Source organism: Antedon mediterranea, chromosome 4, assembly GCF_964355755.1.
Source record: "Antedon mediterranea chromosome 4, ecAntMedi1.1, whole genome shotgun sequence".
Taxonomy (NCBI): Eukaryota; Metazoa; Echinodermata; class Crinoidea; order Comatulida; family Antedonidae; genus Antedon; species Antedon mediterranea.
The window spans coordinates 18,930,040-19,450,252 of NC_092673.1; the positions used below are offsets into that span (position 1 = coordinate 18,930,040).

A 520,213-nucleotide genomic window follows, 5' to 3' on the forward strand; every position below is an offset into this window, starting at 1 on the left:
GACCGATCGTACTTCCCTGCCAACCCGGGACCGGGACACGAATTTAGATCCCCTACACTCCCGGATGTCCCCTTACGTTCCGAGGTTGGGGGAGACCGCCCTCTTTGCGATGGCAATGGTGCACCATTTAACCCGTTTGTAGGTAGCCCGGAGGGAGTTGTCCCATCCCATATGCCCGGTCAATACTCCTATGTGGATTCTTGGGGGAACCGGAATATCGGGACACCACCCCTCCTACACTTTCATCTCACGGTACACGGGTAACATCTACTGTTAGTCCTGGAATTACGCCTGTGTATTCTAGGGCCCAGGCTACTCCTCAGGCTGAACAGAATGTGAGGGGTAACACTCCCGCGGTTACTGCTAGCACCACGTCAGCGTATACCCGGCCGCACACTCCCGTTTCTCATAGGCCCCAATACTATAATAACAGAGGGGGTCACCCACCAGCAAGGCCGTCATCTAGAGAGGTACCTCAGAGACGCCAGGTTGATTGGGCGTATGGAAACAATGACCGTATGTATTACGGTGGCAGCGAGAGTGAGGGAGAAAATGCCCAACCATCATTTCACACCGACCACGATGAATTCTTAGCGTCTTTCAGAGAGTTCTTACGGTTCACCGAGCGTAGGGCTCCTAGACGACAACAACAACAACAACCACATTTTAGGTCAAAAGACATTCCTAAAAATCTGTCGTTTAGCGGGAGGGACAATTGGGTTTTATTTAAGCAGCGGTTCCTCAACTATGCTGACGAATATGGCCTCAGCGATAGGGGAATGCGCGACGCTTTTCAATGGTGCGTTACAGGTATTGCGGCTGATTACTTCATTAACCTAACTCATATGAACCAAGATTTATCTTTCAGGCATATTATAGGGGCTTTCGACGAGCGCTTCAAGGCTGAGGAATTACCTAAGGTCTTGCAAGTGAAGTTGGAGGCGGCCAGTCAACAGGAAGGTGAATCCATTGAAGATTGGAGCGACAGAGTACTCACCCTAACGAGGAAAGCTTTCTGTGAACTTCCTAAAGACTGGATTCATCGGAGAGCAGTCGTGAAATTTTGCTTGGGTTGTCCCGATGCCGAGGCCGGTCAGTATATTCTACACCAGAATCATACTACTTTGGTGAGAGCACTGGCAGCCTACGAAAAATACATTGGTTTTAGGGAACTTTGCAATCGAGGAAGAAAGGGGCGACCGAGGGAGCAGGTGAGGCCGCACGTGCGATTTGCAACTGTGCCTGACCACCGGCATCACCGGTCGCCGCCCTCGTATACAATAGAGTCTTCTGAGAGTGGGGAGGAGGTAGAGGTTCGGCAGGTTGGAAAGGGTTGGACTCGCCCGGCGAGCCTCGAGAAACCTGTTGTTCCTGGGCCTGCGGACAGGAAGGATCAATACGATCGCAAGGGTCCTCCACGGCCGACTCCACCTCGCACCGAGACCAGGATGAAAGCGGTCGAACGACAAGTGGGGCAGTTGAACACGAACGTCGACCAGTTGACGACCAACGTCGGCCATTTGATGACCAGGTTCGACAGTCTATTAACGGCCTTGCATCCAACACCACCATCGCCGGGTAGACGGTACTCAACCTCGCCCCCGAGAGTGTGTTTTGAGTGTCGAGAACCGGGTCATTTCAGAAAGGACTGTCCTAAGTTAGCCCGACAAGTTCGACAGATGGAGTCGGAAGGTGACCAGTCGTCAAACTAGACCAGGTTGGAAGCCGTCCGGGCTCAGGTCTTGTAACAGGTAACAGAGGTAAGTATAAGGGTAGTAAGAATAATGGTAAGGATAATAAGAGTATTGACAATCCCCGTGATAATGGTGATAAAATTAATAGAAATATTAGTCACATTAACACGGGTCAAGATAATACTAATAATTCTTTCATTACTATGAGTAATCTTTCAGAGACAACGCTGCGATCAGACCTGCTCCCAGGTGGTGGAGACCCACCCGTGGGCACTACTTCGACGACCAACGAATCGTTGGAACCTCGGGGTGCTGCGGGGTGGACTCGGCCAGTGGAAGTAGCCGGCACCGCAGACGAAACGGAAGAACCAATCGTTACCAACCGAGTACGATCCAACCGAGCCTTATACACCACCGTCTACGTGAATCAGACTGAAGTAACAGCTGTTGTGGACACGGTTGCGGACCGGACAATACTCTCGGATAACGTATATTCTCGTTTAGTTCCTAAACCACCGATTGTGGCCAAGCTTAACTTTACCCTAGCGGGTAGAGGGACATCGATGCCTGGTTACAAGGTGGGACCTATTCATTTTAGGCTAGGGTCGGAATCCTACACCGAATTTCTCTATGTAGCACCGATTCACGATGAAATGCTGTTAGGTCAGGATTTTCTGGTAAAAAATGGGGCCATGATGGACTGCGGACAACTGCTGTTAACTGTCTCTCTGCGGGGAAATCAAAAACCCGAACCCCCGAGAACCGCTCGTGTTCTTGTTGCAAAGCGTAGGGTGATACCACCTCACTCTGTAACGCACGTCCAATGTCAACTTTCACCTAACTATTTACCTTTACCAGATTTCTTTATAGATCCAGAGATCAACGCTTCTGTGCCAATTCCAGCTACCACACATCGAGGCCTGCGTATTCCGCACCTGTGCGTGGTCAACACATCGGACATGTACGTCACCCTGAAACAGGGACGGAACATTGCAACAGCCACAGAAGTAGATCAGGTGGAGGAGGATGGAAAAGCCAACGCTGCCGATGTATGTTCCGCAGCCAGTCATGATAAACCTGTCTCGTCGGCAGTACCCATGCATCTGGTGGACATGCTAGAAGCGTCCCGTGCTGATCTCTCCGACTCCGAATTCGCACAATTGTCTTCTCTTATCATTTAACATCAAGAAGCCTTCGCTTCGCATCAGTTCGATATTGGTACGTTCAAAGATATTGAGCACACCATAGATACGGGCAAGGCTCCGGCTATCAAGCAACGGCTCCGGCCAACGCCGATTCGCTTTGCTGGCGAAGAGGAGAAGGAGATAAAAAAGATGCTCCAAGCTGGAGTGATTCAACCCTCCATCTCAGAGTGGGCATCACCACCAGTCCTGGTGCGGAAGCGTGACGGCTCCGTGCGCTTCTGCATAGACTATCGAGCACTGAATAACATCACCATCAAGGATGCCTATCCGTTGCCGTTAGTAAGGGACTGCATAGATACGTTGTCTGGAAACATCTGGTTCTCCAAGCTTGACGCCCTCTGGGGATACTGGCAGATCCCGATGAAGGAGGAGGACCAGAAGAAAACTGCGTTCATTACCAAGCATGGTTTGTATGAATTTGTCAAAATGCCATTTGGTCTTTCAAACTGCCCGGCTACGTTTTCCCGTGCCATGGGGTTAGTGCTACGAGGTTTGGTATGGGACGTCGTACTAGCATTTCTGGACGATATCGTCGTGCTGGGAAAAACCTTTGAAGATCACCTGAACAACTTGACCACTGTCCTGGGGAGATTTAGGAATGCTAACCTTAAACTAAAACCCAAAAAGTGTGTTTTTTTTCAGAGAAAGGTAGAATTTCTTGGACGCATCGTCGGTGACAACTCTTTCACAGTTTCCGACACAAATGTGGAAGCCGTCCAGAACTGGCCCACGCCAACCAACCTGCGAGAAGTACAACAGTTTCTTGGTCTGGCTAACTACCACCGGGAATTCATCAATTCTTTCGCCAACCTGGCTGTCCCGTTGTACCGTCTGACTGAGAAGGGAGTCCAATTTGTACCTTTCATCTGCTTTTGACACTGTTGATCATAACATCCTTCTTTGTCGCCTTTCAGATTACTATGGAGTGTCTAATAGATTGGTTTCGATCTTATCTGACTGGCCGGACCCAGTGCGTAGAAATCAATGATACTAGATCTGCTCCTAAGAGCCTTGAATACGGAGTTCCACAGGGTTCCATCCTTGGGCCCTTGCTTTTTTCTCTGTATATTTCCCCTCTCACTGAAATTATTAAAGAATACAATTTACACGATCACCTATATGCTGATGTCGATGTCGATTTTAGTCCTTCTGAATCTCACGATATAACGACTTGAAAGTTGTCTGTCTCTCTAAAATATCATCCTGGCTATCAGTATCATCCAACATGCTCTTGCTTAACAATTCTGAAACCGAATTTATCATTTTTCCACCAAACACATACGTTCCAAATTCAATATTCCCTCGATTTCTTTTAATTCCTGTACAATTTTTCCATCACCTTTTGTTAAAAATCTTGGGGTTTATTTTGATGGAGAATAACCTTCAACAAACATATAAGTCATGTTTAATTACAAAAATACTAACTTCCATCTACGTAACATTGCTTGCATTCGAAATCTATCTGCTATGCCATGCTTTTGATAATTTTGAACTAGGGCTAGGCAGTGCCATTGTTAACCCACTCACAGTTCATCCTCATTATCACTTTGGTAATAGTAGTGTACAATGATTGACAGAGTATTGACATATTTCATTTTATTATCACTCTGTGTAAATATAACCAAAATGGTAATAGTACAGAAAGTTATAAACTGCTGTGTGTTCTATTTATTATCTTTGTTGAACATTAGAATACAATGTTAATATTAAATCTATGGTAAAGATTATCTATAAACAATTGTATAACAGGAACTCAATAATCAAAACAAACAAATCATTAATAACAATTTCTACCCTGGTTTTCTGTATAAGTGTTATAATGAACTTGTAAAAAATATATTTAGATTATAAAGATAATAAATGTTTGCTAAAGTATTCTGACTGTATATAGACCCTGAACCAGACCAGATCAAATGTGAGATAACAAATTACCTATCAGAGGTCCCTGTAGCCCATTCAAATAAAACCAATTTTGACAAATATAGTCAGGGCCAGACACAGGATTTTATTTGGGTGGATGCGGATTAATATATTTTGGACCATTTTCATAATATTGAGTGAAGACGATAAGACCCTAAAGTGTGGACCTTTTGCAATTTGGGGTGGGGGGTGTGCGTCATTCCCTCCAACCCCCCGCCCCGCGTACGACCCTGATAGTGACCCATGAAACCCAAAAAAGAGAGCACATCAACCAGATCTAACATGGGATACCACATAAGACTAAATTAAGGTATTGTGAATACCTGTTTTAACACCCACTTAGCGTATGTGGACTTGTATCAGAATGGATGACACAATTGCAGCAAATGCATAACTAACCAATTAGTTAATGATATGACTAGAAACCTACTTAAACAAATTAATTTCAAAAAAATAAAAGTTACAGTTATTTGGCTAAAAAATATAATTTGTTATAAACTAGAAATCTAGCTAGTCAACAGCAAAGTAAAAGATTAGGTCTCTTTAGAATACAGTGTGTGGTATTATGTTTGGACACTAAGAAAACCAAGTTTTTATGGAAAATCTTTATAGCCTAAATACTTCTGGGGAATCCACGCAAACTTCAGAAGTTTAGAAGAAAATAAAGTGCAAAGGCTTTGCCACTATGGCTATGTCGAAAAAAACCCTTATGACATTTTCTTTAAAGAAATTTAATTTCTTAATTGTAGAAACAAACCCATTTTGAGTAAGAAATAGAAAAATGTGAAACTAGAGAAATAAAAGAGGATAAATTATGTTTTTTAATAATTTTTCTGTATAACATACTAAATTTTTGACAATTTCATAGCTAAAACAATTTTTATCAGAGATTTTTCTTATGAAAAAAAGTAATTGTTCAGTAGGAGTTGATCAGGAATTGTGTTTCATTTCAGAATCCTTTTAGCCATGTTTGTTTTTGTACTTGAGAAAAATGTTATGCAGATTGTCAACAAGCTTACATTGAGAAAAACAAGGGGCCTGATTATTATTATAAGTGACCGTTGTGTGTTTCTGTTTGCCTGTTGCCCCTAGATACAGCCAAACAAATCCTATCAAAATCATTATCGTCAGTTTAATATTAACTTTGTATTTAAACAAAAGATAAAGTAAAAATCATCTGATTGTTTGAAACATGTATAAAGGTTATAGAAATGTTTGGTTATTACTTTATGATCTATTTATTAATAGACTAAAATGCACTGCTTCCCCAGGGCTGTTAGTCAGGGTATTTGTGTGGGGTATTGTACTACCTTACTTTATGATCCATTTATTAATAGACTAAAATGCACTGCTTCCCCAGGGCTGTTAGTCAGGGTATTTGTGTGGGGTATTGTACTACCTTACTTTATGATCCATTTATTAATAGACTAAAATGCACTGCTTTCCCAGGGCTGTTAGACAGGGTATTTGTGTGGGGTATTGTACTACCTTACTTTATGATCCATTTATTAATAGACTAAAATGCACTGCTTCCCCAGGGCTGTTAGACAGGGTATTTGTGTGGGGTATTGTACTACCTTACTTTATGATCCATTTATTAATAGACTAAAATGCACTGCTTCCCCAGGGCTGTTAGTCAGGGTATTTGTGTGGGGTATTGTACTACCTTACTTTATGATCCATTTATTAATAGACTAAAATGCACTGCTTCCCCAGGGCTGTTAGTCAGGGTATTTGTGTGGGGTATTGTACTACCTTACTTTATGATCCATTTATTAATAGACTAAAATGCACTTCTTCCCCAGGGCTGTTAGTCAGGGTATTTGTGTGGGTATTGTACTACCTTACTTTATGATCCATTTATTAATAGACTAAAATGCACTGCTTCCCCAGGGCTGTTACAGTAGTGTTAGTCAAGGGTATTTGTGTGGGGTATTGTACTACCTTACTTTATGATCCATTTATTAATAGACTAAAATGCACTGCTTCCCCAGGGCTGTTAGTCAGAGTATTTGTGTGGGGTATTGTAATACCTTCTTTATGATCCATTTATTAATAGACTAAAATGCACTGCTTCCCCAGGGCTGTTAGTCAGGGTATTTGTGTGGGGTATTGTACTACCTTACTTTATGATCCATTTATTAATAGAGTAAAATGCATTGCTTCCCCAGGGCTGTTTAGTCAGGGTATTTGTGTGGGGTATTGTACTACCTTACTTTATGATCCATTTATTAATAGACTAAAATGCACTGCTTCCCCAGGGCTGTTAGTCAGGGTATTTGTGTGGGGTATTGTACTACCTTACTTTATGATCCATTTATTAATAGACTAAAATGCACTGCTTCCCCAGGGCTGTTAGTCAGGGTATTTGTGTGGGGTATTGTAATACCTTCTTTATGATCCATTTATTAATAGACTAAAATGCACTGCTTCCTCAGGGCTGTTAGTCAGGGTATTTGTGTGGGGTATTGTACTACCTTACTTTATGATCCATTTATTAATAGACTAAAATGCACTGCTTCCCCAGGGCTGTTAGTCAGGGTATTTGTGTGGGGTATTGTACTACCTTACTTTATGATCCATTTATTAATAGACTATTAAATGCACTGCTTCCCCAGGGCTGTTAGTCAGGGTATTTGTGTGGGGTATTGTACTACCTTACTTTATGATCGATTTATTAATAGACTAAAATGCACTGCTTCCCCAGGGCTGTTAGTCAGGGTATTTGTGTGGGGTATTGTACTACCTTACTTTATGATCCATTTATTAATAGACTAAAATGCACTGCTTCCCCTGGGCTGTTAGTCAGGGTATTTGTGTGGGGTATTGTACTACCTTACTTTATGATCCATTTATTAATAGACTAAAATGCACTGCTTCCCCAGGGCTGTAATAGTCCGTAATCAAAATACACAATATTATCCTAAAGCACAACATATTATGAATTTGCACTTTTTTTATAAAGCTAACATTATATTATTATTGATAATTTGTGAATCTTTATTTTACATGTTATACTATTCCTTTACATTTACCTACTCAACGTGCGAGGTTTCCTTTAAATTGAGTAAATGGCTCCGCCCATAATAATAATAATATCCTGGAGCTAGTAATCAGCACAAAGTTGTGTCTTGATCTAACCGGGTAGTATACCCATTTATACACCTGGGTGGAGAGAGGCAAACATAAGTAAAGTATCTTGCCTAAGAATACAAGAAATGCGGCAGAGTTGGATTCGAACCGCGATCTCACGATCAGTAGTCCAACGTCCAACACACTGCGCCACACACCCTTACACACACTGCGCCACACACCCTTAATGTCTCATGTTCGTTTGCATTGGTCGAATAGGAATTGGGGGGGGGGGGGGGATCGCCCGAACCCCAAAAACCTTCCTACTATCTTCCTAATATACTATCTTTGTTTATATGAAGTTTGCAAACAATAGATAGGTAAACATGACATTTCTATTAAATAGGCTAGCATGCAAGACTGATTAGGAAGTCATGTGACGCACAGAAGCAGTGAAAGAGGTGTTGGTAATTTGCATGACAATAAACACTAGTAGTAGCGTCCTTTGAGGTGAAACTGCGCAGTCGGACTGATGGACCAATGGATGCAGGATTGTTTCCAGACATGTGTAATCCTCAAGAGTCACTTTAAGGGTACCAACAATTCTGTTGTTCAGATTCAGTTGTAGTGAGTTTTTATATTTTATTTATTTTTGTTAATATTTCATATAGGCATGCAGTAAAATTGACTTACACCAGTAGCCAGCTAGTAACAATTTAAAACTTTGGTTTAGTAGTTGATTTCCAAATGGAGGATGTCGGATTTTTGTCATGGAAGAAAATATTTGAAAAGTCTAGTAATTTAGATTTCATTACTACTCTGGGGTGGATCTAGACATTTTTGAGAGGGGTGGGATGGGGGGTCCCACAAGAAAAGGGCACTTCCGGGACTGAGTATTTGAGCCACATGCGAAGCAAATTTTGTTAAATCAATCCATCGATCAAAATTCATGTATTTAACCTTATGACACCTTAAGAATATTTGGCTTGTTGTGTCTTTTTGTTTACATTTTCTCTCCCTTACGACGCACAATTTAGTATTTGAAACGATCTCCTTTACTACCCCTCATGCGGCTCCTGATCGGCAGCCACCTGCACCTGTAAAATTTTTTGCTTATATTCATGATACTTCTTTATATTGGAAAATAAAAACTGAAACTGAAAATTTAGGGGGGGGGGGGTGGGGTCCGCCCTTGCTACTACTATTCAACCTGTTAGTGGTGGTTTCATCGCTGTTGGTTGTGAACTGAATAAAATAAATAAAATAAAATAAGTGTATCTTTACCATTTGATTGGCTCATTCCATACCACACATACAGTATCATGCATTATTTTCTTCAATTTCAATGACTGAGGTACTATTGCATGATGATTAACTTAACTTTAATATTTTAAATTAATCAGTATTCTAAATTTTTTTATTTTTCATTCTTCAGGACATTTTAATTTAAATTAATAATTAATTTAAACATAATTATGAGTTAGAAATTCTAAAGTTCTGTACTTTGAGCTAAGAGTGTATTAATGAGTACAAGTCCCACAATCTCCCTTTTGATGATTGGATGATATTTTGTATTTTTTTAATGCATTAATACATTTTTATGGTTGTGAGACTGTTTGACAACTGTTTAAATTGAAGTTTGCTGCAATATTAGGAGAAATATTTTGTGCAGTAATTAAGGTTAATTGCAAATAATTTCACCTGATTCCTTCCCACCATGCATTGTGCAATGCCGTTCCTCGTGATATCAAGCTATTTGTCATAAACCTTATTTAAGTTGAAAGGTTACTCCACAAATTTACTAATAAATATTATAACCATTGTACTTATGATTATAAGACAGATGACTGGTAAACCTAAATTTGTAATTTGAAAAATCCAGGGTGCTGATAAATAATGATTTGCTGTGTTTATCTGGGTCTGTTACCCCTAGCAACAATATATTCTGCCAAAGCCCATTTCAAAATGTGTGATCAATAGATGGTTCATAAATTATATAGTATGTAGAATATTAACAAAATTGTTGACCAAATAACTGATACGTTTTTCTGATACTCACAATTGCCTAGAGGGATGTTTTTGCTCTTTTTTGGGGGTGTTAAGTATAGCGGCCAAACTGAATGGCAGCCATTTGTTGTGTATTAATTAAAGAAAAGTTATAATTGCCGTTTGGGAAAATGAATCCACAAAACAATGTTTCCAGTTGTCAATCAATTATTATGAACAAAATAAGAGACCATGGCCAGTTTTTATCAACTTGGTGATAAACTTAGATTTTACAATCGTACAATGTACACAATAGGCTTTAACAAATAACAGTTTAAAAGTCTAAAGTTTGATATGCTGTAATGTTAGTATACAGGTCATCTTCATGCAGTAACGTAGCATTTAATGCAAAGGTTTCTGTCTGATGGGATTATGTTTTTTACCTGACGTAAGTATGAAATACATTCAATGCTGCTGAATTAGCTTTTCAGTATGTATACACTTTCACCAGTTTAATGTTCAACAGTCTGAAACTGAATTCCATTTGTATTTCCAGTAGGCCAGACCCGTTGCCAGGGAGGTTTTTGGGGTTCGGGCGATCCCCCCCCCCCCCAATTTTGCACGAACCGACAAGGGGGACCTGGACCCCGACAAGGAGGCCCTTGGCGGCCCCCTGGCCTCCAGCCTACAGTTGCTCGCTTCGCTCGCAAAATATTTGGTGTCAAGAAAACCCCCCTCTGATGCATTCTAGCTACGGGCCTGTAGCGGTCCTTTAACAGAGGTAGTCCCTTTTAAATATTAAAGGTGGTCGCTAACAAGGGTGGTTGCTTACGATCAGAGTGCTAAGTTTTGAAAGCCGATCACTTACGAGAGGTGGATAGACTGACGGCAAGTAGAGAAATACATTTGCACATGATTTAGACATTTAGGTTTGTAAAATATATAATATTTTATTAGCTGGCGATATTAACTACATTAGCTGTGAGGCAATTTTCGTTACTACATTACATGTTGAGTTGTACATTAGTATAATGTTGATTTTTATTTAATAAATAAGCTGTTGGTGTTTCTACATCATTAGCTAGTTCTAGGTTTTATTATATGGGTGGATTTGACTTTTCTACACTAGCAGTTTTGAACAGGGCCTACTGTATTAGTTTAAATGGAATGCTACAAGTTGTATTATTTTTTTTTAATTTATCGTTTTGTGTACTAAAGTGGCAGCATAATCAGTATTTATTTTTACCAGATGTCCAGCAAGGGTAATGTCCCAATTGGTAATTGCCACAATTGTCAGGTCAACCTCAAAACAGCGGCTCTCGGGACCGGGAGAGTTGTATGATTTGTTTTTATTATTATTTTTTTTTTGAATGCGCCTTGAGCACTCTGTGGTATGTGCGCTATAAAAATCCTGTTATTATTATTTGTTATTATTATTTCACCTTTTAGTCGTGTCTGTCTTACAGTAAAGTGATCTTTAATTGGAAGAGGACCAGTACAATTACTTGTTTTTAATCACATGATTATAAACTATTTATTCCTCTTGTCTGTGCTCGTACAAAATAATAAAATGGTCGCTAATTGGAAGTGTCTTAAAGTAAAGTGATCTTTAATTGGAAGAGGACCAGTACAATTACTTGTTTTTTATCACATGATTATAAACTATTTATTCCTCTTGTCTGTACTCATACAAAATAATAAAACGGTCGCTAAATGGAAGTGTTTAAATTGAAGTGATCTTTAATTGGAAGAGGACCAGTACAATTACTTGTTTTTTATCACATGATTATAAACTATTTCTTCTTCTTGTCTTTATTCATACAAAATAATATACAGTAACGGTCGCTAATTGGAAGTGTCTTAAACTGAAGTGATCTTTAATTGGAAGAGGACCAGTACATTTACTTAATTTTGTCACATAATTAAACTATTAATTATTTTTGCCTTTACTCATACCAATTAATAAAAATGGTCACTAATTTGAGGTGTCTTAAAGTAAAGTGATCTTTAATTGGAAGCGGACCAGTCAGTACAGTTACTTAATTTTGTCACATAATTAAAACTATTAATTATTATTGTCTTTATTCATACCAATTAATAAAATGGTCGCTAATTGGAGGTGTTTTAAGTAAAGTGGTCCTTTATTGAAAGAGGTCCAGTACAATTACTTGTTTTTTGTCACATAATTAATAACTATATATTCTTCTTGCTTTATTAATACTAAATAATATAATGGTAGCTAATTGGAGGTGTTTTAGGTAAAGTGATTTTTAATTGGAAGAGGAACACTTCATTTACTTGTTTTTGTCACATACTTATCAATTATTTATTCTTCTTGTCTTTTCACATACCATATAATATAATGGTCCCTAATTGGAGGTGTTGAGGTGTTTAGGCAAAGCGATCTTTAATTAGAAAAAAAAAAATTGTTTGGCATCATTAAGTATTATTGGTTATTAAAAGAAGACAAGACAAGTGCAGGCGTGATAAAAACAACCACCTATCATAAAACGTATGATACAGTATTTAATAGTGGACGCATTTCAATCCATGGGTCAGACATTATTAAACGGGCCGGACAGCATTAAATTGTTGAAAAACGCCCACGAACCCGTTGAAACATGCAACTGGACACTATCCAATGCTGAAAAGTGTCCACCCGGACACTTTTGAATGCTGGACACAATTCAATCTTACACCGGCACTGATCCATGACTGTATTTGAAATCGGTCGCGTTTCCAATCAGTCGCATATGGCATGCCAAATGTGCCTTATGTATATTTTCTTTTGTTTTTTCCTCCAGGGTCATACCGTATGCGCGATATGATTCTAGCAAGACAATGATGATTAGGTTTAAAAAAGGTGGTACAAAACATTTTTTGGGGTTTGAGAGGCTTTCCATTGGTACACCAAAGAGCCGTAAAAAATGAATTCATAAAAAATTCAATATATGTTATGTACCCAATATATCGTTTATTATTGTTCTGAAAAAATGGTAAATAATAATGATATACATTCAAAAAATTTATAAATTAACATATTTCTCGTTTTCGGCATGAAATTTAACTGAAAATATTTGAATCTAATATTAAATTATTATTATAATATTCTAGAATGTGTTAACGTTAGTAAAAAGATAAATATATTGGCACATGCCGTTTCATACATATAATGCTAATTGATCGATCATCTACAGTAATATTTGGGCAACTATTAATCTTTGTTATGGATGATTTTACCAATATACAGAAACAATTTTATTGCATTACCGGTAAATATTTTTTCTTTACTGTAGTTTAAAATGTATGTACAGTATAGTGATTCATTTGATCATGTTTGAAAGAGTTGGTGTCAGTTTATTTCAAAATGTTAGCATAACTCAATGTCGATGACCTATTACAATATAGTACACTCTCCCTCCCCTGAAATTGACATTTAACAAGTATATATAACTTTACTTATTTAATTTAACTTTACAATCAATTGTGTCAATAATTAATGCATTTTAAGTTAAAGGCCAAAACTCGAATAGCGAAAGCTGATTTGTTTTATGTCTTTTTTGTCATAATTGTTAATGAAGTTTTTATATTATATTATGAGAGTGACAAATAAAGTATTTACACAAATATATATTTTGGCCTTATGTGTACAATATAAATTTTAAAAAAGATTTTCCAAGTTTAAACACTCAAATCGCCAGCATTACAAAGAATCTACAATTTCTTTTTAAAGAATTGTAGCCAATTTTTAAAAAATGTCCTAAATACTGTAGGGTAGTTTTTGCAGTTTAATTTAAGCATGACAGATTTGCTCCTGTATACTGAAATCCATTAAAGATATATTGATTGTCACCCGGAAAATATATATTTTTCTTGAATATGCAATTTTAATGTCATAATAGTTATTCACTTTGACCAAAAATTGGAGCGAAAATAAAACTATTTACCTGAAAATAATGCAAACAATAGTCAAATTATCAGACAATGGGTTGAAGCTGCAGAATTCCCTATTAAAAGTGTGATTTATTAATCTTCATTTTTCATGTTTTTGGGGGACAATATATCCAGTACCATGTGGACCCCTGTTGGGGGACAATATATATCCAGTACCATGTGGACCCCTGTTGCGGGACAATATATCCAGTACCATGTGGATCCCTGTTGGGGGACAATATATCCAGTACCATGAGGACCCCTGTTGGGGGACAATATATCCAGTACCATGTGGACCCCTGTTGGAGGACAATATATCCAGTACCATGTGGACCCCTGTTGGGGGACAATATATCCAGTACAGTGGACCCCTGTTGAATAAATTTGAACCTGGTAAACTTAAGAACAACAATAATTAATGTTTAAATTTAAGCAACAACAAAATAAAGCTTATTGACTGAATTTAATACAAAAAAGTAAATTAAATTAAATACCGTACATGTTTTTTTTGTTCATAGGGGTTGTTAAAGGTGATATACATTTTATATAAGGGCACACTCCATACTAATGGGGAATTTAGGTGTAAGTTTCATTTTGATTGTTTCAGAAACGGTAATGGTAACATGCATCATATAGTGAACAGACTTTTGTTATTATATCAATTTTTAATAATTTAGTTCGCTCGCGTACCATCTAGGTCGTTCCCACAGATGGTTCTCGAATACACAGTAATTTCAGCGTAACAAAACTGGCGATTTCAAATGTACGTACCGCAGGACTATAGGCCTATACATTGTCGTTTACAGAAACAAATAAATAGACACGATGATTTATGTAGTCAACTAAAATTAGCACCCTGGGAATTACTTCCGAAGGAGAAACTTATCACAAAATGAGTCCAAGTTTTTGATTTGGACTCATTTAAAGAAACCCAATTTGTGTTTTGTATGTAACATTAGGGTTGAGGGATGGGAAAGCGGATAGGTACAAAGAGGAACAATTTTTAAATATATTCTTTATCCACTCAGTAACGAAATATTTTTTTCATGTTTTATAGGCCTATAAATAATATACCTCTAAATACAGTAAAACATTTGCGATTTAATACTTTTTTTATTTTATTTATTTATTTATTTCTTTTAAATATTCATTGTACACTAATTTTCCCCGTGTATGGCAAGAGATTCCTAATTATATTAGAGAACATTCTTTATTTAGTTTAGTTAAAACTGTCACTGTCATAATCGATTGAAATATTAAAGTACCATGTCACGATACACCACTACGACGTTTATATTTGGTAATTATTAATTAATACAAACGTTGAGAAAGAACTGTCAGTATAAAGTTTATTTGTATATAATAATGTGTTTATATATCTAACAGTAGAGCCTATCCACAATCTCGCAAGTTTATTCTCAAAGGGCCCATATATTTACCTACCGTATGTGTTAAACCAAGGGCTCATAAATTTACCTACAGTACTTGTGTTAAACCAAACTCTGGCAGACTGAGAGATTGGGATGTTCCATTCATCGCAAATCAATAGATTTGTATAATCGTATATTAAATCTATCAAAATAGTATTTTTTAAAGAAAATCGGCCTGTCTTCAACATTATGATGGTGTACTCTAGCTGTTCAACCGGTTTTCAGCTATTAAAAACAATTATCGTAGGAGGAGATAGGAAAATGCGAAGCCTCCTCGCATTTTTGTGGCGGGTATTTTTCAAGACGGACATCCATTATACAGTGTATACCACGGTCGGAAAACACCCCTATTTGGGGCAAATCTTGGAACCTAAATTCGTTTTAACCGTCAATAACTTATTATCTAACTTAATTTAATTAGTAAACAGGGTTACATCAGGTGGTTAAAATCAGTACCGAAAGTACGAACCAACTTTATATACCATCGAGTAAAAATTATAGAAGTAAGGCGCGATTTACCGAATTTTGCCCTTACGTAAATTTATATATAGATAATTCAGAATAAAGATAACACTGGTCAACAACAAATATTTCACTATCGCCCATCATCCGCCTAATTTTAATGGTGTGCCCACATCCATAAGAGGATTTGTTGGAAAGCAGAATTAGAAATGGGTTAGATGGGTATCACTGAAATATTTGTGAAAAATTGTAATGTTGTTTTACTACACCAACAACATAAGAACCTTCATTCATGAATATAAACATTTGATAATATCAAATGAAGGAAATAAAAAAGATTACGTTGTTTCTTTTCCTCCATGGTATATCACAGTGTGCCTTCTCTTAGTCTTATTGATTGGATTGAATCAACTTGACTGGATATCCAGATGCCAATTGTGTAGTAAAATGATTTCATATGCTCTAGTTAACATTGTCTTTACAAAAGGTTGTTCTTGGTTAATATGAAGTATATAGAAACTGAATAACACAGTTCATATTCTCATTAAATAGGCTAGTCATGCAAGACTGACTGAAGAAGTCAGGTGATGCACATAACGTGGCATAGAGGGTGTTGGTACTTTGCATAACAATAAACACCTGTTAGCGTCCATTGATGTAGAGCTGTACAATCGCATTGCTAGACTAGTAGTAGTAGTGGATGGAGGATTCTTTTCCAGACAAATGATATCATTTTATGTTAACCTACAATTATTTATGAATTCATTAGTGTGAGTTATATATTTTTTCATTTCTTGATAGTAATTTTACTTTTAAGCTAGTAGAGCTCTTTGTATGAAGGTTTAAACATGGACCTATAAAATAACAGCTCCATGAGTTAAAGCTAATCGGTAATAATACAATACACTAGCAGATACCCGTCCAATGGTTTTAAGTTGTGGGAATCAAAGAGATTACAGTCATATAGTACAATGCAGTATGCACAAATCTATAAATGGATGTATAGTGTGAAGAGGTACATTATACAGCATTTTAGAAGGAAGATAAAATTAATAGAAATACTCTATTCTTTATATTTCAGTGTCTATTTTGTTTTAATTCTAAAAGCAAGTAACTTTAAATACAAACTAGATTTAAACTCGTCACGGTGACAAGTTAGGCTATCGCGCAACGCATCATAACATGCACATGCTATTTATTAGGCTTAGTCTACAGTAGGCTGCACCACAACGATTGTATAAACAGCATAGCATTGATCAAAATCGTTCAATATGCGTCAACATATAGGCATTGTAAACGGTTTAGTTGACGGTTTAGTTTTATTTTACGTACATTTATTTAATTGTTTGAATTTGATGACTTTTACGCGATATGCGCTCTATTGAATGTGATGAACTGTGTTGAAAAAGATAATAATCCAATTTTTAAAATTCAGATGGCCATATGATGACGTCTAACATCCGAGAGGTAAATATTCTGTATTAATTCATATCTACAACATATCTGCTTACATTATTACGTTAAACAAAATTGGGGTCACCGTTGATCCTGAGGAGCTATAATAGATTCAAAATAGGTATAATTTTGCACAAATTTGCATAAAATTACCTATTTTCAAGCGCATGATCTTTAAAGTTTGATGTGCACATGTGTCATTATTTTACATTCATAATTGATTAAAAATGAAAAAAAGTGCATAAAAAATGAAAAAAAATGCATTATAAAAAGTATAAAGAACAATAATCAAGTGAAAATACGGTGTTTATAAAGCTACGTACAGGCTAAGTGCGCAGCTTTTGCCGTTTTTTAGATCTGCGAGACACAAAAAATGAGCAGAAAATATGAAATTTTTGACAATAACAATAGGCTATCGCTCTACAGAGAGCAATAACCTATTTGCAGAATCATCGCAACATTAGTGCTCACTGTAAAATGAATGTTTGAAAAACATGCAGTCACAAAATAAAACAGAATCTCAGTAATATATTAATTTTTAATATACATCTGTATCTTTGTTCTTGTTTTGTTTGTGTAAATATATTAAAATAACAGATGTTTATTATTGTATTGATTGATTAATAATACAGGTAATAATGTTTTGTAAAAGCTTCGAAAGTATGTTAATATTATTTCTGATTGGAGAACAGTGACTTAGTTGAATCTGGTTGAATATTCTTGCAGTCTCCTGTTGTTCAGTTGAATGACCTGATTTGTGGTGGTAAAAATGATTGGTGATTTAAGTCTTTAAGATGAACAACAATGTATGTTTTCTGGTGGTGTCTGGTAGTGTGTAGGCCTAAATTAAAGAAGTAAATATGATTTATCTTCCTTGTTTGTACCTCCTTCCTAAACACCACGAAAATAAATACCATAAAACAAACAATTAAAAATAACAAAACATAATGTTAGCATAATGTACTTTACAATATTTCATATCATAACCCTACACAGGAAGCTAATGGAATTAGAAGCCTCTCTTAGTCAAGCATTATGTGGGCCTAAAAGTGGGCTGAATTGTCTCATTACACCTGGGCCAAATCATCCCGCATTCAGCTATTGCCTATATAGCAGCTTAGGATTAGTAATTGGTAAGAAACATAACCTAGCCTAGTGTTATCACTGCATTTGGTGTTTGAAAAAATGGAAAAAGGGTGCTCAATCTCTCCTTTGGCAGGCGCGATGTGCATGAGGTAGAAACTGACCACCCGTTCATTTGAAATGGTACACAACATGTAGCACTGCCGCTACACTGACTGCAGCTGCGCTGATCGCATGTGCTCTCGATATATTGCAAATGATTTGAGTGACCTAATTGTGACATAGGAAAATGGCCCAGAATTACCGAATTTTGCCTAAATTGGCCTAAAAACACATTTTTTGTACAAATTTTCTGTTCTAATATAGCTTAATGAATTAAAAGGTGCCCCAGCTTGAACTTTGCTAGTATTGGATGGACGGTTTAGGAGGAGATAGAGGAACAAATTTAATTACAATATAAAAATATAATCTGTAGTTTTTAAGCAATGGGCAATACAAACATTCTGTTTTATAGTGTACAACACCAGTTTGGTGATAAAAGATAAGGATAAGAGATATTGAGAGAATTTTGAGTAAAGTATATTCAGTTATTTGGAACTTTGTTAAATGAAAGGGAAAATTACTGAAAACATCACAATCAATGGTTGGATCTCAATGGTGTATACAAAAAAAATATGAGCAAAAAGCTAAATCAAAACGATGGATTAAAACAGCCAGAAAGGAATTGCAGAGCTTTCGGGTAGCACTAATCCTTTTTCTTTGATTGAATTCGATTTGAAGGAAGTATAACAAAGAAGGAACAGTCTGGTGAAGAGAGAAAGTAGAAAACAATGAAGATAACTTGCATATAAAATAATGTATATCATATGTTTATTTGTCTTTGCAGATCTCCACTTTGAGCAACAATAATGGCAAGTAATGAAACAGTGTTAAACCCATATCCTACGATTTTAGAGATACCATGTAATGATATTGAATTTGGAGAACTTATTGGAAGGGGTTCAACGTGCAGTGTGTTGAAAGGGGTTTGGAAAACTAAAAAAGATGTGCCAGTTGCAATTAAACGTCTCAACCATTTTCGAGAAATGGAAATTGTTACATTACGAAAAATTAAAGCTGACGAAGAAAAAAAACACATTGGTAGAAAGTTCATAATAGAGATTCTAGGGGTTAGTAAGAAGGATCATATGGATTGTATTGTAATGGAATATGTAGCAAATGGGTCATTATATGATTATTTAGGCCAGAAAAAACGAGAACAGCAGCAACCTCTTGGGAATGACCAATTTTTCAACTGGACCCAGCAAGGTGCTCTTGCAATACAGTATCTTCATGAACTTGATATAATTCATCGAGATATCAAATCGCCAAATGTTTTAATTACTGATAAATATAATTTTAAACTTTGTGACTTTGGAATTTCCTGCATAAGTAATGAAACACTTTCAACAACATGTAGTGGGTCTCTTCCATGGATGGCTCCTGAAAGTTGTAAGGCTTTGTTTGAAAACTTTAGTTCAAAGATAAAGGTATCAAAGCGTTCAGACATATACTCTTATGGTGTTGTGATATGGGAAATGTGGACTTGTAAAAAACCAAATGATGTGATGAAAGTTGATGGTATGTACCCGTTAGATGAAGGAACACCATCTAAGTTAAAGGATATGCTGCATAGTTGCTGGGATGTGGACAGAGGAAAAAGGCCAAGTATTCCAGATATACTAGAAACTATGGAGGAATTGGCTATTACAATGGAGGAATTGGCTATTACAATGGAGGTTAAAGATTTTAAAGAGGTATGTTTCCTACAATCAAATTCAGTATCGTTTCACTCCAGCTGGACTAGAGATTTTTTCCCAATGAGAAATACAAACTTGTCAAATCTAGTTCACCCAAATCCTGTGTATTGGAAATGCAATTACTAGCTAATGCAAGTGATCCTTGCCTACTTAAGATCCCCTTAGTCAAACTTAAAACTTCTGAACACTTCTTATTCTTATTATGATGACAGTCCACATAAATAGTATTTCTCTCCTTGAACATTATATTTCTTTATACAAACTGATTAGCTCTGATTTTTGATCATTTTCTCTGTAATTGTACTGTACTGTACTTGTCTTGTTTTTGTTATTTATTTATAAAAATGTTTTTTTTGTGTTTATATGGTCATCTCGTGACAAGTACTTCTTGACATGTACTTCTAGTACTATAACTACTGCTTGCTTTCAGCTCCTAAATGAGTCATCCTCTTGGGACGTAGCGGGCTAAAGCAGCAGCGTGAAAAACATTGTTTTGATGAAATATAAAGTGCGTCTTATACATCAACGATAAAAAAATACTGATATTTTACTCTCAGTTAGGGAGTGCGTCTTATACACAGGTGCGACTTATACACCGAAATATACGGTATACTATTCCCCACAATATACTCCGATTGTTTATGGATATATTTAATTTGATCTTTAATAATTTGCAAGATAATTTTTATTATGCTACTGTACCTCCACACGCGTGGTCCGGTCCAAAAATAAACAAAAAACTAAAATGGCTATTGCCACCAACGGCCAACTTAGTTAAAACCAGGAAGTTGCAAGGTGATGACAACGTGAACCCGGAAATTACTTCTACCGCGTACGGTTGAAAATCTACCGATGAAATCAATAATTTTGTTTTAAAACCCTTTATAATATCTTCCTAAGATATAAATATGGAACAATATCGTAATAGTGAGAACTAATGTTATTAAATCTACGTTTCGGGAGGTAGGTATTCAAGGCGGAGATTTGTCTTGAAGTTTTCCATTGTGCTTGCCTATGTCAGAATTAGTAAGCATAATTTATATAGATTCATAATAAACGAAACAAAAGAGTATAATAATGAATGGATAAGCTGCTTTAAAAAAGAGGTACTTTTAATTTTCTTATAGTCAGTAGAAGAGTATATTCCATCTGCTATTACTGCTCATGGTACAGATGTTAAGGAAGCATATAATGAAGCATTGACTGAGGGATCTGACAAAATCAATCTTGGAATGCTTAAAGTAATTGGACAGGAAGGTGTGGGGAAAACTTGCCTCATTAATGCCTGTCTTGGAAAAAAGTAATACATAGTTTAGGACAGTGAAATTGACAATATAAACTTTCCATCATTTCCGGCCTGTTAGATGTACAATGAGTGGGAGTATGGAATGCAGCAGGGGCACAGGGGCAGATCCGGCAAATTGTAATGCAAAAGATAAGACATCAAATTGAGCTCAGCCCTTCATTTCACTATTTTTAAGATTGATGATACAATTTTTGTCGCAATGTGAAAGAAGTAAATTGATGATACAAATTTTGATTTGCGATGTGAAGGAATTGCATCGATGATATGAATTTTGTCACGATGTCCATGAAATGAATTGAGTAAAAAATATGCTGATGAAAAGTGATGAACAGATGCTTAATAATCATTACCATTAATACAGTAGTTAGATCAGATTGCCCAACCAATTTCTAACAATTAGGCCTATGCTACAATGGCTACTTGGTAGGGCTGGTTTATGAGGATCCACTATCAAGGCTAGCCCTCCAAGGCCTATTCCCTTTTAAGTCCGGCATAGCATAATATAATTCATATATACAAACATAATAGGCATATAATATTATTATTTTGTTCTTACGGTGAGGTTATAGCCCTGGGGTTTGTCGTTTTTATGTCCGTTTTAAGAAAATAAATAAAACACAAAGTTATGATAATATGAATGAGACATATGGAGAGGAGAGGTCCAGTACCAATGCTTTGTTAACCTTGTGGGGTTGACCCAGCAGAGATCGAGAGGATGACATATGCCGCCAATAGTTTTTACATTTCATTCAAATCTCGACAAAATTTGTATCACTCAACGCAAATTTATCCAATGCATTTTATTCACATATACACGAATCATAGTTACGTAAACAGCGTTCTATACGGGAGTGTTTTTTACATTGAAAAAAGATAAAAATGGTATTTTAATTTTATTGATATTGCAGCGCAATTAAATAGCAATAACTGAATACAATTTATTAAAATATATCAACCATCTTAAATTGATTGAATTAACTAATCAATCAGTTTTTGTATTTATAAATCATAAATAAAGGTTAGAAATGTTTTGATTATTACATTATTATTATAAGTATGTATATTTATTTATTTATTGTTCTTTATTGGTTTTCAATTACTCTATTTACTTTCAGATTTGAGAAAGACCATAACATTACAGATGGCATAGAAGTTATAAGGACAGCAAGCAAAACATGGAATGAGGCTAAAGCTGATAGTGGTAAACATGAATACATTTAGCACTGTTGTCATTTATCTCCATTATAATAAACACAAACAGTCTCATATCCTCAAATACGCTATAAAAAATATGATATAAAATAATATACTGTAGTAGATAAAATACTGTATTTTAACCTGTTTCCGCTATAAGTAATTTTTTGGTGGTCCTGTTAAAATATTTTACCCAAACTGCCTTTCATGAGTTGCAATTCTTATTGACCTATGTAATAATAATAACTTTATTGTTTCTCTTTTATAACAGAGGCACAATTCTCAAGAGATGTGCAACAACAAAAAATTAATATGGACTTATCTTAATACACAATCAAATACAAACATTATAAAATATTATTACATTAAAAAGTATATAAACATTAGGTTATAAAAATACATTCAATACATTTGAGTGAAAAGTAAAAGATTGTGTTATGGAAGGATATTATAAATTTTGTTGCGTTCTTTCCTTGCAGTTGTTAAAAATAATTTACAATATTTGTCCAAAGAGGTTACTTGCTAAAATAGTTAATATTGGTTATACATTGGATTTGATATTCTTCATGAATTTCTAGGTCGTCAAAAAAAAGGTGATATTTAAGTTCAGGTGAGCTTGACGTGAATAAGTCCCATATTTTATGCAAATCATTGTGGTATAGATCTTCTTTAAGTTGTTTAAATATTGAGTTTCTAATATTTATTTATCTAGTACAATTGAATACAAAATGATAAATTGTTTCTTTTTCACCACAATTACATAACAAACATGATCCTAAATTTTGTGGTGACCAAGCTTCCTTTCTTCCTTCGAGTGGTAATGAGTTAGAACGAGCTTTGAATTTTAGACTTGATGCATGTATACTAAGCATATTTTATCAATAAATGGAGTAAAGAATGTTGTAATTTTGCCAGGCCTTTCTACGACTCTTTTTCACCCACAAAAAAAAACCAGATTAATATAACTAATTGTAACTTTAAATAGTTTATTAATAGGCAAAGGATTCATAAACAAGTTTATAATATGCATATGTTAGGTAAAAATGCACAATCGGCATCTTCTATCAACTGGCAATGAGTCGCCAAGATGCGTCCTTTCTCCTGTATTGTTCAGCATATATACAAATGAGTTTAAAATTAAATTTGATGACTGCTGTTTAATTAAGTATGCCGATGACAGTGTTATAACTGGATCTATTAGGATAATAATTAATTTAAAAAAAACTATAGACAGTCAATAAATGACTTTGCCACATCGTGTGGTAATAACATCCTAACCTTAAATACAGATAAAACTAAAGAGATCATTTTTTACTTTAGACGCTCCAAAAGAACACTTCCAATTGCCATAACTACCAATGAACAAAATATTGAAATGGTCGAGGAATTTAAGTATCTTGGTGTTGAGCTTAATTAAAACCTTAACTGGGAAGCCAACTGCTTACGCGTCGTGACGTTTGCTCCCAAACCCTTCCCATCATGCGTCGCCCACGGTATTTGCGATAAACCTTATTACAAAAAGAGCAAGCCAGAGAATTTTTTTCCTCCGAAACTTAAAAGCTTCAATATCAGATGTGAAATTCTTAACCCTTTTTTGATAGCGTTATTAGAAGTGTTCTTTTATTTGGCTCAATTGTCTGGTTCTCGAATCTAACTCAAAGGGTAAAAAACAAACTAAAATGGTAGAGTGGGCCAGTAAAATAATCGGCATTAGCCTTGAACCTCTTATGTCTCCAAATGAAAGGGACATCCTAAAAACTGTCAATAAAATTTGTCAAGATCCCGATCACCCTGTAAATAAATTCTTTAAGCTTAGCCAAACTGGTAGACGGATCACTCTGAATCACAACACTAAACTAAATAGCAAGTTTGATCTCTGTAATTTGTTGTTTTTTTTGTTTTTTTATATATTTGTATATCGTTTGTATATTGTATGTATATCAAATGTAAATCAACCAACCAAATTTTATTTGTACCTTGTTGTAAAAATGACAATAAATACTATTGTATCGTATCGTATAGTAGAATGGGGAACCTAATGTTACAAAAATGAATTATATGAGATTTTAATGCTCAAATTGAGTGCGGAATTGATTTGGAATCCTTAGAACTATTAGACTTCATTGCAATTGGTGGCAATTTTTCCAGACCCTAATTTGCCTGCCATCGTGGAGCCTATTTTGGACCAATATGAACATACTTTTGCCAAATCATACAATATCATGACAAATAGATTTGACAATTTGTATTAATAGCACTGATGGCGGCCATTGGATTCCAAGATTGATGCCATTAAAATTGATTTGAATCCTTATGACTATCAAAGCAATCTAACCACATACTACATTACCTTAAATAGTACTAGTAGAATGAATTCCAATTTAGGACAATTTGTTCAACCGCATTATGAAATGAGTTGATAGTTCAGGGTATAGTCACGTATCTATATATTTTTTTCTCTACAGGTAATCCTTCAAAACAGTATACAAAAATGGTCAAGAATAAATTGAGAGAAAGGAAAACTGTAAACGTAAGTCACTATAGTGTAATTGAAACATAAAATGAATAAAATAGTATCCACATGGATGTTCTACTAATACAAACCTGTCATTTAAGCTTCTTTTGTAAATGAACCAATGAGACATATGACTATTGAGCAGCAGTTTTAATTATAAAAAAAAACATTTTTTTTTTTTCAATTCTTTTATAATTTGGTTTTGAAAGTTTTCTTCTGTTAAACGTAGATTATTTAAGTTTTGATAAACATTTAAATCTTTTATATCCGTTTACTCTTTTTTTATTTCAAGTGTCATGATGATAAACCACTTACATATGATTCCAATTACAAAAATGATGATTACAGAAATGATGACGACAACAATGATGATTACAGAAATAATGGTGTGTAACTCCCTTTCTAATTTTGTTGATATCGTTGTCAATAATGAATAAATAAGTCCTAAAAGTATGAGTCATATTCATATATCATCGCTATTTGAAATAATCAATTAGATTGTGTTTAAAAAAAATTTATTTTCCAATTTAAAGTAACTAAACTATTACTATGTAATATAGTTTTTATGTGATCATATTTATATTTAACAATTATGTTGACAGTCAATTTTTTGTCGAAGTGAATAACTATTATGTGACATTAAAATGGCATATTCAACAAAAAATGTGTTCTAGAGTTGACCAGCCGATTCTGTAAGACCTTGAAAAATAGTCATTAGGGACTTTACGGAACAGGACGGGAAGCCACAGAATGCTAATGAATAATTTATAACTTTTTGTGGACAATAAAGTTGCCATTTTCCCGTTTACGGAGAATGACTAGAAATAATGTACATATAACCTTAAATATACAGTTCAAATTACACTTAAACATGGAATTTTTAAAACTCTAAATAATATTTGAATTTAATTTAATTGTTTAACGTTAAAAGCAATACATTTTGTGCGGTGTTTGAATGCGAGACCTCTAGCTAGGAAGGCTATGCTGTATCACCAGAGCCAAGCGATTCAGAAGGGCCATGCGCTGCGAGGCAGGGGAGGGAGAGAGATACTGCCGGTTGTCGTCTTTGCACAAGGGTATGTAACTAATAAAACAGCTGTGTCGCCTGTATATGATTTTACATTCTAGCGAACACAGGATGTCCGTTGTCTTCCCCTAACTGTCCTGTTTTGGCTGGGGGTGGCAGATGCCAAAATAAGCATGCTTGAATTTTACTTGTGTTTATGATAACCAACAAAATTTGTTTCCACTACAGGTACTGCTACAGCAGCTGAAGCTATTCCAATTGATATAGATAAACAGTTAGATAAAGATGTAATTCAGGATATTGTGCAAAATAAGGAGACGACTTTGGAAGAAACATTCAACATCTGGGACCATGGGGGACAATTGATATACCATGGTATACATCGTGTAAGGCTGATTCAAACCTATGGAATTATGCTTTCGTATCGTACGTGGCGTACAACTTCATGTCTGAACCAGGAAAAGATTAGTGAAAGCCACCTCTTTATGACACTGACCTTTCGTTCGTTCTGAAGGTACAAGATTAGTGTACAGATGCTTATGATACGATCAATGATTCTGACCTCCAACCAATCAAATTTACTCTTGCATGCCAGATGTTGGCTAAATCTGTTTCACTTCAGTTTGTAACAAAAGCGTTAATCAATTCAAAACACTTTGCTGTTTCTAACTACTGTGAAGTAGCTTTGTGTCTAGAGGTATGAATGCCAGGCTAGTGATGTGGAGGTCGTGGATTCGAGTCCCACCCAAGAATTACTTAAATACAAATTATGACAGAGTGGGGAAAATTATCTAACCAATTGCTAAGTATAATATGACCTTGCTTGCGATACGAAAGCATTTCTCCATGTGTCTGAACCTACCCTTAATTTCAAAATATGTAGTAGAACAGAACATTGATATTTTATTGAATAAGATCTGGATAAGATCTTTACTTCAAAAACATTAAACTCCACATCAGCCAGTTAAAAGGAAATGTTACTAACATAACTGTATGGCTATGGTACAGTATGGTATGCCTTTCTTGCCTATTCAGTAATCACAAATTTCTTTCCATGGTAACTGCTTATATAATTGTTAATATTAAACATTTTCCATGCCTATATTCCAACAAAACAAATCAAGTATTTTCAGTAACTCTTAGTTCTTGATTTTTGTTTTCTATCATCACTGATTGTAGCCACAATATTATATGAATTTGTTATAGAGAATTGCTCTGATAAAAGGATTAACAGAAATAGATTTTAGATAGTTTTTATTTATATTAGGGTCCACCTACAAATTCAAATAATATTAACGAATATTAATCAGCCAATATTTAAATAAAAAAATAATTTTTGCAGATCTTCATGACATCACGATCACTTTACATTGTAGTGTTTGATCTCAGTAAACCCTTGGATGATCTTGCTACTTTCATTAATTCTACTGGAGTAAGTATTTCTAGAGCATGGCGGCAGTAAGGTATTGTGATTGAACAAGTCTTCTAATTTATAAAAACAAAAACAGTTTGACTATTATAAAAGATTTTATTTCATACCTTCCAGATAAGATGTAGTAATGAACATTTTTTTTAAACTAACCATTTCAAGTTTAACTTTAAGATGTTTTGAAGTGTTCTTATAATTTTTTTTTCAGAGAACATGTCAACATCATTGGACCAATCTCCAGTTCATATTATCTTACATCCTGTCAGTTTATTCTCATAGTCGTATTGTGGAAGAGGATGAGGAGAATGAAGTTGACAAACCAACTATCCTTATTGTGGGTACACATAAGGGGAAGCTTGGCTGGACTGAAGAACAGCAAAATGATGAGGTTAATACTTCTTTTGTTTCTGTATTATTATAAATAGCCACAACCAAAGATACATTGCAGTTGTAACTGTTTTTAAATATTACTTCAAATAAATTACAAAATTGACACATTCTTATTATGAAATAGGCGTAAACTATTTTAAAATTATTTACAAACAGGCAGAAAAGGTGTTTAAAATTATTCGAGATGTTCTTAAAACAAAACAATATGGAAATCATGTCTACCACAAATATTTTGCCATTGAAAACAGTCAACCAACCACAGATAAGAGCTTTGGTTATCTCAAACAAGTTATTGATAAACTTATGAAAGCATTAGAACAGCCTTTTCCTTTAAAGTGGATGCGTTTTCGATGTGATCTACATGATCTAAGAGGAAAAAAACAGCCCTCCTTTTCTTTGTGTCCTTTAAAAGAGGTAAATGTTATTTGTTTTGTTTGGTTCTTTTTTTCAGAAAAGAACATTTTTGGAAATATTAAGTCGCAAGTATCTATCAAGTATCTAAAAAAAAATTAACGTTTCTAAATATAAGTACCCTTTAATTAAAAAATGTCCATAGCCTACTGTAGCCAATTAGATTACAATATCCAACATCATATTTTCATCTCAGATATTTGCTGCCATTGTTTTATTTATAAATTGTGTGTTTGAAAATACTGAGGTAATTAGCCATTGAAATTCAATATTTCAAACTATGTTTTCATGTAATACCCACATGTTACAAAAATAAATATGATTTCATATTTTGTTATTTAATTCTGAATAATACTAATTATTATTTCTTTTAGATCAAAATTCTGACAAGTAAGAATGGTATTGTTGACGAAAAAAACAAATCAGTCCTGCTTAACTTGTATGATCTTGGTGAAATTGTTTACATGCCTGACAACAAATTATTAAGGGATAAAGTCATGCTAGATCCGTTGAGGCTGGTTGAAATTGTCACCAAATTTGTAACTGTAGTTTCCCCAAAATATCCCGTAAGTAGACTCATGTAATGTCTTGCATTGTAAAAACATGTTACCGTAGTATAATTACTCCTGTTCTGTGTAATTTATTATTCCTTAGCAACAAATTTGCCTTTAGTAATATTTGATAGAGATGCTTAACATTTTCTATAGATAAAATAAAAAGTATGCTGTAAGGCATCATTTGCAATTTACTGTAATTTTTTTACAAGTTTTAATTATTTCACTTTTAATATTCTGCTTTCAATCTATTATAATTGAAGCACTATAAAAGTGAATAGCACAGCAGCAAACTAACTTGGAGTAATTTCACAGTTTAACCCTTTCACTGCGTGTATTACCGGGTATAAACATGTCTTTGAACTCCATATAAGCATCATTACCGGGTACACTATATTTTTGATAAACTTAAATATATTTGCAATGTTTTAAAACTATTTTCCTGCACTACATGCAACCTCTATATTTTTTTATATCGTCGTATCGTACCATTTTCTTACTCCAAACCGTAGACCAACCTTTTACCCACCACAAAAATATTTACAAAATTATCTCATTTAGTATGTTTTTGCAATTTATTAAAAATCACCTGTCTCTCAATGTTATGCACAGTGAAAGGGTTAAACCACGATACTGTATTATACCAACATATGGTTCATCTATATTCTATTCTGTATCTATTTCCGTCATCCTCACAACTGTTATAAACACAAAATATGATGCATAATTGATAGTTGGTGTTTTTTTTAGTCCGCTAAATATAGAAGATCTTTTGATAAACTTGACAAAGGCATACTGGAAGAAGACTTGTTGCGAAAATTATGGAAAGATAGTAAAGTTGACAACGGAAAGAATTTTGAGTTCCTTGTAGCACTGATGATTCAATTAGGTTTCATTTGTGAGAGGAAGACAACCAGCAGACACGATGTGGCAAGTACATCTTGTTTCTTTAAGCTTTCATTTTATACATGTAAGATTTGGGAGAAAAAGTATTATTTTAATAGTTTGGATTTTTAATGTTCAAAGTTTAAATAAACTTTCTAATGAAAATGTCTACATGACAGAGTATCTTTAGTTTGCTTTAAATAATTTAAATGGCATTGTTACAAATTAACAATTTCAGAAATCAGTTGGAAAACAATCCTTTTTTGTGCCACTGCGACTTGCTATCAAGACAAGACAAGTGGGACAATTACCTGATGATTCACAATCTATCAGCAGGCCTATCTATTACGACTTTGAGGGATATCTGCCAGACGTGTTGTTTCCGTATTTAATTATTGAATTCCTTAACAAATTTCAAAAGGAAGGAGTTGACCCAATACTCGCATGTAATTATGCAGAACTTTACCTCAACGAAAATCATCATGTGATTTTGTCTCTTGACAAATTTATTACTAAGAAGGATGAGCGAAAGTTCTTGTTAAAGGTAATAAATAATCTCTATAATGAATGTTCAATATATATCACTAAATTATGAAAGTTAAATATTGTTGCTTAGTCTTTCCCAGAATTTACTTTAAATGCATCTAAATTTTGATAACAAAGCATCACATCTATTTTTACTTTCTAGATGGCTATTAAAAGAACAGATTCTTTTGACGAAACGAGTAAAGAGGAACCTTCAGCTGAAGCATGTAAATTGGTATGTTATGTTACCAGTTATATTATATATCTGTTTGGACGTACTTTATCAAAATACACATAGAACAATTGAGGAGAAATTTACACATGTTTCTTTAAACTATGCTTTTAGATCAGTAAATATGTTAAAAATCTGTTGCAAATTCTCTAACTGTGTCTCTCCAGATAGGTATAGGTAGGTTTCCTTAAAAGCTTCACAATGTATAGTGATTGGTACCAAGGATATCAAATTCTACTAGGAAAAATGTAAAATCATTTGAATTTCATTCACTGGATATAACTTATAATTTATCAAAAGTTACATCTATGTTTTCTTTTCTTTTTTTAATTGAATTGAAAAAAATATAATCCCAATAAAGTTTTCAGATTTACACCATAAATCTGAAAACATTGCCTAACTTTGTGAGCTACTGCATCATTGATGCTTTCATATTTGCTGGTGTGTGTCTTAAATTGTTATCAATCAACATTAAATTTATATCTTTAGGTTTTGTCAACAGTTGAGAAGTCATTCGAGCATTCTAAAGATGGTGGTAGAAGGGGGATTCCATTCAAGAGATGCATTCCTTGTCAGTGTAGTGATCAATTAGACAAGAAGCATTTTCAAATTCTTGAAGATTTCACATGTGGAAAGTTGATGTGCACCGAAACTGGCAAGTCTGTTACGATGGATGTCACATGTTACAAGCGGCTGTTTGGATGTAAGAGTCATTAAATTTATTTATTTTTATTAAGTACATTTTCATTAATACGCTACTTCTTCATGAAGGACTCTCACTCATCCCTACAGTACAGGAAACTGAAAAAAGGGCTATTTCTGTTCTATAAACAACTTGTGATCTATTTGTGCAAAAAGTGACATGTTTAAATAATTATAGAATAGAAAAAGAGGATACTGTACCTTATTTGAAAATAGACATATTTGATAATACTCTTCCAGTAGTAGTACAACATAATCATTATTGATAATCTATACATTGTTACAACATGCTGCTATTAGCTGTGATATCTTCATCCCTCTTACCAGTAGTAGTACTATCAGAATCATTATTGATAATCTATACATTGTTACAACATGCTCCTATTAGCTGTGATATCTTCATTCCTCTTACCAGTAGTAGTACTATCAGAATCATTATTGATAATCTATACATTGTTACAACATGCTGCTATTAGCTGTGATATCTTCATTCCTCTTACCAGTAATAGTACTATCAGAATCATTATTGATAATCTATACATTGTTACAACATGCTGCTATTAGCTGTGATATCTTTATTCCTCTTAGTAGTAGTAGTACTATCAGAATCATTATGGATAATCTATACATTGTTACAACATGCTGCTATTAGCTGTGATATCTTCATTCCTCTTACCAGTAGTAGTACTATCAGAATCATTATTGATAATCTATACATTGTTACAACATGCTGCTATTAGCTGTGATATCTTCATTCCTCTTACCAGTAATAGTACTATCAGAATCATTATTGATAATCTGTACATTGTTACAACATGCTGCTATTAGCTGTGATATCTTCATTCCTCTTACCAGTAGTAGTACTATCAGAATGATTATTGATAATCTATACATTGTTATAACATGCTGCTATTAGCTGTGATATCTTCATTCCTCTTACCAGTAGTACTGTAGTAGTATCAGAATCATTCTTGATAATCTATACATTGTTACAACATGCTGCTATTAGCTGTGATATCTTCATTCCTCTTACCAGTAGTAGTACTATCAGAATCATTATTGATAATCTATACATTGTTACAACATGCTGCTATTAGCTGTGATATCTTCATTCCTCTTACCAGTAGTACTGTAGTAGTATCAGAATCATTATTGATAATCTATACATTGTTACAACATGCTGCTATTAGCTGTGATATCTTCATTCCTCTTACCAGTAGTAGTACTATCAGAATCATTATTGATAATCTATACATTGTTACAACATGCTGTTATTAGCTGTGATATCTTCATTCCTCTTACCAGTAGTAGTACTATCAGAATCATTATTGATAATCTATACATTGTTACAACATGCTGCTATTAGCTGTGATATCTTCATTCCTCTTACCAGTAGTAGTAGTACTATCAGAATCATTATTGATAATCTATACATTGTTACAACATGCTGCTATTAGCTGTGATACCTTCATTCCTCTTACCAGTAGTAGTACTATCAGAATCATTATTGATAATCTATACATTGTTACAACATGCTGCTATTAGCTGTGATATCTTCATTCCTCTTACCAGTAGTAGTACTATCATAATCATTATTGATAATCTATACATTGTTACAACATGCTGCTATTAGCTGTGATACCTTCATTCCTCTTACCAGTAGTAGTACTATCAGAATCATTATTGATAATCTATACATTGTTACAACATGCTGCTATTAGCTGTGATATCTTCATTCCTCTTACCAGTAGTAGTACTATCAGAATCATTATTGATAATCTATACATTGTTACAACATGCTGCTATTAGCTGTGATATCTTCATTCCTCTTACCAGTAGTAGTAGGCTACTATCAGAATCATTATTGATAATCTATACATTGTTACAACATGCTGCTATTAGCTGTGATATCTTCATTCCTCTTACCAGTAGTAGTACTATCAGAATCATTATTGATAATCTATACATTGTTACAACATGTTGCTATTAGCTGTGATATCTTCATTCCTCTTACCAGTAGTAGTACTATCAGAATCATTATTGATAATCTATACATTGTTACAACATGCTGCTATTGGCTGTGATATCTTCATTCCTCATACCAGTAGTAGTACTATCAGAATCATTATTGATAATCTATACATTGTTACAACATGTTGCTATTAGCTGTGATATCTTCATTCCTCTTACCAGTAGTAGTACTATCAGAATCATTATTGATAATCTATACATTGTTACAACATGCTGCTATTAGCTGTGATATCTTCATTCCTCTTACCAGTAGTAGTACTATCAGAATCATTATTGATAATCTATACATTGTTACAACATGCTGTTATTAGCTGTGATATCTTCATTCCTCTTACCAGTAGTAGTACTATCAGAATCATTATTGATAATCTATACATTGTTACAACATGCTGCTATTAGCTGTGATATCTTCATTCCTCTTACCAGTAGTAGTACTATCATAATCATTATTGATAATCTATACATTGTTACAACATGCTGCTATTAGCTGTGATACCTTCATTCCTCTTACCAGTAGTAGTACTATCAGAATCATTATTGATAATCTATACATTGTTACAACATGCTGCTATTAGCTGTGATATCTTCATTCCTCTTACCAGTAGTAGTACTATCAGAATCATTATTGATAATCTATACATTGTTACAACATGCTGCTATTAGCTGTGATATCTTCATTCCTCTTACCAGTAGTAGTAGGCTACTATCAGAATCATTATTGATAATCTATACATTGTTACAACATGCTGCTATTAGCTGTGATATCTTCATTCCTCTTACCAGTAGTAGTACTATCAGAATCATTATTGATAATCTATACATTGTTACAACATGTTGCTATTAGCTGTGATATCTTCATTCCTCTTACCAGTAGTAGTACTATCAGAATCATTATTGATAATCTATACATTGTTACAACATGCTGCTATTGGCTGTGATATCTTCATTCCTCATACCAGTAGTAGTACTATCAGAATCATTATTGATAATCTATACATTGTTACAACATGTTGCTATTAGCTGTGATATCTTCATTCCTCTTACCAGTAGTAGTACTATCAGAATCATTATTGATAATCTATACATTGTTACAACATGCTGCTATTAGCTGTGATATCTTCATTCCTCTTACCAGTAGTAGTACTATCAGAATCATTATTGATAATCTATACATTGTTACAAAATGCTGTTATTAGCTGTGATATCTTCATTCCTCTTACCAGTAGTAGTACTATCAGAATCATTATTGATAATCTATACATTGTTACAACATGCTGCTATTAGCTGTGATATCTTCATTCCTCTTACCAGTAGTAGTTCTATCAGAATCATTATTGATAATCTATACATTGTTACAACATGCTGCTATTAGCTGTGATATCTTCATTCCTCTTACCAGTAGTAGTACTATCAGAATCATTATTGATAATCTATACATTGTTACAACATGCTGTTATTAGCTGTGATATCTTCATTCCTCTTACCAGTAGTAGTACTATCAGAATCATTATTGATAATCTATACATTGTTACAACATGCTGCTATTAGCTGTGATATCTTCATTCCTCTTACCAGTAGTAGTTCTATCAGAATCATTATTGATAATCTATACATTGTTACAACATGCTGCTATTAGCTGTGATATCTTCATTCCTCTTACCAGTAGTAGTACTATCAGAATCATTATTGATAATCTATACATTGTTACAACATGCTGCTATTAGCTGTGATATCTTCATTCCTCTTACCAGTAGTACTGTAGTAGTATCAGAATCATTATTGATAATCTATACATTGTTTACAACATGCTGCTATTAGCTGTGTTATCTTCATTCCTCTTGTAGTACTATCAGAATCATTATTGATAATCTATACATTGTTACAACATGTTGCTATTAGCTGTGATATCTTTATTCCTCTTACCAGTAGTAATACTATCATAATCATAATAATCTATACATTGTTTACAACATGCTGCTATTAGCTGTGATATCTTCATTCTTCTTACCAGTAGTAGTACTATCAGAATCATTATTGATAATCTATACATTGTTACAACATGCTGCTATTAGCTGTGATATCTTCATTCCTCTTACCAGTAGTAGTACTATTAGAATCATTATTGATAATCTATACATTGTTACAACATGCTGCTATTAGCTGTGATATCTTCATTCCTCTTACCAGTAGTAGTACTATCAGAATCATTATTGATAATCTATACATTGTTACAACATGCTGCTATTAGCTGTGATATATTCATTCCTCTTAATACCAGTAGTAGTACTATCAGAATCATTATTGATACTCTATACATTGTTACAACATGCTGCTATTAGCTGTGATATCTTCATTCCTCTTACCAGTAGTAGTACAACATAATCATTATTGATAATCTATACATTGTTACAACATGCTGCTATTAGCTGTGATATCTTCATTCCTCTTACCAGTAGTAGTACTATCAGAATCATTATTGATAATCTATACATTGTTACAACATGCTGCTATTAGCTGTGATATCTTCATTCTTCTTACCAGTAGTAGTACTATCAGAATCATTATTGATAATCTATACATTGTTACAACATGCTGCTATTAGCTGTGTTATCTTCATTCCTCTTACTAGTAGTAGTACTATCAGAATCATTATTGATAATCTATACATTGTTACAACATGTTGCTATTAGCTGTGATATCTTCATTCCTCTTACCAGTAGTAGTACTATCAGAATCATTCTTGATAATCTATACATTGTTACAACATGCTGCTATTAGCTGTGATATCTTCATTCCTCTTACCAGTAGTAGTACTATTAGAATCATTATTGATAATCTATACATTGTTACAACATGCTGCTATTAGCTGTGATATCTTCATTCCTTTTACCAGTAGTAGTACTATCAGAATCATTATTGATAATCTATACATTGTTACAACATGCTGCTATTAGCTGTGATATCTTCATTCCTCTTACCAGTAGTAGTACTATCAGAATCATTATTGATAATCTATACATTGTTACAACATGCTGCTATTAGCTGTGATATCTTCATTCCTCTTACCAGTAGTAGTACTATCAGAATCATTATTGATAATCTATACATTGTTACAACATGCTGCTATTAGCTGTGATATCTTCATTCCTCTTACCAGTAGTAGTACTATCAGAATCATTATTGATAATCTATACATTGTTACAACATGCTGCTATTAGCTGTGATATCTTCATTCCTCTTACCAGTAGTAGTACTATCAGAATCATTATTGATAATCTATACATTGTTACAACATGCTGCTATTAGCTGTGATATCTTCATTCCTCTTACCAGTTATAGTAGTAGTATCAGAATCATAATAATCTATACATTGTTCACAACATGCTGCTATTAGCTGTGATATCTTCATTCCTCTTACCAGTAGTAGTACTATCAGAATCATTATTGATAATCTATACATTGTTACAACATGCTGCTATTAGCTGTGATATCTTCATTCCTCTTACCAGTAGTAGTACTATCAGAATCATTATTGATAATCTATACATTGTTACAACATGCTGCTATTAGCTGTGATATCTTCATTCTTCTTACCAGTAGTAGTACTATCAGAATCATTATTGATAATCTATACATTGTTACAACATGCTGCTATTAGCTGTGTTATCTTCATTCCTCTTACCAGTAGTAGTACTATTAGAATCATTATTGATAATCTATACATTGTTACAACATGCTGCTATTAGCTGTGATATCTTCATTCCTCTTACCAGTAGTAGTACTATCAGAATCATTATTGATAATCTATACATTGTTACAACATGCTGCTATTAGCTGTGATATCTTCATTCCTCTTACCAGTAGTAGTACTATCAGAATCATTATTGATAATCTATACATTGTTACAACATGCTGCTATTAGCTGTGATATCTTCATTCCTCTTACCAGTTATAGTAGTAGTATCAGAATCATAATAATCTATACATTGTTACAACATGCTGCTATTAGCTGTGATATCTTCATTCCTCTTACCAGTAGTAGTACTATCAGAATCATTATTGATAATCTATACATTGTTACAACATGCTGCTATTAGCTGTGATATCTTCATTCTTCTTACCAGTAGTAGTACTATCAGAATCATTATTGATAATCTATACATTGTTACAACATGCTGCTATTAGCTGTGTTATCTTCATTCCTCTTACTAGTAGTAGTACTATCAGAATCATTATTGATAATCTATACATTGTTACAACATGTTGCTATTAGGTGTGATATCTTCATTCCTCTTACCAGTAGTAGTACTATCAGAATAATTCTTGATAATCTATACATTGTTACAACATGCTGCTATTAGCTGTGATATCTTCATTCCTCTTACCAGTAGTAGTACTATCAGAATCATTATTGATAATCTATACATTGTTACAACATGCTGCTATTAGCTGTGATATCTTCATTCTTCTTACCAGTAGTAGTACTATCAGAATCATTATTGATAATCTATACATTGTTACAACATGCTGCTATTAGCTGTGATATCTTCATTCCTCTTACCAGTAGTAGTACTATCAGAATGATTATTGATAATCTATACATTGTTACAACATGCTGCTATTAGCTGTGATATCTTCATTCCTCTTACCAGTAGTAGTACTATCAAAATCATTATTGATAATCTATACATTGTTACAACATGTTGCTATTAGGTGTGATATCTTCATTCCTCTTACCAGTAGTAGTACTATCAGAATCATTCTTGATAATCTATACATTGTTACAACATGCTGCTATTAGCTGTGATATCTTCATTCCTCTTACCAGTAGTAGTACTATCAGAATCATTATTGATAATCTATACATTGTTACAACATGCTGCTATTAGCTGTGATATCTTCATTCTTCTTACCAGTAGTAGTACTATCAGAATCATTATTGATAATCTATACATTGTTACAACATGCTGCTATTAGCTGTGATATCTTCATTCCTCTTACCAGTAGTAGTACTATCAGAATGATTATTGATAATCTATACATTGTTACAACATGCTGCTATTAGCTGTGATATCTTCATTCCTCTTACCAGTAGTAGTACTATCAGAATCATTATTGATAATCTATACATTGTTACAACATGCTGCTATTAGCTGTGATATCTTCATTCCTCTTACCAGTAGTAGTACTATCATAATCATTATTGATAATCTATACATTGTTACAACATGCTGTTATTAGCTGTGATATCTTCATTCCTCTTACCAGTAGTAGTACTATCAGAATCATTATTGATAATCTATACATTGTTACAACATGCTGCTATTAGCTGTGATATCTTTATTCCTCTTACCAGTAGTAGTACTATCAGAATCATTATTGATAATCTATACATTGTTACAACATGCTGCTATTAGCTGTGATATCTTCATTCCTCTTACCAGTAGTAGTACTATCGGAATCATTATTGATAATCTATACATTGTTATAACATGCTGCTATTAGCTGTGATATCTTCATTCCTCTTACCAGTAGTAGTACTATCAGAATCATTATTGATAATCTATACATTGTTACAACATGCTGCTATTAGCTGTGATATCTTCATTCCTCTTACCAGTAGTAGTACTATCAATCATTATTGATAATCTATACATTGTTACAACATGCTGCTATTAGCTGTGATATCTTCATTCCTCTTACCAGTAGTAGTACTATCAGAATCATTATTGATAATATATATATTGTTATAACATGTTGCTATTAGCTGTGATATCTTCATTCCTCCTACCAATTTATAATTTATTTAATAATGTCAAGATAGTTAAAATTCAAACAAATGTTAATGTTGGAGGTTCAATGTTTAAATAGGCCATATATTTATAAAAACATATTCTTATATTTTAATAGGTAATATATAATTTTATCTTTCAAAAACTTGTTTGTGTATTAATAGTTTTAAGTATTAAAATATTTTTTTTAATGAAAATACTTACGTGGATAAGGTTTGGATTATCACTACAATGCAAGAACGTAGACACAACATAAGTAATTTGACCAATGACAAGTGAAGGATTGAATAGGTCTCATATTAGCTGTGTATTGCAACCTATATCCTTGTATTGCATCCATGTGAGATGCTCAAGTGATTATAGTTAAACAATGTATGCAGTGGAACTGTCAATATTCCATGTGAGACTATAGTTAAACAATGTATGCAGTGGAACTGTCAATATTCCATGTGAGACTATAGTTAAACAATGTATGCAGTGGAACTGTCAATATTCCACCACAGACTGTACAACGGCATTGCATTATGTACTATAAACATTTTCCAATAGTAAATGTACATCTTATTTTGATCATTTTTAGGCAGTAGTGATGAGGACCAAAATGAAGGCACATCATCCAGTCACCAATCTCAGCCAAGAGAAGGTAAGTTACTAGTAGATAAAGATTATGATATGAAAAAGTCTCTCAACCTATGAAAACACATGGTGTATTGCTAACTTGACGGCCTAACAAGGGTGTCCACTTACAGGATGTTCAACGGTACAATTAATATTTTTTTTTTATTTGCAGATGAATTTGGCCCATCGGAAAGAAAAAAAAGAAAAAAAGATCAAGGTAATTGATTGAAATATATATCGAATAATAAGTAGAGTGAATATAGAAAATAAAAACAATTTAAATATTTCAAACTAGTTTTGATCAAAATTGGGGGAAAGAATAATGATCATCGTCAAACTAATTTTCTGTCATTTTATTTGCAGGAAACACAATGGCAGATTCTGAATCTTTGAACAGATTTCGAGACCTTAAATCTGATCTTAATAGATCCTTTGATGATGAAAGATACTATATGATAAGATTCCTCTTATTTGATGACTTAAGGTTATGTTATGTTACAAATCCAGATTTTATTGGACATGACTTACTCAATGCACTTGACGACAAAGGTGTAATCTCACCAACTAATGTTAGCATTCTTTTGGAGATTACAAAGCTATCGGAAATCAAGAAAGCTGAAGATATTGTAATACAATATATGAAAGACAACAAAGTTCAGGACAGGTCTGATACAAAATTGTCATCTTACAGAAAGCGACTGTTTACAGCTATGTTAGATATTCACTCAGATGCATTCAAAAGAATTATTTCAAACTATGGATTGAGAAAACATAACTTCTCCAATGTTTGGGATGCAGTTCTCCATCTGGAGATTGAGGCAGAATTAGCAGATGATCCAGACAAAATAAAAAGTTTTGCTCGTCATCTAGGCCAAAAAGCAAGAGACATACTACTTGGTAATGATATGTTAATAACTTCTTATTTAAGAGTTTATTGACTCGTTCATTCTTTAACCTGTTTACATTATAATTTAACCAAAATTAAATTTGGTTTAATTTTAATCATTAAAATTAGTAATGTCATTAACTGGTTATTTATAGGCAATAGTGAGAAGAAATAAGACAGCATCATCAAGTCACCAATGTGAACCAAGTGAAGGTAAATTATTCATAAATATTATGCAAGATTGGGAGATAAACATAAAAATTACATGATTTTAGTATGATTATTGACAAGATGATAATGACCAAGTAGTAATGAGGATTACTATGAAATTTATGATTTAAAACACAATGAATATATTATGTTGATTATTAGTATAGGAAGAACATAATAATAATAATAATAATATAATAATAATAATAATAATAATAATAATATAATAATAATAATAATAATAATATAATAAGAATGAGTAGTTTTGTTTTATACTATAGTTGTTTCTAAAAACTGATTATAGATATAGAAAATCATTGAATTATAATTATTATATTATATCATTATTCAAACAATGATTATGATTATTAAACAATAATTATAAAAATGCTGAATTTATTACTTAAAATTGGAAATGATTTTGTGTTTTTTCATGAATTTTTATTCATAAATCTTATCTACTTAATTTATTTCCTGAAATTGGAAATGATTTTGTGGTGTTTCATGAATTATACTGCAATCATATTCAAATAATGATTATGATTTCAACAATGATTATGATGCTAATCTACAGAATTTATTACATTGGAAAATATTGCTGTGTTTTATGAATTTATATTTATTATTCATAATCTTAAAACAACAATTACAATTTCCACAGTAATCATAAAGTGTTATAATAAATTTATTGATACTGTTTTTCATTTGTATAGATCTTTGAAAAGGTATATCCATGCAAACACGGGCAATACGACTGTGTTCAGGATCTGTGAAATCAAATCAACGAGGTATCTGCTGTGATGGATGTGACTCATGGTACCACATTAAATGTGCGAATATCTCTATTAAAGAATACAATCGCCTTGCCAAATCGGATTCGGACTGGCATTGCTACTCATGTATGGTACCTATCTTCAGTGATTCATTATTTGAAGATGATACTATTATATATCTGATGTTTTGTACACGGAGTTGTTAAATGCCAATTTGGAAAACGAGGATAGGCTGCTCAACGAGTTGGAATGTAAACTTCTTTGTGGTAAGGGTTTGATATTTATTCACCTTAACGTTAGAAGTTTACGTAACAAAATCGATCAAATTCGAGATATTGCAAAAAATACGAACGCATCAGTCATTGCAATAAGTGAGTCGTGGCTCGATGATTCAATCAATGATGCTGAAATAAAAATTGAAAATTTCTCCATAGAAAGGAAAGACAGAAATGGAAAAGGGGGTGGAGTGTGTTTATATATACGCAATACTATTTCATACTCAGTCAGAAATGATTTGGACAGAGAGGATATCGAATGCAAATGGATTGAAATAATTTTGCCAAAGTCGAAGCCAATTTTAACCGGTGTTTGCTATCGCCCACCAAAACAAGGTACATTTTTTAACTGTTTAGAAAACCTGCTTATGACTGTTGGAAACTTCATTGCTCAAGAAATTATTATTCTTGGAGACTTTAATGTAAATATTTTAAATTGTAATCGTAACAACTATGAGTCAGTGACTAACTTCTGTAATATTTTTGGTCTTGAACAACTTATCACTGAACCAACTAGGATCAGTGATAACAATAGCTCAGCAATAGATTTGATCTTTGCCAGTGATCCTTTAAAAATTAAGGCCAATGGAGTAATTCCTATTGGACTAAGTGATCACTTTTTAACGTTTTGTAGACGAAAACGGACTAATATCATTTCTGGCATACACAGAACAATTGATGTTAGATCAATGAAAAATTACAGTTCTGATTCACTGACTCATATGCTTAATAGTATTGACTGGTCAGATTGTATTAGTTTAACTTGTGTTCAATCTTCATGGGATACATTTAAAGATAAGTTTCTGCGTATAATTGATTCAATTGCTCCTAAAAAAAAAGTGAGGGTTAAAGTAAAAGATCAACCATGGTTTGACTCCGAATTAAGAGATCTTAGAGACAAAATGTTAATTAGATATCGTAGTACAAAGGATGTGATGCATCTCAAAGGTTTTTGAAAACTCCGAAATAGTGTAAATTATAAGAAAATAAATACAAACCAAAACAATTATGGAAAGTCCTTAAAGGTCTTGGAACCTCTAAATCAAATAATAATGACAAGAAACAGGTTAGTCTTGAGATCAACAATGAATATGTTCATGATAAGAAAGAAGTTGCTGAAGAGTTTAATTCGTACTTCACCAACGTTGCTGGAGAGCTAGTAAACAAACTTGACCCTCCTAGTAATACTTATAACTTGGAACATGTCAATGTCTTTTACAGTAGCAAAGGTGTCTTTCCTAATGATTTTTCTTTCATAGAATTATCTGAAGATAATGTTCTTAAAGCTTTGACACAATTATCGACGAGTAAAGCTACCGGAATAGATACTTTACCAGCCAAATTCTTCAAAGATGGGGCTTCTGCAATAGCAAAACCATTAACTCATATTATTAAGTTGTCCTTCACATCCGGTATTGTACCCAAAGAATGGAAATTAGCGAGAGTCATCCCAATTCACAAAAAGGGTAGTAAAACGGTGGTAGGTAACTATCGTCCGGTGTCTTTACTCTCGGCTTTTTCTAAAGTTGTTGAAAGACTAGTACATGACCAATTGATGGAATACCTTAATTCTAAATCACTTATCTATGATTTCCAATGTGGGTTCCGAGCAAATTTTTCGACAGATCTTTGTTTAATTCACCTAACTGACCATATTAAAAAGAATTGGGATAAAGGTAATTTAACAGGTATGATAGTCTTAGACCTACAAAAGGCTTTCGATACTGTATACCATCAGATTTTACTAGGCAAAATGAGAGCATTAGGATTGTCCCAAACAGTAATAGTTTGGTTTAAATCATATTTAACAGATAGATGGCAGGTAGTTGATAATTGTGGTACTCTTTCAACGTGGAAAAAAATAACATGTGGGGTCCCTCAGGGGTCAATATTGGGCCCACTGTTGTTCTTAATGTATGTGAATGATATGGAATCTGCATTGAGTAGTAAACTGCTCCTTTATGCCGATGTATTGTCAAAAGAATTAAAATCTATTAATTCTTGGTTATTAGATAATAGATTGTCATTGCATCTAGGCAAAACGTATTCAATTCTATTTGGATCTAAACGTAAACTCAGAAATCAACCAGAATTGAAAGTTACATGCAATGATTATATAATCACAAACAAACCTACAGTAAGTTATCTAGGACTTGAACTCGATAACAATCTAACTGGAGATTATATAGGTAAATCAGTTATAAAGAAAGTAAACTCAAGGGTAAAATTTTTATATAGAAATAGAAAGTACTTAACTTTCAGAGATCTTAAGTTACTAGCAAATAGTTTGGTGTTATGCCTTTATGATTATGCTTGTAGCGTGTGGTACTCTGGATTAAAAAAAACATTAAAAGTTAAATTGCACAAAATAAGACAGTCAGATGTATTCTTGGTCTTGAACCAAGGGATCACATTGGGGCTAATGAATTAAACAAACTGAATTGGCTCCCAGTAGACTTAAGAGTTAAACAGATAAAACTTTGTCACATGTATCGTATTATTAATTAAGCCCTACGTTTATGAATGATGGTATTAGTAGAGCAAATGTAATTCACCAGTACAATACTAGATTTGCAACTCAATCAATTTATAGACCATATATAGGTAACCACTCCCAAACAACCTTTGTTAACACGGCAATAACGTCATGGAATCACCTGCTAAAATTGATAGTGTTCAGAAACCATCAATCAATTCAAAAGAAATATCAGGAAACATCTCAAAGAGGTTATGCTTGAAAGATTATAATTTATATTTATATTGTTACTACATGTGTTATTGTTTATTGTAAATGTTTATTCTTATGGTGTTTTTATCCTTAAGGTCATTCATTCATTCTTTGTATTTTTAATGTTGTGTTATTTTATGAATTCGAATAAAGAAATAAAAAATAAATAAAAAATCTCTCAGAGGATGATGATGAAGACTTAAGTCACAGACTTAGCCCAATGATGCAATAAACATGGACATTCTATTCATACAAATGTTAGACGGCGTTAAACTGTTAAAAACTGGTACAGTACAATCTACCTGTGAACTCTTTTATCTGCCAATTGAGTAGTGATTTGGTTGCGATGTAATGTTAGCGTGTCATACCTCAATGTACAATAGTGTAGATTCCCTGGTATTCCAGAATTAAAACACACTAGTTTTTTTTTTTTTTTCTCTTTTGTGGCGCAAACACCACTTTTATTCACATTCATATTATCTCATATTACATAAAATCGTATTATTTAACTTGTAAATGTCGTTACAGTTCATAAGTAACATTTTTACATATATGAATTCTGTATTACTCCTTTTTTCATTAATTTTCTTATATTTTGTTATACACTTGACAGGATCATCATTATCATCTATCCCGTTTTAAAATAGTTCACACATTTTCATTTGTTTGTTTTCATTTTACAACCCGGATTATACAATATATTTTATATACATGATAAAAAAAAACAATAATAGCTCAGTACCACCAGTAACCCGTATCACTGTAATTCCTTTTCGGTTAATCGTATCAAGTTAGAATTTATATTATCATAATCTTATTTCTTAAAGCTACCCATTTTTCTATACTTGTTTCTTTATTGTTATATGTTTCACATTCAATGTTATATAACATATTGCTTTTAAATGAATTCCATAAAGATTAGTTATTGTCTGGTGTTCTCTTTCCAAAAAAAATTGGTGTCCCCCTATAATAGGATTAAATCAACCATTTGGCACTCTCAAACGTGTCCCTGTCACTTTAATAGAGGTGTCCTCTGAGTAGGGGTGGGCTGTAGTGTTAAACATGTTTCCCCTTGTTTTATGAGAAAGTGTCCCCTGAATAGGGGTGAACTAAACAAGGGGTTTACTCCAGTAGTAAAGAGGAGGGGTGTGTCCCCTGAATAAAGGTGTCCTAAAGAAGGGGTTTACTCCAGTAGTAAAGAGGAGGGGTGTGTCCCCTTAATAGGGGTGTACTAAAGAAGGGGTTTACTCCAGTAGTAAAGAGGAGGGGTGTGTCCCCTTAATAAAGGTGTCCTAAAGAAGGTGTTTACTCCAGTAGTAACGAGGAGGGGTGTGTCCCCTTAATAGGGGTGTACTAAACAAGGGGTTTACTCCAGTAGTAAAGAGGAGGGGTGTGTCCCCTGAATAAAGGTGTCCTAAAGAAGGGGTTTACTCCAGTAGTAAAGAGGAGGGGTGTGTCCCCTGAATAAAGGTGTCCTAAAGAAGGGGTTTACTCCAGTAGTAAAGAGGAGGCGTTCTATTGTTGAAAGATTTATTATAAGATTTCAGTGTACTAAACGGTACATGAATGTTAGTAACAAAAAAAAAGACGACAAAACAAAATAACGATACTGGAATATTTACAAAAAATAGCGGTAATAACGGTATATTTTAGAGATATTTTATAAGACCATTTTAACTGTTTTTATATTTTATGTAGATAGAGATGCTTGCTGCCATCCTTTTCTTTTCACTTCATTTGTCCTTTGCTTTATTTATATTTTTGTATATGCAGTGATGAATTCAAATAAATAATAAAATAATCATTGTGGGATTTCTTTAAATCAGACCATATTTAAATTGATTTCATATACTAATTGCTTATTTTGTTAAATTTCATGAACGAGTTATTTTTTAAACTAAGGTGATGCAAAATATTACTATAAAATAATAATGTAAACAAGATGATTTATTTGTATATAAAAAGACAATTTACAATAAAATCCTTTCAATTTTTAATCAGTATTTGTCATTGTGTGCATATGTTGTGATGTTGTGGGGTTTTCCGGGAAAAAAAAATGAGCATGAAACAAATTCCCAAATGATGCTAAGATAACTCTCGATTATGATAGTATTAATTCAAATTCTATAATATCTGGCTGTGTATTCGGTTTACAAAGCAACCAATACTATCATAATTAGATGCAACTGATTTTCAGCAAGGCAGATTTCTTCTGTCAACGTGTATTCAGCGCATGAGTAGTTAATTAAAGAATTCAATCAATCAATCAATCGTTCGATTTATACAATTGTTATACAAAAAAATGTATTTTTGATATAATTATGGAGTAAAGAAAACTCCATGATATAATTACATTATATAGGCCTAGTCACTGTAGTACAGTATTTATTTTTTAGCATACCCGGAGTAGCCTAGCCCCTCTAGCCTACTTTTGTTAACATGGAAAAATGTCGTTAACAAAATGTTTAGCCGTTAAAATTGATGATAATAGGCCCTATGCGTTCCATGTCTGTTCGGCATGACTTGCTTCATACGGGGTCATTATTAGTTTACTAATCTATTGTCGGGCTAGTATAGAGGCTTAGCCTACTCTAGGCTAGTTGGCTAAGCCTTGCCCGGCGGCGATTTTTTTTTTCGTACATAAGTTGGGGACCCCCTCATGAAACGTCACAAAATACACATGAATAATTCATCGGTTAAGTTAAATTTGTTGTTCCGTGTGCACCCAAGCGTATAGCAACAACAAGAAGTGATCATTAGGCGCAGGAGCCCCGGATGCGATTTTTTTTTTCGTACATAAGTTGGGGACCCCCTCATGAAACGTCACAAAATAAACATGAATAATTCATCAGTTAAATTTTCTTGTTCCGTGTGCACCCAAGCGTATAGCAACAAGAAGTGATTACAGTTTACACAAGTGCGGTACGATACTATCTCCGCTGTGGTTGCCGCGTGCGATTTCATAATAGAATAGCGGCGTTTTGTGTGGATTGTCGAAATAATCAGCCTTTAGTTTATGGTGTTTTTAATATAATTTATTACTAAAGAATTACGTGTTAAAATTATAGTTTCTATTGATACTATTAGGCCTAATTACTAGTCTCTAAACCCATGTCTATTCTAGTAGTAGCTGTGTTGGTGTGTGTGACGTGTGTGTTACTTAGTTGGTATGACACAGTCCGAGTAATAGGCCTAAGTCAGCAAAATTAAACAATAAACATTACACAAAAATACATTTTTTATTCTCGTGGGTCTAATCTTCCCATCTCATGTGTTCATATACGCGCATTTTTAAAGTTTCTTTGAGTACATGCATATTGTTTGATAATAAAATAGCAGAATTAAAAAATTACAGTACACAAATTATACACATTCTTTATTCTTGTGGGTCTAAGCTTTCTTTGGGCTATGTCCAATTACTACTTAGTTTAATGTCTTGTCTAGCTGTCGATTAGCCTAGACACATTTTGCCTAGTGGACGTGTGTGTGAAAAAGAGTGCGCGAAGGCAATCACGTGAATTGACCTAGAATCCTAGGCCTATTGTAGAAAGAATCGTATCGCAGTTGTGTAATCACTTCTTGTTGTTGCTATACGCTTGGGTGCACACGGAACAACAAATTTAACTTAACCGATGAATTATTCATGTGTATTTTGTGACGTTTCATGAGGGGGTCCCCAACTTATGTACGAAAAAAAAAATCGCTGCCCGGCGCTACCCAGGGCCTACACTCTAGACCTATAGACTGGCTTGGAGACTACTGATCACATTCTTACATTCGTAACTGCAAACATGCCACCAAAAACTCATTTGTGGATTATACATAACTAGCATTAGTAACCGTCTTCGACGGATGTGAGCCCCGCTGATTTCAACCACGCCGAGAAAACTTGTCTAACGTAGGTTATGTAAAATAATATGTAAGAATTGCAATTGAAGTCTCATTTTTTTGTTTTAAATCCATTTGTACACAAAGGATTAAAAGAAAGTTATGGTAGGCTAAAGCTGAATGCTTATTATAAATATGCAATGTATGCGCTCAGTAAAATTCATTGTAATAAAATTAATATAGATCGTCAGAATGCTCGGGAACGCCTATTTTTCATTTCATTTTCTTGAAGTGTATATGTATGATTTATTATGATATTAAGAGAACAAAAGTTGATTAAGTCATCATTAATTGCATATTAAATTTTTTTAAATTTATATACCGGTAACGTATAATTCGTCATAGTGACGAATTAAATCTAGTTAAATATTATTTTAATTATTTTACCATGCAGTACAGAAATATGTTTCCTTACATGTAGTAGCCGTTTATTACTGAAATACAATGCAAATACACAGATGAGACTAAATTTGATGCTTTTATCATTACTGTATTCATGTACATGTAATTAGGAAGCTTATGGAAGAACTATACAAATTACTCCATGGGCTTATATATTAACACTCACTTAACTGGATAGGACTTTCATTACAAAGGTTTTTATTGGATTGGATAGACAAAAAACAAAAAAAAACATAGCTACAGTATATGGGAAAAAATGTTAAGGCGTGTAACGTTTTATAAACTTGAAATAAGCAGACTCAGGTGGTCCAACGTTGACAATCCCGAATACCATGATACAATAGGACTTGTACAGTATCCCTCATGTAAACTGATGTAAGCACTGCAAAGTAAAATTAAAATGCATTACATACTTTTTGATTACAAATTCGGAAATCCAGAGTAAACAAAGTAAACATTATGATTGGCATCAAAAGGTATAGCCGTAATTATAATTCTGTACCATGATAAGCTGGCAATTATTCGGCGGATTGGTAGAATAATGAAGAATACTACGTTCAAAATGGAAGTGAACTGAAGTAATCCACGACCACATGGTTTTTCTTTTACTTAAAAATTGTGCCTATACCCTATTTACTCACCTCTCTCAAGGGTAATGCTGCCGTTTTTTTCTCGGTTGCTGCTTGTATATTCTTAATGACGCCCTGGAAATTACACACTTCATAGCCTTTTGATCCAGAGGTCGTTTTTAAAAATATTAAAAGTCATAATTTAATAAATATTTGGTTTACGAACTTTTTAAATAGACCATGACCATCTCCGTTGCAAGATTGATGTTGAGTTCAAAATTCAGACCAATCAGAGTTTGTACCGCGGCGTGCATAGCGGACCAACTTTTGTGTTTGTCTTTTATATATATATCGTTTCAAATTAATTAATTAAATTTCAGTATATCACCGGGCGGTTTAGAATTAATGTTCTTTGCCTCTTGTGTTTATATATATAAAAGTATCTCTTCGGAGATCCCGCCTCGTGAATAAATATACTGAAAGATGAGGGCGTATCAATATGATCTCTGTTGCGCGTGCGTACAACTGAGGACTAGTGCTGAATGTTAAAGAGTCGTTATCCAATCGAGTTCGAACAATACCATGAAAGCCCCAGTGGTCTAATGGTTAGGACATCTGCATATCAAGCAGGCGGTCCGAGTTCGAGTCTCGGTTGGGGCGACTTTTTCTCATTCTCACAGATTTCCTCATCTTTATCGTTTCAAATTAATTAATTAAATTTCAGTATATCACCGGGCGGTTTAGAATTAATGTTCTTTGCCTCTTGTGTTTATATATATATATATATAAATCGAAAGAATGACAATGCTGTGGGTATCAGTGGCTGGATCTCAATGGAGATACAAAAATAAAAAGCGAAAAGCTAAATCAAAACGATAAAGTAAACAGCCAGAAAAGTTAGCAGAGCTTTCGGGCAACACTAGCCCTTCATCAGTGCAAGTGAAGGAATTTGGATAACGTCTTAGTATAAAGCTGGCAAGTGCTGCCTGGGTGGACAGGAATAAAAGAAATATGACAAAGGGAGCCAGGGTGGAGTCTGAATAAGAGTGGAAAACAAAGAAGGTAGCTTGGTAGAGATATAAACAATTTTGGAATGAGACTAAAAAACAGCTTAAATGGTGATTAATATTGAAACTTAAATTTTGGTAGATCTGGGAGTATGTTCCTAATGTTAAGTCCAAAAGGTTTTGTGGTTTTAAGTAGTAATTCCCAGTGGTTTTCTTTGTCTTTGCGAGTTTTGTCGCTCCATTTGACATCGTGGTCTATTGCAATAACTCTGAAATTTGCAATCGAGTGACCAGCTGAATTAAAATGTTCAGCTACAGGTTGATCAAGCTTTAATGTTTTGATAGCTGATCTATGTTGTGTCATTCTCATACGGAGAGTGTTTTTTTTTTCTCCGACGTACTGTTTGCCACAAATATTACAGTATATGAGATAAATGACGTTTTTGGTTAGACAATTAATTGATTGTCTTATCCGAAAAATGCGGCCAGTTTGGTTACTCTCAAATTTTTCAGTAGAATCAACCAATGAACAAGTTTTGCAAGATTTGCCGCAAAGGTGACTGCCCAAATTTTGGCTGTCATGAGAGTTAATTTCACTCTTAAATTTGGATCTGACTAATATATCACGAAGGTTGGGAGGTCTACGAAATGCAATAATGGGTGGTTCCGGAAAAACAGTCCTGAGACGTTCTGTGGACTATAGAATGGGCATATGTTTCTCAATAATAGCCCGTAATGGAGGCAACCTAGGGTGGTAGGTTGTGACCAATGGCACTCTGGTCGAATTTTTTGGCTGACGTGGTTTGTACGTCAGTGTTTGACATCGAGGAATATCTTTTGCTTTCTTTATAGCAGTTTCGATGTATTCCTTCTTGTAATTTCTATTCTGGAGATGTCCGGTTAGTTCTTCGGTACGATTCTGAAAATCTAAATCTGAAGAACAGATACGTCTGATACGTAATGCTTGACTGTACGGTATGTTTTTAGTACAGTGTCGGGGGTGACAACTGCTAGGGAGCAGGTACATATTTTTATCCGTGGGTTTACGGAATAGGTCAGTTTTGAGTGTACCATTTCCTATGGTCACTATAGTGTCCAAAAAATCAACGCTACTAGTGGATTTGGTAGCTGTAAATTTGATAGTTGGGTGGGCTGAATTAATATTGAGAAGAAAAGATTCCAAATTATCTTCACCATGAGTCCAGATCATGAAGATGTCGTCAATGTATCTAAACCAAACAAGTGGTTTATTTGGTTGGAGGGACAGAAAATTGGCCTCAAATTGTCCCATAAATAAATTTGCAAAAGATGGCGCCATTTTTGTGCCCATCGCTGTACCATGAATTTGAAGGTAATGGTCATTTCCAAAAATAAAATTGTTGTTGGTTAAAATCAACATGACCAGTTCTCGTAAATGAGCTTTAGTAGGCGTTTTATATATATATATATATATATATATATATATATATAAATTAATTAATTAAATTTCAGTATATCACCGGGCGGTTTAGAATTAATGTTCTTTGCCTGATTTGTTTATATATATATAGATAGATATAACTCTATTATGGTACATTAAAATGGCATATTCAACAACAAAAAATGTAAGAATCCTTAAACTATTATTGATAATGTAATGTTGCTTGTTTATTATCTAACATTTTGAAGCAAAGAGTTCCATAAAAAGAAATTAAGTAAATGTAACAAATTCGGCCTCTATTTTCAAGGAGATGTACATTTTTGGAGGCACAAATAAACAAAAAGTTAATTCAGACATTCAAAATTAGAAACCTCTTTAAGTGCTTTAATAATTTTCATAATTTATGACTGTTTCACAGGGCAAAGAATGGACAGAATTAAAGCGAAAATGTAAGGTGTATTTCTAATGTCTAAAATAAAATTTTTGTTTTTGTTGACTCAAAACAACACCTAATACATTTTGAAAGGTCGTATCCCACATATTTAAAAATAATTTTAAACAACAACAAATGAGGATGAATTTAAATTTAACATGAACCCTTTTATGTATATTATATTCCTAAGTAAGTAAGTTTTTATTACTGTATTAATTAAACATATAGAAGGAAATTATAAGAAAAAACACACCGCCCTTCCTGAAAAAAAAATTGAATTGAATTGACAAATTGCATAGAAAACACACTTGTTCATCCCTGATAAAAGTAACATTTAAGCATTTCTTTATATTTTTTTATATAGATTGCTTGAGCCATGGTGTACTGTCAGTCATTATGTGATGCATTTTTAACATTTTTTTATGATTCATTGAATTCAAAGAATTTAATACATGTAAAGCAAATAAACCTGATTTTTGTGTTGAGTTGGTGTTTCCTTTTTAACTCTCAATAACCTTTTAATAATAAATAAAAAATAAATTTTAAAAACAATTCGTAGTTGAAGATTCAAATAATCCTCTGATCACATGATGGCACTGAATGGTCAATTTACTCAATGAAAATAGGGATGGCCAGAAATACAGAACAGAATATAATCTTGCAGCCTGCTGGAAATAATGCTGTCAAAGGAATCGTGTTTTTAAAAATGTTGAAACCACTATTTTATCCATTTTTTTATTTTTTTCTATTTCATTTGTCTTCTAGTTGTGTTAATGTTGAAATTACTATTACAGTATAATTATTATTATTATTATTATGTATGTATTTTAATACGTAAAAGCATAATAATTTTAAAACATTAATTAAAATGTTAATTAAAACATGTTAATTTTAACATAGAGATCTCTATGATTTTCAGTATGGTACTTTGTCTTTATTTTAATTAGTTCCTCTATCATAATAATAATAAATTATCAATTTCTTTCATAATTCTTTTTTATGTTAAACTTGTTAGACTGTCCACATCATTTACAAACAAGAATTTAGAAACACCATGAGGGAGTTTTTTGTTATCGTTCTGTTTCCTGGATATCCTGGTTTATATGTAAACATTGGTACATAAATATTTTAGAATTTTATTTTGTAATTGTACTCTAATTTGCAACAAAAAAGTGGTACAAATCTCAATGTGTTGTTAATGTGCAATGGCTTTAAACTGTCGTAGTAAGGTCAAAACCTAAATGCAATTAAGCACAATCTGTTTAGTCTACCTACAACAATAAGCTTATAATTATGTATGCCTGCAAACCATTCAGCTTCTGGAACTATGTCATGGTTGTATGCCTGAAAACCATTCAGCTTCTTCAACTATGTCATGGTTGTATGCCTGCAAACCATTCAGCTTCTGAAACTATGTCATGGTTGTATTGCCTACACACCAGCTTCTGCAACTATGTCATGGTTGTATGCCTACAAACCATTCACCTTCTGCAACTATGTCATGGTTGTATATGCCTGCAAACCATTCAGCTTCTGGAACTATGTCATGGTTGTATTGCCTACAAACCATTCAGCTTCTGCAACTATGTCATGGTTGTATGCCTAAAAACCATTCAGCTTTTGCAACTATGTCATGGTTGTATGCCTACAATCCATTCAGCTTCTGCAACTATGTCATGGTTGTATGCCTACAATCCATTCAGCTTCTGTAACTATGTGATGGTTGTATGCCTACAAACCATTCAGCTTCTGCAACTATGTCATGGTTGTATGCCTAGAATCCATTCAGCTTCTGTAACTATGTCATGGTTGTATGCCTACAAACCATTCAGCTTCTGCAACTATGTCATGGTTGTATGCCTACAATCCATTCAGCTTCTGTAACTATGTCATGGTTGTATGCCTGCAAACCATTCAGCTTCTGCAACTATGTCATGGTTGTATGCCTACAAACCATTCAGCTTCTGTAACTATGTCATGGTTGTAATGCCTGCAAACCATTCAGCTTCTGCAACTATGTCATGGTTGTATGCCTACACACCATTCAGCTTCTGCAACTATGTCATGGTTGTAATGCCTGCAAACCATTCAGCTTCTGGAACTATGTCATGGTTGTATTGCCTACACACCAGCTTCTGCAACTATGTCATGGTTGTATGCCTACAAACCATTCAGCTTCTGCAACTATGTCATGGTTGTAATGCCTGCAAACCATTCAGCTTCTGCAACTATGTCATGGTTGTATGCCTACAATCCATTCAGCTTCTGCAAATATGTCATGGTTGTATGCCTACAAACCATTCAGCTTCTGCAACTATGTCATGGTTGTATGCCTACAAACCATTCAGCTTCTGCAACTATGTCATGGTTGTATGCCTACAATCCATTCAGCTTCTACAACTATGTCATGGTTGTATGCCTACAATCCATTCAGCTTCTGTAACTATGTCATGGTTGTATGCCTGCAAACCATTCAGCTTCTACAACTATGTCATGGTTGTATGCCTACAAACCATTCAGCTTCTTTAACTATGTCATGGTTGTAATGCCTGCAAACCATTCAGCTTCTGCAACTATGTCATGGTTGTATGCCTACACACCATTCAGCTTCTGCAACTATGTCATGGTTGTAATGCCTGCAAACCATTCAGCTTCTGGAACTATGTCATGGTTGTATTGCCTACACACCAGCTTCTGCAACTATGTCATGGTTGTATGCCTACAAACCATTCAGCTTCTGCAACTATGTCATGGTTGTAATGCCTGCAAACCATTCAGCTTCTGGAACTATGTCATGGTTGTATTGCCTACAAACCATTCAGCTTCTGCAACTATGTCATGGTTGTATGCCTAAAAACCATTCAGCTTTTGCAACTATGTCATGGTTGTATGCCTGCAAACCATTCAGCTTCTGTAACTATGTCATGGTTGTATGCCTGCAAACCATTCAGCTTCTGCAACTATGTCATGGTTGTATGCCTACAAACCATTCAGCTTCTGCAACTATGTCATGGTTGTATGCCTACAATCCATTCAGCTTCTGTAACTATGTCATGGTTGTATGCCTACAAACCATTCAGCTTCTGCAACTATGTCATGGTTGTATGCCTACAATCCATTCAGCTTCTGTAACTATGTCATGGTTGTATGTCTACAAACCATTCAGCTTCTGCAACTATGTCATGGTTGTATGCCTACAATCCAATTCAATTTCAATTCAATTCATCGACATTTTTATTCCATAATCAAAATAAAAACATATACAAATACAATACAAATAATAAGATAATGGAATGGGATACAAAATAAGCACAAGTGCTTTAAGCATGTAACCCTAACAAAAAGATCAAACAATTAGTACAAACAAAAAGAACAAACCAAAATAACATAATGTGATTTACTTAACTTAAATATTTCTGTTGTTATAATATTGCTTTAATCTCTGTTTAAACAAACTTAAAGTGGGGGATTGTTTTATATAGTCTGTTAAATTGTTCCAAATATGTGTTCCTTGGTAGGAAATACATTGCTGTCCGACTTTGGTGCGTTTTAGTTGTGGACAGTAGTTTGACCTGTTTCTAGTTGAGTAATTATGGAATGAGGCAGATGTACTAAATAAGTTATTAAATGATTCAGGTAATAGATTATGTTTATATTGATACATAAATATAGCAGTGTGTTTCGTATAAAGGTCAAAAATATTTAATGTTTGGGTTGAAATAAAAAGTGGATGAGAAGGATGCATAAAATGAACATGACAAATATTTCTAAGTGCTTTTTTCTGGAGAATATGTATACGGTTTAAGTTTGTAGCAGAAGTAGCACCCCATACTGTGATAGCATACGTTATTCTAGGTAATATAAGTGCATTGTATACCGTTAACAAGATTTTACTTGATAACATAGACTTCACTTTGTTTAAGACACCAATTATTCTAGAAATACTGTTTGCTACCTCATTTACATGAAAATTAAACGATAAAGTTTCATCCAGAAATAAGCCTAGAAATTTAACTTCAGTAGCTTTTACTATACATTCATTTCCCATCCTCAATTCTAGTGAGGTAGTGTCAGCTGACTTATTTCTAGCCTTAAATATAACATATTTTGATTTGTTTACATTTAGCGTTAATTTGTTAGCAATAAACCAGTCCGAAAGTATAGATAACTCCTGGTTCATTGTATCAAAAGCTTGAGTAATATCATTGTGACTATAAAACACATTTGTGTCATCTGCATACATAATCATGTCTACATGGTTACATGCTAGACTAATATCATTAATGAATATAAGAAATAATAATGGACCCAATATGGATCCCTGAGGAACTCCAGTGTTTACTGTCATTTTACTAGATGCAGTATTAACAATAAATGTGTATTGTAGTCTTTTTTTAAGATAGTTTGAGAACCAGTTTAGCGTAACTCCTCTTATACCATAAAATCTTAACTTATCTAATAATACATCATCCATTCAGCTTCTGTAACTATGTCATGGTTGTATGCCTACAAACCATTCAGCTTCTGCAACTATGTCATGGTTCTATGCCTACAATCCATTCAGCTTCTGTAACTATGTCATGGTTGTATGCCTGCAAACCATTCAGCTTCTGCAACTATGTCATGGTTGTATGCCTACAAACCATTCAGCTTTTGTAACTATGTCATGGTTGTAATGCCTGAAAACCATTCAGCTTCTGCAACTATGTCATGGTTGTATGCCTACACACCATTCAGCTTCTGCAACTATGTCATGGTTGTAATGCCTGCAAACCATTCAGCTTCTGGAACTATGTCATGGTTGTATTGCCTACACACCAGCTTCTGCAACTATGTCATGGTTGTATGCCTACAATCCATTCAGCTTCTGTAACTATGTCATGGTTGTATGCCTACAAACCATTCAGCTTCTGCAACTATGTCATGGTTGTATGCCTACAAACCATTCAGCTTTTGCAACTATGTCATGGTTGTATGCCTAGAATCCATTCAGCTTCTGCAACTATGTCATGGTTAATGCCTGCAAGCCATTCAGCTTCTGCAACTATGTCATAGTTGTAATACTTGTGAAGGTTATTGGTATGTAGGTTTCTTCTTCAGGAGGCCTACTTGTTGGCTCTTGTGAATATATAACAGTTGGTCTCAATAGAATCGCTCATTTGTCTAAAATAATGCTTATTACTGCCTGGCAACACACAGATGTGCGGCAAACTCAACTTTGTCAAAATCGATTGATCGATGATAGTGATTACAATTTTTTAGTGTAAAAGGCCAATTGCGTCTTTAATGTTCCACTGAAAAATATCCGGAAATGCTATTTCTGCTGGGTTAGGAAAGAACATTTTCTGAAAAACAAAAATAGCGACTACACAACTATCAGATGTTACTGAGCGTATGCAGAGTTTTTTTTTACTCAATAGTTGCTAATGTTTAAGCAACAAAAATAATAAATATTGTATATCATAATATTTTTAAATTTTTTAAATCATTTGAATCAACATTTATCTAATAAGAATAAAACTACATGATTCAAATAGTAAACAGGGAGTGCGATTTTTAGTAGCGTGGACGCGACTTTATAGTTCACTATGTCAGTCGGTCTGTCGGTCTGTCTGTCGGTCCGGTATCACTATGCGTTTTAGCACGCGACTTATGGCTGTTGGCCTTGTTTGTTATGTTACATTGTTAGTTTTTGCCAACTCATTTTATTGAGTTTTCAAACAGCAGAAAGTCACATGATGGTGTGTGTTGGCCTAGTGTATGTTTACTTGAATTTTATTCACATGTTTTTACACACCTACAATAAATTATCAATTCATCATAATATTTAAAACCATAATAACATTTTCTATTAAATAGGCTAGTATGCTAGATTGATTATTATGAAAGTCCTGTGACACGCAGAACGCAGTCAAATGTGTGTTTGTAATTTGCATAACAATAAACATCTTCATTACACAGTTTGCATAGAGATGCGCAATTATATTACTACAGTATACCAGATAGAGTCAAGACATACATAGCCTACTAGGGTAATTTTATGGAGCAGTAATTTTGTTTTAGATTCAGTTGTAGCGTGAGTTATATCTATCATTATTTTATACTACAGTAATTTTATTTAATATAGACTGTTTTCTGTAATCAGAAATAGCCAGTAGTCCTAGATAGCCAGTAAACAATGCTATACTGGTTTAGCATAGAATATCAATATCAATATCAAACATTTTAGAAATATTGTCCAATTAAAACTAAAAAATTGTAATTAATATTCAATTGCATAAATGCAAATATAGTTTATTTTAAAAAGTGAAATAATGGAGCAAATTGCAGGCCGTAGTAGGCAGGCGGGTGGGGATTATGGTTTGGATGAACCCCTTTGTCTGCAAACCCTCATTTCACTGCAAACCCCTTCCCCACTAGCCCCCTATCTGAATTTGAAGTTTTCTCCGCATTTTCTCCTTCTTGGACTACCTAATGCCTGTGGTGCACCCTAACCCTGTGTTGCTCCCTTATGGGCCTGAATTGTAGTTTTAGTGGTTACATTCATACTTGGACAATGACTATAGTAACTATCTGTTGAAATTTCATGTTTAACTAAATTTGTTTATACCAACCTTTCATTTCAAAAGAAATACTATAATATAAACTGTGACATTTCTGGTTTATTTAAACATTTTAAGACACTGAAAATTATGTATGTGTGTGTACAAATGTTATAAAAATTATAGGATTATTAGGGAATGAGTAAAATTTCCCCTGGATATATAATAATATGTAAAATTTGCTAACCAAGTATTGATTTTGTGTGTATTGTTCACCATCATGTAACATTTGCTTTTGTAACCCATATTAATATTATAATATGTATTGTGCATGTGAGGTTCAAGGTCTTAGAAAGCATCTATAGACATGAAAAAATCAATAATGCATCATAAATTTTAAAGAAATTTAATTTAAACTAAGCTTATACAGAGACAAATAGTAATACAGCTTGTTGTTGTATTATAATAGTGAAAACAAAATAATTTATTGAAAAAAATGTTGGTATTAAATGTATATAGGTAAAATGTAATTTAATTTGTTTTATTTCTTTTGTTGACAATTCTTTTGTTCTCTCTTATTTTAAACATTGACAACAGTTTGTACTGAACATTTTTCATAATTCGTTGTTTTTTTATTATACACAATGGCACTGTAAATAGAATGGATACTCATGGTTACCTCCACATGGAGATTTTTTGTACCTCAATGGGATACTGATGTTTATCACCATGTATTTTGCTTTTTGCATAGCTGAATTATGCAAGGAGTCCAATCCTCTGTTAAATTGTTTTCCCAATTACTGGCTGCTGTTTAGATGCTGTGATATACTGTTATGAAAACAGCGACATGTGAATGAACAAGTTTTTTAATAAATTATTTGATTTGATTATATAGCCCAACCTTGCAAATATTCTGGCCAGGATTGTTGAAGCAAATTCAAAATAGAATATTTCATTGGTTGATTTAACTTGTACATAAAATAATCAGGCCTTTTTCAATTTGTATTTTTTTTTTTATATTTTTCTTATCGTGATTATATTGTATATATTTTTATTAATTTTGGGAATTGTGAAATGCTTGCACTTCATATTGTTTGTTTATGCTTTTTGTCCATAGTGTTTTTTTTTGTATCTTAAAGACAACTTTCCTCTTATTAAAATACTTAATACTTTTATGCGACAATAGGAAATATAGTCACACAGAACGGTTTATTTCAGTTTACTTTTTTTTTAACGTCGGAGCTTCCAGGATCTGGCACTTCAACCTCTAAAGGGCTGCGAAGTGACTTGACAATATATAGCTTAATTGAAATTTTCTTATTTTAAAGCAATAGTTAGTTTACAATAATCATTGAAGTCTGATGAATGTAACATTTGTATGTATTCTATATTATATTACTGTGCTATTCATCCTCGGAACAGGTCCTCTACGGACCTACCGCAGGGTGCAGCCTAGTGCAGTCAATCTGTAAAGTATTTTTGGGTTGGTTTGTACATTTGTATTCAACAATTTCAATTTTCAGCTCACCTCACCCGCTTAATGTATGTATGTATACATAATGTAAACGTACAACCATTGAGGAAAAATTCATCCATGGTACTGTACAACAAAAATCGATGTACAGCCTTTTTCATTATTAATCAACATATAATTACTAGATGTAATGTAAAATCTTTATTTTTCAAGAATAGTACTGTACGTAGGTGCTGTATTATAGCTACTGTCAGATATTCTACGTGTGGCCATACAGTATAGCTAAATCTGAATTCAGTATTAGTATTAGTAATTTTGTTTTTATTTACATTTATTCATTGTGCCTTTAAATTTTTTTTAGCAACAAAAATAAAAATATAAAAGTTTAATTTATTTGAATTGGCATAAATTATAACAAAAAACAAACAAAATTAGTGTTTCTATACTCACAATGTATGTGTCTGTCACAAAATATATATAACTATGAAATTATGAATTTTGTATCTAGTTATAACCAATAATAACATTTTATATACTGTAGCTTATAAAATACGAATGGAGGTTTTAAAAAATGCTTATAAATTAGTATTAATTGACCAAAATTCATACTATAACCCAATACATACCTGCATAACTATATATCAAAATAAAGATAATTTAATAAGATATCATTTGATACTAAATAAAATGAGGTACATTTAAAATTTACAACGTTATTAAAACAATAACAGGCGTATCTCTAATTTGACACCAAATGACCTTTGACCTCAAAATTACCCCCTTTCCCCAGCTCAAAATTCATGGAGGATTTTTTGGGATGACTTGGGAAAATCCACTGAAAAACCTTTGTTAATAATTATTTCACAGATTTGCATTTTTTTGACCTAAAATTCCCTAACTATTTTTATGTACAGTACTTTCTTTCAGTTTACAAAATAACATGCATTGTAATTAATATTGTAGCTTTTTGTTCAGTTAAAGATACATAATTAATAGTAGTACCATGTAGTTAGGTATGGTAGTACAGCATATTTATAGACATTTATATTCTTGTAGTTCATATGTTCCTTTTTGTCATTTACTGTAACCGTAAGACTTTGTTTTTTTTTTTGTGATGTATTGAAATGTTAAACTTCAAACTTCGAATTGCAATAAAGAAACATTGAATCGAATACAATATAAGGTAAATTAAACACACAAAGTCATGATACTTTGTGGTATTGGGCCAGCTAAGTCACTGTGTACTAGATCTAATGGAATGCGCGGGCATCAGCCTGTCTATTCCTAGTTTTTACCATCTTTCCTAACATACAAACTTCACAATTTATGTTAGTACTCACGTCACCTTCGATTTTCATCCCTCCTACAACATTTTGTAATTTTATAATATCATCTTTGTTACAATGGCCAAGAATATTGTGCCATTCATGTATTTCACGTGCAACACTTATTACAGTACTATTGTTAACATTACAAGTGTTCATGTAATATAGTTGACCTTCCATTGTGATGTTGAATCTGGTTCCATCCCTATGAAACAATTCCGCTGTCGTTGGCTTGAAATTCACTGTTGCCCCATTTTTGGTTGCAGATCGTACCGATAGTGTAGGATGGTACACACAGTGCATTCCGTAAAATTGTTTCGCAGATTCTACCTTGATCATCAATGAGATAAATCTTCGCATCTCCTCGTTTCGTTGCAATGTTAGAATATTTCTTGCCATCTGCCAATTCCATTGTATGTGCTTCCGGTTTGAAGCCTTTTTAAAACTTGATGGAACTTTGATTCATCTATAATAATGTGTGATGACGCACCTGTATCCACTAACAGTCCATGCTTATTAATATCGGTGATGGTTGGTTCATTCATTTTGAATGCGAACGTGTGGTTCTCATCATCACTTGTATCATTTGTCGATTTTGCATAATCGTTCTTCCTTTTACATTCGTATTGCGTATTGTGTGTTGACGTTTTACATGTCTACACCATCGCTGTGAGTTAGTTTGTTTGTTTCTGTAACAGTCTTTTGCTTTATGTCCAGGCTTTTTACATTCGTAGCAGATTAGTTGTTTAATTGGATAAGTTTTCATGACGGAGTCGTTAACATAGTCATAGTCATAGTCATATATACTTTATTGTCCATTTAAAAAACAGAAATGTGATTTGAAAACTGGCAAAATACAAAAATATAAAATACAATTTACAAAAACACACACAAAAAGTTAAGAGGCTAAAAATTGTTAAAATTAGATAAAAATTATCGGTTACAATTACATTTTACCTTTGTACTCTGGAGTTATATAAGTGTATAGCATTAGGTACAAACGAGCACCTAAACCGTTTTGTTTTGGTATTAAGTGCACGTAGTCTTATGCCAGAATTCATGAGAGCAAATTGTTTGTGAAGAGGATGTGTTTCATCATCAATGATACTTTTTACTTTTTTTAACACATTTTCTTTATACAAGGATTCAACATCAGGTAAGTGCTCTCCTACTAGTCTAATTGCTCTATTTCCTATTCGATTAAGTTTAATTTTATCTTTTTGCATTGTATTACCATAAAAACAAACATTACAAAAAAGTATTACACTGAGAACTACAGAGTTATAAAACAATTTAAGTATAGTTTTGTCAATTTGTAGGTACTTCATTTTTCTTAAAATAAACATCCTTTGGTTGGCTTTGCATGTGGCTTTATTTACATTATTTATCCAATTTAGCTTATTGTCAATTATACAACCCAGATATTTGTACTCATTTACTACTTCAATCTCATTTTCATTTATAATCAGAGGTTCTAAGGGTTCTTTAATTTTCCTAAAATCAATTTGCATTTCTTTTGTTTTCTTTATGTTTAGTTTCAGGTTGTTATTGCAGCACCAGTGATAAAAATCACATCCTAGTTGTCTATAGCTTGTTTCATCATTGCCAGTAATGTATCCAGTGATGACTGTGTCATCTGCATATTTTACTATACAACATTCATTTGAATTGGCTCTGAAACTGCTGGTGAACAGTGAAAACAACATTGGGGAGATAACAGACCCTTGTGGCGTGCCAATGCTAACAGTTCTTTTATCAGATAAAATACCGTTTAGTTTAACATACTGGAACCTTTTTGTTAAGAAATTATATATCCATGAAGTCAATGTGTCGTTTACGTTCATTTCTTTAAGTTTGCGTACTAATGAACCAGGTTCAACGGTATTAAAAGCACTAGAAAAATCTATATACAAACATCTTACATATGATTTAGGCACATCTAAATGTTGGTAAATAGTATGTAAGTGGAAGAGCACAGCATCTTCAACACTTCTATTACTCTGATAGGCAAATTGGAGAGGATCGAGAAACAATTTGGTCTGATCAAGCAACTGCCTAAGTACAATCTTTTCTAGGCACTTACCAACATTGGATGTGATAGCTATTGGCCTATAGTCGTTAAGTTCCTTGGGATTTTTTATCTTAGGAATAGGTGAGATACAGGCCGTTTTCCATTGATTGGGCACTGTACCACTTGCTAAACTCTCATTAAAAAGTTTGGTATATATCGGTGCCAACTCTTGGTTGCAGTATTTAATAACACGATTTCCAATTCCATCAGGGCCAGTACTTTTACCAGGCTTTACTTTGGCGAATACATTACGCACATCAACTACATTTATGACTGCATTGTTTACTAATGAAGTCTCATTTTCGCGGATTTCTGTGTCTTCATTTTCATTTTTGGTAACTAATATCTCGGATTCAAAACGACAGAAAAAGTTGTTTAAGTCATTAGCGAAGTTCTCACTTCCATGTACACGCAATATGGTTTCTTTGTAGCCGGTTAGTGTTTTAATTGCTTTCCATGCTGCTTTAGGATTTTTGTCTTTAAATTTATTTTCTAGTGTTTTTTTGTATTTCAGTTTACTATTTTTTATACACTTGTTTATTTCCTTTTGAATTTCCTTGACTTTAGGAGTATCTTTTCCTCTATGCGCTATACGCTTATCTTGTAACAGTTTCCTTAGTTGGTTAGAGATCCATGGTTTTTCATTTGCATATATCTTTTTTGTTACTTTAGGTATAACCATATCAACACAAAAGGATATGTATGCTGAGATTGTAGATACCCTTACATCAAGAGTATCATCAACATCGAGCATAATATCCCAATCAGTACATGCTAGACAGCCACGCAACTTTTCAACCACCTCTGTACTCCACAACTGCTGTTGTATAACTACTGGTTTTGACTGTTTTAATTTTGTCTTGTATTTTGGCATAATATGTATATTGTTATGATCAGAATTTCCAAGTTTTGAACAGATTTTGCTTGTATATGCATTTTTCACATTGCAGTAGCATAAGTCCAGTGTAGCACTGCCTCTTGTTTCTACAGAGATTGCTTGTTCATAAGTAGGTAGCACATCCTTCAAAGTGCATTTGTTGAAGTCTCCTAGAATTATTTGTGGAGCGTCCGGTGCCATTGTTTCATACCGGTGAACAGTACTGGAAATAGTCTCACTCGCATTATCAATATTTGCATTTGGGTGTATGTAGCACACTGTAAGAAAAATTTGAGAAAATTCTCGTGGTAGATAGAAGGGTCTTGCACTTATGGTCAGTAATTCTATATCCGGCGTACAGAGTTGTTCACGTATCCTCCAGTTACTACACCATGCTTTATTTATATAAAAGCATACTCCTCCTCCTCGTTTTTTCCCAGACTCTACAGTTCTATCCGCTCTAGCTAATTCAAAATTACTTAGTACTAATTCGCTGTAAATAATATTATTATATTAACGTTGGTACTTACCATTTTGCTGGCCTTTAAATTCTCTTCATAATTTTTGAGAGAGGTCTTAAATTCTGATAATGTTGGCTGATTTTTCTGTGTTTAGCGTATTATACTCTTCTGGTAGTCCTTTCAGTACCATTGACATTAGCAGTGAGTCACTGACAACTTCCCCTGCTGTTTTTAACGACACTCCAATCGTTTCTGCTCGAATTACATAATCGGTGGTAGTCTCAATTGCTTTCATCTTCAAAGAACCTAATTGTGAGTACATTGTTATTACTCTTGGTTTTCCTCTACCTAGGTAATGTTCACGAAGGATCGTTAGCGCTTTACGCCCATCATCTTTAGCATCACGAATAATCAGTGATAGCGACCTGTCATCTAGACATTGAACAAGCTCCGCAAAAGCATTTGCATTCTTGTTTGCATCAGGAGGATATTCGTCTCCTGGATTTATTACACCATGCAACTTCTGTAGACGCATATATCCTAAAAACTTAACTTCCCAGAGTTCATACTGGGACTCATCGCCGTTGAATAATATTCTTCTGGGCCCATAACCTGTTAGATTATGAGTAGCCATAATCTCGACTTGGAAGCAAATAACAACGGATAAAAATAAGATATAACTAAACAGTGTTACATGAGAACTTGAACTACAGTTTATTCAGAACTTGTATTATAATATATGTACAGTACAATGAAATGTGATTGGTCAGTTAATAACTAGAAAAGAGGTGGGGCATTCCACCTATCAGTACATCATGTACTTATACACCTGTCATTAATAAAGGTGCTAAATCAGATGTGTTTAGTATAACTTGACAACTGACCTCCACTAGGGTATAATTATTGACTGGTTCCCAGACTACAAGACTGGTATCACTGACAACTTAATGGATCATAACAGACTTATTATAATTAGATGAGAGCCTATACTTCAACAGACTGGTAAACCTAAATTTGTAATTTGAAAAATTCAGGGTGCTGAATAATAATAATGATTTGCTGTTACCCCTAGCAACACGATATTCAGGCAAAGTCCATTTCAAAATGCGTTATCAATAGATGGTTCATAGATTATGTAGTATGTAGAATATTAAAACAATTTTGCTTTATAAAATAAAACAGAAATACAAATTATTGATTAATTGGTTATTGCTTTAATAATTCATAAATATTATTGAAAAAAGATAAATTCCCTTTCATCCTTTACATCCTTACATCACTCCTATTAGACTTTGTCATGCACAAACATATATTAGTATTTTCAATGTCTGATCATTTTGACCGTTGGTTATCAACGCTTAATTCATAACTTTATAATTTACTCATCAGCGTATTGATTTTATTGAGTACAGAGATTAGGCCGGCTTTACTCACCAACGTCTGTACTCACAATTGTCCAGAGGGAGGTTTTTGCTGTTTTTTGGGGGTCTAAAATATAGCAGCCGAATTGAATGGCAGCCATTTGTATTAATTAAAGAAAAGTCATACAGTAATTGGCATTTGTGAAAATGAATCCAGGTCATCTTCATGCAGTAACACCAGCATACAGGTCATCTTCATGCAGTAACACCAGCATACAGGTCATCTTCATTCAGTAACACCAGCATACAGGTCATCTTTATGCAGTAATTCACAAGCATACAGCTCATTTTCATTCAGTAACGCCAGCATACAGGTCATCTTCTTTCATTAACACCAGCATACAGGTCATCTTCATTCAGTAACACCAGCATACAGGTCATCTTCATTCAGTCAGTAACACCAGCATACAGGTCATCTTCATTCAGTAAGACCAGCATACAGGTCATATTCATTCAGTAACACCAGCATACAGGTTATCTTCATGCAATAACGCCAGCATAAAGGTCATCTTCATTCAGTAACACCAGCATACAGGTCATCTTCATTCAGTAACACCAGCATATAGGTCATTTTCATTCAGTAACACCAGCATACTGGTCATCTTCATTCAGTAACGGCAGCATACAGGTCATCTTCATTCAGTAACGCCAGCATACAGGTCATCTTCATTCAGTAACACCAGCATAGAGGTCACCTTCATTCAGTAAGACCAGTATACAGGTCATCTTCATTCAGTAAGACCAGCATACATGTCATCTTCATTCAGTAACACCAGCATACAGGTCATCTTCATGCAGTAACACCAGCATACAGGTCATCTTCGTTCAGTAACACCAGCATACAGGTCATCTTTATGCAGTAATTCACAAGCATACAGCTCATTTTCATTCAGTAACGCCAGCATACAGGTCATCTTCTTTCATTAACACCAGCATACAGGTCATCTTCATTCAGTAACACCAGCATACAGGTCATCTTCATTCAGTCAGTAACACCAGCATACAGGTCATCTTCATTCAGTAAGACCAGCATACAGGTCATCTTCATTCAGTAATGCCAGCATACAGATCATCTTCATTCAGTAACACCAGCATACAGATCATCTTCATTCAGTAACACCAGCATACAGATCATCTTCATTCAGTAATGCCAGCATACAGGTCATCTTCATTCAGTAATGCCAGCATACAGATCATCTTCATTCAGTAATGCCAGCATTCAGATCATCTTCATTCAGTAACACCAGCATACAGATCATCTTCATTCAGTAACACCAGCATACAGATCATCTTCATTCATTAACACCAGCATACAGATCATTTTCATTCAGTAACACCAGCATACAGATCATCTTCATTCAGTAAGACCAGCATACAGATCATCTTCATTCAGTAACACCAGCATACAAGTCATCTTCATGCAGTAACACCAGCATACAGGTCATCTTAATGCAGTAACACCAGCATACAGGTCATCTTAATGCAGTAACACTAGCATACAGGTCATCTTCATAAAGGTAACACCAGCATACAGGTTATCTTCATGTAGTAACACCAGCATACAGGTTATCTTTATTCTGTAACACCAGCGCCAATAAGGTTGATGTTTATATGCCACAACTCTACAGATCACACATAGACCGATGTAATGCGAATAATGTATTTTAATAACAGTCAATAACTCAATACAACAACATGGAAATCAAAGCAACAACGCACGAACAACTCCAGCCCATGAGGGCGCACTGGCGTGACTACTTTTCTTTCTTCTTCTTTCTTAATCAGTTTTAATCTAAAACAATATCCTTTAAAGCAATACATGAGAAAAGCAAAACATATGGTAACCGGCATCACAAAATCAAAGCAAAAAATAAAATCATGTTATTCAGAGTGAAACTTGTTAAAAAATAAAATAACATGCAAGATCGTAAAACCACTAGTCCATAATAAATTCAGCAAATTGGTTTGGTAGGTGGTGAGAGCGTTGAGGTCTTGAACAAGACTGAGAAGTTGGTTCATCGCGAATCTGGTTGTAGGGCGGATCATTATCATGAACATCTTCAAGGACGGTGTTTGTGGCACCGTCGACAAGCGGAGAAGATATCTCAACAGGAATGACAGGCTGAACTGGGGCAACCACGGTAGGTCCAAATGTATTATCCTCATTGTCCGATCCCTCACTCTGGTACTTTCGTGAGGTAAGTGTACTAGGAGCAAGTATAGAGCTAGGAACTTTAAAGCATTCGGATCGCTTAACACGGTACGATGTGTTTCGTAACTGGGTTCCACTGAACTTGCGAACGCAACACCATGAACCATCAACAGATACGACAAGGTATCTCTTACGAGCGTCAGACTTGTTAAGATCTGCATACAGGTATACGAGATCACCCACCTCCACAAGAGTTGCAGGAGCAAGTTCACGAGTGGGAGCTTTTGAAATTCGACTGTATTTGTGATTAGAGGTGCGTGATGAGTGCTGTTCGCGGATAAGCTCGAGGTCAGAGAGTGGGATCTGTTCGTGGGAAAACTGGTCACGCTGGGTCCACATCTCACGAGCGGATAAACCACGGGAGCGAATGCGTGAGTTGAGTTGTGCGGTTGCACGAGCGAGTGCAATAGGCGAGATAAAACCAGCGTCAGGATCCAAACGAAGTAGCTCATCTTCCAGTTCTTGAATAGCCTTCTCGGCAATTGGATTTTTATTAACATTTTTAAGTCGGCCTATTTCAATACAGATGCGTTCCTGCTTGAGTAATGAGTCATTAACAAGTGCTTGGAATCCGGGTGCCCCGTCGGCACGGATAATGGCGTGGGGACCATCAAGGGGACGGAGCTCAACGCACATTCGGATAAGAGCGTCACGAAGTGAGTTACGCTGTTCGTTGTCAAGAAAACAAGCGACTGTGAATGACGTTACCGCTTCTCTCACAATCAGAATGAATTGACGATTGCGCTTCATGACATCTGCAGCGAACGTAACACCCACAGTTTCCGGTGGGTCGCCAGTAGACTGATCGATAGAGGCCTTAGGAATTCGGCGAAGGGTGGCGCATTGGTGGCAAGATGAGGTGGTGACTTCGATCGATTTATCCATGTCGAGGGCATAAAAATATCGATGTGCCATTTGTTTGAGTTGGTGACAAGTCGGGTGGTCTAATCGGATGTGTAAGGCAGTAAGCAGGCCATGCAAAAACGGGCGTGGAACAATAATTCTTTCTCGTGGAAGAGCAAGTGGCTCATGAACGAGAGACACGAGAAGGTTGTCTTTGCTAAGTGATGCGACAGCGAGGTAGCGTTTGACATCTCTCTTATCGGTAACCTTTTTAGAAGGACGCGTACCTTGGATTAAGTGGGCGTGTACCCTACGTAAATCAGGGCATTCAGATTGTAGTGAAAGCCATGCGGACCTACTTGTGAAGGGCAACTTGGATTGACCTGTGATGAAATCGTGTGAAGCGATTCTGAGTACAACTGATTCCTCAGAGCGCTGAACAAAGGAACATACCTGGCAATTGGCATCAATGCATTCAGGAGCATTGCGGCTTGCAAAGTCTGAGGGAACATTCGCGGAACCAGCTAGGTGTCGAACGGAAACCTGGTATCGGCTAGCAGAGGACAGGAAAGTTGATACTCTGGGGCTCACGGAAAATTCACCCCGGCAAAGCTTTTCAAAAGCCTGCACGCACGGTTTACTGTCAGTTAAAACACAAGCTCGTTTAGTAGATTGAACAACATATGGACTAAAATGCTTAACTGCGACAGCGATTGCCAGGGCTTCGATCTCACACGGGAGCCACGTAAGCTGTCGAGCTCTAAGTTTGGCACTAAAGAATCCGGAGATCCGCAGACTATCGTCTCGTCTAATGTATAGTGTTGCCCCAATTCCGTGTCTTTTTACTGAACCATCAGTGACTATCCAAAGCTGGTCATCTGGATGGGGTAACGTGATTGTTTGGCTGGTTGTGAGCAACTTTTGAGCAGTCTGAAAATCTTCACAAAGGGCATCACACCACGTGATTTTGTCTTGGGACTGTCGGCCAGCCACAGCATCGTCTAAAGGTGTGAGGATGGAAGCGCAGTTGGGGATAACCCGTGCGAGCACTTTATACGCCCCAATGAACGATCGGAGGCCCTTTACAGTCTTAGGGGGAGAACACGTAGCGAGCGTCGAAATACGATGTGGATTGGCTCTTAACGTGCCAAGGGACCATGTCCACCCGAGTATAGTGGTAGTTTTTGGGCAGATAAATGTTTTACTTGCTGAGAGACTGAGGCCGCATCTATAAAGTTCGGACAGCAGTCGGCGCCAGTTGCAAAGTAACTCATCTAGGGTGTCTCCTCCGCAGTAGAGATCGTCTGCAATCTTGGCAATGACGCCTTCAGAGAGAAGCTCTCCTAAGACGCGGCAGGTTAGTTCCTCCAGCGCTGTTTCAGATCCCGGCATTCCCATAGCAGACCTGGCGTATACACGGATTCCTGTGAAGGGCGTGGCCACTCTGCAGTACTTCATCGATTCGCGTGAAAGCGGTATCTGATAAAATGCCTTAGTGAGGTCTGTAGAGATAATGTACTTCCACCTAGCGATATGACGAAGTACAGAGTTTACGTCAGGCATTAGTGAAGGCTGAGGTTTCGCGTATCGACCGACATCCGCAAAGGCGGTTACAAGGCGGAATCCTCCGCTGTCTTTCTTTACTAAGAATGATGGGTTTAAATATTCTACTTGAATACCCGCATCTTCAGGTCGCACAAAAACACCCATCTTCTCTAAGTCGTCGAACTTCTCTTGAAGCTCAACAAGTTTGTCTCGCGAATACTGTGGAAGTCTGCCTTTTCGCTGTGGTGGCTGTACAGGGCCCATATAAGAATTCACCAACCAGCATAGACGGACGGACGGTGCTACTTACAACTGATTATTTCACGATATTTTACACTACTTGGATTTATATATATTTGATCTGAACTGTTAAAGTTAACAAGGAACTGAAATAAGGGAAGTGACACATTTTATTAGAGAAACCGTTTTTAGACTCATGTAACTAAGACCTCTTACACCTAGGCCCACGGGTAGACAAAAACTGTACCATATAAGGTTTGATCGGCCCATTTCACCGCTGGGACCCTGATCAAAACCACCGCGTCTTATTGCCCTTGAATTAGCCAATCAGTGCGAGGCGTCGTGTGCTTGGCAACAGTATTGTCTATTGTTTCTGTCACAAACAAAATCGTACCATTTCGTTCATATGCAAATACAAACACAAGCACGATAACGTTATGGCGTGTAGAAAGAAAAAAATCTATGCAGTCGCCGTGGGAAGAAATCCTGGAATATATAAGTCCTGGCTTGAATGCCAAGAAAACACAGATAGCGTTCGTGGGGCCCAATTCCAGTCTTTCTACAATATGGAAAAAGCCCTTAATTACCTAAAGGCAAATGATGTGCACATTGATAACGTGGTAACTGATATAAGCAATCACAATACTGATAAAGAAAAAGATGTGCCCGCAAATAGCAATATAAACGAGGCTATTGATACAGATGGAATATCACTTGACTTACCACCGATATTGAATAAGGAATATCCAACACATCATCAAGACCAAATCACCCCTGATATTGACATCATCACTGAAACTGAAAACTACATTGATAGTGTAGCTCAACAACTACTACTAGGGCTACCTACACCGATAAAAGCATCGGACACTGGAAACACGATTGGTAAAAGCACACAATCTAAATCCCATATAGATTGTAAACATGCTATCAAAAAGTTAGAAAGTTTTTTCGCCGACACGCTGCTTAATGTAATCAAAGAGAACTGTGATCTAAAAGTGAAGATGATCACAGGCGAAAACAGCAGACTCCAGACAGAAAACAAAAAACTTATGTCAGAAATAGAATCATTAAAACAAATTCGAAACACACCAAGCTGTCCAAAAAAATCCGAAGAAAACACCAAACTAAGAAAGGATGTCGATAAATCAACTGAAAGAATAAAACAATTAGAGACAGACAACAGAAAACTACAATCCGACTTACAATCAATAAAATCATATGAAAAACTAATAGCTACTAAAGAAGATCAAATAACGACGTTACAAAACAAGATTACTGAAACAGAACGAAAACTATCTAAAGCAAAAGATGAAACATATGAAATAAAAAGAACACAAATAGCTGTTGATACCTCTGACTACAACATAGTTCAGAAAGCAAAAAAACAACAAACATACGCAGATGCTATAAAAAGTCTACCGATACATCAACATGAAAATCGTAGGAGTACCAGCGTAGGCGGACCAAAAAGGGGCCAATCAAAAAAAACATCAATAACGGTAATAGGAAACTCGCATCTAAAAAATATAGATGCTCATCGTCTCCTTCCAATGGCAAATACAACAATAATACAAGCGTATACCCTATCGGACATTAGCGACGCGCTAGAAAACCTCCAGGAAGACCCGGACTGCATCGTGATACATGAAATCACAAACACTATAAAAAATATGAGCGCAGAGGAGTGTACAAACGCCCTCTACAGTATGATAAAAAGTTATGCCATTGAATTCCCAAATACCCACTTTATCATCTCACTGGGTCTACCGAGAGTAGAGGAACTAAATTACAAAATTGAGATGGTAAACGCAGAAATCAAGCACGCAATGAGACTTGACAATATACACAACTTGTCATTCTGTGACAACAGCAATTTTCTTAGAAATGGTAACATTATCTACAATTTATTGGCCCAAGACGGATATCACCTATCTCAAAATGGAACAAGTCTACTTGCTAGCAACATTCGATGCAAAGTCCAGTTAACCCTCAAGTTACAACGCCCGAGTACATCGTACAAGAGACAGAAGTTAAAACCGAAATAACCAAAGTAACATGGAAAAGTCTACTCAAGCAAACCCTGAAAGCGCAACAAGTATAAACAATGACAATCTATCAAATCAAACTGATATATTATTCAATCCTATTACTCTATGTAACAACTTTGACGAACAGGATGAACTAACTGATCATAGTCTTGGCAATAAAATATGTACGATAGAGACATGCTCGTATATGAGCACAGACCAGTTAAATGACTCGGTTAATAAAATAAATAATATCAGCTAAAGTTGTAAAGGAAGTAAAATACAATATTTTAAAGCCGCTGACATATATTTTTAATTTATCACTTCTAACTGGACTAATACCAGGGAAGTTGAAAATTTCCAAAGTAGTTCCTATACATAAAAAAGGGGACCGCCATTTGGCCTCAAACTATCGTCCCATATCGCTGTTGCCCATTTTTTCGAAAGTTTTTGAAAAGATTATCCATAATCAATTATACAATTATCTTACAAAATATAAAGTGTTAAGCAACAATCAATATGGATTTAGAAACAAACACTCAACTTCTCATGCTATGATCGACTTGGTCCATAAAATATTAAATGCATTTGAAAAAAAGGAATATGCACTTACTACTTTTATGGATTTGTCAAAAGCGTTTGACATTATCGATCACAGTATTCTGTTGAGCAAATTGGCGCATTATGGTATAAGAGGCATCGTTTTAATGTGGTTTAGAAACTATTTAAGTGGCCGCAAACAATATGTTTATGCCAACGGTAGATCATCATGTTTAAAAGACACCAATATAGGGGTGCCACAGGGTTCTGTTTTAGGACCACTTTTGTTTTTAATTTACATCAATGATATAAGTCGAGCAAGTAGTAAAATAGATATAATTAGTTTTGCTGACGACACAACTTGTATAACAAGGGGAGATGACCCTACAATGTTAAACCATACTATGAATATTGAACTAGAAAAAATAAACGTATGGCTTAAAGCAAATAAGCTGTTACTGAATGTCAGCAAAACTAATTACGTTGTTTTTAGAACTAGCCAAAAGAACTTTGACAAAAACCAGTTTAAAATAAAAATGAATAATGTGTTATTACATAGAAAAGAAAATGTGACATTTCTAGGTGTAATGTTAAACGAAAATCTTAACTGGAAACATCACATACAGCTTATTAGGAAAAAAATGTCTAGGGCAATTGGTATACTTTTAAAAGTAAGAGAATTCTTTCCTCATAAAGTCCGTATTAGTCTTTATAACACCTTAGTATTACCTCACCTTCAGTATGGTAACTTAATATGGGGAAATACATACAAGAGCACGTTAGAAGTAATACTAAAACTCCAAAAGAGAGCTGTAAAATGCATTACCTTCTCTAAATCCAGACAAGCCTCAGAGCCACTGTTTAAGAAACTAAAAATATTAAACGTTTATGATATTTACAAAGTAAACGTCATAGGATTTATGGCAAACGTAAAATTCAATGAATTACCACATCACATTTTAAATATTTTTAATTACTGTGACAGTATTAGGCCTACTCATAACCTCAGAACAGAAACTGAATTCGAAATTCCCTTCACAAGACTAACTTGCAGTCAACAGTTTATACACATATATGGACCAAAATTGTGGAAAGAATTCACTTGTAATGGTGGTAATAAACCGGTTATCTTAAAGAAACAAAATAAATGTATAAAAAAACAGGTTAAAAAATACTTTTTATCACTATATGCTGATTAACAACACCTTTGTTTATTTAAGTTCTATATACTTGTTCTTGTAAAAGGGTCCTACAAAAAAACGAAGCTATAGCTTTTTTATGCAGGATCCCTGTTCTCAGTTGTACTGTAATTATGATGTACTGTAATTGATGACTAAATAAATGTGGAATAAACATTAACGACGGCTTGGAAGGGACCGGCTGCGCCATTATAGCATTTGATATATGCGGATCAAAAACAACATCGAACTCTTCGTTAAGAGATTTAAATCTTTGTTGGATTGTAGGGGGAATGATACGATCAGGGTCAAGGTGAATTTGCAATGAATGTAGTGTCGATTGTGTGGGGCGTGGTGATGAACTGGTTTTCACAGGAGGTTTACAAGTGTGGTCATTGGTATTACAATCGTCCGGGACAAAGACAGGGCGTATCTGACAGAAGTGTTCGTTTCGTTTAAGAACCTGAGGTAATGATGTGTTATTTTCAATGCGAATTTTTCCGTCAATGCTGTGAATAGTACCATACTCTGGCCAGGTAGGAGGTCGATGAGTATAGCTGCGAGGTTCAAGGGCGAGCTCATTATCATGAGTCGAAACACCTTCTGGGATTTGTAACTCTATGAAGTCACCGGGCCACAGAGTAGTTAAGCTGCTAGGAGCGCGTAATACTTGAGCGCGACGAATGGCAGGGGTCTTAGTAGTGTCCTTAGAACCGTACGTATAAGAAGAAGTGTTCCCTATGACTACTTGACGTTTCGCTGGACGAATGGCGATGTCATTGTTTTCCATAAAGGGTGTGCCTGCCAGAATATCCACATCGAGTCGTTCGACTACAAGGCCGTCAAAGAGAAGTTCAATATGGTCGCGGGAAAATGTAATTGTTGTCTCGCCGACAACCTTTAATGGAGATGAGCCATCTGCTTGGTGGGCTGATTGAGATGATTCTCTAATTTCGGCCGATAGGGCTGTCGCTGCGGCAAGGGAGATCATATTGCCGGTGGCACCACTGTCGATAGTAATACGTGCCGTGTGGTGATTGTGGAAAACGTCGAGATAGGGCGACTGTCTGATCTGCACGCGTAGTGCAGCCTGTTCTGTCTGGTTATCTGCTAAACTGGCGTCATCGCTAACGTCAGTCTCCTCGATACCTTCAATGATTCCGATGACCTGTCTAGCCCTGACCATGTACTTCCGGTCCTGTTCAGGTAAGTGAATGCATCCACTGAGAAAGTGGGTGTCATGCTTTCGACCAGCCTGTTTGCAAAGAGGACAAGACTTTAGCTGTCGACGAATATGACTAGTAGTATTACGAGACGTGCGAGAAGCGCGATGATAGTTGACCGTGGGAGGTGTTGCGAAAGTACGCATTGCGCGTGTGTCTTCTGTAGCAGAGAAGAGAATCCATCGCTTGCGAAATTTCGGGCTTTATTGTCGCCAGGGTACGATCTCGCAGATCAGTTCCATATCATTGCTTGACTAGACGCGGGAGGTCTTTATGGATAAGGGATAACCAGGTTAACACAATAAAGTTCTCCACAGTAGGTGTCATTTCTTCATCCTCTGTGATCGCGACGCCGTGATGATTAATTCCACCTCCAGTGCGTAGCAAATTATCGTCAGCAAATGCCAATAGTCGTTGATACAAATCTTCTGGACGTTCACCAGCCTCGAGGTGAATAGTGGCAAAGTCTAAGAAGTGACTTCCGGTCGTTTGGAAACCATAGTGAAGTCGGATGGCCTGCCAGATTTGCGAGATGGACGTGGAGCTTTTAACAATTGTGCTTCGAGAAATAATAGGACAGAAGTTTGCGATCTGGCCTAGCATGAGCTCGAGCATGTGTACCTTTTGCTGAGCAGTACGTCGACGTGCTCTAGGGACAGTGTCATCATCGTCCTCAAATAGGCGGAGTGGAGATGCTCTGGTTTTGGGGCCCCATTGTGTGCCTTCCATCAAGAATGGAGCAAAATTTTCATCCAACGAAAGTGTATAAATAATGTTCTGCCGCCATGACTCAAATGAGTTTATTGTTTCAGTTTTGGTTAAGCTCCACTGTTTAGGAGCTCTGTTAACGTTCGCCATCCTACCAGCTATATGTGCTGGCTGGTCGTACGCCTCTGTGTGTTAGTGCGATCTCGTAGATAATGGTATGGATGGGCCTAGGCTAGGCCTAAGTTCAACAACTAATAACTCACTGGTTTTAAGCGGAAGGTCCGAATATCTTGGGCTGCCACCATGCCAATAAGGTTGATGTTTATATGCCACAACTCTACAGATCACACATAGACCGATGTAATGCGAATAATGTATTTTAATAACAGTCAATAACTCAAAACAACATGGAAATCAAAGCAACAACGCACGAACAACTCCAGCCCATGAGGGCGCACTGGCGCAGCATACAGGTCATCTTCATGCAGTAACACCAGTATACAGGTCATCTTAATGCAGTAACACCAGCGTACAGGTCATCTTCATACAGTAACACCGGCATACATGTCATCTTCATTCAGTAACACCAGCATACAGGTCATCTTCATTCAGTAACACCAGCTTACAGGTCATCTTCATTCAGTAACACCAGCATACAGGTCATCTTTATGCAGTAATTCACAAGCATACAGGTCATCTTCATTCATTAACACCAGCATACAGGTCATCTTCATTCAGTAATGCAAGCATACAGATCATCTTCATTCAGTAATGCCAGCATACAGATCATCTTCATTCAGTAATGCCAGCATACAGGTCATCTTCATTCAGTAATGCCAGCATACAGATCATCTTCATTCATTAACACCAGCATACAGGTCATCTTCATTCAGTAACACCAGCATACAGATCATCTTCATTCAGTAACACTAGCATACAGATCATCTTCATTCAGTAACACCAGCATACAGATCATCTTCATTGACACCAGCATACAGGTCATCTTCATTCAGTAATGCCAGCATACAGATCATCTTCATTCAGTAACACCAGCATACAGATCATCTTCATTCAGTAATGCCAGCATACAGGTCATCTTCATTCAGTAACACCAGCATACAGGTCATCTTCATTCAGTAATGCCAGCATACAGATCATCTTCATTCAGTAATGCCAGCATACAGATCATCTTCATTCAGTAATGCAAGCATACAGATCATCTTCATTCAGTAATGCCAGCATACAGATCATCTTCATTCAGTAATGCCAGCATACAGGTCATCTTCATTCAGTAATGCCAGCATACAGATCATCTTCATTCATTAACACCAGCATACAGGTCATCTTCATTCAGTAACACCAGCATACAGATCATCTTCATTCAGTAACACCAGCATACAGATCATCTTCATTCAGTAACACCAGCATACAGATCATCTTCATTCAGTAACACCAGCATACAGGTTATCTTCATTCAGTAACACCAGCATACAGGTCATCTTCATTCAGTAATGCCAGCATACAGATCATCTTCATTCAGTAACACCAGCATACAGGTCATCTTCATTCAGTAACACCAGCATACAGATCATCTTCATTCAGTAATGCCAGCATACTGATGCAATTTAATTGTCGTAGCCTTTAATGCAAAGGTTTCTGTCTGATGAAATTATGTTTTACCTTTCATATTTTCAGAACAGAATGTGTAGGCTTAATTTTACACTAGAAGATATTGACATTAATAATTGTTAAATGAAGACACTGTATTTTTGCAATGGAAAGGTACGTTTTTAACAATTATTTAAAATCAAACAAAAATAACCAGCTCCAATATGTGTTGATATTTTATTGAAATATGTAACTATTAGTATTAAAAACAAATTTTTCAATAATTATATTGAATAAATAATATAATTTATAGGTCAAACAAAAGGAAAACACTTGATTAAGATATTCTTTTGAGAAAAATACTTTTAAACTTTCTTTAAAAATTATAAAACTATAATTAACAGGCTTATTCTCATGAATTATAATAATAATATTATTTCCATCAATCATCATTTTCATAAAATAACGTAATAATTCATTATTTCTTACATTTTAACAGGAACAATTTGGTACAAGCTTTGTTGTCCAACAGGGATTTGCAAGAAATTAAACAAATTTGTAGGACTCAACCAGATCTTGTGAAATTTATTAATGAGGTATTTAAAAAAGGATATATTTTCATAATATTAACAAAAAGAATTTTTGTCATTAAAGTTTAAAATTATAGATAATGTAGTTTTCTTTAATAGTTTCTTTTAATATTATAACATTTTTTATATAATGAATTACAATTATTTTGCAATATCACACTGGGGATATAACCTACATGAACTGATAAACCAGAAAGGCTAAAAATAATAATATAAATACACACTGATGATGGGGGTATAACCTGCATGCACTGATTAACTACATTAGGCTAAAAATAATAATATAAATACACACTGATGATGGAGGTATAACCTGCATGTACTGATTAACAACATTAGGCTAAAAATAATAATCTAAATACACACTGATGATGGAGGTATAACCTGCATGCACTGATTAACAACATTAGGCTAAAAATAATAATATAAATACACACTGATGATGGAGGTATAACCTGCATGCACTGATTAACTACATTAGGCTAAAAATAATAATATAAATACACACTGATGATGGAGGTATAACCTGCATGTACTGATTAACCACATTAGGCTAAAAATAATAATATAAATACACACTGATGATGGAGGTATAACCTGCATGCACTGATTAACAACATTAGGCTAAAAATAATAATATAAATACACACTGATGATGGAGCTATAACCTGCATGCACTGATTAACAACATTATAGGCTAAAAATAATAATATAAATACACACTGATGATGGGGGTATAACCTGCATACTGATTAACTACATAAGGCTAAAAATAATAATATAAATACACACTGATGATGGGGGTATAACCTGCATGCACTGATTAACAACATTAGGCTAAAAATAATAATATAAATACACACTGATGATGGGGGTATAACCTGCATACTGATTAACTACCTTAGGCTAAAAATAATAATATAAATACACACTGATGATGGAGCTATAACCTGCATGCACTGATTAACCACATTAGGCTAAAAATAATAATATAAATACACACTGATGATGGGGGTATAACCTGCATGCACTGATTAACAACATTAGGCTAAAAATAATAATATAAATACACACTGATGATGGGGGTATAACCTGCATGTACTGATTAACAACATTAGGCTAAAAATAATAATATAAATACACACTGATGATGGGGATAACCTGCATGTACTGATTAACCACATTAGGCTATAAATAATAATATAAATACACACTGATGATGGGTATAACCTGCATGCACTGATTAACCACATTAGGCTAAAAATAATAATATAAATACACACTGATGATGGAGGTATAACCTGCATGTATGGCAAGCCTCAGCTGTCTGATATGGCAAGCCTCAGCTGTCTGAAGTATTCAAAATATTATATTATTATATAATTTTTTTATTATATTATATATTGTATTGTAATGAATTATACGTTTTGCATTATATTACTTGGTTTTAGCATTATATTATATCTATTTCTAATATATTATGTGAAAAATGTAACAAATTATTGACTTTTTGTATTATATTATTTGGTTTTAGCATTATATTATGAACATTTAATATTATATTATTAATAAAATACATTATATTATAATATAATTGTATTATATTAAACGCATTTACTTTACTTTATAACATACAACATTATTATATTATACGGATTCGTTAGTTATATTATTATTTTGTATGATGTTTATTATACGTCACGGCTTATTTCAGTTCTTCTAACTCTTTCTCTCCCTCCCCCTGTTCACTAGCAATCAGCGGCCGGCAGAATCTGAATTGTGACTGTTGAAGAAGAATAACTACGTACTAGGCCTAGCCTAGGCCTACTAGGGGATCTAGACAAGTGACCAAGGATCACCGGACAGCTACAACTAATACTACAATACAGTACAATAATACTACTACAATAACTACTACTGCTACTACCTAGGCCTAGCTAGTGAGTAGTAGGTAGCTACTACTAGGCTCTGGGCGTATGTATGATGTTATACTACTAGGTAGGGCCTAGAGGCCTACTAGTACTAGGCTAGGCCTAGACTTAAGTTGTAGTAGGCTAGGGCCGGGCCTGCTGCCTTAGGCTACTACTACTACTACTACTAGGCAGCCCATGATGGGTACGAGTAAGCCAAAATTTTGGATATATGTAAACCAAAATTTGGGTACGAGCGTGTTGGCATGGCATGGGTACGGGTTGACCTGTATCCTTCTAGCTAATCGTACTATGCCTAGGCCTCAAGTAAGTCTACCAGTCTGGCTACAATATGGTCTATTTTGTTTTATAGCCTTATTGATAGCTGGGTTCAAATCTGGGTTGGGACGGCTTTTTCTCATTCTAAAACAGATTTCCTTATCATAATAAAATAATATATGAATTTATTTGTAATATTGTAATGTATACATAATATAAGTAATTGCCATTGCCTTTATTACTATTAATTATGTATTATACGGTTACCCCTTAATTATACTATAGTATAATTTCCTTGTTATATTTTACAATATTTTCTTCCTAATTCTACAATTTTGTCTTTCACAGCACAAATTTATCATACTGAATCATCACACACCAAGTCTCATAAATCTCTACTGTATTTGTCCAAGCTACTCCAGCTACATGGTATTGCCTTGAGGCTAAACTACACGGTATACTGGCACTACCATCATTCCTGGCTCGTCAACCTGTACCACATAAGCACAGTTTCAGTTTATTTACCATTTCAATTTCTGAACATAAGAGATGAACAACTTATATGGATGGATAACCGTAACAGCAAAGCTCGTTTACCGGTCACCCGTTAGTGCAGTGACATTACAGACAACATAAAGACAGGACAAAGGTGCAATACTTAACAAGACATGTGAACATTTGTGTTTGCAACCCCTTGGATAAAATAATATATTTATATTATGGAGAAAGTTAGATATTATAATATTTCTTTTTGATCATACAATGATAATTTTTAAATTACTTCTTAAGAAGTCATACTACTGATTCAAAATAGTGACTTACACCCTGTGGTCAAGGCTTTCTTTGCTCTTATGCTTATTTCCTCCAACATACAGAGTACATAGGACTTTTTTTATTCATAACTGTTGAATTGTTACCCAATACATAGTACCTATTGGTATTATATCTAAAAATACAAAGGCGGCTAACACAGATAGTTCCATATATACAGTACTCTTTTATAAATAAATGTATCTCTCCAAACTACTCCCAACTACCTAATCTAATAATAGTACTATTAGCATACTACTATACACTTTGTAGACAAGAAATAAGTTGTATACACCTAGAGGACTTATGGTAGTACAGTCGATCGCCTTCTCACTGGCCCGGTCAACATAATCTATACCTAGATTATTACAGTAATTATATTACAGAGTTTTTCTTTTTTTTTTGCAGAAATCAAAGTTATGTGTATAGAAAGCAGTACTCGTATTAAAAACTAAGCAGGTTGCAGGTCTTGAACGCAACTGGCAGGATATTTTGAATATTTTTTGTTGTTGAAATGATGGAATCCTAAATAATGAGGACTATGAATCTGATATTTACTTGCATTCTCATCTTTTTAAATTATTATTTATAATGCCGGTAATGAGTTTAAAATTTAATTATATTGACTATTTTTGATAATCATCATGTCCTTATAAATTCATTTATATTTCTTTTGTGTAATATAGTTTATATATTATGTATTAACTAAATTGTTAAGGCCCTATACTGTTACTATTTAAGGAAAGTTTATATACACTATTATTTTATGCCTACCAATATTAGTATTAATTGTTTATGTAAATATTTTGTCTAATTGCCTTGATTTTTTGTATAGGCCAATGGCATCAATGTTTTTCTCAAAGCAAATTAGCCTAATAATGCCACATTTAGACACATGATTCATTGATTTCCGATATTCTGTACTTGTGTATGCATTACTAAAATAGTAGTTAATATATTTCATTTATAATGTATGTATAAACATATATTCATATTTTTTTAAACATTTTTAAATTTAAAAATTATTACAATACCTATCTACCTTTCTGATATTGTTACTATTATATAATATTCTTTGAGGCAGCAATAAAAAAAAAATTGGAACAATTAATTTGATTTATACTGTACTATGTTAGTTCAGGAGATGAAGTGTGTGTGGGCAGAAACTAGTGTGTTGGAGGTTGGTGGTGTGAGGTGTATAGTTGTCACTTTAAGACCTAAATTAGATGTTTTCTGAAGAAAAGAAGTAAGCGCATACGCTTTCAAACAACTCCAAGAAGATTCACACAAAAATAATTACTTTCCAATAAAGTAGTATAACAGTGTATATTACAGTACATTGAATAAACTCGAGCGGAATAATAACGCACATAAAAAAACATTCATTTTCTTTTCGAAAAGTGCCCTCTCTAGTTTTCTATTAATTTATTAATAATTATTATTAATTAATGAGTAATATGAACATATTTTTAACATTCAATGCTGGAAGCTGGTTCTACTCCTAACAAAGTTTCTATCTCCAAATTTCATCAACGTATTCAAAGCACTTCAATATTAAATATCACATTTAACATAAAAATTCGGGTTTTGGATAGAATTTTGCTTAAAAACATATACAAAAAACATCGATAAAAAATACTTTTCGTATTCAAAAACATTTGATACTTGGTATAAATGTTCACTATAGGTTGCTCTATTCACAGAAAAAAATTGCATTCATGAACGTGTTTTGTTGGTTGTTTTTTCAAAATAGTTATTAGCTTGAAAAAAATGAGTTGGAATTGTATGGTCTTTCATAAGTGTACATTTTGTAAAAACGTAAATTTAAAAAATCAGTGATATGGCTTGATAGTTATTTTTTGTTTGCAATATGGATGGAGCAACCTATATTGAACATTTATACCAAGTATCAAATGTTTTTGAATACGAAAAGTATTTTTTATCGATGTTTTTTGTATATGTTTTTAAGCAAAATCATATCCAAAACCTGAATTTGTAATGTTAAATGTAATTTATTTAAGTGCTTTGAATACGTTGATGAAATTTGGAGATATGAAACTTTGTTAGGAGTAGATACAGTTTCCAGCATTAAATTTTAAAAATATGTTTATATTACTCATTAATTGATAATAATTATTAATAAATTAATAGAAAACTAGAGAGGGCACTTTTCGACAAGAAAATGAATGTTTTTTATGTGCGTTATTATTCCGCTCGAGTTTATTCAATGTACTGTAATATACACTGTTATACTATTTTATTGGAAAGTAATTATTTTTGTGTGAATCTTCTTGGAGTTGTTTGAAAGCGTATCCGCTTACTTCTTTTCTTCAGAAAACATCTAATTTAGGTCTTAAAGTGACAACTATACACCTCACACCACCAACCTCCAACACACTAGTTTCTGCCCACACACACTTCATCTCCTGAACTAACATAGTACAGTATAAGTCAAATAAATTTTTTAATTTCTTTTTATTGCTGCCTCAAAAAATATTATATAATAGTAACAATATCAGAAAGGTAGATAGGTATTGTAATAATTTTTAAATTTAAAAATGTTAAAAAAAATATGAATATATGTTTATACATACATTATAAATGAAATATATTAACTACTATTTTAGTAATGCATACACAAGTACAGAATATCAGAAATCAATGAATCATGTGTCTAAATGTGGCATTATTAGGCTAATTTGCTTTGAGAAAAACATTGATGCCATTGGCCTATACAAAAATCAGGCAATTAGACAAAATATTTACATAAACAATTAATACTTATATTGGTAGGCATAAAATAATAGTGTATATAAACTTTCCTTAAATAATAACAGTATAGGGCCTTATTAATTTATTTAATACATAAAATATGAACTATATTACACAAAAAAAGTATAAATGAATTTATAAGGACATGATGATTATCAAAAATAGTCAATATAATTAAATTTTAAACTCATTACCGGCATTATAAATAATATTTTAAAAAGATAAGAATGCAAGTAAATATCAGATTCATAGTCCTCATTATACACAATGATTTTCTACTATCACATATTAAAATATAAAACAATCATGTAGCCTTTAATGACTTTACATGGAGGTCTATTCAAATAAATTTAAATAAAAGGGTCATAATATGTCTTCGTCTCCAGTTCGTGGAAATTGAAGTTAGGATTCCATCATTTCAACAACAAAAAATATTCAAAATATCCTGCCAGTTTGCATTCAAGACCTGCAACCTGCTTAGTTTTTAATACGAGTACTGCTTTCTATACACATAACTTTGATTTCTGCAAAAAAAAAAAAAAACTCTGTAATAATGTACTTTAATTACTGTAATAATCTAGGTATAGATTATGTTGACCGGGCCAGTGAGAGGGCGATCGACTGTACTACCATAAGTCCTGTAGGTGTATACAACTTATTTCTTGTCTACAAAGTGTATAGTAGTATGCTAATAGTACTATTATTAGATTAGGTAGTTGGGAGTAGTTTGAAGAGATACATCTATCTATAAAAGAGTACTGTATATATGGAACTATCTGTGTTAGCCGCCTTTGTATTTTTAGATATAATACCAATAGGTACTATGTATTGGGAAACAATTCAACAGTTATGAATAAAAAAAGTCCTATTACTCTAGTAGCTAGATCAACTTTCGTATGCACTTTGAGGTCCAGAGAATTTGACTTCAGAAATTGGTTTAGGGTGGTCAAACAATCATATTTGGCTTGGTTACACATTTTGAAAATGTGGCGAAAGGTCAAAAGGTCAAGGTGAAAGGTCATAAGACCAAACATAAATATGTCCTTAAATCTCAACAACCACTGGTCACAACGAGGTAATTTTGGTCTTAAATTAATCAGAAGGTATACATTTATATTCAGTCTAATGGGACATTTTAGTAAAAAATGACCGGAAATGCCATTTCTGACCTTTGACCCACAACCCAGGGCATGTATGTATCTCCGTAACTACTGGTCGTAGACACTTGAATTTGGTTTTAAATTCTTCGAAATATATATTTTGTTATTTGTTACTCATTTTGAAAAATGTTACAAAAGGTCAAAGGGTCAAGGTCAATGGTTATTTGAACAAATAAAAAAAGGTACTTGTATCTCGGCAACCACTGGTCGCAGCAAGTCAATTTTGGTCTCAAAATGTTCAGAAGGCATGCATTTATATTCCATCTAATATGGCATTTTAGTCAAAAATGATCAGAAATGCCATTTCTGACCTTTGACCCACATACCAGGGCATCTTCATATCTCTGTAAGTACAGGTCGTAGAAACTTAAATTTGGTATCAAATTGTTCGAAATATACATATTTACATTCATTGTAATAGAAAATGTGGTTAAAAGATGAATAGAAATACTATTACTAATGTTTCAAACAAAAAACATATCTACACAACTTATCCTTAGACAGTAATGTTATGCAATAACTGATACTTTAAATTGTTTTAATTTCAAGTACTAGTTATTGCTGTCCCCGAGGACATTTTGATAGAAACGTTAAGCTCAACATTTCTTTTCAGAATGCTAGAAGTAACTTGCCATATGTATCCGATTAAACGCCCCAGGCATTTATTGTTCAAAAGGGTTTTTAGGGGGAAAGGAAGAATCTTTATTTGGGGTATAATAGGGTAACATGTATAATCAAATAAATACCACCTAGATGTAAAAAAATACTGCACAATTAATATAAAAAAGTGATAAAATTATGTCAAAATGCTTGGTAAATTGTAGATTATGGTAGTTAATGAAATGTGTTGACGTGATACAATTATTGTGTAAATGCATGTAGCGGGGCGTTTATTCCACATGGTGTTCTATTGGAGGGAATGGTGGCGTTTATTTGAAAGAATACTCTAATTTTAATAATTGTATTTCGTTTCTCAACTGATAAAAGGTACTTTACATGATTCGTTTTCCTCTTTATGCTTTTTAACGAAATGGTTCTGTCTTTAAAAATAAAAGTGATAGATTCCATTAAATGAATCTTCTCCTCCAGGTGCCAGTATAATGATATAAAACAATGACACATCATTATCCTGACACGATTGCACTCATAATGGATCTTCATTCTATCATCTATTTGTTTGTAACTACAAATTTGACAACAATCTTTTGCATAGTTTTAAATGCCAATACATAGTTTCATTACTATTGTACAATATGTCCAGCTTTCCTGAAAACACCCTTGTGTACTGTAGTACAGTGTTGTTGTATGATTTTATCATGATAAACTTCTGATGCTTTTATTGTCAATGCATTCAGTACCTAAAACATGTCAAAGTTTCTAGTGGTATTGATAATAAATCTCCAGAAATATATATTGTTTTATTATCTACACTGGGAACAGACGTGTATATGTATAAGTTTTGTCGTTGACATTCAAAACTATTATGCAACAGTGTTACGTGACAATGACTTGGTCTATTATTGTGGTCTCCGATACCTTTCATTACATGATTGTACTTCCACCAGGATAGAATGAGGTTTAATCTCGTTATTATTCTTATTATATATATATATATATTTATATATATATCTGGGGTGTATTTATTTGATTATACATGTTACCATTATTACACCCAACAAAATAAACGCCTTCCCTGAATAAATAAATGCCCGAGGCTTTTATTTGGGTAACTACAGAAATTACTTTTAGCATTCTCAAAATGTTTGAACGTTCGGGGGTCAACAATACTTTCTAGCATTATTATAAGCAAAAGTACAATTATTACAAACAGTAAAGGATTTGTTTTAATTCCTATAATGAAATTATTAAGCATCAATTATTGCATAACATTACTGTCTAATGATAAGTTGGGTAGATATGTTTTTCATTTAAAAGATTAGTAATTAATAGTATTTCTGATCATCTTTTATCCAAATTTTCTGTTAGAATGAATGTAAATATGTGTATTTCTAACAATTTGATGCTAAATTTAAGTTTCTACGACCTGTACTTACAGAGATAAGAAGATGCCCTGGTATGTATGTCAAAGGTCAGAAATGTCATTTCCGGTCATTTTCGACTAAAATGTTTCATTAGACTGAATATGAATGTATACCTTCTGATCAATTGGAGACGAAAATTACCTCGCTGTGACCAGTGGTTGCTGAGACACAAATACCTATTTGTGTTTATTCATATAACCCCTGCCTTGACCTTTTGACCTTTTGTATCATTGTTCAAAATGTGTAACAAATAACTAAATGTATATTTCGAACAATTTGAGCCCAAATTCAAGTCTCTACGGCCAATAGTTACGGAGATACAGACATGCCCTGGTTTATGGGTCAAAGGTCAGAAATGGCATTTCCGGTCATTTTCGACTAAAATGTTTCATTAGACTGAATATGAATGTATACCTTCTGATCAATTTGAGACCAAAATTACCTCGCTGTGACCAGTGGTTGTCGAGATTTAAGGACATAATGGTGTTTGTTCTTATAACCTTTGACCCTGACCTTTTGACCTTTCGCCACATTTTCAAAATGTGTAACCAAGCCAAAAATGATTGTTTGACCACCCTAAACCAATTTCTGAAGTCAAATTCTCTGGACCTCAAAGTGCATACGAAAGTTGATCTAGCTACTAGAGTATGGGTGCAGGTCAAGTCGGCCCTAAACCGTCTCGGCCAAAGTCAAGTCGGCCCCACGTCAAGTCGGCCCCAAGTCAACTCGGCCCCAAGTCAACTCGGCCTCAAGTCAACTCGGCCTCACGTCAACTCGGCCAAAAACTAATCGGTCAACTCGGCCACAATAAAGTATGGAATGCAAAAAGTGCTTAATATTATTATGATTCTTACTATCCACGCTTTAAAAAAAATGAATAAAAAAAAAATATAATTAAATAATATCATATAAAAAAATGAACTCATTGCCAATATGAATATAAGTACCCGCGTGTTACAAAAACACGTGCAGGTACCGCATTTTAGTAAATCGAAGACGGAGGCCTACGTTCCACCATTTGGCCATAGAAAAAATGATTGTACATCGTTTTTGTCCATGATTTGCGTTTAAAAAAAGGGAATACCCCGGTCAGTGAAAACACGTAGCAGTTGTAGATATCGAAAAAGCTGCCAAAGGCGCAGGGAGGCGCAGCTACGAATTGTTTTCAATTGTGCAATTTGAAATTTTATTAAACGTATAATAAAGGAAAGTTGGTGAAATCATTCCTATTTTTTTGCTAAATATATTATTGTCTAAATATTAATATTCATTAAAAGATGATTATTTATAGTTAAAAAATTGTGATGAAATATTATTTTATCAATCCCCTTCATTTGCACTTTTTGCGTTCCATACTTTAACGGGGCCGAGTTTACCGATTATTTTTTGGCCGAGTTGACGTGAGGCCGAGTTGACTTGAGGCCGAGTTGACTTGAGGCCGACTTGACTTGAGGCCGAGTTGACTTGAGGCCGACTTGACTTTGGCCGAGACGGTTTAGGGCCGACTTGGATCGAAACCCTAGAGTATATGTACTCTGTATGTTGGAGGAAATAAGCATAAGAGCAAATAAAGCCTTGACCACAGGGTGTGAGTCACTATTTTGAATCAGTAGTATGACTTCTTAAGAAGTAATTTAAAAATTATCATTGTATGATCAAAAAGAAATATTATAATATCTAACTTTCTCCTTTATATAAATATATTATTTTATCCAAGGGGTTGCAAACACAAGTGTTCACATGTATTGCACCTTTGTCCTGTCTGTAATGTCACTGCACTAACGGGTGACCGGTAAACGAGCTTCGCTCTTACGGTTATCCATCCATATAAGTTGTTCATCTCTTATGTTCAGAAATTGAAATGGTAAATAAACTGAAACTGTGCTTATGTGGTACAGGTCGACGAGCCAGGAATGATGGTAGTGCCAGTATACCGTGTAGTTTAGCCTCAAGGCAATACCATGTAGCTGGAGTAGCTTGGACAAATACAGTAGAGATTTATGAGACTTGGTGTGTGATGATTCAGTATGATAAATTTGTGCTGTGAAAGACAAAATTGTAGAATTAGGAAGAAAATATTGTAAAATATAACAAGGAAATTATACTATAGTATAATTAAGGGGTAACCGTATAATACATAATTAATAGTAATAAAGGCAATGGCAATTACTTATATTATGTATACATTACAATATTACAAATAAATTCATATATTATTTTATTATGATAAGGAAATCTGTTTTAGAATGAGAAAAAGCCGTCCCAAACCAGATTTGAACCCAGCTATCAATAAAGCTATAAAACAAAATAGACCATATTGTATCCGGACTGGGTAGGGTAGACTTACTTGAGGCCTAGGCATAGTACGATTAGCTAGAAGGATACAGGCCAACCCGTACCCATGCCATGCCAACACGCTCGTACCCAAATTTTGGTTTACATATATCCAAAATTTTGGCTTACTCGTACCCATCATGGGCTGCCTAGTAGTAGTAGTAGTAGTAGTAGTAGCCTAGCCTAAGGCCTAGCCTAGGCCCTAGTAGTTAACATCATACATACGCCCTAGAGCCTAGTAGTAGCTACATACTACTCACTAGCTAGGCCTAGGTAGTAGCAGTAGTAGTTATTGTAGTAGTATTATTGTATTGTAGTATTAGTTGTAGCTGTCCGGTGATCCTTGGTCACTTGTCTAGATCCCCTAGTAGGCCTAGGCTAGGCCTAGTATAGTACGTAGTTATTCTTCAACAGTCACACAATTCAGATTCTGCCGGCCGCTGATTGCTAGTGAACAGGGGGAGGGAGAGAAAGAGTTAGAAGAACTGAAATAAGCCGTGACGTATAATAAACATCATACAACATAATAATATAACTAACGAATCCGTATAATATAATAATGTTGTATGTTGTAAAGTAAAGTAAATGCGTTTAATATAATACAATTATATTATAATATAATGTATTTTATTAATAATATAATATTAAATGTTCATAATATAATGATAAAACCAAATAATATAATACAAAAAGTCAATAATTTGTTACATTTTTCACATAATATATTAGAAATAGATATAATAAAATGCTAAAACCAAGTAATATAATGCAAAACGTATAATTCATTACAATACAATATATAATATAATAAACAAATGATATAATAATATAATATTTTGAATACTTCAGACAGCTGAGGCTTGCCATAGAATTATACGTTTTGCATTATATTACTTGGTTTTAGCATTATATTATATCTATTTCTAATATATTATGTGAAAAATGTAACAAATTATTGACTTTTTGTATTATATTATTTGGTTTTAGCATTATATTATGAACATTTAATATTATATTATTAATAAAATACATTATATTATAATATAATTGTATTATATTAAACGCATTTACTTTACTTTATAACATACAACATTATTATATTATACGGATTCGTTAGTTATATTATTATTTTGTATGATGTTTATTATACGTCACGGCTTATTTCAGTTCTTCTAACTCTTTCTCTCCCTCCCCCTGTTCACTAGCAATCAGCGGCCGGCAGAATCTGAATTGTGTGACTGTTGAAGAATAACTACGTACTAGGCCTAGCCTTGGCCTACTAGGGGATCTAGACAAGTGACCAAGGATCACCGGACAGCTACAACTAATACTACAATACAATAATACTACTACAATAACTACTACTGCTACTACCTAGGCCTAGTTAGTGAGTAGTAGGTAGGGGATCCAGTCAAGTCGCCCCATCGCAAAGTCGCCCCATACAAAGTCGCCCAATACAAAGTCGCCCCATCGCAAAGTCGCCCCAAAACAAAGTCGCCCCGGCACAGTCGCCCCATTACAGAGTCGCCCCATCGCAAAGTCGCCCCAACGCAAAGTCGCCCCATCGCAAAGTCGCCCCAACGCAAAGTCGCCCCATCGCAAAGTCGCCCACGGTTTTATTTCGGAAGTGCCGCCGCTAGTAGTACGCTGTTTTAATCATATAGCGGTTGCGTTTGATATCGATTGCGTTGTTACTTTGGTCGCGCTAAATGTCGTATACATTATAATGTTTATCCTATTATATACATAATTTGTGTTTTAATTTTTATTTTACAGGTTATAATGGAGTGATGTGCTTTTTAAAAATCATTAAAAAATAGTCCCTTGTTTGAAAGTTCTAAAAAGATTTCGAAAAGATTATCCCTGATTTATAGTTTCGAAAATGTTAATTTAATATGATTTTAAAATTAGTTACCAGAGCCACAATTACGAATCTTTCTTCAACCTACGTGGATACCAGCTCATTTTTTAGGATAATATAATAAGTGTATAAATAGTAGGCCTTCGTATATTTACAGTAGTTAAAACAATAACAGCGTTGTAAAACAATAAATGTTATATAGGCTACTTATTGATCATTTTGCATTTATTGACAAGTGTCTATAGTTATTTAATTTTAATTATGACTTTTCAAAATGAAGAAATAAAAAAAAGGGGATTTCTTCGCCGATATGATCGTTTTACACATGCAGGTATTTTAGTAAAATTAAAACGCTACATTTTGACCATGGAAAACCCATCGTACAGATGATTATCGTGTGCGTGTTTTTTAAAAAGGGGAATCCCCGACGGGCAGCAGAAAGACGTAGCAGCTGTGAGAAGGAAACAGATACCAGAAGGAGCAGCTCCGATTGGTTTCAGAGAATGTTTCAGATTGCGAGTCGCTTTTTATTCAACAGCAGTTTTCAACCCTTTTGGTTATAGAACATTCTAATTATCATGCCTAATAAATATCCTCATATCGGGTGTTTATTTAATTTTAATAAACAAGACAGTGAAGAGGCACGGAATAATACATACACGGACGTACGACGAATACACACATGCACGTCATCATTTACGACATAATATAGTGGCGATATGATGCAATTTTATAATGGATATAATGATGGGATTGCATTTCCAGGCTTATAATCAATGTTCATTGTAATACTATGTATATAATAGTAAACTGAATGTTTATAAACAAATTGTTTTACCTAATTTGTTGCATATAAAAATAAAAGACACAGACGTAGCCTACGTTCCCTATAAAATATTTCACATTTAAATTTATGTACTGTTAAATGACATTATGCTGAATAATAGGCTTACTACAATCTTAAACTATGTTTACAAATTGTCATTTTTAAGGCACACATCTTTCTCTCATCATAGACCTCAGTGTAAAATAAAAACAAAAATCAATTATTAATATAGGCCTAATAATAATAAATATTCATCGACCAAAGTAAAAATAATCTAGATCGTATAACATCATTTTATCGCGACCAAAATTAAACGCCACCGATTTCGAACGCGACTGATATCATCGTAAAACTCCGACGGGGTTTCCCCATCTTCAGATGGTGCGTTGTAGTGCGACAACGGCGGAGTAAATACGGGGGTTTCCCTCTGGTGAGAGCTAGCACGTTAGTGCGACCGCGGAGTGATTAGTTGGGGGCTTCCTCTCTGATGATTGGGGAGCGTGCCGATCGTGTGACCTGAGACTACATGGAGGGGCTTTCCCTTTTATGCCTACACGTTCCGTGTTATTTTGTGTATCATTGCGACATTTTACGCACTTTTAAACTATTTTTTAACGTTTGGGCGACTTTGCGATGGGGCGACTTTGTGTTGGGGCGACTTTGCGATGGGGCGACATTGCGTTGGGGCGACTTTGCGATGGGGCGACTTTGCAATGGGGCGACTGTGTCAGGGCGACTTTGTTTTGGGGCGACTTTGCGATGGGGCGACTGTGTATGGGGCGACTTTGTATGGGGCGACTTTGCAATGGGGCGACTTGACTAGCATCCGTAGGTAGCTACTACTAGGCTCTAGGGCGTATGTATGATGTTAACTACTAGGGCCTAGGCTAGGCCTAGAGGCCTACTAGTACTAGGCTAGGCCTAGACTTAAGTTGTAGTAGGCTAGGGCCGGGCCTGCTGCCTTAGGCTAGGCTACTACTACTACTACTACTACTAGGCAGCCCATGATGGGTACGAGTAAACCAAAATTTTGGATATATGTAAACCAAAATTTCGGTACGAGCGTGTTGGCATGGCATGGGTACGGGTTGACCTGTATCCTTCTAGCTAATCGTACTATGCCTAGGCCTCAAGTAAGTCTACGCTACCCAATCCGGCTACAATATGGTCTATTTGTTTTATAGCTTTATTGATAGCTGGGTTCAAATCTGGGTTGGGACGGCTTTTTCTCATTCTAAAACAGATTTCCTTTCATAATAAAATAATATATTAATTTATTTGTAATATTGTAATGTATACATAATATAAGTAATTGCCATTGCCTTTATTACTATTAATTATGTATTATACGGTTACCCCTTAATTATACTATAGTATAATTTCCTTGTTATATTTTACAATATTTTCTTCCTAATTCTACAATTTTGTCTTTCACAGCACAAATTTATCATACTGAATCATCACACACCAAGTCTCATAAATCTCTACTGTATTTGTCCAAGCTACTCCAGCTACATGGTATTGCCTTGAGGCTAAACTACACGGTATACTGGCACTACCATCATTCCTGGCTCGTCAACCTGTACCACATAAGCACAGTTTCAGTTTCAGTTTATTTACCATTTCAATTTCTGAACATAAGAGATGAACAACTTATATGGATGGATAACCGTAAGAGCGAAGCTCGTTTACCGGTCACCCGTTAGTGCAGTGACATTACAGAAAACATAAAGACAGGACAAAGGTGCAATACTTAACAAGACATGTGAACACTTGTGTTTGCAACCCCTTGGATAAAATAATATATTTATATAAAGGAGAAAGTTAGATATTATAATATTTCTTATTGATCATACAATGATAATTTTTAAATTACTTCTTAAGAAGTCATACTACTGATTCAAAATAGTGACTTACACCCTGTGGTCAAGGTTTTATTTGCTCTTATGCTTATTTCCTCCAACATACAGAGTAACAGAGTACATAGGACTTTTTTTATTCATAACTGTTGAATTGTTTCCCAATACATAGTACCTATTGGTATTATATCTAAAAATACAAAGGCGGCTAAAACAGATAGTTCCATATATACAGTACTCTTTTATAGATAGATGTATCTCTCCAAACTACTCCCAACTACCTAATCTAATAATAGTACTATTAGCATACTACTATACACTTTGTAGACAAGAAATAAGTTGTATACACCTACAGGACTTATGGTAGTACAGTCGATCGCACTCTCACTGGCCCGGTCAACATAATCTATACCTAGATTATTACAGTAATTAAAGTACATTGTTACAGAGTTTTGTTTTTTTTGCAGAAATCAAAGTTATGTGTATAGAAAGCAGTACTCGTATTAAAAACTAAGCAGGTTGCAGGTCTTGAATGCAAACTGGCAGGATATTTTGAATATTTTTTGTTGTTGAAATGATGGAATCCTAACTTCAATTTCCACGAACTGGAGACGAAGACATATTATGACCCTTTTATTTAAATTTATTTGAATAGACCTCCATGTAAAGTCATTAAAGGCTACATGATTGTTTTATATTTTAATATGTGATCGTAGGAAATCATTGTGTATAATGAGGACTATGAATCTGATATTTACTTGCATTCTTATCTTTTTAAAATATTATTTATAATGCCGGTAATGAGTGTAAAATTTAATTATATTGACTATTTTTGATAATCATCATGTCCTTATAAATTCATTTATACTTTTTTTGTGTAATATAGTTCATATATTATGTATTAAATAAATTGGTAAGGCCCTATACTGTTATTATTTAAGGAAAGTTTATATACACTATTATTTTATGCCTACCAATATTAGTATTAATTGTTTATGTAAATATTTTGTCTAATTGCCTTGATTTTTGTATAGGCCAATGGCATCAATGTTTTTCTCAAAGCAAATTAGCCTAATAATGCCACATTTAGACACATGATTCATTGATTTCTGATATTCTGTACTTGTGTATGCATTACTAAAATAGTAGTTAATATATTTCATTTATAATGTATGTATAAACATATATTCATATTTTTTTTAACATTTTTAAATTTAAAAATTATTACAATACCTATCTACCTTTCTGATATTGTTACTATTATATAATATTCTTTGAGGCAGCAATAAAAAAAAAATTAGAACAATTAATTTGACTTATACTGTACTATGTTAGTTCGGGAGATGAAGTGTGTGTGGGTAGAAACTAGTGTGTTGGAGGTTGGTGGTGTGAGGTGTATAGTTGTCACTTTAAGACCTAAATTAGATGTTTTCTGAAGAAAAGAAGTAAGCGGATACGCTTTCAAACAACTCCAAGAAGATTCACACAAAAATAATTACTTTCCAATAAAGTAGTATAACAGTGTATATTACAGTACATTGAATAAACTCGAGCGGAATAATAACGCACATAAAAAAACATTCATTTTCTTTTCGAAAAGTGCCCTCTCTAGTTTTCTATTAATTTATTAATAATTATTATTAATTAATGAGTAGGCTAATATGAACATATTTTTAACATTCAATGCTGGAAGCTGGTTCTACTCCTAACAAAGTTTCATATCTCCAAATTTCATTAACGTATTCAAAGCACTTCAATATTAAATATCACATTTAACATAAAAATTCGGGTTTTGGATAGAATTTTGCTTAAAAAAATATACAAAAAACATCGATAAAAAATACTTTTCGCATTCAAAAACATTTGATACTTGGTATAAATGTTCACTATAGGTTGCTCTATTCACAGAAATAAATTGCATTCATGAACGTTTTGTGTTGGTTTGTTTTTTCAAAATAGTTATTAGCTTGAAAAAAATGAGTTGGAATTGTGTGGTCTTTCATAAGTGTACATTTTGTAAAAACGTAAATTAAAAAAATCAGTGATATGGCTTGATAGTTACTTTTTGTTTGCAATATGGATGGAGCAACCTATATTGAACATTTATACCAAGTATCAAATGTTTTTGAATACGAAAAGTATTTTTTATCGATGTTTTTTGTATATGTTTTTAAGCAAAATTATATCCAAAACCTGAATTTGTAATGTTAAATGTAATTTATTTAAGTGCTTTGAATACGTTGATGAAATTTGGAGATATGAAACTTTGTTAGGAGTAGATACAGTTTCCAGCATTAAATGTTAAAAATATGTTTATATTACTCATTAATTGATAATAATTATTAATAAATTAATAGAAAACTAGAGAGGGCACTTTTCGACAAGAAAATTAATGTTTTTTATGTGCGTTATTATTCCGCTCGAGTTTATTCAATGTACTGTAATATACACTGTTATACTATTTTATTGGAAAGTAATTATTTTTGTGTGAATCTTCTTGGAGTTGTTTGAAAGCGTATCCGCTTACTTCTTTTCTTCAGAAAACATCTAATTTAGGTCTTAAAGTGACAACTATACACCTCACACCACCAACCTCCAACACACTAGTTTCTGCCCACACACACTTCATCTCCTGAACTAACATAGTACAGTATAAGTCAAATAAATTTTTAAATTTTTTTTTATTGCTGCCTCAAAAAATATTATATAATAGTAACAATATCAGAAAGGTAGATAGGTATTGTAATAATTTTTAAATTTAAAAATGTTTAAAAAAATATGAATATATGTTTATACATACATTATAAATGAAATATATTAACTACTATTTTAGTAATGCATACACAAGTACAGAATATCAGAAATCAATGAATCATGTGTCTAAATGTGGCATTATTAGGCTAATTTGCTTTGAGAAAAACATTGATGCCATTGGCCTATACAAAAATCAAGGCAATTAGACAAAATATTTACATAAACAATTAATAAGGGCCACAATGGAAATAAGTTTGACCTTTGGTTACTTTTTTGTGTTACCCTGAATTCATTCTTTGTATTTTTTTTATTTTTTTATGTTGTGTTATTTTATGAATTCGAATAAAGAAATGAAAAAAAAAAAAAAAAAATACTAATATTGGTAGGCATAAAATAATAGTGTATATAAACTTTCCTTAAATAATAACAGTATAGGGCCTTACCAATTTATTTAATACATAATATATTAACTATATTACACAAAAAAAGTATAAATGAATTTATAAGGACATGATGATTATCAAAAATAGTCAATATAATTAAATTTTAAACTCATTACCGGCATTATAAATAATATTTTAAAAAGATAAGAATGCAAGTAAATATCAGATTCATAGTCCTCATTATACACAATGATTTTCTACTATCACATAGTAAAATATAATACAATCATGTAGCCTTTAATGAGTTTACATGGAGGTCTATTCAAATAAATTTAAATAAAAGGGTCATAATATGTCTTCGTCTCCAGTTCGTGGAAATTGAAGTTAGGATTCCATCATTTCAACAACAACAAATATTCAAAATATCCTGTCAGTTTGCCATCCATATAAGTTGTTCATCTCTTATGTTCAGAAATTGAAATGGTAAATAAACTGAAACTGAAACTGTGCTTATGTGGTACAGGTTGACGAGCCAGGAATGATGGTAGTGCCAGTATACCGTGTAGTTTAGCCTCAAGGCAATACCATGTAGCTGGAGTAGCTTGGACAAATACAGTAGAGATTTATGAGACTTGGTGTGTGATGATTCAGTATGATAAATTTGTGCTTTGAAAGACAAAATTGTAGATTTAGGAAGAAAATATTGTAAAATATAACAAGGAAATTATACTATAGTATAATTAAGGGGTAACCGTATAATACATAATTAATAGTAATAAAGGCAATGGCAATTACTTATATTATGTATACATTACAATATTACAAATAAATTCATATATTATTTTATTATAAGGAAATCTGTTTTAGAATGAGAAAAAGCCGTCCCAACACAGATTTGAACCCAGCTATAAATAAAGCTATAAAACAAAATAGACCATATTGTAGCCGGACTGGGTAGCGTAGACTTACTTGAGGCCTAGGCATAGTACGATTAGCTAGAAGGATACAGGTCAACCCGTACCCATGCCATGGATGCCAACACGCTCGTACCCAAATTTTGGTTTACATATATCCAAAATGTTGGCTTACTCGTACCCATCATGGGCTGCCTAGTAGTAGTAGTAGTAGTAGTAGTAGTAGTAGCCTAGCCTAAGGCAGCAGGCCCGGCCCTAGCCTACTACAACTTAAGTCTAGGCCTAGCCTAGTACTAGGCCTCTAGGCCTAGCCGAGGCCCTAGTAGTTAACATCGTACATACGCCCTAGAGCCTAGTAGTAGCTACCTACTACTCACTAGCTAGGCCTAGGTAGTAGCAGTAGTAGTTATTGTAGTAGTATTATTGTATTGTAGTATTAGTTGTAGCTGTCCGGTGATCCTTGGTCACTTGTCTAGATCCCCTAGTAGGCCTAGGCTAGGCCTAGTACGTAGTTATTCTTCAACAGTCACACAATTTAGATTCTGCCGGCCGCTGATTGCTAGTGAACAGGGGGAGGGAGAGAAAGAGTTAGAAGAACTGAAATAAGCCGTGACGTATAATAAACATCATACAAAATAATAATATAACTAACGAATCCGTATAATATAATAATGTTGTATGTTATAAAGTAAAGTAAATGCGTTTAATATAATACAATTATATTATAATATAATGTATTTTATTAATAATATAATATTAAATGTTCATAATATAATGCTAAAACCAAATAATATAATACAAAAAGTCAATAATTTGTTACATTTTTCACATAATATATTAGAAATAGATATAATATAATGCTAAAACCAAGTAATATAATGCAAAACGTATAATTCATTACAATACAATATATAATATAATAAAAAAATGATATAATAATATAATATTTTGAATACTTCAGACAGCTGAGGCTTGCCATATAATTCATTACAATACAATATATAATATAATAAAAAAATGATATAATAATATAATATTTTGAATACTTCAGACAGCTGAGGCTTGCCATAATTTATGATCTGATGAATCAGTATAATTTTGTTTACATATTTTTGACCGTAAAACAAATATAAATTGGTCATATGTAGCTGTAAAGATAACAATAATTGACAATGGTCTAATTAATTGTAAAGATGAAATAAAATGGGACAACTACATTGATTAATAATAAAATAACAAATAAAAAATGCTTATGTCAAAAAAATTAATAGAATCTGATTTTAATAAAAAATAATTATTAATTAATAACATGCTCCCTCCCTTACCTTACAAAAAAATGCTTCTGTAACAGTAATAGGCTAACAATCTCTAGATGTGATCCATGGTAAGATATTCTATTTTGTTCTCATTTATCAATCATGTCAATTAGGATTATTGACCACATTATTTAGCAGTAATTCTTGCTATGGTTTGGGTTGACAAAAAAAACCCCCCAATTTCACATAATGTCTGTTGTCAGTATTATACACCAGCAACATTGCAAAAGAAGGTAATGTACAAGGATTTGCTGGTGTAATAGGCTAACATTCTATAGATATGCTGTGGTAAACCATTCTATTTTGTTCTACTCATTTATTAATAATGATAATTATGATTATTTACCACAATATTTAGTAGCAATTGTTGTTGTTTGTATTAACAAAAAACAAACAATTTCACATAATGTCTGTTGTCAGTATTTATAAACTTCATTATGATTCCTTTCCAGAATGGTGACACTCCATTACATTTATATCTGGGGAGTGTATATACACCTACCTTAGAAATAGTGACGTGTCTCATTCAGCATGGGGCACCAGTAGCATTGCAAAATAAGGTAAATGTACAGGGATTTGCTAGTGTAATAGGCTAACATTCTATAGATATGCTGTGGTAAACCATTCTATTTTGTTCTACTCATTTATTAATAATGATAATTATGATTATTTTACCACTTTATTTAGCATTAATTGTTGTTGTTTGTATTGACAAAAAACAAACAATTTCACATAATGTCTGTTGTCAGTATTTATAAACTTCATTATGATTCCTTTCTAGGTTGGTGACACTCTATTACATTCATATCTGAGGATTGAATATACACAACCTACCTTAGAAATAGTGACGTGTCTCATTCAGCAAGGGGCACCAGTAGCATTGCAAAATAAGGTAATGTACAGGGATTTGCTAGTGTAATAGGCTAACATTGTATAGATTTGCGGAAGTAAACCATTCAATTAGGATTATTGACCACATTATTTAGCAGTAATTCTTGCAATGGTTTGGGTTGACAAAAAAACCCAATTTCACATACTGTCTGTTGTCAGTATTATACACCAGCAACATTGCAAAAGAAGGTAATGTACAGGGATTTGCTAGTGTAGTAGGCTAACATTTTATAGATATGCTGTGGTAAACCATTATATTTTGTTCTACTCATTTATTAATAATGATAATTATTATTATTTACCACAATATTTAGCAGCAATTGTTGTTGTTTGTATTGACAAAAAACAAACAATTTTACATAATGTCTGTTGTCAGTATTTATAAACTTCATTATGATTCCTTTCCAGTATGGTGACACTCCATTACATGCATATCTGAGGAGAGGATATAATACACCTACCTTAGAAATAGTGACGTGTCTCATTCAGCATGGGGCACCAGTAGCATTGCAAAATAAGGTAATGTACAGGGATTTGCTAGTGTAATAAGCTAACATTCTTTAGATCTGCTGAAGTAAACCATTTAATGAGAGAAAAAAGTAAGCACATTAACAAAAATCAAATTTGATGTAAACAAACCAAATAAAAAAATAACTAAATAGTTTATATGATTTATGATAACAAACAAATTTAAAGTATACAGTTACCTATCACATAACATACATCTTTAATTTTCTTAATGAACAAAAAAATCTACTTTTTTTTTTATGTTCAGGTGAATCAGTATAATTTTGTTTACATATTTTTGACCGTAAAACAAATATAAATTGCTCCTATGTAGCTGTAAAGATAGCAACGATTGACAATGGTCTAATTAATTGTAAATATGAAATAAAATGGAACAACTACATTGACTAATAATAAAACAACAAATAAAAAAATGTATGTTAAAAAAATTAATAGAATCTAATTTTAATAAAAAATAATTATTAATGAATAACCTGCTCCCTCCCTTACCTTACAAAAAAATGCTTCTGTACATCTACCCAGCTAATTATGAACATGGCCTTAAAGAGATCCTTTTCCAACCTAGGATCTTTTTTTTCATAATATGAAATTATTCTTTTCAAACAGTCCCGTATCTTTTGTGGAAAAATGATTCTATAAAGTTGCTAGTTAAAATTGAATATACTAGTATTAAGTGCCCACAAATGGTTCTCGAATATATAAACTTTGAGAAATAACTAAAAATTGTCCAAGTCACACTGTACACAAAGCAAATGAATACAGATATGTTGGAATTTATGTAGTCAAATATAATTGTCATCCTGAGAATTACCTTAATTTTGTTTATTACATGGTATTGTTCACCAAATTCCTGTCTTGGTACATTTGATGATGGGATGGTATCAGGCTTCATGATATGATAGGATTTTCATCGGGGCAAATGGTTTAAATTAAATTTGTTATCGTTAATATCTAACTTAACTTAATTATGATATTGGTTTCATAATGATAATTATGATTATTTACCACAATATTTAGTAGCAATTGTTGTTGTTTGTATTGACAAAAAACAAACAATTTCACATAATGTCTGTTGTCAGTATTTATAAACTTCATTATGATTCCTTTCCAGAATGGGAACACTCCATTACATTCATATCTGGGGAGTGTATATACACCTACCTTAGAAATAGTGATGTGTCTCATTCAGCATGGGGCACCAGTAGCATTGCAAAATAAGGTAAATGTACAGGGATTTGCTAGTGTAATAGGCTAACATTCTATAGATATGCTGTGGTAAACCATTCTATTTTGTTCTACTCATTTATTAATAATGATAATTATGATTATTTTACCACTTTATTTAGCATTAATTGTTGTTGTTTGTATTGACAAAAAACAAACAATTTCACATAATGTCTGTTGTCAGTATTTATAAACTTCATTATGATTCCTTTCCAGGTTGGTGACACTCTATTACATTCATATCTGAGGATTGAATATACACAACCTACCTTAGAAATAGTGACGTGTCTCATTCAGCAAGGGGCACCAGTAGCATTGCAAAATAAGGTAATGTACAGGGATTTGCTAGTGTAATAGGCTAACATTGTATAGATTTGCGGAAGTAAACCATTCAATTAGGATTATTGACCACATTATTTAGCAGTAATTCTTGCAATGGTTTGGGTTGACAAAAAAACCCAATTTCACATACTGTCTGTTGTCAGTATTATACACCAGCAACATTGCAAAAGAAGGTAATGTACAGGGATTTGCTAGTGTAGTAGGCTAACATTCTATAGATATGCTGTGGTAAACCATTATATTTTGTTCTACTCATTTATTAATAATGATAATTATTATTATTTACCACAATATTTAGCAGCAATTGTTGTTGTTTGTATTGACAAAAAACAAACAATTTTACATAATGTCTGTTGTCAGTATTTATAAACTTCATTATGATTCCTTTCCAGTATGGTGACACTCCATTACATGCATATCTGAGGAGAGGATATAATACACCTACCTTAGAAATAGTGACGTGTCTCATTCAGCATGGGGCACCAGTAGCATTGCAAAATAAGGTAATGTACAGGGATTTGCTAGTGTAATAAGCTAACATTCTTTAGATCTGCTGAAGTAAACCATTTAATGAGAGAAAAAAGTAAGCACATTAACAAAAATCAAATTTGATGTAAACAAACCAAATAAAAAAATAACTAAATAGTTTATATGATTTATGATAACAAACAAATTTAAAGTATACAGTTACCTATCACATAACATACATCTTTAATTTTCTTAATGAACAAAAAATTCTACTTTTTTTATATGTTCAGGTGAATCAGTATAATTTTGTTTACATATTTTTGACCGTAAAACAAATATAAATTGCTCCTATGTAGCTGTAAAGATAGCAACGATTGACAATGGTCTAATTAATTGTAAATATGAAATAAAATGGAACAACTACATTGACTAATAATAAAACAACAAATAAAAAAATGTATGTTAACAAAATTAATAGAATCTAATTTTAATAAAAAATAATTATTAATGAATAACCTGCTCCCTCCCTTACCTTACAAAAAAAAATGCTTCTGTACATCTACCCAGCTAATTATGAACATGGCCTTAAAGAGATCCTTTTCCAACCTAGGATCTTTTTTTTCATAATATGAAATTATTCTTTTCAAACAGTCCCGTATCTTTTGTGGAAAAATGATTCTATAAAGTTGCTAGTTAAAATTGAATATACTAGTATTAAGTGCCCACAAATGGTTCTCGAATATATAAACTTTGAGAAATAACTAAAAATTGTCCAAGTCACACTGTACACAAAGCAAATGAATACAGATATGTTAGAATTTATGTAGTCAAATATAATTGTCATCCTGAGAATTACCTTAATTTTGTTTAATACATGGTATTGTTCACCAAATTCCTGTCTTGGTACATTTGATGATGGGATGGTATCAGGCTTCATGATATGATAGGATTTTCATCGGGGCAAATGGTTTAAATTAAATTTGTTATCGTTAATATCTAACTTAACTTAATTATGATATTGGTTTCATTGGGTGTTAAAAATCAGTACCGAAAGTATGTACCAACTTTCTCTACCATTGAGTATAAATTTTAGAAGTTGCACTTAATTTACTGAAATTTCCCTTTACCTAAATTTATATGTAAATTCATTTAACTGCTTATTGGCCTCATACATTACGCTTAACATCTAAACATTTGTTTGTACAATTTTATAAAATATGTATTAAATTATTAATGTTCAAATTTTGTGATTGATATTGTACAGTAAGTAGATTTTAATGACACTATACTACATTTGATCCATGGTAAGATATTATATTTTGTTTTCATTTATCAATAGTCGACATTTATGATTATTTACCACATTATTTAGCAGTAATTTTTGCTATGGTTTGGGTTGACAAAAAAAACCCAATTTCACATAATGTTTGTTGTCAGTATTATACACCAGCAACATTGCAAAGAAGGTAATGTACAGGGATTATACAGGGATATTTCATTTGTGTCTGGATAGTATCCAAATATTATTTGCTTTGAAAGTTTATAGTAAAACTATTTGTTGTTTTATATTATGGCTCAAACATTTTAACACATCTACCTACTGTTCCAAAGTAAACTTTTATTCAATTTATTTCTTTCTCTCTCTCTCTCTTCCATCTTTCAATGTTGAAGGCGGTAGACTATAAACGGCAGCACTCAAGTTTTGGTTTGGATACAGGAGTTATAGGTGGCGCACTGTACAAGTTGATGTCATTTATTGGCAAATAGTAATTTCTATTCACGTCCTAATTTACAACCAATGTTAAAAAATAGTAAATCTATGTGTTATCACGTGATGCTCTTTCCTCCAATCTCTAGATGGTAAATGTTTGAGCCATGACATAATACTGTATGTATGTGATGCGTAATTAAAGTGTGTTATATTGTATATCAATAATTTCTCAAAACTACTAATAACTAAACCCATTTTTTTAATAGGATGGAAATACACTTGTCTCTCTTTTAGAAAGTAACAGGTTTATAGAGGAGCAAAGTAAAACTGAAATTTTAAACTTCTTAGAAGGTAAGTGAAGTTTTAATTATTGAAATTTTAGGATCACGGTAGTGTAAAAAGGCGAAAAGTGTGCAACTAATAACAAATGGAGAGATTTTATTTATCATAAATAAAACAAACAGTTGATTGTTTCCATCCAAAATACTGTAATAATGGAATGGAGCTAGTTTGCAGATTTATGTGGCATGCTTGATTGATGATTTTTTTTTTAACTTTATTTACTCCAGATGTTTTAAAAATCTATTAAAATCTCAATTCAATTTTCAGATATTCCATCTGATATTGCTGTTCGTGAATTAGAGTATCAGGAAGCGTACAAGGAAGCTTTGAAAGGAGGATCTGTCGCAGTCAATCTTGGAATGCTTAAGGTGATTGGACAGGAAGGAGTGGGTAAAACATGCCTCATAAATTCCTGTCTTGGAAAGATGTAAGTAGTTGGACAGTAAAATTGACATTACAAAATACATGTAGGTACTGCCTAATTATAACAATAATAGATAATAGAATTAAATTTTAACATTGTTTTGTAATTTTAAATGAAAGATCATTTTAATTGTTAACTAAATAACTGATTTAAAATGTGTATTTTATGAATAAAGACTATTGAAATAGTAACTACTGGTATCTATAATTAAAAAGAGAAAATTGAATTTTACAGCACTAAAAATGAATGACATTCATTGTTGGTTTCAAATTATTATATTATTATTATTATATGTATCTCAGATTTGAGGAAGAACATAAAGTTACAGATGGCATAGCAGTGATAAGGACTGTAAGCACAACATGGAAAGAGGCTAAAGCTGATAGTGGTAAACATGAATACAAATTAGCATATTACTCTTCCCATCATCATAGGCTATGTAACAATATTTATCTTTGATCTCATTATCATAGACACAAACAGGCCCACAATGAAACTGAGATGTAGAATGGAATTCAATAATGCATACAACTGTAGTATGGTGTCAACAGTCATATTTTCACATACATACAATTGTTACTCCATGATCCTTTAACACGCAAGCTATTGTTTGTTGATGTACTGTAATTATACATTAATTAATCAATCAGTTAATGTATTGTCACCTATCAATGTATCTGCTGTAATAATATGTGCAAATGTCTTTTTTCTCTACAGGTAATCCTTCAAAACAGTATACAAAAATGGTCACTGACAAACTAAGAGAAAAGGAAACTGTAAGCATATGTCAATAATAGTGTAATAAAAACATAAAATAAATAAAATATTAGTACCTACAGGACTTTTTAACTATTGCAAACCAGTCACTTAGGCTTTCTTTCTAAATTAATCAATGAGGAATTATGAGCGGCTATTTCATTTCTTTTTGTTGCTTCAATCCTTTTAAAATTTACTCTAACAAATAACTTGGTTTTTTTGTTTGAGGGTAGATAATATTAGTTTTCTCTTATATTAAATTGTTAACAAAACTGTATTTAACTTTGAATAAACATTTATTTCTTTTTTATATCCATTTTTTGTGTTATTTATCAGATTGACATGAAACCACCTACAGATGATGTCGAGGATGATGATGGTATTGTTGTTGACTACAATAAGGATGACAACAATGATGACTACAAAAATAATGACAACAATGATTACAAAAATGATAGTATGTAACTTTCCATTAAATTCTAATTATTATTATTACATATTACATTACATACACATACATTACATTTTGTAGTCAGCTAATTTGCAATTATCTGTTTGCAATTTCTGTGATATTAAGTTTGTGCTGTAGTTATTTGAAATAATTAGATTATTAATTAGATTTTCCAATTTAAAGTAACTTTTAATTTTCCTATAAAATTATTACATTTATGTGATCAGAGGTGGAGGTAAGGCAACCTTTAACCTGTGTAACAATTATGGTGACAGTCATACTTTTCTACCTCTACTCTGACAGTGTCAACTAAAACTATAATGATGATAACAATGATGGTGACTCATAGTGTAACAATGATAATGATAATGAAGACTGCAATGATGATAATGACTCGGTGTAACAATGATAATGATAATGAAGACTGTAATGATGATAATGACAACAATGATGACTCGGTGTAACAATGATAATGATAATGAAGACTGTAATGATGATAATGACAACAATGATGATGACTCGGTGTAACAATGATAATGAAGACTGTAATGATGATAATGACAACAATGATGACGACTCGGTGTAACAATGATTATGAAGACTGCAATGATGATAATGACAACAATGATGATGACTCGGTGTAACAATGATAATGAAGACTGCAATGATGATAATGACAACAATGATGACGACTCGGTGTAACAATGATTATGAAGACTGCAATGATGATAATGACAACAATGATGATGACTCGGTGTAACAATGATTATGAAGACTGCAATGATGATAATGACAACAATGATGATGACTCGGTGTAACAATGATTATGAAGACTGCAATGATGATAATGACAACAATGATGACGACTCGGTGTAACAATGATTATGAAGACTGCAATGATGATAATGACAACAATGATGATGACTCGGTGTAACAATGATAATGAAGACTGTAATGATGATTATGACAACAATGATGACGACTCGGTGTAACAATGATTATGAAGACTGCAATGATGATAATGACAACAATGATGATGACTCGGTGTAACAATGATTATGAAGACTGCAATGATGATAATGACAACAATGATGATGACTCGGTGTAACAATGATAATGAAGACTGTAATGATGATAATGACAACAATGATGATGACTCGGTGTAACAATGATTATGAAGACTGTAATGATGATAATGACAACAATGATGACGACTCGGTGTAACAATGATTATGAAGACTGCAATGATGATAATGACAACAATGATGATGACTCGGTGTAACAATGATTATGAAGACTGCAATGATGATAATGACAACAATGATGATGACTCGGTGTAACAATGATTATGAAGACTGCAATGATGATAATGACAACAATGATGATGACTCGGTGTAACAATGATTATGAAGACTGCAATGATGATAATGACAACAATGATGATGACTCGGTGTAACAATGATTATGAAGACTGCAATGATGATAATGACAATTACAACAATGATGATAATCAATCAACTATAACAATATGTTAATGACTTTTACAATGATTAAAATAATGATGCTTGTTTACATGTGTTGAGAGTGACCAAATTGTGATTAACTCAAAATTATTTTTACTAACAAACATTACTATTTGTATGCCTAGTGTGTAAACATTATTGACATAATTTCATAAACATCTATATGTCGTACAACTACTCGTAACATTTTTTACTCAACTTTCTATCATCTAAAGTCGTAGTTAGTCATGCCTCGGGTCACATTCTATGGTCTCCGTACAGGTAGGCTACTACATCAGTACTTCTATGAATGGATGACTAGCCGGTGACAATAACGCTAGTTGGTCATACACAGTACCGTTTTTGATTTTACGATCATTCGGGAAACCACCTCACAACGACTCGGTGTAACAATTATTATGAAGACTGCAATGATGATAATGACAACAATGATGACGACTCGGTGTAACAATGATTATGAAGACTGCAATGATGATAATGACAATTACAACAATGATGATAATCAGAACAACTATAACAATATGTTAATGACTTTACAATGATTAAAATAATGATGCTTGTTTACATGTGTTGAGAGTGACCAAATTGTGTTTCCACTACAGATACTGATAGAGCTACTGAAGCTATTCCATTTGATACAGATCAGCAGTTAGATAAAGATGTAATCAAGAAACTTGAGGAAGAAAAGGAGGACCCCTTGGAAGAAACATTTAACATCTGGGATCATGGAGGTCAATTAATATATCATGGTATACATCGCGTAAGTTATAATATATGTATTTCCCTTGAAGTTAATATTATATTGACATTGTTTAAATACTATACACAGTTAAAAGGAAATGTCTCTGTATATACTAACATAATGGTATGACCAAGGTTTAATTTGTGCATTCAGTAATTGCAAACATCTTTCCATGGTACTGCTTTATATAAATTGTTAAAAATTTTGCCTACGTCAATAAAAAAGTATTTTCAGTAACTGTTTTCAATCATAACTGATTTTAACAGTTTTATATGAATTTGTACTAGAAAAATGCTTTAATAAAAAGAGTATCAATAGTAAATGTATAAACACAGATTATCAAAAGACAACCTACAGAATAAAATGATAGTCGCGCAGTCACCTATCTTGCGCCGCGTAGCGGTGCTATACAATCTTTGCTTAAAGCATATTAATCAAATATTTGAATAAAAACAAATTGTATTTTTGCAGATGTTCATGACATTACAAGCACTTTATATTGTAGTGTTCGACCTAAGTGTAGACCTCAATGATCCTGCTGTTTATATTGATTCCAATGGAGTAAGTATTTTGCTATATATTTTATGCATTACAATGAGTTTTATTTCATACCTTCAAAATGAGCTGCATGCATTTACATATTTGAAACCTAACCATTTTGATTTTAATTGTGGTTAGAAATCATTTACTTCTTCATTTCATTTTTAATTGAACAAAGATTTTTGTTTTTTATACTAATCTTTCTTTTTTACAGGAAAAGTGTAAACATCATTGGACCAATCTCCAGTTCATATTATCTTACACCCTGTCAGTTTATTCTCATAGTCGTATTGTGGAAGAAGACGAGGAGGTTCACAAACCAACTATCCTTATTGTGGGTACACATAAGGGTAAGCTTGGTGAGACTGAAAAAGAACAAAATGATGAGGTTAATATTTACATTATTAAAATTAGCAACCAATCAAGTATACATTTCTGTTCTAAAGATAATGTAAAGAAACTAGCTACTAGAATACTGTATCGAATACATTCATATCAAAAGTTTTTATATGAATGTATTCTATACAGTACTCAAATAGGACTTGAAGTATTTAGATATTATTTAAAAGAAATGACAGTTTTTACCTCATGTTTTCATTTATTTAAATTGTTTACAACCAGACAAAGAAGGCCTTTAAAATGATTCGAGATGCACTTAAACATAAAGTGTATGAAAAACATGTGTATCACCAATATTTTGCCGTTGAAAACAGCCAAGAAACTACGGATAAGAGCTTTAGTGATCTCAAACAAGTTATTGATGACCTTATGACTGCTTTAGAGAAAAAAGTTCCTTTAAAGTGGATGCGTTTTCGATGTGATCTACAAGATCTAAGGAGAAAAAAACATTTTTCTTTGTGTCCAGTTAAAGAGGTAAATTTAATTGGCATCATTCCTCAGTGTTTTGGTTTCAGAATAGAAATTTTTATTTTTTATTTATTTATTCAATTTTCTGCCATATACAATACATAGAAAACAAAACAATTATAAAAGGAGGAAAGGAAAGACCAAACAGGTGCTAGTTGGTCAACCCAGAACATACAGAGCACAGAAAGAAAGAGATAAATAAAAAAAATAATAATACGTCCTACAATTAAAGCATCTATAAAATATTTTGGAAATAGTAGTATTTAAAAAAGTAGAAACAAAAGACTCTACCCACTATTATATATAACTACAGTACTATATAATAATATTGATTATATTTTTGTCATATTTTCATCTTCACTGCTCTAAATCTGAATGGTAAAATAATGTTAATATGATATAATATAAAATATATAATCCTATCCATGCTGTTATGGTTTCCTATCTGAAAAAAATCATGAGTATTTTTTTATGGAATATTTGCATTGCAACACTAACAATGCATTCTGTGAGAAAAATTGCAGTTACGTTTCCCCCATCCTGAGAGTGACGTTTTCCTTCAGGTCCAAAATTATGCAGTACAAAACATTTCAGGCGGTAAAGGACAAAACTAATGTTGGAAATGTATACCTACCTTTGGTTTCATATTTTTGATATTTTATTTGTATCTGAATAGTGAACAATTTTGTCTTTAGCTCAAAATGATGGCAAGTAAGAATGGTATTGCAGATGAAAAACAACAATCCTTTCTTCTTAACTTTTTGTACAATCTTGGTGAAATTGTTTACAGGCCTGACAACAAATTATTGAAAGATAAAGCGGTGTTGGATCCGATGCAGCTGGTTGAAATTGTTACTACATTTGTGACGGTCGTTCCTCCAGAATTTCCAGTAAGTATTCTCATGAAAATGTTAATGCAGTGTTCTGTGAGGAAATAATAGAGGTACATGTGAATTCCTATAGGTGCTATAGTATCAAAAGCAATATCTGACAGTTTCATTAGTTTAACATTGAGGGGTATATTGTATATTAAATGTAAACCATGTTATTGCATCTACAAGTCTTTATAAAGGTAAAGGTAAAGGTATTCATATTTGTCCTCAAGCTTAACTGGAAACTGAGGAAATTCGGATTAGGCCCTCCACGGACCCACGGCAGCCAGCAGTGCAGCGCCTACCAGATTAGTACACCGGGAGACGATCCCCTACTCTTTTCGAATAGTGTACCAAGTTCTTTAACGTGCACCAAGTTCTTTAATGTGCATCCTTTCAGATTCTAAATTGTTTGATAACTTAATAAACACAACATTCTAAGTATGGCTAATTGGTGGTGTTTTTTAGCCGGCCATGTATATCGATGCATTTGATAAACTTGACAAAGGCATACTGGAAGAAAAGTTGTTGCGAAAATTATGGAAAAAGCGTGAAGTTGATGACGGAAAGAATTTTGAGTTTCTTGTAGCACTGATGATTCAATTAGGTTTTATTTGTGAAAGGAAGACAACCAGCAGCCAAGATGTGGAAAGTACATCTACAGTAGGTTTTGTTCAGTTATCTTTTCTAACAAAAATTGTTTTGGTATTATACATAATTGGTGAAATTTTACAAAAATTTCAAAATATTTGTAAGGTTATGACATATTTTGGTTAAACATCCTGCTGAAAGATGTTTTTATCATATACAGGAAATGATCTTTACTTATTAAAAGAAATCTAAATGGGATTTTATAAATCAACAATTTCAGGAATCTGTTGGAAAGCGATCATTCTTTGTGCCACTACGCCTTGCTTTCAAGACATCAAGTGAAGTGAAACCAGTGCCTGATGATCCACAATCTATCAGTATCTACTACGACTTTAAGGGATATCTGCCAGATGTATTGTTTCCATATATGATTATTGATTTCCTCAACAAATTTCAAAAGAAAGGTGTTACCCAATACTCTTGTATAACCATGCTGAACTTTACTTCGATCAAGATCATAATGTGACCTTATCTCTTGTGAAATTTGTGACTATGGAGGATGAAAGAAAGTTCTTGTTAAAGGTACTGTATCATATAATTTGTTGTGAATAAATCATAATTTAATCTAAGCATAAACTCAAATTCAAATATCAAAACATCACTTTTTCAGGTGACTATTAAAAGAACTCCTGTTGGTAATGAGGAAACAAGTAATGATGAACCCTCTTCTGAAGCATGTCAAGAGGTTTGTTATCATTTCATATATGCAAGGGCGGATCTAAATTTTCAAGGTGCCTTTTTTCAGAGGTTCAATATTTTAATCGTGTGACATATGTGGCAAATTCCATTTACCATGTCTCCGACCTTTAAGAGGGAGTGTGGCCTAAAATGGTTCAAATACTTAGGCTCGAAAGTGCCCTTTTCTTCTGGGAGGTAAACATTTGAGGCACGTAACATTTTGATAGTGATAATTCAGATTTGTATTTTAGATAGTTATTCTATTTCTTATTGGTTTAATTATCATCTCTTTTATTGTATTGTACATTTTAAGAATTGTGTGCTGCTTATTCAAAAGTTGCTACATTGTGTGTTTTTATTGTCATATTGTATTTGTAGGTTTTGTTAACAATTCAGAAGTCATTTGAACCTTCTAAAGATGGTGGTAGAAGAGGCATTCAATATGAGAGATGCATACTGTGTGGTGTATGTAGTGATACATCAGAAAAGAAGCACATTCAAAATCTTGATGACTTCCAATACGAGAAGTTGACATGCACCAAAACTGACAAGTCTGTTTCGATGGATGTTACACGTTACCAGCGGCTATTTGGAGGTAAGAGTAATATAGATACAAGTTTATTTTCATTTATTTATTTGACCAAAAAAACAATAAACTGAATGACCAATATGATTATTATGTATAATGTAATTACTATCAGAATCATTATTGATAATCTATACATTGTTACAACATGCTGCTATTAGCTGTGATATCTTCATTCCTCTTATCAGTAGTAGTACTATCAGAATCATTATTGATAATATACATTGTTACAACATGCTGCTGTTAGCTGTGATATCTTCATTCCTCTTACCAGTAGTAGTACTATCAGAATCATTATTGATAATCTATACATTGTTACAACATGCTGCTATTAGCTGTGTTATCTTCATTCCTCTTACCAGTAGTAGTACTATCAGAATCATTATTGATAATCTATACATTGTTACAACATGCTGCTGTTAGCTGTGATATCTTCATTCCTCTTACCAGTAGTAGTACTATCAGAATCATTATTGATAATCTATACATTGTTACAACATGCTGCTATTAGCTGTGATATCTTCATTTCTCTTACCAGTAGTAGTACTATCAGAATCATTATTGATAATCTATACATTGTTACAACATGCTGCTATTAGCTGTGATATCTTCATTCATCTTACCAGTAGTAGTACTATCAGAATCATTATTGATAATCTATACATTGTTACAACATGCTGCTATTAGCTGTGATATCTTCATTCCTCTAATACCAGTAGTAGTACTATCAGAATCATTATTGATAATCTATACATTGTTACAACATGCTGCTAGTAGCTGTGATATCTTCATTCCTCTTACCAGTAGTAGTACTATCAGAATCATTATTGATAATCTATACATTGTTACAACATGCTGCTATTAGCTGTGATATCTTCATTCCTCTTAGTAGTAGTAGTACTATCAGAATCATTATTGATAATCTATACATTGTTACAACATGCTGCTATTAGCTGTGATATCTTCATTCCTCTTACCAGTAGTAGTAGTACTATCAGAATCATTATTGATAATCTATACATTGTTACAACATGCTGCTATTAGCTGTGATATCTTCATTCCTCTTTCCAGTAGTAGTACTATCAGAATCATTATTAATAATCTATACATTGTTACAACATGCTGCTATTAGCTGTGATATCTTCATTCCTCTTACCAGTAGTAGTTCTAGTAGAATCACATGATGTAATCACACCCCACTAAAAAAAGTACAAATGATCAATGTTATTATAGGATAATATCCTGTTGAAGTCTAAAATCTGTACTCTACACTCTTTAATATAATTGAGACAATCCCCAAATCATTTCCTTTTGTTATGTTCTGTAGCAATAATGTCACTCGGCAGTGACAATACCTGCTAAATGTGGTGTTCACAAAAGTAAATTGTTGCCTATATAACAACAGTTACACTTGTGATAACATGCTCTGTCATAGCTTGCATCCTAGCATATAGTATTGAATGAATTATTGTTTTATCATTATTTCATTTGTTACAGCTGATGATGTTGGGACATCTGGTTCAAATCAAGGTATGTTAAATTTACAATAAATAATATTTGGATAATACTATTACTCTACTAATTTCCTTAAGAAGAACTCCCTCTCACCATTTTTAGAGAGAATCATTATTTTAAACTTTTTTGTGTGTACTTTTGATGGTATCATACTCATTTTTCCATTCCAGAAATCTCAGAGAATGAATTCCGGCAACTGTTAACTGATACAGCAGCATGGTTTGATGGACTTGGATATCTCAAAATATTGAAAGTTTTATACAAAGACCATCTTTCAAAATCGAATGTAGAGGTGGAAAGAGCTAGAAGTGTTTGGGATCTGCTACAGGATTTAAGAGCCTCAGGAAGTTTGAGTCCATCAAACCTTACTATTCTATATGACACAATAACAGTAACCAAGCAATTTGGCTTCCAGTCAAACGTTGAGAATCAACCTCCAGAAAATATTAAGGAGCATGTAGTATCAATGTTGACACCTTTCAGACAGAAGGTTTATCAACTGGGAGTAGAACTTAAAGAGGATGAAGTATCAACACTTGCCAGGTTATTTAACAATATATTGGTAAAGACATATCAAGACAGCTGGAGTATGATAATGGACTTTGAACATAGAGGGATCATTGATAAGGATTTCACAAAGATGGTTGAGTTTCTTAAAGTTTTAGAACAAAATGGAATGACAAAAGCTAGGAAGATTTTCATTGATGGTTGGTTGGTTTATTTGTTTTTAGTTCATCATCATGGTTCATTGTTAAAACATATTCAGTACATACTGTAGTACACTTCAATCTGTAATTAATTAAACATTTTAGGATTCAAATTATTATGTCCCTGTCTGTCTGCTATTATAGTTGATTAAGGATATCAACCAACATTCGGTTAAATGGCAATTCAGCTGAATTGAATAACAAGTTAGTAAAATAACAATAATATGCTCAATGAGTCCAATGGAAAATGAGCTGAAATGAAAAGTATGTTTGTTTTCCATGATATTATCCCTATAAATCAGATTGACCCAAACCTTTGGAACATAATAATAATCTGCATTTTAAAATTGCGAATGACTCATATTCCTGTAAGGCTCAGCATACCATTTGAGGGTCAAAGTACCGACTCTGAGGCTGATTCAGACCTTTACTATTGCAAGAGGATCATTAAGTTGTATAAGAAAGCCACAGGCTGAGAGCGAACCCATCACCACCTCAGTGCCAATTTATGCAGCCGGACACCAGTTTATTTACATTTCCTAATTAAGAGTTTGTTTCAATGACAATTAGCTTACTGAAACACTTCTTTTAATCATCATCCATCCTAGGTGGATTGAAAAATCCAGAAGTCATCCAGTAGTCATATTCTACATAATTATATGTATTCTAAATAAGTATATATATGTCTTCTGGTACAGGCATGTCTTTTGGTACTGGCACATCTGGATCTTCTGGTGCAGGTGTGTCGTCTGGTGCAGGTGTGTCTTCTGGTGCAGACGCATCTTCTGGTGCAGGTGTGTCTTCTGGTGCAGACGCATCTTCTGGTGCAGGTGTGTCTTCTGGTGCAGGTGCATCTTCTGGTGCAGGTGTGTCTTCTGATGCAGTTGTGCCGTCAGGTGCAGGTGTGTCTTCAGGTGAATATCAAGGCATTAGAACAAGGCTTTATTACCTTTCAATGTTAAGTGAATGTAGTTGTTTATGCAGTTAAAATCTGTATTTATTAGGCAACCTTAAAATAACTTGAGTTTAAGTTTTTCTTTGACTTTCTCCAAATCTATTCCGTTCATTTCTTTTTTAGGTAGACCTGTGAAGCAAAACATTATACATTAATCCTGTTTGTTGCTTAAACATTCGTTCCACTCTGTGGTTCAAAAACTTTTATTTATTAAATATTTCACTGTTATTTAACAGTTTATGTTAATTTTTAATAGTCAGTAGTTATCGTTTAGCATACATTGTATAATAAGCATACTTAAAATAACATCTTGTAGCTAGTTGTACTAATAATAAATGTAATGTAATGATTTTACAACATTCCAAAAACTTTTTTCTACAGATGGGGAAGATGAAGATGAATCACTCATCAACCAAACAGGTATGATCCATCTGTAACCTTTTTTCTGTTAAGAACATGTGTATAGATACTTGTTTTATTTATCTTGTTTTTAATGACTTGATGAAAACTATTGTTAAATGTCATTGTGACCTTATGTGTATTAGTGTATTAATCGGCAATTTGAGATTAGTATAGTAGTTGTTTTTTATATAGATAAATGTTGTATCATTCATTGTAAATTTAATATCATTATATAGTATTATTTGTATGTACAAAGGCCAGCAGAGTTTCCCTGCTAGATAATAACATTTTTAATGAATTGAAATATCCGTGCCTTTTGATTAAAACAACAAATTAATACTGTATACTGTACATACCATTCAAACTATATATTTTTTATTTACTCAAGGCTTTGGTACACATTTTAACATAATATTAAAATGGTTTATGTTTAGCATTTAAACATTTATTTACTTTCAATAACATAGTAACAAAAGAAAAGGAGATAAATAATATGACAAAGTAACATTGAAGGAGGACTTGTGTTGAGCAAGCTTGAAACATAAAATAAAGTGACTGTGTTCATACTTTGTTAACCTAAATAGTGCATACTATTACACACCATGTGACCCACAATAGTCCAATCAAATGACAGGAATTATTTAGGTGTTATATAACACTGTATACTGTACTGTACACATTCAAACTATATATTTTTTATTTAATCAAGGCTTTGATCCACATTTTAACATAATATTAAAATGGTTTATGTTTAACTGTGTTTATACTTTGGGGTTAGAGTGTTTAATTGTTTAATTATTTCTCACTATATCATTTTCTTAATGAGCTTGTTTTGTTGTTATTTCAGGTACGCATCATGGCAGGTAAGTATTTTCCACATATGTATTGTTATTTGATAAAATTAAAATATATTTTGTTAATAAATGGGCACTTTTTCATTTCATTTATTTTGCCACATAAAATTTACAACAATAAAATTACAAAAAACAAAATAAAAAAGATAAAAGAAATTACTCCGGTCATCGGCGACACGTACGAACAATTGTAGAAATAATTTATCCCTACTATGATATGATATTATAAATAACATTTTCAGAGATAATCTGTTTGATGTATTTGTTAAGTTTCCAATATCATCGCCTTGAACTGTTACCATGTAAATTTCCTGTGAAGAATGAAATAAAGTTTATCTGTATCTGTACTCTCCGCCTCTCCACAAAGGCCAGCAAGATTACCAAAAGCGTCTTGTGGCTCTCCGCATCATTGTTAAAAGTTCAACTACAATCATTTGAAAGATCAGGTTGAAAGAAACAACAATTTTAATGTTAATACTTGATTAGAATTTTAATTATTTAATTGTACTTTTTTAATTCTAGTCGAAAGCAAAAGAAACGTAGCAAATGTGGTTGCAAGTTGTTATAAGGTATAGTATTTAACTTGTGTATATAACAGTTTAAAAAATTGAATTTGTTTCTAAAGTCATGCACTGTTTTTCTATAAAAAAAACTACTGTAGTTTCAAAATGTAAGAAATCCTTTGTTTTCCTATAAAATGCTTTTTTTTGTAGATTAAATTATGTAAATTACAGAACTTTAATAAACAAAAATATAGAAAGCTCTCAAGAATATTTCTAAAAAGATGAAGATTTATGAAATATTTTCACTTTGATTACAGCTCACTGGTGGATAGTTACTATAACATGGTTTATTCTATTGGCAACCTTTGTCATCTTAATTATTATATATGACGGCTTAGCAGCAAGAATTGGCAATGGTATTGGATTGTTTGTAACTGTTGGTGGCTGTATAAGAATTTCACCAAGTCTCGTACTTGGTCAACATACACAACAAAAGACAGAAAGAATGTACACTATCAAGTAGTTTCCCGGTGAGAACAATTATAGATCACAAGGAAGATACTGTTAACAGCCCGTATGTAGAATATGAAAGATAGATGTGAAATGAAAAATATGTGAAAATATAATGGGAGTTTTGCCACAATGTAATGAATGACTAAAGGGAGTTAACTAGAAAGATACTCCGAGAGTGCATACCTCCGCCTACTGTGAAATTCTCCTACATAAGATTTCTCCGGTAAAAAAGAAATATATATATATATTTGTGTGTGTCTTAATGCTGTTTGTGATTTAGGCTAATTTCACTACAAGCATGTGTATGCGAGTTTGGTGTAATGGTTATGTAACAAGCCTTTCAATTAACAATAGCTTCAGTTGACTAACAATAGAACAGCAACGCGAAAATCAAACGAGTGAATTTGAAAAGAAATAGGTTTTTTAAACTACTCGCATTAAACAACGTGCACATTAAATCGAATTATGTTTTAAATTTACAAATCAGAAATTATAACTCTTGCCTCTTGTACAAAAATGAAGTTTTTTGGAAAAGTAGTTCTCAAGAAAATGCAATTTTAGTTTATTTGTTACTTTAAGACTGCTCGCCGGCTTTTGGAAAATTCTGTCCTATCTTTTAACACTAGCAGGTCTGAATAGTATACTAAAAAAGTGGTCCAGAATTGGGACCATGGTCCCAAATGGTCCCAAAATTGAATGGAATGGTCCTTGACCACATATCTATCCGTAAATTCATTTTGGTAAAGATCTTGTAATTAATTTTTGAGTAATCCTGCTAACAAACAAACAAAGAAACAAATGAAAGCACTCAGAAACTGAGTGAAGTACTTGGCAAAATATATCCACTGACTGGGAGCATGTTGAAAGATACAATTTTTGCTTTAGGTATTATCTTTACATGGTTAAAATACTGATAAGGTTAATAATTTGTTTAAAGACGTATTGTCCCTTTGTCAAATTCCAAAAAAATAAAAATAAAAAGATTTCGAAAAAAAGTGGGTAATTTTGAACTATCATAATAGTTATTAACTTTCACCAAAAATTAGTCGGAAAAAAAAATCATTTAACTGAAATACAGACGTTTTTTGGTTCAAAAAATAACTTTGACTTCCAGTCAAAGTTTTTGATCAAAACATATCTCATAATGCAATGCGATTGTTTGGCTACTCTGTATGCATAATCATAAAACTTCCTCGCGGTCTGTGTGAAAACGCCTTCTTAACTGTTACAAGGTGTAAACAATCCTAATTAACATCATGCATAATGTATACTCATGGTTTGAAATCATTGTTTACTTTCGCTCGCGACTATTTTCCAGACGAAATGTAATAAAATTAATTTAGCTGTTAATTACGTAAAATTGTTGTTTTTGGCTTGAATTTTCGACTTAAAGTGAATAACTTTATTATTACTTTGATGTGGCCAATTAAAATTTAGTATATTTTGACCTTCATTTTTTTGTGTTTCAAGGGACAATACATCTTTAAATAATTTTTAATGCAAACAATTCCGGCATTGCAACAATGACCTTTCTAAAATCAAGTTTGACCAGAATAATGGTCGAGGAGTGTCTTGAAGCTGTACCGATTTGCGGCGCCTCTGCCTTAACCCATTTAGTAATATATCAATTTACCTGAAAATCAATAAGCATGTTCTGTAAGTATATACCTGATGAAATAAGGAAGGACACACGCTGGTGCTAACAAAACTACTTATCAACTTACAATAGTTTAATTTGAATAACAATAGAACAGCAACGCCAAAAACAAACGGGTGAATTTGAAAAGAAATAAGTATAAAAAAGCTGGTACACTGAATCAACTTTTGTTTTAAAATTAAAAATCACAATTTATAACTCTTGTTCTCGAGAAAATGCAATTTCAGTACACTTGTTACTTTAAGACTGCTCGCCGGCTTTTGAAAATTGTCTCCTATCTTTTAACACTAGCCGGTCTGAAAATAATATCATTTTTGTTATTTGTGAAGTTATTAATAAACCAATTTTGTTGATTTTCAATAGGCATGGTCTGACTATATATACCTATCTACACCCAAAAATTCAGAACGATAACTTGAAAACTGTAGGCGCTATCGTGCTAACAAACAAACAAACAAACAAACATACAAACATACAAACATACAAACATACATACAAACAAAGTGAATACTATACTTGGCAAAATTCTTTTTTGCCAAGTAACAAACAGACAGACAAACAAACCCACGCGATTGATTACATATACCTCCTTGGCGGAGGTAAATTAAATATTGCCATCAAAATGTCAAAACTTTATAAGTTATTAAAGGATCAAATAAAAAGAAATCATTAAATGAAATTAAGTGAGTAATGCAAGGCCAGAATTATGTATGTAAATATTATCTCTTGTTTAATATTTAGTTTTATTAAGCTTGACATGTCGTAGTGGTTATATTGAAAACCAATTCTCTTATTACATTACATTACCTACATCAGTTACATAATTAACATACACATTCTGATTGGTAGGATATGGGAAAAACTTTTTTTTCAAATATTGATAAGTAGTTAGATGGTCAATTAGAGATGTCCTTACAGTCTTATTGTTTTTTCAAAGTGCATATTGTAGCTATAAACATGTTAAAGTAAAATAATAATTCGATAAATAAAGAAAATTCAAATTAATAAGGGGACAGGGTATGAAGGCAGCTAATATGTGTTTGATGGTGATATAATGATACTGATGATAATAATGTTGTTTGATGGTGATATAATGATACTGATGATAATAATGTTGTTATTTGTTTTGTATTAATAACTACAGTAGTTATGATTAATTATGCTAAATTGTATTTTAAATCAAGAAATCATGTAATAATTAGACCATGACAATCTAAATGTTTTGTAACCAAGACAATAATATTTTCCACCCAACAACACAATTTGTTGGGGATAAATCTAAAAGCTGTAGGAATCACTGTATTTATAGTACAGGGATTTTAACAACACAATTTGTTGTGGATAAATCTAAAAGCTGTAGGAATCCCTGTATTTATAGTCCAGGGATTTTAACAACACAATTTGTTGTGGATAAATCAAAAAGCTGTAGGAATCCCTGTATTTATAGTACAGGGATTTTAACAACACAATTTGTTGTGGATAAATCTATAAGCTGTAGGAATCACTGTATTTATAGTACAGGGATTTTAACAACACAATTTGTTGTGGATGAATCCAAAAGCTGTAGGAATCCCTGTATTTATAGTACAGGGATTTTAACAACACAATTTGTTGTGGATAAATCCAAAAGCTGTAGGAATCACTGTATTTATAGTACAGGGATTTTAACAACACAATTTGTTGTGGATAAATCCAAAAGCTGTAGGAATCCCTGTATTTATAGTAGGGGCCTACAGGGATTTTAACAACACAATTTGTTGTGGATAAATCTAAAAGCTGTAGGAATCACTGTATTAGTAGGCCTGTTAAGTGACCCAATCCTTCAAATTGTGATAACATTCTGAAACTTTGCACAGTTATTCATTAGGGTGTCAAAAATATGAAATGGAAGGGTTGCACAAAATTTGGTCAGGGAAAGCCGCCATTTTGGATTTCAAAATGGCGGACCCAAATTGTTCACTTTTCAGGTATATCTCTGCTAAATAGGCACCTAGAGTTCTGAATTTAGGTGCAAATTATATGGTAATGGGGTCACCAAACATATTAGTATAACTAACATTTTAATTGCATGGCGGCCATTTTGGATTTCAAAATGGCGGACTTCAAATTTTCACTTTTTAGGTATATCTCTGCTAAAGAGGCACCTAGAGTTCTGATTTTAGGTGCAAATTATATGGTAGTGGGGTCACCAAACATACTGGTATAACTAACATTTTGATTCCATGGCGGCCATGTTGGATTTCAAAATGGCGGATTTCAAATTTTCATTTTTCAGGCATATCTCTGCTAAAAAGGCACCTAGAGTTCTGATTTTAGGTGCAAATTATATGTTAATGGGGTCACCAAACATATTGGTATAACTAACATTTTGATTGCATGGCGGCCATTTTGGATTTCAAAATGGCGGACTTCAAATTTTTACTTTTCAGGTATCTCTGCTAAAAAGGTACACAGAGTTCTGATTTTAGGTGCCAATTATATGGTAATGGGTAACCAAACATATTGGTATTTAACTGACATTTTTATTGCATGGCGGCCATTTTGAATTTCAAAATGGCGAACTCAAAATGTTTCAGTACGGTACCTACAGTTATAATTTTAGGTACAAAGTATAATACAGTATTGAGGTCAACAAACATATTAGTATAACGTCTTTGATTGCATGGCGGCCATTTTGAATGTAGCTCAACCCGTACTGGCTTTACACTATTTGTTTATGTTCATAATTACATGCATTTAACACGGACACTTATTGTAGATCACATTTTCCCTGGCAACCACACAGCTCTGTACATCGTAAATCACTCTTTCTGCATTTACAGCATCCAAGATCACAGTCGGTGTGTCTACAGCGAATTAAAACCTTTGTGACATCTGAAAGTTCCGGCAATGAACTCCAAGCTGGACTAAATTTGTTGCCGTCCTTCCTCTATCCCCAGTTCGCTGGGTCCTGTTCAACCCTGAATGCATTTAGACAGTCGTACCACTTCCTGGCTTCCGTTTCACAAGTTCTCTTAATGCCGCAGATGTTGGGGGATATTTTCAATAGTCTTGCATCATTAAATGTTCTGCAGTAGACATAGTTACAACAAACTGTTCTAGATAATCTGTGTCTGTTTCACTAACATGCCCTACAGACAATGACATCCTCTCAAAAACTGGAGTCATACATGGCATCTTTTTCAAAGTCTCGTTAAATGTAGCTTTACCTTTTCCTTAAACAGATGAAGTTCTATCACAACCGCTAATGGTATGAAAGAACAAGTAAGCGGCTGATGCTTGTGATCCAAGAGAAGAAGCAATCTCGTGTATTGGGATGTACTTCAAGTGCCTCCCCACTCCAAACTCGATCCGAAGCTCGTGGATGCCAGGTATTCTGTGGAAAGCTGACAACAACATCACTGTGTACAGTCTTGACAATGCGTGGAAAATTTCAGCGGCAAGTTTAACGTGAACAAACATACGTTCATCTGCCTCTTCTATGTTACATGGCATCAGCGATTGTATATTTACTGGTTTGTTACAGCTCTGTCTCCCAAAGACCCTACAAACATTCGTGATTTGTGCCAATGTTCTCTACTACTTCAGTTACAATAAATGAAAACAACTCTGATTTGTTGTCATCAAATCTAAAAAATGTGGTCCAATTGTTGGGCAAGCTCCTGCTGGCTTTAACGACCCTCCTTACACCAGAGACGCGGTTTGAACGCGTACCAGACTTTAAACTGTCGTTAAAGTATCTATCGAAAAACAAATCTAGTCGTGTCACTGATCGAAGTTGATGGTTGTATGACACTTGATATATACTCAATGAATGTCTTCGAATCATTGGGCCTGAGCATATTGATTATTGCTGGTCCATCTAACACCTTGGCAGCAACTAATGGTGCTTCATTTTGTCGTACAACCATATATAGACCATCAACTTCGATCAGTGACGTGACCAGATTTGGTTTTCGATAGATACTTTAACGACGGTTTAAAGTCTAGTACGCGCTAGTACGCGTTCAAACCGCGGCTCTGGTGTAAGGAGGGGCGTCAAAGCCAGTGGGAGCATGCCCAACAATTGGACCACATATTCGAGATATGATGACAACAAATCAGAGTTGTTTCATTAATTGTAACTGAAGTAGTAGAGAACATTGACACAAATCACGGAATGTTTGTAGGGTCTCTGAGAGCGAGACAGAGCTGTAACAAACCAGTCTGTAAATATAAAACCGCTGATGCCATGTAACATAGAAGAGGCAGATGAACGTATGTTTGTTCATGTTAAACATGCCGCTAAAATTTGTCCGCGCATTCTTGTCAAGACTGTAGACAGTGATGTTGTTATTTCATTGTCAACTTTCCACAGAATACCTGGCATCCACAAGCTTTGGATCGAGTTTGGAGTGGGGAAGCACTTGAAGTATATCTCAATACACAAGATTACTTCTCTTGGATCACAAGCATCAGCCGCTTACTTGTTCTTTCATTCCTTTAGCAGTTCTGATACAACTTCATCTGTTCAAGGAAAGGAATTTGAGACGATGTCATTGTCTGTAGGTGATGTTAGTGACACAGATTATCTAGAACAGTTTGTTGTAACTATGTAGAAAGAAGGTAAATGATGCAAGACGATATCTTTTTACTACAGACTATTGAAAATATCCCCCCCCCCCAACATCTGCGGCATTAAGAGAACATGTGAAACGGTCTTTTCTACAAGCCAGAAAGTGGTACAACTGTCTAGATGCATTCAGGGTTGAACAGGACCCAGCAAACTGGGGATGGAGGAAGGACGGCAACAAATTTAGTCCAGTTTGGAGTTCATTGCCGGAACTTTCAGATGTCACAAATCGCTGTGACACACCGACTGTGATCTTGGACTTGGACACTGTAAATGCGGAAAGAGTGATTTATGATGTACAGAGCTGTGTGGTTACCAGGTTTGAGCTACATTCAAAATGGCCGCCATGCAATCAAAGACGTTATACCAATATGTTTGTTGACCTCAATACCATATTATACTTTGTACCTAAAATTATAACTGTAGGTACCGTACTGAAATATTTTGAGCTTGCCATTTTGAAATTCAAAATGGCCGCCATGTAATCAAAGTGTTAGTTAAATAGCAATATATTTGGTGACCCATTACCATATAATTTGCACCTAAAATCAGAGCACTGTGTACCTTTTTAGCAGAGATATACCTGGAAAGTTATTGGGGTCCGCCATTTTGAAATCCAACATGGCCGCCACGCAATCAAAATGTTAGTTATACGAATATGTTTGGTGACCCCATTACCATAATTATAATTTGCACCTAAAATCAGAATTCTAGGTGCCTTTTTAGCAGAGATATACCTGAAAAGTGAAAATTTGAAGTCCGCCATTTTGAAATCCAACATGGCCGCCATGCAATCAAATGTTAATTATACCAATATGTTTGGTGACCCCACTACCATATATTTTGCATGTAAAATCAGAACTCTAGGTGCCTCTTTAGCAGAGATATACCTGACAAGTGAAAATTTGAGGTCCGCCATTTTGAAATCCAAAATGGCGGCTTTCCCCTGACCAAATTTTGTGCAACCCTTCCATTTCATATTTTTGACACCCTAATGAATAACTGTGCAAAGTTTCAAAATGTTATCACAATTTGAAGGATTTGCCTAAAATATGCTCCTTAACATGCCTACTATATTTATACTACAGGGATTGTAACAACACAATTTGTTGTGGATAAATCTAAAAGCTGTAGGAATCACTGTATTTATATTACAGGGATTTTAACAACACAATTTGTTGTGGATAAATCCAAAAGCTGTAGGAATCCCTGTATTTATAGTACAGGGATTTAACAACACAATTTGTTGTGGAAAAAGCTGTAGGAATCACTGTATTTATAGTACAGGGATTTTAACAACACAATTTGTTGTGGCAAAAGCTGTAGGAATCACTGTATTTATAGTACAGGGATTTTAACAACACAATCTGTTGTGGATAAATCCAAAAGCTGTAGGAATCCCTGTATTTATAGTACAGGGATTTTTACGAAAAATGACCAAAGTGGTGTTTGGCATGTTGTGCAAGTTGGGGAGGACAGACAATATTGTCACAAAATGTATTTATGAATTTGCTTTTCCTTCATCCAATCTACATGGTAGATGGATGAAGATATTGTTCTAACCACGTGACTATGTGGCGTAGGTTTTTTATATATATATATATATATATATATATATATATATGTTTTTGTTATATTTATAATAATGTACACTAATTTGTTATTGAGCTATGGAGAATTTTTTTTTTCCCAAAATAAAAGATGAATGAATGAATGAATGAATGATAACTATTAATGATGTGCAATTGTCAGTCTGTGTTAACTGTCACCCTTTTTAATTCATATTTTGCGATATCAACGTTGTCATCCTTCATACTGCATTTTGGTTAAAGTGTGGCCTAACTGTACTTAATAAGCCTAACAATAAATAGAATAAGTCAATTCACATTAATATTTTGTTCTTTCTTTTCTAAGTTTGCAAAATTACAAAAACAAAACATGACAAACACATATGTGTTTGTTCTGTTTTGTTTTTGTAATTTTGAACATATTTACATTAATTATAAATAACTAACATGTGCATATTATGCAAATGAGACCAGGTAAACGGAAGTACAGAACAATGTTTGAATATAATGAATTGAATAAATTGTAAATTTTTTGTACGGAACTGAATTATATTTTTTATATGAATGAATTTTATAATACCTATTTGTTAAAAATGAAATATTTTATATTTTGATATTTTAATTCAATTTTGTAGGCCTAAATTAAAACTCAATTAAGTATTTATGCTGCTGTGTTTTAATGTTTATATTCATATATTTTTAAATAAATACTAATGAATGAAAAGCATTTGTTTGTTTGTAAGGATTGTGTGTTTGTTTGGAAAGGGGAGATTTTAACATCGAGGATATCATTATACTGTATCAAAATGTACGTGGTTTGCTATTCATCGTATATTATACAAAATATCCATTCCACCAATCCAGAGAGTAATAAAGTTCTTCGATATATTACACATATAATGTTACGTAGACAAATAGTGGTTGCGCCCTCTATAAAAAATAAAAGTTTATTCACCCACCAACAAACCACTCACAACATGTCGAAGAATGTCAAACACAAGAAGTAAGTTTTTGTTTCATAATTTTATCATATACCATATCATATACGGTATACGGTATATACTGTATCCTAGGCCTGCCTACTTAGTACTATATTATATCAGCCTAGATAGGCCTATAGGCCTAGCTAGGCTAGTTCTAAGTAGCTGGGGCAGGCCCTACCTCTAGCTATCAAAAAAGGCTTTTTAGTGGGCCTAGAGTAGAAAGCTGAGGGAGTCTCCACGAATACCGTCTCCACAACATGTCGTTAGAGAACAGATATCAACTGCATTGTGATTGGTCCTAAGACGAACATAAACACATGGATGGATGAGGTTGTTTTAAAGGGGGATTCTGGGTTTAAAATTGCTTTTAAATATCGTTTTTTATTAAATAAAAAGTATTATAACTAGGCCTAGGCCCCGGGGGGGTCACTCTTAAATATTTCCATACGGGAGGAGGTGCCGCATTTACGGATATATTTTCGAGGGCCTGGTAGCACAAATATTGGGAGTTGGTAGCACAAGTGTGGGAAATGACAGGGTGAAATTAGTAGTTTAAGTCCCTGGCCCGCCCACCCGTGTCAAAATTTCACGATTTATCGCTAAATTTTGCAGGAATTTTAGCTTACTGGATGCTATAAGCCCGGCTATATAAGCCCATCGCGGGCCCATCGCTAAATACCTTTTAATAGAGTTTTCCCCGTGAGTTTTCGCATCATCAGTATAACACGAAACATAGCTGGCCTAGGACAAAATCATTCAACTGTGAACGCTCTTGATCATCGGTGGTGTGCACCACTGCAAACGCGTCAAAATTTGCCATGAACGGTGGAGGTCTCTTTGGCTATGCGCAGATCATGCTGGGAACCAGTACAAATATTGCGCCCTCTCTGGCGTGGCCTTGATTTTGGTAAATGGTAGTTCAAGTCCGTAGTATTTTTCAGTAAAACAGGTAGCGCAAGTGCCTCATGTCTTGAAGTGACTGCGGCACCCCCTTGTTTGGTTTATATACAAAACCCGGGGCCTAGGCCTATACTTACTATATATACAAACTAAACTAAACACTACAGTATATACATACAATCGGAATGAAAACATGTTAAACTACAAAACAACTAAACTAAATATCACAATCGGACGAGCATAATTGAAGATTTATTGACATAATTATGTTTTTTGTTTGTTTTACTGATCACCTGATACATTTACATTAAATGTTAAGTGTAAATAAATGAAACGAATGTAGATACAGAAACAAAATCATAATGGTAACAGATTCATTGACGTAATTACCGGTATATGTTTATTTGTTTTACTGATTACCTGATACATTTACATTTAATGTTAAATGTAAATAAATGAAACGAATATAGTACCGTAGTTAAACGAAATTGTAACAGATTCATTGACGTAATTATTATGTATGTTTGCTTTACTGATCATCTGATAGCCTACATTTACATTTAATGTTAAATGTAAATAAATGAAACGATTGTAGATACAGAAACAAAATGGTAACGGATTCATTGACGACATATTTATGTATTTTTGTTTTTTGTTTTACGACGACTCGGCTATACTAGTTGAACCTATTTTCCCATCTTTTTATAATGGTATAGTCCATACAAGTCGAGGTGGCCGAAATTGTTTTGTTTTGATCCTATTGTTTTAATGGCAGGTCTTTCTTAAGAAGGGCCTAGACCTAGACTTTTTTTATTTAGCCATGCTAGGCCTAGGCCTAGCCTACACAGACAGCCAATACGGCGCTAGGCCTACGCCCATAATACTAGTAACTAGGCCTAGCCTAGGCCTACTAGCTAGGCCTAGTAGTACTGTACGTAGAGAGGCATTAGGGCCAGGCCTAGCCTTCTACCTAGACCTACTATTCTCTTTTAGTCTAGACCCTTGTACTAGGCTAGCCTAGTAATAATGATGTAAGACGATCAGAGAAACTTAAACCAATAGACGATTTTCGTGCTACGGAAGCCATCTTGCAGAATATGTACAAAAAATAAAAAATATATTTAGATTATTAAGATAATAAATGTTTGCTGATGTCTTTAATATGACTGTATAGTCCCCTGGACCAGTCCAGATCAAATGTGAGATAACAAATTACCTACAGTCTTTAATGACTGTGTATAGCCCCCTGGACCAGACCAGATTAAATGTGAGATAACAAATTACCTACAGTCTTTAATATGACTGTCTATAGCCCCCTGGACCAGACCAGATCCAATGTGAGATAACAAATTACCTACAGTCTTTAATATGACTGTCTATAGCCCTCTGGACCAGACCAGATCAAATGTGAGATAACAAATTAGGCCTAAAGAGATCTGTGGAGCCCAAAAGTCTTTTTAGTATGACTTTGAAGCCCCCAAAACATTTTTTCATAGCTTTCACTCAATCACCATACTACTGTACTGTTATTGAGATTAAATAGTAAAGTTCATTAATAATGGATACAAAAGAAACATATTGTGGTTTTGGTTTACAAGTTGAAATAATTAATTAGGCCAAACAAAATATATTGTTAAGTTACCACTCTTCCCTGATTTTTTTAGCCTCTTCTCTTTTTCTTTTCTGAGGGACAACAAAATAACTAAACAATTACGATAAATCATTACATTTTATTTTACCAACAGGAACAATTTTATTGCATTAAATAGTTTCTTAAAGTTGAAAATATATGTATAGTGATTCATTTGTTCATGTTTGAAGGAATTAGTATCACTTTATTTCAAGATGGTAGCATGAAACAATGTTGATGACCTATTAAAGCATAGTACTTTAGTAAAAAAAAAAAAACGCCCTTGATGCTTAACAATTTTGACCTTATAAAACAGGTATTCTAAAATGTGAAACCTCAATAATATATAGAGTATGATTTAAACACTAGCATTCGTTTCCTTTCTTTTTGAATAATTGAAGTTGTGAATATGTTTTAACTTCCTGTTTTTGCAGTTAAATATTTTGCAAGATTGTTTGAGGAAGTCAGTATTGTATTTGGTGAATATTCATTTATTTATGGTCAAACACAGTAAAATATTGTACATTACATGGTTTGAAATTATTTTCGTTTAAAAAAAAATATAAAAATCAGTTAAAAAGGTTAAAATTTGGTAAATACAGATAAAGCATATATAAATTCAGATAAAATACATCATTTAAAATACAAAATACAAAAGATTGGTGTGTGTAGTAATGGAATAGCATAAAATGACTACTGTTTCCATGTTTCATTAAATTGCCTCATTGCAGTAGGGAGAAACAAGTTTCTCATCCTGTTGGTTTTCCATCTTGGGTACGGTACACTAAACGCCTTGACAATTGCTAAAAAATCACTCACTTGAACCGCATGAGCGCGCAGTAAGCTCTCTATTTGTTAGAGAAAGAAGACAGGGTTTTTAGTCACAATAACGATTTAGATTTATCTGCCAATAGTGATATCGATGTTTCACAAATATGTAGTATATTATTATGCTATTGAAATTAGTAAATTTTAGGTCATAATTTATTATTTCAAGTCCAGCTAGGCCTTCCTCTAGTAAGCCAGCCTTCAATTGGGCGAAAACATGCAGCCTGTCCACCAGGCTACGAACGAGATAGGCTAGTTTGTCTAGCCTAGGCCTAATATCGTCAAATGGTCATGATTAGCATGTCAAATGTCCACAAAATGATACTATTTATTTAGTATTCTTTCAAATAAATACAACTTGTAATGCAAACTTATGAACCAGAAAAAAAATGTTGTATTTTGTTTGTAATTAGTCTCTGATTTCCTACATATTTAAATAACTGTACAGGAAGTAACATATAGAACATTACATTATTGCTTCAGGTGCTGAAGGGTTAAGGGGGTGATTTATTATTTATTATTTTATTAGCTGCCTTCACTATCCAATCAATGTATATGTCATCTACTATAGTGTAATTAATTGTATAAACAGCCCCTTTAATTTAATGATATATTCAGCTTTCATCATCTATGCCATTTTCATCTATTCTATTTTCATCATCTATTCATCATTGATAGAAATTTCATTGATGCAATTTTCATCATAACCAATAACTTGCGTAAGCGACGTTTCGTAGATTCTAGTTTCACCAAAATATGTTCTGCTTGATGTTAATGAATAGTTTTGAGTTATGACATCGAAGAGAGCTTAGTTGTACAATCTTCATGGTAAATTCAAGCTAATTTACTACTGATGTTTATACTATGTATGCTGGTTTTGCATAAAATTGCATATAAGCAAGCTGCATCATTTTAATCGTCCCTAGATAATTATACTAATTTATCAAACTAAATGATATCAAAGCTTGTTAATATTTTATTCATTATACCATAGTAAAAATTATTTTCACAGCATAGGTTTATAGTATTACTGTATGTTGACCAGGTTTATATAAGATGTTCTATCCACAAATTTTAGAGAATGGCAGGCACTAAATCAACAGAAAAAAAATTAACATTGATAAAAAAAAAAGATTCTTGACAATCACAACAGGCTCAATGCAGATCACTTAACCTTAAAGAAGGCAAGACTGATTGAGGAAGTAATGTAATTCACAGAATAAGGAAATAGGGTGTTGGCCCTTGGTATAACAATAAGCATCTTATAATAGGCAGCTTCTATGATCGGACTGTGTAATTTTGAATGCAATGTTATTTTATCATGTATGTTTCTTTAGATTCAGTGTGTAAATGTGAGTTGTAATAGTATAGTTATTTATTTCATTTTATAATACTGTATTTTTACTTGTTGTAATTGTACAATGATCGTTTAGTATCAAACAGTATTTATACAAATAATTAAAGACATCGATCCCTACATTTTTTAGATCTATTTTAAGATCACAAACTATATTTAATGTAAAAATAATACTATATGGTCCTATTGCGATAACTTCTTTCGTCTTTAAATGGTTAAAAATGTGAAAAATTAGTCGATTCTAATAATTATAGCGGCCCGCTATAAATGCCAAAATGCATTGCGCGTGGATTGATATTTCTGTTTTTCTTCTGTAATTCACCCACTTTTCGATCGATCGTGCCAAAACAAATGGAAGACTCCTAACTTTTCAGCGAAAATACCGGGTTTTCCCCAATTTGTATCAACGGAGTCTGGCAAAAATAGAAAGACAATTAATGCAGCAACTATACAACGTCAGGCTAGGTATATAGCTAGCGTACGATGTTTGTACTTTACCGATGTTTACCAGCTAGGCCTACAAAACTAAGCCTAGCTAGGCTAGGCCTAAAGACCGTCCACGAGAGGTCAGTCGCCGCGAGCTACTTAGGTAGTGCATTGTTTCTCACTTTTTATCATAATTTACCACAAAACGTACATTTAAGACAAGGAATGACCTGGTTTAATGTTTTTAAAGTAATATATGTATTATTTTTACAAAACCTCACAAATTGTAGGGAAGGTGTCTTTAATGTTTTATATTCTAATGGTACAAACAATGGCATCTAGTGTTAATAAGTCAACAAATGACCAAACAATCCTATAGGCCTAGCTAGTAATAGCAATTAGCCTAGCAAGGTAGAAAGGCAGCAATTCTATTACAAAATTTCGACAAGCAACTGAAACTTATCTACTAATTCTAAAAACTAACTAAAGGATTGACTAATTCTGGTTTTTTTTTCCAAGATTTCATGTCTTGTAGAGATTAAAGATTAAGAGATTAATTAATCAAAATCATAAAAACAATCTAAAGCTATAAATTGAATTGCTTTTTTTGTCTAATTTAATACATGTATCTCAAACCTGCCAACTTTTTCAGTGGCCAATGCGTGAGACATTAAATTAAATTGTATATAGCGCCCTCTATGTTATAATAACTTGAAAAACACCCTGAGCTGTATGTTAAATTTTTCGCCGAATTGAGTTTGCCTTTCCTGTACTACTGTACCTCAACCATAAAATACAAATAAACATATGCTTTAATAGGCCGGTCAGTCTAATTACCAAAAACAACCGAAAACAACCAAAACAACTGAAAACAGCCATAAACAACCAAAAACAACCGAAAACAAAATAAAATAATCTAAATACCGAAAACAAATTTGTATATACATTTTTAATGTCGCCCTCTACTGATGGTTGTTTCTAGAGTTAAGACCATGACAGAGAGAAGGTTAAGACCGCGTGCGCAAAAGCCAAGGAAGACCCTACGAAATGGTAGTGTGCACAAAATACAACTAAAAATCGTACAATCAATCAATGATAACATCGCATTTACTTACATACAGAATCTATGAACATATTTTAATTTTAGTCATTTCGATTTTTGATCCAGAAACCTACGCATTTACTCCTCACAATAATTGTGAATCACGTTAATCCATAGTATAGAAAGTAAATTGACTATGGTTAATCATGATCAATTTAATTATAGATTTTCAAAGATAATAATACAAAAATGATATTTTAAGAATATTGATAACATTAGGGACTATAAAGTATACTTAAAACCAGCTCACGATTAAGGATTCAATAAAATCTATTCAGTAAAATTACCGTAGTCGAGTAAATAACGTTTTTATCCTTAATCACTTCAGTATAGTGACGAAAATGCAAAGTTAGGTAAAATCATGCTTTGTTTTTGAAAATCTAAAGACTAAAAACGAAATGTGTTAGATTTTGGAAGTAAATGTAGTCTACGGTGTATATCATTGAATTTGTACGATTTTTTGGAGTTGTATTTTGTGCACACTACCATTTCGTAGGATCTTCCTTGGCTTTTGCGCGTGTGGTTTTCTCTCTGTACGGTCTTAGCTTTAGAAACACTCATCAATAGAGAGCGACATTAAAAAAAATATTAATTTTTTATTTTGTTTATTGGTTTGTTTTCGATTGTTTACGGTTGTTTGTGGTTGTTTTCGGTTATTTTCGGTTGTTTTCGGTAATTAGACTGACCCGCTTAGGCTATTTTATGCTCAAAGTAGTCCTGGACTATTTTCCCTTCAAAATAGGCAACATTTTTCAGCATCAATACAATTTTCACCATCAATACAATTTTCACCATCAATACAATTTTCACCATCAATACAATTTTCACCATCAATACAATTTTCACCATCAATACAATTTTCACCATCAATACAATTTTCACCATCAATACAATTTTCACCATCAGTACAATTTTCACCATCAGTACAATTTTCACCATCAATACAATTTTCACCATCAATACAATTTTCACCATCAATACAATTTTCACCATCAATACAATTTTCACCATCAATACAATTTTCACCATCAATACAATTTTCACCATCAATACAATTTTCACCATCAATACAATTTTCACCATCAGTACAATTTTCACCATCAATACAATTTTCACCATCAATACAATTTTTATTATCAATACAATTTTCACCATCAATACAATTTTCACCATCAATACGATTTTCACCATCAGTACAATTTTCACCATTAATACAATTTTCACCATCAATACGATTTTCACCATCAGTACAATTTTCATTATCTGTGCCATTTTATTGATGCAATTTTCATCATGATGATGATTAGGTTTAAAAAAGGTGGTAAAAAACCCTTTTTTTGAACCAGAGGCTTCCATTGGTACACCATAGAGACAAAGAATCTAATATTAAATAACCAGGCCATTTTCTTGGGTGTTTATATTGTTAAGTTTTAATAAATTGCAGTTGATAAAGAGGTTGTTAACAATAACTAGATATGAATATCAATCAATATGTTACTACAAAATAGAAAAAAAAATCATTAGAAGAATGTTGTAAACATTTAAAAATAAATCACAATTGACAATTTAATAATTATCATTGTCAAATTGACCTTATAATATACTAGCAATTTTACCCGCGCCCCAGGGCGGGTTTCAAACTTAGTTTAAAGCCTTCTCAGTACATAACACCCGACTCCAGTATCTCCCTATACTCACCAACCCCCACCCCTCTTCAATAACTCTTTTTTTTTTTAAATAAATTCTTCCCCCAACAAATTCAATTCAACTTTAGCTTCAAAATGAGAGGGGTATACATAGCTATGATATGCCTATGGTTTAAGTACGTTGTAAACTCTGTAAATGAATAGGTGTCATATTGGCTGATAATTAAAATATCTAATTTTGGTATTGTGTCCCCCCAGCCTTCTTTCTCCTTTAGCCATCCCAGCCACAATTAACTAACTTTAACTCTACCCCAGGACAGTTCAAATGTAGTAACTTTTCCTAGTACAATTCCAATCATTATACTTCATTACGCCAGTATTTCGGCTCCCCCTCCTCCCTCCTCCCCTCCTCCTTCCCAACACACCCCAGATACTGGGTGATGTGTTTAGACGGTTCCAGTACTAATAATGTTAGCCATCACTCCAACCCATAATCCCTCAGTGGCAGTTTTCAAATGTAGTTTAAAATGTTCCCAGTACAGTTTCAGTCATGGTGATAGGCCTACATCCCCACCCCAAACTCCCAGCCCCTTCCCAGTGATAATTAAAATACTTTAACAATTTCCTACCACAATTCTGGTCAATTTTATAGCCTACCACCCTTACCCTAAGCAAAATCCCCACTATCCCCTGAACCCCAACTCTCACATCCTATCTCCCCACCCCCTCTCCCACTAAATCCCCGGACTTTTTGAAATGTAGTTTAAAACCTTCCCGGTACAATTGCGATCATTTTGATACCCCTGCATATGTATGGTTACATGCAGAAACAGAAATTTGTATAATGAACAAACATCGAAAGTATTTTCACATTTAATTTTTCCTTTTCTCTTCATGTCAAGCAATTTCTGTTATTTTCTTCATCATGTCTGTCTAATGAGTGAGTTCTCTCCTTTCAATTAGTTTGGTATGTCAACTTCAGATATTTGGGTAGTCTACAGGTAGGTTCTAGAATGTGTTTTGACATAATTTTAGTAAAAAGATAAATATATTGCCACATATGGTGTTTCATACATATGCTAATTTATCGATTATCGAAAAAAAACACAGTGGTCTCCAAAAAAAATTGAAACGCTATCCGGTGGACTAACATAAAAAAGAGAATATTAACTACAGACTTGGGGCAAGTCGTCTAATATTTGGGCAACTAATCTTTGTTATATGGATGATTTTACCAATGTACAGAAACAATTTTATTGCATTAAATATTTTTTCTTTAGTTTAAAATGTATGTCAGTATAGTGATTCATTTGTTCATGTTTGAAAGAGTTGGTGTCAGTTTATTTCAAAATGGTAGCATAACTCAATGTCGATGACCTATTACAATATAGTATACTCTCCCTCCCCTGAAATTGACACTTAACAAGTATATATAACTTTACTTATTTGATTTAACTTTACAATCAATTGTGTTAATAATTAATGCATTTTAAGTTAAAGGCCAAAACTCAAATAGCGAAAGCTGATTTGTTTTGGTCTTTTTTGTCATAATTGTTAATGAAGTTTTTATATTATATTATGAGAGTGACAAATAAAGTATTTACACAAATATATATATTTTGGTATTATGTGTACAATATATATAAAAAAAGATATTCTAAGTTTAAACACTCTAGTCGCTAGCATTACAAAGAATATATAATTTCTTTTTAAAGAATTGTAGGTTAAAAAAAATGTCCTAAATAGGATAGTTTTTGCAGTTTAATTTAAGCATGACAGATTTGCCCCTGTATACTGAAATCCATTAAAGATATATCGTCACCTGGAAAATATATATATATTTTTCTTGAATATCATATGCAATTTTAATGTCATAATAGTTATTCACTTTGACCAAAAATTGGAGCGAAAATAAAATTTTTTACCTGAAAATAATGCAAAAAATAATCAAATTATCAGACAATGGGTTGAAACTGCAGAATTCCCTATTCAAAGTTTGATTTTATTAATCTTCATTTTTCATGTTTTTGGGGGACAATATATCCAGTACCCTGTGGACCCCTGTTGAATAAATTTGAACCTGGTGAACTTAAGAACAACAATAATTAATGTTTAAATTTAAGCAACAACAAAATAAATAAATTGACTGATGATTGACAGTTTGGATGTATTTTTCATTGTCATGATAATAAAACAATTTAAAATAAAAAAGTAAACAAAATGTTTTTATTGTTCATGTGGATTGTTATTTTTTGTTTAATTTTGCATAAAGCATGCACACTACTCACAGATAGTGTATCTTAGTTTCATTATGCAAATTACGATTTTGTAGGTTAGATATTCATAATTAGGTGATACATTTGATATAAGGGCACTCTCCATACTAATGGGGAATTTAGGTGTAAGTTTCATTTTTGATTGGTTCAGAAATGGTAATGGTAACATGCATAGTGAACAGGCTTGTTGTGGTTTTTGTTTATTATATATAATTTAAATTTATATAAATTATTTAATAATTAAGTTAATATAAATATCAGGATAAGGATAAAACTGGTCAACAATTGTGGACAAATATTTGACTGTCACCTATCACCATCCTCAGCATAAATTCTATATCCTATGGTGACATCCAGAAGAGGATTAGTTGAAATCGGAATTAGAATGCTGTGAGAGTATCACTGAAATATTCATTAAAAAAATGTCATGTTGTTTACAACTAACACATAAGAATAATCATTTGTGAATTTAAATACTTGGTAATATCATGAAGGAAATAAAAAAGATTACATTATTTTTTCCTCCATGATAGTACACAGTGTCTTGCTTTTGTGTGTACACTCTTTTATTGACTTAACCAACTTGACTGTTGTTAAAGTGTTAACATGTTCTTTACAAAAGGACGTTCTTTGTTAATATAAGTATGCAAGACCATGGATTAAAGAATAGAAGGATATGCATCGACGTGAGATCAAGGGTTCCTTGACTCTCGCCGACAGACCGCGGACCGCCCACAATGTTACGGTTTAATTAACCGCATGGTAACAACGAAACGGTCGCGTGCCTAATACTGTATTGTTTACTGCACATGTGCAACGACATTTAACCTTGTTGTTGACTGCGCTTCTTTCGCACGTTCTTTGTTGCCCTGTATGTATTCATACATATTTGAACAGTATAATCAGTGGCGTAATGGCTATGTGCGCTCACTGGCTAAATCGAAGCTTGGGGCCCATGAGCAGTGCCCAGAGGAACAGGCATAGAATATGTCGAAAATGCTAAAAACGTCCTAGGCCTCAATCTTTGAAACTTGGAGGGCCACTTAGGTTTCCTAAACAAGTGGTTTCAGGCCTCTGCCTCACGCCACTGAGTATAATGTTTATTGAAAACAGTTATTAAATTACATTGTATGTTATTGTGAAGACCCTAGTGTAGGCCTACTTCATCAATATACCAGATAAAAACAATACTATATTGTTATTGGCTTAGAATTGTAGATGCTATAATTGTAATTAGTATAGGTTTCTGCCGCGATTGATCTACGCTAATGTTTTTATGACATTAAAGTAGCATTTTATGACCTGTAGTAGCCCTACATCTGAGACAATAATACCCCTTTCACACCAAAACTCCGGAGTGTCTCCGGAGACACCCCGGGGTTTATGACCATTCAAAACGTCGAGAAACTCCGGAGATACCCCTTTCACACCAACCTAGCAACACCGGGGTTTATAAAATAAAATTGTAAATGTCGCCCTCTATTTTGTTTGTTTACATAGCGACGATCATTAGAATCATTTTAATTAATAATATTTTAAATTTAATAATTACTTTCAAAAGTCTCAGAAGTAATATAATGTTTTATTGATACTACTTATTATTTTTGAACCCGCTATATATGTTGTACAAATATTTAAAGTATTTTGAAATAAAACTAAAGCAATGAGTGATCGTGTGAGGATGACCTTTTGACCCGAAACACTCCGGAGTTTGATGTTGGTACCTTTCACACCAAAACACCGGGGTGTCCCCGCAGTTCGCTCTCCGGAGAATGTTCAGCTGTTCAACCCCGCAGTTTTAAAATACCGGAGTTGCTTGATTTTACCTTTCACACCAAACAGCGGGGCGTCAACTCCGGGGTGTCTCCGGAGTTTTGCTTTTGGTGTGAAAGGGGTATAACTATTTATTTGTTGGTATTGTACTACCTTACTAATAGACTAAAACGCACTGCTTCCCCAGGGCTGTTAGTCAGGGTATTTGTGTGGGGTATTGTATTACCTTACTTTATGATCCATTTATTAATAGACTAAAATGCACTGCTTCTCCAGGGCTGTTAGTCAGGGTATTTGTGTGGGGTATTGTACTACCTTACTTTATGATCCATTTATTAATAGACTAAAATGCACTGCTTCCCCAGGGCTGTTAATCAGGGTATGTGTGTGGGGTATTGTACTGCCTTACTTTATGATCCATTTATTAATAGACTAAAATGTACTGCTTCTCCAGGGCTGTTAGTCAGGGTATTTGTGTGGGGTATTGTACTACCTTACTTTATGATCCATTTATTAATAGACTAAAATGCACTGCTTCTCCAGGGCTGTTAGTCAGGGTATTTGTGTGGGGTATTGTACTGTACTACCTTACTTTATGATCCATTTATTAATAGACTAAAATGCACTGCTTCCCCAGGGCTGTTAGTCAGGGTATTTGTGTGGGGTATTGTACTACCTTAATTACTTTATGATCCATTTATTAATAGACTAAAATGCACTGCTTCCCCAGGGCTGTTAGTCAGGGTATTTGTGTGGGGTATTGTACTACCTTACTTTATGATCCATTTATTAATAGACTAAAATGCACTGCTTCCCCAGGGCTGTTAGTCAGGGTATTTGTGTGGGGTATTGTACTACCTTACTTTATGATCCATTTATTACTAGAGTAAAATGCACTGCTTCCCCAGGGCTGTTAGTCAGGGTATTTGTGTGGGGTATTGTACTACCTTACTTTATGATCCATTTATTAATAGACTAAAATGCACTGCTTCCCCAGGGCTGTTAGTCAGGGTATTTGTGTGTGGTATTGTACTACCTTACTTTATGATCCATTTATTAATAGACTAAAATGCACTGCTTCCCCAGGGCTGTTAGTCAAGGGTATTTGTGTGGGGTATTGTACTACCTTACTTTATGATCCATTTATTAATAGACTAAAATGCACTGCTTCCCCAGGGCTGTTAGTCAGGGTATTTGTGTGAGGTATTGTACTAGGGCCTACCTTACTTTAGGATCCATTTATTACTAGACTAAAATGCACTGCTTCCACAGGGCTGTTAGTCAGGGTATTTGTGTGGGGTATTGTACTACCTTACTTTATGATCCATTTATTAATAGACTAAAATGCACTGCTTCCCCAGGGCTGTTAGTCAGGGTATTTGTGTGAGGTATTGTACTACCTTACTTTATGATCCATTTATTACTAGACTAAAATACACTGCTTCCCCAGGGCTGTTAGTCAGGGTATTTGTGTGGGTATTGTACTACCTTACTTTATGATCCATTTATTAATAGACTAAATGCACTGCTTCCCCAGGGCTGTTAGTCAGGGTAATTGTGTGGGGTATTGTACTACCTTACTTTATGATCCATTTATTAATAGACTAAAATGCACTGCTTCCCCAGGGCTGTTAGTCAGGGTATTTGTGTGGGGTATTGTACTACCTTACTTTATGATCCATTTATTAATAGACTAAAATGCACTGCTTCCCCAGGGCTGTTAGTCAGGGTATTTGTGTGGGGTATTGTACTACCTTACTTTATGATCCATTTATTAATAGACTATAATGCACTGCTTCCCCAGGGCTGTTAGTCAGGGTATTTGTGTGGGTATTGTACTACCTTACTTTATGATCCATTTATTAATAGACTAAAATGCACTGCTTCCCCAGGGCTGTTAGTCAGGGTATTTGTGTGGGGTATTGTACTACCTTACTTTATGATCCATTTATTAATAGACTAAAATGCACTGCTTCCCCAGGGCTGTTAGTCAGGGTATTTGTGTGGGTATTGTACTACCTTACTTTATGATCCATTTATTAATAGACTATAATGCACTACTTCCCCAGGGCTGTTAGTCAAGGGTATTTGTGTGGGTATTGTACTACCTTACTTTATGATCCATTTATTAATAGACTATAATGCACTGCTTCCCCAGGGCTGTTAGTCAAGGGTATTTGTGTGGGTATTGTACTACCTTACTTTATGATCCATTTATTAATAGACTAAAATGCACTGCTTCCACAGGGCTGTTAGTCAGGGTATTTGTGTGGGGTATTGTACTACCTTACTTTATGATCCATTTATTAATAGACTAAAATGCACTGCTTCCCCAGGGCTGTTAGTCAGGGTATTTGTGTGGGGTATTGTACTACCTTAATTACTTTATGATCCATTTATTAATAGACTAAAATGCACTGCTTCCCCAGGGCTGTTAGTCAGGGTATTTGTGTGGGGTATTGTACTACCTTACTTTATGATCCATTTATTAATAGACTAAAATGCACTGCTGCCCCAGGGCTGTTAGTCAGGGTATTTGTGTGGGGTATAATACGGTAGTTTAGTTCTGTAGTCTATAATGCTTTATATTTCACATGACAGAAGATTGTAAAAATCTGTTGAATCAGTAAGTTTGTCTAACCTGCATAACATAATACCACACTCATGTTGGGGGAAATACACCAGGAGTAGATCCAGGATTTAGAGGGGAGGGCTAATAATAGACTCTGGAAAGAAGCCTAGGCCCTATGGTTGTAATCAAAATTTTAAATGTCCTCTTTCGCCATGCTTTTATAAAGTCTCCCACCATTTAATTTTTATGATTTCAGACCTCCACATACTAAAATGGCGGTGAAAAATAACACTTTTGGTTTTTAATAATAAATGAACAATAAATGATATCATTATTGAATAAACAATTGTTTATCTCATAATAAATATATTTAATTCAAAATAAAGTTCTGTTCTTATTGTAATATCCATTTTTTTTATCCATAATTGTTATTTTAAAATATTTTGTATAAAGCTGGTAGACTGCTCACAATAAAATACAGACAGTAGTTTTTGTTTCATTATGCAAAATATGATTTTTTTTAAATTAATAATTTATAATTAGGTGATACATTTAATATCTATAGATTCTAGTGCATTCTCCATACAAATACCAATTTCTGATAAATAAAATGAATGTGATGTGAAGTAGGATTGGCTTTCCCATGGATATCTTTTTTCCTTCTTGATATACAGTACCTGAGTACCAATAATTAACCAGTATATAGGCCAATAAATAATATTATCAATAATATTATCACAGGGTGTCACGAAACCTCAGACCACGAAAGCTCAGACCCCCTAAGACCTAAGATCACGAAAGCTAAGACCCAACACCTAAGATTACAAATACTAAGATATACTACAGCTTAAAAACAATACTTGTTTATCCATACATAATTTTAAACACAGTAGGTTTCATTTATTACCATAAATATAATTTAATACTACCGCAAAACATAGATAAACTCACATTATTTTCGCCCGTTGAGTAAATGTATATTTTTTCTTTACAACAAACAAACTTGACGGGTTGTTTGTTGGTATATATTTACTCCATTGTGTTGGTTCAGAGGATGTTTTTCTTACGCACCTGCCTTTCTTGTATTTTGACTCCAAATTTGTTGACTAACTTTATCCTGAACACCACACTTTAAAATTAGGACTTATAAGTACTTTCAGAAGGAGAAACACATAATAACAAATAAATAAATCCTTTAAATTGATGATTTTACAGATGTGTTTCTTTGTATACTGTAATGTAACTCCTCGAGCTCCCATGCTCAATGTTTTTGTTTCTATGGAGCGCCAAAAGAGCAACAATAATAGTACAAGTATAAAAACAGAAAGAAAACGAAACAAAAAAACTTATCATGATTTTTAAATTAAAATTTATTTGCCAGTATTTATTTCTTCGTACTTGCATGATTATACTATTATCATTACAATTTTAATTTTACATTGTTCCATCCACACTGTAGATGGACTCCACAGAGTTTTCAGCCCTCTATATAATTTTTGCTCTTTTGACGTTCCATAGAAACAAAAACATTGAACATGGCCCATGGGGTAGGCCTACTGTACTGTAGGCTAGTCATTTTGTGTGCGAGAAAAACGTCTGTAAAATCATCAATTTAAAAATGTATTTTTTACTTTTTATGTGATTCTTTTTCATGAAAGTGCCAATTCTAAGGTGTGGTATTCAGAATAAATGTTAGGAGTTAAAATACAAGGCAGGTGCGAAAGATAAATATTTGTAATCTTAGGTGTTGGGTCTTAGCTTTCGTGATCTTAGGTCTTAGGGGGTCTGAGCTTTCGTGGTCTGAGGTTTCGTGACACCCTATTATCACAACATAAAATGGCATAGTACCCAGCTAGCAATTTGACATTGGCCCGACGTCGGCAAGCGTCGGCAGACGTTGACAAAGTCGCGGGCAAATTGCCGACGTTATTACAACGTTATTACAACGTGTACTATAAGTCGTGAATTTAATGGTTGTTAACCTAACGTCCTGCCGACGTCGTATTTACGTTGAAAAATTGACAAAAAAATGTGCCTTGCGATTACATAAATCCAACGTCAGTTTGACGTCGTTATCATTGGTTGGCACAACGTCTGCAAACGTCAACATATTAAAGTAATTATGACACGTCGCATCAACGTTGGCAAAACGTTGTAAAGAGTTGTCAACAATCAAACGTCGTCACAACGTTGACAATTTGCCAATATATGACAACTTATCAAGTCGGCAAATTATTGTTGGTTTAACGTCGCCATTAGTCGTTGGTTCACCGTTAGCGAATGTCGACACACTAAAGTCATTTTCCTCACGTTGCACCGACATCGGCTAATGGTTGTAAAATTTATGTAGGCATTTTAACGTCTACCCAACGTTTGAAATTGGATACAAGACTTTAAGCATTTGGGTTGTTCATTTATGTCGATTCAACGTCAAATAAAAGTTGTTAAGCCAACGTCAGCAATTGTCAACAACATTACATTGACTTGTTCCACGTCATACAGACGTTGGCTTATAGTTGTATACGTTAAGTCGGATATCAAACGTCGTGCCAACGCTTGAAATTGACGCAAAATACTATCATTTATGGTCACTATTCTAGCGTCAGTTTAACGTCAAATAAAAGTTGTTAAGCCAACGTCAGCAATTGTCAAAAATATTACATTGACTTGTTCCACGTCATGCAGACGTTGGCTAATAGTTGTATACGTTAAGTCTGATATCAAACGTCGTGCCAACGCTTGAAATTGACGCAAAATACTATCATTTATGGTCACTATTCTAGCGTCAGTTTAACGTCAAATAAAAGTTGTTAAGCCAACGTCAGCAATTGTCAAAAATATTACATTGACTTGTTCCACGTCATACAGACGTTGGCTTATAGTTGTATACGTTAAGTCTGATATCAAACGTCATACCAACGCTTGAAATTGACGCAAAATACAATCATTTATGGTCACTATTCTAGCGTCAGTTTAACGTCAAATAAAAGTTGTTAAGCCAACGTCAGCAATTGTCAACAACATTACATTGACTTGTTCCACGTCATGCAGACGTTGGCTAAACGTTGTATACGTTAAGTCTGATATCAAACGTCGTGCCAACGCTTGAAATTGACGCAAAATACTAGCATTTATGGTCACTATTCTAGCGTCAGTTTAACGTCAAATAAAAGTTGTTAAGCCAACGTCAGCAATTGTCAACAACATTACATTGACTTGTTCCACGTCATACAGACGTTGGCTAATAGTTGTATACGTTAAGTCTGATATCAAACGTCGTGCCAACGCTTGAAATTGACGCAAAATACAATCATTTATGGTCACTATTCTAGCGTCAGTTTAACGTCAAATAAAAGTTGTTAAGCCAACGTCAGCAATTGTCAACAACATTACATTGACTTGTTCCACGTCATGCAGACGTTGGCTAAAAGTTGTATACGTTAAGTCTGATATCAAACGTCGTGCCAACGCTTGAAATTGACGCAAAATACTAGCATTTATGGTCACTATTCTAGCGTCAGTTTAACGTCAAATAAAAGTTGTTAAGCCAACGTCAGCAATTGTCAACAACATTACATTGACTTGTTCCACGTCATACAGACGTTGGCTAATAGTTGTATACGTTAAGTCTGATATCAAACGTCTTGCCAACGCTTGAAATTGACGCAAAATACAATCATTTATGGTCACTATTCTAGCGTCAGTTTAACGTCAAATAAAAGTTGTTAAGCCAACGTCAGCAATTGTCAACAACATTACATTGACTTGTTCCACGTCATGCAGACGTTGGCTAATAGTTGTATACGTTAAGTCTGATATCAAACGTCGTGCCAACGCTTGAAATTGACGCAAAATACTAGCATTTATGGTCACTATTCTAGCGTCAGTTTAACGTCAAATAAAAGTTGTTAAGCCAACGTCAGCAATTGTCAAAAATATTACATTGACTTGTTCCACGTCATGCAGACGTTGGCTAATAGTTGTATACGTTAAGTCTGATATCAAACGTCATACCAACGCTTGAAATTGACGCAAAATACAATCATTTATGGTCACTATTCTAGCGTCAGTTTAACGTCAAATAAAAGTTGTTAAGCCAACGTCAGCAATTGTCAACAACATTACATTGACTTGTTCCACGTCATACAGACGTTGGCTAATAGTTGTATACGTTAAGTCTGATATCAAACGTCGTGCCAACGCTTGAAATTGACGCAAAATACAATCATTTATGGTCTATTCTAGCGTCAGTTTAACGTCAAATAAAAGTTGTTAAGCCAACGTCAGCAATTGTCAACAACATTACATTGACTTGTTCCACGTCATGCAGACGTTGGCTAATAGTTGTATACGTTAAGTCTGATATCAAACGTCGTGCCAACGCTTGAAATTGACGCAAAATACTAGCATTTATGGTCACTATTCTAGCGTCAGTTTAACGTCAAATGAAAGTTGTTAAGCCAACGTCAGCAATTGTCAAAAATATTACATTGACTTGTTCCACGTCATGCAGACGTTGGCTAATAGTTGTATACGTTAAGTCTGATATCAAACGTCATACCAACGCTTGAAATTGACGCAAAATACAATCATTTATGGTCACTATTCTAGCGTCAGTTTAACGTCAAATAAAAGTTGTTAAGCCAACGTCAGCAATTGTCAACAACATTACATTGACTTGTTCCACGTCATGCAGACGTTGGCTTATAGTTGTATACGTTAAGTCTGATATCAAACGTCGTGCCAACGCTTGAAATTGATGCAAAATACAATCATTTATGGTCACTATTCTAGCGTCAGTTTAACGTCAAATAAAAGTTTGTTAAGCCAACGTCAGCAATTGTCAACGACATTACATTGACTTGTTTCACATTGACTTTATAGTAACAATTGTATTACTGGTTAAGTCGGATTTTAAACGTCGTACCAACGCTTAAATATTACAAACATATCGTGTTTATTCCAAACTTGATAGAGTAACTGATTGACAACTTACTAAATAATACAATACCCCACATAGAAAAGTTGATTCAAACAAAATGCAATTTTATGTTTTGATATGGATATTAAAGAAAAGTAGGCCTATATTCTTCTTTAGATTGTTTCTAAATATTTTTGAACATTAATTAGGACATCTAACTTTATATATTAAGAGAATGTCTGTACACTTATCGTTTGAATGCAGCTATTGAAATGGAATGATTGATTTAATGATGGTCATCCTAATTATGGTTCCATTTAAAATAAATGGCGCCCCCATTCAAGAAACTGAATGTAATCAAAGATCTTATAAAATTAATGAAAATACAAAATCTACAATTTACAAGGAACCAATTATTGGTATTAAAAGATAAATATTGAAATATGTACTTGGCTATTTTTCTAAACGGAAAAATGCAACCATACCACCATACATCATAAATGCAAAATAAAGAAAAACGATTAAGTTCATTCCACTGATAATACGTTTAATTGCATTTTCATTTCAACAGCCTAACATTAAATTTATTTAAAAACATTTGTCAAGATAGATATTGGGAATACACCTCCATTTTTTCGCAATATAAGAGAAGCTAATAACGAATTGACAAATGGTCAAACAATAAACGGTCTCAGAAAACGATGTTATAACGTTCATGATCTGTAATGTTCGCTGATATTATAAAAACTAAAAAGTAGGCATAGGTTAAGTTTAATTCGTAGTAAGATATATGTGTGTATTATATTATATACTCCAAAGTAACTAAATTCTACAGAGGCTTCAAATTTAATTTATGTAAAAATAAAAATTGTACATGAATGTTAATGAACTATTTGGGCTTATAAACTTATGTTATGTTATGTTCTAAATTACCGAACGTAAAACAAAAAATGATGAGATACAAAAATGTGGATAAAGAAAGAAATAATGCGCAAGACATAAAATTAAAATAATACATTATTATGTAAGCAGTGTATAAATTGTTGAACAAAGTATTAATATAGTTCATATGTTATATATTATTTGTCTTGTTAAATAAATTTGTAAGGCCCTATACTGTTATTCTTTAAGGAAAGTTGATATACCCTATTATTTTATGCCTATTAATAGTATTAATATTGTTTAAGTAAATATTTTGTCTAATTGCCTTGATTTTGTGTATAGGCCAATGGCATCAAATTTGTCTCAAAGCAAATTAAAGACACTTTTAGACACATGATTCATTGATTTCTGATATAATATTCTGTACTTGTGTATGCATTACTAAAATAGTTATATTATGTTTCATTTATAATGTATGTAAACATTTATTCATTTTTTTAAAACAAATCGGTGCACTTTTTCTGTTGTTTTTGTTTAATTAATTTTAATTAAAATTATGACAACAATTCCTATCTAACCTAGATTCACACAAAAACAATTACTTCCTAATAAAATTGTATAATGGTATACATTACAGAGCATTGAATAAACTCGAGCGGAATATTAACGCACATAAAAAAACATTCATTTTCTTGTCGAAAAGTGCCCTCTCTAGTTTTCTATTGATTTAATAATTATTAATAATTAATTAATGGGTAATATTAAAATATTTTTAACTTTTAATGTTAGAAGTTGGTTCTACTCCTAACAAAGTTTCATATCTCCAAATTTCAACAAGGTAGACAAAGCACTTCAATAAATATCACATTTAACATCACAAATTAGGATTATGGATTGAATTTTTGCTAATAATTTTCGATAAAAAATACTTTTCGTATTTAAAAACATTTGATACTTGGTGTGAATATTCAATATAAGTTACTCTATCCATATTGCTAAAGAAAAATAAATATCAAACCATAATTCACTGATTGTTGTGATTTACGTTTTTACAAAATTTACACTTATGAACGACCATACAATTCCAACTCATTTTTTCAACCTAATAACGATTTAAAAAAAAAAAACCAACAGAAAAGGGTTATGAAAGCAATTTTGTTTCTGTGAATAGAGCAACCTATATTGAACATATAAAACGAGTTTCAACTGTTTTTAAATACGAAAAGTATTTTTTATCGACGTTTTTTATATATGTTTTTAGGCAAAAATTCCTTCAATAACCCTAATTTGTGATGTTAAATATGATATTTATTGAAGTAATTAGACAACGTTGTTGAAATTTGGAGATATGAAATTTTGTTAGGAGTAGATCCAACTTCCTACATTAAATGTTAAAAACATGTTAACCTTACCCATTAATTAATTATAAATAATTAATAAATCAATAGAAAACTAGAGAGGGCACTTTTCGATAAGAAAATGATTATGTTTTTTATGTACGTTATTATTCCGCTCGAGTTTATTCAACATACTGTATTGTATACTACAGTAATATACTATTTTATTGGAAAGTAAATATTTTTGTGTGAATCTTCTTGGAGTTCTTTGAAAGAGTATCCGCTTATACTTCTTTTCTTCAGATTCAACATCTGATTTAGGTCTTAAATGTGCACACACACTTCCTGAACCAACATAGTACATTGAAAGTCAAATGAATTGTTTTAACTTTTTTTATTGAAAACAATCTGACTCAAAACATATTATCAGTGACAATAATAGAAAGGTTAGATAGGTTTGTTGTAATAATTTTTAATTAAAATTAATTAAACAAAAAACAACAGAAAAGTGCACTTTTTTGTTTTAAAAAATGTAAAAAAATGAATAAATATTTACTTACATTATAAATGTAAACATTTCGATAAGAAAATGATTATGTTTTTTATGTACGGTATTATTCCGCCCGAGTTTATTCAACATACTGTATTATTATACTATTTTATTGGGAATACATTAATTTACACATTCATAGAAATATATGGTTCATACTTTTTTAACATAAATATTTAGCCATTTACTTTGATCGATACATTTATAATTTATACCGATAATAGTACACCTATTATTGTATAGCATTACCATGTTTTCACCCATATTAATAATTCTGCATTTTCAATTCAATAATCAATTTCATTTATTTATTTCAACACACATTTAAATCGGTGATTGACAGCAAAATAAATAAACAACAGGCGCGTATCTTAATACATGTAGGCCTATACTATTTGTAAATATTATAAACAAAAAACATATATATAGAAAATGAAATGAAGTACATTTAGACCATTTTGAGCATATTTTCACTTATTATTAGGCCTATGTCAAAAACCGAAATTGAAAATGATAAAAAAAAAAGCTGAATGAAAAAATATTTAGGCCTACACATGTTGCGGGGATATATTAAAAAATGATTTCGTAATTGGTACTTCTCTTTAAAATGTACTAATTTCATTATTTTTTTTGTTTGGATTTTGAAATTATTAAATACGAATTATACTACTTTTATCCATATGTACTGTACGATATTTGTACTAAATCATTTCTCCAAATAAACATTGTGTTTAAAAACTTAAATTGCTCTCTGTTTGCGCTGTATGCAACATTACATATACGCATTGGCTCCGGTTGGGGGAGGAGGGGGAATTACCAACCTGACGTTTATTACAATATCGGAGCAACAGATACTGTAATGCGTAAGTTCAACAAAAGATGCGCGTAGGCCTACACAGTGTTTGTGCGAAATGTGTGTTTCATTAAAAATGCGAGACCCGTGACGTGTTAAAACTCTGTGAGCTGATATTATAGTTTGACAATAGGGAATGGTGTGTGGGGTGCTACAGTCCGCAGTAAATTGGAGGGATACGTGGGACTGTGGGCAGTAGCGAATTAAAAGTTCACACCATATTAATTCTAAAAAATAATTGATGAGATGCTCTTTAGTTTTCGTTTTAGCTATTAATGTATTTCATTCAGCAGAACATTTTATTTAAATTACATTCGTATACCCCTTCAGTTAAGATACATAAAAAGTGTGTGCGGGTGGCCGTTTCGAAAACGCGGATGTTAAGTTTTGATGGATGTAACTGAACATATTTGGAGGTGCGAAAAAGTCTCCACGACATTGGCCCATCATGTTTTTTACTTCATTTCCAAATAAACATATAATGTTTTAAGGATGAATGATAAAATAATTTGATTTTTTTTTTATTTGATTTGAGTATTTAAAAACTTTAATTACTCTCTGTTTTTGCATACGCTGTTTTTGATACTTTATTCACATGCCGATGTAAATGTCCTTCAATCCTGTCGGTTGTTTACGAAAACCGAATGCCAATGCTTATATCGTAAACAACCGACAGGATTGAAGGACATTCGCATCGGCATGTGAATAAAGTATCAAAAACAGCGTATGCAAAAACAGAGAGTAATTAAAGTTTTTAAATACTCAAATCAAATAAAAAAAAAACTCCTACCAGCGTGCAAAAATGCATTACTGTAGGTATTCTTGGGAATGGGATATGTAACTAATTCCACGTGTAAATCGAGTCGACTTGACACGGATGCCCGGATGTACTCTCCTAAATGTTTTTAAAAAAGCCAGAGACGATATATATATATAAATCACTTGCACTGATGAAGGGCTAGTGTTGGCCGAAAGCTCTGCTAACTTTTCTGACTGTTTTACTTATCGTTTTGATTTAGCTTTCTCTTTTTTTTTGTATCTCCATTGAGATCCAGCCACAGCATTGTCATTTTTTCAGTAATTTGCCTTTGGATTTATAAATCAATACATACTTTAATGTCCAATCATACTCAATTCATTCTATTGAATGTTTTATTTAAGTAGAATTGGGCAATTGTAATAATTCATAATTATATTATTAGACCTATGTACAGAAAAATGAAAGAAATGTATCGGTTCAAATATATACAGCCCAAACAACACATTTGAAATGTAACACAAACACACACACCCCAGACCCACTGTAGGTACAGAACATTCATTCTTAGCCGCCCGGTGATATAATTTAATTAACTAATTATTTTAAAACGATCATGTAATGAGGAAATCTGTGAGAATAAGAAAAATTTAGGAACCCTCGCTTGATATGCTGGTGCTTTCATAGTGTTTTTCAAATTCGACTGGGCATAATCAACAAACAAAAGCCCTAATGAGGTTTCGTAAAATAATACAGTGATATTTTATTTTACAAATACAATCAATTTTAGGATTTTCTTATACATAATAGTTTGGTTCTTTATCAGTATTGGATAGTGTAATAAATGGTCATTAATATTATACATAGAAATTATTTATTTAATTATAAATAGAAAATTAGGCCATATCAAATACCAGTGAACATCCGTTTAGCCCGTTTGAAATTCAATCAAACCTATTTGGTTAATAATAATTTAATGAGTTCAGAATGTATACCTTTTTATCCGCATACGATATTTGACTATGTATTTATGTAAATTATTTGATATGTTTTCCAATAAACAATGTACTGATTTTTGTTTTAACACTTTGCAATGATGAATGATAAAAGGGTCTATTTTTTGTAATTGATTTGGGTATTTGTAACTTTCCATAGCTCTCTGTTTTTTACTTTATTCACATGCCGATATGAATGTCCTGGAGTCCAATCGGTCATTTACGAAAACAGAATACACTGTAATAAGCATGATTTGCATAGAATTCTCATAAAATCCTGTGTTTATATCTCAAAGGTCACTAAACAGTCCCAGAAGACAGATCATTCAAGGTTATGATATGAATGGTGAACTAGCAAATAGCTCAACATTTTGATTACAAAATGCTTAATTTAAACACAAAGGAGAATGTACATAGGTATACAACTCCCTGGGTAGACATTCTGTGAACACCACTACTCGTAGATTTGAATGTATAGATAGATAAACAATATATAATGTGATGATCAATGAAGAATGATAATCTCATGTAAAATCGAAACCTTGCATTGAATTGACAATGATTTTTAATACAACAAATTCAATCAAGGTGCTTGATATAAATATTCTTTTACATTTCACATTAACATTATACCGACGATAATGATGGTGTATAATTATATGTGACTTGGTGGAGACTCTTACCCCAACCCGGTTTATAAATTACAATTCCGTCTGCTGTATTGCTTATTGTTATTGGATATACTCTTGTTTTTAAACCGTAAATATTAAAAAAACGACGAACTCTTTCATGGTAAAGAAATAACCATCATCCATACAAAAAGATAGATCTCGCAGATTTTTCTTTGTTTAAAGGTTCATGTACAAAAATAAGGAAAAACTGGCATTTAGGGGTAATGTTGTATCAAAATAATCTGATTTAAAGTGTACATTTGAACCATCTCAAGGATGTATGGTATGTGGATGTTGGTTGAGAATGAGAGGATGAGCTGAGGTGGGGTTGGTGGTTAGATGGGGATTCAGAGATAATGAATCAAAATGAATTCTTCTGTGAAGGATTTAACCTGTGATTTCAATCATTGCAATCATGCATGGTCTCCATGAAGCAAATAACTCCCACCCTGGGGCAGGTATTTGTGTCTGCTACCTTCTAATAAATATAAGAAGTCTGACAGTTTAGCATACCAGATGATTTTAATGCATTTTTATTTTATACTTTACTTTTAACTTTATTAAATTGTACAATCATTTTCATAAATCATAATAAATAAATAAGTCTATATGCAGACTTTTGTACTAGGTTCTCCCAACCAAAGGGCCAATAAATTTACCTGTCATGGACACTTGTTGTGTGCTATACCAATTAAGGGATTGTGACTTAAAGTAAGATGTCATCTTTTTTGTGGCACGCCTAATTGGCGACAGAAGCTGTGTTAGCCTCTTTTGTTGCTCCATGGCGCAAAATCTAGCTATTTTTTGTATTGTTATGTTTGTATAATTGTTTTTGCCGAAATTAATAAAATAAAATATAATAATCTAAATTTCTTCTTAAAGATGATGAGTTATTTCAGTTTGATCAAAAACTAACTCATATATATCAAAGTTATGCGATGAGGTCATAATTGCTACACCCATTTTACAATCTTAGTTTGTGTACATTTTATCATCGAGTTGAACAACAACTAAAATACAACTGTATCACACATTCATCAAACAATACTGTATAAGTAATAATAATCCCTTCTACATTGTAGTTGTGGGCCCTGTACTCTGCTAAAGTTACTTTAAATACACGTAATACATTTGACATATGCCTACAATCATGTACTGTACGTGTACTTGAACAAAGCATGTATTTGTGTTTATTCTGCATGTTGTCAACCCCGATATCTACTCGCAGTTTCCGACTCGCAACTCGCACTTTCCGACTCGCAACTCGCACTTTCCGACTAGCAACTCGCAGTTTCTGACCCGCAACTCGCACTTTCTGACTCACAATTCGCACTTTCCGACCCGCAACTCGCACTTTCTGACTCGCAATTCGCACTTTCCGACTCGCAACTCACACTTTCCGACCCGCAACTCCTAATAGGAGTTATCGCGGGAAAAACGAATACTGTAAGCCTATACTACAATGAATCATAATTTATCTGGACTCAAGAAAATAATTGAGAAGAATTGGGACAAGGTGGTGGTGATGGAACTGCAGTAATTTAATTTGATTCTATTTTTGTATCTATACATACTGCTCTTATTCCGTTCTCTCATTCGGCTAGGATTTTTGTCAAACAGTTCGTTTAATCTTTAATCATCAGGGTCTATGTGTACTTGATGTAATACTTTTTTGTATGGAATCTCTGCCTCGACCAAATGATGCTTTTTGTTTTTGTTTTTATTTTTATTACTATATTTTTGTTTATTAAATATACATATGTTGATGTTTGATTTTGGTAGAAATAAATGTTGAATTGAATGTTTGCGATATACTATGATATGACCTGATGCATATCTGATGCATATACAGTATATACACTTTTAGTACTGAGTGCCTATATTATTTGTACGTGTCATCTAGTTGATGAGCCTAGTACAGTATAATAATATATAGAATACAAATCTAACATTCTTCAAAATTCTATGATGTGGGTAACATGGGTACCTTACTGTCAAACTACTTTACATTGCATTCGTTTATCATGAACGGATTGTGATTGACTTTCCAGTCCGCGAATGTCCTTGCCTGTTGGAATTTGATTTACAAGCGTGATTGATTTTGACGGTAGCTTACCATTGAAAAGACCAAAAAACATTCTAGCACACGCTGTCGTCCCTGTATCACGCTCAGAACTTGCTGCTCAAAAACTTTTTGTCATCGAAACTGTAGGCCTACTGAAATATTATTTAAAAGTTCCTGAGTGACCTTTTCTGTTTCATCAATTGTTCGACTTCTTCAAATACAGTGAGTAATAATAGAACATTTGTATTATATTAATTTGAACAACATTTTACAATTATTAAAACAGTACTGTATTACTGTAACTATGAATGTAAATAGTAATACTCTAATAAACAGCACCCGCCATTCCAAGATATACACTGGTCCCAACATTGCTTCGGTGATTTGACGAGAACTGGTGTTTCAAAGTGTGTATATGAATTACCGTCTGACTGATTTTGGACGGAGATGCACACATAAAATTGGATGTCTCTTCCTCGTTTTCAAAATAATATTTTAAAAATCTTATTTAGTATTATTAAAATAATTATTTCAAATGCATAATTGCTTGTTTTATCTTGCTAATAGGGAAGCAAGAGGCTTTTGATTATATATTTTTCACATGAGATAAAGTATTCTGTTGATGCACAATGTTTGTACACTTTGCAGTTTCAGCTAGAAGATCATGGACCGGAATGACGGAGGCCACATGTGAAAATAAAATAAAATCTTGGCTGAAATACAGCAAGGACAGAGCTGGGGGAAGAAAACTTAGGGAACAAAAGAAGAAAGGTCAGTTCAATAGTTAAATTTAGTATTTAAAGATGTTTGTACTTTACTTGTAAATCAGGTATCAAGTCATTTTAAACCACCATCATGACGGCAACAACAATAATCCATGCTGGTGGTTATTTATTACGACTACTAATTTTCAAACTAGAATTTAATTCGTCTCTTTAACGAATTATAAGTGATGTCATTTTATAATTTTACTGACATTTATTTTAAAACAAATCATGCACTTACGTTAAAATACCATCGCAAAATGTTGATACTGTATAATTATGGCATCTTTTGACCTGATGCATTTACGCTTATAGTGCTGAGTTATAATTATCTACAGCATATGTACATCTATATACAATGTAGCATAGGTGAAATTACGGGACCCACATTATGTTCTATTTTTTTTGGTATGATGGCGTTATCAAAGTAAACATGAAGATGATGAATTGAGCAAAAAGATAAAAGATTTGGAATAAAATTAATTGGGCACGTAAAAGGGCGGCGGTGCGCGCTTTTTGAAATTTGTACAACTTTTACTAAAAACTAACATTGTGTTAAATAAATTGCAATGCGATAAGCTTTCTACTATAGCTTATGGTTTGTAATCACTATGTGTGTATTTAGTAAACGTATATAATTTACAGTTAATTGACAATAACTTGCTTTTCTTTTCTCTTTGTAGCAGCTGCAGCAGCAGCAAACACCGACGAAGCCGAAGATACCATAGATGATGATGAACTTTTTATTTGAATTGTTGGTTATCCGTATACTGGATGCTTTTACGGCATCATATTGCCAGTAGATTTTGTAAAATAGGATTTGTTTTTTCTTTGGTACTATTATTCATATTTAAAAGAGCGCATCTCGCTTATCGATACCCCATTTCTCCCAGCTTTAAATATTTTCTTATTCAATAAATCATTCCTCGCATGAGTAGTAAACTTTTTAATTTTGATGACCTCATTATGTCTCAACATTTGAACAACATGGGTTAATTAATTTAATCTATATAGTAAATTGTAATCTATAGCCCCTCAGGATGAAAAGTGGCCCTCATGATTAAATGTGTGCTCAAATTAACTTCCGAATTGATGAAATGTTAAAAACTTGATTAAAATGTAATCAAACGTTGCAATTAATTATACATTTTTACATTCTTAAGAGACGAGTTCAAATCTATATAGTTTATTTGATTTTTAATTGTCTAGTTTTTAAATGTTTTACTTAAATTGTTTATCATTAAATAATTATACCTTTAATAAAAACAATTTCCAATCCAATATTTGCAGAGTAACCGGCATTATTTAATTGTTAAGTTTCATTCATATTCATTCGATGGTACAATCTATTTACTACGGTGAATCGATGTAAATTAACACAGCTACTCCAACACGTTGTGCTCACGCATAACCGACGAATACAAAATACGATGACCGACGTAATCTATGACTTTAAGCCGACGTTGACCCAACACATTGGGCGAACTAATGCCCAACGAAGAACAATTACGTTAAACCAACGTCATCAAAAGTTGTTAGACCAATGTAATATAAATGACGTTAAGCCGACATCAACCCAACACGTTGAGCCAACCTAGACACGACAAATAAAAAAATACGTTGAACCAACGTCATCAAAAGTTATTAGACCAACGTAATGTATATGACGTTAAGCCGACGTCAACCAAACACATGTCGGGCCAACATCGTTAAAAGATGTTAAGCCAACCATAAATGACGACGTTTGTCCGACGTTGCCCGAACACGTTGTTGCAATGTCTGTCCAACGCGTTGGGCCCACTAAGGGCCGATGTAAAAAATAACGTTGGGCCTACGTTGGTAAAAGTAACGTCGGGCCTACGTCGGTAAAAGTTGTTAAGCCAACCATAAATAACGACGTTTGTCCGACGTCGCCCCAACACGTTGTTCCGATGTCTGTCCAACGCGTTGGGCCCACTAAGGGCCGACGGAAAATATTACGTCGGGCCTATGTCGCGGTATAAGATGTCGAGCCAACCATAAACGACGACGTTTGGCCGACGTCGCCCCAACACGTTGTTCCAATGTCTGTTCAACGCGTTGGGCCCACTAAGGGCCGATGGAAAAAATTACGTCGGGCCTACGTTGGTAACAGTAACGTCGGGCCTACGTCGGTAAAAGATGTCAAGCCAACCATAAACGACGACGTTTGGCCGACGTCGCCCCAACACGTTGTTCCGATGTCTGTACAACGCGTTGGGCCCACTAAGGGCCGATGGAAAAAATTACGTCGGGCCTACGTCGCCTAAAGTTGTTGGCCCAACGTAACTGTTGACCTTACGCCAACGTCGGTACAACGTGTGATTGCTAGCTGGGTAGGCCTCTATTAACCAAACAGAGCCTCCTAATTAGCCTTAAAGTGCTAGTGCCACAGACTTTAAATTAAGATGTTAATGATTTTTTGGGTAGACTTAATGTCTATAAATCTTGACCGAAATTTGCATTGACCTACTTTTAACGGTATGGCCGTAATCACCTCTTAATTAGGAACGTTAATATGCCCTCGTACTTTATAAGCGTGACGTCACAGGCAGAAGACATTCTACTTCCGCCTTTTAAAACAACACACGTGCATGCATGAGACGCTGGTTTACTACTAATAATATATACTGTATACTGCTTTCTACTGGTACTAATTGTTATTTTCAACTATTATTATTGTCAGCTACTTTTTTATTTATCTATTATAATAAATCAATATGCCTTCTCGCTGTGTTGCTGCGAATTGTGATCATGAAAATAACTTATTGTTTCGGTGGCCAAAGGACAGTTTCATCGCCAGGCAATGGACAAGATTTGTACGTACAAAACGCGATAAGTGGAAACCCACAGCTCGATCAGTGCTCTGTTTTAAGCATTTTTCAGACGATTCATTTACAAACATGGGTCAATTCAAAGCTGGTCTAGCTACAAAGTAAGTATTTGTTAATTAGATGAATTTACTTTTAATATTTTACCTTCAACAAAAACTGAATAAAATACGTTCGCCGTCGCTATTGTTAGGCCTGCTGGGCCCGCTGGGCCAAGCCTAGCTTCTAGGCGGGCCGGCACATAATTTGCAGTAACATTAAAACTACTGTACATACATACAGTACAGTTGCTCCGCCTGATATATATGTATAGTATTTACTTTATGTTGGTTTATCTTTAAATAAACTTAACATAATTAATAAGTAATAGTAATAACAGTTTTGCCTACACCACACAGATAACTCAACTAGGCCTAACCTAGTTGTTATGTATTTGGCTTATTACATTAATAATAATGGGATAAGGGCTAGCCTAGCCAGGCCTAATTAGTACTACTGAATGCTGTACAAACATGATGGAGGTTAGTCAATGCCTACACTGTTATGCTCAGTAGGAGAATGTCCTGTCGGTGTAAGTGGGAACTAACAACTATATTATAATTATATTGCTTACGTTATTTTGCCCTTAATATTAATTAGACAACGGTTTCCTCACTACTTTTAGGCTTTTTTACTGAATGCCAAAACAGCGGTACCAACAATACATGTTGTGAGGGAGACATCCGACGATGGTGGTCAGGTGGCCAAAGAGTGTACAGCACAGAGGTTAGTGTAATAGATTCAATAAATAAAAGAAAAAATGTTTAGGTTTGTCTGATATTTATTATTAATAGTATTAATATTCATTCCAACAGGTCAGCATTTGTTAAAAGAGAAAAGGCGGGAGTGATCAGGGAGCTTATTACTGGAACAGAGGATGAGGAAGAGGATGAACAGGAGCTCGCAAGTGTATGCGATAAGCCTCTTATGGTGTCCAGAGGCACACAGACACGAAAGCAAAGAAAACGTGTTCGGCGAAGAAAAATGAGCAAAGCTAAAGTCGTGGCACCCAAAAAAGCCAAACCAACATACAAAGAACAATCGTCTGATGAAGATGATGAAGATTTTGATGAGTCGACAGAAGATGATAGCGATTCAGATTATCGACCGGAAGAGGATGTATCGGTTTCAGATGGTGAGGATACAGAGATGGAAGATGATGAGATGAAAGGATTTAATGGGGATGCACATAGACAGCCAAAATACATTGTTTTTCACAATCACCTACTGATGCTACTTTCTATATGCCTTTCCTGTTTTTCCAGTAAAGTTCAAGTATGTTGTCGTAACAAGGGAAGCATGCTTATTGCAAACATAAGATGCTTATGTTGCCACACTAACCGCGAGTGGAAAAGTCAGCCAGAAGCTAGAGGTACCCCAATGGGTAACATTCTACTAAGTGGGGCTATTCTTTTTTCTGGCTCAACACCCACACAATTTTTAAGAGCGCTAAAAAGTATAAATGTGAGCGCCATTAGTAAACGTACTTTTTTCCGTCACCAACAAAATTTCTTACACAGAGTTGTAAGGAATAATTGGTTTTCTAAAAGGGATAAGCACTTTGCTGAATTACAGGGCAAGGATATTTCTATTGGAGTAGATGGACGCTGCTATTGGAGTAGATGGACGCTGTGACAGTATGGGCCACAGTGCAAAATATGGTTCATACACATCAGTTGACTTGACCGAAAATAAGATTTTGAATGTTGAATTAGTTCAGAGTAGTGATGTTAAATCATCTTATCATATGGAACTTAAGGGTCTACAAAAAACATTGGATGTCTTTAAAGATTTCAAAGTAAATATAAGTACAATTGTTTCCGATAGACATAGACAGCTACAAAAATATTTAAGGGATAATTTTCCAGACATTAAGCATTATTTTGACTGCTGGCACATTGCAAAAAGTATTAAGAAAAAGATCAAGGCCATATCAACAAAAAAATCGTGTAACCTTTTAGGTAATTGGCAAAAATCTATTTCTAACCATTATTACTGGTGTGTAATGTCCACCAACATTGATGAAAAAGATATCATTGAAGCAAAGTGGAAGTCTGTGGTAAGACATGTACAAAATCTTCATACTGGACATCCTGAACCATATACGGAATGTGCCCATCCGGTAATGTCTCCTTCAGACCAACGGTTAACAAAGTGGTTGACTGCTGATACTGAAGCTTGTGATGCCTTACAAAAATTTGTTGAAACCAAAATGTTGGTGAAGGACATTCGCAATTCTTCACCTCATGGGCAAACGTCATCAGTGGAAGGGTACCATAGCCTTATAGACCAGTCGTATTTGAGGTGTAGGTGTCACTTTTTGCAGAATTTACTTCATGTACTTTTTCTGAGGTAATTTTGGCTGTAGAATACGAATATGAATGTTGATCGCGACGGGGAGGGGGCGTTTTTGAGATATGAAGGGTCAAAGGTCAAATTAGGTCAAATAAGTCATTTTATGAAGAGGAAATCGTTTAGATATGTTAAATGCAACAGAAATGTGTTGTCTAGTTGATATAGTCCAAATAAACATCATATCCAAAATTTATCGAAATCGGACACCGGAAAGTGGGTTAATTGGCATAAATTCAAAATGGCCGCCATTTACCATTTGAAGTTCCCATATCTCCTCAACGGTTGGTTTTAGACCACCTAAGTGCATTACGAGTAAATATAAATGTGACATTAAACTTTCAAACTAGCATATTTAAATTAGCATATGACGTAACTATGACGTCATAAGGTAGTTGTGACGTCATATATTATGTTATAACTGCTTAAATGACATTATCCTATGCTAAAAAAAATGTAGAAACCGCAGGAAAACAATTTTCTAACATTTTCCTGTTGAAATGAACATGATACGGTCAGACATCAAAAAGGTTAATTAGCATAAATTCAGAATAGCCGCTATATAAATGTGGTATTAAACTTTCCAATTAATATTTAAATTACCATATAACGTACCTATGACGTCATAAGTTAGTAAAGTATGATGTCAAAAGAATGCGCAATTGGCATATTCTAAGAAAAAATATGTTTTAAATCTCATGAAAATAGTAAAACATCCAGGTTAAGATCATCAACTGTGTATCCGCATGGGCTCTATCCCCTCGTCGGGGAGCCTATCCCATATCTGGGAACACAGGTACTTTTTGTCGAGTCGGGGAATACTGTAAAAATCGTTGGCGTTCACTTCGTAGCCTCAGCGCCTAGAAAACCGCGACGTTCCATTGACCGCGAGTACGTCGGAGGGCTATTATGCATTCATTATTGCCAGCTATCCAACTATTAAACAATAGGTACGCACTTGTCTGGCGGTATCCCTTTGTACGAATCGTTCAACGTTGTGTCCAAACGCGTGATATCATATTCCATCCAGGGACCAAAATGTGTCGTAGTATTACTTTCCAGGCGAAGTTTACTGACGGTTACGTTATGTACTGTGTATCGACGTATGCTACAGCAAAAACGAATTATGTTAATCTGATACGTTTGTAATGAGTTTAATGTCGTTTAATTCCACCCTTACCTAAAAGCCATCCTAAATCTGGAGGGGCGAAGCAAATTTGGTTAAATGACACCTCTAGATGGCTGGAAATGGTATACTCTCGCACATAACATTCATGATAAATAGCACCTCTAATTATGAACAATGATGTCACCTGTGAGAAATCGTTGGTTGATAGGGTTGCTGAATGTATTGTTATATTATAATCAGCTGAATATACGGGTAGTAGTACACAGCATTTATTAGATTTATGTATACAAAAATAAATGTTTTAGCTGTAAGACTACACACACGACACCATAATACATCTACACCTACGCTATTATTATGCCAGCTAGTTACTACACCAGTACTAGGCCTAGTAGTATAGTAGTAGCCTACTCTAGAAGCCTGTCAGTAATAATAATATAAGTTCTAGGCCCTTACACCACCTAAAAATCGGGGGAAAAAATTTAAAAACAGTAGTACACATGTTTATGTAAAGCTAGCGCTGCATGCAAAATAAGCTAGAGAAAGATGTTTCATGCATACGGTCACAATACGCTAGGCTAGTAAAAGCCTACCCACTATTCACTTGAGCGAACTTTATATGCGGTCATCGCGGTTTAAACGTCCTTTGTTTACATACGTCGTACGCTGGAAGCATTCATATTCGGGCCTAGACAATATCATTTTTGATCACTGAAAACGCGAAAATGAAAAGTTCTAACTAACTTTATACTACACAGTGTATTACTAAAACAATTTCAGCATATAAAACCGATCAGATTTATAAATTATTTTCACATTTACGTGAATAAAATTAACAGCAACGAAGTCTTTTTTAATCCAATTTACTCATAATTATGTAGAAAGTGCGCCCTCTATTGTCTAAATTTGTTTTATTTTGATTAATTTCGGCTCTCAAAAATCAAGATTTTAAACGTTTATATCTTTAAAAAGCCCCCACGTTAGTCCGATCAACAACCAGATTCGTAATCTACGTCAAAAAATGCACTAGAAAAAGTTGGTTTGGAAAATTCTGCAGAAAAGTGACACCTGCCTCCAGATCCGACTGGTCTATTATTAATCATTTCGCTCCTAAAATGTTCCACTTTTCATATAGTGGAATGAAGAGTCGACTTTTCATAGCTGCTCTTCACTATAATGAGAACAGTACCAGAGAACAAATGGTAAATAAGGCTGGAGAAAAGCAATACGTAATATCATTTCCTAAGTACAAGAAAGGGGGTTACATTGTTAAAAAACTTTTAACAGAATGTACATATAATTATGTTGATGAGTTATTCAAGAGTCTTCTTGAGATTGTTATGGAACCAAATCTAGATGCATTTACAGAGACCATACCACCATCATTGTGCGCAGCATTTGAAAGACCTGAAAAAAGTGCTGCAGTTGCCCAACATACAAGCCGGTTTAAAAACCAGTAATAACTTGACACCATGTTTATTAATCATATAAATGAATTGAACACAGCATATTATTGTAGACATAATAAAATTGTTGAAATATTCACAATGTACTGTATTTTCAGACTATTTCATTTTTTCCCCAATAACAATGTATTGGAGATGTATATGAATGAGAGAAGCAATAAAATCAAAATGAGTTACAAATTGTATAAATTATTACTTTATTTAATTTCCAAAAATTACTAAACTAATACTAAATAGTATAAGAAAATTAAAATGCTGCTATGGCTGTTTTAATTTAGGTCAGGTAATTTAAATCCTGTAAACACCGGGTCATCTCCAGGTGGTGGGAAATGTGCTCTTATGCAAGAGACAACACAAGACGGAAGCACTATACGGATATTTTTTCCGACATATCCATGTATCCATCGGGCATACTGTCTGTACGATATGTGACGGTACTTTTTGTTTTTTGGTCCGTTATAGATAACTTTCTTATCATAGTGTTGCTTATACGAAAGCCATGCTACTTCCAGCACCCAAGGGTCAAGAGCAACAGACTTGAAACCTGGATGATTTGTGATGCAGGAGAATGGAGCATCATTGTTGAACAGATTGACATTGTCTTCAAGTTTAGCACTTGTGTTTTCGCACTCCTTGCAGCAGATGCACTCTTCCCCTGAGCCCATGATTTGGCAATGTTCACAGGAACACCTGAACAAGATGAAAACATGTATTTAGTCATTATAAAACTAATTATTATGATTATAATTAGTTGATCATATCAGCAGTCACTCAAGCAAGTGAAATTCAAATGCCCATTTGAACTATGACCAGAATATTAATATTAATACTTTAGGCCTAGTCCATCTATTATTATAACCAAACCCAAGCCCAAGGAGTAGCCTATTATTAAACCACCGTCCCAAATCCGACCCATCTAATAATCATCAAACAAATTACGATGGGGACTTTATATTAACGTATGGCATCTCACAAAATTTGAAAAAAAAAAACCGATTGTATATTTAGAATTTAGAAACACTGAGGTAGCTCTAGCTTCGATTGATTAATTAGGCCTAGCCCAATCAAGCAGACGCTTCACTACAACAACCACAAGGGGAACACCTACCATTCTAAATTATCCAGGCGTGCAGCCATCATGTCAACATCTTCACCTTGGGCTTCTTCATCAATGTCTTGTAATTCATGTTCCTCAAAACGTGGTTCGAAATTATATGGTATTATAAGGCCAGTACCATTTTCCTCATCACTTGATGATGAACTACTACTACTAGGTCTATCTGATGAAACACTTTCTAAATCGCTTTCGGAATCCATAACAAATATTCAGTAAGCTTGTTGTGATCGCCGCGGGGTGTGTTATAAGGCGCAAGATGCAGGTTAGTTCCTCCTCGCGATCGTCGGTGTTCTGGCTGTGACGTCACATACAAATGTCGAAAGGTAACATTTCGTGACCAAATAACGACACACATATTGCTTTTTTTTTCATATATATAACAATTTATTATTGAAACTCAATTTAACACAGTATCTACATATATTATTCTTGATACTGATAATAGTAAATGTCGTATTTGTCGAAAGTGTGGCACTAGCACTTTAATGGATTTCAGTATACAGGAGCAAATCTGTCATGCTTATTAAACTGCAAAAACTACCCTACAGTATTTAGGACATTTTTTTTTAAATTGCCTTACAATTCATTAAAAATAAATTGTATATTCGTTGTAATGCTAGCGACTAGAGTGTTTAAACTTAGAATATCTTTTTTTATATTTATATTGTACACATAAGGCCAAAATATATATATTTGTGTAAATACTTTATTTGTCACTCTCATAATATAAAAATATAAAATAAAAACTTCATTAACAATTATGACAAAAAAGACCAAAACAAATCAGCTTTCCCTATTCAAGTTTTGGCCTTTAACTTAAAATGCATTAATTATTGACACAATTGATTGTAAAATTAAATTGAATAAGTAAAGTTATATACTTGTTAAGTGTCAATTTCAGGGGAGGGAGAGTGTACTATATTGTAATAGGTCATCGACATTGATTTATGCTACCATTTTGAAATAAACTGACACCAACTCTTTCAAACATGAACAAATGAATCGCTATACTGACATACATTTTAAACTAAAGAAAAAATATTTAATGCAATATTAAAATTGTTTCTGTACATTGGTAAAATCATCCATATAACAAAGATTAGTTGCCCAAATATTAGACGACTTGCCCCAAGTCTGTAGTTAATATTCTCTTTTTTATGTTAGTCCACCGGATAGCGTTTCAATTTTTTTTTTCGATAATCGATAAATTAGCATATGTATGAAACACCATATGTGGCAATATATTTATCTTTTTACTAAAATTATGTCAAAACACATTCTAGAACCTACCTGTAGACTACCCAAATATCTGAAGTTTACATACTAAACTAATTGAAAGGAGAGAACTCACTCATTAGACAGACGTGATGAAGAAAATAACAGAAATTGCTTGACATGAAGAGAAAAGGAAAAATTAAATGTGAAAATACTTTCGATGTTTGTTCATTATAAAAATTTCTGTTTCTGCATGTAACCATACATATGGGGTATCAAAATGATCGCAATTGTACCGGGAAGGTTTTAAACTACATTTCAAAAAGTCCGGGGATTTAGTGGGAGAGGTGGGTGGGGAGATAGGGTGTGAGAGTTGGGGTTCAGGGGATAGTTGAGATTTTGCTTAGGGTAGGGGTGGTAGGCTATAAAATTGACCAGAATTGTGGTAGGAAATTGTTAAAGTATTTTAATTATCACTGGGAAGGGGCTGGGAGTTTGGGGTGAGGATGTAGGCCTATCACCATGACTGAAACTATACTGGGAACGTTTTAAACTACATTTGAAAACTGCCACTGAGGGATTATGGGTTGGAGTGATGGCTAACATTATTAGTACTGGAACCGTCTAAACACATCACCCAGTATCTGGGGTGTGTTGGGAAGGAGGAGGGGAGGAGGGAGGAGGGGGAGCCAAAATACTGGCGTAATGAAGTTACTACATTTGAACTGTCCTGGGCTAGAGTTAAGGTTAGTTAATTGTGGCTGGGATGGCTAAAAAAGAAAGAAGGCGGGGGGGGGGGGGGGGAGACACAATACCAAAATTAGATATTTTAATTATCAGCCAATGACACCTATTCATTCACAGTTTACAACGTACTTAAACCATAGGCATATCATAGCTATGTATACCCCTCTAATTTTGAAGCTAAAGTTGAATTGAATTTGTTGGGGGAAGAATTTATTTTTTAAAAAAAAGAGTGTGGGGTGTTATTGAAGAGGGGTGGGGGTTGGTGAGTATAGGGAGATACTGGAGTCGGGTGTTATGTACTGAGAAGGCTTTAAACTAAGTTTGAAACCTCGGGCGGGTAAAATTGCTAGTATATTATAAGGTCAATTTGACAATGATAATTATTAAATTGTCAATTCCCAAAGTGATTTATTTTTAAATGTTCATTCTTATAATGATTTTTTTGTCTATTTTGTAATAACATATTGATTGATATTCATATTTAGTTATTGTTAACAATTACTTTATCAACTGGAATTTATTCCAACTTAACAATATAAACGGCCTGGTTATTTGATATTAGATTCCAATATTTTTAGTTAAATTTCCTGCCGAAAACGAGAAATATGTTAATTTATAAATTTTTGGAATGTATATCATTATTATTTAGTATTTTTTCAGAACAATAATAAACGATATATTGGGTACATAACATATTATATATTGCATTTTTTATGAATTCATTTTTTTACGTCTCTTTGGTGTACCAATGGAAGCCTCTGGTTCCAAAAAAACGTTTTTTACCACCTTTTTTAAACCTAATCATCATCATGATGAAAATTGCATCAATAAAATGGCACAGATAATGAAAATTGTATTGATGGTGAAAATTGTATTGATGGTGAAAATTGTATTGATGGTGAAAATTGTATTGATGGTGAAAATTGTATTGATGGTGAAAATTGTATTGATGGTGAAAATTGTATTGATGGTGAAAATTGTACTGATGGTGAAAATCGTACTGATGGTGAAAATCGTACTGATGGTGAAAATCGTATTGATGGTGAAAATTGTACTGATGGTGAAAATTGTACTGATGGTGAAAATTGTACTGATGGTGAAAATTGTACTGATGGTGAAAATTGTATTGATGGTGAAAATTGTATTGATGGTGAAAATTGTATTGATGCTGAAAATTGTACTGATGGTGAAAATTGTACTGATGGTGAAAATTGTACTGATGGTGAAAATTGTATTGATGGTGAAAATTGTTTTGATGGTGAAAATTGTATTGAAAATTGTATTGATGGTGAAAATTATATTGATGGTAAAAATTGTATTGATTGTGAAAATTGTATTGATGGTGAAAATTGTATCGATGCTGAAAATTAAATTGATGGTGAAAATTGTATTGATGGTGAAAATTGTACTGATGGCGAAAATTGTATTGATGGTGAAAAATGTATTGACGGTGAAAATTGTATCGATGCTGAAAATTATATTGATGGTAAAAATTGTATTGATGGTGAAAATTGCAGATGATGAAAATGGCATTGATGATGAAAATGGTATACTGTACACCTGCCAACTCTTATGCATAATGCATGAGTCTCACACATGAGGTCCAATTTTGTTATGCCTCACGCATATGTAGCTATTTCTTACGCATCAAAAAAAAAATATTCAGAAAAACATTATTTTGAAATTAACTTGCCTATTTTGAAGGGAAAATAGTCCAAGACTACATTTCATTTAATTTGAGCATAAATAGCCTAAGCGGGTCAGTCTAATTACCGAAAACAACCGAAAATAACCGAAAACAACCGAAAACAACCGAAAACAATCGAAAACAAACCAAAAACAAAATAAAAAATTAATATTTTTTTTAATGTCGCTCTCTATTGATGAGTGTTTCTAAAGCTAAGACCGTACAGAGAGAAAACCACACGCGCAAAAGCCAAGGAAGATCCTACGAAATGGTAGTGTGCACAAAATACAACTTAAAAAAATCGTACAAATTCAATGATATACACCATAGACTATATTTACTTCCAAAATCTATAAACACATTTCGTTTTTAGTCTTTAGATTTTCAAAAACAAAGCATGATTTTACCTAACTTTGCTTTTTCGTCACTATACTGAAGTGATTAAGGATAAAAACGTTATTTACTCGACTACAGTAATTTTACTGAATAGATTTTATTGAATCCTTTATCGTGAGCTTGTTTTATTTTTTAAGTATACTTTATTAAGTCTCTAATATTATCAATATTCTTAAAATATCATTTTTGTATTATTATCTTTGATAATCTATAATTAAATTGATCATGATTAACCATAGTCAATTTACTTTCTATACTATGGATTAACGTATTCACAATTATTGTGAGGAGTAAATGCGTTGGTTTCTGGATCAAAAATCGAAATGACTAAAATTAAAATATTTTCATAGATTCTGTATGTAAAGTAAATGCGATGTTATCATTGATTGATTGTACGATTTTTAGTTGTATTTTGTGCACACTACCATTTCGTAGGGTCTTCCTTGGCTTTTGCGCACGCGGTCTCAACCTTCTCTCTGTCATGGTCTTAACTCAGTAGAGGGCGACATTAAAAATGTATATACAAATTTGTTTTCGGTATTTAGATTATTTTATTTTGTTTTCGGTTTGTTTTCGGTATTTAGATTATTTTATTTTGTTTTCGGTTTGTTTTCGGTTGTTTTTGGTTGTTTATGGCTGTTTTCAGTTGTTTTGGTTGTTTTCGGTTGTTTTCGGTAATTAGACTGACCGGCCTATTAAAGCCTATGTTTATTTGTATTTTATGGTTGAGGTACAGTAGTACAGGAAAGCCAAACTCAATTCGGCGAAAAATTTAACATACAGCTCAGGGCGTTTTTCAAGTTATTATAACATAGAGGGCGCTATATACAATTTAATTCTCACGCATTGGCCACTGAAAAAGTTGGCAGGTTTGAGATACATGTATTAAATTAGACAAAAAAAGCAATTCAATTTATAGCTTTAGATTGTTTTTATGATTTTGATTAATTAATCTCTTAATTTTTAATCTCTACAAGACATGAAATCTTGTTTAGTTAGTTTTTAGAATTAGTAGATAAGTTTCAGTTGCTTGTCGAAATTTCGTAATAGAATTGCTGCCTTTCTACCTTGCTAGGCCAATTGCTATTACTAGCTAGGCCTATAGGTGCTTTAGCATAGGCCTAGGATTGTTTGGTCATTTGTTGACATATTAACACTAGATGCCATTGTTTGTACCATTAGAATATAAAACATTAATTATTTGTATAAATACTGTTTGATACTAAACGATCATTGTACAATTACAACAAGTAAAAATACAGTAATTATAAAATGAAATAAATAAGTATACTATTACAACTCACATTTACACACTGAATCTAAAGAAACATACATGATAAAACAACATTACATTCAAAATTGCACAGTCCGATCATAAAGCTGCCTATTATAAGATGCTTATTGTTATACAAAGGGCCAACACCCTATTTCCTTATTCTGTGAATTACATTACTTCCTCAATCAGTCTTGCCTTCTTTAAGGTTAAGTGATCTGCATTGAACCTGTTGTGATTGTCAAGAATCTTTTTTTTTTATCAATGTTATTTTTTTTTCTGTTGATTTAGTGCCTGCCATTCTCTAAAATTTGTGGATAGAACATCTTATAAACCTGGTCAACATACAGTAATACGATAAACCTATGCTGTGAAAATAATTTTTACTATGGTATAATAAATAAAATATTAACAAGCTTTAATATCATTTATTTAGATAAATTAGTATAATTATCTAGGGACGATTAAAGTGATGCAGCTTGCTTATATGCAATTTTATGCAAAACCAGCATACAGTACATAGTATAAACATCAGTAGTAAATTAGCTTGAATTTACCATGAAGATTGTACAACTAAGCTCTCTTCGATGTCATAACTGAAAACTTTAATTAACATCAAGCGGAACACATTTTGGTGATACCAGAATCTATGAAACTTCGCTTACGCAAGTTATTGGTTATGATGAAAATTGCATCAATGAAATTTCTATCAATGATGAATAGATGATGAAAATAGAATAGATGAAAATGGCATAGATGATGAAAGCTGAATATATCATTAAATTAAAGGGGCTGTTTATACAATTAATTACACTATAGTAGATGACATATACATTGATTGGATAGTGAAGGCAGCTAATAAAATAATAAATAATAAATCACCCCCTTAACCCTTCAGCACCTGAAGCAATAATGTAATGTTTTATATATTACTTCCTGTACAGTTATTTAAATATGTAGAAAATCAGAGACTAATTACAAACAAAATACAACATTTTTTTTCTAGTTCATAAGTTTGCATTACAAGTTGTATTTATTTGAAAGAATACTAAATAAATAGTATTATTTTGTGGACATTTGACATTCTAATCATGACCATTTGACGATATTAGGCCTATATAGGGTAGACAAACTAGCCTATCTCGTTCGTAGCCTGGTGGAGGACAGGCTGCATGTTTTCGCCAAATTGAAGGCTGGCTTACTAGAGGAAGGCCTAGCTGGGCTTGAAATAATAAATTATGACCTAAAATTTACTAATTTCAATAGCATAATATACTACTTATTTGTGAAACATCGATATCACAATTGGCAGATAAATCTAAATCGTTATTTTGACTAAAAACCCTATCTTCTTTCTCTAACAAATAGAGAGCTTACTGCGCGCTCATGCGGTTCAGGTGAGTGATTTTTTAGCAATTGTCAAGGCGTTTAGTGTACCCAAGATGGAAAACCAACAGGATGAGAAACTTGTTTCTCCCTACTGCAATGAGGCAATTCAATGAAACATGGAAACAGTAGTCATTTTATGCTATTCCCTTACACACACCAATCTTACTTGTATTTTGTATTTTAAATGATGTATTTTATCTGAATTTATGAGTGCTTTATCTGTATTTACCAAATTTTAACCTTTTTAACTGATTTTTTTATTTTTTTTTTAACAAAATTAATTTCAAACCATGTACAATATTTTACTGTGTTTGACCATAAATAAATGAATATTCACCAAATACAATACTGACTTCCTCAAACAATCTTGCAAAATATTTAACTGCAAAAACAGGAAGTTAAAACATTTACAACTTCAATTATTCAAAAAGAAAGGAAACGAATGCTAGTGTTTAAATCATACTCTATATATTATTGAGGTTTCACATTTTAGAATACCTGTTTATAAGGTCAAAAAATATAATACTTTGTTAAGCATCAAGGACGTTTTTTTTTCTTTTACTAAAGTACTATGCTTTAATAGGTCATCAACATTGTTTTATGCTACCATCTTGAAATAAAGTGATACTAATTCCTTCAAACACGAACAAATGAATCACTATATTTTCAACTTTAAGAAACTATTTAATGCAATAAAATTGTTCCTGTTGGTAAAATAAAATGTAATGATTTATCGTAATTGTTAGTTATTTTGTTGTCACTCAGAAAAGAAAAAGAGAAGAGGCTAAAAAGATCAGGGAAGAGTGGTAACTTAACAATATATTTTGTCTGGCCTAATTAATTATTTCAACTTGTAAACCAAAACCACAATATGTTTCTTTTGTATCCATTATTAATGAACTTTACTATTTAATCTCAATAACAGTAGTATGGTGATTGAGTGAAAGCTAAGAAAAAAACGTTTTGGGGGCTTCAAAGTCATACTAAAGACTTTTGGGCTCCACAGATCTCTTATAATAGGCCTAATTTGTTATCTCACATTTGATCTGGACTGGTCCAGGGGGCTATAGACAGTCATATTAAAGACTGTAGGTAATTTGTTATCTCACATTTAATCTGGTCTGGTCCAGGGGGCTATACAGTCATATTAAAGACATCAGCAAACATTTATTATCTTAATTCTGCAAGATGGCTTCCGTAGCACGAAAATCGTCTATTGGTTTAAGTTTCTCTGATCGTCTTATTACTATTACTAGACCTAACTAGTAGGCTAGGCCTAGTTACTAGTATTATGGGCGTAGGCCTAGCGCCGTATTGGCTGTCTGTGTAGGCTAGGCCTAGCTTGGCTAAATAAAAAAGTCTAGGTCTAGGCCCTTCTTAAGAAAGCCCTGCCATTAAAACAATAGGATCAGGTGCCGTTTTCGGCCACCTCGACTTGTATGGACTATACCATTATAAAAAGATTTACATTTAACATTAACTGTATCCGGTAATCAGTAAAAAACAATTAAACACATAATTACGTCAATGAATCTGTTACCATTTTGTTTAACTACGGTATCTATATTCGTTTCATTTATTTACATTTAACATTAAATGTAAATGTATCAGGTAATCAGTAAAACCATAGAGATATTATAGTATCTCTATGGTAAAACAAATAAACATATAATTACGTCAATGAATCTGTTACCATTATGATTTTGTTTCTGTATCTACATTCGTTTCATTTATTTACACTTAACATTTAATGTAAATGTATCAGGTGATCAGTAAAACAAACAAAAAACATATAATTATGTCAATAAATCTTCAATTATGCTCGTCCGATTGTGATATTTAGTTTAGTTGTTTTGTAGTTTAACATATTTTAAATTTAATTAATTGTATTGTTTGTAGTATTTAAGATGTTTTAATTCCGATTGTACTGTAGTTTTTAATATGTTTTGATTTTGATTGTACTGTAGTATTTAGTTTAGTTGTATTGTAGTTTAACATGTTTTAATTCTGGTTGTATGTATGTATATACTGTAGTGTTTAGTTTAGTTTGTATATACTGTAGTAAGTAAGTATAGGCCTAGGCCCCGGGGGGGGGGGGGAGGGGGGTCACTTGTATATAAACCAAACAAGGGGGTGCCGCAGCCACTTCAAGACATGAGGCACTTGCGCTACCTGTTTTACTGAAAAATACTACGGACTTAAACTACCATTTACCAAAATCAAGGCCACGCCAAAGATGGCGCAATATTTGTACTGGTTCCCAGCATGATCTGCGCATGGCCAAAGAGACCTCCACCGTTCATGGCAAATTTTGACGCGTTTGCGGTAGTGCACACCACCGATGATCAAGAGTGGTCACAGTTGAATGATTTTGTCCTAGGCCAGCTATGTTTCGTGTTATACTGATGATGCGAAAACTCTCGGGGAAAACTCTATTAAAAGGTATTTAGCGATGGGCTCCTCGATGGGCTTATATAGCCGGGCTTATAGCATCCAGTAAGCTAAAATTCCTGCAAAATTTGGCGATAAATCGTGAAATTTTGACACGGGTGGGCGACCAGGGACTTAAACTACTAATTTCACCCTGTCATTTCCCACACTTGTGCTACCAACTCCCAATATTTGTGCTACCAGGCCCTCGAAAATATACCCGTAAATGCGGCACCTCCCTCCGTATGGAAATATTTAAGAGTGACCCCCCGGGGGCCTAGGCCTAGGCCCTAGTTATAATACTTTTTATTTAATAAAAAACGATATTTAAAAGCAATTTTAAACCCAGAATCCCCCTTTAAAACATCTTCATCCATCCATGTGTTATGTTCGTCTTAGGACCAATCACAATGCAGTTGATATGTTCTTTAACGACATGTTGTGGAGACTCCCTCAGCTTTCTACTCTAGCCTAGGCCTAGGCCCACTAAAAAGCCTTTTTTGATAGCTAGAGGTAGGGCCTGCCCCAGCTACTTAGAACTAGCCTAGCTAGGCCTATCTAGGCTGATATAATATAGTACTAAGTAGGCAGGCCTAGGATACAGTATATACCGTATACCGTATATGATATGGTATATGATAATATTATGAAACAAAAACTTACTTCTTGTGTTTGACATTCTTCGACATGTTGTGAGTGGTTTGTTGGTGGTGGGTGAATAAACTTTTATTTTTTATAGAGGGCGCAACCACTATTTTTCTACGTAACATTATATGTGTAATTATCGAAGAACTTTATTACTCTCTGGATTGGTGGAATGGATATTTTGTATAATATACGATGAATAGCAAAGCACGTACATTTTGATACAGTATAATGATCACCTCGATGTTAAAATCTCCCCCTTCCAAACAAACACACAATCCTTACAAACAAAAAAAAGCTTTTCATTCATTAGTATTTATTATAAAAATATGAATATAAACATTAAAACACAGCAGCATAAATACTTAATTGAGTTTTAATTTACAAAATTGAATTAAAAGTGAAAAATATCAAAATATAAAACATTTCATTTTCAACAAATAGGTATTAGAAAATTCATTCATATAAAAAACATAATTCAGTTCTGTACAAAAAAATGTACAATTTATTCAATTCATTATATTTAAACACCGTTCTGTACTTCCGTTTACCTGGTCTCATTTGCATAATATGCACATGTTAGTTATTTATAATTAATGTAAATATGTTCAAAATTACAACAAAAAAACAGAACAAACACATATGTGTTTGTCATGTTTTGTTTTTGTAATTTTACAAACTTAGAAAAGAAAGAACAAAATATTAATGTTAATTGACTTATTCTATTTATTGTTAGGCCTAGTACAGTAGGCCGCACTTTAATTAAGAGAGAACAAAATATTAATGTGAATTGACTTATTATATTTATTGTTAGGCCTATTAAGTACAGTAGGCCACACTTTAAATAAGAGAGAACAAAATATTAATGTGAATTGACTTATTATATTTATTATAGGCCTATTTAGTACAGTAGGCCAAACTTTAACCAAGAGAGAACAAAATAGTAATGTGAATTGACTTATTATATTTATTATAGGCCTATTAAGTACAGTAGGCCACACTTTAACCAAGAGAGAACAAAATAGTAATGTGAATTGACTTATTATATTTATTGTTAGGCCTATTAAGTACAGTTGGCCAAACTTTAACCAAGAGAGAACAAAATATTAATGTGAATTGACTTATTATATTTATTGTTAGGCCTATTAAGTACAGTTGGCCAAACTTTAACTAAGAGAGAACAAAATATTAATGTGAATTGACTTATTATATTTATTATAGGCCTATTTAGTACAGTAGGCCAAACTTTAACTAAGAGAGAACAAAATATTAATGTGAATTGACTTATTATATTTATTATAGGCCTATTTAGTACAGTAGGCCAAACTTTAACCAAGAGAGAACAAAATAGTAATGTGAATTGACTTATTATATTTATTATAGGCCTATTAAGTACAGTTGGCCAAACTTTAACCAAGAGAGAACAAAATATTAATGTGAATTGACTTATTATATTTATTATAGGCCTATTAAGTACAGTTGGCCAAACTTTAACCAAGAGAGAACAAAATAGTAATGTGAATTGACTTATTATATTTATTATAGGCCTATTAAGTACAGTTGGCCAAACTTTAACCAAGAGAGAACAAAATATTAATGTGAATTGACTTATTATATTTATTATAGGCCTATTTAGTACAGTAGGCCAAACTTTAACCAAGAGAGAACAAAATAGTAATGTGAATTGACTTATTATATTTATTATAGGCCTATTTAGTACAGTAGGCCAAACTTTAACCAAGAGAGAACAAAATATTAATGTGAATTGACTTATTATATTTATTATAGGCCTATTTAGTACAGTAGGCCAAACTTTAACCAAGAGAGAACAAAATAGTAATGTGAATTGACTTATTATATTTATTATAGGCCTATTAAGTACAGTTGGCCAAACTTTAACCAAGAGAGAACAAAATATTAATGTGAATTGACTTATTATATTTATTATAGGCCTATTAAGTACAGTTGGCCAAACTTTAACTAAGAGAGAACAAAATATTAATGTGAATTGACTTATTATATTTATTATAGGCCTATTTAGTACAGTAGGCCAAACTTTAACTAAGAGAGAACAAAATATTAATGTGAATTGACTTATTATATTTATTATAGGCCTATTAAGTACAGTTGGCCAAACTTTAACCAAGAGAGAACAAAATATTAATGTGAATTGACTTATTATATTTATTGTTAGGCCTATTAAGTACAGTAAGCCAAACTTTAACTAAGAGAGAACAAAATATTAATGTGAATTGACTTATTATATTTATTGTTAGGCCTATTAAGTACAGTTGGCCAAACTTTAACCAAGAGAGAACAAAATAGTAATGTTAATTGACTTATTATATTTATTATAGGCCTATTAAGTACAGTAGGCCAAACTTTAACCAAGAGAGAACAAAATAGTAATGTTAATTGACTTATTATATTTATTATAGGCCTATTTAGTACAGTAGGCCAAACCAAAAAGCAGCATGAAGGATGACAACATTGATATTGCAAAATATGAATTAAAAAGGGTGACAGTTAACACAGACTGACAATTGCACATCACTAATATAATAACATCATTATCAATTTGGTCATTTTTTGTAAAAATTCCTGTACTATAAATACAGTGATTCCTACAGCTTTTAGATTTATCCACAACAAATTGTGTTGTTAAAATCCCTGTACTATAAATACAGTGATTCCTACAGCTTTTAGATTTATCCACAACAAATTGTGTTGTTAAAATCCCTGTACTATAAATACAGTGATTCCTACAGCTTTTAGATTTATCCACAACAAATTGTGTTGTTAAAATCCCTGTACTATAAATACAGTGATTCCTACAGCTTTTGGATTTATTCACAACAAATTGTGTTGTTAAAATCCCTGTACTACAAATACAGGGATTCCTACAGCTTTTAGATTTATCCACAACAAATTGTGTTGTTAAAATCCCTGTACTATAAATACAGGGATTCCTACAGCTTTTAGATTTATCCACAACAAATTGTGTTGTTAAAATCCCTGTACTATAAATACAGTGATTTCTACAGCTTTTGGATTTATCCACAACAAATTGTGTTGTTAAAATCCCTGTACTATAAATACAGGGATTCCTACAGCTTTTAGATTTATCCACAACAAATTGTGTTGTTAAAATCCCTGTACTATAATACAGTGATTTCTACAGCTTTTAGATTTATCCACAACAATTGTGTTGTTAAAATCCCTGTACTATAAATACAGTGATTCCTACAGCTTTTAGATTTATCCACAACAAATTGTGTTGTTAAAATCCCTGTTCTATAAATACAATGATTCCTACAGCTTTTAGATTTATCCACAACAAATTGTGTTGTTAAAATCCCTGTACTATAAATACAGTGATTCCTACAGCTTTTAGATTTATCCACAACAAATTGTGTTGTTAAAATCCCTGTACTATAAATACAGTGATTCCTACAGCTTTTGGATTTATTCACAACAAATTGTGTTGTTAAAATCCCTGTACTATAAATACAGTGATTCCTACAGCTTTTGGATTTATTCACAACAAATTGTGTTGTTAAAATCCCTGTACTATAATACAGTGATTTCTACAGCTTTTAGATTTATCCACAACAAATTGTGTTGTTAAAATCCCTGTACTATAAATACAGTGATTCCTACAGCTTTTGGATTTATCCACAACAAATTGTGTTGTTAAAATCCATGTACTATAAATACAGGGATTCCTACAGCTTTTAGATTTATCCACAACAAATTGTGTTGTTAAAATCCCTGTACTATAAATACAGTGATTCCTACAGCTTTTAGATTTATCCACAACAAATTGTGTTGTTAAAATTCCTGTACTATAAATACAGTGATTCCTACAGCTTTTGGATTTATCCACAACAAATTGTGTTGTTAAAATCCCTGTACTATAAATACAGTGATTCCTACAGCTTTTGGATTTATCCACAACAAATTGTGTGGAAAATGTTGTTGTCTTGGTTACAATACACTTAGATTGTCATGGGTCTAAATTATTACAGGATTTCTTGATTTAAAATACAATTTAGCATCATTAATCATAACTACCGCATTATTAATACAAAAAAATAGCAACATTATTATCATCAGTATCATTATATCAAACACCCATTTGCTTCCCTCATACCCCATCGCGTCCTCTTATTAATTTGAATTTTCTTCATTTATCAAATTTTTATTTTACTTTAACATGTTTATAGCTGCAGGGGCATCTCTAATTTTCCATCCAACTAAATATTGTATCAATATTAAAAAAAACCCACTTTTTGTTCCCATATCCTACCAATCAAAATGTGTATGCTAATTATGTAACAGATATCTAAACTGTAATCATACAATACTATTTGAAAATGGACAGACAGACATGCTTACTATTTTTATAAGATTAATTGGTTTTCAATATGAAATGACAAAATAAATGAGTAGAATTGACAACTGAGTTACAGCTTCAATATGTTGACAACTGTCTACTACAGCATTGAGTACACAATTGACAACTGAGTTACAGCTTCAATATGTTGACAACTGTCTACTACAGCATTGAGTACACAATTGACAACTGAGTTACAGCTTCAATATGTTGACAACTGTCTACTACAGCATTGAGTAGACAATTGACAACTGAGTTACAGCTTCAATATGTTGACAACTGTCTACTACAGCATTGAGTACACAATTGACAACTGAGTTACAGCTTCAATATGTTGACAACTGTCTACTACAGCATTGAGTACACAATTGACAACTGAGTTACAGCTTCAATATGTTGACAACTGTCTACTACAGCATTGTGTACACAATTGACAACTGAGTTACAGCTTCAATATGTTGACAACTGTCTACTACAGCATTGAGTGCACAATTGACAACTGAGTTACAGCTTCTATATGTTGACAACTGTTTACTACAGGATGTTAAGCTTAATAAAACTAAATATCAAACATGAGTTATTATTTAAATACATAATACAGGCATTGCATTACCTACTTTATTTCATTTAATGATTTCTTTTTTCTTTGGTCCTTTTTTGGTCAATTACACAATTTCCTTGAGGCAACTAAAAAGTCTAATTTTATTTTTTTATTCTTTTTATAAAATCAATAATAGAATTTGGAATGGTAATAAACTGAAATTTGTAAAGTTCTTTTTTAAGAAAGCTGTATTTTACAAAAATTCTTAAATCAATGTTGTCGTTTCATCTGACAAGCATGGCTGAATTTCTTGAGGGGAAAATAATTTTTTTGTTTATTTGGTTTTTTATAAAAAGAGGGGTGGTGGTAGCGGATTGTAACTTTGACTCCGATGGCAATAACTCCCTGGATCTTTAGTCATTTGTCATTGTGTCAAAACTCCCATAGGCTTTCATATCTTTATAATTTCACATCTATCTTCAATATTATCCATACAATGCCTTTAAAATGTATGAAATCTACTGTTAGATTGGTGAAGAGTGTACTGTTTTTCATCTGTTGCATTTTTTGACTGAGTAAGAGACCTGGTCACTATGTACACACCAGATACTGCAGCCACCAACAGCAGTTAATCCATCATATATACAGTAACTACCAACCAGTAATCTAAAAGAGAAAAATGTTTCATAAATCCTCATCTTTTTAGAAATATTCTTGAGTGCTTTCATTTAAAGTTGTTTTAAAATACTGCAAATGACTACAACAAAAAGCATTTTATAGGTTTTGTAGGAAAAAAGACAAATGATTTCTTACATTTTGAAACTACATTAGTCTTTGAATAGAAAAACAATGCAATGACTTTAGAAACAAATTCAAATTTAAAGTTTAATACTATACCTTATAACAACTTGCAACGTCTCTTTTTCTTTCGACTAGAAATAACAAGGTACAATTAAATAATTAAAATTCTAATAAAGTATTAAAATTGTTGTTTCTTTCAACTTGATTGTTTTCAAACAATCGTGTTGAAATCGAATAACGTAGACTAGAAAACAGGCTTTAGTTGATTATCACCAGCCCTGTAGTGACCTTGACGAGAGCCACTAGACAGTATTTACTTATGCTTTTGGTAATCCTGTCGGCCTTTGTGGGGAGGCAGAGTATAATGTTTTTCTTTTTTATTGATTTTGTTTTCTTTTAATTGTTTTTTATACATTTTATATGGCAAAATATATGAAATGAAAATAAAAGTTTAATGTATTCTGTAAATCACACACAAAGTGCCAATTTATTAACAAAATTAATTTGATCAAATAACAGTACATATGTGGAAAATACTTACCCGCCATGATGCATACCTGAAATAACAACAAAGTAAGCTCATTAAGTAATAGATATGGTGAGAAATAATTAAACAATTAAACACCCTAACCCTTAATAAAGTATGAACACAGTTAAACCTAAAACATTTAATAGTATGTTAAAATTAAATAAATTTGATTAAATAAAAAATAAATAGTTTGGATGTTTGTTGATTTAAAGATGTATTGTCCCCCTGAAAATATTTTTTTTAAATTTTTGTTGTTGAATATGCCATTTTAATGTCACTAATAGTTATTGACTTTGACCAAAAATTGGATCGAAAACAAAATTATTTACCTGAAAAAACTGGAAGTTAAAGCAAAAAATGGTCAAATTGGCTGCCAGCCAATGGATTTTTGGTTGAATTTAACCATTTATCATGTTATTTTATAAGTGAAAACATTATTTTTTCCCGTTTTTTTTCTTCGGAAGTGATTTACTTTTTTAAAACTACATAATAACCTATTCAAAGTCTGATTTAATTAATCTTCATTTTTCATGTTTTTGGGGGACAATACGTCTTTAAGTATATGCTATACGATAACTGCTGACTATTACATAGAAACATTCATATAAACTTTAAACGAACATTTGTGATAACATTTTGGAAAGTTTAATTATCTAAGCTGATATTGTGTGAACAATAAGCAACAAACAGGATTAATGTATAATGTCTACCTGAAAAAGAAATGAATGGAATAGATTTGGAGAAAGTCAAAGAAAAACTTTATTTATTTATTTATTTTAAGGTTGCCTGATAAATATAGATTTTAATCAATTTAGATTACACCCTACATAAACAACTACAATCACTTAGCATAGAATGGTAATAAAGATTTCTAGTCTATTTTAATATTGTATACAAAAACTCCTGGCTAAATATCAACAATAATATATTTTTTTGCTGTAGAGTGTTGCTCTAGTGCCTTGATAGTTACCTTGACATTCACCTGTGTCAGACGAAAGACCTGCACCTGAAGACACACCTGCACCAGAAGACACACCTGCACCAGAAGACACACCTGCACCAGAAGACACACCTGCACCAGAAGACACACCTGCACCAGAAGACACACCTGCACCAGAAGATGCGCCTGCACCAGAAGATGCGCCTGCACCAGAAGACATACCTATACCAGAAGACATATATACTTAAGACTTATTTAGAATAAATCTAATTATGTAGACTACTTGTTGACTTCTTGTTTGTTTTTTTTCATTCTGCGTAGGTGGATGCTTCCGTGAAAGGTCAAGGTCACAACCTACTATAAATGTTTTCTTTATATATCCTGCCAGGCCACACTTTTAAACTGAAATTTGGCCAAAATTATCCATCATAATGTAATTCAATTTTGAACAGGCAGGGTCAAATGTCAAAATTTACAAAAAAATTATTAAAAAAAAAAGAAATGATTAAAAAAGACTCCCTTCTTCAGCCCAATTTGAGGCAGGATTTCAACCATGGAAAATTCACATTAATTTGTTATGCAGTGCAATTAGGCCAAATTACCTTACTGAAAAAAACAAACCACTTTTCTCAGGGAGAGATTTTAATGTGTAGGAAAATTATATTGTAGGTGGAGTTTTGCATTCTCTAGTTTCAGTAAGTTATTAATGGGATAGGCAGAAGTCACATAATCTAAACTCTAAGTTTATGAAGTGTCCGGGTGCATTAATTGGCATGGAGGTGGTGATGGGTACGCTGTCAACCTGTGGCTTTCTTATACAACTTAATGATCCTCTTGCAATAGTAAAGATCTGAATCAGCCCCAGAGTCGGTCTTTTGACCCTCAAATGGTATGCTGGGCTTTGTAGGAATTGAGAGGCATTCACAAATTTAAAATGCAGATTATTATTATGTTCCAAAGGTTTGGGTCAATCTGATTGATAGGGATAATAGCATGGAATACACACATACGTTTCAGTTCAGCTCATTTTCCATTGGACTCATTGAGCATATTATTGTTATTTTACTAACTTGTCATTCAATTCAGCTGAATTGCCATTTAACCGAATGTTGGTTGATATCCTTAATCCACTATAATAGCAGACAGACAGAAAGGGACATCATAATAATTTGAATCTGCCTAAAATGTTTAATTTGTTACAGTACTTTTACTTGATTGTAGTGTACTACAGTATGTACTATATGTTTTAACAATGAACCATGATGATGAACTAAAACAAATAAACCAACCAACCAACCATCAATGAAAATCTTCCTAGCTTTTGTCATTCCATTTTGTTCTAAAACTTTAAGAAACTCAACCAACTTTGTGAAATCCTTATCAATGATCCCTCTATGTTCAAAGTCCATAATCATACTCCAGCTGTCTTGATATGTCTTTACCAATATATTGTTAAATAACCTGGCAAGTTTTGATACTTCATCCTTCGTAAGTTCCACTCCCAGTTGATAAACCTTCTGTCTGAAAGGTGTCAACATTGATACTACATGATCCTTAATATCTTCAGAAGGTTGATTCTCAACGTTTGACTGGAAGCCAAATTGCTTGGTTACTGTTATTGTGTCATATAGAATAGTAAGGTTTGATGGACTCAAACTTCCTGAGGCTCTTAAATCCTGTAGCAGATCCCAAACACTACTAGCTCTTTCCACCTCTACATTCGATTTTGAAAGATGGTCTTTGTATAAAACTTTCAATATTTTGAGATATCCAAGTCCATCAAACCATGCTGCTGTATCAGTTAACAGTTGCAGGAATTCATTCTCTGAGATTTCTGGAATGAAAAAATGAGTATGATACCATCAATATAAGTACACACAAAAAAGTTTGAAATAATGAGAGAGAGGGAGTTCTTCTTAAAGAAATTAGTAGAGTAATAGTATTACCCAAATTTTATTTATATTAAATTTAACATACCTTGATTTGAACCGGATGTCCCAACATCATCCGCTGTAACAAATGAAATAATGATAAAACAATAATTCATTCAATACTATATGCTAGGATGCAAGCTATGACAGATCATGTTATCACAAATGTAACTGTTGTTTTATAGGCAACAATTTACTTTTGTGAACACCACATTTAGCAGGTATTGTCACTGCAGAGTGACATTATTGCTATTATATATTGATTCTGATAGTACTACTACTGGTAAGAGGAATGAAGATATCACAGCTAATAGCAGCATGTTGTAACAATGTATAGATTATCAATAATGATTCTACTAGTACTACTACTGGTAAGAGGAATGAAGATATCACAGCTAATAGCAGCATGTTATAACAATGTATAGATTATCAATAATGATTCTGATAGTACTACTACTGGTAAGAGGAATGAAGATATCACAGCTAATAGCAGCATGTTGTAACAATGTATAGATTATCAATAATGATTCTGATAGTACTACTACTGGTAAGAGGAATGAAGATATCACAGCTAATAGCAGCATGTTGTAAAAATGTATAGATTATCAATAATGATTCTGATAGTACTACTACTGGTAAGAGGAATGAAGATATCACAGCTAATAGCAGCATGTTGTAACAATGTATAGATTATCAATAATGATTCTGATAGTACTACTACTGGTAAGAGGAATGAAGATATCACAGCTAATAGTAGCATGTTGTAACAATGTATAGATTATCAATAATGATTCTGATAGTACTACTACTGGTAAGAGAAATGAAGATATCACAGCTAATAGTAGCATGTTGTAAAAATGTATAGATTATCAATAATGATTCTGATAGTACTACTACTGGTAAGAGGAATGAAGATATCACAGCTAATAGCAGCATGTTGTAACAATGTATAGATTATCAATAATGATTCTGATAGTACTACTACTGGTAAGAGGAATGAAGATATCACAGCTAATAGCAGCATGTTGTAACAATGTATAGATTATCAATAATGATTCTGATAGTACTACTACTGGTAAGAGGAATGAAGATATCACAGCTAATAGCAGCATGTTGTAACAATGTATAGATTATCAATAATGATTCTACTAGTACTACTATTGGTAAGAGGAATGAAGATATCACAGCTAATAGCAGCATGTTGTAACAATGTATAGATTATCAATAATGATTCTACTAGTACTACTATTGGTAAGAGGAATGAAGATATCACAGCTAATAGCAGCATGTTGTAACAATGTATAGATTATCAATAATGATTCTGATAGTACTACTACTGGTAAGAGGAATGAAGATATCACAGCTAATAGCAGCATGTTGTAACAATGTATAGATTATCAATAATGATTCTGATAGTACTACTACTGGTAAGAGGAATGAAGATATCACAGCTAATAGCAGCATGTTATAACAATGTATAGATTATCAATAATGATTCTGATAGTACTACTACTGGTAAGAGGAATGAAGATATCACAGCTAATAGCAGCATGTTGTAACAATGTATAGATTATCAATAATGATTCTGATAGTACTACTACTGGTAAGAGGAATGAAGATATCACAGCTAATAGCAGCATGTTATAACAATGTATAGATTATCAATAATGATTCTGATAGTACTACTACTGGTAAGAGGAATGAAGATATCACAGCTAATAGCAGCATGTTGTAACAATGTATAGATTATCAATAATGATTCTGATAGTAGTACTACTGGTAAGAGGAATGAAGATATCACAGTTAATAGCAGCATATTGTAACAATGTATAGATTATCAACAATGATTATGTTGTACTACTACTGGTAAGAGGAATGAAGATATCACAGTTAATAGCAGCATATTGTAACAATGTATAGATTATCAACAATGATTATGTTGTACTACTACTGGTAAGAGGAATGAAGATATCACAGTTAATAGCAGCATATTGTAACAATGTATAGATTATCAACAATGATTATGTTGTACTACTACTGGTAAGAGGAATGAAGATATCACAGTTAATAGCAGCATATTGTAACAATGTATAGATTATCAACAATGATTATGTTGTACTACTACTGGAAGAGTATTATCAAATATGTCTATTTTCAAATAAGGTACAGTATCCTCTTTTTCTATTCTATAATTATTTAAACATGTCACTTTTTTGCAGAAATAGGTCACAAATTGTTTATAGAACAGAAATAGCCTTTTGTTTTTCAGTTTCCTGTGCTCTAGGGATGAGTGAGAGTCCTTCATGAAGAAAGTAGTGTATTAATGAAAATGTACTTAATAAAAATAAATAAATTTAATGACTCTTACCTCCAAACAGCCGCTTGTAACATGTGACATCCATCGTAACAGACTTGCCAGTTTCTGTGCATGTAAACTTCCTGCATTGGAAATCTTTAAGAATTTGAAAATGCTTTTTGTCTAATTGATCACTACACCGACAAGGAATGCATCTCTTGAATGGAATCCCTCTTCTACCACCATCTTTAGATTGCTCGAATGCCTTCTCAACTGTTGACAAAACCTAAAGATATAAATTTAATGTTGATTTGAATTTAATTGAATTTAACACAAATCATATCAACAAATATGAAAGCATCAATGATGCAGTAGCTTACAAAGTTAGACATTTTATGTAATGTGAGGCAGGCAATGTTTTCAGATTTATGGTGTAAATCTGAATTGATTGGGAATAAATCTTTTAATAGGCAGATACATATTAAAATTACTTACTAATTCAATTACAAAAATAAAAGAGAACATGGATGTAATTTGTTTACGCTGTTTACGGTTCTACTCCGTGTCCAAAGTTGGATCACCGCCTTTTTAAATGATCTAGCTTCCCGGGCCTAACATTCGTCACTGATTTACGATGGATAAATTTAATAAAAAATAGGTGTGTTATAAAATAAATAATGAGTGTTTTGTATTCGTTGAATGGAGAGAATATGTTATTCATTGACTGCTCTATTTTCGGCTCTGCTTTGTTAAAAATAGTGCAGTCAATCTTTCAACTCATAAAATATTCTTACCATCCATCTCATAAACATTCATTATTATACTATACAATGCAATGTTGGAAAGTAATATGTAATTGGTTTTTAAAATCAGTATACATTGTAAATATGCAGACATTTTCAGACATCAAGCAAATCTGACAAAAAAATTGAGGAGAAAACTTTTTACATGTATTTTCATAAACTACCTCCAAATAGATAGATAACGTAACTGGTATAGATACATACCAATTTACATGCTTCAGCTGAAGGCTCCTCTTTACTCGTTTCATCAAAAGAATCTGTTCTTTTAATAGCCATCTAGAAAGTAAAAATAGATGTAATGTTTTGTTATCAGAATTTAATTTTAGTTTTATATGCATTTAAAGTGGATTCTGACATGACAGATCAGGGAAAGACTAAGCAACAATATTTAACTTTCATAATTTAGTGATATTTATTGAACATTTGAGATTATATATTACCTTTAACAAGAACTTTCGCTCATCATTCTTAGTAATAAATTTGTCAAGAGACAAAGTCACATGATGATTTTCGTCGAGGTAAAGTTCTGCATAATTACATGCGAGAATTGGGTTAACTCCTTCCTTTTGAAATTTGTTAAGGAATTCAATAATTAAATACGGAAACAATACGTCTGGCAGATATCCCTCAAAGTCGTAATAGATAGGTCTGCTGATAGATTGTGAATCATCAGGTACTTGTCTCACTTGACTTGTCTTGATAGCAATTCGCAGTGGCACAAAAAAGGATCGTTTTCGAACTGATTTCTGAAATTGTTAATTCGTAACAATGCCATTTAGATTACTTTAAGCAAACTAAAGATACTCTATCATTTAGACATTTTCACTAGAAAGTTTATTCAAACTTTGTCTGAACATTTAAATCCAAACTATTAGAATAATACTTTTTATTCCAAATCTTACATGCATCAAATGAAAGATTAAAGAAACATAACCTACTATAGATGTACTTGCCACATCTTGGCTGCTGGTTGTCTTTCTCTCACATATGAAACCGAATTGAATCATCAGTGCTACAAGGAACTCAAAATTCTTTCCGTCATCAACTTTACTATCTTTCCATAATTTTCGCAACAAGTCTTCTTCCAGTATGCCTTTGTCAAGCTTATCAAAAGATCTTCTAAATTTAGCGGCCTAAAAAAAACACCAACTATCAAGTATGCGCATCGTATTTTGTGTTTATAACAGTTGTGAGGATGACGGCAATAGATACAGTAAGCATTTAGAATATAGATGAACCATGTGTTGGTATAATACAGTATCGTGGTTTAACCCTTTCACAGTGCGTAACATTGAGACAGGTGATTTCTAATAAATTGTAAAAACATACTAAATGAGATCATTTTGTAAATATTTTTGTGGTGGGTAAAAAGTTGGTCTACGGTTTGGAGTAAAAAAATGGTAATTTGCATAGTAATGACATCATTACAGAAGACAATATTAAAAAATATAGAGGTCGCTTGTAGTGCAGAAAAATAGTTTTATACCGCACCCGGTAATGATGGTTATATGAAGTTCGACGACATGTTTATACCCGGTAATACCGGGTACACGCATTGAAATTAACTGTGAAATTACTCCAAGTTAGTTTGCTTTTCTAGTGCTTCAATTATAATAGATTGAAAGCAGAATATTAAAAGTGAAATAATTAAAACTTTAAAAAATTACAGTAAATTACAAATGATGCCTTACAGCATACTTTTATTTTATTTATAGAAAATGTTAAGCATCTCTAATAAATTTATCAACTACAAATTCGTTGCTAAAGAATAATAAATTACACAGAACAGGAGTAATTATACTACGGTAACACGTTTTTACAATGCAAAACATTTATGAGTATACTTACGGGATATTTTGGGGGAACCACAGTTACAAATTTGGTGACAATTTCAACCAGCCTCATCGGATCTAGCACCACTTTATCGCTTAATAATTTGTTGTCAGGCATGTAAACAATTTCACCAAGATCATACAAGAAGTTAAGCAGGCCCGATTTGTTTTTTTCGTCAACAATACCATTCTTACTTGTCAGAATTTTGATCTAAAAGAAATAATAATTAGTATTATTCAGAATTAAATAAAAAAATATGAAATTATATTCAGTTTTTGTAACATGTGGATATTACATGAAAAAATAGTTTGAAATATTGAATTTCAATGGCTAATTACCTTAGTATTTTCAAACACACAATTTATAAATAAAACAATGGCTGCAAATATCTGAGATGAAAATATGATTTTGGATATTGTAATCTAATTGGCTATGGACATTTTTTAATTAAAGGGTACTTATATTTAGAATTGTTAACTTTTTTTTTAGATACTTGATAGAAACTTGCGACTTAATATTTTCAAAAATGTTCTTTTCTGAAAAAAAGAACAATTAACATTTACCTCTTCTAAAGGACACAAAGAAAAGAAGAGCTGTTTTTGTCCTCTTAGATCATGTAGATCACATCGAAAACGCATCCACTTTAAAGGAAAAGGCTGTTCTAATGCTTTCATAAGTGTATCAATAACTTGTTTGAGATCACTAAAGCTCTTATCTGTTGTTGGTTGGCTGTTTTCAATGGCAAAATATTTGTGGTAGACATGATTTCCATATGGTTTTGTTTTAAGAACATCTTGAATAATTTTAAACACCTTTTCTGCCTGTTTGTAAATAATTTTAATAACAGTTTACGCCTATATCACAATAAGAATGTGTCAATTTGGTAATTTATTTAAAGTAATATTTAAAAACAGTTACAACTGCAATGTATCTTTGGTTGTGGCTATTTATAATAATATAGAAACAAAAGAAGTATTAACCTCATCATTTTGCTGTTTTTCAGTCCAGCCAAGCTTACCCTTGTGTGTACCCACAATAAGGATAGTTGGTTTGTCAACTTCATTTTCCTCATCTTCTTCCACAATACGACTATGAGAATAAACTGACAGGATGTAAGATAATATGAACTGGAGATTGGTCCAATGATGTTGAAATTTCCTCTGAAAAGAATTACAGAACAATTAACCACAGTTAAACTTAAAATGCTTAGTTTTTAAAAACCTTATCTGGAAGGTATGAAATATTAAATCTTTTAAAATAGTCAAACTGTTCTTATAAATTAGAAGACTTGTTCAATCACAATGCCTTACTGCTGCCATGCTCTAGAAATACTTACTCCAGATGAATCAATGAAAGTAGCAAGATCATCCAAGGGTTTACTGAGATCAAACACAACAATATATAGTGCTTGAAGTGTCATGAACATCTGCAAAAATATTTAAGTATTGACTGATTAATATTCTTGAAGGCCTTTTGACAACATATGAACAAATATTATTTTTAATTGTATGTGGACCTTAAAGATGTATTGTCCCCCAAAAACATGAAAAATGAAGATTAATTAAATCAGAATTTGAATATTTATTTTGTAGTTTTAATAAAGTTAATCACTTCCATTGAAAAAAAAAAACGAAAAAAAATAATGTTTTCACTTATAAAATGACAAAATATAAAAATCCATTGGCTGGTAGCCAATTTGACAATTTTTTGCTTTAAATTACATTTTTTCAGGTTATATAAATTTTTTTTTTCGATCCAATTTGTGGTCAAAGTGGATAACTATTATGTTACATTAAAATGGAATATTAAAAAAAAAATTTTTAAGAATTATTTTTTCAGGGGACAATACATATTAATATAATTCAATTCAATTCAATTAAAAAACTTTATTATCCCCATGGGGAAACTCTGTTGGCCTTTTCAAAAGGCCAACAGACTTTCATAAAGGTAAAAGGTAAAGGTATTAATAGTTGTCCTCAAGCTTAACTGAAAAGTGAGCTTGACCACTGACACTGACCAACGGCAGCCAGCAGTGAAGCGCCTACCAGATCAGCACAACGGGAGACGTCCAACTATACCTTGGCCATACAATCATGTTAGTCTGTACAGAAACCTACTTACCCGATGTAGACCATGGTATATTAATTGCCCCCCATGGTCCCAGATGTTGAATGTTTCTTCCAAAGTCTCCTCCTTATTTTCCTCAACTTTCTTGATTACATCCTTATCTAATTGTTGATCTGTATCAAATGGAACAGCTTGAGTAGCTGTATCAGTACCTGTAGTGGAAACAAATTTTTTGGTCATTCCACAAACAGCGTAACAAGCATAATTTTATTTCAAACATTTTAATTCATCATATTTAATCAGTCAGTTAAAAAGTTACTATGAGTATAGTTGTCTTCATTATCATCATGAGCTTTCGCACCGGGAAGGTAAGCGAAAGGGGATGGTAGATATGAAAGGATACTTTAATATGTACAAACTATTAATCTGCACATTTGTATAAGCCCAGTATATATTTATGTATATTATATAGTAGGTGTAAACTGTGAATTCACTTTGATTCTTCTAGATTCATACAAAAAAATAAGCATCTTTGTCCCTTTTAAGGTTTTAATTAGGTGTTTTAGAAGTTCATCTTTGTTTAACTTTGCTAACTAAGAAACATGCCCATCAAGCCTGCATGTACAGCGTCTTTGGACTGTCTAGGAGTGGGATGGCCGCTGCCATGTTTTCTCTAAATTACCGTCACCATAATTGTTACACAGATAGGTTGCCTCTAAGTTATAAATCTGATAACATAATTTTATACTTCTTTAACTCCATTAAATAGGAAAATCTAATTAATAATCTTATTATTTTAAATAACTATGAACTTAAATATGTCCCCTTGAAAAAATAATTCTTACAATTTTTTTTTAAATATGCAATTTTAATGTCACCTAATAGTAGACCAAAAATTGGATTGAAAAAAAATGTATTTACCTAAAAAACTGTAATTTTAAGCAAAAAATAGTCAAATTGACTGCCAGCCAATGGGTTTTTGCTTGAATTTAACCATTTATTTTTTGTTATTTTATATGTGTTTCCTTTTTTTCTACAGAAGTGATTGACTACAAAATAATCTATTCAAAGTCTGATTTTAATAATCTTTATTTTTCATGTTTTTTGGGGACAATAAATGTTTAATATGACAGAAATTGTTAAACTTATTTAGTGCTTTTACTACAAAAATGTAAGAATAATTAGAATTTAAGGTCAAGTTACATACCATCATTGTTGCCATGGTTATTGTAGTCAACAACAATACCATCCTCATCATCATCATCATCTACAGGTGGTTTCATGTCAATCTGACACATAAAACAAAAACAATATATAGATAGAAAAAAGAAATAAATGTTTATTCAAGTTAAATACAGTATTGTTTACAATTTAATATAAGAGAAAACTAATATTATTTACTCTCAAACAAAAAACCAAATACTTTTTAGAGTAAATTTTAAAAGGATTGAAGCAAAAAAAATGAAATAGCTGCTAATAATGCCTCATTGATTCATTTAGAAAGAAAGCCTAAGTGACTGGTTTGCAATAGTCCTGTAGGTGCTACTTTATTCATTACACTATTACTGACATACGTTTACATTTTTCTTTTCTCTCAATTTGTCAGTGACCATTTTTGTATACTGTTTTGAAGGATTACCTGTAGAGAAAGAGAAAGTGTGTACATATTATTTCAGTACATACGTTCATATGTGACTATACTTTGGATATTTTACTACTGTCGAAGTAAAATTACAATTACAGTACATCATCATAAAATGTAACATACAGTAACTTGCGCGTTATAAAGGGATCATAGAGTAACAATTGTGAAAATGTGACACCATACTACAGTTGTATGCATTGAATTCAATTCTATGTCTCCATTTCATTGTGAACTTGTCTGTGTCTATGATAATAATTATTATTGATAATATTGTTACATAACGTATGATGGTGGGAAGAGTAATATGCTAAATGTATTCATGTTTACCACTATCAGCTTTAGCCTCTGTCCATGTTGTGCTTGCTGTTCTTATCACCGCTATGCCATCTGTAACTACATGCTTTTCCTCAAATCTGGCAAAAATATTTGAAACCAACTATGAACTTCAGTCATTTTAAGTACAGGTACTGTAAAACATGCACTTTTCTCCTTTTACTTCAAAACCATTTAAATATATTCATTAATTATACATTTAGGAAGTCAAGTTATCCGACCATTCGTATGATCTTTTTTTTAAATACAAGCCTAAAAGTAAATTCTATAATCAATAGAAAATTTGATGGTGTTATGATTATTGTAGAAACCGATTTATATATTTATAGACGTTTTTATTCAACTATTGTTATCTATCACTGCAATATTTAAAAAGTGGTAGTTTATCAAAAACAAATCAATAAAAGTTGGCTGGCTTGTAATTCTTAGTTGACTCAAAAATATTTTGTAATGTTCATTTCACTGTCCTACTACTACTACTTACTCTTTTCCAAGACAGGCATTGATGAGGCATGTTTTACCCACTCCTTCCTGCCCAATTACTTTAAGCATTCCAAGATTGACTGGAACGGATCCATCTTTCAAGGCTTCATTGTATGCTTTCTGAAAATCTAATTCACGTGCAGCAATATCTGAAAATTGAATCAAGATTTTAATAGATTTTTTAAACATCTGGAGTAAATAAAGTAAAAAAAAACTAGAATTAGGTTATATGCATTGATTTAAATAAAGATAATTGATTTTTAAAAGATATATTGATTGATTGATTTTCTCAGAATCTTTAATTATTTATAATATAGGATCTTGCTAACGCGAATACAATAGCCGGTATCACAATCCGATCAAAGATCCCTCCGCGTATAATGTCATACAACATTGTTACATAGTAATAAAGACATTACTTACTTTTTATCTAGATTTCATTATAAATTATGTGTATAATCTATACACTAACAAATAAAATTGAACAAACAATACGGATAATAAAAAAAAATCTTATTTCCTTTCCCAATGTTAGACTCGATCTCGGTACCTTGAATGCCATAGACACGAGCACAGACCACCGAGCCATACACAACTGACTAAAAGTTGTAGAAAGATTCCTCCGTGTATTTACTATGCAGTAACCACTTTGGCGCAGATAGATTATTACATAACGCATTGAATTATAATTTTTTACTATGATGACATCTTTAAAAATGTTAAAAAACGATGCACTGTCAAACTATATACTTTTAACTTTAATATATGAACTTTTATTTTGAAGGAAGAAGTTAAAGTTTGTTATTTTGGCCTTAGAAAATGTCAGAAAATTTTTGATTGTCGAAATAAATTTTTTTGAATTTAAAATGCAATTAACGATGACTTTATCAACTTTTGTACTCTTAATTTCATAATAAATCATACATATGATACATACACTTCAAGGAAATGAAATAAAAAATATGTGTTCCCGAGCATTCTTGGAAATGGAAACAATCAACTGTTATTATTTATGATAAATAAAATCTCTCCATTTGTTATTTGTTATCAGTTGGACACTTTTTCGCATTTTTACAGTACCGCTCAGAAATGATTTTTTAAATAACATTAGCGTCTAATTCTCTCTTTACTGAAATCCCATTTTAATCACAATTCTGTTAAATTATATATAGATACATTCATAAAACATACAGCAGCTCTTATTCTTAAACTTACCACTCTCTGGCTTAAGAAGTTTTGTTTTCTGTTTGTCACTTGTCTGTTTCTGAAATTGCTCATCAACAGTACTTGGTAAATCTAAAAAAATGCACAAAACCAAAATATTACATATTATATATTTTCATAAAAAACACTATATTAAAAGTCATAGCTTTTTTTTTTCAATGGTATAAGGTTATATAAGGCTCTGTGTGATACAAAGCCTTACAAAAACTTGTGGGTGATTGTGTACAAGCAATCATTCATTCTGAATAATAATAATAACAATGTATATTTTTAACTACAATGTATACAGTTAACAACTACAGTTATTAATTTAAATTATGTCCTAAAAAAAATTGTGGAACTCAAACTCATCCAAACATATAGACGTTTGCAACATTTTTTGACAGCGATCCTGAATCTAAATCGTTGAAATTATAGCAATATACGGTTGATTAGCATGGTTTCAATGGGTAAAGTGCAAATAAAGTAATCCTGAAATGAATAACTGGTATGATTCAGAATGAGGCAGTAGGAAATGCGATTAAAAACATCTATTGTAAGTTTTCAATATGCTTTGAACTTTTTGAATGTTTTTATTTATATTCTGTTTTATGACCAGAAATCAATTTTGTTTTTATACCTGTTTGTCAAAACACAATAAAGATAACTCGAGCCCAACCATGGTTTAGGCTGATGTCAAACAATTTTGTCAATATAGACCTGGAATTGCACCTTTAAAGACTTACAATAAGGGCGCTTTTCTGGTCCTACTAAAACACGCTCAGAAAACGTGCCCACTGTCCCCAGTTGTTAGTTCCCCATTATGTGTATACGCTACACTTTTGTAAATATTAATTGTTAAAAAATTAAAAATTTAAACATCAGCCTAGAATGTACAATGTGTCATACTTGCTTGCTTGCATAATTGATTAAAAACTCTAAATGTTTGTATAATATAAATATTTGTAAAACATACACTTTATACACTTGGTAGAGCTTAGTTATACTTTGAAGGGCTTGGTGTTTAGAAGAACACCGCCCCTCCCCCCACCACCAATGTAATGAATATACAGTACAATTAGTTATTAGCAGTACAGCCAAGGACTATTTTAGCCTATTGAAGCAACGTTTCAGCTGGCGCTAAATTTGAAAACAAAATAAATATTTGGTAAGCCTAGCCCAGTATATATATATATAGGGGCATGTCTCTAATTCCAATTCTTGGCAAAATATTTTTAAACATCATTAACACTAGAATAACTAACCACACTGAAAACAATAACATTATTTAACAAGAACAATCGGGTTTTCGCAAGGGATTCCGCACATTAGATAATATTTTCATTCTTAACAGCATAATTCAAAAATATCTACGTAAAAAAAAAAAAAGGGGTTGAATATTTAGTTGCTTCGTTGATCTAAAACGTATAAATCATAATTTTCTATTATTCAAATTAAGAATAGGCGTAAATAATAATATATATGACGTCATATATATTATTATTTAGTTTCCAATTATTAGCGCATGTAAAAATAGGAAACTCATTAACGCTCCTATTTGAATGTTCAATTGGAATACAACAAGGGTCACCCCTGCCATTATCTCTATTTAATATATTTATGAATTACTAGCTAAATCAAAATAACGAAAAAATACCATTCGGGGATTGCTTTATAAACCATCTGCTATATGCTGCTGATTTATTACTATTCGCAGACACAGTAAAGGCTTACAAAATTTAATAATTATATTGGAAATATTTTGTGACACATGGGGTCTTAGTGTAAATGTAAACAAATAAAAAATAATGGTATTTAAAAAAGGTGAAAAATTAAGAAAATATGAAAAATGGTACAGTATTACATAAACATTAAAATGGAAGTTGTTAAATCGTATACTTACTTGGAAGTGGTTTTCAATTCAAATGGTAAGTGGAATAACACAACTGAACACAATTGTCAAAAAGCAAATAATGTACGTACTATTTACAATCAATTAATAGCAAAACAAAATACCTACCAGAGAATATATGGAAACACATTTTTGACAAAGTTTTAACAATTATAATTTACGGGAGTGAGACATGGGGCTTTTCGAATTTATCACCAATTGATCATTTACAGACACGTTTTTCAAGATTTATTTTAGGCATTGGAAACAGCGCACCCAGCGTGGCTGTCAGATCAGAATTAGGCAGACTATCCTTAAACATTGATTGCTTTATTTCTATTATTCATTATTGATTACAAATCATTGAAATGGATAAAAATAGATTTTCTTTTAAATGTTACACGTTTCAACTAAGAAAAACTAATAAAAATGAACATTGTTGGGCTAAACAAGTGAACGATTTGCTTTGTTCCACTGGCTATGGCTACGTCTGGTACGATCAGAAAGTATCAAATATATAATAAGTTTATTAATGATTTTAATAAACTATATAATAATAAATAAACTGCGAGCTACTTAGGTAAAGTGCATAATTGTTTCTCTCATTTTATCATAAATTACCATAAAACGTACATCTAAGACAAGGAATAACCTGGTTTAATGTTTTTAAAGTAATATTGCATTATTTTTACAAAACGTCGAAAATTGTAAGGAATGGGTCTTTGAAATAGATTTTTAACTCTTACTTAATGGTTTAAACTTGTATGTCAATACTAAGAAAGTTCCTTAGACTATAAAAGTTTGTTCACTTTTGTCATACATTACTATCAGATTTGGTTCTGTATTCTCAACCTTTTTTAGTAGGCCTACACCAAGCCAAGGATAAATATTTGCAATTAAATTCAATTTGTTTATGCAATATTCTATAGATATTGAATAAATATTCTCCACACACATATTAAAAATACATAAAATAATAATTATATAAACATGTAAGATAATAATTAATAAAACATAGTATGTGTGGAAGGAAACCTTAAAAGTATAACATTTTAAGCCTAGGCTCCCAGAAAAAAGTAACAAAAAGTTGGGAAGAAATAGAAACAAAATATGAATGCAATATTCTATTATTCTGTGTGTAAGTACTCTACTGAAAACTCATTAATTTATAACAACTTTTACAATTATTTAAGCGTTTATGCTCAAATATTACTTATTATTTTGTGCCTATTTGCATGGGAAGTCATAAGATAATACAATTGTAGGAGCCAAGGTAAAATACATTATGTATGATGCTTAATTTTACATACAGAGAAATAGTATTCTTAAGCTGGCTTAAAAGTATGTGAAGAAAATTCATTCATTGTGGAAACAAAAAATGGGATTTAACAAGAGTAGTTAGTCACGTGCAACGCCACTCTACAACTCACTATGTCGGTCGGTTGGTAAACACTAACTTGAGCAAGCGACTGCAGCCATCGATATGGCCTTGTTAAATTCAATATTTATCTCCTCCTATTGTAAATTGTTTGCCTCGATTGCAAATACATATTTTAAATAATACCATTATATATAAAATAGATTACATTTAAAAAAAAAATATTCTACATTTACATTTATATGCAATTAATAAAGATCAAATATTCCTTAACAATGCACATCCCATGTATTTGTCTATACAGGATTTTTTATTAATTTTATTAATTTATTTTTTGTATGTCTTTTTTGTAACTAGCTTGGGGTTTCTTGGAGGTCTCTTTCATCTTCACATCTTTATTTTTTTTATGTGTAATTGTTTTGATGTATTGATGAATAAAGAGATTGATTTGATGTGAAAAATGATGTTCCATAAAAAAAACGTGTGGCTAAACTTATTCAATATTGTTAATTCAAAGTTTTCATTTTTGTGTATTTTTATTGTAATGGCAAAATAATTTTTCTAATTTATTTGCAATTTTCAAATCATAAAAAATAAGGTTTTTACATCTTGCAGTGACATATCACAACTTCCATGTTTACTACAATCCCAGTGGATTATTTAATCTATTGCTACCTGAACATGTGAATGATATCATAAATGCTAATTTTCTAGTTTTGATTCTTCTTCATTTGGGACAAGAAATCAAATCTTTATCGCTTGTAATGAAAACTAGTTGATTCCAAAATTTTAATAATTAAAACTTCACTTACTTTTAAAGAAGTTTAAAATTTCAGTTTTTCTCTGGTCCCCTATCCACCTGTTACTTTCTAAAACAGATACAGGTGTATTTCCATCCTATTAAAAAAATAGGTTTAGTTACTATTAGTAGTTTTTCAGAAATTATTGATATACAATATAACACACTCTATACTCATCACATACATACAGTATTATATCATGTCTCAAACATTTACCATCTAGAGATTGGATGAAAGAGCATCACGTGATAACACGTAGATTTACTATTTTTTAACATTGGTTGTAAATTAGGACGTGAATAGAAATTACTATTTGCTAATAAATGACATCAACTTGTACAGTGCGCCACCTATAACTCATGTATCCAAACCAAAACTTAAACGCTGCCGTTTATAGTCTACCGCCTTCAACATTGAAAGATGGGGGAGAGAGAGAGAGATAAATTGAATAAAAGTTTACTTTGGAACAGTAGGTAGATGTGTTAAAATGTTTGAGCCATAATATAAAACAACAAATAGTTTTACTATAAACTTTCAAAGCAAATAAGATTTGGATACTATCCAGAAACAAATGAAATAGGCCTGTTAAGTGACAGACCCAATCCTTCAAATTGTGATAACATTCTGAAGAAACTTTGCACAGTTATTCATTAGGGTGTCAAAAATATGAAATGGAAGGGTTGCACAAAATTTGGTCAGGGGAAAGCCGCCATTTTGGATTTCAAAATGGCGGACCCAAATTGTTCACTTTTCAGGTATATCTCTGCTAAATAGGCACCTAGAGTTCTGAATTTAGGTGCAAATTATATGGTAATGGGGTCACCAAAGATATTGGTATAACTAACATTTTAATTGCATGGCGGCCATTTTAGATTTCAAAATGGCGGACTTAAAATTTTCACTTTTTAGGTATATCTCTGTTAAAGAGGCACCTAGAGTTCTGATTTTAGGTGCAAATTATATGGTAGTGGGGTCACCAAACATACTGGTATAACTAACATTTTGATTCCATGGCGGCCATGTTGGATTTCAAAATTTCATTTTTCAGGCATATCTCTGCTAAAAAGGCACCTAGAGTTCTGATTTTAGGTGCAAATTATATATTAATGGGGTCACCAAACATATTGGTATAACTAACATTTTGATTGCATGGCGGCCATTTTGGATTTCAAAATGGCGGACTTCAAATTTTCACTTTTCAGGTATCTCTGCTAAAAAGGTACACAGAGTTCTGATTTTAGGTGCCAATTATATGGTAATGGGTAACCAAACATATTGGTATTTAACTGACATTTTTATTGCATGGCGGCCATTTTGAATTTCAAAATGGCGAACTAAAAATGTTTCAGTACGGTACCTACAGTTATAATTTTAGGTACAAAGTATAATATAGTATTGAGGTCAACAAACATATTGGTATAACGTCTTTGATTGCATGGCGGCCATTTTGAATGTAGCTCAACCCGTACTGGCTTTACACTATTTGTGTTGTTCATAATTACATGCATTTAACACGGACACTTATTGTAGGTCACATTTTCCCTGGCAACCACACAGCTCTGTGCATCGTAAATCACTCTTTCTGCATTTACAGCATCCAAGATCACAGTCGGTGTGTCCACAGCGAATTAAAACCTTTGTGACATCTGAAAGTTCCGGCAATGAACTGCAAGCTGGACAAAATTTGTTGCCGTCCTTCCTCTATCCCCAGTTCGCTGGGTCCTGTTAAACCCAGAATGCATCTAGACAGTCGTACCACTTCCTGGCTTCCGTTTCACATGTTCTCTTAATGCCGCAGATGTTGGGGGATATTTTCAATAGTCTTTCTCTTGTTGTAAAAAGATATCGTCTTGCATCATTAAATGTTCTGCAGTAGACATAGTTACAACAAACTGTTCTAGATAATCTGTGTCTGTTTCACTAACATGCCCTACAGACAATTACATCCTCTCAAAAACTGGAGTCATATATGGCATCTTTTTCAAAGTCTCGGTAGCCTAAATGTAGCTTTACCTTTTCCTTAAACAGATGAAGTTCTATCACAACCGCTAATGGTATGAAAGAACAAGTAAGCGGCTGATGCTTGTGATCCAAGAGAAGTAATCTTGTGTATTGAGAAACGGTCTTTTCTACAAGCCAGAAAGTGGTACAACTGTCTAGATGCATTCAGGGTTGAACAGGACCCAGCAAACTGGGGATGGAGGAAGGACGGCAACAAATTTAGTCCAGTTTGGAGTTCATTGCCGGAACTTTCAGATGTCACAAATCGCTGTGACACACCGACTGTGATCTTGGACGCTGTAAATGCAGAAAGAGTGATTTATGATGTACAGAGCTGTGTGGTTACCAGGTTTGAGCTACATTCAAAATGGCCGCCATGCAATCAAAGACGTTATACCAATATGTTTGTTGACCTCAATACCATATTATACTTTGTACCTAAAATTATAACTGTAGGTACCGTACTGAAACATTTTGAGCTTGCCATTTTGAAATTCAAAATGGCCGCCATGCAATCAAAATGTTAGTTAAATAGCAATATATTTGGTGACCCATTACCATATAATTTGCACCTAAAATCAGAGCACTGTGTACCTTTTTAGCAGAGATATACCTGAAAAGTTATTGGGGTCCGCCATTTTGAAATCCAACATGCAATCAAAATGTTAGTTATACCAATATGTTTGGTGACCCCATTACCATAATTATAATTTGCACCTAAAATCAGAATTCTAGGTGCCTTTTTAGCAGAGATATACCTGAAAAGTGAAAATTTGAAGTCCGCCATTTTTAAATCCAACATGGCCGCCATGCAATCAAATGTTAATTATACCAATATGTTTGGTGACCCCACTACCATATATTTTGCAGGTAAAATCAGAACTCTAGGTGCCTCTTTAGCAGAGATATACCTGACAAGTGAAAATTTGAGGTCCGCCATTTTGAAATCCAAAATGGCGGCTTTCCCCTGACCAAATTTTGTGCAACCCTTCCATTTCATATTTTTGACACCCTAATGAATAACTGTGCAAAGTTTCAAAATGTTATCACAATTTGAAGGATTTGCCTAAAATATGCTCCTTAACATGCCTACTATGTATAATCCCTGTACATTACCTTCTTTGCAATGTTGCTGGTGTATAATACTGACAACAAACATTATGTGAAATTGGGTTTTTTTTTGTCAACCCAAACCATAGCAAAAATTACTGCTAAATAATGTGGTAAATAATCATAAATGTCGACTATTGATAAATGAAAACAAAATATAATATCTTACCATGGATCAAATGTAGTATAGTGTCATTAAAATCTACTTACTGTACAATATCAATCACAAAATTTGAACATTAATAATTTAATACATATTTTATAAAATTGTACAAACAAATGTTTAGATGTTAAACATCATGTATGAGGCCAATATAAGCAGTTAAATGAATTTACATATAAATTTAGGTAATGGGAAATTTCAGTAAATTAAGTGCAACTTCTAGAATTTTTACTCAATGGTAGAGAAAGTTGGTACATACTTTTGGTACTGATTTTTAACACCCAATGAAGCCATTATCATAATTTAGCTATTAAGATATTAGATATTAACGATTAAAACAAATTTAGGTTAAACCATTTTCCTCAATGAAGATCATATCATATCATGAAGCCTGATACCATCCCATCATCAAATGTACCAAGACAGGAATTTGGTGAACAATACCATGCAATAAACAAAATTAAGCTAATTCTCTGGGTGACAATTATATTTGAATACATAAATTCCATCATATCTGTATTCATTTGCTTTGTGTACAGTGCAATTTCAGTTATTTACCAAAATTCATGTATTCGAGAACCATCTGTGGGCACTTACTAGTATATAACATTTTAACTGGCAACTTTATAGAATCATTTTTTCCAAAAAGTCATAAGATAAGATACGGCACTGTTTGAAAAGAATAATTTCATGTTAAATTTCTTTTTCCAATTGCATTGCTCAAACATTTTTAGATTTTGGAAACCACTATGAACTAAACATTATTTACATTTCTCTTCCATTTGTGACAAAATGTTTGCAAAAAAAAAATCTGGAAAAGGATCTCTTTAAGGCCATATTCAAACTGTAATTAGCTGGATATACTGACAGAAGTATTTTTTTTTGGAAGGTAAGGGAGGGAGCAGGTTATTAACAATTACTAATTCTTTTTTATTAAAATCAGATTCTATTAATTTTGTTAACAATAACACAAACATATTTGTTTGCTATTTTATTATTTGTCAACATACTGTAGTTGTCCAATTTTATTTCATATTTATAATTAATTAGACCATTTTCAATTGTTGTTATCTTTACAGCTACATATGAGCAATATGTATTTATTTTATGGTAAAAAATATTTAAACAAAATTATACTAATTCACCTGAATATAAAAAATTACAAGTAGATTGTTTTTGTTCATTAAGAAAAAAGATATATGTTATTTGATGGATAACTGTATACTTTAAATCAGGAGTGGAACCAGAAATAAACATTATATATAATTGCTCTTTTTGATGACAAATTCAAAATGGAACTGAAATCAGGGTACCCAGGAGCGGAACCAGAAATAAACATTATATATAATTGCTCTTTTTGATGACAAATTCAAAATGGAACTGAAATCAGGGTACCCAGGAGTGGAACCAGAAATAAATCAAAAGCGGGAGCAAAGATTACTTTTGGCTGGGGGTCATTTGCTTTCTGAGCAATTTAGTTTGTTTCAAATGGTTTAAGCACATAACTATAGTATAGTCAATTTCCAATATACTAATAATCATAATCATGAAGTTTATAAATACTGACAACAGACATTATGTGAAATTGTTTATCTGTAAATAAAAAAAACAGCAATAATTACAGCTAAATAATGTGGTAAAAATCCTATTTGTTCTTATTGATAAACAAATAGAATGGTTTACTGCAGAGAATGGTAGCCTACTACACTAGCAAATACCTGTGGATTACCTTATTTTGCAATGTTACTGCAGATCCATTATGCTTTAAGAGACAAGTCACTATATCTAAGGTAGGATTTACTGTACTCAGATATTCATGTAATGGAGTGTTCCCATCCTGGAAAGGAATAAAAATAATAAAGTTTATAAATACTGACAACAGACATTATGTGAAATTGGTTTTCTGTCAATATAAACAACAGCAAAAATTACAGCTAAATAATGTAGTAAAAAATCATATTTGTCATTATTGATAAATAGAATGGTTTACTGCAGAGAATGGTAGCCTATTACACTAGCAAATCCCTGTGGATTACCTTATTTTGCAATGTTGCTGCAGACGCATTATGATTTAAAAGACAAGTAAGTATATCTAAGGTAGGATTTACTGTAATCAGATGTACATGTAATGGAGTGTTCCCATCCTGGAAAGGAATAAAAATAATAAAGTTTATAAATACTGACAATAGAAATTATGTGAAATTGGTTTTCTGTCAATATAAACAGCAGCAAAAATTACAGCTAAATAATGTAGTAAAAAATCATATTTGTCATTATTGATAAATAGAATGGTTTACAGCAGAGAATGGTTACCTACTACACTAGCAAATACCTGTGGATTACCTTATTTTGCAATGTTACTGCAGACGCATTATGCTTTAAAAGACAAGTAGGTATATCTAAGGTAGGATTTACTTTACTCAGATATACATGTAATGGAGTGTTCCCATCCTGGAAAGGAATAAAAATAATAAAGTTTATAAATACTGACAACAGACATTATGTGAAATTGGTTTTCTGTCAATATAAACAACAGCAAAAATTACAGCTAAATAATGTAGTAAAAAATCATATTTGTCATTATTGATAAATAGAATGGTTTACAGCAGAGAATGGTTGCCTATTACACTAGCAAATCCCTGTGGATTACCTTATTTTGCAATGTTGCTGCAGACGCATTATGATTTAAAAGACAAGTAAGTATATCTAAGGTAGGATTTACTTTAATCAGATGTACATGTAATGGAGTGTTCCCATCTTGGAAAGGAATAAAAATAATAAAGTTTATAAATACTGACAATAGAAATTATGTGAAATTGGTTTTCTGTCAATATAAACAGCAGCAAAAATTACAGCTAAATAATGTAGTAAAAAATCATATTTGTCATTATTGATAAATAGAATGGTTTACAGCAGAGAATGGTTGCCTACTACACTAGCAAATACCTGTGGATTACCTTATTTTGCAATGTTGCTGCAGACACATTATGATTTAAAAGACAAGTAAGTATATCTAAGGTAGGATTTACTTTACTCAGATATACATGTAATGGAGTGTTCCCATCCTGGAAAGGAATAAAAATAATAAAGTTTATAAATACTGACAACAGACATTATGTGAAATTGGTTTTCTGTCAATATAAACAACAGCAAAAATTACAGCTAAATAATGTAGTAAAAAATCATATTTGTCATTATTGATAAATAGAATGGTTTACAGCAGAGAATGGTTGCCTATTACACTAGCAAATCCATGTGGATTACCTTATTTTGCAATGTTGCTGCAGACGCATTATGATTTAAAAGACAAGTAAGTATATCTAAGGTAGGATTTACTTTAATCAGATGTACATGTAATGGAGTGTTCCCATCTTGGAAAGGAATAAAAATAATAAAGTTTATAAATACTGACAATAGACATTATGTGAAATTGGTTTTCTGTCAATATAAACAGCAGCAAAAATTACAGCTAAATAATGTAGAAAAAAATGATATTTGTCATTATTGATAAATAGAATGGTTTACAGCAGAGAATGGTAGCCTACTACACTAGCAAATCCCTGTGGATTACCTTATTTTGCAATGTTGCTGCAGACACATTATGATTTAAAAGACAAGTAAGTATATCTAAGGTAGGATTTACTTTACTCAGATATACATGTAATGGAGTGTTCCCATCCTGGAAAGGAATAAAAATAATAAAGTTTATAAATACTGACAATAGACATTATGTGAAATTGGTTTTCTGTCAATATAAACAGCAGCAAAAATTACAGCTAAATAATGTAGTAAAAAATGATATTTGTCATTATTGATAAATAGAATGGTTTAGAGCAGAGAATGGTTGCCTACTACACTAGCAAATACCTGCAGATTACCTTATTTTGCAATGTTGCTGCAGACGCATTATGCTTTAAAAGACAAGTAAGTATATCTAAGGTAGGATTTACTTTACTCAGATATACATGTAATGGAGTGTTCCCATCCTGGAAAGGAATAAAAATAATAAAGTTTATAAATACTGACAACAGACATTATGTGAAATTGGTTTTCTGTCAATATAAACAGCAGCAAAAATTACAGCTAAATAATGTAGTAAAAAATCATATTTGTCATTATTGATAAATAGAATGGTTTACTGCAGAGAATGGTAGCCTACTACACTAGCAAATCCCTGTGGATTACCTTATTTTGCAATGTTGCTGCAGACGCATTATGATTTAAAAGACAAGTAAGTATATCTAAGGTAGGATTTACTTTAATCAGATGTACATGTAATGGAGTGTTCCCATCCTGGAAAGGAATAAAAATAATAAAGTTTATAAATACTGACAACAGACATTATGTGAAATTGGTTTTCTTTCAATATAAACAGCAGCAAAAATTACAGCTAAATAATGTAGTTAAAATTTTAAATTTTTAATTTCAATGAAAAGAATTTTTTTAATTATTATGAAAATATATATATATTTTTAATACCTCATTGATAGATGTCACAAGATCTGGCTGTGTTCTACAAATGTGTTTAATTGTTTGAAAATCATTCCTATGCAAAGCTTCTTCTAATTCGTTCCTGTTTAAATGATTATAAAAGGTTATAATGAACTGTTACATTATTTTATGAAAATGACGATTGATGGAAATAATATCATCACTAGAATTTAATTCGTCACTTTGACGAATTATAGGTGATCATTTTTATCATTTTACTGATATTAATTTTTTTTTTTACATGCACGTACGTTAACATACGATCGGAAAATGTTGATGTATGCCATCCTATTATACGCTTATAGTGCTGAGTTGTGCCTATTATATGCCATATACAATAATGTACAGTATATAATGTATATCTATATACAGTGTAGCATAGGTGAAATTATGGGACACATCATGTTCTAATTTTTTGGTATGATGGAATTATCAAAATAAACTCGAAATGGCAATTTCGAAAGATAATAAATTGAGCAAATAAATATAAGAATTGGAAGCGAATTTGGCACATAGAAGCGCTGTGCGCGCTCTTTGAAATTTGTATAACTTTGACGAAAAAGATGAAAAAACTACTTTTTAAATTCAACTGGCCATATGTTAACGTCACAACATCCGATAGGCTTGATTTTTATATGAATTCATATCTATATTTCATCAGCTTTCATAATAAATTGTAATCATCAAGGTAACCGTCAATTCTGAAGAGCTGTAAAATATTCAAATTTACGGCGAAGGTGAAATTACACGACCTACATTATTCAAGTTTATACGCGTGATGACGTCATCGAAATAAAAATAGTGGGAAATCATGAGAAAGTCAATTAATTGAGCAATCACATACTAAAATTTGAGCGAAAATCGGGTACAAAATAACAGAGATGCGTTCTATTGAATGTGACAAAATATGACGAAAGAGAAAAAAAACTTAATTTTAAATTCAAGTGGCCATTCGATGACGTCAAAACATTTTGTACGTACAATGTGTACATGTATTCATATCTACAACTCAATGGCTTCCAGAATAAGTTAAAAAAATTGGGGGTCATCGTGCATTCTGGAGAATTATTTTCATTTTAAAAATGCCTTATTTTTCACCATTTTCAGAACTTTGATGCAATTATTTTGCTCATTTTGTCATTTTGAACCTGCTCGTATAGCGTTATTTTAAGTCGGAACTGACTCAAATTTGGTGAATGTACTAAGGATGGTGAGTAGAATGCGATTTGTAAAAAAAAATCGTATTTTTACGCTTTTTAAGTATCGCTTTTTAAGTGGAGCACTGTGGCGCAGTGGTTAGAGCATTGGACTTGCAATCAAGAGGTTGTCGGTTCAAGCCCCGGCTTGGTCACTGCAGTGTTGAGTCCTTGAGCAAGATTCTTTATCCACATTGTTCCTCCCCACCCAGGTGATAGAAATGGGTACCGGTATGTAAAAAAGTACTGGGAAGGTAAATCAGACTCGTTTGTGCGGGAGGAGTGGCGTACCCCCCACAACATACACACTTAGTGGAGTCTGGCCCAAACGCTATGGAAATGGAGATGGGCACCACGGCCGTTAGCATTAGCTTAGGTTTCGACTTTACCTTTTTTTTTTTTTTTTTTAAGTATCGCGCGCGCAAAAATTATTTTTTGCGCAGTAATTTTTTGAAAAACGCAAATTCATTGATCAAAACTTAATTTTGAACTTTTTAAATTTTTAAAGAGCGATTTCACGCGCATGACCCTACGTACGTATTCGTTTTTTATTTGGTAATATTTTTAGCCTTGACCTGAAGTTTACGTGTAGTGAATTTCATTAATATGTGATAATGAATTATGGAGATATGATTGATAATGTGATTTCACAAAATGGCGTATAAATGACGTCACGGATGAGTGATCACGCTGAAAAGCTTATTAGGATTAAGTTATATTATTTGAAAGATACTAGATGGCACGCTCGCTTCGCTCGCGTACCATCTAGGGGTGCTCACAGATGGTTCTCGAATACAGTAGAATCCACGGACGGGGACTTTTTTGGGACACTAAACAAAAACGGAAGTGTCCCCCTAATTCAGAAATAGAGACAACAAAACCAATACTGGATTCCATAAAGGACAATTAATTTATGTGGATTAAAGAAATTAGGGAGAAATGGAAATGTATGTACGGGAATTGGGCGGCACGTGGTGGTGGTGATGGAACCGCAGTAATAAAGTTGATTGTATTTATATATTATAAGAACCAAACTAAATAAATAGACCTAGACATTCTGCGAAATGGAAATCGGAAATTCAAGCTCCTATTCAGTGAAAAATTAAACTGTAGTCTACCTAAATATTTAGGGCAAATCATCGGTTGTGGTGTTGAAATTCCTGTAAACATTTGTGTGAACCAAACTGGGTCGAATTTCTGTCATGAGTACTGATTTGTTGGCCTGTGATTTATGACGCCTAAGGGATCTATCTAGACTTATTTTTTAGAATAATGTACGTACCTGTCAGATACAATTGTCTTGTGTCGTATAATAAATAAGTACTGTAATAGTTACTGAAGTTACTATTACAATCTCGTCAATGAAAACACGAAAATGTATATGCACTTACTTATGAAAACGTATACAGTATTATACTCAGTTATTGAAACAGTATGTTTTAAAAAAAGTTTCGTTTGTCTGTAAAATGATGTAATCAAGCTGTTTACATGAGTCTTAATTTATAAGCACATCAATAATAAAATAGTTTATCTATCCTGTAATTGGCGAGATTATGGTCGCTGTTGAATGAAATAAAGCCAATCGGTATCATATTTGTACAGAAACGTTTTCGCGGCCGAAGGGTGTAACCTAAATTCGTTGTATTATCGTCAAAAACTAACTGTAACTAAACTTACATAGAAAGTAGGGTATCATAAATTTGGCCTTAGCACTCGGGGGAGTGGCTAAGATGAAGTCCGTGGGACTACTAAATATAAATTGTAATGAACCTCGAGGGACATAAATAGGAATATTTCATGTTTCATTATCAATGTATAATAAATGGAAACTGTTTACCGATTCAAATAATAGAAATTGGTTTTTAACATATTCCGAACCTATTGCAAGTTTATTCTCAAAGGGCCCATATATTTACCTACCGTATGTGTTAAACCAAGGGCTCATAAATTTACCTACAGTACTTGTGTTAAACCAACTCTGGCAGACTGAGAGATTGGGATGTTCCATTCATCGCAAATCAATACATTTGTATAATCGTATATTAAATCTATCAAAATAGTATTTTTTAAAGAAAATCGGCCTGTCTTCAACATTATGATGGTGTACTCTAGCTGTTCAACCGGTTTTCAGCTATTAAAAACAATTATCGTAGGAGGAGATAGAAAAATGCGAAGCCTCCTCGCATTTTTTTGGCGGGTATTTTTCAAGATGGACATCCATTAGACAGTGTATACCACGATCGGAAAACACCCCTATTTGGGGCAAATCGTTGAACCTAAATTCGTTTTAATCGTCAATAACTAATTATCTAACTCAATTTAATTAGTAAACAGGGTTACATCAGGCGGTTAAAATCAGTACCGAAAGTACGAACCAACTTTACATACCATCGAGTGAAAATTCTAGAAGTAAGGCGCGATTTACCGAATTTTGCCCTTACGTAAATTTATATATAGATTATGAAATTTTGGTAATCATTGACATTAAACTTTTTGAGATAATTGTTACACAAAATAGTGTACAGAAACAATAACATTAAAGATTTGATACAATAACAATAGCTGATCATTTTATTCTAAATGATCACCTAATTAAATTTGATGAGAATGGGCCCTTTAATTGTAATATTTATGTCGTAATCTTTTAAGAAAATTTGAAAAGTAATTTTTCTCAAAATAATATCTTAAATTGTTATCTTTTTCATTTAAACTATAAATTAATTGAAGGTTAATCTGTTTGATTTGAAATAAAAAAAATTAAAAAAACGTACCTTTCCATTGCAAAAATACAGTGTCTTCATTTAACATTTATTAATGCCGATAGCTTCTAGTGTAAAAGTAAGCCTACTCATTCTCTTCTGAAAATAGAAAAGGTAAACATTTAATCTTTCCTGGTATGTAAACTATCTGTATTTCTATCTAAACTATCTAAATGCCTATTGAAGTAATATACCATAATATAGATGTTTCTGATGCTGGCTGTTTTACTTTGTCGTTTGGATTTAGCTTTTGCTTATTATATGTGTACATTGAGATACAGCTACTGATACTCACAACAATGTCATTTTGTTAAAATATAAGTTTAAAGATTGTCACCCAAAAACATGAAAAATGAAGATTAATTAAATCAGACTTTGAATAGCTGGTTTTGTAGTTTTAATAAAGTTAATCACTTCTGTAGAAAAAAAAACGAAAAGAAATAACGTTTTCACTTTACACAAAAACCATTGGCTGGCAGCCAAATTGATTAATTTTTGCTTTAAAATACCATTTTTTCAGGTAAAAAAATGTTTTCAATTAAACTTTTGGTCAAAGTGGATACCTATTATGGGACATTAAAATGGCATTCAACAAAAAAAAATAATTATTATTTTTAAATGGGGAATAATACATCTTTATAGCTATCAAATTGTCTGATACTATCTTGTATGATTTTAAATGTTCATATCTCCAACTCTGTAGCCTGAGGTTTTTAAATGTTCATATCTCCAACTCTGTAGCCTGAGGTTATTAAATGTTCATATCTCCAACTCTGTAGCCTGAGGTTATTAAATGTTCATATCTCCAACTCTGTAGCCTGAGGTTATTAAATGTTCATATCTCCAACTCTGTAGCCTGAGGTTATTAAATGTTCATATCTCCAACTCTGTAGCCTGAGGTTATTAAATGTTCATATCTCCAACTCTGTAGCCTGAGGTTATTAAATGTTCATATCTCCAACTCTGTAGCCTGAGGTTATTAAATGTTCATATCTCCAACTCTGTAGCCTGAGGTTATTAAATGTTCATATCTCCAACTCTGTAGCCTGAGGTTATTAAATGTTCATATCTCCAACTCTGTAGCCTGAGGTTATTAAATGTTCATATCTCCAACTCTGTAGCCTGAGGTTATTAAATGCATAGCTTTTGTTAGACAACCCTCAGCTCTGTCTACAATATCAAACTTGACAAAGAAATTGTTATGTTCTCAAATAGGGTAGTGATATGACCTCATCATGTCCATATATGGTGGTGTAGACAGAGCTTTACAAATAATTTTCAGGAAATAAAAGAAACTAGTGCGAATCATCATTAATTCCTAATATGTGTGTTGTATTCAAAACAATGCAATGCAAAAAATACCAATTGTTTGTGTCACAGTAACTGTGTGGTACAAAGACAATACTTCGGCCCTGAGACGATTCAGCACACTTACATTTATCGGCTTTGATGCATTTTATAAGCATAAAATAAGCTTTTTTCCCCAAACTTTATTTTTAGAGAGACTGGGGTAGTACTACTAGGAATAAAGATGCAATAAAGCAAACATTTTGAAAACATTGTCGAAAATGATCATTTTTTAGTCATGTGAACGATGTAAACAAGTTACGCCCTCTGTTGGCCGATTGGCGAATGCACGAAATAAACGAAGGTTTTCGAAGTAATATATTGAATATAAAATTACGTTTTTTTAGTAATTTATTATATATATTATATCAACATTGTCAATATTAATAAAATACGGATTGTTAAACACCTTTAAAAACTTGATAAATACCCAAAAAAATGAATATGAATTTGGTCTAAAGTGAGACGTTTCGGCCCAGTGGGCCGAAACGTCCTACTAAAAGTGGGCCGAATAGTCCCGGGCCGAATCGTCTCAGGGCCGAATCTTCCCTGAACCGCTTACTGGATATACAAATGGAATGGAAACTTCAGTATTATCAGACTGTTGAACATAAAACTGGTGAAAGTGTATACATACTGACAAGCTATTCCAGCAGAAACATTTTATATTTCAATATTACTGTATGCGTTTCATACATACAACATGTATAAAATATAATCCCATCAGACAAAAACATTAAAGGCTACGACAATTAACTTGCATCTGTATGCTGGTGTTACTGAATGAAGATGAAAATTGTAGTCTTTGTTCTCACACTACATACTTCTGCTGGATTAGATCAAGCAAAATTTATGTGTCTTGTGTTGTTTAACTGTACTGTTTATTTGTAACCTTCAAATGACAAAGAGCTTAAAACGTCAAATTACTGTAATGAAATAAAAACACACACAGTCACTAACAATAAATTCATAAAGAGTTGGTGGTATTGGTAACCATAACTTACCCTTGTAGGTTCATGTCTGAATATTCCTCCAATCCCTGGTCCATCGTCAAAGGTGTTTATTGTTATGCTAAGTGCCAACACCCTGTTTACAGCGTTCTGTGTGTCACATGACTTTGTGAGTCAGTCTTGCATACTAGAAAATAACAGAAAATATAAGTTGTCAACTTATATTATTATTATAAGTAGTTTCTATATACAGTACTTCATATTAACAAAGAACAACCTTTTGTAAAGAACATGTTAACTAGAGCATATGAAATCATTTTACTACACAATTGGCATCTGGATATTGTCCAGGCAAGTTGGTTAAGTCAATAAAAGAGTGTATACACAATAGCAAGGCACACTATGATATCATGGTGGAAATAAATAATGTAATTTTTTTTATTTCCTTCATGATATTACCAAGTATTTAAATTCACAAATGATTATTCTTTGTGTTAGTTGTAAACAACATGACATTTTTTTAATGAATATTTCAGTGATACCCTCACAGCATTCTAATTCCGATTTCAACTAATCCTCTTCTGGATGTCACCATAGGAAATAGAATGCTGAGGATGGTGATAGGTGACACTGAAATATTTGTCAACAATTGTTGACCAGTTTTATCCGTATCCTGATATTTATATTATTTATTAACTTAATTATTAAATAATTTATATAAATTTAAATGATATATAATAAACAAAAACCACAACAAGCCTGTTCACTGTGCATTTTACCATTACCGTTTCTGAACCAATCAAAATAAAACTTACACCTAAATTCCCCATTAGTATGGAGTGTGTCCTTATATAAAATGTATCACTTAATTAACAATCCATATGAACAATAAAAACTTACACCTAAATTCCCCATTAGTATGGAGTGTGCCCTTATAAAATGTATCACCTAATTAACAATCCATATGAACAATAAAAACTTACACCTAAATTCCCCATTAGTATGGAATGTGTCCTTATATAAAATGTATCACCTAATTAACAATCCATATGAACAATAAAAATGTATTTACTTTACTTTTTTATTTCAAATTTTTACCATGACAATAACAAATAAATCCTAACTGTCAATCATCAGTCAATAAGCTTTATTTTATTTTTGCTTAAATATAAACATTAATTATTATTCTTAAGTTCACCAGGTTCAAATTTATTCAACAGGAAAAAAAACATCATAAATGAAGATTAATAAATCAAACTTTGAATAGGGAATTCTGCAGCTTCAACCCATTGTCTGATAATTTGACTATTGTTTGCATTATTTTCAAGTAAATAGTTTTATTTTCGCTCCAATTTTTGGTCAAAGTGAATAACTATTATGACATTAAAACTGCATATATTCAAGAAAAATATATATATTTTCCGGGTGATGATATATCTTTAATGGATTTCAGTATACAGGAGCAAATCTGTCATGCTTAAAGACCCCTTCCCTGCAATTTTGGACGTTTTTTGGAAAATAATACATATATATCACTTTAAAAACATTAAACCATGTCATTCCTTGTCTTAAATGTACGTTTTATGGTAAATTATGATAAAAAGTGAGAAACAATGCACTACCTAAGTAGCTCGCGGCGATCGACCTCTCGTGGACGGTCTTAGGCCTAGCCTAGCTAGGCTTAGTTTTGTAGGCCTAGCTTGTAAACATCGATAACGTACGAACATCGTACGCTAGCTATATACCTAGCCTGACGTTGTATAGTTGCTGCATTAATTGTCTTTTTATTTTTGCCAGACTCCGTTGATACAAATTGGGGAAAACCCGGTATTTTCGCTGAAAAGTTAGGAGTCTTCCATTTGTTTTGGCTTCACGATCGATCGAAAAGTGGGCGAATTACAGGTGAAAAACAAAAATATCAATCCGCGCGCAATGCATTTTGGGATTTATAGCGGGCCGCTATAATTATTAGAATCGATTTATTTTTCACATTTTTAACCGTTTAAAGACGAAAAAAGTTATCGCAATAGGACCATATAGTATTATTTTTACATTAAATATAGTTTGTGATCTTAAATTAGATCTAAAAAACGTAGGGAATGGGGCTTTAAATTAAACTGCAAAAACTATCCTATTTAGGACATTTTTTTTTAATTGTCTACAATTCTTTAAAAAGAAATTATATATTCTTTGTAATGCTAGCGACTTGAGTGTTTAAACTTAGAATATCTTTTTTTAAATTTATATATTGTACACATAAGGCCAAAATATATATATTTGTGTAAATACTTTATTTGTCACTCTCATAATATAATAATATAAAAACTTCATTAACAATTATGACAAAACAGACCAAAACAAATCAGTTTTCGCTATTCGAGTTTTGGCCCTTAACGTAAAATGCATTAATTATTAACAAAATTTATTGTAAAGTTTAATTAAATAAGTTAAGTAAAGTTATATACTTGTTAAGCGTCAATTTCAGGGGAGGGAAGGTGTACTATATTTCAATAGATCATCGACATTGATTTATGCTACCATTTAGAAATAAACCGACAACTCTTTCAAACATGAACAAATGTCAGAATCACTATACTGTATACATCTTTAAAAACTAAAGAAAAAATATTTAATGCAATAAAATTGTAACAAAGATTAGTTGCCCCAAGTCTGTAGTTTATATTCTCTTTTTTATGTTCGTCCACCGGATAGCGTTTCAATTTTTTTTTGGAAACTACTGTGTTTTTTTTCTCGATGATCTATCAATTAGCATTACACGTATGAAACGCCATATGTGGCAATATACTTAGCTTTTTACTAACATTATGTCAAAACACATTCTAGAACCTACCTGTAGACTACCCAAATATCTGAAGTTGACATACTAAACTAATTGAAATGAGAGAACTCACTCATTAGACAGATGTGATGAAGAAAATAACAGAAATTGCTTGACATGAAGAGAAAAGGAAAAATTAAAATGTGAAAAAATATTAATAGGTCAATTTGACGATGATAATTATTAAATTGTCAATTCCCAAAGTGATTTATTTTTAAATCTTTAGTACATTCTTGTAATGATATTTTGTCTATTTTGTAATAACATATTGATTGATATTCATATTTAGTTATTGTTAACAATTACTTTATCAACTGGAATTTATTACAACTTAACAATATAAACACCCAAGAAAATGGCCTGGTAATTAGATTCCAATATTTTTAGTTAAATTTCCCAACAAAAACGAGAAATATGTTAATTTATACATTTTTGGAATGTATATCATTATTATTTATCATTTTTTCAGAACAATAATAAACGATATAATGGGTACATAACATATATATTGCATTTTTTTATGAATTCATTTTTTTACGTCTCTTTGGTGTACTATGGAAACCTCTGGTTTGCAAAAAAAAAATGTTTTGTATCACCTTTTTTAAACCTAATCATCATTGTCTTGCTAGAATCATATTGCGCATATGGTATGACCGACCCTGGAGGAAAAAACAAAGGAAAATATACATAAGTCATAAGGCATATACGCGACCGATTCAAAACGTGACCGATTGGAAACGCGACCGATTTCAAATGCTGTCGTGGATCAGTGCCGGACTGGTCTTCCTGTAAAGCAGGGCCTTCTAGCCTAATAATAGACCATAGCACACCTTAGGCCTCCTACTCCACTAATCTGTAGTCTTACTAGGCCTAGCCATATCTAACTTCTACATGCTATGCCCTCTCCTCCTAGAGTAGCCTACTGTAGTACTAGAGATAGGGACTAGCCCTCCTAGGCCTAGCTAGCCTAGATAAGATAGATCATCTGGGCTAGTCCAACATAATAATATTATGTTGGACTAGCCCAGATGATCTATCTTATCTATGAGTACGATAGGTTTAATGATGCCTATCAATGAATATTATCTGCCATTCTAAAGAATTCCGTTCGCTTTTAAGTTCATAATAAGATAAATACTTACTTTTTTTATTCAGATACATGTTGTCAAAGGGGTGTCACGAAAGCTCAGACCACGAAAGCTCAGACCCCCTAAGACCTAAGATCACGAAAGCTAAGACCCAACGCCTAAGATTACAAATACTAAGATATACTACAGATTAAAAACAATACTTGTTTATCCATACATAATTTTAAACACAGTAGGTTTCATTTATTACCATAAATATAATTTAATACTACCGCAAAACATAGATAAACTCACATTATTTTCGCCTGTTGAGTAAATGTATATTTTTTCTTTACAACAAACAAACTTGACGGGTTGTTTGTTGGTATATATTTACTCCATTGTGTTGGTTCAGAGGATGTTTTTCTTACGCACCTGCCTTTCTTGTATTTTGACTCCAAATTTGTTGACTAACTTTATCCTGAACACCAAACTTTAAAATTAGGACTTATAAGTACTTTCAGAAGGAGAAACACATAATAACAAATAAATAAATCCTTTAAATTGATGATTTTACATATGTGTTTCTTTGTATACTGTAATGTAACTCCTCGAGCTCCCACCATGCTCAATGTTTTTGTTTCCATGGAGCGCCAAAAGAGCAACAATAATAGTACAAGCATAAAAACAGAAAGAAAACGAAACAAAAAAACTTATCATGATTTTTAAATTAAAATTTATTTGCCAGTATTTATTTCTTCGTACTTGCATGATTATACTATTATCATTACAATTTTAATTTTACATTGTTCCATCCACTCCACACTGTAGATGGACTCCACAGAGTTTTCAGCCCTCTATATAATTTTTGCTCTTTTGACGTTCCATAGAAACAAAAACATTGAACATGGGGTAGGCCTACTGTAGTACTGTAGGCTAGTCATTTTGTGTGCGAGAAAAACGTCTGTAAAATCATCAATTTAAAAATGTATTTGTTACTTTTTATGCGGATTCTTTTTCATGAAAGTGCCAATTCTAAGGTGTGGTATTCAGAATAAATGTTGGGAGTTAAAATACAAGGCAGGTGCGAAAGATAAATATTTGTAATCTTAGGTGTTGGGTCTTAGCTTTCGTGATCTTAGGTCTTAGGGGGTCTGAGCTTTCGTGGTCTGAGCTTTCGTGACACCCGTTGTCAAAGTTTGTTTATGGTGTGTGTGTGTGGTATGTTGTTGAAATTAAACTTTATTGAGGGCGCAATCAATGTTTATATCAAAATTAAAGAGTCTTTAAAAAAATAATACATTTACAATGATTTACTGTAATTGGCCCCATTGGCCACATCGCGGTAACATAAAAACTCCGGGTTAATAATTAATATCATATTTCTCCATGGTAAAAATATTATATTGCTATAAATTTAATTAGGCCTACATTTCTCTTCTTCTAGTCTTCCAATTAAATCCTTCCTTACAAATTTGTATAAAGAATAATATCCAGTTTTATATATGATTTTGTGATCTTGTCCTGTTTTGTTTTTGTTCTTCAAACAATGAAGAATGAAGAATTAATTCTAATTCCAAGTTATTTTTATTCTTTTTTATACTCGCATTTTATTAGAAAGGAAAAATTTAATTGATTTGTTTTATATTTTTGTATTATGGCAGATAAAACAAAAAGCAGCTTCAAGGCTGAAAATGTCTAATTGCTAAATAAGAAAAAAAGAAATTTTGATTCTAGACAAATGTAACTAACACCTATTATATAGAGCTCTCCTTATAGAAGCCAAACACACTTGATCAAAGCTAAAAAGTATGATTTCTTAAAAGCATTTTATAAAAGAATGAACTTGAATTCTGGTCTTTAAAATGGTCTTGATGAGTTTTTATGAATGTTCTGGGTTGGGAGAGTTGCCTGTATTTTAGTAGTCTGGGTTCCAGACGGAGTTTTGTCTTAATATTAGTAAAAAGATAAATATTTTGGCACATATGGCGTTTCATACGTATACTACTTGATTTTGGATACTATTTTCAGACAAAAATCGCGGTCGAAATAAAAACAAATAAATAAAAAAAAAAAGATAATACAGACTTGGGGCAAGTCTAGTATTTTAGTTACAAAATCAATGTAGCAGACAATGTAACACACACAAGTAATCCTTTATATTGCTATACACACAAAACACAATGACTGATAAAATGAATCAAAATATAAATTATTTATTGTTACAATTTTCTTTATACAAAAATAAATCATCTTATTCACATTTTATATTATATTATTTCATCACTGTAATGTGCAAATGTATACAAAATAGCAGATAATCTCTATTATTCTCTGACAAGAAAAACTCACAGCTTTATCACTTTATGCATAGAGATATTGTAGTGAACTATTATATATAGTTATAATATCTCTATGCTTTATGTATAGAGATATTGTAGTGAACTAATATTATATATAGTTTTAATATATCTATGCTTTATGCATAGATATATTATAGTGAACTATTATCTATAGTTTTAATATATCTATGCTTTATGCATAGAGATATTATAGTGAAGTATTATATATAGTTTTAATATATCTATGCTTTATGTATAGAGAGATATTATAGTGAACTATTATATATAGTTTTAATATCTCTATGCTTTATGTATAGAGATATTATAGTGAACTATTATATATAGTTTTAATATATCTATGCTTTATGTATAGAGATATTATAGTGAACTATTATATATAGTTTTAATATCTCTATGCTTTATGTATAGAGATATTATAGTGAACTATTATATATAGTTTTAATATCTCTATGCTTTATGTATAGATATATTATAGTGAACTATTATATATAGTTTTAATATTTCTATGCTTTATGTAAAATGAAAATAATTAAAAATAAAATAAACAAATCCCAGTGATTGCTTGTATTGCTGCTCTTAAATATTCCAGTATTGTTGTTATAATAAAATTACTTAAGTCATTTTTGTTGTTTTTTTTTAATTACTCAATTCACTTTTCTTCTGATTAGTTTTAATTTTAACATCTTTTACTTATGGGTACTTCCCATTTCTTTTCCCCTTTCTCATTGTTTAATTTAATATTGTCTGTTTTTGTCACATTTTGTGTCACTGATTCAAAGGTGAAAGGTCAACAAATAAATAAACTGCATTTAAACCAATAAACTTTTAAATGTTGAGCTACTCACTAGATAGGTACAAAGGGTGGGTCATTTAAATGTTGAGCTACTCACTAGATAGGTACAAAGGGTGGGTCATTTAAATGCTGAGCTACTCACTAGAAAGGTACAAAGGGTGGGTCATTTAAATGTTGAGCTACTCACTAGATAGGTACAAAGGGTGGGTCATTTAAATGTTGAGCTACTCACTAGATAGGTACAAAGGGTGGGTCATTTAAATGCTGAGCTACTCACTAGATAGGTACAGGGTGGGTCATTTAAATGTTGAGCTACTCACTAGATAGGTACAAAGGGTGGGTCATTTAAATGCTGAGCTACTCACTAGATAGGTACAAAGGGTGGGTCATTTAAATGTTGAGCTACTCACTAGATAGGTATAAAGGGTGGGTCATTTAAATGTTGAGCTACTCACTAGATAGGTACAAAGGGTGGGTCATTTAAATGTTGAGCTACTCACTAGATAGGTACAGGGTGGGTCATTTAAATGCTGAGCTACTCACTAGAAAGGTACAAAGGGTGGGTCATTTAAATGTTGAGCTACTCACTAGATAGGTACAGGGTGGGTCATTTAAATGCTGAGCTACTCATTAGATAGGTATAAAGGGTGGGTCATTTAAATGTTGAGCTACTCACTAGATAGGTACAAAGGGTGGGTCATTTAAATGTTGAGCTACTCACTAGATAGGTATAAAGGGTGGGTCATTTAAATGCTGAGCTACTCATTAGATAGGTACAGGGTGGGTCATTTAAATGCTGAGCTACTCATTAGATAGGTACAAAAGGTGGGGTCATTTAAATGTTGAGCTACTCACTAGATAGGTACAAAGGGTGGGTCATTTAAATGCTGAGCTACACATTAGATAGGTACAGGGTGGGTCATTTAAATGCTGAGCTACTCATTAGATAGGTACAAAAGGTGGGTCATTTATGCTAAATTGAAATGTTGAAGTTGTAAACATAAAATGAATTCTTAATTGCATTATCGTTTTATGCCGTTAGTTTGTTTTCATTTAAAAACAATTTCCCAAATAATGTTAAGGGTGATTAAACATAATAGATAGCTAATGTTATTCAAATTCATTTAAATAAGCAAATACTAAATTAATATAAAATGGAAACCAATAACAAAAAAAAACAGCATTAAGCAAAGCTTTAATCTTGTCGTGTCAGAAAAAATTGCATAAAATATGTATAGTAATATATAAATCCAAAGGCAAATTACTGAAAAAAATGACAATACTGTGGGTATCAGTGGCTGGATCTCAATGGAGATACAAAAATAAAAAGCGAAAAGCTAAATCAAAACGATAAAGTAAACAGCCAGAAAAGTTAGCAGAGCTTTCGGGCAACACTAGCCCTTCATCAGTAATATATAAAACAATGACAAATAAATGGCTGCTCACACAAGATAAACTATAGTGTACAACCTCCATTGTGGTATTACAATACATACACTGAGGTATGACACGCTAACACTACATTGACAAATAAATGGCTGCTCACACAAGATAAACTATAGTGTACTACCTCCATTGCAATATTACAATACAGGACATCATTACTAAAGAAATGACAGCTCAATTTGGAAAGTTTCTAGTGATTAATATTTCCAAAAAATAATAACAGTAAACATGAATATGGCTTTAAATCTCATTAGCTGCAATAGGCCATTGTTAAAAGCCATACCAAAAGAGTGGAAAGAAATTATTGAAAAAGGTACTACAAAAAAGGAAGACAATAGTATTCCTAGTCTACGACTTTATATGAAAAATAAAGGAACCGTCTTCTATAATCATTTTATTAATAGATGTAGTCAAAAATACCAAATTCACAAACAAAATGGGAAATAGAACTAGGTAAGGTAGACATTGATTGGAGTAATGTTTGGTACTATAAAGTTTATAGACTAAAACATATACCCAAAGTTGCTCAATTTAATTTTAAAGTTCTGCATAGAATACTACCATGTAAAAAACGATTGAAAATCTGGAACTTAGCAGGTAATGATTTATGTGATAAATGTATAAACAAGGTTGAAACTGAAAAACACATGTTATATAAATGCAGTGTAATTCAATGGATATGGCTTAAATTTAAAAATGTCATAGCTAAGAGCTTTTCAAACGAAGACCCAATAACTTGGTCTACAATGATTACTGGATCAAATAACATAATTGTAAATGAATTGATTTCATTATTTGTATTCTCTATATATAAGTTGCTTAGGCCTATATTAACAAAACCTGAAAAAAAAGGAAACTACTATAAAAAAAAGATCTGGAATCTTTTTATTACTGAAGTAAATAAAAAATGAAATAAAAAAATGCTATTTGTATCTCTTAAATACATTGTATATAGGCCTAGTAACTATATTACTTTTAAGATATGTCATCCGGGTATGAAGCGTCTCACATACACACAGAGCCAAAATATTACCTTGGACTTGCACTGTGTATGGACTCTAACCTTACGGTTTTCATTATATATATCATTCCATCCTATCCATTCTAAACACCCTTTTTTCAAGCTTTTGCATTCTTCGTTTTCATCTCATCCATTTTTTTTCTTGGTGAAAAGGGAAGATTCTTTATATTCTTCCCCTGAGTTTATAGCCTCTCTAAACAGACACGGACACGAACAGAATAAAACAACAATAATCACTTTTTCATAAGTACGTTTTTTTTAAATCAATTTTTATCGTCATTTTATTTCCATCGACATATTTTAATTAATTGTATTTTTAAAAATGTGTATGAATGTAAATGTGGTTACTTTTTAACATCAAAATAATCTTAGTCTTATGTATATACTGTTCAAAAGATATGTATTTTTTTAACAATGTACCTTATAAATAAGAGAATTATATAAATGTGCATATATACATATATTATTATATTTATAGAACTATAATAAAAGTGGGACGAACCCACACAAGACAAAAAAAAAGTTGTCAAAGTGGTCCCTAAATAAAAACAGTAAACATGAATGGCTTTAAATCTCATTAGCTGCAATAGGCCATGTGAAGTGTGTAAAGTTGCCAAAGTGTTCCCTAAATAAAAACAGTATAAACATGAATGGCTTTAAATCTCATTAGCTGCAATAGGCCATGTGAAGTGTGTAAAGTTGTCAAAGTGTTCCCTAAATAAAAACAGTAAACATGAATAGCTTTAAATCTCATTAGCTGCAATAGGCCATGTAAAGTGTGTAAAGTTGTCAAAGTGTTACCTAAATAAAAACAGTAAACATGAATAGCTTTAAATCTCATTAGCTGCAATAGGCCATGTGAAGTGTGTAAAGTTGCCAAAGTGTTCCCTAAATAAAAACAGTATAAACATGAATGGCTTTAAATCTCATTAGCTGCAATAGGCCATGTAAAGTGTGTAAAGTTGTCAAAGTGTTACCTAAATAAAAACAGTAAACATGAATAGCTTTAAATCTCATTAGCTGCAATAGGCCATGTGAAGTGTGTAAAGTTGCCAAAGTGTTCCCTAAATAAAAACAGTAAACATGAATAGCTTTAAATCTCATTAGCTGCAATAGGCCATGTGAAGTGTGTAAAGTTGTCAAAGTGTTCCCTAAATAAAAACAGTAAACATGAATAGCTTTAAATCTCATTAGCTGCAATAGGCCATGTAAAGTGTGTAAAGTTGTCAAAGTGTTCCCTAAATAAAAACAGTAAACATGAATAGCTTTAAATCTCATTAGCTGCAATAGGCCATGTGAAGTGTGTAAAGTTGTCAAAGTGTTCCCTAAATAAAAACAGTAAACATGAATAGCTTTAAATCTCATTAGCTGCAATAGGCCATGTGAAGTGTGTAAAGTTGTCAAAGTATTCCCTAAATAATTATTAGTTTCATTATTTCTTTTTGTTATTGCAGTCCATTGTTTATTTGCATCGTTATATAATTGCATTAATGTTGAACTATAAACCACTGCAACATCACCTCTACTTTTTCTCATCTTTTTAACAACTTCTCAATGGATTCAATTTGGTCTTCACTCAGCAACCCTCGTGATTCCAGATCCATAATTAAACTCCAGCTGTCGGCATACTTCCTAAGGACAGGGAAGTTGTGTTGTACATCAAGAGTTTTGATATCTGCGTCACTAAGACTTTTCCCCATATTAAATATCTTTATTGTCCGTCGTGAAAATGATGCTACCTTACGTTTCTTGATATTCTTGAAAGTGGGAAGCTTTTTTGTGACACATGACTCAAAGCCAAATTGTTCAGTTTTTTTTATTGCATCATACAAGACAGTAACATCTGTTTTACTCAATTGCCCATTGGCAGATAAAAAGGTTAACAAATCAATTGTACTGGTAACCCGTTTCACCTCTTCAATGTCATCTACTATTCCTATGAATAGAACTTGTAGTCTGTTAAGGAGTCCACGATCATCAAACCATTGTGCAAAGTCTCCAATCAACTGTTTAAAATCATCCTCTGAGAAATCTATGAAGAAAAGCAAGGTTTCATATCATGTAATACATTCAGTATAATATCATTTAAATCATAAATTATCTTGAAATTTTAAGAATATGGTTATGAATATAATTTGTTAGTGGTTTAGATCTATATTCAGCTATAGAAACAAGAAAAAACAATTAATACCTAATGTGTTTTATTCTTAACTTAAGATTAGATATTAAATGTACTCTAGTAACTTACCTTCACTTTGTTGGCATCGACTCAATGATGTGCCCTCACTTTCATCTTCACTACTGCCTATAATTAACACAATAATTAGTTTATATTACTTTACTACTACTTTATAGGCATTTATTTAAACATGGCACTTTACTATGGAATGTCTTTTTACAGTTTCTTTGCTTAAAATGGTGACAAGGAGTTCTTCATGAAGAAATTCGAGTGTATTACTTAATCTTCACTTAATCTACAAGGCGGCGGAACGTTTTGATTATTAAATTCACTATACACTAATACAATATTTTGTATACAAATTCTGAACTTTGACTTTGAATTTTATTATATCTTGGTATAAACTAGTAAAACTCTAAAAACATAAGACTGAATGCAAGTTGTTCAGAGCATTTATTTTTATATTTGATCTAATGAATACTGTATTTTTTTAAAGTGACTGGAAACATTCCTATTTACCATTTTAGAAAAATATGACCAGACCAGACCAATATTTTATACCATATATGAAACCAGATGAAATTTTTCAATTAAGTTTGGAATACACATTTATCAAGCAGATAATTTAGACAGGATTTTATTCAATGGAAGACTTACTGCTTGGTCTGGGTTAAAGAGGAGCAATGACCATAAAACAGACAATTAATTGATGAATATTTCAAAGTTTTGGTAGATGCAAAAGAGCGGAAAAATATTAGTAGTTAAGCTTGGTTCTCACTACGACGCACCGCAAGGACGTAAGCCGCAATGCAAGCAAATTAATCATAATAATTAATTGAATAATAAATTTGTTTTTAATTGGTCAATTTGCTTGTGAACCAAGCTTTAAGATGGTGTTGGTTTGACATTTCTGGTGCACCAGCAGACCATACTCTAGAATAGTAACCAACCTATTGTACAGCCACAATATGGGGACAGAAAAAATAGTTCCTGTTTCTGTTTATTGACACTTGGTTTGCTTTAGAAAGACATTGGTTTGGAATCTTCGAAATTGTCGATTATGTTTAGTTTAACATCTCAATTTGCTCGCCTTTAAACAAGTATAAAGGTTTAACCAAGTTACACTTTCTGGTGATATACATTAGTAGCTTTTTAACATTAGATTTTATTTGATTCTTGTCAGCCCAATTAAATAAAATGTCACTTTAAAACATTACATATCATTTTACTTTGAATACCAAATTACAGTATTGTGTTAACAAGGACGTTATTGTGCTGGGACCATCAATCATCAAGTTATACTAAAGGAGTGTTCTTCAATTTAAGGCGCATATGACATTATACACATGTGCCACAGTGTTTGGCATCTATGCCTACCTATAACCAGGGAGGTGAAAAAATAATAATATTAGCTCCCTGCTATAATCAAGTAAATCAGAAATAAAAAGGTTTTCTGATGCTTTAAATGCCCTAAAAGCCAAACGGTCACTGAGTGGCATGATTGGTGACAAACCTGAAAGAAAGTATATTCATTTCAAAGTCCAGAGCAACCTGTGGTGTCCTGTTACTATTGTAAAACAGTAATGATATTATATACCTCAAGATTAAATTATGAGATTTTAATTTAGTCAAAATCAGACAGTAGTTTAACCCTTGTCATATTTACCTTGTTCTGATCGATGCTTTCGTTTAATTTTCTTTGGGGATTTTTTATCACCTAAATGTGGATAAATTTGTAATACATTCAATGATACAAACAGGCCTATGTTTAAAGTAATTATTAATTAATAATTATAAAATCTCTTTTGCAAAAAATACATGTTAAAACAGATATGATAACAGTGTTCTTAAGGCCAATTTACACAGACAAGCGGTAACGGTACAGTAAGTGGAAAACCATGTAGCTTGTCCATATAGAATCTGTATCTATCCTGAGTGGAAACCGCCCGTCCGTGTTGTGTGTAAATGGTCATAAAGAGTATCATAGATTCTATATTTTTTATTACCGTTACCGCTTGTCTGTGTAAATCGGCCTTAAAGCTGATAAAACTATTTATGTGTCCATAGATTTCCTTTGGGTATTTGTTGAGTTGTGATACAACAATATTGTTTAAATAATTGTGAGCAGTTCATTTTTTTTCATTATTGCCTACAGAACATAGTGTTTATGAAATATAATAACATAATTTTTTGGTGATTGAGTAAAGGGTGCCTGAAATTCCTGATTTTAATTTCAAATATCAAAAATGTTTAAAAACGTAAAATTAACTTTTATATACAGTATTGCTTTTAAAAATAAATTTTAAAATTTGTATCGAATATAATTGAATAAATTAGAATTGTTGTACTGTACTGAAGTAAATAATTTTTGTTTAAAATAATTTGAGATTCTAATACTGAATAGTTCATAACAGTTTGTGTGTATTGATATATTACTATCTACATCATTACCAAAATAAACATAACATACCTGGATTTGAACTTGCTGTCTCACCTTTAACAAAAAAAAAACCAATATTTCAATAAATGCTAGACAAATTACAGATTCTTCCTGGTAACACTATAGCTATACTAGTGCAAAAGGATCAATGCTTATTTAAAAACGACAACAACATGAACTTTCAATTGGGAACAGTTAGCATATATATACTTACAAAACACTTTCACTGGAGGAATATCATTTGACTCTTGTGAGAGTAAAAAGTTTGCCTTTAGAAGATTTGTTGATGTATTATTTCTGAAAAAATTAAATGTCCTTGATGGGCTTTCACTCCATAGGTATTCAGCAGTGATAATCTAAAAATAAGAATATTTTTAGAAAGAAAAAGTACATATTACAGCTCGAAAGCAGAAAAGTATAAATAGTATGTTACCTAAATTATTGCTATTTTATTGTACTTGGTAGTTTTAGTGGCAATCAATCTTTGATCATACACTCATGAACAAGGTATGGATTCGAAGATAAGCCGTACAATTTAGACCAGATAGCGAGTTTGTCAAATGTTGCTTACAGAACAGTAGACACTTTGGCAATTGTGGGAAAGAAACAAAGAAAGACCGTTTTGTTTGTAAAGCAGAATCAAATCAGTCGTAGCTGACTGGATAACTACTGTAGGAGATCAATTGGATATAGCGGGAGATATTTTTCATTTATCTTTTAAACTACAGTATTAGTTTTACTGCAAGCATCTGTTTAATACATATTCTTGAGCCTCAAAAGCTTATACAAATATTATGATATCACAAATTGTGAAAAAACGTTTTTAGATTTAATTTAATAAAACAGAATGGACATACTTCTTTTTCATCTTCTACTTGCCATTCTTGGTTTGGAATCGCAACACTGATTCTAATGTCTTTATACAAAGAAAGAATATTGTCAGGTGGTTGTAAAAGTTGCTCACCACATTGTTCGTGCTCTTTTTGTATCTTCTGAAATACATAAAATATAAAATAAAAGCACAAAATGAACTAGGCACTTTATTTTACATTTACACAATTTAAGCACCGAATGTGCCCTTTCTACATAATCACATTGTTCGTGCTCTTTTTGTATCTTCTGAAATACATAAAATACAAAATAAAAGCACAAAATGAACTAGGCACTTTATTTTACATTTACACAATTTAAGCACCGAATGTTCCCTTTCTACATAATCATAACTGAAGCACAAATGTCAGAATGGCAGTGCGATAACAAAATTTCTATGAAGTTATGATTACCATCCATCCATTTTGTCCAGGTAAACATGTCGGTATGATGCATTATCAAATGTAGAAAATTGTGGAATGTTTATAATTTAAAAATCTATGAGATTGTTTTTTCTTTTTCAATTGAAGCATTATGCCATTTTAAATTAACTTCACAAACTTTGATATTTACTTAAGTTAAAACTGTTATCTACCAATACATCATCTCCAAATATAAATAAAAATACATTATCAATCAGTTGATCTCACTTAAAATATATTAAAAAAAAAAAAATTGTCAACTATACTAAAAATATAAAATTATAATCATTTAAATACAAAATAATCCAAAATTAATAATTACCCTTTGTTTTCCAGGGTTCCAAAGTCTTAATCGAAGTTGATAATTATTTTCAAGGCTCTTTCCAAACACTCCACACTTTAATCTTTTCTTAGCATGAATAAAATTTCTTACATGACCCTCAAGTGCAAAGAGAGAAAAATGATTTATATTGATACAACATCGACCATTGTTTAAAGTGAAATTAATGTCCTTTTCATCACTTTCTAATGCTATTTTTCTCCATTTATCGTGAAAGTGATCTTTAACAAGTAAAGTAAATTCCCAATTCTCTTCATTTACAGCATTGTGTGGAAATGACAGTAAACATTGCTTGTTGAAGATGGTGCCTTCTGGTCCACATTTAACAATAGGCGATATTATTGATTCATGAGGTTGAGATATAGGCATGTCTATTTTCTTCAAAACATTTTCTAGTGATATGTTAAATTTCTTTCCTTCTTCGATTGCTCCAGGTTGTATCTCCAACTTTATGTCTTCATCTTTAAGATGGAGAGTTTTGCCTTTAGAGCTCACAATTAACTTCATTTGATCTGCAGAATGAAAATGACATTACTTTTAAGATTTATTGTCCCCAAAAATATAAAAAATGAAGATTAATAAAATCATACTTTGAATATAGGCTAGGCAATCTAGCATTTTGAGTGAAACTAATTGCAATTAAAAAAATGACAGCCTTTAACCTCGACCCCATTTCTCAATGTTTGCATAAACAATGTAACTAAAATGTCCCTAGAGACTATGTTTTGCTATCAATGACTCAGATACAGGTTTCCAATAGCCAGCATAGGACAACTTTGTAATTCCTAAAATCATACCTTTGTCACACACCTCAAAAGTATGCAAAATAGTAGTACAATTGTTAGTACAGAGGTGTGATGCTCAAATTTTGATCTCTTCATCATATGTGGTCATTTAAAAAAGAAAAATCTTTGTTTGCAATTTGTTTCACTTTGGGCTGTTTTTTTAGCTAGATTCCCTAGCCTAATAGGTCATTATGCAGTTTTAATAATGTTATTCACACCCGTAGAAAAAAAAAACCAACACAAATAATAATTGATGATAATATAATACAAAAATATTTTTTTAGGGGACAATACACCTGTAATATTTGTTATAATAGCAATTGCTATAATCCTGTTCATAACAAAAATGTTCAATAGCTAGGCATACTATCATACTTTCACTGATCTCTAGTTTAAAAAGAACACATCTTCATTTTGATACTTTTCACTAAAAATGTCTATTTTTAACAGGCATTTCTTTAAACATGGCACATCTTCACAAATAATGTTGTGAATTAATTGTTCAGCACAAAATCTATATCATCAAGTTTTATCTTTTCCATCTATTTCAATACAGTGTATGTTTTCAAACTTTTACAGATCTAACTTACTTTATTTCCTTTTGCAAACACAGAGTAAATACAGTATAGCATACCTGGATTTGAACTTGATGTCTCAAAATCACCTGCAACAAATAAAATATACAATATTTCAACATATTCTAAGAAACTACAAATTATATATGGTAGGATACATGCTACGCCAAAGCAAGATAACATTTTGATTGCTATTGTAAAGGCAACAATGTACTTTTTTTTATTTTATGAATAACAAATAATATTATTATATATTATAAATGTGATATAAATGCTACTTAAATTGTTTGCTGCAGGTTAAACACTTACAAGACACGGTAACTGGAGGAATATCATATGGCCCTTGTGAGAGTAAAAAGTTTGCTATTAGAAGATTTGTTGATGAATCATTTCTAGTAAAAATAAATGTTTTTGATGGGCTTTTACACCATATGTTTTCAGCAAAGATGATCTAAAAAAAAAAGAATAGATATATGTTACAGGTACTGCACTTCTTGGAACAGAACATTTCCAAATAATGTATTTAACAGGTATTTCTACATTGGGAAAATATTAATATTTATTACATTTACCTAAACACCATCTCTTTGATAGTAATGTGTAATCAATCAAAAGATTGCTCCAGATATTACAATAGGGAAAGGGTTCTTTTACTTTTAGTGGTATGACATTTTAAATTGGATCAAGAAAATAACATCTACTGTAACATCTTAATTTAAGAGACATTAACTCGTGAACATGGTAATGGTAATGTCAGCATATAAAAGTATCTAAGTGAGTAGTTAGTATTATCATTTTTACAGTTACAAACTGAACTCATCTAATAGCACTATGAGATGAGAGTGCATACCTATACTAACAATTATTATAACTAGATGGTACACTCGCTTAGGTCGTGCCCACAGATGGTTCTCGAATACACAGTAATTTTTTTTTAAATGTACGTACCGCAGGAGTGGACTATAATAGTTATTGTTGTTTACAGAAACGAATAAATAGACACGATAATTTATGTATAGTAACTAAAATCAGCACACTGGGAATTACTCCCGAAAGAGAAACTTGTCACAAAATGTACTATGCTATTTCAATCGACTATGACAGTGACCGTTTTAACAAAGTATTAAATCGCAAATGTGTTAACTGTACCAAGTGGTATATTATTTATAGGCCTATAAAACATGAAAACGAAACGTGTGTAACATTAGAGTTGAGGGATGGGGAAGAGGATATGGGCACAAAGAACGAAATATTTTTTCTGACAACTGTCAGTAATAAAGTATATTTGTATATTGTGCGTTTATATATCTAACAGTAGGGCCTACTCACACTCACAGTAATACGTTTATTTATACATGTGTTTATATATCTAACGGTACCCACACTAATAGTAAAAAAATTGCGATTCAAATGGCAACCAAAAATGGTTAATACGTATTTACAGTTTGTTTGTTTGTTTCATTTATTTATTTTCCACACATTTGAACAAAAGGAACAGAAATATGAACTATAAAAAAAGAAAAAAGAAGACAATGTGTGAAAGGAGATCAAAATACGGTAAGTAAAAATTACTTTAAGCATTGACCACCTGAACAGTTGTCGACATGACAAGAAAACTAATAAATCTAAAAATGTAATGTCCAAGTATTGCAATACTACAGTATATCTATATAGGTTTTAGGTTAATTCTCTAAGGGCCAATAAATTTATCTACAGCTGGTTATTAAATCTATCAAAATAGTATTTTTTAAAGAAAATCGGCCCGTCTTCAACATTATGATGTGTACTCGAGCTGTACAACCAGTTTTCAGCTATTAAAAACAATTATCGTAGGAGATAGGAAATGCGAAGCATCCTCGTATTATTGTGTGCTGGTATTTTTCAAGAAAGACATCGATTAGACAGTGTATACCACGATCTGAAAACACCACTATTTGTGGGCAAATCGTTGAACCTAAATTCGTTTTAATTGTCAATAACTAATTATCTAACTCAATTTAATTAGTTACATCAGGTTTTTAAAATCAGTACCAGAAGTACGAACCAACTTTAAATACCATCGAGTAAACATTCTAGAAGTAACACACGATTTACCGAACTTTGCCCTTACGTAAATTTATATAGATTATAATGTATAGATTTTCCCCCCCAGAAATTTGATAATAGAATTTTGATTGTTTAATCTTTTCCCATCTACTCTAAACATGTGAAATTGTGATTGGATGAGATTATTATCCCTTATTAATTATTATTATTAATAATTATATTTTTGCTGAAATACGTTTTTCTGGTTTTAATTCTCTTATAAATTTTCTCTTCTTTACCATTACACATTTATTTTCTCTCCTCCTATTTAAAAAAAAACTACAATGAAATACTACGGTTCATTTTACAGAGCAATTATCAGAAGAACGCAACTGAATGGGTAGAAAAACCTGAAATAGTGGGGAAGGGGAAAAATGGTATCAACTGCATGCAAACATCTGTTTACTGAATTATTGATTTGTTAATGATTACACATTTTTTTTTAAACAAAATAAATGATCATACTTCTTTTTCATTCTCTACTTGCCATTCCTGGTTTGGTATCTCAACACTAATTTCCATTGAGTTATACAAGCACAGTATATTTTCAGGTGGTTGTAAAAGCTGCTCGCCAAATTGTAGCTGCTCTTTTTGTATCTTCTAAAATACAATGAAAAACAAACACAAGATGAACCAATCAAATGTTATAATTTTTAAATCTAAAAATGTGATTGTTTTCCTTTTATACTTTTCAAAATGTTTTAACCAATTGAAGCCAAGATAAATTATCTTTACAGAGTTAACATTGTTATCTACAAAAATAGGTTCTATAAAATACATTATCAACCAGTCAAAAAGTAACAGCAACTTATCTCCCTTTTCCTAGTTAAAAGAATTGTCAATATTTAATATACAAATGAATACTACATTTTGAAATTTAAAAAAAAATCAAAAAAAAAAAAAAAAATCATAATCTGATTCAAGTACATTTCTATAAACAAATTACAAATTAATAATTACCCTTTCTTTTCCCGGGTTCCAAAGTCTTAATCGAAGTCGATAATTATTTTCAAGCCTTTTTCCAAATACTCCAAACTTTATTTTTTTCTTAGCATAACCAAAATTTGTGTTAATTTTACCCTTAAGCGCACAACAAGTGAATGAAATAAATTGTACAAAACATTGACCATTTCTTAAAGTATATATCTGATTTTCATCACTTTCCAACAGTATTTGTTTCCATTTATCTTCAATGCGATCTTTAACAAGTAAAGTAAATTCCCAATTCTCTTCATTTACAGCATTGTGTGGAAATGACAATAAACAGGGCTTGTTGAAGCTGGTGCCTTCTGGTCCACATTTTACAATAGGTGATATAATTGTTTCATGATGATGACGATATACAGGCATTTCTATTTCAATGTTTTCAAGTGATATGTTAACTGACTTCCCTTCTTCAATTGCTCCAGAATATATCTGCAACTTGATGTCCTCCTCCTTAAGATGAAGAGTTCCCCCTGTAGAGTCCACAATTAACTCTATTCGATCTGCAGAATGAAACATTACTTTAATTGTGTTTGTTGCAATTGTTATAATCTCCTTCATTATACAATTATACTTTCTTCCATCACAAACTTACAATGTTAGCTCTCTTTAGAGTATAACTTCTTAACAAAAATAGTACCAAATCATTTTATTGTCAAGATTATATTAACAGTACAGTAAGTTAAATACAGCTTATATTGGAACATTAAAAGTACACTAGCAGAAAAATGTATATACAGCAATGTAAGATTGTCTATTTTCCTCAATTCATTTATTTCAACTTGAATTGCACAGTGTTAGTTCTATTTAATTTTATAACAAAAATAGTTTTTCATGTTTTTAATATTATTGGTTGTGGTATCAGTACCATGCCATCTGTTGTAATTAATACATGAACAGTAACTAAAATAATATGTAACCATTTAAAAAGATATTTACGCTATAATGAGTGTGTGGATGGGACTCAAACCTCTCTAGACTACTGATCTCAGTGGTCTGGAGGTATATACGCAATGCTAGTAATCTGGAGGTCATGGGTTTGAGTCCAATCTGTGAAATACTTTTAAATTTGTTCGCAAAGTGTTCTCATTGAACTGAGTATACAGTGCAATTACGTCAGAATAAGACAAAACATCTGACCAACTAAATTATTCTCTTAATCTTTCAACTCATTGAAAATGTTTTGTGCCAAATTTTGAACCATGAGTGAGAAACTTATAATCATAGCAGTACATCTAAGGACAATTTAAGCTATTGAAGTTGCACGCAATTATAAGAATTTGTATATTATATAATATATGATAAAATAAACGAATGAAATTCTTACTACAAGTCCACTACTGAAATACCATTTTAAACACAATATGTTACATTGAACCATACAACTCCTTATACGATTCTTAAACTCACCAATCACTGGTTTAAGCTTTGTTTTCTGTTCTTCAACCATTAGTTTCTCAAAGTGTTCACTAGCAAGACTTGGTAAATCTAAAAAATGTAACATACAAAATCTTTTACACATATTTTTCATAAAAAGAAATATTAAAAGACACAACTTGGCAAAAATTGTTAATGTTCATAATGCTACCATATAATAATAATTTCTCTATTTTTATACTGGTGTAGGTTACAAAGGCTGGTGAGGCTATGTCTGAATATAGCCCGAGTGTCATTATCATATCTTGATCATCATCATGATATCATATTTTTATATATAACCTTTATCTACAATAATAGGCATTGTTACCCTCACTTATCATCTAATCAATGAGATTTTATCTATGATTTTTATATAATATATATATATGTCTATTTTAAAAACAAGATATATATGAAATTTGTCTAATTTATATTTACCGTACTGACGCGGGTATAAGCCCACCCCCCTCAAACATGAAATCACGTCAAGTTTGGGGGGTGGGCTTATACCCGAGGATCCAAAAATGCAGATCGTCAAAAACAGCACATGTACACTGTGTATTCCACCATGCGAGCGAACGCCCTCACGTGTACGACGTTGCCTCTAAACACGAGGTGTAGAGTGCCAGAAAATTAAGCTTATAGTTCGTGTAATTTATCGTAGAATATCTTATTTTAAACATCAATTGAACAAGAATTTATCAAGCAGAAAAGCAAGTATACAATGTTCGTTAAATAGAAATGTACCAAAGAAATTTAATAAGCTTGTTTATGGCAGCCGATACCAAATAGTGGTTTTCCGTTTTGGCGACTTGTAGCGTATCGTGTGTGAAGCGATCTTCGACCGCGATGGAGTGTTAACAAAACAGGACCGCTAGGCCTCATATGGCCTAGCGTGCGTATATTAGCCTAGCTTGGTTATGATCAAAAAGGTAGGTGTATTCGGTGTATGGACGTCGCCAAATACAAAATAATGTATTACGACACACACTGTAGATCTTCGAATTAATGGGTGGGCTTATACCCGAGTGCCTCATTTTTCATGAAAATTAGTCAAAAGTCGGGGGTGGGCTTATACCCGAGTATGGGCTTATACCCACGTCAGTATATTTTAACATGGCACCTGTTCACACAATGATGTAAATTTATATTTTTATTTGTTTCAGCAAAATGTGGAGTGCTGAGGAGGGCCAAAGCAGAGAAAACACTACCACCAGGGAATAAAATTGTTCACTGTCTACATTTAACTATGCTATGCTATATTTATTGTTGAAATCATTGTTTTCAGATAGATTTGTGAAACATTTTAATAACTTTCTATATCTATAATCAGCTTTAGAAATTCAACTACAGTACAACAAAACTACACACTTTATGTTTGTCTTAATAATCAGCATTATATTCTTTGTGTTAAAATATGATACTAATTATTAATGTTAGAGTAATATCATTCTCATTAACACCAACTTCTTTGTCATTATCATCTTGTTGATATCTTTATTTTAATTTTTATAATTCTTTGTTGTTGTTTGTTGTTTTGTCTTGTTGAGGGCCCATAATGGTAAATCCGTTTTTAAGAATATTCAAATAAAGAAAGGAGAAAGGACCCAAATGACACATTGATACATTTATAGAGACAAATACAATAAAAGTAGTTTCTCCGTTGGTTAAGAGTTGGAAACTTGATAGTATTCCTGTTAATACGTTGTTAAAGATATGATTTTTGTTTTTTTTTTATTGGTAATCCGCACAGATTGAAAAAAAATGGATCGAATTTCTGTTATGGCTGTACTTGTCTTTACGACGCCTGAGGGAATAGAAACTTGTGGAACAGAGATTGGAATGTTCCATTTATCGCAGATCAATACATTTGTATAAACGTATATTAAATCTATCAAAATAGTATTTTTTAAAGAAACACTTCAACATTATGATGCTGTACTCGAGCTGTTCAACCGGTTTTCAGCTATTAAAAACAATTATTGAGGAGGAGATAGGAAAATGCGAAGCATCCTCGTATTATTGTGTGTGGGTATTTATTAAGATTGACATCTATTATACAGTGTATACCACAACCACGAAACACCCCTATTTGGGGCAAATCGTTGAACCTGAATTTGTTTTAATTGTCAATAACTAATTATTTAACTCAATTTAATTAGTAAACAGGGTTACATCAGATGGTTAAAATGAGTACCGAAAGTACAAACCAACTTTATATACCATCGAGTATAAATTCTGGAAATAAACCGCGATTTATCGAATTTTGCCCTTACGTAAATTTATATATAGGTATAGGATCTTGCTAACGCGAATACAATAGCCGGTATCACAATCCGATCAAAGATCCCTCTGCATATAATGTCATTAACCACATTGTTACATAATAATAAAGACATTACTTACTTTTTATCTAGATTTCATTTTAAATTATGTGTATAATCTATACACTAAAAAATAAAATTGAACAAACAATATGGATAATAAAAAAAATCTTATTTCGTTTCCCAATGTGAGACTCGATCTCGGTACCTTGAATGCCATAGACACGAGCACAGACCACCGAGCCATACACAACTGACTAAAAGTTGTAGAAAGATTCCTCCGTGTATTTACTATGCAGCAACCACTTTGGCGCAGATAGATTATTACATACCGCAATGAATTATAATTTTTTACTATGATGACATCTTTAAAAATGTTAAAAAATGATGCACTGTCAAACTATATACTTTTAACTTTAATATATGAACTTTTATTTTGAAAGAAGAAAGTTAAAGTTTGTTATTTCGGCCTAAGAAAATGTCATAATTTTTTGATTGTCGAAATAAATTTTTTTAAATTTAAAATGCAATTAATGACAACTTTTGTACTCTTAATTTCATAATAAATCATACATGATACATACACTTCAAGAAAATGAAATAAAAAATACGTGTTCCCGAGATTTCTGACGATCTATATTATTTTTAAAATTTAGCATATTTTCACCATTTTGTTAACTTACACGTGCGTAGCCTGTCACTCTTGACGTGCTCGTATAACGCAAATTCGAGTTGAAAAGTGAATAAAATATGATGATATTATTAAAGAAAGGTTGTACGTGCGTGATCGCATGATAATGCATATAACCTAAAAATCAACAATCAAGCAAAAATCAAGCAAGCATGCCACATAAATCTGCAAACTATAGCTTCATTCCATTATTACAGTATTTTAAATAGAAACAATCAACTGTTTGTTTTATTTATGATAATCTCTCCATTTGTTATTTGTTATCAGTTGCACACTTTTCGCCTTTTTACAGTACCGCTCAGAAATGTTTTTTTAATAACATTAGCGTCTAATTCTCTCTTTACTGAAATCCCATTTTAATCACAATTCTGTTAAATTATAATATAGATACAATCATAAAACATACAGCAGCTCTTATTCTTAAACTCACCACTCTCTGGCTTAAGAAGTTTTGTTTTCTGTTTGTCACTTGTATGTTTCTGAAATTGTGTTTGAAATTGCTCATCAACAGTACTTGTTAAATCTAAAAAAATGCACAAAACAAAAATATGACATATTATATATTTTCATAAAAAACACTATATTAAAAGTCATAGCTTTTTTGTTTCAATGGTATAAGGTTATATAAAGGCTCTGTGTGATACAAAGCCTTACAAACACTTGTGGGTGATTGTGTACAAGCAATCATTCATTCTGAATATACTATAATAATAATAATGTATATTTTTAACTACAATGTATACAGTTAACAACTACAGTTATTAATTATGTCCTAAAAAATGTGTGGAACTCAAACTCATCCAAACATATAGGCGTTATGCAACATTTTTTGACAGAGATCCTGAATCTAAATCGTTTCTAGCAACATACGGTTGATTAGGATGGTTTCACTGTCTGTGTAAAGTGAAAATAAAGTAATCCTAAAATGAATAACTGGTATGTTATTGACCACCTATCGTAAGTTTTTAATATGCCTTGAACTTTTTAAATGTTTTTATTTATATTCTGTTTTATGACCAGTAACCAATTTTGTTTTTATATCTGTGTGAAAACACAATAAAGATAACTTGAACTTGAGCCCACCATGGTTTGGGCTGAATTTTGCCAATATAGACCTGGAATTGCATTTTTAAAGGCCTACAATAAGGGCACTGTTCTTTATACACTTGGTAGAGCTTGGTTATGCTTTGTGGGACTTGGTGTTTAGAATAACACATGTATGATGCTTAATTTTACATACAGAAAAATAGTATTCTTAAGCTGGCTTAAAAATGTGTGAAGAAAATTCATTCATTGTGGAAACAAAAAATGGGATTAACAAGAAAATGTTTTATTTTTATATTCAATATTTATCGCCTCCTATCGTAAATTGTTTGCCTCGAATGCGAATGTGGGAAGGAGGAGTTTGAATTTGTCTATTGGTTTTACCCATAGTAAAAAAATTAGTAGATTTAAGTAGACTTAAGTAGAAATAGCTCTATTTTTAGTAGTTTTTTAGTAGACCTTTTTATCTCGCCTAATAAGGATTTTAACTCAATGAGTCAACGATGGAACGACTACTTCCCAGCTATAAAATAGATAGTTGATTAATATTTAACTGGCTATTATCAGTTTCTTTATAGTCTATTGATAGGTCATTGGTAGTCTTGTATAGCTATAATAAGGAGACAGTAGATAGATAGATATGATACTCATAGATTTCTAATAGCTATCTGGTAGTCCATATCTATCTATTGTATAAAATAGATAGCTTATTAACAGTTACTGGCTATTATCAGTTTGTTTATGTCTATTAATAGGTTGCTGGTAGCCCATTGTATAGCTATTATAAGTAGACAATAGATAGATGCATACAACTGTGTTACTCACAGATTGAAAATAGTGAAAAATCTATCTAACACTATTAGTGGGGGTTTTGAATTATGCTAATGAGGTAAAACCTATTAGGAACTATCTAAAATCTACCTAAATCTACTTATTAGTAGGTGTTTAATAGGTAATAGAGCTATATCTATTAAGGGGATAACTTTTAAGGCGAATAGATATAGAGATATATCTACTAAGAACTTTTAATTAAGCGCCATCATTTACGGCAGTAACCTGGTACGCACGGCGCGCTGAAAATCCGGTGATTCAGCTCCTCGAAGAAGACAAATTATTATTTAAAATGTTTGAAGGAAATTCATCCATTGTGGAAACAAAAACTGGGATTTAACAAGAAAATTAGATTTTTATATTCAATATTTATCTCCTCCTATCGTAAATTGTTTGCCTTGAATGCGAATACCAATTGTACATAGCATTATATATAAAATACATTACATTAAAAAAAAAATAATCTACATTTTACATTTATGTGCAATTAATAAAGTTCAAATATTCCTTAACAATGCATATCCCCCGTCCGATTATTGTAACTAGTTTAAAGTAAAGCCTCCTATCAAAAGCCCCTTGAGGTTTATTGAAGGTCCCTTTCATCTTAAAATCATCATCATCATGATTAAAATCTCTTTATTTTTGTTATGTGTACTGTTTTGATGTATTGAATAAAGAGATTGATTTGATTTGAAAAATGATTTATTTAATATTTTTATTTCAAAGGAATTTTAAAGTTTGCGTTTTTGTGTTATTTTTATCGTATTAATAGCAAAATAATTTACATCTTGCAACATATCACAACTTCCATGTATACTACTATCCCACTGAATTATTTAATCTATAATAAACCTGTGAATGATATATCATAAATGTTAATTTTCTTTATCTGGACATTCTTCTTCACTTGATGAGAAATCAAATCTTTATCGTTTGCAATGAAACTAGTTGATCCTAAAATTTCAATAATTAAAACTTCAATTACCTTCTAAGAAGTTTAAAATTTCAGTTTTTCTTTGCTCCTCTATCCACCTGTTACTTTCTAAAAGAGAGACAAGTGTATTTCCATCCTATTAAAAAAATGGGTTTAGTTATTAGTAGTTTTGAGAAATTATTGATATACAATATAACACACTTTAATTGCGCATCACATACATACAGTATTATGTCATGGCTCAAACATTTACCATCTAGAGATTGGATGAAAGAGCATCACGTGATAACACGTAGATTTACTATTTTTAACATTGGTTGTAAATTAGGACGTGAATAGAAATTAATATTTGCTAATAAATGACATCAACTTGTACAGTGCGCCACCTATAACTCCTGTATCCAAACCAAAACTTAAGCGCTGCCGTTTATAGTCTACCGCCTTCAACATTGAAAGATGGAGGAGAGAGAGAAAGAGATAAAAGTTTAATAAAAGTTTACTTTGGAACAGTAGGTAGATGTGTTAAAATGTTTGAGCCATAATATAAAACAACTAGAAAGCCACTCCGAGAGTGCATACCTCCGCCTACTGTAAAATTCTCCTACATAAGATTTCTCCGGTAAAAAAAAAAAAATATGTATATTTGTGTGTGTCTTAATGCTGTTTGTGATTTAGGCTAATTTCACTACAAGCATGTGTATGCGAGTTTGGTGTAATGGTTATGTAACAAGCCTTTGAATTAACAATAGCTTCAGTTGACTAACAATAGAACAGCAACACGAAAATCAAACGAGTGAATTTGAAAAGAAAATGGGTTTTTTAAACTACTGGCATAAAAAAACGTGCACATTAAATCAAATTATGTTTTAAAATTACAAATCACGAATTATAACTCTTGCCTCTTGTACAAAAATGAAGTTTTTTGGACAAGTAGTTCTCGAGAAAATGCAATTTCAGTATACTTGTTACTTTAAGACTGCTCGCCGGCTTTTGAAAAATGTTGTCCTATCTTTTAACACTAGCAGGTTTAAAAAAGTATACTAAAAAGTGGTCCAGAATTGGGACAATGGTCCCAAAATTTAATGGAATGGTCCTTGACTACATATCTATCTGTATATTCATTTTGGTAAAGATCTTGTAATTACATTTTGAGTAATCCTGCTAACAAACAAACACACGCTACCGATTACATATACCTCCTTGGCGGAGGTAAACAAATAGTTTTACTATAAACTTTCAAAGCAAATAATATTTGGATACTATCCAGAAACAAATGAAATATCCCTGTATAATCCCTGTACATTACCTTCTTTGCAATGTTGCTGGTGTATAATACTGACAACAGACATTATGTGAAATTGGGTTTTTTTGGTCAACCCAAACCACAGCAACAATTACTGCTAAATAATGTGGTAAATAATCATAAATGTCGACTATTGATAAATGAAAACAAAATATAATATCTTACCATGGATCAAATGTAGTATAGTGTCATTAAAATCTACTTACTGTACAATATCAATCACAAAATTTGAACATTAATAATTTAATACATATTTTATAAAATTGTACAAACAAATGTTTAGATGTTAAACATAATGTATGAGGCCAATAAGCAGTTAAATGAATTTACATATAAATTTAGGTAATGGGAAATTTCAGTAAATTAAGTGCAACTTCTAGAATTTTTACTCAATGGTAGAGAAAGTTGGTACATCCTTTCAGTACTGATTTTTAACACCCAATGAAACCAATATCATAATTAAGATAAGTTAGATATTAACGATAACAAATTTAGTTTAAACCATTTGCCTCAATGAAAATCATATCATATCATGAAGCCTGATACCATCCCATCATCAAATGTACCAAGACAGGAATTTGGTGAACAATACCATGCAATAAACAAAATTAAGGTAATTCTCAGGATGACAATTATATTTGACTACATAAATTCCATCATATCTGTATTCATTTGCTTTGTGTACAGTGCAATTTTCAGTTATTTACCAAAGTTCATGTATTCAAGAAACATCTATGAGCACTTACTAGTATATTATATTTTAACAAGAAATCATTTTTCCAAAAAAGTCATAAGATAAGAGATGGAACTTTTCTTAAAAGCATTCAGTTTGAAAAGAATAATTTCATATTACCTTTCTTTTTAAATTGCATTACTCAAACAATTTAGATTTTGAAAACTAACAAAACATTGTGTACATTTCTCTTCATTTTGTGGCAAAATGTTTGCACAAAAAGATCCTAGGTTGGAAAAAGATCTCCAGATGTAGTTTAAGGCCATGTTTATAATTAGCTGGATAGAATGACAGAAGCATTTTTTTAAGGTAAGGGAGGGAACAGGTTATTAATTAATAATTATTTTTTATTAAAATCAGATTCTATTAATTTTTTTAACATAAACATTTTTAGTTGTTTAGTAGTTGTCGCATTTTATTTCATATTTACAATTAATTAGACCATTGTCAATAATTGTTAATTAATGACTGAATATATAAAAAAAAATAGATTTTTTTGTTCATTAAGAAAATTAAAGATTTATGTTATATGATAGGTAACTGTAAACTTTAAATCAGTTATCATAAATCATATATAACTATTTAGTTATTTTTTTATTTGGTTTGTTTTAATAAAATTTGATTTTTGTTAATGTGCTTACTTTTTTCTCTCATTAAATGGTTTACGTCAGCAGATCTATATGATGTTAGCCTATTACACTAGCAAATCCCTGTACATTACCTTATTTTGCAATGCTACTGGTGCCCCATGCTGAATGAGACACGTCACTATTTCTAAGGTAGGCACAGTATATCCACTCCACAGATATGAATGTAATGGAGTGTTACCATCCTGGAAAGGAATCATAATCATGAATGTTTATAAATACTGACAACAGACATTATGTGAAATTGTTTTTTTTGTGTAAATACAAACAACAACAATTACTGCTAAATAATGTGATAAAATCCTAATTATCATTATTGATAAATGAAAACAAAATAGAATATATTACCATGGATCAGATCTAGTAATTGTTAGCCTATTACTTAATGTAAGTAATCATTAAAATCTACTTACTGTACAATATCAATCACAAAATGTAAACATTAATAAAATACATATTTCATAAAATTGTACAAACAAATGTTTAGATGTTAACAATATGAGACCAATAAGCAGTTTAATGAATTTACATATAAATTTAGGTAATGGGAAATTTCAGTAAATTAAGTGCAACTTCTAGAATTTATACTCAATGGTAGAGAAAGTTTGTACATACTTCCGGTACTGATTTTTAACACCTAATGAAAATCAGTGTACTATAAATGTACATAAATACAAAAAAACCAACACAAATACAAAAAAAATGCACAAAATTGCCCAAGAATACATGGTTTGATCGTCAATGCATAAAAAAGAAAATTATTATTCGTAGCATTCTTAATAAATATAGAAAATACAAAACTAACACCCTATTAAATGAATATCTGTTAAAGAAAAGGAGTTATAAAAAATTAATAAAATTAAAAAAAAATAAACATAAAAATTCATCACAACAAAAATTAATCAGGTTAATAAAGGAACATAACAGTACAAAATTTTGGAAAAACCTTAAAACCAAACGACAACAAAACGTAACAAACATTACACTTAAAAAATGGCATGATTACTTCAAAACTATGTTCCAAAATCAAACAAATAATATACAAGAAATCAATATAGAAGACGATAACGATAACAATTGCGAACATAACGATTGTTACAATGAAGAAATCAGCCGGGAAGAGGTAATTTATGCAATTAAAGCACAGAAAAGGAGTAAAGCTCCAGGTATTGATGGATTCCCAATTGATTTTTTTACTTGTATCCCAAATGCTGCTATTAGCGCAATTACGAACATTTTTAATAGTATTTTTACCTCTGGAAATTTTCCCCAACAATGGGCAACAAGCATTATTATTCCTATATTTCAAAAGCGTAAAAGAGATCAACCAGCAAATTATAGAGGCGTATCCTTAATATCCACTTTAGGCAAGGTGTTTTTAAACATTATAAGCAATAGATTAAGCAAATGGACAGAAGAAAATGAAATATTACATCAAGAACAGGGAAGGTTTAGAAAAGATTGTCGTACTATTGATAAAATATTTATTTTAGACACAATTGTTAACAAATATCTCTCAAAAAAACGAGGAACTGTGTACATGGCGTTTATAGATTTAAAACGCGCTTTCGATTCTATTAGACACGATTTCCTTATAAGTAAACTAAGAAAATCTGGTATAAAAGGTAAAATAATCAAAGTTATAAAAACAATGTATAGTAAACTAAAAGGGCATGTAAAGGTTGGCAACAAAATTGGAGAATCCTTTAAATGTGAAGTAGGAATACAACAAGGGTCACCTTTATCTTCATTATTATTTAATATTTTTATTAATGATATAACTGATTTATTACATACTGCTGAAAATCGAAACAAAATAAAAATTAATAACATAAATATTAATCACCTACTGTATGCAGATGATCTAGTTTTAATCAGTGATACAGTGTACTCATTACAAGATCTTTTAAATAAATTAGCATATAACTATTGTAATAATAGGTGGGGATTGGTAGTTAACATTGACAAAAGTAAAATAATAGTATTTTAAAAAAATGGAAAACTTAAGAACTACGAAAAGTGGAATTAACTTGGTAAAGAAATTGAAATAGTAAAATCTCTTAAATATCTTGGAGTCACTTTCGATTGTTCAGGAATTTGGGAAAAGGCCAGAGAACAAAATAATACACAGGCTAATAAAGCACTTTTCTCACTCAAAAATATAGTATATCAGAAATATGGACATTTACTAGTGAATATTTGGAACTACTTATTTGATGTTAAAATAAACCCAATTATACTGTATGGTAGTGAAATATGGGGAAAACTAAACAACAACAAAATTGATGATATTCAAAATAATTTCTGTAGATATGTTTTAGGGGTCGGGAAATCAGCCACAAATGTTTCAATTAGAGGAGAATGTAGACGATTCTCTTTATCAATCGAAGGTGTACTCAATGTTATCCGTTATTGGGTAAGACTAGTAAATATGAACGAGGACAGATATGCGAAGAAATGTTATAAATCTCAACTTCATAAAGCGCAAAATAATAGTAATTGTTGGGTAAGCGATGTAAAACATATGTTATGCTCTATTGGTCATGGAAACATATGGTTTTCACAAAATAATGTCCTTGATAAATTTCATATAATTAATAAAAATAAAAGAAAGGCTAACCGATATGGAACGCCAATCCTTTCATGAAAGCATAAATATTTCTTCAAAATTAAGATATTATAAAATGTTCAAAAACAATTTCGGAGTAGATGGATACTTACTACAGACCCTTGATACTAGATATAAGCGAGCTTTAAGTCAACTAAGACTGGGCACACTTCAACTAGAGGTAGAAAAGGGAATATGGAAAAGAATAGAGCGCAACAATAGGTTATGTAAAATATGTGATATAAATGAAGTTGAAGGTGAATATCATTTTGTTACAGTTTGCTCTCGTTACAAGGAAATCAGAAAAAAATTTATACCTTCTTTATTTTTTGAAAATCCAAATACTTTTAAATTCTGCCGTTTAATTTCATCACAGGATCCAATAATTATTGATAATCTATCTAAATATATTTATCATGCTTATAAGTTAAGATATATGTTTTGCTTAGAGAACGAAATTAATTAATTCATTTATCCTGCGACCATAAATTGCTTTATTTTTCAATGTAATTATTATTTTATTAATTACTAGGGGCCAGAGGCCTAAAGTAAATAAAGTAAGGCGATAAGCCTGAATGAATGAATGAATGAATGAATGAATGAATGAATGAATGAATGAATATTGACGATCAAAACAAATTTATCATTTGCCTCGATGAAGATCAAAAAATGTTTGCACAAAAAGATCCTAGGTTGGAAAAGGATCTCCAGATGTAGTTTAAGGCCATGTTTATAATTAGCTAGATAGACTGACAGAAGCATTTTTTTTGTAAGATAAGGGAAGGAGCACATTATTAATTAATAATCATTATTAATTAAAAATCATTTTTTTATTAAAATCAGATTCTATTAATTTTTGTTTAGTAGTTGTCCCATTTTATTTCATATTTACAATTAATTAGACCATTATCAATAATTGTTAATTAATAGCTGAATATACAAAAAAAATAGATTTTATTGTTCATTAAGAAAATTAAAGATTTATGTTATATGATAGGTATAATATATATAAATATATAACTATTTAGTTATTTTTTTATTTTGTTTGTTTTAATAAAATTTGATTGTTGTTTATAATGTACTTACTTTTTTCTCTCATTAAATGGTCTACTTCAGCAGATCTATATAATGTTAGCTTATTACACTAGCAAATCCCTGTACATTTACCTTATTTTGCAATGCTACTGGTGCCCCATGCTGAATGAGACACGTCACTATTTCTAAGGTAGGTGTATATTCATTCCTCAGATAGTCATGTAATATAGTGTTACCATCCTAGAAAGGAATCATAATGAAGTTTATAAATACTGACAACAGACATTATGTGAAATTGGGTTTTTTTTTTGTAAATACAAACAACAATTACTGCTAAATAATGTGATAAAATATTAATTATCATTATTGATAAATGAAAACAAAATATAATATATTACCATGGATCAGATCTAGTGATTGTTAGCCTATTACTTAATGTAAGTAATCATTAAAATCTGAGAAAGTTGGTAAATACTTTCAGTACTGATTTTTAACACACAATGAAACCAATATCATAATTAAGCTAAGTTAGATATTAACGATAACAAATTTAGTTTAAACCATTTGCCTTAATGAAAATCATATCATGAAGTCTGATACCATCCCATAATAAAATGTACCAAGACAGGAATTTGGTGAACAATACCATGTAATAAACAAAATTAAGGTAATTCTCCGGATGACAATTATATTTGACTACATAAATTCCAACATATCTGTATTCATTTGCTTTGTGTACAGTGCGACTTAAGACAATTTCAGTTATTTACCAAGGTTCATGTATTCGAGAACCATCTGTGGGCACTTACTAGTATATCACATTTTAACTGGCAACTTTATAGAATCATTTTTTCCAAAAAGTCATAAGATAAGATACGGCACTGTTTGAAAAGAATAATTTCATGTTAAATTTCTTTTTCCAATTGCATTGCTCAAACATTTTTAGATTTTGGAAACCACTATAAACTAAACATTATTTACATTTCTATTCCATTTGTGGCAAAATGTTTGCAAAAAAAAATGCTGGAAAAGGATCTCTTTAAGGCCATATTCAAACTGTAATTAGCTGGATATACTGACAGAAGTATTTTTTGTAAGGTAAGGGAAGGAGCAGGTTATTAACACTAACTAATTCTTTTTTATTAAAATCAGATTCTATTAATTTTGTTAACAATAACACAAACATTTTTGTTTGCTATTTAATTATTTGTCAACATACATTTTATTTCATATTTATAATTAATTAGACCATTTTCAATTGTTATTTACTTTACAGCTACATATTGAGCAATATATATTTATTTTATGGTAAAAAGTATTTAAACAAAATTATACTGATTCACCTGAATATAAAAAATTACAAGTAGATTGTTTTTGTTCATTAAGAAAAAAATAAATGTTATTTGATGGATAACTGTATACTTTAAATCAGTTATCATAAATCATATATAACTGTTTAGTTATTACAGTATTTTAATTTGATTTTTTGATTTTTGTTAATGTGCTTACTTTTTTCTCTCATTGAATGGTTTACTTCAGCAGATCTATATAATGTTAGCTTATTACACTAGCAAATCCCTGTACATTACCTTATTTTGCCATGCTACTGGTGCCCCATGCTGAATGAGACAAGTCACTATTTCTAAGGTAGGAGCAGTATCTCTATGAGTATATCCACCCCACAGATACATATGTAATGGAGTGTTACCATCCTGGAAAGGAATCATAATCATGAAGTTTATAAATACTGACAACAGACATTATGTGAAATTGTTTGTTTTTTGTCAATACAAACAACAACAATTGCTGCTAAATATTGTGGTAAATAATCATAATTATCATTATTAATAAATGAGTAGAACAAAATAGAATGGTTTACCACAGCATATCTATAGAATGTTAGCCTATTACACTAGCAAATCCCTGTACATTTACCTTATTTTGCAATGCTACTGGTGCCCCATGCTGAATGAGACAAGTCACTATTTCTAAGGTAGGTACAGTATATCCACTCCTCAGATATGAATGTAATGGAGTGTTACCATACTGGAAAGGAATCACAATGAAGTTTATAAATACTGACAACAGACATTATGTGAAATTGTTTGTTTTTTGCTGCTGTAAATAACAACAATTGCTGCTAAATAATGTGATAAAATCCTAATTATCATTATTAATAAATGAAAACAAAATATAATATATTACCATGGATCAGATCTAGTAATCGTTAGCCTATTACTTAATGTAAGTAATCATTAAAATCTACTTACTGTACAATATCAATCACAAAATGTAAACATTAATAAAATACATATTTCATAAAATTGTACAAACAAATGTTTAGATGTTAACAATATGAGACCAATAAGCAGTTTAATGAATTTACATATAAATTTAGGTAATGGGAAATTTCAGTAAATTAGGTGCAACTTCTAGAATTTATACTCAATGGTAGAGAAAGTTTGTACATACTTCCGGTACTGATTTTTAACACCTAATGAAAATCAGTGTACTATAAATGTACATAAATACAAAAAAACAAACACAAATACAAAAAAATTGCACAAAATTGCCCAAGAATACATGGTTTGATCGTCAATGCATAACAACAACAAATTATTATTCGTAGCATTCTTAATAAATATAGAAAATACAAAACTAACACCCTATTAAATGAATATCTGTTAAAGAAAAGGAGTTATAAAAAATTAATAAAATTTAAAAAAAAATAAACATAAAAATTCATCACAACAAAAATTAATCAGGTTAATAAAGGAACATAACAGTACAAAATTTTGGAAAAACCTTAAATCCAAACGACAACAAAATGTGACAAACATTACACTTAAAAAATGGCATGATTACTTCAAAACAATGTTCCAAAATCAAACAAATAATATACAAGAAATCAATATAGAAGACGATAACGATAACAATTGCGAACATAACGATTGTTACAATGAAGAAATCAGCCGGGAAGAGGTAATTTATGCAATTAAAGTTAACATTGACAAAAGTAAAATAATAGTATTTTTAAAAAATGGAAAACTTAAGAACTACGAAAAGTGGAATTAACTTGGTAAAGAAATTGAAATAGTAAAATCTCTTAATTATCTTGGAGTCACTTTCGATTGTTCAGGAATTTGGGAAAAGGCCAGAGAACAAAATAATACACAGGCTAATAAAGCACTTTTCTCACTCAAAAATATAGTATATCAGAAATATGGACATTTACTAGTGAATATTTGGAACTACTTATTTGATGTTAAAATAAACCCAATTATACTGTATGGTAGTGAAATATTGGGAAAACTAAACAACAACAAAATTGATGATATTCAAAATAATTTCTGTAGATATGTTTTAGGGGTCGGGAAATCAGCCACAAATGTTTCAATTAGAGGCGAATGTAGACGATTCTCTTTATCAATCGAAGGTGTACTCAATGTTATCCGTTATTGGGTAAGACTAGTAAATATGAACGAGGACAGATATGTGAAGAAATGTTATAAATCTCAACTTCATAAAGCGCAAAATAATAGTAATTGTTGGGTAAGCGATGTAAAACATATGTTATGCTCTATTGGTCATGGAAACATATGGTTTTCACAAAATAATGTCCTTGATAAATTTCATATAATTAATGAAATAAAAGAAAGGCTAACCGATATGGAACGCCAATCCTTTCATGAAAGCATAAATATTTCTTCAAAATTAAGATATTATAAAATGTTCAAAAACAATTTCGGAGTAGATGGATACTTACTACAGACCCTTGATACTAGATATAAGCGAGCTTTAAGTCAACTAAGACTGGGCACACTTCAACTAGAGGTAGAAAAGGGAATATGGAAAAGAATAGAGCGCAACAATAGGTTATGTAAAATATGTGATATAAATGAAGTTGAAGGTGAATATCATTTTGTTACAGTTTGCTCTCGTTACAAGGAAATCAGAAAAAAATTTATACCTTCTTTATTTTTTGAAAATCCAAATACTTTTAAATTCTGCCGTTTAATTTCATCACAGGATCCAATAATTATTGATAATCTATCTAAATATATTTATCATGCTTATAAGTTAAGATATATGTTTTGCTTAGAGAACGAAATTAATTAATTCATTTATCTTGTGACCATAAATTGCTTTATTTTTCAATGTAATTATTATTTTATTAATTACTAGGGGCCAGAGGCCTAAAGTAAATAAAGTCAGGCGATAAGCCTGAATGAATAAATGAATGAATGAATGAATATTGACGATCAAAACAAATTTATCATTTGCCTTGATGAAGATCAAAAAATGTTTGCACAAAAAGATCCTAGGTTGGAAAAGGATCTCCAGATGTAGTTTAAGGCGATGTTTATAATTAGCTAGATAGACTGACAGAAGAATTTTTTTTGTAAGATAAAGGAAGGAGCACATTATTAATTAATAATCATTATTAATTAATAATCATTTTTTATTAAAATCAGATTCTATTAATTTTTGTTTAGTAGTTGTCCCATTTTATTTCATATTTACAATTAATTAGACCATTATCAATAATTGTTAATTAATAACTGAATATATAAAAAAAATAGATTTTATTGTTCATTAAGAAAATTAAAGATTTATGTTATATGATAGGTAACTGTACACTTTAAATCAGATCATAAATCATATATAACTATTTAGTTATTTTTTTATTTGGTTTGTTTTAATAAAATTTGATTTTTGTTAATGTGCTTACTTTTTTCTCTCATTAAATGGTCTATTTCAGCAGATCTATATAATGTTAGCTTATTACACTAGCAAATCCCTGTACATTTACCTTATTTTGCAATGCTACTGGTGCCCCATGCTGAATGAGACACGTCAGTATTTCTAAGGTAGGTGTTGTATATTCATTCCTCAGATATGAATGTAATAGAGTGTCACCATACTGGAAAGGAATCATAATGAAGTTTATAAATACTGACAATAGAAATTATGTAAAATTGGTTTTCTGTTGTTAATACAAACAACAACAATTACTGCTAAATAATGTGATAAAATCCTAATTATCATTATTGATAAATGAAAACAAAATATAATATCTTACCATGGATCAGATGTAGTGATTGTTAGCCTATTACTTAATGTAAGTAATCATTAAAATCTACTTACTGTACAATATCAATCACAAAATTTGAATATTAATAAAATACATATTTTATAAAATTGTACAAACAAATGTTTAGATGTTAAACATAATGTATGAGGCCAATAAGCAGTTAAATGAATTTACATATAAATTTAGGTAATGGGAAATTTCAGTAAATTAAGTGCAACTTCTAGAATTTTTACTCAATGGTAGAGAAAGTTGGTACATCCTTTTAGTACTGATTTTTAACACCCAATGAAACCAATGTCATAATTAAGCTAATTTAGATATTAACGATAACAAATTTAGTTTAAACAATATTGCCTCAATGAAAATCATATCATATCATGAAGACTAATATCATGCCATCATCAAATATACCAAGACAGGAATTTGGTGAACAATACCATGCAATAAACAAAATTAAGGTAATTCTCAGGATGACAATTATATTTGAATACATAAATTCTAACATATCTGTATTCATTTGCTTTGTGTACAGTGCAATTTTCAGTTATTTACCAAAGTTCATGTATTCAAGAAGCATCTGTGAGCACTTACTAGTATATTATATTTTAACGAGAATTAATTTTTTCAACAAAGTCATAAGATAAAAGACGGAACTTTTCTTAAAAGCATTCAGTTTGAAAAGAATAATTTCATATTACCTTTCTTTTTTAAATTGCATTACTCAAACAATTTAGATTTTGAAAACTAACAAAACATTGTGTACATTTCTCTTCATTTTGTGGCAAATGTTTGCACAAAAAGATCCTAGGTTGGAAAAGGATTTCTTTAAGGCCATGTTCATAATTAGCTGGATAGACTGACAGAAGCATTTTTTGTAAGGTAAGGGAGGGAGCAGGTTTTTAATTAATAATCATTTTTTATTAAAATCAGATTCTATTAATTTTTTTAACATAAACATTTTTAGTTGTTTACTAGTTGTCCCATTCTATTTCATATTTACAATTAATTAGACCATTGTCAATAACTGTTAATTAATAACTGAATATATATAAAAAAATAGATTTTTTTGTTCATTAAGAAAATTAAAGATTGATGTTATGTGATAGGTAACTGTACACTTTAAATCAGTTATCATAAATCATATATAACTATTTGGTTTGTTTTAATCAAATTTGATTTTTGTTAATGTGCTTACTTTTTTCTCTCATTAAATGGTTTACTTCAGCAGATCTATAGAAAGTTAGCTAATTACACTAGCAAATCCCTGTACATTTACCTTATTTTGCAATGCTAATGGTGCCCCATGCTGAATGAGACACGTCACTATTTCTAAGGTAGGTGCAGTACTCCTCAAATATGAATGTAATGGAGTGTCACCATACTGGAAAGGAATCATAATCATGAATGTTTATAAATACTGACAACAGACATTATGTGAAATTGGTTTTTTTTTTGTTAATATTGTACAAACAACAATTATTGCTAAATAATGTGATAAAATTCTAATTATCATTATTGATAAATGAAAACAAAATATAATATATTACCATGGATCAGATGTAGTAATTGTTAGCCCATTACTTAATGTAAGTAATCATTAAAATCTACTTACTGTACAATATCAATCACAAAATTTGAACATTAATAAAATACATATTTCATAAAATTGTACAAACAAATGTTTAGATGTTAACAATATGAGACCAATAAGCAGTTAAATGAATTTATATATAAATTTAGGTAATGGGAAATTTCAGTAAATTAAGTGCAACTTCTAGAATTTATACTCAATGGTAGAGAAAGTTGGTACATACTTTCGGTACTGATTTTTAACACCCAATGAAACCAATATCATTTAAGTTAAGTTAGATATTAACGATAACAAATTTAGTTTAAACCATTTGCCTCAATGAAAATCATATCATATCATGAAGCCTGATACCATCCCATCATCAAATGTACCAAGACAGGAATTTGGTGAACAATACCATGTAATAAACAAAATGAAGGTAATTCTCAGGATGACAATTATATTTGACTACATAAATTCCATCATATCTGTATTCATTTGCTTTTTGTACAGTGCAATTTTCAGTTATTTACCAAAGTTTATGTATTCAAAAAGCATCTGTGAGCACTTACTAGTATATTATATTTTAACAAGAAATAATTTTTCCAAAAAAGTCATAAGATAAAGAGACGGAACTTTTCTTAAAAGCATTCAGTTTGAAAAGAATAATTTCATATTACCTTTCTTTTTAAATTGCATTACTCAAACAATTTAGATTTTGAAAACTAACAAAACATTGTGTACATTTCTCTTCATTTTGTGGCAAAATGTTTGCACAAAAAGATCCTAGGTTGGAAAAGGATCTCCAGATGTAGTTTAAGGCCATGTTTATAATTAGCTGGATAGAATGACAGAAGCATTTTTTTAAGGTAAGGGAGGGAGCAGGTTATTAATTAATAATTATTTTTTATTAAAATCAGATTCTATTAATTTTTTTAACATAAACATTTTTAGTTGTTTAGTAGTTGTCGCATTTTATTTCATATTTACAATTAATTAGACCATTGTCAATAATTGTTAATTAATGACTGAATATATAAAAAAAAATAGATTTTTTTGTTCATTAAGAAAATTAAAGATTTATGTTATATGATAGGTAACTGTACACTTTAAATCAGTTATCATAAATCATATATAACTATTTAGTTAATTTTTTATTTGGTTTGTTTTAATAAAATTTGATTTTTGTTAATGTGCTTACTTTTTTCTCTCATTAAATGGTTTACTTCAGCAGATCTATAGAATGTTAGCCTATTACACTAGCAAATCCCTGTACATTTACCTTATTTTGCAATGCTACTGGTGCCCCATGCTGAATGAGACACGTCACTATTTCTAAGGTAGGTGTATATCCACTCCACAGATATGAATGTAATGGAGTGTTACCATGCTGGAAGGGAATCATAATGAAGTTTATAAATACTGACAACAGACATTATGTGAAATTGGGTTTTTTGACAATACAAACAACAACAATTAATGCTAAATAAAGTGGTAAATAATCATAATTAACATTATTAATAAATGAGTAGAACAAAATAGAATGGTTTACCACAGCATATCTATAGAATGTTAGCCTATTACACTAGCAAATCCCTGTACATTACCATATTTTGCAATGCTACTGGTGCCCCATGCTGAATGAGACACGTCACTATTTCTAAGGTAGGTTGTGTATATTCAATCCTCAGATATGAATGTAATGGAGTGTCACCATACTGGAAAGGAAAGCATTTTTTTGTAAGGTAAGAGAGGGAGCAGGTTATTAATTAATAATTATTTGTTATTAAAATCAGATTCTATTAATTTTGTGTAACATAAACCTTTTTTATTTGTTATTTTATTATTAATCAATGTAGTCCCATTTTATTTCATCTTTACAATTAATTAGACCATTGTCAATCATTGTTATCTTTACAGCTACATATGAGCAATTTATATTTGTTTTACGGTCAAAAATAGTTAAACAAAATTATACCGATTCACCTGAATATAAAAAATTACAAGTACTGATTTTTAACACCCAATGAAACCAATATCATAATTAAGTTAAGTTAGATATTAACGATAACAAATTTAATTTAAACCATTTGCCTTGATGAAAATCATATCATATCATGAAGCCTGATACCATCCCATCATCAAATGTACCAAGACAGGAATTTGGTGAACAATACCATGTAATAAACAAAATGAAGGTAATTCTCAGGATGACAATTATATTTGACTACATAAATTCCAACATATCTGTATTTATTTGCTTTGTGTACAGTGCAACTTAGACAATTTTCAGTTATTTACTGAAGTTTATTTATTCGAGAACCATTAATTACCAGTATATCAAATTTTAACTGGCAACTTTAATAGAATCATTTTTTCCAAAAAGTCATAAGATACAGTAAGATACGGCACTGTTTGAAAAGAATAATTTCATATTAAATTTCTTTTTGAAATTGCATTGCTCAAACATTTTTACTAAACTAAACATTTTTCTTCCTTTTGTGCAAAATGTTTGTTTGGAAAAGGATCTCTTTAAACCCATCTGTATGTGATAAGACTGACAGAAGTATTTTGTTGTAAAGTAAGTAAAGGGCAGGAGCAGGTTATTAACAATTAATAATCCTTTTTTATTGAAATCAGATTCTATTTATAACATAAACATGTTTTAATTTGTTATTTTATTAATAGTCAATGTAGTTGTCCCATTTTATTTCGTATTTACAATTAATTAGACCATTGTCAATCGTTATCTTTGAAGTACATACAGTAATAATGAGCACTTTATATTTGTTTTACGGTCATAAAAATGTAAACAACATTGTAGGTTTCTATTAGGCGTCATGTCCAAATGTTTCAAACTGACAAAGCGTGTTAATCGCGTTTTCTTTTGTTTTAGCGTTAGCGTGAAAATTCTAAAATCGTCAGACCGTTTGGAAAATGGACAATATGCATAGCTTGTATAGTTCCGCCCACTAACATGCTTGACTGATTTTTACGAATCGTTTAACGTCGTTGCGAATCGCTTTGTGAACGTCGTTTAACGATGAGTCATCACACACAGGCCCAAACAATTCGTTTCAGTTTGTAGCTGAATTGTATTCCAGGGGTGCCGATCTCAAACATCATTCTAAAATGTTTACAAGTTCGTAACCTCAATAAATAATTTAATATTAATAATAAACAGGGGCCTGGAATGTTTTTCTTTTACATAGCCAACTGAAAATATCGTTAGGAAGTTCATACGATGAACTAAGCACCTGAGACAATAGCAACACGATGTGCCACGTAGTCTCACTTCTAAATGCATTAGCGAACGTCTACAGTAGCCGATCGATAAAAAAAAAGGTCTTCTAAAAATAGCAGCAGTGAATGCTCGGCCGACCGTCGGTGTTCGCGCGCTCATAGATTGCAGGCCGATAACATAAGTTAAACAAGTACCTAGATGTTGGTCACGCGATATCCTCTTTCTCCTCCTGTTCACAGCGCTCACATGTTTTTACTTCAAATTCTGCCGGTCGGTAATCTTATTTAGATCGTTGAAAAGATGACTGATCATTAATTTAATTCATTTAATGTTTGATTCTATTTTTGTGCTTTATTTTATTTTGTTTATCTTTATAAATTTGATTTATTTTAATTTAATTTTTATTGTTATATATGTCTCGTCATATTGTAATTTTGTGAGGGTCCCTAATGATCAGCTTCGGCTGGATGGACCACCCTCGTAAAATATTCTTGAAAATAAATATATAAATCATTGGCTATTTTTCCGTTGCACAAGGGCCTAGTTGTATTAATAATAATAATTATTATACTTATTAAACAAGGAATATATTGATTTTGTATTTATTTTGTGAAGGCTTTTGAACTTTGTCGTCGCTGTATTTTTAAATTTGTTAACTAAGTTAGAATTTACTAGCATAATATAATACTGTAAAACCAGACACTTTTGTGACATAAAACTTTCGCAAATTTGAAAAGTACAAGTAAATAACTGTATACTGTAAAAAAAAGATCGCGTTAATCCATTGTGGATGCGATCTTCGTATATATCGAACATCCGTCGATCCAGAAACGATGCCCACAAAAAAGATGGTAAAACATTCATTCTAAATATGGTATCAAAACGTTCAAGTCGCTCAAAAAGAATGCCGACAGAAGACCGTAATTAATACAGACCTGGGTTTTTTGGCATGAAACGCGATACTACTCGATGTTTTACCTCAACCTCTAACATGATATTTTTTAACTCAGTACGTCCATTAGAGGGTGGTGGATGCTGTGCTGACGACAATAAAACAGTAATTAAGATCGTGTACCTGCATTTCCTCTATTTATATCTAAACTGTTCCCAGACTCCGATCCACTCGCATGTTTTTCCCACTCCAAATTCTGGTCTGGCCTTTCTCTTTACACAATATATTAATCATTTAAAAGGCCTATGACTGGTAAATCTTAACATGGAATATATATTTATTTTGCTTATATTTTGTTGGTGTTCTAGCCTAGGTGTTGTTATTTTTATAATTCGCTAACCCAAGGTAGGATTAAATAATTTATAGTGTAGGCCGCCGACCTGAACTCTCTCTGTGTGAGCTGACTGAGGTCCACGGGCCCGATGTCGTCTCGTGGGCTGATGTTTCCGGCCAAATTAGGATAATTGATGCATAGGGCGGCTACAAAAATTGACGTCTTCCAGCTTTAAATAGGATTTTAATTAGCGAACAATACATTGTTTGTGTGTATTGTCACTGCTTCTAAAGGCGATGACACATAGACAATCAATGTTTAACGCTAACGCGCGTCTAACGGCTAAACAATTACAGTGGGCGGTACATGTATACTAAATGCATAAATTAATTAGCTCTTTTACGATCGTTGCACGCGTTAAACGATCAAGCTATCAACGGTGACCGTTTGACGCGGTTTGTACATTTGGAAACATTTGGACATGACGCCTTATGAAGATTTTTTTGTTCATTAGAAATAAGAGATTTATGTTATTTGATATGTAACTACACTTAAATCAGTTCATAAATCAAATGAACTATTTAGTTTTTTATTTGGTTTGTTGTAAAAAAAAAAAAGTGAGTGTGTATTTATTTTTCTTTAATACTTTTTCTCTAATTAATTGTAACATTTTTCACAAAATCATGTCTGGTATGCTTCATTTAGATTCTGCTAAGCTTTGATTTATTTATATTATTATTTTTAGCCTAATGTTGTTAATCAGTGCATGCAGGTTATACCTCCATCATCAGTGTGTATTTATATTATTATTTTTAGCCTTGTGTGGTTAATCAGTACATGCAGGTTATACCCCCATCATGAGTGTGTATTTATATTATTATTTTTAGCCTAATGTGGTTAATCAGTACATGCAGGTTATACCCCCCCATCATCAGTGTGTATTTATATTATTATTTTTAGCCTAATGTTGTTAATCAGTACATGCAGGTTATACCTCCATCATCAGTGTGTATTTATATTATTATTTTTAGCCTAATGTGGTTAATCAGTACATGCAGGTTATACCCCCATCATCAGTGTGTATTTATATTATTATTTTTAGCCTAATGTTGTTAATCAGTGCATGCAGGTTATACCTCCATCATCAGTGTGTATTTATATTATTATTTTTAGCCTTATGTGGTTAATCAGTACATGCAGGTTATACCCCCATCATGAGTGTGTATTTATATTATTATTTTTAGCCTAATGTGGTTAATCAGTACATGCAGGTTATACCTCCATCATCAGTGTGTATTTATATTATTATTTTTAGCCTAATGTGGTTAATCAGTACATGCAGGTTATACCTCCATCATCAGTGTGTATTTATATTATTATTTTTAGCCTAATGTGGTTAATCAGTGCATGCAGGTTATACCCCTATCATCAGTGTGTATTTATATTATTATTTTTAGCCTAATGTTGTTAATCAGTACATGCAGGTTATACCTCCATCATCAGTGTGTATTTATATTATTATTTTTAGCCTAATGTTGTTAATCAGTGCATGCAGGTTATACCTCCATCATCAGTGTGTATTTATATTATTATTTTTAGCCTAATGTTGTTAATCAGTACATGCAGGTTATACCCCCATCATCAGTGTGTATTTATATTATTATTTTTAGCCTAATGTTGTTAATCAGTACATGCAGGTTATACCCCCATCATCAGTGTGTATTTATATTATTATTTTTAGCCTAATGTGGTTAATCAGTACATGCAGGTTATACCTCCATCATCAGTGTGTATTTATATTATTATTTTTAGCCTAATGTGGTTAATCAGTACATGCTGGTTATACCCCCATCATCAGTGTGTATTTATATTATTATTTTTAGCCTAATGTTGTTAATCAGTACATGCAGGTTATACCTCCATCATCAGTGTGTATTTATATTATTATTTTTAGCCTAATGTGGTTAATCAGTACATGCAGGTTATACCCCCATCATCAGTGTGTATTTATATTATTATTTATAGCCTAATGTGGTTAATCAGTACATGCAGGTTCAGGCGCGGATTCAAGGGGGGGGGCTACTGTACTTTATTAATTGTGCGAGGTACTTTCGAATTTGTTGCGGACTTCTTTAATTGTGCGAGGAGCTTTCGAATTTGTTGCGGACTTCTTTAATTGTGCGAGGAGCTTTCGAATTTGTTGCAGACTTCTTTAATTGTGCGAGGAGCTTTCGAATTTGTTGCGGACTTCTTTAATTGTGCTTAATAGCTCTTCTTTAATTCCGCGTTTCTTCTTTATTTGTGCATTTCGTTTTATATTTTCATGCTTTCTTTTGTTTATATGCGATTCCTTCTTTAATTGTGTGATTTCTTCTTTGTGTGATTCCTTCTTTAATTGTGTGAATATGATTTATATAGTGTGCGTGACAGTTGTGGGCCACCGTACCCTAGAGTATTAGCAGATCCCCTCTATGATTTTGACTTTCTAATTTGATGCGGGCGCCCTACTCCATGGCTCACAATGGCGCCACCCATAGCTCTATTCTATCCCACAATGCCTTTCGAAATTGTTACGCGCTTCGGACGAACAGGAGATTCTTGTGTTATAGGTTCTTTGATGCATATTCATAATAATGCTCCCCTAAAATGGGACGAAATAGGACGCCCTCACTTGGATTTTCAGAGAAAGTCTTTGGGAAAAATACTTTCGCCACCCTGAAGTTCGGAACTGTGTATAGGTGAGGTGTGAATAGGTGAGGTGTGCAACAGATGATCGAATCAGAGTGCGTTAGTAGTGATCTCGAACACCATAAAATGCATTTTTTTTCTGGGCTTCGCCCAGTGTATTTAGTCTCTGCGATCGCGTGTGCCCCCACCGCAAAAATAATCCTGGATCCGCCCCTGCAGGTTATACCTCCATCATCAGTGTGTATTTATATTATTATTTTTAGCCTAATGTGGTTAATCAGTACATGCAGGTTATACCTCCATCATCAGTGTGTATTTATATTATTATTTTTAGCCTAATGTTTAATCAGTACATGCAGGTTATACCCCCATCATCAGTGTGTATTTATATTATTATTTTTAGCCTAATGTGGTTAATCAGTACATGCAGGTTATACCCCCATCATCAGTGTGTATTTATATTATTATTTTTAGCCTAATGTGGTTAATCAGTGAATGCAGGTTATACTTCCATCATCAGTGTGTATTTATATTATTATTTTTAGCCTAATATGGTTAATCAGTACATGCAGGTTATACCTCCATCATCAGTGTGTATTTATATTATTATTTTTAGCCTAATGTTGTTAATCAGTGCATGCAGGTTATACCCCTATTATCAGTGTGTATTTATATTATTATTTTTAGCCTAATGTGGTTAATCAGTGCATGCAGGTTATACCCCCATCATCAGTGTGTATTTATATTATTATTTTTAGCCTAATGTGGTTAATCAGTACATGCAGGTTATACCTCCATCATCAGTGTGTATTTATATTATTATTTTTAGCCTAATGTGGTTAATCAGTACATGCAGGTTATCCCCATCATCAGTGTGTATTTATATTATTATTTTTAGCCTAATGTGGTTAAAGCCTGTTTTCCTGTCGACGTTGAAATACGTTGAGTTGCGTTGAGTTTAAAATCGTTAAAGTTGAAAATAAAATAACGATGACGATGATCGAGTCGGACCGCTAATATTTACACATTTTTACGCGATCGTTTATAGTTTCTTGGTTCTCTCGAGCGTTGCTGGGACACGCGGACGTGAAGTGTTGCAAAACTAAAGCCGGCCACGCGCAGCCGGGACCGCGTGAAAATTGAAAAAGTTACGGGTTTTGATGCTTAAACCCAGCCTAGGACATACTTTCGTTGATATCTTAATCTAGGATTCTAGGCTTACACTAAAGACAAACATTAAATTTAATTGGTTTAATATTATAATTTAATTTAACTTACACTTGTTTTTTTTAAATATCAGACCTTAAAAGTGTACAAAAAAGGTGAAAAACATCGTCGCGTTGTAAACATTCAAGAATTGTCAGCGCGTACCTATTTTGTCACAAACTGCAATGACGTAATTTGTGGACCATTTGATTGGTCAGTTTTAACGATCGTAACGATCGTAATCGTTAAAGTTGAACCAAGTTCAACTTTAACGATTTAAGATTTTAACGATTTTCAACGTTAATTTTTACCCCCTTTTCCTGTTAAATCGTTGAATATGTCAACTCAACGCAACTCAACGTAACTTAACGTCGACAGGAAAACAGGCTTAATCAGTACATGCAGATTATCCCCATCATCAGTGTGTATTTATATTATTATTTTTAGCCTAATGTTGTTAATCAGTACATGCAGGTTATACCCCCATCATCAGTGTGTATTTATATTATTATATTATTATTTTTAGCCTAATGTGGTTAATCAGTGCATGCAGGTTATACCTCCATCATCAGTGTGTATTTATATTATTATTTTTAGCCTAATGTGGTTAATCAGTACATGCAGGTTATACCTCCATCATCAGTGTGTATTTATATTATTATTTTTAGCCTAATGTGGTTAATCAGTACATGCAGGTTATACCTCCATCATCAGTGTGTATTTATATTATTATTTTTAGCCTAATGTGGTTAATCAGTGCATGCAGGTTATACCCCTATCATCAGTGTGTATTTATATTATTATTTTTAGCCTAATGTTGTTAATCAGTACATGCAGGTTATACCTCCATCATCAGTGTGTATTTATATTATTATTTTTAGCCTAATGTGGTTAATCAGAACATGCAGGTTATACCCCCATCATCAGTGTGTATTTATATTATTATTTTTAGCCTAATGTGGTTAATCAGTGCATGCAGGTCTTACCAACATCATTAGTGTGATATTGCAAAATAATTGTAATTCATTATATAAAAAAATGTTATAATAAATAATAAAGAAAATTACAATCTCTATAATTTTAAACTTTAATTAAATTTCTTCTTTGATAATATTATAAAAATAATGTACATCTTGTTTTAAATACCTCATTGATAGATTTCACAAGATCTGGTTGCGTCTTACAAATTTGTTTAATTGTTTGCAAATCACTCCTCCTGTACAACAAAGCTTTTTCTAATTTGTTCCTGTTAAAATGTAAGAAATAATGAATTATTACACTATTTTATGAAAATGATGATTTATGGAAATAATCAATATCATCATTATATTTGATGAGAATGAGCCCTTTAATTGTAATATTTATAATTTCATAATCTTTTAAGAAAGTTTTAAAGTATTGCTAACTATTCAAACATTTTAATTTGTTTTAACATTTACATATTGGAGCTGGTTATTTTTGTTGGATTTGAAATAAAAAACAAACGTACCTTTCCATTTCAAAAATACAGTGTGTTCATTTAACAATTATTAATACGGATAGCTTCTAGTGTAAAAGTAAGCCTACACATTCTGTTCTGAAAATATGAAAGGTAAAACATAATTTCATCAGACAGAAACCTTTGCATTAAAGGCTACGACAATTCAATTGCACCGGTATGCTGGCATTACTGAATGAAGATGACCTGTATGCTGGCATTACTGAATGAAGATGATCTGTATGCTGGCATTACTGAATGAAGATGATCTGTATGCTGGCATTACTGAATGAAGATGATCTGTATGCTGGCATTACTGAATGAAGATGACCTGTATGCTGGCATTACTGAATGAAGATGACCTATATGCTGGCATTACTGAATGAAGATGACCTGTATGCTGGTGTTACTGAATGAAGATGACCTGTATACTGGTGTTACTGCATGAAGATGACCTGTATGTTGGCGTTACTGAATGAAGATGACCTGTATGCTGGTGTTACTGAATGAAGATGATCTGTATGCTGGTGTTACTGCATGTAGATGACCTGTATGCTGGTGTTACTGAATGAAGATGATCTGTATGCTGGTGTTACTGCATGTAGATGACCTGTATGCTGGTGTTACTGAATGAAGATGACCTGTATGCTGGTGTTACTGAATAAGATGACTCCTGTGCTAGCATTACAACATATTATACTTTAGATTTTTAAACTGTTATACTTGTTATTAAACAAATAAAGCATATTGTGTACATTGTGCGATTGTAAAATCTAAGTTTATCACCAAGTTGATATTAAACTGGCCATGGTCTCATCTTTAAATATTTAAAAAATTATTTTGTTCATAATAATTGATTGACAGATCAACAACTGGAAACATTGTTTTGTGGATTCATTTTCCCAAACGGCAATTATGACTTTTCTTTAATTAATACACAACAAATGGCTGCCATTCAGTTTGGCCCACTTTACTTTAAACCCCAAAAAACCCAGCAAAAACATCCCTCTAGGCAATTGTGAGTATCAGAAAAACATATCAGTTATTTGGTCAAAAATGCTGTTAATCTCTCTCTAGGCTGGGTGCAAGGGGGCCGCCAGGGGGTCTAGAGGGCAAAGCCCCCGGAAGTAACGCGTTCTAGCGTCTTTTGAGGCCATTTTAATCAGATTTAGGGTAGCCACTTTTTCCATTTTTCATAATGCATAAATAAAATACTGCGTGCAAAAAACCGATGCGCAATGATGACTGTGGCAATCCATTTCAATTTTAAAAATGAAGTGACCTTTAAAGTTCAAAATATGCCTATATTTATCGAGTATATTGTAGCATAGAAAATATACACAAACGTAAAACGTACCCACAGGCAGGAACTGAGCTAAGACATTTTTGAAAATTAGAGCTGATTATAGGTCCTGGAAAATGCACTTATTGTGCTTCGAAATTTGAAATGAAATTTATAAGTACCTAAGAAAATTTTGAAAACTAGACCTGCAGGTCTTCAAAAATTGCATCTTATAATTTGAAAACATCGGGCCTAGAGGCTTAAAAAAGTGGTTAATTGGGGTGGGTGGGTGGTGTGTGTCTGCAAGCGTAGACCATTTTCAGTCGCGAAAATCAGTATACCTCGCAAGTGTATTTATGCTTAACATCTGGACTTTGAGTATGGTGAGAAGTTCTTGACATACAGGACATTGAAAACTTAATAACTAAACTATAATAAGATGTTGTTGGCTAAGCGAAAATAGCATGTTTTTTGTTTAGTAATGTATGAAATATTTATTTTAGGTGCCCCACGGTACAGAGGGTTAATTGTAAATTAAAAAATTGGTGAACATACGAATAATTAACATAACTTGTTTTTGCTGTAGCGTACGTCGATACACAGTACACAAAGTAACGCGAACGATTCGTACAAAGGCCAGACAAGTGCATTCTTTTGTTTAGTAGTTAGATCGCTGGCAAAATGAATGCATAGTGCATAATAATAGCCCTCTGACGTACTCACGGTCAATTGAACGTCGTGGTTTTCTAGGTGCTGAAGTGAACGTGAACAATGTGTATATTATTCCCCGACAAAACTTTGGTGGGAAAGCTAGTCTCCCGTAGCTCGTACTAGGACTTTTTGAAGTCGAAGTTCGAACTACGACTAAAGTCTGGTTTAAAGAATACGGGCGTATCACTGTACTATCAGACTAATATACCTTTTTTTATTTTCACGTCAGACATGTTTTGTTCAAAGATATTCAGCAGCCTAACTTCTGTGACCTTTGTAACAGACATTAGTAGGTTTGAAATTACCTTTTAACTCAAGTTTATTGAACAATTCATGTGCTATTAAACGAGAGGCCTGAAAGGTAAGTGATAACATAGGCAGAATTTGAGCAAAAGATAGTATCACCCTTGTAGTGTGTGCACCAAGATTAGCTTTTAAGCCTCTGAATTTCGAATTAAAATCTGTAATTTTATTGTATTGCAATTTTTGCTGTACAGTAAAATTAAAATAGTCAGAAAACACTTGTTTCAATGGATGCAACTGGGTTGCCATGAACCAACATTTCCAAACAAAGTATTGCTATTCCTGTAATTGTCATAAAACAAAGCACAATTATGCAAGTCAAATTAAATATTCTGTAAAAATAATATAAAAACTCACATTACAACTGAATCTGAACAACACAATTGTTGGTACCCTACCCTGGAAACAATCCTCCATCCACTGGTAAATCAGTTCGACTGAAAAGCTCTACATAAACACGCTACTTGACTATAAGGTGTTTATAATTGTCACTGCTTCTGTGCATCACATGACTTCCTAATCAATCTTGCATGCTAGCCTATAATAGAAAATATAAGTCTTGTTTACCTATCTATCGTTTGCAAACTTCATTTAAACAAAGATAGTGTTAGGAAGATATCATAATTCATATTCGACCAATGCAAACGAATGAATTATGAGCGGAGCTAGTGCCATATACAAAGAGTTACAACATTGGGTTAAACTTCAAAGTCATGTGATATACAGATCAAACTTTTTCAAAATTATCTCCATTAATCCATGTAAAGTATAGATTAGGAGCAACAAATACTTTAAACGTTTTCTTATATTTTTAAAAATGTAATTGCATATTTGATGGTGAATTATTGATGTGCAAAGTGTACAGAAGTACTTGCTTGCGCTAGTACATTATAAGATTTATTGATTTTGGAACAAAACATCACATAACTATGTATAATTTTAATTCATAATAGATGCTTTGCTGATTAAATAAAATTAATAAAGTGTCGTGGATATATTTGTTAATAATATTTTGTGCTTTAGGATAATAATGTGTATTTTGATTACCAGGAATTGTTTAGGTATAAAAAACAATTTATATTAAGGCTAATTAGGAGGCTCTGTTTGGTTAATAGAGGCCTACTATGCCATTTTATGTTGTAATAATATTATTGATAATATTATTTATTGGCCTATATACTTGTTAATTATTGGTACTCAGGTATATCAAGAAGGAAAAAAGATATCCATGGGAAAGCCAATCCTACTTCACATCACATTCATTTTATTTATCAGAAATTGGTATTTGTATGGAGAATGCACTAGAATCTATAGATATTAAATGTATCACCTAATTATAAATTATTAATTTAAAAAAAATCATATTTTGCATAATGAAAGAAAAACTACTGTCTGTATTTTATTGTGAGCAGTCTACCAGCTTTATACAAAATATTTTAAAATAACAATTATGGATAAAAAAAATGGATATTACAATAAGAACAGAACTTTATTTTGAATTAAATATATTTATTATGAGATAAACAATTGTTTATTCAATAATGATATCATTTATTGTTCATTTATTATTAAAAACCAAAAGTGTTATTTTGCACCGCCATTTTAGTATGTGGAGGTCTGAAATCATAAAAATTAAATGGTGGGAGACTTTATAAAAGCATGGCGAAATAGGACATTTTAAAATTCGCCGTGGTTAGGATTCCGGCACCGGAACTCAACTGCCCAGCGTTAGGGAATCCGACACGCTATTGCGCATGCCCAGAGCGAGGTAATCGGCGACTCTATACTTATCAACAGCGATGGATCATTTCATAGCTGCGCCACACGGCGAACACTAGCCTAGGTGCCTACTAATACTATAATAGTAAATACGGGATCCACTAATCTAGGCTAGGGCTACCAGTTAGACGTGACCAGTAGGCCTATTTATTTTGTAATTAAAAAGTGGTTGCTTCATTCATATATAAACTTCATATCATTATGAATTATATAATTACATGACTAGTTTTATGATTTTTCATAACGCATTTTACTGTACATAACAACATGCAATCACAAATTGATTTGTTGACGGCAGCCACCGCGTGGATGTCAAAAAACTGTTAGGAAGTCAGGGTCGCAACGCTAGCATTACGATTCTTAGATAGATACTGATTCTTATTAATATCATTATAATTATTTTAACGCGTGGCGTAGTCGTATTTTAATTATTAATTCATGTATGGCATAGGCCAAGTTTCATCCATCGCTCGCTCCCCCCGTGCAACGACTATCTAGGGCTACAGTAATCCCAATCCTAACACTCCGACTCTCGGTGGTGTGTGTGTGGCACTAAAAAGTGCAAGCAAAGAATATATACCACAAGAATGAGTATTCCGCGATTTTTGCATGAGAAATTTGTAACAGAGAGCTCCAGTGAGTGATGCCCGCCCTCATAAGGGCGGATGTATACATACTAAATAAGACTTGATTTAATAGATATTATACATGTCACATTAAATAGAATTATGATAATAGTTTTTGCAATTGTAAACTATTTTATAATACATATTTATTAACAAACTAGTGTACATTCACTTTTACAGACAATTATTTACTAACATGCTAAGTTAGTTCACAAAAAAGGCCTAACACAGCAACACCAAAAATCAACGAATCGTTACTCAGCACGGCCTATTCTTTACCATTGCCGTGTTCTGCTCTACGCCCGGTAAATTAAGTATTGTTTTTATGATATAAATTAGTATAAAATACATGTTGTTAATAGGACAAAATGTTAAATGTCATTAACATTTATTTGTTTTACCAGAAACAAGTTAAATATAGGAATATTATTAAACTATCTTTCGTGAAAACGCGTAAACAACAACACGCCCGGTCACGCTATCGTAGCGCCCGGTTGATAAAGCAAACTGTTTATACCGCAGTTTTTACTAAATAAATTGCATAAAACGAACAATTAAATATCCAAATAGTATTTAACATGATGTTGGCATGTAGTTTTTAACATTTTTTATCATGAAAATACTACCGGTGGTCCAGCCTTTGATTAGTGAAACCGTCACAAAAAGTTGTATACATCCCAGATACATCCACACTTATGGCGGCGCCCTACCACATGGACAATATTACTGTTACAGGGAAAATCGCGGATTACTCATTCTTGTGATATATATTCTTTGGTGCAAGCTATAATTCACTTCCCAGAGCTCTGGGCATGCGCAATAGCGTGTCGGATTCGCTAACAGTGGGCAGTTGAGTTCCGGTGCCGGAATCCTAACCACGGCATTTAAAATTTTGATTACAACCATGGGGCCTAGGCTTCTTTCCACAGTCTATTATTAGCCCTCCCCTCTAAATCCTGGATCTACTCCTGGTGTATTTCTACCAAAATGAGTGTGGTATTATGTTATGCAGGTTAGACAAACTTACTGATTCAACAGATTTTTACAATCTTCTGTCATGTGAAATATAAAGCATGCATTATAGACTACAGAAATAAACTACCGTATTATACCCCACACAAATACCCTGACTAACAGCCCTGGGGCAGCAGTGCATTTTAGTCTATTAATAAATGGATCATAAAGTAAGGTAGTACAATACCCCACACAAATACCCTGACTAACAGCCCTGGGGAAGCAGTGCATTTTAGTCTATTAATAAATGGATCATAAAGTAATTAAGGTAGTACAATACCCACACAAATACCCTGACTAACAGCCCTGGGGAAGCAGTGCATTTTAGTCTATAAATAAATGGATCATAAAGTAAGGTAGTACAATACCCCACACAAATACCCTGACTAACAGCCCTGTGGAAGCAGTGCATTTTAGTCTATAAAAAAAGGAACATAAAGTAAGGTAGTACAATACCCACACAAATACCCTTGACTAACAGCCCTGGGGAAGCAGTGCATTATAGTCTATTAATAAATGGATCATAAAGTAAGGTAGTACAATACCCACACAAATACCCTGACTAACAGCCCTGGGGAAGCAGTGCACTTTAGTCTATTAATAAATGGATCATAAAGTAAGGTAGTACAATACCCCACACAAATACCCTGACTAACAGCCCTGGGGAAGCAGTGCATTTTAGTCTATTAATAAATGGATCATAAAGTAAGGTAGTACAATACCCACACAAATACCCTGACTAACAGCCCTGGGGAAGCAGTGCATTATAGTCTATTAATAAATGGATCATAAAGTAAGGTAGTACAATACCCACACAAATACCCTGACTAACAGCCCTGGGAAAGCAGTGCATTTTAGTCTATTAATAAATGGATCATAAAGTAAGGTAGTACAATACCCCACACAAATACCCTGACTAACAGCCCTGGGGAAGCAGTGCATTTTAGTCTATTAATAAATGGATCATAAAGTAAGGTAGTACAATACCCCACACAATTACCCTGACTAACAGCCCTGGGGAAGCAGTGCATTTAGTCTATTAATAAATGGATCATAAAGTAAGGTAGTACAATACCCCACACAAATACCCTGACTAACAGCCCTGTGGAAGCAGTGCATTTTAGTGTAGTAATAAATGGATCATAAAGTAAGGTAGTACAATACCTCACACAAATACCCTGACTAACAGCCCTGGGGAAGCAGTGCATTTTAGTCTATTAATAAATGGATCATAAAGTAAGGTAGTACAATACCCCACACAAATACCCTGACTAACAGCCCTGTGGAAGCAGTGCATTTTAGTCTAGTAATAAATGGATCATAAAGTAAGGTAGTACAATACCTCACACAAATACCCTGACTAACAGCCCTGGGGAAGCAGTGCATTTTAGTCTATTAATAAATGGATCATAAAGTAAGGTAGTACAATACCCCACACAAATACCCTTGACTAACAGCCCTGGGGAAGCAGTGCATTTTAGTCTATTAATAAATGGATCATAAAGTAAGGTAGTACAATACCACACACAAATACCCTGACTAACAGCCCTGGGGAAGCAGTGCATTTTAGTCTATTAATAAATGGATCATAAAGTAAGGTAGTACAATACCCCACACAAATACCCTGACTAACAGTCCTGGGGAAGCAGTGCATTTTACTCTAGTAATAAATGGATCATAAAGTAAGGTAGTACAATACCCCACACAAATACCCTGACTAACAGCCCTGGGGAAGCAGTGCATTTTAGTCTATTAATAAATGGATCATAAAGTAAGGTAGTACAATACCCCACACAAATACCCTGACTAACAGCCCTGGGGAAGCAGTGCATTTTAGTCTATTAATAAATGGATCATAAAGTAATTAAGGTAGTACAATACCCCACACAAATACCCTGACTAACAGCCCTGGGGAAGCAGTGCATCTTAGTCTATTAATAAATGGATCATAAAGTAAGGTAGTACAGTACAATACCCCACACAAATACCCTGACTAACAGCCCTGGAGAAGCAGTGCATTTTAGTCTATTAATAAATGGATCATAAAGTAAGGTAGTACAATACCCCACACAAATACCCTGACTAACAGCCCTGGAGAAGCAGTACATTTTAGTCTATTAATAAATGGATCATAAAGTAAGGCAGTACAATACCCCACACAAATACCCTGATTAACAGCCCTGGGGAAGCAGTGCATTTTAGTCTATTAACACTTTGACTGCCAAACACGAAGATCTTCGTTTTTGGAAACACAACGCTTGACTGCCAAACACGAAGATCTTCGTTTTTCGCGTTTTTTTACGAAATCCGGTAGATAGGTTAATTATTGGTATATACTATAAATATGGACACTAAATTCGGTCTGGACCATGAATATTTTACCTTTTGAAAGTAACTAATCTGGTTATGAACGATTGTCAAAATGGTACCTGTCGAAATAACATACACCGCGCATCACAGTAGCGCGTACAGCGATGGTTTGGCGCATTGTGTATCGGTCGCGCTCTAGCTATGCCGCCGAAGCATTACAAAGGTTTATGTGGATTGGCATGTTTGTTTGTTATCTGAATAAAAAATAATGGATGAATTTTCAATAAGAAGTCATTAATTTTATTATTGTATGTATACCCTAATTGTTTTGGTGTTTCACTGTAAGTGGCTGAGTTTCACGCAACAAACTTGATTAGAAATGGTATGAATATTATCATCAGTTTACTAGCTAGGCTAGTAGTAGTACGTAGTACTAGCCTAGGCTAGCCTAGGCCTAGTCATAAAACGGTTCCGGGCCAACTTTAGGCCTAGTTAACTAGGCCTGGAGTCTTTACTATGTGGATTTTGGCGAAACATTGATGTAAGATTTATGATTTATAAAATGTAATACATTTTTCGATAGTGATAACTTGTTTTTATAGGCCTACCGGTGCCGTGTAAGTAACTTGTTCGTTGTTTGTTGATCTCACCGGGCGATATTTTCATATTGTGATGTCTTGCACAAAATCGCGAATATCTCTACTTCTTGCGCGAAACTACGAAAAACTCACAAAGTGCGTTACTTTCATTTTACTATTACGATTTACATTTTGCGATTTGAAAATCGTTCTTGGTACCATTGTAAAGCTAAAATCTTTATGATTATTTTAGTCTAAATTACATGTAAATCAGATCACATACATAGTTTCAATCAGCTTTAATAAAAACATCGAATTGGGCTATAAACGCTGGCGGTGGCAGTTTCTAACTGGAAAAACCTCTGGCAGTCAAAGTGTTAATAAATGGATCATAAAGTAAGGTAGTACAATACCCCACACAAATACCCTGACTAACAGCCCTGGAGAAGCAGTGCATTTTAGTCTATTAATAAATGGATCATAAAGTAAGGTAATACAATACCCCACACAAATACCCTGACTAACAGCCCTGGGGAAGCAGTGCGTTTTAGTCTATTAATAAATGGATCATAAAGTAAGGTAGTACAATACCAACAAATAAATAGTTTCAAAGATTGAGGCCTCGGACGTTTTTAGCATTTTCGACATATTCTATGCCTGTTCCTCTGGGCACTGCTCATGGGCCCCAAGCTTCGATTTAGCCAGTGAGCGCACATAGCCATTACGCCACTGATTATACTGTTCAAATATGTATGAATACATACAGGGCAACAAAGAACGTGCGAAAGAAGCGCAGTCAACAACAAGGTTAAATGTCGTTGCACATGTGCAGTAAACAATACAGTATTAGGCACGCGACCGTTTCGTTGTTACCATGCGGTTAATTAAACTGTAACATTGTGGGCGGTCCGCGGTCTGTCGGCGAGAGTCAAGGAACCCTTGATCTCACGTCGATGCATATCCTTCTATTCTTTAATCCATGGTCTTGCATACTTATATTAACAAAGAACGTCCTTTTGTAAAGAACATGTTAACACTTTAACAGTCAAGTTGGTTAAGTCAATAAAAGAGTGTACACACAAAAGCAAGACACTGTGTACTATCATGGAGGAAAAAATAATGTAATCTTTTTATTTCCTTCATGATATTACCAAGTATTTAAATTCACAAATGATTATTCTTATGTGTTAGTTGTAAACAACATGACATTTTTTTAATGAATATTTCAGTGATACCCTCACAGCATTCTAATTCTGATTTCCACTAATCCTCTTCTGGATGTCACCATAGGAAATAGAATGCTGAGGATGGTGATAGGTGACAGTCAAATATTTGTCCACAATTGTTGACCAGTTTTATCCTTATCCTGATATTTATATTAACTTAATTATTAAATAATTTATATAAATTTAAATTATATATAATAAACAAAAACCACAACAAGCCTGTTCACTATGCATGTTACCATTACCATTTCTGAACCAATCAAAATGAAACTTACACCTAAATTCCCCATTAGTATGGAGAGTGCCCTTATATAAAATGTATCACTTAATTAACACTCCATATGAACAATAAAAACTTACACCTAAATTCTCCATTAGTATGGAGAGTGCCCTTATATAAAATGTATCACCTAATTAACAATCCATATGAACAATAAAAACTTACACCTAAATTCCCCATTAGTATGGAGAGTGCCCTTATATAAAATGTATCACCTAATTAACACTCCATATGAACAATAAAAACTTACACCTAAATTCTCCATTAGTATGGAGAGTGTCCTTATATAAAATGTATCACCTAATTAACAATCCATATGAACAATAAAAACTTACACCTAAATTCTCCATTAGTATGGAGAGTGTCCTTATATAAAATGTATCACCTAATTAACAATCCATATGAACAATAAAAACTTACACCTAAATTCCCCATTAGTATGGAGTGTGTCCTTATATCAAATGTATCACCTAATTAACACTCCTTATGAACAATAAAAACTTACACCTAAATTCCCCATTAGTATGGAGAGTGCCCTTATATAAAATGTATCACCTAATTATGAATATCTAACCTACAAAATCGTAATTTGCATAATGAAACTAAGATACACTATCTGTGAGTAGTGTGCATGCTTTATGCAAAATTAAACAAAAAATAACAATCCACATGAACAATAAAAACATTTTGTTTGCTTTTTTATTTTAAATTGTTTTATTATCATGACAATGACAAATACATCCAAACTGTCAATCATCAGTCATTAAGCTTTATTTTGTTGTTGCTTAAATTTAAACATTAATTATTGTTGTTCTTAAGTTCACCAGGTTCAAATTTATTCAACAGGGGTCCACAGGGTACTGGATATATTGTCCCCCAAAAACATGAAAAATGAAGATTAATAAAATCAAACTTTGAATAGGGAATTCTGCAGTTTCAACCCATTGTCTGATAATTTGACTATTTTTTGCATTATTTTCAGGTAAAAAATTTTATTTTCGCTCCAATTTTTGGTCAAAGTGAATAACTATTATGAAATTAAAATTGCATATTCAAGAAAAATATATATATATTTTCCAGGTGACAATATATCTTTAATGGATTTCAGTATACAGGAGCAAATCTGTCATGCTTATTAAACTGCAAAAACTATCCTATTTAGGACATTTTTTTAAATTGCCTACAATTCTTTAAAAAGAAATTATATATTCTTTGTAATACTAGCGACTTGAGTGTTTAAACTTAAAGTATCTTTTTTTATATTTATATTGTACACATAATGCCAAAATATATATATTTGTGTAAATACTTTATTTGTCACTCTCATAATATAATAATATAACTTTAACAATTATGACAAAAAAGACCAAAACAAATCTAAAGTTGAATTGAATTTGTTGGGGGAAGAATTTATTTAAAAAAAAAAGAGTTATTGAAGAGGGTTGGGGGTTGGTGAGTATAGGGAGATACTGGAGTCGGGTGTTATGTACTGAGAAGGCTTTAAACTAAGTTTGAAACCCGCCCTGGGGCGGGTAAAATTGCTAGTATATTATAAGGTCAATTTGACAATGATAATTATTAAATTGTCAATTGTGATTTATTTTTAAATGTTTACAACATTCTTCTAATGATTTTTTTTTCTATTTTGTAGTAACATATTGATTGATATTCATATCTAGTTATTGTTAACAACCTCTTTATCAACTGCAATTTATTAAAACTTAACAAGATAAACACCCAAGAAAATGGCCTGGTTATTTAATATTAGATTCTTTGTCTCTATGGTGTACCAATGGAAGCCTCTGGTTCAAAAAAAGGGTTTTTTACCACCTTTTTTAAACCTAATCATCATCATGATGAAAATTGCATCAATAAAATGGCACAGATAATGAAAATTGTACTGATGGTGAAAATCGTATTGATGGTGAAAATTGTATTAATGGTGAAAATTGTACTGATGGTGAAAATCGTATTGATGGTGAAAATTGTATTGATGGTGAAAATTGTATTGATAATAAAAATTGTATTGATGGTGAAAATTGTATTGATGGTGAAAATTGTACTGATGGTGAAAATTGTATTGATGGTGAAAATTGTATTGATGGTGAAAATTGTATTGATAATGAAAATTGTATTGATGGTGAAAATTGTATTGATGGTGAAAATTGTATTGATGGTGAAAATTGTATTGATGGTGAAAATTGTATTGATGATGAAAATTGTATTGATGGTGAAAATTGTACTGATGGTGAAAATTGTACTGATGGTGAAAATTGTATTGATGGTGAAAATTGTATTGATGGTGAAAATTGTATTGATGGTGAAAATTGTATTGATGGTGAAAATTGTATTGATGCTGAAAATTGTATTGATGCTGAAAATTGTATTGATGCTGAAAATTGTATTGATGCTGAAAAATGTTGCCTATTTTGAAGGGAAAATAGTCCAGGACTACACTTCATTTAATTTGAGCATAAAATAGCCTAAGCGGGTCAGTCTAATTACCGAAAACAACCGAAAATAACCGAAAACAACCACAAACAACCGTAAACAATCGAAAACAAACCAATAAACAAAATAAAAAATTAATATTTTTTTTAATGTCGCTCTCTATTGATGAGTGTTTCTAAAGCTAAGACCGTACAGAGAGAAAACCACATGCGCAAAAGCCAAGGAAGATCCTACGAAATGGTAGTGTGCACAAAATACAACTCCAAAAAATCGTACAAATTCAATGATATACACCGTAGACTACATTTACTTCCAAAATCTAACACATTTCGTTTTTAGTCTTTAGATTTTCAAAAACAAAGCATGATTTTACCTAACTTTGCATTTTCGTCACTATACTGAAGTGATTAAGGATAAAAACGTTATTTACTCGACTACGGTAATTTTACTGAATAGATTTTATTGAATCCTTAATCGTGAGCTGGTTTTAAGTATACTTTATAGTCCCTAATGTTATCAATATTCTTAAAATATCATTTTTGTATTATTATCTTTGAAAATCTATAATTAAATTGATCATGATTAACCATAGTCAATTTACTTTCTATACTATGGATTAACGTGATTCACAATTATTGTGAGGAGTAAATGCGTTGGTTTCTGGATCAAAAATCGAAATGACTAAAATTAAAATATGTTCATAGATTCTGTATGTAAGTAAATGCGATGTTATCATTGATTGATTGTACGATTTTTAGTTGTATTTTGTGCACACTACCATTTCGTAGGGTCTTCCTTGGCTTTTGCGCACGCGGTCTTAACCTTCTCTCTGTCATGGTCTTAACTCTAGAAACAACCATCAGTAGAGGGCGACATTAAAAATGTATATACAAATTTGTTTTCGGTATTTAGATTATTAGGTTATATGCATTATCATGCATATAACCTCTTGATTCTGTCAAAATCTTTATTTATTGGTTATCCGCCTCAAGCGGATAAGCCCTTGGAATTGTAGTGTTTCTTTTTTTTTATTATTCTTCTTTCTTTCCGCCACTTTTTGTACGCGACGTTTCTCTGCAACGTGTTAACATAAAATGTTGTAACTTGGTAAACATTTAGAAATTTAACTGAAGATGTGCAGCCAAGCTTTTGGACGCTGTCAGATCCGCGTAGCGTAAGTCACGCGCGATTTTCTGAAAATCTTAAATTGATCATAACTTCGAAACCGATAAATATTTTTTAACGTAACTTGCAGCCACGTTTTCTTCACATCAATGACTAACTTTTTCAATCTCTAGCACATTTTTGGAGACTAGAAAGTTTGCGCGTAAATTGCGTTTGAAATTTTAAAATGCTCCAAATTTGTACACGCTGTTTCTCTGCAACGCGTGAACATAACATGTTGTAACTTGGTCAACATATAGACATTTAACTGAAGATGTGCAGCCAAGCTTTTGGACGCTGTATCATGATCTTATCGTAAGTTACGCGCGATTTTCTGAAAATCTTAAATTGATCATAACTTTGAAACAGATAAATATTTTTTAACGTAATTTTCAGCCACGTTTGCTTTACATTAATTGTTAACTTTTTTATCCCTACCGAATTTTGTAACATTAGAAAGTGCGTGCGTAAACGGCGTTTGAAATTTTAAAATGCTTCAAATCAATTTCTGATTAAATTAGAGCACGTTTCAGGTCATTTTAAGGGTTTAAAAATTGCCACTGGTGCGCACTTTTTTACGCGCGCACGGCGCAGGGAACGCGTATGAGCTTTTCTTTTACATAAATTGTGTTTTTCAAACTTAGGTTAACAATTTTACGTTATTTTATTCACTTTTCAACTTGAAATGGCGTTCTACGAGCACGTTAAACATGACTGGTTGCGCACAAAAAAGTCAACAAATTGTGAAAATGTTGCAAAATATGTCTACTTTTAAAAGTGATACAGTTCATCAGAATGCAAGGTTACCCCCATTTTTTATTTTATTTTATCACAGTCTATGAATTGTAGATCTGATTTATTATAGTGTTGAATGTTAAAACGTTTTTGATGGCTACATTATTTGCATATTAAATATAATTTTCGAAATTTTTATCATCAAACAAACAATAACATATTCAAAGAGCAAAACAATAAACATAATGTTTATCTTTTTTCTTTACATGTTGATATATAAAACTTGAAAGTATGCACTTTGCTAATATGTCACTGTTTAAAATTTGTGAAGATTTCATCATAGTAAAAATTATGATTTAGTTTGATAAGTAATAATCTATTTGCATCGAGTGGTTCACGACATACCGAATGAACGAGGAAACTTTCGTCGGATTTTCTTCAGCAGGTGCTCATATGGCTCGATGTGTAGTGCCACCGACTTTGGTATCAGAGGTACCGGGATCGAGTCCCGTCACGGGAAAACAATTTAATAAAAGGATTTATTTGGTTGTTACACTGAAAAGGCAGTTTTAATTTTGAATAGGCTACTTTTTGGAAAAGCCATAACTGAAAAGTACTTGAATGCGCACAAGATACGTTTTGTTGCGGGCGGATAACCAAACTCGTCCTCAAGTGACGAGTTCAGATCTAGTTTATTTATTCTTTCCTTAGCACTATTTTGTCCGTGAATTATCTTGATATCAGTTTCATCTATTTAAGTCAATTTTTCAGAGTATATTCCTTATGGCCAGGAATCGATGTGGTTATATTTTCACGATGCGTAATCAAAAATTACGCGGTCTACGCGCGATTTTACGAAATCACGTTTGTAATCATATCTTCACAAGCATGAATCACAATTAAACAAAATTTGGTACTCATAAATTTCAGGTCATATTTCATCATATGGCAATACAATTACGTGCGTAGCGCATATAACGCTTGCGTACGCGCGCTTAAAATGTTCAAAATTGTCAAAATTTATTTTCGATGAAATTAGAGTACGTTTCAGGCAATTTTAAGCGTTTAAAAAATTGCCATGAGTGCGCAGATTTTTGCACGCGCACTGCGCGTTATACGTTAATGCGCACTCTTTTTGTCCGATTTCGGTTGTACAACCTTTCTTTAATAATATCATCATATTTTATTCACTTTTCAACGCGTAATTGCCTTATACGAGCACGTCAAAAGTGACAGGCTACGCACGTGTAAGTTAACAAAATGGTGAAAATATGCTAAATTTTAAAATTAATATAGATCGTCAGAATGCTCGGGAACACATATTTTTTATTTCATTTTCTTGAAGTGTATGTATCTTATGTATGATTTATTATTAAACTAAGGGAACAAAAGTTGATTAAGCCATAATTAATTGCATATTAAATTTAAAAAAATTCATTTCGACAATCAAACAAATTATGACATTTTCTTAGGCCAAAATAACAAACTTAACATTAACTTTCTTCCTCCAAAAGTTCATATATTAAAGTTAAAAGTATATAGTTTGACAGTGCATCATTTTTGTACATTTTTAGAGATGTCATCATAGTAAAAAATTATAATTCATTGCGGTATGTAATAATCTATCTGCACCAAAGTGGTTACTGCATAGTAAATACACGGAGGAATTTTTCTACAATTTTTAGACAGTTGTGCATGGCTCGGTGGTGTGTGCTCGTGTCTATGGCACTCAAGGTACCGAGATCGAGTCTCACCTTGGGAAACGAAATAAGATTTTTTTTTTATTATCCGTATTGTTTGTTCAAATTTATTTCTTAGTGTATATATTATACACATGATTTATAATGAAATCTAGATAAAAAATAACTTATGTCTTTATTATTATGTAACAGCAAATGTGGTTTATGACATTATACGCAGAGGGATCTTTGATCGGATTGTGATACCGGCTATTGTATTCGCGTTAGCAAGGTCCTATCATATATTATAAATAATTAAAGAATCTGAGAAAATCAATGAATCAAAATATCTTTTAAAAATCAATTATCTTTATTAAAATCAATGCATATAACCTATAATTCGTCATAGTGACGAATTAAATCTAGTTTTATTTTGTTTTCGGTTGTTTATGGCTGTTTTCAGTTGTTTTGGTTGTTTTCGGTTGTTTTTGGTAATTAGACTGACCGGCCTATTAAAGCATATGTTTATTTGTATTTTATGGTTGAGGTACAGTAGTACAGGAAAGGCAAACTCAATTCGGCGAAAAATTTAACATACAGCTCAGGGCGTTTTTCAAGTTATTATAACATAGAGATCGCTATATACAATTTAATTTAATGTCTCACGCATTGGCCACTGAAAAAGTTGGCAGGTTTGAGATACATGTATTAAATTAGACAAAAAAAGCAATTCAATTTATAGCTTTAGATTGTTTTTATGATTTTGATTAATTAATCTCTTAATCTTTAATCTCTACAAGACATAAAATCTTGGAAAAAAAAACCAGAATTAGTCAATCCTTTAGTTAGTTTTTAGAATTAGTAGATAAGTTTCAGTTGCTTTTCGAAATTTTGTAATAGAATTGCTGCCTTTCTACCTTGCTAGGCTAATTGCTATTACTAGCTAGGTCTATAGGATTGTTTGGTCATTTGTTGACTTATTAACACTAGATGCCATTGTTTGTACCATTAGAATATAAAACATTAAAGACACCTTCCCTACAATTTGTGAGGTTTTGTAAAAATAATACATATATTACTTTAAAAACATTAAACCAGGTCATTCCTTGTCTTAAATGTACGTTTTATGGTAAATTATGATAAAAAGTGAGAAACAATGCACTACCTAAGTAGCTCGCGGCGACTGACCTCTCGTGGACGGTCTTTAGGCCTAGCCTATCTAGGCTTAGTTTTGTAGGCCTAGCTGGTAAACATCGGTAAAGTACAAACATCGTACGCTAGCTATATACCTAGCCTGACGTTGTATAGTTGCTGCATTAATTGTCTTTCTATTTTTGCCAGACTCCGTTGATACAAATTGGGGAAAACCCGGTATTTTCGCTGAAAAGTTAGGAGTCTTCCATTTGTTTTGGCCTCACGATCGATCGAAAAGTGGGTGAATTACAGAAGAAAAACAGAAATATCAATCCACGCGCAATGCATTTTGGCATTTATAATTTTTAACCATTTAAAGACGAAAAAAGTTATCGCAATAGGACCATATAGTATTATTTTTACATTAAATATAGTTTGTGATCTTAAAATAGATAATAATAATTATTTGTATAAATACTGTTTGATACTAAACGATCATTGTACAATTACAACAAGTAAAAATACAGTATTATAAAATGAAATAAATAACTATACTATTACAACTCACATTTACACACTGAATCTAAAGAAACATACATGATAAAATAACATTACATTCAAAATTGCACAGTCCGATCATAAAGCTGCCTATTATAAGATGCTTATTGTTATACCAAGGGCCAACACCCTATTTCTTTATTTTGTGAATTGCATTACTTCCTCAATCAGTCTTGCCTTCTTTAAGGTTAAGTGATCTTCATTGAACCTGTTGTGATTGTCAAGAATCTTTTTTTTAAATCAATGTTACCTTTTTTTCTGTCGATTTAGTGCCTGGCATTCTATAAAATTTGTGGATAGAACATCTTATATAAACCTGGTCAACATACAGTAATACTATAAACCTATGCTGTGAAAATAATTTTTACTATGGTATATAAAATAAAATATTAACAAGCTTTAATATCATTTAGTTTGATAAATTAGTATAATTATCTAGGGACGATTAAAGTGATGCAGCTTGCTTATGCAATTTTATGCAAAACCAGCATACATAGTATAAACATCAGTAGTAAATTAGCTTGAATTTACCATGAAGATTGTACAACTAAGCTCTCTTCGATGTCATAACTGAAAACTTTCATTAACATCAAGCGGAACATATTTTGGTGAAACCAGAATCTATGAAACGTCGCTTAGGCAAGTTATTGGTTATGATGAAAATTGCATCAATGAAATTTCTATCAATGCGGATGAATAGATGATGAAAATAGAATAGATGAAAATGGCATAGATGATGAAAGCTGAATATATCATTAAATTAAAGGGGCTGTTTATACAATTAATTACACTATAGTAGATGACATATACATTGATTGGATAGTGAAGGCAGCTAATAAAATAATAAATAATAAATCACCCCCTTAACCCTTCAGCACCTGAAACAATAATGTAATGTTTTATATACTTCCTGTACAGTTATTTAAATATATAGGAAATCAGAGACTAATTACAAACAAAATACAACATTTTTTTTCTGGTTCATAAGTTTGCATTACAAGTTGTATTTATTTGAAAGAATACTAAATAAATAGTAACGTAAATTTTGTCAACATTTGACATTCTAATCACGACCATTTGACGATATTAGGCCTAGGCTAGACAAACTAGCCTATCTCATTCGTAGCCTGGTGGACAGGCTGCATGTTTTCGCCCAATTGAAGGCTGGCTTACTAGAGGAAGGCCTAGCTGGGCTTGAAATAATAAATTATGACCTAAAATTTACTAATTTCAATAGCATAATATACTACTTATTTGTGAAACATCGATATCACAATTGGCAGATAAATCTAAATCGTTATTTTGACTAAAAACCCTGTCTTCTTTCTCTAACAAATAGAGAGCTTATGCGGTTCAGGTGAGTGATTTTTTAGCAATTGTCAAGGCGTTTACCCAAGATGGAAAACCAACAGAATGAGAAACTTGTTTCTCCCTACTGCAATGAGGCAATTTAATGAAACATGGAAACAGTAGTCATTTTATGCTATTCCCTTACACACACCAATCTTACTTTTGTATTTTAAATGATATATTTTATCTGAATTTATATGTGCTTTATCTGTATTTACCAAATTTTAACCTTTTTAACTGATTTTTATATTTTTTTTTAAACGAAAATAATTTCAAACCATGTACAATATTTTATTGTGTTTGACCATAAATAAATGAATATTCACCAAATACAATACTGACTTCCTCAAACAATCTTGCAAAATATTTAACTGCAAAAACAGGAAGTTAAAACATATTCACGACTTCAATTATTCAAAAAGAAAGGAAACGAATGCTAGTGTTTAAATCATACTCTATATATTATTGAGGTTTCACATTTTAGAATACCTGTTTTATAAGGCCAAAAAATATATATACTTGTTAAGCATCAAGGACGTTTTTTTTTTTTACTAAAGTACTATGCTTTAATAGGTCATCAACATTGTTTTATGCTACCATCTTGAAATAAAGTGATACTAATTCCTTCAAACACGAACAAATGAATCACTATTTTCAACTTTAAGAAACTATTTAATGCAATAAAATTGTTCCTGTTGGTAAAATAAAATGTAATGATTTATCGTAATTGTTAGTTATTTTGTTGTCAGTCAGAAAAGAAAAAGAGAAGAGGCTAAAAAAATCAGGGAAGAGTGGTAACTTAACAATATATTTTGTCTGGCCTAATTAATTATTTCAACTTGTAAACCAAAACCACTATTATTATTAATGAACTTTACTATTTAATCTCAATAACAGTACAGTAGTATGGTGATTGAATGAAAGCTATGAAAACATTTTTTGGGGACTACAAAGTCATACTAAAGACTTTTGGGCTCCACAGATCTCTTATAATAGGCCTAATTTGTTATCTCAAATTTGATCTGGACTGGTCCAGAGGGCTATCAGTCATATTAAAGACATCAGCAAACATTTATTATCTTAAAGCCCCATTCCCTACGTTTTTTAGATCTAATTTAAGATCACAAACTATATTTAATGTAAAAATAATACTATATGGTCTTATTGCGATATCTTTTTTCGTCTTTAAACGGTTAAAAATGTGAAAAATAAGTCGATTCTAATAATTATAGCGGCCCGCTATAAATCCCAAAATGCATTGCGCGCGGATTGATATTTTTGTTTTTCACCTGTAATTCGCCCACTTTTCGATCGATCGTGAGGCCAAAACAAATGGAAGACTCCTAACTTTTCAGCGAAAATACCGGGTTTTCCCCAATTTGTATCAACGGAGTCTGGCAAAAATAGAAAGACAATTAATGCAGCAACTATACAACGTCAGGCTAGGTATATAGCTCGCGTACGATGTTTGTACGTTACCGATGTTTACCAGCTAGGCCTACAAAACTAAGCCTAGCTAGGCTAGGCCTAAGACCGTCCACGAGAGGTCGATCGCCGCAAGCTACTTAGGTAGTGCATTGTTTCTCACTTTTTATCATAATTTACCATAAAACGTACATTTAAGACAAGGAATGACATGGTTTAATGTTTTTAAAGTGATATATATGTATTATTTTCCAAAAAACGTCCAAAATTGCAGGGAAGGGGTCTTTAATATTAATCTAAATATATTTTTTATTTTTTGTACATATTCTGCAAGATGGCTTCCGTAGCACGAAAATCGTCTATTGGTTTAAGTTTCTCTGATCGCCTTACATCATTATTACTAGGCTAGCCTACAAGGGCCTAGATTAAAAGAGAATAGTAGGCCTAGGTAGAAGGCTAGGCCTGGCTCTAATGCCTCTCTACGTACAGTACTACTAGGTCTAGCTAGTAGGCCTAGGCTAGGCCTAGTTACTAGATTATGGGCGTAGGCCTAGCGCCGTATTGGCTGTCTGTGTAGGCTATAGGCCTAAGCCTAGCTTGGCTAAATAAAAAAGTCTAGGCCTACAGTAGGCCCTTCTTAAGAAAGACCTGCCATTAAAACAATAGGATCAGGTGCCATTTTCGGCCACCTCGACTTGTATGGACTATACCATTATAAAAAGATGGGAAAATAGGTTCAACTAGTATAGCCGAGTCGTCGTAAAACAAAAAACTAAAATCCATAAATATGTCGTCAATGAATCCGTTACCATTTTGTTTCTGTATCTACAATCGTTTCATTTATTTACATTTAACATTAAATGTATCCGGTAATCAGTAAAAAACAAATAAACATATAATTACGTCAATGAATCTGTTACCATGGAGTTGTTAGTGTTACCATTTTGTTTCTACGGTATCTTCGTGAGGTGGTTTCCCCGATTAATCGTACGATCTAAACGGTACTGGGTATGATCAACTAGCGTTCGTGTTTCCACCTAATCATCCATTCATAGAAGTACTGATGAAGATATCAATCTGTGGCGACAATAGAATGGACCTGAGACCTGGCTATCTTCGACTTTTAAATAATAGAAAGGTTAGAAAAATGTTTTTGTTAGACTAGAAATGTACGTTGTATGTATATAGAAAAATGGTTGTAGTTTTCAAAATTACGTTGTATAAGTTGCGATGTGAAAAACTGTTATTTAATCGTTAGTTGTCGTGTACATAAAGCAAAAATATAAATATAATAAAATAAAATAAAATAAAAATCGTTAGTAAAACTTTTAAAAAGAGTAAAGATATAAGGAAGAAAAGCAAAGAGATCATCGTTTCATTTATTTACTTTTAACATTAAATGTAAATGTAGGCTATCAGATGATCAGTAAAGCAAACATACATAATAATTACGTCAATGAATCTGTTACCATTTCGTTTAACTACGGTATCTATATTCGTTCCATTTATTTACATTTAACATTAAATGTAAATGTATCAGGTAATCAGTAAAACCATAGAGATATTATAGTATCTCTATGGTAAAACAAATAAACATATAATTACGTCAATGAATCTGTTACCATTATGATTTTGTTTCTGTATCTACATTCGTTTCATTTATTTGTATCAGGTGATCAGTAAAACAAACAAAAAACATATAATTATGTCAATAAATCTTCAATTATGCTCGTCCGATTGTGATATTTAGTTTAGTTGTTTTGTAGTTTAACATATTTTAAATTTAATTAATTGTATTGTTTGTAGTATTTAAGATGTTTTAATTCCGATTGTACTGTAGTTTTTAATATGTTTTGATTTTGATTGTACTGTAGTATTTAGTTTAGTTGTATTGTAGTTTAACATGTTTTAATTAATTTTATAAACCAAACAAGGGGGTGCAGCAGCCACTTCAAGACATGAGGCACTTGCGCTACCTGTTTTACTGAAAAATACTACGGACTTGAACTACCATTTACCAAAATCAAGGCCACGCCAGAGAGGGTGCAATATTTGTACTGGTTCCCAGCATGATCTGCGCATGGCCAAAGAGACCTCCACCGTTCATGGCAAATTTTGACGCGTTTGCGGTGGTGCACACCACCGATGATCAAGAGCGGTCACAGTTGAATGATTTTGTCCTAGGCCGGCTAGCGAAATTTTTTTTACTCGTCATATAAGGCCGATTTAGCAGAAGTCAATAGAGGGCGCGCTCCATCGCTCATGAATATTTATTAGAAAGTGTTACTCAAAACTTGCATACATTAAAACTTTCGCGCTAGATAGCATGGCAGCCTGCTAGCTGTCGTCGATACGCGGCGATGATACGACGATGATAGGATCGTCGCCTTTTCCACTCTCTACTTCTTGCTTCCATCTCTCTCTCCTCCAGCAGCCATGGATATCACAGCTTGTGATGTCCATAACTGTAGTGATATTGATGATGCACTGAAGGTAAGAGAGTAGGCCTATGTCGTATGATAACAATAACATTAACTAGCCTAGAATTTAATTCGTCACTTTGACGAATTATAGGTGATCATTTCTTATAATTTTAATGACATTTAATTTTTAAAAACGATGAATGTACGTTAAAATACGATCGCAAAATGTTGATAATCCGATGACCTGACTAAAATGCATACGATTATTAGCTTCCTAGACCTAGCCTACCTAGGCCTAGTGCTGAGTTTTACCTAGTATTATGTCTCATATACTGAGCTGTAGATACTGTAAATACAGAAGGAAGGAAGGGATGAAGCATAGGTCTATCCTACTAGCTTAGGCCTAGGCTAGTTAATTGGTTAAATATTAATTAGGCCTAGGGATGCCTACTACTACTAGGGCCTAGCTAGGCCTAGTTAGGCCTCTAGTACTAGGCTAGGCCTACACTAGCTAGTCCCCTAACTCTAGGCCTAGTAGTAGTAGTAGGTAGGCATAGGCTATAGGCTAATTAATAATAGGCCTAGTAATACAATATTAATTTGAACATACTGTACAGACTAGTTGATCATACCCAGTACCGTTTGATCGTACGATTAATCGGGAAACCACCTCACGACAATACAATGTAAAATAATATAGGCCTAATTGCCTAGGCCTATATTTTACAGTTGTAGATAGACGCCTATGCCTAATTTGATTTAGATATGTGTACGTTACTGTTATTTTATATATTATTATAATTTAGGCCTAAATTTAAAAGCATTAAAAAATTGATTGTGCATTTAGATGAACATTTTCTATCATGGTTGTGCATTTGTTAAAGCTTTTATAGTGATTTTTAAAGAAATGTTTTAAATTGAAACTAAACATACTCTTATCTTTTAGGACATTCTTCCTGAAGATTATGTTTACCTAGTGTGTGGGTATACTAGCAATGAGACAGGTGGCTATACTGCAGATTTGAGACTTAATATCTCAACAAAAAATGAAGCAGATATGTGGTTGACTTCTTTCACCAACAAGACCAAAACCACTCTAAGGATTCGCAGATTGTATCTTCGGGTAAGAAGAACATCCATAAGGTTTACTTGAGATGTCATCACAATACGTTCCCAAGGAACAGCTTAGCTAATGAAAAGAGTGGTTCTAAAAACACTGATTGTCCGGCCAGCATGGTGATTACTGTAAAGCGAGAGGTGACCAACCGAAAGAGCAGGTAAATTCTGATAAAATGAGATTAAATTGTTAGAATAAAAGGGAAGTAAACTTTACGAAATAATGATATTTTATTACCACCTTTGCTTCTCCCACAATAAGTATGGCATTATGAAATAGTACGACCCAAAGGCGACATTTTTAGGGGGTGGCATTATGTGTGGGTGGCACTAATTGACATCCGTTCATCATGGGGTCACTCCTAAAAAGAATTACAGTCGGTAGGGGTGGGGGTTAATTCATACCTAAACAAAAAAACTTTATTAATGTTACAAAACACAGAAGACACTTCAATAAGAGATACTATTTTAAAAAATTCTGATGAATAGAATTACATTTATTTGCAAAATTCCTTCAATACTACAAAAACTGGAAAACCAAAAAGTTTGTAATTACCATTTTCCCGACTTAGATATAAGATCAACCCAAACATGAAATCTCATCTGTTTTAAGGTGTGGCTCATTTTATGTGAAAATGACTCAAACATTGGGGTTTGGGGTTAGTAATAGATAATTATGAAAAAAAAAACACAAAAAAGAATGTTCTGGATATAATAACCAAACACATACATTATTATTTTAAACATTTAATCCACAATAATTTTACCACATTACTGTATTGTACTTGAAAGTAAATGTCATTGTCTTACCATTAATTTAAGGATATCTTTTTTCTATAGATCTTCAGATACTCACTTGCACAACTTCCCAATGATGGTTCATTTGAGTTACAACCACAATCATCCGATCCTCTGTGCTGACACTCTAAGACACAGAGATGTTTCAGATATAGTAACAAAGAAGTTTGTGGATATGTTCAAAACAGGTCATTCACCATCGACCGCTCTTCTAGCACATAAACATGACCTTGAAGAGGAGCATACTGATGACTACGTTGTAGTTGCTGCTGACCGAGCAGAATGTCCTGATCAGCAATGGTGCTACCGGTAAGTAGCCATCGTGAAGTTTATCAATATGTTCGTTCGTATGTTAAAGTTAAATAATTTTGTAAAATATGTTTATTACACATTAGTGTATTATTAATGAAACTATTTTAGCAATACAATTTGCTCCCATCATTGGATACTGTAATTTTATATTTATATCAGGTTGTACTACAAGATATTCAAAGAAAGCTATGGAGAACCTGATGGTGAAGCAATGCTTAGAGACCTTGAAGCAAAAATTCAGCAAGTGTGTTCAACGCATAATGAAGAAGTTGCCAAGATAAAGCGAGTTGGAGAAAATGTGGTCGTTGCCATATGTACACCTCTGATGAAACGTGTCCACAGATATGTACGACAGAGTGGTGAACTTGCTTTTATTGATTCATCGGGCGGAGTAGACCGTCATGGCTGTCGTGTTTTTGTAATTCTTACACATAGCTGTGCCGGTGGCCTACCGTTGGGCTTACTTATCACCACGTCGGAAACTGAAGAGGTCATTACAGAAGGCCTAACTCTTCTTAAGGACATTTTACCGCCTGTTGCCTTTTATGGTAAGTTAGGCCCAGCTGTCTTTATGACAGATGACTGTGAGGCAGAGAGGAAAGCCCTAAGTAATGTATTCCCAGGGTCTTCACGTGTTCTGTGTGCGTTCCACATATTGCAGGCTATGTGGAGATACCTGTGGGACACAAAACACAAGGTAAAAAAGGAAGATAGACCACGATTATTAGGCGCGGTCAAGGCAATGCTGTATGCATCTACTGAGGCTCAGCTACATGTCTTTTATGAGGATTTGGTTGGTGATGATAGTTCAAAGACCTATCCACAATTTATAGACCACGTAACTAAATTGTATGACAGACGCGAGATGTGGGCTTTGTGTTATCGAAACGAGCTACCAATGCGTTCAAATAACACCAACAATTACTGCGAGGCTGCAATGAGAATTTTGAAGGACCATATTTTCCAACGTACTAAGGCCTTTAACATGGTTCAGCTTTTTGATTTTCTCCTGACGAGAGTTGAAGTTCACTATGAAAGACGACTTATAGATGTTGCAAACAATAGGTTGGGTAAGGCGATTTCCGCAAGATATGCTTCAGTGAGTGGCTGGCAGCTCCTTAAAGAGGATATTATCCAAACAGGTGACAACTCATTTGAGGTACCATCTCAAAATTCAGAAGGAGTAACGTACAACGTTAATATTGAGGCAGCATCATGCTCGTGTGTTGTTGGCAGAAATGGTGGGCCTTGCAAGCATCAACACATTGTTTCGAAGCATTACGGCATACATACCATCAACACTAGTCCTGTGAACAGTCCAACCCTAAGAAGAATGTTTTACACCATTGCCACTGGATACGAGATGCATAAGGATTGGTTTTTATCTTTGAAATCTAACGAAAGTGAAGAATCACACATACAGTGCATCGCAATGCATCACGAACAGGCTCATTCTTCGACTGATGTGGAAGCCCATCCTTCGACTGACATAGACACTCTTTCTTTGGCTGATATAGATGCTCATCCTTCGACTGACGAGAACACTCATCCTTCGACTGACGAGAACACTCATACTTCGACTGACGAGAACACTCATCCTTTGACTACTGTAGATGAAATGCCTGTACAACAAGGACAGCATGATGAACAAGCACTACTATTCATACACCTCCTAAAGGAAAAGGAACAGCAACATCCCGATATTTTCCGTGATGCAATATCCTGTTTCTTTGATAGTGTGAACAAAATTAAGACAGACGCCGCACTGGTTTCAGCCCTGCATACATTCGGCAAATATTCTGGTGAGAGTCTGATGAAAAAGCGCCCAAGAAGGTTGGGAAAAATCATTGGTGTACAACCTACAGCTGTGGCTCGTAGAAAATCATCTCTTGGTGGGCGAAGGTCTCTTGGATCTGGGCGTCCACTAAAACAAATACAGGTAAATAGCAATCCAAAGCTTATGCCAAAGAAAAGAATAAGGAGGGCTCCTCACAAACTTTCAACCTGTGTAAAAACAAATATTTCATTGGGAAAACCCCATTCAATGAAAAAGTAAGCATTAGAGATTTTTCGCAGTCAGTGACAGTGATGCATGATACAGTACATAGGGCCTAGGTGCTTTAATAACAGTGAAGTTATACTTATTACATAATTATAAATAACAGTGAAACATGGGCCTATTGTTTAATATTAGTTTAATACCTGGTGGCGACATTTAAAAAAAAATTCTTTATATTATTGTTTAATAAATAATAAAACGTGTATTCATCCATGTTTGGGAATTTTTACAATTTGTTTAGATAGTACAAGTAAATCTTTTGGAAAATAGCCGATTATGCACAGATGTTTTAAATAAAGTTAAGTAAAAACTCTGGATATACGGTACTGTACATTAATATCACCTGCTGTATTGAGTTTTGTTCTAACTTAAAGTGACGATCTATTTAAAGGCCAGGTGCGGGCAAAAAATTTCTATTGATCATACATTCCAATAATTATCGATCTATAATTTCCCCTATGTTTCATAATTTTTGGGATTTTATTTGTGTTGCAGGAGCTTTTTGAAAATTAGCACTTTCATATCAGTGGGGGGATAGTTCAAATTACACAGTAAAATCTCTATTCTTTTGTACACAAATTTTGAAAATAGAGAGGCATTTCAAAAAGTTATGAAAAATAAACGGTGTGGTAAAAAATGTTATCAGATGACTAAATATAGGTAATATAACTTGAATTTTACATTTCTGTTATTTTTCTTCAACTTCAGAATTTTATTTACATGCTATAGCAAAAATTATCCACCGTATATCCACCATCTTTTTTCACCTTCTAGGGAGTCACCAGACATGTTATTACATTATGTTAACTACCTAACTACTGAAAAAAAGTCTTCCTGGTTTTTTTGGCAGAATTTTGCCAAATTTTGTATTTGACCATATTAGGGAAAATTCATGGTTTTTCATCTTGATTTCTGTTACAAATAATTTATTTATGTACAATTAACCAGATATTATATTTAAAATTCATGCCTGTACCTGAGCTTTAAAACAAACATGGTTCCATGTATCTTGAATAAAATATATGAAAACGTTCACTGCCATCACTTGATATTTTGTTACTGGTTTATTTGATTTATACATTTCTTATTTCACATTATGCAGACACGTATCATATCATCTGGGGTGGGGGTGCAAGGGTACGATCGCACCCCTCCCCCTAATTTTTTATTTATAGAAGAAAAAAAAACACCCGGAAATAAAACTACTATGCCACAACCATCATCATGGACCGAAAATATCAGAGAAGGCGTGATTACAAACGCAGTTTCAAACTGTTAAATGGATTAGTTGAAGAAATGTCATAATGCTCAAATAAAATGTACCTGAGATTGGTATGATGTAGGCCTAGGCTATACTGTAAAAGGGTAAAATCAAATGTTAAAACCTCCTTGGTAAAAGCATGGAGTAAAACCTTCTTGGGTGTTACAGTATCATCATAAATATTATTTTATTATACCACCATATACATATTACAGTATTAATTAAATGTAATTATTGCATGAATTGCTTTCATTGTAGGCCTATTTTATCAGCAGTAAAAAAAGAACATTGTAGGTAGCTGCATGACAGCGAGTAAAAATTGGGAAAGCAATAATTCTTCACTGCTCTGCTTGCTTGCTTGTGACCGCTGGCGCTGAATTTAAATATTCATGAGCGATGGAGCGCGCCCTCTATTGACTTCTGCTAAATCGGCCTTATATGACGAGTAAAAAAAATTTCGCGGCCGGCTATGTTTCGTGTTATACTGATGATGCTCGCGGGGAAAACTCTATTAAAAGGTATTTAGCGATGGGCCCCGCGATGGGCTTATAGCATCCAGTATGCTAAAATTCTTGCAAAATTTGGCGATAAATCGTGAAATTTTGACACGGGTGGGCGGGCCAGGGACTTAAACTACTAATTTCACCCTGTCATTTCCCACACTTGTGCTACCAACTCCCAATATTTGTGCTACCAGGCCCTCGAAAATATACCCGTAAATGCGACACCTCCCCCCGTATGGAAATATTTAAGAGTGCCCCCCCCCCTCCCCCATCCTCATCCATCCATGTGTTTATGTTCGTCTTAGGACCAATCACAATGCAGTTGATATCAGGGGCGGATTGCTATAAGCGGTCTATAAACGGTCTTAGCGCTTAGCCGGCTATAATTCGTGACGTAGCAAGTAGTCTTTATTTATAGACCATTGCTATACCGCGGTCTGACCTGTAAATGGTCTTTAAAATTAAAGCCTACTCGAAGGAGTCTTAAAACAGTCTTAAACCTCTCTTTTTGTTGCTTTTACGTATTATTTATCGTCAAAGACAACCAATTAAACGAGTTTTAAGTGTTAAATCAAATAATAACGGTGATTTTATTCTTATATAGGCCTAGAATGGATTTTCTCGCGTAGAAATGTACGTACTGTTATGATTGTGAATTGAACAAGCGTGACGAACATTACCTTATTTGGTATTCTACGCGCAAAGTACGCCCTCAATTTGTTACTTTACGCGGTCTTATCCAAGACTGTTTTATAGCAATGGTCTATCAGGAGTGGCTTTAATAAGACCGTCTATCTGATAAAGCCGGCTTTAATCGGGGAGTTAAGACCATCAGTTAAGACTGTTTTATAGCAATCCACCCCTGTTCTCTAACGACATGTTGTGGAGACTCCCTCAGCTTTCTATACTCTAGGCCCACTATAAAAAGCCTTTGATAGCTAGAGGTAGGGCCTGCCCCAGCTACTTAGAACTAGCCTAGCTAGGCCTACAGGCCTATCTAGGCTGATATAATATAGCACTAAGTAGGTAGGCCTAGGATACAGTATATACCGTATACCGTATATGATTAATTTTATGGTATATGATAATATTATGAAACAAAAACTTACTTCTTGTGTTTGACATTCTTCGACATGTTGTGAGTGGTTTGTTGGTGGGTGAATAAACTTTTATTTTTTATAGAGGGCGCAACCACTATTTGTCTACGTAACATGTGTAAGAACTTTATTATAATATTACTCTCTGGATTGGTGGAATGGATATTTTGTATAATATACGATGAATAGCAAAGCACGTACATTTTGATACAGTATAATGATCTCCTCGATGTTAAAATCTCCCCCTTCCAAACAAACACACAATCCTTACAAACAAAAAAAAGCTTTTCATTCATTAGTATTTATTTAAAAAATATGAATATAAACATTAAAACACGTGCAGCATAAATACTTAATTGAGTTTTAATTTACAAAATTGAATTAAAAGTGAAAAATATCAAAATATAAAACATTTCATTTTCAACAAATAGGTATTAGAAAATTCATTCATATAAAAAATGTAATTCAGTTCTGTACAAAAAAATTTACAATTTATTCAATTAATTATATTTAAACATCGTTCTGTACTTCCGTTTACCTGGTCTCATTTGCATAATATGCACATGTTAGTTATTTATAATTAATGTAAATATGTTCAAAATTACAACAAAAAAACAGAACAAACACATATGTGTTTGTCATGTTTTGTTTTTGTAATTTTACAAACTTTAATTAATTTTAATGTGAATTGACTTATTATATTGTTAGGCCTATTAAGTACAGTAGGCCACACTTTAACCAAAATTCAGTATGAAGAATGACAACATTGATATCGCAAAATATGAATTAAAAATGGTGACAGTTAACACAGACTGACAATTGCACATCATTAATAGTTATCATTATCAATTTGGTCATTTTTCGTAAAAATCCCTGTACAGCTTTTAGATTTATCCACAAAAAATTGTGTTGTTAAAATCCCTGTACTATAAATACAGGGATTCCTACAGCTTTTGGATTTATCCACAACAAATTGTGTTGTTAAAATCTCTGTACTATAAATACAGTGATTCCTACAGCTTTTAGATTTATCCACAACAAATTGTGGTGTTAAAATCCCTGTAGGCCTACTATAAATACAGGGATTCTTACAGCTTTTAGATTTATCCACAACAAATTGTGTTGTTAAAATCCCTGTACTATAAATACAGTGATTCCTACACCTTTTAGATTTATCCACAACAAATTGTGTTGTTAAAATCCCTGTACTATAAATACAGGGATTCCTACAGCTTTTGGATTTATCCACAACAAATTGTGTTGTTAAAATCTCTGTACTATAAATACAGTGATTCCTACAGCTTTTAGATTTATCCACAACAAATTGTGGTGTTAAAATCCCTGTACTATAAATACAGGGATTCCTACAGCTTTTAGATTTATCCACAACAAATTGTGTTGTTAAAATCCCTGTACTATAAATACAGTGATTCCTACACCTTTTAGATTTATCCACAACAAATTGTGGTGTTAAAATCCCTGTACTATAAATACAGGGATTCCTACAGCTTTTAGATTTATTCACAACAAATGGTGTTGTTAAAATCCCTGTACTATAAATACAGTGATTCCTACAGCTTTTGGATTTATCCACAACAAATTGTGTTGTTAAAATCCCTGTACTATAAATACAGGGATTCCTACAGCTTTTGGATTTATCCACAACAAATTGTGTTGTTAAAATCCCTGTACCATAAATACAGTGATTCCTACAGCTTTTAGATTTATCCACAACAAATTGTGTTGTTAAAATCACTCACTCCATGGTTCTGGTGGTAGAACGAGTCTTCTCGGATAAGGACTATAAACCGTAGGTCCAGTGTACACAACTTGCTCGTGTGCACTTTAAAGAACCTAGTACATCTTTCGAGACGAGTAGGGGGTTACCCCGGTGTATTAGTACATCACAGCCACTGATCACCAACTGGGCCCTCTGGGAGACCAGTCTTTGACTGAAGAGGTTACCCAGTATAAATATATATTTCAATCAATCAATCAATCCCTGTACTATAAATAAAAGGATTCCTACAGCTTTTAGATTTATCCACAACAAACTGTGTTGAGTGGAAAATGTTGTTGTCTTTGTTACAATGCACTTAGATTGTTATGAGTCTAATTATTACATGATATCTTGATTTAAAATACAATTTAGCATCATTAATCATAACTACCATAGTTATTAATACAAACAAATAGCAACATTATTATCATCAGTATCATTATATCAAACACCTATTTGCTGCCCCCATACCCCGTCGCGTCCCCTTATTAATTTGAATTTTTTTTTCATTTATCAAATTATTACTTTACTTTAAAATGTTTATAGCTGCAATATACACTTTGAACAAAATTGAGATTGTAGGGGCATTGCTAATTGTATCAATATTTTAAAAAACCCCACTTTTTGTTCCCTTATCCTACCAATCAAAATGTGTATGCTAATTATCTAACTTTCTACCAATCAAAAGGTGTATGCTAATTATGTAACTTCAGATATCTAAACTGTAATCATATAAAAAGAGTAAGCATGTCTGTCTGTCCATTTTCAAATAGTAAGAGCAATTGGTTTTCAATATAAAATGACAAATAAATGAGTAGACAATTGACAACTGAGTTACAGCTTCAATATGTTGACAACTGTCTACTACAGCATTGAGTACACAATTGACAACTGAGTTACAGCTTCAATATGTTGACAACTGTCTACTACAGCCTTGAGTACACAATTGACAACTGAGTTACAGCTTCAATATGTTGACAACTGTCTACTACAGCATTGAGTAGACAATTGCCAACTGAGTTACAGCTTCAATATGTTGACAACTGTCTACTACAGCATTGAGTAGACAATTGACAACTGAGTTACAGCTTTAATATGTTGATAACTGTCTACTACAGCATTGAGTACACAATTGACAACTGAGTTACAGCTTCAATATGTTGACAACTGTCTACTACAGCATTGAGTAGACAATTGACAACTGAGTTACAGCTTCAATATGTTTACAACTGTTTACTACAGCATTGAGTAGACAATTGACAACTGAGTTACAGCTTCAATATGTTGACAACTGTCTACTACAGCATTGAGTAGACAATTGACAACTGAGTTACAGCTTCAATATGTTTACAACTGTTTACTACAGCATTGAGTACACAATTGACAACTGAGTTACAGCTTCAATATGTTGACAACTGTCTACTACAGCATTGAGTAGACAATTGACAACTGAGTTACAGCTTCAATATGTTGACAACTGTCTACTACCGCATTGAGTAGACAATTGACAACTGAGTTACAGCTTCAATATGTTGACAACTGTCTACTACCGCATTGAGTACATGTAGTATATGCACGCGCACATATAATATATGCGTACTGCGCATATGCTCTGACGAGGTTAGCCTACAAAACGTTCTATACTATTGTTCATGACTACTAGTTGGTTTCATTAAATACGTTCATTATTATACTCATCTCAACGTACTTATTAATTTGTCTACGACGATACACGACACTGGCGACGAGGATACAGGCACATTTACATAGAGAGAAACGGAAGTATAATAATATTATAAAACTAGGCCTAGGCTAGCAGTTTTTGATTTTCCAACAACGGCAACCGTAACCAAGGAACCGCACAGGCTAATAACGATTCCGAGCGCCCTGAACGTACAGAGAGCGAAGCGCGGTAATGGCAGCGGCTAATACCAGAATTCTATTCGAGGAATTCAACGTCCAGGATGGAGACATAGATACGTATGTGGACAGGCTGGAACAATATTTTGTGGCATTAGATATCAATGACGGAGGTAAGAAAAGAGCGATATTATTGAGTAGTTTAGGAGAGACTGGATACACAACGATACGAGATTTGTGTTTTCCTGATAAACCAAATACAAAATCGTACGATACGCTCACAACCAAGCTCAAAGAGCTTTACAAACCTACTCGAATAACGATTTCTGAACGATTTATATTCAGAAATGTAAAACAGACACCGGGACAGACTATTTCTCAATTTGTATCCCATCTAAAGAAAAAGGCGATACATTGTGGTTTTGAAGGAGAGGCATTGGAAAACGCACTGCGTGATCAGTTCGTATGTGGACTAATAAGTCAGAGCATCCAAAAAAAAAAATTGACAAAGAACCATACGTTCAAGGAAGCAACAGACATAGCCATAGCCTCGGAGGCAGCAACAGCGAATATGAAAAGTATGTCGCACGATGGGGACAAGCCAATCAACCACGTTACGTCTAACAGCAGGAAGTCTACGAAAACTTATCAAGCGTCAAAACAAACACGAACGCAGAAATGTGACCGCTGTGGTATGAACAATCATACAAGAGATACGTGTAAATACAAAAACGCTACATGCTTTAAATGCAACAAACAAGGACACCTAAAATCAGAATGCAGGCAGTCGAGTAAATCAACAAAACAATATAAACCTAAATCTATCAAGCAAGTAGAAGCACCGGATTACGACGAAGGTAATGACGATTTTGTAGATACAATGTTTTGCGTAGGCATTAAGCAGGACAATTCGGTACCACCAATAACGGTACAGATGCGAGTTGATGATATAGATATTGATTTTGAAGTAGATACGGGCGCAGCAGTATCGATAATTAGCTTTGACGATTACGAAAGCAAGCTTAGCCATCTACCATTAAAGTCAGTAAAACGTACACTTCACGCATACACAGGTACTAAGCTCGATATAGCAGGAGAAATTAAAGTCACCGTGAACTATAGGGGCCAGAGTAACGTTCTCCCACTGATAGTAGTGAGAACACAGCGATGAAACTCACCACCCTTGCTTGGAAGAACCTGGTTAGAAGTGATTAAGTTGGACTGGAAGTCATTATTTCCACCATCGCTTGCTCAGAATTCGGTAGAAATAGATAACGATGTCGGTCAGTCATTCAAACGGAAGTTCCCAGAAGTTTTCCGAACGGAATTAGGTACGGTTCAGGGACACAAAGCGACATTACATCTAAAAGTGAACGCAATCCCAAAATTCTGCAAAGCTCGAAATGTTCCATTTGCGCTACGCTCCGCAGTTGAGGTAGAGTTAGACAGAATGCAAAACGAAGGAGTTATTTATCCGGTAGACTTTAGTCAGTGGGCAACCCCATTGGTATGTATTCCAAAGGCCGATGGCAGGGTACGTGTCTGCGGAGATTATAAAGTAACAGTCAACCCGAGTTTAAATTGCGACCAATATCCAATTCCGACCCCAGAGGAAGTTTTCACCAAGTTGGGAGGTGGAAAGCGATTCTCTAAGATTGATTTGAAATGTGCGTACCAGCAGTTAGTACTGGAAGACGAGGCGCAAGAGTTGGTAACGATCAACACGCACCGCGGATTATATCGATACACGAGGTTACCGTTTGGTATTTCGTCCAGTCCAGCCATATGGCAGCGATTCATAGAACAGGTGATAACAGGACTTAAAGGAACATGTGCGATCATGGACGATGTTCTTGTTACAGGTGCGTCTGATAAAGAGCATATTAGTAATCTTGAGAAACTATTTGAGAGATTTAACAAGTATGGTCTCAGAGTGAAAGCTGAGAAATGCGCGTTTGTACAAAAGGAAGTAGTCTACATGGGACGTAAGCTATCAGCAGCAGGAATTCAACCGACAAACGATAAAGTGAAAGCCATCAAGGATGCACGAGCACCACAGAATGCAACAGAACTAAGATCCTGGCTAGGACTAGTTAACTATCACGCGTCATTTATTCCACGATTATCGACGATGATACATCCTTTGAATGAGCTGTTGGGAAGCAAACCATGGTCATGGACTGTCGACTGTAGTAAAGCGTTTAACGCGGTAAAGCGAATTATTAGCGAAGACATGATGTTGACGCATTATGACCCATTAAAACCACTGGAACTATACACGGACGCATCACCGTACGGAGTTGGCGCAGTCATTTGCCACGTAAACGAGAACAATATCAAAACACCAATCGCGTACGCATCGCGAAGCCTGCATAAACACGAAAAGGGTTATGCACAACTAGACAAGGAAGCCCTAAGCATCATGTTTGGACTTCAAAGGTTTAGGACATACTTATACGGACGGAAATTCACGATAAGAACTGATCATAAGCCACTTGAACGCATTCTAGGACCTAAATCAGCTATTCCGACACTGGCCGCACAGAGATTACAGCGATGGGCAATCGTGCTGTCAGCGTTCGAATACGATTTAAAGTTCATTCCTGGAAAACAGAACGTAACTGCCGACGCACTCTCACGTCTCCCAATGCCATACGAAGGACGGGAAGACGATGCAGTATATAACATAGCGGGGCATACATTAGACAATTTGCCAGTCACGAGTACGAACGTACAACAGCATACCAGGAAAGACCCGCTATTGAGCAAAGTGTTATACATGGTACAGACAGGTTTATGGCAGTCAGAAAACGACGACGATCTAAAACCATTCCTACACCGAAGAGACGAATTGAGTGTAGAACAGGACTGTTTGCTGTGGGGATACAGGGTAGTGATTCCACCGAAACTCAGAGGGGCCGTTCTGGAGGAGCTTCATTGTGCTCACCCCGGAATCGTGCGTATGAAAGAGATTGCGCGAAGTCATGTCTGGTGGCCCCAGATAGATTCCGACATTGAACGATTGGTGAAGCAATGTCAAGCATGTCACCAAACACAAAGTCGACCAAGCGTAGCACCAATGATGCCCTGGATCTGGCCAAATCAGCCTTGGACACGAATACATATTGACTATGCGCAGAAAGATAAACGAGATTATCTAGTAGTGGTTGACTCATATTCGAAATGGCCAGAAGTCGTTCAGATGAACAGTACGACGAGTGCAGCGACCATCAAAGCGATGAGAGAGTTGTTCAGTAGATACGGATTGCCTGTTCAACTTGTAAGCGATAATGGACCTCAATTTGTTAGCGACGAATTTGAATTCTTCTTAAAGCAAAACGGGGTGAAACATGTAAAGGTTGCACCTTATCACGCCGCAAGCAACGGAGCAGCAGAACGAATGGTTCAATCTTTCAAAAGATCGTTAGCGGCAAGCCGAGCTAATGGGAAGGATTTCCAACAATGTTTGGACAGATTTCTTTTATCGTATCGCACAACAAAACACGCAACTACGGGACAAACGCCAGCGAAGTTATTCATGGGCCGTGAGTTAAGAACGCGAGTATCACTTTTACATCCCAGTACAGAAAACAAGGTACTTAACAAGCAGAGTGATCAGAAGCTTCATCACGACAAAACGAAAGATCTACGAGAATTTTACCCAGGTGAAATGGTATTAGTGAAAGATTTCCGACAAGAGGGAAAGTGGTGGCCAGGTACCGTGATAGAACGTACCGCTCCAAAATCATACGTAATTAGTGTTGAGGATGGCCGAGTGTGGAAAAGACACATTGACCAGTTGAAAGCGACAGACGCGGACGCTTACGCGAGTAAAACCCCTACTTCACATAGCGAGTTGGAACACAAGATTAAACAGACAGTACCAATAACGATTGCGAGCGAAACGATTGCGAACAAAGAGCAAACATCCACCAACCAACCGGTTGAAGAGGAACATAGATTGTCTTCATCGCCTGAGGTTATTCCACGACGCTCCACGCGACTTCGAAGGAAGCCAACACGACTTATCGAAGAGATATAGAACTTGTGAACAATGTTATTATTATGAACGTTAAAGTTATGTTGTTCATGTTTTTACACAAAATTATAACAGTGGGAAAGCCACTTCGCGTTTTGACCGTTATCGTGTAAAATCGACTTACTTCCGCATTGACGATTTTGAAGCGCCACCTATCGTTGAAAACTGAAACCACGATTTTTCGTCGCCTAGCAAATAAGTGCTGTTTTATTTTAAGCTCTCATGAATATTTAAGAACCGCCCAACATTACCTATTATGGTAAAAGCATTTCCTAATAAGTATAATTGAATAACCAATCGGTTTCTTTCAAAGAAACCGAAGCTAATACAATACATTCGGCGACTGAAGTCGGGACTCGTGAAATTTATAAATGTGGTACGATTTGACTACTGTTTTGTTGTCCATTTTCTGAATAGTCGGAGGTGCATCCCAACAAATTAAAACAATTATAATCAATTGTTTTATCAAGAATAATATTAGTTTAATCGAGTATGATATATTTCTATCCTGTTCAAAATTTGTTGGTGTATTCTCAGGCCTCGAAAGGTAGGTACATTTTCTAGCTGTGAGCGTGGTTTCGGCAACGCGAGACACGTGTGTCAGTATAGGCGATAGCGAGACGTGTGTTGTACTGTGTTGATGCTGATCCGATAGTCGTTAAGTTGTACTGATTACGAGTATCATTGGTCCTGGCCGGCCTAGCCTGGTGATCTGATCCCCCCAAAAAAATATTTTTTTCAATCAGTATTAATATATTATTTGATTTATTAGGCTCAATAGATGCCTAGCTAGGCTACTATTAGTAGGCCTAGGCCTAGATTATAAATAATAATAGTAAATACTGTAATTTAATTAATAAAATACAGCTTCCATTTGCCTTACTTTTATGTCCTCATGTAATATTATAATTATATATACAACCAGACATTAACATTTTTTAAAATAATATTTATTATTTTTTCTGACACTTTCAGGAATCGTTGATGATGCAGAGTTCTTTTTCTTTGTGACTTCAAACTGAGAGTGAAGTGGATAAAAAGATGACACCGGTACCTACCGACATTGTCATACCCAAACTATAATTTAATTATTTAAAACAAAATGTTGAATTACAAAAATGTATGTTGCAGAGGATTTAGATGAATATTACAATACAAATATTTATGTTGAATGCAAACCTACTACACTATACTCTGTAAATTATGTTATTGTCATGTGGTAGACCTTAAAAATTGAATATTTATTGTATGTTAGGCCTATTTTATATTTTATTATTATTAATACTGTATTAGTTTAATATTTATACTACAATGTATTAATTTATATTATACAGTACTAGTTTGTACATGTTTTTACCCAAAAAAAATGAATAAATAATTTGTTATTCAATCTAATTGCTTGTTTGTTCATCAATAGCAAAACAATTGTAAGCAAGTATATAACAGTTCTTGTTAGCCGCTTATTTCAGGTCATATTATTAATATTAGCTAGGCCCGACGCGCCCGATCACAACGTCACTAAGTGACTTTCCGCCCCTGGAACAATCGCTGGCTAATAGGGCTAGGCCTCGGACTTGTATAAAAGCTATTATAATAGTTATGATAAATATTCCTCAACTAAAATGTATACTGTGATAAATAAACAAGTAATAATATACGTTGTATTGGAATGTATTTATTTATATGAATTCTTATACGCGGACAATTATAAACATCGCGTATATCGTTCGCTATAAATAAATTCATAAACACGATGACGATGAGTTTACAAAATGGCGGTTTCGCTAGTTTTCGATGGAACAAATAGTGGTACCTTTAGTTTGAATAGTCGGAGCTGCATCCCAACCACCGAATTTTGTATCTTAATATCGTATTCTGTAAATTATTAATTTTTCTAACAGGGATTTTAAATTCAGGACTGTTCAATTTTTCTAAACATTTTATTTTAATGATTTTCTAGGGTACAATTTCGGAAAAAAGACATTGGTTGATTTTGCCGTTAAATTACAGATTATCGTTTTGTTCAAATACATTTAATTTTACATGACAATATATTAAAACCATTTATGAATTTATTTCACTAACAATATTTTTCCGATAATCAGCTAAATTTACAAATATTGTGTTTTTCCAACACCCTAAAATTTAGCAATTTTCAACTAAATTAGAAAAGTAGGGCGCCCTCTCCGAGTCGAAATTTGACACGATTTGTCGACTGGCTGTCCCACTGATAATGGTGAGAATTACTCACATTTGTTAATTATTATGAGGAACCAAATAAGAACTATCTGGAACTATAGAAGCAGTAATTTAATCACGATGATTAACCTATTTGATTAACAAAATAATTAACGAAAGTTTATTGTGCTTATTGATATAATGTTAACGTTAAAATAAGAAAGGAGGAGTGTAGTATATGCACGCGCACATATAATATATGCGTACTGCGCATATGCTCTGACGAGGTTAGCCTACAAAACGTTCTATACTATACTATTGTTCATGACTACTAGTTGGTTTCATTAAATACGTTCATTATTATACTCATCTCAACGTACTTATTAATTTGTCTACGACGATACACGACAGTACACAATTGACAACTGAGTTACAGCTTCAATATGTTGACAACTGTCTTCTACAGCATTGAGTACACAATTGACAACTGAGTTACAGCTTCAATCTGTTGACAACTGTCTACTACAGCAATGAGTACACAATTGACAACTGAGTTACAGCTTCAATCTGTTGACAACTGTCTACTACAGCAATGAGTAGAAAATTGACAACTGAGTTACAGCTTCAATATGTTGACAACTGTCTACTACAGCATTGAGTAGACAATTGACAACTGAGTTACAGCTTCAATATGTTGACAACTGTCTACTACAGCATTGAGTACACAATTGACAACTGAGTTACAGCTTCAATATGTTGACAACTGTCTACTACGGCATTGAGACAACTGAGTTACAGCTTCAATATGTTGACAACTGTCTACTACGGCATTGAGACAACTGAGTTACAGCTTCAATATGTTGACAACTGTCTACTACAGCATTGAGTACACAATTGACAACTGAGTTACAGCTTCAATATGTTGACAACTGTCTACTACAGCATTGAGTACACAATTGACAACTGAGTTACAGCTTCAATATGTTGACAACTGTCTACTACAGCATTGAGTACACAATTGACAACTGAGTTACAGCTTCAATATGTTGACAACTGTCTACTACAGCATTGAGTACACAATTGACAACTGAGTTACAGCTTCAATATGTTGACAACTGTCTACTACAGCATAAGTACACAATTGACAACTGAGTTACAGCTTCAATATGTTGACAACTGTTTACTACAGCATGTTAAGCTTAATAAAACTAAATATCAAACATTAGATATTATTTACATACATAATACTGGCATTGCATTACCCACTTTATTAAACTAAAAAATTTTAATTTTAATCTTTTCATAAAATCAATAATAAAATTTGCAACGTTAAAAAACTTTAAACTGAATTTTTTTAAATTCTAATGAGAGTTCTGATTTTAAAAAGTTGATTGTATTTTACAAAAACAAATCCTGAAATCAATGTTGCAGTTTCATTTGACAAGCAATGCTGAATTCCTTGAGGGGAAAATAATTTTGATATTGACCCTTGGATTGTGATATTGACCCTTGGATTGTGATATTGACCCTTGGATGGCCATCTTTAATTTAACACCCTCTAAACCTCTAGTCATTCATCATTGTGAAAAAAACTCCCATTTTGTTTCACATATTTTTCATTTTACATCTATCTTTGATATTCTTTATACAAGGGCTGTTAACAGTGTCTTTCCTTGTGATCTATTGTTTTTGTTGGGAAATTTCCCGAATAGCGTACTGTCTGTCCGTCTGCTGCTGCGTTTGTTGACTGAGTACGAGATTTTGTGACTTTCTTATGCACATACCAGATACAGCTACCACCAACAGTTACTAATAATCCAATACCATTGCGAATTCTTGCTGCTAAGCCGTCATATATAATAATTAAGATGACAAAGGTTGCGAATAGAATAAACCAAATTACAGTAACTATCCACCAGTGAACTGTAATCAAAATGAAAATATTTCATAAATCCTCATCTTTTTAGAAATATTCTTGAGAGCTTTCTATATTTTTTTTTATTAAAGTTCTGTAATTTAATTTATTTAAAAGTATTTTATAGGAAAATATTTTGAAACTACAGTAGTCTTTTAATAGAAAAACAGTGCATGACTTTAGAAACAAATTCAATTTTTTAAACTGTTATATACACAAGTTAAATACTATACCTTATAACAACTTGCAAACACGTTTCCTACGTTTCTTGTGCTTTCGACTAGAATTAAAAAAGTACAATTAAATAATTAAAATTGTTGTTTCTTTCAACCTGATTGCTTTCAAATGATCGTAGTTGAACTTTTAACGATAATGCATCGAATAACATAGACTAAAACAGGCTTTAGTTGATTAGCACCTGTATTCACTTTGTGGAGAGCCACAAGACGCTTTTGGTAATCCTGCTGGCCTTTGTGGGGAGGCGGAGAGTACAGATACAGATAAACTTTATTTCATTCTTCACAGGAAATTTACATGGTCACAGTTCAAGGTGATGATATTGGAAACTTAACTAACAAAGTAAATACATCAAACAGATTATCTCTGAAAATGTTATTTATAATATCGTATCATAGTAGGGATAAATTATTTCTACAATTTTTCGTATGTGTCGGCGATGACCGGAGTAATCTCTTTTATCTTTTTTATTTTGTTTTTTTGTAATTGTATTGTTATAAATTTTATGTGGCAAAATAAATGAAATGAAAAAGTGCCAATTTATTAACAAAAAATATATTTTGATTTTATCAAATAACAATACATATGTGGAAAATACTTACCCACCATGATGCGTACCTGAAATAACAACAAAGCAAGCTCATTAAGTAATAGATATGGTGAGAATTAATTAAACAATTAAACACCCTAACCCTTAATAAAGTATGAACACAGAAATAGATATGGTGAGAAATAATTAAACACCCTAACCCTTCACTAAGTATGAACACAGATGGTGAGAAACAATTAAACACCCTAACCCTTCACTAAGTATGAACACAGTAATAGATATGGTGAGAAATAATTAAACACCCTAACCCTTCACTAAGTATGAACACAGTAATAGATATGGTGAGAAATAATTAAACACCCTAACCCTTCACTAAGTATGAACACAGATGGTGAGAAATAATTAAACACCCTAACCCTTCACTAAGTATGAACACAGATGGTGAGAAATAATTAAACACCCTAACCCTTAACAAAGTATGAACACAGTTAAACCTAAAACATTTAATAGTATGTTAAAATTAAATAAATTTGATTAAATAAAAAATAAATAGTTTGGATGTTTGTTGATTAAATCAGAAAGCACAGATTTCATTTAATTTATTAAAAATGTTACTCTGTTGGCCTTATCAAATGTTATACAAAAGATATAATGATATCAAATTTACAAGGAATAATATAAAAGACAGCATCTGTTTATATTTATATATAATATTATACATGGCTTCCCAATATACAAGTTTTCAATTGGATTATATTTTTTTGCAATTGATTCATACTTCTTTTTTTTTGGCCCTCTCATTTTTTTATATAATTTAATCATCTTTTTATACATTATGATTTATTAAAATTCTCAAAATGAAAATCTCAGAATTTATAATGTATTAATGTTAATTTGAAAATGAAAGAAATAAATGTTTTGAATTGAATTGAATCTCACAATTAAAATTAATATTTAATTGATCTATATAAAAAACAACTACTATACTAATTTCAAATTGCCAATTAATACACTATTATTTCTATTTTAAATTTTATTATAAACGTTACTCAAAACTATTAAAAATTAATATAAACTGTTACACAACAGTGAAATATTTTTGTGATAAAGTTTTTGGAAAGTTCAAATATCTAAGCTAATATTGTGTAAACCACAGAGTGGAACGAATGTTTAAGCAACAAACAGGATTAATCTATAATGTGTTGTTTCACAGGTCTACCTGAAAAAGAAATGAACAAAATAGATTTGGAGAAAGTCAAAGAAAAACTTTAACTTCAAGTTATTTTAAGGTTGCCTAATAAATACAGATTTTAACTGCATAAACAACTACATTCACTTAACATTGAAAGGTAATAATCACCTGAAGACACACCTGCATCAGAAGATGCACCTGCACCTAAAGACACACCTGCACCAGAAGACACACCTGCATCAGAAGACACATCTGCACCAGAAGACACACCTGCACCAGAAGATGCGCCAGCATCAGAAGACACATCTGCACCAGAAAATGCGCCCGCACCAGACGACACACCTGCACCAGAAGACACACTTGCACCAGAAGATGTGCCTGCAACAGAAGACACACCTGCACCAGAAGATGCGCCTGCAACAGAAGACACACCTGCACCAGAAGACACACCTGTATCAGAAGACACACCTGCACCAGAAGACACACCTGCATCAGAAGACACACCTGCACCAGAAGATGCGTCTGCACCAGAAGACCCAGATGTGCCAGTACCAAAAGACACACTTGCACCAGAAGACCCAGAAGTGCCAGTACCAAAAGACATGCCTGTACCAGAAGACATATATACTTATTTAGAATACATATAATTATGTAGAATATGACTACTGGATGACTTCTGGATTTTTCAATCCACCTACAGTAGGATGGATGATGATTAAAAGAAGTGTTTCAGTAAGCTAATTGTCATTGAAACAAACTCTTAATTAGGAAATGTAAATAAACTGGGATAGGCAGAAGTGTTGATCTCTATATTTTTACAACATAATCTAAACTTAAGTTTATAATGGTTTAAGTGTCCGGCTGCATAAATTGGCACTGAGGTGGTGATGGGTACGCTGTCAACCTGTGGCTTTCTTATAAAACTTAATGATCCTCTTGCAATAGTAAAGGTTTGAACCAGCATCAGAGTAGATACTAATTTGACCCTGAAATGGTATGCTGGACCTTATAGGAATTAAGAGTCATTCACAAATTTAAAATGCAGATTATTATTATGTTCCAAAGGTTTGGGTCAATCTGATTTATAGGGATAATATCATGGAAAACAAACATACTTTTCATTTCAGCTCATTTTCAATTGGACTCATTGAGCATATTATTGTTATTTTACTAACTTGTCATTCAATTCAGCTTAATTTCCATTTAACCGAATGTTGGTTGATATCCTTAATCCACTATAATAGCAGACAAACAGGGACATCATAATAATTTGAATCTGCCTAAAATGTTTAATTTGTTACAGTACTTTTACTTGATTGAAGTGTACTACAGTATGTACTGAATATGTTTTAACAATGAACCATGATTTAAACAACAAATACAAACAAAAGCCAACCAACCATCAAAGAAAATCTTGGTGACCCACATCATTCCATTTCTTTCTAAAACATCAAGAAATTTGATCATTTTTGTGAAATCCTCATCAATGATCCCTTTGTGTTCAAAGTCCATAATCAAACTCCAGCTGTTTGAATATCTCTTTACAAATTGTTTGTTGTAGAGGAAATCAAGTTTTGATACTTCATCCTCATTAAGTTCTTCTCCCAGCTGATAAATATTCTGTCTGAAAGGTGTCAACATCGATGATACCACATGCTCCTTAATGTTTTCTGGAGGTTGATTCTCAACATTTGACTTAAAGCCAAACTGCTGGGTTACCTTTACTGTGTCATACAGAAGAGTAAGATTTGATGGACTCAAACTTCCAGAGGCTGTTAAATCATGTAGTAGATCCCAAACACTATTAGCTCTCTCCACCTCCACTCTAGATTTCTTCAGATGGTCTTTGTATAAAAGTTTCAATTTCTTGAGATATCCAAGTCGATCATACCACTCTGCTGTATCAGTCAACAGTTGCCAGAAATCCTCATCTGAGATGTCTATAATGCAAAGACATACAACCATTATAATTCAGGTTTTAAAAACATGCACAAAAATGTCAGTAGCTTCATCTATATTAATAGTAGAAAGTAGAATGAAAGAAATAACAATTTCTAAAAAGATCTTTAAGAAAACAGATATTATTAAAGATATTTAGTCTGAAAAACAATGTATAAACATTTTTTTTGTGTCATTTTAATGTCACATATAGCTATTCACTTTGAGTTTGATCAAAAATTGGATTGAAAACCACATAATTTATACCTGAATAAAAATAGTAAAATTGTGGGTTTTTGGTTGAATTTACGAAAGACAGACCATAGACCATTTCTTTTGTAGCTCCGTGTTTATAACAGTTTGTTTTTGTTTATCATTATTCTAAACTAATGACAATGGCTGGTGATTATTTGGGAAATTGATCTTTGAACCATTTACCTAAACCCAGTTAATATTTGAATATTATTCGATAAGAATAAAACAATTGATGACCATTTTGGCACACATAATTAATGTCTACTTTACCTTGGTTTGATTCTTCTTTCTTTGGAGGTTTTCTTCCATCTTGAAAAGTAGTAGATATATGAAAAATTGTAAACAACAATAACCTTTTTTTTAAATTGTAAACAAGTTTAAAATTACTAGCTCAGGTTCACTATTTAAGATTTTACACTGTCGTGATATTATTGTTTTTTTACCATTTTATCTTTATTATTGTCAGCGCATGATTTATAATTGATGAGTTCAGTTCTTTTCTGAAAGTCACTGCTTTTAGCCATTATTTACTTTGATTTCACCATAAACAATTCATGCACTTTCAGATCGATGTGCCAAGAGCAACTGAGTAGCTTGTTTTTATATCAGCAATGACATTTACAATAGATACAGTAAAAACATGAAGTAATTGGTAAATATCTTGAAATAAGGTCAAAATTATTCAAGCTTCACTGGAGTTAGCTCCATGGGGCTAGTTAAGGTGGAGTATGCACGCCATACGTGTGAAGAGGCCCTAATTATTTATTGCTACTGCTGAATCTCTTCCTAACCTTATGTCTCTGTTATTATTCTTACCTCCTAATAGCCGCTTGTAACGTGTAACATCCATCGTAAAAAAAACGCCAGTTTTGGAGCATGTCAACTTCTCATGCTGGAAATCTTGAAGATTTTGAAAGTGTTTCTTTTCTGATGTATTACTACATACGTCACAAAGTATGCATCTCTCAACTTTAATCCCTCTTCTACCACCATCTTTAGAAGATTCAAATGACTTCTGGATGGTTAACAAAACCTAAAGATACAAATTGAACGTTGATTTCCAACAACAAACAGTTAACTGCAATTGACCAATATAACACAATATAGCAACTTTTGAATCAGCAACACACATTTTGAAAATGTTGTGTTTGTTAACACTTTCAATATAACAACAGTTATGCCTACAAGAGGGAAAAGAAAACAATAAATAAAATAAAAATCAAAATCAAAATTGTACATATACAATCTTTACCAAAGATCTGACACCATTAACTATTTATCCAATATTGCTGTGCTATTGATCTGCATCTATATTGCAACGAAAAGTAAATTACAACTAGTTTAACAACTGTACTCATACTTTAAATTGATATGATATTAAGATTATATCATTATAATTTTTTAAGATCTAGAATAAGATGGAGACATAAATCAAACATTATTATTTAATATTATAATTATTAAAAATATTAACTACAATTATACATAAAGTTTAGTTCTATAAGTGGTAGATTTTTATTTTAGCAATAGTCAGCTGTTTTTCATAAAAAAATAACAAACCTCTGTACATGCTTCAGAAGAGGGTTCCTCATTACTTGTTTTATTAGGAACATTTGTTCTTTTAATAGTCACCTGAAAAAAAAAAGTTTTCATGTTTTAATATCTGAATTTGAGTTTATCCTTAAGTTAGATTATGACTTAATCACAAGAAAATATATGATACAGTACCTTTAACAAGAATTTTCTTTCATCCTCCGTAGTCACAAATTTGACAAGAGATAAGGTCACATGATGATCTTGGTCGAAGTAAAGTTCAGCATGGTTATACAGGAGTATTGGGTCAACTCCTTTCTTTTGAAATTTGTTGAGGAAATCAATAATCATATATGGAAACAATACATCTGGCAGATATCCCTTAAAGTCGTAATAGATACTGATAGATTGTGAATCATCAGGCACTGGCTTCACTTCACTTGACGTCTTGAAAGCAAGGCGTAGTGGCACAAAGAATGAGCGCTTTCCAACAGATTCCTGAAATTGTTGATTTGTAAAATTGCATTCAGATTTCTTTTAGAAAATTAAATATCATATCCTGTACATGTTAAAAACATCTTTCAGTAGATAGTTTAATCAAAATATGTCATAACCCTACAAATATTTTGAAATTTTATGTAAAATTTCACCAATTATTATTATCATACCAAAACAATTTTTGTTTACATAATCTTGCATACAAAACATGTTAGAAAAGATAACTGAATAAAACCTACTGTAGATGTACTTGCCACATCTTGGCTGCTGATTGTCTTCCTCTCACAAATGAAACCTAATTGAATCATCAGTGCTACAAGGAACTTAAAATTCTTTCCATCGTCAACTTTACGCTCTTTCCATAATTTTCGCAACAACTTTTCTTCCAGTATGCCATTGTCAAGCTTACCAAACGCATCAATATACGTGGCTGGCTAAAAAACACCACCAATTAGCCATACTTAGTATTTTGTGTTTATTAAGTTATCAAACAATTTAGAGTCTAAAGGGATGCACATGTATTAAGACTTGTAGATGCAATGACATGGCTTACATCTAATATACAATATACCCCTCAATGTTAAATTAAGGAAACTGTCAGACATTGCTTTTGATACTACAGCACCTATAGGAATTCAAATGTACACAACACTGCATTAACAATTTCATGAGACTACTTACTGGCAATTCTGGTGGAATGACCGTTACAAAAGCAGTAACAATTTCAACCAGCTGCATCGGATCTAACACCGCCTTATCTTTCAATAATTTGTTGTCAGGCCTGTAAACAATTTCACCAAGATCGTACAAAAAGTTAAGAAGAAAGGATTGTTGTCTTTCGTCTGCAATACCATTCTTACTTGCCAGCATTTTGAGCTAAAGAAAAAATTGTTTACTATTCAGATACAACTAAAATATCAAAAATATGAAACCAAAGGTAGGTATACATTTACATCATTAGTTTTGTCCTTTACCGCCTGTAATGTTTTAAAATTTACTTGATAACATTTACTGCATAACTTTGGATCTGAAGGAAAACGTCACTCTCAGGATGGGGGAAACGTAACTGCGATTTTTCACACAGAATGCATTGTCAATGTTGCAATGCAAATATTCCATAAAAAATACTAGGCCGATGTAATTTTTTCAGATAGGAAACCATAACAGCATGAATAGATTATATTATTTTACATTATATCATATTAACATTATTTTACCATTCAGATTTAGAGCAGTGAAATATGACAAAAATATCAATATTATTATATAGTACTGTAGTTATATATAATAGTGGGTAGATTCTTTTGTTTATACTTTTTTAAATACTATATTTCCAACATATTTCTATTCTGAAAACAAAACACTGAGGAATGATGCCAATTAAATTTACCTCTTCAACTGGACACAAAGAAAAATGTTTTTTTCTCCTTAGATCATGTAGATCACATCGAAAACGCATCCACTTTAAAGGAACTTCTTTCTCTAAAGCTTTCATAAGGTCATCAATAACTTGTTTGAGATCACTAATGCTCTTATCTGTCGTTTCTTGGCTGTTTTCAACGGCAAAATATACGTTGTACACATGTTTTATAAACTCTTTCTGTTTAAGTGCATCTCGAATCATTTTAAAGGCCTTCTTTGTCTGGTTGTAAACAATTTAAATAAATGAAAACATGAGGTAAAAACTGTCATTTCTTTTAAATAATATCTAAATACTTCAAGTCCTATTAGAGTACTGTATAGAATACATTCATATAAAAACTTTTGATATGAATGTATTCGATACAGTATTCTAGTAGCTAGTTTCTTTACATTAGCTTTTAGAACAGAATTGTATACTTGATTGGTTGCTAATTTTAATAATGTAAATATTAACCTCATCATTTTGTTCTTTTTCAGTCGTACCAAGCTTACCCTTATGTGTACCCACAATAAGGATAGTTGGTTTGTGAACCTCCTCGTCTTCTTCCACAATACGACTATGAGAATAAACTGACAGGATGTAAGATAATATGAACTGGAGATTGGTCCAATGATGTTTACACTTTTCCTGTAAAAAAGAAAGATTAGTATAAAAAACAAAAATCTTTGTTCAATTAAAAATGAAATGAAGAAGTAAATGATTTCTAACCACAATTAAAATCAAAATGGTTAGGTTTCAAATATGTAAATGTATGCAGCTCATTTGGAAGGTATGAAATAAAACTCTTTGTAATGCATAAAATATATAGCAAAATACTTACTCCATTGGAATCAATATAAACAGCGGGATCATTGAGGTCTACACTTAGGTCGAACACTACAATATAAAGTGCTTGTAATGTCATGAACATCTGCAAAAATACAATTTGTTTTTATTCAAATATTTGATTAATATGCTTTAAGCAAAGATTGTATAGCACCGCTACGCGGCGCAAGATAGGTGACTGCGCGACTATCATTTTATTCTGTAGGTTGTCTTTTGATAATCTGTGTTTATACATTTACTATTGATACTCTTTTTATTAAAGCATTTTTCTAGTACAAATTCATATAAAACTGTTAAAATCAGTTATGATTGAAAACAGTTACTGAAAATACTTTTTTATTGACGTAGGCAAAATTTGTAATAACAATTTATATAAAGCAGTACCATGGAAAGATGTTTGCGATTACTGAATGAACAAATTAAACCTTGGTCATACCATTATGTTAGTATTACAGAGACATTTCCTTTTAACTGTGTATAGTATTTAAACAATATAATATTAACTTCAAGGGAAATACATATATTATAACTTACCCGATGTATACCATGATATATTAATTGACCTCCATGATCCCAGATGTTAAATGTTTCTTCCAAGGGGTCCTCCTTTTTTTCCTCAAGTTTCTTGATTACATCTTTATCTAACTGCTGATCTGTATCAAATGTAACAGCTTTAGTAGCTGTATAAGAACCTGTAGTAGAAACAATTTGGTCACTCTCACCACATGTAAACAAGCATCACTTCTAAATCATTGTAAAAGTCATTAACATATTGTTATAGTTGTTCTGATTATCATCATTGTTTTAATTGTCATTATCATCATTGCAGTCTTCATTATCATTGTTACACCTAGTCGTTATCATCATTGCAATCTTCATTATCATTGTTACACCTAGTCGTTATCATCATTGCAATCTTCATTATCATTGTTACACCTAGTCGTTATCATCATTGCAGTCTTCATTATCAATGTTACACCTAGTCGTTATCATCATTGCAGTCTTCATTATCATTGTTACACCTAGTCGTTATCATCATTGCAGTCTTCATTATCAATGTTACACCTAGTCGTTATCATCATTGCAGTCTTCATTATCATTGTTACACCTAGTCGTTATCATCATTGCAGTCTTCATTATCAATGTTACACCTAGTCGTTATCATCATTGCAGTCTTCATTATCATTGTTACACCTAGTCGTTATCATCATTGCAATCTTCATTATCATTGTTACACCTAGTCGTTATCATCATTGCAGTCTTCATTATCAATGTTACACCTAGTCGTTATCATCATTGCAATCTTCATTATCATTGTTACACCTAGTCGTTATCATCATTGCAATCTTCATTATCATTGTTACACCTAGTCGTTATCATCATTGCAGTCTTCATTATCAATGTTACACCTAGTCGTTATCATCATTGCAGTCTTCATTATCATTGTTACACCTAGTCGTTATCATCATTGCAGTCTTCATTATCAATGTTACACCTAGTCGTTATCATCATTGCAGTCTTCATTATCATTGTTACACCTAGTCGTTATCATCATTGCAGTCTTCATTATCAATGTTACACCTAGTCGTTATCATCATTGCAGTCTTCATTATCATTGTTACACCTAGTCGTTATCATCATTGCAATCTTCATTATCATTGTTACACCTAGTCGTTATCATCATTGCAGTCTTCATTATCAATGTTACACCTAGTCGTTATCATCATTGCAGTCTTCATTATCATTGTTACACCTAGTCGTTATCATCATTGCAGTCTTCATTATCATTGTTACACCTAGTCGTTATCATCATTGCAGTCTTCATTATCATTGTTACACCTAGTCGTTATCATCATTGCAGTCTTCATTATCATTGTTACACTGAATCATCATCATTGTTATCATCATTATAGTTTTAGTTGACACTGTCAGAGTAGAGGTAGAAAAGTATGATTGTCACCATTTGTTACACAGGTTAAAGGTTGCCTTACCTCCACCTCTGATCACATAAATTTAATAATTTTATAGGAAAATTAAAAGTTACTTTAAATTGGAAAATCTAATTAATAATCTATTTATTTCAAATAACTACAGCACAAACTTAATATCACAGAAATTGCAAATTAGCTACAAAATGTAATGTATATGTATTATGTAATATGTAATAATAATAATTAGAATTTAATGGAGAGTTACATACTATCATTTTTGTAATCATTGTTGTCGTTATTTTTGTAATCATCATTGTTGTCATCCTTATTGTAGTCAACAACAATACCATCATCATCTTCGACATCATCTGTAGGTGGTTTCATGTCAATCTGATAAATAACACAAAAAATGGATATAAATATGAAACAAATGTTTATTCAAGTTAAATACAGTTTTGTTTACAATTTAATATAAGAGAAAACTAATATTATCTACCCTCAAACTAAAAAACCAAGTTATTTGTTAGAGTAAATTTTAAAAGAATTGAAGCAACAAAAAGAAATGAAATAGCCGCTCATAATTTCTCATTGATTAATTTAGAAAGAAAGCCTAAGTGACTGGTTTGCAATAGTTAAAAAGTCCTGTAGGTACTAATATTTTATTTATTTTATGTTTTTATTACACTAATATTGACATTATGCTTACAATTTTCTTTTCTCTTAGTTTGTCAGTGACCATTTTTGTATACTGTTTTGAAGGATTACCTGTAGAGAAATTATTAATTAATTAAAATTACAATTACAATACATCAACAAACAATAGCTAGTAACCGACCGAACACATCCAGGCAAGAATGTCCTTCTAAAAACCTTTTTACCTGAGTCAATATCATTCCGAGAACCATCGTCTACACTTCCTAGAGGGGAGCGAGCGAAGCGAGGTCACCCTCTAGTAATTAGAATTTAAGGAAAAGTTACATACCATCATTTTTGTCATCGTTATTGTATTCATCAAGAATACCATCCTCATCATCTGTGGGTGGTTTCATGTCAATCTGACACATAAAACAAAAACAACAAATGATTCAGATTCAGATAATATTTATTTAGATAATAATGAATGAATATATACAAAATGGAAAAAAGATATTAAAGTGAACATAGATAAAGCAGTAATTGGTAGTCATTATTATCATGGATCCCTTCTAGATAAATGGATATAAAAAAAGAAATAAATGTTTATTAAAAGTTAAATACAGTATTGTTTACAATTTAATATAAGAGAAAACTAATATTATTTACTCTCAAAAACAAAACCAAATTATTTTTAAGAGTAAATTTTAAAAGGATTGAGAAAAAAAAAAGAAATAGCTGCTCATAATGCCTCATTGATTCATTTAGAAAGAAAGCCTAAGTGACTGGTTTGCAATATAGTCCTGTAGGTGCTACTTTATTCATTATTACTGACATACGCTTACAGTTTCCTTTGCTCTCAATTTGTCAGTGACCATTTTTGTATACTGTTTTGAAGGATCACCTGTAGAGAAAGAGAAAAGTTTGTCCATATTATTTCAGCACATACGTTCATATGTGACTATACTTTGGATATTTTACTACTGTCAAAGTAAAATTACAATTACAGTACATCATCAAAGAATGTAACATACAGTACAGTAACTTGCGCGTTATAAAGGGATCATAGAGTAACAATTGTAATGTATGTGACACCATACTACAGTTGTATGCATTGAATTCAATTCTATGTCTCCATTTCATTGTGAACTTGTCTGTGTCTATGATAATAATTATTATTGATAATATTGTTACATAACGGTATGATGGTGGGAAGAGTAATATGCTAAATGTATTCATGTTTACCACTATCAGCTTTAGCCTCTGTCCATGTTGTGCTTGCTGTTCTTATCACCGCTATGCCATCTGTAACTACATGCTTTTCCTCAAATCTGGCAAAAATATTTGAAACCAACTATGAACTTCAGTCATTTTAAGTACAGGTACTGTAAAACATGCACTTTTCTCCTTTTACTTCAAAACTATTTTAATATATTCATTAATTATACATTTAGGAAGTCAAGTTATCCGACCATTCGTATGATCTTTTTTTTAAATACAAGCCTAAAAGTAAATTCTATAATCAATAGAAAATTTGATGGTGTTATGATTATTGTAGAAACCGATTTATATATTTATAGACGTTTTTATTCAACTATTGTTATCTATCACTGCAATATTTAAAAAGTGGTAGTTTATCAAAAACAAATCAATAAAAGTTGGCTGGCTTGTAATTCTTAGTTGACTCACAAATATTTTGTAATGTTCATTTCACTGTTCTACTACTACTACTACTTACTCTTTTCCAAGACATGCATTGATGAGGCATGTTTTACCCACTCCTTCTTGCCCAATTACTTTAAGCATTCCAAGATTGACTGGAACGGATCCATCTTTCAAGGCTTCATTGTATGCTTTCTGAAAATCTAATTCACGTGCAGCAATATCTGAAAATTGAATCAAGATTTTAATAGATTTTTTAAACATCTGGAGTAAATAAAGTAAAAAAAAACTAGAATTAGGTTATATGCATTGATTTAAATAAAGATAATTGATTTTTAAAAGATATATTGATTGATTGATTTTCTCAGAATCTTTAATTATTTATAATATAGGATCTTGCTAACGCGAATACAATAGCCGGTATCACAATCCGATCAAAGATCCCTCCGCGTATAATGTCATACAACATTGTTACATAGTAATAAAGACATTACTTACTTTTTATCTAGATTTCATTATAAATTATGTGTATAATCTATACACTAACAAATAAAATTGAACAAACAATACGGATAATAAAAAAAAATCTTATTTCCTTTCCCAATGTTAGACTCGATCTCGGTACCTTGAATGCCATAGACACGAGCACAGACCACCGAGCCATACACAACTGACTAAAAGTTGTAGAAAGATTCCTCCGTGTATTTACTATGCAGTAACCACTTTGGCGCAGATAGATTATTACATAACGCATTGAATTATAATTTTTTACTATGATGACATCTTTAAAAATGTTAAAAAACGATGCACTGTCAAACTATATACTTTTAACTTTAATATATGAACTTTTATTTTGAAGGAAGAAAGTTAAAGTTTGTTATTTTGGCCTAAGAAAATGTCAGAAAATTTTTGATTGTCGAAATAAATTTTTTTGAATTTAAAATGCAATTAACGATGACTTTATCAACTTTTGTACTCTTAATTTCATAATAAATCATACATATGATACATACACTTCAAGAAAATGAAATAAAAAATATGTGTTCCCGAGCATTCTTGGAAATGGAAACAATCAACTGTTACTATTTATGATAAATAAAATCTCTCCATTTGTTATTTGTTATCAGTTGGACACTTTTTCGCATTTTTACAGTACCGCTCAGAAATGATTTTTTAAATAACATTAGCGTCTAATTCTCTCTTTACTGAAATCCCATTTTAATCACAATTCTGTTAAATTATATATAGATACCATCATAAAACATACAGCAGCTCTTATTCTTAAACTTACCACTCTCTGGCTTAAGAAGTTTTGTTTTCTGTTTGTCACTTGTCGGTTTCTGAAATTGCTCATCAACAGTACTTGGTAAATCTAAAAAAATGCACAAAACAAAAATATTACATATTATATATTTTCATAAAAAACACTATATTAAAAGTCATAGCTTTTTTTTTTCAATGGTATAAGGTTATATAAGGCTCTGTGTGATACAAAGCCTTACAAAAACTTGTGGGTGATTGTGTACAAGCAATCATTCATTCTGAATAATAATAATAACAATGTATATTTTTAACTACAATGTATACAGTTAACAACTACAGTTATTAATTTAAATTATGTCCTAAAAAAAATTGTGGAACTCAAACTCATCCAAACATATAGACGTTTGCAACATTTTTTGACAGCGATCCTGAATCTAAATCGTTGAAATTATAGCAATATACGGTTGATTAGCATGGTTTCAATGGGTAAAGTGCAAATAAAGTAATCCTGAAATGAATAACTGGTATGATTCAGAATGAGGCAGTAGGAAATGCGATTAAAAACATCTATTGTAAGTTTTCAATATGCTTTGAACTTTTTGAATGTTTTTATTTATATTCTGTTTTATGACCAGAAATCAATTTTGTTTTTATACCTGTTTGTCAAAACACAATAAAGATAACTCGAGCCCAATCATGGTTTAGGCTGATGTCAAACAATTTTGTCAATATAGACCTGGAATTGCACCTTTAAAGACTTACAATAAGGGCGCTTTTCTGGTCCTACTAAAACACGCTCAGAAAACGTGCCCACTGTCGCCAGTTGTTAGTTTCCCATTATGTGTATACGCTACACTTTTGTAAATATTAATTGTTAAAAAATAAAAAATTTAAACATCAGCCTGGAATGTACAATGTGTCATACTTGCTTGCTTGCATAATTGATTAAAAACTCTAAATGTTTGTATAATATAAATATTTGTAAAACATACACTTTATACACTTGGTAGAGCTTAGTTATACTTTGAAGGGCTTGGTGTTTAGAAGAACACCGCCCCTCCCCCCACAACCAATGTAATGAATATACAGTACAATTAGTTATTAGCAGTACAGCCAAGGAATATTTTAGCCTATTGAAGCAACGGTATATAATATAATATATATTATTATTTAGTTTCCAATTATTAGCGCATGTAAAAATAGGAAACCATTAACGCTCCTATTTGAATGTTCAATTGGAATACAACAAGGGTCACCCCTGCCATTATCTCTATTTAATATATTTATGAATTACTAGCTAAATCAAAATAACGAAAAAATACCATTCGGGGATTGCTTTATAAACCATCTGCTATATGCTGCTGATTTATTACTATTCGCAGACACAGTAAAGGTTTACAAAATTTAATAATTATATTGGAAATATTTTGTGACACATGGGGTCTTAGTGTAAATGTAAACAAATAAAAAATAATGGTATTTAAAAAAGGTGAAAAATTAAGAAAATATGAAAAATGGTACAGTATTACATAAACATTAAAATGGAAGTTGTTAAATCGTATACTTACTTGGAAGTGGTTTTCAATTCAAATGGTAAGTGGAATAACACAATTGAAAACAATTTTCAAAAAGCAAATAACGTACGTACTAACAATCAATTAATAGCAAAACAAAATACCTACCAGAGAATATATGGAAACACATTTTTGACAAAGTTTTACCAATTTTAATTTACGGGAGTGAGACATGGGGCTTTTCGAATTTATCACCAATTGATCATTTACAGACACGTTTTTCAAGATTTATTTTAGGCATTGGAAACAGCGCACCCAGCGTGGCTGTTAGATCAGAATTAAGCAGACTACGCTTAAACATTGATTGCTTTATTTCTATTATTCGTTATTGGTTACAAATCACTGAAATGGATAAAAATAGATTTCCTTTTAAATGTTACACGTTTCAACTAAGAAAAACTAATAAAAATGAACATTGTTGGGCTAAACAAGTTAACGATTTGCTTTGTTCCACTGGCTATCTCTACATCTGGTACGATCAGGCTATATAAACTATATAATAATAAATAAACTGCGAGTACATTGTTTCTCTCATTTTATCATAAATTACCATAAAACGTACATCTAAGACAAGGAATAACCTGGTTTAATGTTTTTAAAGTAATATTCCATTATTTTTACAAAACGTCGAAAATTGTAAGGAAAGGGTCTTTGAAATAGATTTTGAACTCTTACCTAATGGTTTAATCTTGTATGTATTGACTAAGAAAGTTCCTTAGACTATAAAAGTTTGTTCACTTTGTCATACATTACTATCAGTTTTGGTTCTGTATTCTCAACCTTTTTTAGTAGGCCTACACCAAGCCAAGGATAAATATTTGCAATTTAATTCGTTTATGCAATATTCAATAGATATTGAATAAATATTCTTCACACATATTAAAAATACATAAAATAATAATTATATAAACATGTAAGATAATAATTAATAAAACATAGTATGTGTGGAAGGAAACCTTAAAAGTATAAAACTTTAAGCCTAGGTTGGGAAGAAAAAGAAACAAAATATGAATCCAATATTCTATTATTCTGTGTGTAAGTACTCTACTGAAAGCTCATTAATTTATAACAACTTTTACAATTATTTAAGCGTTTATGCTCAAATATTACTTATTATTTTGTGCCTATTTGCATAAGAAGTTGCAAGATAATACAATTGTAGGAGCCAAGGTAAAATACATTATGTATGATGCTTAATTTTACATACAGAGAAATAGAATTCTTAAGCTGGCTTAAAGTATGTGAAGAAAATTCATTCATTGTGGAAACAAAAAATGGGATTAACAAGAAAATTAGATTTTTAGTCACGTGCAACGCCACTCTACAACTCACTATGTCGGTCGGTTGGTAAACACTAACTTGAGCAAGCGACTGCAGACATCTATATGGCCTTGTTAAATTCAATATTTATCTCCTCCTATCGTAAATTGTTTGCCTCGATTGCGAATACATATTTTAAATAATACCATTATATATAAAATAGATTACATTTAAAAAAAAAATATTCTACATTTACATTTATATGCAATTAATAAAGTTCAAATATTCCTTAACAATGCGCATCCCGTGTATTTGTCTATACAGGATTTTTATTAATTTTATTAATTTATTTTTTGTATGTTTTTTTTGTAACTAGCTTATAGTGGTCCTTTTATCACAAGTCCCTTTGGGTTTCTTGGAGGTCCTTTTCATCTTCACATCTTTAATTTGTTTATGTATAATTGTTTTGATGTATTGATGAATAAAGAGATTGATTTGATGTGAAAAATGACGTTCCATAAAAAAAAAGTGTGGCCAAATTTATTCAATATTGTTAATTCAAAGGAATTTTAAAGTTTGCATTTTTGTGTATTTTTATCGTAATGGCAAAATAATTTTTCTAATTTATTTGCAATTTTCAAATCATAAAAAATAAGGTTTTTACATCTTGCAACATATCACAACTTCCATGTTTACTACAATCCCAGTGGATTATTTAATCTATTGCCATCTGAACCTGTGAATGATATCATAAATGTTAATTTTCTTTATCTGGACAGTCTTCTTCATTTGGGACAAAAAATCAAATCTTTATCGTTTGTAATGAAAACTAGTTGATTCCAAAATTTTAATAATTAAAACTTCACTTACTTTTAAAGAAGTTTAAAATTTCAGTTTTTCTCTGGTACCCTATCCACCTGTTACTTTCTAAAACAGAGACAGGTGTATTTCCATCCTATTAAAAAATGGGTGTAGTTACTTAGTAGTTTTTGAGAAATTATTGATATACAATATAACACACTTTAATACGCATCACATACATACAGTCATGGCTCAAACATTTACCATCTAGAGATTGGATGAAAGAGCATCATGTGATAACACGTAGATTTACTATTTTTTAACATTGGTTGTAAATTAGGACGTGAATAGAAATTACTATTTGCCAATAAATGACATCAACTTGTACAGTGCGCCACCTATAACTCCTGTATCCAAACCAAAACTTAAGCGCTGCCGTTTATAGTCTACCGCCTTCAACATTGAGAGAGAGAGAGAGAGATAAATTGAATAAAAGTTTACTTTGGAACAGTAGGTAAATGTGTTAAAATGTTTGAGCCATAATATAAAACAACAAATAGTTTTACTATAAACTTTCAAAGAAAATAATATTTGGATACTATCCAGATACAAATGAAATATTAAAACAACAACAACACATTACAATTATAGTTGACTTATAAATGAATATCTAAATCAAAACAAACTTGTTAGAATGTGCTATGTGTAAAAAGAGAAAAATGTGAAAAAAATCAAACACTTGAGAATTCTATATCTGTAAGTCTGATTAAATAATACTACTCTTTGAGGTAGTAATACTATTGATTAATATGGAGGCTAATTGATACTGAAGTTGAAGTTTATAAATACTGATAACAATAAAATGTGAAATTGTCCTGACAATTCTTTGTAAGCCTACATTACCCTATTTTGCAATGCTGCAGATATACCATAATATGAGACAATACAGTAAAAATTACTGCTAAATAATGTGGTAAACCAGAACAAACTAGATTTGAACTCGTCACTTTGACGAGTTCGGGTTATCCGCGCAAACGCAACATGCACATATTTTAAACTATATTATGAACTTCGACAATTATTATGCCATCCTATGACATGAATTAAGAATGTTTACAGTGCTGAATTGTACCTATTTTGTAGCATACAGCATATTACAGTGTTTACAGAATACACTGTATGTTATATACAGTGTAGAATAGACGAAATTACGAGACCCATCTTTTAAATCCAATTATTAACACGATGACGTCATCAAATTGGCATATAAAGATAACAATTTTAGAAGATAATTATCTAAATAATTACATTAATACAAATTTTAAGAATTTTGGGCACGTGAAAGTGAGATGCGCTCTCGTTTAAACGCAATGAACGTTTACGCAAGAGATGAAAATATGACTTTTTGAATTTAACTGGCCATATGATGACATCACAACATCTGATTGGCAAAATATTCACATGAATTCGTATCTACAATCCAATATCTTCCAGAAAACGTTTTAATCATGATTATCACTTTTTATTCTGACGAGCTATAACCGATTGAAATTTACTGTAAAGATAAAAATAAGTGACCCAAATTATTTATATTTTTAGACATGATGACGTCATAAAAATTAAAATATTTTTAACTCATGCGAAAGATAGTTGATTGACCTAGACAGTATTAGAATATATGAGAAAATGGAATACGTATAAGCGATATGCGCTCTATTTAATGTAATGAGCAATAACGAAACAGTCAAAAATCCAATATTTTACATTTGTGTGGCCATACGATGACGTCATAACATCTGAGGGGTAAAGATTGTGCATGAATTCATATCTACAACATATCTGCTTACATATTAAATTAAAAAAATTGGGGGTAACGGTTGATCCTGAGGAGCTATAATAGATTAAAAATAGGCATAATTTTGACAATATGTTGTCACTTTTGCAACTAAAACGCGCGCAAATGGTGTAAATCAACGTGTTCGTATGACGTCATTTTAATTTGAAATGATGTCAATCTTTTTTAAAATGACTAAGAAAGGCTGTAAAATCATAATTCAAGAGAAAAACACATGATTTTCATGCTCCGTGCGCACCTTACGCGTAATTTTTTTTGCGCGCGTGGGAATTTTTTACATGCTTAAAATGTCATGATCAGCGTAGAAAGTTGATTAGAAATTAATTTTGCGCATTTTGAATTTTTAAATGCGCGTGCGCGCGTAACTTCTTGTAAAACATGCCATTTTTAATCCATAGAAAGTTTGCCCATGATATGACTTAAATTTTCACCAAGTGTCAAAACAAAATAACTTTTGGTTTATAATCTATGACCAATCATTGAAATTCATAAAATCGCGCGTAAGTCACGTTGCGCAACTCTGACATCATTCAAAATATGGAGGTGCACAACTTCAGGTAAATGTCCATATGATGAAAAAGTTATATATATGATATAGTCACAAGCAATAGGGGATATGCTGCGCACAAAAATCCGGGAAAGAAAGAAGAACTAGACATGAAACTCGTCACATTGACGAGTTAGTTATCCGCACCACGACAAACGCCACGTGCACGTCATACGTTGGAATATTGCACACAGATAAAGATTATGGCATTATGACAAGAACTGAAGAATATGCTGAATTCTGTCAATTTTGTGTCATATAGTATATACATGCAAACAGTATAATCTGTATACATATTACATACAGTGTAGAATAGGTGAAATTACGGGACCCGCCATTTATTCCAATTTTTAACATGGCGACGGTATCAAAATGAAACACTTGGATAGCAATTTCAGAAGGAAATTATCTCAGGAACAACATATTAACGTGTAGAAGAAATTTGAACACGTAAAATATAGATGCGTACCCTTTTAAATGTGATGAACTATTACGCAAAATATGAAAATACGTCTTTTTTTATTCAACTGGCCATATGATGACGTCACAACATCCGATTGGCAAAATGTTTACATGAATTCGTATCTACAATCCAATAGCTTCCAGAAAACGTTTTAATCGTGATTATCACATTTTATTCTGATGAGCTATAACAGATTAAAATTTACTGTAAAGATAAATATAAGTGACCCACGTTATTTACATTTTTAGACATGATGACGTCCTAAAAATTAAAAAAAATTTTACTCATGTGTAAAATAGTTGATTGACCTAGAAAATGTCAAAATCTGGGTTAAAATGGAATACGTATAAGTGGAGAGGGGCTCTATTAAATGAGATGCGCTATGACGAAAGATACAAAAATCCTATATTTTACATTCGTGTGGCCATACGATGACGTCATAACTTCCGAGAGGTAACAATTCTGCATGAATTTATATCTACAATTTATCTTCTTACATAATAAGTTAAAACAAATTGGGGTCACCTTTGATCCTGACGAGCTATAATAGATTCAAAATAGGCATAATTTTGACAATATTTTGTCACTTTTGCAACTAAAACGCATGCAAATGGTCTAAATCAACGTGTACGTATGACGTCATTTTAACTTGAAATGATGTCAATCTTGTTTAAAATGACTACGAAAGGCTGGACACTCAAAATTCAAGAAAAAAAACATGGTTTTCATACTCCGTGCGCCCCTTACGCGTAAATTTTTTCGCGCGCGTGGGAATTTTTGACATGCTCAAAATGTCATGATCAGCGTAGAAAGTTGATTAGAAATTAATTTTGCGCATTTTGAAATTTTAAATGCGCGTGCGCGCGTAACTTCTTGTAAAACATGCCATTTTTAATCCATAGAAAATTTGCACTTGATATGACTTAAATTTTCACAAATTGTCAAAACAAAATTACGTTTGGTTTTTAATCTATGGTCAATCATAAAAAATCATAAAATCGCGCGTAAGTCACGTTGCGCAACTCTGACGTCATTCAAAAATAGGAGGTGCACAACTTCACGTATATGCCCATATGTTGACAAAGTTATGAAATGTTATGTTTACAAGTTTTTGAGATACGTGAGACACAAAAATGGGGGAGAAAGAAATAAGAAACTAGACATGAAACTCGTCACTTTGACGAGTTAGTTATCCGCTCGACAAACGCCACGTGCACGTCATACGTTAGAATATTGCACACAGAAAAATATTAAGGCATTATGACCTGAACTGAAGAATATGATATGTTGTTATTTCTGAATTCTGTTATTTTGTGTCATATAGTATACACAGTACAATCTGTATACATATCACAAACAGTGTAAAATAGGTGAAATTACGGGACCCGTATTTTATTGTAATTTTTAACATCTTGACGGTTTCAAAATGAAATGCAAAAGTAGAAATTTCTGAATGAAATTATCTCAGCAACAACATATTAACGTATAGAAGAAATTTTAATACGTGAAATATTGATGCACGCTCTTTTAAATGTAATGAAATATAATGCAAAAGATGAAAATACGACTTTTTTTATTTAACTGGCCATATGATGACGTCACAACATTCGATTGCCACAATTTACACATGATTTTGTATCTACAATAAAATAGCTTCCTGAAAACGTTTTAATCGTGATTATCACATTTTATTCTTACGAGGTATAACAGATTAAAATTTAATGTAAAGATAAAATTAATGACCAACGTAATTTAAATTTTTAGGCATGATGACGTTAAAAAAATTAAAAAAATTTTAATTCATGCAAAAGATAGTTGATTGACCTAGAATATATTAAAATCGGGGTGAAAATAGACAACGAATAAGTGGAGATGCGCTCTATTAAATGTGATGAGCTATGACGAAAGAGACAAAAATCCTATATTTTATATTGGCGTGGCCATACGATGACGTCACAATGTCCGGTTAGCCATATTAATGCATGATCCGATATTTACAACTCATCAACTTCCAGAATATGTAATTAAAAAAAAGTTCTCCATGTAGTTTAGAATCTATGACTGTTTAAAAATAGGCATAATTTTGACGAATTTTTGAACTTTTTCACCAAAAACGCGTGCAAATTATCTAATTCGACGTGCTCGTATGACGTAATTTTAAGTCGAAATTGTTTAAAATTTGGTAACATTACTAGAAAAGGCTGAAAAAACATAAATCACGCGAAAAAAATATGTTTTTAACGCTACGTGTGCACCGCGTGCGTAAAAATTTTCGCGCGCGTGGGAATTTTTGACATGCTCAAAATGACATGAAACGCATAGAAAGTTGATTAGAAGTTGATCTTTCGTATTCTAAAATTTTAAACGCGCGTGCGCGCGTAACTTTTTGTGAAACATGCTATTTTTAATCCATAGAAAGTTTGCGCTTGATATGACTTAAATTTGCACAAAGTGTCAAAACAAAATTATGTTTCGTTTTTAGTCTATGATCAATCATTGAAATTCATAAAATCGCGCGTAAGTCACGTTGCGCAACTCTGACGTCATTCAAAAATAGGAGGTGCACAAGTTCACGTAAATGTCGTTATGTTGACAAAGTTACGATATGTTCTGTTTACACGTTTTAGAGAAACGCGACGCACAAAAATGACAGAAGGAAAGAAGAATAATACAGAAAAAAAAAAAAAATATGATGAAACAGGACGATTACAAGGAGTTATCCGCTACTAAGCGGATAACTAAAAAAAAAAGTAACAGGACGATTACAAGGAGTTATCCGCTGCTATGCGGATAACTAACTAGACATGAAACTCGTCACTTTGACGAGTTAGTTATCCGCACGACAAACGCCACGTGCACGTCATACGTTGGAATATTGCACACGGAAAAAGATTATGGCATTGTGACCTGAACTGAAGAATATGATATGTTTTTATTGCTGAATTCTGTTATTTTGTGTCATATAGTATACACAGTACAATCTGTATACATATCACATACAGTGTAGAATAGGTGAAATTACGGGACCCGCTATTTATTCAAATTTTTAACATATTGACGGTTTCAAAATGAAACGCGAATGTAGCAATTTCGGAAGGAAATTATCTCAGCAACAACATATTAACGTGTGGAAGAAATTTGAACACGTGAAATATTGATGCGCGCTCTTTTAAATGTAATGAACTATGACGCAAAAGATGAAAATACGACTTTTTTTATTTAACTGGCCATATGATGACGTCACAACATCCGATTGGCAAAATGTTTACATGATTTCGTATCTACAATCCAATAGCTTCCAGAAAACATTTTAATCGTGATTATCCCATTTTGTTCTTACGAGCGATAACAGATTAAAATTTACTGTAAAGATGAAATTAATGACCCAAGTAATTAACATTTTTAGGCATGATGACGTTACAAATATTAAAATATTTTTAACTCATGCGAAAGGTAGTTGATTGACCTAGACAATATTAAAATCTCGGAGAAAATGGAATACGGATAAGCGTGATGCGCTCCATTGAATGTGATGAGCAATAACGAAAGAGACAAAAATCCTATATTTTATATTCGTGTGGCCATACGATGACGTCAAAATGTCCTGTTAGCCATATTAATGTATGATTTGATATCTACAACTCATCAACTTCCAGAATATGTAATAAAAATAACTTTCACCGTTTAGTTTAGAAACTACGACTGTTTAAAAAAAGGCATAATTTTGACGATTTTTTTAGATTTTTGATCAAAAACGCGCGTAAATTTTTCAATTCGACGTGCTCGTATGACGTAATTTAAAGTCACAAATGGTTTTAAAATGGCAAAATTACTCTAGAAGGCTGGAAAAACATAATTCATGAGAAAAAAAGATGTTTTTCATGGTACGTGGCCACCGCGCGCGTAAAAAAATGCGTGCACGTGGGAATTTTTGACATGCGCGAAATGTCATGAGTCGTGTAAAAAGTTGATTAAAAATTAATTTTACGCATTTTGAAACTTTAAATGCGCGTGCGCGCGTAACTTCTTGTAAAACATGCCATTTTTAATCAATAAAAAGTTTGCACTTGATATGACTTAAATTTTCACAAAGTGTCAAAACTAAATTATGCTTGGTTTTTAGTCTATGAGCAATCATAAAAAATCATAAAATCGCACGTAAGTCACGTTGCGCAACTCTGACGTCATTCAAAAATAGGAGGTGCACAACTTCACGTAAATGCCCATATGTTGACAAAGTTATGAAATGTTATGTTTACCCAATTTAGAGATACGCTCTGCACAAAAAGTGAGGGAGAAAGACAGAAGAATAATACTAGACATGTAACTCGTCACTTTGACGAGTTAGTTATCCGCACGACAAACGCCACGTGCACGTCATACGTTAGAATATTGCACAGAGAAAAAATTATGGCATTATGACTTGATCTGAAGAATATGATATGTTGTTAGTGCTGAATTCTGTCAATTTTGTGTCATATAGTATATACATGCAAACAGTATAATCTGTATACATGTTACATACAGTGTAGAATAGGTGAAATCACGGGACCCGCCATTTATTCAAATTTGTAACATGGCGACGGTATCAAGATGAAACACTAAGATAGCAATTTCGGAAGCAAATTATCTCAGCAACAACATATTAACGTGTAGAAGAAATTTGAATACGTTTAATATTGATGCGTGCTCTTTTAAATATAATGAACTATGATGCAAAAGATGAAAATACGACTTTTTTTATTTAACTTGCAATATGATGACGTCACAGCATCTGATTGGCAAAATGTTCACATGATTTCATATCTACAATCCAAGAGCTTCCAGAAAATGTTTTAATCGTGATTATCACATTTTATTTTGACGGGCTATTACAGATTAAAATTTACTGTAAAGATGAAATTAATGACCCACGTAATTAAAATTTTTAGGCATGATGACGTCATAAAAATTAAAATATTTTTATCTCATGCGAAAGATAGTTGATTGACCTAGACAATATTAAAATCTCGGAGAAAAAGAAATACGTATAAGCGTGATGCGCTCCATTGAATGTGATGAGCAATAACGAAAGACAAAAAAATTCTATATTTTACATTCGTGTGGCCATATGATGACGTCACAACATCCGTGAGGTAAAAATTCTGCATGAATTCATATCTACAACATATCTGCTTACATATTAAGTTAAAAAAATTAGGGGTAATCGTTGATCCTGAGAAGCTATAAAACATTCAAAATAGGCATAATTTTGACAACATTTTGTAACTTTTTCAACTAAAACGCGCGCAAATGGGCTAAATCAACGTGTTCGTATGACGTAATTTTAATTTGAAATGATGTCAATCTTTTTGAAAATGACTAGGAAAGGCTGGAAAATCACAATTCAAGAGAAAAAAACATGATTTTCATGCTCTATACGCACCGTGCGCGTAATATTTTTCGCGCGCGCGGTAATTTTGTACATGCTTAAAATGACATGAAACGCGTAGAAAGTTGATTAGAAATTATTTTTGCGCATTTTGAAATTTTAAATGCGCGTGCGCGCGTAACTTTGTGTAAAACACGCAATTTTTTTCAAACAGAAAGTTAGCGCATGATATAAATTAAACTTTCACAAAGTGTCAATTAAAAATCACTTTTAGTTTTTAATCTATGATCAATCATAAAAAATCATAAAATCGCGCGTAAGTCACGTTGCGCAACTCTGACGTAATTCAAAAATAGGAGGTGCACAACTTCACGTAAATGCCCACATGTTGTCAAAGTTATAAAATGTTATGTTTACACATTTTAGAGAAACGCTCTACACAAAAATAGCGAGAAAGAAAGAAGAACTAGACATGAAACTCGTCACTTTGACGAGTTAGTTATCCGCACAACGACAAACGCCACGTGTACGTCATACGTTTGAATATTGCACACAGATAAAGATTATGGCATTATGACAAGAACTGAAGAATATGATAGGCTGTTAGTGCTGAATTCTGTCAATTTTGTGTCATATAGTATACATGCAAACAGTATAATCTGTATACATATTACATACAGTGTAGAATACTGTAGGTGAAATTACTAGACCCGCCATTTATTAAAATTTTTAACATGGCGACGGTATCAAAATGGAACACTTAGATAGCAGTTTCGGAAGGAAATTATCTCGGTAACAACATATTAACGTGTAGAAGAAATTTGAATACGTAAAATATAGATGCGCGCCCTTTTAAATGTGATGAACTATTACGTAAAATATGAAAATACGACTTTTTTTATTCAACTGGCCATATGATGACGTCAGAACATCCGATTGGCAAAATGTTTACATGAATTCGTATCTACAATCCAATAGCTTTCAGAAAACGTTGTAATCATGATTATCACTTTTTATTCTGAGGATATAACACATTGAAATTTACTGTAAAGATGAAAATATGTGACCCACGTTATTTACATTTTTAGACATGATGTCGTTAGAAAAATTAAAATATATTTAACTCAAGCGAAAGATAGTTGATTGACGGAGACAATATTAAAATCTCGGGGGAAATGGAATACGTATAAGCGAGATGCGCTCTGTTGAATGTGATGAGCAATAACGAAAGAGACAAAAATCCTATATTTTACATTCGTGTGGCCATACGATGACGTCACAATGTCCGGTTAGCCATATTGATTCATGATCCGATATCTACAACTCATCAACTTCCAGAATATGTAATTAAAAAAAAGTTTACCTCGTAGTTTAGAATTTATGACTGTTTAAAAAAAGGCATAATTTTGACAAATTGTTGAACTTTTTCATTAAAAAGGCGTGCAAATTGAACAATTCGACGTGCTCGTATGACGTAATTTTAAGTAGAAATTGTATAAAAATTGGTCAAATTACTATAAAAGGCTTATAAAACATAATTCACGCCAAAAAAAGATGTTTTAGCGCTACGTTCGCCACCGCGCGCGTAAAAATTTGCGCACACATGGGAATTTTTTACATGCGCAAAATGTCATGAATCGCGTAAAAAGTTGATTAGAAATTATTTTTGCGCAATTTGAAATTTTAAATACGCGTGCGCGCGTAACTTCTTGTAAAACGTGCCATTTTTAATCCACAAAAAGTTTGCCTCTGATATGACTTAAATTTTCACAAAGTGTCAAAACAAAATTATGCTTGGTTTTTAGTCTATGATCAATCATAAAAAATCATAAAATCGCGCGTAAGTCATGTTGCGCAACTCTGACGTCATTCAAAAATAGGAGGTGCACAACTTCACGTAAATGCCCATATGTTGACAAAGTTATGAAATGTTATGTTTACAAGTTTTTGAGATACGTTCTGCACAAAAATGGGGGAGAAAGAAAGAAGCAGAAAAAGATCCAGGACGATTACAAGGAGTTATCCGCTCAATGCGGATAACTAATAATACAGAAAAAAATATTGATCCCATACAATAACAAGGAGTTATCCGCCAAGTGCGGATAACTAACTAGACATGTAACTCGTCACTTTGACGAGTTAGTTATCCGCACGACAAAGGCCACGTGCACGTCATACGTTAGAATATTGCACACAGAAAAAGATTATGGCAATATGACCTGAACTGAAGAATATGATATGTTGTTATTGCTGAATTCTGTTATTTTTTGTCATATAGTATACAATATAATCTGTATACATATATTACATACAGTGTAGAATAGGTGAAATGACTGGACCCGCCATTTATTCCAATTTTTAACATGGCGACGGTATCAAAATGAAACACTAAGATAGCAATTTCGGAAGGAAATTATCTCGGCAACAACATATTAATGTGTAGAAGAAATTTAAATACGTAAAATATTGATGCGCGCTCTTTTAAATGTAATAAATTATGACGCAAAAGATGAAAATACGACTTTTTTTATTTAACTAGTCATATGATGACATCACAACATCCGATTGGCAAAATTTTCACATGATTTCCTATCTACAATCCAATAGCTACTAGAAAACGTTTTAATCGTGATTATCACATTTTATTCTTACGAGCTATAACAGATTAAAATTTACTGTAAAGATGAAATTAATGCCACACGTAATTTAAATTTTTAGGCATGATGACGTCATAAAAATTAAAATATTTTTAACTCATGCGAAAGATAGTTGATTGACCTAGACAATATAAAAATCGGGGTGAAAATGGAAAACGGCTAAGTTGAGATGCGCTCTATTAAATGTGATGACCTATAACGAAAGATACAAAAATCCTTTATTTTATATTTGCGTGGCCATACGATGACGTCATAATGTCCGGTTAGCCATATTAATACATGATCCGATATATACAACTAATCAACTTCCAGAATATGTTATCCACAAAAAGTTGACGGTGCAGTTTAGAAATTACGACTGTTTAAAAAAAGGCATAATTTTGACAAATTTTTGAACTTTTTCATTAAAAAAGCGCACAAATTGTTCAATTCGACGTGCTCATATGACGTGATTTTAAGTCGAAATTGTTTAAAAGTTGATAAAATTACTAAAAAAAGCTATAAAAACATAAATCACGAGAAAAAAATATGTTTTCAACGCTACATGCGCACCGCGCACGTAAAAATTTGCGGGCGCGTGGGAATTTTTGACATGCTTAAAATTACATGAAACGCGTAGAAAGTTGATTAGAAATTAATTTTGCGCATTTTGAAATTTTAAATGCGCGTGCGCGCGTAACTTTGTGTGAAACATGCCATTTTTAATCCACAGAAAATTGACTCTTGATATAAATTAAATTTTCACCAAGTCTCAATACAAATCGACTTTTGGTTTTTAATCTATGATCAATCATTTAAATTCATAAAATTGCGTGCAAGTCACGTTGCGCAACTCTGACGTTTTTCAAAAATAGGAGGTGCACAACTTCACGTAAATGTCTATATTTTGACAAAGTTACGATATGTTCTGTTTACACATTTTAGAGAAACAGGGCTCACAAAAAAAGGAAGAAAGACAGAAGAATAATACAGAAAAGGAAAAAGATCCCATACAATAACAAGGAGTTATCCGCCAAGTGCGGATAACTAATAAAATTGAAACAGGACGATTACAAGGAGTTATCCGCTACTAAGCGGATAACTAATAAAGATGAAAAAAAAAAAGATTTTTACAATAACAAGGGTTATCCGCAACTTCTAAGTTGCGGATAACCAAATAGAATAGAATGTTAGCCTATTACACTAGCAAATCCCTGTACATTTACCTTATTTTGCAATGCTACTGGTGTCCCATGCTGAAAGAGACAAGTCACTATTTCTAAGGTAGGTGCAGTATATCCAATCCCCAGATATGAATGTAATGGAGTGTCACCATACTGGAAAGGAATCGTAATGAAGTTTATAAATACTGACAACAGACATTATGTGAAATTGTTTGTTTTTTGGTAAATACAAACAACAACAATTACTGCTAAATATTGTGGTAAATAATCATAATTATTATTATTAATAAATGAGTAGAACAAAATAGAATGGTTTACCACAGCATATCTATAGAATGTTAGCCTATTACACTAGCAAATCCCTGTACAATACCTTATTTTGCAATGCTACTGGTGCCCCATGCTGAATGAGACAAGTCACTATTTCTAAGGTAGGTTTAAATCCACTCCCCAGATATGAATGTAATGGAGTGTCACCATCCTGGAAAGGAATCATAATAAAGTTTATAAATACTGACAACAGACATTATGTGAAATTGTTTGTTTTTTGTCAATACAAACAACAACAATTGCTACTAAATATTGTGGTAAATAATCATAATTATCATTATTAATAAATGAGTAGAACAAAATAGAATGGTTTACCACAGCATATCTATACAATGTTAGCCTATTACACTAGCAAATCCCTGTACATTACCTTATTTTGCAATGCTACTGGTGCCCCATGCTGAATGAGACAAGTCACTATTTCCAAGGTAGGTCTATATCCTCTCCTCAGATATAAATGTAATGGAGTGTCACCATTCTGGAAAGGAATCATAATGAAGTTTATAAATACTGACAACAGACATTATGTGAAATTGTTTGTTTTTTTTGTCAATACAAACAACAACAATTGCTACTAAATATTGTGGTAAATAATCATAATTATCATTATTAATAAATGAGTAGAACAAAATAGAATGGTTTACCACAGCATATCTATAGAATGTTAGCCTATTACACTAGCAAATCCCTGTACATTTACCTTATTTTCCAATGCTACTGGTGCCCCATGCTGAATGAGACAAGTCACTATTTCTAAGGTAGGTGTATATACACTCCACAGATAGTAATGTAATAGAGTTTTATCATCCTGGAAAGGAATCATAATCAAGTTTATAAATACTGACAACAGACATTATGTGAAATTGTTTGTTTTTTGTTAATACAAACAACAACAATTGCTGCTAAATATTGTGGTAAATAATCATAATTATCATTACACGTCACTATTTCTAAGGTAGGTTGTGTATATTCAATCCTCAGATATGAATGTAATGGAGTGTTACCATCCTGGAAAGGAAAGCATTTTTTTGTAAGGTAAGAGAGGGAGCAGGTTATTAATTAATAATTATTTGTTATTAAAATCAGATTCTATTAATTTTTTGTAACATAAACCTTTTTTATTTGTTATTTTATTATTAATCAATGTAGTCCCATTTTATTTCATCTTTACAATTAATTAGACCATTGTCAATCATTGTTATCTTTACAGCTACATATGACCAATTTATATTTGTTTTACGGTCAAAAATATTTAAACAAAATTATACTGATTCACCTGTATAAAAAATTACAAGTAGATTGTTTTTGTTCATTAAGAAAAAAGATAAATGTTATATGATGGATAACTGTATACTTTAAATCAGTTATCATAAATCATATATAACTGTTTAGTTATTATTTTAATTTGGTTTCTTTTAATAAAATTTGATTTTTGTTAATGGGCTTACTTTAGCCTATTACTTAATGTAAGTTATTATTCATGTACACTGCCTTATTTTGCCATGTTACTGAACTACGCTGTGTGAGACATGTTACTATTTCTAAGGTAGGTACTGAATACATATACAAATATGCATGTAATGGAGTGTCACCATCTTTCTTTCGCAATGTTGCTGGTGTATAATATTGACAACAGACATTATGTGAAAATGGGGTTTTTTTGTCAACCCAAACCATAGCAAGAATTACTGCTAAATAATGTGGTCAATAATAATAATAATGAGAACAAAATAGAATATGGTAGAGAAAGTTGGTACATCCTTTCAGTACTGATTTTTAACACCCAATGAAACCAATATCATAATTAAGTTAAGTTAGATATTAACGATAACAAATTTAATTTAAACCATTTGCCTTGATGAAAATCATATCATATCATGAAGCCCGATACCATCCCATCATCAAATGTACCAAGACAGGAATTTGGTGAACAATACCATGTAATAAACAAAATTAAGGTAATTCTCAGGATGACAATTATATTTGACTACATAAATTCCAACATATCTGTATTTATTTGCTTTGTGTACAGTGCGACTTAGACAATTTTCAGTTATTTACTGAAGTTTATTTATTCGAGAACCATCTGTGGGCACTTAATTACCAGTATATCAAATTTTAACTGGCAACTTTAATAGAATCATTTTTTCCAAAAAGTCATAAGATAAGATACGGCACTGTTTGAAAAGAATAATTTCATATTAAATTTCTTTTTGAAATTGCATTGCTCAAACATTTTTACTAAACTAAACATTTTTCTTCCTTTTGTGCAAAATGTTTGTTTGGAAAAGGATCTCTTTTAAGCCCATATTCATACTGTATGTGATAAGACTGACAGAAGTATTTTGTTGTAAAGTACTGTAAGTAAAGGGCGGGAGCAGGTTATTAACAATTAATAATCCTTTTTTATTGAAATCAGATTCTATTTTTAACATAAACCTTTTTTAATTTGTTATTTTATTAATAGTCAATGTAGCATGTCCCATTTTATTTCGTATTTACAATTAATTAGACCATTGTCAATCGTTATCTAGTTAAAGTACATACAGTAATAATGAGCAATTTATATTTGTTTTAAGGTCATAAAAATGTTAACAACATTGTAAGGACGTTGGACTGCTGATCGTGAGATCGAGTTTCGAATCCAACTCTCGCTGCATTGCTTGTATCCTTAGGCAAGATACTTTACTTACGTTTGCCTCTCTCCATCCAGGTGTATAATTGGGAACCCGCTTAGATCAAGACACAACTTTGCGCTTATTACTAGCTGCGTTATGGGAGAATGTTTCCATAGGTGTTTGATCAGGAAAATGTTCAGCGCTTAGAGGTTTAACAACATTAGGCGCTATATAAATCCAGGATATTATTATTATTGTAGGTTACTATTATGAAGATTTTTCATTGAGAAAATTAAAGATTTATGTTATTTGATAGGTAACTGTACACTTTAAATCAGTTCATAAATCATATTAACTATTTAGTTTTTTATTTGGTTTATTGTAAGTCTTTACTTTTTCTCTAATTGTAACATTTTTCACAATATCATATTTTGTATGCTTCATTTAGATTCTGCTAAGCTTTGATTTATTTATATTATTATTTTTAGCCTAATGTGGTTAATCAGTGCATGCAGGTTATACCCCCATCATCAGTGTGTATTTATATTATTATTTTTAGCCTAATGTGGTTAATCAGTGCATGCAGGTTATACCTCCATCATCAGTTTGTATTTATATTATTATTTTTAGCCTAATGTGGTTAATCAGTGCATGCAGGTTATACCTCCATCATCAGTGTGTATTTATATTATTATTTTTAGCCTAATGTGGTTAATCAGTGCATGCAGGTTATACCTCCATCATCAGTGTGTATTTATATTATTATTTTTAGCCTAATATTGTTAATCAGTACATGCAGATTATACCTCCATCATCAGTGTGTATTTATATTATTATTTTTAGCCTAATGTGGTTAATCAGTACATGCAGGTTATACCTCCATCATCAGTGTGTATTTATATTATTATTTTTAGCCTAATGTGGTTAATCAGTGCATGCAGGTTATACCCCCATCATCAGTGTGTATTTATATTATTATTTTTAGCCTAATGTGGTTAATCAGTGCATGCAGGTTATAGCTCCATCATCAGTGTGTATTTATATTATTATTTTTAGCCTAATGTTGTTAATCAGTACATGCAGATTATACCCCCATCATCAGTGTGTATTTATATTATTATTTTTAGCCTAATGTGGTTAATCAGTACATGCAGATTATACCCCCATCATCAGTGTGTATTTATATTATTATTTTTAGCCTAATGTGGTTAATCAGTGCATGCAGGTTATACCTCCATCATCAGTGTGTATTTATATTATTATTTTTTAGCCTAATGTTGTTAATCAGTACATGCAGATTATACCCCTATCATCAGTGTGTATTTATATTATTATTTTTAGCCTAATGAGGTTAATCAGTGCATGCAGGTTATACCCCCATCATTAGTGTGTATTTATATTATTATTTTTAGCCTAATGTGGTTAATCAGTACATGCAGGTATATACCTCCATCATCAGTGTGTATTTATATTATTATTTTTAGCCTAATGTGGTTAATCAGTACATGCAGGTTATACAGTAGCCCCATCATCAGTGTGTATTTGTATATTATTATTTTTAGCATAATGTTGTTAATCAGTGCATGCAGGTTATACCTCCATCATCAGTGTGTATTTATATTATTATTTTTAGCCTAATGTTGTTAATCAGTACATGCAGGTTATACCCCCATCATCAGTGTGTATTTGTATATTATTATTTTTAGCCTAATGTTGTTAATCAGTACATGCAGGTTATACCTCCATCATCAGTGTGTATTTGTATATTATTATTTTTAGCCTAATGTTGTTAATCAGTACATGCAGGTTATCCCCATCATCAGTGTGTATTTATATTATTATTTTTAGCCTAATGTTGTTAATCAGTACATGCAGGTTATACCTCCATCATCAGTGTGTATTTGTATATTATTATTTTTAGCCTAATGTTGTTAATCAGTACATGCAGGTTATACCTCCATCATCAGTGTGTATTTATATTATTATTTTTAGCCTAATGTGGTTAATCAGTACATGCAGGTTATACCCCCATCATCCGTGTGTATTTATATTATTATTTTTAGCCTAATGTTGTTAATCAGTACATGCAGGTTATACCTCCATCATCAGTGTGTATTATAATATTATTTTTAGCCTAATGTTGTTAATCAGTACATGCAGGTTATACCTCCATCATCAGTGTGTATTTATATTATTATTTTTAGCCTAATGTGGTTAATCAGTACATGCAGGTTATACCTCCATCATCAGTGTGTATTTATATTATTATTTTTAGCCTAATGTGGTTAATCAGTGCATGCAGGTTATACCTCCATCATCAGTGTGTATTTATATTATTATTTTTAGCCTAATGTGGTTAATCAGTGCATGCAGGTTATACCTCCATCATCAGTGTGTATTTATATTATTATTTTTAGCCTAATGTTGTTAATCAGTGCATGCAGGTTATACCTCCATCATCAGTGTGTATTTATATTACTAGATGGTACGCTCGCTTCGCTCGCGTACCATCTAGGTCGTGCCCACAGATGGTTCTCGAATACATAATAATTTCAGCGTTAAAAAACTGGCGATTTCAAATGTACGTACCGCAGGACAATAATACATGTCGTTTACAGGAACGAATAAATAGACACTGTGATTTATGTAATGAACTAAAATTAGCTCCCTGGGAATTACTTCCGAAAGAGAAACTTGTCACAAAATGAGACCAATTGTTTAAGTCAAATTTAAACAAACTTAATTTGTGTTTTGTATGTAACATTAGGGTTGAGGGATGGGAAAGAGGATGGGTGCAAAGAGGAACAATTTTTAAATATATTCTTTATCCATGTAGTAACGAAATATTAATTGTTTTCATGTTTTACAAATAATATACCACTAAACACAGTAAAACATTGCGATGTAATACTTTGTTGAAACTATCACCGTCCTAGTCGATTGAAATAGTATAGTACATGTAACGATACATCACTACGACGTGTAGTAAATTCGTTTTAATCGTCAATAACTAATTATCTAACTTAATTTAATTAGTAAACAGGGTTACATCAGGTGGTTAAAATCAGTACCGAAAGTACGAACCAACTTTATATACCATCGAGTAAAAATTCTAAAAGTAAGGCGCGATTTACCGAATTTTGCCCTTACGTAAATTTATATATAGATTATTTTTAGCCTAATGTGGTTAATCAGTGCATGCAGGTTATACCTCCATCATCAGTGTGTATTTATATTATTATTTTTAGCCTAATGTGGTTAATCAGTGCATGCAGGTTATACCCCCATCATCGGTGTGTATTTATATTATTATTTTTAGCCTAATGTGGTTAATAAGTGCATGCAGGTTATACCTCCATCATCAGTGTGTATTTATATTATTATTTTTAGCCTAATGTGGTTAGTACATGCAGGTTTACCCCCATCATCAGTGTGTATTTATATTATTATTTTTAGCCTAATGTTGTTAATGGGCCTGTTTCTGCTGCATAGAAAATAACCGGTTAAAATCGGTGTGAATAAATTAAAATCAGTGTGAATAAATTAACTCCATTTTCTTGGCAGCAGAAACAGGACACATTTGTGGTAACCGGTTAAAAGGCAGCGCAAAATAACCGGTTAAAAACACCAATTTAAATCGGTGTTAGAACGCCGTTTAACCGGTTATCGCTGAGCAATTCTTAGCTGCAACACGAAATAACGGTTATTTGATTGACAGTTGTGACCCCGGGTCAGATACCATCGCATACGATGTGTGTTTTCCTCGTGGTTTTGACAGTCGAACGAAGAAGTGAACATGTATGTGGATGAATGAAATCACAAGATATGTTATTCAGTTGTGGGGGGAGAGAAAGTACGGGGAAGGATGGCAGGGAATAGAAAAGAATCACAGATAATAAATAAGAGCATTTTTGCGAAAGTAAAAGAGGAGTTTGGGGTGGAGTTCCGGGGACTACCCAAGCTAAGCAATTTGAGGCGTTAGTACACGCTCGCGAAGGGTATGGATGGTCCCCTATATAAACACCAAAACGGAAACAAAAGGAACTCAGAATGTTGCAAATACCTACCAAACGATAGTAGATAATGGTTAATTAATTATGAAAACCCAAATTTTATAGCAAAAATCATCCGAATTTATGTTATAAACGATGAATTTAGCAACAAAAACTTAATCCAAACGAGCGTATTTATGGCATGCCCTTAGTGCCTTTAATAGGAGAACAATGAACATTCTTACTTTGATCGTTTTACATAATATAATTTTTTAGAAAAACATCACATCGACCGAAAACAAAGGTAATCAGAGCCTTTGATAATATATTAAATATGATTTTATTAAGCATAGAAATGTGTTATTATTTATGTTAGTACATAAATATACGAAATAATGTTCAATACTCATTATTTTATTAAAGGCACTATATGCGTGCGATATTCTATGACTTGGATACTCTCGTTTGATTTAAGTTTTTGTGGCTAAACTCATCGTTTTTAACATAAATTCGGACGATTTTTGCTATAAAAGTTGGGTTTTCATAATTAATTAACAATTATCTACTCTCGTTTGGTAAGTATTGCAACATTCTGAGTCTCGTTTTTGTTTCCGTTTGGTGTTTTGTAGGACCGCGCTCGCGAAAGACAACAGTCGTTCACGTGGGAAGGGCCGTATGTCATCGCCTTTGTTGAGGATAAAAATTATCCTAGTTTAGGCGATCGGGCGCTGCACGACCCTCCCCATCATGTTATTGAAGGCGCCATGAGAATTAATTTTATTAGCGATATAAGTAGGCTTTACAAAAAACAAAACTTGTAGGCCTGGAGACAACATTTTATTTTTTTAACATGTTTGAGTGAGATGTTCGGCGATATAATACACACGTGTGTACTCACGACGTCGATGTAAACAAACAGCCAACTTCTACTTCCGTCTGAGTGTATTGCATTTTGGGTAATGATGACGTTTTGCTCGACGACCACCCATAGATTTAACCGGTTATTTCGGAGCACAAAATGAGCAGAAACGCGGTCTTGTTATTGTTATCTATTTTTAATCTATTTTAAAATAACCGGTTAAATTGCGTTATGCAGCAGAAACAGACCCAATCAGTACATGCAGGTTATACCTCCATCATCAGTGTGTATTTATATTATTATTTTTAGCCTAATGTGGTTAATCAGTGCATGCAGGTTATACCGCCATCATCAGTGTGTATTTATATTATTATTTTTAGCCTAATGTGGTTAATCAGTGCATGCAGGTTATACCACCATCATCAGTGTGTATTTATATTATTATTTTTAGCCTAATGTGGTTAATCAGTGCATGCAGGTTATACCCCCATCATCCGTGTGTATTTATATTATTATTTTTAGCCTAATGTGGTTAATCAGTACATGCATGTTATACCTCCATCATCAGTGTGTATTTATATTATTATTTATAGCCTAATGTGGTTAATCAGTACGTGCAGGTTATACCTCCATCATCAGTGTGTATTTATATTATTATTTTTAGCCTAATGTTGTTAATCAGTACATGCAGGTTATAGCTCCATCATCAGTATGTATTTATATTATTATTTTTAGCCTAATGTGGTTAATCAGTGCATGCAGGTTATACCTCCATCATCAGTGTGTATTTATATTATTATTTTTAGCCTAATGTGGTTAATCAGTGCATGCAGGTTATACCGCCATCATCAGTGTGTATTTATATTATTATTTTTAGCCTAATGTGGTTAATCAGTGCATGCAGGTTATACCACCATCATCAGTGTGTATTTATATTATTATTTTTAGCCTAATGTGGTTAATCAGTACATAGAGGTAAGCTTCCATCATCAGTGTGATAATGCAAAAGAATTGTAATTCATTAAGTAAAAAAGCTTTAAACTATTAAATAAAATTACATCCTCTATAATTTTAAACTTTAATGAAAAGAATTTCTTCTTTGATAATATTATAAAAATATATCTGTTTTTATACCTCATTGATAGATTTCAGAAGACCTGGTTGCGTCTTACAGATTTGTTTAATTGTTTTCAAATCATTCCTTGACAAAGCTTCTACCAAATGTTTCCTGTCAAAATGTAAGAAATAATCCATTTTTACCCATGTATTTAATGAGAATGATGATTGATGGAAATACTGTATTATTATTATATTTAATGAGAATAAGTCCTTTAATTGTAATATTTATGATTTCATAATTTTTAAAGAAAGAAAGAAATAATTTTGGATTTTATAATCTCTTAAGAAAGTTTGAAGTATTTTTCTCAAAAGAATATCTTAAAATCAAAGTGTTTTCTTTTTGTTTGAACTATAAATTCTGATTATAAAGTATGTTATATGTATGTCAATATAACTATTCAAACATTTTAATTTGTTTTTAATTGTTACATATTTCAATAATATCAACACATATTGGAGCTGGTTATTTTTGTTTGAAATAATTGTTAAAAACGTACCTTTCCATTGCAAAAATACAGTGTCTTCATTTAACAATTATTAATGCCGATAGCTTCTAGTGTAAAAGTAAGCCTACACATTCTCTTCTGAAAATATGAAATGTAAAACATAATTCCATCAGACAGAAACCTTTGCATTAAATGAATGAAAGATGACCAGTATGCTGGTGTTACTGCATGAAGATGACTCCTGTATACTGGTGTTACTGCATGAAGATGACTCCTGTATGCTGGTGTTACTGCATGAAGATGACCTGTATGCTGGCGTTACTGAATGAAGATGACATGTATGCTGGTGTTACTGAATGAAAGATGACCTGTATGCTGGTGTTACGTCTGCATGAAGATGACCTGTATGGTGATACTGAATGAAGATGACCTGTATGCTGGCGTTACTGAATGAAGATGACCTGTGTAAATGCTGGTGTTACTGAATGAAGTGAGATGTATGCTGGTGTTACTGCATGCAGATAACTCCTGTATGCTGGTGTTACTGAATGAAGATGACCTGTATGCTGGTGTTACTGAATAAAGATGACTCCTGTATGCTGGTGTTACTGAATGAAAGATGACCTGTATGCTGGTGTTACGTCTGCATGAAGATGACCTGTATGGTGATACTGAATGAAGATGACCTGTATGCTGGCGTTACTGAATGAAGATTACCTGTATGCCTGCATATTACTGAATGAAGATGACCTGTATAAATGCTGGTGTTACTGAATGAAGAGATGTATGCTGGTGTTACTGCATGCAGATGACTCCTGTATGCTGGTGTTACTGAATGAAGATGACCTGTATGCTGGTGTTACTGAATGAAGATGACCTGTATGCTGGTGTTACTGAATGAAGATGACCTGTATGCTGGTGTTACTGAATAAAGATGACCTGTATGCTGGTGTTACTGATGAAGATGACCTGTATGCTGGCGTTACTGAATGAAGATGACCTGTATGCTGGTGTTACTACATGAAGATGACCTGTATGCTGGCGTTACTGAATGAAGACGACCTGTATGCTGGTGTTACTGCATGAAGATGACTTGTATGCTGGTGTTACTGAATGAAGATGACCTGTATGCTGGCGTTACTGAATGAAGATGACCTTGTATGCTGGTGTTACTACATGAAGATTATTATTTTGTTCATAATAATTGATTGAAAGATCAACAACTGGAAACATTGTTTTGTGGATTCATTTTCCCAAACGGCAATTATGACTTTTCTTTAATTAATACACAACAAATGGCTGCCATTCAGTTTGGCCGCTATACTTTACACCCTAAAAAACAGCAAAAACATCCCTCTAGGCAATTGTGAGTATCAGAAAAACGTATCAGTTATTTGGTTAATAATTTGGTTAATCTCTCTCTAGGCTGGGTGTCAGGGAGGGGCCGCCATGGGCCCCCGGTGGGGGTCCAGATGGCGAAGCCCCTGGAAGCAACGCGTTCTAGCGTCATTTGAGGCAATTTTAATCAGATTTAGGGTAGCCACTTTTTCCATTTTTCATAATGCATAGATAAAATACTGCGTGCAAAAAACTGATGCGCAATAACTGTGTCAATCCATTTTTTCAATTTTAAAAAGAAGTGACCTTTAAAGTTCAAAATATGCCTATATTTATCGGGTAAATTGTAGCATAGAAATCAAGGGGTCTAGAGCCTGTAGCTCGAACTAACACTTTTTGAAGTCAAAGTTCAAACTACGACTAAAGTCCGGTTTAAGAATACGGGCGTATCACTGTACTATCAGGCTAATACACCTTTTTTTATTTTCATGTCAGACATGTTGCGTTCAATATATACTTAGTACTACAAGATATTCAGCAGCCTAACTTCTGTGACCTTTGTACTCTCCAACAACAGACATTAGTACGTTTGATATTAACATTTTAACACAAGTTTATTGAACAATTTATTTGCTATTAAATGAAAAGCCTGAAAGGTAAGTGATAACATAGGCAGAATTTGAGCAAAAGATAGTGATCACCCTTGTAGTGTTCACCAAGATTACCTTTTAAGCCTCTGAATTTCGAATTAAAATCTGTAATTTTATTGTATTGCAATTTTTGCTGTAAAAATAAAATAGTTGAGAAACACTTCAATGGATGCAACTGGTTGCCATAAACCAACATTTCCAAACAAAGTATTGCTATTCCTGTAATTGTCATAAAACAAAGCACAATTCTGTAAGTCAAATGAAATATTAAATAAATAATATAAAAACTCACACTACAACTGAATCTGAACAACAGAATTGTTGGTACCCTACCCTGGAAACAATCCTCCATCCACTGGTAAATCAGTCCGACTGAACAGCTCTACATAAACACGCTACTTGACTATAGGGTGTTTATAATTGTCACTGCTTCTGTGCGTCACATAAGTTCCTAATCAGTCTTGCATGCTAGCCTATTAAATAGAAAATATAAGTCTTGTTTACCTATCTTATCGTTTGCAAACTTAATATAAACATGGAGTACTCCATGATATAAACAAGATATCATAATTCATATTCAACCAATGTAAACCAACGAATTATGGGCGGAGCCAGAGCCATATATAAAGAGTTACAACATTGGGTTAAACTTAAAAGTCATGTGATATACAGATAAAACTTTTTCAAATTTATCTCCATTAACCCAAAAAAAAGTAAAGTAAAGTATAGATTAGGAGCAACAAAATACTTTAAACGTTTTCTTATATTTTTAAAAATGTAATTGCATATTTGACGGTGAGTTATTGATGTGCAAAGTGTACAGAAGTACTTGCCTGGGCTAGTACATTATAAGATTTATTTATTTTGGAACAAAACATCACATAACTATGTATATTTTTAATTCATAATAGATGCTTTGTTGATTAAATAAAATTAATAAAGTGTCGTGGATATATTTGTTAATAATATTTTGTGCTTTAGGATAATAATGTGTATTTTGATTACCAGGAATTGTTTAGGTATAAAAAACAATTTATATTAAGGCTAATTAGGAGGCTGTGTTTGGTTAATAGAGGCCTACTATGCCATTTTATGTTGTGATAATATTATTGATAATATTATTTATTGGCCTATATACTGGTTAATTATTGGTACTTAGGTATATCAAGAAGGAAAAAGATATCCATGGGAAAGCCAATCCTATTTCACATCACATTTATTTATTTATCAGAAATTGGTTTTGTATGGAGAATGCACTAGAAGCTATAGATATTAAATGTATCACCTAATTATAAATTATTAATTTAAAAAAAAATCATATTTTGCATAATGAAACAAAAACTACTGTCTGTATTTTATTGTGAGCTTTATACAAAATATTTTAAAATAACAATTATGGATTAAAAAAAATGGACATTACAATAAGAACAGAACTTTATTTTGAATTAAATATATTTATTATGAGATAAACAATTGTTTATTCAATAATGATATCATTTATTGTTCATTTATTATTAAAAACTAAAAGTGTTATTTTGCACCGCCATTTTAGTATGTGGAGGTCTGAAATCATAAAAATTAAATGGTGGGAGACTTTATAAAAGCATGGCGAAAGAGGACATTTTAAAATTTTGATTACAACCATGGGGCCTAGGCTTCTTTCCACAGTCTATTATTAGCCCTCCCCTCTAAATCCTGGATCTACTCCTGGTGTATTTCTACCAACATGAGTGTGGTATTATGTTATGCAGGTTAGACAAACTTACTGATTCAACAGATTTTTACAATCTTCTGTCATGTGAAATATAAAGCATTATAGACTACAGAACTAAACTACCGTATTATACCCCACACAAATACCCTGACTAACAGCCCTGGGGCAGCAGTGCATTTTAGTCTATTAATAAATGGATCATAAAGTAAGGTAGTACAATACCCCACACAAATACCCTGACTAACAGCCCTGGGGAAGCAGTGCATTTTAGTCTATTAATAAATGGATCATAAAGTAATTAAGGTAGTACAATACCCCACACAAATACCCTGACTAACAGCCCTGGGGAAGCAGTGCATTTTAGTCTATTAATAAATGGATCATAAAGTAAGGTAGTACAATATCCCACACAAATACCCTGACTAACAGCCCTGTGGAAGCAGTGCATTTTAGTCTATTAATAAATGGATCATAAAGTAAGGTAGTACAATACCCACACAAATACCCTTGACTAACAGCCCTGGGGAAGCAGTGCATTATAGTCTATTAATAAATGGATCATAAAGTAAGGTAGTACAATACCCACACAAATACCCTTGACTAACAGCCCTGGGGAAGTAGTGCATTATAGTCTATTAATAAATGGATCATAAAGTAAGGTAGTACAATACCCACACAAATACCCTGACTAACAGCCCTGGGGAAGCAGTGCATTTTAGTCTATTAATAAATGGATCATAAAGTAAGGTAGTACAATACCCCACACAAATACCCTGACTAACAGCCCTGGGGAAGCAGTGCATTTTAGTCTATTAATAAATGGATCATAAAGTAAGGTAGTACAATACCCACACAAATACCCTGACTAACAGCCCTGGGGAAGCAGTGCATTATAGTCTATTAATAAATGGATCATAAAGTAAGGTAGTACAATACCCACACAAATACCCTGACTAACAGCCCTCGGGAAGCAGTGCATTTTAGTCTATTAATAAATGGATCATAAAGTAAGGTAGTACAATACCCCACACAAATACCCTGACTAACAGCCCTGGGGAAGCAGTGCATTTTATAAAGTAAGGTAGTACAATACCCCACACAAATACCCTGTCTAACAGCCCTGGGGAAGCAGTGCATTTAGTCTATTAATAAATGGATCATAAAGTAAGGTAGTACAATACCCCACACAAATACCCTGACTAACAGCCCTGGGGAAGCAGTGCATTTTAGTCTATTAATAAATGGATCATAAAGTAAGGTAGTACAATACTCCACCCCACACAAATACCCTGTCTAACAGCCCTGGGGAAGCAGTGCATTTTAGTCTATTAATAAATGGATAATAAAGTAAGGTAGTATAATACCCCACACAAATACCCTGACTAATAACAGCCCTGGGGAAGCAGTGCATTTTAGTCTATTAAATGGATCATAAAGTAAGGTAGTGCAATACGCCACACAAATACCCTGTCTAACAGCCCTGGGGAAGCAGTGCATTTGAGTCTATTCATAAATGGATCATAAAGTAAGGTAGTACAATACCCCACACAAATACCCTGACTAACAGCCCTGGAGAAGCAGTGCATTTTAGTCTATTAATAAATGGATCATAAAGTAAGGTAGTACAATACCCCACACAAACACCCTGACTAACAGCCCTGGGGAGCAGTGCATTTTAGTCTATTAATAAATGGATCATAAAGTAAGGTAGTGCAATACGCCACACAAATACCCTGACTAACAGCCCTGGGGAAGCAGTACATTTTAGTCTATTAATAAATGGATCATAAAGTAAGGTAGTACAATACCCCACACAAATACCCTGACTAACAGTCCTGGGGAAGCAGTGCATTTTAGTCTATTAATAAATGGATCATAAAGTAAGGTAGTACAATACCCCACACAAATACCCTGACTAACAGCCCTGGGAAAGCAGTGCATTTTAGTTTATTAATAAATGGATCATAAAGTAAGGTAGTACAATACCCCACACAAATACCCTGACTAACAGCCCTGGGGAAGCAGTGCATTTTAATCTATTAATAAATGGATCATAAAGTAAGGTAGTACAATACCCCACACAAATACCCTGTCTAACAGCCCTGGGGAAGCAGTGCATTTTCGTCTATTAATAAATGGATCATAAAGTAAGGTAGTGCAATACCCCACACAAATACCCTGACTAACAGCCCTGGGGAAGCAGTGCATTTTAGTCTATTAATAAATGGATCATAAAGTAAGGTAGTGCAATACGCCACACAAATACCCTGTCTAACAGCCCTGGGGAAGCAGTGCATGTTAGTCTATTAATAAATGGATCATAAAGTAAGGTAGTACTTACAATACCCCACACAAATACCCTGACTAACAGCCCTGGGGAAGCAGTGCATTTTAGTCTATTAATAAATGGATCATAAAGTAAGGTAGTACAATACCACACACAAATACCCTGACTAACAGCCTTGCTGGGAAGCAATTCATTTTAGTCTATTAATAAATGGATCATAAAGTGAGGTAGTACAATACCCCACACAAATACCCTGTCTAACAGCCCTGGGAAAGCAGTGCATTTTAGTCTATTAATAAATGGATCATAAAGTAAGGTAGTACAATACCCCACACAAATACCCTGACTAACAGCCCTGGGGAAGCAGTGCATTTTAGTCTATTAATAAATGGATCATAAAGTAAGGTAGTACAATACCCCACACAAATACCCTGACTATTATAGCCCTGGGGAAGCAGTGCATTTTAGTCTATTAATAAATGGATCATAAAGTAAGGTAGTACAATATCCCACACAAATACCCTGACTAACACTACAGCCCTGGGGAAGCAGTGCATTTTAGTCTATTAATAAATGGATCATAAAGTAAGGTAGTACAATACCCCACACAAATACCCTGACTAACAGCCCTGGGGAAGCAGTGCATTTTAGTCTATTAATAAATGGATCATAAAGTAATAACCAAACATTTCTATAACCTTTATACATTTCAAACAATCAGATGATTTTTAATTTATCTTTTGTTTAAATACAAAGTTAATATTTAACTGACGATAATGATTTTGATAGGATTTGTTTGGCTGTATCTAGGGGAAACAGGCAAACAGTAAACACAAATACACAAGGTCATTAATAATAATCAGGCCCCTTGTTTTTCTGAATGTAAGCTTGTTGACAAATCTGCATAACATTTTTCTCAAGTAAAAAAACAAACATGGCTAAAAGGATTCCGAAATGAAACACAATTCCTGATCAACTCCTACTGAACAATTACTTTTTTTCATAAGAAAAATCTCTGACAAAAATTGTTTTAGCTATGAAATTGTCAAACATTGAGTATGTTATATACAGAAAAATTATTTAAAAACATAATTTATCCTCTTTTATTTCTCTAGTTTCACATTTTTCTATTTCTTACTCAAAATGGGTTTGTTTCTACAATTAAGAAATTAAATTTCTTTAAAGAAAATGTCATAAGGGTTTTTTAGTGCAAAGCCTTTGCACTTTATTTTCTTCTAAACTTCTGAAGTTTGCGTGGATCACCTTCTAATTCCCCAGAAGTATTTAGGCTATAAAGATTTTCCATAAAAACTTGGTTTTCTTAGTGTCCAAACATAATACCACACACTGTATTCTAACGAGACCTAATCTTTTACTTTACTGTTGACTAGCTAGATTTCTAGTTTATAACAAATTATATTTTTTAGCCAAATAACTGTAACTTTTATTTGTTTGAAATTAATTTGTTTAAGTAGGTTTCTAGTCATATCATTAACTAATTGGTTAGTTATGCATTTGCTGCAATTGTGTCATTCATTCTGATACACATACACTAAGTGGGTGTTAAAACAGGTATTCACAATGAATACTTTAATTTAGTCTTATGTGGTATCCCATGTTAGATCTGGTTGATGTGCTCTCTTTTTTGGGTTTCATGGGTCACTATCAGGGTCGTACGCAGCCCCCCCCCCCCCGCCAAATTGCAAAAGGTCCACATTTTATAGGGTCTTATCGTCTTCACTCAATATTATGAAAATGGTCCAAAATATATTAATCCGCATCTACCCAAATAAAATCCTGTGTACGGCCCTGACTATATTTGTCAAAATTGGTCTTATTTGAATGGGCTACAGGGACCTCTGATAGGTAATTTGTTATCTCACATTTGATCTGGTCTGGTTCAGGGTCTATATACAGTCAGAATACTTTAGCAAACATTTATTATCTTTATAACAAATTATATTTTTTAGCCAAATAACTGTAACTTTTATTTTTTGGAAATTAATTTGTTTAAGTAGGTTTCTAGTCATATCATTAACTAATTGGTTAGTTATGCATTTATAATCTAAATATATTTTTTTACATATTGCTCTGGTCGGACAGTTTATATGATAACAAGTTCATTATAACACTTATACAGAAAACCAGGGTAGAAATTGTTATTAATGATTTGTTTGTTTTGATTATTGAGTTCCTGTTATACAATTGTTTATAGATAATCTTTACCATAGATTTAATATTAACATTGTATTCTAATGTTAAACAAAGATAATAAATAGAACACACAGCAGTTTATAGCTCTCTGTACTATTACCATTTTGGTTAATTACATAGAGTGAAAATAAAATGAAATATGTCAATACTCTGTACTCAATCATTGTACACTACTATTACCAAAGTGATAATGAGGATGACCTAGTAATCTTGAATCCAGACGTTTCAAGGGCGGAAATGTCAATGATGTAGTAATAGAGCAAGTTCATGTGGTTGGTGGACATTACATAAAGCATTTAAAACATGCACTCAATCTCAAATATTATTTCATTATATACAACATACAGTAGTAGTATTTATAATCCGATATGTTGATAGCCAAATTAGAAGTAAAGGAATTATAATTCAATGTTGGAAATTGTGTTGCGTCTAGTTCATTCGTCCATAGTTACTATGAGAGTTTTATTTTTATTCCAAATGGCCTATTTAGGCCTATATTTTTTATTAAACTTTGTTTACAGATGATGACCATAAACAACAAGCAAATGCGGACAATAAAGGGGCCCTCAAACAATATGATTTAGACAGTAGCCCAGGGCTGAGTCACAGAAATCAGCGTACACATGCAGCTTCCATGGCCCCAGTTTGGCACCGCTTTCCTTACAAAAACTCATATAATGAGGTTATAGTAAGTAGGCCTAGGCCTCTTTTGAAACGGTTTTCTGTATTCTAAAATTAAAATCAACATGTTTTGGTTTTTCAATAATAACAGACGTAGGCTAAATTTAGTTTTTGTCATCACACGACGGCGATAATAGCGATAAATGAAACATAAAAAAAATGTGGTTGATCACTTTTTTCGCGATATGAAAAAAAATCCAAAGTCTTTATACAATGACGCCACACACATACCAGCACCCCATTGGCTGATTATGACGTAATGCAATTTTACCGTACCTTTAGTAAACAGAAGTTAGAATACGGTACCATATCTTTAGCCACGGCGATAAACCTACAGTACATGAGGTAAATTTGTCGATTTTTATTCTTAAAAATCAACGAAAACCATGTACAGTTTCAACAGTAACATTTTAGTTGTATTAACATTGACAAAATATATTTAAATTGAACGTAATTTTTACCAATAGATGCATTAAATATACGCATTCCACTGCCTTTTAAGCACTCTATTATAGTTCTCTTTTGGCGCTCCATAGAAACGTCAATATTGAACATGGAGTAGGCCTATGTGAAATTCACAAACTATGTGCAAGAAACGGTTTACGATGAAATCGGTCGCGTCTAAAATCGGTCGCGATAAAATCAACTTCCGGTATTTTGTATGGCGCGCCGCTAGAGCTATACGTTTGAAATCGGTCGCGTTTGAAATCGGTCGCGCTATTTTGTATGGAGCGAGATGCATGCTAGCGGGATGCGATTTTTTTTTTCGTACATAAGTTGGGGACCCCATCATGAAACGTCACAAAATAAACATGAATAATTCATCAGTTAAATTTTCTTGTTCCGTGTGCACCCAAGCGTATAGCAACACGAAGTGATTACACAAGTGCGGTACGATTCTAGGCCTATCTCCGCTGATTTCATAATAGAATAGCGGAGTTTTGTGTGGATTGTCGAAATAATCAGCCTTTAGTTTATGGTGTTTTTAATATAGTTTATTACTAAAGAATTACGTGTTAAAATTATAGTTTCTATTGATACTATTAGGCCTAATTACTAGTCTCTAAACCCCTGTATATTCTAGTAGTAGCTGTGTGGGTGTGTGTGACTTGTGTCTTTGGGCTATGTCCAATTACTACTTAGTTTAATGTTTTGCCTAGCTGTCGATTAGCCTCGACACATTTTGCATAGTGGACGTGTGTGTGAAGAAGAGTGCGCGAAGGCAATCACGTGAATTGACCTAGAATCCTAGGCCTATTATTGTAGAAAGAATCGTATCGCAGTTGTTGTTCCGTGTGCACCCAAGCGTTCTTGGACATAGCCCAAAGAAAGCTTAGACCCACAAGAATAAAGAATGTGTATAATTTGTGTACTGTATTTTTTTAATTCTGCTATCAATTATCAAACAATATGCAATGTACTCAAAGGAACTTTAAAAATGCGCGTATATGAACACATGAGATGGGAAGATTTGACCCACGAGAATAAAAAATGTATTTTTGTGTAATGTTTATTGTTTAATTTTGCTGACTTATTACTCGGAATGTTTCATACCAAAGATAGTGTAACTATCTTTGGTCATACCTAACACACACACACGTCACACACATCCACACAGCTACTACTAGAATAGACATGGGTTTAGAGACTAATAATAGGCCTAATAGTATTAATAGAAACTATAATTTTAACACGTAATTCTTTAGTAATAAATTATATTAAAAACACCATAAACTAAAGGCCGATTATTTCGACAATCAACACAAAACTCCGCTATTCTATTATGAAATCAGCGGAGATAGGCCTAGAATCGTACCGCACTTGTGTAATCACTTCTTGTTGCTATACGCTTGGGTGCACACGGAACAAGAAAATTTAACTGATGAATTATTCATGTTTATTTTGTGACGTTTCATGAGGGGGTCCCCAACTTATGTACGAAAAAAAAAATCGCTAGCGGGATATACATTTTCTTCGTTTATATATTATATTATTGTATTATTTAATTGATATTTTTTAGGAACTAGATTATTTATGTGGATATTTTTTATTTTGGTTAATAAATATTTATTATCATTTTTTTTTTATTTCACATGTCTCGGAGAAGAAGGACTGTGTCTTTTCTAAATGGCCATTTCTAAACACGTTTAAATATTTTATTAGGCATATAATAATTTACCTCTATTTTATTATGTACTGTGTAATTAATATATTATATAGAGAATATACGTCTGTGTCTTTTATTAATCAAACAATATATAGCCCGTAAAGCCAGCGTATCCATTTTTATACTTATGCATACTGTGGCAGATATATCATATCCATGTCGTTAAAAACTTACTATTGGATTACCTTACCGTATTTTAATTTCTATTTTATTTATGTCCGTACGTTATGTAGGATAATATTAAGTTTAGGCCTATAATGAATATTGTTGAGGCAAATCATGGGTATATTTTTATTTCTAATTTTATTAGTATTATCCTAAAACCATGCTCACGTAAGAGTGGCGGATATCGAACGTAAAAATCATCGTCATACATCATCTTCCTTTATTGCATAAACCTCATTGAGCTGGTATCCACTTGCAGGTATAGAACTAGTTTCGTAATTAACTGTGATAAAAAAATACGCAATAGGCGCGTCTACTTGTTTAATTCAACATTTTTAAAACTTTAAACAGTGGCATGCTAATCTTTTCAAAAACGATTTTCTAAACGAACACATTACAATTATTCATTGACACCTGGAAGATCAAATGAAAACACAAATTATTTATAAATAATGAGATAAATATTTATATTTAAGCCTACTGTACTAAAAAAATAACGATCGAGGTAAACAAAATGTTAATAGTATTATAGATGACAAATTTCGTTTTTGTAAAAGCACAAGTTAACGGAGTACTTACTCGAACGTTTCGATCTCTATCAGAGATCCTTCTCAACTGACTGCGGGGTGTTAATGCAGCTTGGTCATTCTTGACGTCATCTGTTGATGACGTTGTACGCCTCCGGTTGTAGGTTGGAGGTTGTGCGGGGCTCGGCCAGGTGATGTGTCTATCAAATCATTGTACAAATGCGAGAGTTCGTGGGCTCCAGTGTCCCGGTTCATGGTCTTCTCTTTATTTCTCCTTATATGTAATGATTCTCTAATCTGTCTGTCTTTGCGTTTAGGCTCTTTGGTTAAGATGGTAGCCTCCCAGTTCGGTACATGATTGTGTTTTATGACATGTTCTGTAATGGCAGATTTGTGTATGATCGAAGATGTGGATGTTCTGGAGGCCCTAGTCATTACTCCCCCCGTGTTTGTTGTAACATCTTTTTTGTGATCATTAATTCGTGTTTGTAATGCCCTCCCTGTTTCCCCAATGTAAACTTGTGGACAGTTGCGGCAGGTGACTTCGTAGATTACTCCACATGTATCCATCTTCTCGATTTTATCTTTTGGGTGGACGAGGCTATTCTTGATTTTATTTTGGGGTAGGAAATAGGTTCCGACATTGTGATAGGAGAGAGTGCGTCGTATTCTTTCTGCCATTCCTTTTACATAGGGGATTCCTATGCTACCTCGCATCTTGATCTTTTCCTTCTGTGGTTCGTGTCCTTTGTTCTTTTTTCTTTTTCGGTTTTCCATAACTCTCTGGAAGGACCACTCTGGATACTGGCAGTTGTGTAACGCTTTCTTGATGTTATCCATCTCAACTTTCCTCAAATCCATATCTCCCACTACCTTCTCAGCTCTGTCCACAAGCGTGTTTATAAGCCCCAGTTTGTGTTCAAGTGGATGATGTGAGTTGAAATGTAAATATTGGTCTGTGTGAGTGGGCTTCCGATAGACTGAGGTGGTAACTGTTCCATTGTCATTGAGTGTGATGAGCATGTCCAGGAAAGGTATTGTGTTGTTTGTCATCGATTCTGTGGTGAACTTGATATTGTCAGTTATATCGATGTTATTAAGATGTGTGTTAAATGTATGTACTGTACCTATGGGGATAATAGCTAATACATCATCAACGTATCGTTTCCAATACACAGGCTTGATGTTAGTGGGTGCCGTGTTTATGGCTTGATGTTCAAGCCACTCTAGATACAAGTTCGCCAATATAGGACTTATTGGGCTTCCCATAGCAATGCCTTGTATTTGCCTATAAATGTTACCATTGAACGAGAAATAGGTTTTGTTCACAATTAAACCGAGGAGCTCCATTATGTCTGTCACATGTAGTTTAGTTCTATCCAGAAGTGTCGGATCTGTTGTTAGGCGATTTTCGACAACTTTGAGGGCCTCTTCTACTGGTGTTTTTGTAAACAGAGATACTACGTCAAACGAGACAAATGTTTCACTTGGTTTGACTATTATTTCTTTTAGTTCACTCGCCAACTCTCCTGAGTAAGTTACATGATGTTCTGTGTTTCCGACAAGCGGACCCAGGATTTTGGTGAGGAATTGTGCAACGGTGTAAAAAACGGTGTTGATGTTATCTACTATAGGTCTTAATGGCCAATTTGGTTTATGTATCTTCGGAAGACAATACAACCTAGGTACAATTTCAGCCGTGGGAAACAGCCATTCTTTCTCTCTGTAGTTGATTTTCTTTTCTTTGAACAACCTGCCTATGATGTTGACCACTTTTCGTTTATAGTTTTGTGTTGGATTACGTTTTAGCAGTTCGTAAACATTCGTGTCGCTCACCATGGTTCCCACTTTATCTTTGTAATCATTAGTATTTAGGATGACAGTAGATCTACCTTTATCCGCTGGGAGAATAAGAATAGATTTATCTTTCTTCAAGTTGTTTATGGCCTTTCGTTCTTTGGGGGTTAAATTTGAAGGTGGTAGAGTGGTAGATTTTACAATAGCTACAATTTTACTGCGAACGGTGTCTTGTTCTTCCAGGGGGACGAGATCAGCCGCTTTTTCAGCCGCTACTATGAGATCGTCAATGGGCATGGATCGTGGGCTCGCCGCATAGTTCAATCCCCTTTGTAATGCTGATATTTCGTCCTCACTAACCAACTTACTAGACAGATTTACCACCCATTTTTCTCTTAAGATCTTACCGGATAAATCCTGTTCTTGATGTAAATCTCTAGCTGCGTTTTCTGCTTTGTTTTTCCACCACAACAGTTTGTTTTGTTGTCGTGATCGGCATTTTAAGAATTCCGCTTCACACACTTTGTTTACGTGATTACATACATTGGTGATGTCCCCTCCGTTGGGAATTAGCGATACGATTTCCTCATTTAAATCTTTCTTTTTGCCTTCTAACTGTGTGATTTTGTTGGTGGTGATTCTTATTCTCTCACGTAAAAGCTGTCTTTCTGCATGTTTTATTATTTCCTCTGCTTTAGACGATTTGATCGGTCGATATAATTTCAGGCTCGGAGGGGTAATGTCCAACCGCTTACAATGAAGGGAGAATACCCGGTGATTTCTCTGCCGTGAAATTTTCTTCGCGATATTTTCCTGTTTGCGTACGATGTTGATGGTTTCTTGACCATATTTTTCTCTTAAATCTTGAAAGAATTTCATTTAGCTTCGATTTTGTATAGATGACAAATTTCGTTTTTGTAAAAGCACAAGTTAACGGAGTACTTACTCGAACGTTTCGATCTCTATCAGAGATCCTTCTCAACTGACTGCGGGGTGTTAATGCAGCTTGGTCATTCTTGACGTCATCTGTTGATCAGATGACAGATGACGTCAAGAATGACCAAGCTGCATTAACACCCCGCAGTCAGTTGAGAAGGATCTCTGATAGAGATCGAAACGTTCGAGTAAGTACTCCGTTAACTTGTGCTTTTACAAAAACGAAATTTGTCATCTATACAAAATCGAAGCTAAATGAAATTCTTTCAAGATTTAATAGTATTAGTTAGAAATTCTATATTCAAAATTAACTAAAAACATAATTAGCGTTTTCATTAAAAATGTATCGTAGTGCGTCCCATGCAAAATAGCGCGACCGATTTCAAACGCGACCGATTTCAAACGCGACCGATATCATTAAACGTATAGCTCTAGCGGCGCGCCATACAAAATACCGGAAGTTGATTTTATCGCGACCGATTTCAAACGCGACCGATTTCAGACGCGACCGATTTCATCTGACACCCAAGAAACATGTCTAAATTCATCAATTTAAAGGATTTATTTGTTACTTTTTCTGTGATTCTCCATCGTAAAACTAAAAGTACTTATGAGGTCTAATTCTAAGGTGTGGTATTCAGGATAAAGTTCCTTAAAATTAACACATTTGGAGTCGAAATAAAAGACAGGTGCGAAACGGAACTAGCGCCCCTAGGCCTAGTAGTGTAGTAGTACTGTACGTAGGCCCTAGACCTACATTAGACTAGGCTTAGGCCTAGCATAGTTTGTTAGCTAGCTAGGCTAGGTAGGGCCTATAGCCTAGGATACGAAAATAAGATCCAAAAAAAAAGACCTGCTATTAAAACAATACAGGGATCAACCTGAGTTTTCGGCATGTATTGAATATAGGACTATTCCATTATTATTTATAGGGGTGTTAGTCAATATGTTGGGTTGGGTGTGCCAGGCTTGTTGAGGCTTCTATTGTTCGTGTCATTGTGCCAATTGTTTTGTATTTCACTGTGTTTGATAAAAACAAACAAAAAACTGCTGCTGTAGTTAGCCTATGTGTCTGTAAATTATATCGTATTTTACACTATATTTATATAGCCTATAGGCCCTAACATGTTTTTTTACCGTCAACAGTTAAATCATATCATGTTTTATTTTACATTTCATGTAATATTATTATATGTTTTTTTTCTCAACAGCCGAATCAAGTTGTATAGCCTCTTACAAATAACAAGAAAAAATACATTCAAACGTTATTCACAATAAGGAGAAAACATATACAACTTATTTAATTTATGTTTTAATTTATATAAATCCAAAGGAAAATTAATGAAACAACAACAATGATGTGGGTATCAGTGGCTGGATCTCAATAGAGATACAAAAAAAAAGCGAAAAGCTAAATCAAAACGATAAAGTAAAACAGCCAGAAAAACAATTTATATAAATACATCCATGTTTGTTTTTTCCTCAACAGTTTATGACTTTAACAAATTCAGTACACTTAAAGGCATAAGATTAAGCAAAACATACATTGTGTAACATATTTAATTTAAGGTAAGCTTGTTTTCCTGTCGACGTAACGCCAGGCCTTGTCTTTTGAAAATTGTAGGTGTGCTACAAATTGCACTCCTGAATACATTTTTCAGGGGTGCTGCGTGTGTGATCGGTCCGCCTAAAAACCGGAAAAACCAAAAAACACCGGAAAAAACCAAAAAATACCGGAAAAAACAAAAAAATACCAAAAGAAACCGGAAAATACCAAAAAAAATGACTATTTACCGGAAAAAACAACAGATAAACAAATAAATTAAATGTGATTTTTGTGTCAAAGTCGATCGTCAAACGCCACAAGTAAACATCTTTGTATAGAGGGCGCAGTCAGATTATGGTTAAAATAATAATAAAATATAGGCGGCCATTCTTGCTGTAGTTAATCGAGGTCTAAAAAAATAAATATTTACAATACTGTAATATTATTATTAATTTTAATCAATATATTTTTTTTGTAGGCACGTACGCACCAAGTCACCCCTTTTGGCCAATTTATCCCATTACACTATTTTCATAAATTATACATATATAAAAAAAAACACCGCATTATCTGTTTCAGAACTTTTAAATTGTCCATTTATTTGGCACAGATCATTCCAATCCAAAATACTCGTTCATGCTTATTTTTCATGATAACATTAATATTATATACTGTACTGTACAAATAAATATAAATAAATTGATATAATTATATCTATATAAACACAACAGACAAAGAACATTTATTTTAAACCGCCCGGTGATATACTTAAATTTAATTAATTAATTAATTTGACACGATAAGATGAGGACATCTGTGATAATGAAAAAAAAAATATTCGAACCCGGAACCTTCTGCTTCATATGCAGATGTCCTGAACATTCGAGCACTGGGGCTTTCATGTTCAAACTGGATAACGACTTTTTAACACTCTGGGCCTGGTACGGCGGAACAGCACTCCCTCAATTTATATATAATTAATTATAGGCTAATTATAATTATTAACGTTTAGACCGTAAGTATAAGGTACTTTCTTTGTTACCACTTCTTATTTATTGCGTAAGATATGCGTTTAAAATGTATGCAAACATTTAATAATTTAGAGTATAAGTAAACAAGGTAGATAAAAGAGAAAAATATTTTGTAGGAAAAAGTAAGTCACCTTTCGTTTCTGCATTTTTTTGTTCTCTCTCCCTTTTCCGGTTTTCCTGCTTTGAATCCGTGTGCAGCGGTGCTTCGTCTGATTCCGATGAAATTATGATCGGGGACAACGACCCTGAATTACATAGAAAAAATAAGACCATACTTTTAATATAGTTGTAAATGGGCCGCTGTTTCACGATTTTTTTTGTGTGGTTTTGACCTTATACGAAATGTTTTTATGTCATCAAACGCTTTCAAAATTCAACGCAACTCAACGCAACTCGCCGTAACGTTACGTCGACAGGAAAACAAGCTTAACGCTTGTTAACAGTATGCGGTTTCTTACCTTTTGGTTGTTGATTTTGCTTGTAATTTGTTTTCTTGTCTTTCTCTTTTTCCAGCTTAGGCCTATTTGCACGAGGCAATGATTCGTAAGCTTCTGTTGGAATCGTTTTGCGGAATTTTGAACCTAAGAGAAACCCAAACAATCTAAATCAATTAATTCTGAATTTTTACTTGTACATTATTTTGAAAATTTGTTCAAGTTTATATTTCAAATATTAATTTTTTTTACCCTTTCTTTGTTTTTGTTTTCTTTTTGTTTTGTTTTCTTTCGTCACATTTTTCGCTTTGAACGTCATGTCATCGGATTCTATTTCTGGCATGGAGGACAACGATTCTAAACAGACGAAAATAGCAAAAAAAATATAAAAGCACTGGTAATTATGACAGTAATTATCTGTGTTCAGGGGCAACTGTTTTTGAATTAAACAAGTTAGGCCTAAATGGGTTTTGTGGAGTTAAATTGTTTACAGTATTATTTATGAAATTATGACATCAATACCTCATTGGCTTAATTATTCTTACCATCTAGCTTTTCGTGCCCTTTGCGTTGTCTTGACTTGTCAATGCTTTCGTCTGATTCGGATGAGCTTATCGTAATTATGGGAGATGTTTTTAAACCTGATTTGAAATACAAAGAGCAAACCATTAGATGCCAGAAACTTAAAATAAAAAATTAACTTAATGAATAAAGTTGTTAAATTTAATATAATAGACCTAAAGTTATACCTTCAGATTTGTCTTGGCATTTCTTTAAATTTATTTTAAGACCACTTCTGATCTTGCCTTTGTATTTTCTGTTTGCTGTCAAATGCGGAACATCCATTAGCGGCACAAAGTGATTGGGTGTCCAAATGTGTTTCTCTTCTTTCGGATCCAAGATTTGTGTGCTCGTCCACATGATAAAAATTGGCTGACTACCTGCCTTTTGTTTACACGGGTAAAAACTTCTATTCAGAATTCGATACACCTTGTCCATCATGCCATTCAATGGTGGGTATATTGAAACTATTTCGTGACCTATGACAGTGGCTAACGCTTGAATTTGCCATGAAGACGAATATCCACTTTCACGACTACAATCCATACAAGCCGTGTCATAATCAGGGCTCACAAGGCCTATTTTTGAGTACTGGTGCATCTCTATATAGAAATCTTTCTTCGAAACCATTTCAATAAATGTTCGGACGCGCAATTCAATAGATAGTGTGTCATCCCCGGTCAGCGCCATGGACACGGCATTGAAAAGGCAGCTTCCGTCACCAGAGACTGATATGGGTTTCAATTCTCTGACATTACCACATCTTCTCAGTAGTGCCATTGACACTTCATCAATTTGAAAATTCCCAGTCAACTGAGATGTTAGAACATTAAAATGTGTATCTCTTAGCAAAAAATCTTCCATCTTGGCCACTTCCTTTATATCTACATCATTTCCAATTGCTGATGACATTCTGAATAGTGACTGAAAGTAGTCAAACGTTCCGTCGTATAAGCAACAACATTGTTTACAACTGTAAGCCAAACTAGTATTTGCGAGGTACTTAAGGCTTGCTTTGGTTACATTTTCACATTTTATATGAAACCATCGTTGACATAAATCGCAATAAATTGAATCGCCTGCACAACTGATGTTGCAAACGCCACACAGCCATTTCCTCCCGGCATGGCTGCAACTCTGACAAGACTTTCTGGATTTCTTTCTCCTTTTACTTTCCAGCACCTTATCTGCAGTAAAAGGAACTAAAAGAAATGTTTCTTGAACGGACTCAGTTTCAGGAAAGTCACTCAATCCAATGCTTTATGTCGGATCACCTAAAAAAAAAGTTTGCCTGTAAGCGAAAAGTCTTCAATTAACTATGGAATTGATAAAGTTCACGTTAGATTATTTGAATTTAAATTTCTAAATATAATTTTTATTATATTGTTGAATAACCATAACGGATCATTCGTCGTAATAACAAAAGTTAACATTTTGATATTGTTATTGTTATTTAGGCATATTATTAACAGAAAATTGAAACATGTCATAAAAAATTAATTGAATCAAATGCCCAGTATTTGGTGCGGCATTAAAATATCATACTCATTGTTTAAAATAGGCCTAATTTATTTTTAGTTGGACAATTAGACCGTACCTTTACTATAACTTACTAAGTCTACCTAATATCTGAAGACATTAAAAACAGCTTATTTATTCAATACTTCCAAACGACAATTACCAACTACAACTTTATTCTACTGAATAAATAGGACAGGGGTAGTGACCTACTTTTTAAAAATATCCCACGTACAAATAATCTTACTCTTCACACATACCATAATAATTTTAATCGACGTTTGTCCTATAATTGAAATTGATTCAATTTCAATTTATTTCTATAATATAACATACATAATAATATAAAATAACATAATGTTAATTATTAATAAATAAAATTGCATATACATACAATGAAAAGTAGTTCAGTCATGTGGGGTGAGAGTCATATAAATCATAAATACTTGATATTAAATAGACAATTATAAAATCATATAACTCTTTAATTTTGAAAATAATCAGACTTGACGACCTAGGAAGGACGAAGTTGGACTATTCTTATCTTCGTGTGTCAAACACGTGTAAACAAATTACTTCCTTGATCGACGTCAGGCTTGTTAACTTGATTTATCGCGAGTTAACCTTTCAGGTTTACCGATTGTTACATTGCACGCGACGGATACACTCATGGGCTGTGTTTGACCTAAACATAATTCCATGTGATGAATAATCATTATGATACACACAGTACCCGCGAATGGAATTCCATTTTTTAAACTACAAATATTGCTGATGTATTGTATTGGCTAAACTTAATTTTTGGTAGTATTTATATCGTCATTGTTACTGTCAAATCAAATACTGTTAAAATAGAAAAACACGCTCTTAGAAAAGAATGTTATAAATGCGCAAATGTAATGTTTATTATTCATCACACATGGAAATATGTTTATATCAATTTAGATTTGATAGATTGTATTTTAAGCAATTAAAAACTTTAAAAAATTGTAATGTGACGAATCCGCGATCTGTAAATAATATTAAGTATCAACGCTTAAAGCAAAAAAATCAAAACCAGACAACAATGTAATTACAAAACTAGCAAAATAGATACCAAACCTCACACAATTGCTAAGTATAAAAACCCATTGAAAAAAAATAAATTGTCTGATTCTGATGCATATCCAGTATTGCTTTTATTTTGTAGCATACATTCAAAGTAAAGAAATCCTTTGTGTATAACAAAATCAATGGCCGTAAATGGTTCCGAATTTTATTATTGGTAAAACATGAAAAACGAAGATTAATTAAATCTTTGAATATGTTATTTTGTAGTTTTAATAAAGTTAATCACTTCCATTTTTTGCTTTAAATTACATTTTTTCAGGTAAATACATTTTTTTCGATCCAATTTTTGGTCCAAATTGATAACTATTACGTTACACTAAAATGGAATATTCAACAAAAAAATGTTTAAGATTTATTTTTTCAGGGCGACAATACATCTTTAATAGTTTGTCAGGTAATAGTGCTAGTAATAGGGAAGAGTGCACTTTTATTACACTTAGCCATCCCATTGCAAAATATCAAACCATCAAAATAACAAAATGTGAATGAATAAATATGAACACACATCAAACAAAGCGATTCCAAATGGTTTGATTGTCGAACATGAAATCATGGAGGTGTATAGGCCTATACCTCCGTGATGAAACCAACTTAACCATTTGTGTTTCCGCAGCAATGTGTCGATTTAGCTATGTATCAAATAATTAGTATACCTGGAAAACACCGGAAATACTGGCCTATATAGTTTGATATTTTATACTTTCGTTTCGCCCATCATCTAATTCACACAGCACGATTTTTCTTTAGCGTCTTTATTTTCGTTAAATTCAGAACAGTCAAAAGAAAAGGTATAAAGTTCTATATCCAGTAATGCTTTCATTTTTTATCCTACATATTTCAAAGTGAATTGCTAATATAATAAAATCAATGGCCATAAATAGTTTATCAAATGCTGTTATAAATAATAAACTACACGCTCTCAGGGGAAAATCTTGCAATGCGCAAATGTAGTACGTTATATTTTTATTGTGTGGAATTAATAATTATTATTCATCATAGGGAATTATGTTTATATCAATTTAGATAAGATAAAGTATATTTAAAGCAATTACACGTTTTACATAAAAAAACGAAAAATCCTGTAAATGCGTACCTATAAATATATTGTTATTAAGTGAAATTAATTTTATTCGTCACATAACTATGTCTCAATTTAGACACGATTACGTAGAAAAAAAAAACAATCCCAAAACAACTGGAGATCTTCGATCAATTTAAAATGAATGTTTTTCTTCGTTTGTGTTTGCGTAATTAGGCCTAATTCAATTGCATTCAATCTAGCAAAAAAGGCATGGACCTCTTGCACAAGAAAAAAGGCATTATCCTTCCGATGCGATCCGAGTCCCTTAACAAAATTAAAAGTCAGTACGACACAAAAATGAAATATAAGCAATGTGGGTTTCATTGATCCTCTTAGTGGAAGATAATCGCAAACAAAATATAAGTATACACATCGTAATTCAGGTAATTTTAGTTGAAAGCCAAAATTGTATTATTCAATTATTTCAATTCAGTTTATATAACTTAACTATATAAGGAAAAATAAATTGGCCTACAGCACTACTTACTTAGATGTATTCTTTAATTGCTGGAATTTCAAACTGGTAGCAAACAAAGTTCTCAATTATTTTATTTAGTTTATATCGACTTTTTCATCAATGCATGGTGTATGAAGACAATTTCTTTTACACATTTTTAATAACTTAATCTGTATTTATAGACATTTAGCAAAAAGAAATTACGGTTGCTAACCAATCAAAATGTAGGAAAGAGATTCTGATGTACGTACCAATCAATCAAACAAACAAAAAACAGTGTTGATTATTTTCATTAACCTGTAACTTTTTGTAGGCCATTATCCGTTCTTTAGCCTATATTTACATTCCTCGTGGTTTATGCAATGTCCTTTGTTGCCCCGACTTCCTTTCCCTTGAAATCCACATCCTCTAATCCATCATATTTTAACATTCCTAAAGAATGACACTCGAGGCCTCCTTCCCTCAAATCATAGACATGTTATATAGTGAACTATGTCGCTTGCTCAAATCAAAATGTATGAGATGAGAAGTTGATAATTTCTCGATGAAATTATTTCGTAATTCATTGTATTAATAAATGACTCAAATAATTAATTAATTTACAGCTTAATCACAACCTACATTCAGTAATTTTAACAGAATCGGACTCGCATCTTTATATTGTTGTTGTAGGCTCATGCGAAAACCTTTGTCTGTATGTGTATTGATTGCATTTTGCTCTGTAATAATACATTTTATTAATTGTTGATTTAGGTTACAAAAAGAATTGAAGTGAATGAAATTAAATTTACCATAAAGATAGAAAGGATGAAGGAGGCAAGGTGTTCAGGCGATCGCATCCGTATTTGAAACAAAAGGATATTCAACCAGTTTGAATCACTGATTGACTATATTAATTACTATTTTTATTTAAACGTAAACTGGCGTCGTATAAATGAAATTGAAACACTTTTCTTTATACTAAGTATCCCACCAAGTACGACTTGTTTAAGTATTATTTTGGCCTATTGTATATTGTGTGGGTTATGATCCTAATTAAATACAGAAATGTAATTTTGTAACAAAAATACAATAATGTAACACATGCCAGATAAACCTACTTTAATTACATTGTGGTATCTGGTGCGCGTGTAATCGATGGACTTGTACTGTTCCATCGTACCACTCCGAGAGTGTTAAAGAGTCGCTATCAAATCGGATCTTAACAATACCATGAAAGCCCCGGGTAATGGTTACGACATCTGCATATCAAGCAGAAGGTTCCGGGTTCGAATCTCATTCTCACAGATTCCTCTCTTATCGTTTCAAATTAATTAATACATTTTCAGTATACACCAGGCTGTTTAGAGTTTATGTTCTATGCATGATGTGTGTCTATCCATTAGACCACAGGTGCTTTTCACATGGTATTAGTGGTACGGCGGAAGAACACTAGTGTCCCTCAATTGTCCCAAATTGATTCGCCCTCATTTTTAAGTATTTTATTCACGAACCGGGATCTCCGAAGAGAATTGTATATAAGTCGCCCGTGATATACTGAAATTTAATTAATCAATTTGAAACGGTATAAACATGAGGAAATCTGTGAGAATAAAAAAAGACGTCCCAACCAAGATTTGCTTGCAGCAGTTTCCGTTTCGTGATTGCTGATTTATTAGTAATATAATATTTACATTCTTGCATAGTTTTTTAACTGTCACTATGGACACTGATCGTCATAAATAAATGCACCTCTTTTCTATTTATCCTTTTATGGTGCCGAAACCTTGGATTGAATCAACAGTTCGGACGTAAACTCAATAAATAATGATTGACATGTAAAACTGTTGCCGATTTGATAACCCATGCATGGTTCCTGTGGCATTCACCTTGTTCGTGGCTATCAAGGTTGTTCCCAGTTTTTGTAAATTTACGTCATAATATCTACTGTGCATAATAATAATCTAGTCCCAAACTTTTAACATCAATGCAAAGCGTGTGTCCTATAAATTGATTTATGTTTTATACTGCGTAGGGCATACTTGTACCATTGAGGAAAACACGCTAATACCCAGTCATAGTAGGTCTACAACACTCCATCACTTTTTTCAAGGTTTCATTCGGACTGCTTGAAACATTAAACATGGTTCTCCATTATTCATAACCAAGACATTTAGATCACATAAACAAAAGCACCAAACTCTTCATGTTCATAATTCATATTTTTTATTAAGGTCGAACTCATAATAAACAAGTTTTGTATTATCTATTTTATTCGGGAACACATAACAACTTAAAACGACTTGGTTACCCCAATGTGATTTTAGGCAATACAATTCTTTTATAAATATCGTTAAATTAATTTTAAAAATGTTGATAGAGAGACGCCCAGTTTCACTTCAACTGTACTGTACGATGAAAGCGAGGAGGTACGACGGTGATTAAATGGGAATCCCATCTCCTCATTAGCCGCCGTAAAAAGCAACTCGTTCGTTTAACGAACTGACACGTCTCTAAAGCAGCTTTCCGCAAACTTCGCAGCCCAAAACTTTTGACTGGGCTCTCAGTGCTTTTCTTTATTCCACCCGTAGTTATGTATATTTTAATTAATTATCATATTTTGCCCATAGTGTCTGTTATCTATTCATAATTGTTTACTAGGATATTATAATCCTTGTATAATCATATCAAAATTCTCATCGGAGTTATTACCATTACATAATAAATAATACTCATTTTGATCACTGATTCATTCGATTATATCCCCTACATATTATGTATTGTGTTTATAAAAATATTAAATTTTCTCTTCTTTTAAATTAGTTTTCTATTTTGTACATATTAACCCTGTTATTTATGTTGTGTGTAGCCTAAAAGTTATTTATGTTTATTTTGTTGTCCAGAGTTGGAGGCGATAGTTGCCATTGCTCGCTTGTCCTCGGTGCTCCCTTTTTTCACCACTGAAAGGAATAATACATAATTAAATGTCATCATAAATAACAGCCAATTACATTTTGAAATACGACCTACAACTTCGTATCAAATCAAAGATTTTAGGATAGGATTAAGGATAGCCGGCCCACATTCCGTAGACTACCGGTGGAGGTCCTTCTCATCTCATTCAAACATCTAAGACTTCAATAATATAGCCTATTATGCAACAAATAAAAGAAAGTTATCAACAACTACTTTCATTGGATTTGTGAAATGATATTCCTTAACATTTCATTTAGAGATGCGAAGCATAAAATAATATTTATACTGAAGTTTTATGTGAATACATGGACATTTTATTATTTCTAATTGTACAGTTACAAATACACATTCAAAATCAATTAAATAAATGTATAGAGGGCAGCAATCAGAAAAATCGATATTATTTATAAATGCGCCCTCTATTCGTGAAATATCACAATTCTACAATTTTTTCCGGTAATTTCCTGTCTTTTTTCTGGTAAATAGTCATTTTTTTGGTATTTTCCGGTTTCTTCCGGTATTTTTTTGGTTTTTTCCGGTATTTTTCGGTATTTTCCGTTTTTTTGTGGTTTTTTCCGGTTTTTAGGCGGCCCCTGTGTGATGTTTGTATTTTGGTGTGTACTGTGTGTAGGCCTAGAAGTTTACCAAATTTATTATTTAACTTTTCTGTGTTGTAAATCATCGCCTCCCGGCAGTTTAGCCTAGGGGTGTCACGAAAGCTCAGACCACGAAAGCTCAGACCCCCTTAGACCTAAGATCACGAAAGCTAAGAGTAAGACCCAACACCTAAGATTACAAATATTTATCTTTCGCACCTGCCTTGTATTTTAACTCCCAACATTTATTCTGAATACCACACCTTAGAATTGGCACTTTCATGAAAAAGAATCACATAAAAAGTAACAAATACATTTTTAAATTGATGATTTTACAGACGTTTTTCTCGCACACAAAATGACTAGCCTACAGTACAGTAGGCCTACCCCATGGGCCATGTTCAATGTTTTTGTTTCTATGGAACGTCAAAAGAGCAAAAATTATATAGAGGGCTGAAAACTCTGTGGAGTCCATCTACAGTGTGGATGGAACAATGTAAAATTAAAATTGTAATGATAATAGTATAATCATGCAAGTACGAAGAAATAAATACTGGCAAATAAATTTTAATTTAAAAATCATTATAAGTTTTTTTGTTTCGTTTTCTTTCTGTTTTTATACTTGTACTATTATTGTTGCTCTTTTGGCGCTCCATAGAAACAAAAACAATAATAATAAATAATCATAAATTTAAAGGATTTATTTATTTGTTATTATGTGTTTCTCCTTCTGAAAGTACTTATAAGTCCTAATTTTAAAGTGTGGTATTCAGGATAAAGTTAGTCAACAAATTTGGAGTCAAAATACAAGAAAGGCAGGTGCGTAAGAAAAACATCCTCTGAAGCAACACAATGGAGTAAATATATACCAACAAACAACCCGTCAAGTTTGTTTGTTGTAAAGAAAAAATATACATTTACTCAACGGGCGAAAATAATGTGAGTTTATCTATGTTTTGCGGTAGTATTAAATTATATTTATGGTAATAAATGAAACCTACTGTGTTTAAAATTATGTATGGATAAACAAGTATTGTTTTTAAGCTGTAGTATATCTTAGAATTTGTAATCTTAGGTCTTGGGTCTTAGCTTTCGTGATCTTAGGTCTTAGGGGGTCTTAGCTTTCGTGGTCTTAGGTTTCGTGACACCCACCTGCATTGTGGTATTATGCATACACTGAGGTATGACACGCTAACGTTACATTGACAAATAAATAGCTGCTCATAAAAGATAGACTATAGTGTACTACCTGCATTGAGGTATTATAATGCATACACTGAGGTATGACACGCTAACATTACATTGACAAATAAATGACTGCTCATACAAGATAGACTATAGCATACTACCTGCATTGTGGTATTACAATACATACACTGAGGTATGACACCCTAACACTACATTGACAAATAAATGGCTGCTCATACAAGATAGACTATAGCATACTACCTGCATTGTGATATTACAATACATACACTGAGGTATGACACCCTAACACTACATTGACAAATAAATGGCTGCTCATACAAGATAGACTATAGCATACTACCTGCATTGTGGTATTACAATACATACAATGAGCTACGACACCCTAACACTACATTGACAAATAAATGGCTGCTCATACAAGATAGACTATAGCATACTACCTGCATTGTGGTATTACAATACATACACTGAGGTATGACACCCTAACACTACATTGACAAATAAATGGCTGCTCATACAAGATAGACTATAGCATACTACCTGCATTGTGGTATTACAATACATACACTGAGGTATGACACCCTAACACTACATTGACAAATAAATGGCTGTATCATACAAGATAGACTATAGCATACTACCTGCATTGTGGTATTATGCATACACTGAGGTATGACACGCTAACGTTACATTGACAAATAAATGGCTGTATCATACAAGATAGACTATAGCATACTACCTGCATTGTGGTATTATGCATACACTGAGGTATGACACGCTAACGTTACATTGACAAATAAATGGCTGTATCATACAAGATAGACTATAGCATACTACCTGCATTGTGGTATTATGCATACACTGAGCTATGACACCCTAACACTACATTGACAAATAAATGGCTGCTCATACAAGATAGACTATAGCATACTACCTGCATTGTGATATTACAATACATACAATGAGCTACGACACCCTAACACTACATTGACAAATAAATGGCTGCTCATACAAGATAGACTATAGCATACTACCTGCATTGTGATATTACAATACATACAATGAGCTACGACACCCTAACACTACATTGACAAATAAATGGCTGCTCATACAAGATAGACTATAGCATACTACCTGCATTGTGATATTACAATACATACACTGAGGTATGACACCCTAACACTACATTGACAAATAAATGGCTGCTCATACAAGATAGACTATAGCATACTACCTGCATTGTGATATTACAATACATACACTGAGCTACGACACCCTAACACTACATTGACAAATAAATGGCTGCTCATACAAGATAAACTATAGCATACTACCTGCATTGTGATATTACAATACATACACTGAGGTATGACACCCTAACACTACATTGACAAATAAATGGCTGCTCATACAAGATAGACTATAGCATACTACCTGCATTGGGGTGTCACGAAACCTAAGACCACGAAAGCTAAGATCCCCTAAGACCTAAGATCACGAAAGCTAAGACCCAAGACCTAAGATTACAAATATTTATCTTTCGCACCTGCCTTGTATTTTAACTCCCAACATTTATTCTGAATACCACACCTTAGAATTGGCACTTTCATGAAAAAGAATCACATAAAAAGTAACAAATACATTTTTAAATTGATGATTTTACAGACGTTTTTCTCGCACACAAAATGACCAGCCTACAGTACACTAGTAGCAGTATACTGTAATGTAACTCCTCGAGCTCCCCATGCTCAATGTTTTTGTTTCTATGGAACGTCAAAAGAGCAAAAATTATATAGAGGGCTGAAAACTCTGTTGGAGTCCATCTACAGTGTGGATGGAACAATGTAAAATTAAAATTGTAATGATAATAGTATAATCATGCAAGTACGAAGAAATAAATACTGGCAAATAAATTTTAACTTAAAAATCATGATAAGTTTTTTTGTTTCGTTTTCTTTCTGTTTTTATACTTGTACTATTATTGTTGCTCTTTTGGCGCTCCATAGAAACAAAAACATTGAGCATGGGGAGCGGAGTTACATTACAGTATACAAAGAAACGTCTGTAAAATCATAAATTTAAAGGATTTATTTATTTGTTATTATGTGTTTCTCCTTCTGAAAGTACTTATAAGTCCTAATTTTAAAGTGTGGTATTCAGGATAAAGTTAGTCAACAAATTTGGAGTCAAAATACAAGAAAGGCAGGTGCGTAAGAAAAACATCCTCTGAACCAACACATTGGAGTAAATATATACCAACAAACAACCCGTCAAGTTTGTTTGTTGTAAAGAAAAAATATACATTTACTCAACGGGCGAAAATAATGTGAGTTTATCTATGTTTTGCGGTAGTATTAAATTATATTTATGGTAATAAATGAAACCTACTGTGTTTAAAATTATGTATGGATAAACAAGTATTGTTTTTAAGCTGTAGTATATCTTAGAATTTGTAATCTTAGGTCTTGGGTCTTAGCTTTCGTGATCTTAGGTCTTAGGGGGTCTTAGCTTTCGTGGTCTTAGGTTTCGTGACACCCACCTGCATTGTGGTATTATGCATACACTGAGGTATGACACGCTAACGTTACATTGACAAATAAATAGCTGCTCATAAAAGATAGACTATAGTGTACTACCTGCATTGAGGTATTATAATGCATACACTGAGGTATGACACGCTAACATTACATTGACAAATAAATGACTGCTCATACAAGATAGACTATAGCATACTACCTGCATTGTGGTATTACAATACATACACTGAGGTATGACACCCTAACACTACATTGACAAATAAATGGCTGCTCATACAAGATAGACTATAGCATACTACCTGCATTGTGATATTACAATACATACACTGAGGTATGACACCCTAACACTACATTGACAAATAAATGGCTGCTCATACAAGATAGACTATAGCATACTACCTGCATTGTGGTATTACAATACATACAATGAGCTACGACACCCTAACACTACATTGACAAATAAATGGCTGCTCATACAAGATAGACTATAGCATACTACCTGCATTGTGGTATTACAATACATACACTGAGGTATGACACCCTAACACTACATTGACAAATAAATGGCTGCTCATACAAGATAGACTATAGCATACTACCTGCATTGTGGTATTATAATGCATACACTGAGGTATGACACCCTAACACTACATTGACAAATAAATGGCTGCTCATACAAGATAAACTATAGCATACTACCTGCATTGTGGTATTATGCATACACTGAGGTATGACACGCTAACGTTACATTGACAAATAAATGGCTGTATCATACAAGATAGACTATAGCATACTACCTGCATTGTGGTATTATGCATACACTGAGGTATGACACGCTAACGTTACATTGACAAATAAATGGCTGTATCATACAAGATAGACTATAGCATACTACCTGCATTGTGGTATTATGCATACACTGAGCTATGACACCCTAACACTACATTGACAAATAAATGGCTGCTCATACAAGATAAACTATAGCATACTACCTGCATTGTGATATTACAATACATACACTGAGGTATGACACCCTAACACTACATTGACAAATAAATGGCTGCTCATACAAGATAGACTATAGCATACTACCTGCATTGTGGTATTATACATACACTGAGGTATGACTCGCTAACGTTACATTGACAAATAAATAGCTGCTCATAAAAGATAGACTATAGTGTACTACCTGCATTGAGGTATTATAATGCATACACTGAGGTATGACACGCTAACATTACATTGACAAATAAACGGTTGCTCATTGCTCAGACTATAGTGTACTACTTGCATTGTGATATTACAATACATACAATGAGGTACGATGCATATACATTATATTGCTAAAGAAACGGCTGGTCATTCAAGATAGACGATAGCATACAAACTTAAATTGTGGTATTACATAATAATAATATTACAATTGCAACAGCCCCTACTGTTGGGCGGAGGTTTTCACTTGAACTATCAAATAAACTATCTTTAGACAACTTGTAACGCATCAAACACTTTATTCAATCTCAATGGCGATGGCCATGGCAACTTGCCGATGTGATGAAGATCACGATAATGACGCTGATGATGATCAGCTATTGAATAAAGACTGACTTTACTGATAATGGTGATGATGGTTTCAACTAGAAACAAAAGATAATAACATGTTTGTTATTATAACAAGTATTTACGTTTAAATAACTCTACGGAGCTCCAAACATAACAACAACAAACACTTTCGTGTAAATAGCTCTTGAATAGAGCCGTGCTCAATCAAGCGGAACGAGCACCGTCTGCATCACACTGGATTTCATCCCATGACAACCGCGGGAGAATTGCGAACGTTACAACATTATACAACAAGCATGAACATGCTTTCAATCTTGGCCACAGATAGGCCTACACTCCACGCACCATTTAGACGGCGTTCGGAGTCAAAATTAACTATAATATAACTTCAATCAACTACTGCATAAATCATAATTTCTTATTATTATCACAATATTATTCATTAGATGATTAAAACTTATGTTTGTGTCTCTTCTAGATAGACCTACGCATAGAACACATTATCTTTGTGAGCGGACATATTAGACAACTTTTAATTATAAAGGGCGCTAAACTAACAGATGAGCCGTAACAACAATTGTGTTGTTAAAGAAATGACAGCTCAATTTGAAAAGTTTCTAGTGATTAATATTTCCAAATATGAAAACAGTAAAAATGAATGGCTTTAAATCTCATGGGCTGCAATAGGCAATGTGAACTATATTTGTTATTATTTCTGTTTGTTATTATTTCTGTTTGTTATTGCAATCCATTGTTTATTGCACTAATGGTGAACTAAACCACCACAACGTCATTTCTTTTCATCTTTGCAACAACTTATTAACCTCATCTATTTTGTCTTCACTCAGCAACCCTCGAGGAACAAAATCAAATATCAGACTCCAGCTGTCTGCATACTTCTTAAGGACAGGGAAGTTGTGTCTTGCATCAAGTCTTCTGATAGCGGAATCCTTAAGATTTTTTCCAAGATTAACAATCTTCATTGTGTGTGCAGGAAATGATACTACCTCACGTTTCTTGACGTCTTTGAAAGCAGGAAGCTTTTCTGTGACTGTTGACTCGAAGCCAAATTGTTCAGTTACTTTTATTGCATCAAACAGTACAGACAGATTTGTTTGACTCAATCGCCCATTCGCAGATAAAAGAGTTAACAAGTCAATTGTACTGGTAACTTTTTTCAACTCTTCAATGTTGCTTACTATTCCTATGAATAGGACTTGTAGCCTGTTAAGGAGTCCACGTTCATCAAACCATTGTGCAAAGTCTGTAATCAAGTGTTTAAAATCATCCTCTGAGAAATCTATATGGTTGAAGAAAAGCAAGTTTTCAATATTATGAAATATATATATTTAGCATAATTATCATAATTGTTTACAATCATAATCAATGTTTGAATATGATTATGAATATGAATTATTAAAACACCATAATAATTTTCTAGTAATAAAATAAATTGATAACAAAAATGATGATGCTACATAAGAAAATATGTAATGTCCAAAAGATGTACAGACAAGGTAGTTTAATTTGAAAATGTGATCATAAACATTGTTGACCATAGGTGATTACATGAGACCTATGGTAGAAAATTATTGTGATCAAATTTTCAAATAAACTGTGGAAAATCAACTATCTTCTGTACTTTTTTAAAATAATGTAGAAAAATTAGCTTTAGAAAAAAGTACTACAGTAAATAAATACTCACTCCCATTATTTTATGTGTAATAATTAGTATTATTCTTTTTATTATATAATAATATAATCCCAGAAATTCATCATTTAAACATCACTATAATATATGATTATATTGTTTAAAGGTTTGCATAGAGTGCAAATAAACACTAGTAAAGTCAGGTTAGGGGTATATACCATGTGTTTCTATAAAGGAAGTAAAGTTGTAAGGTTTGCATAGAGTGCAAATAAACACTAGTAAAGTCAGGGTAGGGGTATATACCATGTGTTTCTATAAAGGAAGTAAAGTTGTAAGGTTTGCATAGAGTGCAAATAAACACTAGTAAAGTCAGGGTAGGGGTATATACCATGTGTTTCTATAAAGGAAGTAAAGTTGTAAGGTTTTCATAGAGTGCAAATAAACACTAGTAAAGTCAGGGTAGGGGTATATATCATGTGTTTCTATAAAGGAAGTAAAGTTGTAAGGTTTTCATAGAGTGCAAATAAACACTATTAAAGTCAGGGTAGGGGTATATACCATGTGTTTCTATTAAGGAAGTAAAGTTGTAAGGTTTGCATAGAGTGCAAATAAACACTAGTAAAGTCAGGGTAGGGGTATATACCATGTGTTTCTATAAAGGAAGTAAAGTTGTAAGGTTTGCATAGAGTGCAAATAAACACTAGTAAAGTCAGGGTAGGGGTATATACCATGTGTTTCTATAAAAGAAGGAAAGTTGTAAGGTTTGCATAGAGTGCAAATAAACACTAGTAAAGTCAGGGTAGGGGTATATACCATGTGTTTCTATAAAGGAAGTAAAGTTGTAAGGTTTTCATAGAGTGCAAATAAACACTAGTAAAGTCAGGTTAGGAGTATATACCATGTGTTTCTATAAAGGAAGTAAAGTTGTAAGGTTTTCATAGAGTGCAAATAAACACTAGTAAAGTCAGGGTAGGGGTATATACCATGTGTTTCTATTAAGGAAGTAAAGTTGTAAGGTTTGCATAGAGTGCAAATAAACACTAGTAAAGTCAGGATAGGGGTATATACCATGTGTTTCTATAAAGGAAGTAAAGTTGTAAGGTTTGCATAGAGTGCAAATAAACACTAGTAAAGTCAGGTTAGGAGTATATACCATGTGTTTCTATTAAGGAAGTAAAGTTGTAAGGTTTGCATAGAGTGCAAATAAACACTAGTAAAGTCAGAGTAGGGGTATATACCATGTGTTTCTATAAAGGAAGTAAAGTTGTAAGGTTTGCATAGAGTGCAAATAAACACTAGTAAAGTCAGGTTAGGGGTATATACCATGTGTTTCTATTAAGGAAGTAAAGTTGTAAGGTTTGCATAGAGTGCAAATAAACACTAGTAAAGTCAGGGTAGGGGTATATACCATGTGTTTCTATAAAGGAAGTAAAGTTGTAAGGTTTTCATAGAGTGCAAATAAACACTAGTAAAGTCAGGTTAGGAGTATATACCATGTGTTTCTATAAAGGAAGTAAAGTTGTAAGGTTTTCATAGAGTGCAAAAAAACACTAGTAAAGTCAGGGTAGGGGTATATACCATGTGTTTCTATTAAGGAAGTAAAGTTGTAAGGTTTGCATAGAGTGCAAATAAACACTAGTAAAGTCAGGATAGGGGTATATACCATGTGTTTCTATAAAGGAAGTAAAGTTGTAAGGTTTGCATAGAGTGCAAATAAACACTAGTAAAGTCAGGTTAGGAGTATATACCATGTGTTTCTATTAAGGAAGTAAAGTTGTAAGGTTTGCATAGAGTGCAAATAAACACTAGTAAAGTCAGAGTAGGGGTATATACCATGTGTTTCTATAAAGGAAGTAAAGTTGTAAGGTTTGCATAGAGTGCAAATAAACACTAGTAAAGTCAGGTTAGGGGTATATACCATGTGTTTCTATTAAGGAAGTAAAGTTGTAAGGTTTGCATAGAGTGCAAATAAACACTAGTAAAGTCAGGGTAGGGGTATATACCATGTGTTTCTATAAAGGAAGTAAAGTTGTAAGGTTTACATAGAGTGCAAATAAACACTAGTAAAGTCAGGGTAGGGGTATATACCATGTGTTTCTATTAAGGAAGTAAAGTTGTAAGGTTTGCATAGAGTGCAAATAAACACTAGTAAAGTCAGGGTAGGGGTATATACCATGTGTTTCTATTAAGGAAGTAAAGTTGTAAGGTTTTCATAGAGTGCAAATAAACACTAGTAAAGTCAGGGTAGGGGTATATACCATGTGTTTCTATAAAGGAAGTAAAGTTGTAAGGTTTGCATAGAGTGCAAATAAACACTAGTAAAGTCAGGTTAGGGGTATATACCATGTGTTTCTATTAAGGAAGTAAAGTTGTAAGGTTTGCATAGAGTGCAAATAAACACTAGTAAAGTCAGGGTAGGGGTATATACCATGTGTTTCTATTAAGGAAGTAAAGTTGTAAGGTTTGCATAGAGTGCAAATAAACACTAGTAAAGTCAGGGTAGGGGTATATACCATGTGTTTCTATAAAGGAAGTAAAGTTGTAAGGTTTACATAGAGTGCAAATAAACACTAGTAAAGTCAGGGTAGGGGTATATACCATGTGTTTCTATTAAGGAAGTAAAGTTGTAAGGTTTGCATAGAGTGCAAATAAACACTAGTAAAGTCAGGATAGGGGTATATACCATGTGTTTCTATTAAGGAAGTAAAGTTGTAAGGTTTGCATAGAGTGCAAATAAACACTAGTAAAGTCAGGGTAGGGGTATATACCATGTGTTTCTATAAAGGAAGTAAAGTTGTAAGGTTTGCATAGAGTGCAAATAAACACTAGTAAAGTCAGGGTAGGGGTATATACCATGTGTTTCTATAAAGGAAGTAAAGTTGTAAGGTTTGCATAGAGTGCAAATAAACACTAGTAAAGTCAGGGTAGGGGTATATATCATGTGTTTCTATAAAGGAAATAAAGTTGTAAGGTTTGCATAGAGTGCAAATAAACACTAGTAAAGTCAGGGTAGGGGTATATACCATGTGTTTCTATAAAGGAAGTAAAGTTGTAAGGTTTGCATAGAGTGCAAATAAACACTAGTAAAGTCAGGGTAGGGGTATATACCATGTGTTTCTATAAAGGAAGTAAAGTTGTAAGGTTTGCATAGAGTGCAAATAAACACTAGTAAAGTCAGGGTAGGGGTATATACCATGTGTTTCCATAAAGGAAGTAAAGTTGTAAGGTTTGCATAGAGTGCAAATAAACACTAGTAAAGTCAGGGTAGGGGTATATACCATGTGTTTCTATAAAGGAAGTAAAGTTGTAAGGTTTGCATAGAGTGCAAATAAACACTAGTAAAGTCAGGGTAGGGGTATATACCATGTGTTTCTATAAAGGAAGTAAAGTTGTAAGGTTTGCATAGAGTGCAAATAAACACTAGTAAAGTCAGGGTAGGGGTATATACCATGTGTTTCCATAAAGGAAGTAAAGTTGTAAGGTTTGCATAGAGTGCAAATAAACACTAGTAAATTCAGGGTAGGGGTATATACCATGTGTTTCTATAAAGGAAGTAAAGTTGTAAGGTTTTCATAGAGTGCAAATAAACACTAGTAAAGTCAGGGTAGGGGTATATACCATGTGTTTCTATAAAGGAAGTAAAGTTGTAAGGTTTGCATAGAGTGCAAATCAACACTAGTAAAGTCAGGGTAGGGGTATATACCATGTGTTTCTATTAAGGAAGTAAAGTTGTAAGGTTTGCATAGAGTGCAAATAAACACTAGTAAAGTCAGGGTAGGGGTATATACCATGTGTTTCTATAAAGGAAGTAAAGTTGTAAGGTTTTCATAGAGTGCAAATAAACACTAGTAAAGTCAGGGTAGGGGTATATACCATGTGTTTCTATAAAAGAAGTAAAGTTGTAAGGTTTGCATAGAGTGCAAATAAACACTAGTAAAGTCAGGGTAGGGGTATATACCATGTGTTTCTATAAAGGAAGTAAAGTTGTAAGGTTTGCATAGAGTGCAAATAAACACTAGTAAAGTCAGGGTAGGGGTATATACCATGTGTTTCTATTAAGGAAGTAAAGTTGTAAGGTTTGCATAGAGTGCAAATAAACACTAGTAAAGTCAGGGTAGGGGTATATACCATGTGTTTCTATAAAGGAAGTAAAGTTGTAAGGTTTACATAGAGTGCAAATAAACACTAGTAAAGTCAGGGTAGGGGTATATACCATGTGTTTCTATAAAGGAAGTAAAGTTGTAAGGTTTGCATAGAGTGCAAATAAACACTAGTAAAGTCAGGTTAGGAGTATATACCATGTGTTTCTATAAAGGAAGTAAAGTTGTAAGGTTTGCATAGAGTGCAAATAAACACTAGTAAAGTCAGGTTAGGAGTATATACCATGTGTTTCTATAAAGGAAGTAAAGTTGTAAGGTTTGCATAGAGTGCAAATAAACACTAGTAAAGTCAGGGTAGGGGTATATACCATGTGTTTCTATTAAGGAAGTAAAGTTGTAAGGTTTTCATAGAGTGCAAATAAACACTAGTAAAGTCAGGGTAGGGGTATATACCATGTGTTTCTATAAAGGAAGTAAAGTTGTAAGGTTTGCATAGAGTGCAAATAAACACTAGTAAAGTCAGGGTAGGGGTATATACCATGTGTTTCTATAAAGGAAGTAAAGTTGTAAGGTTTGCATAGAGTGCAAATAAACACTAGTAAAGTCAGGGTAGGGGTATATACCATGTGTTTCTATAAAGGAAGTAAAGTTGTAAGGTTTGCATAGAGTGCAAATAAACACTAGTAAAGTCAGGGTAGGGGTATATACCATGTGTTTCTATATAGGAAGTAAAGTTGTAAGGTGTGCAGAGTGCAAATAAACACTAGTAAAGTCAGGTTACCAGTACACCATGTGTTTCTAAAAAGGAAGTAAAGTTGTAAGGTTTTCATAGAGTGCAAATAAACACTAGTAAAGTCAGGTTACCAGTACACCATGTGTTTCTATAAACGTCGTGAGGTGGTTTCCCGATTAATAGTACGATCAAAACGGTACTGGGTATGATCAACTAGCGTTCGTGTTCCCAACTAATCATCCATTCATAGAAGTACTGATGAAGATATCAATCTGTGGCGACAATAGAATGGACCCGAGACCTGTCGTAAGGTAGTTTCCCGATTAATCGTACGATCAAACGGTACTGTCGTGAGGTGGTTTCCCGATTAATCGTACGATCAAAACGGTACTGGGTATGATCAACTAGCGTTTGTGTTCCCACCTAATCATCCATTCATAGAAGTACTGATGAAGATATCAATCTGTGGCGACAATAGAATGGACCCGAGACCTGGCTATCTTCGACTTTTAAATAATAGAAAGTTTAGAAAAATGTTTTTGTTAAACTAGAAATGTACGTTGTATGTATATAGAAAAATGGTTTTAGTTTTCAAAATTACATTGTATAAGTTGCGATGTGAAAAACTGTTATTTGATCGTTAGTTGTCGTGTACATAAAGCAAAAATATAAATATAATAAAATAAAATAAAAATCGTTAGTAAAACTTTTAAAAAGAGTAAAGATATAAGGAAGAAAAGCAAAGAGATCATGGAGCGGCTGTACCAGAATATACAACACTAAGTATTGTAAAGTTAAAAATTTAGGCGATTCTTGTCAAAGGTCAAGCGCCTTCAGCCTGCCACGTTTCGATATTCAATATTGAACTTGACCTGACGTGGTTCCACAATATCTTTATATGAAAATGGTAGAATTGATAGGAAATAATAATTAATTCAAAATTTACCTAAAAATGGTTTTGAACTGAATCGATGGATGTCTTGTCGTTGTATGGTTTTGGTTTGGTTTAAAAGTATGTTCGATAAAGTGCGTGAGCGTATTAGAATGAAATGCTAGCGTATACAATGTGCGCGATGTCAAGTTGTGTACTGTGTGATACATGTAAGATTATAAGTGTATCGTACATTGTAGTAGAGCGAAAATAACATAGGTATAAAGGTAGGATATAAATAAGTAGTATAGGATGTATAGAAAAAGGAATGGGTTGTTAGTTACAGGAAAGATTTTGAATGTCGTGAGGTGGTTTCCCGATTAATCGTACGATCAAAACGGTACTGGGTATGATCAGGGTAGGGGTATATACCATGTGTTTTCATAAAGGAAGTAAAGTTGTAAGGTTGAGAGACTTTCTCATATCATAATCTTTATCTACTAGTAACTTACCTTCTCTTGGTTGAGATTGGTGACTGGATGATGTGCTTTCATTTTGGTCCTTATCACTACTGCCTAAAAATGATTAAAATGAGATGTACATTTACTAATTAGAAAAATGTTTATAGTACACAATGCCATTGTACAGTCTGTGGTGGAATATTGACAGTTACACTGCATACATTGTTTAACTATAGTCTCACATGGAATATTGACAGTTCCACTGCATACATTGTTTAACTATAGTCTCACATGGATGCAATACAAAGATATAGGTTGCAATACACAGCTAATATGAGATCTATCCAATCCGTCACTTGTCATTGGTCAAATTACTTATGTTGTGTCTACGTTCTTGCATTGTAGTGATAATCCAAACCTTATCCACATATTATAGTCTTTTCATAGAAAAAACTATTGTAATACTGTACTTAAAACTATTAATACACAAACAAGTTTGTGACAGATAAAATTATGTATTACTTATTCAAATATAATAATATGTTTTATAAATATCTGGCCTATTTAAACATTGAACCTCCAACATTAACATTTTTTTTAAACTTTAACTATCTTGACATTATTAAATAAATTATAGATTGCTAGTACAACTGGTAGGAGGGATGAAGATATCACAGCTAATAGCATCATGTTGTAACAATGTATAGATTATCAATAATGATTCTGATAGTACTACTACTGGTAAGAGGAATGAAGATATCACAGCTAATAACAGCATGTTGTAACAATGTATAGATTATCCATAATGATTCTGATAGTACTACTACTGGTAAGAGGAATGAAGATATCACAGCTAATAGCAGCATGTTGTAACAATGTATAGATTATCAATAATGATTCCGATAGTACTACTACTGGTAAGAGGAATGAAGATATCACAGCTAATAGCAGCATGTTGTAACAATGTATAGATTATCAATAATGATTCTGATAGTACTACTACTGGTAAGAGGAATGAAGATATCACAGCTAATAGCATCATGTTGTAACAATGTATAGATTATCAATAATGATTCTGATAGTACTACTACTGGTAAGAGGAATGAAGATATCACAGCTAATAGCAGCATGTTGTAACAATGTATAGATTATCAATAATGATTCTGAGAGTACTACTACTGGTAAGAGAATGAAGATATCACAGCTAATAGCAGCATGTTGTAACAATGTATAGATTATCAATAATGATTATGTTGTACTACTACTGATAAGAGGAATGAAGATATCACAGCTAATAGTAGCATGTTGTAACAATGTATAGATTATCAATAATGATTCTGATAGTACTACTACTGGTAAGAGGAATGAAGATATCACAGCTAATAGCAGCATGTTGTAACAATGTATAGATTATCAATAATGATTCTGATAGTACTATTACTGGTAAAGAGGAATGAAGATATCACAGCTAATAGCAGCATGTTGTAACAATGTATAGATTATCAATAATGATTCTGATAGTACTACTACTGGTAAGAGGAATGAAGATACCACAGCTAATAGCAGCATGTTGTAACAATGTATAGATTATCAATAATGATTCTGTTAGTACTACTACTGGTAAGAGAACTGAAGGTATCACAGCTAATAGAAGCAGCATGTTGTAACAATGTATAGATTATGAATAATGATTCTGATAGTACTACTACTGGTAAGAGGAATGAAGATATCACAGCTAATAGCTGCATGTTGTAACAATGTATAGATTATCAATAATGATTCTGATAGTACTACTACTGGTAAGAGGAATGAAGATATCACAGCTAATAGCAGCATGTTGTAACAATGTATAGATTATCAATAATGATTCTGATAGTACTACTACTGGTAAGAGGAATGAAGATATCACAGCTAATAGCTGCATGTTGTAACAATGTATAGATTATCAATAATGATTCATTCTGATAGTACTACTACTGGTAAGAGGAATGAAGATATCACAGCTAATAGCAGCATGTTGTAACAATGTATAGATTATCAATAATGATTCTGATAGTACTACTTCTGGTAAGAGGAATGAAGATATAACAGCTAATAGCAGCATGTTGTAACAATGTATAGATTATCAATAATCATTCTGATAGTACTACTACTGGTAAGAGGAATGAAGATATCACAGCTAATAGCAGCATGTTGTAACAATGTATAGATTATCAATAATCATTCTGATAGTACTACTACTGGTAAGAGGAATGAAGATATAACAGCTAATAGCAGCATGTTGTAACAATGTATAGATTATCAGTAATGATTCTGCTAGTAATTACATTACATAATAATCATTTGTTTTTGGGTCAAATAAATAAATGAAAATAAACTTGTATATATATTACTCTTACCTCCAAATAAACACTTGTAACGTAAAACATCCATCGTAACAGACTTGCCAGTTTTGGTGCATGTCAACTTCTCGTCATGGAAATTTTCAAGATTTTGAATGTGCTTCTTTTCTGATGTATCACTACATACACCACACAGTATGCATCTCTCAAAATGAATCCCTCTTCTACCACCATCTTTAGTAGGTTCAAATGACTTTTGAATTGTTAACAAAACCTAAAGGTACAAATTGAATGGCAAACTGCAATTAACACTATATGACAATAAAAACAAACAATATAGCAAACGTTGTGTTCACTAAACATTTACAATACAATAAAACCAATAACACAATAACCAAAAAATAGAAGGGGGAGGGGAAGGGGGATTTGGGGTTGTTCCCAGAAGAAAAGGGTATAGTACTTCTGAGACTGAGTATTTGAACCATAGGCCCCTACCCCCCACTTCCACTTAATGGTCGGAGATGTGGCAAGGGAATTTTGTTTAAGGACACCCCTAGATGGGCGGAAAAATTCATGATATGGCAACTTTAGTTTGCCAGAAATGACACTCCACTGAGCGCACTAGCAAACAGCAAAACCCATCTCATTCTTCCCACACGGGGCGGTAGACACATGCAACTAACAATATATAAAATTGTTTGCGTTCAATAAGAACGTCAGGGCAAGTCCCCGCTAAAGGCACTTCCGATACGATCATTATAAACGCTAATAAGGTCCCCAAAAAATTGTTTGTTTGTTTGTTTTCCCTGGAAAATTGTTAGAGGGGTGGGTAGAAAAAATGTGTTTTTGTTTGTTTTTGTTACATATCTTTCGCTATCTTATAATAGTTTCACATGCAAGTTATTCTCTCGTATACACATGCGTAACAGAGCGTAAGCAACGTAATTGAATTTAAGAGATCGTCTCAATTATTAGACATATTCCCCACAATGTGGTACCCTCCCCCCCCCACCCCACCCCTACGATATATGAAATGATAACAAACCTCTTTACATGCGTCAGAAGAGGGTTCATCATTACTTGTTCTATTACAAGCAGGAGTTCTTTTAATAGTCACCTAAAAAAGAAGAAAAGTGATGTTTTGATATTTGAATTGAGTTTATGCTTAGAATAAATTATGACTTATTTCACAACAAATTATATGATACAGCACCTTTAACAAGAACTTTCTTTCATCCTCCGTAGTCACAAATTTGACAAGAGATAAGGTCACATGATGATCTTGGTCAAAGTAAAGTTCAGCATGGTTATACAAGAGTATTGGGTCAACTCCTTTCTTTTGAAATTTGTTGAGGAAATCAATAATCATATATGGAAACAATACATCTGGCAGATATCCCTTAAAGTCGTAATAGACACTGATAGATTGTGAATCATCAGGCACTGGTTTCACTTCACTTGATGTCTTAAAAGCAAGGCGTAGTGGCACAAAGAATGATCGCTTTCCAACAGATTCCTGAAATTGTTGATTTGTAAAATGGCATTCAGATTTCTTTTAGAAAATTAAATATCATATCCTGTACATGTTAAAAACATCTTTCAGTAGATAGTTTAATCAAAATATGTCCGAACCCTACAATAATTTTAAAATTTAAAGTAAAATTTCACCAATTATGTATCATACCAAATTTTTTTTCTATTTCATAATCTTGCATACAAAACATGTTAGAAAAGATAACTGAACAAAACCTACTGTAGATGTACTTGCCACATCTTGGCTGCTGGTTGTCTTCCTCTCACAAATAAAACCTAATTGAATCATCAGTTCTACAAGAAACTCAAAATTCTTTCCGTCGTCAACTTTACGCTTTTTCCATAATCTTCGCAACAACTTTTCTTCCAGTATGCCCTTGTCAAGCTTATCAAACGCATCGATATACGTGGCCGGCTAAAAAACACCACCAATTAGCCATACTTAGTATTTTGTGTTTATTTAAAGTTATCAAACAATTAGAGTCTAAAGGGATGCACATGTATAAAGACTTGTAGATGCAATTACATCTAATATACAATATACCCCTCAATGTTAAATTAAGGAAACTGTCAGACATTGCTTTTGATACTACAGCACCTATAGGAATTCAAATGTACCTCAATTATTTCCTAAAAAAACACTGCATTAACATTTTCATGAGACTACTTACTGGAAATTCTGGTGGAATGACAGTTACAAAAGCAGTAACAATTTCAACCAGCTGCATCGGATCTAACACCGCTTTATCTTTCAATAATTTGTTGTCAGGCCTGTAAACAATTTCACCAAGATCGTACAAAAAGTTTAGAAGAAAGGATTGTTTTTTTTCATCTGCAATACCATTCTTACTTGCCAGCATTTTGAGCTAAAGAAAAAATTGTTTACTATTCAGATACAACTAAAATATCAAAAATATGAAACCAAAGGTAGGTATACATTTACAACATTAGTTTTGTCCTTTACAGCCTGAAATGTTTTGAAATTTACTTGATAACATGTACTGCATAACTTTGGATCTGAAGGAAAACGTCTCTCTCAGGATGGGGGAAACGTAACTGCAATTTTTCTCACAGAATGTAATTGTCAGTGTTGCAATGCAAATATTCCATAAAAAATACTAGGCCGATGTAATTGCTCTGATTTTTTTCAGATAGGAAACCATAACAGCATGGATAGGATTATATATTTTTATATTATATTACATTAACATTATTTTACCATTCAGATTTAGAGCAGTGAAGATGAAAATATGACAAAAATATTATCAATATTATTATATAGTACTGTAGTTATATATAATAGTGGGTAGAGTCTTTTGTTTATACTTTTTTAAATACTACTATTTCCAACATATTTCTATTCTGAAAACAAAACACTGAGGAATGATGCCAATTAAATTTACCTCTTCAACTGGACACAAAGAAAAATGTTTTTTTCTCCTTAGATCATGTAGATCACATCGAAAACGCATCCACTTTAAAGGAACTTCTTTCTCTAAAGCAGTCATAAGGTCATCAATAACTTTTTTAAGATCACTAAAGCTCTTATCTGTTGTTTCTTGGCTGTTTTCAACGGCAAAATATACGTTGTACACATGTTTTATAAACTCTTTCTGTTTAAGTGCATCTCGAATCATTTTAAAGGCCTTCTTTGTCTGGTTGTAAACAATTTAAATAAATGAAAACATGGGGTTAAACTGTAATTTCTTTTAAATAATATCTAAATACTTCAAGTCCTATTAGAGTACTGTAAAGAATACATTCATATAACAACTTTTGATATGAATGTATTCGATACAGTACTCTAGTAGCTAGTTTCTTTACATTAGCTTTTAGAACAGAAATGTATACTTGATTGATTGCTAATTTTAATAATGCAAGTATTAACCTCATCATTTTGTTGTTTTTCAGTCTCACCAAGCTTACCCTTATGTGTACCTACAATAAGGATAGTTGGTTGGTGAACTTCATTCTCCTCATCTTCTTTCACAATACGACTATGAGAATAAACTGACAGGATGTAAGATAATATGAACTGGAGATTGGTCCAATGATGTTTACACTTTTGCTGTAAAAAAGAAAGACTAGTTTAAAAAACATTTTATCTTTGTTCTAGTAAAATGAAATTAAGAAGTAAATGATTTCTAACCACAATTAAAATGGTTAGGTTTCAAATATGTAAATGTATGCAGCTCATTTGGAAGGTATGAAATAAAACTCTTTGTAATGCATAAAATATATAGCAAAATACTTACTCCATTGGAATCAATATAAACAGCAGGATCATTGAGGTCTACACTTAGGTCGAACACTACAATATAAAGTGCTTGTAATGTCATGAACATCTGCAAAAACACAATTTGTTTTTATTCAAATATTTGATTAATATGCTTTAAGCAAAGATTGTATAGCACCGCTACGCGGCGCAAGATAGGTGACTGCACGACTATCATTTTATTCTGTAGGTTGTCTTTTGATAAACTGTGTTTATACATTTACTATTGATACTCTTTTTAATGAAGCATTTTTCTAGTACAAATTCATATAAAACTGTTAAAATCAGTTATGATTGAAAACAGTTACTGAAAATACTTTTTTTATTGATGTAGGCAAAATTAGTAATAACACTTTATATAAAGCAGTACCATGGAAAGATGTTTGCGATTACTGAATGAACAAAATAAACCTTGGTCATACCATTATGTTAGTATATACAGAGACATTTCATTTTAACTGTGTATAGTATTTAAACAATGTCAATATAATATTAACTTCAAGGGAAATACATATATTATAACTTACCCGATGTATACCATGGTATATTAATTGACCTCCATTATCCCAGATGTTAAATGTTTCTTCCAAGGGGTCCTCCTTTTTTTCCTCAACTTTCTTGATTACATCTTTATCTAACTGCTGCTCTGTATCAAATGTAACAGCTTTAGTAGCTGTATAAGAACCTGTAGTGGAAACAAGTGTTTTGGTCACTCTCACCACATGTAAACAAACATCACTTCTAAATTATTGTAAAAGTCATTAACATATTGTTATAGTTGTTCTGATTATCATCACTGTTTTAATTGTCATTATCATTATTGCAGTCTTCATTATCATTATCATTGTTACACTGAGTCACCATCATTGTTATCATCATTATAGTTTTAGTTGACACTGTCAGAGTAGAGGTAGAAAAGTATGACTGTCACCATAATTGTTACACAGGTTAAAGGTTGCCTTACCTCCACCTCTGATCACATACATTTAATAATTTTATAGGAAAATTAAAAGTTACTTTAAATTGGAAAATCTAATTAATAATCTAATTAATTCAAATAACTACAGCACAAACTTAATATCACAGAAATTGCAAATTAGCTACAAAATGTAATGTATATGTATTATGTAATATGTAATAATAATAATTAGAATTTAATGGAAAGTTACATACTATCATTTTTGTAATCATTGTTGTCGTTATTTTTGTAATCATCATTGTTGTCATCCTTATTGTAGTCAACAACAATACCATCATCATCCTCGACATCATCTGTAGGTGGTTTCATGTCAATCTGATAAATAACACAAAAAATGGATATAAAAAAGAAATAAATGTTTATTCAAAGTTAAATACAGTTTTGTTTACAATTTAATATAAGAGAAAACTAATATTATTTACTCTCAAAAACAAAACCAATTTGTTAGAGTAAATTTTTAAAGGATTGGAGCAAAAAAAAAAATGAAATAGCTGCTCATAATGCATCATGATTCATTTAGAAAGAAAGCCTAAGTGACTGGTTTGCAATAGTCCTGTAGGTGCTACTTTATTCATTTTATGTTTTCATTACACAATTATTTACATACGTTTATAGTTTTCTTTTCTCTCAGTTTGTCAGTGACGAATTTTGTATACTGTTTTAAAGGATTACCTGTAGAGAAAAAAGACATTTGCACATATTATTACAGCAGATACATTGATAGGTGACAATACTTTAACTGATTGATTAATTAATGTAAAATTACAGTACATCAACAAACAATAGGTTGCGTGTTAAAGGATCATGGAGTAACAATTGGTGTATGTATGTGAAAATATGACTGTTGACATCATACTACAGTTGTATGCATTTATTGAATTCCATTCTACATCTCAGTTTCATTGTGGGCCTGTTTGTGTCTATGATAATGAGATCAAAGATAAATATTGTTACATTGACTATGATGATGGGAAGAGTAATATGCTAATTTGTATTCATGTTTACCACTATCAGCTTTAGCCTCTTTCCATGTTGTGCTTACAGTCCTTATCACTGCTATGCCATCTGTAACTTTATGTTCTTCCTCAAATCTGAGATACATATAATAATAATATAATAATTTGAAACCAACAATGAATGTCATTCATTTTTAGTGCTGTAAAATTCAATTTTCTCTTTTTAATTATAGATACCAGTAGTTACTATTTCAATAGTCTTTATTTATAAAATACACATTTTAAATCAGTTATTTAGTCAACAATTAAAATGATCTTTCATTTAAAATTACAAAACAATGTTAAAATTTAATTCTATTATCTATTATTGTTATAATTAGGCAGTACCTACATGTATTTTGTAATTTCAATTTTACTGTCCAACTACTTACATCTTTCCAAGACAGGCATTTATGAGGCATGTTTTACCCACTCCTTCCTGTCCAATCACCTTAAGCATTCCAAGATTGACTGCGACAGATCCTCCTTTCAAAGCTTCCTTGTAAGCTTCCTGATACTCTAATTCACGAGCAGCAATATCAGATGGAATATCTGAAAATTGAATCAAGATTTTAATAGATTTTTAAAACATCTGGAGTAAATAAAGTTAAAAAAAAAAAAATCATCAATCAAGCATGCCACATAAATCTGCAAACTAGCTCCATTCCATTATTACAGTATTTTGGATGAAAACAATCAACTGTTTTATTTATGATAAATAAAATCTCTCCATTTGTTATTAGTTGCACACTTTTTCGCCTTTTTACAGTACCGCACAGAAATAATGCTTTTTTTAAATAACATTAGCGTCTAATTCTCTCCTTACTGAAATCCCATTTTAATCACAATTGTGTTAAATTATATATAGATACAATCATACAACATACAGCAGCTCTTGTGATTCTTATTAAACTCACCACTCTCTGGCTTACGAAGTTTTGTTATCTGTTTGTCACTTGTCGGTTTCTGAAATTGTGTTTGAAATTGCTCATCAACAGTACTTGGTAAATCTAAAAAAATACCAAAACAAAAATATTACATATTACATATTTTCATAAAAAACACTATATTAAAAGTCACAGCTTGGCAAAACTCTTGAATTGTCATATGGTATCTTTAAACTTTTTCAATGGTATAAGGTTATATAAAAGCTTGTGGGTGACTGTGTACAAGCAATCGACTATACATGAAAATGGTAAACCTCATTCATTCTGGATATACTATAATAATAATGTATTTTTTTTAACTAAAATGTATACAGTTAACAACTACAGTTATTAATTATGTCCTAAAAAATGTGTGGAACTCAAACTCATCCAAACATATAGGCGTTATGCAACATTTTTTGACAGAGATCCTGAATCTAAATCATTTCTAGCACCATACGGTTGATTAGGATTTCAATGTGTAAAGTGAAAATAAAGTAATCCTGAAATGAATAACTGGTATGATTCAGAATTTGCCAGTAGGAATTATTGACCACCTATCGTAAGTTTTTAATATGCCTTGAACTTTTTAAATGTTTTTATTTATATTCTGTTTTATGACCAGTAACCAATTTTGTTTTTATACCTGTGTGAAAACACAATAAAGATAACTTGAACTTGAGCCCACCATGGTTTGGGCTGAATTTTGCCAATATAGACCTGGAATTGCATTTTTAAAGGCCTACAATAAAGGCACTGTTCTTTATACACTTGGTAGAGCTTGGTTATGCTTTGTGGGACTTGGTGTTTAGAATAACACATGTATGATGCTTAATTTTAGATACAGAAAAATAGTATTCTTAAGCTGGCTTAAAAATGTGTGAAGAAAATTCATTCATTGTGGAAACAAAAAATGGGATTAACAAGAAAATGTTTTATTTTTATATTCAATATTTATCTCCTCCTATCGTAAATTGTTTTCCTCGAAGGCGAATGTGGGAAGGAGGAGTTTGAATTTGTCTATTGGTTTTACCCATAGTAAAAAAATTAGTAGAATTTAAGTAGACTTATTAGTAGAAATAGCTCTATTTTCAGTAGTTTTTTAGTAGACCTTTTTATCTCGACTACTAAGGATTTTAACTGAATGAGTCAACGATGGAACGACTACTTCCCAGCTATAAAATAGATAGTTGATTAATATTTAACTGGCTATTATCAGTTTCTTTATAGTCTATTGATAGGTCATTGGTAGTCTTGTATAGCTATAATAAGTAGACAGTAGATAGATAGATATGATACTCATAGATTTCTAATAGCTATCTGGTAGTCCATATCTATCTATTGTATAAAATAGATAGTTTATTAACAGTTACTGGCTATTATCAGTTTGTTTATGTCTATTAATAGGTTGCTGGTAGCCTATTGTATAGCTATTGTAAGTAGACAATAGATAGATGCATACAACTGTGTTACTCACAGATTAAAAATAGTGAAAAATCTATCTAACACTATTAGTGGGGGTTTTGAATTATGCTAATGAGGTAAAACCTATTAGGAACTATCTAAATTCTACCTAAAATCTACTTATTAGTAGGTGCTTAATAGGTAATAGAGCTATATCTATTAAGGGGATAACTTTTAAGGCGAATAGATATAGAGATATATCTACTAAGAACTTTTAATTAAGCGCCATCATTTACGGTAGTAACCTGGTACGCACGGCGCGCTGAAAATCCGGTGATTCAGCTCCTCGAAGAAGACGAATTATTATTTAAAATGTGTGAAGGAAATTCATCCATTGTGGAAACAAAAACTGGGATTTAACAAGAAAATTAGATTTTTATATTCAATATTTATCTCCTCCTATTGTAAATTGTTTGCCTTGAATGTGAATATCAATTGTACATAGCATTATATATAAAATAGATTAGATTTAAAAAAAAAAAATCTACATTTTACATTTATGTGCAATTAATAAAGTTCAAATATTCCTTAACAATGCATGTCCCCCGTCCGATTATTGTAACTAGTTTAAAGTGAAGCCTCCTATCAAAAGCCCCTTGAGGTTTATTGAAGGTCCCTTTCATCTTAAAATCATCATCATCATCATCATCATTAAAATCTCTTTATTTTTGTTATGTGTACTGTTTTGATGTATTGAATAAAGAGATTGATTTGATTTGAAAAATGATTTATTTAATATTTTTATTTACAAGGAATTTTAAAGTTTGCGTTTTTGTGTTATTTTTATCGTATTTATAGCAAAATAATTTACATCTTGCAACATATCACAACTTCCATGTATACTACTATCCCACTGAATTATTTAATCTATAATAAACCTGTGAATGATATATCATAAATGTTAATTTTCTTTATCTGGACATTCTTCTTCACTTGATGAGAAATCAAATCTTTATCGTTTGTAATGAAAACTAGTTGATCCTAAAATTTCAATAATTAAAACTTCACTTACCTTCTAAGAAGTTTAAAATTTCAGTTTTACTTTGCTCCTCTATCCACCTGTTACTTTCTAAAACTGAGACAAGTGTATTTCCATCCTATTAAAAAAATGGGTTTAGTTAATAGTAGTTTTGAGAAATTATTGATATACAATATAACACACTTTAATTACGCATCACATACATACAGTATTATGTCATGGCTCAAACATTTACCATCTAGAGATTGGATGAAAGAGCATCATGTGATAACACATAGATTTACTATTTTTTAACATTGGTTGTAAATTAGGACGTGAATAGAAATTACTATTTGCTAATAAATGACATCAACTTGTACAGTGCGCCTATAACACCGCCTTCAACATTGAAAGATGGAGGAGAGAGATAAATTTAATAAAAGTTTACTTTGGAAATGTAGGTAGATGTGTTAAAATGTTTGAGCCATAATAGAAAACAACAAATAGTTTTACTATAAACTTTCAAAGCAAATAATATTTGGATACTATCCAGAAACAAATGAAATATCCCTGTATAATCCCAGTACACTACCTTCTTTGCAATGTTGCTGGTGTATAATACTGACAACAAACATTATGTGAAATTGGGTTTTTTTTGTCAACCCAAACCACAGCAAAAATTACTGCTAAATAATGTGGTAAATAATCATAAATGTCGACTATTGATAAATGAAAACAAAATATAATATCTTACCATGGATCAAATGTAGTATAGTGTCATTAAAATCTACTTACTGTACAATATCAATCACAAAATTTGAACATTAATAATTTAATACATATTTTATAAAATTGTACAAACAAATGTTTAGATGTTAAACATAATGTATGAGGCCAATAAGCAGTTAAATGAATTTAAATATAAATTTAGGTAATGGGAAATTTCAGTAAATTAAGTGCAACTTCTAGAATTTTTACTCAATGGTAGAGAAAGTTGGTACATCCTTTCAGTACTGATTTTTAACACCCAATGAAACCAATATCATACTTAAGATAAGTTAGATATTAACGATAACAAATTTAGTTTAAACCATTTGCCTCAATGAAAATCATATCATATCATGAAGCCTGATACCATCCCATCATCCAATGTACCAAAACAGGAATTTGGTGAACAATACCGTGTAATAAACAAAATTAAGGTAATTCTCAGGATGACAATTATATTTGACTACATAAATCCCATCATATCTGTATTTATTTGCTTTGTGTACAGTGTGACTTGGACAATTTTTAGTTATTTCCCAAAGTTTATTTATTCGAGAACCATTTGTGGGCACTTAATACTAGTATATTCAATTTTAACTAGCAACTTTATAGAATCATTTTTCCAAAAAAGGTACGGGACTGTTTGAAAAGAATAATTTCATATTATGAAAAAAAAGATCCTAGGTTGGAAAAGGATCTCTTTAAGGCCATGTTCATAATTAGGTGGGTAGATGGACAGAAGCATTTTTTTTATAAGGTAAGGGAGGGAGCAGGTTATTCATTAATAATTATTTTTTATTAAAATTAGATTCTATTAATTTTTTTAACATACATTTTTTTATTTGTTGTTTTATTATTAGTCAATGTAGTTGTCCCATTTTATTTCATATTTACAATTAATTAGACCATTGTCAATCGTTGCTATCTTTACAGCTACATAGGAGCAATTTATATTTGTTTTACGGTCAAAAATATGTAAACAAAATTATACTGATTCACCTGAACATATAAAAAAAGTAGATTTTTTTGTTCATTAAGAAAATTAAAGATGTATGTTATGTGATAGGAACAATGCCATGCAATAAACAAAATTAAGTTAATTCTCAGGATGACAATTATATTTGACTACATAAATTCCATCATATCTGTATTGCTTTGTGTACAGTGCAATTTTCAGTTATTTACCAAAGTTCTTGTATTCAAGAAGCATCTGTGAGCACTTACTAGTATATTATATTTTAGCGAGAAATCATTTTTCCAAAAAAGTCATAAGATAAGAGACGGAACTTTTCTTAAAAGCATTCAGTTTGAAAAGAATAATTTCATATTACCTTTCTTTTTTAAATTGCATTACTCAAACAATTTAGATTTTGAAAACTAACAAAACATTGTTTACATTTCTCTTCCTTTTGTGGCCAAATGTTTGCACAAAAAGATCCTAGGTTGGAAAAGGATTTCTTTAAGGCCATTTTCATAATTAGCTGCATTTTTTTTGTAAGATAAGGGAAGGAGCACATTATTAATTAATAATCGTTTTTTCTTAAAATCAGATTCTATTAATTTTTTTAACATAAACATTTTTAGTTGTTTAGTAGTTGTCGCATTTTATTTCATATTTACAATTAATTAGACCGTTGTCAATAATTGTTAATTAATAACTGAATATATTAAAAAATAGATTTTTTTGTTGATTAAGAAAATTAAAGATTTATGTTATATGATAGGTAACTGTACACTTTAAATCAGATCATAAATCATATATAACTATTTAGTTATTTTTTTATTTGGTTTGTTTTAATCAAATTTGATTTTTGTTAATGTGCTTACTTTTTTCTCTCATTAAATGGTTTACTTTACAGATCTATATAATGTTAGCTTATTACACTAGCAAATCCCTGTACATTTACCTCATTTTGCAATGCTACTGGTGCCCCATGCTGAATGAGACAAGTCACTATTTCTAAGGTAGCTGTACATACACGCCTCAGATATGAATGTAATGGAGTGTCACCATCCAGGAAAGGAATCATAATGAAGTTTATAAATACTGACAACAGACATTATGTGAAATTGTTTGTTTTTTGTCAATACAAACAACAACAATTGCTGCTAAATATTATGGTAAATAATCATAATTATCATTATTAATAAATGAGTAGAACAAAATAGAATGGTTTACCACAGCATATCTATAGAATGTTAGCTTCTTACACTAGCAAATCCCTGTACATTTACCTTATTTTGAAATGCTACTGGTGCCCCATGCTGAATGAGACACGTCACTATTTCTGAGGTAGGGTCTCTATGCCTCAGATAGTAATGTAATAGAGTGTCACCATCCTGGAAAGGAATCATAATGAAGTTTATAAATACTGACAACAGACATTATGTGAAATTGTTTGTTTTTTTGTCAATACAAACAACAACAATTGCTGCTAAATATTGTGGTAAATAATCATAATTATCATTATTAATAAATGAGTAGAACAAAATAGAATGGTTTACCACAGCATATCTATAGAATGTTAGCCTATTACACTAGCAAATCCCTGTACATTACCTTCTTTTGCAATGTTGTTGGTGTATAATACTGACAACAGACATTATGTGAAATTGGGGGTTTTTTTGTCAACCCAAACCATAGCAAGAATTACTGCTAAATAATGTGGTCAATAATCCTAATTGACATGATTGATAAATGAGAACAAAATAGAATATCTTACCATGGATCAGATCTAAAGATTGTTAGCCTATTACTATTACAGAAGCATTTTTTTGTAAGGTAAGGGAGGGAGCAGGTTATTAATTAATAATTATTTTTTTATTAAAATCAGATTCTATTAATTTTTTTGACATAAGCATTTTTATTTGTTATTTTATTATTAATCAATGTAGTTGTCCCATTTTATTTCATCTTTACAATTAATTAGACCATTGTCAATCATTGTTATCTTTACAGCTACATATGACCAATTTATATTTGTTTTACGGTCAAAAATAAGTAAACAAAATTATACTGATTCACCTGAATATAAAAAAATGTCCAATTGCATTGCTCGAACAATTTTAGATTTTGGAAACCACTATAAACTAAACATTATTTAGTTTTACATTTCTCTTCCATTTGTGGCAAAATGTTTGCAAAAAAAAAAAATGCTGGAAAAAGATCTCTTTAAAAGGCCATATTCAATCTGTAATTAGCTGGATATACTGACAGAAGTATTTTTTTGGAAGGTAAGGGAGGGAGCAAGTTATTAACAATTAATAATTCTTTTTTATTAAAATCAGATTCTATTAATTTTGTTAACAATAACACAAACATTTTTGTTTGCTATTTTATTATTTGTCAACAAACTGTAGTTGTCCAATTTTATTTCATATTTATAATTAATTAGACCATTTTCAATTGTTGTTATCTTTACAGCTACATATGACCAGGGAGTTGTCATTTTACAACTCCCTGATATGACCAATATATATTTATTTTATGGTAAAAATATTTAAACAAAATTATAGTGATTCACCTGAATATAAAAAATTACAAGTAGATTGTTTTTGTTCATTAAGAAAAAAGATATATGTTATTTGATGAATAACTGTATACTTTAAATCAGTTATCATAAATCATATATAACTGTTTAGTTATTATTTTAATTTGATTTCTTTTAATAAAATTTGATTTTTGTTAATGTGCTTACTTTTTTCTCTCATTGAATGGTTTACTTCAGCATATCTATATAATGTTAGCTTATTACACTAGCAAATCCCTGTACATTTACCTTATTTTGCAATGCTACTGGTGCCCCATGCTGAATGAGACAAGTCACTATTTCCAAGGTAGCTGTAAATCCCATCACCAGATATGAATGTAATAGAGTGTCACCATTCTGGAAAGGAATCATAATGAAGTTTATAAATACTGACAACAGACATTATGTGAAATTGTTTGTTTTTTTTTGTCAATACAAACAACAACAATTGCTGCTAAATATTGTGATAAATAATCATAATTATCATTATTAATAAATGAGTAGAAAAAAATAGAATGGTTTACCACAGGATATCTATATAATGTTAGCCTATTACACTAGCAAATCCCTGTACATTACCTTATTTTGCAATGCCACTGGTGCCCCATGCTGAATGAGACACGTCACTATTTCTAAGGTAGGGTATCCTCTCCCCAGATATGAATGTAATGGAGTGTAACCATCCTGGAAAGGAATCATAATGAAGTTTATAAATACTGACAACAGACATTATGTGAAATTGTTTGTTTTTTTTGTCAATACAAACAACAACAATTGCTGCTAAATATTGTGATAAATAATCATAATTATCATTATTAATAAATGAGTAGAACAAAATAGAATGGTTTACCACAGCATATCTATATAATGTTAGCTTATTACACTAGCAAATCCCTGTACATTACCTTATTTTGCAATGCCACTGGTGCCCCATGCTGAATGAGACACGTCACTATTTCTAAGGTAGGTGTATATCCACCCCACAGATATGAATGTAATGGAGTGTTACCATTCTGGAAAGGAATCATAATGGAATTTATAAATACTGACAACAGACATTATGTGAAATTGTTTGTTTTTTTTTGTCAATACAAACAACAACAATTGCTGCTAAATATTGTAGTAAATAATCATAATTATCATTATTAATAAATGAGTAGAACAAAATAGAATGGTTTACCACAGCATATCTATAGAATGTTAGCTTATTACACTAGCAAATCCCTGTACATTTACCTTATTTTGCAATGCTACTGGTGCCCCATGCTGAATGAGACACGTCACTATTTCTAAGGTAGGTGTATATCCACCCCACAGATATGAATGTAATGGAGTGCTACCATTCTGGAAAGGAATCATAATGGAATTTATAAATACTGACAACAGACATTATGTGAAATTGTTTGTTTTTTTTTGTTAATACAAACAACAACAATTGCTGCTAAATATGGTGGTAAATAATCATAATTATCATTATTAATAAATGAGTAGAACAAAATAGAATGGTTTACCACAGTATATCTATAGAATGTTAGCCTATTACACTAGCAAATCCCTGTACATTTACCTTATTTTGCAATGCTACTGGTGCCCCATGCTGAATGAGACAAGTCACTATTTCTAAGGTAGGTGCAGAATATCCAATCACCAGATAGTCATGTAATGGAGTGTCACCAGACTGGAAAGGAATCACAATAAAGTTTATAAATACTGACAACAGACATTATGTGAAATTGTTTGTTTTTTTTGTCAATACAAACAACAACAATTGCTGCTAAATATTGTGGTAAATAATCATAATTATCATTATTAATAAATGAGTAGAACAAAATAGAATGGTTTACCACAGCATATCTATAGAATGTTAGCCTATTACACCAGCAAATCCCTGTACATTACCTTATTTTGCAATGTTACTGGTGTATAATACTGACAGACGTTATGTGAAATTGGGGGGTTTTTTTGTCAACCCAAACCATAGCAAGAATTACTGCTAAATAATGTGGTCAATAATCCTAATTGACATGATTGATAAATGAGAACAAAATAGAATATCTTACCATGGATCAGATCTAAAGATTGTTAGCCTATTACTATTACAGAAGCATTTTTTTGTAAGGTAGGGAGGGAGCAGGTTATTAATTAATAATTATTTTTTTAATTAAAATCAGATTCTATTAATTTTTTTGACGTAAGCATTTTTATTTGTTATTTTATTATTAATCAATGTAGTTGTCCCATTTTATTTCATCTTTACAATTAATTAGACCATTGTCAATCATTGTTATCTTTACAGCTACATATGACCAATTTATATTTGTTTTACGGTCAAAAATATGTAAACAAAATTATACTGATTCACCTGAATATAAAAAAATGTCCAATTGCATTGCTCGAACAATTTTAGATTTTGGAAACTACTATAAACTAAACATTATTTACATTTCTCTTCCATTTGTGGCAAAATGCTTGCAAAAAAAAAAATGCTGGAAAAAGATTATTCTTTTTATTATTCTTTATTAAAAACAAACCAATTGGCAGCAAATCTGCTGAATTGCATGGTAAGGAACAATATACATTCAAAAGACAAGAAAAGTATAGTCATTATAAAACAAAATAATCGCAATTACAAAATATATTTAAATGTAAACATAAAGTTTAAAAAAATAGTCAAATTGCAAGGATATAGTATATACATTATAACTTAATTACAGTATAAAAATATAATCTTAAATTTAAGTTGCAGTATTTACATTGGTTTCTTAATTAAAGTCGACTTCAGACAATTAAATAATTACAATTAAACATTTACAAAAACATCAAATACAAAATTAAATGAGAATTAAGAATAAATTGAGTCAAATTCAAGAAATTTCTACTAGGCCAATATGTCAAATTAATTAATATCTGGTTACATTATACATTTATTTTCTTTTATTATTTAATCAATACTGTTGAGGCAGCGAGTGAGAAACGGGATTGCACTGTTTCCATATCTATTTGTCTTATTTTTGGGGACCTGGTATGTATTACTTTTCCGTAAGGCCATATTATGCGTACTCATATTTCTCGGAAACCACTCAGCATATCTATACGCATTAGCACATTTCTTTGCAAATTCAATGCAAAGTTGGTAACGTCTCTCAGTCATGGTATGGAGTCCCAACTGCTTCAGTGATTCCGTGTATGATACGTAATCCGCACCCACGATAATGCGGCATGCTCTCTTTTGGATTCGCTCCAATTGGTAGGTCTGTTCCTTGGTTATACTGCTATGCCAAACCGGGACAGCGTACTCACTTATTGGGCGAACATAACACGTATACACGGAGGTCAAATCTTCAGTCGGGACACCAAACCGTTTGAGACGTGATAGCATGTATAGTCGTCGACTACTTTTACTAATAATATCATTAAGGTGGGACTGCCAGCCAAGATTGGACTGGATAGTCAAGCCCAGAAGCCTGGTCTCAGACACCACCTCGAGCTCCACCCCAGCGATTTGAAGGTGAGGAGGGTTAGGCGGTTCCTTCATAAAACAAACCTGCATAGCCTTGCACTTACTGGGGTTGAGCTCGAGACGGTTGTCCGTTGCCCAAGCATCCAGATCCTGAACATCCACTCCAATCTGGCTGGGTTGATTTGCGGGACGAACTTCTACAAGGCTGAGGTCATCAACATACTTAAAACTTTCAGCCAGAGACTCCTCAGAGGCATTATTGATAACTACCATGAAGATTATGGGGCCTAGCTTGGTGCCTTGTGGGACGCCACAGGAAAGCGTCTCCCACCGTGACAAGGCAGAGTGGTATTGCACTCGTTGGCGACGAGATGTAAGGAAGTTTGTTATCCATGGCAGTAACTCGCTTCTGACACCAAGCTCGAAGAGTCTCTGAATAGCTAAAGTATGATCGATACAGTCAAACGCCTTGGAGAAGTCCGTCACAATAAGGGTGCCAACATTCTTACCCTTGTCTGTACCTTTAAAAAACAAATCAAGTATTTCAATAAGACAATGGGCAGTGGATGATCCTTTTATGCCACCATATTGGTTACGATCAATTTCTTTACCTATATCTTCCATAACCCAGTTGGAAACAAATCCCTCGCATACCTTCGCAAGAATCGATGTCAAAGATATTGGTCTTAATTTAGAGATTGAGGCAGGGGTAGTCTTTGGGATAGGGGAAATTGTGGCATCCTTCCACATTTTAGGAACAATTCCCTCTTTTAGAGATGAGTTAAATAAGTCACAAACGGGAACGCTGAACTCGCACGCGAACTCTTTAAGAAGTCTCCCAGGGAGGTCGTCGGGTCCAGCCGCTTTCTTACTTTTCAAATTTTTCAAGTTATTGTACATTTCCCACACTTCAATCCTAGGTGGAGCATTTGCAGGTAGAAAGGTAGGTAATTGTTTTAAGTTGATTGGGGGTCTACCTTGGGTGACAGAAGCAAATTCATTACTTATAGCTTCTGATCTGTGTACGTAAACTATGCAATCTAAAAAATCGAACCATGCTAAAATTCCCTGGCCACTCAAATCAAGATCTTGCAAATGATATCAATAACCACTTTGCATCTGTGTGCCGACAGCTTCCCCCAGTTGATGTAAATGCTCTTCCTGCATATTTGCCTTCACCTGAACCCCCGCCAAAAATTTTTCCTGGACAAGTCAGACGATTGATTAATAAACTAAAGTCAAAGAAGTCTAGTCACCCTGATGACTTGCCAATTAAACTTATAAAAGAATTCGCCTTTGAAATTGCTACTCCACTTGCCCATATTTTTAATTGTTGTCTTAATGAAGGTGTATTTCCCGAGTTATGGAAGTTAGCAACAGCCATTCCTGTTCCAAAAGTTCCTAATGTGACATCATTTCAAGACCTCAGGCCAATTTCACTTACCCCCATCTTTGCCAAGTTGTTTGAGTCATTCCTTACTGATTGGGTGACTAGTGACATTCATCAACATTTAGATATTAAACAATTTGGTTGCCGTAAAGGCTCATCTACTAGCCATTATCTTGTGGACATGATTAAGTCTGTAATTAGTGATATTGAAAAAGGTGATTCTTTTGTGGATATTTGTGCCGTTGATTTTACGAAGGCCTTCGACCGAATTGACCATACGGTCATTGTTAGAAAGCTTGTCGACATCGGAGTGAGAACATCTATTATTCCCACCATCTGTAGCTTTCTGACGGATCGTAAAATAAATACTAAACTTAGTTCATCCTTTTCCCCTTATGCCAACATCACATGTGGGATTCCACAGGGTACAAAGCTTGGGCCAATTTTGTTTCTTATATTAGTCAATGATATCTCTATGGAAGGCTGCAGATGGTGGAAGTATGTTGATGATCTCACTCTTGGTGACACTGTTAAACATGGTAATGCTCCTAAACTTCAATCTTGTCTTGATGACCTTACTGAGTGGTGTGATACAAATCACATGGTCCCTAAACCCTCTAAGTGTCATATCATGAGAGTTAATTTTTTGAAAAGAAATATTCCCCCTCCTAATTATTACCTTAGCGGTACAACACTTAATGTTGTTTCGTATATGAAGCTCCTTGGACTTATAATCCAGGATGACTTGAAATGGGATAATAATGTCAGTGACATGGTAAAAAGAGCATCCAAAAGGTTGTATACGTTATATATCCTTAGAAGGGCCAATGTACCAGTTCATGATATGATATCCGTTTATGTTTGTTATATTCGCCCAATCTTAGAATACGCCTGCCCTGTGTGGCATGGAAGCATCAATAAGGCCCAAATATCGACCATTGAAAGAGTGCAAAAGAGAGTTTTACGTATTATTCTGGGTCCCGCTTTCCTTACGTATGATTCTTGAGCTTACTGATATGACCACTCTCGCATCCAGACGAGAGACGTTGATTCAAAAATTTGGAGAAAGGCTCTTGAAATCGGAATTGTACAGAACTATTTTGCCCGACTACCGCATTATTAATAGAGAGCTTAGATCAACCACGGTAGATAAACCCCTAATTAATATACCTGTTTGCAGAACTAACCGTCTTAAGACTTCGCCTGCCCTTACCATAAGTAGAATCCTTAATTCAAACAGTACCTGATCACGCTGAAGATGGCTATGTTATAAATATTTACATATATTGGCCTATGCATTTGTATATAAATTTTGGAATCTTTTTAACATAACATAATTTTATTTTTTTAACTGATTTTTTCAAATTTTTTAATGTTTTGTATAAATTTTTGTATTTTTTTAAATGTTTCTGTTTCCATATATTTATATATATATTTTTGTAAATCAACAATTTCAGCCTTCGGGCTGCATGTTTTTTATTGTATAAACCTGAATAAATAAATAAATAAAAAAATAAAAAAAAATCTCTTTAAAAGGCCATATTCAAACTGTAATTAGCTGGATATACTGACAGAAGTATTTTTTTGGAAGGTAAGGGAGGGAGCAAGTTATTAACAATTAATAATTCTTTTTTTATTAAAATCAGATTCTATTAATTTTGTTAACAATAACACAAACATTTTTGTTTGCTATTTTATTATTTGTCAACATACTGTAGTTGTCCAATTTTATTTCATATTTATAATTAATTAGACCATTTTCAATTGTTGTTATCTTTACAGCTACATATGACCAGGGAGTTGTCATTTTACAACTCCCTGATATGACCAATATATATTTATTTTATGGTAAAAATATTTAAACAAAATTATAGTGATTCACCTGAATATAAAAAATTACAAGTAGATTGTTTTTGTTCATTAAGAAAAAAGATATATGTTATTTGATGAATAACTGTATACTTTAAATCAGTTATCATAAATCATATATAACTGTTTAGTTATTATTTTAATTTGATTTCTTTTAATAAAATTTGATTTTTGTTAATGTGCTTACTTTTTTCTCTCATTGAATGGTTTACTTCAGCATATCTATATAATGTTAGCTTATTACACTAGCAAATCCCTGTACATTACCTTATTTTGCAATGCTACTGGTGCCCCATGCTGAATGAGACACGTCACTATTTCTGAGGTAGGGTATAGACTCCTCAGATGTACATGTAATGGAGTGTCACCATCCTGGAAAGGAATCAAAATCATGAAGTTTATAAATACTGACAACAGACCTTATGTGAAATTGGGGTTTTTTCACAATACAAACAACAACAATTAATGCTAAATAAAGTGGTAAATAATCATAATTATCATTATTAATAAATGAGTAGAACAAAATAGAATGGTTTACCACATCATATCTATAGAATGTTAGCCTACTACACTAGCAAATCCCTGTACATTACCTTCTTTTGCAATGCTACTGGTGCCCCATGCTGAATGAGACAAGTCACTATTTCTAAGGTAGGTGCAGTATATCGACCCCGCAGATATGAATGTAATAGAGTTTCACCATACTGGAAAGGAATCATAATGAAGTTTATAAATACTGACAACAGACATTATGTGAAATTGTTTGTTTTTTGTCAATACAAACAACAACAATTGCTGCTAAATATTGTGGTAAATAATCATAATTATCATTATTAATAAATGAGTAGAACAAAATAGAATGGTTTACCACAGCATATCTATAGAATGTTAGCCTATTACACTAGCAAATCCCTGTACATTACCTTATTTTGCAATGTTACTGGTGTATAATACTGACAGACGTTATGTGAAATTGGGTTTTTTTGTCAACCCAAACCATAGCAAGAATTACTGCTAAATAATGTAGTCAATAATCCTAATTGACATGATTGATAAATGAGATAAAAATAGAATATCTTACCATGGATCAGATCTAGAGATTGTTAGCCTATTACTATTACAGAAGCATTTTTTTGAAAGGTAAGGGAGGGAGCAGGTAATTAATTAATAATTATTTTTTATTAAAATCAGATTCTATTAATTTTTTTGACATAACCATTTTTTATTTGTTATTTTATTATTAATCAATGTAGTTGTCCCATTTTATTTCATCTTTACAATTAATTAGACCATTGTCAATCATTGTTATCTTTACAGCTACATATGACCAATTTATATTTGTTTTACAGTCAAAAATATGTAAACAAAATTATACTGATTCACCTGAATATAAAAAAATTACAAGTAGATTTTTTTGTTTGTTAAGAAAATTAAAGATATATGTTATTTGATAGGCAACTGTAAACTTTAAATCAGTTATCATAAATCATATAAACTATTTAGTTATTATTTTTATTTGGTTTGTTATAATCAAGTTTGATTTTTGTTAGTATGTTTATTTTTTTCTCTCATTTAATGGTTTACCGCAGCATATCTACAGAATGTTAGCCTATTACACTAGCAAATCCCTGTACATTACCTTATTTTGCAATGCTACTGGTGCCCCATGCTGTACGAGACACGTCACTATATCTTACCATGGATCAGATCTAGTGATTGTTAGCCTATTTACTTAATGTAAGTTATTAGTCATTAAATCTACTTACTGTACAATATCAAACACAAAATTTGAACATTAATAAAATACATATTTCATAAAATTGTACAAACAAATGTTCAGCATTCAAAATATGAGGCCAATAAGAAGTTTAATGAATTTATATATAAATTTAGGTAATAGGAAATTTCAGTAAATAAAGTGCAACTTCTAGAATTTTTACTCAATGGTAGAAAAATTGGTACATACTTTCAGTACTGATTTTTAACACCCAATGAAACCATTATCATAATTAAGCTATTAAGATATTAGATATTAACGATTAAAAAAAATTTAGGTTAAACCATTTTCCTCAATGAAAATAATATCATATCATGAAGCCTGATACCATCCCATCATCAAATGTACCAAGACAGGAATTTGGTGAACAATACCATGCACTAAACAAAATTAAGGTAATTCTCAGGATGACAATTATATTTGACTACATAAATTCCATCATATCTGTATTTATTTGCCTTGTGTACAGTGCGACTTAGACAATATTCAGTTATTTACCGAAGTTTATGTATTCGAGAATCATCTGTGGGCACTTAATTACCAGTATATCAAATTTTAACTGGCAACTTTAATAGAATCATTTTTTCCAAAAAGTCATAAGATAAGATATGGCACTGTTTGAAAAGAATAATTTCATATTAAATTTCTTTTTGAAATTGCATTGCTCAAACATTTTTACTAAACTAAACATTATTTACATTTCTCTTCCTTTTGTGCAAAATGTTTGTTTGGAAAAGGATCTCTTTAAGGCCATATTCATACTGTATGTGATAAGACTGTCAGAAGTATTTTATTGTAAAGTAAGTAAAGGGCAGGAGCAGGTTATTAACAATTAATAATCCTTTTTTATTGAAATCAGATTCTATTTTTAACATAAACATTTTTTAATTTGTTATTTTATTAATAGTCAATGTAGCATGTCCCATTTTATTTCGTATTTACAATTAATTAGACCATTGTCAATCGTTATCTTAAAGTACATACAGTAATAATGAGCAATTTATATTTGTTTTACGGTCATAAAAATGTTAACAACATTGTAGGTTTCTAATATGAAGATTTTTTTGTTCATTAGAAATAAAAGATTTATGTTATTTGATATGTAACTACACATAATCAGTTCATAAATCAAATGAACTATTTAGTTTTTTATTTGGTTTGTTGTAATCAAGTCTTCACTTTTTCTCTAATTGTAACATTTTTCACAAAATCATGTCTGGTATGCTTCATTTAGATTCTGCTAAGCTTTGATTTATTTATATTATTATTTTTAGCCTAATGTTGTTAATCAGTGCATGCAGGTTATACCTCCATCATCAGCGTGTATTTATATTATTATTTTTAGCCTAATGTGGTTAATCAGTACATGCAGGTTATACCTCCATCATCAGTGTGTATTTATATTATTATTTTTAGCCTAATGTGGTTAATCAGTACATGCAGGTTATACCCCCATCATGAGTGTGTATTTATATTATTATTTTTAGCCTAATGTGGTTAATCAGTACATGCAGGTTATACCCCCATCATCAGTGTGTATTTATATTATTATTTTTAGCCTAATGTTGTTAATCAGTACATGCAGGTTATACCTCCATCATCAGTGTGTATTTATATTATTATTTTTAGCCTAATGTTGTTAATCAGTACATGCAGGTTATACCTCCATCATCAGTGTGTATTTTATTATTATTTTTAGCCTAATGTGGTTAATCAGTACATGCATGTTATACCTCCATCATCAGTGTGTATTTATATTATTATTTTTAGCCTAATGTGGTTAATCAGTGCATGCAGGTTATACCCCAATCATCAGTGTGTATTTATATTATTATTTTTAGCCTAATGTGGTTAATCAGTACATGCAGGTTATACCTCCATCATCAGAGTGTAAATATATTATATTATTTTTAGCCTAATGTGGTTAACACGTTCACTGCCACGGCGTATTTATACGTCAAAAATTGCGTGTCGCTACTTGCCAAGACGTAATACTACGTCAAAATCGTAGCACTTTTGTATTGTATGTAGAATCGCTGGCAGTGGTGATTGGAACAGGAATTATCGCATGGCAGTTTATGAATGATGTACGTAAACGATAATCTAAAAATAAATGTCATATGTTTGTTTGTGTTTATTCCCTCATGCATTGAATATGGTTGATACGATGGCGCCCTCACACTCAATATAATCATCTCAAACATGTCATAAATTGCGCTAATAGTAAATAAAAATAATAAAGGATGAAATGATTCAGTGTGGTTTACTGTTTTTATCTCTCGATGATAGGTTTGACCGATTTTAGCGCGGAAAATCCCCGACGTATATTTACGTTCCTGGCAAAGTCAATAAAATTGTTGGACCATTGCCAGTGACGTATTTATACGTCTCAACGGTTTTTCCCGCCATCGTATTTTGAATGACATCATGATAGTCTGTGACCAGATGTTACACTTTCAAACTGTAATTTAATATGTAAACGGGACTTGGCACTGGGACAGAAATTACGGAAAATGCCTTGGCAGTCAATGTGTTAATCAGTGCATGCAGGTTATACCCCCATCATCAGTGTGTATTTATATTATTATTTTTAGCCTAATGTGGTTAATCAGTACATGCAGGTTATACCTCCATCATCAGTGTGTATTTATATTATTATTTTTAGCCTAATGTGGTTAATCAGTGCATGCAGGTTATACCTCCATCATCAGTGTGTATTTATATTATTATTTTTAGCCTAATGTGGTTAATCAGTACATGCAGGTTATAACTCCATCATCAGTGTGTATTTATATTATTATTTTTAGCCTAATGTGGTTAATCAGTGCATGCAGGTTATACCTCCATCATCAGTGTGTATTTATATTATTATTTTTAGCCTAATGTTGTTAATCAGTACATGCAGGTTATACCTCCATCATCAGTGTGTATTTATATTATTATTTTTAGCCTAATGTGGTTAATCAGTACATGCAGGTTATACCTCCATCATCAGTGTGTATTTATATTATTATTTTTAGCCTAATGTGGTTAATCAGTGCATGCAGGTTATACCTCCATCATCAGTGTGTATTTATATTATTATTTTTAGCCTAATGTTGTTAATCAGTACATGCAGGTTATACCCCCATCATCAGTGTGTATTTATATTATTATTTAGTCTAATGTGGTTAATCAGTGCATGCAGGTTATACCTCCATCATCAGTGTGTATTTATATTATTATTTTTAGCCTAATGTCGTTAATCAGTACATGCAGTTTACCCCATCATCAGTGTGTATTTATATCAGTATTTTTAGCTTAATGTGGTTAATCAGTACATGCAGTTTATACCTCTATCATCAGTGTGTATTTATATTATTATTTTTAGCCTAATGTTGTTAATCAGTACATGCAGGTTATACCCCTATCATCAGTGTGTATTTATATTATTATTTTTAGCCTAATGTGGTTTAATCAGTACATGCAGGTTATACCTCCATCATTAGTGTGTATTTATATTATTATTTTTAGCCTAATATGGTTAATCAGTACATGCAGGTTATACCCCCATCATCAGTGTGTGTTTATATTATTATTTTTTAGCCTAATGTGGTTAATCAGTGCATGCAGGTTATACCCCCATCATCAGTGTGTATTTATATTATTATTTTTAGCCTAATGTGGTTAATCAGTACATGCAGGTTATATCCCCATCATCAGTGTGTATTTATATTATTATTTTTAGCCTAATGTGGTTAATCAGTGCATGCAGGTTATACCCCCATCATCAGTGTGTATTTATATTATTATTTTTAGCCTAATGTGGTTAATCAGTGCATGCAGGTTATACCCCCATCATCAGTGTGTATTTATATTATTATTTTTAGCCTAATGTGGTTAATCAGTACATGCAGGTTATCCCCATCATCAGTGTGTATTTATATTATTATTTTTAGCCTAATGTTGTTAATCAGTACATGCAGGTTATCCCCATCATCAGTGTGTATTTATATTATTATTTTTAGCCTAATGTTGTTAATCAGTACATGCAGGTTATACCCCCATCATCAGTGTGTATTTATATTATTATTTTTAGCCTAATGTTGTTAATCAGTACATGCAGGTTATCCCCATCATCAGTGTGTATTTATATTATTATTTTTAGCCTAATGTTGTTAATCAGTGCATGCAGGTCATACCAACATCATTAGTGTGATATTGCAAAATAATTGTAATTCATTATATAAAAAAATGTTATAATAACTAATAAAGAAAATTACAATCTCTATAATTTTAAACTTTAATTAAATTTCTTCTTTGATAATATTATAAAAATAATGTACATCTTGTTTTAAATACCTTATTGATAGATTTCACAAGATCTGGTTGCGTCTTACAGATTTGTTTAATTGTTTGCAAATCACTCCCGTACCACAAAGCTTCTTCTAATTTGTTCCTGTTAAAATGTAAGAAATAATGAATTATTACACTATTTTATGAAAATGATGATTGATGGAAATAATCAATATCATCATTATATTTGATGAGAATGAGCCCTTTAATTGTAATATTTATGATTTCATAATCTTTTAAGAAAGTTTTAAAGTATTGCTAACTATTCAAACATTTTAATTTGTTTTTAACAGTTTACATATTGAAGCTGGTTATTTTTGTTGGATTTGAAATAAAAAACAAACGTACCTTTCCATTTCAAAAATACAGTGTGTTCATTTAACAATTATTAATACGGATAGCTTCTAGTGTAAAAGTAAGCCTACACATTCTGTTCTGAAAATATGAAAGGTAAAACATAATTTCATCAGACAGAAACCTTTGCATTAAAGGCTACGACAATTCAATTGCACCGGTATGCTGGCATTACTGAATGAAGATGACCTGTATGCTGGCATTACTGAATGAAGATGATCTGTATGCTGGCATTACTGAATGAAGATGATCTGTATGCTGGCATTACTGAATGAAGATGATCTGTATGCTGGCATTACTGAATGAAGATGACCTGTATGCTGGCATTACTGAATGAAGATGACCTATATGCTGGCATTACTGAATGAAGATGACCTGTATGCTGGTGTTACTGAATGAAGATGACCTGTATACTGGTGTTACTGCATGAAGATGACCTGTATGTTGGCGTTACTGAATGAAGATGACCTGTATGCTGGTGTTACTGAATGAAGATGATCTGTATGCTGGTGTTACTGCATGTAGATGACCTGTATGCTGGTGTTAGTGAATGAAGATGATCTGTATGCTGGTGTTACTGCATGTAGATGACCTGTATGCTGGTGTTACTGAATGAAGATGACCTGTATGCTGGTGTTACTGAATAAGATGACTCCTGTGCTAGCATTACAACATATTATACTTTAGATTTTTAAACTGTTATACTTGTTATTAAACAAATAAAGCATATTGTGTACATTGTGCGATTGTAAAATCTAAGTTTATCACCAAGTTGATATTAAACTGGCCATGGTCTCATCTTTAAATATTTAAAAAATTATTTTGTTCATAATAATTGATTGACAGATCAACAACTGGAAACATTGTTTTGTGGATTCATTTTCCCAAACGGCAATTATGACTTTTCTTTAATTAATACACAACAAATGGCTGCCATTCAGTTTGGCCCACTTTACTTTAAACCCCAAAAAAAAACAGCAAAAACATCCCTCTAGGCAATTGTGAGTATCAGAAAAACATATCAGTTATTTGGTCAAAAATGTTGTTAATCTCTCTCTAGGCTGGGTGCCAGGGGCCGCCAGGGGGTCTAGAGGGCAAAGCCCCCGGAAGTAACGCGTTCTAGCGTCTTTTGAGGCCATTTTAATCAGATTTAGGGTAGCCACTTTTTCCATTTTTTATAATGCATAAATAAAATACTGCGTGCAAAAAAACCGATGCGCAATGATGACTGTGGCAATCCATTTCAATTTTAAAAATGAAGTGACCTTTAAAGTTCAAAATATGCCTATATTTATTGAGTATATTGTAGCATAGAAAATATACACAAATGTAAAACGTACCCACAGGCAGGAACTGAGCTAAGACATTTTTGAAAATTAGAGCTGATTATAGGTCCTGGAAAATGCACTTATTGTGCTTCGAAATATGAAATGAAATTTATAAGTACCTAAGAAAATTTTGAAAACTAGACCTGCAGGTCTTCAAAAATTGCATCTTATAATTTGAAAACATCGGGCCTAGAGGCTTAAAAAAGTGGTTAATTGGGGTGGGTGGGTGGTGTGTGTCCGCAAGCGTAGACCATTTTCAGTCGTGAAAATCAGTATACCTCGCAAGTGTATGTATGCTTACCATCTGGACTTTGAGTATGGTGAGACGTTCATGACATACAGGACATTGAAAACTTAATAACTAAACTATAATAAGATGTTGTTGGCTAAGCGAAAATAGCATGTTTTTTGTTTAGTAATGTATGAAATATTTATTTTAGGTGCCCCACGGTACAGAGGGTTAATTGTAAATTAAAAAATTGGTGAACATACGAATAATTAACATAACTTGTTTTTGCTGTAGCGTACGTCGATACACAGTACACAAAGTAACGGGAACGATTCGTACAAAGGCCAGACAAGTGCATTCTTTTGTTTAGTAGTTAGATCGCTGGCAAAATGAATGCATAGTGCATAATAATAGCCCTCTGACGTACTCACGGTCAATTGAACGTCGTGGTTTTCTAGGTGCTGAAGCTACGAAGTGAACGTGAACAATGTGTATATTATTCCCCGACAAAACTTTGGTGGGAAAGCTAGTCTCCCGTAGCTCGTACTAGGACTTTTTGAAGTCGAAGTTCGAACTACGACTAAAGTCTGGTTTAAAGAATACGGGCGTATCACTGTACTATCAGACTAATATACCTTTTTTTATTTTCACGTCAGACATGTTTTGTTCAAAGATATTCAGCAGCCTAACTTCTGTGATAGTCCATGGGCCAGGTCCAGTTTTTTGCGAAAGCAGTATCAAATTGGTGGCAAATGCTACCATACATTTTTGGAAAGCTTAATATGTCTACTTTTCAGAAATCCATGATAGCAATGCCAATTGTACAGCTTAATAGTCATTTTTGAGGATTATATAACACCGCCTACGGAAAATATGCACCACAAAATTTTGGGGTAGGGGGTAACACTTTTGCTAATAACTTGGGATTTAATGAACAGATTTGCATTTTCTTGGTATCAATATGTAGTGTATAGACTGCTTAAGTGTAATATATTTTTCTAAGTAAATCCAACAATTATTGACGCCATTAGAGATCAGAAGGTCATTGAACTTTAGTAAAAAATGATTTTTTGTCTAATATTAACTTATAACTTTCAGTTTTTAACAAAAAAAATACAATAGATGTTATGCAAACTGATGTTTTCATGAACATATAGACCCAATAAACAAGAAAATTGAAGTTAAAGATTAACAAAATATGAATATGCTGTGTATTATGAAGAAATTTGTTGTTTTTAGTAATTTGTAATCGTTTACAATTATGGGGTAGGGGGTAACATTTTTGCGAATAACTTACAATTTAGTTAACAGATTTTCATTTTCTTGCTATCAGTATGTAGTGTATAGATTGCCTAATTGTAATATACTTTTTAAAAATGAATCCCGCATTTATTGACATCTTTAGAGGTCAAAAGGTCACTGACCTTTAATAAAAAATGCAATTTCTTCTAAATTAGCTTATAAATTTCAATTTTAAACACAAAAATACAGGAAATCTTATGCAAACTAATGTTTTCTTAAACCTATAGACACAATAAATAAGAAAATTGAATTTAACATTTTTTATAAATTGAATATGCTGTGCATTATAAAGAAACTTGTTCGTCATTAGTTATCTTTGACAATAATGGGGTAGGGGGTAACGTTTTTGCAAATAACTTAAGATTTAGTGAACAGATTTACATTTTCTTGTTATCAGTATGTAGTGTATGGATTTCTTTATTGTAATATGCTTTTAAAAAATGAATCGAACATCTATTGATGTCTTTTAGAGGTCAAAGGTCAATAACCTTTAATCAAAAATGCAATTTCTTCTAAATTAGCTTATAAATTTCAATTTTAAACACAAAAAATACAAGATATCTTATGCAAACTAATGTTTTCTTAAACCTATAGACACAATAAATAAGAAAATTGAATTTAACAAACAAATATTCTGTGAATTTATGAGGACATTCTGTCTGTTAATTATTATTAACAATTATAGGGTAAGGGGTTACATTTTTCCTAATAACTTTGTATTTAGTGATCACATTTGCATATTTTTGGTATTAATATGTACTGCGTAGTTTACCTAATTGTTATATTCATTGTGAAAAAATAAAACGTAACATATATTGACATCATTGTAGGTCAAATGGTCATTGAACATTTAAAGAAATGCAATTTCGTCCAAATTTAACATTAATAAAGTTTCAATATTTAACGCAAAAATACACCAAATCTAACTTTTTTTTTAAACCTATAAAGACAATGGACAAGAAATTGAAGTTAAAGATTAAAAACAAATAAACATGTGTAATAATATTAGGAATTGTGACCGTAATAGTAATTTGTAATTATTAAAAATTATGGGGTAAGGGGTAACATTTTTGGTAATAACTTTGAATTTAGTCAACATATTTTGCATTTCTAGGAACAAATAAGTAGTATATAAACTGTTTAATTGCTATATATTAAAAAATTATCAAAATGTTATTACCAATAGATTTATGTGGTTTTTAACTTATTAAACCTATAGAAAAAAATTCACCGTTTAGTATTGTTATGGGGTACGAAATAACAAAATGCATGACTTTTTGGAAGCTATACATTATTTGATTTATTATTAATTAAAATAAATGAAATTTAAATACGAGGATAATAAATAAACATATCCAGCTTCTGTGTTGTAAATTGTTTTTTATAATTTACATTCTAAACATTCAATTGTCTATAGTAATCATAGAAATTGTTTAGATTACCAATTATATCTTTTATTTGTAACTGATAAGATATTCTAAGGTTATAATTGTTCATCTGGTTTGCAAATGCAAATGAGATAGTTTTCTAAACAAAACTGTTATGGTATTGTAATATTACAGGACAATTACATTTTACTTCATCTTGATTTAAAGAAAACAGTTAGTTTATTCAAACTCATTAATATGTCAATTTTTTAGATTTTCATATTAGCTGCAGTTCCACATCTTCCACATATGTTTGAAAGAACTGGGTATCTCTAAGTTTTCATATCGCAGTTTAAAGTATGTTCCATGTATCTTGGCATGGTCGAAGGTGGTTGTAAGTTTTCCCCATTTTGATCAAGGTTACCATTAATATCTATTAACCAATGTTTTAACCAAGATCACTGGTGCAGCATGTTACGGTCTTCAGTCTCTTTGTATTTTCTGGACTCCTGGAAAGGACCCAAAATATTGTGTCGAGAGAGACATTGACATGGAAATTAACAATTATATTGGAGGATAACTCTGACACAACCACCTAAAGTTAGGTGAGAAGGTCCAGTCAATACAATTTACACAGGAAGGAAAAATCTTATCTGGTACATCTTCAGAAGAGAGTCATGCATACTTTACATTTTCCTCATTGCTCACAGACGCCACTGAGCCAAATAGTGTTTCTATCCATTGTTGGATGCCCTTCACATCTCTAGAGAATACAGACTGAAGACTATAACGTGCTGTACCAGTGTACTTGGTTCTAGTATTTTCGTCAGCTTTTTCATAACATTTTTAAAGATATTAACGGTAACGTTGATCAAAATCGGGAAACTTGCAAAGTATCACATTCCAAAATGTCAAGGAACATTGCACAAGATCATACTTCAGTTTGCGATAACAAAATCATGTCTTTTAAAGATTTCTATATATACCCAGTTGTTTTAAATGATGTAGGCTTTACTGGAATTTGACGATGTAATAATAGAATTCATTTTTGAGAAAGTGTGAATTGCTAAACTGCAGCTGATATGCAGATCTGAAACATTTACATATTGTTACGGAGTTCATTTTTGTAAACCAAGATACAGGAAAATGTCAGATGAACATTTATAGAAAAAGAATATCTTTTAAATACAAATTTAATTGGTAGGCCCTAGTGTCATTTTTAAAATTACTATATAAGTCGATTAATTGATTTAAAGTACAATCTGTAAAATAATAACAATTTATACAGTATACAGTAGCCTAAAAACAGTAGCCGTAGGATGTATTTAAAAAATAACCAAATACCCTATCTAAAGTAGTGGAGCTGTAGCTTGGTGGTTAACATGCTTGCCTTCCAATCCCAAGTTCCCGGGTTCAATCCTGACCTAGTGCCAGGCTTGTAACTCACGACTCTTTCAACTCCACTCCTTAAGCCTTAAGTGAGACTTAGTTTATAATCACGATAAATTATAAAATAGTTTATCCACACTGTAATTTCACGATGAAATATATGTTTTTATAAAGCTCCTATCCTCATATTAAAACAAAATCATTAATTTTTTTTTCAATAATTTATACCCTCCAACAAGTCATGCATAATGTGTGCATTGTGTACCCCACAACAACACTAAATACTAAAATTTTGTCTACAGGCTTTAAATAAAACTACACAACCACTATTATTTGAGATCAAAATGTTGCATAATTTTTGGATATAACAATTTTTGATTAAACAGTTTATACAGTACCCTACTTATTGTTACCAAGAAATGCAAAATATGTTCAATAAATTCAAAGTTATTAGCGAAAATGTTACCCCTTACCCCATAATTTTTAAGGATTACAAATTACTAATACGGTCAAAATTCTTCATATTGTTAGGGCCTATACATGTTTATTTGTGTTTAATCTTTAACTTTAATTTGTACTTGTACATTGTCTTTATAGGTTTAAAAAAAAACACCAGTTTGTAATAGATTTGTTGTATTTTTGTGTTTAAAATTGAAACTTTATTAATGTTAAATTTGGACGAAATTGTATTTTTTGTTAATGTTCAATGATCCTTTGACCTACAATGATGTCAATATGTTACGTTTTATTTTTTCAACATGAATAACAATTAGGCAACCTACACAGTACATTATTAATACAAAAAAATGCAAATTTGATCACTAAATACAAAGTTATTAGAAAAAATGTTGCCCCTTACCCTATAATTGTTAATAACAAATTATTAGTAACGGACAAAATTTCTTCATAAATTCATAGAATATTTGTTTGTTTAATTTCAATTTTCTTATTCATTGTGTCTATATGTTTAGGAAAACATCAACATAAGATCTTTTGTAAGTTTGTGTTTAAAATTGAAATATATAAGTTAATTTAGAAGAAATTGCATTTTTGATTGAAGGTCATTGACCTTTTGACCTCTAAAGACGTCAATAGATGCTGGATTCATTTTAAAAAAGTATATTACAATAATGAAATCCATACACTACATAATGATAACATAAAAATGTAAATCTGTTCACTAAATCTTAAGTTATTTGCAAAAACGTTACCCCCTACCCCATAATTGTCACAAATTACTAATGACTAACAAGTTTCTTTATAATGCACAGCATATTCAATTTAGAAAAAATGTTAAATTCAATTTTCTTATTTATTGTGTCTATAGGTTTAAGAAAACATTAGTTTGCATAAGATTTCCTGTTTTTTGTGTTTAAAATTGAAATTTTTAAAACTAATTTAGAAGAAATTGCATTTTTTATTAAAGGTCAGTGACCTTTTGACCTCTAAAGATGTCAACAAATGCGGGATTCATTTTTAAAAAGTATATTACAATTAGGCAATCTATACACTACATATTGATAGCAAGAAAATGCAAATCTGTTAACTAAATTGTAAGTTATTTGCAAAAATGTTACCCCCTACCCCATAATTGTAAACGATTACAAATTACAAAAACAAAAAAATGTCTTCATAATACACAGCATATTCATATTTTGTTAATCTTTAACTTCAATTTTCTTGTTTATTGGGTCTATATGTTCATGAAAACATCAGTTTGCATAACATCTATTGTATTTTTTTTGTTAAAAACTGAAAGTTATACGTTAATATTAGACAAAAAATCATTTTTTATTAAAGTTCAATGACCTTCTGACCTCTAATGGCGTCAATAATTGTTGGATTTACTTAGAAAAATATATTACACTTAAGCTGTCTATACACTACATATTGATACCAAGAAAATGCAAATCTGTTCATTAAATCCCGAGTTATTAGCAAACGTGTTACCCCCTACCCCAAAATTTTGTGGTGCATATTTTCCGTAGGCGGTGTTATATAATCCTCAAAAATGACTATTAAGCTGTACAATTGGCATTGCTATCATGGATTTCTAAAAAGTAGACATATTAAGCTTTCCAAAAATGTATGGTAGCATTTGCCACCAATTTGATACCGAAAAAATGTCTGGCCCATGGACTATGACCTTTGTAACAGACATTAGTAGGTTTGAAATTACCTTTTAACTCAAGTTTATTGAACAATTCATGTGCTATTAAACGAGAGGCCTGAAAGGTAAGTGATAACATAGGCAGAATTTGAGCAAAAGATAGTATCACCCTTGTAGTGTGTGCACCAAGATTAGCTTTTAAGCCTCTGAATTTTGAATTAAAATCTGTAATTTTATTGTATTGCAATTTTTGCTGTACAGTAAAATTAAAATAGTCAGAAAACACTTGTTTCAATGGATGCAACTGGGTTGCCATGAACCAACATTTCCAAACAAAGTATTGCTATTCCTGTAATTGTCATAAAACAAAGCACAATTATGTAAGTCAAATTAAATATTCTGTAAAAATAATATAAAAACTCACATTACAACTGAATCTGAACAACACAATTGTTGGTACCCTACCCTGGAAACAATCCTCCATCCACTGGTAAATCAGTTCGACTGAAAAGCTCTACATAAACACGCTACTTGACTATAAGGTGTTTATAATTGTCACTGCTTCTGTGCGTCACATGACTTCCCAATCAGTCTTGCATGCTAGCCTATAATAGAAAATATAAGTCTTGTTTACCTATCTATCGTTTGCAAACTTAATATAAACAAAGATATCGTTAGGAAGATATCATAATTCATATTCAACCAATGTAAACAAACGAATTATGGGCGGAGCCAGAGCCATATATAAAGAGTTACAACATTGGGTTAAACTTCAAAGTCATGTGATATACAGAGCAAACTTTTTCAAAATTATCTCCATTAATGCATGTAAAGTATAGATTAGGAGCAACAAATACTTTAAACATTTTCTTATATTTTTAAAAATGTAATTGCATATTTGATGGTGAATTATTGATGTGCAAAGTGTACAGAAGTACTTGCTTGCGCTAGTACATTATAAGATTTATTGATTTTGGAACAAAACATCACATAACTATGTATATTTTTAATTCATAATAGATGCTTTGCTGATTAAATAAAATTAATAAAGTGTCGTGGATATACTGTATTTGTTAATAATATTTTGTGCTTTAGGATAATAATGTGTATTTTGATTACCAGGAATTGTTTAGGTATAAAAAACAATTTATATTAAAGTGCTAGTGCCACACTTTCGACAAATACGACATTTACTATTATCAGTATCAAGAATAATATATGTAGATACTGTGTTAAATTGAGTTTCAATAATAAATTGTTATATATATGAAAAAAAAAGCAATATGTGTGTCGTTATTTGGTCACGAAATGTTACCTTTCGACATTTGTATGTGACGTCACAGCCAGAACACCGACGATCGCGAGGAGGAACTAACCTGCATCTTGCGCCTTATAACACACCCCGCGGCGATCACAACAAGCTTACTGAATATTTGTTATGGATTCCGAAAGCGATTTAGAAAGTGTTTCATCAGATAGACCTAGTAGTAGTAGTTCATCATCAAGTGATGAGGAAAATGGTACTGGCCTTATAATACCATATAATTTCGAACCACGTTTTGAGGAACATGAATTACAAGACATTGATGAAGAAGCCCAAGGTGAAGATGTTGACATGATGGCTGCACGCCTGGATAATTTAGAATGGTAGGTGTTCCCCTTGTGGTTGTTGTAGTGAAGCGTCTGCTTGATTGGGCTAGGCCTAATTAATCAATCGAAGCTAGAGCTACCTCAGTGTTTCTAAATTCTAAATATACAATCGGTTTTTTTTTTTCAAATTTTGTGAGATGCCATACGTTAATATAAAGTCCCCATCGTAATTTGTTTGATGATTATTAGATGGGTCGGATTTGGGACGGTGGTTTAATAATAGGCTACTCCTTGGGCTTGGGTTTGGTTATAATAATAGATGGACTAGGCCTAAAGTATTAATATTAATATTCTGGTCATAGTTCAAATGGGCATTTGAATTTCACTTGCTTGAGTGACTGCTGATATGATCAACTAATTATAATCATAATAATTAGTTTTATAATGACTAAATACATGTTTTCATCTTGTTCAGGTGTTCCTGTGAACATTGCCAAATCATGGGCTCAGGGGAAGAGTGCATCTGCTGCAAGGAGTGCGAAAACACAAGTGCTAAACTTGAAGACAATGTCAATCTGTTCAACAATGATGCTCCATTCTCCTGCATCACAAATCATCCAGGTTTCAAGTCTGTTGCTCTTGACCCTTGGGTGCTGGAAGTAGCATGGCTTTCGTATAAGCAACACTATGATAAGAAAGTTATCTATAACGGACCAAAAAACAAAAAGTACCGTCACATATCGTACAGACAGTATGCCCGATGGATACATGGATATGTCGGAAAAAATATCCGTATAGTGCTTCCGTCTTGTGTTGTCTCTTGCATAAGAGCACATTTCCCACCACCTGGAGATGACCCGGTGTTTACAGGATTTAAATTACCTGACCTAAATTAAAACAGCCATAGCAGCATTTTAATTTTCTTATACTATTTAGTATTAGTTTAGTAATTTTTGGAAATTAAATAAAGTAATAATTTATACAATTTGTAACTCATTTTGATTTTATTGCTTCTCTCATTCATATACATCTCCAATACATTGTTATTGGGGAAAAAATGAAATAGTCTGAAAATACAGTACATTGTGAATATTTCAACAATTTTATTATGTCTACAATAATATGCTGTGTTCAATTCATTTATATGATTAATAAACATGGTGTCAAGTTATTACTGGTTTTTAAACCGGCTTGTATGTTGGGCAACTGCAGCACTTTTTTCAGGTCTTTCAAATGCTGCGCACAATGATGGTGGTATGGTCTCTGTAAATGCATCTAGATTTGGTTCCATAACAATCTCAAGAAGACTCTTGAATAACTCATCAACATAATTATATGTACATTCTGTTAAAAGTTTTTTAACAATGTAACCCCCTTTCTTGTACTTAGGAAATGATATTACGTATTGCTTTTCTCCAGCCTTATTTACCATTTGTTCTCTGGTACTGTTCTCATTATAGTGAAGAGCAGCTATGAAAAGTCGACTCTTCATTCCACTATATGAAAAGTGGAACATTTTAGGAGCGAAATGATTAATAATAGACCAGTCGGATCTGGAGGCAGGTGTCACTTTTCTGCAGAATTTTCCAAACCAACTTTTTCTAGTGCATTTTTTGACGTAGATTACGAATCTGGTTGTTGATCGGACTAACGTGGGGGCTTTTTAAAGATATAAACGTTTAAAATCTTGATTTTTGAGAGCCGAAATTAATCAAAATAAAACAAATTTAGACAATAGAGGGCGCACTTTCTACATAATTATGAGTAAATTGGATTAAAAAAGACTTCGTTGCTGTTAATTTTATTCACGTAAATGTGAAAATAATTTATAAATCTGATCGGTTTTATATGCTGAAATTGTTTTAGTAATACACTGTGTAGTATAAAGTTAGTTAGAACTTTTCATTTTCGCGTTTTCAGTGATCAAAAATGATATTGTCTAGGCCCGAATATGAATGCTTCCAGCGTACGACGTATGTAAACAAAGGACGTTTAAACCGCGATGACCGCATATAAAGTTCGCTCAAGTGAATAGTGGGTAGGCTTTTACTAGCCTAGCGTATTGTGACCGTATGCATGAAACATCTTTCTCTAGCTTATTTTGCATGCAGCGCTAGCTTTACATAAACATGTGTACTACTGTTTTTAAATTTTTTCCCCCGATTTTTAGGTGGTGTAAGGGCCTAGAACTTATATTATTATTACTGACAGGCTTCTAGAGTAGGCTACTACTATACTACTAGGCCTAGTACTGGTGTAGTAACTAGCTGGCATAATAATAGCGTAGGTGTAGATGTATTATGGTGTCGTGTGTGTAGTCTTACAGCTAAAACATTTATTTTTGTATACATAAATCTAATAAATGCTGTGTACTACTACCCGTATATTCAGCTGATTATAATATAACAATACATTCAGCAACCCTATCAACCAACGATTTCTCACAGGTGACATCATTGTTCATAATTAGAGGTGCTATTTATCATGAATGTTATGTGCGAGAGTATACCATTTCCAGCCATCTAGAGGTGTCATTTAACCAAATTTGCTTCGCCCCTCCAGATTTAGGATGGCTTTTAGGTAAGGGTGGAATTAAACGACATTAAACTCATTACAAACGTATCAGATTAACATAATTCGTTTTTGCTGTAGCATACGTCGATACACAGTACATAACGTAACCGTCAGTAAACTTCGCCTGGAAAGTAATACTACGACACATTTTGGTCCCTGGATGGAATATGATATCACGCGTTTGGACACAACGTTGAACGATTCGTACAAAGGGATACCGCCAGACAAGTGCGTACCTATTGTTTAATAGTTGGATAGCTGGCAATAATGAATGCATAATAGCCCTCCGACGTACTCGCGGTCAATGGAACGTCGCGGTTTTCTAGGCGCTGAGGCTACGAAGTGAACGCCAACGATTTTTACAGTATTCCCCGACTCGACAAAAAGTACCTGTGTTCCCAGATATGGGATAGGCTCCCCGACGAGGGGATAGAGCCCATGCGGATACACAGTTGATGATCTTAACCTGGATGTTTTACTATTTTCATGAGATTTAAAACATATTTTTTCTTAGAATATGCCAATTGCGCATTCTTTTGACATCATACTTTACTAACTTATGACGTCATAGGTACGTTATATGGTAATTTAAATATTAATTGGAAAGTTTAATACCACATTTATATAGCGGCTATTCTGAATTTATGCTAATTAACCTTTTTGATGTCTGACCGTATCATGTTCATTTCAACAGGAAAATGTTAGAAAATTGTTTTCCTGCGGTTTCTACATTTTTTTTAGCATAGGATAATGTCATTTAAGCAGTTATAACATAATATATGACGTCACAACTACCTTATGACGTCATAGTTACGTCATATGCTAATTTAAATATGCTAGTTTGAAAGTTTAATGTCACATTTATATTTACTCGTAATGCACTTAGGTGGTCTAAAACCAACCGTTGAGGAGATATGGGAACTTCAAATGGTAAATGGCGGCCATTTTGAATTTATGCCAATTAACCCACTTTCCGGTGTCCGATTTCGATAAATTTTGGATATGATGTTTATTTGGACTATATCAACTAGACAACACATTTCTGTTGCATTTAACATATCTAAACGATTTCCTCTTCATAAAATGACTTATTTGACCTAATTTGACCTTTGACCCTTCATATCTCAAAAACGCCCCCTCCCCGTCGCGATCAACATTCATATTCGTATTCTACAGCCAAAATTACCTCAGAAAAAGTACATGAAGTAAATTCTGCAAAAAGTGACACCTACACCTCAAATACGACTGGTCTATAAGGCTATGGTACCCTTCCACTGATGACGTTTGCCCATGAGGTGAAGAATTGCGAATGTCCTTCACCAACATTTTGGTTTCAACAAATTTTTGTAAGGCATCACAAGCTTCAGTATCAGCAGTCAACCACTTTGTTAACCGTTGGTCTGAAGGAGACATTACCGGATGGGCACATTCCGTATATGGTTCAGGATGTCCAGTATGAAGATTTTGTACATGTCTTACCACAGACTTCCACTTTGCTTCAATGATATCTTTTTCATCAATGTTGGTGGACATTACACACCAGTAATAATGGTTAGAAATAGATTTTTGCCAATTACCTAAAAGGTTACACGATTTTTTTGTTGATATGGCCTTGATCTTTTTCTTAATACTTTTTGCAATGTGCCAGCAGTCAAAATAATGCTTAATGTCTGGAAAATTATCCCTTAAATATTTTTGTAGCTGTCTATGTCTATCGGAAACAATTGTACTTATATTTACTTTGAAATCTTTAAAGACATCCAATGTTTTTTGTAGACCCTTAAGTTCCATATGATAAGATGATTTAACATCACTACTCTGAACTAATTCAACATTCAAAATCTTATTTTCGGTCAAGTCAACTGATGTGTATGAACCATATTTTGCACTGTGGCCCATACTGTCACAGCGTCCATCTACTCCAATAGCAGCGTCCATCTACTCCAATAGAAATATCCTTGCCCTGTAATTCAGCAAAGTGCTTATCCCTTTTAGAAAACCAATTATTCCTTACAACTCTGTGTAAGAAATTTTGTTGGTGACGGAAAAAAGTACGTTTACTAATGGCGCTCACATTTATACTTTTTAGCGCTCTTAAAAATTGTGTGGGTGTTGAGCCAGAAAAAAGAATAGCCCCACTTAGTAGAATGTTACCCATTGGGGTACCTCTAGCTTCTGGCTGACTTTTCCACTCGCGGTTAGTGTGGCAACATAAGCATCTTATGTTTGCAATAAGCATGCTTCCCTTGTTACGACAACATACTTGAACTTTACTGGAAAAACAGGAAAGGCATATAGAAAGTAGCATCAGTAGGTGATTGTGAAAAACAATGTATTTTGGCTGTCTATGTGCATCCCCATTAAATCCTTTCATCTCATCATCTTCCATCTCTGTATCCTCACCATCTGAAACCGATACATCCTCTTCCGGTCGATAATCTGAATCGCTATCATCTTCTGTCGACTCATCAAAATCTTCATCATCTTCATCAGACGATTGTTCTTTGTATGTTGGTTTGGCTTTTTTGGGTGCCACGACTTTAGCTTTGCTCATTTTTCTTCGCCGAACACGTTTTCTTTGCTTTCGTGTCTGTGTGCCTCTGGACACCATAAGAGGCTTATCGCATACACTTGCGAGCTCCTGTTCATCCTCTTCCTCATCCTCTGTTCCAGTAATAAGCTCCCTGATCACTCCCGCCTTTTCTCTTTTAACAAATGCTGACCTGTTGGAATGAATATTAATACTATTAATAATAAATATCAGACAAACCTAAACATTTTTTCTTTTATTTATTGAATCTATTACACTAACCTCTGTGCTGTACACTCTTTGGCCACCTGACCACCATCGTCGGATGTCTCCCTCACAACATGTATTGTTGGTACCGCTGTTTTGGCATTCAGTAAAAAAGCCTAAAAGTAGTGAGGAAACCGTTGTCTAATTAATATTAAGGGCAAAATAACGTAAGCAATATAATTATAATATAGTTGTTAGTTCCCACTTACACCGACAGGACATTCTCCTACTGAGCATAACAGTGTAGGCATTGACTAACCTCCATCATGTTTGTACAGCATTCAGTAGTACTAATTAGGCCTGGCTAGGCTAGCCCTTATCCCATTATTATTAATGTAATAAGCCAAATACATAACAACTAGGTTAGGCCTAGTTGAGTTATCTGTGTGGTGTAGGCAAAACTGTTATTACTATTACTTATTAATTATGTTAAGTTTATTTAAAGATAAACCAACATAAAGTAAATACTATACATATATATCAGGCGGAGCAACTGTACTGTATGTATGTACAGTAGTTTTAATGTTACTGCAAATTATGTGCCGGCCCGCCTAGAAGCTAGGCTTGGCCCAGCGGGCCCAGCAGGCCTAACAATAGCGACGGCGAACGTATTTTATTCAGTTTTTGTTGAAGGTAAAATATTAAAAGTAAATTCATCTAATTAACAAATACTTACTTTGTAGCTAGACCAGCTTTGAATTGACCCATGTTTGTAAATGAATCGTCTGAAAAATGCTTAAAACAGAGCACTGATCGAGCTGTGGGTTTCCACTTATCGCGTTTTGTACGTACAAATCTTGTCCATTGCCTGGCGATGAAACTGTCCTTTGGCCACCGAAACAATAAGTTATTTTCATGATCACAATTCGCAGCAACACAGCGAGAAGGCATATTGATTTATTATAATAGATAAATAAAAAAGTAGCTGACAATAATAATAGTTGAAAATAACAATTAGTACCAGTAGAAAGCAGTATACAGTATATATTATTAGTAGTAAACCAGCGTCTCATGCATGCACGTGTGTTGTTTTAAAAGGCGGAAGTAGAATGTCTTCTGCCTGTGACGTCACGCTTATAAAGTACGAGGGCATATTAACGTTCCTAATTAAGAGGTGATTACGGCCATACCGTTAAAAGTAGGTCAATGCAAATTTCGGTCAAGATTTATAGACATTAAGTCTACCCAAAAAATCATTAACATCTTAATTTAAAGTCTGTGGCACTAGCACTTTAAAGATATATCGTCACCTGGAAAATATATATATATTTTTCTTGAATATGCAATTTTAATGTCATAATAGTTATTCACTTTGACCAAAAATTGGAGCGAAAATAAAATTGTTTACCTGAAAATAATGCAAAAAATAGTCAAATTATCAGACAATGGGTTGAAACTGCAGAATTCCCTATTCAAAGTTTGATTTTATTAATCTTCATTTTTCATGTTTTTGGGGGACAATATATCCAGTACCCTGTGGACCCCTGTTGAATAAATTTGAACCTGGTGAACTTAAGAACAACAATAATTAATGTTTAAATTTAAGCAACAACAAAATAAAGCTTATTGACTGATGATTGACAGTTTGGATTTATTTGTCATTGTCATGATAATAAAACAATTTATAATAAAAAAGTAAACAAAATGTTTTTATTGTTCATGTGGATTGTTATTTTTTGTTTAATTTTGCATAAAGCATGCACACTACTCACAGATAGTGTATCTTAGTTTCATTATGCAAATTACGATTTTGTAGGTTAGATATTCATAATTAGGTGATACATTTGATATAAGGGCACTCTCCATACTAATGGGGAATTTAGGTGTAAGTTTCATTTTGATTGGTTCAGAAATGGTAATGGTAACATGCATAGTGAACAGGCTTGTTGTGGTTTTTGTTTATTATATATAATTTAAATTTATATAAATTAATTAATAATTAAGTTAATATAAATATCAGGATAAGGATAAAACTGGTCAACAATTGTGGACAAATATTTCACTGTAACCTATCACCATCCTCAGTATTCTATTTCCTATGGTGACATCCAGAAGAAGATTAGTTGAAATCGGAATTAGAATGCTGTGAGGGTATCACTGAAATATTCATTAAAAAAATATCATGTTGTTTACAACTAACACATAAGAATAATCATTTGTGAATTTAAATACTTGGTAATATCATGAAGGAAATTACAGGAAAAAGATTACATTATTTTTTCCTCCATGATAGTACACAGTGTGTCTTGCTTTTGTGACGTGTGTACACTCTTTTATTGACTTAACCAACTTGACTGTTAACATGTTCTTTACAAAAGGTTCTTTGTTAATATAAGTATGCAAGACCATGGATTAAAGAATAGAAGGATATGCATCGACGTGAGATCAAGGGTTCCTTGACTCTCGCCGACAGACTGCGGACCGCCCACAATGTTACAGTTTAATTAACCGCATGGTAACAACGAAACGGTCGCGTGCCTAATACTGTGTATTGTTTACTGCACATGTGCAACGACATTTAACCTTGTTGTTGACTGCGCTTCTTTCGCACGTTCTCTGTTGCCCTGTATGTATTCATACATATTTGAACAGTATAATCAGTGCCGTAACGGCTATGTGCGCTCACTGGCTAAATCGAAGCTTGGGGCCCATGAGCAGTGCCCAGAGGAACAGGCATAAAATATGTCGAAAATGCTAAAAACGTCCGAGGCCTCAATCTTTGAAACTTGGAGGGCCACTTAGGTTTCCTAAACAAGTGGCTTCAGGCCTCTGCCTCATGCCACTGAGTATAATGTTTATTGAAAACAGTTATTAAATTACATTGTATGTTATTGTGAAGACCCTAGTGTAGGCCTACTTCATCAATATACCAGATAAAAACAATACTATATTGTTATTGGCTTAGAATTGTAGATGCTATAATTGTATTAGTATAGGTTTCTGCCGCGATTGATCTACGCTAATGTTTTTATGACATTAAAGTAGCATTTTATGACCTGTAGTAGCCCTACATCTGAGACAATAACTATTTATTTGTTGGTATTGTACTACCTTACTTTATGATCCATTTATTAATAGACTAAAACGCACTGCTTCCCCAGGGCTGTTAGTCAGGGTATTTGTGTGGGGTATTGTACTACCTTACTTTATGATCCATTTATTAATAGACTAAAATGCACTGCTTCCCCAGGGCTGTTAGTCAGGGTATTTGTGTGGGGTATTGTACTACCTTACTTTATGATCCATTTATTAATAGCCTAAATGCACTGCTTCCCCAGGGCTGTTAGTCAGGGTATTTGTGTGGGGTATTGTACTACCTTACTTTATGATCCATTTATTAATAGACTAAAATGTACTGCTTCCCCAGGGCTGTTAGTCAGGGTATTTGTGTGTGGTATTGTACTACCTTACTTTATGATCCATTTATTAATAGACTAAAATGTACTGCTTCCCCAGGGCTGTTAGTTAGGGTATTTGTGTGGGGTATTGTTAACCTTACTTTATGATCCATTTATTAATAGACTAAAATGCACTGCTTCCCCAGGGCTGTTAGTCAGGGTATTTGTGTGGGGTATTGTACTACCTTACTTTATGATCCATTTATTAATAGACTAAAATGCACTGCTTCCCCAGGGCTGTTAGTCAGGGTATTTGTGTGGGGTATTGTACTACCTTACTTTATGATCCATTTATTAATAGACTAAAATGCACTGCTTCCCCAGGGCTGTTAGTCAGGGTATTTGTGTGGGGTATTGTACTACCTTACTTTATGATCCATTTATTAATAGACTAAAATGCACTGCTTCCCCAGGGCTGTTAGTCAGGGTATTTGTGTGGGGTATTGTACTACCTTACTTTATGATCCATTTATTAATAGACTAAAATGCACTGCTTCCCCAGGGCTGTTAGTCAGGGTATTTGTGTGGGGTATTGTAATACCTTACTTTATGATCCATTTATTAATAGACTAAAATGCACTGCTTCCCCAGGGCTGTTAGTCAGGGTATTTGTGTGGGGTATTGTAATACCTTACTTTATGATCCATTTATTAATAGACTAAAATGCACTGCTTCCCCAGGGCTGTTAGTCAGGGTATTTGTGTGGGGTATTGTACTACCTTACTTTATGATCCATTTATTAATAGACTAAAATGCACTGCTTCCCAGGGCTGTTAGTCAGGGTATTTGTGTGGGGTATTGTACTACCTTACTTTATGATCCATTTATTAATAGACTAAAATGCACTGCTTCCCCAGGGCTGTTAGTCAGGGTATTTGTGTGGGGTATTGTAATACCTTACTTTATGATCCATTTATTAATAGACTAAAACGCACTGCTTCCCCAGGGCTGTTAGTTAGGGTATTTGTGTGGGGTATTGTACTACCTTACTTTATGATCCATTTATTAATAGACTAAAATGCACTGCTTCCCCATGGCTGTTAGTCATGGGTATTTGTGTGGGGTATTGTAATACCTTACTTTATGATCCATTTATTAATAGACTAAAATGCACTGCTTCCCCAGGGCTGTTAGTCAGGGTACTTGTGTGGGGTATGCAGATAGTTTAGTTTAGTTCTGTAGTTATAATGCTTTATATTTCACATGACAGAAGATTGTAAAAATCTGTTGAATCAGTAAGTTTGTCTAACCTGCATAACATAATGCCACACTCATTTTGGTAGAAATACACCAGGAGTAGATCCAGGATTTAGAGGGGACGGCTAATAATAGACTGGGGAAAGAAGCCTAGGCCCCTTGGTTCTAATCAAAATTTTAAAATGTCCTCTTTCGCCATGCTTTTATAAAGTCTCCCACCATTTAATTTTTATGATTTCGGACCTCCACATACTAAAATGGCAGTGCGAAATAACACTTTTGGTTTTTAATAGTAAATTAACAATAAATGATATCATTATTGAATAAAGAATTGTTTATCTCATAATAAATATATTTAATTCAAAATAACGTTCTGTTCTTATTATCCATTTTTTTATCCATAATTGTTATTTTAAAATATTTTGTATAAAACTGGTAGATTGCTCACAATAAAATACAAACAGTAGTTTTTGTTTCATTATGCAAAGTATGATTTTTTTTTAATTAATAATTTATAATTAGGTGATACATTTTAATATAGCTTCTAAGTGCATTCTCCATACCAATTTATGATAAAAAAATAAATAAAATTAATGTGATGTGAAGTAGGATTGGCCTTCCCATGGATATCTTTTTCCCTTCTTGATATACCTTACCAATAATTAACCAGTATATAGGCCAATAAATAATATTATAAATACTATTATCACAACATAAAATGGCATAGTAGGCCTCTATTAACCAAACAGAGTCTCCTAATTACCCTTAGTATAAATTGTTTTTTATAACAATTCCTGGTAATCAAAATACACATACTATTCTGAAGCACAAAATATTATTAAGAAATATATCCACAACACTTTATTATTTTATTTAATCAGCAAAGCATCCATTATGAATTAAAAAAATACATAGTTAAGTGATGTTTTGTTCCAAAATCAATAAATCTTATAATGTACTAGCCCAAGCAAGTACATCTGTACAATTTGCACCTCAATAATTCACCGTCAAATATGCAATTACATTTTTAAAAACATAAGAAAACGTTTAAAGTATTTGTTGCTCCTAATCTATACTATGTGTTAATGGAGATAATTTTGACACAATTTGATCTATATACAGTATCATGCGACTTTAACCCAATGTTGTAACTCTTTACATATGGCTCTGGCTCCGCCCATAATTCGTTCGTTTACATTGGTTGAATAGGAATTATGATATCTTTCTAATATACTATCTTTGTTTATATGAAGTTTGCAAACTGTAGATAGGTAAACAAGACTTATATTTTCTATTATAGGCTAGCACGCAAGACTGATTTAAGGAAGTCATGTGATGCACAGAAGCAGTAACAATTATAAACCCCTTATAGTCAAGTAGCGTGTTTATGTAGAAATTTTCAGTCGAACTGATTTACCAGTGGATTGAGGATTGTTTCCAGGGTAGGGTACCAACAATTCTGTTTTTCAGATTCAGTTGTAGTGTGAGTTTTTATATTATTTTAACAGAATATTTAATTTTGACTTACAGAATTGTGCTTTATTTTATGACAATTACAGGATTAGCAATACTTTGTTTGGAAACGTTGGTTTATGGCAACCAGTTGCATCCATTGAAGTGTTTCTCAACTATTTTATTTTTACAGCAAAAATTGCAATACAATAAAATAACAGATTTTAATTCGAAATTCAGAGGCTTTAAAAGATAATCTTGGTGCACACACTACAAGGGTGATAACTATCTTTTGCTCAAATTCTGCCTATGTTATCACTTACCTTTCAGGCCTTTCGTTTAATAGCACATGAATTGTTCAATAAACTTGAGTTAAAAGGTAATTTCAAACCTACTAAGGTCTGTTACAAAGGTCACAGAAGTTAGGCTGCTGAATATCTTTGAACAAAACATGTCTGACGTGAAAATAAAAAAAAGTATATTAGTCTGATAGTACAGTGATACGCCCGTATTCTTTAAACCAGACTTTAGTCGTAGTTCGAACTTCGACTTCAAAAAGTGCTAGTTCGAGCTACGGGCTCAAGCCCCCCTTGCCAGAGAGACTAGCTTTCCCACCAAATTTTTGTCGGGGAATATAATATACTGCACATTGTTCACGTACACTTCGTAGCTTCAGCACCTAGAAAACCGCGACGTTCAATTGACCGTGAGTACGTCAGAGGGCTATTGTGCACTTTATGCATTCATTATCGCCAGCGATCTAACTACTAAACAAAAGAATGCACTTGTCTGGCCTTTGTACAAATCGTTCGCGTTACTTTGTGTACTGTGTATCGACATACGCTACAGCAAAAACAAGTTATGTTAATTATTCGTATGTTCACCAATTTTTTAATTTACAATTAATCCTCTGTACCGTGGGGCACCTAAAATAAATATTTCATACATTACTAAACAAAAAACATGCTATTTTCGCTTAGCCAACAACATCTTATTATAGTTTAGTTATTAAGTTTTCAATGTCCTGTATGTCATGAACTTCTCACCATACTCAAAGTCCAGATGGTAAGCTTACATACACTTGCGAGGTATACTACTGAAAATGGTCTACGCTTGCGGACACACACCACCCACCCACCCCAATTAACCACTTTTTTAAGCCTCTAGGCCCGATGTTTTCAAATTATAAGATGCAATTTTTGAAGACCTGCAGGTCTAGTTTTCAAAATTTTCTTAGGTACTTATAAATTTCATTTCATATTTAATTTCATTTCATATTTCGAAGCACAATAAGTGCATTTTCCAGGACCTATAATCAGCTCTAATTTTCAAAAATGTCTTAGCTCAGTTCCTGCCTGTGGGTACGTTTTACGTTTGTGTATATTTTCTATGCTACAATATACTCGATAAATATAGGCATATTTTGAACTTTAAAGGTCACTTCATTTTTAAAATTGAAATGGATTGCCACAGTCATCATTGCGCATCGGTTTTTTGCACGCAGTATTTTATTTATGCATTATGAAAAATGGAAAAAGTGGCTACCCTAAATCTGATTAAAATTGCCTCAAATGACGCTAGAACGCGTTACTTCCGGGGGCTTTGCCCTCTAGACCCCCTGGCGGCCCCCTTGCACCCAGCCTAGAGAGAGATTAACAACATTTTTGACCAAATAACTGATATGTTTTTCTGATACTCACAATTGCCTAGAGGGATGTTTTTGCTGTTTTTTGGGGGTTTAAAGTAAAGTGGGCCAAACTGAATGGCAGCCATTTGTTGTGTATTAATTAAAGAAAAGTCATAATTGCCGTTTGGGAAAATGAATCCACAAAACAATGTTTCCAGTTGTTGATCTGTCAATCAATTATTATGAACAAAATAATTTTTTAAATATTTAAAGATGAGACCATGGCCAGTTTAATATCAACTTGGTGATAAACTTAGATTTTACAATCGCACAATGTACACAATATGCTTTATTTGTTTAATAACAAGTATAACAGTTTAAAAATCTAAAGTATAATATGTTGTAATGCTAGCACAGGAGTCATCTTCATTCAGTAACACCAGCATACAGGTCATCTACATGCAGTAACACCAGCATACAGATCATCTTCATTCAGTAACACCAGCATACAGGTCATCTACATGCAGTAACACCAGCATACAGATCATCTTCATTCAGTAACACCAGCATACAGGTCATCTTCATTCAGTAACGCCAACATACAGGTCATCTTCATTCAGTAACACCAGCATACAGGTCATCTTCATTCATTAACACCAGCATACAGGTCATCTACATTCAGTAACACCAGCATACAGGTCATCTTCATTCAGTAACACCAGCATACAGGTCATCTTCATTCAGTAACACCAGCATACAGGTCATCTTCATTCATTAACACCGGCATACAGGTCATCTTCATTCAGTAACACCGGCATACAGGTCATCTTCATTCAGTAACACCAGCATACAGATCATCTTCATTCAGTAATGCCAGCATACAGGTCATCTTCATTCAGTAATGCCAGCATACAGATCATCTTCATTCAGTAACGCCAGCATACAGGTCATCTTCATTCATTAACACCGGCATACAGGTCATCTTCATTCAGTAACACCGGCATACAGGTCATCTTCATTCAGTAACACCAGCATACAGATCATCTTCATTCAGTAAACACCAGCATACAGATCATCTTCATTCAGTAATGCCAGCATACAGGTTATCTTCATTCAGTAACACCAGCATACAGGTCATCTTCATTCAGTAACACCAGCATACAGATCATCTTCATTCAGTAACACCAGCATACAGGTCATCTTCATTCAGTAACACCAGCATACAGATCATCTTCATTCAGTAATGCCAGCATACAGGTGCAATTGAATTGTCATAGCTTTTTTAATGCAAAGGTTTCTGTCTGATGAAATTATGTTTTACCTTTCATATTTTCAGAACAGAATGTGTAGGCTTACTTTTACACTAGAAGCTATCAGTATTAATAATTGTTAAATGAAGACACTGTATTTTTGAAATGGAAAGGTACGTTTGTTTTTTATTTCAAATCCAACAAAAATAACCAGCTCCAATATGTAAATGTTAAAAACAAATTAAAATGTTTGAATAGTTAGCAATACTTTAAAACTTTCTTAAAAGATTATGAAATTATAAATATTACAAATAAAGGGCTCATTCTCATCAAATATAATGATGATATTGATTATTTCCATCAATCATCATTTTCATAAAATAGTGTAATAAATCATTATTTCTTACATTTTAACAGGAACAAATTAGAAAAAGCTTTGTTGTACAGGGGTGATTTGCAAACAATTAAACAAATTTGTAAGACGCAACCAGATCTTGTGAAATCTATCAATGAGGTATAATATTATCAAAGAAGAAATTTAATTAAAGTTTAAAATTATAGAGATTGTAATTTTCTTTATTATTTATTATAACATTTTTTTATATAATGAATTACAATTATTTTTCAATATCACACTAATGATGTTGGTAAGACCTGCATGCACTGATTAACCACATTAGGCTAAAAATAATAATATAAATACACACTGATGATGGGGATAACCTGCATGTACTGATTAACCACATTAGGCTAAAAATAATAATATAAATACACACTGATGATGGAGGTATAACCTGCATGTACTGATTAACCACATTAGGCTAAAAATAATAATATAAATACACACTGATGATGTTGGTATAACCTGCATGTACTGATTAACCACATTAGGCTATAAATAATAATATAAATACACACTGATGATAGGGGTATAACCTGCATGCACTGATTAACCACATTAGGCTAAAAATAATAATATAAATACACACTGATGATGGAGGTATAACCTGCATGTACTGATTAACCACTTTAGGCTAAAAATAATAATATAAATACACACTGATGATGGGGGTATAACCTGCATGTACTGATTAACAACATTAGGCTAAAAATAATAATATAGATACACACTGATGATGGGGGTATAACCTGCATGTACTGATTAACAACATTAGGCTAAAAATAATAATATAAACACACACTGATGATGGGGGTATAACCTGCATGTACTGATTAACAACATTAGGCTAAAAATAATAATATAAATACACACTGATGATGGAGGTATAACCTGCATATACTGATTAACCACATTAGGCTAAAAATAATAATATAAATACACACTGATGATGGAGGTATAACCTGCATGCACTGATTAACAACATTAGGCTAAAAATAATAATATAAATACACACTGATGATGGGGGTATAACCTGCATGCACTGATTAACCACATTAGGCAAAAATAATAATATAAATACACACTGATGGGTATGGCAAGCCTCAGCTGTCTGGAGTATTCAAAATATTATATTATTATATCAGAGGTCCCAAATTGGGAAAGTCCATTCGCAGGAGATTTTGTCGTGAACCACATTCAATTCGTCGGGGCGTCGAAAGTCAACGCGCAGGGAATCGAAAATCAACACGCGTGTCGTTTACGTCTCTTAATTAATTAACTAAATATGTTACATATACAGTATATACAATATTTACACATAAGTTTGCTTAATTTTTACATAGGTTTATCCATCAGTATTTTTACATTCTTATTTTTTTTATGGACACATCCTCAGTACAAAGAATTAAAAAAATATATACTGTATTTTAACTAAAATTCAGTATATAAAATAATTTAACTTAATTACATAGGCACAGGCCTAGCCTAGGGCTTCTACTAGGCCCTAGCTAGCTACCATTTTAACCCCCCCCCCCCCAAAAAAAAAATAATAATAAGAAATAACTATTCCGAATCCGTCTTATGCTACATTACGCGAGTTAACATATTATTTCAGATGAAAAACATTGAGTTTTATATTGTTTTATCCATACGTAATTACACTGGCATTAAAGATATAACATTAAAATGTAGGCCGTTTATGAGCTATTTCGCCGATTTCTTATCGCTGGGAAATTCCCCACCATCGACATCGATCGAGGAGTAGGCCTAGGCTAGAATAGAGGCCTAGCGTGCATGCCGGAACGGGTGGATTATTGCTATATAAATAACAAGTTTGAACAAAAGAGCTTACAACAATCTTAGGTAAATTTTTATTAAACGTAGGCCTACTTGCTTGGCGAATCCATATGCTCGTATTATCGGATCGTACAGTAAAACCAAATAAAACACCGCCTCAACAACCTCGTGCGATGTGCGATCTGTTGTTCTTTGCAGCGGATCAACATTGGTAGAGTCCATTAATTATGAGGGTGTTTAAAAATGTAATAACTATTAAAAACGTGTCTCAATCACTGTGTAATCAAAGCGTTTATTTAGTTAAAACTTGGATCCTCCCAAAATTGATAATCGCGTATTCCGGTGACCACGTGATTGATTCACGGTTGGTTGCACGCTCTTTTTTTTCTACGTCCGGCGTGTAGTAACCGTGCATGTTTATATTATTGTTACGGTTTAACAAAGGCAGTGCATACAAATAAAAATACAATAATAGACCACAGAGACTGCATGAATAGACATTGTTTCAACATCCTGCCTCACTTTTGTCTAGTTATTTATTGATTATTGTTGACCTGGGCTGAGCCTGGGTGTAACCGTAAATCAATTTGGCCAAAAATATGGGGAAATTTGAAAATGCGGTAAAAAAAATCAAAATGCGGTAGAAAACGTTGAGATAGCGGTAGCGCGGTAGATGGGTTCTAAAAGCGGTAGACTACCGCGAGTAGCGGTAGACTTGGGACCCCTGTTTTCACGCTACATCACAAGAGAGGACTCAATCAGATATAAAGCAAGCAGCAATTTTAGGACTATAGTTTATAGGTCCCAGCTGCTGGACCCAAAAAACATCTGGGAAAAGTGTCTATGAGGGTTCACGGTTGAACGATTTTGGATTCTTGCCCTTTGATTGGTTGACTTCAATGCAAATGGTTTAACCTAAATTTGTTATCGTATCTAGTTTAACTTAATTATGATATTAGTTTCATTGGGTGTTAAAAATCAGTACCAAAAGTATGTACCAACTTTCTCTACCATTGAGTAAATATTCTAGAAGTTGCACTTAATTTACTGAAATTTCTCATTACGCAAATTTATATATAAATTCATTAAACTGCTTATTGGCCTCATATTTTTAATATCTGAACATTTGTTTGTACAATTTTATGAAAGTATTTTTTCTCATTACGCAAATTTATATATTAATTAAGTAATAGGCTAACAAATCTCTAGATCTGATCCATGGTAAGATAATCTATTAAACCCAATTTCACATAATGTCTGTTGTCGGTATTATACACCAGCAAATTTGCAAAAGAAGGTAATGTACAGGGATTTGCTAGTGTAATAGGCTAACATTATATAGATATGCTGTGGTAAACCATTCTATTTTGTTCTACTCATTTATTAATAATGATAATTATGATTATTTATCACAATATTTAGTAGCAATTGTTGTTGTTTGTATTGAAAAAAAAAACAAACAATTTTACATAATGTCTGTTGTCAGTATTTATAAACTTTATTATGATTCCTTTCCAGAATGGTGACACTCCATTACATTCATATCTGGGGAGCGGATATAGATCTACCTTAGAAATAGTGACTTGTCTCATTCAGCATGGGACACCAGTAGCATTGCAAAATAAGGTAATGTACAGGGATTTGCTAGTGTAATAGGCTAACATTATATAGATATGCTGTGGTAAACCATTCTATTTTGTTCTACTCATTTATTAATAATGATAATTATGATTATTTACCACAATATTTAGCAGCAATTGTTGTTGTTTGTATTGACAAAAAACAAACAATTTCACATAATGTCTGTTGTCAGTATTTATAAACTTTATTATGATTCCTTTCCAGGATGGTGACACTCCATTACATTCATATCTGTGGAGTAGTATGTATCCACCTACCTTAGAAATAGTGACGTGTCTCATTCAGCATGGGGCACCAGCAACATTGCAAAATAAGGTAATGTACAGGGATTTGCTAGTGTAATAGGCTAACATTATATAGATATGCTGTGGTAAACCATTCTATTTTGTTCTACTCATTTATTAATAATGATAATTATGATTATTTACCACAATATTTAGCAGCAATTGTTGTTGTTTGTATTGAAAAAAAAAACAAACAATTTCACATAATGTCTGTTGTCAGTATTTATAAACTTCATTGTGATTCCTTTCCAGTCTGGTGACACTCCATTACATTCATATCTGAGGAGTGGATGTACTGCACCTACCTTAGAAATAGTGACGTGTCTCATTCAGCATGGGGCACCAGTAGCATTGCAAAATGAGGTAATGTACAGGGATTTGCTAGTGTAGTAGGCTAACATTCTATAGCAGGCCTCGAATTTTACCGCGGCCAGTGCCGTCGGTGCCCTCCCAGTTGGCCTCAATGCCCTCGAAAATTAATAGCACCCACGGCCACTACTGGCCTGCCCTTTTTTTGCGTTGGCCGTGAGTGCCCTTCCCGAGTTTTACCACAATAAAAACCACTAAAGTAGATAGAAAATAATGTCAAGAATATCGGACGAGGCGCAAAACTATCGCCTGTCTTCGTTGCAAGGGGATTTCCCTAAACGCATTTAGAGAAAACATCGAACATATTTATATAACCAAAACAATATCGTCCCGGCCGCCGTGCGTGGTAAATAATGGTATAGATAGTACATTAAAATACAGGGGTGTACACTTTTAATAATAAAGCTAAAAACGTTCCTCGATCGGAGGTCACTGAAAGTATTAAAGTCGCACCACCCCCGCCTCAATAATCGAGCTAGCCGCCTTCGTTGAAAAAAAAATTACACGCACTCCTTGTCCTAGCCAGCCTATCCTCCCGCCGCCGATCCGATCAACAAACACACGCGATTCAATACATTGGGAAAACAATTCCATTTGACGCACACGCACCCTCTGATAAGAAATTTCACACGACGTCGTCGTACGTGTGAGAGTACGAAGGATCGGTCGTTGGAAAAACAATTCCTTTTGACGTACACGCACCCGCTGATATGAAAATACCATGTGCGTTCCTGCATGGTGTAGTCCATTCCATTATACGTGTAAAATTAGGGGTGTCAACTTTTAGTACTAAAGTTAAACCGGTACCTCAACCCGAAGATCGTTGGAAGTATATTGTATTTATATTTTATCGCACCCACCTCAATAATCCAGCCGACAGATCATCGAAAAATCTTGTTTAACGACGTCGTACACTAAATTAACAAACGCGTTTTTACCGAACTCAAGGAAATGGTATAGTCCACAATACACGTGCAGAAGGCTAAACGAGAGAGAGGGGTTGGCGTCCGTCCGTCCGTGTTTTGAATTCTTATGAATATGGATTATACTAACAAAAAAGCTTCAGAAATCGAAACTCGGAAAATAACAATAATTTATATTCTACAACATAATGTCATTGGCTTGATTTTTACCGTGGTTAACACTCTGTGTATGAATAGTTGTAGTTAAGGCCTACAAACAAATTGTTTTTGTAACCTGTGTTCTCCGTCCGCTACGCCTTTAGTGCTGCTAAGTGCTTGCTGTTGTTAGGGTCTTTACCCGTTGGGCCTGGCTTCACATGCCTTTTTTTGATCGCATTGTTTGAAACTAAACGAAACAACTGTGAACGCTAAACATCGTACCTTAATAATTATTATTTATATGGATCGTAAATACACGTAATATTTATATGAAATACAAAAAGATGTAGACAGTCCTCTCCTACTACTACTACGCAATCTGATGAATAGGGGAAATACCCCCAAAAATGTTTGCGGGTAGAATTTTTTTTTTTGAAAAAAATTCCACCCGGGCGCTCAACCGGAAACAAGCTATTTTTAAATTTTGGCCTATTTATTAAAATATTTTTTAATTTTGGCCTTGGTGCCCCTTCGATTTAAAACAAATGGCCTTGGTGCCCTCCCATTTGGCCTTGGTGCCCCTCAAATCAATGAAAACCGGAGGCCAAATGGCCTTGCCCCTAAAATCCCCAAATTCGAGGCCTGCTATAGATATGCTGTGGTAAACCATTCTATTTTGTTCTACTCATTTATTAATAATGATAATTATGATTATTTACCACAATATTTAGCAGCAATTGTTGTTGTTTGTATTGACAAAAAACAAACAATTTCACATAATGTCTGTTGTCAGTATTTATAAACTTTATTGTGATTCCTTTCCAGAATGGTAACACTCCATTACATTCATATCTGGAGAGAAAATATCCACATACCTTAGCAATAGTGACTTGTCTCATTCAGCATGGGGCACCAGCAACATTGCAAAATAAGGTAATGTACAGGGATTTGCTAGTGTAATAGGCTAACATTCTATAGATATGATGTGGTAAACCATTCTATTTTGTTCTACTCATTTATTAATAATGATAATTATGATTATTTACCACAATATTTAGTAGCAATTGTTGTTGTTTGTATTGACAAAAAACAAACAATTTCACATAATGTCTGTTGTCAGTATTTATAAACTTCATTATGATTCCTTTCCAGTATGGTGAAACTCTATTACATATATATCTGTGGGCTGGATATACTGCACCTACCTTAGAAATAGTGACGTGTCTCATTCAGCATGGGACACCATTAGCATTGCAAAAGAAGGTAATGTACAGGGATTTGCTAGTGTAATAGGCAACATTCTATAGATATGCTGTGGTAAACCATTCTATTTTGTTCTACTCATTTATTAATAATGATAATTATGATTATTTACCACAATATTTAGTAGCAATTGTTGTTGTTTGTATTGTAAAAAAACAAACAATTTCACATAATGTCTGTTGTCAGTATTTATAAACTTCATTATGATTCCTTTCCAGTCTGGTGACACTCTATTACATTTATATCTGGGGAGTGGATATAGACCTACCTTAGAAATAGTGACTTGTCTCATTCAGCATGGGACACCATTAGCATTGCAAAATAAGGTAATGTACAGGGATTTGCTACTGTAATAGGCAACATTCTATAGATATGCTGTGGTAAACCATTCTATTTTGTTCTACTCATTTATTAATAATGATAATTATGATTATTTACCACAATATTTAGTAGCAATTGTTGTTGTTTGTATTGACAAAAAACAAACAATTTCACATAATGTCTGTTGTCAGTATTTATAAACTTTATTATGATTCCTTTCCAGGATGGTAACACTCTATTACATTCATATCTGGGGAGTGGATATAGACCTACCTTAGAAATAGTGACTTGTCTCATTCAGCATGGGACACCATTAGCATTGCAAAATAAGGTATTGTACAGGGATTTGCTAGTGTAATAGGCTAACATTGTATAGATATGCCGTGGTAAACCATTCTATTTTGTTCTACTCATTTATTAATAATGATAATTATGATTATTTACCACAATATTTAGCAGCAATTGTTGTTGTTTGTATTGACAAAAAAACAAACAATTTCACATAATGTCTGTTGTCAGTATTTATAAACTTCATTATGATTCCTTTCCAGGATGGTGACACTCCATTACATTCATATCTGAGTAGTGTATATGCACCTACCTTAGAAATAGTGACGTGTCTCATTCAGCATGAGGCACCATTAGCATTGCAAAATAAGGTAATGTACAGGGATTTGCTAGTGTAATAGGCTAACATTGTATAGATATGATGTGGTAAACCATTCTATTTTGTTCTACTCATTTATTAATAATGATAATTATGATTATTTACCACAATATTTAGCAGCAATTGTTGTTGTTTGTATTGACAAAAAACAAACAATTTTACATAATGTCTGTTGTCAGTATTTATAAACTCCATTTTGATTCCTTTCCAGAATGGTGACACTCTATTACATTCATATCTGAGGAGTGGATACCCTACCTTAGAAATAGTGACGTGTCTCATTCAGCATGGGACACCAGTAGCATTGCAAAGTAAGGTAATGTACAGGGATTTGCTAGTGTAATAGGCTAACATTCTATTCTATTTTGTTCTGGTTTACCACATTATTTAGCAGTAATTTTTACTGTATTGTCTCATATTATGGCATATCTGCAGCATTGCAAAATAGGGTAATGTAGGCTTACAAAGAATTGTCAGGACAATTTCACATTTTATTGTTATCAGTATTTATAAACTTCAACTTCAGTATCAATTAGCCTCCATATTAATCAATAGTATTACTACCTCAAAGAGTAGTATTATTTAATCAGACTTACAGATATAGAATTCTCAAGTGTTTGATTTTTTTCACATTTTTCTCTTTTTACACATAGCACATTCTAACAAGTTTGTTTTGATTTAGATATTCATTTATAAGTCAACTATAATTGTAATGTGTTGTTGTTGTTTTAATATTTCATTTGTATCTGGATAGTATCCAAATATTATTTTCTTTGAAAGTTTATAGTAAAACTATTTGTTGTTTTATATTATGGCTCAAACATTTTAACACATCTACCTACTGTTCCAAAGTAAACTTTTATTCAATTTATCTCTCTCTCTCTCTCTCTCCTCCATCTTTCAATGTTGAAGGCGGTAGACTATAAACAGCAGCACTCAAGTTTTGGTTTGGATACAGGAGTTATAGGTGGCGCACTGTACAAGTTGATGTCATTTATTAGCAAATAGTAATTTCTATTCACGTCCTAATTTACAACCAATGTTAAAAAATAGTAAATCTATGTGTTATCACATGATGCTCTTTCATCCAATCTCTAGATGGTAAATGTTTGAGCCATGACATAATACTGTATGTATGTGATGCATAATTAAAGTGTGTTATATTGTATATCAATAATTTCTCAAAACTACTAATAACTAAACCCATTTTTTTAATAGGATGGAAATACACCTGTCTCTCTTTTAGAAAGTAACAGGTGGATAAAGGAGCATAGTAAAACTGAAATTTTAAACTTCTTAGAAGGTAAGTGAAGTTTTAATTATTGAAATTTTAGGATCAACTAGTTTCATTGCAAACGATAACAATTTGACTTCTTGTTCCAAGTGAAGAAGAATGTCCAGATAAAGAAAATTAACATTTATGATATATCATTCACAGGTTTATTATAGATTAAATAATTCAGTGGGATAGTAGTATACATGGAAGTTGTGATATGTTGCAAGATGTAAATTATTTTGCTATTAATACGATAAAAATAACACAAAAACGCAAACTTTAAAATTCCTTTGAAATAAAAATATTAAATAAATCATTTTTCAAATCAAATCAATCTCTTTATTCAATACATCAAAACAGTACACATAACAAAAATAAAGAGATTTTAATGATGATGATGATGATTTTAAGATGAAAGGGACCTTCAATAAACCTCAAGGGGCTTTTGATAGGAGGCTTTACTTTAAACTAGTTACAATAATCGGATGGGGGATATGCATTGTTAAGGAATATTTGAACTTTATTAATTGCACATAAATGTAAAATGTAGATTTTTTTTTTTTAATGTAATCTATTTTATATATAATGTACAATTGGTATTCGCATTCAAGGCAAACAATTTACGATAGGAGGAGATAAATATTGAATATAAAAATCTAATTTTCTTGTTAAATCCCAGTTTTTGTTTCCACAATGGATGAATTTCCTTCACACATTTTAAATAATAATTCGTCTTCTTCGAGGAGCTGAATCACCGGATTTTCAGCGCGCCGTGCGTACCAGGTTACTACCGTAAATGATGGCGCTTAATTAAAAGTTCTTAGTAGATATAGCTCTATATCTATTAGCCTTAAAAGTTATCCCCTTAATAGATTTAGCTCTATTACCTATTAAGCACCTACTAATAAGTAGATTTTAGGTAGAATTTAGATAGTTCCTAATAGGTTTTACCTCATTAGCATAATTCAAAACCCCCACTAATAGTGTTAGATAGTTTTTTCACTATTTTCAATCTGTGAGTAACACAGTTGTATGCATCTATCTATTGTCTACTATAATAGCTATACCATGGGCTACCAGCAACCTATTAATAGACATAAACAAACTGATAATAGCCAGTAACTGTTAATAAGCTATCTATTTTATACAATAGATAGATATGGACTACCAGATAGCTATTAGAAATCTATGAGTATCATATCTATCTATCTACTGTCTACTTATTATAGCTATACAAGACTACCAATGACCTATCAATAGACTATAAAGAAACTGATAATAGCCAGTTAAATATTAATCAACTATCTATTTTATAGCTGGGAAGTAGTCGTTCCATCATTGACTCATTGAGTTAAAATCCTTAGTAGGCGAGATAAAAAGGTCTACTAAAAAACTACTAAAAATAGAGCTATTTCTCCTTAAGTCTACTTAAATCTACTAATTTTTTTACTATGGGTAAAACCAATAGACAAATTCAAACTCTTCCTTCCCACATTCGCATTCGAGGCAAACAATTTACGATAGGAGGAGATAAATATTGAATATAAAAATAAAACATTTTCTTGTTAATCCCATTTTTTGTTTCCACAATGAATGAATTTTCTTCACACATTTTTAAGCCAGCTTAAGAATACTATTTTTCTGTATGTAAAATTAAGCATCATACATGTGTTATTCTAAACACCAAGTCCCACAAAGCATAACCAAGCTCTACCAAGTGTATAAAGAACAGTGCCCTTATTGTAGGCCTTTAAAAATGCAATTCCAGGTCTATATTGGCAAAATTCAGCCCAAACCATGGTGGGCTCAAGTTCAAGTTATCTTTATTGTGTTTTCACACAGGTATAAAAACAAAATTGGTTACTGGTCATAAAACAGAATATAAATTAAAACATTTAAAAAGTTCAAGGCATATTAAAAACTTACGATAGGTGGTCAATAATTCCTACTGCCAAATTGTGAATCATACCAGTTATTCATTTCAGGATTACTTTATTTTCACTTTACACAGTGAAACCATCCTAATCAACCGTATGTTGCTAGAAACGATTTAGATTCAGGATCTCTGTCAAAAAATGTTGCATAACGCCTATATGTTTGGATGAGTTTGAGTTCCACACATTTTTTAGGACATTAATAACTGTAGTTGTTAACTGTATACATTTTAGTTTAAAAAAATACATTATTATTATAGTATCCAGAATGAATGAGATTTACCATTTTCATGTACAGTCGATTGCTTGTACACAGTCACCCACAAGCTTTTATATAACCTTATACCATTGAAAAAGTTTAAAGATACCATATGACAATTCAAGAGTTTTGCCAAGCTGTGACTTTTAATATAGTGTTTTTTATGAAAATATGTAATATGTAATATTTTTGTTTTGGTATTTTTTTAGATTTACCAAGTACTGTTGATGAGCAATTTCAAACACAATTTCAGAAACCGACAAGTGACAAACAGAAAACAAAACTTCGTAAGCCAGAGAGTGGTGAGTTTAATAAGAATCACAAGAGCTGCTGTATGTTGTATGATTGTATCTATATATAAATTTACGTAAGGGCAAAAACGGTAAATCGTGCGTTATTTCTAGAATGTTTACTCGATGGTATATAAAGTTGGTTCGTACTTTCGGTACTGATTTTAACCGCCTGATGTAACCCTGTTTACTAATTAAATTGAGTTCGATTATTAGTTATTGACGATTAAAACGAATTTAGGTTCAACGATTTGCCCCAAATAGGGGTGTTTTCCGATCGTGGTATACACTGTCTAATGGATGTCAATTTGAAAAATACCCGCACACAATAATACGAGGACACTTCGCATTTTCCTATCTCCTCCTACGATAATTGTTTTTAATAGCTGAAAACCGGTTGACCAGTTCGAGTACAGTATCATGATGTTGAAGACAGGCCGATTTTCTTTAAAAAATGCTATTTTGATACATGTAATATACGTTTTTACAAATGTATTGATTTGTGATGAATGGAACATTCCAAATTATTTTGTTTAACCATAGAGGTATAGATTTAGATTTATGGGCCCCCTTGGAGAATAAACATAAATAGTATTGCAATGCTGTACAATACTGTTAAGGTATTAACCACTTTTGATCGCAATTTGAATCGCAAATTTCTTACTGTGAGTGTTGGTACTGTTAGATATAATATAAACAAATATACAAATAAACTTTATTACTGTGAGTGTGGGTAGGCCCTACTGTTAGATTATAAACATATAATATACAAATAAATAAACGTTATTACTGACAGTTGCTTCTCAACGTTTGTATTAATTAATAATTTAAAAATATATAAACGTACGTAGTGGTGTATCGTTACATGTACTTTACTATTTCAATCGACTATGACAGTGAGAGTTTTAACAAAGTATTAAATCGTAAATGTTTTACTGTATTTAGTGGTATATTATTTATAGGCCTATAAAACATTAAAAACAATATTTCGTTACTGAGTGGATAAGAATATATTTTAAAATGTTTCCTCTTTGTACCTATCTTCTTCCCCCATACCTCAACCCTTAATGTTACATACAAAACACAAATTGGGTTTGTTTAAATGAGTCCAAATAAAAAAATTTGACTCATTTTGTTTCTCTCTCGGAAGTAATTCCCAGGGTGCTAATTTTAGCTGACTACATAAATCATCGTGTATATTTATTCGTTTCTGTAAACGACAATGTATTATAGTCCTGCAGTACGTACATTTGAAATCTCCATTTTTTTCTCGCTGGAAAATACTGTGTATTTGAGAACCATCTGTAGGCACGGTCGACCTAGATAGTACGCGAGCGAAGCGAGCGTGCCATCTAGTCTATATATAATTTAACACAATTGTGATTAAAATGGGATTTCAGTAAGGAGAGAATTAGACGCTAATGTTATTTAAAAAAAGCATTATTTCTGTGCAGTACTGTAAAAAAGGTAAAGTCGAAACCTAAGCTAATGCTAACGGCCGTGGTGCCCATCTCCATTTCCTTAGCGTTTGGGCCAGACTCCACTAAGTGTGTATGTTCGTGGGGGGTACGCCACTCCTCCCGCACAAACGAGTCTGATTTACCTTCCCAGTACTTTTTACATACCGGTACCCATTTCTATCACCTGGGTGGGGAGGAACAATGTGGATAAAGAATCTTGCTCAAGGACTCAACACTGCAGTGACCGAGCCGGGGCTTGAACCGACAACCTCTTGATTGCAAGTCCAATGCTCTAACCACTGCGCCACAGTGCTCCAATAGTACTGTAAAAAGGCGAAAAAGTGTGCAACTAATAACAAATGGAGAGATTTTATTTATCATAAATAAAACAAACAGTTGATTGTTTCCATCCAAAATACTGTAATAATGGAATGGAGCTAGTTTGCAGATTTATGTGGCATGCTTGATTGATGATTTTTTTTTTTAACTTTATTTACTCCAGATGTTTTAAAAATCTATTAAAATCTTGATTCAATTTTCAGATATTCCATCTGATATTGCTGCTCGTGAATTAGAGTATCAGGAAGCTTACAAGGAAGCTTTGAAAGGAGGATCTGTCGCAGTCAATCTTGGAATGCTTAAGGTGATTGGACAGGAAGGAGTGGGTAAAACATGCCTCATAAATGCCTGTCTTGGAAAGATGTAAGTAGTTGGACAGTAAAATTGAAATTACAAAATACATGTAGGTACTGCCTAATTATAACAATAATAGATAATAGAATTAAATTTTAACATTGTTTTGTAATTTTAAATGAAAGATCATTTTAATTGTTGACTAAATAACTGATTTAAAATGTGTATTTTATAAATAAAGACTATTGAAATAGTAACTACTGGTATCTATAATTAAAAAGAGAAAATTTAATTTTACAGCACTAAAAATGAATGACATTCATTGTTGGTTTCAAATTATTATATTATTATTATATGTATCTCAGATTTGAGGAAGAACATAAAGTTACAGATGGCATAGCAGTGATAAGGACTGTAAGCACAACATGGACAGAGGCTAAAGCTGATAGTGGTAAACATGAATACAAATTAGCATATTACTCTTCCCATCATCATAGTCAATGTAACAATATTTATCTTTGATCTCATTATCATAGACACAAACAGGCCCACATGGAGACATAGAATGGAATTCAATAAATGCATACAACTGTAGTATGGTGTCAACAGTCATATTTTCACATACATTACAATTGTTACTTTATGATCCCTTAACATGCAATCTATTGTTTGTTGATGTACTGTAATTGTAATTTTACATTAAATAATCAATCAGTTAAAGTATTGTCACCTATTAATGTATCTGCTGAAATAATACATACAAATGTCTTTTTTCTGTACAGGTAATCCTTCAAAACAGTATACAAAAATCGTCACTGACAAACTGAGAGAAAAGAAAACCAAAGACGTATGTCAGTGTAATGAAAACATAAAATGAATAAAGTAGCACCTACAGGACTATTGCAAACCAGACACTTACGCACGTATTCTTAAACCGGACTGTAGTCGTAGTTCTAGCTAAAACTAAAAAAATGACGTCATTTTAATTCATAAACCGAACTTCAACTAAATCACCGACTAAATCAGGCCAACCTCGACTAAATCGAGACGGATTTTGATCGATTTTTTTAGTCCTGGAGGGGGCAGGCTAAATGGTCGACTAAATGGTTTTTAAACGATGTTTATAAAAAACGTAACAGTCATTGAGTTGTTATATTGGCCAGATATTGAAGAATGAAATATCTATATTTATATTAGCTTAATTAAATATACATTGGTATAAGTTATAATAATGAAAATCATCTTTATTTACAACTGTATACAAATTACATTATTTTCTTCGCGCAAGTCCGACTTGAACTACGTCACGCCATAGCGACAATGGGAGATGCGGCAATTCACCACGCGATGGAATGTTTAGGGGGCCTAGCGCTTTCTTGTCACGCTAGGAAGTGCGTGGTTCGTCGCGATCATACTTTGTTGGAGGCCTAGAAAATATGAAAGTTACCGTACCGCCATGGTTCCTAAATATATTTTAAAGATTTTGTTTGTTGTTAATCAAAAGTACTTCACTGTTAAATTAATACTGATCTTGTTCTAATAATTAACGATTAAAATTATTTTTCATGTATAGTCCTGATGCGTAAAAAGTTTTGTAAGAAAATGGAAAGTGATATCAATGCGCAAAATTTCGTCTGCTCCTCAAATACTCTCTTGTCATTGGCCAATGTTTAGCCTTTGTTACCCAGACGTGTGCAACTCGACTAAAAGCTCGACTTCATTAAGTCGAACTGCAAACTTCGACTACTTCGTTTTTTAATCGAATTTTAAGTAATAGCTCGAACTACGACTTTTTCAAGTCGAACTTCGAACTACGACTAAAGTCCGGTTTAAGAATACGGGCGTAAGGGTTTCTTTCTAAATGAATCAATGAGGCATTATGATTCTTTTTCAATCATTTTATAATCCAATTTACTTAAAAAATTAAGTTGATTTTGCTTTTGAGAGTAAATAATATTAGTTTTCTCTTATATTAAATTGTAAACAATACTGTATTTAACTTTGAATAAACATTTGTTTCTTTTTTATATCCATTTATTTTTTTTTTATGTGTCAGATTGACATGAAACCACCTATAGATGATGAGGATGGTATTGTTGTTGATGACAACAATGGTGATTACAAAAATGATGGTATGTAACTTTCCATTAAATTCTAATTATTATTATTATATATTACATAGCCTATGTAAATACGCGAACGTGATTGGTTGAAACTGCATCACATGACTACCGCTGCGAGGATAGTAAATCGTATATATCCTCGAGAACGATGATATTGACTGAGTAATTTTCCCGTAATTATCGTGTCCCCTGTCATTAATCATATAAATTATCGAGTACGATGATATTGACTGTGTAATTTTTGTGTGCAACATTCGCGTTTGCCGATAAATAAACAAAACTATTTAAACTATGCATACATAGCGCCCTCATTTATTTTTAGTCCTCCCAAGAGGTGATGAAACACCGTTTGTGATTGGTTAATACTCACAGTAGTATCGGGTACGCGCGCGACGCACTGAACATCTGGTGATGATTCGACTCGAAAGAAGACGAATTATTATTTATTCGGCCTACCTGATAATATTATTATTATTAATGTAGGCTTATTGATGGAAATTCTTCTGTTATTATTTAAACGACCTAGGCTAGTGAATATGTTATTGTCAAGGAATCATTAATTAGTAATTATCTGTATATTATTCTTCGAAAGGTAAGGTGTCTGGGCAGCTTGTTTACATACAATACAAAAAGGAGGCCTACCTAGCCTAGCTACCCGACCCAGCAGATATTCTACTTATTGTAATATATATATTATATCGGTAAAATATAAGATTAGACATCCCCTCGGGAATGATATTAAGTTCTTGGGAATTATATATTTCCCTCAGCTGGCGCTTCGGGAAATATATATTCCCTCGAACATAATAATATTCCCTCAGGGATGTCTAATCTTATATTTAGCCTCTAAGCAGTCAATATCTGTATAATATTACATTTTTTGTAGTCAAAACACTAATTTGCAATTATCTGTTTGCAATTTCTGTCATATTAAGTTTGTGCTGTAGTTATTTGAAACAGATTATTAATTAGATTTTCCAATTTAAAGTAACTTTTAATTTTTCTATAAAATTATTAAATTTATGTGATCAGAGTTGGAGGTAAAGCAACCTATCAAGTGTAACAATTATGGTGACATACTTTTCTACCTCTACTCTGACTATAATGATGACAACAATGATGACGACTCGGTGTAACAATGATTATGAAGACTGCAATGATGATAATGACAACAATGATGATGACTCGGTGTAACAATGATTATGAAGACTGCAATGATGACAACAATGATGACGACTCGGTGTAACAATGATTATGAAGACTGCAATGATGACAACAATGATGACGACTCGGTGTAACAATGATAATGATAATGAAGACTGCAATGATGATAATGACAACAATGATGACGACTCGGTGTAACAATGATTATGAAGACTGCAATGATGATAATGACAACAATGATGACGACAATGATGACGACTCGGTGTAACAATGATTATGAAGACTGCAATGATGATAATGACAACAATGATGATGACTCGGTGTAACAATGATTATGAAGACTGCAATGATGATAATGACAACAATGATGATGACTCGGTGTAACAATGATTATGAAGACTGCAATGATGATAATGACAATTACAACAATGATGATAATCAGAACAACTATAACAATATGTTAATGACTTTTACAATGATTAAAATAATGATGCTTGTTTACATGTGTTGAGAGTGACCAAATTGTGTTTCCACTACAGATACTGATAGAGCTACTGAAGCTATTCCATTTGATACAGATCAGCAGTTAGATAAAGATGTAATCAAGAAACTTGAGGAAAAAAAGGAGGTCCCATTGGAAGAAACATTTAACATCTGGGATCATGGAGGTCAATTAATATACCATGGTATACATCGCGTAAGTTATAATATATGTATTTGCCTTGAAGTTAATATTATATTGAAATTGTTTAAATACTTTGTACAGAGCCAGTTAAAAGAAAATGTCTCTGTATATACTAACATAATGGTATGACCAAGGTTTAATTTGTTCATTCAGTAATCGCAAAATTCTTTCCATGGTACTGCTTTATATAAATTGGTATTACAAATTTTGCCTACGTCAACAAAAAAAGTATTTTCAGTAACTGTTTTCAATCACTGATTTTAACAGTGTTATATGAATTTGTACTAGAAAAATGCTTTAATAAAAAGAGTATCAATAGTAAATGTATAAACACAGTTTATAAAAAGACAAATAAAATGATACTTATTTATTAAGCCTTAAAGCATATTAATCAAATATTTGAATAAAAACAAATTGTGTTTTTGCAGATGTTCATGACATTACAAGCACTTTATATTGTAGTGTTCGACCTAAGTGTAGACCTCAATGATCCTGCTGTTTATATTGATTCCAATGGAGTAAGTATTTTGCTATATATTTTATGCATTACAAAGAGTTTTATTTCATACCTTCCAAATGAGCTGCATACATTTACATATTTGAAACCTAACCGTTTTGATTTTAATTGTGGTTAGAAATCATTTACTTCTTCATTTCATTTTTAATTGAACAAAGATAAATGTTTTTTAAACTAATCTTTTTTTTTTGACAGGAAATGTATCAACATCATTGGACCAATCTCCAGTTCATATTATCTTACATCCTGTCAGTTTATTCTCATAGTCGTATTGTGGAAGAAGATGAAGAGAATGAAGTTCACAAACCAACTATCCTTATTGTGGGTACACATAAGGGTAAGCTTGGTGAGACTGAAAAAGAACAAAATTATGAGGTTAATACTTACATTATTAAAATTAGCAATCAATCAAGTATACATTTCTGTTCTAAAAGCTAATGTAAAAAAACTAGCTACTAAGGTACTGTATCGAATACATTCATATCAAAAGTTTTTATATGAATGTATTCTATACAGTACTCTAATAGGACTTGAAGTATTTAGATATTATTTATAAAAAAAAAACAGTTTTTACCCCATGTTTTCATTTATTTAAATTGTTTACAACCAGGCACAGAAGGCCTTTAAAAAGATTCGAGATGCACTTAAACAGAAAGAGTTTATAAAACATGTGTTCCACGTATATTTTGCCGTTGAAAACAGCCAAGAAACTACAGATAAGAGCTTTAGTGATCTCAAACAAGTTATTGATGCACTTATGACTGCTTTAGAGAAAGAAGTTCCTTTAAAGTGGATGCGTTTTCGATGTGATCTACAAGATCTAAGGAGAAAAAAACATTTTTCTTTGTGTCCAGTTAAAGAGGTAAATTTAATTGGCATCATTCCTCAGTGTTTTGGTTTCAGAATAGAAATTTTTATTTTTTATTTATTTATTCAATTTTCTGCCATATACAATACAAAGAAAACAAAACAATTATAAAAGGAGGAAAGGAAAGACCAAACAGGTGCTAAACACCTATGCTAGTTGGTCAACCCAGAACATACAGAGCACAGAAAGAAAGAGATAAATAAAAAAAATAATATTACGTCCTACAATTAAAGCATCTATAAAATATTTTGGAAATAGTAGTATTTAAAAAAGTATAAACAAAAGACTCTACCCACTATTATATATAACTACAGTACTATATAATAATATTGATTATATTTTTTATTCACTGCTCTAAATCTGAATGGTAAAATAATGTTAATGTAATATAATATAAAATATATAATCCTATCCATGCTGTTATGGTTTCCTATCTGAAAAAATCATGAGTATTTTTTATGGAATATTTGCATTGCAACACTAACAATGCATTCTGTGAGAAAAATTGCAGTTACGTTTCCCCCATCCTGAGAGTGACGTTTTCCTTCAGATCCAAAATTATACAGTACATGTTTTCAAGTAAATTTCAAAACATTTCAGGCGGTAAAGGACAAAACTAATGTTGGAAATGTATACCTACCTTTGGTTTAATATTTTTGATATTTTATTTGTATCTGAATTGTAAACAATTTTGTCTTTAGCTCAAAATGATGGCAAGTAAGAATGGTATTGCAGATGAAAAACAACAATCCTTTCTTCTTAACTTTTTGTACGATCTTGGTGAAATTGTTTACAGGCCTGACAACAAATTATTGAAAGATAAAGCGGTGTTGGATCCGATGCAGCTGGTTGAAATTGTTACTACATTTGTGACGGTCGTTCCTCCCGAATTTCCAGTAAGTATTCTCATGAAAATGTTAATGCAGTGTTCTGTGAGGAAATAATAGAGGTACATGTGAATTCCTATAGGTGCTATAGTATCAAAAGCAATATCTGATAGTTTCATTAGTTTAACATTGAGGGGTATATTGTATATTAAATGTAAACCATGTTATTGCATCTACAAGTCTTTATAAAGGTAAAGGTAAAGGTATTCATATTTGTCCTCAAGCTTAACTGGAAACTGAGGAAATTCGGATTAGGCCCTCCACGGACCCACGGCAGCCAGCAGTGCAGCGCCTACCAGATTAGCACACCGGGAGACGATCCCCTACTCTTTTCGAATAGTGTACCAAGTTCTTTAACGTGCACCAAGTTCTTTAATGTGCATCCTTTCAGATTCTAAATTGTTTGATAACTTAATAAACACAACATTCTAAGTATGGCTAATTGGTGGTGTTTTTTAGCCGGCCATGTATATCGATGCATTTGATAAACTTGACAAAGGCATACTGGAAGAAAAGTTGTTGCGAAAATTATGGAAAAAGCGTGAAGTTGATGACGGAAAGAATTTTGAGTTTCTTGTAGCACTGATGATTCAATTAGGTTTTATTTGTGAAAGGAAGACAACCAGCAGCCAAGATGTGGCAAGTACATCTACAGTAGGTTTTGTTCAGTTATCTTTTCTAACATGTTTTGCATGCAAGATTGTGTAAACAAAAATTGTTTTGGTATGATACATAATTGTTGAAATTTTACAAAAATTTCAAAATATTTGTAAGGTTATGACATATTTTGGTTAAACATCCTGCTGAAAGATGTTTTTATCATATACAGGAAATGATCTTTACTTATTAAAAGAAATCTAAATGGGATTTTATAAATCAACAATTTCAGGAATCTGTTGGAAAGCGATCATTCTTTGTGCCACTACGCCTTGCTTTCAAGACATCAAGTGAAGTGAAACCAGTGTCTGATGATTCACAATCTATCAGTATCTATTACGACTTTAAGGGATATCTGCCAGATGTATTGTTTCCATATATGATTATTGATTTCCTCAACAAATTTCAAAAGAAAGGTGTTGACCCAATACTCTTGTATAACCATGCTGAACTTTACTTCGATCAAGATCATAATGTGACCTTATCTCTTGTGAAATTTGTGACTATGGAGGATGAAAGAAAGTTCTTGTTAAAGGTACTGTATCATATAATTTGTTGTGAATAAATCATAATTTAATCTAAGCATAAACTCAAATTAAAATATCAAAGCATCACTTTTCTTCTTTTTTCCAGGTGACTATTAAAAGAACTCCTGCTTGTAATGAAACAAGTAATGATGAACCCTCTTCTGAAGCATGTCAAGAGGTTTGTTATCATTTCATATATGCAAGGGCGGATCTAAATTTTCAAGGTGCCCTTTTTCAGAGGTTCAATATTTTAATCGTGTGACATATGTGGCAAATTCCATTTACCATGTCTCCGACCTTTAAGAGGGAGTGTGGCCTAAAATGGTTCAAATACTTAGGCTCGGAAGTGCCCTTTTCTTCTGGGAGGTAAACATTTGAGGCATGTAACATTTTGATAGTGATAATTCAGATTTGTATTTTAGATAGTTATTCTATTTCTTATTGGTTTAATTATCTCTTTTATTGTATTGTACATTTTAAGAATTTTGTGCTGCTTATTCAAAAGTTGCTACATTGTGTGTTTTTATTGTCATATTGTATTTGTAGGTTTTGTTAACAATCCAGAAGTCATTTGAACCTTCTAAAGATGGTGGTAGAAGAGGCATTCAATATGAGAGATGCATACTTTGTGGTGTATGTAGTGATAATACATCAGAAAAGAAGCACATTCAAAATCTTGATGACTTCCAATACGAGAAGTTGACATGCACCAAAACTGACAAGTCTGTTACGATGGATGTTAGACGTTACCAGCGGCTATTTGGAGGTAAGAGTAATATAGATACAAGTTTATTTTCATTTATTTATTTGACCAAAAAAACAATAAACTGAATGACCAATATGATTATTATGTAATGTAATTACTATCAGAATCATTATTGATAATCTATACATTGTTACAACATGCTGCTATTAGCTGTGATATCTTCATTCCTCTTACCAGTAGTAGTACTATTAGAATCATTATTGATAATCTATACATTGTTACAACATGCTGCTATTAGCTGTGATATCTTCATTCCTCTTACCAGTAGTAGTACTATCAGAATCATTATTGATAATCTATACATTGTTACAACATGCTGCTATTAGCTGTGATATCTTCATTCCTCTTACCAGTAGTAGTACTATCAGAATCATTATTGATAATCTATACATTGTTACAACATGCTGCTATTAGCTGTGATATCTTCATTCCTCTTACCAGTAGTAGTACTAGTAGAATCATTATTGATAATCTCTACTTACAGTAGTTAAAATATTAAAATACTGTATTAACAATCTATTTGTTAATGTCAAGATATTTAAAATTCAAAAATGTGAATGTTGGAGGTTCAATATTATAAAAATATTTATTTTTTTTATTTGACAAGAGTTTAATATGTTGGCTGTTAATGAATCTCATTAGGATGCAATACAAGAATGTAGGCACAACAAGTAATTTGACCAATGGCAAGTGAATAAGCTCAGATGAGCTGTGCATTGCATCTTGGTGTGCATCCATGAGATACTTTGCTGGACCCAATGGTGTCCACTTACAGGAGGTTCAACTAATATTTTTTATTTTATTTGCAGATGAAACAGAAAGAAAAAGGAGAAATTCAGATGAAGGTCAATTGATTGAAATAAGTAGATAAATTTTGCAAAATGTTGTACTTTTATGGACTCAATGATATTTAATTATAATAAAGTATTTGCCTTTGTTAATGCTGTGCTGCCCTCAATGACGATTGTTTGGATCTCTAGGATGCAACACAAGAACGTAGGCACAACAATAGTAATTTGACCAATGACAAGTATTAAGGATTGGATAAGCTCAGATGAGCTGTCGCTTGTTGTAGATTACCCGCATAGCAATTTGATCTTTGTGTCTCAAGTGATTATAGTTAAACATGGTATGCAGTGCTCCTCCCCTCCCTTAACAAACACTCAATTGATACTATCAGCTGAATCTGTCATAAGTAGGCACTTTTATAAGCAGATACTTTTCTGGACCCAATGGTGTCCACTTACAGAAGGTTCAACTAGTGTAATATTTTTCATTTTATTTGCAGATGAAATTGGAAAGGGAAGAAAAAGAAGAAAAAGAGACCAAGGTGATTGAAATATTACATATCAGATAAATAGATTATTTAAAAAAAAATTTAAATTGTAACTATGTTTTACTTTTATGAATGATAATTAACTAGTATTATAACATGGGTTCAAAGATGTATAGTAGCCAATCAGATGCGCTGAAATGAATCACATGGCGCTCTTTATTTTTTCACTATCATGCGATCACTGAAGTGGAAAAAGTTCCCAGCAAAAAAGCATAATACCACTGCGTGTAAACAAAGAATATATATCACAAGAATGAGTAATCCGCGATTTTCCCTGAACAGTAATATTGTCCATGTGGTAGGGCGCCGCCATAAGTGTGGATGTATCTGGGATGTATACAACTTTTTGTGAAGGTTTCACCATGGAGGTATACCTCCATGGTTTCACTAAATGCTGGACCACCGGAGTATTTTCCGATGATAAAAATGTTATCAACTACATGCCAACATCATGTTAAATACTATTTGAATATTTAATTGTTCGTTTTATGCAATTTATTTAGTAAAAACTGCCGTATAAACAGTTTGATTTATCAACCGGGCGCTACGATAGCGTGACCGGGCGTGTTGGTGTTTACACGTTTTCACGAAGGATAGTTTAATAATATTCCTATACTTAACTTGTTTCTGGTAAAACAAATAAATGTTAATGACATTTAACATTTTCTCCTATTAATAACATGTGTTTTATACTAATTTATATCATAAAAACAATACTTAATTTACCGGGCGTACAGTAGTACACGGCAATTGTAAAGAATAGGCCGTGCTGAGTAATATTCGTTGATTTTTGGTGTTGCTGTGTTAGGCCTTTTTTGTGAACTAACTTAGCATGTTAGTAAATAATTGTCTGTAAAAGTGAATAAACACTAGTTTGTTAATAAATATGTATTATAAAATAGTTTACAATTGCAAAAACTATCATCATAATTCTATTTAATGTGACATGTATCATGTCTATTAAATCAAGTCTTATTTAGTATGTATACATCCGCCCTTATGAGGGCGGGCATCACTCACTGGAGCTCTCTGTTACAAATTTCTCATGCAAAAATCGCGGAATACTCATTCTTGTGATATATATTCTTTGGTGTAAATCATATGGCAGAGATTACCGATCGTGCTAGGCATTGTACCATTTTCTAGGCTAGGCGGTGATTTGGTCGGCAAGCAAAGTGGTGATTGCTGCTCCTTAGGCCTTGTCGGTGATTTGGTCGCCGAGCAGAGTGGTGATAATAATTCATAGACCCATGTTGTAAAACAAATAACAATTCTAAGTTTGTGCATTACTGGAGATGCAACGCACTCTCTGGTATTAAAAATGTTGTGCAACATACACCATTGTAAATACCCTCAAGTTTGCCGCATCTCCTCTAACGCACAAATTTAGACTTGTGCGTTATTTGTATAATAAATTATTTGTCTTTGTTAATATCAATGAATGGGTACCATGATTTATCCAGTGCATACATGTTCTAGAAATGGATATGTGTATATGGCACGTCATTGTGAGAGTCTAACAAATACGCAGAGTATTTATATTATAATATCATGGACTATAAAGCTCTGTATGTTGTGAAACCTCTGTAAGCGCTGATCATACAGTAGAAAATTGAGGAAAAAAACTAAACCCAAACCTAAGTATGTGATATGCCCTTGCAATGTGTGACTTGGCCCGTCATCCCCGACTCGGTGCTTCCTACCCTAGTAAAGACAATATAACTATAACAAGATATCAAATTTATATTCATGAAAGTGTTTTGGTATTGCGACTCGTAAACAAGCTTAAATTTGGTAAATCACCAGGTCAAGATGGTATAACTTCTACTATGCTCAAGATAACTGCTACATTTATTGCTGAGCCGCTTTAAAAATTGTTTAATTTATCCCTCTCAACCGGTAACATTCCCAATGACTGGTTGAAGGCCAACGTGATTCCTATTCATAAATGAAATTGGTATAGACAATTTTAAGTAGCAAATTTATGTTAGTGGCGGTTTTCATCGCTGTTGGTTTTGATCGAATAAAAAATAAAATGATGAAGGAAACAACAGAATGTGATGATGATCTAAAACACTTCAATAGTTTATAAAATACATTGCTGCTTTTATTATAACAATTGAACATATGATATTGTGCTGTAGTGCTGGCAATATAGAATTTGAATGGCATCCATTGAATTCATTTCATTTCATTTCATTCATTTTTTTCATCAAAAAAAAATAATTATAAAACATGTAAAGATAAAATGCATAAAAGATGAAAAGGATCAACAACAAAAAGCTAAAAGCTTATACAGGGTTGAAGACCTAAAATAACAACTATAAAACAGCTAATAATATAATAGGAAATATACAATATTAAAATATATATATAAAGTAACATTATTTCATTATTGTATGTTTTATTTTTGTGGATTTTTACTTTTATGTTAAACCAAGACAACGAAAAGGAATAAAATTACCTTCGTGACGTTTCGCCGACAATCTGTCAGCTGCTTCAAACTAATGCCTGGGTTGGAATGGTCTGGTTTTTTGTAAGTGACGCTGAACAGCGCCACCAGCCGTCTGGTTGGTATTGACGGTAGAGCGTCTCCGCTGGCCCCCTCCTGCTTCAACTTTTTCCAGCAAACTATCATATGTATGTGGGAGGTCATACCCACCAATGTCTCTGTTGATATTCTATACTGATGATTAAGTAAAAATTTATTTTGATTTTTGAGTGGGTACAATAATGATCACTGTCAAATGAATGTCCTGTCATTTTATTTGCAGACAACAAGACAATTGCAGGATCGAAAACTTGCGACAATTTCCAAGACCTAAAAGCTGGTCTCAGTGGTTGCTTTGATGGCGAAAGATATCGTTGGCTAAGGTTCCTACTATTTGATAAGTTGGATGTCGGTGAAATTACAAATCAAGATTTCAATGGACATGACTTACTCAATGTACTTGAAGCTAAAGGTTTAATCTTATCAACCAATGTTAATTTGCTGTTGGAGATTACAAAGTTATCAGATATCAAATATGCCAAAGATCTTGTATCAAAGTATATGAGAGACAACGTTCAGTTTAGAAATACTGATAAAACCAAGTTGTCGTTTTACAGAAAGCGGCTGTTTAAAGCCCTGAAACAAGTTGACCCACGTGCATTACGTAATGTTATATCTTTCTACAAGTTAAGAAGATATAGCTTCTCCAATGTTTGGGATGCAGTTCTCTATCTGGAGATTCAGCAATTATTAGCAGATGATCCAGACAAAATAAATCGGTTTGCAGATCGTCTTGGCACAATAGCAAGTAACATTCTACTTGGTATGCATTTCTACTTTATATTATATTAAGTTTTTTGTATTGTTATTGAATCATTCATTTTTTAAACAGTTTACGTAATTGTAATTTGATTCAAATTAATAATATCTGGTTTACTTTATTTATTAAAGTTGATTATTTACATTAAATGATTATTTTTAGGCGATAGTGGGAAGAAATGAGACACCAATGTGAACAAAGTGAAGGTAAATTATTCATAAATATTATACAAGAATGGGAGAAAAACATAAAAAAGTTTTAAAAAGAAAGATTATATGAATATAATGACATAGAAGTTGGTGATATTGAGGATGATATTACTCTAAAATTTAGGATTTATAATACACCGAATATAATAATGTAGATTATTATTATAGGAATAAAATAATAGTGAGTAGTTTTTTTGTAGTTGTTTCTAAAAGCTGATTATAGATATAGAAAATTGTTGAATTGAATTAATATTATAATCATATTCAAACAATGATGATGATTTAAACAATACTTATAACAATGCTGAATTTATTACTTAAAATTGAAAATGGTTTTGTGGACTTTCTTGAATTTTTATTCATAAATCTTAAAACAGTAATTATGATAAGAATGCTATCTACTGAATTTATTACAAGAAATTAGAAATGATTTTGTGGTGTTCCATGAATTATACTGCAAACTTATTCAAATAATGATTATGATTTCAACAATGATTATGATGCTAATCTACTGAATTTATTACATTGGAAAATATTGTGGTGTTTTATGAATTTATATTCATTATTCAAAATCTTAAAAAACAATTACAATTTCCACAATAATCATGATAACTGTTATACTAAATTGATTGATACTGTTTTTCATTCGTATAGATCTCTCAGAGGATGATGATGAAGACTTAAGTCACAGACTTAGCCCAATGCAATAAACATGGACATCTATTCATACAAATGTTAGATGACGTTAAAGTGTTGAAAACTGGTACCAGTACAATCTATCTGTTAACTCTTTTATCTGTGAATTGAGTAGCGATTTGGTTGCGATGTAATGTTAGCGTGTCGTACTAAATTTCCCCTTGTTTTATGAGAAAGTATCCCCTGAATAGGGGTGTCCTAAAGAAGGGATTTACTCGAGTAGTAAAGAGGAGGGATGTGTCCCCTGAATAGGGTTCTCCTAAAGAAGGGGTTTGCTCCAGTAGTAAAGAGTAGGGGTGTGTCCCCTGAATAAGGTTGTCTTAAAAAAGGGATTTACTCCAGTAGTAAAGAGGAGGGGTGTGTCACCTGAATCTGGATGTGTCCCCTGAATAGGGGTGTCCTAAAGAAGGGGTATACTCCAGTAGTAAAGAGGAGGGGTGTGTCCCTTGAATAGGGATGTGTCCCCTGAATAGGGGTGTCCTAAAGAAGGGGTTTACTCCAGTAGTAAAGAGGAGGGGTGTGTCCCCTGAATAGGGGTGTCCTAAAGAAGGGGTTTACTCCAGTAGTAAAGAGGATGGGTGTGTTCCGTGAATAGGGATGTGTCCCCTGAATAGGGGTGTCCTAAAGAAGGGGTTTACTCCAGTAGTAAAGAGGAGGGGTGTGTTCCCTGAATAGGGATGTGTCCCCTGAATAAGATTTCAGTGTACTAAACAGTACATGAATGTTGGTAACAAAGAAAAGACGACAAAACAAAATAACAATACTGGAACATTTACAAAAAATAACAGTAGGCCTACAAGCATGTGGGTATAAAACATTGCTACTGTTCCTTTTGCAGACATTACATATTGCTATATTTAGAGATAAGACCATTTTAACTGTTTTTATATTTTGTTGTGCATTTATATTAGAGTCTCTATGTTGAAATTACAGCCAAAAATCAAATGACAAACATACATTTTTTGAATAAGAATTGATTTAAGTAAGAAGAATATGTGCTACCTCAGACCTCAATGCTATAAACGAATAATATATTAATAAATTAATTTTAGATTATAATTAGAATGTCTTGAGGAACAAAATATCTCAACTTAAATAATATGCCTATTTTCTTACATTTTGAAATAAACTATGAATATTATTTTTCCATTCTATCCAATTAAGAGATCCAATTTTGTTTAAAATGTTCCTTCTGTTTTGAAAAATAATTTAAAAAAAATAAAAATAATCCACTCTTGATTCCCGTTTTTATAAAAAAAAATATTTTCCCCTGAAGGAATTCAACCTTGCTTGTCAAATGAAACGACAACATTATAGTACAGTACAGTAAATGAACTGAGATTAAATATTAATTAATTATCCAATTTTTTTTTTAACTTGAGAGAATATCCAGTTAATTATATAGTTTTATATGCAGAATTACAAAACCAAAAATATATGCAAATGAGACCAGGTAAACGGAAGAACAGAATCAGAGCCATATATATAAAGTCGTAACTATATATATATGGCTCTGAACAGAATTAAATCTAAATTAATGTTTGATGAATTGTTTATACCAGGGAGTTACAACTCCCTGTTTATACAGTAGTGTTCAATTTTTTTGTACAGTACTCAATTATATATTTGTTATGAATGAATTTTATAATGTCTATTTGTTGAATGAATATATTTTGATGTTTTTTCACTTTTAATTCAATTTTAATTAAACTCAATTCAGTATGCTGCTATGTTTTAATGTTATTCATATTTTTTAATAAATACTAAATTATGAATGAAAAACTTATTTGTTTATTTGTAAGGATAGTGTTTTTTGAAGGGGAGATTTTAACATCGAGGATATAAAATTATACGTTCTAGCTATTGTTAAAAATGTATTGTATATTATAGGAATAATAATATCCATTTCAACAACCCGCTGGAGGTCGAGTAATAAAGTTCTTCGATAATATTGCCGCGATAAAAATATGTAGACAAATTGTGATTGCGCCCTCTATAAAAAATAAAGTTTTATAAACATCACACACATTAAACAGAAAGAATGTCCGAAACAAGAAGTAAGTTTTGTTTCATTATTATCATACCATATCATATACGGAATTCTTTATACTGTGTTGTTTTAATAGCAGGTCTTTTTTTGGATCTTATATTCGTATCCTAGGGCTAGGCTATAGGCCCTACCTAGCTAGCTAACAAACTAGGCCAGGTCTAGGCCCTAGAATAGTAGGCTAGGTAGCCTAGAGGGCCTAGCTAGGCCTCTACTACTACTACTAGCTAGGCCGAACCATCTACGTACTACACTACTAGGCCTAGGGGCGCTAGTTCCGTTTCGCACCTGTCTTTTATTCCGACTCCAAATGTGTTAAGGAACTTTATCCTGAATACCACACTTTAGAATTAGACCTCATAAGTACTTTTACGATGGAGAATCACAGAAAAAGTAACAAATATATCCTTTAAATCGATGAAATTATAGACATGTTTCTTGCACGTGGTTTGTGAATTTCGCACACTCCATGTTCTATATATTGACATTTCTATGGAGCGCCAAAAGAGCAACTATAATAGAGGGCTAAAAAGGCAGTGGAATGCGCATATTTAATGCATCTATTGGTGAAAATTACGTTCAATTTAAATATATTTTATCAATGTTAATACAACTAAACTGTTGATACTGTACATGGTTTTCGACAAATCGACAAATTCATCATCATAAGATGTACTGTAGGTTATTATTATTATTATTATTATTATTTATTGCCAAAAACCAGTTACAAACAAACAAAACACAGAAACTAAGGGAGTAGGCAGGAACCTAAAAGTGAACCTAATCACTATAACAAGAGTTCAGGTTCCGTACTCCCAAAGTAACAACCTATTATATACCTCAATGATCTAAATAATATCCGTTTTAGTCCTGGGCATAGACCAATTAGATGCTGATTTAGGATCGTTTAATAATGTTCTTTGAAAACAGCACATTATCGCCAGTAACATGTAACAATTGACAAAAAATTGTGAATTAAAACGTGTATTTCATAAATAGATGCATTAAAAGTAGACGCATTCCACTGAATTTTTAACCCTCTATTATAGTTGCTCTTTTGGCGCTCCATAGAGACGAAAAAAATGAACTTCGTGTATGTGAAATTTGCGAACGGTGTGCAAGAAACACGTCTGTAAAATCATCAATTTAAAGGATTTACTTGTTACTTTTTATGTGATTCTTCTTCATACAAGTACTTATGAGGCCCCAATTCTAAGGTGTGGTATTCAAAATAAGTTTGGAGTCCAAATAAAACAGCTAGGGCCAGGCATGGCCCAGGCGAACAGGGAGCCCAATAATGTTGTAAGACGATTGGGACAAGAGACGATCGGGCACCAAATAAAAATGTAGGGTCTCACAACTAAATGACAACTCAAACAAATGTTTGTGCTCCCGAAGCCATCTTGCAGAGATGACCAGCTGAGAGTAAAAACGGAGAATATATTACAAGAATGAGTAATCTGCAATTGTTGCATTAGAAATTTGTAACAGAGCATGGATGCCCGCCCTCGTGAGAGCGGATGTATACAAACTAAAGAAGACTTGATTTGACAGATATTATGTCATATTATTAATAGAATTATGATAATACAGTAGAACCTTCATTTTACGTACGGTACGCGTGAGACAAAAAGACATACGTAAAACATGGGATTCGTAAAATCCAGGTTGACCTTAAATTGACCCCAAATACGTAGATTATAGCTAAAAAGGCTGCCATGTTTTCCTACAGTACTTTACTGCACAGCATGCAGGTTGTCACTAGCTAGGCCTTGCCTAGACTAACCTAGGGCCAGGCCAGGCTAGCAGGCCTAGCAAGATGTGAGGCCTAACTAGAAAAGTGCAGTAATACAGGCTGTGCGATGTTTAAATAAAGTGTTTTAAATAAAATATCAATGTTCTTGTATTTTCCATAATAAAAACAGTCGCTGCTGTAGGTGGAATGCACATGTGTACTGTAGCTTGTCTCTCACACAGCAGAGTTCCTCACACAGCCATGGCTTTGTGCTTGTTGTTAAATTGCGCCCTCAATGTAAAAAATGATGATGTCATCAGTCATTTTAAGCGTACGTAAAATCCAGGGAACGTAAAACAGAGGTTCTACTGTATATTTAAATTTGATTTCTTTAATTTAATTTATATTGTTACATGTTTATGTCTCGTCATATTGTATTTTTGTGAGGGTCCCTAATGGTCAGCTTCGGCTGGATGGACCACCCTCATAAAATATTGTTGAAATAAAAATAAATAAATAATACATTTTATAAAACATATTTAATAACAAACTATGGGTACATTCACTTCTACAGAAAATTATTAAATTAGTTCACAAAGAAAGACCGAACCACAACAACAAACATCTACCCAGCGTTACTCAGCATGGTCTATTCTTTGCTGCGTAATAGTCTATGCCCGGTAAATTAAGTAATTTAGTTATGATATAAATGTTACATTTGATTAATATTTATTTTTTCTACTAGAAACAAGCTAAATAGATATTATTAAACTATCCTTCGTGAAAACAAGTCAACAAAAATCTATCTGCTATGCCAGGGCTAGGTAGTGCCATTGTTAACCCACTCACTAGTTCATCCTCATTATCACTTTGGTAATAGTAGTGTACAATGATTGAGTACAGAGTATTGACATATTTCATTTTATTATCACTCTGTGTAAATATAACCAAAATGGTAATAGTACAGAGAGTTATAAACTGCTGTGTGTTCTATTTATTATCTTTGTTTAACATTAGAATACAATGTTAATATTAAATCTATGGTAAAGATAATCTGATAACAAATTGTATAACAGGAACTCCATAATCAAAACAAACAAATCATTAATAACAATTTCTACCCTGGTTTTCTGTATAAGTGTTATAATGAACTTGTTATCAATATCATATAAACTGTCTGACCAGAGCAATATGTACAAAAATATATTTAGATTATAAAGATAATAAATGTTTGCTAAAGTATTCTGACTGTACTGTATATAGACCCTGAACCAGACTAGATCAAATGTGGGATCAAATGTGAGAACAAATTACCTACAGTCTTTAATATGACTGTATATAGACCCTGAACCAGACCAGATCAAATGTGAGATAACAAATTACCTACAGTCTTTAATATGACTGTATATAGACCCTGAACCAGACCAGATCAAATGTGAGATAACAAATTACCTATCAGAGGTCCATGTAGCCCATTCAAATAAGACCAATTTTGACAAATATAGTCAGGGCCGTACACAGGATTTTATTTGAGTGGATGCGGATTAATATATTTTGGACCGTTTTCATAATATTGAGTGAAGACGATAAGACCCTATAAAATGTTGACCTTTTGCAATTTGGGGGGACCGCACCCCCACCTGTGTACGACCCTAATGATATTATCATTATCAACTGTATGTTGTATAATGATATAATATTTGAGATTGAGTGCATGTTTTAAACGCTTTATGTAACGTCCACCAACCACATGAACTTGCTCTATTACTACATCATTGACATTGTCGCCCGTTATGAAATGTCTGGATTCAACATTACTAGGTCTAGCCCCGGGGCTGAGTCACATAATCAGCGCACACATCCACGCAGCCTGGCTCCGCCGATAGGCATTCTCTACAGACTCGATATTTAAAAAAAATCCAAAGTCCTTATACAATGACGTCACACACGTACCAGTACCCCATTGGCTGATTATGACGTAATGCAATTTTACAGTACCTTTAGCAAAGAGAAGTTAGGATACGGTACCATAATCTTTAGCCACGGCGTAGGTTTATACACCTCAATGATCTAAATAATATCCCTCCTAGTCATAGTCCCGGGCATGGACTAATTAGATGCTGATTTAGGGTCGGTTAATGTTCTTTGAAAACCGCACATTATCAGCGGTAACATGTAACAACTTTTTTATTGACAAAAAAAAATTGGAAATTAAATGTTTATTTCATAATAGATGCATTAAAAGTAGTAGTCTGGGCTCCAGACGGAGTTTTTTCTTAATATTAGTAAAACTATAAATATTTTTGCACATATGGCGTTTCATACGTGTATTACTTGAGTTTGGATACTCCGTCTGGGGAAACACGCAAAAGTCACGTGGTTTGACACCAAGAATTCTTGGTGCATAGATTATCCGGTTGACTAGTTTCAGCTGCATGCGATTGGCTACTCACTCATACACTGTTTTAATATTCATGTTTCAGAATTTCAAAGACTCAACAACTAAGAAGGTACGCATGTGCTATGTTACGTTTAGACAATGTGTACTTGGGTACATTAATGAAAGTTTCTGAAGGCTAGAAATGATTTTATACCGTATGCCTAGTAGTAGTCTGGTAAACATTTGATGGGATTTTTCCCAAGAAAACTCGTCTTGCTTCTCCGCAAATCAAACATTGAATGGATCATTATTACGCGGAGATAATTTGATTTAATTCCCACCCAGACCCTGTCCTGTTCTGTGTAGTGGTGTACAACTCCCTGGACTGGTGTAGCCCTGTCTGTTGTGTGTGAATCCTGTTGTGTGCCGGTGGTGGTATGTAGGCCTACCTTATTGGTATTTTATTTGGCAGGTCATACGTGCGAGTTGAGTAGGACCTACGAAGGAGGCCTATGTTGAATCCATTGTAACCTGGAATCGGGAATATATAGAAATAATAATACAGAAACTACGGAAACTAAGAGCAAAGTGTGTTTTATTTATCATCTCACGAGGTTTCACCACAAAAAGAGACCCGCGAATAATGACAGTATGGCACGTCAAAGGTGCATTATATATGGGGGGATAACTTAACACCCCCACATCACCTCATAATCTTAAACCACTACAAAAATAACACACACAATTCAATACAACAATGTAACATTTTTAACATCAACTATTCTCCAAATAGAAATATTTTGAATTTCTCTAGTTTAACCTTGGTGGCTGGTTTGGTTAAAATATCTGCCACCCTGTCTTCTGTTGGACAATACTGGATATCTATTTGTCCATCTTTTAAGACATCCCTTATGAAATGATACCGTATATCTATATGCTTAGACCTTTGTCTTTGCACTGGGTTTCTGCTTAATGCTATAGCACCTTGGTTATCACATGAAATATGAGCACGTTTAAACTCATTGGGACAGATATCATTTAACAACTGCAGTAGGTAAAGGGCCTCCTGTGTTGCAGCCCCAAGACCCATATATTCAGACTCACAGGTGGACAGTGCCACAGTAGGCTGTCTTCTGGTTTTCCAAGATATTGGAGCACTACATTCATTCAAACTAAAGATATACCCAGTGGTACTCTTCCTATCATCCAAACTAGCCCAATCAGAATCACAATACGAGGTTAATTTCATTGAATCAGATTTTCTATAAACTAATTTATGATTTACAGTGCCTTTTAGGTATCTTAATACATGTTTTGCTGTGGTTAAATCCTCTAACTTGGGGTCAGCTAAACTTCTGGAGAGTTTACTGACAACCCATGTGATATCTGGTCTTGTACATGTAGCTAGATAAATTAAACTTCCAACTATTTCCCTGTATCTGTCTAATTGTACTTTCTCATTATTTGGACCGGTGCCAGTCTGTACTTCACAGGGGGTTGACCTTGTCTTACAGTTAGACATATTAAATTTTTCAAGTACTTTCAGTGTATATCGTGTTTGGTTCATAGTTATCTTATCGGCTTCTTGTTTGAAATCAATTCCAAGGAAATAGCTGATTTCCCCAAGGTCTTTCATTTTAAACTCATTTTTCATATTTGTCTTAAAATCACTAAGTACATTCTCATTTGTGGCTGCAATTAAAATATCGTCAACCCATATTACAACAATTACTAAGTCATCTTTGTTGCGTTTTGTATATACACAGTAGTCTGCTGGGTTTCTTTTAAAATCATTACTCTTCAAGTGGTTGTGCAGAAGCTGATTCCAATTTCGACCTGACTGTTTGAGCCCGTATAATGACTTGTTCAATTTTAATACTAATTTTTTCCCCATTTTCAGACTTAATTTCGTAACCTTCAGGTTGGCTTAAGTATATTTCGGTATCAATATCTGCATTTAAGTATGCAGATTTCACATCCATCTGGTGGACTATAAGGTTATGTTGTACAGATATTTGCATTAATGTTCTAATTGAGGTCAAATTGGCTGTGGGCGAGAATGTCTCATGATAGTCTATGCCTTTTATTTGGTTAAAACCCTTGGCAACGTATCTTGCCTTGTACGTGTGATTACCCTCGGCCGATTCCTTTATAGCAAATGCCCATTTTCCGCCAATGAGGTGTTTGTCATTGGGTAATGCGACTATCTTAAAGGTGTTATTATCTTTCAATGATTGTAATTCTTCATCCATTGCCCTTTTCCAACTTTCTGAATATTGGGAATTTGTAGCTTCTGTATATGTTAAGGGAACATTTTGACATGACATATGATAGATCGAATCATCACTGTCAAATTCAGTCTCATACTCCTGTAGGTAATTGGGATACTTTCTCTCCCTTTGAGGGTACCTTCTGTGGGCATCATCAATATCTACCCCATTGTTGTCATTTTCCTCTAAGTTATCATAATTATTAACATTTGGGGTATTTTCATGTTCAATAATTTGGGATTCATTTGTGTTCTCATTATCCTCCAAGTTTACATTTGTTTCGTCACTTTCATCTGTCTGTGTTTGTTGGTTGGTGTTAGATGTTTGGTCAGATATAATTTTTATCAATCTGAATTTCTGAACTTTGCCAGTGTTTGGGTCATAGATTAAATATGCTGGACTAGATGAATCATATCCCAGAAATATACCACGCTTACTCTTAGGTTCTAGTTTCTTTGAGTTATGTATGTATGCGTAGCAAGGTTTTCCAAAAATGTGCATTTTTCCCAAATTTGGTTTATAGCCAGTCATGGTCTCAAAAGGAGTCTTATTTAGGCGTTGGTTGAAACAACGGTTTCTTATATAGGTCGCTGCTCTTACTGCATAAGTCCATAAGGACTTTGGCAGTGAAGATTCCAGCAAAAGACATCTACCCATTTCAAAAAGAGTGCGCCAATTACGTTCCGCGGTTCCATTTTGATGGGGTGAATTTGGAGATGAAAACTCATGTTTAATACCTCTATCTGTCATTAGGCTTTTGAAGTCTGAACTGACATATTCACCACCGTTATCAGTTCGCAAGCACTTAACTTTGCCTATTGGGGCACAGTCAGAAAGAAATTGTTTGGTAGCTGCTGCAGCATCACTTTTCATTCTGAGGAAGTAAACAAAAACAAAACCAGAATGGTCATCAGTAAATGATATGGCGTATTTGAATTCGTCTTTAGCCAATGGTGATATTGGCCCTGCCATATCAGAATGTACTAAGGCTAATGGACAATTTGCCCTTTTGTCTGGTTCTCTATTTCTTACATTAACAAATTTACCTTCAGTGCATATGTTACATGTTTCCTTAACTTTACTACCTTTGATTTCCATGCCGTCCACTACCTTTTCTAATTTTAGTACATCGTCAAAGTTACAATGTCCTAGGACTCTATGCCAATATTGTAAATCTTTAACAAGGCTTAATTTATCTACTTCTCTAGGTGCACTTGTGGTTGGTAAGTAGTATAGGTTGTCAATAATACTCATTTTGAATGTTCTTCCAGCATTAGTGATTGTGTTTTCTTCTTTACTAAGGGTTACTCTTGCTCCTGTTGTCGTTGCAGCTCTTACGCTCATTATGTTGTGTGGGTACGTTGGTATGTACAGGGCATTTTTTAAGACAGTTTCTACTTTCTCGTTGTTTTCATCTATCAGGTTTATGTGTGCATGTCCTCTCTTTACTGCAACACCTTTTGCTACGCTACCATCCGCAAGTTCAATAGTATGATTAAGGCTTTTAAAGGTTGCATCGAAACTGGAGAATTTCTCTCGGTCATTTACTACATGTGAGGTGCAGCCAGTGTCTACTAAAATACCATCTTGACATGTTATGTTTTCTGACGCTTGAAAGAAAACGGAATGTTCAAATCCATCCTCCGCTTTCTTTATTTGGTCCTTTGGTTTATTTCTGAAACAGTCCATGTCAAGGTGATTGGCATTCTTGTGGTATTTACAGGTTTTTGTAGGGCAATCTTTTATCAAGTGGTTAGGTGATCCGCACTCGTAGCATTTTCTGGAGTTTTGTGGGTTTTTAACTTTCATCACTCTGTCGTTATTAGATTCTGGTGTATTTAGTTTCTCTGATTCTGCGAACTTTCTTAAGGATGTTTTAAATTCTACAAAAGATATGTCTTTTTCTTGTGTATTTATGTATATTTTAAATGGAGCGTATGCTTCAGGCAAACCTTTTAATACCATTGCTGTTAGAAGTGCGTCACTAAGTGTTTCTTTTGCTCTTTGTAATGATGTGATAATCTTTTCCACTCTGATAATAAACGACGTGCAGTCCTCCTCACCCATTTCGAGTGTTGTTAGTTTGGTGTAAAGTTGCACCACTTTTGGTTTAGATTTGCTAGAATATTCGGTTCTTAAAATAGACAGAGCTTTTCTCCCGTCATCAGTTGCATCGTTAATGATCAACGATAATGACTTGTCGTCCAGGAATTGTATCAGCTCCGAATACGCCTTTTCATTTTTATGGTTGTCATCGTCGGTGGCTGGCTCCGGCTGTGTAGACGTAATCGTGCTTTTTAACGCTGGTTTTAGTGTGTTTAGGTACCCTAGAAATTTTACTTCCCAAAGTTCATATTTTTCTTCATCTCCGTTAAAAAGCAATCTTTGAAAACGGCTGGGCCCATAACCTGTTGAATCCATTGTAACCTGGAATCGGGAATATATAGAAATAATAATACAGAAACTACGGAAACTAAGAGCAAAGTGTGTTTTATTTATCATCTCACGAGGTTTCACCACAAAAAGAGACCCGCGAATAATGACAGTATGGCACGTCAAAGGTGCATTATATATGGGGGGATAACTTAACAGCCTAGAGGACTAAACAATTAATAAACAAAACAACTTGGCAACACGATTTCATATTTCAACAGTCTCGATCGTACATTCAGCACTGTACGTACTCGATCTTTTTCATTTTGAAACAAAATGATCATTGGTTGATTCGAAATCCATATTTACATACCGCCCGCCCCATAAAGCCAAATACGGTATGATAACCTACGTCATTCTTATTGGATGTTTGCGGTCTGCAAATCGATTTCTATACGTGTTTCACAAGTCTGTATTTTCAGACAAAAATCGCGGTCGAAATAAAAACAAATAAATAAAAATAAAAAACAATACAGACTTGGGGCAAGTCTATAAAAGTAGATGCATTCCACTGAATTTTTAACCCTCTATTATAGTTGCTCTTTTGGCGCTCCATAGAAATGAAAATATTGAACTTCGTGTATGCGAAATTCGTGAACGGTGTGCGAGAAACAAGTCTGTAAAAATCATTAAAAAAAACAAAGAAAAAAAAAGATTTATTTGTTACTTTTTATGTGATTCTTCTTCATAAAAGTACTTATGAGGCCCAATTCTAAGGTGTGGTATTCACAATAAGTTACTTAATACATTTTGAGTCGAAAGCAAGTCGAAATAAAACAGGTGCGAAACGGAACTAGCGCCTAACCTTCTATCTAGGCCTACTAATCTAGACTAACTAATCTAGACTAGACTAGTTAGGGGTGCAATAGACGGTTGATCAGGACCACAGACGATCATGCCCAGGGGAGCCCAATAATGTTGTAAGACGATTGATTGGGACAAGAGACAATCGGGCACAAAATAAAAATATATGGTCTAAATGACTCTCACAACTCAAATCAATAAACAATATTTGTGCTACCGAAGCCATCTTGCAGAGATGACAAACAGTCGTGACCAGCTGAACGTAAAAACGGAGAATATATATATCACAAGAATGAGTAATCTGCGATTTTTGGAGCGGGGTTGGTGAAATCTGTCCATAATAGGTTACTTTTCTGTCCATAATAGGTTACTTTCTGTCCATAATAGGGACTAGAGGGCGCTGTTGTTTGTCCATAATAGGTGACTTTCATAATTGGCTGTCCAAAATAGGTGACTTTTTGTCCACAATAGGCGAGTTTATTGGAGTAGTGCGCCATCCATTGTGTTGTCCATAATAGGTGATTTTTTTGGCGTACTCGTATACGTAGTTTATTTCGCGAGTAGAAGTAATACTAATTTGCTTTCTGTTCAGACTTCGAGGCTGCCTAGGAGGCCTAATTAGTATATAAATATTTAAGGCTTTCTAGCCTAGGCCTAGCTAGGCTAGTCCTGTTAGTTAGGCTACCTCTATAGGCCTACTAGTACTACTAGCCTAGGCCTAGTCCATTTGTTATTGTCCACTAATAATAATGAAATGTGAAATTTATTCAACAACAAATAATTTAATTTGAACTTCATTTTAGGTTTGATAGTACGGACAGACATTACGCAACTTACCATACTATTGCAAGTTTAAATAAATCACCAAACCCACACGTTCTTTTACAAAAATAAAAAATACCCCATAATACTCTAATAATAATATTGATAAAGTTTTATTTTTTTAAGATAATGAAAATGTAAACTGTTATTTTTATAAATGCATTGGTGTTTCAATGTATATTGTTGTATTTTTTTTTCCTTGGACTTATTTTGTTTTGTTAACAGTAATAATAAAAATCAATTTAATATTGAAAAAGACATCACAGTTCAGCACTTCATTTCGTCATTTTAGGTCCTCCCCTATTTCAAAATTCTGGATCCACATAGCTCAATGACAAACCAAAGTGTATCAACAGCAGCACATCTCATCCATTTATTATATTGTTTAATTAAATGAATCAATTTTAATGTTTAATAATAAGAAATACGACAACACCTTTGTTCTGTATTCAGAACAGTTTATTCAAAATCTCAATCACATTTAAAAAATACTGAATTATATTAATTTTAAAAGTGTAAAAACATGGTTAAACTACAATTTAAAAAATAGCAAGGATAAATAAAAACCATAATTATTATGTTTATTACTATAATTATTGATCGATGATTATGATAAAAAATAATATGTTGAAGTGATGTACTTTTTCATTTCAGCAGCATACTGTATATGAGCAGAATATCAAACATCTGTATGCCTATAATAAAAAAAAAAGGAAGCATTTAAATACTATAATAATGTTTAAGTATTTTATAATGCAAGTAACTTCAATCTTAGTAATGCTGAGACAAATTTTCATGTTGTATGGTGGGAAACAGTATGGTGGGAAACAGTTATGTTTAAATATTTTATTGCATTTAAAAAAAGATATGTAGGATTGTTTTACTAAATTTAAGTTTATACCAGTTGTTAGAGTCAATTATTACCATACTCACTATATGAAAACTGATATTAAATGTTTTAAAGACAAATGCTTTATTGAATGAATGCTTTAATAATATAACATTCAATTAAATTTTGAAATATTTTCTGCATGAATTTGTTAGTGGATTTATCTATTCTTTTTACTGTGATTGTAATGTTTATAATGAATGGAAAAAAAAATATCTACTTTTAATTTCTTAGCAATTCAAATGAATAGAATATTTCAAATCAGAATGTTAAAAATTAATTTTCATGTATTGTCAGTTTTTCTACTACGGTACTGATAAAATTCAGTTTGTCTCTCTGAAAATGTTTGACTAAATTGTATCCTTTTCCGAAGATTACTTTTGCAAACAAATACTTTTTCTAAATAGGCTTCTTCTTGGGATTTTACAGTATCTTGGTCATATTGAAAAATGTCCTAAAAGATGTAGGCCTAGTGGGTTGTATGTAAAGTATTATTCTTCAATTGTAAGTTGGGCCTATCTGTTACTTACCCTAGTTAATGTCCATGCTACTGTACTATAACATTGATCAGAAGATACACTGTACACAATCTTTGATACATGCAAAAAATATGGAAAAATTGAGATTTAAATAGATGACATAATTAATAACATACAGTAACAATAGCTCTGGCTCTACTATACTGCCAACCTACTAACTGTCCGAACTGTCTGGATAAGACTCATTCATTCAAAAAATAATTAAAAAAAACAAAAATTTAAATAGGTCAATCTAGCAATCTAGATGTCTGTGATTTGAAGACAAACTACCAATAGGTCTAGTAGACTAGGCTAGTAGTAGCTGATTTCGGTCTTCAAAGTATATAGTAGTGGGCGGTGGTGGCAGTGGTATTAGTAAAAGACTGTATAGTGACTAGTCCGTCAGACCTGACCTGCAGTTAGGCAGTATAGTTACGAGTAGGCCTAGGCCCTAGTCTGTAAAATATTCATATTAAAAAAATAAAATAATAAAAAAACAGATGAGGATAGGCCTAGTTGTTTGTAGTAGGAAACCTATCTACCTAATATGAGCCCATGTCATTTGTATTCCTCCCCTGCTGTAGTGTAAGGTAGGCCTAGAAAAAAAAAAGCTCACATTTCATTAGTGGACAATAACAAATGGACTCCAGCGAAGCTAGTAGGCCTAGGCCTAGTAGTACTAGGCCTGACTGAGGTAGCCTAACTAAAACAGGACTAGGGCCTAGCCTAGGCTAGGCCTAGAGGCTAGAGAGACTTAAATAATTATACTAATTAGGCCTAGGGCCTAGGCCTCCTACTATCTAGGCCTAGGTAGCCTCGAAGTCTGAAGAGAAAGCAAATTAGTATTAACTAATAATACTATTACTTCTACTCGCGAAATAAACTACGTATGTACGATCGAGTACGCCAACAAAATCACCTATTATGGACAACACAATGGATGGCGCACTACTCCAATAAAGTCGCCTATTGTGGACAAAAAGTCGCCTATTTTGGACAGCCAATTATGAAAGTTACCTATTATGGACAAACAACAGCGCCCTCTAGTCCCTATTATGGACAGAAAGTAACCTATTATGGACAGAAAAGTAACCTATTATGGACAGATTTCACCAACCCTATTGGATTTTTGCATTAGAAATTTGTAACAGAGCATAGATGCCCGCCCTCATGAGGGCGGATATATACAGACTAAAGAAGACTTGATTTGACAGATATTATGTCATATTAAATAGAATTATGATAATACTAGATGGCACGCTCGCTTCGCTCGCGTACCATCTAGGTCGTGCCCACAGATGGTTCTCGAATACACAGTATTTTCTAGCGAGAAAAAAATGGAGATTTCAAATGTACGTACTGCAGGACTATAATACATGTCGTTTACAGAAACGAATAAATATACACGATGATTTTTGTAGTCAGCTAAAATTAGCACCCTGGGAATTACTTCCGAGAGAGAAACAAAATGCTTCAAATTTTTTTATTTGGACTCATTTAAACAAACCCAATTTGTGTTTTGTATGTAACATTAAGGGTTGAGGGATGGGGAAGAAGATAGGTACAAAGAGGAAACATTTTAAAATATATTCTTATCCACTCAGTAACGAAATATTGTTTTTAATGTTTTATAGGCCTATAAATAATATACCACTAAATACAGTAAAACATTTACGATTTAATACTTTGTTAAAACTCTCACTGTCATAGTCGATTGAAATAGTAAAGTACATGTAACGATACACCACTACGTACGTTTATATATTTTTAAATTATTAATTAATACAAACGTTGAGAAGCAACTGTCAGTAATAACGTTTATTTATTTGTATATTATATGTTTATAATCTAACAGTAGGGCCTACCCACACTCACAGTAATAAAGTTTATTTGTATATTTGTTTATATTATATCTAACAGTACCAACACTCACAGTAAGAAATTTGCGATTCAAATTGCGATCAAAAGTGGTTAATACCTTAACAGTATTGTACAGCATTGCAATACTATTTATGTTTATTCTCCAAGGGGGCCCATAAATCTAAATCTATACCTCTATGGTTAAACCAAATAATTTGGAATGTTCCATTCATCACAAATCAATACATTTGTAAAAACGTATATTACATGTATCAAAATAGCATTTTTTCAAGAAAATCGGCCTGTCTTCAACATTATGATGCTGTACTCGAACTGTTCAACCGGTTTTCAGCTATTAAAAACAATTATCGTAGGAGGAGATAGGAAAATGCGAAGTGTCCTCGTATTATTGTGTGCGGGTATTTTTCAAATTGACATCCATTAGACAGTGTATACCATGATCGGAAAACACCCCTATTTGGGGCAAATCGTTGAACCTAAATTCGTTTTAATCGTCAATAACTAATTATCGAACTCAATTTAATTAGTAAACAGGGTTACATCAGGTGGTTAAAATTAGTACCGAAAGTACGAACCAACTTTATATACCATCGAGTAAACATTCTAGAAATAACGCACGATTTACCGATTTTTGCCTTTACGTAAATTTATATATAGATTAATATATATAAATTTTATTTCTATTGCTACATTGTCATTGTATTTTGTGAGGGTCCCTAGTGATCAGCTTCGGCTGGATGGACCACCCTCATAAAATATTGTTGAAATAAAAATAAATAAATAAAACATTTTATAAAACATATTTAATAACAAACTAGTGTACATTCACTTCTACAGAAAATTATTAAATTAGTTCACAAAGAAAGACCAAATCACAACAACAAACATCAACCTAGCGTTACTCAGCATGGTCTATTCTTTGCCGCATAATAATCTACGCCCGGTAAATTAAGTAATGTTTTTAAGATATAAATATTACATTTAATTAATATTTATTTTTTCTACACATAGATATATTATTAAACTATCCTTCGTGAAAACATGTCAACAACAACGTGCTTTTTATTCGGCAGTTTGTACTAAATAAATTGCATAAAACAAACAATTAAATATCCAAATAGCATTTAATATGATGTTAGCTGATAACATTTTTAAACAAATTGTATAACAGGAACTCAATAATCAAAACAAACAAATCATTAATAACAATGTTAATATTAAATCTATGGTAAAGATTATCTATAACAAATTATATAACAGGAACTCAATAACCAAAACAAATTAATCATTAATAACAATGTTAATATTAAATCTATGGTAAAGATTATCTATAACAAATTATATAACAGGAACTCAATAACCAAAACAAATTAATCAGTAATAACAATGTTAATATTAAATCTACGGTATGGCGGCCATCTTGATTTCAAAATGGCCACCATAAAAACAAAAAATGTTCATATCTTGGCAACTATACACATTAGAGACTTAATTATGGTCTCAAATTGTTCACAAACTATATATTTCTATTTGCTCTAATGAAGATTTTCGTCCAAAAATGACCGGAAATGACGTTTCTTTCAGTTTGACCTTTGACCTTGTATTTGTATATCTCTGTAAAACTACTGGTCATTTTCAATCGATTTTGGTGTCATTTTGTTCAGAATAAATACATTTATATTTGTAGTAATGAAACATTTTCACATAAAATGACCGGAAATACAATTTATGACCTTTGACATTTATTTATTGATTTTTAATTAGGTGAATATACTGTATGTGGTTTTTGTTGGTCTTTGAACTTTGACCTGATAGGCGTAATTATATTAAATGATTAATGGACTTAAATTGTATATAGTACATAAAATTGGTAAACATTGTGCTTGGTGGTACCATTAGTTCAATGATGTTGGCACCTTCTGATTCGCTAAAAGTTTTAATAGTTTGACAGAGGAAATAACATACATGTTATGGAATACCGTAAAACCTCGAAAAGGTGATTGTCATATTATTATGTTGTGATTCTCTCTGTTTAGAGAAGGATGCTTTAGACCAGGTCCGCCTTATTATTAGCCAATCAAAATTGTATAATTTTTGGAGGGAAAATGTTATCCTCCTCTGAAGCCTAAAATTTGCATGTCCAGTATAAAAGTGGAATGTAATAGATATTAAGGGGAGAAGAGAGAATAAGATCAGAGTAGATAAAGAGAAGAGAGAATAAGATCAGAGTAGATAAAGGGAAGAGAGAATAAGATCAGAGTAGATAAACGGAAAGATGATAAAGAGAATATTAAGGCTTGACTGGTAGTGGTAGAAAGATGTATTAATCGAATTACAAGGAATAAAAGTTCTAGTTGAGTTAAATATACTTTTTGTATGAGTTATCATTCAGTGACAGCTGTGTACGTCGCGTGGAAATATATACGCCTGAGAAAGCTCGGAACGACAGCTGTGTACGTCGAGTGGATATACGCCTGAGAAAGCTCGGAACCAACTAAACATAAATTCACTACAGTGATAGTATGAGCTTCTTTTCGAGATAGACTGTATTTGAATGTCAAATGAACAGTATGATGATCGTGTTTATATCAATATATTATTAATGACCTTACAAAGAACCCTTTATATTTCAACAATCAAGCCTCAGTTATTCTACAATTTATTGTTTTCCAAGTGGTATTTTGATTGTATCTTCTTTTTGTATGCTTCCTCGGTTAATATGGTCCTACTCCTCCTTCTTTGTCTGTATGGTCTTATACCCCATTCTTTGTCTGTGGGTGGTCTTATACCCCATTCTTTGTCTGTGGATGGTCTTATACCCCATTCTTTGTCTGTGGATGGTCTTTTACCCCCTTCTTTGTCTGTGGATGGTCTTACACCCCCTTCTGTGCGTGTTGATGGTATTACACCCCTTTCTTTGTGTGTGGATGGTCTTACACCCCTTTCTTTGCATGTAGATGGTCTTCCACCCCTTCTTTGTCTGTGGATGGTCCTACACTTCCTTCTTTGTCTGTGGATGGTCCTACACCCCCTTCTTTGTCTGTGGATGGTCTTATACCCCCTTCTTTGTCTGTAAGTGGTCCTATACCCTTTCTTTGTCAGTGGATGGTCTTACACCCCCTTCTTTGTCTGTGGATGGTCCTACACCCCCTTCTTTGTCTGTGGAGGGTCCTACGCCCCCTTCTTTGTCTGTGGATGGTCTTACACCCCTTTCTTTGTCTGTGGACGGTATTATACCCCCTTCTGTGCCTGTTGATGGTATTACACCCTTTGCTTTGTCTGTTGATGGTATTACACCCTTTTCTTTGTCTGTTGATGGTATTAACTATTACACCCTTTTCTTTGTCTGTGGATGGTATTACACCTCTTTTTTTGTGTGTGGATGGTATTACACCCCTTTTTTGTGTGTGGATGGTCTTACACCTTTTTCTTTGTGTGTGGATGGTCTTACACCCCTTCTCTGTCTGTGGATGGTCTTACACCCCCTTCTTTCTCTGTCGATGGTCTTATACCCCTTCTTTGTCTGTGGATGGTCTTATACCCCCTTCTTTGTCTGTGGATGGTCCTACATCCCCTTCTTTGTCTGTGGATGGTCCTACACCCCCTTCTTTGTCTGTGGATGGTCCTACACCACCTTCTTTGTCTGTGGATGGTCTTATACCCCCTTCTTTTTCTGTGGAGGGTCCTACGCCCCCTTCTTTGTCTGTAAGTGGTTCTATACCCCCTTCTTTGTCAGTGAATGGTCTTACACCCCCTTCTTTGTCTGTGGAGGGTCCTACGCCCCCTTCTTTGTCTGTGGATGGTCTTACACCCCTTCTTTGTCTGTGGGTGGTCTTATACCCCCTTCTTTGTCTGTGGATGGTCTTATACCCCTTCTTTGTCTGTGGATGGTCTGGACCCACTACTTTGATTGATTAAATCAGACATTGTTTCTTGTATGATTAGGAGACCAAGACCTTCAAAGTGAAAGTCCACAGGTGGATGCCTAAAAAGGTCTTGTACAGAACAGTATATTGTAGGTCCATGTCACTAATTTGAGGATTACTTGAATAATTATATTGAGATGTCTTTTACGAATTGATTTGGTTCGGATTTTGCTAAAAAATCAATGACTAGAGAAAATCGAGGAAAAGGATTCAGATGGTTTACAGCAAAGGCTCATTACCATAAAAATTGAGTACATTTGTTTAGATGCAACGAAAATGACCAAGAATTATCTGAGTTTCTGACTAATGAAAGTAGGTCTACTGTAGTAAGTACTTTGAAAGACGGTGTTCTCTTAACTCATGAAAATGAGAACTTTCCGAACGAAAGAATGCTACTTTACATCAAAAATATTTCCAAATGGCATCTAACAATTCAATTCAACTTTTATTTCAGACAATTGTCCATATGGTATAATACATTACAAAAAAAAAAGAAAAGATGAAGGAGAGAGGACCAAAACTTTTATATAACGATTGACACATCACAGTTTAGCAAACAAGTCGGCATGAGCTCAGTGATTGCTGTTTCTCAGTGATCTGTCATACTTTACGCCTATCCTATCACATCAAAAGTCAAAAATTCAGAATAATAAATTCCTGGTCATTTTTGCATTAAGTGTCATTTATTTCGGTAAAACAAATTAGGTGCATTTATACCAATGTAAACCACATACAGTATGTTCACATAATTATATAGTCAAAGGTTATAAATTCGATTGAAAATGATCAGTAGTTACTGAGATATACAGATAAGAGGTCAAAGGTCAAACTGGAAGAAACGTCATTTCCGGTCATTTTTTGACGAAACATTTCATATATGTGGTTTGTGAACAATTTAACACCAGAATCAAGTCTCTACTGTTTATAGTTGCCAAGATATGAACACTTTTTGTTTTTATGGTGGCCATTTTGAAATCAAGATGGCCGCCATACCGGACGTTGGACACTTGGCACCCCCCGATATTTGAATCTATATACATCAAAGAAACTTTGTGGCAAGTTTCATGCTTTGGTAATAAAGTGCACAACTTGGCTATTTTTATGGCCTTAACTGCTCTACTATAATAACAATGTTAATATTAAATCTATGGTTTAAGATTATCTATAACAAATTGTATAACAGGAACTCAATAACCAAAACAAACATTAATAACAATTTCTACCCTGGTTTTCTGTATAAATGTTAATGAACTTGTTATCATCATGGGCGAAAACGTTTCCAGATTGGCGAAAACGGATCAACTGCCGTTTTGGCTCCGGAGTTTTTTTTTGGGTTATTCCATTATTAAAGTGGGGGTGTGTGGTTATGAATATTGTGTGCATGTACGTCAATAGAAATGACATTGAGAGCCCTCTTCTGTCAGTTGACTGGTTCCCGGTCTACCGCCTTGTAATTCCAACAACTTAAGAATATACAAAATGTTTACATAATTATATAACAATGTAGATCTATCTAATAATGTTTTTATTTTTTTGCAGATAAAGGAGGATCATCAATAAAATAAAATGATAAAAATTCCAGGCATTTAATATACGGTTTACTGATAAAATATAATGTACCAATGAAATAAACCTGGTGTTCTGAAACATTATTTTAATAACTTTTGCCGGCCTAGCGCCTTTGTGTATCTAAATCTATCTAAATAATTAAGTTAGTACAGTATTAACAAATAAAGGGTTAGGGTTATGTATAATAAAATGATAGAAATGAGGCATTATCTAATAATGTTTTTATTGATTTTTTTTCCAGTTTTTTATAGTTTTAAAATTCAAGTACCGTTTTAATAGTGTTATGTATCCTGTAAATGCTAACCTAAAAACGTTATCTGAATGTTTCTTTTTACGTTATAGAAATGTAATAAAATAACGGTTATTAGTGAACCTAAACATTAACCAAACACTAACGTTAGAAAACCACTATGTGTTTGCTGGACTGCCACAATGGAACAATAGACCTAGGCATCATGTTAAACAAAGAAATCACGTCAAAGCAGGGTGGAGACGGAATTTTAAGACAAAGGCGTTCTATACAAATGCAAATCATTCATGTATACTTTTTACAAATTTTGTTTAGTTTCTTTATTAAAAGATTTTGAAATGTTGTTATATATATAAATATTCTAATACATAGAATAGCAAAATTATCATAATACATAGGATAGCAAAAAATAAACCAAACATAACAACAACAAAATTAAATTGACAATGTATTTTTATTTAGAAATTCATTTCAATAATATAAATATTTTTTATTAAATTTCATCATTATTTACTTACAATTAATTAATTACTTAACTTACATTACAGTAACTGAATAAATGGTACATAAAATTACTAAATAATTGCACATAAAATGCAGGTTATAATAAAGACATAAGTATACATATAATGGTACAGGTTATAAATATTTAAATTACGCTTTTTAAATGTAATTATAATAATTAATGATGAGAACACTTACGGTTACGAGTAGACATGTACATTGGTACATTACAGTACGAGCAATCCTTGGCAGTGGGATAAAAACCCCTTCGTTGGAAAAAGTCCAGGTAGTCATCAAATCCATTAAACAAATGTGGTCCTATCTTCGGCAGCATGGTCCTTGGTTTAAATGGCAGTAAAATCAAATCGAGAACGCAGTAAAATATCGGAGTTGTATAATATAGTTGAAAGTTTTTCGAAAAATGAGTGATTTGAAGACAACTGATCTTGGTTTATATACATGTGCCATATTTTAGTTTGTATACATAGCTCCATGTCGGCATGAGTGATATTGTTATATGCTTTATTATGTAATATTGTAAGCTTCAATGAGACACCTTTGTGCAGCGATAAAAAAAAGTAAAACTATGCTACAGCGGTTTTTGTTTCTTAACCTGATTACATATATTTTATTAATATTTATTCTTCCCAACCATTTTTTTTTAAACTCAAAATTTGAAACACTACCGTTTAGCTTTTTCATTCAAATTGAAGATTGAATTTAATGAAATTTTATGTACTGTACTGTTTAACAAATCAACATAACGGTACAATAGGTTATGATTATTTCAAACCAAAATAGCTAGGTTTTTAAGGACTGATTTATCTTTAAAAAACGCCTAGAAATAAAAGAGAGAGAGAGAGAGAGAATAGCAATTACGTGTTGGAATAATACAGTAGTAACGGTACAATATATAATCATTTTGGTAAAGAAAATCGAATACTAGGTTTTTTAAGGTCTGATTAAACCCAAGTGTGACGTCGTCTGGAAGCAGGAATTTAATATTCATAATTAGGTGATCATTTAGAATAAAATGATCACCTATTGTTATTGTATCAAATCTTTATTGGTTATCCGCAACGAAGTTGCTGATAACCTCTTGTGATTGTACGAAATCATCATCAACATTAACTTTTTATTTCTCTTCTTTCTTTCTGTATGATTTTTGTGCAACGCTTTTCTCTGAAACTTGCAAACGTAACATTTTGTGAACTATGTTAACATTTTGACATTTATGTAACGTCGTCAAGCGAAGCTTATATTAATTCATATAAAAATTAAGCTTATCGGATGTTGTGACGTTACCGTATGGCCAGTTGAAGTTAAAAAGTATTTTTTTCATCGCTTTCGTAAAAGTTATACAATTTTTAAATAGCGCGCACCGCCCTTCTACGTGCCAAATTTTCTTCCAATTGTTATATTTTATTACTCAATTCATTATCTTTCGATATTGTTATCTTCAAGTTTATTTTGACAACGTCATCATACCAAAAAATTAGAACATGATGTGGGTCCCGTAATTTCACCTATGCTACACTGTATATAGATATACACAGTACAGTATATACTGTACACATTGTATATGGCTGCAATAGGCACAACTCAGCACTATAAGCGTATAATAGGATGGCATACATCAACATTTTCCGATTGTATGTTAACGTAGGTGCATGTTTAAAAAATATGAATGTCAATAAAATGATAAAAATGATCACCTATAATTCGTCAAAGTGACGAATTAAATTCTAGTTACAAGTTGTACTTGGATATCAAACTGTCTATTTGGTCGTCTTGAGCCTCAAGAGAATAGCAACTATGTATGAGCTGTAATAAACAGTAAGTACAGTATAGAAATCATATATCGACTAGCATTAAAATTACAAGTGGGAGTCTGTAGTACAGTGAAAAATTTCATTTCAAAATTTTAGCAAAATTGCTAATCAAACTGATTTAGTCGAGAAACATAGTTTTGTATTGTATTTTTTGCTACACAATTTTCGAAATGTGTAGCAATAAGGTTGTTTTGTATAGCTTTTTGCTATGCCACACTGGCGAAATTATTCCTTGTAGTAGATAAAAGAGACGTTCAAAACAGGTTAAAAAAGAAAATCATAGTACGGTTATTATTGTACAGTATATTAATTAAACAAGCTGAACATTTTATATAGTGATTTAATACGCAAATAATGTTTCTACATTTTTTTTACTGCAGAGTTTACGTGAATTTCTGTCAGCATTGATCATGTTGTATTCCACCACCAGATTTGCATTTGTATAGGACGCCTTTGTCTTAAAATTCCGTCTCCACCCTGCTTTGACGTGATTTCTTTGTTTAACATACCTAGGTCTATTGTTCCATTGTGGCAGTCCAGCAATCACATAGTGGTTTTCTAACGTTAGTGTTTGGTTAATGTTTAGGTTCACTAATAACCGTTATTTTATTACATTTCTATAACGTAAAAAGAAACATTCAGATAACGTTTTTAGGTTAGCATTTACAGGATACATAACGCTATAAAAACGGTACTTGAATTTTAAAACTATAAAAATCTGAAAAAAAAATCAATAAAAACATTATTAGATAATGCCTCATTTCTATCATTTTATTATACTACCCTAACCCTTTATTTGTTAATACTGTACTAACTTAATTATTTAGATAGATTTAGATACACAAAGGCGCTAGGCCGGCAAAAGTTATTAAAATAATGTTTCAGAACACCAGGTTTATTTCATTGGTACATTATATTTTATCAGTAAACCGTATATTAAATGCCTGGAATTTTTATCATTTTATTTTATTGATGATCCTCCTTTATCTGCAAAAAAATAAAAACATTATTAGATAGATCTACATTGTTATATAATTATGTAAACATTTTGTATATTCTTAAGTTGTTGGAATTCGATCATGATTAAGTCAATTACAAGGCGGTAGACCGGGAAGCGATTTTTTTTCCGTACGAGAGTTCCTCCATCGGTTCGTTTCGGACTCAATCGACTCTTCGGTAAGCCACCGATGCTCACTGATGCGTGACAGCAACCACAAAACGTGAGCAGCTTCTTTCTTTGCACGAGTGACAAATTTATACATACTATACTAGAGGCCTAATACTATACTCACTGTAAATATAATAATAAATATTAATAGTAGTACTGAACGTCATTGTAATAATAATAATAGTCCTAGAATTTTAATAATATAATACTAACTGTATAGGCAGCCACAAACCAATGTATGTACCACCATCAGATTCACAAACAGTAACACACACACAGCAGCAGCACTTTGTTGGTCGTCACAAGCAAGGCCAGCCTAGCTAGCCTAGCCCTACGTACGTGTGCTTTTCAATTCACATTTATTTACTCATCGTTTATAAATACAGTTTCATAGCATAAATGATGGCAAGGATCCTGCATAGAGAAGTTTACACTTCTGTTTTCGCAGGACCCTTTTACATAAAAAAACATAAAACAATAAACACAACATAATAGATACAAAATAAAAAAAAAACATTCCTATATACATTTTAGAGTTGTTCATCATCAAAAGCGATACTGTTTTTTTAACATGATTATTTGTACTATGTGTGTATACTCGCACACACCAACACAAATGCATAATATATGCATCTATATTTTATGAGTGAAGCATTTTAAGTTCTGTAATTCGATAAAATGTCTCTTTTTACATGTTTTTTTAGTATTTTATAATTGTTGTTAACAATATCTAAGTGATTTCTACAGAGCTCGTTCCATAGTTTCGGTCCGTGAATACTGATAAAATGTTGACCAGACGTTAACCTAGAGTATGGTTGTTTTACGCTACAAATATTTCGAAGATTATGGGTAGTATTTTCGTTTCTTTTGAATATCATTTGGATTCGTCTGGGTAAAACATTGCTTTTAATCTGGGCCATGAAACCTAGGACGGCAACTCTGTTGATATCTTGTATGTTAAGTATATTTAATTGCTTAAACAGTGGCTCAGAATGTTGCCATGGCTTTTTAAATAAAATTATTCTAGCAGCCTTTTTCTGGAGTTTAAGAAGGGATTCTAGTGTACTATCATATGTACTGCCCCAAATAATGTTTCCATACTGAAGGTGCGGTAGAATTAATGTATTATACAAATTTGTTAAAATATAATTAGGAAAAAAATGTCTAGTTTTTATCAATATTCCAATAGACCTAGCGGCTTTTTTGCTAATAAGCCTTATATGATTTTTCCAGCAAAGGTTCTCATTTATTACAACCCCAAGAAATGTTACATTTTTTTGTTGTTCTAAAGTAATGTTATTCATTTTCAATTCAATGTTGGTTGTAATAATACGCCTTTGGGCAGTTTTAAAGATTACGTAATTTGTTTTGCTGGTGTTTAATAAAAGTTTATTAGCTTTGAACCACATATTAATTCTATCTAGTTCCACATTCATAGTGTTTGCCAATGCGTTCAGGTTATTTCCACACTTGAATCCTGTTGTATCATCGGCAAAGCTAATTAATTCAATTTGTGTACTTGAGTTACATATATCGTTTACATATACAAGAAACAACAAAGGTCCAAAAACGGACCCTTGTGGAACACCAATACTAGTCTCCTTAATATTAGACGAAGTACCATTTATAAAAACATATTGCTTTCGTGATTTTAAGTAGTTACTGAACCATTTTAGTGTAACACCTCTTATACCATAGTGGAATAGCTTGTTCAGTAAGATACTGTAGTCAATAATATCAAATGCCTTTGACAAATCCATAAATGTGGCAATTACGAACTCTTTGTTTTCAAATGCCTTTAGTATTTTGTGGATCAGATCAATTATAGCGTGGGAGGTTGAATGATTGTTTCGGAAGCCGTATTGCCAATCATTTAGTATATTGTAAGTTTTAAAGTAATTATACAATCTGGAATGGACTATCTTTTCAAAGATTTTAGAGAAAATTGGTAGTAGTGATATCGGGCGATAATTCGAGGCTAAATGACGGTCCCCTTTTTTGTATATGGGAATTACTTTTGCAATTTTTATCTGTTCCGGTATTGAGCCGGAGTGAAGAGATACGTTGAATATATAAGTCAAGGGCTTTACAATAGCATCACCAACTGCCTTGAATACCTTTGGTGAAATATCATCAAAACCAGGTGTTTTGTTTGCATCAAGTGATTGAATCACTTTTAACACTTCCTCCTCATTTACATGGTAGAAAAACATAGAGTTACTTTGCCTGTTTAGCAGGTAATCAGAGTATTGTGCCGTTGATGGCTCAATACTGTCTCGTACCTTGAGACCAACATTAATAAAATAATCGTTAATGTGGTTTGCAATAGGCTCACAACCCTCTATGAGTTTGTCACCAGATGTAAAAGTGGATGGAACATTATTTTTGCCTCCACCTGGATTTATAATATCATTTATAATATTCCATGTTTTTTTTTTATTTCCTTTAGTATTGTTAAAAACATTTTCATAATATGATTTCTTTGCCTTTTTGCATGTACGCATAAATGACTTATTAAACTCTTTATAAATATCCTTATTTTTAGACGAGGGATGTTTTATAAATTTGTTGTACAACACATGTTTTCTTTTGCTAGACTTTAAGAGTCTTGAGCTCATCCATGGTTGTTTGAACTTTTTATACTTTTTGTGATTTTCTTGAACTTTTTCTTTTTTTTAAAAGTTTTTATTATATAATTTTTTGAAAGTGTTGATAAAAGCATTGTAAGCATCATCAGGGTTTGTCCTTACATATACATCAGCCCAATCAACAGGTAATAAGTCATTATATAGTTTATTTATATTTCGTTCGTTTATTGCATATTTATGAGGTTCTATATTACCGGTTTTTACTTTAATATGTTTGTCGGGCACGGAGTGGATAATTTGGTATACCGGCAAATGATCAGATATGTCTGAGATTAGTATACCAGATAACATTTGTTCAGAAAGTGTATTGGAGAAAATGTTATCAATTAATGAAGATGTGTTGTTTTGTATTCTAGTGGGTCTTGAAATCGATGGGTAGAAGGAATGCGACATCATTACTTCTAGAAAATTATTTACAGAATCAGTCGATGCATGCTTAAGTAAATTAATTTTAAAATCACCCATAATGTGGCATGATTTTCCCTCGATATCAATAGTATTAAGAATATCGTCTAGTGATCTATTAAAAAGTTCTATATTCGAATCGGGAGGTCTATATATTATACCAACAATCGTATTGTTACATTTTTTTTCAATTATTTCAATAAAAATACATTCACAAGATTCAATAAATAGATCTTTTCGTTCTTTTATGTCAATTGTAGCAGAAACAAACATACCAACTCCCCTCCTTTACGGTTCTTCCTATCTAATGCGAGGAAGTCATAGCTCGGTAGATATGGTTTGCACGATGTATTGTTTAACCATGTTTCCGATATACCAATAACTGTAAAGGGGTGGTTGATTAAGTTTAGGTATGTAGTTAGTTCATCAATGTGTTTATTGATACTTCGAATATTATAGTGAAGAAATGAGTAGCCAATATTTTTTAATTTCTTCACAGATTCATTCAAGTCATATGGACTCATATAAGAACATGTCTCAATAGCATTTAGCTTGTTTCTGAGACTATATTCAATGAATTCGTCATGGTCATTATTACCATTATCAATAGATATTGGATTAAATAGTATATCCATTGGATTTGATATTTCGTTTTCATCACCGTTATTTTTATTGTTATCCATGCTTTGATTTTGTATGTTTATTGATTGTATTTGTCTATAAAAAAACTATTTTAATTAATATAATTTATAATACTATGCTTATGTCTACTGCTTAATTTCAGTTACAATAACTTTCTGAATTTGTGTTACCTTACAATTGTTGAAATTTGTGGTAACGTGGTCTACCTCTTCCTGTGTTAGCTTTTCTGCGAGATAGACCTAGAACGTTTTCAACTTTGTATCTGACATTACTGGCCAATAGGCTGGTGCCTCCATCTGATAGATGGTATCCATCAGGTGCTAGAAGTGTGTCGACCAGCTCGCCGTTTCGTAAGAAGTTGCTATTGTCGCAGAATGTTAGGTTTGGTATTTTGTCTGTACGTATCTTGTGCTTTATACATGAGTTTGCTATTTCAACTCTGAAATTTAGTGGTCCTGCTCGTGGTAAGCCAAGTGATATCAAACATTTAGTGTCTGGATGTTTTGTGGCATACTCACTGACTGTGTTGTATAGCGTTTCTGCGCACTTTTCTGGAGCTGATTCCTTTACAGAGTTAGTTATTTCGTGGATTACTATACAGTCAAGTGTTTCGTGGATTTCATCGAGTGCATTTCCAATTTGGTCATTAGTGTATGCGTGTGTAATGCTTACATCTGCTTTTGGTAAAATACGACTTGCTTCGACTTTTTTTAAGTGCGAATTTCCTAATAGTAATACAGATGGTTTCTTGCTTTCTTAGGCTCGATGTGTGTCATTATTTTTCATTAGACTTTCTGCATACGACAATTTCTGACTGTCTTTTTTTGAGTTAACAGTTTGGAAGTCTGATGCGTCGATGGCTACCTGGGTTCGTTTTGCTTCGTACGCGTACTCCCTTGCTTTTTCTGTTTCGTGTATTGCTGTCTGTAGTTTGTCCTGGAGATTTGTTATTTGTTTATCTTTCTGCAGGATCATATCGTTGTTTCGCTTGACATCTATGAAAGCATTAGCTGTTAGTTTGTTTTCTCTTTCTGTTTTATTGATTTTTTCTTTCATTTTTTCCATTTCTACCCTTATTTCTTGTAGGCCGGTAGCGTTGGGTTGTCTGTTGTTTTCTGTGTACTTTAGCTCCTGTCTTAGGAGTTTTTTTTCAGTCTTTAGTTTGGTGTTTTCAATGAGGATGTTGGTACTTTCTTTTAGTTCATGTCGCAGACATTCTATTTCTTTTTTCAGTGACTCACTGTTTATGAGAAGTTGTTTTTTTTTCCTGGGTCTTGGTCACTTCATTGGTTGAATCAGGTTTCTTTTTGGTCAGCCTTTCATCAATATATCTTAATCGTTGGTCAAATACTAAGATAGTCTCTGTTAGAGTTGATAGTATGCTAGGAATACGTTTGCACACTAAGCATATCCATGGGCCTTTTTTTCCTTTTGCGTCTGCACATGTCCTGTGGTACTGCTTTGAACAAAGAGTACATGCTATTGTGTTTTCGTTTTTTCCTGTTGCTTCAATGTAGTACATTCCATCTACAGTACTATTTTTTATTTTAATAAAATGAAGTAGTAGGTTAGAAATTATATGTACAGAAGTAACACTAACAGATGTTTTTATCAAGAAAATTACAATTTTCTTCAGGTTTTTAAGTGTAACATTTGAAAAATTGTATACATTTAGGCCTAGTATTAGTAACATGTATTCTTGTAAGTTGTAATGTATAGAAACACATGCTTGCTTATAAAGCGTTTAATATTGTGTTAATTTAATAATTGATGATAGTATCACATATAATTATAAGCTTCCTGGAAAATGTGTTATTATTAAATGTATTTGTACTATTGCAGTCGTGTCAGTACCGTAATTGAATGTTTTTTACTTTGCATGTATTTTTTATGATTTTCCAAATTACATATACACATAAAAAACAATAATATTAGTTGTAGGCCTATAACTTAATTAAAACTCCAAAGTTGCCTATTATTAAAAGTCTGAAATCTTTTTTTCAAGATTGGGGATAATTAATACGTACACCTTTAACGTAAAATTTCCATTACCTTACAATATAAATATTAATTTAATAATATTATTTTAAAAGGTATAAAAAACATACACTGTGCATAGGAATTCCTACTGTACATAATCATTTTAAATTCAAAAGTAATACCTTGCATAGGCTTACACAAGCTAGGCTAGCACGATAAGAAAAGAGCCTCTCGTTCGTGACAAAAGGTCGTTCAACTTCAAAAAATAATATCTGATACGACGGACCTACTATTGGGTCGTAGACCTAAATATCTTCAATATGCCATTGGGTTCTTAATGTAATTACTAAGTAGGCCTAGTATTTATTAATTAATGTCATCAAATCAAAACTCGTATTAGTGTAGATTTATTTTACTATTGTGAGAGCCTGTGTGAAAGTAAGCTCGCGGTTTGTAAATGTAAATTGTATTATGTTGTCACGCATCAGTGAGCTGACTTTACCGAATACCGAAGAGAGTCGATTGAGTCCGAAACGAACCGATGGAGGAACTCTCGTACGGAAAAAAAAATCGCGACCGGGAACCAGTCAACTGACAGAAGAGGGCTCTCAATGTAATTTCTATTGACGTACCTGCACACAATATTCATAACCTCACACCCCCACTTTAATAATGGTATAACCCTAAAAAAAACTCCGGAGCCAAAACGGCAGTTGATCCGCGAAAACTAAAACGGCTACTTTAGCCATTTTGGCGAAGACATGATAAAATAGATAATCAAATAATCATTTTGGCGAAAGCATAAAGTTCAACTAAAAGGTCCATTTGTCGATCTTCTTCAAGCATTTATTTTGTTCGTTATAATGTTGTTTACTTCTAGCTCCATTTTCGTCAACTTGTTTTGTTGTACCAGGCGTCTCTTTGTTATTTCAATATGATGGAGGTATACTGCACAGAGAGACAGACATTACACGACACATGGATGATGGAGTCTACCCAAACTATCACGTGTTGCGCTGCACAAACGATCGACGACAGCCGACGGTCGCTATTTACCGGGATTGTCTATTTTTCGATAGGGGTGTACTTTTCAGATTTAAAAGAAACATAGTATCTTCAATGAATGATCTTATCGAAATCAATATTTATGCGTTATAAATTTTAGGCTCCAATAATGTAGTTTCATATTTTACCCTTAACAAAGTTTCCTCATGCGTGCAGTGCGTCAGTAGAGTAAACAAAACAACATTCGGAAAATGGTAGAGTCTAACGGAGATTTAGCTAAACACACACACACGTGCATTTATTGTGGATTATATCAAAGAACTTATAACACAAGAATCTCCTGTTCGTCCGAAGCGCGTAACAATTTCGAAAGGCATTGTGGGATAGAATAGAGCTATGGGTGGCGCCATTGTGAGCCATGGAGTAGGGCGCCCGCATCAAATTAGAAAGTCAAAATCATAGAGGGGTTCTGCTAATGCTCTAGGGGGTATAGAGTAATTGACTGAGGAGTAGGGCGCCCGCATCAAATTAGAAAGTCAAAATCATAGAGGGGTTCTGCTAATGCTCTAGGGGGGGTAGAGTAATTGACTTCCTAGTTTGGAGGGGGCGCTGCTCCATGCTGTGAAATGGCGTCGCCCAGTTTGACCTTTTAACCCTGTACTTCCGATACTGTGTTTTGAATGCAAATTGAAGAACAGGAGATTCTTGTGTTATAAGTTCTTTGATTATATAAACAGCAAGGCCGGCCGCTGGCTTCTGTGTTGTTGGGTATTAATTGGGCCGGGATGGTATAAATTTCTCCCCCGACAGAAACGCTTTTTCCCTGTGCTTTGGCCTATATTATCTGCACGTTCCAACAACGATACAAGTGTTTGTTTGCTAGATATATTTTTAGCATAAACGCACCGTCCATGCACCGTTGTACATAATTTTGTAGGCCTAGGCCAACTGCACTTTTGCATCTCTTGAGCATACCCAATTTAAACACATTCACCCGCTGCGCGGCGGTGACCGTGAAAGTCTTAGGACACGATTTTTGCGTGGTACGGAAGCCACCAGCCAAGCGTAAAAAACTAAAATAACATAGCGTTCAGGGGATTTCAGAAAACTGTAAAATGTTTTTTATTAAATTGATAACTGTATGAATGCTGTATGATTAAAAACAATTTGAACAATTGTTTTGATCATATAAAATACAACAACAATTATGTTTTTAATCATATATACAGTGATTTAGGCATGGCTCTCTCTAATTCCCAACAAATGCCTTACAAAAACGTTCAGGGAACAGTGTATAGACCTATTGACATAGATAAATTAACTAAAATGTTTTTACCATTATATTTCAACAATTTTTGATTTTGGCTAATGACCGATTCATTTGGCTAAATAAAAAAATTGGACTTTAGCCATTTTGGCTATAGATAAACTGATTTGACTAAAAAAAATATTTTGACTTTCGCCAAATGGCTAAACAAAATGAAATGTTAGTGCTACCCCAGATCATATAAACTGTCCGACCAGAGCAATATGTACAAAAAATATATTTAGATTAGGCCAAATAAAAAAATATACTTGTTAAGCGTCACATCCTCATAAATTTTCAGGGGCGGGGGGACGGTTTTTTTTTTTGTTTTTTTTACTTTTTATTGAGGTATATTTTTGCGCGGTGGACGTTTTTCCCCACTTTTTTTAGGACGAAACGTCAAACTTTTAAAATGCGAAACAGAACAAAATTGACTATGTATGAAATATTATTGCTTATGACAAAATTGAGTTTTGTATTGTTGTATATCCAGACGTAATTAAAACATTAAATGTAATTGCCACCAAGCGAAACTGTAGGCCCTAGGCTAACTAATCCGTCCAAGCTGCTACCCCCACCTCACTCATCGGCCATCCGCCGTCTCTCGCTCGACTCATCTATCCAGGAAATTCCCTATCGCGAGAAGCATGATTTGGTCTCAATAATACTAAATAGTGGGCTGATTTATAGTTTGAAAACAGCTTACGGCATTTCTTAAGTGAATTTTTATTCAACGTATTCATTCTTCTTTGATGAATCCTTTGCCAATTGCTGTGTAAATCAGTATTTAAAGTTGTGATGCAAAAAGTGTATGTAATTATTCCACAGGTAAACCAGGCATAAGGAAACCCATCGCCCAACAGGACCTCGTGGTGTGCCGATCTCGAGCGCGAGATCATCGTAAACAAAATTGGTAGAGTCCATTATGTATGGGGTGTTTCCTATTTACGAACCTATAAAAAAACGCGCTTTGACCACTGTGTAGGCAAAATATTTATTTCGTTAAATCCCTAAATTGATAATCGCGTATTCTGTAATCACGTGACTGATGATGTAATCCTCAGCGACGTACTAAATGCACATGATTTAATGTGTTGGGGAAAAAGCTTGCTGTTTACCACATTAGGCCTACATGATTCACGGTGCTATTCGCGTTTCCTTGACGTAAATCAGCGGCGTGTAAATGAAACAATTGTTTTCACCAAATTGCCGTTGTCGACATAGAGCGATAGGCGGCTAGCGTTGTCTAAGCTAAAAAGTACGTATTTTTCAAAAATTACACTAGCCTAACAAACATTTGCTAGTTTTGAAATTTTCAAATAGCAATTATGAAGAATCTACTAGCAAAATGCTAGTTTGCTAGCGTGAATTTCGAGCCCTACTCTGGAGCTGGGCCGGGCCGCGATTTTTTTTTTCGTACATAAGTTGGGGACCCCTCATGAAACGTCACAAAAATACACATGAATAATTCATCAGTTAAATTTGTTGTTCCGTGTGCACCCAAGCGTATAGCAACAAGAAGTGATTACACAGTCGAGAGCAGCAAAGTGCTCATTTAACCGTTAAAACGCTGTTTTTTAACTGCGCAGGTCACTGAGCATCGCCAAGTTATAGTGACTTCCGGTTCGCTTTTCACTTCGCGGCAAGCATTTTGCATGGGAATACCCTTACAAATCTGCTGCAATTTCCACCATCCGGGTTAAATTATATCTTTCTATATTTGGAAATTGTTACTCCTAATATGGAAGATTATTCCCGCCACAAAATTTTGGTATAAATAGCCCAGGAAAGGACGACAGAGCTTATTGAAGAAAAAAGTGCAGATGGAGGTGTTCGTTGAGGTAGGCTACATGATTTATTTGTTTGGTTTCGTAGGGAATCCGGCACTTTTCTCATCAGCACGGAACCTTTATAAAAACTTAGTGGTTGGTTATTAGGTTATTAATCTATCTTTTCTGAAAGTTTAAGCTTGGTTCAGCTTGTGGGACGGATTCAATATCCGTTCAAAGCTGGGGATATATTCTAAGCAGACTCCATCTTGGATTCGTATGTTTAGTACAGGCCGTGTGGTTGAGTAATTTCAATCCTTCAAAATCACTATGTGCAATCCGTTTTTAAACCAGTTAATATACCAAAATATGTTATTAGTAGCTTTTTTATTTTGGATTTGGTGCTAGTTTTGTAAATATTGCAATATAATTGTAGATTATTTGGTTGTAAAAAAATGTACCCAACTTGTAGTATTATCTAGGCCTAGGCTAGGCCTAGCCCATTTGACGGAAACCCAGTGCTATTTGTAGGCGGATAGAGAGGGCCGCAGGCTAGTTTTTAGTGGCATATCGCCGACTTATTATAATCAATGTGAAGCCATATTATTATTATGTTTAAAATGTTGAATCTATATCCACAGGATTATGGATATATATCGTCGGATATTTAAAGAAAGGCCTAGGCCTAGACCTTTTTATTTAATTAATTTAGGACTATATTACGGGAAATTCTTTGCCAAAGAAAAGAAAATACGTTGTGGCTGTTGGAGGTTTGTAAATATATGACAATAATGTAGCCTAGGCTAGGAAGGACTGTGGTAGGATGAGGTAATTTGGATGGTCGTACATATGATATTTATATATACAGTATTGTGTATAGTAGTGATCATGGCGACAAAATTTAGGATGACTAAAGTTGACATTAAAATTATTTAACTATGAATAGCTCATTATTGGTGTTTTTTTTTTCTTTCAGGTTTCTAAGAATAAACTATCCGACTTGTGATTCATCTTGTGCTGCAAAAACAATCCTATTTTGATATTTGTAAATTGATGTACGTAACAGACGTCTTTAAAAACAAAAAAAAAATAAAAATTTTATTATTGCGATGATTTAACTCAAATATTGACATATATAACTTGATATTTTAGCCTGAGCAAGATAGTTTGATAGGCATATTTTACTTCGATGTAAATAAGATATTACATGTTATACTGTATGTAAAATACTTTTTTGTAAATAAAATTATTTAATGGTGGTTAATTTATTAACTTGTTAATTTGTTTGTTAGTTATGATGTTATACTATTAATTATTTAGTTAGTAACCAAAGTGGAGTGGATTCGTGGCAGTTGCAACTTGACTGTAATATGCATATATATAATAATATTTACTTCCTCTTGGATAAAGTTAAAGCAAAATAAGCAATAATAAAAATTAAATATTTATTTTGCCATAAAGAAATCAAAAACTAAACATACAGTACTATATGTACAGTAATACCATGGACCTATAGGTCCATAGTAATACATACTGTAGTATTGAGCACCAGTAGCAGAGACGTCTGGACAATCGAATATAATCGTTATCAGCTGTCTGGGTACCCAAGGCTAGTGCTAGAAAATGGCGAAAATTCGTGTATTCATTCGCCGTCAGCGAAATGAATCCGGCACTTTTCTCATCAGAAGCAAATCAACAAATCCTTTTATCAGTTTGTTTTGATATATAATCTGGATAATATATATTAAAATGGCCTTGGTTCAAGCATGTTTAACAGGTAAAATCAGATTTTTTCCTACCTAGGCCCCTTAGCACTGCGGTACCCTACGCCGTGTGGGGGAACCGATCTCGGCAGTATTTCTTAAGTAGCCTATCTTTCGTAAAATCCTTAGTTGAATTTTATTAATATAAATTTAATTGTATAAATATGCTATTTAAATGTTATTGACATTTTTTTTTGCTGCATTTTGTAATTCCGCACTACTTGCTTTATCGCGATTCCAAGATGGCGGCAATTCAAATTTTGATTTGGTAATAATTCGCGAGGTCAACCACTTTGCTGCCCGACTGTACACAAACAACTGCGATACGATTCTTTCTACAGTAGGCCTAGGATTCTAAGTCAATTCACGTGATTGCCTTCGCGCACTATTCTTCACACAAAATGTGTCGAGTCGAGGCTAATCGACAGCTAGGCAAGACATTAAACTAAGTAGTAATTCATTGGACATAGCCCAAAGAAAACTTAGACCCACAAGAATAAAGAATGTGTATAATTTGTGTACTGTATTTTTTTAATTCTGCTATTTTATTATCAACAATATGCATGTACTCAAAGGAACTTTAAAAATGCGCGTATATGAACACATGAGATGGGAAGATTAGACCCACGAGAATAAAAAATGTATTTTTGTGTAATGTTTAATGTTTAATTTTGCTGACTTATTACTCGGATTGTGTCATACCTAACACACACACGTCACACACACACACACCCACACAGCTACTAGACATGGGTTTAGAGACTAATAATTAGGCCTATAGTATTAATAGAAACTATAATTTTAACACGTAATTCTTTAGTAATAAATTATATTAAAAACACCATAAACTAAAGGCTGATTTTCGACAATCCACACAAAACGCCGCTATTCTTCTATGAAATCGCACGCCGTAACAACATCGGAGATAGGCCTAGAATCTTAAGCCTGGTTAAAATCGCTACATGACAGAGCGTAGCGATTCTATGGAAACGCTAGAGTTTATCGGGGATCTAGTACGCGTATACGATTCATCGCCGACAAAATCGGCAAAGTTGAACATGGTTGAACTTTGCCGATTTGACTGCGATGAATCGGCGAGCCTTCCCGATTGTGTCGGCGACATCTGCGCGTGTAGCGATTTTAATGGAAACGCTGTTGCGATTTTAATGGAAACCAGGCTTTACCGCACTTGTGTAATCACTTCTTGTTGCTATACGCTTGGGTGCACACGGAACAAGAAAATTTAACTGATGAATTATTCATGTTTATTTTGTGACGTTTCATGAGGGGGTCCCCAACTTATGTACGAAAAAAAAAATCGCGGCCGGGCCGCTGAACTTTCCGTTGTATATCGGTAAAAAAAAAAAAAAAAAAAAAAAAAGAAAAAAAGAGAGGCGGCTGGATAATCAGGAGCGGGCGGTGACGCTTAACAAGTATGTTTTTTTATTTGGCCTTATAAAGATATTAAATGTTTGCTGAAGTATTCTGACTGTATATAGACCCTGTACCAGACCAGATCAAATGTGAGATAACAAATTACCTACAGTCTTTAATATGACTGTGTGTAGCCCCTGAACCAGACCAGATCAAATGTGAGATAACAAATTACCTCAGTCTTTAATATGACTGTGTGTAGCCCCTGAACCAAACACCAAATTAAATGTGAGATAACAAATTACCTACAGTCTTTAATATGACTGTATGTAGCCCCTTGAACCAGACCAGATCAAATGTGAGATAACAAATTACCTCAGTCTTTAATATGACTGTGTGTAGCCCCTGAACCGGACCAGATCAAGTGTGATCAGAGGTCCCTGTAGCCCAAAAGAAGATAACATAAAATTTAAAATAAGACCAATTTTAACAAATATAGTGGCCCACAAAAACCAAAGAAGAGAGCTCATCAACCAGATCTAACATGGGATACCACATAAGACAAAATTAAGGTATTGTGAATACCTGTTTTAACGCCTACTTAGTGTGTGAGGACTTGTATCAGAATGGATGATACAATTGCAGCAAATGCATAAAATGTCATTCAAACCAATTAGTTAATTATATGACTGGAAACCAAATTAATGATATGACTGGGAACCTACTTAAACAAATTAATTTGAAAAAATAAAAGTTACAGAGTTATTTGGCTAAAAAATATAATTGTTTATAAACTAGAAATCTAGCTAGTCAACAGCAAAGTAAAAGATTAGGTCTGTTTTAGAATACAGTGTGTGGTATTATGTTTGGACACCAAATTTGTATGGGAAATCTTTATAGCCTAAATAATTTTGGGGAATTAGAAGGTGATGATCCATGCAAACTGCAGAAGTTTAGAAGAAAATAAAGTGCAAAGGCTTTGCCACTATGGCTACGTTGAGAAACACCCTCATGACATTACCACTATGGCTACTTCGAAAAAAACTCTCATGACATTTTCTTTTATGCCGCAAGAGGCCAGACGGAAAAATACAATAGACACCAACTTGGATGGAAATTGTCATATTTATTTAAATGACGAAACACATAATAGCATATATAATAATAGAGTTGTAATAATGGGGCAGCCCATAACTAATTTAGTTCCATCTAAGACGTATACATAATGTATGGGCTGCCCTATCAAGTGTATCGTATATGTACGGACAATAACTACTACTAACTAAACACCTTGGTTATTACATAAAATCACATAAATATATATTGAATGTTAAATATAATATGCATGGTTATCAAGAATCCAAAGATTAACTTGACTTACTAAACTAAAACTAATTAAAATACAAGTTTGCTGGGTGAACATGCCACAAACCCGACAAACAAAGAGGGTTACCACCCAGACAAACAAACATAAAAAATATCTGAAGCTAAGCTTGACAGATAGGACCAACAGAAACAAACTTGTCTTGTGAGGCCAAGCTCGAACAATCCGAAACACGAAAGCGTTTCTATATGGAAAATGATTGGATTCTTATGTAATTTTGTACGGCCTTAGAATTCCATCGCCCAAATTGTTGTATAGTGTTCTCCGCTAAACCCAGGGAAGCAGCATGAGTTGCGGTGCCGATACGAAAACTATGACCTTTATATAATGTAGGGTCAAGACCAATGAAACAAATCGCCTCTTTTAGTTTTGCGTATATGAACCGAGCCGCAATCGGCCGACCGTCCATATGTTGGAACAAAGGACCAGAGGTATGCCGAAAATGTTTGGTGTAATCTTGTAAACATTTTACTGGACAGAACCGAGCGCCCGTAGCACTATTGAATGAAATGTGGATAGGGGGCTTACCTACGCCGGTTTTGTGATGGTATATAGATAAGGACGCTGAATTACCAGAAAGACATAGCTTACTGCGTTGCACGACCTTCTTATCCGCGTCCCCTTTTCCTACGGCCAATTCACCAATCCGGAAGAACCCTTGGAACGCGGTAAGGAAAAAGGCCCTGAAAAGTAATCTATAAGAAAAACTGGGTTCGATCGACTCTAGACACGCTAACAATTTAGTCAAAATTTCTGCAGTGATAGGCAAGCGTACCGTATCCGGACGATCCGAAGCATAATGCACGCCACGAAAAATTTTTACAACCAAAAACGAATTACAAGGATCGGGTAATTCTGCTAGTTTGTGTATAAAAGAGACGGACGAAATGATAGACGAAATTGTTCTAGGTGCATATTGTAGACATGTAAATGTGCCACAAATTTGCATACCGTAGCCGGGTTTACAGGGAGCTGAACGGGTTTTCCCAACCATGATGCCAACTTTTGAATATTGCGTTGATACGCCTTAACCGTGGCTGGCGCCAATGACGAGTGAATGAGTGTTGTAGCTTCACAGCTAAGGGGTACCATGTTGTTTGCAGAACACACAACACCTGTATAGGAATGAATTAAATATAAATGTGGTAGGACGGAACATGAATTGGATTTGGACTGATAGAAGGAAAGGATTCCAGAGCCGCTGTAAATTTTTTCCTTGATAAAAGATCCGCCAACACGTTATCTACTCCAGGAATATGCATTGCACGGAATTGTATGTTATACTGGAGGCATATAAGTACTAACCGCCGAATAAGACGCATAAGCGTTTTGTCTTTAGCAGATTTCTTATTGATAACAGCCACAACAGCTGAATTATCACAACGAAACAAAATGCGGCGATTAGCGAGCTCATGCCCCCATATTTCTAGGGCAATAACAATTGGAAATAACTCCAAAACAGCGATCGAAAAACCTACAAAGTCAGACCCCCAGTCGATGTAAAACCATCTGTCGCAAAATACTGCGGTGCAACCAAAAGACGCAGCTGCATCGGAGAATAAGCGCAGTGTCCAAGAATTTAGCCATTTTTCTGGAAGGATAAGGGCTTTTCCATTAAAAGATTCAAGGAATGTTAGCCATATCCGCAAATCGTCCTTAACTCCATGAGTTAAGCGAATGAAATGAGATGGATGTTTAGCTAATGACAGGAGGTTTATCATACGGCGTAAAAACGCCCTACCCGGCACTACCACACTACAAGCGTAATTAAGCAGGCCAACCATTGATTGCATATCGCGCAGTGTGACTTTTTTTCTATTTAAAAATTCAGTTATTTTTGTTACAGTTTTTGTAATCTTAGGTAACGGGAGGCGACATTCCATCAAGACTGTGTCCACCTCAATCCCGTATATTGTAATGACATTAGTCGGAGTTACAGTCTTAGACGCCTTTATAGGAACCCCGATCTTGTCGCAAAGATATAAAAATTGAGACAGTGCGTTGTGGCAGTCATTAGAATCTTTTGGGCCGACGAAGAAAAAATCATCCAGAATATGGGATACATCCCTTACATTAAATTTATTACGCAGTATCCATACTAACGCTTTACTAAATGATTCGAAAATATTGCATGAGCGACTGGCGCCCATAGGCAGACACCGGCCATAAAAGAACCTGCCGTCCCAAGAAAACCCCAGCAAATGGTAATCATCTGGGTGAATAGGGATAATTCTGAAGGCGTCTTCTATGTCGGTCTTAGACATTAATGCCCTAGGTCCATTTTTTAATACTAATCTAACTACATCATCGATTGTGTCGTAGGAAACCTGTGAAACATCATGTGGAATCCCTGAGTTGACCGAAGCCCCCCGGGGGTACGACATGTCCTGGATAATGCGATATTTGCCTAATTCAGCTTTGGGAACAACACCCAATGGCGAGGAGATAAATTTATCAAACGGAGGGGACTCGAAAGGGCCAGCCAATCTACCGAGTCGTAAACCATTAGAAATAAATTCTTCTATCTGTATCGGGTGATCGAGGGCACTTGGATGGTTGCGGGCGATGCCCAAAACCGGGGGCTTTAAACAGAGGAGACGGAATCTAAACGAGAAACCGACTAACAATTCGTTAAACAATTCGTGTGTATACCCTGTTAAATACCTTGAAAGTTCATTTATTACCACTGGCGTTGGTAGATGGGTTTGCTCGAGTGCCGGTTTGACGACTTGTCGTTCGTGGTTTATTGCATTGAATTCTGGGGTGTGGTTGACGGCAGTCGGTACACAGATGTGAGAAGCGGCATGTGGGGGCGTGGCATTGCTTCCCAGCATTAAATTTGAAACATATCTGTTGGCCACGAAAATTATGCTGCCCCTGTGGACGAGAGTTAGGTCTGAAAGAAGATACATTCCCTAACGAAGCCAGTTTTAACATAAGCTCTGGGTGAAGCACATCCCAATTTAAAGGCCTGCCCTGTCGTGCTTTGCGAAAACTTTCGTCATAGGTCCGCCAGTTCAGGTTCCCCAAAGCATGTAATTCTAGTATGTTGTTGACATATTTAAGCATAGGCAAACATTGAGCAGGCGATTTTTCAACAAATATGGACACGTATATTGTAACTGCCCGCATCCATTCAGTAATTGTGATTAACTTTTTCTTACTGTTGTCTGTCTCTACACGGAGTTGTTTATCAATAATTGATAACGAGACCCCAGTAGTATCATTGTCGTTATTGATCAGAGTCCTGAGGTCAATGTATCCATTTGCCCATATTTTATTTTTAACCGATAGTGGCACATTACTGCCCAGAGCAATCGAGTCAGTCATTGTTATGTCGGCCCGAGACGGCTCACCTTCAAAGAGATCGTTTACAAACGCGTCCAATGGCTGAGCCTGTGTGGCATTATTCACAGTCAAGGATGTGGTAGCGGCTTGAGATGTTAGAAGACTGCCGCCTGGTGTCATGGGGCCAGTTGCCTCGCCCGCCTTCAATACCTTCGCAACTTCAGCCGCCAGTTTGGCGTAGTCTAGTGGTGGGGTCTCTTTGTTCGCCGTTGCCTTCTTCCTAGTGGTTTTTGGGACCGCAGCCGACGCTGTACGGCCTCTTGGAGCTTTCGGCATTTATACCTGTATAGAAATCAAAGAAACACCTCTGATGGTTAGAAATGAAAAACATGGTTGACACATTGACTACTGAAAAGCGGAGTTAAATTTGTAACAATCGTCTGGTTTCCATAGTATGTGCTATATCCATGGTCCGCCTGAAATTCACCGGACTGAGAACAAGAGGATGTGTCCAAAGCCCGAATGCCACAAGGCAAACATTAGGCCCGAAGGCAAGCATAAGGCCCGAGGGCAAGCATAAGGCCCGAGGGCAAGCATAAGGCCCAAGGGCAAGCATAAGACCCGAAGGCAAACATAAGGCCCGAAGGCAAACATAAGGCCCGAAGGCAAACACAGGGCCCGAAGGCAAACACAGGGCCCGAAGGCAAACATTAGTCCCGAAGGCCAAAATTCTTGCCCGAAGGCAAAATATGTGGAGTTTCTGAACCTCTTTATATAAATTGAAATTAAAACTACTGGCCTTAAAATTTTTTCTGCGTGTAGAATAGCTTGTCGGACGCTACGTGCGTACCGATACATCCCTGACGATCGGCCATTTGAAGAACTTCTGTTAAGATGTACGCCATCGGCGTGAATATGGGACCAGTCGTTCCACAGGCCTCTGTGATGCCAATATGTTACACATGCATCATCGGCATAATTCACCTGAAGTCGACGGTTAATGTCCACAACAGAGTCGTTGAAGTTAGAGCTTACCCGACTGGGGTGCCGCTTTAACAGCTGGCTAACCACAATATGTTTACACTCCAGTCCAAATTTAAGGTAGTCAATTAAATTATCGAGTTTGTTCATAATAAAATCATTAGATCGTTTCACAATGTCATTCTCTCCTAGATGAACGTAAACGATATCTTTCGGCGTAGACCATCCCTTAAGCAGATCAGGGAATTTGTATGCCGTTGCACCTCCGCGTGAATAATACTTGACATCGTTCAAACTTGCATCTAGGCGTAAAGCAAAGAATTCGCGTTCGCTGGTATAGCATTCCAACCGGCGTACAAACAAGTGTCCAACAAGACCTATTCTACATGTCGGGAAGGCAATTTTGTAACACAACTTTTTGAATTAAACTTACACAATGAGTGCACAAACTATTGTTTCTACTTACAATTGTTAAAAACCTTGTGAAATAAAGACACAAACACCTGTGCAGGTATAATCTTTAAAACGAAAATTCTTTAAATCTTTAAACACGTCTACTCCGGATGGATGCTAAAAGCGAAAGGACACATACACCACGCGGATGTATCAAATTCCCCACGTTACCCGCCGCAGCCCACCACGTGATGACGTAGAGCCCCGCCCTCCTGCGGCACAAATTCATCTTTCTACCCAGGCTCGAAAAATGTGTTTTAAGAAATTTAATTTCCTCATTGTAGAAACAAACCTATTTTGAGTAAGAAATAGGAAAATATGAAACTAGAGAACTAAAAGAGGATAAATTATGTGTTTACTAATTTTGCTCTAGATAACATACTCAATTTTTGACAATTTCATAGCTACAACAATTTTTTGTCAGAAATTTTTCTTATGAAAGAAAGTACTGGAGTTGATCATGAATTGTGTTTCATCCCAGAATCTTTTCAGCCAGGATTGTTTTTGTATTTGAGAAAAATGTTATGCAGATTTTCAACAAGCTTACATTGAAAAAAACAAGGGGTTTGATTATTATTAATGACTTGCTTTGTGTTTGTCTTTACTGTTTGCCTGTTTCCTCTAGATACAGGCAAACAAATCCTATGAAAATCATTATCATTAGTTTAATATTATTTTTATTAACTTTGTATTTAAACAAAAGATAAAGTAAAAATCATCTGATTGTTTGAAACATGTATAAAGGTTATAGAAATGTTTGGTTATTACTATATGATCCATTTATTACTAGACTAATATGCACTGCTTCCCCAGGGCTGTTAGTCAGGGTATTTGTGTGGGGTATTGTACTATTACTTTATGATCCATTTATTAATAGACTAAAATGCACTGCTTCCCCAGGGCTGTTAGACAGGGTATTTGTGTGGGGGTATTGTACTACCTTACTTTATGATCCATTTATTAATAGACTAAAATGCACTGCTTCCCCAGGGCTGTTAGTCAGGGTATTTGTGTGGGGTATTGTACTGCCTTACTTTATGCTCCATTTATTAATAGACTAAAATGCACTGCTTCCCCAGGGCTGTTAGTCAGGGTATTTGTGTGGGGTATTGTACTACCTTACTTTATGATCCATTTATTAATAGACTAAAATGCACTTCTTCCCCAGGGCTGTTAGTCAGGGTATTTGTGTGGGGTATTGTACTACTTTACTTTATGATCCATTTATTAATAGACTAAAATGCACTGCTTCCCCAGGGCTGTTAGTCAGTGTATTTGTGTGGGTATTGTACTACCTTACTTTATGATCCATTTATTAATAGACTAAAATGCACTGCTTCCCCAGGGCTGTTAGTCAGGGTATTTGTGTGGGATATTGTACTACCTTACTTTATGATCCATTTATTAATAGACTAAAATGCACTGCTTCCCCAGGGCAGTTAGTCAGGGTATTTGTGTGGGGTATTGTACTACCTTACTTTATCCATTTATTAATAGACTAAAATGCACTTCTTCCCCGGGGCTGTTAGTCAGGGTATTTGTGTGGGGTATTGTACTACCTTACTTTATGATCCATTTATTAATAGACTAAAATGCACTGCTTCCCCAGGGCTGTTAGTCAGGGTATTTGTGTGGGATATTGTACTACCTTACTTTATGATCCATTTATTAATAGACTAAAATGCACTGCTTCCCCAGGGCAGTTAGTCAGGGTATTTGTGTGGGGTATTGTACTACCTTACTTTATCCATTTATTAATAGACTAAAATGCACTTCTTCCCCGGGGCTGTTAGTCAGGGTATTTGTGTGGGGTATTGTACTACCTTACTTTATGATCCATTTATTAATAGACTAAAATGCACTGCTTCCCCAGGGCTGTTAGTCAGGGTATTTGTGTGGGGTATTGTACTACCTTACTTTATGATCCATTTATTAATAGACTAAAATGCACTGCTTCCCCAGGGCTGTTAGTCAGGGTATTTGTGTGGGGTATTGTACTACCTTACTTTATGATCCATTTATTAATAGACTAAAATGCACTGCTTCCCCAGGGGTGTCACGAAAGCTCAGACCACGAAAGCTCAGACCCCCTAAGACCTAAGATCACGAAAGCTAAGACCCAACACCTAAGATTACAAATACTAAGATATACTACAGCTTAAAAACAATACTTGTTTATCCATACATAATTTTAAACACAGTAGGTTTCATTTATTACCATAAATATAATTTAATACTACCGCAAAACATAGATAAACTCACATTATTTTCGCCCGTTGAGTAAATGTATATTTTTTCTTTACAACAAACAAACTTGACGGGTTGTTTGTTGGTATATATTTACTCCATTGTGTTGGTTCAGAGGATGTTTTTCTTACGCACCTGCCTTTCTTGTATTTTGACTCCAAATTTGTTGACTAACTTTATCCTGAACACCACACTTTAAAATTAGGACTTATAAGTACTTTCAGAAGGAGAAACACATAATAACAAATAAATAAATCCTTTAAATTGATGATTTTACAGATGTTTTTGTTTCTATGGAGCGCCAAAAGAGCAACAATAATAGTACAAGTATAAAAACAGAAAGAAAACGAAACAAAAAACTTATCATGATTTTTAAATTAAAATTTATTTGCCAGTATTTATTTCTTCGTACTTGCATGATTATACTATTATCATTACAATTTTAATTTTACATTGTTCCATCCACACTGTAGATGGACTCCACAGAGTTTTCAGCCCTCTATATAATTTTTGCTCTCTCTTTTGACGTTCCATAGAAACAAAAACATTGAACATGGGGTAGGCCTACTGTACTGTAGGCTAGTCATTTTGTGTGCGAGAAAAACGTCTGTAATTTGTTACTTTTTATGTGATTCTTTTTCATGAAAGTGCCAATTCTAAGGTGTGGTATTCAGAATAAATGTTGGGAGTTAAAATACAAGGTAGGTGCGAAAGATAAATATTTGTAATCTTAGGTGTTGGGTCTTAGCTTTCGTGATCTTAGGTCTTAGGGGGTCTTAGCTTTCGTGGTACTGTATTAGGTTTCTGCTTTCCCAGGGCTGTTAGACAGGGTATTTGTGTGGGGTATTGTACTACCTTACTTTATGATCCATTTATTAATAGACTAAAATGCACTGCTTTCCCAGGGCTGTTAGTGTTAGTCAGGGTATTTGTGTGTGGTATGCAGTAATACGATAGTTTAGTTTAGTTCTGTAGTTATAATGCTTTATATTTCACATGACAGAAGATTGTAAAAATCTGTTGAATCAGTAAGTTTGTCTAACCTGCATAACATAATGCCACACTCATTTTGGTAGAAATACACCAGGAGTAGATCCAGGATTTAGAGGGGAGGGCTAATAATAGACTGGGGAAAGAAGCCTAGGCCCCATGGTTCTAATCAAAATTTTAAAATGTCCTCTTTCGCCATGCTTTTATAAAGTCTCCCACCATTTATTTTTTATGATTTTGGACCTCCACATACTAAAATGGCGGTGCGAAATAACACTTTTGGTTTTTAATAATAAATGAACAATAAATGATATCATTTTTGAATAAAGAATTGTTTATCTCATAATAAATATATTTAATTTAAAATAAGGTAATGTAATGTGAAGTAGGTTAGACCTCCCTACTGTTAGGAGATACATTTATACCATTACTGTATATTATTATCACTTTGCCATAGTATTATACTGTATATATATATATATATATATAAATGTTCGGTTCAATGTAACCGTCTAGAAAGTGCTCAATACGGTAAAGTAGAGCTAAAATATACGTTAAGTCTGGAAAAGAAGTAAAAACTACAGTTTGGTCTCTACAGGCTTGTTTCGTGAGTCGTGCAACTCACTCATCAGGAGACTATAATGAGAAGAATCAATTACAACGCTGCTTATAAGCACATTTACTTGTAGAATTAGCATTTACAGGTGATATGTTTTGGAATGTCAGCTGTTATGTAACAATGCTTTCTTTCTGTGCCGGCCGGCAGTCTCATAGGTACAATTACTAACAACCTGGTATATATATATATATATATATATACACCAGGTTGTTAGTAATTGTACCTATGAGACTGCTCATAACTCAAGTTGTCAGAGACACTTGTTTGATATTCCATATACCGTATATTTCGGTGTATAAGTCGCACCTGTGTATAAGACGCACCCCCAACTGAGAGTAAAATATCGGTATTTTTTATATCGTCGATGTATAAGACGCACCTTATATTTCATCAAAACAATGTTTTTTTAAATTGTAATCAATATTATTGTAATAATATATTTTGTTATATCTACAACGGCGTCCTTTATTTAGGTTTTTTCTTACCTAGGCTCGGCCGCGCCCAGCCTCAACAAGTTCTTTCTAACTTGTTATTCATGAGTTTCGCCGCAACATCGAGTGCATGACCGTGTGTGTAACACGCACGTGTGTGTGGGCTAGCCTCGCTCGATCATTTCGAGAGGGCGCACGTTTTCACGGACAATCGTATTCGATTAGTATCTATGTATCCGAGAAGTGTGTACGCTAGGTCCATGCATGGAGAAATCAGTTAGCTAACTGATTTCTCCATGGTCCATGCTATAATCACCTGGAGAATATACTAGTCGAATACCGTAAACACCATGTGCCACCAAAAGAAGGGCTTGCGCTTGGGGTACGGCGATCGTGCGTATAACTACTGTATAAATAAATACTATTCCAATCGTACGACGTAAACGTTTACAAATGATATTTTATCGAAGCGCCATAATGAACAAATCTTTTCATCATATTTAGTATAACATCATGCTAAAATGACTTGAAAACTAGGCCTAGGCAGAAGCAGGTTGCCGTTACGTTAGTTAGTTACTGTAGCTAGGCCTAGCCTACTCAGGCCTAGAAAACGAGGTGACGATAGCCTAGGCCTATGTACAATCTGTGTGGTGAGGCATTTATGTTCGGTGTATAAGACGCACCCTTAATTTAGAGGTCAAATTTGCGTGTCAAAAGTGCGACTTATACACCGAAATATACGGTATATTCCATCAGTCCTAATACGAATACTGAGATAGCTAAACTAAATGCTGTTAAAGTCTATTGACTAGAAGTCTGTTTGACTGTTTTGAACAACTGAAGTAAAGCTTTATATTAGCCTTGGGCTCAGCTATATTTGTAAGTCTTGAATTTCTTTATGTATTTTGATTGTGTGTTACCACCATCTTATACTTTGATAATTATTTTATATTATTAATTAATCTTTATCTTTATAATCATTTTAATTGATTTTGTTATCTTTTGCTTTTCTGTTTGAAGAATAAAACGTAGATTAGATTATATAACTTATCCTTTGTATTGCCTATCTTCTGTTTGTGCCTTGTATGTAACAAATGGATATCTTTTTTCTATAATTAACCATTATCAGTAGGTCTATAAATAATATTATAAATACTATTATCACAACATAAAATGCCATAGTAGACTCTACTAAACAACCAGAGCCTCCAAATTAGCCTTAATATAAATTGTGTTTTATACCTAAACAATTCCTGGTAATCAAAATACACATTTTTACCCCAAAGCACAACATATTTAATGAATTTGCACTTTTTTTATAAAGCTAACATTATATTATTATTGATAATTTGTGTATGTTATCCTATTTCTTATAGAATTACTTTACATTTACCTACTCTATGTGCAAGGTGTCCTTTAAATATAAAGAGTTACAACATTGAATGATTACATTTACCTACTCAACATGCAAGGTGTCCTTTAAATATAAAGAGTTACAACATTGAATGATTACATTTACCTACTCAACGTGCAAGGCATCCTTTAAATATAAAGAGTTACAACATTGAATTATTACATTTACCTACTTAACGTGCAAGGTGTCCTTTAAATATAAAGAGTTACAACATTGAATGATTACATTTACCTACTCAACGTGCAAGGTGTCCTTTAAATATAAACAGTTACATCATTGAATGATTACATTTACCTACTCAATGTGCAAGGCGTCCTTTAAATATAATTACAGAGAATTACACCAGTAGCGAGCTAGTAACAATGTGAAACTTTGGTTTAGTTGTTTATTTCCAAATGGGGAAGGTCAGATTTTTGTCGGAGGGAAAAGTTATTCATATTTTAAGTCTAGTAATTTCAATTTCAGTAATACATATGCTAGCTACTAAGTGTATCCTTACCATTTGGTAGGCCAAAATCCTTTCATATGGGGATCGTCGATTTGTCCATAATGATTGTGTTTTGCTGTCCGGATGTTTTCTATTTTAAGGCCAAAAAATCATAATTTTGCGTATAGTTTTTTATTTCCTTGTAGTACTCTGGTTATCTTCATGTCCGTACGTCCAAAATATTAGGCAGAATTTCCTTAGTAATTATCACGGAGTAAAACTATTATTATTTTCTTTTTTTTATTTTTGAGTGTGAGAAATTGAATGTATTACCAACCGGAGGTTTCATCGGGGACTTCCCCTGATTTGCATACGCAACAAATTTATTATTTACTATTATCCAAATTTCAATAATCAATGACATGGCAGTTAATATTTTCTGATCATCTTATAGGCAAGTAGAGTGTTTATGACTTTTGAGTTGAGGGTGAGGGTGGTGTGGAATAAAAAATTGAGATTTTTTAAACTTCCTACATTGTGAACTATATGCTGGTGTAAACATTTTATGGAATAATGATTTTGCTTTTTATAAATAGTCTGGTATGTCAATCAACCAAAATTCGGATCTAAACCTTTTCTTTCAAGTGGTATGTCTGAATTAAATGTCCACTGCTCACAATAGAAGTGGAAAATAACCTTAGTAATTACTATTTTGACAAATAATTCGCTGTTCATATTTGTTTTATAATTTGGTTGTTAAATAAATACATAGAAATTAATTTAATGCAATTTATTCTTTACAGATAACAGCGTCAATCAAGTGAAATGGCAGATTCACAAGGTAAAATTCAAATCCAAATCCATCTTCCATTCATAAAATTAATGATATAGAAGTCTATTATTAATATAATGGCGGGTTATAGTCTCAGTACTGAAGAGGTTACCCAGTATAAAGATGAAATAAATATACAAAATAGTTGACGATTTGTTTGTACAGTTTAAGTATATTTATATACCTGTATCAATAGAAATGTATTACAGTATATTGTTTCAAATGTATTTGATGATAATTGATAAATGTAAATGATTTTGTAAATTGAATTAAAAGAAATTGACTATCATTATCAAAGAAAAAGCCATCTATATATTAATGCTCCTAAATTATTCACATAATTTTACGTATCTCCTCCAAAACGTGCTCACATTCGGCACACAATATTTTTTGATGGGCTGCACATGACAGGCTATATCACTTTCCTGAGGATAAACACTAACAAAAGGCAAAACACAACAGTAATTTGGCGTCTCAACGGACATGTTTCGCAAGTTGTTACGTCACGTATCAATTACGCAACCTCCCGTTGTGTACCGCAATGGCCAGATCTACAAATGCCATCCCGAGTTGCCAAATTAAAACGGTGTTTAGTCTCGGCAGCTGGCCTACTGTATCAACTGATCGCGTCGTTGTATTGCATAAATCACGGATAGCTCAGTGAGTAAAACGCCGTGGCCATTGATATCAATATTACTACGTTTGAGTTTGAATCCGCGAAATGTGTAAATAATAAGTATCACCTCTTAAAGCAAAAAAATAAAAACTAGACCACAATTTAATTAATTAATTACAAAAGTAGGAAAAAAGATAACAAAGCTCTAACAAAAAAATTGCAAAATATCAAAAACTATTCAAATAAAACAAAATGTAAATGAATAAAACAAACACACACAAACTAAACAATCCCAATGGTTTGATAACCACAATTACGGAAAACAATTAACAATGTGTTTAGGTCGTGTTTCCGCAGCAATTTATTTTTCTTTCGATTTACGCCCACTTTTTTATTCTATGTGACTTATTGCATACACATAACTATTTCTGAGCATAATTAAAAACAAAGAAAAAATTATAATAAATAAAATAATAATAAAAAAACAAAATAAATAATTTAAAATACTTTAATTCTGAGTTTTAAATTGCTCAAGATACTTTTGTTTTTCTAAATTTCTGAGTCTAAGTTTAAAATCATTAATAAACTTATATTTTCAACAATGTTCATTTCTATTAGTTTTTCTTAGTTGAAACATGTAACCTTTAAAAGGAAATCTATTTTTATTGATTTCAATGATTTTTAACAAATAACGAATAATAGAAATAAAGCAATCAATGTTTAAGGATAGTCTGCCTAATTCTGATCTGACAGCCACGCTGGGTGTGCTGTTTCCAATGCCTAAAATAACTCTTGAAAAATGCTTGCTCAAGTTAGTGTTTACCAACCGACCGACATAGTGAGTTGTAGAGTGGCGTTGCACGTGACTAAAAATCTAATTTTCTTGTTAAATCCCATTTTTTGTTTCCACAATGAATGAATTTTCTTCGCATACTTTTAAGCCAGCTTAAGAATACTATTTCTCTGTATGTAAAATTAAGCATCATACATAATGTATTTTACCTTGGCTCCTACAATTGTATAAATATCTTATGACTTCCCATGCAAATAGGCACAAAATAATAAGTAATATTTGAGCATAAACGCTTAAATAATTGTAAAAGTTGTTATGAATTAATGAGCTATAAGTAGAGTACTTATACACACAGAATAATAGAATATTGCATTCATATTTTGTTTCTTTTTCTTCCCAACTTTTTTCTGGGAGCCTAGGCTTAAAGTTTTGTACTTATAAAGTTTCCTTCCACACATACTATGTTTTATTAATTATTATCTTACATGTTTATATAATTATTATTTTATGTATTTTTAATAGTGTGGAGAATATTTATTCAATATCTATTGCATTTAATGAATTGAATTGAATTGCAAATATTTATCCTTGGCTTGGTGTAGGCCTACTAAAAAGGTTGAGAATACAGAACAAAAACTGATAGTAATGTATGACAATGTTTAACAAACTTGTATATGCTAAGGAACTTTCTTATCCAATACATACAAGATTAAACCATTTAGGTAAGAGTTAAAAATCTATTTCAAAGACCCATTCCCTACAATTTTCGACGTTTTGTAAAAATAATGCATATATATTACTTTAAAACATTAAACCAGGTTATTCCTTGTCTTATATGTACGTTTTATGGTAATTTATGATAAAATGAGAGAAACAATGCACTACCTAAGTAGCTCGCAGTTTATTTATTATTATAAAATTTATTAAAATCATTAATAAACTTATTTGTTTTCAACTTTCTGATTGTACCAGACGTAGCCATAGCCAGTGGAACAAAACAAATCGTTCACTTGTTTAGCCCAACAATGTTCATTTCTATTAGTTTTTCTTAGTTGAAACATGTAACATTTAAAAGGAAATCTATTTTTATGCATTTCAATGATTTGTAACCAATAATGAATAATAGAAATAAAGCAATCAATGTTTTAAGGATAGTCTGCCTAATTCTGATCTGACAGCCATGCTGGGTGTGCTGTTTCCAATGCCTAAAATAAATCTTGAAAAACGTGTCTGTAAATGATCAATTGGTGATAAATTCGAAAAGCCCCATGTCTCACTCCCGTAAATTAAAATTGGTAAAACTTTGTCAAAAATGTGTTTCCATATATTCTCTGGTAGGTATTTTGTTTTGCTATTAATATTATTGATTGTAAATAGTATGTACGTTATTTGCTTTTTGACAATTGTGTTCAATTTGTGTTCAATTGTGTTATTCCACTGACCATTTGAATTGAAAACCACTTCCAAGTAAGTATACGATTTAACAACTTCCATTTTAATGTTTATGTATATAAATACCATTTTTCATATTTTCTTAATTTTTTACCATTTTTAAATACCATTATTTTTTATTTGTTTACATTTACACTAAGACCCCATGTGTCACAAAATATTTCCAATATAATTATTAAATTTTGTAAGCCTGTGTCTGCGAATAGTAATAAATCATCAGCATATAGCAGATGGGTTATAAAGCAATCCCAGAATGGTATTTTTTGTTATTTTGATTTAGCTAGTAATTCATAAATATATTAAATAGAGATGATGGCAGGGGTGACCCTTGTTGTATTCCAATTGAACATTCAAATAGGAGCGTTAATGAGTTTCCTATTTTTACATGCGCTAATAATTGGAAACTAAATAATAATATATATGACGTCATATATATTATTATTTACGCCTATTCTTCTTAATTTTAATAATAGAAAATTATGATTTATAACGTTTGAGATCAACGAAGCAACAAAATATTCTACCCCTTTTTTTACGTAGATATTTTTGAATTATGCTGTTAAGAATGAAAATATTATCTAATGTGCGGAATCCCTTGCGAAAACCTGATTGTTCTTGTTAAATAATGTTATTGTTTTCAGTATGGTTAGTTATTGTAGTGTTAAGGATGTTTACAAATATTTTGCCAAGAATTGGAATTACAGAAATGCCCCTATATTAAATACTAGGCTAGACTTACCAAATATTTATTTTGTTTTCAAATTTAGCGCCAGCTGAACCGCTGCTTCAATAGGCTAAAATAGTCCTTGGCTGTACTGCTAATAACTAATTGTACTGTATATTCATTACATTGGTGGTGGGCGGGGGGCGGTGTTCTTCTAAACACCAAGCCCTTCAAAGTATAACTAAGCTCTACCAAGTGTATAAAGTGTATATTTTACAAAATATTTATATTATACAAACATTTAGAGTGTTAATTGCATTTTAAGCAATAAATACATTTAGAGTAATTATGACACATTGTACATTCTAGGCTGATGTTTAAATTTTTTATTTTTTTACAATTAATATTTACAAAAGTGTAGCGTACACACATATTGGGGAACTAACGACTGGGGACAGTGGGCACGTTTTCTGAGCGTGCTTTAGTAGGACCAGAAAAGCGCCCTTATTGTAAGCAAAATTGTTTGACATCAGCCTAAACCATGGTGGGGCTCGAGTTATATTTATTGTGTTTTGACAAACAGGTATAAAAACAAAATTGGTTTGGTCATAAAACAGAATATAAATAAAAACATTCAAAAAGTTATTGAAAAAAAGCATATTGAAAACTTACGATAGATGTTTTTAATCGCATTTCCTACTGCCTAATTCTGAATCATACCAGTTATTCATTTCAGGATTACTTTATTTTCACTTTACCCATTGAAACCATGCTAATCAACTGTATGTTGCTAGAATTTCAACGATTTAGATTCAGGGTCGCTGTCAAAAAATGTTGCATAACGTCTATATGTTTGGATGAGTTTGAGTTCCACAATTTTTTTTAGGACATAATTTAAACTAGACATGAAACTCGTCACTTTGACGAGTTAGTTATCCGCACAAGGACAAACGCCACGTGCACGTCATACGTTGGAATATTGCACACAGATAAAGATTATGGCATTATGACAAGAACTGAAGAATATGATATGCTGTTAGTGCTGAATTCTGTCAATTTTGTGTCATATAGTATATACATGCAAACAGTATAATCTGTATACATATTACATACAGTGTAGAATAGGTGAAATTACGGGACCCGCCATTTATTCCAATTTTTAACATGGCGACGGTATCAAAATGAAACACTTAATTAACAATTTCAGAAGGAAATTATCTCAGGAACAACATATTAACGTGTAGAAGAAATTTGAAAACGTAAAATATAGATGCGCACCCTTTTAAATGTGATGAACTATTACGCAAAATATGAAAATACGACTTTTTTTATTCAACTGGCAATATGATGACGTCACAACATCCGATTGGCAAAATGTTTACATGAATTCGTATCTACAATCCTATAGCTTCCAGAAAACGTTTTAATCGTGATTATCACATTTTATTCTTACGAGCTATTACAGATTAAAATTTACTGTAAATATGAAATTAATGACCCACGTAATTAAAATTTTTAGGCATGATGACGTTATAAAAATTAAAATATTTTTATCTCATGCTAAAGAAAGTTGATTGACCTAGACAATATATAAATATAGGAGAAAAAGGAATACAGATAAGCGTGATGCGCTCCATTGAATGTGATGAGCAATAACGAAACAGACAAAAATCCTATATTTTACATTCGTGTGGCCATACGATTACGTCACAATGTTTTTTTAGCCTTATCGATGCATGATCCGATATCTGCAACTCATCAACTTCTAGATTTTGTAATAAAAATAAACGGTTCACGGTTTACTTTAGAAACTATGACTGTTTAAAAAAAGACATTATTTTGATGATTTTTTAAGCTTTTTCATAAAAAACGCGCACAAATTGTCTAATTCAACGTGTTCGTATGGCGTTATTTAAACTGGAAAAGGTCTAAATTGTTTTCAAAATTACTAGGAAAGGCTTGAAAAATATAATTCAAGAGAAAAAAATATGTTTTTATCGCTACGTGCGCACCGCGTGCGTAAAAAAATGCGCGCCCGTGGGAATTTTTGACATGCTCAAAATGACATGAAACGCGTAAAAAGAAATTGAGTAGAAATTAATTTTGCGCATTTTGAAATTTTAAATGCGCGTGCGCGCGTAACTTCATGTGAAACATGCCATTTTTAATCCGTAGAAAGTTTGCCCCTGATATGACTTAAATTTTGTCAAAGTGTCAATACTAAATGACTTTTGGTTTTTAATCTATGATCAATCATTGAAATTCATAAAATTGCGCGTAAGTCACGTTGCGCAACTATGACGTCATTCAAAAATAGGAGGTGCACAACTTCACGTAAATGCCCATATGTTGTCAAAGTTATGAAATGTTATGTTTACACATTTTAGAGAAACGCGACTCACAAAAAAGGAAGGAAGGAAAGAAGAATAATACAGAAAAAAAATGTTGATCTCATACAATAACAAGGAGTTATCCGCTTGG

At 32.9% G+C, this 520,213-nt stretch overlaps 14 protein-coding genes and 4 long non-coding RNA genes across 20 annotated transcripts; 10 read left to right on the top strand and 8 right to left on the bottom strand.

Moving 5' to 3' along the window:
• The first annotated feature begins 28,808 nt into the window (after window positions 1–28,808).
• On the top strand, window positions 28,809–39,728 carry LOC140047654 (uncharacterized). Its single transcript, XM_072092692.1, has 6 exons — window positions 28,809–28,877; window positions 29,616–29,795; window positions 29,989–30,294; window positions 30,439–30,510; window positions 30,997–31,210; window positions 39,613–39,728. The coding sequence occupies exons 1-6, from the start codon at window positions 28,809–28,811 to the stop codon at window positions 39,726–39,728; spliced, it is 957 nt and encodes a 318-aa protein (XP_071948793.1).
• Window positions 39,660–463,570, top strand: LOC140046810 (uncharacterized). 2 transcript variants are annotated; one of them, XM_072091534.1, is made up of 4 exons: window positions 39,660–39,867; window positions 40,014–40,547; window positions 40,692–40,749; window positions 463,180–463,570. In XM_072091534.1, the coding sequence occupies exons 1-3, from the start codon at window positions 39,783–39,785 to the stop codon at window positions 40,709–40,711; spliced, it is 639 nt and encodes a 212-aa protein (XP_071947635.1). In that variant the 5' UTR covers window positions 39,660–39,782; the 3' UTR covers window positions 40,712–40,749; window positions 463,180–463,570. The 2 variants fall into 2 exon arrangements, with proteins under 2 accessions (XP_071947635.1, XP_071947636.1); XM_072091535.1 differs by lacking the exon at window positions 463,180–463,570 and adding an exon at window positions 41,460–41,482.
• Window positions 42,163–44,133, top strand: LOC140047655 (uncharacterized). Its single transcript, XM_072092693.1, has 4 exons — window positions 42,163–42,712; window positions 42,811–43,482; window positions 43,807–43,983; window positions 44,114–44,133. Exons 1-4 carry the CDS (start codon window positions 42,163–42,165, stop codon window positions 44,131–44,133), a joined length of 1,419 nt encoding a protein of 472 aa, XP_071948794.1.
• LOC140047987 (uncharacterized) lies at window positions 109,693–110,586 on the top strand. Its single transcript, XR_011845014.1, has 3 exons — window positions 109,693–109,769; window positions 110,223–110,312; window positions 110,506–110,586. It is a non-coding gene; the product is annotated as an uncharacterized lncRNA (long non-coding RNA).
• Window positions 111,073–113,199, top strand: LOC140046809 (uncharacterized). The gene is made up of 4 exons (XM_072091533.1): window positions 111,073–111,164; window positions 111,854–112,048; window positions 112,499–112,693; window positions 112,902–113,199. Exons 1-4 carry the CDS (start codon window positions 111,096–111,098, stop codon window positions 113,145–113,147), a joined length of 705 nt encoding a protein of 234 aa, XP_071947634.1. The 5' UTR covers window positions 111,073–111,095; the 3' UTR covers window positions 113,148–113,199.
• On the top strand, window positions 155,666–157,255 carry LOC140048063 (uncharacterized). The gene is made up of 3 exons (XR_011845046.1): window positions 155,666–155,977; window positions 156,404–156,526; window positions 157,203–157,255. It is a non-coding gene; the product is annotated as an uncharacterized lncRNA (long non-coding RNA).
• LOC140048064 (uncharacterized) lies at window positions 158,940–161,687 on the top strand. Its single transcript, XM_072093067.1, has 3 exons — window positions 158,940–159,472; window positions 160,033–160,133; window positions 160,223–161,687. The coding sequence occupies exon 3, from the start codon at window positions 160,335–160,337 to the stop codon at window positions 161,040–161,042; it is 708 nt and encodes a 235-aa protein (XP_071949168.1). The 5' UTR covers window positions 158,940–159,472; window positions 160,033–160,133; window positions 160,223–160,334; the 3' UTR covers window positions 161,043–161,687.
• Window positions 164,477–165,940, bottom strand: LOC140048066 (uncharacterized). The gene is made up of 2 exons (XM_072093069.1): window positions 165,463–165,940; window positions 164,477–165,044 (listed from the first exon to the last, which is right to left on the bottom strand). The coding sequence occupies exons 1-2, from the start codon at window positions 165,669–165,671 to the stop codon at window positions 164,624–164,626; spliced, it is 630 nt and encodes a 209-aa protein (XP_071949170.1). The 5' UTR covers window positions 165,672–165,940; the 3' UTR covers window positions 164,477–164,623.
• On the bottom strand, window positions 179,652–182,506 carry LOC140048067 (uncharacterized). The gene is made up of 4 exons (XR_011845047.1): window positions 182,491–182,506; window positions 181,533–181,548; window positions 181,088–181,122; window positions 179,652–180,856 (listed from the first exon to the last, which is right to left on the bottom strand). It is a non-coding gene; the product is annotated as an uncharacterized lncRNA (long non-coding RNA).
• Window positions 206,883–213,314, bottom strand: LOC140047483 (uncharacterized). The gene is made up of 3 exons (XR_011844960.1): window positions 213,195–213,314; window positions 210,856–210,942; window positions 206,883–206,970 (listed from the first exon to the last, which is right to left on the bottom strand). It is a non-coding gene; the product is annotated as an uncharacterized lncRNA (long non-coding RNA).
• Window positions 224,202–233,910, bottom strand: LOC140046605 (uncharacterized). Its single transcript, XM_072091299.1, has 11 exons — window positions 233,326–233,910; window positions 232,831–232,965; window positions 230,590–230,731; window positions 230,340–230,369; window positions 228,903–229,432; window positions 228,146–228,280; window positions 227,503–227,644; window positions 227,319–227,342; window positions 226,515–226,565; window positions 224,918–224,974; window positions 224,202–224,701 (listed from the first exon to the last, which is right to left on the bottom strand). The coding sequence occupies exons 1-11, from the start codon at window positions 233,908–233,910 to the stop codon at window positions 224,202–224,204; spliced, it is 2,331 nt and encodes a 776-aa protein (XP_071947400.1).
• LOC140046606 (uncharacterized) lies at window positions 286,466–290,878 on the top strand. The gene is made up of 4 exons (XM_072091300.1): window positions 286,466–286,522; window positions 287,399–287,595; window positions 288,409–288,675; window positions 288,838–290,878. Exons 1-4 carry the CDS (start codon window positions 286,466–286,468, stop codon window positions 290,732–290,734), a joined length of 2,418 nt encoding a protein of 805 aa, XP_071947401.1. The 3' UTR covers window positions 290,735–290,878.
• Window positions 383,631–387,718, bottom strand: LOC140047656 (uncharacterized). The gene is made up of 5 exons (XM_072092694.1): window positions 387,351–387,718; window positions 386,811–387,113; window positions 386,643–386,714; window positions 385,655–385,871; window positions 383,631–383,692 (listed from the first exon to the last, which is right to left on the bottom strand). The coding sequence occupies exons 1-5, from the start codon at window positions 387,417–387,419 to the stop codon at window positions 383,631–383,633; spliced, it is 723 nt and encodes a 240-aa protein (XP_071948795.1). The 5' UTR covers window positions 387,420–387,718.
• On the top strand, window positions 421,105–422,568 carry LOC140048069 (uncharacterized). The gene is made up of 2 exons (XM_072093071.1): window positions 421,105–421,582; window positions 422,001–422,568. Exons 1-2 carry the CDS (start codon window positions 421,374–421,376, stop codon window positions 422,419–422,421), a joined length of 630 nt encoding a protein of 209 aa, XP_071949172.1. The 5' UTR covers window positions 421,105–421,373; the 3' UTR covers window positions 422,422–422,568.
• Window positions 425,358–428,126, bottom strand: LOC140048070 (uncharacterized). Of its 2 annotated transcripts, XM_072093072.1 has the most exons (3): window positions 427,573–428,126; window positions 426,912–427,012; window positions 425,358–426,822 (listed from the first exon to the last, which is right to left on the bottom strand). In XM_072093072.1, exon 3 carries the CDS (start codon window positions 426,708–426,710, stop codon window positions 426,003–426,005), a length of 708 nt encoding a protein of 235 aa, XP_071949173.1. In that variant the 5' UTR covers window positions 426,711–426,822; window positions 426,912–427,012; window positions 427,573–428,126; the 3' UTR covers window positions 425,358–426,002. The 2 variants fall into 2 exon arrangements, with proteins under 2 accessions (XP_071949173.1, XP_071949174.1); XM_072093073.1 differs by having other exon boundaries at window positions 425,358–427,012.
• On the top strand, window positions 435,986–456,434 carry LOC140047657 (uncharacterized). The gene is made up of 14 exons (XM_072092695.1): window positions 435,986–435,993; window positions 436,238–436,334; window positions 444,842–444,926; window positions 447,302–447,394; window positions 449,385–449,544; window positions 449,841–449,926; window positions 450,258–450,322; window positions 451,532–451,607; window positions 453,302–453,459; window positions 453,876–453,965; window positions 454,160–454,339; window positions 454,575–454,826; window positions 455,534–455,728; window positions 456,179–456,434. The coding sequence occupies exons 1-14, from the start codon at window positions 435,986–435,988 to the stop codon at window positions 456,425–456,427; spliced, it is 1,794 nt and encodes a 597-aa protein (XP_071948796.1). The 3' UTR covers window positions 456,428–456,434.
• Window positions 463,571–472,437: 8,867 nt separating the features above from the next.
• Window positions 472,438–473,377, bottom strand: LOC140048071 (uncharacterized). Its single transcript, XM_072093074.1, has 2 exons — window positions 472,700–473,377; window positions 472,438–472,527 (listed from the first exon to the last, which is right to left on the bottom strand). Exons 1-2 carry the CDS (start codon window positions 473,340–473,342, stop codon window positions 472,523–472,525), a joined length of 648 nt encoding a protein of 215 aa, XP_071949175.1. The 5' UTR covers window positions 473,343–473,377; the 3' UTR covers window positions 472,438–472,522.
• A 30,278-nt stretch (window positions 473,378–503,655) lies between these two features.
• LOC140047659 (uncharacterized) lies at window positions 503,656–504,909 on the bottom strand. Its single transcript, XM_072092696.1, has one exon. The coding sequence runs from the start codon at window positions 504,907–504,909 to the stop codon at window positions 503,656–503,658; it is 1,254 nt and encodes a 417-aa protein (XP_071948797.1).
• Window positions 504,910–520,213: the final 15,304 nt, after the last annotated feature.

Coding starts and splice junctions, on each gene's coding strand:
- LOC140047654 (XM_072092692.1), top strand. CDS start 28,809: ATGCTAGATCCGTTGAGGCTGGTTGAAATTGTCACCAAATTTGTAACT. Junction 29,796..29,988: donor CAACCAGCAGACACGATGTG/GCAAGTACATCT, acceptor TAACAATTTCAG/AAATCAGTTGGAAAACAATC. Junction 30,295..30,438: donor AGCGAAAGTTCTTGTTAAAG/GTAATAAATAAT, acceptor TTTACTTTCTAG/ATGGCTATTAAAAGAACAGA.
- LOC140046810 (XM_072091534.1), top strand. CDS start 39,783: ATGTTCAACGGTACAATTAATATTTTTTTTTTATTTGCAGATGAATTT. Junction 39,868..40,013: donor AAAAAGAAAAAAAGATCAAG/GTAATTGATTGA, acceptor TTTTATTTGCAG/GAAACACAATGGCAGATTCT. Junction 40,548..40,691: donor AGCAAGAGACATACTACTTG/GTAATGATATGT, acceptor GGTTATTTATAG/GCAATAGTGAGAAGAAATAA.
- LOC140047655 (XM_072092693.1), top strand. CDS start 42,163: ATGACTGTTGGAAACTTCATTGCTCAAGAAATTATTATTCTTGGAGAC. Junction 42,713..42,810: donor CAAAATGTTAATTAGATATC/GTAGTACAAAGG, acceptor AATTATGGAAAG/TCCTTAAAGGTCTTGGAACC. Junction 43,984..44,113: donor TCTAACTGGAGATTATATAG/GTAAATCAGTTA, acceptor TTATGCTTGTAG/CGTGTGGTACTCTGGATTAA.
- LOC140046809 (XM_072091533.1), top strand. CDS start 111,096: ATGCGTTTTCGATGTGATCTACAAGATCTAAGGAGAAAAAAACATTTT. Junction 111,165..111,853: donor CTTTGTGTCCAGTTAAAGAG/GTAAATTTAATT, acceptor TTTTGTCTTTAG/CTCAAAATGATGGCAAGTAA. Junction 112,694..112,901: donor ATGTGGAAAGTACATCTACA/GTAGGTTTTGTT, acceptor CAACAATTTCAG/GAATCTGTTGGAAAGCGATC.
- LOC140048064 (XM_072093067.1), top strand. CDS start 160,335: ATGGTGTCCAGAGGCACACAGACACGAAAGCAAAGAAAACGTGTTCGG.
- LOC140048066 (XM_072093069.1), bottom strand. CDS start 165,671: ATGGATTCCGAAAGCGATTTAGAAAGTGTTTCATCAGATAGACCTAGT. Junction 165,045..165,462: donor CGCCTGGATAATTTAGAATG/GTAGGTGTTCCC, acceptor CATCTTGTTCAG/GTGTTCCTGTGAACATTGCC.
- LOC140046605 (XM_072091299.1), bottom strand. CDS start 233,910: ATGAAGGAGATTATAACAATTGCAACAAACACAATTAAAGTAATGTTT. Junction 228,281..228,902: donor GGAACCCTGGAAAACAAAGG/GTAATTATTAAT, acceptor TATGTATTTCAG/AAGATACAAAAAGAGCACGA. Junction 224,702..224,917: donor TCGATGCCAACAAAGTGAAG/GTAAGTTACTAG, acceptor TTTTCTTCATAG/ATTTCTCAGAGGATGATTTT.
- LOC140046606 (XM_072091300.1), top strand. CDS start 286,466: ATGGATATCACAGCTTGTGATGTCCATAACTGTAGTGATATTGATGAT. Junction 287,596..288,408: donor GTAAGAAGAACATCCATAAG/GTTTACTTGAGA, acceptor TTTTTTCTATAG/ATCTTCAGATACTCACTTGC. Junction 288,676..288,837: donor GATCAGCAATGGTGCTACCG/GTAAGTAGCCAT, acceptor TATTTATATCAG/GTTGTACTACAAGATATTCA.
- LOC140047656 (XM_072092694.1), bottom strand. CDS start 387,419: ATGATTCAATTAGGTTTTATTTGTGAGAGGAAGACAACCAGCAGCCAA. Junction 387,114..387,350: donor ATGTGGCAAGTACATCTACA/GTAGGTTTTGTT, acceptor CAACAATTTCAG/GAATCTGTTGGAAAGCGATC. Junction 385,872..386,642: donor CTTCTGACGCATGTAAAGAG/GTTTGTTATCAT, acceptor TTGTACCTTTAG/GTTTTGTTAACAATTCAAAA.
- LOC140048069 (XM_072093071.1), top strand. CDS start 421,374: ATGGATTCCGAAAGCGATTTAGAAAGTGTTTCATCAGATAGACCTAGT. Junction 421,583..422,000: donor CGCCTGGATAATTTAGAATG/GTAGGTGTTCCC, acceptor CATCTTGTTCAG/GTGTTCCTGTGAACATTGCC.
- LOC140048070 (XM_072093072.1), bottom strand. CDS start 426,710: ATGGTGTCCAGAGGCACACAGACACGAAAGCAAAGAAAACGTGTTCGG.
- LOC140047657 (XM_072092695.1), top strand. Junction 449,545..449,840: donor AATGCCTGTCTTGGAAAGAT/GTAAGTAGTTGG, acceptor TATGTATCTCAG/ATTTGAGGAAGAACATAAAG. Junction 451,608..453,301: donor TGGTGATTACAAAAATGATG/GTATGTAACTTT, acceptor TTTCCACTACAG/ATACTGATAGAGCTACTGAA.
- LOC140048071 (XM_072093074.1), bottom strand. CDS start 473,342: ATGGACTGTTTCAGAAATAAACCAAAGGACCAAATAAAGAAAGCGGAG.
- LOC140047659 (XM_072092696.1), bottom strand. CDS start 504,909: ATGTCGTACCCCCGGGGGGCTTCGGTCAACTCAGGGATTCCACATGAT.